Source organism: Canis aureus, chromosome 24 (genome assembly GCF_053574225.1).
Source record: "Canis aureus isolate CA01 chromosome 24, VMU_Caureus_v.1.0, whole genome shotgun sequence".
NCBI classification, from domain to species: domain Eukaryota; kingdom Metazoa; phylum Chordata; class Mammalia; order Carnivora; family Canidae; genus Canis; species Canis aureus.
In genome coordinates, this window is record NC_135634.1 from 45398819 (window position 1) to 45942427 (window position 543609).

A 543609-nucleotide genomic window follows, 5' to 3' on the forward strand; every position below is an offset into this window, starting at 1 on the left:
TTCACCCTAATGTGATCCACAGACTTCAGTTAATAATAAGGCATCGCTATGTGCACATCAATTGTAACGAACGTAGCACGCTAATGCCAGATGTTAGTACCAGGGGAAGAAAGGGTGGGGGACAGGGAGAGAGGAATATGGGAATATCCTTTCTGCTAAGTTTTTCTGCAAATATAAAACTGCTTTAAAAAATAGTCTATGAATAAAACAAAAAAGGAATGGGGACAACTGTGTAGTTACTTCATTTTGTGTGTGTGTGTGTGTGTGTGTGTGTGTGTGTAGTTACTTCAAGCATCCACTTGCCTCTCTGGACAGCCATGCCCTGCAAGAACTAAAAACTCATGATTGTAAATGATAAAAAATGTGACACAGAACAGGTGAAGACAAAAAGGACAAATAATTGGGTTCATGTAACTGGAGACCAGGGATAGGACTTCTTCACCCCTTCTTGATCACAGAGTCCTATAGATGTTGTCCCTCTACACCTCTCCCCTGCAGTTCCCATTCTCCATCTCCATGGCCATGGACTTCCTGGGCTCTTTCTGGGTCTCTGCAATGGCCTCCTGACTGTTTTCCCTGCCATCATTTTGCCTGCATGGTCCACCCTGAAGTTAGGATAACATTTGGTTGTAATATTTCCCCTTCAGTTTTTGCTTCCCCCACTTTGGGGATCCAGTTCCCTGCTCCCCTGTCCTGCCCTATCGCTTGTCCCTTTTCCCTCCCCTCTCTCTGTCCAAACTGTGCTCCAGGTACACCTGCGAAACCAAGTGGTTCCTAGAAAGTGCGGCTCCTGAGGGCTTTGCATGACTGTCTCCTCAGCCTGGAGCTTGCCCCTCCCTTCCCCTGGCAAAGGACTTCTTATTGTTGATGACTCAGCTCAGAGATTATCTTCAGGAAGCTTTCCTGATACCCCAGGCTAGGTGAGGTGCCCCTTCTCTGGGTTTCTGTTTCCTTTTTCCTCTAGTATAATCTTCATGGCATTATGCAATAGCCTTCCTTTCACTTCTCTTTTTCTTCTTTGGACAAGGAACTCTGCTTTACTCACTGCGGTAGGCCTAGCATGGTGCCCAGCCTGGGATAGGCTCCCCTGCCTACTTCATAAGGACAAACCGGGTTTGTTGCAGCAGAGATGGGTAAGGGAGGACCTCTATCACCTACTCAAGGACTTTCTAAGCGTAGTGACATGGGAGCCTGGCCTGAGGGAAGAGCTCTGAAAGTGAGGATAGTGGAGATTGTGGGGATATCATTCTCACTGGAAAAGTGATGAGTCTACTCCCCAAAGGCCCCCCCCCCCCTTTTATTGGGCAATAGGGAAACCAACAAATCAACAAACCAGTTCTGCCTCTGTCCTGGGGGCTGTGTGATGTAATGGGATTTGGAGTCAGATATAAATAGTAGCTTAGCTTCTGTGATGCTCAGTCCTCACCTGTAAAATGATGATGATCATCTACCTGGCACTTATTAGTGCTCAGGACATAATTGGTTCCTTCTCTATCTTCCACCTTGCAAGACTGTAAATCTGCTACCTCCTGAGCCCTGGGTCTCCAGAGTCATAGGCAAAGGATCCCAGGCCAGGGTGGCCCAGTTCTGGCTGCTGCCTTGGACCTTAGCACAGGTGCCTTCTCTCCCATTTCTCTATTCTTTTGAGGTTTCTGACCCAATGAGCCCAAGGGACTCCTGCCAGTGTGCCTGTTTACCTGCCACACCCTCTGCAGCTGCTACTTGCTGAGCCCTCCTGGGTGGATCTCAAGGCCTGACACCTGTGGCCTTGTCCCTGCTCATATTTCTCCCTCCTGACCCTGCCTGTCCACCAGGCCAGATTCTGGCCCCATCCCTACTCACAGGGCTGACTTATAAGAACAGTGGTTCCAGGGCAGCCCGGGTGACTCAGTGGTTTAGCAGCGCCTTCAGCCCAGGGCGTGATCCTGGAGACCCAGAATTGAGTCCCACGTCAGGCTCCCTGCATGGAGCCCACTTATCCCTCTGCCTGTGTCTCTGCCTCTCTCTCCCCCTGCTCCCCTCCCCCCATCTCTCTCATGAATAAATAAATAAAGAATCTAAAAAACAAAAAAAAACCACAACAAACAAACAAAACAGTGTTTTTTATAGCCATCCCCTGGGTCCTGTGCTGGTGGGAGGTCCTGGGGGGCAACATAGAGTTCCACAACTTAAGGAAGTGCTGAGCATGGACCTTATCAGGGTTCAGTTGTCCCTCTCCTGCCTCCTTTCTGTAACCAATCACTTTCAATACTCTGCCACATGGTATCAGTGGAAGCGCACACTGTTCTTACAGGTTTGGAAGAACAGTTTGGTAAGCTGTTGAAATTGTATCTGTATTATTTACTTTTGTTTTAACAAATCATCCCCTAACTTAGTGGCTTAAAACAACGATTAACATTTTATTATCTCACATAGTTTCTGAGGGTCAGGAATTCAGAAGCAGTTTAACAGGTGGTTCTAGCTCAGAGTCTTCCATGAGGCTGCAAAATGTGAGTTGGGGCTATAGTCATCTGAAGGCTCAAATGGGGCTGGAGATCTACCTTTCAAGGTGGCTCTGTCATATGGTTCACGAGTTGGTGCTGGCTGTTGGCCAGAGGACTCAGTCACTTGCTGCATGAACCTCTCTACTGGGCTGTTTGAGTATCCTTACAGCATTGCAACTGTCCTTCCTCAAACAAGTGATACAAGACAGCAGATATAAGCCACAATGTCTTTTAAAATCTAGCTTAAGAAATCATACTCTGGGGGGTGCCTAGCTGGCTCAGTAGTGTGCAACTTTCAATCTTAGGGTTGTAAGTTTGAGCCCCACATTGGGTGTGGAGATTACCTTACACTCAGGTGCCTCTGTTTCTTCAGGTTCTTAATCCAGATCCAGAGTCTGAGGCCAAGTCCAGTCATGTGCCCACATGTTGGGGTCAGAAGGGTTAGTATCTGGACAGTTTCTCTTCTGCAAAGGGAGGCAGGCTCTGCCTCTGGCCAAGATTTTTGTTTTCTCCAAATATGGGAAAGTATTTCAGATGCAGAATAGCTGTGAAAGAGTAGCAGATGTCCATTGCAGAGCTACTCATGAGTTTGATCCAGTGGTGTTACTTCTGAGAATTTACCCTATAGGTAAATATAAACATAATAAAGGGTATATTTAGGGTGATACTCATTACTGCATTGCTTGCAATAGAAAAACTACCGGAGACAATCAGGATGTCTACCAGTAGGGAATCGATTAAGTATATTATGGTACAGACATGTAAGTGTCTGTATACGAGGCAGTCATTTAAAAAATGCCAAGGACACCAAGGCATATTGTTTCTTAGAAAAAGGTCAGGGGCAGAGCAGCACGTATAGTAATTCTTAGGTATTTTGTTTTGTTTGTTTTACATGAGAGATTCAAAATCATGGCCCAGCCCATGTAGACCAAGCTGCATGAGGTCAGAGACCAAGTGGATTTTGGGGCAATCAGCATATCCTCAGCACTTGATGGTGCTGAGAATGAAGCACATCTTACTTGTTTATGCATACAACATTTGGGGGGAAACCTTACTAGAAACTGTCAAGAGTGGGTTACCTCCGTGGGGGAGAACCTGAGGGTCCTGGGTAGGTCTCGGGGGGGAAGATTTGAATTTTTTCCTTTATATGTTTTTGCATTCTGAAAATTTAAAAACCATAGCATGTATTGCTTTACTACTTTTAACAACAGTTAATAATAAAGAGAGGAGACTGACCATCATGAAAGTGAAAAGGGCAGTTGCACATATATATGGGAACCCTCTGCAGTATGAACAGCTGCAATATGAAATCCTAAATAAGCAAAAGACCCAGGAGAAAACAAAACATTTTGGGACACACTGTGGGGCATTTACGTGAAAAAATACATTTATTGAATTCCAAGATAGTTTTTTTTTAAATTTTATTTATTTATTTGAGACAGAGAGAGAAGGGAAGCATAAGCGAGGTAGCAGGAGGGCCAGAGGAAGAGGGAGAAGCAGGCTTCCCGCTGGGCAGGGAGCCCTCTGGTGCAGGGCTCAATCTCAGGACCCTGAGATCATGACCTGAGCTGAAGGCAGACACCTAACCAACTGAGCCACCCAGGCACCTCCCAAGATAGTTTTTTTATGATTAAATTTTCTTGGTATACCTCTGAATGTTAGAAATGAGAATAGAATTTAAAGTATGAAAAAAAAAAAAGAATTTAAAGTATGCCATTGTATGGGGCGCCTGGGTGGCTCAGCTGGTTTAGCATCTGCCTTAGGCTTGGGTCATGATCCTGAGGTCCCAGGATTGAATCCTGCATTGGGCTTCCTGCTCCACAGGGGACCTGCTTCTCCCCCTCTGTCTGCCTGCCCCTCCCACTGCTTGTGCTCACTGTCTCTGTCAAATAAATAAATAAATAAATAAATAAATAAATAAATAAATAAAATTCTTTTAAAAAATCTGCAAGTACTTTTATAATAAAAAATGCTTTAAAACATAAAAATGGATCTGTTTCCATAGTTATCATCTAAGCAGCCTTTCCCTGATGTTTGCTCAGCTCTCTGGCTCTCTATCTTCCCTACCCTCTCTGCTTGTGTTTTCTCTTGTGTACGCAACACTTTCAGTTAGGGTCCCAATCTGAGTGGCCACTGCCCTCTTTACTAACAAATACATCCTCCCTTTTCATTCACTTCCACACTTTTGTATCCTCCTTCCTTATCTCCTACTCTTCCCTAATCTATTCTTCCTACTCCAAAGACAATTCTAGTCACCAAATTCAATAGCTGTTTCCCCAGCCCCAGATTCTTCTTCTTCTTCTCCTTCTCCTCCTCCTCCTCCTCCTCCTTCTCCTCCTCCTCCTTCTTCTTTTTATTAGCCCCAGACTCCTTGACGATTCTGTATATTTGGCATTGCCAATCAATTTCTTCTTCTCTCTCTGTTCTGAGAGAGAAGAAGAAATTCTTCTGGTTCCTGCTCCTTATCTGGTCCTACCTGTAACTTTTCTCTACCTACCAGCCATGTGTTTTCCTCCCCAGAGCCTGCCTTAGCTCCATACTTTTCCTTTCTGCAATTGCTGGTTATGGAGGATTCCCCACGATTTCAAAGATCTCCTCTCTGTGGATGACTCTCAGATCTGTAGCTCAGACCTCTGAAATTTCATTTGGGGCTTTTGCTGGAGGCAATTACATGGGCCTCCCCTTGTAGTCTAGGCTAACTCACAGAACCGTGACCTCAGGCTATATGGATTTATTATCTGGCAGCTACTTGCTTCCAAAGAGACTGTTTTAGCAAACAAGGTAGAAGCTCTATCACCTTTGTGATCTAGCATAGGAAGTCACCTCCTTTCATTTTTGACTTGTTCTATCAGATATAACAGTTCCCTGGGGACTTTGCCTTTAGAAAGGGCAGTGGCAAAGTTCTAGAGGAGTATGTTGGTTGGACAATATTGGTGTTGCCATTTTTAGAAAAATACAATTTGTGGCAGTGTATCAACCAGTATTTGTTACATACTAAACTTGTTTCTGGCTAAATTCCTTCCTCCTTCCTCCCTTCAATGATGTTACCATCAACTTAGCTGTTTCTATCAATGATACAATAAAGGTGAAACTTTGTTATTACCCCTGGGTAGAGTAGGCCTTCCTCTACGGTTGTAACTTTAAAACCAATATTTAATGAAACATTGGAAAGAGAGAGTGAATGTAGGAGAAGGGGAAGACACCCTTCCTGTGGAGTAGATAATCAAGAATTGATTTGATCCTGTAGGTATTTACTAAGTGTCTACTGTGTGCCAAGACAACACCAACTGCTGAGGATGTAAAGTCAAATACTCCTTCCTCCTCCTCTTTCTCTTCTTCCCTTAGATTTGGTTCCTACTCTCTACAAGCTTATACTTTGGGCCTAAAAATGTGGCTAAGGCGCTCTGAAACACAGTTTCACAGTTTCTGATAAAGTTAGAAATATCACCAATTCCATTATGAGTTATTTACCCACGTGAAATAAAAACCTATGTTTACACAAATACCTGCTTGTGAATATTTATAATGGCTTTATTAATAATCTCCCTGGCTGGAAACAACTCAAATGTCCCTTAGTGGGGGGAATGGATAAGCATATACATAGAATGAAATACTACTCATGAAAAGAAGAAGGGGGAAGGGGAAAGAGGAGGAGAAGGAGGAAAAGGGAGGGGAGGTGGAAGTACTTAAGGAGGCAACAGTATGGCTGAATCTCAAGTGTATTATGCTAAGTGAAAGAAGTCAGCCTCAGAATGCTACATACTTTATGTTTTTATTTATATGATATTATAAGCCAAAACTATAAGGACAGGGTTATTGAGGGATATTATTGAGTGGATGGTGGGACTATTTTGTACTTCAATCTTAGTAGTATTACACACATCTGTATGCATTTGTCAAAAGCTGCAGAATAGCCACTAAAATGCTAAATTTTACTGTATATAAATTAGACCTTAATTATATATATATTTAAATTATATCTTACATATTTAATTTTATGTATATAGATAAAATTACAGGCACAGATGGCATAGCATCAGAGAGATGGTGGTAGCATGGCAAACTGGTTAGGCACTTGGGCTCAGAAATCACTCGGCCTGGGCTAGAAGGTCACGGCTGAGATTTAGAGAAGGCACTTCTTCCAGGTGCCTGGTTGGCTTTCTTAGTGCTCCAAAATACCATTGCCAGATTACAAGAGAATGAAAGCAAAGCCCTTAATGAGGTGGTTAGCACGTAATAAGTATTAGTATTACTTTTTTTCTTAAAAGTAACAGCTCAGGAGGTAGAGTCTGTGGTCTAAGGGAGGGGATTAGAAACAGCTTCACAGAGCAGTAACATATGATTTAGGTATTTATTTATTTATTTATTTATTTATTTATTTATTTATTTAAAGATTTTATTTATTTGACAGAGAGGGAGGGAGAGAGAGAGAGAGAGAGAGAGAGAGAGGTGGAGAGAGTACAAGCAGGGGGAGCAGCAGAGGGAAAAGGAGAAGCAGATTCCCTGTTGAGCAGGGAGCCCAATGTGGGGCTCGATTCCAGGACCTTAGGATCATGACCTGAACTGAGGGCAGACATTTAACCAATTGAGCCACCCAGGTGCCCCTGCTTTATTTAGGCTTTTAATGATGAGCAGGAGTTATGCAGGTTGGTAAGAAGTGGGCCAAGTGTTAGGAAAGACATTGTAACAGGAGGGAAGAGCATCTGCAAAGGCCAAAACAGAATGGCATATTTGAGGACCTGTATTTTAATTTTTAAAAGGTTTTATTTATTTATTTGAGAGGGGAGGGGAGGGGAGGAGCAGAGGGAGAGGGATGAGCAGACTTGCTACTGAACACAGAGCCTGATGAGGGGCTCGACCCCATGACTCTGAGATCATGACCTGAGCTGAAATCAAGAATGGGATGCCTAACCATCTGAGCCACTCAGGTGCCCTTGAGGACCTTTAAATATGGGCATATCTGAAGCAATATGTTCAGGGGAAAGAGGAAGGAGAGGGGGACAATGCAAGTCTAGGGTTCAGCAGAATGAGACTGTGAAGGGTCCATTTGAGATTCTGCATTTCTAACAAGCTTCCAAGTGATACTAATGCTACTGGTTCCTTGACCACATTATGAGTAGCAAGGACATAAAGATCAAGGGAATAAAGTATTGCAGAAAATAGGGAGTTGTCAATCACATTGAAGATGGGAAAGCACTAAGTCAAGACTGCGACTGAGAAACTCTAGCTACCAACCTGTAGGTTGGGGATATCTAAGAGCAAGCATTAGGTGGATGAGTCAAAACAGAAGCCACACTGGAGTGGTTGATGATTGCTTGCCAGGCATGGAAATTGGGCGAGTGAGTAGAAACAACTCTTTTGGCTCTGAAAAGGAACAGAGAGGTAGGGAGGTGGTTGGAGGCAGAATTGTCGTTTTCTACCATTAACTTTTATAGTGGAAGACATTCGAGTATTTTATTTTATTTTTTTTTGCTTTTTAAAGTAAGCTCTGTGCCCAACATGGGGCTTGAACTCACAACCCAAGATCGAGTTGTATGCTCTACCAATTGAGCCAGCCAGGTGCCCCAACTTTTGAGTATTTTACAAAACTGCTGAGTGGCGCTTGGGTGGCTCAGTGGGTGGCTCAGTGGGTGAAGCAGCCAGACTCTTGATCTCAGCTCAGGTCTCTATCTCAGGGTCATGAGTTCAAGCCCCTCCTGGGGCTCCATGCTGGGTGTGGAGCCTACATTAAAAAAAAGAAAAGAAAAAAAAAAAAAGCTGTTGAGAGGGATCCTGTGAAAAAAGGAGGTGGTTGGATGCAGAAGGAAAAAGGGGATGACTTGAGAAGGGTTGAGTTCTCAGATACAGAAATAAAAATAAAGGACGCCCAGTTAAATCTGAATTTCAGAAAAACGAGTGACTTTTTAGTGTAAAATATGTCCCCAATATTTCTGGGCGTCCTGTATCTTATCCGGAAGCCACATCTCGAGACTCTAGGATGCATTCCCAGGTCTACCAGAACCGTTCCCCAGGAGAGACCCTGCTCTGAATTTCAGCTTTTGTCATTTCCCCATTGTCTCTGGGACGGCACAGGGGCAGGGAAGTGCTGGGTGGGTAGAAAGGTGTGGAAAAGTTCTGGGGCTGAAAACCAGCTCGTAAATGATGAAGAGCTTTTTGAACTGCGAACGGGTTCCGGATTGGGCGCACAGCGCGGTGAGTCACAGGGCCCTGGCCGGCGCCCAAGCGCGGACACCAACTCTACTCAACTCAAGGGCAGGCAGGGAGCTCCATCCCGGGGACGCGACCGCGCCTGCGCCCTGCCGCGGCCCCGCCCACTCGCCCAGCCTGACATCCGGGGCTCGCGCAGGGGCGTGGCCAGCGCAGGGGGGCGGGAGGCCGCGGAAAGGAAGGATGTCGTGGGAGGCTGGAGAAGCGGGTAGGGAGGCGAGGCGGGGCGGGGGCGGGGCAAGGGGCGTGACGGGACGAGCGCGCTGTCACGTGACGTGCGTGGCGACGTGTCGGCCATCTTGTGTTGTTGAGGCTGAGGACTGACTTGGGTTCTGAGAGACTCCCTGTCCCGGACCGCAGGTAACCAGCGACTCCGTCTCACTCCCCTGCCCGGCTCCGCTGCGCGCCCCGACTCCGCCGTCTCCCACCACCCCACACGCAGCCTCCCGGGCCCGCCGCCCGTGCTCGCGTCCCCGCCGCTCTGGCCGGACCCGGCCCAGCCGCATGGACACCCACAGGCCGCCCCGGCAGCGGCCGCGGCCGGCTCGGGCGTCAGGCGAGGGGACAGGTCAGGTGCGGGGCTGCAGGGTGTCTCCTCCCCGGCGACGGGCACGGCGGCCGCGGGCGCGTCTCGGCCACCGCGCCGGGGGAGGGGGCCCTCTCCTCCAGGGCCCGTTGGCATCGCTGGGGGAGCCGAGGCAGGGAGGAGGGTGGTGGGGTGGGCAGTGTCAGGCCGACTTGCTCAGGGCCGGACGGCTCGCCTCCTGCTGCCCGCCCCCCAGGCCGGCCCCCCGCCCCGCCTGAGGTGCCCGGGGCAGCAGCTGCTCGGGCCCGACAGCTGCGCCCGCCGTCCCTCCTCCCCACACCTGGCCTACGGGAGGTGCGCCTTTGCCTTCCTCGCGGAACATCTGCACCGGGGAGCCTCCTTCCGTGGCGAGAGGACTGGGTCTGGACCAGGCCTGAGGCAAGGTGGAGCCATGATCTGAACCTGGGACGGAGGTCGGGAAAGTCGAGCCCGAGGCAGCTCCGGGACCCCGAACACTCACGTCAGGTTGAAATGGGCATTATTAAGTCTTTTTTTTTTTTTTTTTAAGTGTCAGCAGTTTCCCACGAAGCACTTTGAATACTTCAGTTTCGTGACAGAAACATAAATCAGGTGTATCTTTCCGAGCACAGAAGGGTGTGTGAAAGAAGCAGCTTGTATGACCGTGTTTGGGAAGCAGTAACGTTGCTTTGCATTTATGTGGATAAATATCCACTTTGGATATTTTTCTTTTTTTTTCCTTTTTTTTTTCTTTTTCTTCTTTTTCTTTCTTTCTTCTTTTTTTTTTCTCTATCCCTGAAAGTCAAAGCACTTAAAGCACACCTAGTTTTGTCTGTAAAGGAAGGTAAGTATTCCAATTAAACTTAAAAGAGATTGAGGACCGGGCCAGAAGCTGTGAAGTTTCTTACTCAGCGTTAGAGATCTCGGGTTCTAGGCAGTTTGGATTCCCAGTGTTGTGTGCAGGAGAGGTACTCTGCCCCTCTCTGGTATTTCCTTGTTTAGATCCTCATGATTTCTTAGATTTAAAACAGTTTTCTCTTGTCAGTCCATTTCTGCGCATTTAACTTTTCATCTATTGAATATTTGCAGCTTTAGCCTCACGGCGTTTGGTTAGAGCACAAAGGTGTTCTCTCATTCATGGATGGTTTTATGTGTAATTAGGGTACCAGATTTTGGAGTGCCCAAACCGGATGGAATATGTACTTTTTTGTCACATCAGATGTTGACATCCGTAGAGGACACCGGGAAAAAAAATTTAGAAGTGGTGTGTATCTGGAAAAATGTCACACAGTTTTTCTTTACATTTAACACCACGGAGTACACTGGTAATGGTAGTGATTTATTGGGAAAGAAAGGGCTTCACACCTTCTCTCTACTTGATAGAGCGTTTTAGAATTTTGAGACTGAGGCGGCAGAAAGGGACTATGTGCTTTTATTCATTTTATTCATTCATTCATGCATTCACTTATTTGACAACTATTGAGACTCTACTACACCGTTGGGTGCTAGAACCAAAACAGACAGAAAATTCCTTTTTCAGTGGAGCTCATTTCCAGACAGATAAATAAAAGCTCAGGTAAAATATATAGTGTTGTGGTAAATGATGTGGAAAAAAAAAATGAGACAGGGAAATAGGATGATAGGGAGATAGGGATTTGAGGGTTAATGAGGCGGGGCGGGGGGGGGGGGTTAGTTGATTTTAAGTGCCCTAGGAAGGCTGCGTAGAGAAGCTTATGTTTGAGGAAGGACCTGACACTGGTAAAGTAGCAAATCCTGTAGCTATATGGAGAAGGAATGCTGCAGGCTAGGGAAGCTAGGGCAAACATACTGAGGCAAAAACTGACTGAAGTGGGAGCAGGTCAGGTACTGGGAAAAATATGGAGGCTAGTTTAGCCAGAGTCACAAGCGAGAGGGAGGCTAGTAGAAAATGTGTATCCTTCTCATTGGTTCTAAGTCTAGAGGGGTAATTCAGTGACTTAGAAGTTTTTTTCTACACCTCTTGGAGCTGTAAGAAAGGGAGATGAGATTCTGGAGATTTGGGCCAATATACCCAAGTCCCCTTCCCTCCATATAACACACCCCAGTTTGGAAAAATTCAGGCTGCTCATATAACATATTTTAGGAAGTTGTCATGAAATATCTCTCTTAAAAGTTTTTAAATGAGGTGGATGATAAACTGCCTGAAAGATTTCTCAAAAGGAATGGCTTTGTTTTCTTTTTTTTCTTTTTTCTTTTTTTATTTTTATGATAGTCACAGAGAAAGAGAGAGAGAGGCAGAGACACAGGCAGAGGGAGAAGCAGGCTCCATGCACTGGGAGCTCGACGTGGGATTCGATCCCGGGTCTCCAGGATCGCGCCCTGGGCCAAAGGCAGGCGCCAAACCGCTGCGCCACCCAGGGATCCCTCTTTTCTTTTCTTTTTTTTTTTTAAAGATTTTATTTATTTATTCATGAGAGACAGAGAGAGGCGGAGACACTGGCTGAGGGAGAAGCAGGCTTCCTGCAAGGACCCCGATGTGGGACTCGATCCCGATCCCGGGATCAGACACTGGGCCAAAGGCAGATGCTCAACTGCTGAGCCACCCCGGCATCCCCAAAAGGAATTGCTTTCAAAGAAGGGGATCTTTGGAATACTTCTGAATATTTGAAAATGTAGGGAAATTCCTTTGAAGTTTAGACACATCATTAAGAAATATAACCTGGAAGAGTGATTGAATCAGCATATTACATTGTTCTTAATCTGATTAGTAAGAATTAAATTTCTCTTAATTACTTCCGTCCAGCCTAGTTTTAAATTCTTCGGGGTCTCTTCCACTAATTTGCATGTCTTTTATAACATCTTATATATGTAGAACTTTTTGTACTGAGTTTATTTCTCCACTTTTACCTTTCAGACTAGTTCCCCAATTCTTTGATAATAGGCATTTTTCTTTGGAAATTTTTTTTCTATTTCCTTCCAGTTTATCTCCATATGCTTATTACTGAGCTATCAAAAATGTTTTCTTTCATTTTAATTCACCTGAGGAATTTAATATTTTGATTTTGAAATGCTTTTGCTGGTGAGTCAACTTGCACATATGAAAAATAATTTGTCATAGCTTGCTTGAAACTCATGAGAAGAAAGGAATTACAACTTCAAGGTGTGAGTGGAGCTCCTTGGCTAAAAGGAGACATAGCAGTAGTAGGGATGAGGTGGTGTTTTGACAAATTGCCTTTTTCCTTCTTGTTCCTTTGTTGAATTTTTGAAATGACATTTCCATATTCTGTCTTTGATGTCATATCAGCTCATTCGTTCTCATGACTCTGCATTTTAAAACTCCATATGTCTGTTTTGTTGTTGACTTTCACATTGGAAGATGACACTACTGATAGTGATTGCTCCTTGGGAGGACCTTTTTGGTGAAAAGATTATTACTGTCCCTTTTACCCTTACCTTGCTAAAGGATCTTTGATTTGTGCCATTTTCAAAGACTGACTTCATTTGCGGTTCTTCATTATCCCCTGTTGATTAAATTTTCAGTATTCTGTTTTATTGTGTTTCTTATAGATAATAGTGGGACCAGTCTCATTAGGTTGAATCTACAGCCTATGTTGGTGTTAATCCGGGTATTTTAGAGGCAAGTTAAATGTCCGTTTTCCTTCAGCAGTTTGAATTGCCTTAATATTATTTGGTCATCATTGTAAAACTCTGAACCTAAGCCTTTTTCCCCCCTGTAACCCTCCTCTAGGATTTTATGCTGATAGAGTTCTAGGATTTCCATTCATTTTTAATGCCACGAAAAGTTACTTTTAAATATAAAAGTATTTTCATTCCATAGGGAATCTTACTTAGAGTTGGAGTCATAATATTTCTTCACCTGATTAGCATTTTTAAAATTTTTTAAGCACTCAGATGACTGAGAAATATAGTAGATTGATTAATTATACAGGAATGCAGAATGATACCTTTGTTAAATTGCCCCCACCTTCCTTTTTTTTTTTAAATGGTGGTGTGTTTTTTTTTTTTTTTTAAAGATTTTGCTTATTTATTCATAGAGACAACACACACACATACACACACACAGAGGCAGAGACACAGGCAGAGGGAGAAGCAGGCTCCATGCAGGAAGCCCAAAGTGGCACTCGATCCCGGGTCTCCAGGATCACACCGAAGGCTACAGGCGGCGCTAAACCGCTGTGCCACCGGGGCTGCCCTTTTGTTTTGTTTTTAAGATTTTATTTATTTATTTGTGATAGACGCAGAGAGGCAGAGACACAGGCAGAGGGAGAAACAGGCTCCCCGCAGGGAGCCCAATGTGGGACTCCATCCCAGGATCCTAGTAACTGAAGGCACTGAGCCACCCAGGACTCCTGCTCCCCGCCCTTTTTTTTAAAGTAAGCTCTGTGCCTAACTTGGGGCTTGAACTCATGACCCCAAGATCAAGAGTAGTGTGCTCTACTGACTGAGCCAGCCAGGTACCCTGAATTGCCTATAATTTTTTGGTGAGGTTGAGGGAGGAGAGGGAGGAGGTTTGAAAAACAAAAGAATATTCACTTAATTGGCCACAATTAAGCTTATAAAAATATTTTCAAACTATCGTATACTATCTACTTCAAGTAAAGTATACACTTTTATATTTTCTTGTTAACCATAGTTTCATTATAAGGAAATTGAACTTAATTTATATTTATAATAGATATTCTAGAGCTTGTTCTCTTGAGTTAGGCCCAGAGATGACTTTACTACCTAGTTCTCCCCTTTTCCTTCTGCCTGCCCTTATAGTACATTTCAGTTCATAAAGTTGATTGACCTTTTGGACAGTACAATAACATGGCTACTTTTTTGCAAAATTAAATCAAAAGGCAGAAGTGGCTTAAGTTGCTTTCTTGCTCTTAATAAAATTACCAACTTTAATTTGTAAATTTTGGTTTTTGGCTTGTAGTAGCATTCAAAACATTGTTTGATTTTAGCTGAGAAACCACTTGAAGCTACTGTGTTCAGTCCACTTCTTGTCATTTGAAATATCACCATCCTGTGAATTTTTAAGATGCTGTCTCAGTAGAGCATTGAAAGTAGGTTGTGATTTTGCATCTGAAAGCACACCTGGAGCTTTGCTCCTTGGGCATTTTGGCAGTGGTTATATTTTTGGGTCACTGATTATTTGCATAGGATACATCCTGTATTACTGTGTTGCTGGCTGTTATTTTTCTATCAGGTATGTTTAAAAATTAATACCAAATCCCCGTAATGTGGTTTTGAATGAAAACTGCAAGTAATCACTTTCCTAAACTGTGTATTTCCTAAATTCTCATTTGTTAGCTTCATCCGATTAGAACTTTTGTTGAAAACATGTATATTTTGGTCCTACTCCAGAGTTACTGAGGGAGACTCTTTAAAAAATGTTAGGGAAGTGGAAGCTAGTTTATAAGCATGCAACATGATTCTAATATTTTAGCCAGATTTGTAACCATTTCCTGTTAAAACTATTCATGATAAGAAATTATGTTTTTAAAGTTTCCTAAAAGATTGGTTGTTGGGTCAATTATTTTAATACTTTTGTTATTTACAGTGTTAAAAGGACCTGAACAAAGTCTGCTCACACCTCCTGCTGTGAACCATAGCAGAACTTTTGAACAGGTGAGTGTTGAAGGGAAGCAGAGAGCTGACTGCTTATGCAAACAGATAATTTTTGCATTTAAAGTTTCAGGAGTTATTGTCTTATTTTTTCCCTGAAGTTACAGGTAGTGATAGAAACAACTTCTGAGGTAGTCTTCAGATTCCTTGTGAACCATAAGAATAATCATGCCATTTCTGCATTGATCCTGGTATGGAATTTGTGTCTTAAACTGTTGAAGTGATTTTCTGATGGTGTGAAACAGGAAGAGGAATGCTTTGGGGGCAGGAGTTAAGGAGGTATCTTTACAAACCCAAGGGCTATTTGCTTTCGTGAAGGACACAAACTAGAAACTAGGAAGCATTCAGGAGCTGAGACGGTCCAGGTAGCGCTTCCCTCCCTTCCAGCTAGTCAGTGTCCTCCCCTGGCCCCTTTAGTCTCCTCTCCTCTCGTCTCTTTCTCTCCTCTCCTCTCTCTTTTTTTCTTTTTTCTTTTTTCTTTTTTCTTTTCTCTTTTCTCTTTTCTTTTTTCTTTTCTTTCTTTTTCTTTCTTTCTTCCTCTCCTCTCCTCTCCTCTCCTCTCCTCTCCTCTCCTCTCCTCTCCTCTCCTCTCCTCTCCTCTCTTTTCCTTTCCTTTCCTTTCCTTTCTCTTTCTCTTTCTCTTTCTCTTTCTCTTTCTCTTTCTCTTTCTCTTTCTCTTTTTCTTTTCTTTTCTTTTCTTTTCTTTTCTTTTCTTTTCTTTTCTTTTCTTTTCTTTTCTTTTCTTTTCTTTTCTTTTTCTTCCTTCCTTCCTTCCTTCCTTCCTTCCTTCCTTCCTTCCTTCCTTCCTTCCTTCCTTCCTTCCTTTCTTTCTTTCTTTCTTTCTTTCTTTCTTTCTTTCTTTCTTTCTTTCTTTCTTTCCTGTTTCAATTGTCTTTTCACAAGCTGGCCTTTTTGCTTTAACACATGGAAGAAACTCACCACTTCATTCCTGGACCCACATAAGAACTCAAGCTCTAGTGTCATTAGCCAACTGGTTACCACCTCATTGTCCACACTTCAGATTCCTGGGAGGGAAGATTTGATTGGTTTGTCCAGTTCTCTATCATTGGTTCAATTAGTATGGCCATAGGGTTGGAATCTAGAAATACATACATCGTTGAAAGATCCCACTCCTTTTTTTTTCTTTTTTTTTTTTTTTTTTAATTTTTATTTATTTATGATAGTCACAGAGAGAGAGAGAGAGAGAGAGGCAGAGACATAGGCAGAGGGAGAAGCAGGCTCCATGCACCGGGAGCCCAACGTGGGATTCGATCCCGGGTCTCCAGGATCGCGCCCTGGGCCAAAGGCAGGCGCTAAACCGCTGCACCACCCAGGGATCCCGAAAGATCCCACTCCTAAGAGTCGGTGCAGGTCTCAGAGAAGGTGTGAAGTTGGCTCTTCAAGGCAGAAACCCACAGAAACTTCTGGATGGTTTTCCTTTCCTAGAAAAATTTCTTATAGATAGCTTGGCAGTTTCAGCTTATATGCCCTGAAGAGTTAAAATACATGTATATCTTTTGGTCATTGAGGCCCAGTAGGTTTCACCAAACATCCCTGTTGGAATTTCCTAGTGCAGTGTTTTAACGAAAGTTCTTGATTTAGGGGGTTCAGAGAAATGTCTCTCTCCCCCCTTTTTTTTTAAGATTTTATTTACTTATTCATGAGAGACACACAGAGGCAGAGACATAGGTAGAGGGAGAAGCAGCCTCCATGCAGAGAGCCCGATGTCGGACTTGATCCCAGGACTACAGAATTATGACCTGCGTCTGTCAAAGGTGGACACTCAACCACTGAGCCATCCAGGCATCGCAGAGAAGTGTCTTTGATAAAGGTTTAGCAAATGAACATAAGTAAGAGGCTTGGTTTGTGGAAAAATTCATTGGTTATTTTTCATTGATTGCTTTCATGAATTTTAATTTCTTGGTACCTTTTTTTTTTATTTCTTCGTACTTTTTATAGTATTAAGCACACTTGAGTATTAGGAAGCCATGGAGAATTTGAAGGGGACTTACCTTTTTTTTTTTAAGATTTATTTGAGAGGGAGTAAGAGAGCATGAGCAGGGGGGAACAGAGGGAGAGAGAAAAGCAGATTCTCCTCTGAGCAGCAAGCCCAACTCAGGGCCGTCCTGGGACTCCAGGGTCATGACCTGAGCCGAAGGCAGATACTCAACTGGCTGAGCCACTCAGGAGCCCCAAGGGGGTAGATTCTATATGTGAACATATATTCACGTTATTTGAATGGTAGCAGGGATTTCCACTGTTAAGAAAGAATCAGTGAGATATTGTAAACTTTTATATTAACATGTTTTTGTATTCTAGAATTATTAGGTAACATTGAAGCAAACTTATTTTTAGAGTATTTATTTGACAGTGTGTGCCTGCACACATACACACATAAGCAGAGCGAGTGGCAGGCAGCGGGAGAAGGAGAAGCAGGCTCCTTGTGGAGCAGGGAGCCTGATGCAGGACTCATCCCAGGACCCTGAGATCATGAGGGAGCTGAAGGTAGACGCTTAATGAACTGAGCCACCCAGGCACTCTGAAGCAAGTTTTTTTTAACGGAGCAGTTTGAAGCCCTGTTTATTATTGTTTATAGCTTGTATGTACTTGGTGACATCTAATTACTTAATTTTTTATGACTTGAATCTTGTTGGTATATTAGCATATTGAGATTTTTGATGCAAAGCCTAGAGATTAGTAATTAAGGGTATTGTAGAGTGATGTATCCAGTGACAGGCCACAGATTTGACTTCCTATGATACTTTTTTTCAGATAGTTTCTTTAACAGATTGCAGCTGAATTCATTTATTTATTTATTTATTTATTTATTTTTTAATTTATTTTAAGATTTTATGTATTTATTTATGAGAGACAGAGAGAGAGAGAGAGGGGAGCAGACACACAGGCAGATGGAGAAGCAGGCTCCATGTAGGAAGCCCAGCATGGGACTCGATCCTGGGTCTCCAGGATCATGCCCTGGGCTAAAGGCAGCGCTAAACCGCTGAGCCACCCGGGCTGCCCTGAATTTATTTTTAATGTAGAATAGCTCTCTTGTATGTTTTCTTTCCTATTATTTTCAAATATTTGTTAGAGATCATGAGCAGGGAGGGAGGGCAGAGGGAGAAGCAGACTCCCTGCTGAGCAGGGAACCTGTTTTGGGACCTGATTCCAGGACCCTGGGATTGTGACCTGAGCCAAAGGCAGACGCTTAACTGACTGAGCCACTCAGTGCTCTCTGTATGTTTTCTTTAATCTGGATTTTGAGGTAAAGTATATTCAGGCTTGTTGAGTTAAGGATTTGTGAGGCTTAAAAAGATTTCCACATAATCTGTAAAACTTCTATAGTCTCTGGGGATCCTTTTCTGGAAAACATTGGCTTGTGATGAAATTATCAAATGACATGATAATGTTTATAGCATTGTAACTTAGAATAGCTCACTGGTTGCTAATTTTGTTCTTTCAACCAAAAGGGGGAAAAATAAAAATGTTTACATATTGTTCAGAAGCTGTGAGGAGAATGACAGTTTTTCTTCTTTTTTCTTTTTTTTTTTTTTTTTTAAGATTTTTTATTTATTCATGATATACAGAGAGAGAGAGAGAGAGACAGAGAGACAGAGAGAGAGAGGCAGACGGAGAAGCAGGCTCCATGCAGGAAGCCTGATGTGGGACTCGATCCCAGGTCTCCAGGATCACACCCTGGGCCAAAGGCAGGCGCTAAACTGCTGAGCCACCCAGGGATCCCCGACAGTTTTTCTTCTTATAGTGATATTGTAGCCAAAGAACATAGTGATATGTTCTTTGGGAACAAAGCTCCTTTTATTCAAGTTGTCCTGGGCCTGGAGGAAGTCTTGGGAACTCTGGTCTCATCAGTATTGGTTCTTTTGTTCCAGATACTGATAGGAATTAGCAGAGGTACTGTCTTGGTACTTTCCAATTGGTAAATCATGGCTCAGGCTTTCAAGGCATTGTCAGATCTGTGGGCTTTCATGATTAGCTCCTTGAGAGTTGAAGTGATACTGCCCAAACCACGGCCGATTGAGGGACTGGATGTGAAGTTATCCTGCAAGATCAGTGGGTCAGAGAGCCTTAGTTTATGTTCTGGAATCTGACACTCTTCTTTAGTCTTTTATACTACTTCCACCATTGTTAATGAAGTTTTTGATAGTGTGTTAGGAGAATCCATTCCTTTCCCTACCCAGATTGCTTACTATATTCTTTTTTTTAAAGATTTTGTTTATTTATTCATGAGATACACAGAGACAGAGAGAAGGAGAGACACAGACAGAGGGAGAAGCAGGCTCCATGCAGGGCGCCCGATATGGGACTTGATCCCAGGACTCCAGGATCACGCCTGAGCCAAAGGCACATGCTCAGCCTTTGAGCCACCCAGGCGTCCCTGCTTACTATATTCTTAATTGAGTGATGTGGAAGGGTAGAAGTTTAAGGATAGTGGAATAGAGTGGAAGATTGGGAAAAGGGGTAAAAATGACTTCCACAAAATAAATTCCTCTGAAAATTTCAAGGAAATGAAAAAAGTAAAAGGTAATCAAGCAGTGTTGAGCACTGTATCATTATGTAGTGAAAAGTTTGTGGCCTTTGAAGTAGTAAAGTTTAGGTTTAATTTTTTGTTACTAATTACTTGTAACTTTAGGGAAATAAGTTAGCCTCTTGCAGTCTTATTTCTCTTACTTGTAAAGTTTCTCTTTTCTTTTTCTTTTTTTGTAAAGTATATTTTATAGTGATTGTGGGAATTAAAAATCTACAAATGCCATGTGTAATGCCTGGTACACAGTATATGGGCTCTCAGTAAATGGTAGATTTTATGATTGTTATTGCTATGTAAATAGGTAAATTTTGATTATAGAATTTCATTTTTATAATCTGAATAGAGACATCAATGAGTTTTGTTTGTAAGTCTTTTTGGTTTTGTTCTCAATCCAACAAATGTTTGAATAGGTGCTTTGTGATGAGTACTGGGCCAGCCATAGTGGTAAGCAAAACACACAAGGACCTATCTTCATGGGCTTTGCAACCTAGTGAGAGTCGATCAAAAAATCATATAAGTAATCTTCAAAATGGAAAAAAAAAAAAAAAATGGGAAAAGTCTCTCTGTCCTTGAAAAAGATACATTTTTAAGACCTGGATACTTTTTAAGTATTTTGGATACTTGATGTTCTTGTTGTCAATGATATTTTATGCTTCTTGATAGGCTTTTCAGGGTATGTATGTTTGTTGTAAGTTAATTTATGTATTTCTTTGGTTGTCATTTTTCCTTTTTCTCTGAGAGAGACATTCTCATCTTTTGATCTTAGGACTGCTTTATCCTTTAAAAGCTAGAGGACCGACCCCAAAGAGCTTTTGACTTTTAGTTCTCTGTGTTCTTATTGAGAAATTTAAAATGATTTATTCAGGCAGTCCGGGTGGCTCAGTGGTTTAGCGCTGCCTTCAGCCCAGGGTGTGATCCTGGAGACCCGGGATCAAGTCCTACGTCGGGCTCCCTGTGTGGAGCCTGCCTCTCCCTCTGCCTGTGTCTCTACCTCTCTCTCTCTCTCTCTCTCTCTCATGAATAAATAAATAAAATCTTTAAAATAAATAAATAAAATGATTTCTTCATTAAAAAATAACAGTAATCTCATTATATGTTAACGTAAATACATTTTTAGTGAAAAACACCTATTTTCTAAAACATTTCTAAAAAATTTGGTTGAGAAGAGTGGCATCGTTTGAGCTCTTCGCAAATTGCTTTTATGTCTTGCTTTATGGAAGGCAGCTAGATTCTCATGTTTGCTTCTGCATTCAGTCAGTTGCTGTTTATTATTTTGGTTGAAGTATATGAAGGATATTCATCCTCACAGGGATATATGTATATTTGGAAAAGGAAGGAGTATTTTAAAAGCTTTTTCAGATAATTGCAGATCTCCTTTGTACACCAAAATTCAACAAGTAATCGTTCTTTTTTTTTTTTTTTTAAGATTTTATTTATTCATGAGCAACAGAGAGACAGAAAGAGAGAGAAAGCGAGAAAGCAGAGACACAGGCAGAGGGAGAAGCAGGCTCCATGCAGGGAGCCTGACATGGGACTTGATCCCAGGTCTCCAGGATCATACCCTGGGCTTCAGGCGGCACTAAACTGCTGCGCCACTGGGGCTGCCCAACAAGTAGTAGTTCTTAAAAGTTAGTTGTAATGTGAAGTCTGAGTTATACCAACACACTTTTTGCATTTTGTTACATTAAAATCCACTGGTCTATCTTGCACCTTAAATGAATATTTTATATAACAGAGTATCAAAAAATTGCATTCATTTAAATCAGTACCCATTAAGAAAGCCTTTAATACTGGGAAAGTGTAAATACTGGAAAACCATCAAACTCATGGTGGTGAATAGTTTTCCAAAATTCTAATTTTGCTTGAAAGCTCAAATTTTATTATTGGCAACGAGTACTGATAATTGTTTTTTTGTTTTTTTGTTTTTTTTTAAGTGACAGTGTCAATTTGTTCATTTTGGAAAGAAATGTCTGCTAAATACCCAGGTCTGTGTGTCAGTTACTCTTTCACTGCTTTGCCTGGCCAGTTCAGTGCCAACACTGAAAAGTGTAAATATCTTGGTATTGTTATAGTAATAGTTTTGATATCATGGGTACCATGAAAGACTTTCAGAAGACCTTACTTTGAGAATTGCTACTCCAAGGAGTAGAACAGTTTTCAGTGTTCTATTTACATATGATACATAAGAGTTTTGTATTTGTTTTTGTTTGTTTTTTAAAGCATTAAAAAATAATGGATTTGAAATAGAAACTGGAATAAACGTATTGGAACTTTTTAGATTTCAGTGAGGGTTTTTAGTGCTGGGTAGATATGGATTTGTTCATAAGTTGTGATCAGTTTTAAAATAGTTCCAATAGTCCTATAAAAACAATCTTCACATCAGCACTCTGACAGCTTTCTGCTGTGATGGAAATGTTCTATAAATTTGTACCATCAAATACTGTAGCCATTAGCTGCTTGTGGCTGTTGAGCATCTGAAATGTGATTAGTGTGACAAATCGCATTTTATTTTTTAAGATTTTATTTATTTATTAATGAGAGAGACAGAGACATAGGCAGAGGGAGAAGCAGGCTCCCTGCGGGAGACTTGATATGAGACTTGATCCCAGGACCCTGGGATCACAACCAGAGCCAAAGGCAGAAGCTCAATCACTGAGCCACCCAGGTGCCCCTTCCTTATTTTTGTAGTAGTCTTTTTTTAAAGTCATCTTTATTTTATTCTTAAACATTTATTTAGAATGAGAGAGAGAGACAGAGAGGGGAGGGGCAGAGGGAAGAGAGAGAATCCCAAGCAGGCTCCACCCCCAGCATGGAACCCAATGCACAGCTCAGTCCCACAACCTTGAGATCACCACCTGAGCTGAAATCCACTAGTTGGATGTTCAACCTACTGAGCCACCCAGGCCCCCCTAGTAGTCTTTATTTTTAAGAACCGTTTTAGATTTACAGAGAAAATAGTACAGAGATCCTCTCATATATACCACACCCAGTTTCCCCTATGAACATTTTGTATTACTGTTGGTGGATTTGTTACAATAATGAACCTGTACTAGTACATCATTATTAGCTAAAGCTCATAGTTTATTCAGATTTCCTTAGTTTTACTTAGTGTGTTGCAGGATCCATCGAGGATACTGTGTGACATTTAGTCATGTATCCATGGCTGTGATAATTTTTCAGACTTCCCTCTTTTTAACAGTCTTGACAGTTTTGAGTTCCTGGTTAAGTGTTATTGTAGAATGTCTCTGTTAGAATTTAGATGTCTTCTTCATGATTAGAGGGGGCTTAAGGGTTTTGGGGAGGAGGTCCATGGAGGTAAAGTGCCACTTTCATTATGTAATTTTAAGAGCACGTACTATCTGTGTGATTTATCACTGTTATTCTGTTATTATTACCTTGATATATGATTGACTTTGATTCCTTGTCAGGTTTGTTCACTGTAAAGTCACTCTTCCTTCCCTCCTTGAGGATGTGAATTAAATTTTAATTTTTGCTTCTGGTAGCCACATGTGGCTAATGGATGCTATATAAGATAGCAAGCACAGTTCTAGACAATGCTCCTCTGTTTTAGATTTATTATTTATTTATTTTTAACAGTTTATTTATTCATGAGAGACACACAGAGAGGCAGAGACATAGGCAGGCAGAGGAAGAAGCAGGTTCCACCTGCAGGGAGACTGATGTGGGACTCAGTCTAGGGACTCCAGGACGCCCTGAGCCAAAAGCAGGTGCTGAGACCCAGGCGTCCCTAGATTTATTTTTTTTTAAGATTTTATTTATTCATTTGAAAGAGAGAGAATGAATAGGGAGGAGAGGCAGAGGCAGAGGGAGAGGGTAAAGCAGATTTCCTGCTGAGCTGGAAGTGTGACAAGGGACTTGATCCTGGGACCTAGATATCATGACCTGAGCTGAAGGCAGATGCTTAACTATCTGAGCCACTCTGGTGCCTCATCAGTTTTAAATTTTATCCAAAACTTTATGTAACATTTTATTTTTAAGTAATCTCTACACGCAATGTGGGGCTTGAACTCAGAACCCTAGGATCAAGAGTTGCATGCTTCACTGAGTTGGTTAGGTACCCCTAACATTTATCTTAATCAATTAAAAAAAGATCATTTAACATATAAAATGTTACTCTTAGAGTGCATTACTCTCTGAGGGAGGCAGTCTATTTTTAGTAAGCTTAGTCTTTTTTTAAATTCACCTTTTTTTTGAAGTATAATTTACATAGAATAAAATACCTTCATTTTAAGTACACTCATATTAAGTTACATTTTGATGAGTTTTTTTTTAAAGATTATATTTATTTATTCATGAAAGACACAGAGAGAGAGGCAGAGACCTAGGCAGAGGGAGAAGCAGTTTCCATGCAGGAAGCCTGATGTAGGACTCGATCCCATGACTCCAGTATCAGGCCCTGAGCAAAAGGCAGATGCTCAACTGCTGAGCCACCTAGGTGTCCCAATTTTGATGAGTTTTGATAAATATATATTCTTGAATAACGTCACCACAATTAAAATATGTAACATTTTCATCACCCATGGAAGTTTCCTTCTACTTTTTGAAGTCATTCTCCCTCCCCCACCACTGTTCAGAATCTATTTTCTGTTAGATTTTGCTGCTTCTAGGATTTTACATAAATGGAATTATTCAGTATGTATTCTTTTTGGGCCTGGATTCTTTTGCTCAGCATAATGTCTGATTCATTCATGTTGCTGCATGTATCAGTAATTAGTTTTTTATTGCTGAGAATGTTAGGTATAACTGTTACAGTATTTATCCATTCATCTGTAGATAAACATTTGGGTTGTTTTTGCTTTGGGGCTGTTAGGAATACAGCTGATCTTAGTTTCATGGCATGGGTAGTTATTCAAATTGTGCTGGATTACAATGCTTATCTCAACACTGTAAATTAGAAATCTAAATTTCTTTTAGGATGAGAAAAGCCAGCAGAGAATCTATAATTTTTTTGAAGATATGCCATACAAAGGGTAATTAATATAGAAATAAATAGTATTTTGCCAGGTTTTCATATATAATATATGGTCCAGATATAGATAATTCTTTTGATTTTTGATGATTTTTCTGGGAAAAAAGTTCTCTGTTCCTTTTCCTGGGGTTAACTGTTTAGTAATAAAATGAATAATTGAAGCCTAATTTTGCTTCATGAAGTTTTGTCATCAATAAATATGTTAACAGATCATATTTTCAAAATTATTAAAAAATGATTGCATGTTGGAGCACCTCAGTGGCTAAGTCAGTTGAGTGCTTGATTTCAACTTAGGTCATGATCTTGGGGTCCTGGGATCAGGCCCGGTGTTGGACTCTGTGCTCGGTGGGGAGTCTGCTTGTCCCTTTCCCTCACCCCCTGCCCTCTCTCTTCTCCTGCCTTCTTTCTCAAATAATAATAATAATAATAAAAAATTTGCATGTTAGAGCACCTGGCTGGCTCAGTCAGTAGAGCATCTGACTCTTGCTCTCAGGGTTGGGAGTTCAAGCTCATATTGAGCTTGGAGCCTACTTAAAAAAAAAAAAGTTTGCATGTTTAAAAATGAAGATCAGATAAAGGAAAAAGTGTTTTCTGCTCTAATGGGGAGAAGAGTTTCCTTTTATTTCTGTCAAAAAATGTCAAAAAAAATTTTCTGTTTGTTTAGTAATCTCTACACCCAAAGTAAGGCTCGAATTGACCACCTTGAGATCAAGAGTTGTATACTTCACCGGCTGAGCCAGCCAGGCACCCTCTTAAAATTGTTTTTAAAACTGAGTTAATTTAAAAAAAAAAAAACTGTTAATATTCAAAAGGATATTAACTTTCTTTTTCTTTTTTAAGGATTATATTTATTTGAGAGGGAGTGCGTGAGGTTAGCAAGAACGGGGGAGCGGACAGAGGGAAAGGGAGAAGCAGGCACCCTGCTGAGCAGAGAGCCTGATGTGGGGCTCTATCCCAGGATCCTGGATCATGATCTGAGTTGAAGGCAGACGTTTAATCAACTGAGCCACCCAGACACCCCAGTATTAACTAACTTTCTATGACATATATGTTGGGGTTGTAAAAGTATTTCATACAAACCAGGCAGACACTTTTTGTGAGAATTAAGATCTACTTTGTAATAAAAATTATTGAAGAATATTATTGCAGATTATGAAAATAGGGATAAAACCATTAATCTCACCTCACTAGTATCTCTTCATTGCTGTCTTCTCTTTGTGTTTAATGACATGAGTAATTACACTCTTGTGTGCAAGAATGTATGTTGCACTGTATTCTGTAGAGTGAATGTGCTGCTTTTATGATTGCTTCCTTTCTTTATAAAGATGAGTGATGTGTGTGTGGATCTTCCTTCATGGTTCCTTTTCATTGTCTTATTTAGCTTTTTTCTGAAGTTAGAAAAAAAAATGCATTCTGAGACCTACATATTTTAGTCTAGTGACTGAATCTTGCTTCATTTTATTTTATTTATTAATTTTTAAAAGTAAGCTCTACCCCCATTATGGGGCTTCAATTTATCATCCCAAGGTCAACAGTTGGATGCTCCAGGCACCTGGGTGACTGAGTAGGTTAAGCCTCCAACTCTTGATAGTGGCTCAGATCTTGATCTCAGGGCTATGAATTTGGGCCCTGTGTTGTGCTCCGTGATGGGCATGGAGCCTGCTAAAAAACAAAAAACAAACAAAAAAAAACCCCAAACAAAAAAAGGCACATGGGTGGATCAGTTGGTTGGGTGGTTGACTCTTGATTTCACCTCAGGTTTAATCTCAAGGTCATTGAGTTCAAGCTCCACATTGGACTCCATGTGGGGCGTGGAGCCTGCTTAAAAAAAAAAAAAAGGGAGTTGCATGCTCTACGGACTGAGCCAGCCATGAGCCCCCTTTTTCAACCTTTTTAAAATTGAGGTATAAAATATAGTAAATAGTACACAAATCTTAGGTGTGTACTTGGAAAAGTTTCACATGTGTATATACTGTATTAGATCCGTATAGCAAACATTTCTAGTACCCCAGAGCATATTTCTCCTTCCTGGTCATTAGTTCTACTTCCCTATGAGCATATTTCTGACTTATGTCACGTTTTGATTAGTTTATCTATTGAACATCTTATCAAAGGAATCACACAGCCTGTGTTCTTTGGTGGCTGGTTTCTTTCATTGAACATGATGTCTGTGGAGATCCATGCAGTATTGTTGTATCAGTAGTTGATTCTTTTCTTTTTATTGCTGAGTGCTTTGTTTTATGAGCAATTTAACTTTTCTTTTTGAAATAATTTCAAATTTACAGAAAAGTTGCTGAAAATTGCTAAGATTTTTTTTTGTGTTCATTTAGTTCAGTCACTAGTTTTTAACATTTTCTGTATTTACTATATTATTCCTTTCTCTTTGTATGTATGTACACATGTAATTCTTAACATAATTTATAATATATCTTTTTAAAATAATATATTACATTTTATGTAAGTTTTTTCTGTTCCATTTGAGAGTATGATACAGACGTCATGCTTCTTTTCCTGTAAATATTTCAGTGGTGGTAGTTTTTTTTTTTTTTTTTTTTTTTTATTTTTGAATCATTTTGGGGGTGGGCAGTGGGGGGAGGGAGACTCCTAAGCAGGCTCCACACCCAGCACATGATCCTCATATGGGGCTCGATCTCACAACCCTGAGATCATGACCTGAGCTAAAATCAAGAGTCAGACAGATGCCTAACTGACTGAACTATGAACCACCCAGGTGCCCCTATTATTCTTAAGTAAGCTTTCTGTCCAGTGTGGGGCTTGAATTCAAGACCCTGACATCAAGAATCCCATGCTCTACCAACTGAGCCAGCCAGGTACCCATTTAATGTTATTTTCTTTTTCCTTTTTAAGATTTTATTTATTTGAGAGAGAGAGAATACCCATGTGCATGCATGAGCAGGGGTTGGGGGTGGGGAGGGGCAGAGGGAGAGAGAGAAGCAGGGAGCTTGACTTGGTGCTTTGAACCCAGGACCTCCAGATCATGACTTTGGCAGAAGACAGACGCTTAATAGACTGAACCACCCTGGTACCCCTTCAGTGTTGTTTTCTAAAAATAAGAACATTCTCCTTCATAATCACAGTAAAATTTTCAGTCATAATTAACATTGATATTATACTATTACTTAATCCAGAACTCTTTTATTACAGTTGTCCTTTAAAGTTGGTTCAAGATGAAATTAAGAATCAGAGGCACCTAGGTTTTCATACCTCCATGTTTCCCTTAATCTGGGATGATTCTTCTGCCCTTTTTTTGGTGTCTTATGACATTGATATTTCTGGAGAGTATAGATGATTGATTTTGTGTATCAATTGAGTATATCTGATGTTTTTTCAGGATAAGCTTCACTTTATGCATTATTCTCAGGAATGTAACAAATATTGCTATGTTCTTCTCAGTGCATCACATCAGGAGGCACATGGTATCAGTTTCTCTTTATTAATGTTACCTAACTTAGTAACAGCCAGATGGAAGAGATGCATAGGGCAAGGTATATGGGAAGGGGTGCAGAGCTTCAGTGCTCTCTCTGGCATACCACCCTTTCCTTGATAGCTCCACTACAATTTATTTATTCATCTGTTGGTAATTTTTTAAAAATATTTTATTTATTTATTCATGAGAGACAACAGAGAGAGGCAGAGACACAGGCAGAGGGAGAAGCCTGCAGGCTCCATGCAGGGAGCTCAACGTGGGACTTGATCCCGGGACTCCAGGATCATGCCCTGGGCCGAAGGCAGGTGCTAAACCGCCGAGCCACCCAGGGATCACCATCTGTTGGTGATTATTTGCCGTGATAAACATAGTAGCCAAATGTCAGTTTTTGGTAATTGTGAATAAAGCTACTATGAATATCTTTGTCTTTTGGTAGATACTTTTCTTGAATATATATTTAGCTGTGTATTATGGGATCATGGGAGGTAGGCATATATTTAGATTTGATAAATATTGCCAAACTATTTTCTGAAGTGGTTGATATAATTCGCACTAATGGAGCTACTAATCTTGTGTTATCTTAATCCAGATCTGGCTCAGGTAAAAATAGTTTGCTGCTGGAATAGGGACAGAAGTCTTCATTTATTTGGGACTGTGTGTGTGAAGAGTGCTGGAAGGGTAGCTCTTTTTCTTTGCCCTTGGGAAAATGGATGTAAAGAAGTGTCAGGGCAGATTCAGGTTCCTAGGTGTTCATTTTGGTATACTATGCATAGTACTGGCTGGACTTCATTCCAGATTTGTCATATTTTTTTTGGGGGTGGGGTAAGTTTTACATATCCAGGAGATGGAGATTTGCAGCAGCAGATAATTTTTATAAGATTCAGGAGGTTTTATTTATTTATTTTTAAAGATTTATTTATTTATTCATGAGAGATACAGGGAGAGAGGCAGAGACACAGGCAGAGTTGGAGAAGCAGGCTCCATGCAGGGAGCCCGATGTGGGACTTGATCCCGAATCCCAGGATCACACCCTGAGCCAAAGGCAGGTGCTCCACCACTGAGCCATCCAGGCGTTCCAGATTTAGGAAGTTTTAAAGGAGTACATATTTTGAGTTATTAGTAGTGGTAGCTAATCACGTCGCAACTTCTGGAAGCAGTATCATGGAACACTTTCAGAGTTGAACTATCAGCTGCTGTTCAGATTCTTTTTTTTTTTTAAGATTTTATTTTATTTATTCATGGGAGACAGAGAGAGAGAGGGAGGCAGAGACACAGACAGAGGGAGAAGCAGGCTCCATGCAGGGAGCCCGACATGGGACTCCATCCCAGGTCTCCAGGATCACACCCCGGGCTGAAGGTGGCGCTAAACCACTGACCCATCCAGGGATCCCCTTGCTGTTCAGATTCTGATTCCACTTTGGCTTCTTCCTGCTGTGTTTCTCCAATTAGGACTTAGACTACATAGATCTGTAGCTCCTTCCGTGTTCATAGTGATTGTATGTGTCCAGAAGTTATCTGGCTTCTTGACACTGCTAGGTTGTGAGAAAATGAAGCATTTTGGGCAGCCTGGGTGGCTCAGAGGTTTAGCACTGCCTTCAGTCCAGGGCCTGATCCTGGAGACCTGGGATCAAGTCCCATGTCAGGCTCCCTGCATGGAGCCTGCTTCTCCATCTGCCTGTGTCTCTGCCTCTCTTTCTCTCTCTCTGTCATGATAAATAAATAAAATTAAAAAAAAAAAGAAGCACTTTATGTCATTGTGTACACTTTATGTCCTTTTCCAACTACTTTTTCAGAGGTTTGGATGCTTCTATATTTCAGAGATGATAGGACCAGGACTTGTTCTCAGAATTCTTGAAGCCTGCTAACTCCACTGTGCCATGTGTTACTGTCATCACTGGTCATGAGATGAATGAAAGTCCATGTGGTTATTTATCTTTTTTGTCTCATTTTCGTAACCACTGAGTTTTTTCTCTGTTGACCCAATCTCATGGTTTCGTTCCTTTCCAAGAACTTTTACTGAGATTTCTGAAGTGTCATTTTTGTGTGTTAAACCTTTCATATGTTAAATTGTTCATAGGATGTTTTTCAGTGTTATTAAGGTAACTGAAGCCCACTCTGCCCTGATAATTTTGCTGTCTCTTTAGCCCTCTGAGGTTACTAGTATATTTCCCTGCATAAAAGTAGCAGTGTCAGTAGGCAGAATCAGAAACTTTATTCTCTTCTGTTCATGGCCTGTTCTGTTTCTTTGCTAGGGTGATGACCATTTAGCCTGGTTTACTCCTATTGTCTCTATGTAATTACTACTCTGCTTGAACACACATTTTCTGATGTATGTATGTATATAAACTGTACCCCTAATGTGGGGGTTGAACTCACAGCCCTGACATCAAGAGTCCCATGTTCTACCGACTGAGCCAGCCAGATGCCTCCTCTCACCACATTTCTATAACTACTTTACAAATCACCAGTGACTTCATTGGTAGGAGACAATCTTTATCTTTTTTGCTTTCAGTGTTTGAAACTTTTAAATTCTATAGAAAAAGAATTGTGCCAGTTCTTTATTGTATACACAGATTAGAAACTTATTAGGAAAATAATTATCCATAATTCCACTGTTCAGAAGTAAATATTAACATTTTGGGGCATATTTATATATATCCACTAAGGATATATTTTAGAATGTGTTGAATGTTATATTCTCTGTGGTCTGTAACCTGCCTTGAACACTTAATATGTTGTTGACGTCTTTTTATGTCAGTGAATATAGTTACTATTTGTTGTCATCAGCATTCTATAGGTATGTAGGTCTGGCTTTCACAATATCTGCTCTATTTCTAACACCTCACCTTTCCTTTTAGCTCTTGATAATTCATTCTCCTCTTGGCACCTTGATCTTCCTAAAATACAAGTTTTATCCTAGACATTTTCTTGCCCTAATCTTTTTATAGCCTTTCATTGCCCCTGGGATATAATATACTAAGTCTTCTATAATATGGCCACTGATTTACCAGTCTTCACTTTAGTTTTTAGCCCTTTTGAACTGATAGATAATCTCCCCAGAGACCCTGGCTCTTTCTCCCATCTGTTAGAGTCAGTGAACATGGAGAAAGTGAGAGTCCATGATAGGGTGAAAGATTAGTGCTGGAGATCTCTAACTATGTGGTCTTTCTCTTCTTGCCAGTATCGTCCTGCATTGTGTTTGCTGGGCTTTGTTCTTATCCCTTGAGCTTGTCCCCACTTGGCTTCTACTTTGGGATAGTTTCATTCAGTTTTTGGTTACAGTTATGTAGATTTACTTCCAAATCTGTTTTCTCATCCCCATCCTCACTCTGTAGTGGAGTTCAAGGTCTATAATAATGGTCTTTTGGGGTGTTTCCTCAGGTGTGTTGATTTTGACCAAAACTATGAGTGTTTTTCCTCTCAAATTTTATTTCTTTTCAATTTTCTTTTTACTTTCAAGCTTTATATACAGATTCAAAAAGCACTGTACGTTGATATTGACTCCTGTAGTTTCCATTCCACTTCTGCATCCTCTGTGTAGATTTTCCTTTCCAGAGGGACCAGTGCTGCTTCTACTTACGAAATGGAGTAGATACTTGAATGGATCTTTGGTTTTATGCAGGTCATTGTAAGGGAGGGAGGGCAAGGCAGTCCTTCCAGGGCAGAGGATTGGCACAGAAAAAGAAGAAGAAGGAGAATGCAGTGGAGAGTATAAAGTTCTCATTTGGCCTTGAGTTCGGAGGTGAATTGAGAAGGTAGGGATTATCAGATTGGTGGGGACCTGAAATACCAAGAATTTTGACCATACATGGTAGGTAGGTTTAATTGACCATTTTACAGAGGGGTAAGCATGACCAGAATAGTACGTTAGGAAGATTGATCTTGTTGGATGTGAGTACTTAGTGATTCAGGGAAACAGATTAGAAATTTCATTGTAATAATCCAAACGTGAGTTAACAAAGGCTTAACTGTAATGAAAGAATGCAAGAGAAATCTTGAAAAGGAAATTGACCAAATTTGAGACAAAAATGACAGGATATAAGGAAGCAATGAGGAAGGAGTTGCATATGATTCTGTGCTTTTGAGCCTGGCTAATTACTGAACTCTGAGAACAATGGTACCTTGATCAGTTTTTGTTGAGGTAGATATCTAGGTGGAACAGGCAGCTGGAAATAGCATCTGGGTCATGGGAGAAAAAAATCAAATCTGTATCACAGTGTGGGTGTGTGTGGGGAGGGGCTTCCCTAGGGAATAGCAACTAAATAGGAAGGAAATGAAGATAGGAAAAAACAGTACCAGTGCAATGCTGGTCATGGAGGAGAGTTTCAAGAAAAGGCAATCTAGAAAGGTAGAGCACAGCATCCAGAGTCTGGTTCAAATCCTGACTTGCTGTGAAAATTCAGGGCTGTTTTCTGATGGTGACAACATGTAGCTCAAGGTGAACCCTATGCATTTCAGGACCTCACTGCATCCTTAGAAAGGACAATTGAGAAATACACCTAGTTTCCATTCTAATTTATAATGCAGAGGTATTGAGTAAGATACTCTATCTAGTACATATGTAAATACATTAGAACTGGGCTCATTTAAATGGATGTGGATGGGGCAGTCTGAGGTGGAGAATTCAGAATTAGAGATTATAGTACTATAAGCTTTTGAATGAGATTTCTTCAATGGTTGTGACTCTTAGGTTTCCTTTTTTAATTTATAAAGGAGAACAAGTAGAAGACCATTCTGAGTAATGTAGGTGTCTTTAGTTGATAATTAAGTCACGTAGATTATTATTCTTATGTCCTCAAGAGCTCTTCAGAAATCTTAATGGAAACCATGTTATAAATGGTAGTTAGGTTTCCAGCCTAGGACATTAAAAAGAATAGCTTTTAATGTTTGCACTACCTATAAGGTTTATAGGTGGAATGGTAAAGAGGACCAGAACAGGATTTCCTTGCTTGTTCCTTACTGTCTAAGTCTAGTCTAAGGCTTCTCCTGTAATTCAAGACTGCTCCCTGCAGTTGGGAAGGTTAGGTGTTACACAACTCTAAGGACTCCGTTGGCATTCTTTGTAGTAATGGTGCTCACACAATTTTGTGCTTCCAAGACTTGTGTGGTAGTAATTGAAAGGGGGAATTAAAAAATTTTTTTTTAATACAACTATCAAATAATTCAGTTTTTAATTGAGAGTCATTTGCCTTGTAAATTCAGTCTGGTTAAAATCTTGACTTGCTTTATAAATTCAGCATAAATATAAAACTGTTTTCCAGCAGTCAAAGTTCCACAGGGTTTGAGTATAAAACATTTGGCTAGATGGGGTTTAAAATGGTAGTAAAAACACTCCTTCAGGATGTTTTGTATTACAGTAAAGCCTCTTAGTTGATGTAGGTCCACATACTTTTTAAAAGCACACTGAATTGATTTATGCCAAATATGGTCACAGGGCTGATTTGTAAGCAGCATACCTGTATTGATTTACAGTGGGTACTTGGAGTCTGATCAACACTCTCTTGACAAGTCATTTCAGTTGGAATGTACCATAATTTAATTGAATCTAATGTGCATCGGTTGTGAGATTGTTAAAAAACATTTTAAAAAAGATTTTATTTATTTATTTGAGAGAAAGAGAAAGTGAGAAAGTGTGCATGTGAGCACAAAGGGAGAGGGAGAAGCAGACTCCCCACTGATCAGAGAACCCAAAGCAGGGCTTCTTCCCAGAACCCTGGGGTCATGACCTGAGCTGAAGGCAGACACTTAACTAACTGAGCTGCCTGAGCACACCAGTGAGTGTCTTCATGTATTATTAAGGAAGAAATCATACTGTGAAGTAAGCTCTGCCACAGTTTTTTAATTACTTAAAATTTTTATTTTACATTTTTTCCTTTTAGTCTGGTAATCTATGACAGCTCTTATTTGACATTTTTTAGATTCAGAAAACATTTTTCATAAATTGTTATTTTTTTAAAGTTATCTCTACATCCAACATGGAGCTTGAACTCATGACCATGATCAAGAGCTACATGTTCTTTTTTTTTTTTTTTTTTAAGATTTTATTTATGGGGTGGCTGGGTGGTTGAGCATCTGCCTTTGGCTCAGGGGTGATCCTGAGGTCCTGGGATTGAGTCCCGTATTGGGCTCCCTGTAGGTAGCCCGCTTCTTCCTCTTCCTCTCTCCATGTCTCTCATGAATGAATAAATAAAATCTTTAAAAAAAATGTTTTATTTGTGAGAGAGAGCATGTGCGCACATACACGTGTGTGCATGAGTGAGCAAGCATGAGCTGATTGAGGGGTAGAAGGAGAAGCAGACTCCCTGCTGAGCAGAGAACCTGATGCAGCACTGGATCCCAAGACCCTGAGATCACGAGCTGAGCCGTAGTCTGACGCTTCACCCAGATGCTCCATGAGTCACATACTCTTCTGACTGAGCCAGTCAGGTGCCCATTATTTTACATTTTTAAAAAAGTTCCTTTAAACTTATTTAGCAAATAAGTCTAATAGATTTTATTATATGATATATATTTTATATATATGTTACAGAGAAAATAGAAGTGAAATAAATTGTTAAGATATTCCTCAGATTCCGACATATTATGTCTGACTCTTCTACATCATGAAGAATTTAGGATTATGGAAATTTCTTTCCTCCTTCCTCTCCCTATCAGTTTAGGGTCATGTCATTAAGGGTATTAATGATGAAATGTTTCTTGGGGGAATGCTCCATTGTTTTCTCATCAATTTAAAATTCAGTGATTTGGTGCTTCTGAAATTTTCAAAAGCAGTCTAAGTTGTTTAATTTTTCCCTCTTTAAGTACTTTGGGGCTACTGCATGTGGCCACATGTGGGTTGTGCGTTGTCCAGTCTCAGCAGGAAACTCTAACAAAGTTCATCTGCATTTGGTTCTTTTCCTCAAGTTCTGTAAAGCACTTAGAATCATTTATTTGATGATGAAAACTTACTTCACTAATATCCCATTGCTGTATTTTCTTTCTTTTATATATACTACATATCATTTCAATTTAGAATTATTTTATAATCTTTTTGAAGACATTTTAAGCAGCAGTTTTAAAAATCAGATACTAGCAACAATACAGTTGAAAGGATGATAATATGAATGGTTATGACCAAATTTATTCTGGACAATGACAACTTCCTTTGAGCTGAGAGCAGTTGTAACAGGATACTAATTAAGATGTATTCTAATTTCAGAGAGGTTAAAATGTGCAAAACCATGTGTCTTAAGTGGTTTTTTTTTTTTTTTGCAATCACCAGTTGCTTAAGAGGTGGGGAGGGCACTAAGTTGATCTCAGCTCTAGTCTGGTGTACAAGCTTGAGGGGTCAGGTAGCAGAGAATCAGGGTTAAATTAGAGTATGGGCGTCTCCCTAGGATTGAATAACCTCCCTCAGGGTTGAAATAGGGCTAGAAATACCTTCCAGGAAGGGGGACAGATAAATTATTTTTTATTTACTTTTATTTTTTCCCCACCCTGCTGAGTTTTTCCCTTTTTCTCCTCCCCTCCCAGGGTAGACAAATTAATAGCTGATTATGGACATTAACATATTTTTATTTTGCCTTTTCTGCATTTTTGACTAATTTCTGGTTAGTATTTTTATGCAATCTCTACACCCACAACCGCAAGATCAAGAGTTGAATGCTCTACCAACTGAGCCAGCTAGGCACCCTGAAGCATTTTTTTTTCTAGTTAATTATTTTTAGATCTTCTAAATAGAAATGAGAGTCAGGGTAATATGACTTTATCTTGGAGATATTTACAATATATTTATAATATTTATAGTATTTCTCATTTTTAAGCTCTGAGGTCTTTTTCCCCCCAGCTTTACTGAGATATAATTGACACATTATATTGTCTAGGTTTAAAGCATGTAGTGTGTTGGTTTGATATGTTTATATTTTGCAAAGTGATTACCACCTTAGCGTAAAACTAATACCTCATTCCATCACATACTATTTCTTTCTTGTGGTGAGAACATTTAAGATCTAATCTCTTAGCAGCTTTCAAGTGTATAATATGGTATTATGAGTTGTAATCACCTTGCTGTACATTAGATCCCCAGAAGTGGAACTTTGTATCCTTGGACCATATATCTCCCTATTTTTATTTCCCCTGCCTCCCAGCCCTTGGTGACTGCCACTCTGTACTCTATTTCTCTGAGTATGGTGTTTTTAGATTCCATATAGAAGTAATACCCTACACTATTTGTCTTTTCCTGTCTGACTTATTTTGCTTTAAGCTCTGATATATATATTTTTTAATATTTTATTTATTTATGATAGACATAGAGGGAGAGAGAGAGAGAGAGAGAGGCAGAGACACAGGCAGAGGGAGAGACAGGCTCCATGCCGGGAGCCCGAAGTGGGACTCGATCCCCGGGCTCCAGGATCCCGCCATGGGCCAAAGACAGGCGCTAAACTGCTGAGCCACCCAGGGATCCCCTAAGCTCTGATATTTTAAAATGGCTTTTGAAAGGTCACTTAGGAAATTTATTACTGAGTTATTTTAACTTGATGGTTCAAGATAAATTTTTTAAAAAGAATCACTAGTGTGTAAACATGCTAAACAAAGTGGGGAGAGTTGTAGCAGAAACTATAAGATAGAAAGGGAGGATGCCTATTTTAAGAATCTTTCATATACCTCCTGGTGATTAGAGAGCCATTGCAAGAGAATAATATAAATTAAAATGTAAATCTGTTACCCTTCATTTACTCCCTATTGCTCAATGGCTAATGAAGAAGATCCTTAATTTGGTCCCTGGTGCCCTGCATGGTGTGTTCCCACCTATCTGATCAGCTTCATCTTAGACCATGCCCCCTTTCCCCAGATAAACATAAGAAGACAGTGAATTGAAATGTAAGGTGGATTTATAAATTTCACTTTGCCTGCTATACTGTTATAAACAGGGATTAAAAAATCCCATTCTGGTGGCTCTAGTTAAGAGGAGCCAGGGAATAAGTAAAAAAACTCTAGCTAGACTTTCTGGATTGGGTTCTGCATTTACTCTTGATTAATTGTATGGAGATATTTTTCTCTTTAACAGGTTTCTCCACATATAAAAATCTATTGTAAAAATACGGAAAATAATGGCAGCGGAAACACAGACACTGAACTTTGGGCCTGAATGGTGAGTTTTCACAATCTGATCCTGTTGAATATTGGATATAGTACTAGTATAGTAGTAAGGTATTTGTACAGATATTGGGTGGTTTATAAATGTACATGTTTCTGAGACTTTGATTTATCCTAGTTGAAAACAGTGTAGCTTGTCTAGGAATAAATTACATTTGGTTAATGACTGCATTCTGTTTTTAAAACTTTCTTGATCTGGCCATGTAATGATAATGGGATTTTCTTGGTCTGGTTTTGCAATGATAATAGACTCCTTGCAGTCCCACCACCCTAGCAAATTATTTGCTTTTTCTTTTGAGCCCTTGTCTAGGTGCATATAAAATTTTTCATAAAATTGTAACATTTTTATCTGTATTTGTTTTCTGCTACAATGCTGTTTTGTGAGTGCTGTTCATAGACTTGTTTGAAAACATAGTTTTTATTGAATTACTATTTGAGTTTTATTTTTTTGATGGGCCAGGGAGGTGGTCCAGAATTATACTGGCTATTAACTGTAGCCCATCTAAGATTGATATAGCATTTGCCATAATAACAATTAATTGACCTTTGAGTCTCTTACAGATGTGTTTGGACCCTGAATATGGAATTCTCATGGAATTTTGAGATCCATCACATTGTAGTGTGACTTTTTCCCCCTCTTCTTCTTTCCCCCCCAATGTTGGTGATTGAAGATCCTCTCATCAGTGGCATGAATAGTTGTTTTTTCTATTCAAATCTTGAGCCAGAGGCAGTGTATATAAAGTGGATAAATTGGAATGGTATCGTAAACATTCTTGATTGTTCAGGTGAAATATGATTCAGACTTCTGTAGTAACTCACTGCTTGAGGACACTTACTAACTTATTTTATGCATTTATTTTTTATATGTAATTCCTAAATTTTCTTGGCCCCTTATAGCTAGCATTTGGAGACTGAGGAGAAATCACTACTTGAAGTTCTAAGAACTGATGCAGCTTCTCTACTTTGAGAGTTTATTTTGGAAACATTAACTTAATTAATGCTGTACCTTTTTGAGGTCTTAGTTTGTATTTTAAAAACAATTTTATTACCATATCTATATATGTTTCTAAAGAAATTAAGAGATTACAAGTAAGCCAGAGGAAGGTAACATCATCATAATTTTACAGTCCATGATAACCACTGTAAATAGGTTAGTTTATTTTTCCAGGTGGTTTTATGTATGCTTATTTGTATATATGTACATTATTTTCACAAAAACGGGATCATACTGTACATTCAGCTTTGTAACCTGCTTTTAAAGAATAACCACATGAAAAGTATCTTTTTTTAATCAATAAATGTTTTCTATTATCTTAAATGGTGGCATTGTATGATGTACCATTATTTATTTAACTAGTCTAGATGTAGCATATATAGGCTGTTTTCAGCTTTTCATTATAATGAAAATATTTTTGATGAAATTCTTGTAGCTAAACTTTATTCACAACTTAATAACTTTCTTTATAAGGTGGTTTTAAATCCATATAGCTCACTTTGTAAATCATTTTGTGTGTAACTCTTCTGCCTTTATCTAGAATTTGTAACTGCTTCTCTTTTGTATTTACACACTTTCTTTCATTGTAAAAAACATGATTAAAATTGTCAGCTAATTTAAAGAAGTTGCCCCCTTCCCCCACCTCACCCTTTAAGAAAAAGAGACACCACCAGGAACTTAGCTTAAACCAAAAAAAAAAAAAAAAAACCTGCTGGAGATGTTCTAGAGTCAGAACACATTTAGCTTGATGTCCTATACCATAGATTGGTAAACTGTGACCCGTGGGACTATAAATAAAGTTTTTATAAGTGCAATTTTATTGAACACAGCCACACCCATTTTTTCCCCCATATTACCTGGCTGCTTTCATACTATAGTGGCAAGGGAGTAGTTACAACAGAGGCCATCTGGCTCAAAAAGCTTAAATATTTACTCTCTAGCCTTCTACAGAGAAGTTTTTTGGCCCCTGCCCTAAACCATGGGTTCCCAGTCATTTCAGTGTGTCAATGACCCAGTCTATCAATAGCGCCGTACATTTTTTCATTGGTACGCTGAAGTTTTTTGTTTGATCAGTCCAAGTTTTGTACAAAATTTGAATTGGAGTAACTTTATTAGAGAACATTTACTAGTCCCATGCTTAAACAAAACAGTAGCTTTACCTAATTCTTGCCAACTGCAGGCATTTTTAGAGCTTAGAAGCCTTCCCATGGTCATCTGAAGTGCCGTTAAACTGAGGAGTGGAGGTCTAAGTAGGCACACTATCTGTTTGGTATCATCTATCAAATTTTTTTCTGGCAAAGGGAATATATGAGACCTTTAAGTAACTCAGATAATCCTGAACTAGAAAGCTGCAGTGTGAATAGAAGCTGCTGTATTTCTCTGCATGTAACATTACATTCATTGTGGAGCTTGAGGTAAGGAACTGTGTTTGGAATACTTGAGAATCAAAGTTTAGAGTGATTGCATTCCATCAGGGTGTAACTCTGAACCATAGAGGAACATTTAGTGATACTTTATTTATTAAGATCATTATTTTTATTATGATGTAAGACCAATGTTCAATAAGAGATGAATGGAATGAAGAGATTACTGATACTTGGGACAGTAGTAAAGTTGGGAGAGTGTTGAAAATTGTGGTAAAGGCAGACCATGAATGACCATATAAGTGGACTTTTTAAGGTAGGTCTGTGAAAGCATTAGATCTTAGCTCATTTCTATGTTTAGAATAAAGAAATGTATTATATAATCACCAATTTAAAAAAGTGTGATAGATTTAACAGAGGAGTAAATAGTTTTTAGGAATAAGATTTTATTTATTCATGAGATACACACAGAGAGAGAGAGAGGCAGAGACATACACAGAGGGAGAAGCGGGCTCCATGCAGGGAGCCCGATGTGGGACTCCATCCCTGGACTCCAGGATCATGCCTTGAGCGGAAGGCAGATGCTTAACTGCTGAGCCACCCAGGTGTCCCCAAAGCAATGGTCTTTACTCAAATGTTACCATCTTATACCTCTCTTGACTATCTATACAATACCTTCCCCTTATTCCCTGCCTCCCTTCTCTGATTAATTTTTTCATCATGGTCTATATCCAAATAGAACATGGCAAATATTTTACTCACTTATTCTCTTTATTATTTCTATCCCATCCTCCAGCTCCCACTAGACTGTGAGCTCCACTGAGGGCAGGTCCTTTGGTCTCGATTTTTGTACAATTTATTCGCTGCTGTATCTCCAGTTCCTTCATTATAGTAGGTACTCAATAAATATTTGTTCAATGAGTGAATGAATTTTTGGAAAGTAAAGTTGATTTTAATGTTTTATTGTTATAAATATGTGTGTACATCCTTGAACCGTTTTGTTTGTACTGCTGTTTATTTATTTTGGAATAATTCCTTGGAAGTGGAGTTATTAAATCAAAAATTTCATTTTTAAGTCTTTGGATGATGTATGTTATGGACAGATTGACTACCAGAAGGATTGTGTGAATTTAATTCCCATTCTCTGCCTGTTTACCTCACCCTTGACAAAACACTAAATACTACCTTAAGAAAAACAATTTTTGTTTTGTTTTGTTTTAAATCTGGTAGATTCAGGTTTTTTGGAATTTTTTATTTCACTAACAGAGTAATTCATACTTATTCTGGGAAACCTTGGAGGAAACAGTAGTACAAAAAGAAAAATAAAATATCTAAGTTATCCTTAATTTTACCATCCAAAGAACCATTGCTAACATTTTGGGTTGTATCCTCCTATTCTTTTCTTTTTTTTGCAAATGTTTGTATGTATATTTAAAGACATTTTGAAAAACCAAGTTCATTATTACAGTTTTATTTGGGGATTTTTTTTCTTTGAGGATTATAAATGGATAAATGTAGATGATAAAGGAATTTGGCATAGGGGGAATAATTGCAGATATTTACCTGGCTTTATGGGGAAGGAACCAACGAATCTCCTTTAGATTTTCTCCTATCCCATCTCCTCCATGGCCTTAGGGAAGTTTTCTCAGGTCTTTACTTGCAAGAAAGTGAGGCACCTCTTTACCCTAAAGCACTTTGTTTATACCTATGTGAAAGTAGCTACATCTTTGTGTTGTGTGTCTGTGTTTACTCAGAAAAGAACAAAAGAAAGGCACCGTATATCTCAATTTTGCTAAGCCCATTGTTTACCTTAGCTTGCCGAACATAAGCACTTAGTAAATGTTGGATGAAGGCATTTGAGTCTTATGGGGTGGGGCGAAATGAGGGCAAAGAAAAAACTTGACATTGCTAGATTACTAGTATTATCTTTGTGGGCTTGTGGGTAAAATGAGCAAAATTCTGGAGAATGGAATGCATTATTCATCCCAGTTTTCAAAAAGAGTGAAAGACATCTGTGTGGTCTGGAGGGATAAATAATTCAATATTATTGAGAGGTGTATTTTAGAAGAGAGTATTAAGATTTGCTTAGAAAACATTTCTCATGTGCCTCCTATGTTCTGTGTCTTGTGTTAGGTTCTGAGGCAACAAGGTTGAAATGACCTGGTACCTGCTTTTGAATGATGTAGTGGGGAAGCTGACACTAAATAATTTCACTATAATACCAATGTGTAAAGGAAGTGTAGTGAAGTATAGGATATTGAGCTACTTATTTGATGTCTGTAGATCTCTCATCCTTCATACTTTTCCAAAACTGAGCTCATGAGTTTTACTGTTTTTATTAATTTATTCATTCATGAGAGACACAGAGAGAGGCAGAGACTTAGGCAGAGGGGGAGAAGCAGGCTCCCCATAGGGAGCCCAATACAGGACTGAATCCTCTATCCCAGGACCACGCCCTGAGCTGAAGGCAGACACTCAACCGCTGAGCCACCCAGGTGTCCCGAGTTTTACTGTTTTAAATTTCTCCTTTTGTTTAATATTAAATACCACAGTCTGCCATTAGCTCAAGCTCGAAGTCTTGGAGTTACCCTGGGTATTTCTTTTACTTCTGTATCTCTACATCTAGTCCATCACAGTGCTGTGTCAGCTTCATCTCCAACATACCTCTTGAATCTGTTAATTTCTCTCCACCTGCATTGCTGTCACCCTAATATAAGTATGATTACAGGAGTGGCCTAATGTTTTATGGCTTCCATTCTTCTCACTGTTCTTCCTATAGTAATCTTAAAATATAAATTGGGTCAGGTTTTTCTCCAAAATCCTTTAGTAACTGTATGTCTGTACTGTTGATTAGCTTTTTTCTTCCCCTAGCCAGTTAACTCCGTTAAGGCTCAGCAGGTACTTGTGTGTAGCCAAGATCTTGAGGATTTCTGTTTCTCCTCTTTTTCCCCTTATTCTCTCTCCAGCTACCCCCCATCCTCCTCATTCTGACTCTTCCTTCTCCTTCCACTTAACCTCTCTGCTCCCGCAGCAGCCTTCCCCTCTCCCAAGTGAAAATGGCTTGAAAAAATATTCCTGATAGCAGAAAGGACATGTATAAAGACAAAGGGGTAAGAAATGGCAAGTTTAAGAGAGGAATTCTGAGACATTGTCTTTACTATAGTGTGAAATGTGTGAGAGATTGTGTGTGGAGGCAGCCTTTTTGCGTTAAGAAGCTCTGGATTTATTTGATCATTATATGCCAATAAACAATTGTTTATCAGGGAACACCTTATTCAGGCTTGCATTTGAAATATGTTTGTAGTAGTGTGGAGGATGAACAGTGACTAGCTATATCACTTAGGATGCTGTTGTAGCAGTCCAGGTAAGAAAGAAAAGTGTGGACAATAATGGGTTAGTTGATCCAGGGGATGGCTTAAGAAATTTAGGATCTAAAACTGGTAGGATGTGGTAATTGGGTATGGAAGATGGTAGAAGGTGAGGAGTAAAGGATGATTCCCAGACTTTTTTTTTTTTTAAGATTTTATTTATTTATTTATTCATAAGAGACACAGAGAGGCAGAAACATAGGCAGAGGGAGAAGCAAGCTCCCTCCGGGGAGCCTGATGCAAAACTCGATCCTAGGATCCCGAGATCATGACCTCTGGTCAACCACTGAGCCACCCTGGTGTCCTTGATTCCAGACTTTTAATTCTGTGGTTGAGTAGATGGTGGTCTCCTTATTACCCACCTTAAGGTGATAAGGGGGGTTGGGATGAATCAGCTGATGAGTAGGGTTTGGGACATGTTAAAGCTAAAGCTATGGGGTCTCTAGGTGGTTGAATGTGGAAGTCTTAAACTCTAGGGAAGTCAGAGCTGGAATTGAGAATCAGGAGCTTATCCAGAAATGGTTTTTGACCCTACATCTTCACATATCTACATTGACATTCCAGATTGCTTTCATAAGCTGAAGTTTGGATTTGGGACAGTAATTAATATGTGAAGACCTTGGGGTATCATGGAGTTTTAGAAGGTCCTGCTAATGCTACCTATCAGTTACTACTACTCATACTAGACCTAGGCCTCTTGTGTTAAACAGATCTCAGTATGACCATAAAGGTGAAGGTGACAAGGATAGGAAGTTGCCCCTTGGATTTGTGTGGGTTATTGATGAACTCTACTGGAGCAGTGGAGTTGTAGAGGAGAAGCCAGATTATGCTGGTGTGGTTTTGTTTGTTTGTTTCTTTTTTTTTTTTTTTTTTTGCACTAGGTTTTGAAGTGACCTGGAAGTGCAGATGTGGAGATGGTTCTGAAATGAAGAGGAAAGATGAGCAATGATGCATAACTAGGGGGGGATGCTGCATTACAGGAGTTTTAAACATATCACTATTAGATATATTTAGAGACTAAGGGGAAAGCAAATAGGAGGGATTAAATTTCTAGAAGAGAGAGTTGTATGGAGCAAGATCCAGGAGAGGTTAAAAATCATTGGTGGGAAAAAAAAAAAATCACTGGTGGGTTTTTAGGGAGGGATATTACCCAAGTATGTTTTTAGCTTTTCCAGATATCTGTAGGTGGGGAGGGACTTGAAACAGGATTTGTCGATTATTGAGTAGAGCACAGTTCTCCTTATTCAGCCTATCTTAGTTTGAATTACTCTCAGTTTTCCTTGGTCTGTTCTTTTCACAATATCTGGAGGAATCTCTTGAGAATGCACTCCGGTTACGTTATTTTTAATAGATCTGGTGCCTATAAGAAGTATTTGGTGCTTGACATTGGACATTCAATCCTTGGGCAGCAGGACGTGGGGGTCCATTGGAAGGGAACCAGGGTCATGAGTGGATTTGAAACCTTATGAGGAACAGATGAAGAAATTAGTAATGTTGAGCCATGAGAAGGAAAAGTCTTGAGACAGTGTGACTATTTTCCGGTACCCAAGTGATTTTCATTCCAAAAAGCACCTAGTTGTGCCCTCTAGTGGTAGAAACTATTGGCGAGCATACTGGTTTAGTATAAGAAAGATCTTTTAACAAAATTTTTTTCTAAAGATTTTATTTTTTGATTTATTTTAGACAGCATGTGAGTGGGGGGGGGAGGGACAAAAGGAGAGTGAGAATGAGTGCTTCAAGCTGACTCCCCGCTGAGCATGCAACCCAATGTGGAGCTTCATCCTGCAACTCTCAGATCATGACCCCAGCCGAAATCAAGGGTTGGACACAATCAGCTGAACCACCTAAGCACCCCTAAATATTTTTAGTAAAAAACTATATATATTTTAAAATTAATGTTTGGCAGACTAAATGTTGGCTATTTTAAATAAAAATTTGAGATTTTGTTCTTTTTAGTCATGAAAACTTAGGTTTGAGTCTTTGTTTTGCTGGCTGTAAATGTGGGCAAGTTGTGTAACCCTCGTCTGTTAATTGGGGTTGTCGTGAAGCTGAAATAAAATGAGGTACTGCATGTGTAAAATTCACAACCTCAGTTCTCAGTGGATATTAATTCCACTTCTTCAGGAAAAAAGCCCAACTTTACATGAATTTGATGGAAAGCAGTTTCCTGGAAGGTTCGTCAACAGTGGTTGGATCACTTCTTCATGGGCATGTTTTATTTGGTTGTCCCAACCTGTCTTACAGGACTTGGACTAAATGACTTCCAAGTCCAGGAATAACTGAAAAGAAAACAAAAGATCAGTTATTAGCAATAAGCACTCCCAGCACCCAGATTATACTTTTAATATGCATTAGAGAGAATCAGGCTCCCTGGAGAAACGGCTAATTCTAAATCTGAGGCAAGAAATAATACAGGTTATGTCTGGAACATACTGATATATCAGGTAAAAAAGAAGCTGTTAAAGACCCTTAGGGTTGTGTCAGAAGGATTTAGGAGAGCCAATCTGAATAGTCTCCCATTGGTCAAAGGTAAGACAATTTGCAGGGTACCTGGCCTGCTTGCTCAGTCAGTGGAGCATTTGACTCTTGATCTCAGGGTTGTGAGTTAGGTGTGGAGCCTACCTAAAAAAAAAAAAAAAAAAAAGGAGAATTTGAATATTGTTAAGAATAATTAGTTAAGGATAGTTTAACTTTAAAAATAATTTGTTACCATTGGAAGATGCTAGTAAATTAAGTCCCTATTTTGAAAACCAATTGAAAAGAATCAAGACTTTTTTCTTTTTTCCTATATTAACTATACTATTTGGTAACAATACCAAAAAGTATAAGAGAGAAGCTTCTCCTTGTAGAAATACTCCAGCTAATAAATAAGGAATGATAGAATATAGTCACTTTGTAACCTTGTATTTATTAATGAATAAATTTAGGGACCTAAGCCTTGGTTATCAGAGACTGCTAGACTCAAAAAACCAACGAGGCAGTCTGTGCTTCCTGATGGCAAAACATGGAAGTCTTTCCAAATCTGATCAGGTCTTTATATCCAGTCACCAATGTCATTAATGCAGAGAGCAGAGAAACATGTTACACTATAGCACAGAGATAAGAATCAGCAAAATCCAGACTAGAAAAAAATCCGTATCTTTTAGAACATTCTGAAATATTTAAAAATGAAAAACGTTTCCTTAAAAATTCCTTCAAAAAATCTTTGAAAGCATATGATTTCCTTCGAAATAGTATCAGAGTAGGGTTAGATGGAGTGGTAGAAGGAGCAGGGTTGGCCATGGGTTATTGATTTGGGGGCTGGGTGAACAGTATGTGGGAGTTTGTTATGTAATTCTTGGTATTTTTATATATGTTCAAAATTGTCCATAAATGTTAAAAAAAAAAAAGTGAGTAGAAAGATAAGATAGAAACATTGAAAAAAGACCCTATAGTCTTTTACTAATATGTCCTCCCGCCTTTTCTGGAATTATATTGTACATGTAAACATATTTTTATATTTATGTGTATATAATTTTTGGATAATATGCAAGTAATGCTCTTTTATTTCATATTTTTAAAAGTGTATAGTGTAGATCATTCCCTTTTTTGGTTATGTGAATAAAGCTTAGCAATTTTGGGAATATATTTTATTTATTTTTTAAAGATTTTATTTATTCATGAGAGACAGAGAGAGAGAGAGAGAGAGAGAGAGAGGGGCAGAGACACAGGCAGAGGGAGAAGCAGGCTCCATACAGGGAGCCTGACCTGTGACTTGATCTGGGGACTCCAGGATCAGGCCCTGGGCCGAAGGCAGCGCTAAACCGCTGAGCCACCCAGGCTGCCTGGAGAGTGTATTTTAATGCTTCTGTTGAATTTTCCTTTAGGCTAAATCTGAAGTAAAGTATCTTAGTGCCTTTTATTCTTGATACTCACTATATAGAACTTCAGGCAGCCCTCAGATAAGGAGTTATTGCTGATAGTTTTGCTATCTGCTCTTTGACACAGTGCTGCAGTAGGATCTTATTTTTGCCATTTTTTGCTGAGGTTGCCCTACCTTTTTTTTTTTTTTTTTTTTAAATAAAAGCATCTTACAAATATTTCCCTTTCCCAAGTTCCATTCCTCTTAGAGTATATTTTTATTTTTTCCTAGCAGTAAATATGGCTCAAATTTTTTTCTTACACTTTCACCCTTCACTGCATTTTCAAATTCAGTACACTGATTCTTAGTTGCTTTCAGTAAAAATCATGAAATACTATAGGTATATAAAACTATGAAATTGTAGCATTTCTACACAGCATGAATGAGAAAATAAAACATTGCATTTAAAACACCCTTTATACTCTCCTTCCCTTTGCAGATAGAACCTTATCTTGAATTTTATATTTGTCAATTCATGTTTGTTTTTATACTTTTGCTATGCTTTATAGTGTTTTTAAACAGTATAAATTTATTTGCAGGTTTACATGTATATCTTTTTATAGGCTTCTATGTTTGCTTTTTCTTTTATATAGAATACTTTGTTATTTAACAAATATTAATGTTTTATTAAATGTTAGCAGATCATTCTTTGAAGTGGTTGTTTCATTGCAATCCTACAGAAACTACTTGAAAATTTCCATTGTTTTACATCCTTAACAACAATTGGTATTCCAGATTTGTTAATTGGTACCGTCAGATTCATTAGTTCTTATTAATCTAATATGTATAAGGTGATTCTTCAGTTTCGTTTTAATCATGTTACTTTTATGATTTCGAAAAAGTGTCGCCTCTTCACTCCCAGACTTCTCAGGAACATGCCATCATATTTTTTAAGTAAGGAATTGCCACAGGGTTGACACTTCATTTTTATATTTTATGTTTCTCCTATTCTAGGCTCCGAGCTCTATCCAGTGGTGGGAGTATCACGTCCCCTCCTCTTTCTCCAGCTTTGCCGAAGTATAAGTTAGCAGACTATCGTTATGGTCGAGAAGAAATGTTAGCACTTTTCCTTAAAGATAACAAGGTAAAAAAACAAAGTAAAGAATTTAGAATTATGAATGAGATTTCAGAGTACGTATGGTGATGTATTGATAGATGAGGTACCTATAATTTTTCTCTTTTTCTTGGCTTTGATACATACCTGCAGTAGTTGACAGAGAATCTTCTAAGTGTAAGGAGCTCTGTATTTCTTAGAGAAGACCTAAGATTTTGTTACAGGTGTGGAAAGCTTCATGGAAACAGGAAAATCTTCAGCACTTAATACTTTGTCTAATTTCCTCCTAATGTCTCCTTCATGTCTAGTTCTATCCCAGTTTGCTGGCTGAGAAATGCCATCACCTTGCACCTCTTACTCTTCAATTGGAAGTTAGGAGTGAGAAGAGGAGCTGTTTCTCTTCTTCCCCTTTTTGTGTTAACTATAAACAATTTTTAGTGGAGAGAACATGTTAAAATATATCACAGTTGTGTCACTTCTAAATGATCGAAACCAAAACAGCGTGTAAAGTACACTTACTATCTGACTAGTGAGAGAGAATATTTTCCATTTTTTAAATATACTTTGTTTTTACTATTATTAATGGATTGGGGATCTCAAATTTTAATGATTGCTGCTAAGGACAAATTGTTTGTGAAACTCTCTTTAGTACCTTGTTCCTTGAATTAAATATGGGGATTTTTACTCTTCCACTGTGCACTCTGGAATACCAGAGTTAGTGCTGTATATCAAATCTGAATGTGGTGATCTGATGGGAGGAAGAGGAAGTGACTGGGGTTTTTAATACTTGACCCTCTGAGAATATGTAAGTACTGCTGAAGGTAATTGTGGTTGACAAAGCTTTACTCCATATTTATAATAAACAGCAAGAGATAAACCAGACAGTATTTTTTCTTGTTTTATAGTTTTTGTGATTAGAGGGACAGCATTAATTTCATGGTCATATGTTTGGTCATACAGATACCTTCAGACCTTCTGGATAAAGAATTTCTGCCTATTCTACAGGAGGAGCCCCTGCCTCCGTTGGCTCTTGTACCCTTTACAGAAGAAGAACAGGTTTGTGACTAGCTTTGAGCCTTAGGTCAAAACCTTATTGCTTTCCATTGAGTCATGAAAATAGGAAGTTACTAGTTAGGCCCTAAGGCCCTCCATCCCCACAGGTCTGCTTCCTTCTTTCTGTTTTTGCGAAAGTGTGGATGCCTGTCTTAGTTGATGAGATTCTGTTTTAGTTCTGAGGCTTTTTGAGTGTTTTATAGAGGTGAGGAAATGTTTCTAGATCCTTGAGGATGGGAATCTTATAATTTATTTGAGTAGAGAGAGAGAGCTACTTTTTGGGGGAGATAGGGGCTTCTCTTCAGAAAAATGTAGTTTTTCAGAAGTAATTAGCAACCTGGATTCTCTTGAATGCATTCTACCACTGAAGGAATATATAGATCTTCAGCCCAAAATGTGCTTAATAATGGGTTCTCTGTCACCAATTTTTGTTTATGATGTGAGAAAGTTAGATTTTGGGGCTGGAAAGTAGATTTTGTGTTGTCTTTATTTATGGTGTGTTGTTTCCAAACATAAATAAGAGTTTCTGATTTTAAGGAACTTATGGTAATTGTTGTAAAACGGAAAAATAAGAACTTTATTGGAATGCTGGAAGGCCATTTTATTAATTCATTTATCTTTTAGAGATTTATTTATTTATTTTAAAGAGAGTGTGTGCTTGCACAAGGGTGGGGAGGGGCAGAGGGAGAAGAAGTTAATCCCAAGCAGAGTGCATGCTGAGTGTGGAGCCTGGCATGGGGCTTGATCCCACTACTGTGAGATCGTGGCTTGAGCTAAAACCAAGAGTCAGACGCTCAACCAACTGAGCCACCCAGGCATCCATGGAATGCCACTTTATGTTTATTTATTTATTTTATTTATTAGAGACAGAACAAGAGTATGAGTTGGATGAAGAGCAGAGGGAAAAGCAGACTCACAGCTGAGCAGGGAACCTGGGGAGGGCTTGATCCCACGACCCTGCGATCATGACCTGAACTGAAGGCAGACACTTAACTGACTGAGCCACCCAGGAACCCTGGAATGCCACATTAAATGAAGAATCCTAATTTCTTTTCTTTTCTTTTTTTTTTTTTAAACAGATTTCTTGAGGGGCACCTGGGTGGCTCAGTCAGTTAAGCATCTGCCTTCAGCGCAGGTCATGATCTCAGGGATCTGGGATCCAGCCTGTGTCGGGCTCCCTGCTCAGTGGAGAGTCTTCCTCTCCCTCTCCTTTTACCCCTCCCTCACTCCCTGCTCTTGCGCGCGCGCTCTCTCTCTCTCTCAAATACATAAATAAAATCTTTAAAAAAACAAAAATACAGCTTTCTTGGGACAAAATTTGTATGTCATACTGTTCACTCTTTTAAACTATACAGTTTGGTGGGTTGTATAATCATGAGTTGTATAACCATCACAACTGTCTTATTCCAGAACATTTCATCATTACTTTTTGCAATAACCCTGGATGTTTCCTTTACACTCTTGCCATAGTTTGCAGGAGGAAATCACTCTATTAAGAAAGAGATGCTTATTAGAAGCTCTCTGTTACAACTATGCTAAGTTCTAAGAAAGGTGTGATATTAATCGTTGGTGATTTTCATTGCCAGTGTCATAAACAGTTTTTGTTTTGTTTATAACTTCTTTTGAACTAGGTTAGTTTTGTCTTTATTCATGAAACCCAGTATCATTTAGTATCATCAGTGGATATTTTCATTGTCAAAAGTTGTTTGTTTATTGCTATAAAAAGTACACAAGAAAGAAAGGATACTGTCGCCAGTGATGGCTGAAAATTTCCTTTTCAAAATTGGGGCCAGTTTCCTTTTCTTTTTTTTTTTTTATTTTTATGATTTTATTTATCTGAGAGAGAGAGAGAGGCAAAGACACAGTCAGAGGGAGAAGCAGGCTCCATGCAGGGAGCCCGATGCAGGACTTGATCCTAGGACTCCAAGATTATGCCCTGGGCCGAAGGCAGGCACTAAACCACTGAGCCACCCAGGGATCCCTAGTTCCCTTTTCAAAAAGATTTGACATATGGCAGTATTTTGGTTTAATTTTTCTTAAAAATATTTTTACTATGAAGTCTTTCAAATAGATAAGTATAGAGAATATTATCACAAATACCATTATGTTTATGATTGAGATAGAGAAATCTTAAAATTATTATGTATTTGTGGGGTTTTTTTTTTGTTTGTTTTAAAAATGAGATTTCTCATATTGTGGCTGTATTCCACCCTTCCTTCTTTCCCAGATATTACTTTGAATTGGATAATTTTTCTCATTCATGTTTTAATATTTTCATTACATGTTTGTATATCCATATGCCATAAAAATTTCATTTTACAGGGTTATACATTTTTAAAAAAGTTTTTAGTATTTTTATTTATTTGACAGAGTGCACAAGTAGGACAAGAGGCAGAGAGAGGGAGCAAGAAGCCCAATGTGGGACTTGATCTGAGGACCGTGGGATCATGACCTGAGCTAAAGGCAGATGCCTAAGCTACTTAGGCGCCCATATTGTTATTTTTTAAAGATTTTACTGTTTTTACTTATTTATTTCTAAAGATTTTTATTTATTCACTTGAGAGAGAATGAGAGAGAGAGAGAGAACATGCACGCGCATGAGCAGGATGAGGTACAGAGAGAGAAGCAGACTGTCCAGTGAGCAAGGAGACCGATGCAGGGCTCCATCCTAGAACTCCAGGATCATGACCTAAGCCGAAGGCAGATGCTTAACTGACTGAGGCACCCCAGGTGCCCCAAAGATTTTATTTTTTTTAATCTCTACACCTGCTGTGGGACTTGAACCTACAATCCTGAGATCACATGCTCTACTGGCTCAGCCAGCCAGGTGTCTCTAATGATTTATTTATTTATTTATTTATTTATTTATTTATTTATTTATTTATTTATTTATTTATATTTATTTATTTATTCATGATAGATGTAGAGAGAGAAGAGACACAGGCAGAGGGAGAAGCAGGCTCCATGCTGGGAGCCTGACGTGGGACTTGATCCCGGGACTCCAGGATCGCGCCCTGGGCCAAAGGCAGACGCTAAACCACTGAGCCACCCAGGGATCCCCATAATTTTATTTTTAAGTAATCTCTGCATCCAACATGGAGCTTGAATCTCTAACCCCGAAATCAAGAGTCACTCACTCCACCGACGGAGCCAGCCAGGTGCTTTTAAAGGGTTATGAATTTTATTATTTTTTTATTTTTTATTTTTTAAAAGATTCTATTTATTCACGAGACACAAAGAGAGAGAGAGAGAGAGGCAGAGACACAGGCAGAGGGAGAAGCAGGCTCCATGCAGGGAGCCTGACATGGGACTTGATCCCGGGTCTCCAGGATCACGCCCTGGGCTGAAGGCGGCGCTAAACCACTGAGCCATCCTGGTTGCCCAGGTTATGAATTTTATATTGAAGATGGCATACAGTAGTTTTTATTCTGTAGTTTGATTTTTTCTTTCAATAATGAATTTTAGATTTATCTGTGTTGATACACATAGCTTTAGTTAATTCATCCCTTCTGTTTAGTATTCCATGTGTGAGAAAATCCAGAGTTTTTCCAGTCTCCTCTGGTTAGAGATTTAGGTTGTTTTGAAATTTTGCTATTGCAAATTATGCTGCAGTAATTATTCTTAGAACCTGTGTTTTAAAATTGAAATGGTTAGATTTGGTTCTTTGTGTGTGTGTGTGTGTGTTTTTTAAAAGGTTTTATTTATTTTAAGAGAGAGCACGAGTGACTGGAAGGGGGCTAGAGGGAGAGAGAATCTTGAGAAGACCCCATGCTGACCCCAGTGTGGGGCTTGATCCCAGGACCCCGAGATCATAACCTGAGCTGAAACCATCATCAGAGGCTCAACAGATTGAGCCACCCAGGCACCCTAGTTCTGTGTGTGTGTGTGTTTAAGAATTTTATTTAGTTACTTGAGAGAGACAGACAAAGATAGTGGCAGAGAGTACCAAGTGGGGAGGAGAGAGAGAAGCAGACTCCTTGCTGAGCAGGGAGCCTGGCTTGGTACTCCATCCCAGGACCCTGGGATTGTGACGTGGACTGAAGGCAGACACTTAACTGACTGAGCCACCCACATACCCTTTTTGGTGTCTCTTTAAACACACAGATGTGGGTGATGTAATGTGAGTAATGCTACATTAGTTTCTATAGTAATTTAAGCCATTTTGCACTGTTACCAGCCGCATATGTGAGGTCTCATTTTTTTTATGCAACCCTCTAGCTCTTGATTTTTACAGTTTGGCCAAAACAGTGGCTGTGATAGTTGTGTGTGGCTTTTTTTTCCTTTTTTTTTTTTTTTGTATTTCACTAGTCACTATCAGCTTGAGTACCATTTCATATCCCTGTGGCCATTATGGTTTCTGATTTGGTTGTGTTCTTTGTCCATTGTTTTACTGGGTTGTCTTTCTTGTTGATTTTACAATTTCTTTATATTTTCTTTAACATCAATAAAATCTGTTTTTTTAATCTTATTTTTTTTAATAAAAGGTACTCAGGGGTACCTGGGTGGTATAGTTGGTTAAGCAGTTGACTCTTGATTTTGCTTTAGATCATGGTCTCAGGGTCCTGGGTTCAAGCCCTGCGTTAGGCTCTGTGCTCTGTTCTCTCTCCCTCTCCCTCTGCCCCTCCCACTCAACGCTTGCTCTCTCTCAAATGAATATTTATATTATATTTATAAAAAAAAGTTACTCATATTTACTGTAGGAAATACAGAAAGGTATATAGGAGAAAAATCTCACCATGTAGAGATTCTTTTAACATTTAGTATGTTTTATTGTAGTCTCTTTCCCTTGTGTATCTTTAGTTGTGAAAATATACCAATACAGACTGAATCCAACAGCATATTAAAAGGATTATACAACCTGACCAAGTGGTACTTATCCCTGGAGTGCAAGGGTGGTGCAACTAACATTAATAAAATGAAGAAAAAACCACTTGATTTTCTAAATTGACACAGAAAAAGTTTTTGACAAAATTCATCACCTTTCCTTTTTTTCTTTCTTTCTTTTTTTTTTTTTTTAAAGTTTTTATTTAGTCATGAGTAACACAGAGAGGCAGAGACATAGACAGAGGGAGAAGCAGGCTCCATTCAGGGAGCCTGATGTAGGATTCGATCCCAGGACCCCAGGATCACAACCTAAGCTGAAGGCAGACACAACCGCTGAGCCACTCAAATTCATCACCTTTCTTGATAAAACTCTCAACTCTTGTTGAACTCACTCTTGTTGAACTCACTCTTGTTCTCAGTGAACAAGAAATAGAAGGGACCTTCATCAATATGATTAAGGGCATTTATGAAAAACCCATAGCTAACATCATTCTCAGTTGTGAAAGACTGAAAGCTTTTCCCCTAAGATTGGGAACAAGACCAGCTTACTTGCCTTTACTACTGATATCCAACATTGTGCTAGAAGTTCTAGCCAGAGCAGTTAGATGAGAAAAAGAAATAAGAGGCATCCAAATAGGAGAAGTTAAACTGTCTATTTTTAGGTGACATGATGCTATAAATAGAAAATCCTAAACACACAATCCCACATACAAAAAACTATTAGCACTAGTAGATGAATTCACAGTTGTAGGGTACAGGATCAACACCTCAAAATAAGTTATTTCTATATGCTAACAATAACAATCTGCAAAAGGAATTATGAAAAGAGTTTCATTTACACAATAGCATTATAAACAGTAAAATACGTAGTAATGAATTTAACTAAGGAGATGTAAGACTTTTTACATAAAAACTCTAAAATACTTTTGAAAGAAATTAAAGAAGACCTAACTGAGAAGGCATCAGTCAGTATTCATTAAGCCTTGGAAGACTTAATATGGCTAATCAGTTTATTGTTTCTGCAGTTCCCATTGAAACCCCAGTGGCTTTTGGGGTAGAAATTGACAAGCTGGTCCTAAAATTCATATGGAATTACAAAGGACCCCAATAGTCAAAATGATTATGAAAAAGAACAAAATTGGAAGGGGCAGCCGGGGTGGCTCAGCGGTTTAGCGCCGCCTTCAGCCCGGGGTGTGATCCTGGAGACCCGGAATCGAGTCCCATGTTGGGCTCCCTGCATGGGGCCTGCTTCTCCCTCTGCCTGTGACTGTGCCTCTCTCTCTGTGTGTATCTCTTGTGAATAAATAAATAAAATCTTAAAAAAAAAAATTGGAAGACTCATACTTGATTGCAGATTTTTCCACAAAGCTACAGTGAGCAAAACTGCAGTATATAAAAAAACAAGCAAACAAAACTGAAAAAACTACTGTGTAAGGATAGACATATAGGTCAGTGGAGTAGAAGTACAGAAATAAACCAGATTTTTCCATACACTAAATTGCTTTCAAGAAGCTTTGTATGAGGATATCTCTTCTGTTTCACTGATCCATAACTATAGCGTTTTACTATTACTTTTGCCATGTTCAGCATTTTTATTTTTATTTTTCCAGATTTATTTTTTGAATAAGGAATAAATTATGTGGTTTGAAAATAAAAATGTACAGAACAGTATGCAATAGGAAATCGCTTTCCCATCCCTTCCTTCAGCCACAAGTGCCCCTTTCCTAAAGACAGCAAATGTTAGTAGTTCATTGTGTATTTTTCTGAGGAAATATTAAATATGTCTTCTGCCTTTTATACAAGTGATGGTGTACATTAAGCATTGTTCTGAACTTCCAATATTGAGTATTTGTTTTGAAAAAACTCTACAAACTTGGCAAAATATTTTTATTGTTTTAGTTTGCATTTCTTTCCCAGTGTAAAGTTTTTCAAATGTTTATATTTAAGTTTTTGTTTTTGTCTTTGTTGATTTTTCTTTGAAGAGTAGTCTTTTTCTAGTTTATACTATTTATGTGAGCTAGCCCTAATCTGACCCTGTTTTCTAAATTTTAAAATTGTACTTAATGCTTTAGTATACCAATTTTAATCATTTGTGAGTATCTTGGAATTTTTCAGGTACTTATACATATTTGTAATAATTTCTTTTTTTTTTTAAAGATTTTTATTTACATGAGAGAAAAAAAGTACGAGTTGAGGGAGGCGCAGAGGGACAAGCAGATTCCCCACTGAGCAGGGAGCCTGACATGGGGCTTGATCCCAGGACCCTAAGATCATGACCTGAACCAAAGTCAGATACTTAACTGACTTGAGTGACCCAGGAAGCTCCTAAAGTATTTTTTCATGGAGGCCCGGTTTGCATAGATAGCCTGCCAGGGGCCACAGTGTTTTTTGAGCTTTTCATTTTTTTGTTTTTGTTTTTGTTTAACCTAATCTCTGCATTCAGTGTGGGGCTTGAAATCATGACCCTGAAATCAAGAGTCCCTGTGCTTAACCCACTGAGCCAGCCAGGTGCCCATCTTTTTATTTTTCTTTTAATTATTTTCTATATTTCTTAGAGTTTAAATGAGCCAGAAATGCTTTTTAATAAGTAGGGAGGAAGACTTGCTTCTAGTTACCAAAACATAATATACTTTTAATCAACAGAATGAATAATTTGATCATCCAGAAATATCGTGTAACACTTTAAGAAGTTAGTAAGTTTCAAATACGTTTTTTGAAAAATCAAAGATTATTCAACAAAGTGCTGCTGGGAACTTGGTTAACAATTTGAAAAAGAGTCAAGTTAAGTTTGCACTATACCTATACAATGAAAGTAGCCCTGGAATGATAAAGTAATAAATCTTCATTCTGCTTTTATAGTGGAAAAACTTATTTTAAGGTGCTAATAAGGTCTGGATAGGTATTATAATTACGGTGGTCACAGAAGATCATCAGGATCTATCTTTGAACTCCTTTAAAGTTCAAAGGATATCCTGATACTATTTGGTATCCTTTGTTTATAAAATATGCTGGAATAGGAGTGCCTGGGTGGTTCAGTCAGTTAAGCCTCAGACTCATGATTTCGGATCAGGTCATGATCTCATTGGTGGTAAGATTGAGCCCCATGTTTGGCTCCATGCCCAGTGGGGTCTGCTTGAAATTTTCTCCCTCTTCTCTTCCCACTTGCATGCATGCATCTTATACTCCCTTTCTCTCATATGTGTGTGTGTGTGTGTGTGTGTGTGTGTGTATATATATATATATATATTTTTTTTTTAATGCTAGAGTAGGACAGTGCTTAAAGCTGGCAAAAGATTCATTAGCATTTTGATGTTGTCCTTTGGATGACCAGACACCCCCTTTAGGGATTGTTTAGATATTTGAAGACTAGAATTTTACATATTTTTTTCACCCCATGACCCTTGCAGGGGAGATGAATACTTCTAATAACCCAAAATAGCTTCCTGGGATGCCTGGGTGGCTCAGCGGTTGAGCTCCTGCCTTCGGCCCAGGGCGTGATCCTGGGGTCCCAGAATCGAGTCCTGCATTGGGCTCTTTGCATGGAGCCTGCTTCTCTCTCTACCTATGTCTCTACCTCTGTCTTTGTGTCTCTCATGGATAAATAAAATCTTTAAAAAACCAAAATAATAGCTTCTTGCTGCATATATTAAATTTAAATATTAAATTTCCCAAAGTTATCTTTTTTTTTTTTTTTTTTAAGATTTTATTTATTTACTCATGAGAGGCACAGAGAGAAAGAGAAGCAGAGGCATAGGCAGAGAGAGAAACAGGCTCCACGCAAGGAGCCCGATGTGGGACTCTATCCCAGGACTCCAGGATCATGCCCTGGGTGGAAGGCAGGCACCAAACCACCAGTCACCGAGGGATCCCTCCCAAAGTTATCTGAAGTAGATACTTAATCTTTAAAATGCAAGTTAAGGGACGCTTGGGTGTCTCAATTTGTTAAGCATCTGCTTTCTGCTCGGGTTGTGATCTCAGGGTCCTGGGATCGAGTCCCACATTGGGCTCTCTGCTCAGTGGAGTCTGCTTCTCCTTTTCACTCTCACTCTGTACTCTCCTCCGACCTCAAATAAATAAAATCTTTTAAAAAATAAAATGCAAGTTAATTTTGTCCTCTTTCTATATATGCGTGTGCTTGCATGTATGTATAAAATAGACTAGGAAAAAGGTGTTTTTTTTTTTTTTTTTTTTTTTTAAAGTTTAAGTAATCTCTACACCCAACGTGAGGCTCAAACTCACAACCCCAAGATCAAGAGTTGCACATTTTTCTGATTGAGCCATCTAGGTGCCCTGGAAAAAAGTTTTCTTTTTTCTTTTTTCTTTTTTTTGGAAAAAGTTTTCTTAAAGCAAATTTGTTGCTTAAACATCTCGTGAATTGTTTTGGTTTGGGATTTCCCTTGTAGGTATTTTGAGAAGCATGACTCTACATAGCTGCTACCTATTTTAGATTGTTGTATTTTATTTATTTGACATCAAATTACTTTATGCATTTTGGATAGATAATACATTTTATTAAAAAAAATTCAAAAAGCACATATAGTGAAAAGCAGTTGTGTAAGTCACCTATTGTTATTCTAACTAACTGTTCCTCAGGAATAGCCACTGTTTCCATTTTCTTGTGTTTCCTCCCAGGGATAGTTAATAAGTCTACAACTACTTATATATTTATTCCTATAAACAAGCATGAACATAAATGGCATATGTTGTGCACATAGTTCTGCACTTCACTGTTTTCACCTAAACATCTATTGAGGAGATACCAAATACTCCTTTAGCTTTTAATGTGTCAGACACTGTTGTAAGCACTTGTCATGTCATGTGTTAAGTGCTGGCAGCAACCCATGAAGTAGACGTAAATATTGTTTCTATCCACTTTATCTAGATGAGGAAAATTGGCACAGAGAAGTGGGGCAAAGGAACCACAATTCAGTTTCAGGCAATCTGGCCTTTCTGTACTCCTTATTACAGCTATGCTTTTATATCTTTATGCATTTGGTTGACGATACGGAATTTGCAGTTTTTGTGGATCAGGATTGATTAGTGAGTTCATATGGTTCAACCTAATAAATAGAATTGCCTCATTTTTTTAAACAATTGCACTGAATTCCACATGTAGATGGCCATTCTTTATTTTTTTGGGGGGGGGGAGTCAGGTCTATGCCCAATGTGGGGCTTGAACTCATGACCCCAAGATCAAGAGTAGCATGCTCTTATGGACTGAGCCAGCCAGGTGCCTCAATGATTTTTAAGTTGATACTTAGGTAGATCCCAATTTTGATTTTACAAACAGTACTGCAGTTAAAGATCTTTCTGTTTTTGTGATTTTTCACGTGTTATAAGAGAAGTGTGTCAAAGGGTATAGACATTTAAATCGAATTTTGAGAAATTGCCTTTCAGAGATGATAGAAATTTGCACTTTCAGTTGTAGTATGTGAAGATGTAGGATAGAATATGCAAGTTTCTTGTACCATATTGACAGGTACATATGAGTTTCATACGTGTTTGGTAATGTGTTCAACTGCATGGGATCTTGGCATACATGATGATTTAGCTCTGAGCTCTGTTTTTTTTTTAAAGATTTTATTTATTTATTCATGAGAAACAGAGAGACAGAGAAGTAGAGACACAGGCAGAGGGAGAAGCAAGCTCCATGCAGGGAGCCTGATGTGGGACTCGATCCCAGGTCTCCAGGATCATGCCCCAGGCTGAAGGTGGTGTTAAACTGCTGAGCCACCCAGGCTGCCCAGAGCTCCGTTTTTCTAGTGTTAGAATATATGAGTAGATTTTGGGACTTCATAGTCTTGCTTATGACCCTGAGATCATGACCTAAGGTGAAATCAAGAGTCAGACACTTAACTACCTGAGCCACCCAGGTGCCTGTCAACCCAACTCTTAAGCCTCACTTCTTGCCCCTCTGCCAGGAGGGCCCTTAGCTATAGCTGTGCACAAGTTGCATTTTCTTCATTGTACCACACTTCTGCATTTTTGCACAAATGTCTGTTAGGTTCTAAGTGTAGACAGTATTCAAGTAAGGATATATTCCATCATTTTCTGAGTTTAAAACTCTATTGCAAAATTCTCCTTCAAATACCCAGGATGTTTATATTTTGTAAATCATTTTCAAGATTTTAAAATTGCTTCTTGCTGAATTTTTCCTAAGACCTATGTATTCCATTTATCCAGGAGTGTCAACTAAACATATTTTTGGCTCCCAGGCTTCCTGTGTTCTTGAGTCTTCCTCTTCATGTTTGAAGGTTTCCCACTGACTATTATCTTACTATATTTGACCCTACCCAGATTGGCTGTGGATGCAAGTTCAAGCTTATGACTGAGAGATTGGGGTTTTGTTTTTTTCAACCTTTCCTTTCTTCTCCCCATTAAGATGGTTGATCTTATTTATGTAGATTCTTAGCTGGCCCTTATTTATTTATAATTCTTGTTATTCTATTAAATGCTACTTGGAGTTGCTAATTCACAGTAGTGAGCAGAATGAAGCAAAAATGATTATTTCCACCTTATGCTATCGTTTGTGACCATCTTATTTCCACCTTTCACTAAAGAATCCTTTCAAACTGGATTTCTTTTCTTTTTTTTTTTAAATTTTATTTATTTATTCATGAGAGAAACAGAGAGAGAGACACAGAGACACAGGCAGAGGGAGAAGCAGGCTCCATGCAGGGAGCCTGACATGGGACTCGATCCCAGGTCTCCAGGATTACGCCCTGGACTGAAGGCGGCACTAAACCGCTGAACCACCACCCGGGCTGCCCTCAAACTGGATTTCTTTACCAAGTTTTCTCTATTTACTGTAATGCATATTTATCTCATCTGCTTCTGGATACATTCAGCACTTAGAGATTATCTAATATTTCCACATATTATAGTAAATATAACACATTGGTGGTCAGCATTTGTTGATCTGCAATGTTAATTTGAGATTTATAGGTAAAATCAAGTTTTAGATCATCTTAGGATGTGGTGTAGTTATGGTTAATGAGATGCCATGTCATAGATGAAGTGTGAGACAGGGAAGAGCTACATACAGTTTTATCTGTTTCATCCATTTTTTCTTTTTTCTTTTTTTGGCAGAGAAACTTTTCCATGTCTGTAAATAGTGCCGCTGTCCTGAGATTGACAGGACGAGGAGGAGGAGGAACAGTGGTGGGGGCTCCTAGAGGTCGAAGTTCTTCAAGAGGGCGAGGTGAGCTTTCACGTGAAAGATGTAATAACAGAGGGAGAGAGAAGTCACTTTAAACATATTTTTATTCTTGAGTTTTAAAAAACAGTTCTTTGACATTAACTGTATACTAAGTGTGCTGAACCTTTGTTTTCTGAACCATTTCTCAGTGTATCTATTCCACACTGCCTGATTTGGAGCAGAGGAGGATAATTCTTAAGTGTGAAGGATTCTAGATGGTCCTAGTTAACTTTGGCAAAACCTCATGCATATTCCTCATGCCCAGGGAGCCTTGTGTTTTGCTATAGCGCCCTAAAGTGCTCGGCTGCTGGAGCATCACTGAAGTCCCTGCAGGCCTCTGTAACACAGAGTTTTTATATAAGGCAGTGTACCAGGAGTTATCCCCAGTCAGAGAGAATCTTGAGTAAAAGCTGTCTCATCAGTACGAGGGGTATTTTAGAGGTAGAGCAAAAGATAATAAGTGTAGTCACTTATTTAACCTGTAGTTTTATAGATTTGTGTCTCAGAATAATTATTATTTTGATACTACTTGTTGTATTTTTTTTTTTTCTATTTGCTCCACTTTGTGTTCATTGATTTTCTGCAACATAAGGGCATTCTGGATGTTTGTAATATATGTATTCAGCATTTACCTCTTAAGATGGTTAAATCATAGCAGTAGCCTAAACATACGCTGTAAGTTTTTGAAGAGGTGCTTTAGAAGTGGAAGAATTGGATATCTACAAAGCCAGAGGCTGTTGTCTCCACATACCGTACCACCCAGATTGTCTTGATCGAGTGTGGAATATCTAAATTCTTTTTTCTTAAAGCTATGCCTTATGAATAGTTATTTACACCCAGTCTTTACAGAGACTATGCTTTCCTGTGAAGAGGTTGCTTTCATTTATTCAAAATGTGGGAATAATGAAGAAGCTAACTAAATTCTCTACTTGTAGACCAGGTACATTACCAAGGTATATGTGGTTTTTCCTTCTGAATTTGTCAGTTTCTAGAACAGCAGTTTTTAACCTGCGGAGTTGTGAGAAGTACCTCTGCAACAGAATACTGGGTGGTGAAATTTAGGCATGTGTGTGCTTCAAAAGCTCCATAGGTCATGGAGATTCCCACATGTAATTAGGTTCCATTGGTCCAGAATTCATTTGAAATTTTGCATCTGGGTGGTGTAGTAATGTTTTGGAGATGGCTCTGGTCCTCTCCTTGGGTGTTACTTGTGTTTTTCTCTGGTAAGCTGGCAGCAGGGAGAGGTTACACTCAGGCAGCTTTGCCTATTGTGCTCTTTAGAGTAAGTCCTACAGAGGACTTAATACTCAAGAAGTGTGGCCCATAAGCAAGCTGTTTCATTAGCCTCAAGTCATCACCAACTTTGTGTGCCGCAAATACTAACCAGTTTTCCCTAAACAGTTGTTAAAAAAAATTCCATATCAAGAAATAAGTGAAGGATTGACAAAATTCTCCCTTTCTTTGAACTGGAGGATTATCATATATCCCACATTCAGGATTTAAAGAGGGTATGTGCAAAAGATAGATACTGTGAGAGAAGTGGTGACTTAACGCTGATGTGAACAAATGGCATGAAACTATTCATATAAATGAACTGACTTGGAAAAATAGTTCCAACACCATTGTCCCAACTGTGATTTCCAATAATTTCATAAGACCATTAATCTGGTTCTATTTTTTTCACTTAGTACTTAATTTTGACTTACGCTTTAAGTAATGGTTATTACAGCTTTGTTTTACATGGGCAGAGCTAATATTAGATGATTATTTGGCTCTTTTTAGCTTGAGGAACCCTTGATGTGAAAATTGACTGACTTCTAGATTTCTAAATACCATGAAATAGTAAAATTTAAACAAATGGGTGGGGAAACAATAAAATTATCATCTTTCTATTTTATCTGGTTAATCTGTTTAACAGTACAGCAGATCCACACAATGGTCAACCACCTGGCTTCGTCATCATTAAATGGAAGTATGTGTGTATGTGTGTGTATATATACACACGTATATATATTTTTTAAAGCAAGTATATTTTATTCTCCCAAAATAATTAGGTGAAATCTCAGGGCAGTTCTTTAACTATTTAGCTGTGTAAAAGATTCATCATGTTATATATACTTCTTATATGAGAACTATTTTTTTTTTGAGAACTATATTTATATATGATTTTGGTCTTTGTACTTTGAAGATTGTTCCTTATGTTTTACAAACTGGAGAGCTCTAGAACCTGATTCTTTTTATGTGCCCACTCATGAATCTTAAGTCTGATAAGGAGGACCAGTACCAATGCTGGTTATAACTGGCAGAAAATACTTTGTGGTATGCTTGTTTTTCTGGTAACCTGAAGGCTATTCTTTATATTCAGATTTCCAAAATAAAACTCACTTTCAAGATGTTATGTACTTAATGGTTTATTTGAGAAATTTGTTCTCTTCAGAAGAGAAGACTTTCACCCTATAAAATCATCATTGTGGGAGATTATCCCAGTGTTACGTAACAGTTTGTGTTCTATTGTTTTAGGATTTTAGATAAAATGTATACATTTCCTAAGGAGAGAGGTACTGAAACTAGGAGTTGACATTAAGTTGACATAAAGTTAAATTGACAGAACTAGAAGGTAATTTAAGATTATTATAGTTTATACCTAGTCCTCACTTCCATTTTATAGATGAAGAAATGGATTACCTGGACTAGTTAAAAGGGTGCCCATTGTTTCCTAAAATTACCCACATGTAATTGTGTGCATTTTATAATAAGATTGTATAAAGTACAAGTATATTCTGAGTCAGGTTTTGATAAATTATAAGCAAGAAGTGGAAATCCTTTGTGGATATTTGCAATAATTATTTAACTCAATTGTATTTAGCTTGGAATGCATTCATACTTTTGTTCGAGTTTCATCATCATTTTTCTTTGGGTGCCTTTACACTGGTAAAGAAGTTGAGCTACGGATGATGGCTAAGATTTCACCTAAGTACAGCCGTAGACTCCTCTCCCTTTTCTAGTTTTCTGACCTGTGTGTTGAATACACATGGTGCACAATAGTTGAGAAGACCTCACTTTGCACAGAAGGTATAAAGCTAAAAGTTCATATGGTTTTCTGTCACCAGACCAGCAATTGGATGTATACTCTTCCTGACCCTAACTGTGCAGCTTTATCATTTATATAAGTGGAGTTATTTTTATAAGTATTATTCTTTGGCATGCTTTTGTCATTCAACAGGATAATGTAGATTTCTTATGTCAGCATTTTATCTTCTGTGGCTTCATAGTGTTCTATCAAATTATTTTATCAGAATTTATTGGCCGATCCTTTATTGATTAGGTTGTTTCCGGTGTTTAAGGTTGCAATGAACACCTTTATACATATGTATTTGTGTGTTTCTGTTAGGATAAATTGTAGTTAGAATCATTGAGTCAAATTTTGATAGATTAACCTCATTGCCTTCAATAAAGGCCAGTTTACACTTGAAGGCCTAGAGCCTCTTAATCCCTGCATTCGGCACATTTTCACCACCAGCCCACTGTTTCAAATTCAGTCTGGATGCTTTTCTTACTTGAAGACTTGAGCAAAGGGGAAAGAGTGCCTTTGTTGCTGAGGAATATGCTTTAAGAAGTTAGTTCTCAAAATTAATAGAGTTTGACCCTATTAAATTATTCTTTCTTTGGAGTTAGATAAATAATTTTAACATTTGTGTTTGGCTTTTATACGTTATCTGTTCTCAAGCTCTCTAAATCTTTCATTTTTGTTGGAAATAATCCAATAAAAGGTCCTATTTGTAGTAATAGTTTATTGATCTTAGAATTTTACTGTTGAACTTTGGTATTAAAGAAATGAATGTTGATACTGTTTCTTGTTTGGGACTGGGACTCTTCCATCTGTTTCTAACTTGTTTCTTTCAACTTCCTGTGGTCTAGCCTCTTCAGTGCCAGTTTTGGTCTTTCAGGTAAAGATCCATCAGATCTTGCTAAATGTTTAAATGTAGACCTCCTCTTTATGGAGAGACAGAACTTCAAGATTAATCTTTGGTGTTGAGTATTTTCCAAAGTTGACATCTGAGTATCATTTTTTCTGTTTTCTTATTTTCAGGCAGAGGCAGAGGTGAATGTGGTTTCTACCAAAGAAGCTTTGATGAAGTAGAGGGTGTGTTTGGTCGAGGAGGTGGCAGGGAAATGCATAGGTCACAGAGCTGGGAGGAAAGGTAACTAAAAGATCCAGATCTTGGTATAAAGGTTTCTTGGTGTAACAAACATTTTTTTTTTCTGCTTTATGCAGAGGAGATACTTCTGTATATAGTTTCTAAGATTTCATTTAAAAAATGCTGTTAATTGAGTATCAATCTGTAAGAATTTTTTAACAGATCCTTATTTAAAGGATGAAACATTCTAAATAAATAGGTTCATATGTTAGTGCCAGCATGGGTATTTCATAGTTTATCACATTTGCTATTTGATTAGCATTCAGTGGGAGGCATTAACAATTGACATTTTATTGCTTGTTGCTATTAGTCAAAGCATCTTCTCTGTTATTTGTGAGTTTTTGTGATGTTTGTTGATGAGGGAGGGCAGTTGCACAAAGTTGTATGTGCAAAGATGTCCACTGTGATGATTATAATAAGAAAAAGCCAAACAGCTTAATATCACTGTGGTTTCTTATATAATGATATACCCACACAATAGAATATTATATAACCGTTAAAGTTAGGATGATTTTGAAAATATTTAATGATGTGGAAAACACATTCTAAAAGTATATTAAACTATAGCATATATGTAAAATCATGTATCTAATTTTAAAAAAGAACATTTTTTTCTGGGTAAATAGAAGCTAGTTAGATTTTGGTGAGATAGTGGATATTTTTGTTTTTATCTTTGTGCTATTTTGTATTTTCCAAATGCTACAATAATTATGCATTTGTTTTATAATTTGAAAAAGAAAGCCTGCTATTAGAGGAAGATAGGGCAGTGGATGTCACGGATGGAAAGTCTATATATTACTCTCAAGTCGTGTTTGAAACTTATTTTATCTTTTCTAGAGGTGACAGACGTTTTGAAAAACCAGGACGAAAAGATGTAGGTAAGGCTTGCTTACTGTTTTGAAGTATTTTTATCTAGACTTCCATGATAATAGTTCGTAACAAGGCTCAAGGATACATTTATTAAAAATTAACTCATTACCTGTACCTCTCCAGTAGATGGAGTTGTAGCATTGCTTGCATTAATAATTCCATGGGTCTGTGAGGGCTCTGTTGCATGAAACTAGGGGTGGTGAACACAACCATTAGGATTTACTTGGATTAGCTTTTTAGGTTTGTGTGTTCTTGGGAAGGCATATATTCTTTATTAAGGCTACCTTGTGAACTAAAATTTCAGTCTGTTAACTCCCTTTTCCAATGTAGATACATCTCAAGGGTGAGAAGAAATAGGAAAAATGCTAGAATGCTTGTTTTCATGTCAGAGGGCAAGTGCTAAAACTTAATGTTTTTACTTTAGTCTTTTATTCATCTGGTCTTTTTGATGTATAATCTTTCTTTTTTCTTGTTTTGAGATGAGAGCCCTCAAAATAAATTATAGTTAAGTTAGCCACTGAATTAAAAGGTATGTAGTAAGGGAATAAGATTTCCATGTTTGTGCTCAATTAATCATAGTTTATATTAAAAAATCTAATATGTTAAGATGGGCTTTCTGACTGATTAAAGGTACTACCTTCCAAACTGCCAGTGGGTAGTAATGTCTGAGAGGAAAAAGAAATGCCGATTCACAGTAATATTGGAGTTATGAAAATCACCATGCAAGATCCAAATTCCTACAAGTACCAGAAAAGGACTACAGAGTGTGATTATATCTGACAAGAGTAAATATTTCTCAAAGATATGTTAAATATGTAAATATCACTCATAGGCTGATTTGCAGATTTTTTTTTTAACACTAGTTACAGTAGTCAACTTTGCATCACTGTTTTCATATCAAATTCATTTTTTCAGTTATTTAAACTTCTCATTTACTAACATGGCATCAGGAATAATCAGTTGTATTTATATTAATGAAAAGTTAAATGAGTAACACAAATTTAAAAGACTAGGTTAGTTATTGCTACTTGAAAGGCTTTACTTGTGTCATAGACTATTGGATAAATACTATCTTGGGGCATTTGTTTAGGACTTTTGCTTCTATCCTTTTCTGATTTAGTACTTCTGCCAGTGCATATGGAAAGATAATGAGGGGTAGTTTGGAGTACAGGGTTTTGAGTCAAAGATCACCAGTAATCTAAGTTCTCAGACATTCAGTAGTTTCCTAATAAATGAAGGTAAGAATGCCTTACAAAATTTTTGGGATTAAATACAAGTATATGGACCCATTTATTTGTTTAATAGTTATTGAGTTCCTACTCCTTTGATAGGCCCTGATAGGCCATGTGTTAGGTGCTATGTAAATAGTCCCTTTTTTTGGATGACATTGTTTGTATGTGACCAGATTTTCAAACTATACAGTATTTAGAGGGATAGCTATAGAGTAGAACTGGTGGGACTTGAGATAATTATTAAGATGGAACAAGAGATCAGATCTAATCAAATGGAAGTTTAACAGCAGAAAATGCCAAGCAAGTCTTGCATAAACTCTAGAATTGAAGATATGGAGTAATGGCATAATAGCATCCTGCTGGGGAAAGGCACAGCCTTCTCAGCTGACTGCGGGATCAGTGTTAACCAGCAGCGGGATGGTGCCGAGCACAGCATTTACTAGGACTGAAGTGTCCTCATGATGCAGGCGATAGGGGTGCCTGCTGTCTTTTTTATTGACACAGGACAGCTTAAGTATTGTGTGCAGTGGCCATACCCAGAAGGGATCCATATGTTGGAGTAGGATGCTTAGGGCATTTGAAGCCCTGTGATGGGGAATGCATGAAGGAAACAGGGCTGTTTACACAGCAGACAAGATTGTGGGCAGGACAGGGTGGGGAGGAGGGTTTTTAGGGTTTCTCTCTACAAATATTTGCTTAACAGTCATAAAAGAGGAATTAAATTTGATCTGTATGAGTCTAAAGGCAGATTTAAGGAGGCAGATACTCGACACAATCTTAAAAAGGTTTACTAGAGTTGTCTGAAAATGGCTTGGATTGTCTTGGGAAAGCAGTGTGTTCCCTGTTAAGACAATAGCTTGATTTTAACTGTTTTACACATAGTTATATTTGGTGGTTTGGATAGAGTGTAAAGTTTCTTTTTTATCATTGTTTTAACTCTTAATTCAATCTAGGTTATTTCCCCAACTACTATTAAAAATACAAGTCTTTTTCTTTGTCACCCTATAGGTATATCTGTGAAAAGATGAGTTCCATAAAACTAAGTTGATGTGAAGTTGTTAAGAATATAAAGAAAGTTTTTCCTATTAAAATATCAGGGCAAGTTTCACATATATATATAAATAAATCATAGTGGATTTTACTGAATATTTTTTGACAAGATGCACACTTCAGGTTGTATTAACTGCTAATAATTCTGAGCCTTTCTTTTTATAAGCAGTCCATTTTTGTTGAAAATATTATAAAGAGATTTGTTCCTAATTGTATCTTGCACTCTTCAAGAATGGCAGTTCTAAACTAGATTGTTGGGATAGAGTGATATATATATATATATATATATTGGTCAGTTGTGAGATGTTTTAGGACCTCAAATTAAGATTTGGAATACTGAAGTTTCCAGAGTACTAAAGGTTCCAGAATGACTTGTTTTTAAAATTAGTGATGATTTATATCATGTATTTGCTGCTTATATGAAGAGAAATGGGTGTGTTTGCAGACATCTGGGCAAGAATTGTGCATATTCCCTGTGAACACACCCTTGGGACAATGTGGAGGTGGAAAAGGCCTTCAACATTGGAATTACAATTGCTATTCAGTAGGAATTAATTGCTGCAGAGGGAGATCAGTTCCGGTGATGAACTTGTATGATTCTGTGAGGAGGAAATTGAAAGATCATTAAATAAAAATTAATCCAGTTGATACCAATAGGTTCATCTCAATGTGTTACCAATTAGTGGATTTTGGTGTGAAATACTTTAAAGTAGACATAAGAGCCTTTGATTATAAGGCTGCTTCTAGCAGTAGTAGGTATTATGGGCTTATACATATATAAAACCAGACCTTATGATATTTAGTAACTACTTGTCTAATTTGTTGGGATTGTCATGCTGTCTATATTAGCTTCCTAAAGCACTTCTAAAGTGAATTCCATCGTGGTCTTCCTAGTCAGGTATCCAAGATAGCATTACTGGGCTCCCAGGTGCCCCCAGGTTAGTGAGCTGTACAGCCAGAAATTAGAGCTGCTGTTCCCACCTCCCAGGTCTTTCCCCCTCTGTCCGTTTGCACTTCCTTCTCTTGAAAGGATAATGGTATCTTGGCAGAAAACTTAATCCTTAACGTAGAAACTGATTCTCTAAAGTAAGTGAAAGAACCATGAACAGTGCTTTCAGAAGCTTTTCAGCCACCTAGACAGAAGTTTTTGATTGCATTTCTTAGTTGTCTGCTTGTGAAACATTTATTAAATAGCATTAGTATACCAACAGAGTTGTTTTGGGGTATATGTGGAGGAAATCACATCTAGTTTTCAGATGCAGAGCTTATATATACATAGTGTACCTTGAGAGTTCTGTGACTTGAATGGAGAACATGCTGTGTCTGCAGGGAGCCTCATCCCAGATTTTGCTCACTTTTGTCACTTTGGGCACCTTCACTTAACGGGTGGAGTTGTGATCTGTGTAAGTGATATAGAGCTCTTAGGAAAAAGCGTATCATGTAAATCTTTGATACTACTTTATTTTCATAGATTATGTGAATCTGGTTACTTTATTATAGAAATAAGAATTCCTACTGTCTGTATGTGTTATGGCAGTCCTGGGTTGGAAAAAAAAAGTCTGTTGGAAAAATTAGCCTTCCAGAATGCCTAAAGTTTCCAAACAGCAGAAGTTTACCATAATTAATTTCTGTGTTCTTGATATTTTCTTAGACCACTCCAGAGTTCTTTATTTTCTTTTCCTTTTGGTCAAAGAATAGAAAAATGTGACTTGCTGCTCTGTCCTGCTCTTCAGAACTGATTGCCTTTATAGGCTCATGTTTATTTTATGGAATGATTCCTGGCTGGGTCATCACCAGTGGGGAGGGTTAATCTTTCACTTTTCCTACTAAGACCTGAGTAAGGGAAGTTTTAGAAAAGAAGAGCAGCCACAAATCTACTTGAATTCTGATAAGGGTGACTTTTTTGGGTTTTGTTTACTTTGAGGACAGTTTATTATTTTTTTAAATCAAAATGAAAAGCATGCAGAGAATGGTTTTAAATTAAATTGGAGGTAAGGGAAAAGGGTTCATCTAAGTATATGTAAAATAGAAATTGAAGCAGAGAGAGCATAATTTTCATGGAGTATTAGACTTGGTAAGAAATAATAGAGTTTATCTAGTCCAACCTCCTACTGGTGAATAAACACTCATTTTGTGTTTATAGAAAAAACTATTTGAAGTTGGAAACAGGAATTTGGGTTTGAAAATACTTGTTGCCTAATTTTTTGCTTTATCTATTGGAGATGTTTTTCCTATTTGAATTATAAGTAACTGAACTTTTATATCTAAAGCCTTAAATATATTTGCATTTATGAGTTACTTAGGGTGTCCTGTTTTTTTTATACCACTGAATGGATCACAGGTAAGAAGGGAATGTTTTTACTTAGGTCAGAAGCCATTCAAATGAATCGTTAATTGTAATTTTTAAATCACTATTTGATTATTATGCAAGCTTACTTTATAGGAGATAGAATTTTGCATCTCCTTACAAAATTACGGGTTGCATTCAGCCTGGGGCTCTTACTTGATCTGATCACTTTCTGCCACAAATACATGAACATGTGCATGTGTTTGAGTGTCATGCTCAAATACTTTTAGAGCTATGTATAAATCTATATACATTGCTGTGTGTGTGTGTGTGTGTGTGTGTGTGAATTTTTGTTCTTAGGTGGTAAAAATTGAGAGGATAATACTTAACTCCAGTTTTGTTGTATGAAGAACCAGAGGAATGATCTTTGTTGTCTTGCAAAAATAAGAGTTTTAAAATGATGTTCACTAAAAAAAAATAAAATAAAATAAAATAAAATAAAATAAAATAAAATGATGTTCACTAAATATTGTGAAATCATCATTCTACACAGGGAGCTAGGTTTAAGACTAGACTGTTGCTTCACTTGCAGATGAAAATGAGAGATTGTGATTGATTTTAGAGTTCAGGTGTGTTAAACTTTATTGTCCCATTTTACCTTCATTAGTGATACCATACCACTTTAATATGAATCCATCAACATTTCTGTATAAATACCTGTCATGTTGAGATGCATTGATTTCAGCAGATAACCACAGTACAGATTTGTAAGGTAGAATGTTATATTTCCAGAATGTGTATTGTTAGCTCAGCCTTTTTTATGGGCATAGGCTTGATTACTATGATGTAATCAGAGGTGTAATCAGCATTGAAAAAAAGAGAAAACATGAGATATGATGAAAGAGAAGTAGCTGCATAACTGGCTGGGTATATTTAATACATTAAAAAACAGGGTGTCATGGAGACGTCTTATTCTGTCAGTCCTGTTTCTGAGATCTGAAAATTGTCCATGCTTTGTCCATTGATATGGATGTCCATGTCAGTCCTATTTGGGCTCTTGGAGACCAGAGGAGTTGGAAGTTCAGGAACGGTCTTGTCAAAATTCTCCATCTTGATTTGATATTCACCTTTGGAACCCCGGGTCAACAGAGACGCAAAACAGTGATGTAACATGATCTCGGAGGGTAGGTAGGACGTCCTCCTTTGGCATATTTCTCCAGTGCCTTCCTGCATTGCTGAGAGGAACACAACTAATTCAAAGTGGGGAGGATTTTCATGCTGGAGCAGAGTAGCAAGAGGACTTGATGGTATAATGGAGTGATAATAGGTTAGTGGAAAGATAAAGAATGGACATTCCTCAGAACTGATGCCATCAAGGTGGAAGTCCACACTGGTCTGGTTGAGTTCACCATTTTCCCTTTCCTGATAGAGTACAGCTGAGACTCGGACACTAGTCAGAGGACTAGGTCGAGTGTTGGCCACTTGGAAAATTAGATTAGGTTTGCCATCTATGTGAGCTACTACTGCTAAGTCCGTAAAGCGAATTGAAAAAGCTCGATTTTTTGGCCGGGCAATCTTCGCCACAAAGGCACCTAAATTAGAAATCAGTGAATTTTTTTTTAGAATGAACACTTGAAATATGAATACTATTTCCGAATGAGAAGGGTATATCAAATAGTTATACACTTCTACTCCAAGTGAGTTACGAATTGATAAATACATTGTTAATTTGGATAGTCTCATTTGCCTGAAGAATTTTCAACATGTACATACATCCTTATTTTAAAACTATGATTTCAGAAGGCTTAAACAGAATTCATTTTGTTACATAGAAATGTAACTTTCTTTTCATTTCTTACAAAATCAGAGAATGATCATTTCTTATATTTCTGCCCCCAATTTAAAAAAAAGTAACAAAATAAATGAAATTCATTTGTAATTAGATTATTTCAAGTTGAAGTAGAAATTAGATTCAGAGTCGAATGATTTAGGGTGGGAAGGGGACCAGTAGAATGATTGATACATTGAGGAATTTTTTAACTTTGAAACTTATACAACCTCTTCCCTCCCCTTTATTTTATAAGGCTTTGGCTCTAAAGTGTTTTCAGTGTACCTTTAAAAGTGCATTTCTGGGATCCCTGGGTGGCGCAGCGGTTTAGCGCCTGCCTTTGGCCCAGGGCGCGATCCTGGAGACCCGAGATCGAATCCCACGTCAGGCTCCCGGTGCATGGAGCCTGCTTCTCCCTCTGCCTATGTCTCTGCCCCCCCCGCCGTGACTATCATAAATAAATAAAAATTAAAAAAAATAAAATAAAAGTGCATCTTCTGTGCCCCCAAGCTGTAGGTCAGGATTTCTTAACCATTTTTGTGCCACAAATCTTGTTGGCAGGCTGGTGAGATCTGTGGTCCTCTTATCATAATTATGCTTTAAATGCATAAAATAAAAGACATACGAAGGAAACCAAATATACTGAAATCGAGTTGAACATTTAAAAATTTATAGTACTGTATGTGCTTTATAAATGCATTAAACAGCAAAATATATTGGCAGGTTTAATAGTGTACTTTGGGGAGTATTGTAGTGTGATATGAAAATATCAGTGATTGCTGTTTGAATCAGAGTTATGGGTATGCTGATACTATTGTTTTTGTTGCCTATGTTTATAATGGAAGGAAATGGTAATTTTCAGTTAGGGGCTAGTGACAAAAGAAGTAAGTTTTTCCTAAGTTCATGAATCCCCTAAATTTTATCTAATGGCTGACCAGTTTAAGAACTTGAGTAGGGAAGTTAAGTGATTTGTTACAGTTTACAGAGCCAGTTGGCAGCACACTGGACTTCATTCCAGATCACCCTTCATTTGGCTCATTACTTACCTTTTCAGATTATTATTGCATAGTATGTTAAGGCCAGGTTTTCTTTTTGATTTCTTTTTTGATTTTTAAACTATATATACACACCACTTACAAAAATGATGTCCTACTTAATTACAGGAAAGTTTTATGTGTTACCAGGTTTATAAATAAAATTTCATTAATCTTTGTGGACGTATATTCAGTAAGAATGTGTATACTTGATCTCTAAATATAATGCTGACTTTGGTGCTCTGGGTTTACTGATAATGAGTAAATGTTGAACAGATAAACTCAGAGGAGGAAATTTTAACCTAGTAAAAGAAAATAAAATTCTTCTGTTAGGTAAAATGATTGTCAAAATGTGCATTTAACATATTTATCCACTTATCTGACAAAAGTATTTAGTTTCTCTGAAAAAATGCCTTTTAGACTTTTTGTTAATATTCTTTTTGTGTAAGATGTTGCTGCAAGTTAGTGTCATTAATAATCCCTTTTTTCTTAAGGAGTCCAAATAGGTAAAGTTTAAGCATAGGGTCAGGGTTCATATAATTTCATCTCTTATTCCCCTAGTCTTTCTTCAGTCTTAGATATTACCGGCTGATAATGCAAATGAATTATTCTATACCACAGTTGCTTATAATTGGCTATCCCTTCTCCAAACCACTTGTAATTTTTTTTTTTTAAAAGAACAAAAACAATTACCTGTGATAAAAGCCTCTAACATGAGGCCTAGGAGCATTTGTATGGCAAGTAGGGCGATTGCACTTGGACAGTCACCACTGGGGAACATGGTACCATAACCAATTGTGAGTTGTGTCTCCAGGGAGAAGGAGAATGCAGCTGTGAAACTGGTGATGTACTTCACACAGATAGTGTGGTTTTCAGGTGGGGCATCATGATCTAGTTCCAGATCACCATTCATCTCAGCTAGAACATACCAGAGCACTGCAAAGACAAGCCAGTGGACAACAAAAGAAGCAGAAAAGACCAACATCATCCAGCGCCAGCGCATGTCCATTAGGATTCCCCAAGCATCTCGCAGATATGCAAGACCTCTTTGAGCACCATCCATTTGAAGTGTGCTGTGGCCATCCTTGGTGACCATCCTCCGGTATCTCTGAGTTAGGAGAGGAGCAATAACTTTGCAATTACTGCCATCCATCTCAGGCTGTAATTTCTGAAACAAAGAATAAATTAGTAAGCTCTTAACGGTTTTACAGTTAATATTAATTCTGAGACCTCATTCACTTTCTCCTTTTTTTGGAATACTTACCTGGCTACTGGGTAGGCTTTCCCAGTCTAACAGCTCTTTTTCTCTTCACGTAAGAGAAAAGAGACAATACTTATTGACTAAGCCATTCATTTGTTACCTAATCATCACTTGCCTTCGGATATCTCTTATTGTTTCCTTGAATGACTGTTAAAATATTGTTTGCTATTTTAATATTTCCAAGTATATTTCAAAATCCTTAAAGCTTGGGGTTATGGTTCATGTCCCTTTGATATCTTTGTCTCTTGCACATAAAGTATTTATTGATTTGACTAAACATTAGTGTAAATAACATTTTTATAATTAATAATTATGAATAACTCATAATTTAAATGAATAAATTAAATATATGTGTTCCTTTATGTAAATAACTAGAAATCATTTGGAAATGCAGTGTTACACTGTCTGCAAATGTTTTGAAGCTGAATTCCATGCTAGGACAGAACTAAGCTTTTAGATCCATAGTTCTAATGTATGATTTTTAATTAGCCTATTGAAAGTTTTATGAATAGGCTTTGTTTTTGTCGCTTTGTGGCCATTTTCATGGATTCTTTCCTTTGTCTAATGCATTGTCATCCTCTGAATATTCTAGATTCTGATTAGATTGTGGAATGGGGAGAACATTATTTTCTTAGATAAGTAAGAAATTCTAGGTAGAGGTTCCTAGGTAATACTAGTTTTGAAAGTAAGTAAACCAGAGAAAAGCTTCAAGTTTAATGAACTAAAATAACCATTAAGGCACCACATGGCCATTTTTGAAAAATAATTAATATAATTCGTTTTTAGCTGTAAACAGTTAAACTGTAAATCAGTGGGTGTGTTTTTCTCTGTGTGGTGAGAAGAAATCTAAGGTATGCTTTCTGTGTGACGATTTCTATGTCTTAAGACTTTTATGTGGATCTCACAGGAACAGACTGGAAAATGCAGCTTTGCTTTTTCTTTCTTTTTGTCACAGTGCAGTGCTAGGAGTTTACGTTTGACTCTTTGCCTACCTGCTTCCCTCAGAAGTAGATGCTGTTGAGAGTATTATATATCCCCTTCCTATGTTTTGTTTTGTTTTGTCCCTTCCTATGTTTTGAATGACGGTGACACTTAAAGGGAGTAGAGGCATTGGAGCTAAGTTGTTGGTTGAGTTTGCTGGATCTTTTCCTGTGTCTAGGGACTTTGGGGCTGTGGAGACTGCCTTCCTGTGATAATTGGAATTAGACATTGGCTAGTTGGGTATGTAATTTCCCTTTCTCCTTGAGGCTAATTTAACAGATATCAGTGACTTAGAGACATTCTCTTGTATTTTCTTCAGATTTGAATTACTGATGGAACACTGGGATAATGGTTAAAATTTATTTACAGTAATAACCATTTTATTTTATTTTTTTTTAAAGATTTTATTTTATTTATTTATTTTTTTAATTTATTCATGACACAGAGAGAGAGAGAGAGAGGGAGGCAGAGGGAGGCAGAGGGAGCCTGACGTGGGACTCAATCCCTGGTCTCCAGGATTACGCCCCAGGCTGCAGGCGGCGCTAAACTGCGCCACCTGGGCTGCCCTAACCATTTTAGTTTCATATAAACTTAAAGTCTTAGGTCATTAATGCTTTATAATTCATTATTCTGACAAGTAGTCTTTATTATTATTAGTGTATTTTTTTTCCTTAACATAGCTACTTAATGACTCATTTTGCTAGATTCTTTAAATGTTTTAGGAGACCTTATCTCTGTCCTTTTGAAAGTAACAACAACAGCAATAATTTTCACTGTGCTAGGTATCTTCATATTGCATTATATCTAATTCCTTGGTATGTCAGCAGGATAGACTTTTCTTTTGGGTTTGTTCTTAAGATTTATTTGTTTATTAGAGGCAGAGAGAATGCGAAGAGGGGGAGGGGAAAAGGAAGATAGAATCCTCAAGCAGATCCCCTGCCGATCGTGGAACCCTGTGGCAAAAGTGGATCCCAGGATCCCGAGATCATGACCTGAGCCAAAATGAAGAGTCAGACACTTAACTGACTGAATCATCCAAGTGCCCCAGCAAGATAGACATTATTATTCTGTTTCTCAGATGATGTCACCAAGGGTTAGGGAGATGGGGGCCTTAGATTGTTTGTAATATTATCCTCGTCTGGCTAACTTTACTGGTTAATTTTCTTACTACAAGATGCTAATTTTCTTACTACAAGAAAGTTTGGTGAAAAAAAATCTTTCCCAAGATGATTGGCATTATATTTTCAAGATTGTCTTTGACAGCCATATTTTTAGCTTCTAGTAGATGTTCTTTCAGTCCCCATAACTATCTCAAGTATCTGTCTTAAACTATTGTTGACTTCACAAATGATTCTCATGACAGTAATGATTAATAATATTGGCCAACATATATTGTTTACTATGTGGCAGTAATAATACCAAATACTTTCAAATGCCTAGTGCAGAGTAACCTTCTAGTGTTAGTTGCTTTATTATTATTATTAATAGTGTTCCTTAACTTTCCCAGTAGTAAGTACCATTGTAATTTCTATTTTACAGATAAGGAAACTGAGGCATAGTGAATTTCCTAGGATCACAAAGGTAGTGTTATTAGTGAATCTCACACCAAGTCCATAGTCCAGAGTCAGTGCTTCAGAAATAGATATTTTGATCCTGGTTAGCCTTTTGTGAATAATACTACATTCCATTTGACTAGTTTTGTTTAGGAGTCATTATAGAATATTTGGTCTTTAGGAATGTTTAGGTTCAGACCTAAGATTTGTGGTCAAGAAATATATTTTCAGTTAAGGAAGACATCTTGTAAAATTTGAAGATCAGTACAGCCACAATTATTATGTAGTCTAATCTTCTGAATATTATAGACCAGTACAAATTAAAATGTGGAGAGGAAACTTCTTACATAGCATTGCCAAATTTGTATTTTACCAGGTGAGAAAATAATTTCTAGAATATATCATACTAATTTTATAAAAGAAAAGCCATTTTGACCTTAAAAGAGGAAGAAGGATATAATAAATGTTAATTGGATTCCTTCAGAAAGGTTGTGAATCACCACTGTATTGTCCTTAATGGTTTCTTTTTCTTTTCTAATTTTTTTTCGTTTTTTGAGGTGAAATTGGTATCTGATATTATATTAGTTTCAACTTGTTTCTTGCTTCCCATCTGTGTGAAAATGCCCATGATGGACCTTGTACTCTAGTGCGTATTGTACTTTAGGATCCACTGTCCTGGTGAATGCTACTAATTGCTGATTGTTTAACAATAGTTTTTTGTAGGGAGAACTTTGTGATTCTTGATTTTCACCTTAAGTTATTAAGTTCTAAAACTCATTACCTAGGGAGGTAGCATTTCTGTATATATTATAGCTAACAAAATTATTATTATTTGGGCTTTTTCAGGATTGTTATTACCTACAGCTTTGTAGCACTTACTCTGGGCTTCAACAATTTCATTCTTTTTCTCTTGGAATTAACTAAATATGTGAGGAAAAAAACCTTTGAACAGGGATGTCAAGGCTAATATCAAAACAGTGAAGCAGTCTCCTTTTTATATATAAGGCTTTGCTGGATCTTTTTTAAATTGTGTTGGTAAGTGGAGTATTCTCAGATTTTGATCCCCATTTAACGATTGCCCTGAATAAGTCCATCTTTGGATTTATATGAAGAGTATGGTTTAGTATAACTAAAACAAGGTAGGGAATCTAGCTGACCATGCTCTGGCTCTGTTGGTTACATAGCTGTGTCAGCTGGGCAAGCCACCCAGTCCCCTTGGCCAGGCTTCCTTATATTAAAAAAAGAGAGACAAAAGGGAATTAAATAATACGATCTTTTAAAATTCTACAAGTTTTAAAATTTATTTCTATTTCCCTCAACTGACATAGGTTTTTTATATTATTTTTTTTCTTTTTTCTCTTATGTATTTTACATCTGCTTGTGTGGTATTTGAAAATTACATTATTGTTGCCTGATACATGTAGATTTTTCTCTTCATCAAATTTAAAAGTGACTGACAGGCATCATTATATTTATACTATTATATTTCCAAGTAATTTTCATATCTTTCCAGGTGTACAAATACCCTTTGAGTATGTTTGTCTTGGTTTGTATTTATATGATTCTTACTAACTGATCCCAATAGAAAATAGAATTGAAGCTTGAGAAGGTTTGTTTTTTCTCTCTGTGTGTGGGCTGTAAAGTATTTGCTCATTTACAAACTTCGGTGGATAAAAACACTACTTTATAAAAATGATAGTTTGGCTGCTTCGGTGGCTGTCGAAATTATGGATTTGTTTTACTCATTTGGTTTGTAGTACTTAAAATTATATCTTTTTTATTGCCATGTTGTAAGGTGGTAGTGTAGTTCATATTAAACAGTTAATATAATAGGCTATAACTACAAATGTTAAATGATCACAATATTACTATGTATTTGTTCACATCTAGTGTAAAAACTGATTGTATAAAGTCTTAAAGTCATCTCTCCTACCCTCTATAATTGGGGCAAACAGTGTGATTTCTCTCTTATATAAGCTCAGAGAATCTTTTATATTTTAATTTCTTATTTGTAGAAGCACCTACTAATTTTGGTAATTCTATGCTTAAAAAGACATTTAAAACTAGATAGTCATCACTTTTTTCATGAAATAAAAAATTGTGTGTGCGGAGATTGTTCTTGTATACTCATTTTGGGTTTTTTACTCCCTTCCAAAAGAAAGATTATCTATCTATCTATCTATCTATCTATCTATCTATCTATCTATCTATCATCTATCTATCTATCTATCTATCTATCTATCTATCTATCTATCTATCATCCTTCTATCTAAAATCCAAGGAAGAGAGGTGAAAACAAAAAAGCCCCTGAATTTTTTTAGGGCCTTTCATTTCTGCTTATTTCTGTACTGTAACATGGGATTGGTGTACATTTAATAAAACAAGAAAATTTCTAGTAATGCTTTCAGTAGGGCTATTACTCCATTTCTAAAATTTAAGGAAAAAGAATAAAGAACCTTAATGTATGACCCTGAAGGTAATATCTTTGTTTTAAAAATCTATTGGCAATATCTAGCTCTGTCCCTATTTGCCACTCAATTTCTTTCTGTTTCTCTTAAGGAAAGAAATAAGAATGAATATTATTTCATGTACTCACCAGTACTTTTGCTGGGTCAGTCTGTGTGCACAGGTAGGTCTTGAGGAAACTTGCAGAGTCTGTCCTTTTGATAAGGTAACTTTAATCTACAAGGCTAGCTTGTGGGTTCTCTTCTTGGACTGGATTTACAGTTCACATTCCTCTGTTTATAATGTCGTGGGGGCTAGTTTCAGCTGAAGATGATGTGATTGGTCACTTAGTCCGCAGGGGGGCCAATGAGCTCTGATCATGTGGAAAAGAATGCTGGTTTGTTAGGAGGTCTTTCTTTACCCAACACAAACCTTAACAATTCTGGAGAAAGCCTCCAGAACTGACTTGGAGAAGGGGTGCATTTTTTCCCTCTAATCAGGACCGGTCTTTAGTAAGTTTGCATAATCTTACTTAAGAGTTTATTTGAAAGTTCAAAGGGATAAAATTCCCTGCAAGATTTCCTTTTAGCCGTCTTTCCTTATATAGCATGTTGAAGTGTGAGATACTGCCTTTACTATTCCTTTTTTTTCTCCATTTCTACAGGGAAGGTTTCCTTGGATAAGGACTTTTAAGCATGAATTAATTAATTGATTTTATTAGTTTTCTTTTCATATTCCATCTCACTAGAATGGCTGCCACTAATTCTAAAACTGATTATATAGGTGATTTAGTTACCTGAATTTTTGTAAGGGAGGGACAAGGAGACAGGCCTTTTTTTTTTTCTTCTTCTTCTTCTTCTTCTTCTTTTTTTAAGGCTATGTGCAGAAATCTTAAATAAGAATAGATTTAATTGTTTGCTACCTTGCACTTATCTTTAAAAAACACACCTGTGTCAAGGAGCTGAAGAATTATCTTAAGGCATGCTTTAGTAATGAGGATGGTTTCCTGAGAGGTTTATGGTGTTCAGGGTACAGCAAATTTAACTTAACATCTAAATAGTGTTTACCTAGAAAACGACTGTGATCTAACTTGTAGCAACCTTAAAGTGAGCTGTGGGATGGTTTTGTGTAATGCTTTTACTGAGCAGTACTTCTCTCCACCTCTGTTAGCTGCTGATTTTAAAACTTTGATCAAATGTCACATGTAAGAGGATCTGAGAAACAAAGGCTGTGATTGTTCAAAGTAAAATCATGGAAGGCCTGCTGGGAAAATTATTAATGTAGACCAATATAATGCTACTTAGAAGGTGAAATCCGTCTTTGTAGATTCCTTCCCCTCCCCCACAATTAAAAAGAAAGTATTAATTCCTTCTTTGTTCTGTAATGCCAAACATTTCAATACAAGTTCAGACACAGCATTGGAAACTTTGACCTTCAGAACTAGAGAAAGTAAAAGCATAAAGTAGGGACTTGTGATGGTGATGCTTATTCCCTGTACACACTGGTAGGGAATTATACTGTATATCAATTGACAGTTGACTGGGGAAGAAAAAGCCTTAGCAAATACAGTGTGACACTGCCTTTTAGAAAGTACAGGAGTGTATCTGCCATGTGTCTCGCATCAACATTATGATAATTAAGATGGTGAAGGATTTTACCAAACTTAGAAGCCTCTTTCCATAATATACTCTGTTTCAGAATATATTAAGGCAGAAATGATTTGGCGAGATGATTGTCAAGAAAGAAATGTCTCAAGTGAAGAAGGGTTCTGGTTTCTGGATTTCTGTAATTTAAAAGTCTTGCTGTGGTTTATAGACCATTCCTAGTTGCTAATTGTGTGGATAGTAGACCAGCTTTGGAGTGTCCACTCAGGAGCACAGTACTCCCATTTAATAGTCTGAGCAGTACTATTCATTCCTGGTTGAGATTGCCAGGTTAGCTGAGATGAAACTGATCTCGACATAGATGGTATATCAACTTCACCCTAAGACACATGGGCCCATCTAAACAGAATTACTGACTTTAGTTAAAGATGGTTCTAAAACATTTCTTTTATGAATGAACATAAGTGGTAAATATCTGTTCTTTGGTTTATTTTTTATTAAAAATTATAATGATTAAGCAAGGTGCCAAGACCAGATACATTGTTCTATATTAAATTCAGATCTCTGTCCCTAAAGGTATTTGATTTTCTTTCTGGCTAAAGTAATCCAGTGTATAGTCCATAACTATACCAACTTGTACTTGAGACTAACAGATGCTTTAGTTGGAGTATAGTGTCCTGCCTATGTACATGGATAATCTTTCAACTTTAAAACTTTAGCCGTGTTCTATGTTCTTTCTTATATAGTATACCTCGCTTTCTTTAGAAGATGCCTAGTCCCTTTTCAGTTCTGCATTCAAGCCCAGCTGCTGATCGTCTTCTTCCCTAGAGATTTGCGGCAGTGTTAGGATATATACCATCAGATGACTGAACATGAGGGTTCAGTTAAAAAAATACCACAAGAGGTATTTTTTTTCAAGGAGATTTTGATATGCTGCAGCCCCTCCAGTCTGTCTCTTCCGGTCAGGGATTGTGTTTTCAGGACCAGTGTTAATGAGTGGAGCAGATTGTAACCTCTCAGGGGTTAGGATGGGAGAAAAGTTACACATCTTTGGATATAAAACTTAAACTTCTCCATCCTAGCCATCCTGAGTTTTGTTTACAATTAATTGTGGGGAAAAAAAGTAAATACTAACACCTGGATGGGATTTCCTTTCACTATTTTCTCTGGTGTTAGAAAATATTTTTAGTGTTGATCAGAGAATGTATATCTGAATAGAGGAATACAAAGTTTCTTACTAGAAAAATTTGCACATAAACAAGCTTCAAAGTCTGTCCCATAATTCCACTTTTGCTTTTGGAGTTTGGGTACTTGTAAGTTCCAAGTCTCACAGCTGTAGATTTTATTGGCTGAGTGCCTCTTTGCTCCATCTGAAGTTTTCCATAAACACCATTTTTGGCTGTGAGTCAAACATGCACACAGGTGCCCTTTTACTGCTCTTTCTCCTTAGGAAGTCTACTCAATTAGACCAGACTAAAACCAATATTACATTTTAATTTAATTTAATTTTTAGAAAAATCCTATTCATACTTAATACATTAAGTCAGAAACAACTAAGTATTTACTGCCATTGGGAAAATGTTTATATATGTCATACATTTGCATTTTAGCACCTTTTGTACATTCTTAGTTACTGTTGATATAAGATCATAACTTGTATTATATAGATTGTATAGTTTGATTATAAAACAGTCATATTTGCTCTTTTGAATAGAAGAAAATACATTTTAAATTTGTGTTTCTTTATCTTTTGAAGGTCATAGATACCTTTAAGACTCTTACAAAAACCTTACACCTTTTTCCCTGATAAAAGAAAGCATGCCAGCATAATATTTACTTCTCGTTCAAGGATTCATGGCCCCCAAGTTCATTTATGGACTGTAGGTTAGGAATATTTGGGTCAGCCATTAAATTTGTAAATTATTCAGTTATGTTTACTTTTCAATCTTGTTTACAAATTATTCTGTTAAGATTATAAGAAATCAACTAAAATATTTGCTTACTCAACCTTATTATTGTTCTGATATTATGGAAGGAGGAGGACTTTGGTTTGAAATGCTGAGGAGGGCCTTGTGGGTATCCCTCACTGGCCACTGTGGAATTCTAGACTTTGTAGACATGAAAGGAACTTTAGATAGCATCCTCTAAGTTGCCTGGGAATGGCTTTTAATATTTTGCTTTTTTTTTTTTTTTTTTAAGATTTTATTTATTTATTCATGAGAGACATGGAGACAGAGAGGCAGAGACACAGGCAGAGGGAGAAGCAGGCCCCATGCAGGGAGCCCGATGCAGGACTGGATTTTGGGTCTCCAGTCACGCCCTGGGCTGAAGGCAGCGCTAAACCGCTGAGCCACCCAGGCTGCCCTAATATTTAGCTTTTATTTTAAATTAGACCAGTAATACACAAATTATGTGTGTTTTTTTTTTTTTAAGATTTTATTTATTTATGACAGAGAGGCAGAGGCAGAAGAGAAAGAGAGGCAGAGGAAGAAGTCAGGCTCCATACAGGGAGCCCAACATGAGACTCGATCCCAAGACTCCAGGATTATACCCCGGGCCAAAGGTGGCGCTAAACCGCTGGGCCACTGGGGCTGCCCTCTGTGTTTTTTTGTTTTTTTGTTTTTGTTTTTTAAACCAATCCTATAGATCAAATTCTTCTTGAGATTTTCACTCTCAACTCAAATCTACACAAATACAAATATACTGTAATCATTTAAATGGTTAAGGATTTATTTGGATGTTTTAGAGCAATTCTTGAATTCAGTGTAATTTTTAGTTATATTAGTAGTAATTGGAAATTTATTTTATTAGATGGTGCTTGAAGTCATTTTTTTCCTCTCAAAAGAATTTCTCGAGTGAAATTTTTATATTGAAGAATGGGTCTTAACATTTCTGAGGGGAAAAAAAAAACATTTCTGAGGGGTATGCTTTTTTTTTTTTTTTTTTTTAAAGACTTTATTTATTTGAGAGAGAGAAAGCAAGAAGGCGGTGGGAGGGGCAGAGGTACAAGGGACAAGCAGACTGCACGCTGAGCATGGAGTCCAGTGTGGGGCTGGATCTCATGACCTGAAGCTATGACCTGAGCCAAAACCAAGAGTCTGTTGCTTAACTGAATGGAGCCACCCAGGTGCCCCAAGATTAACACATTTGGTTCCATCTTCCCCTTTTAGAAATGTCGGTAGTCGTTGTCTATATAAGCTGTACCATGCATAGTATGTCTGTTGCCCTTTTAAAGTTTGTTAGACTTTGATCCCAGAGCTTCCTCTTCATTAGTTTTTCTGGAATTTTTTTGCTTCTTTCAGTGGATTAAGTCTGTGAGTAAACCCAGGTTTAGGAGTTTGAACGCCTGTGTTCTATGTCTGATTTGGTCACTACTTAGCTCTATGACCTTGGGAAATTCCCCCTATAAGTATCCCTTTCCTCACAGAACAATTGAGGTGATGATGTTTAACTTAACTCTTATGATTGTAATAAGGATTAGTTGAGATAAATGGATGCATTTTGTCAGGGAAATTTGACAAATTTTAGGTTATTTGATTACATGTGTGTCCCTGGGCTGTGGACCTGGGGGATTGATGCATGTATAAGTTTCTTCTTTATTTTTAATCCTTCGTCTTTAATTGTGTTTGTCCATAGAGGAAAGCACTCATGTTGATGTTTGCTAGAGGTTTGAGTAAAACAGGTAAAAATAGGTAAAGTTAGTACTCATTTTTCAGGGATAAGATTTAGTAGTGCTTACTAAAGTTGAATATACCTCATTTCACTCTGGCCATTTCACTTTTAGGTATATATCAACAGAAATACAAACATATACTAAATTTCGTATTCAAGAATGCTCATAGCACAATTCATATAGCAAAAAGCTAAAAACAACTTCAGTCAGCAGCAGAGTCATATATTGTGGTCTATCTACACAATGAGTTCCTGTACAGTCGTGCAAAAGAACAAGCTGCTCTTCTCTGTAACAATGTGGATGAATCTCCCATAATGGTTCCTGTAAGAAGCCAGGCATAAAAAAGTTTAAACAACAGGCAAATCTAATCTTTGGAGATGAAAGTCAAAAATAGTGCTTGTTTTGGGAAGGGTTGACTGGAGGGACATGAAGATTTTTGAAAGCTCCTGATATTTTCTTTTTTATTTCTATTTCTATTAACTTTTTATATTTTAAGTAGGCTCCATGCCCATTGTGGAGCCCAGCGGCAGGGCTTGAACTCATGATCCTGAAATTAAGACCTGAGCTAAAATCAAGAATTGGACCCTTGGCCAACTGAGCCATCAAGGAACCCCAGATATTTTCTTTTTCTTTCTTTTTTTTTAAATTTATTTTAAAGGTTTTTTTATTTATTAATGAAAGAGAGAGAGAGGCAGAGACACAGGCAGAGGGAGAAGCAGGCTCCATGCAGGGAGCCCAATGCGGGACTCGATTCCGGGTCTCCAGGATCGCAACCCAGGCTGAAGGCGGCGCTAAACCGCTGAGCCACTCAGGCTGCCCGATATTTTCTTTTTTATTTTATTTATTTATTTTTAGGGTTGTTTGTTTGTTTATGAGAGACAGAGAGAGAGAGAGAGAGGCAGAGACACAGGCAGAGGGAGAAGCAGGCTCCATGCAGGGAGCCCGACGTGGGACTCAATCCTGGGTCTCCAGGATCACGCCCTCTGCTGAAGGTGGCGCTAAACCGCTGAGCCACCGGGGCTGTCCTGATATTTTCTTTTTAAAATCTTAGTCATGTGGATGTATTTGCTTTATTGAAACTCTTTGAAAGTACATTTGTGATTTATGTACTCTTTGGCAAGAATTGTTATACTTCAATAATAATAAGTTTTCATAAAGGAAGGAGGAGGAGTGGAGTGAAGTCCACTTAAAAGTTCTTGAATTTCTCTCACCTTTCTCTTATGCACATGACAGTGACTCCCAAAGATGGAACTCCACCTACCTTGCACTTACATGTGGGATGTTTGACATGTCAGAACTATATTATTCTGGCTTTCCTTAGTTTACTGGAGAAGTTGTCACCTTAATCTTTCCATTGAAGTTATTAATTATGTAATACTTGACATAGCAAAAAGTATATTGCAGTTGAGGAAATAAGCACTCAGCAACAAAATTTGAACTCCTTTGTTATAGAATTTTTGAGCTAGAATGGGCTGGTGTTCCTGTAAATTCAGGCAGCCTTCTTAACACATACTTTTAAATTGGGAATTGGAAAAAAAATAAAAAAAATAATAAATTGGGAATTGGGTCTTTTTTTTTTTTTTTTAAAGTGAAGGTGCATAGATCAGAACTGCAGCCAAAATTTAAAATCAGGTGTAGTGGGGATCCTTGGGTGGCTCAGTGGTTTGGCACCTGCCTTCAGCCCAGGGTGTGATCCTGGGGTCCTGGGATCGAGTCCCACATCAGGCTTCCTGCATGGGGCCTGCTTCTCCTCTGCCTGTGTCTCTGCCCCCCCCCCATGAATAAATAAATAAAATCTTTAAAAAAATAAAATCAAGTGTAGTGACTACAAGATTTTTATTCTTTATTTAGTACTGTGCTCCTCTTTAATCTTTAAGATACCTGTTCAGATTAGTTTTGAGACAAGGTATGACATAGTCATTCAAAGATTGTGAGGTAGGTACAGGTTGAAAATTACAAGATGATTTTCAAGAAGTAGAAAACCCAGATTTTGTTTCTTCCTATATTTCCCCTACTTTTGCCCTATTCTTCTTTTTTTATTTTTAAGTAATCTCTATATCAACGTGGGGATTGAACCTACACCCCAAGATCCAGAGTTGCATGCTCTTCCAACTGAGGTAGCCAGGTGCCCCTGCCCCATACTGTTTTAAAATTTTTTCCTATTCTTAGGTACTAATAGGAAAAATATATGTAGGACTGGCAAGTCTAAAGGTAAAACGGTTTAGGAAAAAATGTAAACCACACAAAGGGACATAAAGTCAGTAAACAACATGAAAAATCTTTGATACGAAAAATTCATATCTGAGCCATATTAGTGTACCACTTTACAAGTATTACAGTAGTAAAGGTTTTTTTTTTTTTTTTTTATGATAGTCACAGAGAGAGAGAGAGAGAGAGAGAGAGAGAGAGGCAGAAACATAGGCAGAGGGAGAAGCAGGCTCCATGCACTGGGAGCCTGACGTGGGATTCGATCCTGGGTCTCCAGGATCACGCCCTGGGCCAAAGGCAGGCGCCAAACCGCTGCGCCACCCAGGGATCCCAGTAGTAAAAATTTTTTTTAAAAAAAGGATAGCAAGAAAAAAAAAAAAAAAAGGATAGCAGCACTTAGTATCAATAATGTGAAATGGTGTGTTGATTTGACCCTTTTTTTTTTTGAGGGGAAAAAGGCAGTGGACGAAGTCTGTCATCTGACTTAGTAATTGCATTCTTTGAAGCTTTTTCAGAAGACATAGTTCAGAAAAGCAGGTATTTCTTGCCTCATTATCTATAGTTCACAAAAAAATTGGTTATAAAGTAAATGTCCAGTCAAATAATCTAGTAGATTATGCTGTGGCAGCAAGATCTACCTGGTGTGTACCCATTTGCATAATTAGGAAGATGTATAATCAGAGAGGAGTATTTGCTGTAGATGGAGAGTAGATTACAGAATAGTAGGTATATTGATTGCAACTATGAAAAAATATAAAGTTAGGTAAAAGCCAACAACAGATAGGGCTCTGTTTCTAAAACAGGGTTTACTAGTACTTTTATTTTTAATTTTTTGCAGTGTATCCTCTATTAGAAAAAATTAAAATTATAGTGACCAGCTTTTAAAATCTTTTTTTTTTTTTAATTTTTATTTATTTGTGATAGTCACAGAGAGAGAGAGAGAGAGAGAGATAGGGGCAGAGACATAGGCAGAGGGAGAAGCAGGCTCCATGCACCGGGAGCCTGATGTGGGATTCGATCCCGGGTCTCCAGGATCGCGCCCTGGGCCAAAGGCAGGCGCCAAACCGCTGCGCCACCCAGGGATCCCGTGACCAGTTTTTGATAAGCATTTTGCCATTTGTGCTCTTTTGCTTGCTTTGCTATGTTCATTAGTTTTTCAAAGGCTTAGTGTAAAAGTAGGTGAAAGAAAGTCAGTGTTTCATCTAGCACATCCATCATGTGATTACTACTGTATTCCCAAGTCATTGCATGGTACCTGGCACAAACTGCTTGTGACTGATTATATGGGTTTAAAAGCCATTTCCCATCATTTGTCTATATATGTTTCCATTTTATCTATGTATTAGGGATTTTTTTTTTTAGATTTATTTCTTTATTTTCGGGGAGAGCATAGTGGGGAGGTACCAAAGGAGAGGGAGGAGAGAATTTCAAGTAGACTCCTCGATGAACATAGAGCTTGATGCAGCTCAATCTCATGACTCTGAGACATGACCTGAGACAAAATCAAGAGCCAGGTGCTTGGATGCTTAACCAACTGAGCCATTCAGGTGCCCCTGTATTAGGGGTTTCTTTAAGGTTTTTTTTTTTTTTTTTTTGTGAGTACAGTTACAATTTTCATCAAGTCATGTAATATATGTGGTACTTTGTAAAATGGGTTGCCCTTCTTATTCTGAATAAGGGAACCTGGGATGCCTCCAAACCCAAGACAGACATGGGATATATCTGTATTTGAATTCATAAAACTTAGCACTGAATGTGCAATAAATATTTGTTGAATGAGTGAGAAGATGAATATTTGAATCCTGTCTATGCCATTTAAATAGTGTGAATTTAGACAGTTCTTTTATGTTATCTTTTTGCTTCTCAGTATTTTTCCAAAAAGTAGGAAAAATAACTTCAAATATTGAGGATTGTTATGAAGAATAAATCAGATGATTGAGTGTTTTGCGTTGTTTTGTTTAGATGAGTTTTATCATCTGTGGCCATGTAACAAGATACTTCAAAACTTAGCTGAAAACAACAAACATTATCTCAGTTTTTGTAAGTCAGGAAGGAATAGCATAGTTGCTTGGCTCTGACCTGGGTCTCATGAGTTTGCAAGGCTGCAGTCAAGGTGTCAGCCAGGGATGTAGTCATCTGAAGGCTTGACTGGGTTGGATCCACTTCCATACTCACTCATGTGGCTGTTGGCAGGCCTCAGTTCTGTGCCATGTGAGCTTCTCCACAGGGCCGCCTCATGACATGGCAATTGATTGTCTTGGAGAGAGCATCCTAAGACTGATGGAAGTCAGTAATTTTTAACTTAATATTGGTGCTGACATCTTACTGCTTCTGCTGTATTCTGTTTGTTGGGAGTAAGTCAAGTGCAGCTCACACTTTAGGCGAGGGTATTATGCAGGAGTCAGAAGGGAGGTCTTGTTGGGGGCTTAGAGGTTGCCTTCTATAATAAGAAAGCAGGTAGTATTTTGCCTAGCAAATTTCCAGATATTTTATCCTTCAGGAGAATAATATGTGGTAACAACCTAATATAACTGTTTGGATAAACAGGATATTGAATCTTAATACATGTGAAATGAAATATAAGAGGATGACCAGAAATGAGAATTCCCTCATTTTCAGATGTAACTGTACAACTTTCTTTCATTTTCATGGTGGTTTAGTGAAAAGAATTGAGGTTATCACTGATGTACATGTAACTTTTTAATTGTTATAAATGGAAGATATCAGTGTATGTTTTGGATTTTCAACTAATTTAATGTGAGATTTTATATAATCTGTTATGAATTATGTAAGCACATGTGGGATGATGACTAAAGAGAGAATTTGCACAGTTTGGAATTATCTTGTTCTTTGAAAGTACCAATTTAATTTACTTGGTATACCAGGCTCTCTTTCTTAATGGAACTCTTGACTGGCATTAGGTTACACATAGCTTTGCATTCTGTTCAGAAGCAATTTGTTGTATGCTTATTATGTAATAGATGTTAGAGTAAATGAAAATGAAAAATTATAGTTCATACTGTCTACTTTTGAGTTTTTTTTTTTTTTTTTTGGCTAAAAGGTAGGTTGAATTTTACAGATGTCCTATTTGGGTAGAATTGCTAGTAGAAGTTGATTAAATAAATTAAAATACATCATATAATTAAAAATCTTGTATGACTTTTGAAAAAGCAGTATGTGCTGGTAAGGTAGGTTGGTTCACGTTTCATTGCACCCCCCGTTTTTGGTGCATGTATTTGTTTAAAAAATAATTGTCCGGTCTGTGACTGTTGTACTCTAAGAAATATGTCTAATACTGGATGCATATGTCTGCAGCTCTGTTGCTCAATACTGCCTGAGCAGGTACATCTGCACAAAAGTGTGATCTCAGCCGTCCAGTCTGTTTTCAGAATCCTTATTGGCTGAGGCACATGTTTCCTTATTTTCATTACAGGGAGACCAAATTTTGAGGAAGGTGGACCAACATCGGTGGGAAGAAAGCATGAGTTTATACGATCAGAAAGTGAAAACTGGCGTATTTTTAGAGAAGAACAAAACGGAGAAGATGAAGATGGAGGTTGGAGACTAGCTGGACCGAGACGGGATGGAGAGAGGTGGCGTCCCCATAGCCCTGGTAAGGCTCCTGCCAAGGGAGTGCGGAGACCAAAATAAGGGAGTATTTGGTGGAGATTGTGTACCAAGGAAGCAGAAAAGATGAACTAGAAAGAAAAAAAAAAAAAGAGAGAGAGAGAGGACTGAATTATTTATGTCATTACACTTAGTCTTATCACTACAAAAAATACTTCAGCATGAAAATTCCCCAAGTCTCTTCAGTTGATGAAAATCATTTTTATTTTTCTGGAGCAAATAGTGTAGTTTAATGGGAAGCACCTGCCTTTAACTGCAAAAATGTGAGAGGGTCTCCTTTGGTTTTATCTAACATTTAATCTTTGTATTTTTACCAGCATGCTTTAAAACTTAAAATGTGTAATTATGTGTTCATTAAAAATATGTGCTCTTCCTAAAATTGGTATTTTTCCTGTATAATAAAAGATGTATTTTTTCAAAAAAAAATTTTTTTTTATCCTAAGAAAGTGATTTATGCTTATTTGAAGGATAAACTCTAAACCTAGGTCAGAAACATAATCACAAGTTCATTCTTTTGTCCTAACTTTAGAGAAAGGAGAGAGAATAGTAGTGATTAGTGGTTTTGTAAGTTCTTCTGTTTGACTCTTAAGAATGCCTCAAACTGTTCTTCCCTGACATTAGATATGCTCGTAATTGAAGACACTGGTGCTTTGTGTCAAAGTTCATCCCCTACCAAAGTGCTGATTCTATGCCTCATGATAATCAGATGCCACTGTAGTTTGAATTGTGGGGTCATGCAGAACTGAAACGCACAAAGAGTGTATATTTGCCTTATGAATTTCATTATTTTAGCTGTCAGCCATATGCCAGAGCAGCTCACTTTTGTAGAAGAAATCATAATTAAACTGTTTTCATGTACATTTTATTTTACTTATTTATTTTTCTTTAAAGATTTATTTATTCAGAGAGAGAGAGGCAGAGACACAGGCAGAGGGTTCAGAAGTGGGCTCCAAGCAGGAAGCCTGACGTGGGACTCGATCCTGGGTCTCCAGGATCACACCCCAGGTGGCAGGCGGCGCTAAACCGCTGCACCACCGGGGCTGCCCTTCATGTACATTTTAAAATCAAGTTATTGGGACGCCTGGATAGCTCAGAGGTTGAGCGTCTGCCTTTGGCTCAGGTCCTGATCCCGGAATCCGGGATCGAGTCCCATGTCGGGCTCCTTGCGTGGAGCCTGCTTCTCCCTCTGCCTATGTCTCTGCCTCTGTCTCTGTGTCTCTCATGAATAAATAAATAAATAAATAAAATGTTTAAAAAAAAAGAAAATCAAGTTATTAGCAAAATCACTAGTCTCAGTCTGAGTAAACATTGTAACAAGCACTCAGAGTGCTTTAGGTAGTTATGGATAGGTAGAAACATGGTGAAGTTAATCTTTGGATAGAGTTTTGATGCTTTTACCCCAACTCCTCATGGTTGCCTCTTGGGTGAGTTTTCTGTCATGAGTGGGCATTGTTTACATCACAGTTATCTAGGCAATTCTCATGAGTCTGTGTGCTGGGCAACCAGATGTTATAGTTCTCTTCAAGGCATCACGGCATTTTGTGCTGAGCTTGCCTGTAAGCAAAAGGGTTTGTAGACTATGTTCCCAACAAGCATTCAGTGAAAGAATGGACAGGGTCTGGACTGAGCGAGAAGAGAAATTCCAGCGGATCAAAAACAAACAAGGTGAATGTTTTGGAAGACCAACAGTGTTTGTGAGCCCAAGTGTCTGATGCCGATTCTATTAAAGGGAGTTAGTTAAACAAAGTAAAATTTTAGTGTATTTTCTACCACTGACCCTCTTCACCCCAACAACGTAGATTTTAGATATATATTGTCTTTTTCTTAAATCTTTCTCCCTGATACTCGATTTCCATGTCCAATTTATTTGTCATTAACTTAACAATTTCCCCCAATTTTTTAGTGGTACATTTTTAAAAGGGTGAGGTGTATGATATATGGGGCTAAAAAAACACTGGAAATAAGCATTTTTAAAAAAGAATACTATCTGCTTTTTCAAACCAGCATATTCAAAGTTAAGTCTGATTATATCGGTTGTTATAAATTACCCTTAGCATATCTTAGATTATATTTATTCTTCTATGATTTGATTAAAAGTTTAGTGATTTGGGATGCCTGGAGTGGCTCGGTGGTTGAGCGTCTGCCTTCGCCTCAGGGCGTGATCCCGGAATCCTGGGAACGAGTCCCACATAAGGCTTCCTGTGGGGAGCCTGCTTCTTTGTGTCTCTATCTCTCTCTTTCTCTCTCTGTCTCATGAATTAAAAAAAATAAAAAATAAAAATAATCTAAAAAAAAAGTTCAGTGATTTTTTTTTTTTTTACTATTTTTTATATTATAAAAATTGTAGCAGACTTTTATTTTGGTATTGTAAGACCTTAAAAAGCAGTGGTTAGTCTTCATAAGCTGGGGATGTGTCTTATCTGCTACATTTGGTTTAAGTAGGACTCAAAACTGGATATTAAGGGAGATGGGACTATTAAGGACAGCAAAGCATCCACTCTGGGAGCTGAACTTAAGAAACTCAGTAAGAGGAAAACATGAGCCAGATGCCTAGAAGGATAGATTCCTATCATGGTGCATACTTAACAGACAGTTTAGAAATGATAGTAATAGAGAGAGTACTTTGGAATTCAACAGTTGATCATGAATACTTCCTTTGAATAATGATTCGAGGTTTGCATTTAAGCAATCTGGATATAAAGTTCTTTAGTTTTCATAGAAGTGTAATAGTTATAAGTAAGTAAAGGATGAGGAGGAGTATGGGAATTATGTTTTCTTAGCTTTTTTTGTGAATGATTTATAAGTAACTACCTCTACTGGGCATTTTAGTGTTTTGCCTTCTCATTTTCAGTTTGATTTTCAGATTGCTGGTTTTAGCAAATTGGGCCTTAGTATAGTAGTAAGAACATTGAACTTTGGCTTTTCTTTCGTGTATCTCCTACAGAGAAAGCAGTCAAAAATAGAAAATTTTAATAGGTTAAAACCTACCTCTCCTTTTAAGACACTCAGACTTATGTTTATCAGATATAAATGACTTTTTTCTTAAAAAATACCATAACTGGCATCTTTTATTCTTAGGCAGTCTTTTTCCTTTTGAAAAGTAGATGTAATAAACCGTATACTAGGGTGGATTTAGGAATGTCCCTGGGGATGCTATACAGAAATAAAAATTCCCTAGGGAGAGTTAAGAGATGAGAGTAAATTGTGGATGCTATTGTGGAAAAAGTAGCAGAGGATGCAAAATTAGATTCTAGTTCTGCCTTGCTATTATGCAAGTTAACTTCTGTCAGAGTTTTTGTTTCTTAAACTGTAGAATTAGGATAGTGGGCTGTATAAAATCTGTGATATCTGTCAGTGCTGTAATTCCATGCCTTTTTCTTGGGAATCAATTACAAATGGGATCTCGGCACTAGCAAGTAGGCATGATGAATTTGATATTAGGAATTGACACGGGAGTTGTTCTTATACATCAAGAATGATATTTTTGGAATTCCTGGGTGGCTCAGCTGTTGAGCATCTGCCTTTAGCTCAGGGCATTATCCTGGGTCCGGGGATCGAGTCCCACATTGGGCTGCCTTTGAGGAGCCTGCTTCTCCCTCTGCCTGTGTCTCTGCCTCTCTCAGTGTCTCTCATGAATAAGTAAATAAAATCTTAAAAAAAAAAAAAAAAAAAAACCGATATTTTCAGGAGAAGAAAGAAATGTGTTAAAGCCTGCCAGAGGGAAGGCATGGACTTGAGCCCATGATATCCAGTGGTATAAGCCTGGGCTAGGAGTCTGCCATGTAAACGGCAAATCGGCATTTCAGTCAGATATCTAAAGCTTATCCAAAATGTATACTTTGCATAAAGTGCTTTTTAAAAGTGATTTGTTTTAAATTGATTTTTCAAAGCTTTAGAGTATGTTGTGTGGCTCAGGATTTACTGAAGATAACTACTGTTGTCACTTAGTGATGTCATGTGTATGCTGAGCTCTGAATTTCATTTAATTTGCTTAAGTTTCTCTGTAGTAAATTGATTATTTAAATGCACATAGTTTTCTTTATTTTCTATTCGCGATTTTCTTTTTCAAAGACTGTCATAAAATTTTTCTAAGTTTTGTATCCTCCTCCTCATCCCAGATGGCCCTCGTTCTGCAGGCTGGCGAGAACACATGGAACGACGGCGAAGGTTTGAGTTTGATTTTCGAGATCGGGATGATGAACGGGGTTATCGAAGGGTGCGCTCTGGCAGTGGAAGCATAGACGATGACCGGGATAGTTTGCCCGAGTGGTGCTTAGAGGACGCTGAAGAAGAGATGGGCACATTTGACTCCTCTGGAGCATTCCTCTTTCTAAAGGTAAGAAATCTGTTTTAAATGTCACAATAGGCACTGACCTACCACCAAAGTTCAATGTATTTTGAGCTTTGGCTTCATTTTCTTGATACAGAAAGTACAGAAAGAGCCAATTCCAGAAGAGCAGGAGATGGACTTCCGGCCTGTGGAGGAAGGTGGGGAGTGCTCTGACTCTGAGAGCAGCCATAATGAAGAAGCCAAAGAACCTGATAAGACAAATAGGAAAGAGGGAGAGAAGACAGATAGAGTAGGAGTTGGTAAGGCTCATTGTCGTCTTTTACCTTCTTTTTATCAAACCGAAAGTTTCATAAGTTAATTTAAGAATGCTTCATGTTCCAGAAGCTAGTGAGGAAACATCCCAGACCTCATCATCATCTGCAAGACCAGGTACTCCTTCAGACCATCAGCCTCAGGAAGCACCGCAATTTGAGAGGAAGGAGGAATCCCAAACTGAGCAAACGGAAAAAGCTGAGGAAGAGGGTCAGACGGAAAATAGCCTGCCAACCAAAGTGCCCAGCAGAGGGGATGGTATGTATTTATGAGAGTAGATAAGCTTAAACAGGATTCTACTCAGGCAGGCCAGTGATCACTGATAAGATAGGTTTCTGTTTATGCCTCATAGAACTCCCAGTGGTAAATTATTAGAATAGATTATTTTACCAGTAAAGCTAGTCATGTGCTGCTCCCCACATATGTGTCCTTCCCCAAATTCACCAAAAGAGAAGAATCAAGAGTGCAACTCAGGAATCTCACTTTCTAGGATGTTAAGATATAGCCATCTTCGTATTAGTTGAGCAGATAGGATTTAGGACCTTCTGCAATAATTTTATTTCCACATCAGACGGGTGACCTTCCTTTTTTTCATATAGTGGTTGGGTCTATGTCCCGAAGGCACACCAAATTGCTGCTGTTCCAAATGAGGCCATAAAGAACATGGATGAATCTGGGGAAGTCCTACCACTTTTGCTAGAGAATAAGCTTAAAGTATATCCCCTTCTTTAGTGTTACTGTTTTTATTTTAACTTGATAATGTATCTTAGTAGGCAGTTTTTTTTTTTAGTAGGCAGTTTTAACATTCACTTCCTTGTTTCTTCTTGTGCATATTTAAAAATAACACTGTAATCCTTCATGTTAAAGGGGTAATTGGTTGAGTCACAATAAAAAAAAAAAAAATCACACCTTTACCATGGCCTGCAAGCCTTAACATCTTCCTGCCTCTGTGGTTTCAGTGCCATCTCTATCTCCTTTGTACTCTGTTCCCCAGTTTCACAGCCTACTAGGTCCTGACGTGAGCCTTGCTCTTTTGTCTCCTTGTCTTAGCAAATACTGTTATCTGTCCCTGAAACTCTCGCACCCAAAGTTCCCAAACTAGGTTAGCGATCTTCTCTTGTTTCTTAAACAACCAGCACTATTCCTGACAGAACAATGCAATAATACAAAAATCTGTGTATTACCTTTTTCCCTAATAGGCTAATATTTTGAGGGTTTAAACCAAGGATATCTTTGCAGTGTTTCATGTCTAGAACAAAGCTTAGTGAGTGGATTCAAGTGTTTGAATCTCTCTCAGGCACTGTGGGACTTGTCCGTTTTGAGACCTGTTTGATATGTAGTTTTTTCAGTTATGGTGTACCCCAAATTACTTGTGGTTCATTCTTGTGGATGTGCATGCCTGGGGCCTTTTTCTTAGGAGATTTTAGGATGGAGTCCAGACATGTGTATTTGAGAAAGCTTCATAGATACGTATTAAGGATTAAAACTCCAGGTTAATATTCTATAAGGGGATAAAACATATGTATGTTAGTCATCTTAGGGCAAAATTCCTATTTAAGAGGGTAAGTAAAGAGTAGCCAGAGAAAAATCTTCAGAGGCAAGAGTGGCCTAGACTAAAGGGACTATGAGGAAGGAAGGAGGTTTAGGATTGGACTGCTGAGGTCAGATGATGAGGACTAGGAAAAGGCATTGGATTTGGGGACTTTGAGGCACTGTTTCTCTTTGGGAGAGAATCTGTATTGGAGGGTGGAAGTGGAAGTCACAGTGTAGCAGGTGTGGGTGATGGTGGTGTATTGGCTATTCTTTTAAGAAGTTTGGCAGAGAAAGTAAAGAGTTCCTGAGAAGAACAGGAATTTGGAGAAGCTATCTGTAATTGAACAAACAAGGTTTCAAAGGGGAAACTGCAGTTGTATCTAATTACTCCCATCCCCTTTCCCTTCTTAAGAGCCCGCATACTGAGAGGCTAGAAATAGAGACCAACACAACACAGAACCTCTTTTGCAGTCTGTTCTTTTCTTTTTTTTTTTTTTTTAAGATTTTATTTCTTTCATGAAAGAGAGACAGAGACAGGCAGAGGGAGAAGCAGGCTCCATGCAGGGAGCCTGATGTGGGACTCAATCCCAGGACTCCAGGATCACGCTCTGGGCTGAAGGCAGGCGCTAAACCTCTGAGCCACCCAGGAATTCTGTTCTTATTGGGAAGAACTTCCTGCACTGTCCATGTAGACTCCCAAGTGCTCTTTATTATTCTAAAGACTGTAATGTATTGAATTATATTATCACCTGAAATAGGTATTTATTCAAGATAATTGCAGATGTGTTTAGTCAAAGTTCATTGCAGATATGTTTAATCAAAATTGATGAAATACGACATTTTTGAGAAGATTTGCAGTGCTGTTAATGGTCTGCTATATGGAGACATAAGAAGGGATTAGACCAATTCTGTTTGCTTTCAAGAGGGAGACGTACAACTAGTAGATGCTCTAGTGACACAGACAGGCACTGTAGAAGGACCTTCTAGATCCCTTTTAATCCTATGTTTTGTCATCCTGTAAAGGTACTTCTGTCATTGTAGGGAGAAATAACTATAATTTTCCATAAGAAGTAGCTGCAGTGTCCCTGACACATTCACATTTCTGTTGAGCCCATTTAGCGAGCAGCCTAATTAGAGGATACATTCTTCATAAGAATCTCTAGTTTAAAAGGTTTTCATGTTTCTGTGTTTTTTTCCTTTAGAAATGGTTTCTGATGTCCAGCAGCCCCTGTCACAGATTCCTTCAGATACAGCCTCTCCTCTTCTCATACTTCCACCGCCTGTTCCCAATCCTAGTCCTGCCCTCCGGCCAGTTGAAACGCCGGTCGTAGGTGCTCCTGGTATGGGCAGTGTTTCCACAGAGCCAGATGATGAAGAGGGTCTCAAGCATTTGGAGCAGGTAAAAATTGTGTCATTATTTTTTTCTCCTCCCAAACTACCATAAAAATTGGAAAGCATTAAATGAATCTTCAGAAATAGAACTTCTGTGCGCTAGATTTTATGTACTGGAAAAGTTGTTTGTAAATCTGGTATTTTTTTGTATGAGTAATTGTCTTTCAAATCATTTCATGCTTATAAGTTTCTGCTATGTAGTAGTCATTGTGTCAGGTTATTTTTTCTCTTCTGAGGTTGCCCTTAGCTGTTTGCTTTTCTTTTTTCTTTTTGGAAATTAATGGAATGCCAAAAATGGCAAATACAAGCAGCTGTGCATGGGCATAGCGTCTTCTGTATTTTTGCCTGAAGTGTAACTGGGAAAATAGTTAAACTCAGGATATTAGCATTTTATTCATGTCTCTAGATTTCCCTAGGATTAGATATAACTTTGTTATATGTGAAGTAAATGGTAGCTTATTTTCTATAGAAGAATTTCTCTTTCTTTGAGATGGAGTGGTTGTTGGTGGCAGGAAATGCTTGAAGAGAGGAAGTAGGGCGATGTCTTAGTAGAATTGTAAAAGATTATATTTGTAATTGATTAATTGGATCTTTATTGTATTAACACCTATGTTTTTATAGGTTTAGTTTATATGCTTCAGGACTGACCAATGGCTTATTAAATAGTAATCTTATTAGTGTGTTGATTAGAAGCCTGGCCTTTGATCCATACCAGTTTGTGTTTTAATCTGTTTGGTTTGCTTAATAATTTTGAGACTTTGAGCAAGATTTGGCCTCTCTGAGCCTTAGTTTTCCCCTCCATAAAATGGGGACAGTATATATTTCATGACCTGTTGGAAGAAGTCATGGTTGCCTGCTGTGTTTCTTGCACAGTAGTACCTTTCATAGATCAAGTCATTCATAAAAGGTAGACATTTTTGTTACATGTACAAGTATTAATTTGGGATCATTTGTTTCCTTAATCCTTTTTTTAATCCTGTTAGCAAGCTGAGAAGATGGTGGCTTATCTCCAAGACAGTGCACTAGATGATGAGAGACTGGCATCAAAACTGCAAGAGCACAGAGCTAAGGGAGTCTCAATTCCATTGATGCACGAAGCAATGCAGAAGTGGTATTACAAAGATCCTCAGGGAGAAATTCAAGGTAGCTTGTTCCATTCTACTTGAAGCCATTATCTTCAGATTCTGTAAGATGGTCATTCTTTAATGTTAATTTTCATAGTAGTAGAAAACAATCCATTTTCCAGGTTTTCTTCGTGTGTGTGTGTCTGTAACATGTATACATACATACGTATAGAAGGCATTTTTATAGGTTCCTCCTATAGTACTTTACAGTTTCAGTGGGGGAGGGCAGTCCAAATGAAAATTATTTGAATACAAGGTGGAATGTGATTACTAATAATTTAGGGATGTAAACAAAATACTCAAGACCCCTTCAGTTCTGGCTTCCCAGCTGGTTAACTAGGCAGGTGAATTCCTTATGTTCTTTGTACTTCAGTTTCCCTCCCATAAAAGGGTGATGACAGCAGTCTTGGAAGACCTTACTTGAATGTTTCACTGAAGTGGGGTTGATATCATAAATGATAAACAACTGTTAAAAACATGTGAGAAAGGATCGTACTGTATTATAAACTAATCCCTTAAAAGATTTGTACAGTGCACAAGTTAGATTAGAATGGGGAAAGAATGCTGTAAAAGACAATTTGTTGATTCTTCGTTTCTGCTTTTGAAATCTTTGTTTATAACCTGAAATTGGTTGACTATATTAGTGTCCTTTTCATGATAGTGTTTTACCAAGTATACCCTGTGACCCCTCTCCAGTGTACTAACTCCTTTTCCATTCGCAGTCTCATTACCCTTCCCCTTATTCTCCTTCATAGCATCGAGTGCTGTCTGGTTCTGTATATATTTGTTCATGATCTGTTTATATTCCTGTAGAATGTAGGTACATTGGAAGCAGGACTGTGCATATGCTTGGTTTTTGTTTTTGTTTTTTTAGTTTTGTTTGTAAAACAATCAAAAGTGTTTATTCAGTGTTTTAGGGATTGCAACTGGAGAGACAGAGTGTGCCCCCAAGTTGAGGACTGTGTGTTTTAATTAAAACACATGGAGGTGTGTTTTAATTAAATTTACCTTGAGACAATTGTAGCTTCACATGCAGTTGTAAGAAATAGTAGAGATTTTATGTTACCCAGTTTCTCACACTGGTAATCTAATGCAAAACTATAGTACAATATCCAGCCAGATTATTGACTTTGATATAGTCAAGATTCAAAATGTTTCTATCTAACGTGGAACTTGAATAGCCACACACATTTCCTTCCCACCCTTGCCCACTCCTTAACACTTGGCAACCACTAATCTATTCCCCATTTCTAGTTTGTCATTTCAAGAATGGTACATAAATGGAATCCATTTCCATCCAATGGAAAAATGTTTTTTTTTTTTTTTTTTTCCACTCAGCATAATTCTCAGGAGATTGATACAGGTTGTTACATATATCAGCAGTTTCTCTTTATTTACTGAGTAGTACATCCATGACACGGATATAACATAATTTAACCATTTCATCCATGAAGGGTGTCTGGGTTCCTGTTTTTGGCTTTTTTTTTTTTTAAAGATTTATTTATTTTAGAGAGTGCTCATAGTGGGGAGGGGCAGAGGGAGAAAGGGGGGAGAATCTCAGTCAGACTCTGTTCTGAGTGCAGAGCCTGATGTGGGGCTTGATCTCAGAACTCTGAGGTGACTTGAGTCGAAACCAGGAGTCAGATACTTAACTGAGCCACCCAGGGTCTCCTCATTTTTGGCTATTATGATAAAGTTGTTAAATATTTATAGGTAAGCTTTTGTGTTAACACAACTCTTCATTCCTCTGAGATATAAATACCGAGGAGTGCAATTGCTAGATTGTATGGAAATTGCCATACTGTTTTCCAGAAGGGCTGAACCATTTTGTATTCCCGCAGCAATCTATGAGTTACTTGGTTTCTTCATATCCTTGACAGTATATTTTTTATGTTAGCTGTTTTGACATACTGTGTAGCGATACCTCATTGTAGTTTGGGGTTTTGAGCATCTTTTAATGTGTTTATTGGTTGCTTATTCTCTTTAGTAAACTGTCTCTTCATGGTTTTTTTACCCATGTTCTAATTGTTTGCTTTTTTTTTAACCTTTGAGTTTTGAGACTTCTTTTTTTGGGGGGGGGGGCTTCTTTATATATATAGATACTAGTCCTTTGTTAGATATGTGGTTTGCAGATATTTTCTCCCATCTGTATCTTTTTATCCTCATAACAGAGTCCTTCACAGATCAAAAGTTTTAAATACTGATGAAGTCCAGTTGATCAGTTTTTCCCTTTTATAGATTGTGTTTTTGGTAGTAAGTCTGAGACCAAAGAACTCTTCTCCTGGCTTCAGATCCCAAATTTCCTTTCCAAAATAGTTTATAGTTTTTGTTTTACATTTAATTCTCCAATCTTTTTTTTTTTTTTTTTAAAGATTTATTTATTTGAGAGAGAGAGGAAGCCAGGAAAAGGGGCAGAGGGAGAGAGTCTCAAGCAGACTCCACACTGAGCAGGGAGCCTGATGTGGTGCTTGATCCCACTACCCTGAGATCATGACCTGAGCTGAAACCAAAAGTCAATTGCTCAACTCAGTGTGCCAGCTAGGAGATCCAACTCTATGATCTATTTTGAGTTAATTTTTGTGTAATGAATGGGACTTAGGTAAAAGTGGGGGGTTTTTTTTGCTGATGGATATCTAGTTACTCTGGAACCATTTGTTGAAAACCATCTTTCCTCTTTCAAATTGCTTTTGTATCTTAGTTAAAATTCAGTTGGGCATTTTTATGTTGGTCTGTTTCTGTGTTCTTTATTCTACTGATCTGTGTGTCTGTCTTTCCACCAATATCACAGTCTTGATTATTGTAGCTATGTAATACATCTTGAAATTGGATAGACTAATTCCTCCCCTTTTTTTCCTCCTAGTTTATTTTTATCAAAATAGTTTTTAGCTTTCCTAGTTTCTATACCTTTCCATATAAATTTTAGAATACTATTATCTATATTTACCATATAAATATATTAAGAAATCTATATTTAAATATCTTGCTGAGATTTTAATAGGAACTATGTTAAACCTCTGTTATTTTGAAGAAAATTGACATCTTTCTCATGTTAACTTTTCCAGTCTATGAGCTTGTGTAGTTTTTAGAATAGATACACACTCTATTAGATTTGCATCTACTTGATTTTTGAGTAATTATAAATTTTATTTCAATGTCTTTGTGTTCATTGTTACTACATAGAATTGAGTTTTGGATGTTTCTCTTTAGTCTGTGACCTTGCTGAGTTCATTTATTAGTTTTAGGAGTTTTTTTGTGGTTAATGTTAGATTCTGTAGGATTTCCTTTGTAGACATTAGTGTCATCTGTAAATAGCAACAGTTTTTTTTTTTGTTTGTTTCCAACCTATATCTTTTATTTCCTTTTGTTGCTTTATTGTATATTCCAACACTATGTTGACTGTGATGAGTGGAAGCAGATATACTTGCTTTTTCTTTCCTTTGTTCCTATTTTAAGGGGAAGACATTCAGTCTTTAATAATTAAGTGTAATGTTAGTTGCTGGCTTTTTATAGATATCCTTTATGAAGTTGAGGAAGATACTTTATTTTTTGAGAGTTTTTATTACAGTTGGTATCGGATTTTGTCAAATCCTTTTCTGTATCTGTTGATATGTTCCCATGATCTTTCTTCTTTAACAATTTTAGTATGGTAGATTAAATTGGTTACATTTTGAATATTGAAGAAGCTTTACATCCTTGGAGTAAACCCCTTTTATTCATGGTGTATAACTCTTTTTATATATTGCTAGATCCTGTTTGGTAATGTTTAGTTAAGGATTTTTGTGTTCATGAAGCATGTTGTTTTGTAGGTTTTTTTTTTTTTTATATATATATTCTCTGTTTTGTAGTTTTTTTATATATATATATTCTCATTGTCTAATTTTATTATCAGTAATATTAGCTTCATAAAATGAACTGGGAAATTAACTCCCTCTCCTATTTTCTGGAAGATTATTTAGGGTTGGTGTTAATTTTTCTTTAAATGTTTTGTAGAATTCTCTAGTGAAACCATCTGGGGACTTCTCTTTTGGGAATTTAATTTAAATTTAATTTAATTTAATTTTAAAATAGGCCCCATGCCAAACATGGGACTTGAACTCACAACCTTGAGATTAAGAGTCATATGACTGAGCCAGCCAGATGCCCTATTTTTGGGGAATCATAAAATTCAATATCCCTAATAGTTACAGGGGCTATTTAAATTATTGATTTAATATGAGTTAATTTGGTAGTTTGTGTTTTTTGATGAATTCATCTATTTCATCTAAGATGTCAAATTTGTGTGGGTAGAGTTATTTGGAGTATTCCCTTATTTTCTTTTTGATATTTTCAGGTTCTCTAGTGATGGCCCCTGTTTCTATTCCTGATCTTGGTAATTTGTTCATTTCTCTTTTGTCATTGCTAGTCTTGCTAGATATTTGATAATTTTATTGATCTTTTCAAAGAATCAACTTCGATATTTTTCACTATTGTTGTTTTCAATTTCATTGAGTTGTGCTCTTTATTATTTCTTTCTTCCTTTTTAGGGTTTGCTTCTCTTTTTCTAGGGTCTTGAGGGTGGGTGCTTATATTATTGATTTGAGACTTTTCTAATGTAAGCATTTAATACTGTGAATTTCTCTTTCAGCACTTAAACTGAGTACCACAAATTTTTATACATGTATTTTCATTTTCATTCAGTTCAGTGTACCTTTTTTTCTTAAGAGAGAGAGAGGTGGGGGATTGCAGGGGAAGAAAAAGAGAAAATCTTAAGCAGGCTCCATGCCTAGCATGTGATCCTGACTGGGGGCTTAATCTCACAACCTTGAAATCATGATATGAGCCAAAATCAAGAGTTGGACGCTTAACTGACTAAGCTACCCAGGTGCCTCCAGTTCGGTATATATATATATATATTTTTTTTTTTTTGATTGCCCTTGAAACCTCCACTTTAAAAAATATATATTTAAGTAATTTCTATACCATATTGAACTCATGATCCTGAGATCAAGAGTCATATACTCTTCGGACTGAGCCATCCAGGCCCTCATGAGACTTCCACTTTTACTTGTGGATAACTTGGAATGTGTTTAGTTTCCAAGTGTTTGGAGTTTTCCTGTTATCTTTCTGTTAATGATTTCTGGTTTGATTTTATTGTGGTTGAAAAACACACCGTATATAATTTCAGTTTTTAACATTTTTTTGAGACTTCTTTATGGCTCAGTATAGTTCATTTTGCTGTATGTTCTATGGGTACTTGAAAAGAATGTTTATTTTGCTGTCTGGAGCATTCTATAAACATCAGTTGGACCTTGTTCATTGATGGTTTTGTTGAGCTCTGTAATCTTGTTGGTTTTCTGTCTAATTATATCAGTTGTTGTGGGAATGGTGTTGAGGTCTGCATCTGTAACTGAGGATTTCTCTGTCTTTATAGTTTTATTAGATTTTGCTTCATGTATTTTTGCAGCTTTGTTTGATGTATACATTTTTATAATTACTATGTCTTTTTGGTGGATTGACCCTTTGTTAATACATATCCTCTCTGTCTCTGTTAATTTTCTTTGTTTTGAAGTCTACTTTATCAAATACTAATATAGCTATTCCAGCCTTTTCCCCCCCTTAACACTTGCATGATATATCTTTTTCTATCCTTTTATTTTCTTTTTTTTTTCAATTAAAAATGGTTTTGTTTTTATTTTTTTATTTTTTGTATATTTTTTTGTTGGAGTTTGATTTGCCAACATATAGCATAACACCCAGTGCTCATCCTGTCAAGTGCCCCCCTCCCAGTCACCCCATCCCCCTGCCCACCTGCCTTTCCACTACCCCTCGTTCGTTTCCCAGAGTTATATCCTTTTATTTTCAATTTGCCTATATTATATTTAAAATTACTTTCTTGTAGGTAGCATATAATTGTGTCGTATTTTTAGTTGTATATATTGGGTTATGTTTTTTGTTACTGACAACTTCTCCAAATTTGGGATACATGAGGTAAAATGAAAAGTCAGGGAATTCACCACCACTGTATGGTTCCTTAGGCTCCAAGGCTCTAGCAAGTCTACTTTTTTTCTCTCTACTCTTTGGGGTCATCTTTTGTTTCTTTTGTATATAATGTGTAGGGTTTTTTGTTGAATTTAGCAGAAGGAGCAGGGACAAGTATATCTATTCTATCTTCCCAGAAATGGATGTTCTAGGGCTTTGTTTTATTTACTATTGTATTCCCATGGCCTAGACCCATATAATTGGTGTTCAGTAAATATTTAGTGAATGAATGAATGAATGGATATGAATCAGAGTGCATTTGTTGTTTTTTCTATAAAATATTTAATTTTTAATTATAAAACATCTAGAGAATGTTAACACCACCCCCCACCCCCCATGCCCCTGGCCAAATTTAGTCATACCTGGGTAAATAAACTGCAATTTATCTTAATTTAATAGATTGTTGCTTATACTTTGCTTAACCTTTAATAATCTGGCAGAAAATGAAAATTAGAGAAAAGCATATTTAGCCTAACTACATGTTTATATTTATGCCTAAGTAATACAAAATCTAACAAAAACACTCATTTTTATGAATTCTGACAAATGAATTGTAGAGATCAAGTGAAATGGAGACAGTTACACTTCTTAAAATAATTAAAGTGCCACAGAGAATTTGGGATGTATAGACAGGAGTCTTATTTCAAAATCATTTCTGTTGCATTTTATTAGTTAGAAGCCTATTTAACTGCCTCTGGGGATGGATTAAATTAAAATATCATACAAAATATTTGATAGACCTCAAACAAGTTGTATCTTTGGTTAAGGATCAGACTCAGGAAATATTTTTTTCGTCTTCAGTCTGAAAGGATTTTTATTGCCCTTCTGTTTAATTGGTGCTATTATAGGTCCCTTCAATAATCAGGAGATGGCGGAATGGTTTCAGGCGGGTTATTTTACTATGTCTTTATTGGTGAAGAGAGCATGTGATGAAAGCTTCCAACCTCTTGGTGATATCATGAAAATGTGGGGAAGGGTTCCCTTCTCTCCCGGCCCAGCTCCCCCTCCTCATATGGTAAGTACCTTACAGCTCTCTCAGAACACATAAGAGGTGCAGAAACACTTGCTTCTCTTTGTAAACACAATGCAGATGTTGCATCTTACAAGGAAGAAACTGCATTTTTTGAGAGTAATTGAGATGACAATGGACAGTCTGAATTGGGGACTGCATACCTAGCTATAGTGATCTTTTTAGAACTCAAATACCTGTGTTCACCCTCCAATCCCTAAATTCTAAAGGAAAACCTTCAGTAGCTTTCTTCTAGCAGGTGTAGAATAAAGAACATCTTACTCTGTCTTGCCTACTAGGTCCTACGTGTCCTGGCTCCTAATTTTCTAAACTCACTTCAGAGCTTTTAACTTTATGTATTGTGCTTCAGTTCTGTTGACTTCTTAGAGTTCCTTTTTGCATCTGGTTAGAATGCGCATTCTCCTCTTTCCCTTCCCTTCTTCCCTCCCCTCTGTTTGCCACTTGGTTGCTGACTCATAAAATTCCTAAATTTTAGGTTTATCTTAAAGCAAATAAATGTTGCTAATAAAAAAAATTTAGTGCTTTGGAATATTTTGAAGATTTTTTCTTTTTTTAAATATTAGTTACTGGTATTGTAACTAAAAATTGATTCATAATGTAACATACCTCATATACTGGCACTGGAATATCTTTGAAAGGGGAAATTGTACCTCTCTGCAGCTGCTTCTCCCTTCTCCCTGTAGAATTCTTTTTGGAGGGCCTCGAATCTGTGCTTTATGTTTCCTTTTCCAGGTTGGAGTGTTGGGTGGCTGCAGTAGTCAGAAGTGGCCATGGTCAGACACCTTTAGTGGGAACACTGGGTCACTGCAATAACAGTCACCATTGATTTATTCATCAGCTACATAGTGAGGGCCTGTGCTAGGCCTTGTGGTGGGTTCGAGATGAGGGCAAATAGGCCTCAAACTCTATGGTCAAAGGGGTTTATAGGTAAGAACAGTGGCCATCAAACTTGTTTGGCCACAGCCTGTAGGAAAATAAAAGTGAGTTTTACATTACTACTCTTTACGTTCATAACCATATGTATATTTTTGTGAAAGAAATTTCACAGAACATTTTGTGCCATGCACATATTTTCTTCCCTCCCTCCCTTCCTTCCTTTCTATATGAATGTTTATCTTGACCTAGTAATCAGTGTCGCAATCCACTGATGGGCGAAACCTCCTATAATTTGGAGAGCAGTGACAAGTTCTAGGTGAGGGAGATTATTTCTGACATTTCTGTTGTAAATCAAAAGAAAAATTATTGTATAAACATTTAACTTATATACCAAGTTTGAGCTTTATTTCCCTTTTCTGAAATTGGGATGAGTTATTGTGCATGTTTCAGTGCTGAAAATTCATCCCTTGGAGCTTGGCATGGTTGCTCTAGCCCATTTCCTGACTTCCAGGTAAGGGGGCTGAGCCTCAATTAGACTTACTTAAGGGGCAGAACCATGGCAAGCTCTGTTTCTGTCAGCTGTTATTGTCATTGCCCTGAATAGCACTGGTAAGAGAGTTCACTTTGATGATGAATATACCTTGAAATGTAGGTTTTTATGCAGACATTTTAGATTAATCTAGTGTAGCTTCCACCTTCCCATATTTAATGAAAAGAAAAATGTTCCTGAATTTGAAATGATCTCCACCCCCCCAAATTGTGTATCAAATATTTTATTTCAAAGCCTACTTTCTGTATAATAAAGAGATAAACTGTTCATTAATGACTTGCCTTAGTCTGTGTCACCCTTATGTCTTCATTATTTGTTATCTTATACTTCACATTTTATTCTTTCTCCCAATTTTAACTTTTCAGAATTTAAATTCCAGCTATGTTATTTGAAAATACAAACTAAAAAACTGTATCTTTTCCAACTCATGATGTATTAATAGTAATAGAAACACCAAATTTTAGGGTTGACAGTTACAATTTTCAAAGCTCTTTCATATTCCGTTAATTTAAAACTGCTCAGCATCTTTGACAAGACATATATCTACATTGTTCTCTATATTCATTAGGGGCCCTTGTAAAATTCCTACTGTCACATTAACTTCTGTAATTTTACTCCTGTTTTGTCCTATTTCTCTAATTCTGCGTGATCTCCAAATTTAGAGATCACTTTTAACATTGGGAAATAATATATTTTTTAGTTAACAGTAATGACTCTGGAGTACAGTATAATATTTAGCTTCAAGGGTAGGAGGGGAGAACAACTGCTGAAATGAGGACCCCTTTCCCACCATAGGGAATCTCTTAAAAATGCAGACACCACCTTCTTCCACTAGATGGCATTGTTTAGCCTTTAAAGAACTTTGTAAGAAAAGCATTTGGGGCATAAAGAGAGAGTGGCTTGTAAAGATCTGAGATTGACTTTGCTTTCAGATGTATGTAGTAAATGGCTTTTAGGCTCTTTGCAGTTTGTTCAGTGGTATTTCTTTCCCTACCCCTTCACTCCTAGGGAGAGTTGGACCAGGAACGACTGACCAGGCAGCAGGAGCTCACTGCCTTGTACCAAATGCAGCACCTTCAGTACCAGCAGTTCTTAATACAGTAAGAGCAATAATACAGTAGGGTACCCTGCATTATTCAAAGTGCCTTTATTTAAAAAAATTTTTTTTGAAGATTTTATTTGTTTGAGAGTGTGTACACATGAGTCGGGGGGAGGGGCAGAGGGAGAGGGAAAAACAAACTTCCCCCTAAATGCGGAGTGCCATGTGGGCTCCATTTCAGGACCCCAATATCATGACCTGAGCCGAAACCAAGAGTCTGACTCTATTGGTAAGCCTCCCAGGAGCCCCAAAGTGCCTTTAGATATAATCTCCCATGTTTTACCTTTTATAGCAGAGAACTAAAAGTTTATAAGATACTTCAGTCACCCAGTTAGTGCCATGTTACCACTATATATTTGGAGTTTGGTCTTACCTTTATAAGTACCAGAAATTTACAGAAAATGACACATTAACTATAATTTTGCAAGCTCGTTAGCTCCTAAAGCAAGAAACAACAAGCATTTTAAGAATTAAATGGCTCAACTTTGAATGCCAGAGAAAAAACATAGTTGAGAGGGCAGAGAAGAAGTAAAAATTTATACTGTTAGTAGTGATGTGGAATAATGGCAAAATCACTTGAATTATGTGTCCTTTTGGTAGAAGCAGTAAGATTTACTGTCATCTGGTGCAAAGATTGACAAACCAGCTTGGTCCCTGTTGTCATGAGCAGGTTTTTTTATTTTTTAATTTTTTTTAATTCATGAGAGACATAGGCAGAGGGAGAAGCAGGCTCCTGTGGGGAGCCTAATGTGGGACTCGATCCCAGAACCCTGGGATCGGATCACGCCCTGAGCTGAAGGCAGATGCTCAGCCACTGAGTCACCCAGGTGCCCCATAAGTAGGGTTTTATTTGGAACACAGCTACACACATATGTTGGTGTGTTGTCTATGGCTGCTTTTGCACTGCAGTGGCAGAATTAAATAGTTGCATGTGGCCTGCAAAGCTGAAAATATTTACTGTCTGGCTCTTTACAGAAAAAAAATTGTTTACCCCGATCTAGTGAAAAAAATCTTAACCTAAAATTTTCTAAGCTGAAACATAAATTTTAAGAATCTTTATACAAGTTATTTTTATTTTTGCAAAAGGTGCTTCATGTGGAAATAGTTCGAATCTGTTTTATTTTTCATTTGCTTTCTGACATTAGTTTTGGGGAGTTTGCTAGTTTTTGACATTTTGTAATTTTCCTTTTTTCTTTTTCTTTTTTTTTCTTGCTCTCCTCTTTCATCATGTTATCTAGAAGTTCAGTTTTTTGACAGAATGACAGAATTTTCTGTATAACTATCATGAAGAATTGTTAAAATTTATTTGATAGCTATTTCTAGTGGTTTTTTGGGGGGTGGTAGACCAACCTTTGCTTTTCAGTATCTCAGTAAAGTGCACTAAATGTGGATTGACAGGTTACACTTTATTTTACTTTTTGAAGACAGCAGTATGCACAGGTTTTGGCTCAACAACAGAAAGCAGCTTTGTCTTCACAGCAGCAGCAGCAGTTGGCACTTCTTCTCCAACAGTTCCAGGCCCTGAAAATGAGGTTGGTCATCATTCCATGATGTGTTAACATTGTGTGTGTGTGTGTGTGTGTGTGTGTGTGTGTGTGTGTGTATTAAAGAGAAGAAAGGAAATGTTGGTATAATGTATGAACTCTGGTATCAAAATACCCACACATGGCACATGTGTGTATTATGTGTAAAAACAGAATATAGCTTTTAAAAATAATAACTAAGCTGGCAATAAAGCATTTTTGGTCTTTGTACTAATAGAGGATAAATTTGGAATAAGAATCACAGAATAATGAGGACATTGAAAAAGCAGTATATTCTTAGAGAACCAACAACAAAATTATAGTCCAGAAGTTTAATCTCCTTTTCACCCATGAGAACTCAAGAAAGATATTCACACTGCCATATAGACTTAAACTCTTCCAGAACCCAAAAGCCATTCAGATAAGTCTGAGGAAAAGGAAATTATGCTAGAAGTCTTAAATTTCTGTAGTTTCAGATTATCATTCAGGGCAATACTTGTATTCCTTCAGAGGTATCGATGACCTTCTTAAAAATCTTACTGTCCAATTTTACCAAAACCTTCTACATTTCTCTCTTGAGTCCTAACCCATCTAGTGAGGTAGGCAGGTTAAGCAGTAAGGTGCCAGTTTACGGATGGATAACTGATACACCGAGAGATGAAAGGACTCCGTTGACATACTACACAGAAGACTTCAAAGGAATAAAACGAAGACCTTTTGACTTATGGTCTATGGATTTTTCATTATAACAAGCTGGCTCTGTTATTCTTACTGACATATTCTGTTTTTTTTGTTTTTTTTTTTTTTTAAGAATATAGGTATATTCCTTTAGAAATCAACATTTGTTAATACCTTGATTCCAGAGGGTGATAACTGGGCCTCTATCTTTGTTCCTCTCCTAAACACTTTGGTGGTGTTACATTTTAGTTAAAACAATGAAGGAGTTTTCTGGCTAAATAGCTGGAAAAACCTGCCAATAATGTAGAAATTCCTCTTTATTTTTGCAAATGACAAGAACAAGTTAATTTTTTTATTTCCCTTTTGCAGAATATCTGATCAGAACATCATTCCTTCAGTAACTAGGTCTGTGTCGGTGCCAGATACTGGTTCTATCTGGGAGCTTCAACCAACAGCCTCACAGCCTACAGGTAAAAATTTAGATTGGCCTTTAAGGTAGCTCCAAGGATTTAGACTTTTATTTTATAGTTCAACTTTTAAAAAATATGTCACTTTTGAACAATTTTATATTGAATATTAACAAAAAGTCTCATTTTTTAATAGACGCCACCAAAGGATTGAAAAATATTATTGAAAATTCACTGTTAAGGATTTGCCAGAAGTGTTTAGTAGATAAATTTCATGAATTTGAATCAGCCTCTCTCTTTATGTTGCTCTACCAGTGTGGAAAAGTCTTTTAAGGGATCCCTCTGCCTGTGTCTCTGCCTTTCTCTGTGTGTGTGTCTCTCATGAATAAATAAAATCTTTAAAAAGAAGAAAAGTCTTTTGAAATGTTCTTTTTATTTCTTTTGCCAGAGTGGGGGAAAAAAAAAAAAGCTTAAGTAAAAACATTTTTTCTTTTGAGTGAAGGATTAATATATATAGCTTAACACTGCAGGCACCCAGAAGTTTTGAGATGAGAAAAGGCTGCTTTAAAGTGAGCACCCTACCTTATTCTCTGATCTTTTTGCATCAAATTAGAAATTTTGGGGCTGGAATTTTTTTTTTAAGTCTTGATATTGGTGGAACACTTAATGGTTTTTAAGATTTGATAACTGCAGATGTAGGTAGTTTGAACCATGGACAGTCCTTACAAGAGGTTATAGTTGGTGTTGACAATTCTCAGGAACCATAGGCATTGATGGATTTTTCTTTTTTTCTTTTTTTTTTTTTTAAAGATTTTATTTATTTATTCATGAGAGACAGAGAGAGAGAGAGAGAGAGGCAGAGACACAGGCAGAGGGAGAAGCAGGCCCCATGCAGGGAGCCTGATGTTGGGACTCGATCCCGGGACTCCAAGAACACACCCTGGGCCAAAGGTGGCGCTAAACCTCTGAGCCACCAGGGCTGCCCCATTGATGGATTTTTCTTAAAGCCCTTGAGCTTTTCAGGCTGTAGTTCTCTTGCTAATACCGGTCCTGGGGATTATAGCAGGAGAAGGACTGATTATCGTCCTTCATCAACTTTCCCTACTCTGTGTACCTTATTTTTTTCTTGGTAGCCATTTATAGTTATGATGCTAAAATATTCTCCAGTTTTGGGGGAACTGTTTGTAAATACCTTATTAAGCAGTTTCTTTCTTTGGGTGTGGAATGATCAAGGCCTTTTACAAATGGTCCGTTGGTTTTCTACAACCAATAATTTATCCCTACAGAAGTAGGGATATAGGGAATAGAGAATGCTGGAAAGTGATGTCAGCAAACCTTTTGCTGGCAATAGGAAAATAGACTCAGAAATCTTTATCTGTTTACTACTTCATCTGACCTTGTGCTGTCAGCAGGACCCATTGTCATTTGTGAGATCTTCCCAGCCTTTCCAGAGGCTTCCCTAGCTCCAGCTATACCTCTTTCTCTCTCTTTGAAGTGAAATTTCACTTAGCAGAACATTAACCATTTTTAGATGAGCAATTCAGTGGCATTTAATACATTCATAACATCGTGCAACTACTTAATGCTCGCTCTCTAGTTTCACAGTTATATACCTCTCTTGACCCCACTCACTCTACTGAGTGTGCAATAAGAGTTTGTACGGCTGCTGGGAATGCTGTGGGCTTTGGATCATCTAACACACTGGGATTTAAATCCTGGCATGGCCACATGCTTGGTGTGTGTCCTTGGGAATGTTATGGAACTACTCCTGATCCTTAGCTTATTCATCTGTAAAGATGAGGGATATGAACAGATACAGAGTTGGTTTGTTTCAAGAGAGAGGGAGGGGAGGGAGTGGGAGAGGGGCACCAGGAAAGGGAGAGGGCCGGGGTGCGGGGGAGAGGAAGGGAAGGAATCCTAAGCAGACTCCACGCCCAGTGTGGAGCCCAATACCCGGCTCAATCTCATGACCCTGAGATCATGACCTGAACCAAAATCAAGAATCAGATGCCAACCAAGTGAGCCACTCAGGTGCTGCCCCTCTTACAGGGTTTTTGAAGATGAAATTAGTTTCCTAGCAAATGCCTGGTAATTTATTTCCTTCTAGATGGGTGAAGGATATTGATTTAAACCAGAGTTCAGTGGCAGTTTAGTCTGCCTAAAAGCACTATGATGGAGCTCATTCAGGGCAGGGAAACAGCTTATGTGGATATGTGGGGAGATATATATATGTGTGTGTGTGTGTGTGTGTGTATATATATATATATATATAAAAGCTCTGATATCCCTCACTTTTTTCTTTATTGTTTCACAGTTTGGGAAGGTGGTAGTGTATGGGATCTTCCCCTTGACACCACAACTCCAGGACCAGCCCTTGAACAGCTTCAGCAGATGGAGAAGGCCAAAGCTGCAAAGGTCTGAAACTCATTCTCCCATAGTAGTGCTTGCTTTCCAGCTGTAGGACAGCATTTGTTTACTGATGTCTCTCTTGCTAGCTCTACTTTTTCCTGTTAGTTTACTGTTACTTAGTGGAATAAGCACATTCATATTCTATCCTTACCATTTCCTCTTCTCCCAAAAAAGACCTCAAACAATGAAAATTAGCAAACTAAATTAATTGGTTGTTGGTTGACACATTAATGATTATGATCATATGTATACTTTAATTACATTATTTATAGTATAAACACTTTCCTAAGACCTAGGAAAATATGCACTGCATTGCTTATCAGACCATTGATCTGTGGCTTGAGTTTTCACATTGAATCTTTATAGTGGTGTTAGTTTACATTTCTTACTGTACCCAGAAATGTGGTTGAAAAGCTCAACATTAAATCCTGTGTTCCATTCACGTCTTCTGGAGTAGCAGGAAGTCTTGAATTCTGGTTATTACTTGTCAGCTAAGGATGTCTTACCAACACTTATTGCTGTTATAATGATTCTCGGTCCTCATGCCTCTGGGAGAATCTTGTTCCTATTTTGTACTTAATGTGTTCTTATCCTCTGAGGTACTGGCAGTCTCCTTAGAGGGTCCAGAACGTAGAAGGGGTTCATGGTCAGGGTCTGTCTCCATAAATGAGTAAGAGACCATAATTCAGCTAATTCTGGAGAGTGTTCTAGTACTGTAGTGCTTTGTGCTGGGAACATGTAGATGATGAGGGATAGGAGCCTGCAGTCTTTTGTGTCTGGGGTGTGTGTGTGTGTGTGTTTTGAAGTGGGTAGAAGGCAATGACACACAGGTAAGTAACACAGTTACAAGGGTGGTCAGGAAAGCATATGGGCTAGCTATTCTCACCTTGTTGGAGAGGTGGGCATCAGGAATTGTGTGACGTTGATGGACAGTGTTACCTGCACTGACTTTCACTTGAAGAACAGTAGGATTTAATCCAGTTAAAGGAGCCAGTTCCTGTAAAGGCTCAGAAATGCATGAGAACATACTGGCTCAAGAAGCAGCTAAATAATTTGGTCTGGCCTGCTGGGGACATTGTGTGTCTGAGGGATTGATTAGTGGAGAACAAGGAGGCTTAGATAAGACAAGCCAGTCATGAGAGTCCTTATACATGTCCTGTTAGAGGGTTAAGGTTTATTTTCAGGGTGAAGGATGGTGTTAAATGTAAGCCCTGGAGTGATTTATTTTGATGGAACTTAAGATGTGCTGGGGAATGTGGGCAAAATGGATGCTGGGAAACCCAAATAAGGGACTCTTAGAAATGTGGATGAGAAAGTGAAAGCTTGAACTGGCATGTGGCAGTGAGATTGGAAACTGGGTGCTGGATTGGACTAGTAACTAAGAACTATAAATTATAGAACTAGTTAGGAGATTGATCTTCAAATTTTAAAGAGCTGTGTTTTTTTCACATTAGCAGCTTTACAGTGTTGCTAATGAAACCTTGTAGACACACTATTAGATCTTGAATCAGAAAATTCTTTGTAGGGATGAGCACAGAAGTGCCACCCCAAGAGAGTTCTGACATTACTCTCCTGTTGGCCACTTTCTCCTATGTCTAGGCGATGACATGTGGTAGTGTGGAGTGAGGAGGAGAATCCATTCAGTTTAGAAGAGCATGACACTGTTGTACTTACTGCGACACAACAGAGCTGAGTTCTCACAGAGCTAGCTTCATCACTCAGTTGCAGTACAAGCAACAGTGAATGGTGTAGTGTCTGCATCTTCTGGCTTCTCCTAATGGTGCTGGTCAGTGATGTTGGAGTGTTTCTGTGCTTGGCTTCAGGTTTCTTAGAGTGTTTTCTTGTAATCACAGCTAGAACAGGAGAGAAGAGAGGCAGAAATGAGGGCAAAACGGGAAGAGGAGGAACGAAAGAGGCAAGAAGAACTCCGGAGACAACAGGAGGAAATTCTTCGGAGACAGCAGGAGGAGGAAAGGAAGAGGCGGGAGGAAGAAGAGCTCGCCCGAAGGAAACAGGTATACCTTGGAGAATACTGCCCCAGAATTAGCCCTGAACCACATTCTCAGTTCTCGGGAGCTGGTCTCTCAGAGGGAGTTAATGGCAGGATTGGGATTAAAACCTTAGGAGATTCACTTCCTTTAGAAGAAATGTCTGTGACCCACTTGTAGCCCCTGGGGGGGTAGCTTCAGTCCTGGTACATCACTGAAGTTGATTTCTTTTGAATATTTTTAGTTAGATTGTAACTAAGTCTTTGTTTAAGTATTTATAACCAGTGATGAACAGTTTTCATGCATTTTGGCTGTTTGTATTTCTTTTTTGGGGATTCTCTGTTCCTGTGCTGGATCCCTTTTTCTGTTGGGATTTTTACAGATCCCAGTTGAAATAGTCTGCTCTGTAATAGCCCCAAAGTCCAGCTTTCTCTCACATTTCATACCCATTATCGGCACCAAGAGGTACTCTGTGAAGAACAGAAGGGTCCATGCTGAGTTAGATTTGAACTAATATTTCTTAAGAGTTACACTCTACACTAGCATGTAAGGGCTCTAAGAAGTATTACAGTAAAGAATTCAGTTTAATTCTGTGTTGCTCAGTATTTCGTAAATTATTTTGATGGTGAGACTCTTTTCTTTGTACTTGTATGGGGGACTTTGTTCTTCAGAACACATTCTAAACTACACAGCTTTATTCAGTAGCTAATGGAGAAACTAGGACTGACTCTTAGTGTAGTGCTATTTAACTACTACTAGTTTATCTTATTTATTTATTATTATTATTATTATTTTAAGATTTTATTTATTTATTCATGAGAGACAGAGGGGACGAGGCAGAGAGGTAGAGACACAGGCAGAGGGAGAAGCAGGCTCCCTGCAAGGAGCCTGATGCAGGACTCAATCCCAGGACACCGGGATCACAACCTGATTGTGTTCAACCACTGAGCCACCCAGGTGCCCTTGTTCATTTATTTTTTAGGTAGAAGACCCTGTGTGTGCACTAATATAGGGATGGTGGGTGGAGGGGAAGAGGGAGACCTACATACATACATACATACATACATACATACATACACACATACATTTATTTATTTATTTATGAGGAGGTGGGGAGGGGCAGTGGTAGAGGGAGAGAGAGTCTCAAGTAAACTCCCTGCAAAGTGCAGAGCCTGACATGGGGCTTGATCCCACAACCCTAAGATTATGACCTGAGCTGAAATCAAGGGTTGGATGCCTAATGGACTGAGCCAGGTGCCTCACTACTAATACTTTAAATACAAACTATTTTAATTGTTGATATGTGTACTTCCCAACTCACATATTTACTTTTTACTCTAGATCCTGGTTGTATTCTTTTTATATTTACTGTTAACAGAGCCTTAGCAACACATAGTCTCTTTTCAAATTATAATGGAATATATTAATCAAGATCCAGAGTTTGTTTCTCTCTCTCATACACACACACACACACACACACACACACACACACACACACACATCCACCTGCCATTTTTCTTTTTAAATTTAGGAAGAAGCTCTGCGACGCCAAAGGGAGCAAGAAATTGCATTAAGGCGACAGCGAGAAGAGGAAGAAAGACAACAGCAAGAAGAAGCTCTTAGGAGACTGGAGGAGAGGAGGAGAGAAGAGGAAGAAAGGCGGAAGCAGGAGGAGTTGTTACGCAAGCAGGTGACAGATGGCTTGCTCTTCTCATTGCTTTTTTGAAGCTAGGCATTTGTGATTAGAAAATGTTTGAAGAAGAGGATAGTCTATTTTACTAAGAGTTATTATAAGAGACCTAACTGATCCTCAACTACTTTTGTAATGACTGTCCCACAGGTAATTATGAAAGCTGGATAAAATATCATAGAACCAGCCCACCCCCACCCCCATACCAGAGAGAAATCTAAAGAAGTCCCTACCCTTTAAAAAAAACAAATGAGAGATCTGCACTTTACCCACTTTTGCCTCAGGGTACTCTTTGTTTTTTCTAAAGTGCTCTATTAAGTGCTGCTGCATATTTTCACAGACTGTGCAACAGTAGGCACTATTCCAGTTCTAGTCCAGCCAGGCCATTCTGCCACTACGGGCAGCCAGAACCACTAAAGCATTTCTTTTTAATGTTTAAGAACTTAGATTTTTTTTTATTAGTAGACTCTATTATATTAGAACAGTATTAGATTTTCAGAAAAATCTGAATGATAATATAGTGTCCTCTATTATTTTTTATCTTACATTAGTATGGTACATTTGTCACATTAAACCATTATTGTTGTGTTGTGTTGTGTTGTGTTGTTATTAACTAAGTCCATAGTTAATGAGGAGGAGAATGGAGGAGGAGTTTTTTTTTTTTTTTTTTTTCACATTTCTTCAGTTTTTTCCTCATGTCCTTTTTCTTTTCCCATATCCCAAATCCAAAGTACTACATTTAGTTGTCTCCTCAGCTGCTTCTTCACTTGACCGCTTCTCAGGCTTTCCTTGTTTTTGAGGTCTTTGGCAGTTCTAAGGAATTCATCTGATGTTTTTCTCCCAATTCAGTTGGATTTAGGGGTGCTTAGAAAGTAGATCACACAGAGGCAAAGCGCCATTTTTATCACACTCTATCAAGGGTACATATTATCAATGTGACTAATTACTGCTGGGGTAGACTTTAGTGACCTGCCTGCAGCAGTGCCTGATAGGTTTCTGTACTATAAACATCACTCTTCTCCCCATGCACTGTGCTCTTTGGAAGGAAATCACTATGGACAGTCCACACATACACATGTAGGTCGACACAAGCTGGATGTTACCTGCTTTTGCCTAAGTCCTTAACTGAAGCTCTTTGAGCAACCTAAATTCTATTAGAGGTAGATAGCTTCAAGGATAGATTGTATGTCAATCGATTCATCATTTGGCTTATTCATGTGACAGTTAACATTTTTAGTTAAAGTAGTCCATGCCAGTTACTGTGCTTGTTTCCCAGTGAGGTATGAAAGTTTTAAAGAAATTGTTTCTGTCCCTAAGCTCATAGGTTATGTTGGTGATGATTATACAGGAAATAAATGCCACAGTTAGGATACTTTCAGCTGCAAAACCAAAATATTCACCTAAAAATAGTTTAAACAACAGATTGCCTGTCAATGGATAAGGTAGTTATACACGACTTCAGTAACTCAGTGTTATCATTAAGGATCCAGGTCTTTTGCAAACTTGTACTCTAGTGTTTCTTGGTGGCTTGACTTTTGACTAGATTTTTCACCTCATGATTAAGAGTTTTGGATACCATACCCTTGTACAGTCTGCAAGCAAATGGTCCCTCTCTAATGCTTCTTTTGTTTCAAAAGAATACCTTCTTGGGGATGGTGGCAGGGTCGAGGAAGAAGAAGAATACCTTTTCTAGAAGCCTTCCAGCAGACATCCCTTTAGCCTAAATCATATCACATGGGTGGCCCTAGTTACAGTGGAAGCTTAAAAAGTGAAATCTGGCATTTTAGATGTCTGAGGTGACTGATCTTCTGTCTGCAAGGAAGAAGCCTGAAAGGAATCGTTTTTGGATAGGAAATAGTTGTTGCCATGGGTGGGCTAGGAGCAAACAGAAAAGGGCAAGGTATAAATGGATATAATGAAATGGCAGAGGGGAAGTCTACCTCCTAAAAGCAAGGCTAGGGAAGTCCTCATAGAGTGGTCAATATCTGCCCGGAGTTCTGGAGAATAAAGAGAAATGTACTATCTGGATAAAACACATCATTGTAGGTATAGTAAGCAGATTCTGTGAAGGGGAGGACAAGGAGCGTTCCAGAGGGCACATTGCAATGGTTTTTGAAGAAGGAAAGCAGAAGGAAAATGAGCCGAGGTACAGGACAGATAGTAGAGGGATAGACAATAGGTCAAGGAGAGATGTGCCCAAGGACCTGTGGGCTACAGGGGGTGTGAATCAGTGGTGAAATTTAAATGGTCTTATAAGGTTGCTCTGGTTCCAGAGCTGCTTGAGGCTTTCTTGGTAATCTGGCTTTGCAAAGTCCTGGTGCCTCTTCAAGCCCACCACCCTGAAAAGCTAGCTCTGCCTCCACATAGGAACAGTTTTCAGAAGCCTTTACTGCAGTTGGTGGTGATCTCTTAGGTCAGCCTTTTTTTTTTTTTTTTTTTTTTTCTTAAAGATTTTATTTATTCACGAGAGACACAGAGAAGGCAGAGACATAGGCAGAGGGAGAAGCAGGCTTCTTGCAGGGAGCTGATGTGGCTCTCGATCCTGGAACTCCGGGATCATGCCCTGAGCCGAAGGCAGACAGTCAACTGCTGAGCCACCCAGGCATCCCTCTTAGGTCGGTCTTTATCACAAATGTTTGAAGTGACATTCCTTTTATGAAGAAATTAGCAAATAAATTAAAAATTTATCCTGTAAACACACTGAGCCTTTGTAGCTACTGTAAATGTATTTTAAAAGAAAACTGCTTTTTGTCATCATAAAGTTTCTGCTTTCTCTGTTACTTCTATAGCTTTTTAACAGAAACCTTCAAAAATGATTCAGATTTTTTAAAACACAATTAAATTTTATTCTCTTTTATTTTTCCTTCTTGGAAGGAAGAGGAAGCTGCAAAATGGGCCAGGGAAGAAGAAGAAGCCCAGCGTCGATTAGAGGAGAACCGGCTGCGAATGGAAGAGGAGGCAGCCCGACTCCGGCATGAAGAAGAGGAGCGGAAGAGGAAAGAGTTAGAGCTCCAGCGGCAGAAGGAGTTAATGCGCCAGAGGCAGCAGCAACAAGAGGCTCTCCGGAGGTTGCAGCAGCAACAGCAGCAGCAGCAGCTGGCTCAGATGAAGGTAAAGCCTTGACACCAATCATAGGTGCTACTTGCTGATATTTTTAAGATACTGGCATATCAGTAGCAGGAGTGTGCTTTCTTTAGTATTGAATGTTACTACTATTTTTCCCCCCAATGTGGGGCTTGAACTCATGACCCAGAGATCAAGAGTCACATGCTCTACTGACTAAGCAAGACACGCATCCAGCAAGACTTAGTGATTGTCTGGATCTGAGGGACAAAGGCAGAGCTGGGGTGGCTCCTAGATAGTAAGCCTTCAGTAACCCTAAAGTCTTGACATTAATGATGGAATGTGAGTAATTGGGAAGTGAGCAGCTGTATGGCAGGGTCCAGATAACTTTACATGTGATCTGTGGTTAGCAGTATCCTAACTGCTGGTTAGTGTCCCCTATCTTCACCGAGCTCATAGAGAAAGACATATAAATAGGAAATGTGAATAGAGTGTTGAGTGTAGCAGAAGAGGTGGTATCAAGCAGTAGTGTATAAGCACATGGGAATTTGTTAAGAATGCAGATTCTCTGGTCCCACCCCAGACTTCCTAAATCTGAACTTTTGAGGGGTGAGGCTCAGTAATCTATTTGGAAAAGCCTCCAGGGGATTCTTATGCTTGCTAAAATGTGAGAAGCACTATCTACATGGGAAGCTTGGAAAGGCTTTCTGGAAAAAGATAACTTTTAAGTTGAGTCATTAGGGAGGGAAAATTAAAAACAAGAAAAAAGCCACACAGGCCACTTGGAGAGTGGAAGGGGTTTTTGAGAGAGGAGACATGGTATGAGCACAAGAATGAAATACAATAATACTGCGGTATGTTTGGGGGAAATTTAAAAAGTGAGTTACTGTTGCTTATGAGTACAGTACAAGAGAAATGTGGTTAGGGTCCATGTATATTAAAGAATTAAGACTTAAAGATATGTGAAACAGTGGACTAAAGTATTTTCAGCTAGGAAATTGCACTGTCAGATATGCAGGAGCAGATATTAGTCATTTTGAGAACTAAATGGAAGATGGATTTAGAAGGAACAGAGCTGGTGTTCGGCAGAGTGGCTGTGAGGGGCTGGTGGGGTTGTCCAGGTACAGAAGAGGAAGGCCATAATGGGATTGGAAAGGTGGAGTTGAAGATAACTCTCATTATTGAGTGCTTGCTTTATGTCAAGCACTGGGCCACAGCTTTCCATATGTTACATAGGTTCTTCTTTATATCCACCATTAAAAGCTTAGGTGTGGATACCTATGTTCTGCCAAAGAGAACATTTTTTGTTCAGGAGCTGAGTTGTTTGTCGTGGGTCCAGCTGGGGGTTGAGCACAGAGCCGTGTATTAGAACCTATGTGTCTATGGCTCCAGAGCCCTCAAAAGGCTGTCAGAAGACTTTTCTTAAGAGGCCACATCATAGACTGTGGTGACTGATAAGAATATGGGATGAGGGGGAAGACAAAGGCACGGGTAATTCCAGATTCTCAACTTCTCTGGCTGTGTCTTTTGTGTGTATCTGGTTTTGTCCTGTTATCCTCCGATAAATACTAAACATTCTGAATGAAGATAAAGGACTTGAGATGGTTATGAGGAATTGCTTAAAGGTTCTCTTGGGAAAAAAAAAGGCATTAAAATTGGTACCAAAAAAAAAAGTTCTTTAAAGATGGCTTTATTGAGATAATACAACTCATGCCATACAATTGAACCAGTTAAAGTATACAATTCTGTAATTTCAGTATGGTCACAGGTATGTGCAACTATCACCACAGTGGATTTTAACATTTTCATTACCACCCTCAGCCCCCGACCCCCGCCCCGACGAACCCACTGGCTATCACACCCTATGCCCTATTCTCCCCAGCCCAAAGTAACCCTTTAATCTACTTTCTGTCTTTATAGATTTGTCTATTCTAGACATTTCAGTTAAAAAAGAATTGTACGCATTTTGTGACTGGCCTCTTTGAATTAGCATCATGGTTTCAAAGTCCACTCATACTGTAATATGAATCAGTACTTCATTCCTTTTTGTGGCTGAATAATACTCTACTGATGGACATGCCAGCTTTTGTTATCCATCAGTTGATGGACGTTTGAACTATTTCTATTTTTTGGCTGTTATGAATATTGCTGCTATAGATAAATATTCATGTATACGCTTTTATGTAGATGTGTAATATAAACCTAGGAATGGAATTGCTGGGTCATATGAGAACTATGTATTTAATGGTTTGTGAAACTACCAGACTATTTTCCAAAATGGCTGCACCATTTTACATTACCACCAGCAATATATGAGGATTCAAATTTCTCCACATCCTCATTAATCCTTATTATCTGATCTTTTGATTATAGCCATCCTCATAGGTGTGAAGTGTTATCTTGTTGTTTTGGTTTGTGTTTCCCTGGTGACTAATGATGTCAAGTATCTTTTCATGTGTTCATTAACCATTTATGTGTTTTGGAGAAATGTCTCTTCAAATCCTTGGCCTTTTAATCTAGGTTGTCTTACTGAGTTTATAAGAGTTTTTTATATATTCTAGATAAAAGTCCTGTGTCAGATACATGATTTAAAAATATTTTCTCCTCTTACTTGAGTTGTCTTTGTACTTCCTTGATAGTGTCCTTTGATGCATAAAGTTTTTCATTTTGATGAAGTTCAATTTTTTTTCTTTTGTTGTTTGTGCTTTTGGTGTCATAACTAAGAAAATACTGCCAAATCTGAGGTCATGTAAATTTATTCCTATGTTTTCTTAAAATATTTTTGTAATTTTAGTTGCCAAAATAAGATCTGTGATCCATTTTGAATTAATTTTTGTTAATTGTATGAGGTAAGGGTTTGACTTCCATTCTTTTGCATGTGACTGACTATCCAGTTGTTCTACACTATTTGTTGAAGACTATTCTTTACTGAATGGCCTTGACATTTGAGTTGAAAATCAGTTGACCATAGACCTGTGACTTCATTTCTGGATTTTGAATTCTGTTCAGATGATCTATATATACATCTGTCATTATGCTAACATACCCATCTCGATAGTTTATTGCTTTAAGTTTTGAAATCAGGGAGTGTGAGTCCTCCAACTTTGTTCTTTTTCCATATTGTTTTGCTATTTTGAGTCTATTTCGTTCCAAAAGGATCATAGAATTAGCTTATCAGTTTCCACAAAGAATCCAGATGGGATTTTGACAGAGATTGCCTTGACTCTGTAGATCAATTTGAGGAGTTTTGCCACCTTAACAATACTGTCTTCTGACCATAAACGTGGGGTGATTTTTATTTAGATCTTTTTGAATTTCTTTCAGTCTTTTATAGTTTTTAGAATAACTTTTGTAGTACTTCTGTTAAACTTATTATTTTGTTCTTGTAAATGGAATTTTCAAAATTTCATTTTCAGATTGTTCATTGTAAGTGTATAGATACGCAATTGATATTTGTATATTGAGCTTGTATCCTGCAATCTTGCTGAACTGCTTTATTAATTGTTTTGTAATGGATTCATTAGGAATTTCTGTACACAGAATTTTGTCATCTGCGAATAGAGATGGTTTCACTTCTTCCTTTCCAGTCTTTTATTTCATTTTCTTACCTAGTTGTCCTGGCTAGAATCTCTAAAATAATGTAGAAATGGCAAATCAAATATCTTTGTATTGTTTCTGATCTTGGAGGAGGAAGCATCCAGTCTCTCAAAATTAAATTTAATGTTATCTATGGGTTTTTTGTAGATGCCCCTCATCAAGCTGAGGAAGTTTCCTTCCTTTTCTTCTTTGTTGAGTATTTTTATGCTGAAAGGGTGTCTATTTCCCTCCTCCTCCACCCATGTGTATACTTGCACTTTCTCACTCTCTCAAATAAATAAAATCTTAAAAACAAAACAAAATGTTACTATCAGTGAAGGCTTGACAGTGGAGATACAATCTAACATCCATAATATCTAATGTTTTGCAGATAGCAATGTAGGAGATATATATTTTTAATTACCTTTCATTTGAGTGATCTTATTTAAGATATAAATTAATAATTTGGAAGTTCTTAGTCTCCTAAGGAGATTTTCAAATGCACTCAATAGAAATGGTGAATGAGATTTTTAAGAAATATCTTCCATGTCTACATCCTGCTGTAATGTCTGTACCATTTTTTCTTAAAACTGTTTTCCTTTGCCTCCAAGAGGAGTTTGAATAAGATGATGTTTTGCTTGACTTTGATGTCCTGAACTTTATGTAATTATTTTTCTTTAATCTGTTGTTTACTATAAATTTAGCTTTTTGTTTGTTTAATCTTTTCATCTCTCCATCAGTAGTTTTATTGCATCAGTAGTTTTATTCCATAGCTCTCATATTGGACAGTTCTTTCTGCATTTTTCAAATTCAGCTGAATTATCCACTGTAAGCTTTTTACCAGCTCTTTTATGGAATGCTTTAGTCCCCCTGACCTTGTGATGATTGCACCTCTCTCTAAAGTTTTTATGACACTTAAATTTACAGAATCTGAATACCTTGCAATCATTGCAGACATCATGCCATGCTGGGTGTAAATGAGTCCTGAACAGAACTAGCACTTCTCAATACACATGTTGAAGCTATGTGGATTCCCATTGACCAAACGCCATTCTTGAACAGAAGTCTGAATGTCTTCTTACAGGTCTATTTAGCTTGTCTATTTGTTCTTGAGTAAGTTTTTGGTAGTTTGTCTCTTCATAGGAATATGTCTCCTTCATCTGGGTTATCTAATTGATCAGCAGACTGTTGGTCATGGTATTCCTTTATATTCCTTTCTGTAAGATCAATAGTGATGTTGCCCTTACTCTCCTGATTGTAGTAATTTGAGTCTTGTCTTTTTCTTGGACAGTCAAGCTAAGTCAATTTTGTTGCTCTTTTGAAAGAATAAGCTTTTGGTTTTATTGATCTTTTTCTATTTTATGTTTCATCAGTTGCTTCTAATTTTATTATTTCCTCCTGCTTGCTTTAAGTTTACTTTGCTCTCTTTTTCTAATATCTTTTTTTTTATAAGTATTTTGTTTCTTTATTCATGAGACACACACAGAGAGGCATAGGCAGAGGGAGAAGCAGACTCCTCAAGGGGAGCCGGATGTGGGCACTTGATCCTGGGACTCCAGGACCACACCCTGAGCTGAAGGCAGACACTCAACCACTAAGCCACTCAGGCATCCCTTTTTCTAGTATCTTAAGGTAGAAGGTTCATCTTTTGAGATCTTTCTTCTTTCTCAATATTGAGATTTGCAGTTATAAATTTCCCTCTGAGTATTGCTTTAGCTGCCACCTATACGTTTTGCTTTGTTCTTGTATTCATTGGTTATATAGAAGTGTTTTGTTTAATTTCCACTTATTTGTGATTTTCCAAAATTTCTTTGTTACTTCTCTTTCCATTGTGATCACAGAACATACTTTATATTCTTTTTCTTTTCCTTTATTTTTTTTTAAGTAGGCTCCACATCCAGTGTAGGGCTTGAGCTTGAGTCACATGCTCTACCGAATGAACCAGCTAGGTGCTTCTATTTTTCCCTTTAAATGAATTATTGAAGTTTTTACGTCCCAAATTTTACCTTCTTTAGGTCGGTCCTGGAGAATATTCCATGTTTCTTTGAGAAGAATGTATATTCTGTTGTTGGCTGGCATATTTATATAGATGTCTTTTAGGTCCAGTTGGTTTATAGTGTTGTTCAAGTCACCTAGATCCTTGTTGATCTCCACCTAATTGCTTTGTCTATTATTGAAAGTGGAGTATTAATGAAGTCTTTATTATTGTCTAAATATTGTCAAGCTACTGAATTGTTTATATTTCATTTTTGCCATTTCTTGTTTATTTTTGTTTTGGTGCTCTGTTGTATTGCCCATATGTGTTTGTAATTTTTTTATCTTCCTGCTGGATCAGTCCTTTATTATAATTAAATGTCTCTATCTCTAATAACTTTTTTAAAAAGTAGGCTCCATGCTCACTGTGTAGCCCAGTATGAGACTTAAACTCACAACCCTGAAATCAAGACCTGAGCTGAGATTAAGTCAGCTGCCACTTAACAACTGAGCCATATAGGTGCCCCACCATTTTTTTGGTTTAATTTTAATTTTATTTTTAAAAATATTTTATTTATTTATTCATGAGAGATAGATTGAGAGGCAGAGACTCACAGGCAGGGGGAGAAGCAGGGTCCATGTGGGGAGCCCAATGTGGGAATCGATCCCAGGACCCCACACCCTGAGCTGAAGGCAGATGCTCAACCACTGAGCCACCCAGGCATCTCATTTTTTTGTTGTTGTTTTAAAGTATATTTTGTCTGATAATGATATAGAACCTCCAGCTTTCTTGTGTTTGCTGTTTGCCTGATACATCTTTATCTATGCTTTCACTTTCAACCTGTATATATCTTTGAATATAAAATATCTCTTCAAGACAGTATAGTTGTATCTTATTTTTGTATCCAGTCTGATAATCTCTGCCTTTTGACTTGATTCTTTAATCCATTCACATTTAGTGATATTATTTATCTAATTGGATTTATGCCTACCATTTTACTTTTTGTCTCTTATGTCTTTTTTTCTCTCGTCTTCCTTTACTGCTGCTTTTTTTGCATTAATATTTCCCATTGCAGCATTTTAATTCTTTAATGATTTAAATCCCTGTATGTTTATTATATAACTTTATTTATCTCTTGTTTTCTTCATTTGTACCTCTGAATTCAAGTTACCATATGGAGTGATTTACTTAGCCCAATACAACTTCTTTCCCACTTACCTCCGTCTGCTAGCAAGAAATCCTCTGAATTTACTGGGAATGTCTTTATTTCACCTCTATTTTTGAAAGACCTTTAGTGGATGTAGAATTCCTTGTTGATCGTTTTGTTCTGAGGACTTGGGATATCTTATCCCACTGCTTTCTGGATTCCATTGTTTCTGATGATAATAAGTCAGCTATTAATTTTGTGAGATTTCTCTTGTAAATGGCAATTTGTTTTTCTTCTTGCTGCTTTCAAGATTTTTCTCTTTGGCTTTCAGTATTTTTACCATGATAATGTCTATTTGTGGATTTCTTTATCTTGTTATAGTTAAGCTTCCTGAATGTGTAAATTGATGTTTTTAAATAAATTTCAGCCATGATTGCTTCAAACATTTTTTCTTTTCCTTTCCTCTCCTAGTACTTGCATTAGGCCCATATTGGTGTACTCAGTGGTATGTCACATTTCTCTAAGGCTCTCTTTGTTTCTCTTCATTCTTTCTCCCTGTTTTTTGGATTGTGTAATCTCTACTGACCTGCAAGTTTTACTAATTTCTTTCTTTGGCCAGTTCAGGTATACTTTTAACTCAAGTTTTTTTTTTTTGTTTTTTTGTTTTTTTTTTTCATTTTACTTAGTGGGCTTTCAAACTTCAGAATTTCCTTCTGGTGTAAAAATAATCTCAATCTATCTCTCTCTCGATATTCTTTATTTGATGTGACATTGTCATCATGCCTTCCTTTACTACTTTAATCATGGTTTTATTTAGTTCTCTGAATAGATTTGTAAGACTTTGATGTTTTTGTTCATTCTGACATCTGGTCACCCTCATAGGTGATTGTCGGCTTTTTTCCTGGTGTATAGGCCATTCTTTCTTGTTACTTTACGTGTCTCATAATATTTTGTTGGAAACTGGACTTTTTTTTTTTTTAAGATTTTATTTATTCATGAGAGAGAGAAAGAGAGAGGCAGAGGGAGAAGCAGGCTCCATGCAGGGAGCCCGACGTGGGACTCGACTCCAGGTCCCTAGGACCATGCCCTGGGCGGAAGGCAGACACTAAACCGTTGAGCCATTCCAGGGATCCCCAAGGAAACTGGACTTTTTTGATATCATTGTCATTAAAGGTCCTACACACCCTATCATTTTTTAATTCTTTTTAAAGATTTTATTTATTTATTAATGAGAGACAGAGAGAAAGAGAGAGATAGAGGCAGAGACACAGGCAGAGGGAAAAGCAGGCTCCATGCAGGGAACCTGACATGGGACTTGATCCGGGATCTCCAGGATCGCGCCCTGGGCCGAAGGTGATGCTAAACCCCTGAGCCACCCAGGTTACCCACACACTCCACCATTATTTGTTTTGTGACTGATTGGATTAAGTTAGTGAAGTCCTAGTCTCTCTCTACCTCTCTAATAGGGTGAAGCCTCTGCTGCTGCTCTTCTAGGAGATGCAGCATTTGGTTTGCCCACAGTCACTCTTGGATCACTGTTTTTGGCAGGACTGTCTTTGATTATCTTTTTCTACATCTGACCTATACTAATTGCTACCTGAATTGCTCTACTGTTGTCAGAAGTGCCCTGGAGCATAGATTGCTTCATAGACTGACCCAGTCAAATTCAGGCTTCTTTGAAGAGAGACTTCCTGAGGTCTGTTTTTGCGATTGTTTCTGACACCGCCCCCCCCCTCCCGCCCCAACTTCTTTTAGGTCTTTCCTTGGTTCTCTGAGACCAAACAGGGGCCCACAGTTTAATCTGTATCTCCAGTGAATCTACCAGTCTCTGCCTAATTGCCTTTCACCCAGCCTCCACTATTTTTAAAAGTGTCCTTTGGCTTGGACTCCTCATTCTCCACACTCTGTTACAAATTAAGTCAGTTCCTTTAGGAACCATATTCTGATCTTTTTCCCCTTATCTCCACCCCAAGGCAAAAATCTCTGAGTCCCAGCTCTGGCGCTGGCTACAGTGGTGTACTCTACTGAGTGGCACTCATGCTGAGGAATTGAGTCCTTGGGGGAGGAGCAAGAGCCTCAGGTTTTCTTGGCTTGCTTCTCCTAGTGGCATGGTGACCTTTTGAGCTAGGGCAGTGGCACTCAGGGCCCTGGTAGTACCAGTAGTACTATGCTCAGGATTGTTTCCACCCTACTAGTTGCAGGCTAGGCATAAGAAGAGAGCCCTTACCTCTCAGCTGTACTTGCCTGTAACTTAGCCTTTGCAGCAGGTAGCTGTAGGCAGGATGGGAAATGCTGGTGTTGTGCTCTTTGCGGGAAGCCAGCCCACTGACTGGTAGCTGATGGGGGAGAGGGAGGCCTATGTTCTTAGGACACTCATCTGGAGTGGAGTTTCAGTCTGGCTGAACTGGGAGTTGGGAGAGAGTAGATCTTGGTCCAAGTACCACAGACTCTCACTTCTTATGGAATTTTGGCAGGTTTTCTTGAATAAATGTTTCTTCATTTGCTATATTCCCTTATGTTCATTTCCAGAGGCTTTCTTTTAAGTGACTTTTTTTTTTTTAAGATTTTATTTATTCAAGAGAGACAGAGAGAGAGGCAGAGACACAGAGAAGGAAAAGCAGGCTCCCTATGAGGCGCTGATGTGGGACTCGATCCCAGGACCCTGGAATCATGACTTGAGCCAAAGGCAGATGCTCAACCACTGAGCCACCCAGGCGTCCCTCCAGAGGCTGTCAATAATTTTCACCAGTTTCGCTGGGGAGAGGGGCCTACAGAACCCTTGCACTCTCATACTAGAAGTATAATAGTTTGAACAGTTGTTTTTAAAAATAAAAAAAATAGTGCTAAAAAGTAAGGTAACAATATCAGCAGAAGAAACAGTAAATTTTCTTAAATCACTGAAGGATTTTAGGCATTCAGGGGACACAGAATGTACCAACCTCTCTATTTGTATGATTGATAAACTGCAGTTCTCTTGAGTGGGCAGACAGGATGCTGGTTGAATTGGAAAATGTCCTGAGGCATTGATGGAGTGATGGGCTATTATTTCCTATGGACAAATAAGATTTAAGGAAAATAATAACTATGTGTAGACATTTGTCTGCCATGTAAAGAAGACAGATTTGTTCTGCATTATTCCAAAGGGCAGACCTGTGAGTCATGAGTGTCGAGTACAGTGAAGTATATTTTGGCACAGCAAGTGGGAAGATCTCAGAGGTGCCTGAAAGGGGAGGAGGCCATTTGGCAAGGGGGTACATCTCTTCTGCTGCTGGCTGAGGTTCTTTTTTTTTTTAATTAATTTAATTTAATTTAATTTAATTTAATTTAATTCTATTTTATTCTATTTTATTATTTATTTATTGATTGATTGATTGATTGCTGGCTGAGGTTCTGAAGAGGACTGGGGAATGTTTCCCGGGGGTATGCTAGGGTGACACATCCACTGGACTTACAGGCAACGTTGGAAGTTACTGGCCAAATATCTGCATCAGAGTTAGAAAATACACAAATTCTTTGGCTTCACCTTTGGATCTTCTGATTCACTGAGTGTGGGGCCAACGCATCTGCATTTTTACAGGTCCTCCTAGATGTTGCTGCCAGGTTTGAGATCTGTTGCAGTATTTGATCTTGATTGTGCCTTCCACTGTGTCATTTCCTGTGGATAATATGAATTCACTTATGCTCGACTTTGCCTACCTACCCTCCAAGTCTTTCTCTCTTAACTTCCCTCCTTCCCTCTCCCCCATTACAGCAGGGGTGCATTTTGAGAGAAAGGTACCTATTACCTATTGCATTGGCCCCCAGATGTAAAGGATTGATGATGTTCTGTAGCACTGAAGGTAATATTAGTACTCATTTGGTAATGTCAATAACAGTTTAAATTGTACCCTTATCCAAACAGCTCTAGGTTTAGAGATTTCTACTGTAGAGCCATTCTCCTTTGGGTTTCTTGGGCATTTTATTGGATCCGTGTTCATGTATTCTTTTTATTAAACATACTTCAAGTCTCCTTAGATTTGTGTTTTGTTACTTTGTTAAGAGCCACAAGATGTCTCAAAATTTTAGTGTAGCTTTTTCTGGCTTGGAAGATCAGGAGATTCCCTTAGAATATCAGGTGTTTGAGAACATTAAAATATTCAGAACTTGAAAATTTATACTCTATTTTAGCCAGTGATTTTAAAGGTACGAAAAATAGAATTATTGATTAAAAACAGCTTGGTGATTATGACTGGAAGCTACAGTCTGGCCAACTGACTTTTTCTTGTAAAAGACTGATTAAGAACTGATTTCATGAGAGAACTGATTAAGATAGATGTTCACCACCTCAGCTTTCCCTTCAGAAATCTTGTCCTTAAACATTCACTAGAAAGTAGCATATTATGTGCTTTATTTTCTCCTTGGATTAAAAATTTAATGATTCTTCTGTCTACTCCTTTCTCTTTATATATTGCTGTATATGTCAATGCTGGATATAACAAATTTGTAATCCCAAAAGGTAGGTCAAATAAGTATATTGTGTATATTTTAAGCTCTCTAAAATAATCTTAGGTGTGGAATAGTGACAATAATTTTATTTTTTTAGGAAAGATTTTATTTATATGAATAGTAGAGAGCACGAGCGGGTGGAAGGGGCAGAGGGAGAGGGAGAATCAGGCTCCCTGCTGTGCAGGTCTCAATCCCAGGAACCTGGAATCCTGACATGAACTGAAGGCTGACACTCCAACCAACTGAGCCACAGAGGCGTCTCTATTGACAAAAAAGACCAAAAAAATTTTTTTAAAGCAAACTAAAAGAATTCTAATATGCAAAAGAATCACAGGGGGAAATTTGAATTGAATGTTATAAATGGAGCTGAAGGAAAACATCAATGTATTCTTGTATATAAATGTGCAGTATTGCCTCTTTGTTTTTGTTTCCTGTGTACATTTCCTCACCAACTCTTTTGCCTTCCTTTTTTGTTAGCTTCCCTCTTCTTCCACATGGGGCCAGCAGTCCAATACAACAGCATGTCAGTCCCAGGCAACGCTGTCATTGGCTGAAATCCAAAAACTAGAAGAGGAACGAGAACGGCAGCTTCGAGAGGAGGTAAATTTTAGAAGTAAAAGCGGTCTAGTCAAACACTCTTCCAGAATGGCTGGTGTGTGTTATGGGTGAGGTTAGTAAAGATCATAATTATTGTCAGAATTGCTGTGTATCTGAAATGGATGCTCATTATTAAACTCTTTAGCCTATAATAGGAATAACATTAAGATTAGGGAACACGAATGTTCATTTACCTTAAATATTTTGTTGTAGCTCTTGAAGAAGTAGCTCATAAATAAAAATAAATGAGTTTTTCAGAATTATGGCTTTATGCAGATATCCTCCTTATAAAGTTGATTTTTAGAATACAAAATACATTTTTTTTCCCTCTAAGGATACTGGGTTTTCTGACTAGCTAGAAAACTTAAATATGACAGAAAGAAAGTTTCTCTGCTTATAAGTCTATATCCTGAAGCTTATCATTAGGATTAAAAGGATACGAGTGTGAAATAAGAGGGAATAAAGGAAGAATACAGGGCAGCCCCGGTGGCTCAGCAGTTTAGTGCCACCTTCAGCCCAGGACAAGATCCTGGAGCTCCGGGATCAAGTCCCACGTCGGGCTCCCTGCATGGAGCCTGCTTCTCCCTCTGTGTGTGTCTCTGCCTCTCTCTTTCTCTATGTCTCTAATGAATAAATAAATAAAATCTTTAAAAAAAAAAAAAAAGGAAGTTCATATGTATTTCATTTCAGTGCTTAGCCAAAAGTCCTACTTAATTTTTAAGAATTTAAAAAATTGGATTTGGTCTTTTTATTCTCCTCTTAGTGTCTCTGGTAGTTTACATCTTTTTTTTTTTTGCAGCAAAGTAGCTAACCCTTTCATGTTTAACTTTGTATAGCTGTTATGTATTTGCATTCCACTTACCATACTAGACAGTAGTAACTAATCTTTTTTGAAGACCAGAATCTTAAGCTAGCTCCTCTTGTGCAATAGCAAAGACGCCAGCAGAGGGAACTGATGAAAGCTCTGCAGCAGCAGCAGCAGCAGCAGCAGCAGAAACTCTCTGGATGGGGGAATGTCAGTAAACCTGCAGGCACTGCGAAGTCTCTCTTGGAGATACAGCAGGAAGAAGCCAGGCAGATGCAGAAGCAGCAACAGCAGCAGCAGCAGCACCAGCAACCAAACAGAGCCCGGAATAATACGGTGGGTTCATCATCTTTTCCTAAGCACTCATTGTATGGTTTGGAGGTTCTCTTTTCTGACTTTTGTGGACTCTGTTTTTCTTATTTTAGTATTGTTAACCACATCATTTGTCTCTTCTTCTTTAACAGCATTCCAACCTGCACACCAGCATTGGGAATTCTGTTTGGGGCTCTATAAATACTGGTCCCCCTAACCAGTGGGCATCTGACCTAGTCAGTAGTATCTGGAGTAATGCTGACACTAAAAACTCCAACATGGGATTCTGGGATGATGCAGTGAAAGAGGTGGGACCTAGGAATTCTACAAATAAAAATAAAAACAACGCCAGTCTCAGGTAGGGCTCAAAATAATCAATCCTATGCTTCTTTGAGGGTTAGGGGATGGGGCGTGTGGGAAGTGGGGTACTGGGTGGACAGGGAAAGATAGTTATTTAGTTTTTGCTTATTTTCATCTGTGTCCAAGCATGGGAAGTTGTAGTTTGGTGATTGCTTTCTTCCCCATGGAAGCACATCTGAATTTTACTAGGGGCTCTTTGTACTGCTAGGCACTTAGTCCATTGCCTGTCACATGGTAACCACTTAATAAATATTAGGAATAGTATGTGTGTGTGTGTGTGTGTGTGTATAACATTTCTCTAAGATACTCTAGATCTTAGCATTTTTCTCTAAATTTATATTTTAAGTTAGCTAGACTATAGTGAGTATTACAAACACCTCTCTAATGACCTTAAACCTATTTATTTTTATGATAGAGTTCCACTTCACCTTTGTCTTTCTTTCCTCAGTATGCAGTGTTATTGAATGAGCATGGGTTTTAATGATAAATATGTGAACTCAGTTCCCAGCACTGCCACTTACTAGCTGTGTGACCTGTGTGACCTTGGGCAAGAGGGAACCTTTTTGAGCCTCAGTTCCCTCATCTGTAAAATGAAGATAATGACTTCATGGGTGTGTAGTTGTACAGATTAAATGAATACATAAGAAGTAGTTAGTGAAGTGCCTGGCACATAGTAACTACTTAATAAATGGTAGTGTTGTCAGATTGTTTCTTCTTGTTTGAGGGTCTAATGTATTAAGAATAGGACTCTAAACAACTGTCAGCTTATTGAGCAGCTTTGCCAGGCACTGTACTCTAGGCTTTTGCATACAGTATCTTTATTCTTTGTTGATAATCCAAAGAAATATTAGTACCATTTTACAGATGAGTAAACTGAGGCTTAGCAAAATTTTAAAACTCACCAAAGGGCACATAGGAAGAATTTAATCATTTCTCTGGCAAGAAGCCCTGTCTTCACAAATGAGAATATATTAGCTGAGGCTGCATTATAAGAGGGTACTGAGTCCCTCTGTCCCCAATCCAAATATTTGAAGGTTTTTTGGTTTTGTTTTGTTTTTTAAAATTCTTTTTGGAACCAAACATTGGATTACTAGACAGCCATCCAGTGTTGCCAAGACGTTATCTGTTTATGGTGTTGTAGTATAATCATATAGTAACAGTTTCTGGGAATATAATATCGCCCTATTGTTTTGCTTTAGTAAATCTGTAGGTGTGTCTAACCGGCAGAATAAGAAAGTAGAAGAAGAAGAAAAGTTGCTGAAGCTCTTTCAGGGAGTAAATAAAGCCCAAGATGGATTTACCCAGTGGTGTGAGCAGATGCTTCATGCCCTTAATACGGCAAATAACTTGGATGGTAAGAATTGGGGAGGGAAACCCAGCATGTGGAATAGCAGAGCAGGACCCACAAAGAGATTGACAATTTGGAATGATGGGCCAAAACTCAGGAGGTGAAAGCTAATGGAGATCAAATCCTGTAGATTTGAACAAGAACTCAACTCTCTAATGGTATAATAAGTACTACTTGTGAGAAAAGTCCTGTAATATTGTGCTCAAATAGGTTATCTGTGGTTGCCACAAAGTAAATGCTATCTCAGGCTGTCTTAAAAATGTGCAGGGCAGAGGAGGTCATAGTTCCATATAGGTCATTTAATGGGGGACATTGCCAGACAGTCCAGCTCCAAAGAAACATAACTTATGGTGGAGACAAAGGTTGTCATGGGCAAGAGAAGGCTGAAGTGAAGTGAGATCTTTCCCTTCCTGCCTTTGGGGGATGGGGGTGGGAATCATGTGACAGAGCAAGTAGACTTATTTTATGCTCAAGGAAACTAGGACCAATGACTGGAAATGAAAAGGTTTCAGTGCAATTTGAAGAAAAACTTGCTAATTATTAGTTGATCACGAAGAGAATTCTTTGCCTGAGATTGAAGTGAGTCCTTGCCCCAACCCCAAAATGTTTGCACCAGAGACCAGTCAGCTTGATGTGGAAGGGATTCCTATAACAGATAGGCTACTTTGAACTCGTCCACCTCCAATGATTTAATTAAAACCAATAATCTTTTAGAAACAGAACATTAAAGGAATGGAAGAATTCCTTTACAGCACTGTAACAAAATCTTATATTCTGGAAGAGCCAGGGAAAAAATAACAAATAATGGCCAGCTACCATTCATTAAGCACCTATCATGTGCTAGGCACTTTCTAGCAGTTAGCATATGTTATTCCAATTATTTAACTTTTGCAGTAATTTCATAAGATACTTACACAATGTAGGTGATATTATCCCCATTTTATAAATTAGGAAACAGAGGCTCAGAATGGTTAAGTAACTCATCAAGGTCACACAGCGAGCAAATTTCAGAGTCAGGATTTTAACCCATGTCTGTCTAACTCTTGATACTTGTGCTTTTTCTCCCGCACCACACTGCTTGTATGTTCATTTGATTCCTCTCTAAACATAACGTATGTCAGTGAAGTGAAAGTTCCTAGAGGGTATGACTATATTCTTAGTATCTGTCAAGGTGCCTGATACACATCATAGCACTTAATAAATATTGATTGGATTTAAGGAAAGAAAGAATGAATTTCCAGATAACTTCGGTCTTAGGCAAGCAATTGTTGGAGTCAACATAACATTTAGTGAAACTATACATGCATAATATATCTTTGTTTGACTCTGTGCTATTTGAGATAATTTTGGGCATTGCAGTGACAGTGGGCTTTTTTTTTTTTCCTGCAGAGTAGCTTAAAGAATATTTAACACAATAGCTATATATGTTTTAAGTTTGCATCATTAGAGTCAGCAGTAGGTGTGACAGTATATTAAAAACTGACACTGATTCTTTACAGGTGATATTTCATTGTTACTCTTTATTTCTTTTCTCCTCTCATGTTGCAGTTCCCACTTTTGTTTCTTTCCTGAAAGAAGTAGAATCTCCTTATGAGGTCCATGATTATATTAGGGCCTATTTAGGAGATACCTCTGAGGCCAAGGAGTTTGCCAAGCAGTTCCTCGAGCGCCGTGCCAAACAGAAAGCCAGCCAGCGGCAGCAGCAGCAGCAGCAGCAGCAGCAACAGCAACAGCAGCAGCAGCAGCAGCAGCAGCAGCAGCAGCAGGTATAAGCCCATGATTGGCGCCATGCCCCTGTCAGCAAGTAGTAATGCCTTGAAGCATTGAGCAACCAGAGAAATGAAAACTAAAACAAATGATGCCATTTTTGTACATCAAGTGACCATAGCTTCTTAAAATGAGGTAGACTTGATATTTTCAAATGGCATGTCCAGCTTTGTGAATTTCCCAAATGGCCTACTAGTTCCTTTCTCCTTGGTTCATATATGTGCTTCAGTCAGATTGCAGATTCCAATTTGTCACAGATACATTTTTTGAATAGTTAGAAACATTTTTTTGATAGTTAGAAACCTACAAATCTCCAGTGCTCAAGATGCCCTGTTACTCAATATTGACAGCACCTTAGCATGCTGGATATGCCATATATTGTTGATAGGGATGTAAAAGGTATAGTCCGTTCTCATTATTTGTGGTAGTTTGTAAAGTTGCCACTAATGCTGAATTAGCGAATACTGAACTTTTGTTCCAGAGAAAACACCCAGTTAGGTTTCTAGAACTTCTGGTCATAGCATTTTTTGTCAGCTGATCAATACATTACCTTGTTTTATGTGTGTTTCTGTTTGAAGATGCCTTATTTACTATATTGTTGATTCCTTGGACTGAACTCCTGGCCCGCAGCACTACAGCTGCTTACCTCGCACCTGCCTTTTCTCCATAAGCATGTCACAGCCTTTTTGGAACACTAGATAGCACTTAACACTTGGGGGCCATTTTAAACAGTGACAGCACTAACAAGCAAAAATGTGAGCCTCATGACACTACGGAAACTGAAAAAAGATGATCGTTTTTACTGTATGAGAGCGGAGACAAGAAGGTGGAATACTGTCCTGTTCCACCTCAACTGGGAATGTGTTTCCTCAGGCAACTCAGGTTTTTTACTGCTCTGGACATTCACAGTTCAGGAAAACCATAAAAGCCCTGCAAGTTTTGATTTTTGGGGTTATGGATAAATTATAGCCAGTATGTAAATTTGGAAATAGGAATCTGAATAATGAGGATCAGTTGTACAAGTTTTCTAAAAGATGAGGCGGCAAGGCTCATGGAGAGCTTAAGAATATTCATATCCTTCAATCCTATAATTCTGCCACAGATAATGTTTGTTACAGCGGTCATTTCTGGGAATATAAAAGATACAGTGAAGTACATTAAAAATCCGTTTGGGTGGATGGGTTAAACAAGGATCAAGGGAAGGAAAGTAAACAGCACTAGGAGAAATAGAGAATCAGAAGGGAAAACATCGTCTTTACATTTGTGAAGTGGCTGCTCCTGTGTGCTGAAATTGGAGGTGGGGGCCCACGCAATGTGTGCATATGCACATGTAGCCAGGCTCGTCCTTCCATGGTCATTTCTCTACTCTTCCTTCTCGTCCCCCACTGCCACTACCTGTGCCTTCAGCTAGCTCACTGAATCTGATCCCAGTTTAAAATGAATTGTTCTAATAAGGGCAACACTAAGTATGAATGGCTGGTAAACTATTTTGTAGTTGAACCAGTTGGTAGAAAGTATATGGATATTTTGGGGATCTTCTGGGATTGCCAATGGGAATAAAGTACATAATAATTTTGTTTGGTAACATACTGCCAGCTAGTCTGCAGCCTCTGTCCTCTCTGTCCTGGGGCTCAAGACAGAGGAACCTTATGTTTTGGTAGGTGAGGGGTGTAAATTGCTTGAGTACAGAGGTCTATTTGTGATTATTTGCTGTATATTTAATTTCATAGTGGCTGGAGACTCTATGTATACCAGAGAGGTTCTGACAGTTGTGTTGTCGCAGTGGGGTGGAAACCTAGAGCTACCAGGATAGGCCTTTTGGAGGCACAGAGCTTAAGTGGGATGTCTGAATCTAAATGAAGGGAAAAGATGGCTCAGTGGACTCCTCTTGGTTTCATTATTACTGGAATCCATGATAGGCTTTCTGTTTTTAATCTCATACTTGATAAGGTGAGGACTAATCAACCATGTTCCTGTCGTGGGCCATACTTGCATCTATTGTGTAACCCCAATTGTGACATCTTCTCTCACAGGACTCTGTGTGGGGAATGAACCACAGTGCACTCCATTCAGTATTTCAGACCAATCAAAGCAACAACCAACAATCCAATTTTGAGGCCGTACAAAGTGGCAAGAAGAAGAAAAAGCAGAAGATGGTCCGAGCAGATCCCAGTTTGTTAGGTGAGCAAAGCCAAAAATCTCAGCTGGGAGTTAGAGGTGTGCAGGTTATAGCAATTTCCTATGTGAATCTCCTGATAGAATGTTTTTCATAAAGGGAAATATTTCTTATACAAAATTAATTTTTTAAGCCACTTCAAAATAAGTAATATTTACTGGGCACATCAGTGCAAGAGTGATGCCTCGTGTGCTATAGGGAATAAGAAAAGTAATTACTTATACTTGTGTGATGCTTTAAACTTTGAAGCCTTATTTCATATATTCTATGAATTTCCCTAGAAGGCCTTTCAGTGTAGTTGGAAAATAATGCTAATGGAGAAAAGGAAAAGTTGTTAAAACTTAAACACTGATTTGTATAGAAACTGACCATAAGTCTAATCAGGTATTCAAATAACTAATATTTGCTGATATTCATTATATATGGGTGTATATGTATATATATATATAGAGAGAGAGAGAAAGACAGAGAGAGAGTGTGTGTGTGTGTATATATATATATGTATATATATATATATTCAGAGTCATTCTGCATTATGAGATCATGTTCCACTTTACCAGTGAGTAAACCAACGCCCTGAGGGTTTAGAACATTTTCTAAAGTCACACCATTATTTAGCAGTGGGGCTGGGATTTCAGAGAAGGCCTGTTTTCTTTCCACTCTTCTGTTAGCCACAACTATTCACGTCTAGCCTTGAGAACCAGAGTCTTCACACAAGACAGCTTCATGGAAACAGTGACACCAGAATTAGGGCTTTGAAAGACTGGCAGGAAGGACAGGCAGTGGTGTTTCTGGAATAATAAACAGTCTAGGCAAGCAGATGCAGACTGCTTGTGTTTCTTAAGTTGGCCAAACAGCTTCACAGACAATGATGAAATTAGAATGATTCTCTGTTTATGAGTGTCAAATAGACTATTAAGAACTGTGTTGTCCAGAGCAGAACGATTATATTGGCAAGATGGCAGGTTGGAGTGTTGGCCCAGGCAGCAGGCTGTGGTATAGACCAGGTAAAAGATCCTGGTGGCCTGGAGAATAGGTAGGGGTTTTGGTAGTAGAGATGGAGAGGAGTTAGATGGGTTTCAGAAACTTAGGGAACTGAATTGGCTGACAAGGGGAATGGAAGGCTTTGGGCAGCAGGGTGGGTAGTGCTGCCATTTGCTAAAAGGATGAGCCCTGGAAAATGGAGCAAGCTTAGGGGGATAACAACACGGTGTTAAAGTGTGTTGTGTGGGTCCAGTGTGGAATGCCTATGGGACTACAGATGGAGATCCCCTTGTGAAAAAGTAGAGAGCACAGCAGGAAGGAGATTGCCATCCTACCTTGCCCGTAGTAGGGTCTCTGCCTTCCCTCAAAGGTCTCCTACAGTGGAGAAAACAAAATGTTAGTAACAGAAACTTAACTTTGAGGATTGCCCTTTGGAACTGGGGCCTGAAAGCTGGCTTGGGAGCAGAGAGAGACCTGGTGAAATTCTGTTTTCTTCTGCCTGTCTCAGAATTGTATTATTAAGTTACTTATTTTACCTGCCTCAGAAATTTATGTTAAGAATGGATGGAACAGTCTAACATTTTACCCAGTTTTGACAGAAGTGGGTGAAAATAGATTTACAAGTGCCTCTGAAATTCTGGGTGTGGCTTCTACCAAGAAGCCCTTGTTGCTGTTTAGCTGTGTGGCACAGGAACCGTGGACTGTCAGGGGGGTGAGGTAAAAGTTCTCTGAATTAAATATTCAATCTGATTCCATCCCCATTACAGATACCAGAAAGAAAGGGACTTAAAACTCTCTTTGGGGGAATGAGGGTTATTTTAGGAATAGAGTTTAAGGAATACATATTATGTTGAAGGAACAGAAAAAAATATATAAGGAAAAGGGAAATAAATATTCAACAAAGTATTGAGAGAACTCACTTGTGTAGGCTTGGACCTTTTTATGAAAATGTCTTCTCAACTGAATCTCTATCTGAAAATTGCTCTGATGATTACTAACTTCTGCCCCTTGCCTACTCATTTCCACTTACTGCTATTTGTTTTATTGATTCACAGATTGAGAAAAATTAACAAATGTCTGTCATTCACAGTTCCCCATGTACAGAATGAGACAGTTCTAATTTGATCCAAAAGCATCCATTGAGAAAGTAGTCACTAATTAAAAGAGAACTTTGCTTCTAAAACAGACCATCAGGGGATCCCTGGGTGGCTCAGCAGTTTAGTGCCTGCCTTTGGCCCAGGGCATGGTCCTGGGGTCCTGGGATCGAGTCCTGCATCGGGCTCCCTGCATGGAGCCTGCTTCTCCCTCTGCCTGTGTCTCTGCCTCTCTCTCTCTCTCTCTCGCTCTCTGCCTCTCGCTCGCTCGCTCTCTCTCATTGATGAATGGATAAAATCTTAAAAAAAAAAAAAAAAAAGATCAACAGGGAGGCCCAACCTCATTTTAATGATCCATCGCCTCCATTGTACTCTGTCTTCCTGTAGTTTTTAGAGCTGCCAGATGCCATTGTGAACCAACATCCATTACTTAGATATGATAGATACACACGATGGCATTTTTTTTTTTTTTGAGATTTTATTTATTTATTCTTGAGAGACACAGAGAGAGGCAGAGACATAGGCAGAGGGAGAAGCAGGTTTCCTGCAGGGCACCTGATGCAAGACTCGATCCCAGGACTCCGGGATCATGACCTGAACCAAAGGCAGACACTCAACCACTGAGCCACCCAGGAGTCCCAGTTTGTATTATTACATTTCCACTTTTAGCACATGTAGCTTGTTTTCATTGCAGTTTATCTTTCTTGAGATACATGTGAAGTCAAAACCCTGCTTCGAAATAAAGTAATAGCTCATTTCATAGGCTGTTTGGTCTTTATGTTTTTATATTTATCTAATTAAATTGTTATTTCCAAGTAGGGACACTAAGCCTTTTGTTATTTTCAAGGAAAAAGTCATGGGTTGTGGGAACACTGTTGATGGGTAGAACTAAGGCTGGGGTTTGGAGCCCTAGCCTCTCCTAATCTTAGGCCTTGTAAGCAGCTTTTACCACAACTTCCTTAGCTAATAGTCATGTTTACATTTTCAAATCGTGATATTTTGAGTCAAGAATAAAATATAATTAAGCTATTTTTATTATGTAAGACTTTTTTTGTTTAGTACTACACTTAAAATGTGTCTTTGTTTGAAAACTTGAACATTAAAAAACAAAAAGGAGGGAGCAGAACACAATATTAACAACTGCTTTTAGGTAGGAGAGCATTGCCTGTTTACTTCTTGATATCCAAATAGCAGCTGAAACAGTTTGAGATTTCATTTAGGGTGGATGAACTGAAAGCTTTTTGAGAGCCGCTCATTACAAAGAAGCCCTGTTAAATAATACTTTTTTATCAATGTTTGATTATGGAGTTAATAGAAAGATTACATACATGTGGTAGATGGGATCAGATTTTCAAAATGTTGGTAGTGTTTGTGAGGACTGCTCATTGCCTTCAGTGGTGGTGCTCATACTGCTTTCTCTAAACCAGATTGCATTTTAGTTAATCAGTATGGCAGACTGAAATTCTTTCCTTTACAAGTCTATTTATAATAGGTTGATTTGAATAAAGTCTATCCTGTGATAGAATATCTAGGGTTGTAAGGATTTGGTAGTGGATCTTCCCTAAAACACCCCCTACCCTCAAATAGCAAAAATTCTTGGCCAAAATTTTGAAAAAACTTTTGACCCAATAAGGGGAAAAAGTATTCCCAGTAGTGAGTGGGACTGAAGTAGTACTACTACCACTTAGATGTCACAGTCATATGGTTGGATAGTTACAAAGTGTTTGGTGTGTGTTATTCCTGCCCCCCCCTCCCCAGCCCCCATCTCTGTTAAGATTCACCTCCCGAATGAACTTTCCCCACTAGCCAGCCTGTCTTAGCTTTAACACATGCTCACAGCCCAGATTCTTCTCAGGAATCTCTGACGCATTAGTTTGCAATTCTTTTTTTCCTCCCTACTTAAATTACACCAGAACCCTAAGAAATAAATAAAAACAAAGAATCTCTCATCAGAAGAGCAGAAATACCTCTCTCCAACCTTTATCCTTCCTTCTTCTTTTCTTTAGTATCCCTATGGCATACTAAAATGCAAGAGACTTCTATTCTAGCCCACTGTCTGGAATTCATCCCCACGATTGTCTCGGTGTGGTCACTCATTGCCAATTTTTTCCGGCAGGATTTTCAGTCAATGCTTCATCAGAGCGACTCAATATGGGTGAAATCGAGACTTTGGATGACTACTGAGCACCTGCCAGTGGACTGGCCTTCCTTCTCCTCTCCGCTGACCATGGATTCTCCACCTTTGGACACAACACTTACTCACCATTTACTCTTTATCACTCTGCAACAAATCACAGAACCGATCATCTCAGGCTTTTTCTTCTAGCCCTTTGTGTCCAAGATTCTTTAAACTGTTTTTGTTGGTGAGCATCTCAGACTGTAGATAAGTGGACTGGACCCTGTGTCTTGGGGGTGGCAGTTGGGATTACTCCCCAACAAGGCTGATTTTGGGCAGCACCTGTTTACTGTGCCGTGATTTCATCTACTGTGTCCCAGAAAGTGTGTTGGGATCTGCCAATAGCTATTTACTTTCTTATGTCACCTTTTTCCCTTCTATTTCTTTTCTTCTTCTTTTTAACCCCCTCCCCCACCCAAGGGCAAGGGGTCTAACTGGTGCAATCATGAAGAGAGTTAATGGTAACAGACATTGGCCAGCAGCACCATGCCATGAACTGTGACTTGAGTGTCCGACAAGACAGTCAGAGCACCCCCAGTCTGAAGGTTGCATTGCCACTGCTAACTTTGGGATTGCATCAGAAGAGGCCCTGAGTGGGGTGGAGTTTAGATTGGATTGGTTTGATGTTGCACACCCCTCGCCTGTTCTTTCTGAACATCCTTTCGGAGAAAGGATTCATGTTTTTCTTCATTAGATAGTGACTTCCAAGCAAGCTGACTTCTCCCTTAGCATATGCCAACCTGATTGGACAAAGGAAACCCTATGGCCTGGGAGAAGGACTTATTCTTAATTTTTCCTTTCTTACAAAAACTGATTTTTCCCATAAATATTTTTACTTCAGAGGACTAGGACCAGTTTGTTTTGGGCCTTTCTGCTGAAAATTTGTCTCGTTTAAGAGGCAGCTAGGATCTTTACCATATGTATGAATTTGTATAATTTCACTTTGGATAGGGATAAACTTTTGCTTCTGATAAAAGCCCGGAATTTCATCTGGTTCCTCAGAGCATTGCGTGTGTGTCTTGCTGTGGCCCCAAAAGGTTTTGTTTAAAGATTCTGGAGTGGCAAGTTGTTTGCCTTTTCTGAAAAGAAAACATACAAAACCTGACCATCTTTAAGACCTTCATCCATGGGAAACCACTACACAGGAGAATGCAGTGGGATGGAGGGGATGGGAGAGAATGGGAGAGAGAAGCCTGGTCTGGCTTCTGATCATGGCCTCCTAATACCCCTTCACTTCAATTATAAATGTATTCAAGCCCTATTTATAAACAAACACTCTTCCTGCCTCCCCAACCCCGGCAGAACATCACCTGGAATTGCCAGTCACACTTTGGTCTGGAGCCATTGGACCGTCCGTCCCTGTGTGAGAAGTGCTGTGGTTCGGGTGGCTCCTGGTAGAGCACCTTTTCTTTCTGTCATCATTGCCTGAAGAAGGCTGGAGTTGCTCTGAGAGCATTTTGGTTTTGGCTGATTATATTTGGTTTCTATTTTTATTCTTTTGGATCACCATTCTCCCTATCCCTTCTTGCCTCCTTCCCTCCCTCCCTCCCAAACATGTACAATAACTATACAGAGACTGCTACAAACTTGTATATAGTTTTTGGATCAAATAGCATGAGGAGATGGGGAACCATTAAAAGTTGGGACTCCTGCTCTCCTTTGCTTTGTAAATTCAAAAGTGGGGGGGTGGGGAAGAGGGATAGTTAAAATGTTTACAAAACTTTAAGCTCCCTCGGAATTTTGCCAGTGTGGAGGAAAATAAAAAAAGAACTTAAATAAAACGTGGTGGTATTCTGTCTGAGTGCCTCTTGTACTCACCTTTGTCAAGGCTAAGTCTTGCACTAAACCGTTCTCTTGGCACCGTGGAGACGCTCCAGACACGTGAGCCCCTGAGACATGGAGGCAGCCATGGCCTTTCCTGCCAGGGTGTGGAACACTGGCTGGTTCTGTATTTGGGAATGTAGAGGTCAAGATAAACATGGTAAGTTTGACCAAATGTCTTTACTCCTTTCACTGTCCCTTTCTGCTGACTTGTGGATGGTCTCTTGCCCTCATACCACAGACACACCCTCTGAATGTTCCTTCCAGAGCCTACCCACACCTTCCAAACTGGACTCCACTGTGTGCTTGTTCAGGGAAAATAAAAATAAATTAAAAATTAAAACACAAACATTTGGGGTGGGGTAGGCAGATTTGGGGTAGCAAAGTCATTTTTATCATGGAACATTGCATTTACTTCACCAAGAACCTTGCTTCTACTTGAGGAATTTCCCACTTAGTGGAAAGAAACCACCCCTCCTGCTCTTTCTCACATTCTCATCTGTTCACGGACTTCCAACTACCACATTCTGTCCCTTTCAATAAATTTAATTTGCTAATTATCTTAACTCTTAGTTTTAAAGTATTTGTTTTGTACATGGTTTGCTTTTACTTAATTTGGAGGCTTAAAAAAAAAAGACCATACCCAGACCAGATAGCTTTATTATGGAGACTTTCCCCTAGGTGGTGTTCTCAATACTGTTGCTACATTACAAATTACTCCAAACTTACTTAGAACAACCTCTTCATTTTGCTGGTAACTTTATGAGTCCTTATTTTAGGGAAGGGCTCAGCTGGGGAGTTCTCCTGTGAGGTCTCCTGATTGTGGCCATATGTCAACAGGGCTGTGATCTTAGAAAGATTTGATAAGGTTGGCCAAGATGGATCACTCATGTTAGTGGCATTCGATTCTGGCTGTTGGCTGGGAGCTCAGCTAGCTTCATAGCTAGAGGAACTATATATTCCTCATCAGCATATCTTCAGAGTAGTTGGACTTAGGTGGCACTGGGCTCCCTGCCAGAGGAGAACCAAGCAGAGGCTGCATCACCTTTTCTGCCCTAAACTCAGAAGTCATATAGTGTCACTGTCAAAATCCTCACACAGCTACTGAGACTCGGGGCTGGAAACATGAGACCCTTTCCATCCTGATGGAAGAAGTAAGGTCACATTGTCGGAAGAGCATGTGGGGTGGGAGATGTCCTTGCCATTTTGGGTAATTATCTGCATAAAATTAGTTTGCATATGCATCAAGGAACTTTAACTCTCCATTGGCTCTGAGTTGAGGGATTACTTTAAATCCCTCAGGATAGATTAATAGTACTTCTGGCTTTATCTTTTAAGCAACCATTTTATAAATATGTAGTAGTGTATCCTTCTACAAACAGTATTTTTTTTAATTGATCAGGTAAAGAATTGGAATTTTTTTTTTAAAGATTTTTATTTATTCATGAAAGACACAGAATGGCAGACACAGGCAGAGGGAAAAGTAGGCTCCATGCAGGGAGCCCAGTGTGGGTCTCAATCCTGGGACTCCAGGATCACGCCCTGGGCCAAAGGCAGGTGCTAAACCGCTGAGCCACCCAGGAATCTCTGAAATTTATTTTATACAAAGTGCCCTCTCTGCATTATTAATAAAAATAAAAAGTCTATATGTCTGACAGAAATGCTACCGTGAAATGAAGCTATTTCTCTCCTGTGCTTCCAGTGTGTGGGAAGTAGAATTTCCTCACAAGAGCATCAGGCATGCACACTCCAGACAGTAAGTTCTAACCAAGAGCATATTCCAGATGGAAGCTGGAGCTCCTGGTTGATGGGTTTCATGGAGCAAAAAGAAAGCCCAGCTCTGGAGATAATGGAATTGGCCCTGCTTTGAGTATAGGCGGTTCCTAATGAGTCTCCTTGCTGGGACGGTGGGGAGCCTGGGAACCTCGAAGCAGCCACATGTGTGATGTTTATTTTAGGGATGTCATTGGATGTCCTGGGAACGAAGAACCTATACAGCTCTTGGTAGTGCCACTTGTGGACTAGGAACCTGCAAGGGGGGAGTTTCCCTCTGGGGATTAGTCATTGGGAATGTTTTGCAACTAAAACAACATAGCTATGCTTCACTGTATGGGAGGAACAGCACATAGATGCCAGGAAGCAAGGGGAGAGAAGTGGGCTTTTTCCCTGACTGCTGCAATGTAGCCTAAAATCTATCATTCCCCCCGTTTTGTTGCTGGCAAAGGGATGACACCATGAGGATGAAACTCATAATAGCTTCAATACTCAGTTCAGGGACACCTTGGTAGCTCAGTGGTTGAGTGTCTGCCTTCGGCTCAGTGCGTGATCCCAGGTCTGGGGATTGAGTCCCTCATTGGGCTCCCTGTGAGGAGCCTGCTTCTTCCTGTGTCTCTGCCTCTCTCTCTGTGGCTCTCATGAATAAACAAAGTCTTAAAAATTCAGTTCAGATCTTAAGCAGAGCCATAATTTCTTAAAGATTGTTTCCTTTCTCCTCAAGTGTAGGAGTGGTAGATTAGGAAAAATTACTTTTTCCTTTGAATTCCTCTTTTAGAGCAAGAAATGGTCCTGAAAATTGTTGGTGGGTTAGTATTAGGTTTGGTTGCATATAGAAGGTGAAAAGCAAACAAAGTGACTTAAACAAGATGGTTTATTTCTCAAGTGAAATCTAGAGGCTGGCATGTTGCTCAGGGACCTGGGTTCTTCTGTTTCACCATCCTGATTGTGGCTTCCATACTCATGGTCACTCTTGGTCCACGGTGACTACTAGAGCAACAGTCATCAGCCCAATATTCCAGGCAGGAGGAGGGAGTGGAGTGAGGCAAAAGGAGCACTCCTCCCTGCTTAGTCCTCCATAAATAGGAGCTTTTTTGGGAGTCCTTCCCAATGTCTAAAGTCTTATTGGTTAGAACATAAATATGTAACTATAGTTCGTTGCAAGGAAGACTGGAAATTTGGAGATTTTAGTTGACCACTTTACCACCCCAAATACCATTGGGGTGCTGTTTCTAAGAACTGGGGAGAATGGATATTGCATTGGTGGTTAGTCTCTAACACTAATTTGCTCTAATTTTCTGTTTTGAAGTTGGAAAAATTGGGGATCGTTTGTACACATTGATCATGGGAAAGGAAGTCTAGCAAACTACCCCAGTTTGGTCTGTGGACTGAGGATCTCAGTGTTTTCCAATGAGGAGGTTCTTTTTCCATTCTTGTGCAGAGCTGGGGTACCAGAGCAATTTCCAAAGGCCCAGCCTTGCTGTGTTTGGCATCTCCTACTTCTGCACAGAGTCTGGATTTGGGGTGGGGTTTTTTTTTTTTTTTTTTTAAGGTATCCTGTGGAGTGAACCTGCAACTGGTTTCATGAATGGAGTTGCTGGAGTCAAACTGTCAGATATGAATGTTGGTCCTACCACCTACTTTGGGCAAGTATTTTTTCCCTATCTGCAAAATGGAAACTATCAAGTGGTTATGATCAATAATTTAAAATGCAGGGCATCCCTGGGTGGCTCAGCGGTTTAGCACCTGCCTTTGGCCCAGGGCGTGATCCTGGAGTCCCGAGATCAAGTCCCACGTTGGGCTCCTGGCATGGAGCCTGCTTCTCGCTCCTCCTGTGTCTCTGCCTCTCTCTCTCTCTCTCTATCATCTCTCTCTCTCTCTCTCTATCATGAATGAATGAATGAATGAATGAGTAAATAAATAAATAAATAAATAAATAAATAAATAAATAAATAAATCTTTTAAAAAACTTAAAATGCAAGTGCATGGTATAGTGCCCAGTGCATAAAATACTTGATAAATAGTGTTTGTAGGCCATTTTGCCAGAGTGAAGGGAGTTTGTAGGCTCATGTAGGCTCAATACGGTAGACTATTATTAAATAGGGATAAAATTTCTCTTGGACATCTTAATATTAGTGCATAGAAGTAGCCCGCAGGGAGGCAGTGTGGTACAGGTTCTATATGAAGCTGTATGTCAGCTAGCACCAGATCATCTGTGGAACTTGAAGCAAAAATCATTCCTTAAGCTCCATGACCAGAGTTTCTAATTTGGAGTGGGACCTAGCATCGGAAATTATTTTGAAGTACAGAATGGGCAGTCTGTGAGTAGAGAAGTGTTGCCTACCTGATACTGCTCTGACCTCCAGAGTTTGTGAGTGCGATCTGTGTGTGCATCTACACATCTTTGCAGCATACTGCCAACCCACACTGTTTTCAGATTTAACACTTGTGTTTCAGCATGGGTTCTGGATGATATATGATAATCAACCTTTGCAGTTTTCCTGAAGCAGAGTTAAGTTGAAATGCAAGTATGGTGAGCCTCATATAGGGCTTAGTCACTTACCTAATTTTCTGACTCTCTAGTAACATGAAATTAAGCCTTAGATGGCTCAGGGTCCCATCATAAAACAAATATTCAGTCAAAAGAAATGGAAAAATGTTGGTGTTGAAAAGGTTAGTAGCAAAATGGATAAAGGTAAAGTTACTGAAGGATTGATCAGTAATTGTAGGGAAACCATTAACACCATATTCAGTGATCCCATCAGTCATTCTGTCCATTTCTAGGTGATTCTTTTTTTTTTTAATAAATTAATTTTTTATTGGTGTTCAATTTACCAACATACAGAGTAACACCCGGTGCTCATCCCGTCAAGTGCCCCCCTCAGTGCCTGTCACCCATTCACCCCCACCCCCCGCCCTCTTCCCCTTCCACCACCCCTAGTTTGTTTCCCAGAGTTAGGAGTCTTTATGTTCTGTCTCCCTTTCTGATATTTCCCACACATTTCTTCTTCTAATGTCTCTCCAGTTCACTTAACAATCTCACCTGGATACTGTGTGTGTGAACATGAATATAGAAAAATTGGTTTATATCTACAAATATATAAAGCAAGGAGAAGGGCCCCTGGCCGGCTCAGTTGGTGGAGCATGCAGCTCATGATCTCAGGGTGTGAGTTTGAGCCCCATGTGGGGTGTAGAGATTACTAAGAAATAAAATATTAAAAAAAAAAAAAACCCTCTTAAGAAGAGAGTAATACCATCTAAAATAGGCAGTGAATAACATATACTTAGCTGCTACAGTTCTTGTCTCTGTACCAGCTCACAAGCTATGGGTGATAATGTACAACTTATTTCCTTATTTCTCATTCCATGTTCTTTTGCCCTGTACCTTCATTCTCGAGGGGTCTGAATCCTTAATAGTCCTGAGGTTATTGCAACTTTTGTCTTTAATTAGCTTCCCCCCCATCCCAAGTTCAGGTTTTCTTATTAATGAAAAATTTCAAACCTACATAGAAGTAGACTAGTGTTAGGAGTGTCTAGGAAGTCCAATGATCTGAGTGCCAGCAGATTCTGTCTAGTAAAGGGCCCTCTTCCTGGTTTGCAGACAGGTATCTTGCTATGTCCTTGGGTGGCAGAGAGCTCATGTCTCTCTTTATCCACCTTTTGACATTTATTTATAAAGAATTTATTTTTAAATTAAGATTTTTATTTTATTTCCAGTATAGCTAACATGCAGTGTTATATTAGTTTGAGGTGTACAATATAGTGATTCTGCCATTCTATACATTACTCAGTACTCATCAGAATCAGTGTACTCTTAATCCCCTTTACCTATGTTCACCCATTGTCCCCCACCCCCGCCCCAGCTCCCTCTGGTAACCATCAGTTTGTTTTCTCTAGTTAAGAGTCTGTTTCTTAGTTTGTCTCTCTATTTTTCATTTGCTCATTTGTTTTGTTTCTTAAATTCTACGTGTGAGTGAAATCATATGTATTTGGTTTCACTTAGCATTATACTCTAGCTCCATCCACGTGGTTGCAAATGGCAAGGTTTCATTCATTTTTTATGGCTGAGTACTATTCCATGGTGTGTGTGTGTGTGTGAGAGAGAGACATCTTTATCCATTCATCTTTTAATGGACATGGGCTGCTTTCATAATTTGGCTATCGAAGACAATGCTGCTGTAAACGGGTGCATATATCCCTTTGAATTACCGTTTTTGTATTCTTTGGGTAAATACCCAGTAGTGTGATTACTAGATCATAGGGAGGTTCTAGTTTTAATTTTTTGATGAACCTGCACATTTTTCCACAGTGGCTGCACCAGTTCCATCCTCACCAACAGTGCAAAAGAGTTCCCCTTTCTCCACATCCTCACCAACACCTGTTGTTTCTTGTGTTGTTGATTCTAGCCATTCTGACACATGTGAGGTAATATCTCATTGTGGTTTTGATTTGCCTTTCCCTGATAATGAGTGATTTTGAGCATCTTTTCTTGTGTCTTTTGGCCATCTGGATGTCTTCTTTAGAGAAATGTTCATTCATGTCTTTGTTGAGTTGTATCAGTTCTTTATACATATTGGATACTAATCCTTTATCTTTCAATCTTTTAAAGATCATCTTTCCCTTTGTCAGGGCCCTACTCTCATGACCTAATTTTCTTTTTAAGATTTTATTTATTTATTCATAAGAGATACAGAGAAAGAGGCAGAGACCGGCAGAGGGAGAAGCAGGCTCCCTGCAGGGAGCCCAATGTGGGACTTGATTGGAGAGTTCTGGGATCAAGCCCTGAGCCAAAGGCAAATGCTCAACCGCTGAGCCACCCAGGCGTCCCCCCTCATGACCGAATCTAACCCTAATCACCCCCAAAGGCCCCATTTCCAAGCACCATCACTAGGCTTCAACATAAGAATTTGGGGGGACACAAACAGTTACAGCAACTGGTATTAACAAACTCCTACCTAACATAATCCAGCTTCAACAATTGACATTTTACCAATTTTGTTTTATTTCACATTTTTATTTTTTTTTAAAGGTAGGGAGGGGCAGAGTGAGAGGGAGAGAAAATCTTAAGCAGGCTCCATGCCCAGTGTGGACCCCGACAATGGGAATCAGTCCCACAACCCTGAGATCATAACCTGAGCTGAAATCAAGAGTTGGACACTTAGCTGACTGAACTATCCAGGTGCCCCCTTCTTAGACTATTTTAAGACAAATTCTAGATATGTCACATATTTTAATGTGTGCGGTAACAGATAAGGATGCCTTTTTTTTTTTTTAAGTTTTGTTTAAGCTCTCCACCCAACATGCGGCTCGAACTCACAACCCTGAGATTGAGAGACACATGCTCTTCTGACTGAGCCAGCCAGGCACCCTAATGAGTATGCCTTTGAAAAAAGAAAAGAACAGGGATGCCTGGGTGGCTCAGCGGTTTGGCGTCTGCCTTCAGCTCAGGGCATGATCCTGGAGTGCCAGGATCGAGTCCCACATCGGGCTCCCAGCATGGGGCCTGCTTCTCCCTCTGCCTTTGTCTCTGCCTTTGTGTGTCTCTTGTGAATAAATAAGTGAAATCTTTTTTTTTAAATAAGTAAAATCTTTAAAAAAAAAAGACTATATGCGAGTATCACATTAACCATGTTGATAATTAATATCTAAACCCAGTCCATATATCATTTTCTCATATTGTCCTAAAGGTGTCTTTTTTAAAAGTTTGAACCAAAATCAAAATGAAGTTCATTTGGTGCAATCCAGTTCCTCCTCAAAAATGAAATTGAAAAAATGGAATCATTTATCCATGGAACATACTATATTGGATTCGGCAAGGAGCATCCTTTATAGTATCAATTAACTCCTCTCTCACATTTTCTGTATATTAGGAGTCAGATCTAGAGGCTTGACTATATTCAGATTCTCCCTTTCCCTTCAAGGAATACTTCATTGCTGGCATGGTGTACATCCTGTTGCATCCCATCAGTCACGTCAGCAAGTGGTTTTGTCTGGCTGTCCCATATTTTCCTTATGTCAAAATTCATCAGTCCATCCCATGGCTGTAGAGTTGACTCACCCATTATAACCGGTCTGTTGTTGACCATTCATGTAGCAGTTTTAACATTCCTCAATGGTATAACCGTCTGTTATATATAACCGGTCTGTTGTTGACCATTCATGTAGCAGTTTTAACATTCCTCAATGGTCATTGTCTAGGTCCTATTATTGCATCATTTGTCATTGAAAAATAGTGACCCTTGGGAGGAAAGGGAGACCTTATTTTGAGTAATTCAAGACTTAGAACTTGGAAGAAGAGTGGAAAGAACTCCAACGTGATTTTCACTCCCAACTGCTAACGTCTTACCGTATCTGCTTTATCAGTTTTTCAGGATAATCAGTTTTTCTTAATGATGACTCTCTGTATTTATTTATGAACCATTTGGAAGCAAGCTGCAGACATGTCCCTTACCCCTAAACATTTCAGGGCATTTCCTTGAAACAAGGACATTTTCTTACATAACCACAGTGTAATTATTAAAATTAGGAAATAAATTATATAATGCTATTAATTAATATTTAGGTTTCATTCATATTTCACCAATTGCTCTGCTAATATGTTTTATAAGGAGAAAACAAAAAGGTGCAGTACGCTATCCATGATCACTTTCTGTATTTAGTCGGCATGTTCTTGAGTCTTCTCTAACCTGGAATGGTTCCTCTGTCTGTCTTTGTCTTATCTGGACATTTAAGGATGTAGGACAATTGTTTTGTTGAATGCCCCAATTTGTGTTTGGTGTTTTCTCAGGATTTGGTTGAGATTATGCAATTGGGCAGGAATAATACAGAAATGATGTTACGTCCTCAACGCATCATAACATATGATGATGTTGGTTTGAACCATTACTGGTGATGTTAATTCTAATCCCTTGATTAAGGTGGTGTCTGCCTGGTTTCTCCACTGAAAGGATTTTTTTTATGGGAGATACTATGAGACTTTGTAAATATTCGATTCCTCATCAAACTTTTTAAAAAAATTTATTTATTTATTTATTTATTTATTTATTTATTTATTTATTTATTTATTTATTTAAGAGAGAGCATGCTCATGAGAAAGGAGGAGGAGCAGAGGGAGAGGGAGAAGCAGGCTCTCAGCTGAGCAGGGAGCCCAATGTTCAATCCCAGGACTTGAGCTAAAGGCAGACACTTAGCCTACTGAGCTACCCAGGCACCCCTCCTCATCAAACTTTTATTCACTAGTTTAAGCAGCCATTGATTCTTGCTTGAACAATGAATACTTGCCATACTTTCCTTTTATACTTATTAGCACTCTGTTACAAGGAAGAGCTTTTCATGCACACACGCACGTGTGTGCACACACCCATGCATGCCTGTGCATACACTATAGGTTAGAATCTGATAGTATTTTTCACGCATAGATTGTTCATTTGGTGCCCCTCCAACTTGGCTCTCCCTCATTTTTTGAGCACTTCTTTCTTCATGAGATATTCTAGACTCATCATCTACTTTTCCTTTCCCAGATTTGGAATTAGCCATTTTTCTAAATCTGTTGCTTCTGTAAGGAAGCCTGAAGATTTATGAGTGGAAGAGTCTCAAATTTGTTTGAGTCTACCCAAACATCCCCATTCCAAATCTCAAGGTCTCACTCCTGTCCAATCAGTGCTATAGGTTTCACCTGAGAAAATTGACACAGCTGTGAATTCAAGACTGTAGTTCTGCAATTCACACAGATTTGGGGCCTGATCTGTAGCCAGTTATGCCCTGTATCCACAAGAAATAAGGTTTTAAAAAAGATTTTATTTATTCATGAGAGACAGAGAGGCAGAGACATAGGCAGAGGGAGAAGCAGGCTCCCTGTGAGGAGTCTGTAGGACTCAGTCTCAGGACCTCAGGATAATGACCTGAGCCAAAGGGAGATTCTCAAACACTGAGCCACCCAGGTGCCCTGAAAAAAAGATATTTTTTTAAAGACTGTCACAAAAGGGCTCTAGTTCTTTGATCATGACTTGGCTTTCAAATTTAAAGCCTGAACTTGTCATTTTCTGTGAACACCCACTACAGTAAAACAAGTAGCCAATTCATTTCACTGTCCTATTGATCATATCATCATCACCTCTATAAACATCAAGTACAGTATCTACTTGATCTTTTAAGCCTTGTCTTCAGTAGGCACTTCATGCAAAACAACCACATGAGTCTTAACATATGGCATGCCACATGTTACCAGATCAGATTTTCTACTGGCAATCAGGTCTTCTGTGCATTCAAACTCAAACATGGTGGCAAGCCAAACTCAGAAACACATCTTTGAGGGCCTGTTTCTCAGGATCATTCCAGGTGCAAAGCTCTGTATTAGGGTCTGACTTGGAAACAGGATTCACTCTAGGTATTTCAGACAGAAGAGATTTAATGCAGGGATATATTTTAAGGATGTCTAAAGGACTGAAGGAGTAGAAAAGGGAAAAGGGAAGGGAAGTTTACTTATAAGTTGACAACTGCACCTAGACAACCGACATCAGCCAGGGCTAAAGAAAGATTCCTCAGAGGCCACAGCACTTTTAACTAATGCTCCTGGAATTGGATTTCAGCTGCCTAGCAAGGACCCAGAACCTGTACTTCCAACTTTATGTGGCTGCCCCCAAAGCCACCATCACCTAACCTGAGTCCCTGATGTTCTTAGAGCTGTCAGAGAGTGTCACTTCTCCCATCCCACCTTGTATCTCACAAGTGCCTCCCATTAGCAGGTGCTAACAGGAAGTCAGCTAGAAAGGAAGTTTCAAGTGTCCTTGAAAACTGTCATTTTGAAACTGTAGTTATCTGACTACATTATGCTGCTTCATTACATTGCAGGGCACAAAAAGTTGAGGATGGGAGCCCGGGGAGTAATAAGGCAACATAACATGAATAAGCAAGTGAGAAGATGCTCAATGTTAACTCCATCCCAGAAATCCCAATGGATTGAATCCAAATACTGAGTTCCTGTTGCATGCTGGGCATGGTGGTGCTAGGTTCTAGAGATGCATTGGTGAACAAAATACAGCCCTTGCCATCCTGGGATTTATAGTCACATAGTGGGGATAGGCAAACTATAAACACTTCATCTAATGGCAATATTACCTCTATCTGACAAAAGATTTTTATTTTGGATACACACACAACCCAAACAAAAATAAATGTAAAAAGATAGACTACTCTAATAAATGGCAATGAAAATTGAACAGACCATTCACAAAAGAGGATACTCCTTTGGTCGCTGAATATGAAAAGGTGCTCAACTGTGTTAGTCATGGAAATGCAACCACAATGAGGCACCATTAAATACCTATCAAAATGACTAGAAAATGAAAGACTGGCATTGCCAGGTATGGGTGAGGATGTGGAGCCACTGCTTACAGTACTCATAAGAGTATAAACTGGAAACATCTGCAGAAGCTAAACACTACCTACCCTCCGACCTAGCAACTCTGTCATTAGGTTTATAACCAAGAGAAGTTAGCGTGTATTTTCACAAAAGACATGTACAAGCATATTTATAGGAGCTGTATTCATAGAAGTTCAGACCTGGAAATAACCCAAATAGACACAGGTAAATGGCAAAATGGATAGAAGCATGGTTAAGTTGTGACATATTCATATAACCGAATACTACTACTATTCAATAAAAACAAAAAAGCTGCTACATGCAGCAATGTAGATGAATCTCACAGAATCTCGGACAACAACAAAAAAGCCAGTGAAACAAGTTCATGGCCTATGATTCCATTTATTTGAAGTTCAGGAATAGACAAAACTCAACTATAGTGACAGAAGACAGAATTGTGCTTTGGAGGTACTGATGGGTGGACACAGGAAGGATGCTACTGATGTGCTGGAAATGTTCGATATTGATTAGGCTGTTTGCCCTGGTGTATACATTCATAAAAGTTCCTCAAACTGTAAACATAAGAACATAAGATTTGTGCATTTCACAGTATATATGTTATTCCTCAGAAAATTCACCAAAAAAAAAAAAGGTGAAAGAAATGAGAATCTTATGTATATGTAAGTGCTAGAAAGAAATGATGTGATGGGTAGATGGGAGGCTGACTCATTAGGACTTGAATGGTGATGAGATAGGTACATACTGAGCTGAGGGACTGCCTTTTGGGAGATGGGATGGCAAGTGGAAAGGCACTGTGACAGGACCACGTTTGCTACGTTGGAGGAACCTAGTCAAGGCCAGTGGACTAGAATAGCGAGCAAGGCCAAGGGAAGCCTTTAAGGTGACTTTTCTAAGTTCAGGGAGAAAGCATGAAGAGTGTGAGGTAAGGGGTGCTGGCAGTACTTTCTGAGAGATTAGACAGGAGTAAGGGAGAGAAAAACCTTTGATGACTTTTAATTATGTGGCTAGGACATCTGGGAAGATCTGGGGCTGGGTTCCACTGACTGAGCAGGACTGGAGAGGCACTGGAGTCAGGGTTGGTTTGGACACGTTAAATTACATATACTTTTTAGATACCCATGGAGCTTTTGGGGAGGCCGTGGGTGGTCCGGCTGAAGTTCTGCACCACACCCAGGGTGGGCACAGATGCCAGGAGCACACAGGTGGTGTTTCAAGTCTCAGATACCTGAGAGAACAGAGAGCAAGAAGAAGAAACAAGGCAAAGTTTAACGACATGAGCTTTTCTGGAAAGACTAGAGCTACTGAGGGTTTGGATCGAAACTGCGTTAAAAGTGCTTCTTTCACAAACCCTGATGAGTGCTGTCTCCCCACCAGGCGTCGGAGCCCAAGAGTGAGCTGACTCTGTGCAGTGCTGACTGCCTGGGCTTCAGTCTCTCAAGCCAGGGCCACAGGCACTAAAATGCAGATCCCTGGGCCTACCCATGACCCCCTGAAACAGAGTGCTGGAGGCATCTGCATTTTCCAAGTAACCTGGGTGAGTCTTTTTGCACATTGAAGTTTGAGAATCTTTCTTCCAGTGGTTGAGAGTGTGTGTGTGTGTGAGAGAGAGAGGGAGAGAGAGAGACAGAGAGAGAGAGAGAGAGAGAGAAAGAGAGAGGGCTGTGGGGAGGGAGAGAGGCAAAGAGAGAAATTTCCTCTTTCTTTCCCTCTCTGAGGGTGGGGCTACTTTGGAGTTCAGGAAAGCAGTCGGTTCTGTAAGCTTTGCTCTGTGTCTGTGTGTGTGTGTGTGTGTGTGTGTGTGTGTGCGCGCGCTGATGTGTGGGGGGCGGGCACGGTGTCCCAGGAGGACAGAGTTTGCATTGATGAAAACCCTTCCCAGCCCTTTGATAGCTCTTTCCCGCCGCTCTGAAGTTAACTAGCTCAGTCGTCGGTGCACCCTGCTCTCCAGCTGCGCACCCTCACAGGCCAGGATGGCATTCTGTCTGGCCCTACGCATGGCCCTGCTGCTCCTCCCCGGGGTCCTGGCCCCTGCAGTGCTCACAGGTAAGGGTGCTCCCTTGACTCTGCTGCCACCAGCCGCCCAGGGCCAAGAAGCACCTTGGGCCACATTCTCCATTGCCTACTGGGCAGAGGCCCTTCATAGGAGATGGGGCAGCTGTTTGGGGCGATTCTGTGGAGGGCTCCTATGGATAGGCTGCCAGGAGCCGAGTCGATGTCCTGGGAATTGCTAGCCACGGGGACGATGGCCCGTGAAGCAGGGGGGTGATTTACGGAGCAAGGCTAGGGACGTTAGCTGCCTGGGGGACGTGGGGATTACCCCAGCATGCTAAAATCTGAAGGTTTCAGACCTGGGAGTCAGGAGCAGGCATCAGGCACAAGGCAAGCGGCTGAAGGACCAGAGGCCCCAGGCTCCTAGGCAGAAACTACAGAGCTCTGTTGTTTTACTTTTCAACCCTGCAAGCCCTTCTCTGCTGGCTTTATGAAATGTCCTTCCAGAGTGAGGACTCAGGTACTATTCCCAGCCCATGAGAAATTCCAGAAAGAGCAAGGGCCTGAGACTCCTTGGCAAAATCATGATGAGGACACTGGACTTAGCCTCAGTACTGAGGATGAAATGGCTGGGTCGGGGGTCTGGTGAGAAGGAAAGTCCCAATAGGCTTGGGGTGGCAGGCTCCCTGGACCTGGGGCATGGTGCTAGGGCCCTCTGCTGGGAGGGGCTGGCCCCATCCAGCTTCAAAGCTCAAGAGAGAAATAGCACAGACAGGTCCTGAATAGTCTTCACCCTGGAAGAAAGCAATCTCTGTTGGCCATGAGGAGAGCCAAAATAGAAATATTTCAGGGCCCCTGTGTGTAAGGTGGTGGGTGGGAGGGGGTCCTGGGCTGGAGAAAGGTGTGGGTAGGAGACCCTGGGAGACCTTCTCTGCACCATAGGCTTTGGGGGAATGTCTGTGGATCTATCAGGGTGTCAAGTGGATGCCAGCCACCTGAGCATGGCGCTGGGGAGAGTTGCTGGGGGGTGTGAGGCCTAGTGGGACAGCCACACACTCAGGCACACACACCAGGGAGAAATGGGTGATGGTGAGTTGCTTGTGGGCATCCAGGCCTCTCTAGATGCCCTAGGAAGAAGCCTGGCTTTGCTTCTGGCTGTGTTTACCAGCTGTTTCTCAGCTTCTCTGTACATCTCATCTGTATCACGGTGATAACTGCAGTCAGTAGCTCTGCCTCCCTTGCAGGGGACCATAGGACTACCAAATTCAAACATAAGAGCTTTCAGGATGGGCCAGGCCTCCTGTAGCACCCAGTAACTGTTGGGGACATGACTAAATGTCCCCAGCCCCTCCTCTGGGTGCAGGGTGGTCTTGGGGCAAAAACACCTCCCTCATGTAGGCTGGGAAGGTGCCCAGCCTCCCTTTATATGGGAGATGAACCAGTTGGGCAAGACGGGCTGGTGTGATGCCCCAGGAACTGGGAGAGTGACCTGAATGTAGGATGGCATCTTCTATGGACTAGACCTTGGGACTGTGGTCCTTGTAAATCCTCCACACCCACCCAACCCCTGCCCAGTGGTCAAAGTGGGTAGAGGTGAAGGTGCTGGCGCCTGCCTGCCCAGGTTCTGGGGCCGCCTGGGGAGCTCCTGTCCAGTTTCTTGTTCCCTGAGTAGCCAGCTCTCCCTGCCTAGGATACTGGCCAGAAGCCCTGGATCAGGCTGTGCATACACAGGCTGGGTGGGTGGGCTTTGTCTGCTGCCACAGGAATGTTTGGGGACGTGTTTGGCATCTCTAGGACCTCACCTGGCCTCACCTCCCTCCACGTGTCCTACCAAGAACAGGCAGGCCAACTCCACCCTGGAGTCTTTGGGGTTTTGGCTGGCTGTTGTTCTTCCTGCCGTTCTGTGAGGGAGGATGTTTGGGAGGTTCTCAACTACCCCACTCTGGGCTAGAAGCTCTGAGCAGGTGTGTACAAGGCCTAACAGGCCCCCTGCCCTTTGCTTGGTGGGCTGGGGTCCTGCAGCAGGCACGCAGGGAAGGAGTGGCTCTGTGGCTGAGGTCCAGGTCCAGCCTCCTGGCCTCCCTGTCGGTTGCCTGTGGCTGCAGCTAGTGGGGCAGGAGGAGCAGGCCAGGTTGAGCAGGCGGGAGGCCAGGGCAGCGATGAAAAGGCCCTTCATGGCTGGCACAAAGGCTGTCTGTGAGCTTGGGTGCCTGGCCTCACGGCCCTGTGGTCAGAGCGAGTGTTAAACAAACCTATTTACCGAAAGGCAGGGCAGCTGGAGGCGGTGGGACCAGGGAAGAACCCACTGTGCCCGGGCTTGTGGCAGGGTCACAAGCCCCCCCCCTTCTGGTTTCCTTGGTCAGAGTCACAGGACTTGCTAACCCTGGTCTATCACAGGTCCCCCTTGGTCCTACCCGTCTCTCTGTTCTCACTTAATATCCCATTGGGGCTCACAGCTCACCTTCCATACCTGGGACTCTCTCCTCCATGACTTTGCTTGTGTTGGTCCCTCTGCCTGGCTTTGTTTCCCTCATCTCCACTCTTTAGAAGGGCCCTCCTGCCGGCAAACTCTCTGACAGCTGCTTCTGTTTAGGGCTCTCCAAGATACAATGGGGTGGGGGGGGGGGAAGGTGGGTTATTGCCTTTCAACTTTGTTTTCTCCTTTTATTATAGCAAATTGAGAAAATACAGACATGTAGATGAGGATAAGAAAAGGCTCTGGCCTCTTCCTGGCACCTGTACCTCCTTTACGAGAAGGCTGGTGGCTGAGTCCAGGCTGCAGTTCTGAGCCTACTCAGATGCTGGCAGGCCTCTGGGGGTGTCCCGTGATGGTCAGCTGCAACAGAGGTACAGCACACAGATCTACCTGGCTTGTATCTGGCCAGAGGGGCCCTGGGGCCAAGGCAGCAGCTGACGATGGCAATGCCAGCACAGTTACTACTTGTGTAGACCAAGGAGAGGCACGGTCCAACTCCCATTTCACAGATTGGGAAGTGAAGTCAGGGAGTGGGGAGGGAAGTCAGTCTCCCAGGGTCCCAGGGTGACGTTGCAACAGAGGCTTCGGACCCTGCCCTTTTGGTTTGGAAGCCCATGGGTTCAGCCCCTCAAGCTTTAGGGACTGGTTTGGTGTTGGAGGAGGGGTTGCAGTGGGTACACACGGCAGGGATAAGGTGGCCTGAGCCAGTGTGTTTGGCAGGGAGGACCTGGCTTCTGTGAGGAGCAACAGAATAAGAGTGGGTCATTGGTCTCCCAGAAGGGGAGTAGGCCTGAGTGTGCCCCAACTGCCCTGGTCAGAGGGCCTCTCTCCCCAAGATGGCTCTTGGGCTCTGGCAACAGGCAGAAGGAGATGCTTACCTGGGCCCTGCTAGCTCCAGGTAGCTGATTCCCCCAAATACTACCCAGGTTGGCTGGGCCTGGTACCCAGGAGCCCTGTGGTAGCCTTCCTGCCATGGTATAAGAGGAGCAAGTGGGAGCCAATGGTTTGTCCATTTACCTGGGAAGACAGGCAGTCTACGAGCCCCAGACCTCAGAGCCTAGTAGTGGGCATACTCAGGCTTTTTCTCTGGCTCAGCTCCTAGGAGCCTGAGGCAAGCATGTCTGGGGCCCAGCACTTTCCATAGCAGCCACAAGGCTTGTAGACCCACCCCCACCCCCCCAGGCAGTGACAACGGGGGCCTGACAGGGTTACTCCCTCACCTTCATGGGGTGGTCTTCATAGTTGGTAGTGGGTCAAGGCGGCCTCTAGACACCAGCATTTTGGTTCAGCCTCAGGCCCTGCCAGTGAGAAGCTTCCCTCACACTGTATCCCAGGGACCTTTTGCCCCTGGGAGATCTGCTTTGCCAGGGCGTTTCCTGAAAAGGGATGTCAGCTCAGGTAACCCTTGGGGAACAGAACAGCGGTCCCTGCCTGCAAGCTGAGCCTAGACCGGATCTAGCCCAGGCCTGAGAGAGGCTGCAGGGGCAGGGCCTGGGGAGACCTGTACAGTATGATTGTAAAGAGCTTTTAAATTTACATCAAAGTTTCAAGAATAACCCAGTGAACTCCAGTAGATTCTTAGATTCACTTTTGCCATATTTGCTTTTCTTCCTGTCTCTCATCTACCCAGTTGACTTTTCTGAATGTTGACCATTTGAGAGTAAGTTGTAGACATCATGCCTTTTTGGCCCTAAATGCTTCTAAGAACAAGGATGTTTTCTTACATAACCAGTCAGTTATCCAAATGAGGACACAGACATCGATACAGTACTGTTCTCTAAGTATATTCATTCTTCCCCAGTAAACCCCGTAGGACCCCTCATCCAGGAATACATGCTGCATTCAACCTCCTTGGTCTCTAATCTGGAAAAGCTCTTCAGCCTTTCTTTGTCTTTCATGACCTGGATGTTTTTGAAAGCATGGTTATTTTAAGACTGACCCTGAATTTGGCTCATGTTTCCTCGTGATTTGCCCCAGGTGGGCACTGTTAGCAGCAAAGACCCAAAGGCACCTCTGTGTCTTCCCAGAGAGCAGCCTTTCTCTGCAAGCCAGTGAGTCTGAAAGCAGCTTGGCCCTGGCCTGTCTGTACCAGAGGGAGCTCTCAGGGGTGAAGCCTCTGGAGGAAAAGGTGCCTCGGGGACCTGCAGGCAGGCTGGCTGGGCTGCATGAACTACACAACTTCCCTGATGGTTTCTTGGGAAGTGTTTCCTGCTACTTCACTGTCCAGGGGTTTTGGAGTCCCAGCAGCACTCCTCACAAAGGCACCCCCCCCCCCCAAGACTTGGTTTCCTCAACTCTGAGGCAGGGATACAACAGTTCCTAGGCACCGAGCAGCTGGAGTCAAAGAGATGATGTCTGTCATGGCACCTGCTGAACCCATTCTAGGGACTGCGTGGGGGCTCAGCGTCTCTGGATCACAGCTGATATTAGGCACTGGCCAGCCCTGACCCTGCTAAAACCGATGCTCAGGGCTGGGGTGGGGAGCCCAGAGACTGCCTGCCATTCTGGTCTTGAACTTAAACTGGGTGGCTGGGGCCTCCTGTCTGGGAAGGATAGATGGGTCCAGGGTTGGGGTAGTGCTGTGGGACTCCTCGGACCAGGATCCTTGAGTGTGTGAGTGTGAGTGTGTGTGTGTGTGTGAAATTGGCATGGGCCGGCATGGCGGAGGTGGGGATATGGGGCTGCAGTTGTCACACAGGCTTCTCAGTCTCAACCTGCCCCATTCCCTGGAGCCCCTGGGTGCTCTAAACCTTGCTAACTCCCAACCCAGGAGCAGAGAAAGGCCTCTGCAGAGAATGCTGCACAGGGACTGATGTGCTGACTGAGCCCCAGCTTGTGTGGGGGCAGGGGGAGCATCGGCCCTTTCCTGGGGCTTCCCTTTCACTGACCACAGACACCCCTGCCCATCCCTCTGGCCCTGTTCTGTCTGGAAGCAGCAATGTCCTGGCCTTGCAGTTTCTTAGGATACAGAGTCACCTTGGGGTTTAAGCTTCAGAACACGGGGTATGTGTGGGCACTGGGCCCCATGTCCTGCGGGCTGTGTGGCTCTGCCCAGGTTAGGGCAAAGGCAGGGAAGCAGAGGAGGAGTCTGCCTCTCTTCCCCACTTCCTGGGGCTCTGGGTAGGCAGGGACCCTGGTTCCTGTTGGGGGCGGGGGGGGGGGGGGGGGGGGGCGGGGTAGTCGTCTCACCCCCTTCTGGCCTCTCCAGGGTCTTCTGGTCTCCAGACCTGTGTCTGCCTTGCAGGGGGAGGGTCCCTCACAAGTGTCAGTCATGTCACCCAGGCCTATGGAGCCCGGCAGTTCAGAGGAGGGATCCCAGGTGGAGGCCCTGTGCCCGCCCACGGTCCTGAAGCTCTGCGGCCGGCGGCTCGGGGTCTTCCCAGCTGTTTTCTAGGAGAATCTGTTGGTCCCCGTCTCCCTCCCTCGGCCTCCCGTCCGTCTGTCTTCACCGGCTCGGGCTCGGGAGCAGTCTGGCCAAGTAGGGGCTGAAACGGGAGGCCGCTGCGGTCTGACCCCAGGGGCGGGGCCACGGCCCGGTCGGCCCTGCCGCCTGCCCCCAGCGCCCGTCCTTGGCCTTGCAGCCGAGGGCCCGCAGGAGCCCGCGCCCACCCTGTGGAACGAGCCCGCCGAGCTGCCGTCGGGAGAGGACCCCGTGGAGAGCACCAGCCCCGCCCGGGAGCCCGCGGCCACCGGGCCCCCGGCCCCCACCGCCACGCCGAGCCCCGAGGACAGCACCGCGCGGGAGCGTCTGGACCAGGGCGGCGGTACCTGCGGGAGGCGGGCCCGGGTGGGGGTGGGGTTACGGGGGGGGGGCAGAGCTTTGGGGGGGGCGGCGCGGAGCCTTGGAGGGGCAGGCCGGGGCGGAGGGGTTGGGGGGCGCGGAGCCTTGGGGGGACGGGCCGGGGCAGAGGGGTTGGGGGGCGCGGAGCCTTGAGGGGGCGGGCCGGGGCAGAGGGGTTGGGGGGCGCGGAGCCTTGGGGGGACGGGCCGGGGCAGAGGGGTTGGGGGGCGCGGAGCCTTGCGGGGGGCGGGCCGGGGGGCGCGGAGTCTTAGGGGGGCAGGCCGGGGCGGGGGGGGGAAGATGGGGGGGCGCGGAGCCGCGGGGGGGCGGGCCGGAGCCGGAGGTGGCCTGGGGGGGGGCGCGGAGCCTTGGGGGGGCGGGCCGGGGCGGAGGGGTTGGGGGGCGCGGAGCCTTGGGGGGACGGGCCGGGGGGCGCGGAGCCTTGGGGGGGCCGGCCGGGGGGCGCAGAGCCTTGGGGGGGGCGGGCCGGGGCGGGGGTCCGGCTGGAGGGCGCGGAGCCTTAGGGAGGCAGGCCCGGGCCCGGGGGTGGGGGGGGCGCGGAGCCTTGGGGGGGCGGCGGGACAGGAGGGCGCGGAGCCTGGGGGGCGGCGGGGGGCGGGGGTTGCGGAGCCGCGGGGCTGAGCCGCCCTCCGTCCTCCGCAGGCTCGCTGGGGCCCGGCGCCATCGCCGCCATCGTCATCGCCGCCCTGCTGGCCACCTGCGTGGTGCTGGCGCTCGTGGTCGTCGCGCTGAGAAAGTTTTCCGCCTCCTGAAGCGAATAAAGGGGCGGCGCCTCGGCCGCGGCGCGACTGGCTGCAGCCCCGGGGGCGCCCCCGTGTCTCAGTGTGTCCGCGCGTGCGTGTGTGGGCCAGCGGGGCGGGCGACTCCCACCCGTGCGCGCGGGTCCCCGCTCGGCTGCCCGCGGCCCGGGCTTCGCCGCCCCCGCCCCCGCCCCCCGCCGTGCCCGAGCGCCCGGGGCCGCCCGCTGCGCTGGACCGCGGACCGCAGGAGGGGGGGCGGGGCGCGGCCGTCGTCTGACTTGGTCAGCCAAGCCCCATGTGCCAGCTCGGAGCGCCATGCCCGTCCCTCCAGCGCCCCCGGGACCCCCCCCCCCGCCCCGCCCCGCCCCGCCGCCCCAGGAGCAGCCCCACCGCCGCTCCCACCGCCGCCGTCCCAGGCAGCCTCCCTCCAACCCCCGCTTGCCCCTGGCTCTCCTTTCTTGGTCACGTCCTTTATTTCACACGCTTCCCTGGGAAGCCCCGCTTTTATAATTGAGATTTAAAATAGTGGCTGAGCTGCCCCGGGCACGGCACGACAGGGAAGAAGCCAGAACTACATCTCTTTGCAGTGGGAAAGAAGACTAGAGGCGGGACTGTCTGCGCCCCAGTGATGGTTTGATCCCTTGGGTCTAGGTGTGGGTGCTGGTGGAGGGAAGCTGTTCCTCCTTCACCTCTGATTTCACTGCTGTTTCTAGGGACTCTTTTGGCCTCCTTAGCTTCCTTGAGCTCCTGATCACTTCTGCTCCAGCTAAGACCAGTTTTCTTCTCCTGGATACTCCAGATGGGCACTGGCCCAAAACACATGAGGGTTAGAAGTTTCCACTTATGAAGGACTGTTCTAAAACTGACCAGTTCTCACGAAACTGTTTAAATTACTTCATTCCACGTAACCTCTGGTAACCAAAGCCCTAGTTAGAGCAGCTGATCCAAATCAGCATGCTGTTTACCAGCTTCAAAAAGCTTAACTGGACAAGGGCCAGGACCAGTGGTCACCCCTCCCCTTTGTCCCAGGGTCCCCCACCCCCAAGAGCAGCATAAGGCCAGGAATGGCCCCTCTCCCCCCGGCCCCCTCTCCTCAGAGACTTAAGTGTGGGTACTCCCCCTGGGGGTGTAGCACAGAGGCCCTATGAGCATCAGTCAGTCAGCCGCTCCCTGATGAACCAGAGTGTTGCACACGTATGCACCTTCCAGAAATCCATCCAATTCTCCAAGGGTCTCAGGTCTCAAGAATGCCAAAAGCCATGTTGTGGCCTGTGAGAAGTTGCTACAAAGTTCCACTTGATCTAAATCCTGGGCTAATGAAGGACCTGTTCTGGCATGGAGGAAAGTGTGCCCTGGCAGAAAGAGTGTGGTCTCAGGCAGGCAGGGTTGGGAAGGGTCTGATTCCAGACGTCCACACTCCAGGACAGAGTCGGGGGTGGGGGGTAAGGAATCCATGAAGGTAGCTTGGGCTGGGGGAGGAACTGCATTTGGGTAACTTGCTGGCACCAAAAGTGGGAAGAAGTACCCAAGGTAGGAAGTGACTGGCCAGGTAGGAAGCCCCAGCCCCATGCCTGATGTTAGATCTCCTGTGGGATCGCCACCCACTGATTTTTCTGATAGTCCTACTATGGTCTTCCAAAGCTGCGTTCTCACTTCCACTCCAACTCCTTCAAATAGCATCTTGTTTCTGGAATCCTTCCATAAGTAGAGGCCCAAATCTTTTTCCAACCTGAGGTCCTAACCCTGGCTGCTTTTTCCTGTCTTGGAAGTCACCTCAATCCCCTCCTTTAGGACATGCCTCCTCCACTGGCCTTGAAAGGAGTTCCTCTTTCCCTGCCCAGAACCAAACACCTCATTCCTGTGTGCAGCAGAGCAATAAAGAGCAGACCTTCACCTCCGTTATTTTATACATGATGCTTCTTTTAATGCAGCCAAAAATGATATTTGCTTTTCTCGGAACCAAAACCGATACAGGATGCAGTGACCAATTCATTCCTCACAACACCTGGGCTCCTGAAGGGGCCAGAAGACACAAGTTACATCCAGCTTGTCAGGGAGCCAGAGGTGGCATGGGCCCTCGGGCCAAGCTCTGGTAGGCCTGCCATGAAGCAGGGCCTGGCCGTGCAGCCAGAGGCTGGCAGAGGCTTGGGGAGGGGGAAGACAGAGGTGTTTGGTCTCTCAGTCCTTTGAATCGGAGACCAAGGGCTGCTCATCAAGCTCAGGCAAGGGTGATCCATCTGCACGCCTGGTGGATTCTAATGGCTTCCAGGGTAGAGGACAAGTGCGGGGGGGTCATGACAATCCTTCCAGCCTGCCCTCGGCCAGGGACACTCTTCCAGTGCCTGGGAAGGCCCCTGGAGCATGCCGGTCCACTTCCACTCCCTCTCAGAGACAAGGGGGAGAGGTGGCAAATACTGTTTCAAATGGACTTTCTCGTTTATAAATGCAGCAGAGGAAAGACGTAGGCACCCTTTCTCCAGTTGGCAAGCGAGGGGGCCGAGACACAGGGGCACTCAGCGCGCGGCAGGGAGAGGGGCGGGGGTGGCCCCTGCACAGGCACTTGCCTTCCCCCAGAGGCCTCCACCGTCCGTGGGGTCGGCCTGCCCGGCGCTGCTGCTGCTGCTGCTGCTGCTGCGGCCCGCCCGCATCCTCCCGCCAAGCTGGTGACCCGGGCCCGGGGTCATTGCCGATTTCGGCTGCCCAGCTTCCTGCGATCCTTGTTCTGGCTGCGCTGAGGGTCGTCCATCTTGTGGACTCGGAAACATTCCTTGAGGTTCTGGGACCGGATCTTGGGATTCAAGATCTCCTCAGTCATGGAGCTGGGGAACCAGCCTCTCTCCTGGTCATGCAGACGCTCGCCAAAGATCCACCCTGTGTAGGGATGGGTCGGGGAGGGTCAGGCCGTGGGGGTGAGGGCTGAGGGCTCCCATCCCTGCTGGGATAGAGGTGAGGGAGATGCACGAGCCCGGCTGGCCCTTCCAGAGAGCACCTGCTCGGCGAACCGCCGCTGGACACGCTCAGATTGGGTTTTCCCCTCATAAGCTGGGAAAGCACTGCCCTGACACCCTCCTGGAGGAACCCGGTGTGTCCCAAATGTATGGACTTTGGAACCCATTCCTGAGCCCTCAGCAGCTGTCTGCTGCTCAGAGTGAAGCCAGGCCGCCCCCAAAAGGGAGAGGCATCCAAGCGGACCAGGTGGTGTCTCAGTGCCTCCGTCTTGTTGGCCAGCCTGCCTCTGAGCCTGGGCCTCGTGGTGACACCCCCACCTTCTCCCTCAGACTGGCACAGGGTCCTGGGGGCGGGGAGGGGGTGGCACGAGTGGGGGTACGCCCAGCCCCCGGCCTCACCGTCTTCGGTCTTTTCCAGAATGTTCAGAATGTCGGCCAGCTCCAGTGTCAGCTCGTCCGGCTGCTGGGCCACATACGGGTGCACACACTGGACCTGGGGACAGTCTGAAGGGAGGGGGGAGGGAGGTGACACGTCATCACCAGGTCACCCGTCCTGCTCCATCCGCAGCAGGCCCTGGACACACACACTCACCCCCCACCCCGGGGGCTAGCAGGGCAGGTGCGCCTGCGCCTCACGTTCCCACAGCAACGGGAAAGGGTCTGCTCAAGGGACAGGAGGGTCTGGCTCCACAGAGAACACGGTTAAAACAGGGGCTCTGGAGGAAAACAATATGCGGATAAAGGGAGGAGCAGTCGGGGAGGGGGACTTCTTTCGGACTTCAGAAGGAACTTGTCAGGCCTGGGATGTGGTGCCGGGAGCCATTTTGGGGAGGGCCAGGCCCTGGAGAGCACAGCAGGGCTAGCAGCTTCGCTGTGAGGCAGGTGGGCTCGCCCCTTTGTATCTTAGAAGACCTTCAGACGGCTGGCAGCCCCAGAGAGTACTGGTGTTTGCCTTTTGGGCCCACATCCCTCTTGGTTTCTTCGTGGTACCTATCACTTAAGACCCTGGGACTTGTTTCATCAACCATCCACACGTTTGGGAAGCTCGGTCACACCGAAGTCCTCCATCAGGGTTGGCGCACAGGCCCTGGGGCAGGGGAAGCCACGCCGCCTCTGGGCTGTCTGGGCTGGCTGGCTCGGAAGGCTGCCCCATCAGGGGTGTGGAGCAGAGGCAGAGCCCCCCCCCCGCCCCCACCTGCCTCCTCCACCCTGAGGGCACTTACCCAGCAGCCGGGAAGTGAAGGAAACAAACTTGGTTCTCCGGTTGGGGGCCAGTGAGGTCATCCAACGCTTCATCTCACTCCTGGGACGCGGAGGAGGACAATCGCCGAAGCCACAGAGCAAACCACCCCTCACTTCCCTCCGGGCCTGGTGCCAGGCATCCCACAAGACCGCAGCAGGACAGCTGGGGGTGCCCAGCATCCAGCGGAGAGGCACGGGGCGCCCTGCTGAATCTCCCTGACACGCGTGCCACCCCAGGGGCACCCCCGAAAGCCGCAGTCTCTCAGACACATTGTCTGGGCGGTGGGAACTGGTCCAAGTGGACCAACTGGGCCGAGGTGGGTGGGGTGACCTGTGAGCCCTGTGGGACGAGAGCCGAGCACCACTCTCCCGCCCATCTCGGCTGTCCCTCCCCGAGCCCCGGGGCTGCTCAGGCCCGGGCCGCCCAGGGTGTGGCGCACTGGTCAGCCAGGCCCCGAGGGTTCTACATGTCATCAGGAAAGAGAGGCCCTCCTGGAGCCTGAGGCCCCGAGGGACACCCCGACTGGCGGCAGCCCCTGGCAGAAAGCTTCCCCTTGGGGTCTGGGCGGCCGGTGGGCCACCAGGCATGTCCTGAGCCCCAGAGCCTTGCTCCACCTGGGAGGGAGACCCGGGGCGCCTCGGGCGTCAGGGGCACGGCTGGCGGCGCGCGGCACTCACTGAGAAGACGCCTTCAGCATGTAGGTGGCCTCCCGGTCGTCCGCGTTCTCCAGCAGCCGCAGGATGAACACGTTGGCCAGCGTCTGGCCCTGGTCCTCCAGCTCCTCCACCCGGAGGAGGCCCCTCGGGGCCGAGTCAAACACTTGGTACTTGTCTCTGGGGACCCAGGGCGGCAGGGTGGGTGTGTTGGTCCCCAGGAGGCCCCAGGGAACCCCCACCTGCACCCCCGGTCCTGCTGGCCCTACTGTTGTGGCCACTCCTCACCTCATCCTGGAAGCCCCCCACCTGAACACCAGTCCCCCCACCCCCAGACTGCCGCCTGCCAGGGTGACCGGTGCTGAGGGGCTGGCCCAAGCCCCAGCTCTCCCTGCCGCAGGGCAGGGGCCCAGCTGCTCACCCGGGGATCTGCCGGCAGATCACCAGCAGGTCGTTGAAGAGGAAGAGGTAAATTTCCCGGAAGAGTTTCTTGGTCCGCAGGGTTCGGGAGGTCTTGGGGCCTGACATCTGCTGCAGCTCACCCTGCTTCAGCAGCCAGCGGGAGTGGGAGATGATGGGCACGGACTGGGGGCGGAGGGGATGGGGTCAGAGCGGCTGTGCCCCTCCAGGCCTCCCGGGGCTCCGCCAGCCTCACTGGAGTCCTAACCCGAGGACTGGCATGGGGGCACTGCCCTGGGGGGTGGGGTGGGGTGGAGCCGTCCTGGGTAAATGCAGGAAGAGCAGTGCATGTGTGTGCACACACAAGGGTGTGTGTCGCTGTGTATTTGTGCTGGGGGCAACTGTGCATTTGTTGTATATGTGTTTGTGTGTGCTTCTATGTATATGTGCTTGTGTCTAAGTGTGTCTATGTGGACTCGTGTGTACACCTGGGTGTATGTGTGTGGGAGGGGGCACCTGTGTGACAGTTGTCATTCCCCACCAGGCTCAGCCCAGCAGGGCAGAATCAGAGCAGGAGCCAAGTTCACAGCAGAGAGGAGAGAACTGGGTGCCATGGGACAAGCAGGCCAGGTCTGCAGGTATCCACTGCAGGGCTCAAAGGGAGGCTCCTGGCACCCAGCGGCCGGACCAGCAGGTGGAGATGTGGGGGGAGCCCAGAAGCCCATATCTGCATCCTCAGCCAGGGCTCACTTCCTAAACACAGCAGGACCTCAGGGACCCCCATGTGCACTGTGTCCTCATGTGTCACCAGAAACCTGGGTCCCGGGGGCTCTTCGTGCTCATGAATACCTGAAGCTTTACATAAAGTTGGGGGAGGTCAATAACTGCGGTCAGATTTTCAGTCCCCCTCCCCCCATTTAAGAATCCCTGATTTGGTCCCTGTCACGTGCTTCATGTCCACTAACTGCTCAAGGTCACACAGCCAAGAAACGAGAGCATGTGGCTCCAGGCTCCTTGCACACCATCTCTCAGAAGATAAGCACAGGCCAAGGGGATGGCATGGTCACAGGGGGCAGGCAGGGTCAGCGAGAGGTGTCAAGAGAGATGTCAGTGAAGGTGACACTGCACTGAGACACAAGGCGGGGGGCAATCATTGGACTCGACCAGGGACAGATGCTGCAGGCCAGACCAGCTGGGGTGACGGGGACGGGCACAGGCTCACCTTGATCTTAAACTCCATCTTCTTCTGAATGCTGATCATCTGCTCTGTGCGGCTCATTTTCCTGACACCCTCGTTGCACGCTTTTACCACCTAGCATCAGAAGGGGGACACATGAGGCCAGGTGCGGCCAGCTGTTCGCAGCCCCTGCCTTTGTCCGCTCTGGCCCCAGGGCGTGAGCAGACACTGCCTGCAGCCGAGCCTGGCTGGCCTGCTGTCGGTTATGGCTCGCGGTTCTCATTGAAATCATTAAAAAATTGCAGTAATTTTACATGAAGAGCCAGACCAGCTTAGAAGCCACAACCCCTTTTTGCAAAGATTACAGGTGTACGTGCCGGTTTGTGAGGTCAAGCACCCGCAGGTCAGCCATGAGGTGTGAGATAACTGGTGAGCTTTACCCTCTTCTTTTTACTTATGAACACTTGCTCAATTTTTTTTCTTTGTATTGAACGTCAATTACTTTTATCAATTAGGAAAAAAAAACCCACCTTTGTATTTTATTTAGTTTTTCATGGGTTTTATTTTTACGTCATCTCTACACCCAACAGGGAGCTCGAACCCTGAGATCAAGCATCACATGCTCTACTGACTGAGCCAGCCAGGTGCCCCTAAAAATACACCCTTATTAATAAGAGAAGTAGGGACGCCTGATTGGCTCAGCAGTTGAGCATCTGCCTTTGACTCAGGGAGTGATCCTGGGGTCCTGGGATCGAGTACCGCATTGGGCATCTTGGGGGAGCCTGCTTCTCCCTCTGCCTGTGTCTCTGCCTCTCCCTGTGTCGCTCATGAATAAATAAGTAAAATCTTTTTTAAAAAATAAGAGAAAGTAAAGTACAAGAAACACAAGTATAGCTTTCATTAGAAGGGAAAGAAAAGGAGGTGACAGCAGAGGAGAACCTAGGCACCAGGCTCTCAGCACGGTCGCCGGCACAACTGAGCGGCCCCTGCACCTCGGCCGGAGCTGGCTTGGGGCCCCAGCAACACCGGGAGCCACACGGATGGATGGCACCCAGAAGGGACACAGACGCCACCGCTTCCAGCACCGCCCTACCCTGCTGGCGACGCCCAGGAGGAACCGCTCCTCCAAGGGCGAGGACTGGACACTGCTTCTTCACCTGGGGCGGAAAAAGCAGGGCCAGTGAGTCCTTGGGCAGACAGGAGGGGCGAGGCAGGGGGAGGAGGTGTGGGGCGGAGCTGTGTCAGGGTCCAGAGCCAGATCCAGCCCCCAGGGCCGTCCCAGGGCAGGAAGATGCTGGAAGCAGGCTGGGACAAGCGTGGGGCCTGAGGGCACCGGACGCCTGCAGGGGGGCAGCTGATGAGAGAGCCCTGCAGGTGGGTGGCAGTAGAGGTCACCTCGGCTGCTGCTGGTCGGCCCTGGCTCAGTGACAGCAGGGGCGCTGTCAGGCCACACCTGCTCTGTTTTTCTTTCTTTCTTTAATAATCTTTACGCCCAACGTGGGGCTTGAACTCACCACCCTGACATCAAGCTACCCCACGTCTGCCTTTGGCTCAGGGCGTGATCCCGGAGTCCCAGGATCGAGTCTCACATCGGGCTCCCTGCATGAAGCCTGCTTCTCCCCCTGCCTGTGTCTCTGCCTCTCTCTCTCTCCATGTCTCTCATGAATAGATAAATACAATCTTAAAAAAAAAAAAAAAAAAAAGCAGATATTAAAACGAATTTGCAATTTCCAAAGACACACGGACAAGGGAGAAAGGCAGGACCAGACAGTGGGCGGCAGGTATCCGGACAAGGAAAACAGTTTATGGAGGAAGAAAAGGAGGAGGAAGCACAGCTCACCATCTCCAGTTCCTTGTGGGCCTCCAAAGCAGTGCACTCGCGCTCAGACCTTTCTTCCACTCTCTTCAGAATGTTCTGAGCACAGGAAAATCTGTTTTAATTTGACCACATGTGGCCTTCCCTCCCCTCCTGGCCCCCATGGACACGGGGCCTGCCCTGCCCTGCCCCGGGGACTGCCCTCATCGCCAAGTCACAGTGACCCTGAGACTTTGTTAACTCTCCTCTTACTGGTGAAAGTGCCTTTTTTTTTTTTCTCCAACCGTTTCATTTTCTTGGATTAACAAAATGATGCTCTCATCACCTTTGCCTCAAAACGTGCTTCCCAGAATGCCTCCCTGATGGCTCCGGACCACCATCCGGCCTGCCCTTGCCCTGCGTTTCCTCAACACAATACTCAGCTAGGTCTTGATCTTCCTTTTGTTGGTTTTCGTTGTAGAAAAATTAAGATTTTTACATATCTGTATATGCTCTTTTCCTGTAATTTCTTCATAGTTTCCCCCGACTTCTGTTTCAGTTTTTCCAAGTTAAAAAACAAATTTCACACGTAACCCCTTCAACTAGCGTTCTGGGACTTGGGTTTGTGCCCCCTGAGCTCTCTCATAGCGCTCTCTCTGGCCGCCCTGGGCATCGGGGTGGGGCGGGTGGGATTGCTTCCTCTGACGCCCTCCTCTTTGGTCTCAGGCCTCTGGGCCCGGTCCCCCCGGCCCCAGGCTGTGACCTCTACTCCTTACTGCTGCCGCCATGGAGCTAGCCAGCTGCCCCAGGTCTTTGGTCTCCCCACGTCTGACCTCTGAGCTCCCCTCACTGTGGCTTGCAGGTCATCCTCTCAGCTGAGAGCCATGGCCAGGTCCACACCATCCACTCCCCTGCGGGGTGGACCGAATAGCCCAGCAGCATGCAGCAGGCCCCAGGGTCCCCACTGTACAGGCGATGCCCCCCGCTCCAGGCTTCCCTGGCTCCAGCCCGCCTGGCCTTCCTCCTGCCTCACCCCTATTCCTCCTTGGGCACCGTGTCCAGGGCTGGGTCTTGGGACCCCTTTCTCTCCTTGTTTGGTCTCTCTCGCTAAATGGCACCTCAATGCTGAGAAGCCCTGCGCTGACTTCACCCCTTTAACTCTGAACTTAGGGACTTGCTTGCTCAGGGCTCTCGAGCTCAGCTGGGTCACACCAAAACCCCCGACTGCTCCCGACCCTGTCTCCCCACCTTTTTTTTCTGTTCTTCTCCTAAAAGATTTCATTAGATCAAATAGTAGTTGTCTTTCACTTCCACTAAAACCAAAGCTTCCCAAGCATAGAAACCCGTGGATATATCTGTGACCTTTGGCCCCAGGACAGACTAGCAAAAAAGTAGGCACAGTACTCAAAAAATTGTTTGTGTGGTATGAAAGAAAGGCCACTGCAGACGCAGACCTGGGCCATCTTCAGGTTTTGTTCATAACTGTTTTAAGACAACTCATCCATCCAGTCTGCTCTCCCACAGTTCAGATGGGGAAACTGCTCCAGCTTAGACTCTTCCTCCCTCTTACCCGGAGTAGAAAGTGGGCACCTCAATTCTGATTTCCTTCCTTCCCTCCAGACTCTCCCCTCCTCCCTACCCCCCACCCCGCCTTGCCCCCTCCCCCAGGCCAAGCTGCCTTTGTCCAGTAGCTTCCAGACCCCTTCTGCCATTTGCACTCCTGCTCTCCTGCCCATCACTCTGCACAGGCAGCCGTTGCGTGCTCTCACAGAAGGCAGTTATCAGGCGACTCCTGGTCCTGCCGAGGAATGAAGCCAGCATCTTACCTGGTCCCTCAGGGCCTCAACTGACCTTTCACCCAATCTGCACTCACTGCTGTCAAGTTCCCTCAGCTCACCATTGGCCTCCAGGCTGTGAGCCTCGTTGCCCCAGGGCCTTTGCATAAGCGGTTGCCTGTCACCTGAAGAGCTCTTCTCTGTCAGCCCAGTCTCTGCTCAAATGTCACTTGTCTGAGAGTCTTTCTTGAGCCTCCCCAGCTGACGGTGGCCAGGCAGTGACCCCCTATCAAGTACCCCGCTTCACTGTCCTCACAGCCATGACCGCCTCCTGGTTTGTGTGTGCTTGTCGATCTCTCTCCCAGACTGCAGCTCACTGGGAACAGGGGCTGAGTCCCCCCACTGCCTTAGGATTTCTGGAACAAATGGACTTCCTAGAAAGCTAGCAGAGACCTGGAACAGCCAAAGGCAAAGGCCTGCAGCGGGAGAGGTGTACGCAAGCCCAGGGCACGTGGTACCTGGATCAACAGCTTGAGGCGCGTGATCCTCTGGAAAGGCAGGATGAGGAAGGAGGACAGAGGCAGCCCCCTGCACTTGGGGTCCAGCTCCAACTGCGCAATCAGCTCCCGAAAGGCCGCCTTCTCCTGGCTGGGGACACGGACACGAGGGTCGGTCTCAGGCGTGAGGAGGCGTGAATCGGATGTGCGTCCACGGCCCGGAGGAACCAGACAGCCCACGGGCACCGAACACACGCTTACTGCTTTTCATGCAAAATAAACCGTTCAGGTACGAGCCAAATAACAATAGTGGCTTCACAGGCCTGGCCCATGAAAACGTAGCAAAAGATGCCATGTGTGGGAAGGTAAGAATTGCTCATGTGGCCAAGTCCATGACTCAGGCACACAATTCAGTGATTTGCCCAGCAGGGAGCCATGGCAAGGTGAACCCACGTAGTGACAGAAACAGCAGCAGGCTGGGGGCAAGGGCCAGAGGGACTTGCGCTGTGCCTGCCGCCAGAGATGTCCTGTGTGCGGGTGGCTGGGCAGGGGGCAGAGAGGGGGCCGCCTAGACCATGGCCCCAGGGACACCTGCTCACCGCCTTTCCACAGGTGCCCTGCCCGAGGGGCACCCCAGGGTACCTAGGCCCTGTCCTGCCGTATGCTGGCTTCCTTGGTGTCTGTCCTCAGAGCTGGCGTCCTGATCCCCTCCCATCCATTTTCAACCCCCAAACATCCCAAGCCCTGAAAGCTCCATTTTAAAGCATCCACGAGTAGCTACATGGCTTGATGGCAAGCCCAGTGAAGCCGAACGTCAGATTGTTGCTTCCCAGAGAGCCCTTTGGTGCTCCGGAGTCGAGCTAAGAGCACATCACTGGTTAAACCATCACCGAAGCGTGGCACAGAAGTGTGAAATGTTTAAAAGAAGCAAATTGACTGAAAAATCACCTCATCGACCGGAACTCCAGGGAAGCTGACAAGCAGAGAGGTGAGTAATAAAGTCAAGAGTGTTGCTGGAACCCTACAAAGGCTCCCCCGCCGCCCCATCCTTGCCTTTGTCCCTACCTCAGCCATCTTCCCGAGCCCTTGGGCATTGAGGGGTCCTCCCGGCCTCAAACCCTCCCTGCTAAACCTCACGTTGCTCAGCCCGCCGCTCTGGACACGGGGCCGGTGGGCGCCACGGCTGCCTGTGTCGGGGTCATATTCCCCTAGTGACCCTGACGCCCCGGGCACATGCCAGGCTCCGGTACTCTCCTGGGAAAGCAGAGGACCAAGGACCACGGCTGATGTCCTCGTGGAAGTGGTGACACCTGCAGCCCGGGACGGGGACACTCACAGCAACTGCTTGTAGGTCCTCTCCTGGTAGGTCTGGTTGCTGACGTAGGTGATGTACACGGAGAAGTGGTTGGCCGCGTAATGGTACACGATGTCGCACACGTCCGAAATGACGATGTTCTCCTCCATCCGGCGCTCCAGCTCCAGGAGAAACCTGCAGGGCGCAGGGTGGGGGCAGTGGCCCAGGTTAGGGACACGTGACAGCGACACTCAGGACACACCTCCAGCCCCAGGCCCAGCTCAGACAAGGCAATGGATGCGGCAGGACGTGATGCCCGTGCTGACGGCATGGTTGGTTGCATCGAGGAATTATCTGTTCAGTGTTTTCAGGTGGGTAATAGCCTCAGGAGTATTTTTTAAAAGAGAGTGAAAGCGACCTTATGTGTGACATACACACTGGTGTGCTCCTTGATGAGGCAACAAGGGGGATTTGCTTCAGAAGGCTCCCGGGGTGCTGGAGAGGGGTGGGGATGCGAGCAACTCTAGATGCTGGGCTGGGGGTGGGCTCAACACGCTCCTGTCTCTACTTCTGCATGTCTGGAATTCTCCACGATGAACTATAAGTAAATACATAAATAAGGGATGCCTGGGTGGCTCAGTGGTTGAGCATCTGCCTTCGGCTCAGGGCATGATCCTGGGATCTGGGATCGAGTCCCGCATCGGGCTCCCCACAGGGAGCCTGCTTCTCCCTCTCCCTGTGTCTCTGCCCCCCTCTCTCTCTCTGTGTCTTTCATGAATACAGAATCTTACAAAAAAAAAACAAAAAACAAAAAACCGCAAATAAAAAGACTCCCTTCCCTCAACAAGGTGAAACAGCAGAGGCCAAGGGGTCTCTCAGCAATCCTGCACCTGAGCCCACTTGGGAGCTGCCATGAGGAGGAGTGCAGAGAAGGGGCCCACCCGGGGGCCCACAGAGCACCAGCAGCACCCCGGGTACCCCAGAGGTGGAGGGGACCCTACTGCCACACCACAGCTTCACATCCAAACATGCGCCGTTAGACTAGCTCATCCAAAAGCTGAGTTTTGGGCTTTGAGCCACAGATTTCCAAGGCCTAGTGAGAAATGGTCAGTGGATCTTCTATCCTAACAGTACAATTTGGCATCCTTTTCTTCTTTGCAAGAATCAATTAATGGCTGTTTATTCTTCCTCCAGTTAAGCTCCTCCCATCCTTATAGGCAACATGTAAGCACAGTTCCAAAGTCATCTCCACATATTATGGAGAGAGAAGGCCTAGGTCCAGGACGGGGTTTCTGCAGAGGCTCTCAGGGACTCTTGGGGCCCTGCATGCACCAAACCAGGACTTTAGGACACCAGGATAGAGAGCAGCTTACACGGACCCCCTGGACCTGGTCAGGACACCCACCACACACCTGCCTGACTCTGGGGGACATGTGGGATATCTGTGCTGTTGGGAGGGAACCTGCAGATAGGAGGCCTGCTCAGGGGGACGCCCTGGCAGGACGGGAGGCAAATGGCTGGGTTTACCTATTTGTATCTTACTATAGATAATTCCAAACACACAAATGTAGAGAAGCCAGTGTAACAAGCACTCGCCACCAGCTTCAGCCATACCCCAGGTGAGAAGGTTCTGGAAGCCAGGCCCCACGAGGACCAGAGCAGGTGGCTCACCGTTCACTGACGGCCATGACGTCCAGGACATTGGAGAAGAGGATGTGTGCCTCAGACGGGTGCAGGATCTTCTTCAAACGTTCATTCTCCATGAAGTGAGACACGAGCAGGCTCAGGCTTTTGTAGTAGGAGGCCTCAGAAGTGACCAGCTCGAACATGGCCTGTGTCAGGACAGAGAGGCAAGAGGAGGGCCAGCGGTCACCTCCCAGGCCTCACCTTGCAGGAGGGCATCTCCCTGGCTCCCGGTCAGAGACGCAGAGACAGGAAGGCCTGTGTGTGCAAGGGCGAGTGGACTAAGGGTGCTTCCACACGCTGGCTGCAAGGCTCCCTGCATAAAAGGCAGAGAGAACGTGCTCACGGTTCGCTATATGGAAACCCAGAGACCTCCTAACATCCGGAGCACGGAGTAGGTGAAAACCCAAGAGGTCAGGCATATACTGGAGCCCCAGCAACTGCTAACGGTGACGCGGGTGGTCTCCTGGTGCAGAATGGGCGTGAAAATCGGTACGGAGGGCCTCCCACCTATACACCCCCAGGGACAGCTGGAGGACACAGGCCACCGTGTCAACCACAGACAGCAGGAGGGGGTGCATCTTTTATCTTTTCACCCTTTAACTTGTCTTTATATTTTTTTCAAAGATTTTATTTATTTATTCATAGACACACAGAGAGAGGCAGAGACACAGGCAGAAGGAGAAGCAGGCTCCACGCAGGGAGCCCGACGTGGGACTCCATCCTGGGTCTCCAGGATCACACCCCAGGCTGCAGGCAGTGCCAAACCGCTGCACCACCAGGGCTGCCCTAACTTGTCTTTATTTTTATTTATTTTTTTAATTTTTTTATTTATTTATGATAGTCACAGAGAGAGAGAGAGAGAGAGGCAGAGACACAGGCAGAGGGAGAAGCAGGCTCCATGCACCGGGAGCCTGATGTGGGATTCGATCCCGGGTCTCCAGGATCACGCCCTGGGCCAAAGGCAGGCGCCAAACCGCTGCGCCACCCAGGGATCCCCCTAACTTGTCTTTAAATTGAAAAATGAGCATCTATTATTTCTTCCATGGTCTAATTTCATAATGTAATCGATAAAGCAATTTTCACTTTGAAAAAGAAAAAGAAATCCAGAATCTGATAAGCTCCCTGGAGGCAGCCTTATTCTGTATCAAGCCTGTTTCCTGGTCGCTGAGCCTAAAGCACACAGCAAAACCAGTCGAGGCTCTGTTCTCTCCAGTGAGGAGCTTCTCTGCCGTGAGGGCCCACCTTCCCTGGCTTGCTCCCAAGCAAACCGATGACCTTTCCTGAGGGTGGGTTCGGGTCCCACAGTGGCCGCCCAGAAGGGACGGTGTAGTGGGGTGAACTGTGCCCACCCCACCCCCCCAAAGCTGTGTCTGTGTCCTAAGCTCTGGCACCGATGACTGTGAATTTATTTGGGAAATATGCAGATGCAGATTAATGATGTCCAGGACATCACCCTGGATCGAGAGTCTAAATCCAACAACAGGTGTCTTTCTAAGGGAGCCATGTGACACACGACGGACGTCTGACATGGAGGCGCCCAGAGGAGGCTGTGTGAAGACCAAGGCAGAGCTGAATGTGCCCCGTGCCCAGGGCCACCTGCAGGTGCCGGCAGCTAGGAAGGGCAAGCGGCTCCCGGGAGTCCTGACACCTTGGTCTCAGGTCTCTAGGCCTCACAGCTGGGGGAGAAGAGACCCCAACTGTCGTGAGCCACCTCGTTGGTACTGATTTGTTACAGCGGCCCCAGCTCTCTCTGTGTCTTTCTTGAATATGAAAACTACCAGACAGATGGAGCAGCACAGGGATTCTGGTCCTCAGCACAGCGACTCTGGTCCTCTCCGTGCCCCAACCACCCCATATGTCACTGCAACCCTCACCCCCCGCCCCACCGGCCAGAGCCCTACCAGGGCTCGAGGCTCTGGCAATGAAAGTGGAGCTCCAGGGCCCAGGAAGGACGGGTGGAAGGAGACAGGGAGGGACTAGCATTTGTTCTAAAGGCACTAGGAATCCTCCCGGGTCCCCCAGGAACGGCGTACGGGGGGGCTCCTGTTCCACCCAAAGGAACCAGAGGCAGAGGTGAAGTAACGCCCTCAAAGTTACCGCTGGGCAGGCAGAGGCTCAACCCAAGGGACTTCCGAGCCCTGGGCTGGGCCACCACGCTGCCCCGATAGACCGCAGGCAGAGCAGGGGTTACAAGAAGCGACGTGTTTGCAAGTTAGGGACCTCCAGGAGCATACACCCCCCCCCAGCAACAGGGTCAGAGTCCACAGGGAAGTCACTCTGGGGTGGCCCAGCAATCAGAGCCCGGGCCACCGTGGCGGAGAGCCCACCTGGTGCCCCAGTGGGTGCCCCCGACCTGGGCCGATGGGAGCCATCGCTGGAGCCTCTCTGGAGCCACCCCCAGGTCGCGGCGGCCAGGTCCACTTGGCGGGCGAAGCCACGGAAAGCACATCCCAGCGGCCTCCCTGGTGGCCCCGCACCCCACGACCCAGCGCTCGGCCTGCGGCGGCACCACGGGCCCGCGGGAGGCTTCTCGGCCTGCGGCGCGGGCATCAGACCACCTCCCTGCCGCTACGCTGCGGTTCGCTAAGAAGATGTCCAGAAGGTGTCAAGCCACCGCGGCTTGCAGGCTCTAAGCAAATACGCAACCCGCCGCCCGCACAGGGACGCGGCCGAGTGTGCTCGGAGGACGGAGCGCCGTGCCCGCCACGCAGCCCCGCGGAGGGCGCGTCTCCCCGAGGGCCACCCCTGCACACCCGCACCGCCTGAGCCCGCACCCCTGAGCCCACCGCGCACCCCGCTCCTTCCGCACGCGCCATCCGGGGCGTTGTCCCATCTGATGGTCACGACGCTCTCCCTCAGTCAAGCCTCTGGGTGCAGCGCGGGGCTGATGGGGATCCGGGCCCTGCGTGCTCTCCGCACTCTCTCTCATTCCCTCACTCATACATCCACTCATTCACGCATTCGCTCACTCACTAATTCACTCATTCATTAATTCACTCACTCATTCACGTACTCACCCCCTCATTCACTCACTCATTCAATACTTACTAATTCACTCACTCACTCACTCACTTACCCATTCACTCATTCACTTACTCATTCACTCACTCATCTGTTCACTCACTCACCCCCTCATTCATTCACTCACTCACTCACTCATCATTCACTCATTCACTCTCCCCTCTGCTCTCATGTTTGCTGAGCACCTGTCTAGGCATCAGGGATTTAGTAGTGAGCATGGCCAACTCCCTGCCACCATGGAGCTTGAATCCCAGGGAATGGGGACAGAGCAGACAGGGAGAGGTATGTGTGAGTGTATGTGTGCGTGTATGTATATATGAGTGTGATGAGTGTGATGAGTGTGAATGTGTGTGTGAGATGTGTTTATATGAATGAGTATAAGAATGTGAATACAAGAGCATATACATATGACTGTGTATGAATGAGCATAAGAACGTGCTGTGTGTGTGTAAAAGTGTGTAAGAATGTGCACACGTTGCTGACCATAGGGCACTCCTTGATAAAACCACTGCTCCGTGGCCACGCAGGCTGAGGCCCCCTGACCTGCCCCCGGCTGATGTATGACACCCTCAGTGGGGCTGACGCAGGATCCTTAGCCTTGGGGAACACTTGGCTAGACTGACCCGAATTTTATGAATCACGGCTCGTCTCTCAATGCTGCTTAGTGCTCAACTTAATATCCTGTTTGATTTCCGCCAATTATCCTGTTCCAGTTTTTTTCCCAGCCTTGCCACTACCAAGCCCGTTCCTGCCTGGGTTCTTTTCCAGGGGTGAGATCTGCTCAACTCTGGGTGCTGCTTCGGAGGGGTCAGTCCGGGTGGTTGTGGAGTTGGCAGGGACTGAGGTGGCCCTGGCATCTGGCACGGGCAGCTGAGGAGCAGAACGGTCAAGGCTTCTGCCTTGGAGTTAGCCAGACATTTGCCAGGATGAGAACTGCTTTAAGCAGCTAAGCCTGTTCCCATCGTGCAAAATGGGAACCACAGTCCCCAGCTGACAGCCGTCAGCCTGGAGCCCACCCATCTCAATGCACCTGCTGGACGCTGGGGGTCATTACGGAGTCAGCATTGGGGCGCTGCCCTCACAGGACTCAGCTCCACAGGATGAGGCTCTGGCCAGAGGGATCAAGAGGGGCTTGTACTAGGAGGTGACACTGGATGTGACAAGCCCATTCCCAAGGGCACAAATGCTCATGCAGAGAACGGATGTGCGCGCCTGGTGGGACAGGGGGATGGTGGCCAGGCCATAAGAGGACCACGGAGGAAACAACAAGCTCCTGTTTCCATCTTTGAGTCTTTCCCCTGCCCGCTGTGTGGGCCTAAACCACACAGCCTTGTTTTCCAGAGTCCAGGAGGGCTGCTCCTGGGCGCTGAAGGTGTTCACACCACTTCCCGAGTTGGCTTGTGGACGAGAAGCCACATCTGGCTCCCCGCAGGCTACCCTACCACACTTAGAAGACACTGGATCATATTTTTCTCAGTAAATTTAGATTTTTCTCCAAAGAAAGGAAACAACAGAGAGAAATCACTGGTGTCCCAGCTGGGACAAGACCATCACCGCTCCGTCTCACATGAGCTGACTGGATTTAGCTTCAGCTGGCAAGCATCTCCCCCTTCCTGGAGCAAGGCCAGAGACACCTGAGCCTGCAGACCCCAGGCCAGCACTGCACCCCTTGAATACAAGATACTCCAGAGATGCACAAAGCCAAGACCCCTTGCTAATGCAGGGTCGGCCACGGGGGCCGCTTGGGGTTCACTGGGGTGCTGTAGGCGGCCTCAGCACTGGGGGAGTTGCAGAGTTAGGACCACCTGGCCATGCTGTTCAAGCAACGCATTGGAAGAAACAAATGAGACCCCAGCCCATCAGCAAGGGGGATGAAAGAGGAAGCAGGGACACCAGGAAAATCCAGGGGAAAACCTAACCTGCTTCTGATTGAGGGAGGTGAGAAACCAGTGCCAAAACCCACAGTGCTGCTTGTTAAGAACCCACTTCACTCACCCGTCAGTTACTGGGTCTCAGACAGTTGAGCTTGTGTCACAGTTCATCGTCTGCCACGGGTCCTCGGGGTCCGGCCAGGCAAGCTCACTGCCCCAGTGCTCCACGCCCCGCTCCCACACGGCCACTGGCATCGGCCCTTGGTTCTTCCACCAGCAGGGCACGGGGGGGGAGCAACCCCCTCCCTTGCTCTGCACCTGCACCATCTCCTTGTAACTCAGGACTCTCTAGGAACCCCCCATGCGGCACATTTTGTCCTGTCCTGACCTCCGTGTTAATGGACCACAGCTGTCTGAGGCCACCGCCTTCCCTTTATCACGATGTGGTCATGTGACCTGAGTCACAGGTCCCCCTGGATGGAAGCTGCCCCCAGGACGGAAGCCGTCCCACCGCCTGCCTCCCTGCCACTGCCGTCAGGTGTGGCTTCAGCACAGCTGGGAAGCAGAAGCAGCCCCCTCCCCACAGTCCCGGTTTGGGGGTGGGGGCCCACCTCTTCCCAAATCCCAGGCTATTCCCAGGACAGGCTGTCCATGGCGGCTGGATCTCAGCTCCCATCTGAGCAGGTGAAAGGAACAAAATGGGATCTTCTTAGGTAGTCTGCATTTTTCCACCTGCTTGGGACTGAATTGTGTCCCCCCAAGCTCATAATGTTGAAGCCCTAGCCCCCAGTATGACTGCAATTGGAGATGGGGCCTATGAAGAAGTCATTAAGGTCTAATGTGATCATAGAGGTAGGGCCCTGATCCCCTATGACTCTGTCCTCATGAGAAGAGACAGAGACACCAGGGATGCAAGCCAAAGACAGCGGTCCCATCAGATACCAAGGTTGCCGGGACCTCAATCTTGGACTTCCAGCCCCAGAACTGCGAGAAATTCATGCCTGCTGTCCAGCCTCCCAGGCTGGGGCAGTTGGTTATGGCAGCTCAACCTGGTCAAGTGCCACCTAATTTCCCATCCAGCTCCAAGAACTGTGGCCCTTTCCATCCTCTGGGCCGACATTCGCTAGCCATTGGACTGGATGTGGACTGGAAGGCAAGGCCAGGAGCCCCCTCCCAACACAGGACACACACTTCTCAGGGAACAGGGAAAAGTTGGGCATTATTCCAAGTCACTGGAGCAAGGCCTGGGAGCAGAGTCAAGAGAAAAGAGACATTCTCTGCTGCAGGTCCTGCGTCACTGGGGAGACTCAGACCCAACAGATGACTCTTCACAGGTGTTCTGTGAAACAGCGTGCGCGGCTTCCAAAAATACCGCACCGGAAGACAAAGTTCATTTGGCAAGAACTGAGGACCATTCCTGCTGCCCCCACCCCTTGCCAGAATGAGGCATTTTCTCTCCCTAAATCCAGGAAACTCTTGGCCCTGCTTCTTGCTTGGTCACCATGCTCCTGCTCAGACACAGACTGAGCAACACTCTCCTGGTGAGCAGGGATCATGAATACCCTCGTCCGTGCAAGGTTATCAGAGACACACAGCCCCGGGTGCAAGCAACAGCTGCCACTCATCAACACCCAACAGGTGCCTGGCGTGATGCCATGTGCTTGTGAGGCATCACCTGACTCAGTCCTCACCACAACCCTGGAGGTCCCCCAGACTGTCCCCACAGATCAGGGTGCTAAGGTCCCATGGCCTGTGAGTGGCAAAACCAGGGTTTGTGCAAAACCAGGGTTTGTCCTTTTGACTCCAGAGCTCTGTGCCTTGACTGCTCTGCTACGGAACAAGAAGCCCTTCCACGCAGACACCAAGTTTTCCCACCAGCCCAGGGCCCAGCAGTGCCAGGCCAGCACCCTGCGTCCTCAGAGGTGGGCCTGCTGTGATTTGTACAGAAGCCCCCTCCCTCCTATGCTGGCCCCTGTAGACTGTAGACTCTCTCCGGGTCCTTAATTATCTGCTTGTTAACATGGTTCTTTCGAGTAGGTGCTTCATACATTTGTTAAAGGAAAAACCTCCTCAGTAGCGCTCTCATGCGTAAACCAGATCCCCAGTCCTGGTTTACGGATGACACACTCGTAACTTCCTCCCACGGGTTCTGCTCCCCAGGGCCCCCTGCTCCCCACGCTCGGAGCGCCCACATCTGTTTACAAGGACACCACTGGCTGCATTATACGTTCATCCTTCTTTCTAGGCTCCTGCTGGCCGTCCAGTGTCCCATCCTCTCTCCTGGACGGCTTCCTGAAGTGGCAGGTACAGGAAACTCAATGCTCCAGAAGCTTACTGGCCACCTGCTGAGAGCTGGGGGCTGCCAGACACTGGGGATCCCGAGATGACCAAGACCTACCCCTGCCCCCTCGGAGACCCTCGGCCCAGGAGACCTCAAGCGTGGGGGGCCAGACTTTGCGCTGCTGCCCAGACCTCAGCTCAGTCATTCCATAAACCTGGACCAAGAGCCACCTCCAGGACGTGACTGGGCTCAATGCTGGGGACACAAAGGCACAGAAGCATGCTGTCACCAAGGATGCAGCCTGGGCACGGCCGATGACAGCTCAGCGGTGACCCTGACAGTGAAGTGGGGAAGCAAGGAGGAGGCCGTACCCCAAGCAGCAGGAGAAGCAGGCAGCCAGGGAAAGGTTCTGGAAGGGGCTGAGAGTTAGCCAGGCAAAAGTGGGGGAAAGCCAACATTTTTCAAGCTGGTCCCCTGACCACAGGTGTTTGTGCAAATGCAGATCCCCAGGCCTCGCCCCGGGTCCACACATAACCTGTCTTTTAACAAGATGTCCAGGTCCTCGTGAGGTGTGGCGGTGACTGAGGACCCTGGCACCCGAAGCTTCTGCAAGTCACTTGGGAGCTTTCTTACTTGTCACTCGGAGCTCCTAAGTGTTAGGGCACCTGCCTGATGCCTATCTTTCCTGGTACATTTGCTTTTAGCTGGAGGGCGGGAGGAGACAGAGAGGAAGCTGGGCCATAATGCCAGGGGTCTCCTTCTAGAGCACCCCACTACCTTAGAGGTTGCGGGGACATAACCCATGGACACCCTGGTTCAGACCCCTCGGTCCAGTCTCCAGGCCCCACAATGTGCCAGAGGGAGTTATGGCCACAAAGGCTGGGCCTTATGCTCCAGATGACCACACGCTTCCTCCCTCCTCCGGGGCTGTCACAGGAGCCAGGGTGAAGGGTGGCCAGGCCCGTCCATGAGAGGCTGTACCTGCACTTTGCTCTGGGGCCTTGAGTCCTTCTGTGCCAGCGTGGCCACCCCCAGCAGATGCCCCTCCACGCTCCAGGCTGGTCCCTCCCCTCCACGACCCGACTGGAACAGCACAAAGCTTTGCCACTTCTGGGGCTAGCCCAATAATTCACTATCACAGGTATTAAGGTGGCTGGAAGTGACTCCAAAAAGACACTCAGTAAAGAACAAGCTCCTGAGAGTGTCTCTCTTCCACGAATGATGATGGATCAGATTCCAGAGTGCACACCTTGACCCGCTGCAGTGGGGTCTGCGGGGTCCACCTGAGGCCTCGGCCATCACATGTCACACAGCGTGGCGACAACGACCTCGGGGTGCTGCTGCGGGCCTAGGGCTCACATATGAAATTGTAGCTTCCTGCAGCCCTGGGGCGGGGGGCCCTGAGCACCCCTAACGTAGGTATAAACTTTAAAAAGACACAATCTTACAACGATGCCTCACTCACAGTAAGAGAAATGGAAATTAAAACCACAACGAGATATCGCTGATTATCTAGCACATCAGTCAAGACAAAATGATGGGCTCATGTACAGTGGTGATGTGGAGCGAGCACCCTCATACCTCAGTGTGAAGATAGCATCTCCCAAAATTTAAAAAGCAGGGAACTCAACTCCTCAATTCCACCTGGCAGTTTCCGTGGTAATCCACTGCGAGGATTTCAGTTTTATATAATAATGCATTGAATGTCCTGGACCCGCAACATTTCTAATCACAAATAGCCATCCGTTGGGGGGCTGGCTAAAGAAATCAAGGAACATCATAAACAACAGAGATCCATAAAGCGAACCAAAAAAAAAAAAAGAAAGAAAAAAGAGAATGGGGTGCTCCATTTGGGCCGATGTAGAAAGATTTTCAAAACATTTTTCCAAGTTGAGAAAGCAAGCACAGCACATAACCACGTAATAGCAGGTTCACCATGTGTGCGGCACACGGACGCCGCCCTCGGGGACCAGGCACAGAGGAGACGTTTTTCACCGTAAATCCATTTACTCTTTTTGCACTTTTCTTTTTTTTTTTTTTTTTAATGATAGTCACAGAGAGAGAGAGAGAGGCAGAGACACAGGCAGAGGGAGAAGCAGGCTCCATGCACCGGGAGCCTGACGCAGGATTCGATCCCAGGTCTCCAGGATCGCGCCCTGGGCCAAAGGCAGGCGCTAAACCGCTGCGCCACCCAGGGATCCCTCTTTTTGCACTTTTCATCAGGTACGTAAGTTATTTATCCAAAAGATTCCTTTCAAAAATGACAAATGCTAACATCACTTTGTGGCAAGAATTACAGGTGTTTATCATAGGACAGGAGCTGTGTGATGTCCTGTGTGATGGCTATCGTCCTTAAACCGTGGAGCAAAGTCCCTGTCCCTCCTAACTGGAGACTCATTTGTTGAATTGTTAAAGTTTATCCCAAAGAGACAAGTATGTGGTTCAATGAGGGTTGGTGAGCAAAATAACAGTCACGATTTAATTTCTTTTTTTGAAATCTTTTTTTTTTTTTTTAAAGATTTTATTTATTTATGAGAAACACAGAGAGGCAGACACAGGCAGAGGGAGAAGCAGGTCCATGCAGGGAGCCCGACATGGGATTCAATCCCGGGTCTCCAGGATCACACCCAAAGGTAGTGCTAAACCACAGAACCACCCAGGCTGCCCACGATTTAATTTCTTGATAGAGGTACATCATATTAGGGTGCCTGGGTGGCTCGTCGGTTAAGGGTCTGCCTTTGGCTCAGGTCATGATCCCAGGGTCCTAGGACGGAGTCCTGCATAGGGCTCCCTGCTCCTCCGGGAGTCTGCTTCTCCCTTTCCCTCTGCCCATAGCATGCTCTCTCTCTGTCAAATAAATAAAATCTTTATAAAAAAAAAAAGTACATCATATTAAAAACCCATAATTTTCTTCTAAAATGGATAGTTTTTTTTAAAGTACATTAAAATTCTACATTGTGAAAACAGGTAAAAAAAACAAAAAAAACAAAAAATGTATCCTGTTTTGGAGGTTGAGCAGACTGAGATCGTAATAGATCCTGATAGATCCCCTAGGAGGCCCACACAGGATAACCACTGGGTCCCCTCCCTTCCTGCCCCTGGCAGGGTGACGCTGGAAGTCCTGACTGGGCACCCTGGGGCTGTCCCGCTGCAATAAGAACCAGCCTGTGCAGGCTGCCCCATGGGAGTGTCTGCATGACCTGGTTTCCTTGGAGATACTCAAAATATCATTCCCTGCTCAGTTTTTGAGCTGTGCACACCCAGCTCACCAAGATCAGGGACCAATGCACGTCTGTCTTTTCTATCCCCTTTGCCTAGACAGGTTCCTGGAGCTCGCTGGGGACATGGGCCATGCCAGCCACAGGAGTGACCACTCCACGTAGTATGCTTGGGCGGCCCCTCCAGGTTCTCCATTCTTTCTCAGGGTGCCGGCGTCAGGCCTAGTGAGAATCAAGCAGTGACTGATGCTTCCTCCAGTGAGGTGAGGCCCCCTGGGTCCCTCCCCTTTGCTTTTGACTCTCCCTCAGGACCATTCCACGTTCCATGGCTTTCTGGGGAAGCCCCTGCCCTCTCTACAGCTGCCTCCCTCTCAAACCTTATAATTTGAACGTACGTCTGATTATTTTCTCAAACTCTTGTGTTCTCAGACAGCAACCCCAACACCATTCCAGGCGGGAGGGTGGGAATCGAGGGCTACAGGATAAGTTTAAGAAACAGAAACTAAACCGAGAAAATCCTACCTGATGTCTAAGACCACGTGTTCCAACTTCAGCTACCTAATTTTTACTTAGAAAAGGAGGGAAACATACAATTTTGTTCTTAAATCCCAGTTCTTCAATGACTAAGACATAGGCCTACCAAAAGGCCATCATTTTGGGGTATTTTCCTTGTGTGAACAGTAGTTCATTGCAACCTGCTGCTTTTGTAGCTAAGGAGAAAAAGATGTTCCAACAACAGATTGAGCTGGTGGTACCAGTTGCCTGACTTGCTTTGAAAAATGAGAAGATCTAATGCAGAAGTCACTGATTTGGAACAAAAAAGATCTGGAGATCTCACTGCTTCCTTTGCCAAATATTAACAAAATAGAAACTCACATTAAGCTTTTTAAAATAAATATGAAAGTCAGACCAGGGGCATCTGGGTGGCTCAGTCGGTTAAGCATCTGACTCTTGATTTCGGCTCAGGTCATGATCTCAGGGTCGTGGGATGGAGCCCCACGTGGGGCTCCGTGCTCAGCATGGAGTCTGCTTGAGATTTTCTCCCTCCCCCTCCCCCTCTGTTCCTCCCACTGCTCACTCTCTCCCTAAAACAAATAAAATCTTAAAAAAAAATAAAAGTCAGACCATAAAGTCTCAGAGCAAGATACATGGCCTGTGTGCCCCTGTGATTTTCTACTGCATGTGACTGTATTTATTGTTAGGTCATCCTAGTTATTTAAATATCTTTACTGGATCTATTAGAAATGATGAAAATGTTATTTATTAAATCTATTTTTCCATGCCAATTCTACTATAGATGGAATGCTTTATCCCGCCTTTATCTTTTAATTTTTTAAAAAGATTTTATTTATTTATTCATGAGAGACACAGAGAGAGGCAGAGACACAGACAGAGGGAGAAGCAGGGTCCCTGCAGGGAACCCGATGTGGGACTTGATCCCAAGACCCTGGGACCACGACCTGAGCCAAAGGTAGATGCTCAACCACTGAGCCACCCAGGTGTCCCTATCTTTTAATTTTTTTTTAAAAAAGGTTTTATTTATTAGAGAGAGACAGAGAGAGAGAGAGAGAGAGAGAGAAAGCACAAGCAGGGAGAAGGGCAGAGGAGGAGGGAGAGGGAGAAGTAGACTGTGTAGCACAGAGCCCACCACCACAGAGCTGGATCCTACAACCCTGAAATCGAGACCTGAGCAGAAACCAAGAGTGCATCCAGGTGCCCCTCTATCCTGCCCTTTAAAAACTTAATGTGTCATAAATATTCACCTTGTTCATTCTTTGAAAATATATATATATTTTACATGTTTTCCCTGTGTACACTGTCTTACTAAGTAGTTCCCCTATCATTGGGCATTTTGGGTTCTTCCTCCCATTCTTCCCCTAATTTTTGCTGGAATCAACATCCTTATAAACAAGTATTTGTGCATATTTCTGATTATTTTTCAAGATAAATTTCTAGGAATGGTAACACTAGACAGTGTGCAAACATACCCTTGTAAGGGTCTGGTACACACATTGCTGTTTTCTCCCTATCAGTGTGTTTGAGAGTACTCATTGAAAAATCTGCCCAACACCAGGTTTTAAATATATTTATATTTTAAAGTCTCTGCCATTTGAAATGCCTCAATGTTGTTTTAACTTGGACTTCTTTGATTAAACCAGTGAGTTTGATTTCTCCCCTCCCACCCTTTAAATTTAATCACCGGCCACTTGCAATTTTCCTGGGAATTGTTCTGTCCATTTTTCTTTGGGATACTCATCTTTTTCTAATTGATCGAGACCTGAGTTTTGCTCACACATACAAAGACAACTAAGTTTTGGATATTTATCTTAGAATCAGCCATTTCCCTGAAATGCCTAATAAGGATCCAGTGCTTTTGATTCCCTCAGGATTTTTAAGTAGGCAGCCATCATCGGCAGGTAAGGGTGGCTTTGACTGTCCTTGCTTATGCTTTATCTCTTATTTCTTTCCTTGTTTTGCTGGACTCGCTAGAACTTCCAGAGCAACACTGGTGTTAGCAAGCTTCACTGTCTTGCCTTGATCGCCACCAACAACAATTCTTCATTAAATGTGATCTTGGATATAGACCTACGATGTTCTTTATAAATTTCCAAAACTATCCTGAGTTTTGTTTAAATGGAAATAAATGTCCTATTTCCCTTTTCAACGTCTTTGAAGGTCAGGGTATTCTTCTCTGGCCTATTGATAGGATACATTCTGGCCCCAAACTTCATACCATCTTTGCATTCATGCATATGTGTTCAATATATGTTATTCTTTTTTCTTTTTTAAAGATTTAAATTTATTTATTTGGGAGAGAGAGAGAGAGAGAGTATGTGTGCGCACAAAGGCGTGGGCAGAGGGAGAGGGAGAAGCGGATTCCCCACTCAGGGGCGCTGCCCTCACAGGACTCAGTTTCATGGGATGAAGCTCTGGCCAGGGGGGTCAGGAGGGGCTTGTCCTAGGAGATGACACTGGATGTGACAAGCCCATTCCCAGGGGACAAGGGAGCCTGACATGGGGCTTGATCCCAGGACCTCAAGATCTTGACCTGAGCTGAAGGCAGACACTTAACCAACTGAGCCACCCAGGTGCCCCCTCAATGTATGTTATTCTTTTAATGTATCTCCAGATTTGATTTTCTTATGTTTTATGTAAATTTTTGCTTTAATTCACAGTAAGACAGATCTAGGTTTTGTTTTGGGGGTTGGGGCGGGCGGGGGGGCAGTGCTTCTTTTGTTGGATTGAACAGAATGAGGACATTCAATCTGTTTCTTTTCCTCTTTCCCCTCTTTTATGTTTTAGTTTTTAAATTAGTATGTGGTAAAATTGACTTTTGATGCACAGTTCTAAGAATTTTAACACAGGTATAAGATTCTTGTAACCAACACCATAACCAGGACACACAGGGTTCCATTACTCTGAAAAAGCCCCCTGTGCTCTCCTGTTCTGGTCACACCCTCCCCGTCCTCATCCCTGGAGATGACCACTGATCGGGCCTCTGTCACTGCAGCTTTGTCTCGTTCAGCGTGTCCTACAGATGGAATGACATGGTGTGTAACCTCCCTGATTTCCTTCACTCAGCAACATGCCTTTGCATTCACCTAGCTGGTGTATAGCAATAGATCTTCTTTTTAGGACTAAGCACGCCATCGTACAGACTTTCCAGAGTTTATCTGTTAAAGGATATTTGGTTTGCGCCCTGTGTTTGGCTATTATGAATTGAGCTACTATAAACATTCACCTGCAGGTTTTTGTGTAAACCTAAGTTTTTATTTCTATAGGGCAGTAGTTCTCAACCATGAACTACTTTTGCTCCCCAGGGGACCTTCAGCTAGGTCTCGGTTCATTTTTGGTTGTGACAACTGGGGGTAGGATTTTACTGGCATCTAGTAGCAAGGACCTCTTACAACGCACAGGAGAGCCACCCCTCTGACAAAGAATGATCCAACCCCAGATGTCATCCTGTCGCTTTTGAGACGCTGCCCTAGGTAAACACCCACAACTGGGACCTCCGGGCTGTATGTGGTCTGTGTCACTTGTAAGAAACCACCAACTCTTTTTCAGAGCAGCCAAACCATTTTGTACTCCCACCAGCCAGGTACATGAATTCTAATTGTTCCACAACCACACCAGCACTTGGTATTGTATTTTAAGTTTTTTAAGCTAGTGTGTATTATTATTATTATTTTTAAGAGGGTTTTTTGGGGTAGATTTCTTGAGATTTTTTTATATAGACAATCATCATGTCCTCTGTGAATAGGGGCAGTTTATTTCCAGCTTCCCTGTGGACTTTCTCTTTGACTCAGGGATTACTTAGAAACATGCCCCTCGATTTCTAAGTGTTTGGAGATTTTCCTGTTACCTTTAGGTCACTGATTTTTATTTTAATTCTATTACAATTACAGAACATACTTTGTATGATTTGAATTCTTTTCAATTTGTGAAAGTGTGGTACGGTCTGCCTTGGTGAATGCTCTGTGTGCACTTGAAAAATAATGCGCGCTCTGCTAGGTGTTGAGTGGAGTGTCCTAGAAATGCTATTAGTTCCAGTTGGTTCACAACACTCAACTCTTCAATATCCTGATTTTTTTATGTTTCCTGGTCCCACTGATTACAGAGAGAGAGGAGTGCTGAGTGTTTAATGAGGTGGATTTTGTTTTAATGTGTGTGTGTACTACAGGGATGCCTCAGTGGCTCAGTCATTGCGCATCTGCCTTGGGTTCAGGTCGTGATCCCAGGTTCCTGGGATGGAGTCCCATATCAGGCTCACCTCGGGGAGCCTGCTTTTCCTTCTGCCTACGTCTCTGCGCTTCTCTGTGTCTCTCATGAATAAGTAAATCTTAAAAAAAAAAAAAAGTGTGTGTGTGCTACTGATCAGATTTGGTTAGAATACCTTCAACCAAATGATTTGTGTATTTCCCTCTTTTCCATGCTCTGGACCATGGGTCAGCAAACCATAGCCCAGTTTTTTGGCCAACAATAACCGTGAAAGAAGTTTAACTGGAATGTCTATCCCTTCACATGCTATTAGCGGCTATGACATTACCATGGACAGCCGAGCGGTTCTTAAAGGCTGTATGGTCCACAAAACCTAAAATATTTACTATCTGGTCCTTTAAGAAGGGACGATCCCTGCTCTAGATCTTTCCTGACCAATATAGTAGCAACCCATGGCTCTCAAAATGGAAGTTAGTTTAAATTACATAGAATTAACCATTCTGTCCCTCAGTGGCAGCAGCCATACTACAAAACGCTTGATTGTCACACGTGGCTGGTGACTTTGGGAGATGCAAATGTAGAACATCTCCAACGCTGCAGAAAATTCTGCTGGACAACAGTGTTCTAGACTACTCCAAGTGACAGGGGCTCTTTGTGCTTTGACCACTTGGCCCAACTCAGTCATCTGGGGGCAACATCTCTTTTGTAGATTTCTTTTGGTTACCTGGTATATTTTGGTGTTTAAGAAATTTTTATTTTTGAGTCAATTTTTGGTAGCTTATATTTTCCTAGAAAGTCCTTCATCTCATCGCGACTTTTACGCAGGATCTATTGATCTCTACCCTATCTGCTTTCCTTTGGACTGTGTGTGTGTGTGTGTGTGTGTGTGTGTTTCCCCCTGAATGTCTCAAGCTAACATCTTAGCTCGCTTAATTTTTTATTTATTCCTTATTTAACAATTAAAGCATGTAAGGTTGTGAATTTTTATTCAAATGCAGCTTTGGGGGCACCTGGGTGGCTTAGTTGGTTAAGCATCTGCCTTGGGCTCAGGTCATGATCCTGGGATGATCCTGGGATCATGCCCACCCCACCCTCAGGGCTCCCTGCTCAGCGAGGAGTCTGCTTCTCCCTCTCCCTCTGCTCTTCACCCTACTTGTGCTCGCTTTCTCTCCCTCTCCCTCTCTCTCTCTTTCTCTCTCTGTGTCAAATAAATCAATAAAATCTTCAAATTCAGCTTTGGCAGTATTCCATATTTTTAAAATGTAGCATCTTCCTCATTATCCTTGAAGTAATCTATAAATATAAGATTGATTTTCTTATCTCAAAGGTTAGGAGCATTTTAAACATTTCTGATTTGAGGTTTTTACATTGTTCAAATTTATTTTCTTGTTTCACTGCACCCTAGTGAGAGATTATGACCTATATAATTTTAGTAAATATTTATTGAACTTTTTCTTGTGGCTTAATATATGACCACTTCTCAGTGGTATTTATGGATACTGGGAAATAGAAGATTGCTTCTCTCAAGCATATATTTCTGTGAAATATATGTCTCACACAATTTTAAATTTCTTAGTAACCATTTAGTAGCCATTCAAAAAGGTAAAGAAACAGGAAAATTTTAATATAGTTTATTTAATCTAACATATCCAGAATATGGTGTCAGCATGTAATATAAAAATTATTAATATGGTACCTTTGCTTTCTTTTCATTTGTACTAAGACCTCAAAATTTGGTGTGTATTTTCTACGTTTACCATGTTTCCATTAGGATTAGCCACATTAAGTGTTCAGTAGCTACCAGTGGCCAGTGGCTCCTGCATTGGGCAACACAGCTGCCACGACTACAAAGTTCAGTAAAAGTATTCGAGTCCACTGCATTACTTTTTTTCAGATTGCTTATATCCATGTTATGTCCCACTCCTACAGAAATAGTGTAGTGTGTACGGCAACTTCTGCTCATGTTTCTGACAGATTCCACTCTATCTGGCTGCCATCTCATAATAGTTGGCAATATTACCTTTTCATTGTAAAGTGAACCTCTTAGGAATGGCCTTCCTAATCATAGACATAACGTCCAGAAGACCAGGTTTTAAAAAAAGAGAAAGAGACTGGCAGGTTTTCTATAAAACCGATGAGATATTTTCATGTGAAAAGAGACACCACAAAGCAAGGCGGCACTTAAATGCTCAATTGATGTCAGTCTGTCCAGCTCTTTACCTTGTTAACTCATTTATCTTCACAACCCTGTGATGCAGGTACTAGGATTATCCCAGTTTTACAGATAAGGAAACAAGAGCATAGAGAGGTTAAGTACTTGCCCAAGGTCACACAGCTAAGAAGTATCAGAACTGGGATCCAAACTCATGCTACATCACTTCTCCTACTACACAGAAGAAAACATTTTAAACATATTTAAAAAATGTAAAACCCAGAATGTATAAAAAGCTGCCATCCATCAGGAAGAGAAATAAATATAAACTACCCAATAGAAAGAAGGGCAAAGGATAAGAACAGGCAATTCATAGACATAGACAGAGAAATGGAAACAGCTAATACACATGTGAAAATATGCCCAATTTGCAAGTCATCAAGGATAGATAGGTTAAAAGCAAGATACGATTTTTCATCCAACAGATGGGCAGATGGGAGCAGAGATCAAGAAGTCTGCTAACCAGGCTCAGGGGCTACGTGAAAATGGCCTCCCTTCACATCCTTGGAGTATTATCAAATTTGTCCTGCCTTTTTGAATGGCAACATGGCTGTATCCACCCCATTTAATTTATTTAATTTTATTTTTCTAAAGATTTATTTATTTGAGAGAGAGAGCACTCACACACAAGCAGGAGGGGCGGAGAGAGAAGCTCAAGTAGATGCCACCCTGAGCGTGGAGCCCCACGTGGGGCTCGATCTCATGACCCTGAGATCATGACTTGAGCCAAAACCGAGAGTTGGACGTACCACCCACGGGGACACCCCGGTCCACCACCGTTTAAACTGCACTACCCTGACCAGCCACAGTCTCCCACCAGCTCACTCAAGCGCCTCCCAATCAAGCTCCATGTGGCCACTTGCTGAGTCAATGGCTCGGCTTCCCTGCAAAGCTGTGCGGGATGTGCTGAGCGCTCTGGGCAGCAGGCTGCTCTCCAGGCCACCTGTGCCAGGCCACCTGCGCCAGGCCACCTGCATGCTTCTCTCCCCACCTGCGAGCCCCTTGTGGCGGTCTTTGCTCTGATTCAAGCCAGCAGCGTCAGGGCACAGGGAGTTGTCTTCATGAAAACTAAGCTGCAGTTTCTAAGTCGCTAAAAACCAAAATCAAAATCAAACGGCTGTTAGATAAAACAAATGTAAATGGAAGGGGGGAGCCTCAAAAAAGTCTGTAAGGATTTTGCATGTAAGAGTCTTCCTAAATGTCTGAACCCCCAAACCAGATGGTGTCTTAGGTCCATCCTCTATGAGGAGAGAGAAAATAGACACGGTGGGTCCTCGGGTGAGAAGCCAGGAGCCAGACAAGGCCCGTACACGTTGGCACTGCAGTTTTTAAATGATGAAAATCTATAAATGAGTAGCTTCTTTACTTTTAAAACATTTAAAAAATAGAGTGATACCTTTTATCAATGTCCAGGATACCTTTCTCCATACAAAGGACTCGTCGTTCCCTTTGTTAATTCATCCCAGATTCCACTCTGTCCCACGATATAACGGGTCTAGATTTCTAATCAGTTGGGGGATTTCTGTCTTTCCATGGAGGATTTAAGCAATTTACGCTCATTATAACGGATAACATTTGCTATGGACTCTGCTGCCTTATTTTATGCTATTGGAGGGGGGGAGCTTTTTAACTGTTTGCTCTTTTAGTACAAAGGCCCTGCTCTCTCTGCTTTGAGCTCTGCTTATGTCGTAGAAGGCTTATACCATGTTTTAAGTTCTACTAGGGTTTATCTCTAAGCTTTCCAAAGGACTTAAAATCTTTACTTCTCTAGTTATCAAGGTAAAAAAGAAGTATTTCCCCAGAAACTGGTATTTGTTCTGGGGACTAAAGAAAAAGGCCCTGTGGTGGTGATACTGTGTGAAAGAAGCTGAAGACAAAATAGTATTATAGAATTCCTTCCATATGAAAGTCAAAGTTAGGAGCAGTGGCCCTGTCTGTGGCCAGGGGATCCTGAGGTAGGAGGGATGGACAACTGCAGGGGGATTTCTCCATGTGTTCTGGCACCTTCCATGTGGTTGCTTCTCTGAGTAGGGCTCCCCCTGCCCCAGGGGACATATCTATCCACACACACCCCCATGTGCATCTTCTTTTCCAGTGGCCGGGGGGTGGGGGGTGGGGCAAGTGGCTTCTTTATGTCTCCTCCGGGGTTTTTGTGCAAAACTAGGAGAAGCCACATCAGGAACAGGTGACTACACAGGATTTACATCAGGTGTTTCATTAAACACTCCTGACGCAGCCCTTTCCGGATCCCTGCTCACAAGTCCCAAGGGCCTGGGTGGATCCCTCTCGATCCTGCCAGGTGGCTGTGCACAAACCAAGCCTCCCCATGTCTTCCCCAGCAGGCGCAGCCTGGTCATGAGCAGTCGGTCACGAGCGGTCAGTCACGAGCGGTGCACACAGGTTACTTTTGTCTTTTAAATAAACGAGAGGAGCAAATGTTTCCGCGGACTCCAGGGCAGGAGGGACGGGGAGGGCAGGGCACCCGGGGCTAGAACCAGTTCCAGGAGGGGCGTGCTGGAGGGGCGTGCGGGTACAGCACAGAGAGGAGGACTGTGGACTGAACCCAATCTCCTCCTTTCCCCCTCTCGCCACTTTTGAAATCTCGTGGTGACCACACACTGCACGTCCCTCCCCACCGTCCTCTCCCCTTACTGCTGATCACCGTGCTCCCATCTCTAGATCGCGGGCTTTCTCTCTACTCCCCAGTGATCTTTGCCCAACTGGAAGGAACACGCCGATGTCCCAGCTACGCACTTCCGTTACTGTGACTCCTTCGTGGATCCTCCCTCCCTGCCAGCAATAAACCCTTAGGCCGCCTGGCGCTTTTGCCTCAGCCTAGCTGATGTGCAAGGTGTGCCTGGACCATCTATGTGGTGCAGCAGGACAGGAAGGCCCTGGGTTTCCGCACCGGTCCGCTCACCCTTGGGTTCAAGGGCCTCCGGAGCAAAGCGGTGGATGTGGGCCAGATGGCCCCCGAGCTCCCTCCCGTGCGCCCCGGGAACACCCGACAACCTCGGGCACCCAAAGGATGCCACCTTGCTCCCCGATGAAACAGCTCCGCTGCGCACGCCCAGCACTGGGCTGAGCTCTCCTAGAAGCAAACGAGGCTGGTTTGTTTGTTCTGTTTTGTTTTTGGTGCCTGTGAAACAACGTGCATTTCCCTGCATGTTCTGGATGGCTAAACCCACCAGGAAGCGTTCTGGTGAGCCTGCGGGGCGGGGGGACCCCTCACGGAGGAGGCCTCCCCAAGTGCATGGAACCACCTGTCCGTTCTGCACGGAGCTCCCACCCCTGGGCAGCCCTTTACCTCCTGCAGCTTGATCTCCTCGGGCTGGAGGATTTCCAGCACCCCGCTGCTCTGGATCTCGGGCAGGTCCTGCCAGAGGTTAAATCTCGAGTGGGGGTTACTGAGGAGGCAGATCTGGGGCAGAGCCTTCCTCTCGGGCGGGCTTGCCGGCTCGTCCTCCTCCTCCTCCTCGTCCTCCTCCTCTTCTGGGGTCTCCTCGCTGGCCGGGGAGCCATGGGCATTGGTGTGTATCTCTGCATCCTGCTGCCTCCTGGTTTCAATTTCTTGGAGCGTGGATTTATCTCGGTATTCCTGATACAGGAGCCCTGAAATCAAAACAAAATCAAATTTGATTTGAAGAAAAAGGGACAGATTTCAGAGGCATGGCTTTCCAAATCACTAGGTCAAGACGTGGTACTCTCACCGAGGGCAGGGGCGGTGCCTAGGAGAACGGAAGGAAAGCCTTCCTCCCCAGAGGGCTCTCCCCGGCCCAAGGAACTGCCACCGTCTTCATTTCTTGGGGATGATCGGCATATGGAAGATTTTTCCCCCCCAAAAAATAAAGAGATCCCTGAACACATTAAAAATCTCATCACACAAATATGTGGCTTTCCCCACACATACTTGGCAGACAGCTCGAGTCTAGAACTTGATGTGTTGATAACCAAGGGGCACAGTTGATGGAAATGCCCCAATTATGTTTCAACATCCCAACAGGATGCTTTCCCTAGCCTTAAGTGCTTCAATATTAAAACTTGAGCGTGTTCATTTGTGAAATGGGAATAGTTGTAGATTCTCATTTTGAAGGAGAAACTGATATTTCATCAGCCTTAGGATTCAAAAGGGGAACATTCTTTTTTTTTTTTTTTTTTTTTTTTTTGCTTTTACAGTTTCAGGCTTACTTCCCTGACCAATTGTACTTAAAATAAATGCATTTTAAGTCTCCAAGGAGATTTGGGGGTACATATGAATCAGTACAAATGTAGCATCTCCGGAGGGAAAACCCTGATTTCAGACATCCTGGCTGCCAGGTGGAGGGACTGTCTCTTCCCAGCAGAAAAGCTTCAGGGACAAGGTGGGAGGAAGCGGGGAGGGGGTCTCGGCCCAGAAGGAGGGGAGGTGGGGACTGGGTGGAGAGGGGGTCAGGCCCCTAAGGTCATGTCTGCCGGCCATGCCATGGAGGCGGCAAAGTATCCCGTGGGCAAGAGAGAGGCCCCGAGAGACCTCAAGCAAGCAGCTCCGGTCTCCATCTTCGGATGAGTGTGGAGAGGAAGAGAGATGCTGTGTTAATTCCCCAAGGGGGTGATGACGGAGGCCCAAACTGCATGTGGTGGTGCGGGATGGAGCCACGTGCCTGGTTCAGGAAACAGTATTAAGGCACAAGACGGGTCCTGGTGTCTGCCTGGTGCTGGGTCACGAGTGAGAGCCAGGTGACCAGCATGGCAACAGGGTCTGGTGGCCCCAGTCAAGGAGACAAGGAGCCCAGGAGGAGGGTACAGCTGAGGGATGGGGGGCAGCGGAGAGATCCAGGTGCACCTGAGGGGCATCCAGGTGGGGAGGGCCGGGAGGCAGCCAGCCGAACATTCCGGTCCGGCCTGCAGTCAGGGGCCCCTTGATAGTCCACCTATAAAACAAAGATGATTTTCCCAGGAGAATTCTAATTGGGATAAACGTACCACTTGTAAAGCACTTTCTCTTAGGATGCAGTACAAACCCTATTATTCCTTTCTTATCTAATTGTTAAATATATCTAAACAGGAAACAAAGGAAGGAAGGAGAGCAGACTAACTTTGAAGTCCTGAACGCGGCTGGGTAAATTATATTCATACACGGAAACCCAGTAAGTCCGCCCCGTGGGACTCCTGAGCTCGCCTCCCATGCTCCGTAACGCCGGATTACGAAGCCTCTATGGTAAGCGGAGCATTTACTTTAAAAAATTAAGATGCTGGGGGATCCCTGGGTGGTGCAGCGGTTTGGCGCCTGCCTTTGGCCCAGGGCGCGATCCTGGAGACCCGGGATCGAATCCCACGTCGGGCTCCCGGTGCATGGAGCCTGCTTCTCCCTCTGCCTGTGTCTCTGCCTCTCTCTATCTCTCTCTCTCTCTCTCTCTGTGACTATCATAAATACATTAAAAAAAAAATTAAAAAAATTAAAAAAATAAAAAAAATAAAAATAAAAAAATAAAAAAATTAAGATGCTGTGATTTTGCCGAGCTCCATTCCAGCAGAATATAAATGAAGATGATCTGACAAAGGAAGGAAGAAAAGCCCCGAGTCTCTGTTAAATGTAATCCGGACTGAAGATCTATGAAGACAGAAGCTTCACGTCACTGCGTAACCGGGTGCAGTCGGGAGCCTGAGACCTAACTGTTGCGCTGACTTTGAACCGACTCGTCTCCCGTGATTCTGGCGCGCGGTGTTTACAGGGGTTTAAACGAAACCAAGTTTCCTCGAGTTGACTTGGATTCGATTTTCAAAATGTGAATGAGCCTCCCACCTAGCAGGTACTCAAACAGTCACTGAATCGGACACCTTTTCAAAAAGCGGCTTTGAGGGCGCCTGGGTGGCTCAGTCTGCAGAGCATCCGAGTCTTGATCTCAGGGTCGCGAGTTCAAGCCCCATACTGGGTGTGGAGCCTACTTTAGAAACAAAAATGCAGTTTCTAAGCCTCACCGAAGCGTCTAACCAATTTGGCATCTTTTTGAAGGTTCAAAAATATGTCTTATACATGCTATCGTCGGCACATCATGGATAACTACTATCTCCAGCATCTCAGTGTGATACATATGGTGAAAAGAGACAAAAATATCAGCATTGTGGGTAGCTGGGTTGAAAATATTAATTCTGAAATCACATTGTGGTAGACACTGTTGGCTGCCTCTCCTCTATCCCCTCACACCCCGTGTTCCCAGCTGGCAGGGGAGGGGTTTTGTTTGGGTGCTGACCCATTCCGCGCTCGGGGAAGTGGGAAAATGTTGGCTGACCAAAACCCACTGTGACACTATGTTGTACACCTGCAACTAATATTTACACTGTATGCTAATCAGAATTTTTAAAAATTTTTTTAAAAATAAAAACTTTCTCTAAAAAAACAAAACAAACAAAAAAGAAAATATTCTTTAGAGAGCTCTCAAGTATAATGAGAGCTCTCAGTAGCATAATGGCTGGCCTTAGGGACTCCCTTCACAAGAGAAAAATCACAGAAATTAGGCTTAAGATTAGAAATAAATGTCTACCTCCAATGTAAATTTCCCTTAAAATCTGGCCTCGTCTGCCCTATAACTCTACAGAAAGCACTCAGCCCTAATCTCTAGGTTCAAAGTGTACACGTTGCTCACGTCTATACCAAAAGCCAGGAAATAAATTTAACAAAAGCGCTTGGGGGGAAAAGAAAACCAAACCCTACAGTGATATTTCCCTCCTTCTTGCCAGTGGTGGGTCTAGGCATGAACATGACACAGCCTGGCTAAGGAGAGTAAGGGGACATTTTACATCTTTCAGAAGTGCTTTCCAGTCGGTTAAGCATCGGGTTCTTGATCTTAGCTCAGGTCTTGATCTCAGGATTATGAGTTCGAGCCCCACTGTGAAGCCTACTTAAAAAAAGAGAGAGAGAGGGGGCTTCCCCAAAAGACGTCCCTCCTCAGGAGACACTTAAAGAAAAACTTTTCTTTTTTTGCTTTTACATGTGTCTGTCTGTGATGCCTGGAGCTGTGGAAGCCATTTTGTGACATGAAGTGCAAATGCTGAGAATGATGGAGGGAAAGGAGCTGGTGGGTAACTGCTTGGCTGATTAAACCAATTCCAGAATTTTCTACCTCTGAATGAAAAAAAAATACTGCCATTGTTTAAGCTCTCTCTCTCTCTCTCTTTTTTTTTTTTTTGGCTGGACATTCTGTTACTTTTAGCCAAAGACTCCCAAGACAAGTAGTTTCCGAATACCTCTTTCTGAAGAATTTAGAATATGAATTTAAACACCAGTTTTCCTGGAATTACTGTGACTACAAAGAGTTATCTGACACACTGTGTAACCATTTTTCATAGCCCGTTTATTTTTATTGGTCTTAAAATTCAGATTAATAGTGTAGTCTTACCTGAGGAGCTACATGTTAACTAATTAAATGTCTATACTCATTGTTCTATTAATACGTTTTCCTATCTCATATTTTATACATTCAGCAAGCACAACTTTATATGAAAATTAACTTTTACCAGTAAAATCTTGCACCTGGTATAGTATATTCATGCAGATATACAAGACCCAGTTCCCATCTTTCCCACTTAAAATGTTTTGTACCAGGCTGGCTGTGCTGCCCTGCAAAAGGGGTAAATTCCTGGCTCCTCTTGCCAAAGCCCTGGAGTCATTCAAAATCTCACTTTCTAAAGAGAATTGTTTTTTTTTTTTCTTTGAATCATTCAAATACAAGCTTCTAAGGGGCGGGGGGTTCATTTATTTTTTAGTGAGCACCTTGTATGCGTCAAGCATTTATTAGCTCAGAGACAACGACAGTGGCCACATGCAGGGTTGTGTGCCGTGTCGTGCACAATCCTGGAGGAACTCTGTTCCGGCCTCAGTGGGAGGCACTGCAGGACCTACCACAGCGGTCTACAAAATACCCATACATGGTTTCCACTTTCCTCCCCGCTTAATTCTACTGTGACTTGCAGAATCAGTCCTTTCCTGATAACCTGGCAAAGGCTTCACTTCGTTCCTAGAGCTGAAAGCAGGTGGGGCTGTTGTAGGACTCTGCTTAGCACAGGCCCCACGTCCACAACGAGGGAAGTGAGAAGGTGCTGACAGCTCGTGCTGCCATCCATCCATCACAGCTGGTGAGCCACTACTATGGATCCAGCCCAGGAACCGGAAAAAGATATTCACCAGTTACACCAGCACTTACTGGAGGGGGGAGAAAAGACTCCACGTCAGTCCCTATGCTTCGCCACACGGGGAACCAGGGCCAGCATGGGTGTGCACCAGAGCTCAGGGTCCCTGGCTCTCAGCTTGAAGCCTGTGCCACTAGCCTAACAGGACCAGCTGCCTCCAGGAGAGCTGTCTCCACATGCCCGGGATTGCTGACGAGAGCCTAGCCCTCTGTGAGAGGAGGCATGGAGCTCTCCGCCTGCACTCCACGTCCTTCCCAGTTATGACGCGGATTTTAGCCACAGAAGATCCCTTTCGAGAGGGTGGAAGTCAAGGTCTCTCCAGCGTCTGCCAGGGCAGAGCTGGTTTTCCTCACTACAAAGGGACAGGGAGTGTGGCAGGGAGGTGGGAGAAAGAGGTGGTGTTGAGGCCTCTTTGTTTTCAGATCGGCCCCCCTCCATCACCCCAGCAAATAAGGAGGAAAACCTGCCACTATCACGGCCACCAGCCAGCCTGACACCCAGGGGGCCTGGCGGTGACAAAATTCCTGGAGTCAGCAGCAGCTTCCCAGCACGCGGGGTGCACTCCACCCCCTCAGCTGTGCCAGGGGCTCGACTCCTCTCAGGGATCAGTCTGGAAAAACCCTTCCCAGGGAAGAGTGGGCCGGCCCCGGGAGTCTCCCGAAGGCAGGGTCTCCTGGGGCGACACAAGCTCCACTGCCACTCCAGACACCCCGCAGCTGCCTGAACGCTGGTGGTAGAAAACGATGCTGATGTATTTAGGAGAGGACATTTCTGAACCTAGAATTTTAATTGAACGAATAAACTGCAGCTCTGACAACACCAAAGAACAAAAAAACATTTTCTAAGCAGCCGGTACGATTTTCCAAACGATGGAAACCCACGTTAACCATTTGCTGCCAACCCTGGTGACGGTGATGGGAACTAATTTGCTGTCATTAGCAATTTCTGACTCCTAAAATCCAAGTGCTCGCCTTCCTGGGACGCCTTCTCCATCCACTTTCTGCATTCACAGCGTACTCTAGCTGCAGCTGTGCAGAAGCCAGACGCACACAGGCCGTGCCCCACACCTGGGGCCTTGTTCCTGGAAAAGCAGGTGAAACCACCAGGCTTGCCTTCCTGACCCAGGGGCCTCTGGGACCGCCCCCCCCTCTCTACTTTGCCCTTCCTTCCACTGTGCAAAGTCCCCCAGGCCTCCTCCTCCTGAGCGGGGTCTCTGCAGAAGCCTTTCTCAAGCTTTGATGTCATTCCAGGTTTCCCCCAGGCCCCTGCCAGGCCAGGTCCGGGCAGCACTGTCTCCTGCAAGGCCCAGCAGCACCTCACCCCTGAGATGACAAGGGGACAGCGGGCCCTCCCCCAGCGGAGGGCTGGGCGGCTACATCTCTTCCCAGAGCCGGACAGAAATCCATTTGCAGCAGCCCAATTATGCATCACTATTGAAATGTGACAGTCTCACCTACGGAGCCACTTCGAGCCAAATATGTCCCAAAACGTTCCTTAGCCACATCAGATACCTGTGCTCCCGGAAGCGCAACGACCTCGGGAGCAGGGGGACCGCCGGGTCCGCGCTGAAGCGCCGCCGCCGCCGGGGACACCCACCTATTTGTTCGATGAGGTTTCTCCAGGAGTCGGCGGGGATGGGGTGGATCATCTGCAGGGCCTCGGTGAGCGTGGTGGGGCTGTCGGCCAGCGCCGGGCACTCCTCGGGCGTGGCCCCATTTCCCGGGGTGGAGGACGACTCGCTGCCAAGAGCAAGGAGGGGCAGGGCCGGTCATTTCCAAGCAACGACACTCGTCGGCCGCCGGCGGGGGCATCGGCACAGGTGGCCCAGGCCCGCCGGACCCTCCCGGGACGGCCCGGCCCCGCGCCCCCGCCCCCGCCCCCGCCCCCGCCCAGGCCCTTCTCGTCGCCGCAGCGGGTGCGACCCGGTGATTCATGCCCACGCCAGCCCGCCCCAAGCCTTCATGTTTTCGGAGCCCGGGAGCTCGCGGGCAGGCGTCGGAAACTTGGCGCGCCCTCGGCTCCCCGCGGCGCCGCCCGGCCGCCCCGACGGCCCGCCCGAGCCCAGCCCCCGGCCCCCGCCCCCGCATCCGAGCTCGCGCCCCAGGCCCGCCGGGGGGGGGGGGGGGGCGGGGGAGCCCGGGGCCGGGACCCGCGGCGGCCGAGCAGGGCGCACCCCCGCCCCGGGCGCTCCGGCTGCACGACCCGCGCCGCGGGGGGGGGCCGGGGCCGGGGCCGCGGCGCGCGGGGGTCGCGGGGGTCGCACGGCCGCCCGCCCTCACCTGCCCGGCAGGTGTCCCGCCGCCGAGTCGCGCGCGTCGCTGTCCGAGGTGGAGCTGTCGTGGTCCACGGCGCAGGCGGCACTGAAGGCTGCGGCCAGCAGCTCCATGGGGGCCGGCGGCGCGCGGGCGCTGGGGCCGGGTCGCGGGCCGCGTGGGGGCGGGAGCCGGGCCGCGGGCGACGGGCGGCGGGCGGCGGGCGGCGGGCCACGGGCCACGGGCCACGGGCGGGCTCCGGGACCGGGTCGCAGCGCGCGCGGCTGGAGCCGGAGCTGCCGCCGCCGCCGCCGCTGCCGGGCGCTCCCGCGGGCGGGCGCGCGCCTGGAGGCTCCGGTTGCCACGGCAACGGGGAGGCGGGAGGGCGCGCGCGGCGGGGGCGAGGCCGGGAGCCCGGACTGGGCGCCACCCGGACCCCGGGCGCTGCGGGCCCCCGCGCCCTGCACCCCGCCGCGGCCGCGCCCGGCCCTGGGAGAGCGGCCCGCGGACCGGTGCGGGGAGGGGCCCCAGGCTCGAGCTCGGAAGGTACCGGCCACGTGCCCCCGAGCCCCGCGCCCCTCGGACCGCCGCCCCGCCCACGGGCGCATCCCCGCCCCGCCCCGCCCCGGGACACCCCACCCCACCCCACCCCACCCCACCCCCGCCTCTGCTGCTGGGGCCCAGCCTGGCGGAGCGCGTCCTCACCTGGGGGGCGGGGGGGGCCTCTGTCCGAGGGGCCCCAAGGTAGAGCCTGCGGTCCTAGGGGAACCCTGCACCCCAGCTCCTGGCCGAGACTATGGAGGGGCGGGGGGGGGGGGCGGCGCGCGTCTCCCCTGCGGGTCTCGCCGCCCTCGGGCACCCAGAGGTCCCGGTGGCCGGCGCTGGGTGTGTGGGAGCCGGAAGAGGAGAATCAAAGCTCCCCAAACTTCCTGGTCCCATTGAGCCTGGCGGCCCGCACCCCCGTGTTAGCTAGTTCAGTCCACTTCTGACCCCCAAAGTCGGCAGAAACGGGTAATGGGCCCGAGCGGAACGTGAGCCCTCATCGGCCTGGCAAGGCAATCTGGGGGGACTTTCCTCGGTGTCCTTCGCCGAGGCCAGCCTGCCTCCCCCCCCCCATGGGCCCCGGTGACAGCGGGGCCAGCGCCTGCAGAGCGGGGTGAGAGCGGTGGAAACCCTCCCCCCGCACCTTGCCCCGCACGTTTCACCACCGGGCGCTTAAGTTCACAGATTCCTCCTTTGGGGCTGCAGATCCTTCTGGTGGGAAGGCCTTAGTTACTGGGTAGTTGGTTGGCTCTGTGGGGTCCCTTGGCCAGCCATCCCCAACACCCAGGTCGTGGTAACGGGGGAGCTGGGGTGCGGTGGGAGGCGGGAGGGAGGAAAGCAGCTTGAGGGGAGGCTTGTAGTAGCCGGAGAACCCCGCGGGCCCTCCCACAGCTCTGACTCTGGGAAACCGTACTCCAGTTGCCCCAGTCCCAATGCCTAAAGCCGCCACTTCACTCTCGGTCCCCTCTAGGGCCACATTGGACGGGTCTGATGTCTTGCTCTGAAGGCCTCTGATTCTTTGCAAGGCAACCACCTGGTCTTCTCTTTTTCCAAGCCAGAGGCCTTCCTTCCTCAACCCATTCCGCAGATCCCACACAACCCTCCCTGGAACTCCGCATTTTCATCTGCTCTCTGGCCCTGCCTGCCTGGATGCCTCCCGCACATTCTAGTGTGCTCACATGTCCCCACTGTCCCCAACAGCCAGGCAGGAGATAGGGCGGAGCCGGAGAGCTGGCCCCAACCTTCTTCCTTCACCCCACTCATCAGTGCCTCACTGAGCCCCCTGGATCCTTCAAAGCAGCACCCCTGCCCCTCTGCATTTGGACCTCTCCCCAGTCCATCCTTCTCTCTGTCTCCTTTCTAAATTACGGGTCTGCTTCCCCGCTTAAATTCCTGCATTGCTGTCCCATCACCACCAGCCCCCGGGCACTGTACCAGGCTCTTCACCAGCATCTGGCTCCATGCCTGCTTCCTTGGGGCCACTGCCCTAGCTGGCTCCTCTGAGGCTTTAGCTTCACCACAGTTTTCCAGGCTCTGGGCTTTCAAGTGCTATTCCCTCTGCTCCCCTGGTAGTCCTCACTCCTGCCCCTCCCTCCCCAGGTGCCATCCCCTGAGTAATGGGCAGCATTACCTGGCACTGTAATTCTTTGTGAATAGGGCCATCCTTACACTAAGCCATGGGCTCCTCCAGGGTGGGCACCTGGTGTCTTACTCATCTTTCATCCGGGCGCAAGCTGGAGCACAGTGTGGCCAATCACTAGGACCTATCTCTTAGGACGGTTTCACCAGCCCTTAAATTTGATGTAACACTAAGTTGGAAGCTGTTACTTTCACACTTTGCTCCACCAAGGGGAAAAGATTCATTTTTTTTTTAAATCAGAAAATACTCAAGCGAAATTACGTATATTAAGATGAGCATAATAAAACCTTCCAATTGAAAAAGAAGCTAAAAATATCCTCCTAATTATAAAATCGGTTTAGAAAGTCACTGAGTTCTGAAGGCATATAACTTTAAGCTAAATCCCGCACATTCTCTTTCCTGTCATATTTGGTGCTTATCAGGCTATTAGTAAGATCTCCATTTAACGAACATTTGTTCAGGATCATTCACAAAGTATAGATCAATATTTCATATATATATATATATATACACACACACACACACCTGATTAGTACATGGTAGGTGTTCCATAGGATTTGCTAAGAAATTCATAGTATATTTTGAAAAATATTCAGTTATTTTGTATACTTAACCTAAACATTGTTTATTTCTTCCTTTGGACTATAAAAGGTAAATATTGGAAACACAGGGGATTCTTATTTATCCTCTGCTTTAGGAACCTTCATTTATATTTACAAAATGTTATCTTATTCTGAGGAAGAATAGGGAGAACCAGAGGAAATTTAGAAACGATCTCATCCAACACTTTTCTTTTACAGAAAAAGCAGCTGAGCCAGAGGGTTAAAATGACAAGCCCAAGATCACACAGCTGGCTTATGGCAGATTTTTGAAGTCTGTGCTAGTAAGTATGCTATGTTCTGTGGGACAAAGGAAGTGCAAATTTCTATTCACTTATTCTAAGTGTTTTTTAGGGTCACATGGTATGTCACCAGGCTCTCAAATGTGAAGACACATTTATATTTTTAAATCTAGTAGGAAAATGACTTGGATTTTTTGTTGTTGTTTTGGTAGTAAGAGGATAATCCTTACATATATATTGGAAACATCTAGAAACCGGTGCTTGATAGCTTTTAATTAAATCACCTGTATCTTCTACAGCCATAAAGACAGTAGGTTATTTTTGTCACTCTCTAAAGACTTTTTAGTTGCTTTGAAAATCAACACATTTAAACTAGGTAGGCAGCCCCAACAGTCAATCCACAGGGGGCTACTGCCTCAAGGTTAACTGAACCCCCCAAATTCAGGGAGAAAGTAGGAAAAAGACAAAATGTGCCTCTCTCACTGCAGTGCAGCTCCAAGAAACCCGGAAATCCATACCTGATGGATGGAGTTTTCTGCAAGACTTCCAAAAGGAGATTATTCTGTTGGGGGTTTGGAAGTATTTTACTGGTGAGGTGGAGGTGGAGTCCTTTCTTTCGTTTTGAACATGGAGATAAATCGTTACGTGTGGAGTTGTAAATATTATGGAAATAAGTTAAAAACAATCAGTTTAGCTCTTTGTGGTAAAGAATTGATCTTATCCAAAGAGAGGTTTATTTAGCCTCTGTCTTGGGCTCCTGAGAGGTGATCTCTAAGCCCCTGGGATGGTATCTGATAAATCAGAAGAGTGTCTTTGCTGACTTGGAGACCGGGGAACAGATAAGGTGGGGGCTTTGGGCCGGGTGATCATAGCTCAGCCTCCAGAGGGGCTGAAGACTGGGTGGCCAACTCATTCTAGGTGATTGAGCCTCAAAGAAAACGCTGCACCCCAAGTCTCAGGTGAGTTTTCCTGGCTGTGACACACTGCTGGCCAGGAAGAGTGAGCACTGTCCATAGCTCCGCTGGGCGATGACAACTGGAATTCTAACTGGAACTTTTCTGGACTCTGTCCACGCATCCCTTCCCTTGGCTGATTGAAGTCTGTAGCCTTTCATGGAATAAAGCCATAACTGCGAGCGTGACAGCTCAGTGAGTTCTGAGCCCTTCGACTGAATTTTTGAGCCTGAGCGGGGATGACACAAACTCTGCAGTTGGTGTTGTAAGCTGTCCCCAGATGTCACCAGCTTCTACTCTGATTTAGAGTCCAGTGGCTGTGTTCCCTTAACAGTCTTCCTTTCCACGATGTCTTGTTTTCTCCTTCAGTGTGCCCTAAGGATTGCTGCCGGGTTAGTTTTCCTTGGACACGTCTGATCCCACACATCTATCATCTTCAGTGGCTCCCCAGTACTTCGCTGGTCATTTGTTGCTGGTGGAGTTAGTGTACAGTCCAGCCTGTGGCTGCCCTGGATGAAAGCTGAGTCACCCTGAGAGCTCCTGGTCCTGCTCTGTTAGTCCTCCCTGTTATCACGCACTTGCATTGTTTCTCTTCCTAGTGAAGCTAAGATTTGAGGAGGGGAAGCTATGAGGATGTTATTTATCTTTGCATCCCCGGCACCCAGTACATCCAGGAGGCATCAGGAAATAGTAAGGTAGTTACTCAATAGTTGGTAGGCGTTACATTGACTCATCCTTGGTTCCAATCCTTCTTCTAGTTATTGAAGGTGGCATCGGCATTCCCTTGGTGTTTCATCTTGCTCTTTGGCCAGTGAAGATATTTCTTTAACTGACCTTTTTGAGAGTGAGCAGGCTTTTTGGGTTGCTACCTCAAGCTTGGGGGAGGTAGCTGTGACTTGTTTTGATGAGTCAAAAAAAAATCCACTTAAGCTGGATTCACTGTTTTGGTAAAGTGAGGAGTATTTTGAGTTTCTTCTTTGATATGGTTGCTATGGTGGACAGTCGTTACAGTGTGGGTTAGATAGGGAAAAGCTCAGAGGGGCGAAGAGATGCATATGAACCTTTGTCTGATTTAAGGAGCTGGGCCAGCACTGGTTAGGTTTCAGTGATCATGGGAAGCTGGCTTACTTGCTAGACTGACATTGCTGCGCTCAATGACATTTTCGGAATCAAAAATAGGTGGCCAAGCTTTGCTCGACTTCCAGATGTGAGAGGCAGCCTGGATGATGTTGCTTGGCTCATGAAACATGGGATTTTCCCAAGCATTCTGATGGTTGATGTGTCTTTATAGTGGCCTTTAAAGGCTGGGACAAATCCTGGCCATGTCTTCAATTATGAGACACAATCGTATGGCCTTGATAGAAATGTGTTTCTAAAAACTGGCTCCCCAAAATAACTCATGGATAAGAAGCTGTAACACTTGTGTCTTTATCTGGAACTGTGGGAAATGAGAGATTTGGGCTGTGGATTTCTTTGCAATATTCCTAACAGGAGCCTGGGACATATAGGGTCCAAGAATTTTGGCTCTGTGTGATATCAGGGCTTTTGACTAATAGGAACATCCTGGATAAAGGGATCTAAAGAAGAATACTGCTATTTTCAAGATATATTGAGGCTGAAATCTAGAATAATTAGGGAGTTGCCTCAGTACACATAATTTACATTTTAGGTTGTGGCCATGGGGGTTTACACACTCTTAAGTTGAAACTCAAACTGTGGAGGAATGACTAGCCCACCTCCTTCCACTTAAATTTAGTTATTTTAAATTACCTTATAAACTATATAGTTAGATCTAATTTAGTCCTATATATAGTAAGTATAGTGTACCATACAAATAGGAATTTTTATTAGTATCATTACCACTTAGGAAGCCTACATTTAGCACTAGAATACATTCACTGTTGTAATGGAGAATTTATTGCCTTAATCATTAACCAAATGTAGCAAAATCGTATAGGTATGAAATGAGAAAGATGTCCATTCATAAACAAAGTACTTGTAGGAATGGCGTGTCATTAACAAAATTAATAATTAGAAATTGGTCACAGATTATTCCTTGAGAATTGCAAATAATCGGACTTTAGAAAAGTATTTTCCATAACGAGAAGTAAGGCGCACGGTAGCTTTTCGTTTTCTGCTGAAATCAATCCACCGCACCCTTAACATCTAGTAGAAAGAACGTTCTTTGTTGAGTCACCAGGAGTAAGGTTAAGGATTTCGAGTCTCAGGAAAGGGCTCATATGTGTTTGCTGGAGAGAGATCACTTTAAAAAGTTGTTAGAGATGAGAACAAGATGTGCCATCAGACCTACTGCCTGGTTCAGGTCTTCTGCTGCCCATAATAATGTTCACAGATATGCCTTTTCCCCCAGAAATTCAAAGGTTTTGACTACTTTTGCTATTTCTTTTTCGAGGACTCTAGTCAGGGAACTGGTGACCACGGTGTACAAATTAGCACCAAATAAGTGGATGCTCTCATCAAGAGAAAGCAGATGTTTCAAAAACATATCAGATATGCAGCAATCAAAGAGTTTTAAAAATGAACAGCCAGTGTTAGCCAAGACTTGGAAACTATCATTTGCCTCTGGGGGTGGGAGTGTGAATTGGTACAACCTTTCTGGGGGGCAGCCTGGCAACCCGTATCATAAACCTACAAATGTTCATATTCTCTGGCAAAGAGAGTCTATTTCCAGGAATACAGGCTAATAAACTGTAAGAATCTGTGTGAAAAAAATGGCCATAAGAACTTATATTCTTTTTTTATTAGAGTTAATAAAGAGTTTAATAAATTAAAAATAGCGAAACATTGGGAGCAACCTAACTGTCCAATAACAGGAGATCGACTATTTTAAATTAGGACATACCTTTGAAGCGGAATATCATTAAAAACGATTTAGAAAATATCTAATAATCTGGAAAGCTGTCTGTAATATATTGAATGGAAAAGCAGAGTCCCAAACTGGATGGTAGTGTGATCTTATTTTGTTTATAAATAGACTTCTGTACACAGAACTTCAGGCACACACACACATTGGAAAGAGGACTGCAAGAAGGTTCACGAAAACATTTCACAGTACTTGCAGTTAGTCGGATTCTCAGGGAACTTTCCTGTTTTTTATTCGCGTGCTTAAAATTGTTTCTACAATAAATGTGTCACTTATGTAACGAGGGGAAAAAAAAAGTTACTTTCAAAAACATTAGTCCCTTAAAGTACATGAATGTAGAGCATGGATTTAAAGCACTCACATCACCGTAGGGAATCCTGGTGAAGTTGAGAAAGAAGGCTGGGCTGTTGTGTATTCTCTAGATTTCCTTGGGGGAAGGGTGGCAGGGGGACCTCAGTTCATTACATAAATCTTGTAAAAAGCTCTTCGGTTTCCAAGGAATCATGAATTCAAATTTTACAGTAGATTACTTCCTGGCATCTCTAAAACGAAAGCACTTCCCTGATAGTCTCATGTGCCTGGTTAAAAATAGTCCCTTTTCTAGAAATTCCCTTTTCCTCCTATCATTCCACATGTACCACTTCTGACCAGAATGTTTTTCTGCCTTTTCCATTGAAGTCATGGTGCCATACAGGAGTCATCAAAGAAATCACTGCCTCCCACCAAAGGCAGGTCTCCCTAATGCTCCAAGCCCCTTCCCTGCCCCTACTGCTTGGCTACATCCCACCCGTGTGCTAGTTCAAATGCCGCCTCCTCCATGAAGCCCACCCCCAATCCCATCCCATCGCTGGCTGTGTTCACTCACTCTTAGCACCTCACCAGGCCTTCTCTTAAAGTTTGATTACTTTCTTGGAGAATTAACTCTCTGTCCTATGGGACTATGCAAGGAGACAGGAGTCAGCCTGATTGATGTCACCTCTCTTGCTGTGTCAGCAGAGACCTGGTATGTCCTGGAGGCTCTAGACTTACTTGCTAAATGGAGCTGGAGTTGGGGGAGGCTGGAAAGCACACAGACATGCTTTTGGTATCATCCCAGTCCCTCTGGATAAATTACAGTCTTAGAGACATCTTTTGGACCCTAGTCCTTTACCCATTGAATACAAACCTTCCCTTGCTACTTACTCTCTAGAAAGTTAAGTGCACCTCAGTGAGATGGCCATTGTGACCTGGGGGGACCATCCGTTTACCAACAAAGAAATGAAATTTCACTTTTGTTTCTTTACCTATTTACTGTTTACCCCTCCCCTGAGCTGACCAAGGCTTCTTTTCCTAACTTTTTTTAAAAAAGATTTTATTTATTTATTCATGAGACACACACACACACACACACACACACACACACACACACACAGAGGCAGAGACACAGGCAGAGGGAGAAGCAAGAAGCAGACTCCCTGCAGGGAGCCAGATGGAGGACTCGATCCCAGGACTCCGAGATCACACCCTGAGCCGAAGGCAGACGCTCAATGCTGAGCCACCCAGGTGTCCCTTCTTTTCCTAATTTTAAACCCATGTCTCATTTTTTCCATGCAGTGGAAAAAATTTAGTGCATGCTAAATTATTGCTATTGCTAAAATGTTGTTCAGCCCTCGGAGTAGCTTTTATTTGTCACAGAGTCAACAAGATCTCTAGGACTGTTGCTCTGTTACGTTCAGGGTAAAAAGAGTCTTTAATAGTCTCTTTTTCCTTCTTAACCATAAGGATCTTTTGTAGGGGTCTCATAGGACAGTCTCAAGCGCACCAGAAACACCATCTTCCTTTTGAAATTAGCATTTGTTCTTAAAAAAGAAAGAGACTCTAACCTGTCATCAGTTGAGTGTTTTCTCTTAGAAGTGATGGATTCTTACCAGGAGAGAGGAAAGCCTCCTTGACACAGTGAGTCAGAGAAATGACAGAAGAGAATGGAACAATTCTTTCCCCTTGAGAACACCTTCGAACACACGATGTCCCTTCCTTAACCCAAGGCCCTCCTTTCAGCACTCACTCTACCTGCTGTGAGTCTGCATTGATGGTGCACTGGTCTTAAAGATGGAGCCCTCTGAGTTTTCTGGACTGAAATCCACTGTTCTTATCAAACGGAGCATCTTCAAGGGAAACAGACATTCATATACATCGCTGATGAGAGGACAAAATTGTCCAACCTCACGTGGAAGGGAATTTGCCCATAACGACAGCAGCACCTACAGGCAAGTGGACTGAATGTTTATATGCTCCCAGTTCATATGCTGAGATCCTAACCCTAAGGTGATGGCATTTGGAGGTGGGGCCTTTGGGAAGTGATCAGGTCATGAGGATGGAATCCTTGAGAAATGGGATTGGTGTCTTTATAAAAGAGACCCCAGAGAGATCCCTTGGTTTGGTCTTGGATTTCCCAGCTTTCCAGAACTGAGAAAACTAGATGTCCTTTATTTTTTTTAAAAGGTTTTATTTGAAAGAGAGAGAAAAAACAAGTGGGGGTGAGTGGGTGGGAGGGGTGTTGGAGGGATGGGGCAGAGGCAAAGGGAGAAGCAGATTCCTCGGCTGAGCAGGGAGCCTGGATGTGGGGCTCGATCCCCGGACCCTGAGATCATGACCTGAGTTGAAGGCAGATGCTTAACCAACTGAGCCACCCAGGCACCCCCTAAATGTCCTTTATAAGCCTCTGAGGCTTTGCTTTGGTATTCTATTGTAGCGACCTGATGGCATGAAGACAACTTGCCCTTTGCTCCAGCAATTACATTTCTAAGAGTAATTAGGCAAGTGGACTGAATGTTTATGCTCCCAGTTCATATGCTGAGATCCTAACCCTAAGGTCATTCACTGCATCATTACTTTTTTATAACAAAATATTGGAAAGAACCTACCTACCCAGGAGACTGGGGAAATACATTATGAGGAAGGCACGCAATGGGGTACTAAGCAGCTGGACACGTGAGTCCGGGAAGGCACTCCTGAAGTGACAGTGAGGTGATTTCCAGCTCTGTGTCAAAGAAGCAACATATGAAAAAGCATAGGTGGTATGTGATCTAAGGAAGGGGAAGTTACACAGGTGCACACGCAGGCTTTTTGTTCTGTTTTATTTTTTCCTTATCTCAAATAAGAAGTGCAGGAAGGAAAACAGAAAGGAGTAAAGTTGGTTACTTTCAGCCGTGGGGGTGGAGGGTGAGACTTTGCCGGGCGTACCTTTTCGTAGAGTTTTGACTTGTAAACCATGTAGATGTTTTACATATCCAATTAATAAAAAGTCTGAAAGTCTGAGGAATAACCAAACTCTGGAATTGAAAAGAAACTGACATAAATGAACCTAAGTAATTATCAAGCTGATAACAAAATCACACAGAAAAAAAATTAATTCAAGGAATTTTTGAGTATCATATTCTATACCGTTACTGAAATCTATCTATTCTGGGACTGAAAAACAAACAAACAAACAAACAAACAAAAAACAAAAAACAAACAAACAAAACAAAGAAGTTCTAAACTTTATGCAGTCGGTGGTGTGGGTTGAATTGTGTCTCCTGAAAAGATGTGCTGAAGTCTCAGCCCTGAAGGTGATGTCACTTGGAAATAGGATCTTTGCAGATGCAACGAAGTTAAGATGATGTCATACTGCATTAGGGCAGGTCCTAATCCGATAGCAGGTGTCTTTGTAAGAAGAGAGGAATTTGGACATAGAGACACAGAAACACACAGATAGGAGGACACCGTGTGAATACGTTGGCAGAGGTTGGAATGATGCATCTATTAAGCTAGGGGGTCAAGGGTTGCCAGCAGCCCACAGACACTAGGAAAGAGGCATAACAGACTCCCCTATGGCCTCAGAGGGAGCATGGCCCTGCCAATGCTTCGATTTCAGACCTCTGGCCTCCAGAACTGAGAGAGAACCAATGTATCTTGCTTAGAAGCCACTCAGTTTGTGGTACTTGGTTACAGCAGCCCTGGGAAACTAATATGGAAGATCTGTTGGCACAGAGTCGGTGTGAAATCCTGTAATTGTAGAATAGAGAAATATCCTACAATACACTGCTGTTGACAGCCAGGGCCCTCTCTTTTAGAAAAGGGAGATGCAAGACCAATCCAAGACCAATCCAAGACCAAACCATCTCTCTTTTAGAAAAGGGAGATGCAAACACAGAATGGGGAGAGCAAAGAGGAGCGCTGTGTGTTGGACTGGATGGAGGGTATCCATATGAGCACAGGTGCACACACACACGTTTCTCGGTGGTGTGCCCTGCAGGGTCCTAGAAGCATTGACCTGCCAGTAGTAATGAGATGTTGGTTTCCAAATACTGTTCTGCACTAACAGGAGCTAGGGCTCTTTGGAGAAGTGGCTGAGTGCAGGTCTAGGATATACAAAATATAAGAAATTATATAAACTATCTTGCTGTGTCAGAAGGGAAGGGATATATCCAAGAGACATAGTAGCCAGCTAAAAGGCTCCTACTGGTTGCATTTGTGACAGTTTGAGCATCAAAAGGGATATGACAGTAAATGGCTTCAAACACATTGAAAAAACAAAAAACAGATAGAAAATAAGCCCATTAGGAACCTATACTGATACTCAAAAACAAAACAAAGGCGGGGTCTTCTTCATAGAAAATATCACCTAATATAAGTAGAAGGAACACTAGAACATTCCCATTCTGCAATTCCCAGCGGAATGGATAATTCAGGAAGGATCATTAATGGATGTTAAAAGCCACCGAGTTAACAGGTTATTAGGAAAGAAGCTTTTTACACAGTTTCAAACCATCTCCTTACAGATAACTTTTAATAGTTGCCAAAGGAAAAATCGTACCTTTTCTTCAGAACAATCTGGCAGCTTCCAAATTAACTAAATGATCAAACTTCGCAAGGGGAAGAGTGGACCAGCTGACACGAGTGCCTCCTGATGAGACACAGTTTGAAGTCTGCATCACCTGGATGCACTCCTGCTAAAAACGGTTCAGCTGAATCTAATGAAGCGTCTAGCCCTGACTTCCCATTTAAAGAACGTAATGCAGGCAATAAAAGGAAGAAGTTAAAACATCGCACCAGGAGGCAGGCAGGCAAACGCAGGTGCTGCAGTCGGCAAGCCTGGATTCTCAAATGGTCGGTCAGGAAAACAAAAGGGGGAGATGTTTTAGATTATAGGAGTCTAAAGAGAGCAAACCGACAAATGCAGAGCTTGACACTTGGTGAGATCTTGATTCACAGATCCCAGCTGTGAAAGACATTTTGGGGGACGATCAGGAGAAATTTGAATCCAGATTGGATTTTAGATAGACTATGGAGTGACTGTGAATTTTCTTAGGTGTGGTGATGGCATTCTGGTTACGTAGAAGAGCGGCCTTATTCTTCAAAGCTATATGTAGGGATCCCTGGGTGGCGCAGCGGTTTGGCGCCTGCCTTTGGCCTAGGGCGCGATCCTGGAGACTTAGGATCGATTCCCACGTCGGGCTCCTGGTGCATGGAGCCTGCTTCTCTCTGCCTGTGTCTCTGCCTCTCTTTCTCTCTCTGTGACTATCATAAATAAATAAAAATTAAAAAAAAAAAAAAAGCTGTATGTACCCTGGATGTTTTAAGTGTGAAGCGTTATGATGCCTGCGATTTACTTTCCTATGGTTTTAGTGGAAATGGAGGAGGGAGAGAGAAAACACAGGTATTAGGGCATATGGGAGTTCATTGTGCTATTCTTTCATTTATTCTGTTTCCATTTTTTTCTTTATAAAAAGTTGGGGGAAAGGAAAAAATATTTAGAGAAACAGCCCATTTGGCTTAAAGAAATGTATGAACGATCAAGTTTAAGTGTAGTCGGGTGTAAGGCATAGAATATTGAGTTTGGGATGATACAGAGGCCAAGGGAATGAAGCAGCATTTGCCAGTCACCTTGCCAAACTCGGGAGCTCTAGGGCCCCGGGACCCACTGGGATATGAGCCCCACAGAGGTAGGGCTTTTGGCCTCCTGAGTTCACTGCTAGCTCCCCAGTTCCTAGAGCAAAGCCTGGATCATAGTAAATGCCCTCAAAACACCCACCTGGTGAAATGAAATGTAAATAGCTCAGTGATAAACATCTTTGATGTCTGATGATTTTTTTCAGGATAGACTCTTGGTCAAAGATGGAGCATTTTTATTGCCTTTCACTTATATTATGAAATTCCAAATGGTTACACTGGTCAACACCTAACTAGTGTCTTTTCTCTGCATCCTTTCTAATAGTCAGAATTTTAAACGATTTGCCAATTTGATACATGAAAAACGGTATACTGTTCTATTTCACATTTCTTTTCTAGTGAGGTTTTTGTTTCTGTGTTTTTGGTTTGTGATGGTTTTGCATTGTTCTTTTATGACTAATCTTTCCATGTCTTTTGCTTGTTTTAATTTTAGGATGTCTGTGTTTTTCTAACTGATTTTAAAGTCAGTGTGCCATGTTGTTTATAGGAGCTTTTAAAAAACAAACAAACATGGCCTATTTTGTAGGAAATATCAAAGAATTAGTGAGAGCTGGTGGTTGCTGAGTGGAGGGCAGTGGGGTCAGCCCTCCAGCCATCCTCCCTGGCCCCCCTGGGAATCCTCACTCTACTCTCCCACTGAGATGAGGGTCTGGGGGAGGCAGAGAGGAGCCTCACAGGGTCTTCTGGGCCAGCCCCTGCCTTCAGGTAGCCAAGACATTTGCATCATGATTTTATAGAAAAGATGTAGGAAAGACCACCAAGGGGGCATCGCCCTTGCCAGGACCACGCGGATGGGGTGGGGCTCGGGGGAGACTCCTCAGTCCCGAACAGTTGCTGAGACCTCCGGTCACTTGCAGGAGGGTCCCTGACCACTGCCTGTCCCCTACCTGGCTGGGGCAGTTTGATCTGAAACCGTCACCATCAAAACCAGACTTGCTTTGTCTGCTGGTTCAGTTCAGTCTTTTTCTCACTAGCATATGATCGATTTCACCACATGCTACCAAAAAAAAAAAAAAAAAACATGGAAGGATAGTCCACAAATTTATATCAACTGCCAACTGTTCAGTAATTTATTTATCCCCCAAGTGGCTGCTGAGCATCCCCTATCTGCAAAGCCCTGTAGACAGTCAGGCCTGAGCACCCGCTGTGGCACCCAACACGCACGTGGCTGGCTGTTATGGACTTTAACGATTACGGACTTTAACCATCACTGAGCGGAAACCCCAAAACGTCACATGAGAAAATACCAATAATGTTACATCAATAGCTTCCAGAAAGATTACTCTTTGAGGACACATCATTTCATCTTTATGGTCTCCGAAGGATTTATTTAATTGTCTTTCATAGAACAGAGGCCTCATAAATAATTTTTGAAAAATTTCTAGGCAGATGACATAGTCAAAGCTGTAAACTTACAGTTTCTTCGTTTCAAGGTTACCTTAATGAATTATGGGCATGGCAGGATGTCTTTAAGAGTCTGATCACTCGAAGGGGAAATTTTAGTAAGATGAGATGTCTTGAATTTTCTTTTTTTTTTCAAGGAGGCTAGGTTTTAACAAGGAGTATCTTAGGTCAGATTCCCCAGAGGCAAAGACTGGCACTGATGATTCACTAAGGAGGAGCTCTCAGGGAAAGTGCGGGGAGCAGGGGAGCAACCAGGGAGGGGAGATGTGTGAAGCAAGGAAGTGCTTCCAGGCAGAGCCATCTCAGCTGCCCCACAGGGGCTGTGTGTGTGTGTGTGTGTGTGTATGTGTGTGTGTGTGTGTTGAAGGGCTGGTAACCCTCAGGCATGGGGAACATGAGAAAGTCAGGTGGGCTTACAAGGACTCCATGCCATGGATCTTGCCCAGCATCTGATGTGTTTATGTAGAATTTACCTTCTAGCCCAGTTCATAGAATGTTCCCAGTGAAGTAGTTATCTACTGCTGTGTAACAAACAGCCCCAAGACTTTGCAGCTTACAGTGATATCTCTTGTCTCATGTAGCTTCTGAGGGTCAGGAAGCCTGGCGCTCTGGCTCAGCATCCCTGATGCCCACCATCCTTTGTGACCTTGACTTCAATTCATAACCATTCTGTCCACCTGTCTGTTAGAAATGGTCACAAAGTCCAGGCCACGCTCAGCGGGAGCGTGTGGACACGGGGTGCTGGCATTTGGGGCCACCTTGGAGGTGGGCTCCCACATACTCCTCTTGCCAGAGAAGTTCTGAGGACACCCGGTGTTGCTGCCCCATCTTGTGAGTTTGACACTTGCCAGAACTGAAACTCCAAAGTGGACAGAGATGCTGCGTCCTTACTGCCTCTCCAGTGGGCCAGCACTGCCCCATCCCAGGCGCTTCCTGCAGCCCTCTTTAGGTGGAGCCGACTCTGGGTAAAATGAGCCACCCAGGAAGGGCTCGTCTGCCTTGACCTCCAATCCTGCCATCTCATCTCTTTTGCTCACACACAGGGGGCTCTTTGTCCCCAGCCCAGGGGTGACGGCCATCTCTTGGCAGACAGGTGACTTTGCAAGCTGGGAAGATGCTGACTCCTGGTGTAATGTTTAAACTTAGCCAAAATCGGGCTTGTTCTTCTTCTACGGCACAGAGTCAAGATCTCGATTTGGGTTTTATAGTTGCATGACTGGCAGGGTGAGGATTTAAGAGGCCCACAGTGCCAACTAGCCTTGTCAGAGAGAAGAAAGGAAGCGGGCAGTGTAGCACTCGGTTTGGGGCGCCCTTACCCGCAGGGCTCCGAGGGCCACATCACTGGCTCTTTGCTCTCTCTGGAGCGCCCTCTCCCCACCTGCTCCAGTTCCCTGTGTGGGCAGAAATCCCAGTATATCATTTCTGGGCAGAACCAGCCGTTTCTCCTATGGCTCCTCACGCTGCATGAAGGGTGGCATGCTCCATGGTACCGCTACAGTCAGTGCGACAGGGAATTTTGAGCACAAGTTTTTTTTTTTAAAGTAAGCCAGAGGCAGAGCTGAAGGGTGGAAGGAAAGCACAAAATGATCAAGTCCAAGCACTGTGGGTGAGGGTGGTGCAGCCGGGAATAAGACCTGGATCTGCTTTCAGCCCAGGGTGTGACCCCGGGGTCCCGGGATCGAGTCCCGCATCGGGCTCCCCGCAGGGAGCCTGCTTCTCCCTCTGCCTGTGTCTCTGCCTCTCTCATGAATAAATAAATAAAATCTTTTTTAAAAAATTGCAGAGGGAACTCAAGCTCGCTAAACTCCGACAGGCATTTATTTACCAAGCACCTGCTGTGCTGCAAGCACCATTTTAAATGTCATCTGTACATTTTCCCATGTATTTCTCACAACACTGTGGAGCAGGTAATACTTTTAAATTTCAGAAACTTTTTAAATCAATGGCATTCACTGTGTTGTCTAGAACTCACTTTCTCCATCAGTAGCTATAGGTGCTAGGACTTTTGGAAGGTGACCTATCAGAGAATCCTGTACCTTTAAATGGAGATATTGATTGCCCTCACAGTGACTACAATGTTCTTCTAATTGTAGATTACGAGAAATAGTGTCATTTGCCAAATAACGTTTCAGGACATTGTGTTTTCTTACTTTGGCATATTTTTGCTGGAAAGTCTTAGACACACAATCAATTGCTTTAATCAATGTATCTTTGAAAAGGGATTGGTGTGTTTGCTTTTGGTGTTGATAATTTAAATTTGAGACAGCTACGCCTATACAACCAACATGGTTAAAATGAATGGATGAACAAACGAATGAATAAGTAAGTCCAGAGGATGGCTGACATATATACTCTTTCATGAAAATTGGAAGATTGGAAGGGGGACAGAATTCTCAGCATCCCTGTCCTCTGCTGGGGTTGATCTGCCCAGAGTCAGCATCTTCCCTAGAAGAGCAGTTCTGGGTTTGCTGCAGGACACAGGCTGTCAAGGCCACCATCTCCTCCATGGAGCGTGACTAAGGGGATTGGGTCCTGGAAAGCTTTCCAAGCAAGAATGCATCAAAGTTACACAGCTGAGGCCCAACAATGGGCTCCTGGATCATGGGTTTTAGGACATTGGGGCTTTCTGGGAAGCTGCCAGGGGCAGTAGTTGCTAAATGTCCCCCTGAGTCACCAAATAAGAAGTTTTCTGATAGAAATCAGCACTTAGAACAGTGAAGGTGCTCAATTAATATTCATTAAATAAACATATAAATGGATTCCCACGGTTTGCATGGGTGAAACGTCTACTAAAATGAATGATGTTTGTTTTAGAGCAGCTAACCACAAAAACAATTCATTCTTCCTATTGACATATGGATAATAGAGCAGATCATCTATGAAGCCAACTGTTCAGGTCTGCTGTGTACAGTAGCTCAGGCTGTGCACTGCTCAACTCCAGGCTGCCTTTTTACATAGATGACAGTGTGAATGGTGCTCTCTGGAAGTGGGTCCTGGAATAACATTCATGACTTAAAAATGGATACTTCATTCTATATTCTCTGACAGGGGAGGCATGAGTCCAAATCATTAATTCATCTATTCATTCAAATGTCTTAGGCCTGGGGATGTGACCATGAACAAAGATTCCAGCCCAGCTCTCAAACTAGTCACCATCTAATAGAAGAGACAAGTGGTGGGGAAATTAAAAACTAGGATCCAGGGGATCCCTGTGTGGCTCAGCAGTCTGGTGCCTGCCCTTGGCCCCAGGTGAGATCTTGGAGTCCCTGAATCAAGTCCCACATGGGGCTCCCTGCATGGAGCCTGCTTCTCCCTCTGCCTGTGTCTCTGCCTCTCTCTGTGTCTCTCATGAATAAATAAATAAAATCTTAAAAAAAAAAAAAAAAAACAACTAGGATCCATGATGGAGATATTATATGGTGCTGTGAGAACTCAAGAAAGGAGTTTCTTATGCAGCCTGAAGCAGAAAGCGTAAAGGAGGGGTGGTGGGTTAGGGGAGGCTTTCTGGAAGAAGCTGAGACCTGAAGGAGGAATAGAACTATCTAGGCAACATTGTGGGGAGTTGGGGGGGGGAGTTGTTGGAGTATAGCAGGTACAAATCATTGAGATGTAATAACAGGTAGCACATGTGTTGGGTAGCCATCATAGTCCTTGGTGCTTTATAGATATAACTTGTTTTACTTCTATTACTTATAATGAGTTAAGCATTTTTATTACCCCCAAGTTAAAGATGAGTAAACTGAAAGAAAGAATGACTAAGTAACTTGCGCTGTAAATGATGGAGCAAGAGTCAATCCTGGGAATCTAGATGTAGAGCCTGTCATCTTTTATTTTTCCTCAAGACTTTTAAATTATCTTTTTTTACATTTTGAAAGAATCTCAAAAATTACAAGCCCAGTTGACCCTTGAACAGCATGGGTTTGAACTGCATAGGTCCCCTTTGTAGATTTTTTTTTTTAATTGCAATATAATAACGTAAATGTATTTTCTCTTCCTTATGATTTTCTTAATAACATTTTCTTTTCTCTAGTTTACTTTATTATAAGAATGCAATATGTAGTATACATGCAAAATAGGTGATAATCAACTATCTATGTTACTGATAAAGCTTCTGGCCGACGGTAAGATATTAGTAATTAATTTGGGGGGAGTTAAAAATTAGATGTGGATTTTTGACTGCATGGGAGTTGGTGCCCCTAACTCCTGTCTTTTTCAAGGGCCAACTCTACAGCACAAAGTAATGTTTTGGGGTACTTTTCCTGAACCATTGGAGAGTACGTTGCTGACCTGTGTCATTGTCCTCAGATCCTCCGACACTTCTCAGTGTATGTTTTCCACAACCAAAGACTAGCTCTTATGTAACCAAAATACAAACACCAAAATCAGGAAGTCAACTTTGATACATTATTGGTTATTAATGCTCAGATTCCATTCAGCTTTCGCCTATTGTCCCAATAATGTCCTCTATAGCAAGACGATCCAGTGTAGGGTTACCCATTGCGTTTAGATGGCTGGCCTCTCCGGGTTTCATCAGTCTGGAAATCTTTGCTCAATTTTTGTAACCTCAATACTTACAAATATTTCAGGCCACTTATTTTGTGGAATGTTTCTTGATTTGGATTTTCCTGATGTTTTCTGTGATTAGATTCAGATTTTGCATTTTGGGTGGACTACCTTGTTTAGTTTGGCAGGGTTCTGAATTTTACTGTATTCTTCTGTCCCAGGTACAGAGGCAGTTTGTCATGTGCTTGTATATGCTGGGTCTGTCAGAGTATTTTCTTGTTAATACCCAGCACTTCTCCTTTATGCTAGGAGGTGATTGCGGTATGGAGAGAGGAAGGATTTATTTACCCGATGCCACATGCTGATATGAGGCTGATCCAGGACTCCCAATTCTGCTCTGAGTTTTTTTTTTTTTCTCTTGCCTGTTTGGGGACCCTCCTGGGCCTCTGAAGGTCAGAGAGGTCAAGTCTTAAAGATCAGAGAAACAAGCTTCCTGGGTCCCCTCCCCCAGGCTTCCGCATCCTTCCCAGAGACAGCCCACAAGGTAAAAAATGTTTAATTAAGAATTCAAAAGAACTAGAAAAAAACCCACAACCAATAAGATACAAGATAATGACTAACAAAAGAAATAGAATAATTAACATTATGCATGAAGGATAGATAGAACCAATAAAGTAATTTTAGAATGAAAGTTAGGTTGCTGAAAAAGTTAAGGTTATAATCAGTCAAGCAAACAAAATAAAAGGGCATTTGAAGGATTATAGTCAGAAAGAAATTGGAAATAAAACAATAAGTTAGAGCCAACAAATCCCCAGAAGCTTAGGGATTTAAATAGTAAGATAAGAACAAAGTAAAGGGGGAAAAAGGGGATTTGACATTAAAGCAAATCCAGAAGCCATGAATTTTAATAGTGGACCTAATTATAAAAGGAAAACATTTAAAGGTGATTAAAATAGAGGGAAAGTTAGAAGGAAGATAAAAGGGCAAAGTAAAGAAGTTTAAAAACGGAAAGAATGATAGCTAAGATAAATCGGCATAACTAAAATAAGGCAAAATTAACCTAAGGGGAAAATTTAATAAGTGGGAAGGTGTCTGCAGTTTAAAACACTAAAGATGTAATTATGAGTGGGTAAAATCCATGCTGCAAGCCCAGCCCAAAGGCCTATTATTATTATTGCTGTTATTATTATTTTAAATGTTAAGGGAGTCAGCAAATCCCAAAGGCAGCCTGCTTGACCCCTTAAGATCTGAGCTCCTGTTTCCTGAGCCTGTCCATAACCGCGGGGCGGGGCCACGCCCATCTCTAGCCCCGCCCAGCCCCTGACCCCGCCCCCAGGCCTTGTGGGCAGGTGGGGCCGTGCCCTCCTTCAACTTACTAACAGGGGGAAAAAGTTCAGAACTGCTGAAAATAAGATTAGAGCTGTCAGAAATACATGAAATTAGCTGCATAAACTGTGAAACATAAGCCACAGTTATATTTGTTCTGAGACAGGGTAAAAATAGAAACAATTTCAGAGATAGAAAATTCAAACCTCATCAGTCACCACATCTAAGTGGCCTGAGATCCTTCGAAGGCTCTCCTGTCCTTTGTTTATGGTCCACAGACTGGGTGGGCAATCCCAGGGCCCCAGCCAGTGCCCAGGTTGGGGGAAGACAGAGAGGAAATTAATTGCGAAGCTCTAGTTGCATCTTTAGTGCTGAGGGCGCTGGGCCTCCTCTCTTACCAGGGGAGTGAGAAAGTGGGCTATTTCCAAAAGGCAGCTGGGCAAGCCAACCCCTCTGCGCTAGAGATGCTACATTCTTGCCAAAGCTGCAGAGTATTTATCCATCCTGGTGACAGGCTTTGCAAGAGCCTTAGTCTGCACATTCTTGGTCCCCTGCTGGACCAGTCCCCACAGATGTGTCAAGTCCTGCAGTAGAAACCTCTGCCCAGGGAATCTGCATTCATTCACTCATTTATTCATTCATCAATCTCATCAGTAGGTTGCAAATATTGAGTTCTTCTGATGTGTCAGATGTGTGCTAGGTGCTCAGGAGGGAACAAAATTTGGCATGGTCTTGCCTGCAAGAACCCTACAGTTAATGCCTCCCAGGCCTCCGTGACCAGCAGTGAGAGCTGATGGTTCTCCCCAACCTTCTGGAGGAGAGGACATAGGCAAGGAGGTGGGGTGGCCTGAAGGGTCTCCTTATTTCAGCTCCTGCCTTTTTATTTTATTTTTTAAAATAAGCTTTCAAAAAATTAACATAATACAAAGTGAACTTTTTATTATGGGAAATTCCAAACAAATACTTAAGTAGATAGAAATAAATGACCTCCCCCAAACACTTTCCACCCAGCTTCAATAGCTATGAACTGGTGGCTTGCTTCCTTGCATCTCTACTCCTACCTGCCCCTTCCCAGGATTATTTTGAAGCAAAACCCAGACATCATATCATCCCATTCAAAATATTTCATAATGTATCTTGCAAAGATAAGGGCCCTTAAAAAAATAACCTCAATACCCTAAAAACACCTTTAAAAATTAACAGGAATTTCTCAACATCATGAAATATCTGATCTGTATTCAAATTTGCCTGGTTGTTTTTGAAGCTTTCCTTCCCAGAGTGTTTGTTTGAAACTGGATTCGAGTAAGATCTACACGGTACAGTTGTTAATATCCCCTTCTTGTTTTCTCCTTGCAGTTTATTGAGATGTGGGGTCATTTGTCCTGTTCCATTGTTTGGATTTTGGTGGATGCATCTGCACTGTTTTGTGCCTGTTTCTTTCTTTCCTGTTTCTTGTAATTCGGTAGACCTAGTGATTATAGTCAGGCTGCATTTCTTCAGCTCCTCTATTGCCTCAAATGACTGACTAATAGCAAAACTCAAAAATAGTGTCCTTGAATAAAGGAGGCAGCCCCAAACCTGCAGTGACTCAATATTTATTTCTTACGTTTACAGATTTTGTAAAGACTATGAGACTCTCCTAGTAACAGCTCAAACTAGCATTTATGAACATCTGACAAGCTGCCCCCAGGGTTATGCTACGTGGAACTTGTACATTTCCATGGAAACATGTACAGTTTCCAATATGGAAACCGTTCCTTGCCCTATATCAGCCGTCAAAGACTCACAATGCCATGCCTGAGTCCTTGGTGTCAGTGGAGGATTTCATGGCAATGACCATTTTGGAGATGGAGCCAGGAATAACGGTTACAATATTTAATAATCAGGAGGGCCTGGCTGAACCAGCTGGAGCAGAGTTGCTAACACTTAGTGAGGCTGCCCCTGTCTGTTCCCTGAGTGTCAGCCCTAGGATGATTCTAATACCTAATGCAGGCTGACCATCCGTGGAATAATGAACTCCTGCAAATCCCTCAGAGCACTGCCAGGAAAAGCAAAGGTATTTTCAGTTGGACGGTCAGTGGACAAATATTTTAAGCATCAGCCTGTTCAGTTCATGCAGAAAAATTGTCCAACATGAAATTCTATAATGTAGTCTAATTTTATGTAGAAATGTCTTTATAAAAGCACATGTTTGAGTTCTGTTCTTTTCCTGTATATCTATATATACATATTTATCAATTTATTTTTTTGTGATATGAAATGATTTCTCGGACTAGAGCCCTGACTTTGTGACATTGCATCTGTAGTAAAGATCCAGTGTGCAACACCTTGACTTGAGAGGACCTCTGAGGGACCAATCTGGCAATGGACTGGGGTAGGAGGCGCCCTGTGCCTCTGGGCTCTGTGAGCAGGTTAACAGGAATACCCTCCTTCTTATAGCCAAGTTCAGCCTGGCAATACCTTCATCTGGGACAGCCTGGAGAGAGATCATGGAGTGTGGAGTCAGAGCCTCTGGATTCATGATCTAGTTGTCTCACTAGCTGTGCAACCTCAGGTAACCCGGTCATCATCTTTTGCTGAGACTTAGTTTTCTTGTCTTTGAATTAGGGATAACCATAAGAGATTTAAAGAGACAGAGCACATAAAGGCACTAAACAAATGTTAGTTCCCTTTCTGTAGCCCTCTTTCTAGCACATCTGTCCATAGTAATTGTACTTCCCTCTTGCCTGTGGCGCTGTGACACCCCTGCTGTTGGCATATGGAAGAAGACTCGCAGAACACCCATGGGTATGTTGTGGACAATTCTAGAACCTCCGGGCAGGCACTGACTACTAAAAACATCACACACTCCAGAGTAGCACCACCTAAGCTTCTTGCAAACTGGAAGACTGGTTTCTGGGCCATTCGGGGTTTTGATGGACCTCAGTCTTCTAATCTACTCTAATCCCTACTCCTGCTGCTTGCATTCTGTGGCTTCTAACCTCACGCATGTCCCCTTTGGCATTCTCTTGTGCAGGAGATCCAGACTCTACTATAGTAGATATGTTTTGAGTGCCTGGCTATCCTTCACACACATCTCAAACATATTCTTAAATGTGGCTCCCACTGATACGGTGTGAATAGCCCCATTAATCCTACCTTCTGTTCTTTAAACAGATTGACCCAGAGATAAATACCTGGCCAACCAGATTCTTTTCCTTAGAAGTTCTTTCTAAGAGACACAAAAGGAAGTAACCATTGGCTGTGAAAAATCAACCTGAAAAGTCATACTGTCTATGGCTGCCATTTTGGGTCATACACAAGCTGATAGGTAGTGAGAAGAAGCCGGTGTGAGGAGAGAGCAGGAGAATAGAACAAGCCATAGAGAGAAGTAGTGAGAAGTGGAGCCCACAGCCTTCAAGAAAATGAGAAAGTGGCTCTGGTTCCTGATGGCTTTTCCATCTCTGTCAAGCTGGGCTTCACTCTTATACTTGGATGCTTTGGGATTCCAGCATCCTTATAATATCCCTCTTTCACTGAGCAAGTTGAAGTAGGTTTCTGATCCTTGCAACCAAAGCATTGTTGACCAGGAACTAAAATGAGGATATTACTCCCAACACCTCTATTCAACCTTGTAGTAGAGGTCTCTGCCAGTGCAATAAGGCAAGAAAAAAACAAGTAGAAGGCATGAAGATTGGGGAAAAAAGAACTAAAGCTATCTTTACTCACAGATGGCAAGATTGTGTGCATAGAAAATCAAAGAAATATACAAATAATTAGAACTAATAAGTGAATGTGTCAAGATCACAGAATACTAGGCAGCTACGCAAAAGTTAATTATGTTTAAACTGCCAATAAGCAATTGAAAAGTGAAATTACAAATCATTTAAAACAGGATCAAAAGCAATAAATACTTAGGCACCAATGTAATTAAAATATGTGTAAATCCCCTATTAAAAACTACAGATCATCACTGGATTAATTTAAGGAATATCTAAATAAACAGTAGGTTAGGACATGTTCATAGATTGAACAATTTAAGGTGCTAATTTTTAGGTGTCAGTCATATCCAAATTTATCTATAGAGACAATGCAATCTTAACCAAAATCCTAGCAGACATTTTTTTAGAGTAGAAATTGACAAACTGATTCTAAAATTTATATGGAAATGCAAGGGACTTAAAATAGCCAAGACAATCTTTAAAAAGAACAAAGTAGGAGAGTTTGCATTACCAGATTTTAAGACTTAGCACAAAGCTACAGTATTTAAGTCAGTGTGATATTGGCATAAGGAAGACACTTAGATCAATGAAGCAGAATAAAAGTCCTGAAAAGACCCACATGTCTGCAGTCAGTGGATTTTTTGAGGGGAAAAAAAGCACCAAGGCAATTCACTAGGGGAAGAGAGGGGTTTTTTTTTGTTTTTGTTTTTGTTTTGTTTTTAAATAAATGACACTAGAGCAACTTGTATGCATAGACCAGAGATCTAAATGGGAAAGCTAAAAGTATAAAGCTCTTACAAGAAAAACCTAGGAGAATATCTTTATGACTTTAAAGTAGTCAAATATTTCTTTTTTTTAAGGTTTTATTTATTCATGAGAGACACAGAGAGAGAGAGAGAGAGAGGCAGAGGGAGAAGCAGGCTCCATGCAGGGAGCCTGATGTGGGACTCGATCCCGGGTCTCCGGGATCAGGCCCTGGGCTAAAGGCGGCACTAAACCGCTGAGCCACCTGGGCTGCCCAGTAGTCAAATATTTCTTAATTAGGACAGAAAAGGAAAAACACAAAAAACAATTGATAAATTAATCTTCATCAAAATAAACAATTCTGATCATTAAAAGATAGGAAGATTAAAAGAGAAGCCACACTGGTAGGATATATTTGCAATATATATATATATATATATATATATATATATATATATATATATATATATATATATATTTGACTATGGACTTGTATTTAAAATATATATAAAGAACTTCTACAAATGGGACGCCTGGGTGGCTCAGCGGTTGAGCATCTGCCTTCAGCTCAGGGCGTGATCCTGGGATCTGGGATCCAGTCCTTCATTAGGCTCCTGGCAGAGAGCCTGCTTCTCCCTCTGCCTATGTCTCTGCCTCTCTCTCTCCGTGTCTCTCATGAATAAATAAATCTTTTTAAAAAAAACTCCTACAAATTAATAAAATTTTAAAATAGGCAGAAGACTTGAACAGAAACTTCACAAGAGAAGATACACAAATGGCCAATAAATATATGATAAGGTGCTCAATATCACTAGTCATCAGGGAAATACAAATTAAAACCGCGGCGAGAAACCACAATATGTTAGACTAGATGCCACTACAAAGACCGACATTTCCAAGCATTGCCAGGACCTGAAGTGACTGGCACTTTGATATCTTGCTGGTATGAGTGTAGAATAGTCATACTGTTTTGAGAAATTATTTGGCTCTTCTCAGTACTGTCAAGCATATACCTATCCTAAGACTCAGCACTTCCACTTCTGGGCACACACTCAGAGAAATAAGTGCATACATCCACAAAAAGCCTGTCTAAGAATGCTCATAGCAACTTTATTTATAATGGTCAAAAACTGGAAACAGTCCAAATATCCAACAGAAAGATGGATAAACAAATTGTGGTACTTTTCTTAGCAATAAAAAGAGCAGTCTGATAAAGATACATTTGAGGAACCTCACAAATGGTATGTTCAGAAAAATAAGTCCGATACCATAGAGTGCACACTGTATGATTGATCCCACTCACACGAAGTTCAAGAACCAGCAACACTAAGCCAAAGGTGTTGGAAGTCAGAAGATAGTTATACCTGAGAGAGTTAGGTGCTGACTGCAAAAAAGGGTCTTAGGGAGCCTCATGGGACAATGGGAATGTTCTGTTCCTTGATCTGGTTGATGGTGTTAAAAAGAAAACCAGAGGCCCAAGATGGTGCCACTTACATTAAGAATCCGAGTCAGTAAACCAATTCTCAACACCTAACCTAAGAACCATTTCAACACTGCAGGGATATAACCTGTACCTGGTCAGTCAGGAATGTTCTGACCGGCACAGATAAGGCGATCTGTCACAGGGTCCCTCTCCATCCCCTAATGGAAGATGAGGTAATCCACCAACTAAAACTCTTTGTCCCCAAATGAAGGTGACCTCCCCTGAAATGATCCTTTTTTTTTTTTCTGTTTCTGATATTCTTACATTGCCTTGAAAAACCTTTCCCTTCGTGTAGCCATTCGGAGCTCCCCACTACTTGCTAGATGGGGTGCTGCCCAATTCGTGAAGGGATTAATAAAACCAGTTAGAGCTTTAAAATCACTCAGTTAAATTTTTTGTTATGTAACAATGGTCAAGTGGGTGTATATGTATATACAAATGTATTGCTGTGAAGTGAATTGTGCCCCCCGCACCTGGCCAAATTCACATGTGGGAGCCCTAACCCCCACGTGATAGTATTGGAGGTGGGACCTTTGGAAGATAATTAGGTTTAGATGAGGTCATAAGGGTGAAGAGGAAGAGGCCAGAGTTTGCTTTCTCTCTCCGTCCAGCATGTGAGGACGCAGGAGAAGGTGGCTGTCTGCAAGCCAGGCAGAGAGCCCTCCCAGAACCTGACCACGCTGGCACCGTGATGGTAAATAAATGTACTGCTTAAGCTCCCAGTCTGTGATATTTGTTACGGCCGCTGAGCTGACTGATACATTCGTCACGCCATATGCCCAAAGTTGGTACATTTTGCTGTAAGATTTCCTTCAATGAGTCCTTTTAAAATTACCTTTATGAAAACAGTAACTATAGTGATAATTACAAAAAAGAAGGAGCAGATACTTGGGGCTCTGCACGAGGTGGACACTTTACATCCTCAGTTGCTCCCAGTCTTTGTACCATGGAGGGTTCCTTCCTTTCCTTTCCTTTTCTGTTCTGTTCTCTGTTAAATTTGGATCATGAAGCCTGCATTTACATGCACAAATCTAGGAGACGGAATTATTTTCCCAACTTAGAGCAAAAAGGCCTCCAGCAGGAGTGGATAGGTACGGACCCTGGGGAAGTGACTGTGGAAACGTAGCAAGACATGCTTGGACTCAACCATGGCACTTTGAATGAGGGACACAGTGCACAAAGGTGGGGACACAGGATGTGGGCCAGAGTAGGGATTGCATTTCTTTACACATAAAGGCCTGAATCTCCAAATGAGTCTGAGCTTGGTGCTGGCGAAATGAGGCTCTGTGTGCACGGCACACACTAGTGGTACCCCAGACGTGTTATGTCAAACACACCCTGATGTATGGTGGCTCCTGCGTTCCCAGGAGAAATTCATATTTTGGTTTTTACCTTTAAAAGCAATAGCTCAAAGCCCTAGGAGCCCGATAGCCCATCAGGAGGATTTTTTCCTCCAGAAAACTTTTTTCCATAGCAGGTACATTGTGACTTACCCTGCCATGGAAATCCAGTTCAGAAGACATAATAGAAACAATGATCATAGTGGGGATCCCAAGTGGGGATCATAGTGGGGATCCCAAGATTGACCTAAGTAAGCTTTCCAGAATCTCTGTCCTCACTAGGCCGCAAGGCAGAAGGAAGCCCAGGGCCAGCTGGACTGGCTAGGGTGCAAATAGCAAGGGGTTCCAGTTTTCCACTCCACACCCCACTTCCACCTGCTTGCGATTGGCACCACCTGTTCCTGTCTGGGCCTTGCGTGAAATCTCAGGCAGACCGCAGGCAGAGCTTCTCTGGTCACTCTTAGGGTACAAACAGATGGTGTCTTTTGCTTGGTTTTCCAGAGATCACCCCAGAATTACTACAAAGCACCAGCAGCCCTCTTCTCCCAGTGCAGGCCTGCCACAGCTGGGAAGGCTCTGGATCCTGCCCCCCTAGCCATTGGGCCCTCAGAGCGGGGCACTCCTGGGGGCTTCTCAGAAATACCTCATTGGGGATCTCTGTCCACAGTTCTTGGGCATGTGCAAAGCTCTCAAGTGGCCACTTTATGACTCCTTGGTGGGGTCCTTTTCAAAGTGGTTCATAACTGGTTTCCTTCCTTGAGGTCCACACTTGACTCCAAGAAAACATGTGCCTCTGCCTTGCCTTTGGTTGGATGCTCCTCACTCCCTGCTCAGACCTCTCCTCCCCTCCCATGAGGCTGTCGGCCAGCTCATCCCTAGATGTTCCCAGGAGCAAGCCAGCTTCTGGCCCTTGTGTGCCCCACATGTCAGAGATTTCCAGGTGGTTCTCTTGAAACCCACCTCACTAGGGTGAAGATGGGGGATGTGATGGTTAATTTCAGATGTCCACGTGGCTGGGCCGTGATGCCTAGACATGTGGTCAAATATTATTCTGGCTGTTTCTGTGTTTTTTGAGATTAACACTTTAATCAATTGACTTTGAATAAAGCAGTTTATCCTCCACCATGTGGGTGGGCCTCATCCAAACAGTTGAAGGTCTTTGTCCAAAACAAAACCTTCTGGCCAAGTTCCATAGCCTTATCCTCTTTTTTATTGATTATGAAAATATGGAAACATTCGTATACTGATCTCTTCCCTTCCTCAGTCCCAGGGGCCTTCTGCTGCTCTTCTGGGACTCTTGCTACAGTGTTGGGTCCTGCTGGTCAAATATTTGTACTGTCACTCCTGCCCAGCGAGCCCTGGACGTGAGGGATGAGCGACTTCATTCACTGTCTCTTGGCGTGTCCTGTGTGGGTGGGCGGATATTTACAGTGTTGTTCTTTGGCTCTTACACCAGAACAGAGGCAACAGGAAGCAGCTGCCTTTAATGTAGAATTATGTGTAAGTGAACTAGGTACTCATTTATTCATATCAATAAATTCATATTTTTATCAAAGTATTTACATTGTAGTATATCGCATTACATATTTGAATTATTAAATTATATATAATATATAATTTTATATAATAAATATGTAAGTTAATAAACTATATAAATGTATAAGATATGTAAACATTTTAAGTATAAATATATAAAATAAAGGGCCTGTGGTCAAAGCAGTATCAGGAAGTGAAAGGATGCCTACCACCTGGTTCCAGGATGAGATGCTTAGCCCATACTTCCCCGGTACAAATATAGGAATACTATTTCCTTGCAACTATCCAGGGATTTGTAGGAGGTGTGGCATTTCTAGGAATTTAGCTTAAAGAAATAACGAGTGATGCGTACCAGGATTTTGCCACAGTGATACTTATCATAGTGTGGTTTACAAACCAGCAAAAAATGGAAACTCCCTTGGGTCAGGGATTGCTGTTGCCTCTCTGTATCCATTTTCCTTTATTCCTTAGTATGGAACCAATTTACTGGAGGTGGAGACAGACCTGCTTTGAAAGAGACATACATTTCCCAGCTTCCCTTGCAAGCGCAGGTGGCCATAGGACCCAGTCAGTTTGGGTCGATGAGGTATAAGCACTAGTTGTTGAGTGGGCTTCAGGGAAGCTCCTTAAAAGGAGAGCAGAGTAGGCTGGCATGTGCCCCACCACCCTCTGCTTTCCTCCTGAACTGTGGCTGTGATGGCCGGAGCTCTGGCAATCCCCTTGACAACTGCGTAGGAGACTGGGTCCCTCCAGGCATGAAGGAGCTGCTGTCTCAACTCCCCAGGCTTCCTCCACAATAGATCTCTGTCTCCTTAAGCTGTGCCATTTGGGCTTTTTGGTTACATGCAGCTAAATTTACTCCTAGCTGCTACAATACCCAAATGCCCAAGAATAGTAGCATGATTAATGAATTGCAATCTAATCATACTATACTAATCATACTATCGATTATTTTATAGTCATTGACCGATTGTGTAGAAAAATATTTAGTAACATGCAGAAGTATTTTTGATATACTATTAAGTAAATTCAAAGACAGGATATAGAGTAAATCGCATTTTATGAAGAGAAAATAGTCATAAACCATATAAGGGGATAAAAAGCCTTGCAACAGTTACAACACATTAAAACCTCTCTGGTGGTGGTGCAATACAGCGATTTTCCTTTTCTACTTCTCGAAATCTGTAATATCTACAATTTCCTAGTTTTGTGATGGAAGAGTGACAGTGGGTAATTTAAAAAAAAAAAAAAGAAGATTGTGGAGTCTTTTTGTTTTCTTTTTTTGTTGTTGTTTTTGTTTTCTTTAATATGGGTAACACGTTACTTGAAAAAAAATACCTAAGACGCGCTTGCAGACCTGCCAAGACTTTGCCACAATGGTCCCCCCCTCCATACCTGGTCATTAACCGGCCCCTCCTGCAGTTTGTTATCTCTCACCTTGTTCTCTTGGCTCCTGGGTCTGGCTGTTTTGGGATTCTCCACCGAAGCATTCTGCTCTGGGGCGAATTCAGGGTCAGGGGCTCATTTACAGACTGTCCATTTTCCAGTGAATCTGTGACATTTAAGAAAGGCAGGGAGTTAGAAAATATGCATCTCCCCTCTTCCAGGCAGTTCTCTCTGTGACAGGGACAGTAGCAAGTTCACCCTGGGAGGGGGCAGGAAGAGGAGTGAGGAGGGCTGTTCTTCCTCTCACACCCTTGGAGGGGAATTTGCCACGGCTTGCACGTATTTGGTGACCTGGGATGCCGTCTCTACAAACATTATGATTATGATGCAAGAAACTTCATGTGCATACGTGTGTGTGTGTGTGTGTGTGTGTGTATCCAGTCAATGGCAAAAGAATATTAGAAATGAGATTGCAAACTTAGATTCATGTCTCAGAGGCCAAGAAAACCAGAACTACCAGTGTTCTTGTTTCTACTGGACAAAAATCATTTGCAATTCATCAGTCTTTTAACATCTAACTTGACAAGGTCCAAATCCCAATCGCTATTAAATGATAAGTCAAGCTCCCACCCCTGGAGCATCAGATCACCCGTGGGTGGGTGATCGGTCAGGTTGTGTGACTTTGAAAAGGCTGCCATTCAGCAGAGCTTCCCCACCGCAGTCACAAACTGTGAACCCAGAGCACAAACCTTCTTTTGTTGTGTGGGAGTGGGCCAGAGAAGCCCGATGCCAGCTGATCCGTTTTGTCTGCTTCTTGGAGGCAGAGCAGGGGGCATTTTCCCCTTGGACTCTGGATCAAGCAGCTCTGGGCTGTCTTGGGAGTTAGCTCCAGGGAAGCAAAACAGGGAATAACTTTAAAAATAAAACTCTCAGTCTGATGAAAATATTTATGGTCTGGACATCAATGCATCTTTGAGGGTGGCAAGAAGTGAAGTGACCCTTGTTCTAGTTACTCTGGCGTCGGCATTCTCGGCTTGGCTTGGGAAGCCACACAACTCTTTCCACCTTGACACGGTTCCCCTCTCCAGCCTCATCTTAGATGCAACCCCACACCCGCCTTTGCTCCTGCTCAGAAAGACCCCCGGCTCCTGACCCTGGGCAGCCGTATTTGCTTTTCTGTCTGCTTGCGATGCTCTAACCCTGCAAGATCCGATAGGACCCCTGCTAGCCACATGGGGCTAGTATGCACTTGAAATGTGGCTAGTGTGACTCAGGAAGTGAATTCTTCATATTTTTTTGAAAGATTTTATTTATTTATTCATGAGAGACACAGAGAGAGGTAGAGACATAGGCAGAGGGAGAAGCAGCCTCCCCAAAGGGAGCCTGATGTGGGACTCGATCCCAGGACCCCAGGGTCATGACCTGAGCCAAAGGCAGATGCTCAACCAGGTGCCCCGAATTCTTCATTTCTTTTTAACTTAACTTAAATTTAAATGTAAAAACCAATACTCAATTCAGTTACTAGAAAACTTTTAAGGGTAAATGGAACAGTCTGGGTACGCAAATATGGAACAGTCTGAGTACGCAAATATGCTTTTCTAACTGTACATCTTATGAAACCTAAATCCAGATGAAATATTTCCAATAATTCAACAGATTTCAAAGACTTAGCGCAAAAACATACAAAATGTCTCATTACTAACTTTTTATATTGATTATTGGCTCCATGATGGAATGAAGATATTGTGGATGCATTGTGCTCAACAACATGTGTTGTTAGAATGGATTTTACCCATTTTTTTTTTTTTTTTACTTTTGTTAATGTGGCCGCTGGAAAATTTAAAACAACATATGTGGCTTGCATTATATTCCTGTTAGAAAGAGCTACCCTAACCCCCTCTCCATCTGCACAGACTTTGGGACGAGAACGATCTGAACTCCAGCTCCAGCCAGGCCACTCACTAGCTGTGTGATTTGAGGTTAAGTGACTCTGTCTCTCTTTGCTTCAGTTGTTGTTTTTTAATCTGTGAAATGGGTGTAATGGGGTGCCTGGGTGGCTCAGTCAGTTAGGCATCTGCCTTTGGCTCAGGTCATCATCCCAGAGTCCTGGGATTGAGCCCCACATCAGGCTCCTGCCCAGTGGGGAGCAGGCTCCCTGCTTCGCCCTCTCGCTCTGCCCCTCCCCCTGCTCGTGTTTTCTCTCTCTCTCTCTCTCTCTTTCTCTCGTTCAAATAAGTAGAATCGTATAAGTGAGCGAATGAATGAAATGAAATGAAATAAAACGAGTATAGTAAGGACACCCCTAGCACTGAGGACCTATAAAAGCTCAGCCAAGTTAACTCCTATTCTCCCTCTGGCCATGTCCTCATGAACCCTCCGATACTCATCTAAAGTATCATCTTTGCAGAATCTTTCCTAACCACGCCGGAAGGGTCTTGTTTTTTGCCTTTACCTGTCTTGTAAACTTTGAGATGCTGCTTTCAATAGAATGACATCTTTACCATATTGTGGATCCCTTAAGGGTAGAGACTCCAACTTTCTTTGTGTGTGAATATATTTCTAACTTTTAATTTAGTAAGATTTCCAAACATACACAAAAGTTGAGAGGGGAGTCTAATGTACCATTCACCCAGCTTCCACAACTTTAGCGTGGAATATAGCCTCCATCACATTTTTCTTGCTCTTAATTCGGTACTTGATGCATAATTTTGTTAGTCTATGTAGATAGCAAACACCCACAAATTGCCACGCCTCTCATCAAGCAGTGGGGTCGGGTTGACCATCTGCTTCTATCTGGGCTGGCGAGTGAGCTGCTTGGACCAGCAGAGTGTAGTAGAAGTAACTCCACAGGTACTGAATCCAGGCCTTTTTAAAAAAAATTTATTTATTTATTTATTCATGAGAGACAGAGAGAGAAAGAGAGAGGCAGAGACAGAGGCAGAGACAGAGGCAGGCTCCATACAAGGAGCCCGATGCGGGACTTGATCCCAGGTCTCCAGGATCACACCCTGGACTGAAGGCGGCGCTAAACCGCTGAACCACCAGGGCTGCCCAAGTCCAGGCCTCTTGAGAGTGGTTTCTGCGCTTGATCTCTGGGAAGCCTGCTGCTCTGTGAACAAGCCCCAGCCAGCCTGCTGGAGCACGAGCAGCCACACAGAACAGAGACAAGCAGTCTCAGCTAGGCCCACCTGGGGACAACGAGCTCACTAGCCTCCAGGGAGTCTAGCAAGGCTTCCTTGACCTTCCATCCCCAGATAGCGATCAGCTGACTGCAGAGGTCAGGCAAAGTGGCTCAGACAGAGCAACCACCCAACCAACCCCCAGAATCACAAGAAAGAATAAATATTGTTGTTTTGTCTCTGTATATCGAGGGTGGTTTAACATGTGGCCAAAGGCTACCCGATATGAAGTTTAGTGAATGTCTTGAATGAGTTGATGAAATCCCGGGGTCTAAAGCAGGTTTTGCCACGTCCAGCACGTGTAGGGTAGCAGACTGTCTGGTGGCAGCTGCTGCACCCCCAGGAGCTAACAAACTATCACCTACTCCACAGCCCCAGCACGCTGCCCACTCACGCATGCGGGTAAGTTACAGAGAAAGGAGTTTGCAGTTCTGACAGCCTCCTCTGCCGATTGTCGAAGTTTCTGTACCTTATTCTGCTCAAGAAATATACTTTGAGCAGATAAGATGTGCTAGGGACAGGTTTGAAAGATTAAGGGATCCAGCTGCAAAGCTATTCCCAAGGTATTAATCTCAGATATTTTCACTGCAGCAGAAACTCTGGCATCACAGCAACAGTGAGAGAGCAAAGATAGGACCTCACTGCTCAGGAAGCTCATGTTCCCAGATATCCCCAAATGTGGACAGCTCCAAGCCTCCCCGCTAGAATGCATGTACGTCTGGGGGTGTTTTGTTGAGTCCTAGAACAAGATGTTTCTTTTAAATAGAAGCCAGTCTTACTGTATAATTTGGGTCAACATTTTCTCCTGAAGTGCCCACATCATCATATTGCGGGACTTTGAATTCTTTAGATAACAGCTTCGAAGTGTCTCATTTTATTGCACCTGTCCTTGATAATATGTCAAGGCCTTTTATTCTTCTCTCATTTAATTAGGGCCTTTCAGTCCTGATAACTCCACCTGGAAGTCAAGGGACAGCAGTGGTGCCAGCTGTCCCGGGCACTGACCTGCTGGGTGGTGGGTGTTCTGTTCAGGAGTGTCTTTGGCTTTGCCTTTGCTTCTTTGTCTCATGGTGCGATTGAAGATGGAGTTTCTCTGAATCGGGGTGGAGCTGCGGGGTTCTCTGCCTTGCATCTCTTGGTTGGTTGGCGTGGTGTGTTCTCTCATCTTCTGAGAGAGTAACTCAGGTCTCACGTTGTCCCTCGAAATATCAACCTTCCGGGAACCACTCACCAATTTCTTCAGGGCTTTTCCAAACCTCCAGATCCCCTGGTCTCCATGGAAATCGGTCCAGTTGCTTCTCAGGAGAGTGACTGGAAACAGGCTCTCCAGCTTCACCGATTTGAGTGCTTTGGAATAGAAAGAGAACAATTTTCAGTTCGGGTCATTGGGCTAAATATTCCATTCAGAGTCTGGTCTTCTACTCCCCTTCAGACTTGATGAAATTTGGAATAGTCTGCACATCTGGGCGACCGCATCTTTGTCAATGAAAATTACACTTTAACCACTGCAATTTGGATGCATTCATGTATCATTTTATAATTGAAGTTTGTTTATTTTATTCATAGGATGCAGTTTGGGGAAATGCTTAAAGTGGCTTGTATAACTAGCTTTCAAGTAAACATCTTTCGAGTCATTCAAGAGAAAGAGCAGCAAAACCAGTGAGGAGAACTCTGGGAAACCAAAGTGAAGAAAGGAAAGATGTACAGACACAAAAGTAAGGTCTTGGGGACTATTAGCGAGTGACAGTCACACAACAGTAAATTCAGGAGTCGGAAAACTTGAATCCTGTGGGGACAAGCCTCCTGCCATCCACTGGTGGCAAGGTCTGGTGAGCAGAATGGGGGCCTCTCTGATAGGATGACGTTGTATGGCAGCTGTAGGAACAAGCCCTTCCCCATCCCACCAGCTGGGGTAATAGAATGGTTGTCTCCTCTGGGGTGACCATAGTGGATATATATCATCTAAACCAGGGCACTCTTCACAGGAAAAGGGGTGTAATACAATTATACCAGGACTGTCCAGGCAAACCTCATTTTTTTGCCAACATGGGCCTTCTAGGGTATGGGCTCTCAGAGTGGTGAGGGACATAGCAGATCCCTAAGGAGAGTGTTAGCGGGTTAGGACGGTGTGCTAGGCAGGAGAGCCGCGCTAGGGTCCATGTGGCTTCCCATCCATCTGAGGGTCCAGAACCTAGGCTCCTATGGCCTCTAGGGAGGTTTAAGAGGTACAAAAACTGTATGTACAGGCTGTGTTTATGCAGGTACATCTTTCTTGATTACAGGTGCAGAATTTCTATCATGTTTTCATAGAGTTTAGAGATTCAGGAAAGCTTTCCTTTTCTGTTTCTGTTTTCTTCTGTAAAAAAAATGTAAAGAATGGAGGTCTGGACTTGAGGCAACTCCTGCCCTTTCCCACTGACCCCTCTGCTTATAGCAGGTGCCCTGGCTACCCCAGGCACTGCCCTCAGTTCCTCACGAGTGAGTTCCCAACCCCCTTCTCTTCCCCTCACGCCAGTCCAAACACATCTGGGTAGTTGGTCAGGTGACCTTAGAATATTCAAGAAGGGTGGCTTCCCTTGCTCCAGGCAGAGCATATATTTGTTTACCTAAGGCAGGAATTAGGAATTTCTGGCCAGGGAGATTTGAAGACTAAGGATGGCTCTGGTTCCTGGAACCAGCTACCTAAAGATAAATGCAGAAAGTTTGTCCTAGGATGCTGCTTCCTTTCCTACCTGCCTGCAGGTCTGCTGATATCCCATTGATGACCTGGCCCATAAATAATCAGCCAAGCAGAAACAAGTATTGAGGTGTTAGAGGTCAGGAAGCACTAAGACAAGGGCCTACCTTGGGGCAGCTTGGCCTGGCTTGTGAGGGCCTGGGGAGCTCCTTCAGCACCATGGCCAGCCAGGGAGCCCCAGAAAGCCCCTGGTAGTCCCAGTGTCCGTGTCCTGGGACATGGGGTGCCTGTGGGATCTGTTGGAGAAGTCCTGTCCTGCTGTCTGGTCCTTTGCCTCAGAGAGTAAAGCTGTGATTTCAGATGGCCAGAGATGACAATGTAGTGGCCAAGAGGTCACGTTTGCAGGGGACATCCCTCCCAGGAGCACCTGGTAGGACAAAGTTTATTACAAACATGGCAAGGAACCCACAGCTCGCAGTCAGGAGGGGTGGTTTCCACGCACAGCAAGTTGAACCCCAGTCAGCAAGGGGATGAAAACAAGAGAGAATGAGAGGTTTCTATCCGGTCAGATGGAGAGGAGACCCTCTGCCCTGCAGTCTGGTTGGTTGGGAATGTGAAGAGAAGACTCAGGAAGGCCAAGGTCAAGTTCATCAGAAATCTGCTGGATCCTGGAACACAATGGGGGTCAGTGAATTCCTCATCACTGACAGTATCCAGACAGAACCTGTTCATTTTAGGGTTCAGTGACTCCGGCCTACCAGCCAACATCCCCTTCTCTCCTCTTTCACTTGCCTTTATGCCTCTTAAGGGAGCTGAGGCTGTTCTCAGCTTGATCTGGGAGCAGAGGGCAAGTGGCCAGAGGTCCCACGGCCACACGGTGGGGTGGGCAATGCAGGAGTTAATTGTGTGGTGGGTCCAGTTTGTGGAGGTCTCTGAACTGGGTCAGGGTGTTCCTACTGCATCCTTGAGGAGGTGGAAGCTATGGGCAGGCCAGGCTAAGGCCCAAGGCCAGAGAGCAGGTGTCACCCAGGTATGAGCCAGGAGTGCCAGGTAGGGGCTCAGTTGGGGAAAATGTGCAAGAGGAATGACAGGGTCAGTGACGGTGGTTTGGGAAGGAGCTGGGAGGAGCCATCCCCATGGCAGGTGATGGGCAAGGACGACGGGGCAGGCCAATGGCACTCACTGCCTGCCAGATAAGTGGAAGCAAAGCCTGTTTGGGGTGGGAGCGTGCTGATTTGAGCTCCCAGGAGGAGGGTGTGCAGCTAGAGATCCTTGCCTGAAGCTGACTCTTAGGAACAGGGCATCTCCCTGCTCTGACCAAGGGCATCGTCAAAGCCTCCGTGTCATGGCCCTGAACACAGACTGGGTTTTGGCATTGAAGATGATTATCGTTATCGTCACCATGTATTATGTTAGGTTGATTTTTAAAACTTGAAGTACAATTTACATACACTGCAATTTCCTCTTGTTAGTGTACAGTTCTAGGAGTTTTGACCAATGAATAGTTAGTACAACCACCACCCTACTCGACCTACAGGACACTCCATCACCCCAGAATTCCCTGTGCCCCACTGCAGTCAGCCCCTCTCTCACCGTCTAGAGACCGCCAATCTGTTCCTCATTTGCCTTTTCCTGGCTGTCCTGCAGAAGGAACAGCACAGCCTTAGGCATCTGGCTCCCTTTGGCTGGTGGGATCCACTTGAGATTCGCCAGTGTAGACTGGGCATTGTTGTGAACCCACGGAAGCCTGCATGATGTACTGTGAAGGGCATTCGGCCGGGAAGTGGGGCACTTGGGTTTGACTATCCATTTTCTACTGCCTGTAATCACCTACTCACACTGGGCAAATACAGGCCGCAGTGTCTCACCCAGAACACATGGGGGTAGGTGGGTGTTCTTGGGGCTCCTAGCTAGCTCTCAAAATCTGAGATCTAGGGCAGCTCAGAGAGCCCTCAGAAGGAAGCTCATGGCATGACAAGAGCCTTGGGGTTGCCTTCAAACCATCTCTGTCGTTTTCTTTAAATGATGGTCTCTGAAACCCTGAGAAAATGTATTCCATCTTTAAGACAGTGCACACACACACACACACACACACACAAATTCGTGAAACCCTCTGAAAAACAACTCTAATTCCACCTCAATTATTGCCTATTTCAGGAAACTGTGCTCTACATCTGAAATATTTTTATAATCACTTCAATTCTTCTACATCCATTAACTGTTGGGGAGCCCGACAGCCCTCCCACCATCTCCTCATGTTTTTCTTCAGCTCCTCAGTAGCTTTAAGCCTATGTCTCTCTGTTCCAGGTGGCTTTGGGGTGGAAGTGCACAGGGCACGTTTGTGATGGGAAGCTGCATTCGTGTGTCGTTCATTCACTCGCTCAGCAAGCACTGCTGCGGTGCTGTCCACACCCGGCACCTGCTGACACTGGTGCCCATGTCTTTGTTTTGGGTCTGCCCCTTCCTTCCTTCCTTCCTTCCTTCCTTCCTCCCTCCCTCCCTCCCTCCCTCCCTCCCTCCCTCCCTCCCTTCCTTCCTTCCTTCCTTCCTTCCTTCCTTCCTTTATTTTTAAAATATTTTATTTATTTATTCATGAGAGACACACAGAGAGAGGCAGAGACACAGGCAGAGGGAGAAGCAGACTCCCTGCGGGGAGCCCAACGTGGGACTCGATCCTGGGACCCCGGGGTCATGACCTGAGCCAAAGGCAGATGCTCAACCATTGAGCCACTTCCTTCTTCTTCTTCTTTCTTTTTTTTAATTCATAGAGGCACAGAGAGAAAGAGAGAGAGAGGCAGAGGGAAAAGCAGGCACCATGCAGAGAGCCTGATGTGGGACTCTCCAGAGTCTCCAGGATCACACCCTAGGCTACAGGCGGCGCTAAACCACTGAGCCACCGGGCTGCCCGAGCCACTTCCTTCTTAGGAAGCTCCTGAAGGGCAGGACTTGGTCTCTCTTGTCCGGTGCTGCCTCTGGTGCTAGGCACAGAACAGTACTCTGTAAACTTTGGTGGTTTGCAATAATGAACGAGTGGATGAGTTATCTCCCTGAGGTCCATGTGATAATTACCACTATTTTATAGATATAGAAGCTGCAAGTCAGAGAGGTCTGGCAACTTGCCTGGGATCACACAGCTGGTAAATGGTATGGTGAGGATCACGCCCCATCTGTCTGATTTGTTTGTTGGGGGAACCTGAAATCCATGTGATGTGGTTAAAAGATGCTGTTGTAAAGACTGGTTGAAGGCTGGCAAGCATGAATCAGAGGCAGGAGTGGGGGGAGGGTGGTTCCTAGGCTGCTCTCTGTGCTAGCTATGTGGCTTCAGGCATATGAGCCAAGGGTGACTGATAAACCTCCCAGCATTGGGCTGAGGGCCAGAGAGCCTCTCTGCATGAGTCAGTGGCCTGGAAGGGCAGGGCAGGGCACATGGGAGAAGGTGGTGGGAAAGATGGGGGGAAACTGGCTGCAACCTAGCTGTGGTGACCCAAGCCAGCTGCTGGAGGTGGGAGATGATGGCACGGTGGGCACAGGGAGGTGTGTCCTCTAGACCAGGGCTTTTCAGATGTTTATGCACGGAGTCACCTGGGGCTCTTGTTAAGACACAGATTCTGACTCAAAACATCCAGGGTGAGGCCCCGGAATGCCAACACTGTGAGTCTGTGGACCAGTCTTGAGCAAGATCCTTATGGAGCAGAACCACAGCATCTTTGGCAGATGTGGAAGCAGGTGCCACCAGGGAGCTCAGCCCCATACTGCCCCTCACTTTGGCTAGGTGGGGTCATGGCTACTGCTGCTGGTCAGAAACAGAAGTCTTAATGGAGAGCAGAGCTAGGGCAGGCAGGAGGAGGGGGTGTCAGGAGAGAGGCAATGGGGGGCTGACGCAAGAGCTGTAGGAAAGAATCTTCCACAGAGGCTGAGGGCATGTAGTGAATGTAGGTGAGTCACCTGGGCACCTGCTCTGAAGCAGAGCCCTGGGGGTGCCAGAGACAGCCTATAAGACCAGGCCTGACCTTCGCATGGCTAATAGGGGCCACAGGAGTGAGGAAGTACTTCAAAGCAGAGGAAAAATGATGAAGTTTCTGGTTTGGTAGAAAAGCTCCAGTAAGGGAAGGACCTCGTAAAGCTGCCCTAGAAGATGCTCTGCTGTCAGCATGGTCTGCGGACATGTGCTTGTAGTAGAAAAATGTAGAAAAAGCAGGAGCGCCTGCTGGCTCAGTCTGTTAAGTGTCTGCCTTCGGGTCAGGTCATGGTCTCCGGATCCTGGGATCAAGCCCAGCATTGGGCTCCCTACTCAGCAGGGAATCTGCTTCTCCCTCTCTCTCTCTCAAATAAATAAATAAAACCTTTAAAAAAATAACTGAAGGGGGAGGGGGAATAGAAATAATTGATGGGGAAACCAAAACAGTCTAGTACTGGCACAAAAACGGACACATAGATCAATGAAACAGAACAGACAGCCCAGAAATATACCCATGTTTATATGGTAAATTAATCTTCAACAAAGGAGGCAAGAATATACAATGGGGAAAAGACGGTCCCTTCAACAAATGGTGCTGGGAAAACTGGACCACTTCTTTTCACCATATACAAAAACAAACTCAAAATAGATAAAGGACCTAAATGTGAGACTTGAAATCCTAAGACTCCTAGAAAAAAACACAGGCAGTAATTTCTTTGACATCGGCCATAGAAACATTTTTTCTATATTGACCTCCTGAGGCAAGGGAAATAAAAGCAAAAATGAACTATGGGGGCCGGACCAAAATTAACAGCTTTTGTGTAGCAAAGTAAAATGCCAGCAAAAGGACGAGGCAGGAATGAGAGAAGATATTTGCAAATGATATATCTGATAAAGGATTAGTATCCAAAATATGTAAAGAACTTCTACAATGCAACACCAAAAACCCAAATAACCCAATTGACATGGACAGAAGACACGAACAGACATGAAAAGATGCTTAACGTTCTTGTCATCAGGAAAATGCAAATCGAAACCACAATGTGTTATCACCTCACACGTGTCAAAATGGCTAGAATTAAAAGGTCAAGAAACCAGTGTCGGCCAGAATGTGGAGATAAAGGAACCCCCGTGCACTGGAAAGCCGAATGGAGGTTCCTTAAAAAATTAAAAACAGAACGACTCTATGATCCAGTAACTCCACTCCTGGGTATTTAACCAAAGAAGATGAAAACACCACTTTGAGAAGATATAAGCGCTTCAGTGTTTAATGCAGCCAAGATGTGGAAGCAGCCCAGGGGTGTACGCTCTGACCTCAGCAAGCCCCTGCCCCTCCAGCAAGTGGGGACAGGCTGGGGGATCTCAGGCGCCTTCTCAGTCCTCCTCACCCACTCTCCCTGACTTTCACGTCCTGATTCCTTGTTGCCCGCTTGCACCAAACACCTGCTACACACAGAAATGGGGAGACCCTCCAAATGATTAACTGGTGGGCAGGAGAGAGAAAGAACTGAAGAGGGGGCAAGGGGTGGGAGGGTGCTAGGCTCAGTCGGGTGCTCTGTCTCAGGGTAACTTTAAGTGGAGACCTGAAGGAAGCTGGAGAGCAAGGCTCTGAGGATGATAGGAGGCTGAACTTCCAAACTGGACTTGTTGGCTTGCTTTTGGCTCAAGAGGGAGAAAAGTAAAGAATGAGCTCGGTTTTCCTTTAGGGCTGTTGAACTGATCCAGTGGGACAGGAAGCAGGACTGTGAGGGAGAAGTTGGGCCTGAGGTCAGGGAGAGGAGGCACATTTGGCAGGAAGCGGGATCTGCACACAGTCTGATGCAACAGGGTCTGCACCCACCAGGACCTGGAAGGCTCGCTACTCATTACAGTAACGGCTCATTGAGCATCTGCTTCACAATAAGTTTCTAATCCAAGCAACTTCTTTTGAGAGGCAAGAACACGGTGAGACAAAGAACATTCTCAAGGGCACACAGCTGCTGAGTGCCAGCTGGACCCTGAGTCCTCCAGAGCCACCCGCTTCCCACTGCACCACCATCGGCTGTACAGCCCAGTGGCCCGGGACACTCACGCAAGAGACAGGGATGGGGTTAGACATAGTGACACAATTTGTGTACAGGACGGAACAGACTGTGATAGATCCAGAGTGAACAGCACCCCTTTCCTGGTGATGCAACAGAAGTTAGTGAAATTAGTTTTAAACCTGGGAACTAGACAGTGATATAGAAGGGTTGAGCACATTTCTTTTTCACAGAAAGGTGTGCAAATGCCAGAGAGTGTGGGATATACATTTACATCTATCTGTCCACCTACCTACCTCATCTATCTACCTACCCATCATCTATCTACCTACCTACCTTATCTATCATCTATCTATCTATCCATCCATCCATCCATCCATCCATCCATCCATCCATCCATCTACCTACCTACTGACCTCATCCATCTATCCATCCATCTATCTACCTACCTACCTATCATCTATCTACCTATCTATGTACATAATCTGCAACATGAATAAAGCTTGTAAAAGAAGAAGAAAGCTAGAGGCTGAAAAGGATGAACTAAACATTCCTATGTGCAAGAAAACGGTTAATGACAAGCACCAGGGAGCAGCATGGCCACAAGTGGAGCCTAGATGGCAGAGGCCACACCACCACTGAGCTGTGGCAGTGTGGGTGAGGGAGGAAGGAGGAGGTCGTCTGAAAGGGCCCCAGATGAAGAAGGTGGCAGGTGATGGCAGACACAAGGGAGGGCAGAAAAACCTCAGATATTGGAAATTTAAAAACAATAAATAAATTTTTTATTTTAGATTTCTGGAAAAGCTGTAAAAATCCCAGGTAATGGGATTTTTTAAGCAGCTCTTCAAAGAACCCAAAGGCTCTGAGAATAAGAGTAAGTATTTAATCATTTGGAGGGTCTCACCATTTCTGCACGTAGCACGTGCTTGGTGTAAGCAGGCAACAAGGAGTCAGGACATGAAAGTCACGGAGAGTGGGTGAGGAGGACTGAGAAGGTGCCCGAGATCCCCTAGCCTGTCCCCACTTGCTGGAGGGGCAGGGGTTTGCTGGGGTCACAGAGCTTATACAGTTGGGAGTAGAACCTTCCCCCAGTCCTTGACATGTCCACTCCATGCACCCCTTCCTGCTCTGTCTGGCTCATGTGGTGAGTTTGAGCATCTGTCCTTTATCAGCAGAAGACCGGATTGAGTTCTTGGGTGAGGTAGCCTCAGCTTTCAGCTTCTCACTGAAACACCAGTGACAGCCACCACAGCACCAGAAGCTGAAATTAAGCATTGAGTTTATGGCAAGACCAGCAGGTTCATCCACTAAATATACTAATTAAGATTAAGAAGCATCACCGATGAATGACTTGTACCTTAAAGTTCTTGAAAAACTATGCATGCAGCTTATAAATCAAGAGTCAAAATGAGAAGGAAAATGTATAAAGGAGGACGCACAGAACAGGGTGATGGAAGCATCGTAGGATGCAGAGCAGGGTTTTTCCAGTTATTCTGGAATTGCTGCTGAGGCCAGACATGGCTTAGTTCTACTGGAATTTCTGCTGCAGCGGGGGGGGGGTCAGCCGGCAGCCCCGAGGGGTTGCTGAAGGAGGTGTGCCCCCTCCCTGCACTCTGCCTGGATAAAATAAGAAGTGGGGAGCAGCTTGGTTTTTGGGGTGCCATATTTGGGGCAAATAGGGCAATGGTTTCCAGGGAGCCTTGGAATAGCCCTGGGTTCCTGTAAGAATGGGAGGCTCCCAGCTAGGAGTCACTCCCAAGTCTCCTGGAGAGAGTTCTGAGAGCAGAGGGTTATGATGCCATTTTGTTGCTCCCTCCTTCATGCTTCCTGAGGCTCAGCATACACGGAACATGGGACCAGTGTTGGCTTCCGGGGAAGAGGATTTCTGAAGGTCAGGCCCCACTGGGAGACCTCATGCTGTGGGGCTTGAAGGGACCATGGCCTGGTGTGCCCTAGAAGATGAGACATGCTGACCTTTGTTCTCTGTGGCCTCCAGAGCAGCCCATGTAAAGACCCCAGAATCCCCTGAGGTTCCCCCAAGCTCAGAGGTTAGCAAGTGTTAGAGAGAGGGGGCTGCCCAGGTGGCCACTTAGCCAAGCAATGGGCTGCCTGAACTGGAGACAGGCAGGTACCTCTAGGAGCAGAGGGGGATGTGTTGGCCTCTCTGGGAGGGATGGTCTCAGCAGCGGATGGAGGGAAAGGAGAAGAGGTGTAGAGGAACACTAGCCCAGGACCACCTTAAATACCCATCAGAGCCAGCATAAGAGCCAGGCTGAGCCAGTGGGATGCCTCCTACCATGGGTGCACAGCCAGCCACAGGACTACACCTGATCCCTGATCCCTCCCCCACCCTCAGGAAGGGGAGGAGGAGGAGGATATTTCTCCAGGCCAAGCCCCTCCCCCTGACGCCACCACAGTACTCTATCCTGTGCTGGAAGGAGGGGAGAGGAACTTTGATTAGTGTGAGGTTGAACTTTGGAAAATTTAAACATGACAAATGGGCAAAACCTAAGAACAGGTCACAGAAAATGAAATACAGATCACTCTCAAAAACCCGTGAAAGATTTTCAACCCCATGTCTCATAAGAGGGAGGGAAATCCAAACCACACTAGGATCCTTTTTTTTTTTTTTTTTTTTTTGCATTGGTAAAAAATCAAAAGTTTGGTGAATGGTGAAGCTGAGAGGCAAGCCCCCCATCATAGCTGGCAATGTCTACCAAAGTAAAATGCAAATATGCTCTAGCTCAGCAATCCCACCTGCAGGAATCTAGCCCAAGAATCTGCTTGCAGGTGTGAGGAGTGGTTTGTGCACAGGCTTCCAAGAGCAAGTTGTTGAAGACACTAGTGTCTATCAGGAAGAGGTCATGCCAATTAGAAATTCCTAAACCTTTGGGGTGCCTGAGTGGCTCAGTTGGTTGAACATCCAACTCTTGATTTTGGCTTGGGTCATGATCTCAGGGTCATGAGATTGAGCCCCTCATAGGGCTCCCCCCTTCACCCCTCACTGCTGCCATGAGTGCATGTGCATGCACACACACACACACACCTGAGTGTGTGTGTGTGTGTGTGTGTGTCCTCTCTCTCTCTTTAAAAAATATTCCTAAACATTTCCATCAATGGAATAAGATTCCTTTGTAAAAGGAAGAAAAAGGCAACCTTAAATTCTGATCAAGAAAGGATCCCACAATATCTCAAGAAAACAAAAACAAGGGCAGAAGAGTATGTATTGTATTTCCATCAGGGCAAAAGAGGGAAATACATTCAAATTTATTTGGATGGACCTAAAAACTTCTGGAAGGAGTTATGAGAAATGAGTTTCAATAATCAGAGGAGGGAGCCTGGGCAAATGAGGAACAAGAGTGGGAGGGAAGGAGACTTTAGTGTACATACCTTTTCATATTTTTTTGTATTTTTAGAGCTATGTCAATGTATTAACCTATTCAAAAATTAAATAAATAAATCTTTTGAGAAAAAAATGAATAAGATAGATCTTAAATGCAGAAATACTTCTAAAAATAGAGGAGGCAGAGAAGTTATGGGATCTAACCTCAAAGTGGCCTCCAAGAGCCCTGCTATATAGCAGGGTAGTGAGTTTGGAGAGAGGAAAACTGTTAGCCATGATGGGGAAGAAAAGGCTGTTTTATGTTTATACCTTCACAAAAAATCCAGATTTTTTTTTCCTTAATGAATCAAGTACAGAAGAAGAATGAATTTTTTTTCAAAGATATTATTTATTTATCCATGAGAGACACACACACACACACAGAGGCAGAGACAGAGGCAGAGGGAGAAGCAGGTGGGAGCCCAATGTGGGACTTGATCCAGCAACCCCGGGATCATGCCCTTAGCCAAAGGCAGAGGTTCAACCACTGAGCCACCCAGGTATCCCAAGAATGAATTGTTAAATGAGATGTTTTAATTCTCTAATTAAAATTCTCTTGAAAAAAATGCTCTCGGAGTGATTTAGAGGCAATTTCATAATCATTAAGCAATCTTAATACAATATAGCACATCAGTGGGTTAGTGACAAAATTAAATACCAAACTCTAGGAAAGACCTTTAAAAGTGAGATGAGAAGGAAAATTTATCATGATAAAGAGTACTGTGCACATCAAAAATACAGTGATGCTAGAAAATCAGGGCGGATCCTGCTCTCATCACTATTAACATGTTGGGGGTTGGCCAATGTAATGAGACTTAAATGTTACCAGAAAGGAAGATGAGGGGCGCCTGGGTGACTCAGTTGGTCAAGTGCCTGCTCAGGTCATGATCACAGGGTCCTGGGATGGAGCCCCACTTGGGCTCCTTGCTCAGAGAGGAGCCTGTTTCTCCTTCTTCCTCTGCCCCTCCCCCTTCTTGTGTTCATGCTCTCTTTCTTTCTCTCAAATAAATAAAATCTTTTTAAAAATGGTTATGAAGTTCATCTGTAGAATAGATAGGGAATATTAATTCAAACTTTTTGAGTATATATGTAATGAAGATCATAAAATATCATAAAATACAATAATACAAGGGATGTGGGACTCCCCCCAAGGCAGTCAATCTTTGACACAGAATGGCCAGCCCAGAAATGAATTCTTATCTATAAAAATGCTATATTCTGGAAGAAGCATCACAAACATAAAAAATAGAGAGTTAACAAAACCAGACAAAACATCACAAGAAAACTATACACCAATGTCTCTTATTAATATAAGTGAAAAAGACCTTAACAAAATACCAAGAAACTGATATATAAAAAGAATGATACACCATGACTAAGTAGATTTATCTCAGGAATGCAAGGTTGGTTTAACATGCAGATATTAATTAATATGGGTGTCTCAGTCAATTAAGTGTCCAATTTTTTATTTTGGCTCAGTTCATGATCTTAGGATTGTGGGATCGAGCCCCAAGTCAAGCTCTGTGCTGTGAGGAGCCTGCTTGGATTATCTCTCTCCCTCTCCCTCTGCCCCTTCCCACTCACCCTTTACCCTTACGTGCACGTGCTCTCTCTCTCTCTCTCTCTAAGACAAAAATAATGCACTATAACAATGAAATGAAGAATAAAAATTAGGTGGTCATCTCAATAGACATTTTTTTAAAGATTTATTTATTTATATTTATGATAGACAGAGAGAGAGAAAGAGGCAGAGACACAGGAGGAGGGAGAAGCAGGCTCCATGCCGGGAGCCCGACGTGGGACTCGATCCCGGGACTCCAGGATCGCGCCCTGGGCCAAAGGCAGGCGCTAAACCGCTGAGCCACTCAGGGATCCCCCTCAATAGACATTTGACATCAAATAGCATTTGACAAAATTCAACATTCCTTCATGATAAAAGTACTCAACAAGCCAGGTATAAAAAATAACTTCCTCAACATTGTAATGGAGGTTCTAGCTGGGGCAATTAGTAAAGAAGAAGAAATGAAAGATTGGAAAGGAAGGGGTTAAATTCTATTTGCAGATGACATGATCTTGTATTTAGAAAGTCCTAGGGAATCACTTTAAAAGCTATTGGAAATAAGTTCAGCAAGGTTTCAAGATGTAAGATCAATATACAAAAATCAATTGTATTTCTACATGGTAGGAATAAGCACACAAAAAGTGAGATTAAGAAAAGAATTCCATTTACAGTGTCAATAAATATTTAGGAATATAATTTTAACCAAATGAAGCACAAAACTTATATTCGGGGATCCCTGGGTGGCGCAGCGGTTTGGCGCCTGCCTTTGGCCCAGGGCGCGATCCTGGAGACCCGGGATCGAATCCCACGTCGGGCTCCCGGTGCATGGAGCCTGCTTCTCCCTCTGCCTGTGTCTCTGCCTCTCTCTCTCTCTCTGTGTGACTATCATAAATAAATAAAATTTACAAAAAAAAAAAAAAAACTTATATTCTGAAAACTATAAAATATTATTGAATGAAATTAAAGAAGACCTAAATAAATGGTAAGACATTCCATTTTCATGGATCAGAAGAATTAATATTGTTAAGATGGTATTACTCTTCAAATTGATCTACATATTGAGTACCATCCAAATCAAAATCCCAGCTGGCTTCTCTGCAAAAATTAACAAACTGATCATAAAATTCATATGGAAATTCTAGGGACCTATGCCAAAACAACCCCCCAAAAAGAATAAAGTTAGACTCACATTTCCTGATTTCCAAAACTTATTACAAACCAACTCAAGACTGATGCAAGGATAGACATAAAGGTCAGTAGACTAAAACTGAGAATCCATAAACCAAGCCCTACATCTATGGTCAATTGATTTTTGACCATAGATGCTAAGGGTGCCAAGAGCATTCAGTGGGTTAAGCATAGTTTTTTCAACAAATGATACTGGGGCAACTGAATATTCACAGACAAAAGAATGCATTTGGGTCTCTACCTTAGACCATTTACAAAAATTAACTCAACATGGATCAAAAACTTAAATGTAAGACCTAAAACTATAAAACTGTTAGTGGAAAAACAGCTGTAAATGCTTTTGACATCAGATTAGACGATGCTTTTTTAGATGACACCAAAGACAGCAAAGGATCTGAATAGACATTTCTCCAAAGAAGTTATACAAATGGCACATGAAAATTCACTCAGCACCACCACTAATTACAACAACAATGGGGATGCCTGGGTGGTTCAACAGTTGAGCATCTGCCTTTGGCTCGGGGCTGATCCCAGAGTCCTGGGATGGAGTCCCGCATCCGGCTTCCTGCATGGAGCCTGCTTCTCCCTCTGCCTGTGTCTCTATCTCCCTCTCTCTCTCTCTGTGTCTCTCATAAATAAACATACAAATAAATAAATAAAATCTTTTAAAAAATAATTAAAACAACAATGAAATGCTGTTTCACATCCACTAGGATGGTGGTAATAATAAAGACAGGTAATAACAAGCATTGGTGAGGATATAGAGAAATTGGAGCCCTCATACACTGCTGATGGGAATGTAAAATAGTGTGGCAGTTCCTGAAGAGGCTAACGTAGAATTACCATGTGACCTAGCAATTCCATTCCTGAGTGTATTCTCGAGCTAAATGAGCGTATATATTCACACACAAGTTGTACACGAATGTTCGTGTACAGCAACATTATTCGTAACTGGCAAAAAGTGGAAACTATCCAAATATTTACCAACTGATGAATAGATAAATAAAATGTGGTAAATCCATACAATGGAATGTTATTTAATCCTAGAAAGAAATCAAATATTGATACATGCTATAAGATGAATGAGGGCAGCTGGGGTGGCTCAGTGGTTTAGCGCCACCTTCAGCCCGGGGCCTGATCCTGGGGACCAGGGATCGAGTCCCATGTCGGGCTCCCTGCGTGGAGCCTGCTTCTCCCTCTGCCTGTGTCTCTGCCTCTCTCTCTCTCTTTCTCTCTCTCTATGTATCTCTCATGAATAAATAAATAAATAATCTTAAAAAAAAGATGAATGAACCATGAAATAATTTTGCTATAGTAAAAAAAGGCCAGTTACAAAAGACCACATATTGTCTGATTTCATGTATGAGAACTAACCAGAACAGGCAAATAAAAGCATAGAGGTGGAAAATAGATCAATGTTTGCCTAGGGCTGGAAGGATTGAGGCGTGGGGGGTGAGGAGCTGCTAATGGGGACAGGATTTCTTTTGGAGAGATGATGCAAATATTCTAAAATTGGTTGTGGTCATGGTTGCACAACTCTTTGAGTATACTAAAAACCATTGAATTGTATACTCTAAAAAGGTAAATTTGTAGAATGAGACTTATATCTAAATAAAATTATTATTTAAAAATAGAAAGGGCATCAATAAAAGTCTGAAATGTTGGTAAGCAGCTTGGGAAAAATATTTGAGTTCAGAACCTCAGAATAAATTCCGTAAATAAACAACAAAAAAATTAAAGCATTAAATATTCAAGTAAATTTAAAAAGGGATACTGCTCTGTGAAAATACTATGTTAAAAAAAAAAAGAAAAAGAAAATACTATGTTTTAAAAATATTCCAATCTTGTATATGAATAAAACAGCTTCTTTTGTATAAAAAAATAAAGCATTAAATACTTTCTTCAAACTATAGAACATTAAAAAAATACATATGGTTATAATTACCTTTTCTTCCCCTTAAATAATGTGTTTTGGAAAATGTATTTCTTTTTTTTTTAAGATTTTATTTATTTATTTGACAGAGAGAGCAAGCACAAGCAGGCGGAGCAGCAGAGGGAGAGGGAGAAGCAGGCTCCACGCTGAGCAGGGAACCCAATGTGGGGCTCAATCCCAGGACCCTGAGATCATGACCTGAGCCGAAGGCAGATGCTTTACTGACTGAGCCACCAGGTACCCTGAAAATGTATTTCGATGAACTAGGTACATACATCTCCTTTTCATACTTGCATAATATTCTATAATGCATGATTTATGGTTCCTTTATTTTATTATTATTTAATTTACTTTTATCATTTTCTTTTAACATTTAAGTTTTAGGCTCTTTTTTTGGTTAGAGAAAGAGACAATCATTCAGGCAACTTGAAGAAAAAAAATACATAAGGCCTAACCTGGGGCAAGGTGTTGTGAGGACCTGCCCCTCCCCCTCTGTCAGGGGTCAAAAAAATAGAACATTTTGAGCAGGAATTCCATGGCTTCCAAATCTTGCTGTAGCATGCTGAGGAAAGCCGTGTAGTCACTGAGAGCCTTGGTTGAGTGGCACCAACCAGGCACAGGTTGTCAACCCTGTTCAGCTTCTCACCGGTTGTGTGAGCTGAACATATGGCCTCCCCTTGGGCCTCCTGGTTCTCTACTGTCATGTAGCCTGGACAGATGTTAATTAAGTATTGGGACTAATGTGGTGTTGCACAGTGTGTAGTACCTCTTGTCTTCGTGCATTAGGATGCAAATCAGCACAGGTAATATTTCCACCCATAAATACAATAATATTTATACTCATGTCTCACTTATCCAACATAGTATAAATTAAAAAGAAGAAAGACATCAGAAAGGAGAACAAAAAGGTGGGGACATAAAACAATGGGGGATAAGGTGAAGAAAGTCCCAGTACAAAGGCTTTTGCTATGGATGTGGTCAAATTATGCCTGAGCTTCCTAGTAGCCCATGGGAAAAGGGAAAATGTGTCAGTGACTCATTCTCCTCAGTCAGGGATTAAAAACTGACCAAGTGCTCAGGAGAAAGTGCTTTAGGACTAAGACTAGCTAAGCAATTTCTCTCAAGGGCTTCTATGGAAGAAGGAGCTGCTGTGCAGTGATTTTTAAACTTTTAAGAGCTTATTAAATAGATGGATCCCAGGGCCCCATGCCCAGATTTTGGACTGAGTAAGGCTGAAGTGGATCCCAGGAATGTGCATTATAGAGAGAGTCCAAGGTGATGCATGGACTCCAGTCTATTCAATCCAGTAGGGTGGTCTTTCTCCTGGACCCACGAGGCTCGTGCACACACGCACACTTACAGACACACAAACAGGTTTCTTCAGACTCTTCCTCTGTGCCTCCTTCAGTGCAAGTTGATGTTTTCACATAAAAACACAACCAAGCGCAAGTCATTCTGCAGGGTGATGCGGTGCAGGCTTCTGCTGATCCAGGGAGGTCCTAGAGGGGTTTTGGAAGGAGACATGGACTCTCCCTCCCCTTCTCGGTGGAGTGCCTGGTGACGTTTTGGTGGGATCATCTTGAGGTGGAGCTCCCAGCTAAGCACATAGAGGCGGCTCGTCTGTTGTTGCCTGTTAGCTACTCACTCGGGGTGGGGGGGTTTGGGGGAGAATTGATATCCTTAAGGTAAATGAGCCTACAATATCCTTCCAGGCGGGCTGAGATTTTCCTCATAAGGAACATTGTTCTGAGTCTACTCTAGCCCCTAGGTAGATAGGCAGTGGAGCCACAAAGCTAACATTCTGTGGTGTCAAGGCCTTGAAATGTCTGGTCTAGAAAATTCCTGGCAGGTGAGGTGAGATTCTTCCTCTGGCCCCCAGCCCATCCCCAACACTGGCATCCAACGTGCACAGAATGTCTTCCCCTTGTGCAACATCACTTCCTGGTATCCCCTCCAAGATAAACTCTTTGTGAAATATCCACCAGGGTAGTTGAAAGAGGTGGCTTGTTCTGTGGAAACAGTATCTACAAACCCCGAGACGAGGTGGGTGCAGCGGCATTTACCAAAAATGGCAGCAATGAGTTTGGATGTGTTCTCTCTGGTTTTAATTAGCCTGCTTGTCTGACGTCTGTTGAATTCATAAAAGTTGAATTCATAAAGCCTTCTTAGCCAAGGATCAAAGAATGCCTGACTTTTTTTTTTTTTTTTACTTTATGGAGCCAAGGGACAGAACTCCCAACCATCCCCAAGTGATTTCACCCAAGCATTAGGCTAGACAATGAAGAGGAAGGTGGCACGTCTCTTTTGCCCTTTCACATGGTTAAAACAATTTTTTTTAATGTAAGTATAACAGAATATAGATAGCGCCCATGTCTTAAGCGTACAGGTTGCTAAATGTTTACACCTCGTGTAACCAGCGCCCAGATTGGGAAGGAGAAGGTCACCACCGCTCCAGAGAGTCTCTCCAACTCTTCCCCTGACCTGCTCCTAAAGGTAACCTCTGGCTTCTAACAGCCTGGATGACTCTCAGCCTGTCTTGGTACTTTATGTACATGAAATAATTTAGAATGTTCTCTCTGGTGTCTGAATTCTTCCCATGACATTGGCTTGTGAGATGCATCTACACTGTTCCATGTTGTTGGAGCGTTTGTACTCATGGCCGTGAAGCAGTGGTTCTCACACTGGAGTGGGCCTCAGTGAGTTAAAACACAGATTGCTGGGCTTCACCCTCAGAGTTTCTGTTGCAGGAGGGCTGTGGGGGGAAAAAGTCTAGAGTCTGTATTTCTGGCAAGTTCTCAGCTGTTGCTGCTGCTCCTGGTGGTCTGGAGAGCACGCCTGGAGAAGCACCTCTTTGGCAAATCCCCTTTCCTCTGGAAAAGGACTCAGAGCTTGTCATTATTGTTGCTTCCAGAAATTGCTGAGAGGCAGTGCTGACCCACAGGCGGAGTGGAAAGGTGGGGCAGTGTGGAGGCCAGCGCTGGCGTTCCCAGGGCCAAGGTGGAACCCAGGCCAGTGTCCTGAGCTGACGCTGGCACGTGTGATGGGTCATCGGCCGGGGTCAGAGAGGATTCAGCTTCTCTGCTGTCCTGTTCCTGACACAGGCTGCTGCGATTTGAGTCCTTGTGGCCTCGCCAGGGCTTTCTGGCTCCCTCAGGAGTGGGCAGGATGAGGTGGGGATTTCCAGAACATGAAGTGGCCGGACACCGTCCAGAGGCCCCCAGCGTCCAGCTGCCCCCAGCGCCAGCGGGCTCACTTTCTTCCTCTCCTTCCCAATGTTTCCCATCCTCCCGGCTTCAGACGCATGGGAGCGAGGCCCCCGGTGCCCGGCCTCTGTGTCACCCCCCAGCCCCCGACCACGTATCACACCCGCTCGGCTTTCAGCCTGCGTCCTCCGCCAGGCCCAGCCGCTCCCTCTGTCGGGGCCTCATCTGCTCAGGGGGTTTAGCCTCTTGTCCTTCCCCGCCACGTCCTCCTCAGAGAAACTCAGTCCCTTGCTGAGATCATACAGCTGGTCAGTGGCTGAAGCAGAATTTGAACCCAGGTCTTACAGGTCCCAGGGCCCTGCCCTGCTGCTGAGAGAAAAGGAATGGCTTCAGTGGACACAGGGGAAGGCCAAGCGTGTGCTTTCGAAGCAGTGAGCAAAGCTCACACAGAGCACATAACAGGGGACAAAGCCAGAAGCCAGGCCAGAAAGGCCCCGTTTTCTCTGGGGGCTGAGCATGTTCAGCAAACCCCTCCTGCCCACTTCACGGGGTCCCCAGGACAGTTAGGGGGCAGGGTCCTCCCCATTGTGGCTGTGACCCTCCGTCACCCTGGTGAGAACGATGGCCAGTCCCAGGCTTCCTAGTGAGCGGCGGTGGGTGGCCTCCGAGCAGCTCGCTCCCTCATCTCCTGTGCAGCCCAGCGCATGCTGGGTGCTCTTCTTTCTTCCCTGAAGTCCAAAGTCAGGCTGAAGCCATGGGACCCGGGAGTGGAGGAGACCATGGGGTGCGCCCTCCCAGCTTGCCCCATCACGGCTCTTGGGATAGGTCTCCTTGGGCCCTTGATCCCCAGCCTCCCGCCTGCAGGGGGTGGCCCAGCCCTAGTTGGCCCTGGGTTGAACCGTCGGCCGTGTCCTCGGGGTTCCATGTATTCACTCGTTGAGGGTGGCTCTGTCTGGTTCTGGACCGCTCGAAGTCCCCGCAGAGCAAGCAAGGTCCATTCCTGACATCTCCCGTCATCCCAGACTTTGAGAGCCCCCTCCTCAGCCTTCTTTTTCCCTCTGGAAACAGCTCTCATTTGTACAGTATTAGGGCAAGGATTACGTGAGAGTAGGGGGCCTGGCACCACGTCAGCACGCCTCAAGGGATACTCCCTACCCTTTTCACTCATTGCGAGTAAGTGAATGATCCACTTGTTTAAATGGATTTACTTTTTATTTTTTGTTTTTTTTTAAGAAAGATTTTATTTATTTGAGAGAGAGAGCATGAGCAGGGGCAGGGGAGGGGCAGAGGGAGAAGCAGACTCCCCACTGAGCAGGGAGCCAGCTGTGGGGGCTCCATCCCAAGACCCTGGGATCATGACCAGAGCCAAAGGCAGATGCCTAGCCAACTAAGCCACCCAGTGCCCCTATTTTTAATATATAAAAAAAAGTTTATTTATTTGAGAGAGAGCACAGGATCAAGGGAGGAGCAGAAGGACAAGCAGAGTCCTAGCTGAGCACGGAGCCTGACTCTGGGCTCGATCCCACAACCCGGAGACCATGACCTGGGCCGAAATCAAGAGTCAGACACTTAACTGACTGAGCCACCCAGGTGCCCTTGCTTTTATGTTTTAATATAAAAAAAAAATCCAAGATTATAAAATGTTTATAATGGTCAATATAAAAGGCAGGTATAAGGTTTGAAAAAAAAGTAATCAAGGGTCTTCAGAGCCTTGGCTCTGTCCCAGTGAGTGAAAATCTATGCCTCGTTCTTGGGGACCGGCTGGGGGCAGTCCCTGAGAGTCTTGTCCCCTCTGAGCACATTGGTGGCAGTCCTCAATCTCAGCCTGAGTCGGGGAGGAGAGGGCTCAACCTACTTTCTCAAAGTGAAGCCCGAGCCAGCTCCGACAGTGTTTTCCCATTATTAAGAGACTTTTTGCCTAATTAATGGAAGCTGACTCTTTTTCAGGTATTCCAAACCCAGTCGCCAGGCAGGCTGTGAGCAACAGGAGGGAGTGAGCTGGGGGCAAGGACCACTCCTTCTGGGTGAGTGGCCTCAGCGGGCCACCGCCCTTGGCGAGCTCCGGCCTGCCTGTGGGCCAAGGTCTGCTGGACGCAGCCAGAGGGAGGCCGGCCAGGGCAGCCAGGCTCCCAGTCACAGCGCAAAACAGACACTACATAAAAACAGGCATGTCATTTCCATAGCCCAACAGGGATATTTATATGCAGGAAGTTGCACACTCAACACTGAGTCTTTGTGGAGTTCTAGTGGTGGGGCCATTTGCATGTCGAGTTGCTGTGAACTCATCTATCAACCCACATTCTAGAAGATTTATAAAAAGGCCTGCTAAAAATGACAAGACCAGTATTGGTGGCTTAGTCAGCTCCGGCTGCCTCAACAAAATACCACAGACCGGGTGGCTTCAACGGCAGAAATGTATTTTCCCACAGTTCTGGAGGCTGGAAGTGTGAGATCAGGGAGCAGTATGGCGGGTTTCTGGTGAGGGCCCTCTTCCTGGCCTGCAGACAGCCACCTTCTATGTGTGTCCTCACGTGGCCTTTCCTGGTGTGTGCACAGGAGAGAGAGCAGGAGGGGGAAAGGGACAGGGACAGAGAGGTCTTCCTCTTCTTATAGGGTCACTAATCCTATCATAAGGATGCAAACCCTTGACCTCATCTGCCCTTAATCACCTCATGGAGGCCCCATCTCCAAATGCCATTACACTGCGGGCGTGAGCTATAACATAAGGAGTTGGGGGGAACGGGAATCTGCAGTTCATAACAACTGTCAAAGGAATGGAAGGGTTCCTTGCTTCGCTGATTGGGAATATCTTAATCCCAACCCAGTTTCTCAAAATGGTTCTGGTGAACCATTACCAGAAGGTAGCCATGCTCCTCTCCTGTTCTGGAATGCCTTCCTAGGGGTTTGCTCCATCCTCAGCCCTGGAAGGGGAGGACCCTGAGTGCCCCTGGCCGCAGCCTCCTGGCCCCAGCTGGCCAGAAGAGAGTGGACCTTTGACCCAGGAGGAATCAAGCCAGAGGCTGGGCTGAGCCAATTGGATTCACTCTCCCAGAGATGATGGAGATGAGGCCCAGACCAGTTAGCAGGGGGATCCAGACTGGATGGCTATGGGGGTAGGAGAAGCATTTTTAATTGACGAGAGCAAGCCATATATAGGTGTAGCTGTGCAGCCAGTGTGGAGAGGGACGGAGGGAAGGAGGAAGAGAGAGAGATGTGTAGCTTTCCCATCTCCCATGGGAAATTTCTGGTTCTCAGTCTTCCGCAGGCCAAGTGTTAATTTTGGCCTTCAGTTCCTTGTATTTTTCCAATAAAATTTCTTAAAACCTCTTTCTTATCCCAGCTTGATGGGACTCCTGTGTATCACTTCCCAGTGGTCCAACGCTGGACTCCCCTATCTCTGGTTTAGGACATGAGGTTGACCTGGTCAGTTGAATTCTTGTGGTTTTGGTGAATTCTGTCCACCCCCATGTTGAGCACAGGTGTGTCTGCAGTCTGCTAGGCCCTGGCGTCCCCACAGAGGGAATTCCCTGACATTGTTCATCATCCCAAACCTGACTCCTCTGACTCCTCTTTTTCTTCTAGAAACTTTTCTCATCTGTGCAGTGCTGAAAGCATTACAAGTGCTTCTGCGTGCCTCCAGGTGAGATCCTGTGATCTCCCCATAGGCCTGCAGGTGGGACGGAGGTGACTCAGGCTCTGAGGAGGGTTTACCAAGGAGGTTAGGTAAACTGAGGCTTACTGAGGCATGCGCTGTCAAGATCAAGACCCATAGTGTGTGCCTGGGCAGGGAGAGGACTAGAACAGCCAAGGAGAACAGAGGGCTGGAGGGATGTTCAAGGTGATAGAGCTGTGAGCTAACAGAGGCAGAAAGACTCGGATTTCTGTGTTGGTTTGGGTGAGTGGGTTATTCAAGAGGGAGATATTTTTTATTTTTTTAAAAAAAGATTTTATTTGTTTGAGAGAGAGAGCATGCACATGTGTAAGTGGAGGGGGGGCAGCGGGGAGCAGAGGGAAAGGGAGAGAGAGAATCTCAAGCAGACTCCATGCTGAGCACAGAGCCCGATGCAGGACTGGATCTCACAACCCTGAGATCATGACCTGAGCCAAAATCAAGAGTCAGACACTTAACTGACTGAGCCACCCAGACACCCCAAGAGAGAGATGTTTTTGTAAACAAACAAACAAACAAACAAAAAACGGCAAATGGTGGCAGGTAAGTTTAGAGGTGTCGGTGTCTTTCAAACTATCTCTCACCTAAAATATTCAGAAGATTGGGATGAATCTACATAGTCCCTTGTTCTCCTTCCAGCTGCAGGGGATGCGGACCAGTGGCTGTGAACTGATCTTTGGAAGTACGTCAACCATCAAAAAAATTAATAGTTACATAGTTTATGTATTTTAGAAAAATTCCAATTAGCACATCAGACCTGCGATTTCATAGGTATTAATGCTTAGGATGAAAATAAATAGAGAACTTAAAGTCAATCTGTAGAAAATGTTAATAGCACAAGTGGCACATGGAAATGTTAAAAAATCATAAATGTGCGATGTAAATGATCGGCATTCCAGACACGCCGAGTTGGAATTACCTGGATGAACCGGACACCGCGGAATTCATGTCTTTCCCAGCTAAGGCTTTCTTCCCTCCCTGTATGCCAGGGGTTTCCAGAACGTGGCTCACTTTGAGCAGCAGCAAAATCTGGGGGCTTTTAAGAAGTGCAGAATCTTGGGCTCTCCCACCCAACGAGCAGGCCTGGGCAGCTTGGGGTGGGGACGGTGCCGTGCTGTGACCAGCACCCCAGGGTTCTGACAAATCCTGCTCCAGCTCAGCCTTCTGAGACTGAAGGTCGGCGAGGCTGAACGTCTCCTGAAACCGTGTGCGGGAGTGTGTGTTTGCACATTTCCGGGGGGGTGGGGCCGTCCACACCTCCCATCAGGCCCTGAGAGGGTGAAGGCCACTGCTCTCTGAAGCTCCTGCCACCCTGCTTCTCTGCCATTTATGGCTGCGTTCAGGATTCCATGTGCTTTCATCATAAGTAACCCAAACCTTGCTTGGCCATCGGCAAGGCGCATCCCTTATGTACGAAATGGCTGGTGGGTATTTGGGACCTCCCCATGCCAATGAGACCCTCGAGAACCCAGCTGGGGGCTGTCCAACCCCCAGATCACAGCAACCCTGGGTGCTGGCTCCCCAGAGCCTGGATCTCTGCATTTCTGACCCTTCCTGAGTCTGTTCTCTCTGCCCATCTTGGCTTCTCCTTTCATTCCTCCTGACAGGGCTCTGGCCGTGGGCTCTAGCTTAGACCAACCCTCGGGTCGGTGCCAGTGCCCTACCTGGTGCCACCCTCCTGTTCCTCGGAGCTCTGTCCCCCAGCGCTCGTCCCTGGAGGGCTGGGCCCACTTGGTCCACAGTGGAGTCCACAGAGACTTCTGTTCATCCATTGACCCCTCCCTCTATCCAGCAAATACTGAGCACCCACATGCCCCATGGCCCTGGGGTGATGGACCAGCAGGTCTGATGGTCACAGCACCTGACTACACGCCAAGTTGAGGTCTCCTCGGGCTGCAGCTGGCCAGACCCCACTCCAAGCCCCACCTGGTGGGGTTCTCTGATCCTGCAGAACCTAGCACACACCACAGATGTTCAAATCACAGGGTCAGGCCAGGGTCTGCTTCTCCCAAGTCCGCCACTGCGGTGTGCCCCCACCCCTCAACGTAATCATTAGAGTCCTTAGGAGAGGAGGCAGGAGGGTCAGACAGATTTGCAGGTGTTACCATTGTTGGCTTTGAAGAGGTAAGAGGAGACCACAAGGCAAGGAATGTAGGTGGCCTCTGGAAGCAGGAAAAGACAAAAATACGTTATCCCCTGGAGATTCCAGAAGAAAAGTGGCCCAGCTGACACTTTGGTTTTAGCCCAGTGAGACCCATTCTGGGCTCCTGTGTTCCAGAACTGGAAGATGATGCGTCTGTGCTGTTTGAAGTCACTAAGCACATGCTCATTTGTCACAGCAGCAACAAGAAGCTAACACACTCTCCTTACAGACGGAGCCCTAAGTCTCCTCAAATTCTTTTCACGCATCAGACTCATTTTTCAAAACTGGACAGCATGGTTTTGCCAGAAAAAATGCCTCCACTTATCAAGAAATATTTGCTGGAGGGAAATAATGGTTGGGTCCAGTGTGCAGATACCTTGGGCAGTGTGCAGCCTCCCCAGCTGATGTCAGGCAGCCCTGAATGGCGTCATAAAGGGACGGTGTTTCCCAAAACTGGCCGGGCCCAGAGCACTGGCTGGGTGAGCTGGTCAACAGACACCAGTTCTCTTCACATTTGAGGGTTCTATGTACACTTTGATGCTTAGTGAACTGATATTTTCTATGTGAACTGATAAATTCTCTATTGCTTAAAGTCAACTTTTATACTGGAAAAGAGGATCTATTTTTTTTTTTCCCTCTAGGCCTATTGGGATAATAACAGTGAAAGCCAAGCCCTTTATATTCATCATCTCATGGAACACCCAGGGCAATCCTAATGATTGTTACCATGCTTGTACAATCTTCCCCACTCGTACAGTGGAGGATGTAGAGGTTAGAGAGGTTAGGACTCAGCTCACGTCACTCAGCCAGCGTGTGGTAGAGGCAGCCTGGCTCTGGCAGAGAGCATGATTTCTAAACTAGTCCTCACCATTTTTAGTTTAGGACATTCTGACTTACAGCAAACAGCCTTTCCTGAAAAAACAGCCTCATAAGATTATAGACGATTTGGGGAGAGAGATTAGTAGACAGTGACTCTGCCTGGGGCCAAGCAGTTACGGGATCACCACCTTGGCCTCCGTCACCTGTGCCCACGGTTAAAAGATGCATGCACATCCACCCATGCTCCTTTATTTTGACAATTTCTGTGATATTTTGCCAATGAACACACAAATCAGCCATAGTAATATTTTTGCAAACATAGCCTAGGTGAGTCTGTTTATCTTAGATTGAGCATCATGATGGCTTCATCGTGACCCTGAGCTAGAATCTCTCCAAGTCTCACCCTTCACTTGGAACCCAAGTTTGCTGACTGTGAGTGACTTTGATCTTGACTCTGAACGAGTTCCAAAGAGGCCAGAAAACCATAGAAATCACGTTCCGGAGAGCAGCTCTGATATCTCAGGCACTAGGAAAAATTGCCCGTGTGCCAGATGCCTTTTTACTCTGGAAACAAACAAACAAAAGCCCCGTACAATCGTTTTAAAGTTCAAAGCTAACTGCCTAAAAAGGAACCTAGAGAAAAGAAGGCTTTCCTCCAGCATTCAAGAATCCACCAAGAAATGTTTTTATCACTCATATGAGAGGGAAAAAAAATCTTTATAGATATACTCACTTTCATGAGTGGATTTAGGTCTATAGAGCACCATGAAAAATAAAGCTCGTTATGTCAGGGTTTTGTAAACTTAAAACACTTGGAAGTGTTTTGTCCCATTAGTGGGATTTAATGGGAATCTGTTATGCCAAGTAAATCAGCTGTGAGTGAGGAATTGAGTTTTCCTAACCTACCTATTTGGACAGTGGTATGGGGGGTGGGGGGAGCTTAGGGGCCTTGGTAAAGGGGCCAGGGTTGTCCATCATATCATACCTTACCACTGCCAGCCCCGGGCAGGTGTGCAGCAAACACTGACCGACTGGCTGGACCAGGTACTGAGGAGTCAGTGTGTCAGGAGCTCACTGCCATGATGGACTGAAACACTGACTCAAGCAGATCTTGTGAACTTGTTTTTTTGTTTTTTGTTTTTTGTTTTTTTTTATCTTGTGAACTTGTACTTGGAATTGAGCAATGCTTCCTGAGTCAACCCCAAGGAAAAACCCTTGTCACTTCCAGACAGGACCTGGGGGTCAAGGTCCTCAGGCCAGCTTGCCTTCCTCCCTTATCCTGGTTGGTCCCTGGCCCAGAGGCTCCCAAGCTTCTGTGAGCCTTTGAAGGCATCATCCAAGTGCCTGTTCTGGAGGATTTGTCCCAGGAGGAACATAACTCATTAAATAATCATGAATCAGCGCCCCACTTTTAAACTCGCCAAGGATCTGGATAGTAGATGGGCAGAGCTTCTAGCCGTGGGGGACACTGGTGCTGGTGCAGGAACCTCCAGCCATAGGTGAAAGTGACTGAGGCAAAGCCAGCTAGTGCTGGAGTACAGGAGTGCGGGGTGAGTTCCCCGAGGGCGTGTTGGCCGTACAGACCGCCACTGTGATCTCCCGGAGGCTCTGGGGTCCAGGCATGGTGATTGCGGACCACCTCCCTCTACCTTCCTTCTGCTCCAGCAAACCCATCCCATCAGCATCCTTTACTAGGCCTCATGCTTCACCTGGTCCACACCTCTGCCTCTTCCGTCCTCGTGCCCTGCAGGGCTCCCACCCCACCTGAGAATGTGCTCTCTGCTCTCTGAAGGACTTGGATCATTCAAACAGGGTAAGCATGAAAAAATCACCTTATTTTCAAGTTAGAGAGCCTCGCTTTATAATACATAAAACCATACCCATTAATTCTTCTCTTTCTAGAAATAATTAAGAAGTGATGTAAGATTGTATAATGATGCTCAACTCAAAGGCCACTGTCTCCATGCAGGGGTCCTTGATATCCCTTCAATGATCACCCCCTCTTCATTCAAACACGTGTTTTTTTCCCCATCCCAAAGGTAAGGCCAGAGGAGGTAGAAAGATTGAGAGACGGCCTGACTCAGGTCCCAGACACCAAGTTCTTCATTAGCCACCTGAGCTCTTCTCCCAAAGAAACCCACTAAGGAATGTTCCAGGCAAACGCCCTCTCTCTAGTGCTCAGTCTTTTGCCCTGACCCAGTGTGGTCTCCCAGGGACACGTCAACCAGGAAGAGGGGTACAGGCTGCCAGTCTTCCTTTGGGCGTTTCCTCTATGTCCAGAAGACCGCAGCTCCAAAAATGGGTCTGACCGCCCCAAAAGTCGGGAAAGGTGAATCCAAGGTGATGAAAAAAATAACCTCTCCGGAGGCCCAGGCTGCGCTGCCCCAGCAGCTCCCTGAGAGGCCAGGGGCAGTTCTGGGAGGAAGGCCGCGGGCTCACGGATACGACCCCCAGGGCAGCCCCCAGCCCCACGGCCAGGCCGTACCCCGGAGTGAGGAGGGTGTATTCGGTGCCCCGTTCATGGACAGAGGGCCCCTCTCCGGCCTGGGGGTTCGGTTCTCCTCCCCCAGCCCCTCTGCACAGTCCCTCCTGCCCCAGCTGCTCGGCAGTTGTTTGATGAAGGGACACAGGAGGGAACTGTGCCCTTCCGTGGTGATGCCGGGGGCATCCTCGGAGCGACGGGGGCCGCCCCACCTGGGAGGCCGCGGGTCACGGGGGCAGGCAGGGGGGTCTGGCCCGGGCTGGGGGGGCCAGCAGGGCGGGGCTGTCACGCGGCCTCCTCTGGCCTCCGGGCTGCTTCGAGCGCTGCTGGAAGCCCTCTGGGCGCCCCCGGAGGCCAGGGGGCCCCCCCGCAGGCCAGGTGCAGCTCCTGCCCCTCCGGCCACAGGGCAAAGCTGTGGCCTGTGACTCGCCCTGCCTTGGGGTCACCCTGCCTCTCTTGGGGGGGGCTCTCGAAGGGAGGGGTTAGCCAGACACTACGCTTTGGGCTCCAGGAGGCCGTGGGGTTGAGAGTGGGGTGGCGGCGATGGTCCCCTGCCCGATTTCCCAGAAAGCCCAGGACACCCCCGGACACGCCGGTCCTGCCGCCAGCAGGCTAAGCGATGCCAGGGGCGTCCAGGAAGGGGCAGGAGTGAAAAGGGAGGGAAGCCCCGAGTGGGACACGGAAAGGGGAGGGGAGGCCCGAGGGGTGACAGGGGCTTGGGACATTCCCACCAACGGTCGTACCGCCTGAGTGCTTTTCCAAAAGGCAGAAACGGGTAATCGGCTGAATGACCACAAATCCGGGAGCAGCCAGTCCCGGTTCTGCTCTGCAAACATCCCAGATTTCAAATCAAGGTCCCAAAGAGGAGCCCCCCCACCACATCCAAGAGCTGGGTGTCCCCCAACGTGTGAGTCACGCCGCGCCTTGGCTTGATGGCAGGCAGGTGCGCGAGCCTGCGGGTTCAGAGGGGCCCGGCCTTCCGTCCTTTGGAGACGGGACCTGAGCCGCAGGGGCCCTGGGAGGGGGCAGCTCTGCGTCTGGGCTGTCACTCCAGGGCTGGGACATCTGCTCCCCAGGTGTGCTTCCTGACTCAGGTTTGAGCCGTGGCACGTAGCAATCACGGCCTGTGGGACACCTCACAGTTTACACCCACGGTTATTATTAGGGCTGGAGCCTGACAGGTGACCCATGCGGCCACACGGGACTCCGCGCTTAGAAGGGCCCCTCACCTGCTTTAAGGCTCGGCTGTTGCCATTCTTCATTCTTGGAATTCTTAACCAATTTCAAACAAAGGGCCTCACGCGTTCAGTTTGCCGTGGGACCCTGCCAATGACTAGCCAGTCCTGTGTGTTATCTCACTTGTCCCCATAGCTGTGACAGGAGAGGAGCCTGGAGGGGATCCCTACCCCACTTCACACATGGGGAAACTGAGTCCCGGCAGGGAGTGCTGAAGCCAAGACTTAGACTCGGTCTCCACAGTGAAATTCTCTCTGGGGGCTCTTTCTCAATGAGTGGATGGGTGGTGGTCTCCTTCCCCTTCACACACCTGCCTGGGGTCTTTCCAATCCGGTCACAACCCCCATTCTATCTCTTAGTTCATCTTGTTTCTTTGAGAATTCCAAAACCATTTGCTCACCTGCCAGTGAGGTGCTCCTGGGGGTTGAGGCTCCGTGGATGACTTTTCTTCTCTTATCCTCCTGTCTGGGGCCCCCCTGAGCAGGCCGCCGTGTCCTCAGCAAGATCTGTGCACCTTCCACCCCGTCCCAGAGAGCCTGCAACCAAATGCTTTGTCCTCTCCTAGAAAGGGCTCCCTGGGAATCATTCCTGACCTTCAGACCCGTCTCGGCCCAGAGCTGGCCCCATGCCCATGACAATCACTTCCTGCCTGAGTGTTTACCTTCCTGGGCACCATGGGCCCAGCTAGGGTGGAGGCTGCACACCTGACCCAGAGGCCATATAGGAGTGCAGGAGCTACCCATGGTCAAGGCCGGGAACAGCTGTTACCAAACCCTGGTGCAAGGTAATCCCAATGGTACCTTGGCACACCTGATCCCTCACCCCTCAGCATTGGCCGGCAGCCACAGAGCACTCAAATCTGAGGCTTGGGAATGGGCTTGGGGTCCTCTAGGGTTTCATTCCCTTCTTGTACATTGTCATCATGCCTCAGCTTCGTCACTTCCAGGTGTGGGACACTCACTGCTTTGTGAGGGAACTTGTTCCATTACTATTATTATTATTATTGCTAACAACTACTTTCTATTTGGTGACAGGTACTGGGCTAAGTATTTCTTGTAATCCTTGTGTAATCTCTATGAGCAGAGAATTATACCCATTTTAAGAATGAAGGAAAGAGGCTCAGAGAAGTCAATGATCTTGCTCAAGGTCACACAGCTAGTAAGTTGGGGATCCAGGATTCAAACTAGGCCAATTGGTACTAGATCTTGGGTTTTTTTTAAAAAATTATTTATTTATTTATCCATGAGAGACACACAGAGAGAGAGGCAGAGACACAGGCAGAGGGAGAAGCAGGCTCCCTGTGGGGAGCCCAGTGTGGGACTTGATCCCAGGACCCAGAGATCCCAACCTGACCCAAAGGCAGATACTCAACCACTGAGCCACTAGTTTGCTGCACTAGTTTAAGAACTTGCATTCTTAACCACTACCATTGTTTGCCAAAATGTTCATTTTTATAAACTCCAATCGGCCATTGTATTAGCTATTTCTTGCTGGAGACAAATGAACCCCAGATGTGGTAGCTTGAAACAGCACACATTTGTCATCTTACAGCTTCTGTGGTTCAGGAATCTGGGCACAGACTGGATGGACACTCTACTCAGGGTGCACTCACACAGGCTGTAATCCAGGGTCTCCTTCCACGCTGACGAGGCTGTTGGCAACATGCAGTTCCCTGTGGACTGTTGGACTGAGGCCATCACATGGGCCTCAGTACTGTGACACCTTGTCACCAAGAAGATGGAAGTCGCCATCTTTTGTAGTCTACTCGCCGAGGTAACAGCCCATCACTTTTGCTGCCTTCCACTTGCTAGGAGGACATCATCAGGTATGGCCTAGACTCAAAGGTAAAGGGTTACACAAGCGCAGGAACCCTAGGCGCTGGGGGTTGCTCAGGGCCATCTTTGAAAAGCTATTTTCCACAGCCACATGATGGCCACAAAACATTGATTTCAGTTTTACCTCTGAAAGCCAGGTAGAAGTAGTCTCTTACCCATCCATCATCCATCCATCAAAATATCCCTTCACTTATTCCACAAACATTTGAGCAGGACACTATAAACCAAACCCTACATTAGGCTCAAAAGATACCAGAATAAATAGTTATTCCCATTTGTCCTTATTGTCCGCCACCACCAAAGCCTCCCCCTCGAGCTTCCATATACACAGGCGTTGCAGGGAGGGTCTGCCGAATGAGCCGTTCTTCAGGAGCATCTTCCCTTCAACAGGTCCTCATATGCTACACTCCTGCAGCTCCTCTTCCTGCTGCTCACTCTCCTTTCATTGCTGCACTAGTTTAAAACTCATATTTTAAGCAACTTCTAAGTGCAAAGCATTGTGATAGCTGGGCACGCATGTGAGTGTGTGCAGGAGTGCATTGCATAGGGTTATATCTGATTGTCTTGGCACGCTTTCCCCCTTCGTCATTAGCGATTTTCTTGTCTTCCCTTAGCTCCCAAGGGAAGTGGGCCCAAAGCTTTTTTGGAGACACCCCTCCTGCCACACATGCCAGTGCCCCGCACAGAGCTGTGCCTGCAGTAAAGCAGACTGTTGGTGGGGTGCCTGGTAGAGTGAGAGCAGGGGCTGAGTGGGAACAGGCTCCACACTCCTGGGTGGGCATGGCCAGAGGAAAACACGGGAAACATGTGAGCCCCAGCCTTACGTGCCGATGGATCCCATCTCCTGACCCTGCTCCCCAGAGCCCAGGACTCAGCGAGGGAGCTCTGAAGAGAGGTGATGGGGTCTGTGGGATTTACATCTTGAGGTGCCCAGTGGATGTCTTGGGAGAGGAATGATCAAATAGTTCATGTGGGAGGCTATTTCATATCTTTGGTGAGCATCTGTAAGTGTAGATACCATGGTAGGCCCTGGGGGTGCCATTGGGAGCATCTCAAAAGTGAATCTAATTTCTTTTTTTTTCTCCTCCACCGCTCACTGCAGATACTCACTGTATCGGAATAGCCCTTCAGCAGTTCTTACCCTGACTAGTGCAACGTCCTCTAAACAGGTCTTCTGGCTCAATTGCTTGCAGTCCTTCCCACTCCATCCCACTCAGTGTGCCATGTGAGTCTGCTAACAGTCCTGATCTTGTCACTTTCTTGCTCAAAAACATTTTACATAACCTCTGGGAATAGTTTCATGAGTATCGGCCTAGAAATGTTCTCTCTGTGCATAACCTCTCCCTCTCTCTCATGCACACACACACATGCACATGCACACACACACACACACACACACACACACACCTGTATTTTCCTGCTCTGCTGTAAGAATAGTCTGGAATGATCCTGACGACGGTGGACTGAATGTTCATGTCTCTCAAAATTCATATGTTGAGAACCAGCCTCCAAAGTGATGGTATTAGGCAGTGGGGTCTGGGGGAGGTGATTAGGTCATGAGGGTTCTGCCTCTGAGGGCCCCACAGAGGGGCCCATCTCCTTAGGAGGAGGCAGAGGGCCCCATCTCCTTACGAAAGAGACCCCAGAGAGCTCCCTTGCCCTTCCACTATGGCCGTCTATGAACCAGGGAGAGGGCTCCCACCAGACAGTGAATCTGCCAGCCCCTTGATCTTGAACTTCCCAGCCTCCAGAACTGTAAGAAATAGATTTCTGTTGTTACAAACTCCCTAGTCTATGCTATTTTGTTATAGGAGCCTAAATGGATTAAGACACAGAGAAATCCCTTGCAAGACCTGGGATGTCCTTGACCAGAAGCTTTAGTGATGTTTTCTGGGTGATAATTTTTGACAGATCATTAATGGACTTAATAATTACAAAACAAGCATTTTAAAGTGTCTATAATAAATGTGCATTGGCAGGAATTGAATATTCAAGTGTAGTAAGTTTAATTCTTTACAAGAGAATTTCTTTTAGGATTATCTAATAACTTCCTGTGTTAAGTTGCTGTCGGGAGTGGGGAGAGCAAAGGAATTTCAGTGTTTTAAATTAAAAAACTTATAGGGGTTATTTTAAAAATACATTTTTAAAATACATTTTTTATTTTTTATTTTTTTATTTTTTTAAATACATTTTTTTTTAAGTAGGCTCCATACCCTGCGTGGAGCCCAGTGTAGGGCTTGAACTCACAACCCTGAGATCAAGACCTGAGTTGAGGTCAAGAGTCAGATGCTTAGCCAAGTGAGCCACCCAGGCACCCCAAAAATACATTTAAAATATATAAAGACCTGATTAAGAAAAAGAACTGAACAGAAGCATGAATAATTACCATAGTATCTATTGGCCACCTCTGAGCCAGGCTCTGTTCTAAGCACTTTACATGAATTAGCTTGTTTAATCATCATTATGGTCTTATGATGAGAGGGCCAGGTATACGGAGGTTCAGTTGCTTGCCCAAAGTCATGTGAAATTTCCTGAACACACAGAAATGCTGAAAAAAATATGTATTACATGTATCATCTGACGTATGTAATATAAATGTGTATTTGATCCCAAAAGCAAGACAGGTAAATCTCAGGTGTGCAATAATTTTATATCTACCCTGATGAGCTAGTTTATTAGGGACTATACAAATGGCCAGAGGATATGCTTATTTTAAGTTCACAGCTAAGGGGGACCAAGAATAAAAACTTTGGACCTGAACATGGCAGGAAGTTTGGAGAACTCAGAAGGGAAACAAATGTCCAGGCCATGAGTAGAAAGAGAATCACCAACAAGAAAATAGAGAACAAGCTGGGTTTGTACATGGGGTCCATGCTTTCGCTGTTCATGAAGCACAGAAACTCTAAAGTAGAAATTGAGAAGTTGAGAAATCATGAACCCTTAAGATTGAGGTAGAAACAATTATGGGGAAATGTCCACAATCTGAGGCACCTCTACCATCACAAGATTATTCACAATGAAGACGAGCTCACAGAGAGAAACTATAAAACATTTGAGGAAGACCAATCTGAAGGATATAAATGATTAAAGCATTAGTATAACAAATCAAAACATTTGAGGAAGTCCAATATGAGAAAAAGCATCTCACAAAATTGGGAGAGTTGATATATGAGGAGATAGAAACAATAGAATAGTATAAAAAAGACACATTTTAAAAAAAGTCTGTTGGGTGGCAGCCCAGGTGTCTCAGCGGTTTAGCGCCACCTTCAGCACAGGGCCTGATCCTGGAGACACAGGATCGAGTCCCACGTCGGGCTCCCTGCGAGGAGCCTGCTTCTCCTCTGCCTGTGTCTCTGCCTCTCTCTGTATGTCTCTCATGAATAAATAAATAAAATCTTTAAATTAATTAATTAATTAATTAATTAAGTCTGTTTCAAGTGCTTAAAGAAGGTAAAGTAGAAAAATGTATCGGACAAGATTAGGAAATTAATTTTTAAAATCGAGACTTTATTTATTTGTTTTTAAAGATTTTATTTATTTATTTATTCATGAGAGACACAGAGAGAGAGAGAGAGGCAGAGACACAGGCAGAGGGAGAAGCAGGCTCCATGCAGGGAGCCCGACAAGGGACTCGATCCTGCGACTCTAGGATCATGACCTGAGCCAAAGGCAGACGCTCAACCACTGAGCCACCCAGGCATCCCAAGACTTGATTTTTTAGAGCAGTTTTAGTTTCATGGCAAAATTGAGAGGAAGGTACAGAGCTTTCTCATTTACCCCCGCCCCAACCCATGCACAGCCTCCCCCACTATCAACATCCCTCACCAGAGTCCTATGATAGTTACAATAAATGAATCTACATCGACACATTGTTTTCACCCAAAGTCCATAGTTTACACTGGGGTTCACTCCTGGTGGTGTACACTGTATGGGTTTGGATGAAGATATAATAACATATTATCCAACAACTATTATGGTATATTACAGAGTTTTTTCACTGTACTAAAAATCATTTGTGTTTCCCCTGCTCACTCACACCACCTCTATAACCCCTGGGAACAACTGATCCTTTTGCTGTTCTCCCTCTTTACTTCTTCTCCATTGTTCTTTTCCAGAATGTCATAGAGTTGGAATCATACAGTATGGAGCCTTTTCAGATTGGTTCCTGTCACTTAGTAATATGCTCCATGTCTTCTCATGGCTTGCTAGCTTATTTGTTTTTAGGGCCGAGGAAAATAATTTTTTAAAAAGTTGTTTCAAAGAAGAACTAAATAGAAATTGTGGAAATTTTAAAAAACATGCATTAAGAAAAGCTTAGCTACGGGGCACCTGGCTGGCTCAGTTGGTAGAGCACACAACTCTTGATCTCAGGGTTGTAAGTTTGAGCCCCATTGGGTGTAGATAGCTTAAAAATAAAATCTTTAGGGGCCTCTGGGTGGCTCAGTTGGTTGTGTCTGCCTTCGGCTCAGGTCATGATCCTGGATCCAGGGATGGAGCCCCACATCAGGCTTCCTGCTCAGTGGAGAGCCTGTTTCTCCCACTCCCTCTGCTATGCTCTTTCTCTCTCAAATAAGTAAATAAAATCTTAAAAATAAGTAAATAAAAAAAAAAAAAGCTTAGCTAGACATAACATTCAATTTGGTCATTTGGGCAGTATATCTACCTTCTCTGGCCTCTGTAGCTCATTTGCTTATCTTGTTCCCCCAGAGAAATAATCAGCACTTGGAGCTCTAGGACCTCCTCCATGATCTCTCTCCATCTCCTTCCCAAGGCAGCATGGGTGTATTTGATGAGTACTTTTGAACAGTTAACCAGCTGATCCCTTGGAGTCAAATAGAAGTTGAATTTGCATGCTGAATCAAGCCCATTTCTATAAAGCTCTTTAGGTCCTTTTGAAACCATAGTTCCCCACTCAGTGCTCTGGCCAGGATAGAGTTTATAGGTACCCTTAAGCTACATTTTAGGGGCAGCCCCAGTGGCTCAACGGTTTAGTGCCTGCCTTCAGCCCAGGGCCTGATCCTGGAGTCCCGGGATCAAGTTCCACGTCAGGCTCCCTGCATGGAGCCTGCTTCTCCCTCTGCCTGTGTCTCTGCCTCTCTCTCTCTCTCTCTGTGTGTCTCTCATGAATAAATAAGTAAAATCTTAAAAAAAAAAGCATAAAATTAAAAAAATAAGCTACATTTTAAAGCCTTTCCTGATATTACTTACCATTATTTTAAAAATAATACCTTTTTAAACTAATAGTATTTGTATGCATCTGAAGAATACAAAGAAGTAGGTACATATCATTTGTAATCACATTAGTTAAACTTGGGGCATCTGGTGTCCATCGACGGATGAAGAGATAAGAAGATGTGGGATATATGTATAATGGAATATTACTCAGCCATCAGGAAAAAGAAATCTTGCCATTTGCAGTGATGTGGGTGGAACTAGAGGGTATTATGCTAAGTGAAATAAGTCAATCAGAGAAAGAATTATCATATGATCTCACTCATGTGGAATTTATGAAACAAAACAGGAGCATAGGGGGAGGGAGAAAAAATAAAACTATGAACTCAGAAAGGGAGATAAACCATAAGAGACTCTTAATCAGAGGAAACAAACTGAGGGTTTTTGGAAGGGAAGTGGGTGGGGGGCTGGGGTAAGTAGGTGATGGGCATTAAGGAGGGCAAGTGATGTAATGAGCACTGAGTATTATATAAGACTGAAAAATCTTAGGAACGCTACCTCTGAAACTGATAATACATTATATGTTAATTAACTGAATTTTTTTAAAAAAATTAAAGATGAATAAATAAATAAAAAATAAAAGTGGGACATCTGGGTGGCACCATTGGTTAAGCATCTGACTCTTGGTTTCAGCTCAGGTAGTGATCTCAGGGCCATGAGTCAAGGCCTACATCCGGCTCTGCACTCAGCACAGGGTCCGCTTAAGATTCTCTCTCTGGGGCATCTGGATGGCGCAGTTGGTTGAGCCTCTAACTCTTGGTTTCAGCTGGGATCGTGATCTTGGAGTGGTGGGATCAGCCCAGCTTTGGGCTCTATGCTCAGCCCAGAGTCTACTTGGGACTCTCTCTCCTTCTGCCCCTCCTCCTCTCTCTAGAATAAATAAATAAATATTAAAAAAAAAAAAAGAGGGACACCTGGGTGGCTCAGGGGTTGAGCATCTGCCTTCGGCTCGGGGCGTGATCCTGGGATCTGGAATCGAGTCCCACATCAGGCTCCTTGCAAGGAGTCTGCTTCTCCTTTTGCCTGTGTCTCTGCCTCTCTCTCTCTGTGTCTCTCATAAATAAATAAGTAAAACCTTAAAAAAAAAGATTTTCTCTCCATGGGACACCTGGGTGGCTCAGTCGTTCGTTAATTGTCCAAGTCTTAGATTTAGCTCAGTTTATGATCTCAGTGTTGTGAGATCAAGCCCTGCACAGGGCTCCACATTGAGCATGGAGTCTGCTGGGGGTTCTCTCTCTCCCTCTATCTCCTACACTACTTGCATGCTGTCTCTCTAAAAAATAATAATAATAAAATAAAATTAATTAATTTTGTTCTATGCACTGTGCTAAGTTTTGGGGGTGTAGCAATATGTATTTTGATAAAAATTTTTGTTTATATATATACATGTATAGTTTAAAGATTTTATTTATTTATTCATGAGAGACACAGAGACAGAGGCAGAAACACAGGCAGAGGGAGAAACAGGCTCCCCACAGGGAGCCTAATGTGGGAGGACTCGATCCCAGGACCCCAGGATCACAACCTGAGCCAAAGGCAAATGCTCAACCACTGAGCCACCCAGGCGCCCTTTTATATATATTTTTGAGCTTATAATATACACATTTATAAAAGTGGGATCCTACCTTGTATGCCATCATGTATCCTGTTTTTATACTTCAAACCATCCCAGCATTTTCTTGTATGTCATCTAGTCTTTGAAACATGATTTTGATTAATTCGTGCCTACTATTGCATTTTATGGGTGGGTCACAATTTCTTTAACCAAGCACTAGCACCACATTTAACCCACTTTATTTTTTTAAAGATTTATTTATTTGAGAGAGAGAGAGAGAGCGCACATGGGGGAAGTGGCAGAGGCAGAGGGAGAGGGAGAGAGTCTTAAGCAGACTCTACACCAAGTGTGGAGCCCAACACAGGGCTTGGTCTCACCACCCTGAGACCCTGAGACCCCAACCCAAACCAAAACCAAGAGTAGGACCCCCAACCGACTGTGCCACACAGGGGCCCCTAACTCACTTTTGAAAACCTCTTCTGTGACCTAGTGAGTTAGCTGGAAAACAAGAATTCAGTAAAGGTATCAACTTCAACCTTGAAATCTAAGGTTGAGGTCTGGGAATCACCTCTTCCAAGTTCTCCCCACCATGGGGTGTGGGTCAGAGATGGGGGGCTGGGTTGACTTGGCCTTTCACAGGGACTGGGCTTCAGGTGGAGCTTTCAAAGAAAAATTCAAAGTCAGATCATGACTGTCTCTCTGAGAACAGTGAGAGGGCTCTAGACCAGAGCAGGGCAGGGAACCCAGAAGTGACCATCTGGGGACACTCTACTGTGAGGCAGCCAGAAAGATCTGCCCCCCCAACCCCCTGAGCAGAGAGGTGCCAAGGTGTGACCAACCTGCCTCTGAGCAACCAGATCCATCTGGAGCTGAAGGTACTTTGAAAGGACTTTGTCCAGTGGAGGGAAAGAGGACACATTAGGAAGACCTCCCTCACCCTCACATTAGGAAGACTTCCCTATCACAGGAAGTGCACTTGGAACTGAGTTGGACTGCATTTTGATCTTTCCAGCTCATTCAGCTTCACCCACACTGTCTGAAGGACTGGGGTGAGGTGGATTACACAGGTGGTCCCCAATTTACGATGGTTCAACTTAGGATTTTTCAACATTAAGATGGTGTGAAAGCCACACACATTCAGTAAAAACCATACATGGAGTTTGGAATTTGGCTCTCATCCCGGGCTAGCGGTGTGCAGGTGATCCTCCCTCGGGATGCTGGTCAGCCAAGGTCAATGACTGATACACTGACAACCGTGCTGTGCCCACACAGCAGCTCTGCCTGTAGCTTCCAGCACGGTGTTCAGAACATTACGGGAGATGACCAACAGTTTGTTGTAAAATAGGTTTTGTGTCAGATGATTAGCCCAACCTGCAGGCTAATGCCAGTGTTCTGAGCACATTTAAGGGGGGCTGGGCCAAGCTATGATGTGCGGTAGGTTAGGGGTATTAAATGCATTTTCAACTTATGATGGGTTTGTCGGGACATAACCCCATCATAAGCCAAGGAAGCCCTGTATGGTCTGGCTGTGTGCCAGCGAAGGTCTCACCCTCCTGGGAATGAACTCCGGCCTATGGAGCCGTGGGCTTGGTTCTGGTGGATGCAGAAGAACAGGGCACTTGGCCAGGTACCAGCATCTAGAGTCCCTGGCATGGGCCAGATGCTAGGTTAAGAGATTTTCAATGGGGCAGCCCGGGTGGCTCAGCAGTTTGGCGCCTGCCTTCAGCCCAGAGCATGATCTTGGAGACCCGGGATCGAGTCCTGTGTCGGGCTCCCTGCATGGAGCCTGCTTCTCCCTCTGCCTGTGTCTCTGCCTCTCTGTGTCTCTTATGAGTAAATAAATAAATTTTTTTTAAAAATCACTTTAAAAAAAAGAGAGAGAGATTTTCAATGGGTTTATCTTGTATGACTTCAGGGCACTGGCCCTGCCTGGAAAGGGAGCCCCATCCATTCCCTCAATTGAGGAGCACTGACGGAGCACCAACGATGTACCAGAAACTGCTCTCCATACTGGGCTGTGGTAGCAGACGAGGCGTATAGTCCCCGCTCTCATGCAGCTTGGGAGTCCACTGGGATACTGTTTCTCCCATTTTTCAGAGGAGGAAACCGGGGTCCAAGAGGTTAAGGAAGTTTGCTCTCCTTACCCAGCTGGCACCTGGCAGAGCCAGGAAAGGAGGCGAGTCCTGCATGGCTCTAGCCCTTGCTCTTGCCCTCTCTGCACTTCCAGATTGTGCCAGGCCCCCGGGGAAGCTTCTTCCCAGCTGTGCACACATTTTGTTCACTGCGTCCATTTAAGAAGCAAGCCTGACTCAGGCTGCCCTTGGCTCATTCTGATTCACCATGACTGTGAAGAGAACTGGACAGACTTCCTGCTGGTTAATGAGTACCAGCGTCCTAACTGGGCCAAGGCTGGGCTTCCACACTGGCTTCGCCCTGGAGCACGTTGGCAGATGAGTGGGTGGCAGGAGTCGGGGCCTCCCTTAGATGTATATAGGCACCGGCATGATAGAGGAGGGCCCGTGACTCGAGGCAAGCTGGGCGGAATGCAGGAGCCCCACTGTGCTTCTAGAAGCTGGGTTCCCACTGCCGCTGCCACACACCCTGACTTCCCACTCAGGTGCCAGGATCCGACTTGGAACACTCGGCCTGACAAACAGCTTCTCTTGGAATCGACCCACCTGTTCCTTTGTTAACATAAACAAGAGCTCTTCTGTACGAGGTAATTAGGGAGTGATGGAGCAATGCTGGGGATGTCTTAGACGTGGCAGTTCCAAAGAGCGTGATAGCTCATCGCCCTCAACCCCCTGTCAGGACACCCACTCTCTTCTTGGGGTGCCCACGGCACCTGCTCGGTGGGGAAGGATGTGGAGAAGGCTCTGGTTGGTCAGCTCGGGAAAACTCTGAATTCTGCTCTCAAGTTACTGCTGCTGGTCTGACCTTCCAGGAGGCGGCCCAGGGGTCCTGTACTGGCCTGGGAATCAAGAAAGCTCCTCTCAGCCGGGGTGGGAATGCCAGCAAGGCACTGGCCCCAAGAGGAGTTGTTGAGCCCGTTGGAAGTGGGGTTTTCTTGGGGAAAGGAAGCAGCCCAAGCGTCAGGCGTGTTGCCCCCCATGCTTGCTTCGCTGGTGCTGTCAGCAGGTCAGATGCAGGCAGCTGCCCGTTCTCCGGAGAGCTGGCATTTCAACGTGGTAGCCGATGGGTAAACATTCCCCCCAAAACTAGCCCCAAGAATGAAGGCTGTTTCTCTCAGAAAAGCTGCCACGTGTGCCTCTTTCTCCCTCCCCAGCATGTTTGGTTCTCACTTGTTATGGTGCCTGGAGGGCAGGGGCCAGGGCTTATCTGCTCATCTGTTGCCTGGCACAGAGAAGGGGCTTAATGCAAATCTGCGAGTTGCCAGAGCATCTGTCAGAAGTGGGCACGTGGAGGCCTCTGGATCTGCAAGGGGCGCGTGAGGCTGTGCTCCCAACAGGAGAGAGGGGGCAGGCAGGAGCACCTGCTTTTCTGATCTGAGACTCAGCTGTAGGCCTTGTGGGGGGAGAGCCCAGTGGTCAGGGGTGTGGGTCCTGGAATTGGGCAGCTCCGGGCTCACACCTATCCATCCCCACCACCCACTCAGGGCGGTCACCTCCTGCCTTCCTGACCTACTTCTCAGCTGCCCCACATCTGAGATGCAGCACTAAAGCCAGCGTCGTGGGCCGGGCGGGGAGAAGCGAGCTTCCTCGTATAAGATGCTTCACTCTGGGCCGGGGCCCCACAAGACCACAAGCCATGTCAGCTGCTGGTCGCTTGAGGTGGGACCAGCTGAAACTGCCGCTATTCGACCATGAATGGTCCCATGAAATGGTGGTTTCTCGTGGTTCCACCTGACATCGTCACCCCACTGACCGCCTGGATGCTGGCACCTGGGGTTGGCTTGTGCTGAGGCTCCTGCCCACCCATCCCCCAAGGAGTCAGCCCCCACCCTGCAGGGTCACCTGCAGCTCCCTCCTTGCTAGGTGGGGAGATGGAAACCAGGGACGCAGGTTCTTGCCCAAAGATGTACAAAGAGGGGACCTAGGACTGGAATCCAAATTTTTGAGTCCTAGTTCAGTTCTCTTTCCGCTGTTTGGTCTCAAGCCACTGCCGCCGCGGTGGGAGCCAGGGCTGGGTCCAGGTGGGTCAGCTACCTACACGAGGTGCTCAAGCACCACCAGAAATGTAATGACGTGTGGGAAGTTTTTCCAGAACTCCTCCCAGAGGCAGTACTTAGCCAGGGGTTAGAAGTGGCTTAAGTCCCAGCTCTGGGGATCCCTGGGTGGCTCAGCGGTTTAGTGCCTGCCTTCAGCCCAGGGCCTGATCCTGGAGTCCCAGGATTGAGTCCCGCATCGGGTCCCCAGCATGGAGCCTGCTTCTCCTTATGCCTGTGTCTGTGCCTCTCTGTCTGTATCTCTCATGAATAAATAAAATCTTTAAAAAAAAAAGTTCCAGCTCTGACACTCGAGTGTTAGTGAGCTCAGTTTCCTCATCTGCACAATGAGATTAAAATAGTGTCTATCTTATGGGAAGTGTCATGGGTATTAAATGAATGACTATGTGTAATTGGTGTTGTAAACATTAAAATTTATAAATACGATTTACAAAAATTTTAGGAAAATGTAGCAGAGCACTTAGAAGAGTGCTAGCCCCTCGTAAAAGCCATGTAAGTATTGGTTATGACGATTATGAAGGCATTTGGGGATGGTGTTGTCAGCAGGCGAGCCAGTTTGGGCCGGCGCTAAGTTGCTGAGAATAGAGAGGAGCCCTGAGCTCACACAGAGGTTCCTTTTCCTCTGCACCTGCCCTCCTGTGCCTGCTTTGGCTGTAAACGCACAAGGGACAAATACTTAAACAAGCAGCCCGAGTGGGACTGGGTTAGCACATGTCCACAGCCGCCTCCCTGCACGCCAGCCTCTCTTCCAGGGGGGCATGCCTCTCAGCCCCAAGGTTTTCAGAGGGCAGGGCATTTGTGAGGTCAGATAAGGTCATCCCTGTCCAGTGCGCAGACGGGTCTTGGTCCTAGTGAGCACTATTTGGTATTTGACAATAAACTTAATTTCCCATCCCCACTACAAATTCCCTGAGTCTATGGATCTTTCTTTGATTCACAGAGTATCCCGAGTTTCTAGAACAATCCAGGGCACAAAGTAGGAACACGATAAAGGTTTGCTGTGCAAATGGGTACATTTGTCCCCACCCTGATGGGGAGCAGTGTCTAAGGAGGGAATCTGGAAAATAGTGACAGATGCTATGGAAATCACTCCAGAATACTTTCAGCTGGGCATTCGCAGCTCCTCCCTAGTTTGCCCTCCAAATTCTATTAATTTTGCTGCCTCCCCATTTCTAAGAGCCCGGCTCCTCTTGCAATTGTTCTGTCTCTGTTTCATCCAGGCTTTTAGTTTATTTTACGGGGGAGCTTGCAACAGATTCATCTTCTTCTCCCCCCGCCCCAACCCCTCCCCGTTCCCTGGAGCCAAAAGAGGGACTTCCTAAAAAATGAATCAGGTTAGATCACTCCCTTGCCTAAACAAATTTGAAATCTTCCCATTGCCTCCAGGCGAACATCCAACGCTGTTGGTCAGTGAGCACAGGCTCCATAGCGTTAGTCATCTGGAAACGCAAATCAAAACCACAGCGAGATGCCACTTCACACCCGTAGGATGGCTGTTATCAAAAAGACACAATAAGCCAGTGTTGACGTGGAGAGTTTGGAACCTTCCTGCATGGCTGGGGAGAATGTAAAATGTTGCAGCTGATGTAGAAACAATCTGGCAGCTGCTCAAAAAGTTAAACATGGAAGTACGGTATGACCCAGCCACCCCACTCCTAGATAAGTACCCAAGAGCTTAAATAAACCGATGATCAATTTTCTAGAGAACACTGTTAACACGGCCTCTTTGTTCCCCATTTCATTTTTGTTTTTTTTGTTTTTAACTTTTTAAAAGATTTTAATCAAGAGAGACACTCAGAGAAAGGCAGAGACACAGGCAGAGGGAGAAGCAGGCTCCTTGTGGGGGGCCCGATGCGGGACTCGATCCCAGGACTCCAGGATCAAGACCCCAGCCAAAGGCAGATGCTCAAATGCTGAGCCACCCAGGCATCACCTCATTTTTATTTTTAATCATACTTGATTTCTTTCCCATCTACATTTCATAACAAAGTTCCAACCCAGCCATCACCCTTACGTCTACTCACCTCTGTGTTCTTGGATTCCAGTTTGCGGGTCTAGATCTTGCCACGAAGACCTGGTCCTTCCATCTACATTTAGGCGATCACACATTTTTACCTTATGCAGCATTGGTCCTTCTTATACTGGCCTAACAATAATATTCATCATGGAATGAATAAAACACTGATTAGATTGCACTGATTTCGCCAAAACATTAAATTAAGTTTTAAATAGATAATCCACGTACATGGTGGGAGAAGATGCAAGCAGTAGGAAGGGTATACGGAGGAGAGGCTGTGTGCCTCCTGCTGCACACCCCACTTTCCACTGCCCTTCTCCAAAGGCCTGTTGCAGGCAGGGCTTCCCAGGAAACAGGCTCTGGAGCCAGGACAGGAAGGTTATGGGGGCACCTCCTGGGGTCAGCTCAGTGTAAGGGAAGGGAGGGCAGTAGAATGGGGCAGAGGGAGTCTCTGGGAAGCCTCAGCTGAGCCCATGGGAGCCCTAGAGCTGGGCCGGCCCTGCAGAGCGTCCCAGGTAGGAGCCAAGTCTTCATATTCTGGGCAGGTTCATCATCAGATGCAGCCCTTCCTGGGGTATGACCTTGGTTCTTTTCAGCTGCTGGCAGTCCCGTCCCTCCTCCTCATCGCTGACAGCTGTGAGCCATCTGCTCTGCAGCCTGCACTCCCTGAAACAGGGAGTAAGTCACCCTGAAGGGGGACCAGGTGGCCCAGTCCAGAGACCACTGTCGCCCACAGTTGGCAAGTAATCTCCAGCCCTCCCCTACCCTTTTTGTTCAAATACTTATTTTTAATTTTTGTTTTCTTGTATGTCCAGAAGACCCTTGCAGCCCACGTGAGCTGTCAGGAGCCTCTCTCTTCAATTCCAGCACCCTCTCCCTGCCCCAGGGGTGGAGCGACCTGGTGGGTGCAGCTGGGCCTTAACTTCAGGCAGCCTGGGGAGGAGAGCCTTGAGAATCAAGGCTTTTTTTCCCACCTTTCTTTTTTTTTTTTTTTCTTTTTTCTAAGGCAACTTTCTAGGGCTCTGCAGTTATAAAAAAAAACCTCCCATGTGTCATTTTCTGGCAGTTGGACAGCTGCAGAGCACCACTCGGGAAGCGCTCCTTTCCTACCCAGGGTTTAGCATTTGATTGATGAGCTGGGTTTGGAAAAGGCAGTTGAAGATTATCACAAATCTATCGTAAGAAAGTTTATTAATTTATAATAAAAATATAGCACAAAATACTCTTTTTCCGAATATCTTCTCTCCGATGTCTCATGGACAGACTGCTGCCAAATTCCATGGGAGGGCATGTGCAAGATTGATAGGTTGCTGGAATGTAGTAAAAGGGGATGAGCCCCATGTGGCAGGAGGACAGACCACCCCAATATCAGGTGGCTTGCCCGTAGGGTGAGCAGCGCCTGCCTGGGAGAATGGCCATGCTCCATCTCAGGATGTGACCTCAAGAGACTCATCTTCTTATCCTGTGCCCACTCCCAAGCCCCATGGCATCCTGCCCCGTCCTGCAGAAGGAGAAAGTGTTCCAGTCAGGAGCCCATGCCTACAGAATCCCCGCTCTGCTCTACCTGCCTCAACAGAAGACACTGCTGGCCTTTGCAGAAAAGCGAACGAGCAAGAAGGATGAGCACGCAGAGCTGATTGTCCTGCGCAGAGGGAGCTATGACGCATCCACCCACCATGTCCAGGTAAGGTAAGGTGAGGCTGCAAGTACTCCTCTGGGAGTACAGGGACCATTTCATCCTTAGATGGCTGAGGTCTGGGGAACAGAGGGACGGGATACACTGAATTGCAAGAGGGACCCAGAGACCTATCGGGGTGGGGCAGAGAAGGTGTCCCCAGGTGATCACCTAGATCTCACATAGGGTCACCGTGAACAAGTCCAGTTGGCCAGGCCGCATCTGCTTTATTGCATGATGGGACAAGTCGGTCAGGAAACTGATGTTTGGAAAGCTTCCTACATCCCTGAAAACCTGAGGGAGGAGGAGGTTAGTATCACCTAACTGAGGGGTTATATCCTTTTAGTAAAATTTAACCTGGGGAGCAGAGTGAAGGTTGGAGTGACTGCTTGTGTCTTGAGGTTCCAGCATGTAGACCAAGTAGTTAATTTTGATGAAGACACCCAAGGCTGGTTTATCACATTTGAAGGGATTAATATTACTATTGTGATGACCTCATGGCCGTTATTGCACAGCAGCTATCCAGAGCACGGGGTTTGAAGCAGATGGACTTGGATTCAAGTCCTGATTCTGTCCCTTACCAGGAGGATGGTCTTGGGCTACTTATCTACCCTGCCTAAGCCTCTCATTCTCTGGACATGAGATAGAGCAAGTAACCTGTCCCCCAGGAGTTAAGGGTTACATTAGATGACACAACAGACATCATGCTCTTGGCACAGTATCTGCCCCTAGAATCATTCACCATTGGAGAGACTATTGTGGTTATTCCAGGGCTTTGCCTGTCCAGAATGGGACGCTGGACTGGGCTGGTGAGTCGGGGGAACCAAGATGAAGCTGGGAACGGCTCATGTCTGAATCATCTTTGTATGCTGGGGCCTAGCACACTGCAGGAGCTCTGTAATGTCTGTTGCTCTTCAAATGAGGAGGGCGCTGCTTTGGAGGGGGTGAAGGGGGCCCTGGCTCCCACTGCTCTGGAGAGGCGTCGTACAGATGAATGAGTGCTGCATGGAGAGCTTTTCTTGGTGACCTTTGATTTTTACCCCCTGAGATAGACCACCTCTCCCCACGCTGCCGTTCCTGGCACTGGCATTGGCCATTTCAAAATTGTTCTCCTCCTCCTTCCTGTCTCCTCCCATTCAGTGGCACGCTCAGGAGGTGGTGGCCCAAGCCCAGCTGGAGGGCCACCGGTCCATGAACCCAAGCCCCTTGTACGATGAGAAGACAGGAACCCTCTTCCTCTTCTTCATTGCCATCCCCGGGCAGGTCTCCGAGCACCACCAGCTGCATACGAGGGTCAATGTGACGCGGCTGTGCCAGGTCACCAGCACTGACCACGGCAGGTCCTGGAGCCCTGCCAGGGACCTCACTGGCCCTGCCATCGGCGCAGCCCACAAGGAATGGGCCACTTTTGCGGTGGGCCCGGGACACTGTCTGCAGCTGCACAACAAGGCCCAGAGTCTGGTGGTGCCCGCCTATGCTTACCGGAACCTCCGCTCCCTCCCGAGGCCTTCCCCGTTCGCCTTCTGCTTCGTCAGCCACGACCACGGGCACACGTGGGAGAGGGGAAACTTTGTGGCCCAGGACACCCTGGAGTGCCAGGTGGCTGAAGTCGGGGGTGCGGAGCGGAGGGTGGTATACCTGAATGCCAGAAGCCCGCGCAGGGCCAGGGTCCAGGCCGAGAGCACCAACGAGGGGCTCGACTTCACGGAGGCCCAGGCGGTGAAGGAGCTCGTGGAGCCTCCCCACGGCTGCCAAGGGAGCGTCATCAGTTTCCCGAACCCCCACGCGGGCTCAGGAGCCTGCGACCGGTGGCTGCTCTACACTCACCCGACCGACCCGCAGCGCAGAGCCCACCTGGGCGCCTACCTCCACCGGCGGCGCCCGGGCCGCGAGGCCTGGTCCGAGCCCGTCCCGCTGGCGGCCGGCGGCTGCGCCTACTCCGACCTGCAGGCCATGGGCGCCGGCCCCGACGGCTCGCCCCAGTTCGGCTGCCTCTACGAGTCGGGCCACTACGAAGAGGTCGTCTTCCTCATGTTCACCCTGAAACAAGCCTTCCCCGCTGAGTTTGTGTCGCCGTGAGCCGTCGTGTGGCCCCAGGAAGGACTCCGGCTGAGAGGCTCAGGCCTTTCCCTCTGGTTTTCCGGTTTTCCCTGGGTCCCCCTCGCCCGGGGAGGCCGCTTCCCTAGCGGGAGCACGTGGGGACTCCTCTCGGCTGGTCCTCCAACTCCTTTGATGGTCCTTCTAAGGATTCCACTCTCAGCCCACAGGTTGAGGGAGCCTGGCTTCCCAGGAAGGCCCCTGGACGGGCGTGCGGAGAGGCGGCGCTCCGCAAGGCCCAGGCTGCCTGCTGCCGGCCCCGGCGTGTGCGGGGCCTGCTAAGTGACGGGGTCCAGGCCCTTTCCTCTGGGTAAATGCTCCTCATGTTCCTGGGGAGAGGCTGGGACAAGGATGCAAATTAGCAGAGGGGCGTGTGTGTGTGCGTGTGCATATGTGCACACGTGTGCTCGCGTGTTCTCAGTGATGCCTTAGAGCAGACCGCACAGGAGACAGCTTTGCAGGGAGGTAGGGCAGGGCTAGGAAAATTAAGCCAATCTGAGTCATTGTGTTAGTTTCCCGGGGCTCCCGTAACAAATCAGTACAACTTTGGTGGCTTGAAACAACAGGAATTTATTCCCTGACAGTTCTAGAGGCTAGAAATCCAAAATCGAAGTGTCAGCAGGATGATACTCCCTCCGAGGGCCCCAGGGGAGAACCTTCCTTGCCCTTCCAGCGTCTGGTGACCTCCACTCATGGCTACCCACCTTCCCTTAACGCCTCTATCTATGAATAGTTTTCTTCCCTTCTCCTGTGCTTTCGCTTCTGTCTCTTACAAGGACACCTGTCGTTGGATTTAGGGCACAGCCAGATAACCCAGGATAACCCTCCACTCAATTATATTTGCAAAGACTCTTCCCAATAATGTCACATTCACTGAGGTTAGGACATCGATTTATCTTTTGGGGCCACCCTTCAATCCTCTACAGGCATCATAAGTGATTTTGGAACAGGTGATGTGGCCAAAGGTGGGAATAAAATTCTGATGAATCAGATAATTCCAAAGAACAAAGAGGGTAGGAGGGGCTGGGCTGTTGGATGTGCATTGGTGACACAGAGCTGCTCTGGGGCATTCAGTCCTTGTGGTGACAGGAATGCCACCCTGTGGAGGCAAAGGGAGAGGGGAAGGGTGCTGAGCCTGTGGAGCCCTTGCTGTATAGAAATGGCAGCGAGAAGACCACTCCCTGGTTGTCATGAGGGTGATAATCCGAGAGGGGAACCCTAGGTGAAGGGGAGACACTTCTCTGACCTCTGGGGTCTTCAGGAGCCTTTGTCACATGTCCCAGTGGAAGAGTGGCCTCGCCCCCTGACCCCATCAGAGCCCCTCCTACTGATAGGATCAATCTAATAGCTTGATAGCAGGGATCAATGACAACAGTCATGGGTTCTTGCAATTGAGCCATGTCTCCAGGTAGCCAGGCAGTGGTTAAATGGAATTTTTACAGTGCAGGGAGCTGGAAGTGTGGCTTTTGTTCTGGGTGTGTTTCCCCAGCACTGGTGTCCTATCTGGGTGCTACCTTTCTGTGTGTGGTTTTATGAAATCCAGCTGGAAGGATAAGGAAATAGGGCCTGGTTATTGCTGGGGTGGAAAGTAAGCCCCACTGCTTTGGGGATGCCACCTGCTGTCTTCTGAATCCTGCAAATTTAGCTATGCAGACGCCAGAGGCCTAGTCAGGGAAGTGAGGACACAGGCATGCAGGCCAGGGGCAGCACATTGTTAAGAGATTTAGAGGTAGGGTGGCCAGATAGTATATGATCCAAATCACAGGGAGCCTGCTTCTCCTTCTGCCTGTGTCTCTGCCTCTCTCTGTGTGTCTCTCATGAATAAATACTTAAAATCTTAAAAAAAAAAAAAAAAGAGCCACTGGTACAGATCTCTAAAGTTCCTTCTACTTCTAAATGTATACAAATATTAAAGTCTTCTGATTTGGGTGAAAAAAGCAACAGTTGATTTGGTTAAAGATGAACTGATCTACTCATTGAAAAATACCACGAAGAGAGTGAAAATAAAAGCCATAGATGGGGAGAAGGTGTTCATTACATGGTATCTAACATGTTAGATGCGTGTTAGATAACGTGTTTTCCAAACATTACATATCCAGAACATATAAAGAGCTCCTACAAACCAATAAGGAAAAGAAAAACAATACAATGAAAATGGGTGAAGTGCTTGAACAGGCACCCCACAAGAGAGGTTATCATAAAGGCTGGTAAACACATGATCATAGGAGAAATGCAAATTAAAACCATGAGATACTGACTAGAATGATTACAATGAAAAAGATTGACAACAGCAAGTATCGGCAAGGATGTGAGGCAAGCAGAGCTCTCGTGTGTTTCTGGAGGAAGTGTAACTGGTGTGACCACTTTGGAAAGCTGTTTGGTAGTATCTACTAACACTGAGCACGCAGATACTCTATGACCCAGCTCATCCGCTCTGCAGTATGCATCTAAGAGAAATGAGTGCATAAAGGTGCCAAAGACACATATAAGAAGGTTTAGGGCAACTTCATTTCTAAGAGTCCCAAAGTGGAAACAATCCAAACATCAGTCAAAAACAGAATGGATATCTGAATTGGGCAATATGCACACAATGGAATATTTCACAATAATAAAAGAATAAACTACCACTGCACACAATAGCGTGGATGGTTTTCCAAACATTATATATTGAGTGAAAGAAGCCAGATTCAAAAGACTACATACTTAATGACTATATTTATATGAAGTTCAAGTAGAGGCAAAACAAATCTATGGTGTATAATTCGGGAAAGTGGCTATTTCGGGTGGAGGCGAACTATTCATAGAGAGCTAGAATCTTCTGGGTGCTGGAAACATCCTATTGTTTGATCTGGTGCTGGTTAGGAGGTCAAATCCATATTTGCAAATTCAATGAGTTGTACACCAGATTTGTGTACCTTACCGTAGGTACGCGGTACCACGATAAAAAATATGAAAGTTGAACTGAATAGCAGATTTGCTAGTTAAACCTCCAAAATCAATATATTATATTGGGTTGTAAAATGTTGGAACTGAATTTTTATAATAAACTTTTTTGGGGGAGAATCATTTCAGATTTACAGAAAAGTTGCAAAGATAGTATGGAGTGTTCCCATATACCCCACACCCGGTTTCCCCTGATGTTAACATCTTATGTAACCGTGGTACATTTGTCAAAACTAAGAGATTAACGTTGGTACACTACTATTAACTACACTCTAGACTCTATTCGGATTTCACCAGTGTTTCTACTAACGTCCTTTTTCTGTTCTAGGATCCAATCCAGGATACATTTAGTACATTTAGTGAAATTGAATTTTTACTATAATTTGTGTCCATGGAGACACACATATACCCACAGATTGATACACAGTTCCAGCAGCCCCTTGGCTCGCCTGGTGAGTCCTGGGAGAGGAGAGGGCATGGGACACGTCCAGGGTGGTCGCGTTGGATGGCCCAGAGCCTGGCCCTGCAGAGAGAGCAGGCGGGCTGGTCTGCCAAACCCAGTGGTTTCGATAGAAAAGATCTGCCCCTCTCAGGAGACACCTTCTCCCTGTACAGTGAGATTAACCAGGACAACACGGCAGCCACCGAAAATAACTAGAACTTGGCCATTCTTAGAGGTTAGGCCACCTGTAGCGACATGCAAAATGTTAGCCTGTAGAGATGGAAGTGAACTTGACGTCTTTTATGTCCAGCCTCCTCAGTTGAGGGGGGATGAAAGCAGGTCCCATGAGGTCCAATGACATCCTCAAGGCCACACAGCCAGTGGCAGGGCCAGGAGAGCAACCGTGTTTCCTAGCCATGACCACTGTCCCCGCATGTGTTCTGAGTTGTCCCTGTTGTCCCTGTCTGACCATCCAAGAAGTATGAAGGGGTCTGTACAATGAGGTTCTGGGACGTGGAGTTCTGCGTGGCCTGTCTCTGCAGCCTGTGCCCTTAGCACGGGACACCCTGCCTCCCTCCCTGGCATGGCCTCACCAGGCACGGGGGGTGGGGGGTGGATGGCAGCTCGGGAGGCAGCACCGGCCTGCGGCTCGCCAGCTGGGCTGTTCTAAGAAGTCAGCAAGGCCTGGGGAAGGGAGAGGAGGCAGGAGAGCTCAGTGCTCCACGCCCCTGCTCTGCGTTGTGAGGTTTCAGCGCCGGGACCACACTGCCGCCCGCACAAATCCCCATCCCGTGAAGAAGAAAGGAAGGAATCCAGGATTTAAATGTGTTACTTTAATCACACTGCTCAAAAGGTGAGAAAGCTGACTGTACTTTTGGCAAGGTGTTTCTTTTTCAAATTCCATTTTTGTACTGTTTTTAGGAGAGGGTTTTAACGGAATAGATGCTGAACATTTGGAAGTACAAGGAAGTAGGAAAAAACCACCCGTAGGGGCGCCTGGGTGACTCAGTCGGTTAAGCGTCTGCCTTCGGCTCAGGTCATGATCCTGGAGTCCTGGGATCGAACCCCACTTTGAGCCTCACATTGAGCCCCGCATCAGGCCTCCTGCTCAGCAGGGAGCCTGCTTCTCCCTCTGCCTCTGCCCTTCCCCCTGGTTCATTCTCTTTCTCAAATAAATAAAATCTTAAAAAAAAAAAAAAAAGGAAAGAAAAACCCCTCGTGCTCTCTCTCGCTCATTCTCTGTCTCTCAAATAAATAAATAAAATCTTAAAAAAAAAAAGAACCCACCCGTAATCCCACTAAGCAGAGGCATATTTTCTTATGTTTTTTTCTCTGTGAAATTTGCTGAGATCATGCTGCAGAATCAATGTGGGATGATGCTTCTTCTCCCCACTTGACATTACATCTGAAGCCTCTCCTCCATGTTATATTCTTGCAAAAGATAATATGTCAAAGAAACATACCATGAATTATGTAATCATTCCTGGATTATTGAAAATTGAAGTTGCTTTCCTTTTTTTTTTTTTTTTTTGCTGTTATACAAACACTGAGATGAACATCTTTGTGAGTAAATCTTGGTCCTCATCTGTGATTATTTTGCAAACTGAATCCTTTAAAAGGAATTATGGAGTCAAAGGTGAACATTTGAAATCTCTTGAAATGTGTTGTTTGCAAATATAAAGTACAACTCTACATTATTAATTAAAATGGCGTTCTTCTTTTATATTTTTAAACACCTGAGCTCCTAGGAAAATGGATTAAGTTATGCGTTCATACCTTAATTTATAAGCCATGGTTCCTGCTCTCTCCCTTATGTGGTTTATTTTTTTTAATATTTTTTAATTTTTATTTATTTATGATAGTTACAGGGAGAGAGAGAGGCAGAGACACAGGCAGAGGGAGAAGCAGGCTCCATGCACCAGGAGCCCGATGTGGGATTCGATCCCGGGTCTCCGGGATCGTGCCCTGGGCCAAAGGCAGGCGCCAAACCGCTGCGCCACCCTGGGATCCCCCTTATGTGGTTTATAATCTATGTTAAAGATCAGCGGTAAGCACACATACAGAAAATTCTAAAATCACAGAGGTCAGAAGGGCCCTCCCTGAATATTCTCTGGTCTTTGTTCATCTGATGAGGGTAGACTAGAAGCCTGCGGAGGTGGGGTAACTTGGCTCCTGGATGCCTCCTCACCTCCCTCCCACCACCCTGGACCAGAAGCTTAAGGGTCCCAGCAAAAGCAAGTGGGATCCTGACCACTGTCAGTTCCTTTCCTTTTTCTTCAGCCCCAAAGGGTCCCTGGTTGAGCACACAGGCCCTCCTTTCTGCCCACAGAGGCTCTGGGTCAGCGGGTGTTCAGTCTTGTTACCCAAATAGTGTTATTTCCCCAGGAATAGCACATTTCTTCTTTCTAGATCTTTCAATGAGAGTGTGGTTTTGGAACACCAGGGCCACTTGGTTTCCAGTGAGAACCAAACCTCCCATGTGCTAACTACTTATACTTCTTTAATCCATCCAGGAAACATTTATTGGGTGCTCATTATGTGTTAGGCACCGAGCTGATGGCATAAAGGAAAGCAAATGTCTCTTGGGGCCTGACTGTGTGCCAGGCATTATTCTAAGCCCTTCGTGGGTGTTCACTCATAGTCCTCACCACCATCCTGTGAGGCAGGTTACTATTACCATCCTCATTTTACAGAGGAAGAAACTGAGGCAGAGAGATGAAGCCACTTAACTATAGTCTTAGTGCTATGATCTAGCTGCTGAGTGGCCAAGCCAGGAGGTCAGGTTCCTGAGTCTGCCCTTTTCCTGCCTGGCCAAAGGAGAATGAGGACTGGGGAGGAGTTTAAGCAAGAACAAATGTCAACACAGGGCAAGAAGTCCCAACCCAGAGTGCAAGCCAGGGAGGAAGGAGGCCATGTTCCCTACTACAAGGATATATATATAAAGAGTCAAGTTACAATAACAGTATTTAATTCATATATTTTTTAAAGATTTTATTTATTTATTCATGAGAGACAAAGAGAGAGAGGCAGAGACATAGGCAGAGGGAGGAGCAGGCTCCCTGCAGGGAGTCCCCTGATGCAGGACTTGATCCCAGAACTCCGGGATCACAACCTGAGCCAAAGGCAGACACTCAACCATTGAGCCACCCAGGCATCCCTCACCCGTCTTAAATGGCTTAGTATAACCTGCTGGGGAGCTTGCCTTTCATCCTATGATAAAAGGAAGGCATCAGGGAATCTGACCTGAATGAGAGGCTGAATCAGTTTTGTGTTTCAGAAAGAGAGCTTGGTAGAAATTTGGAGGACAGAGTGGGGAGGGGGGGTTGAGGGCAGTGGTGGGACTGAAGGGACAGTCCCTTTCAAAAGTCCTTCATTCACAAGGGTGAATGAAGCTGGAACCAGAGAGGCTGCATCGAAGGAAGTAGATTCCGGAGGGTTCTATAGCTGGGTGATTCATCAAATGTGGGTGGTGGGAGGGCATGGGGATGAAGATGTCACCTGGATTCTGGCTTGGGAGACTGGGTGGTTGGTTGGGTAACAGTGGTCCAGATAGGTAACCATGTGGAAGAACAGGCCTTCGGTGTAAAACTGGAAAACTCAGGTGAGGCAGGGCTCAAGTGTCCATAGGATAACCACCCGGGCAACAGGAAGTGTGGAGGGGGCACAGGAAAGAGGTAAGGGCTAGGAAGGCAGATTTGGAAGCCATAGTGGGGAAGTGCCCTGGGACAGCATGAGATAGACAAAAGAGAAGGCCAGGAACAAAGGTGGGGGAAGGGGCCATATATCAGAGGGTGAGATGAGACAGGGTGGGAGGGAGGAAAGCCGAGAACTTGGGATGCAGTCAGAATTCCAGAAAGGTGTCACATCACAGCAAGAATGCTGGGAGAAGGGAGTTGTTGGACTGGCCGGCAGGTGTCCAGGCCCTCCTAAGAGACTCCCTTTTTTTTAAAGTATTATTTATTTACTATTTATCTAGAGATAGCGCCAGCAGGGGTAAGGGCAGATGGAGAGGGAGAGAGAGAATCCCAAGCAGACTCCGCACTGAGTGTGGAGCCCAATGCAGAGCTCCATCCCGGGACCCTGAGATCATGACCTGAGCTGACATCAACAGTCAGAGGTTTAACCCACTGAGCCACCCAGGCACCCTGAGAGATTTCCTTTTAATTGGCCTAAGGTGGGGTCTTTAACATGCACAGCGAAGGCAGGGAGGGGTGTTGCTGATTTTTTTTTTTTAAGAAGGAAAATTCTTAAGTTTCCTTGTGAGGGGTAGGGGGATGGAGAGGGAGAAAATCCAAGGGGGTCAGGGTGGCTTCAGCAGCTGTCCCAGCAAGGTGATGCGGGAACCCAGAACAGTGGGCATGGAGGCCAATGTAGATGCATTTGAAGGTGGCCTGGGAGACCAGTCCACTGCAGAAAAGTAAGGGGTTTATTTTTTGATGGCTTCTGGCTTCTGGGTGAGGTCTGTGGAGCATGGGGAGGTGAGGAAGGCCAACGGGAAAATGCAGGCTCTGATATGGCAGCCAGGGCAACAAGACAGAGGGCATATCCACAAGAGCCCAGCCGCCATGCAGGTTGGGAGCTGTGGGCTTGTCCAGCCTAAGCTGCCTGGTAGGGGGCTTCTCTGGTGAAGGTCAGCACCCCATCGAGGGAGGAGCATGGCTGGAGGCTTTCATGGAGGGATGGTGGGAGGAGGGGGGGAGAGGTGTCAAGGGTGGACAGTGGCCGGCGATGGGGGCTGTGAGTGTGGCGGTGGGGAAGGGAGGATGAGAACCATGCTCTGTTCCACCAGGAACCTCTTTGAATTCTGCAACTCTTGTGGGCAGGGGACCAGCACCCATGCCTGGAACTCAGCTACTCCTTTATCTGTGCCTCTTCCAACAATGGGGGCCCAGGAGGCTTCCAGAGACAATGCAGGGGAGTATTTAGATGAATGGGCAAAGGCGCTGGCCTTAGAATTCCAGAGTCCAGCATGGAATTCAGGTCTCATAGCAATTATGAGGTCAAGCAGACATGAGCTAGAATCTCAGATCTGCCACTAACATGAAGATGAATTATTTATTTAATATTTCTGGTTCTTGATCTCTTTGCCAGTAAAATGGAGATAATAATAAAACATCCTTATGGGGTATTGTGAGGCAGTTCATGCCAAGAGCTTAGCACAGTGTCTCACACTTAGTAGCTGATAGATATTAGCTTCTGTTATAATTCAGCAAATATTTAGTCAGTACTGCTGTGGACCACATCATTTCCCCTCCAAGGTCACGTATTGAAGCCCGAACCCCCCAGTGTAACTATATTTAGAGATAGGGTTTTTAGGAGGTAATTAAGTTGCTGAGTTCATAAGGATGGGATCCTAATCCTATAGGGTTGGTAGTCTTATAAGAAGAAGAGAGGTGCCTGGATGGCTCAGTCAGTTGAACATCTGCCTTTGACTCAGGTCACAATCCCAGGGTCCTGGGATTGAGCTCCGCATCGGGCTCCCTGCTCAATGGGGAGCCTGTTTCTCCCTCTGCCTCTCCCTCTGTCTGCTGTTCCCCCTGCTTGTGCTCTCTCTGTCAAATAAATAAATAAAATGTTTATTAAAAAGTTTTAAAAGGAAGAGAGAAATCGCTCTCCCCCTCACTCCCCCTTCTGCTGCTGTGTATGCGTAAGAAGGAAAGCCATGTAGGGAGCCAGCAAGAAGGCAGCCATCTGCAAGCCAGATCCTCAGTAGAACTCGACCACCCTGACACCCTGGTCTTGGGCTTCCAGCCTGCAGAGCTGTGAGAAAACGTCTATTGTTGAAGCCCTCGAGTCTGTGCTGTTTTGTTGCAGCAGCTGAGCTGACCAATGGGTCAGCACCGTGGGCCGGATGTTGCATCCTCGAGGTCAGGAGGTGATGATCTAATGAAGGGATAGGAGAGGTGCCAGTCCTGATGTTTCCCACTCTGAGCCAAGAGCAGGGAATGTTGTGCCTACTGAGGGGGGCCAGCGCCAAGAGGAGGGACCATACTCCGCAGGAGGGCCAGAAAAAGACCAGGCTTCCAGCAGCCTGGAGGCCGGCCCAGCCCCGGGGAGAGGTGATGCCGTGGGGGAAGGCAGTGTCAGCGTGGGGGACAATTCAGAGGCTACGTTCACACACCTTGGGAGGCCCATCGGCAGGCAGGGATGCAGTAGGCAGATCCAGGGCCTCCCTGACACCCAGGAACGGCCACGCAGGGGAAAGGTCACAAGATGACAGTGGGCAGAAGATCCTGATGGGAATGGAGCTGGAACCAACAGCATGGTTTTGCTTTTTGCTTTGATGCCTTAGTTAGGAGAACTGCTGGCTGTGGAGGCAAAGAGGAAGAGGAACAGAGCAAGAGGCTGGAGGAGTTGACATGTAATCGCCATGGAAAGCCAGTGGCTGTTGGCAGAAAATGCACTTGGGAAATGAATGCAGGAGCAGACTTCAGCCAAGGGAGGGTCGGGGAGTACGCGGGGCCACCACAGAGGCAGAAGGTGGCCTCCCCAGCACGTGTCAGCGGCAGCCGGGTGGCCTCCGCAGGCTGACCGGTGCTGGCCTGTGTCTTGGCTCAGAGCCCAAGAGTTGCTGGCTCCAGAGTTCGGCAAATCTGACTCTGGGGGCCGAGAGCCAGGAAGGGGTGCTTGCGGTGTCCATGTGGTTACATGAAGGTGGTCACTGAGTACTTTGCTTTACGCACAAGATGTGGCTCGGTGCCACGAAGATGCAAAGCCATGAGGGCCTCCGAGGCCGTTGGCCAGCCTTTCACACGTTCGCACTCAGTACAGGAAACACACTCAGGCAGCTTTCTGGGAGAGGGAGCATGCAAGTATTTTAAAATCCAAATTATACTGTAAATGCAAGGGGACAGTTCATATTTAAATGAATCCTGTGATAAAAGTCAAGAAGCCTTTTGAAATGTAAGTCACCAAGAACTGTTGTTAAAAAGTTATTTCATAAGTAGGTATGAAATAAATAAGTACCTATTTCATAAGTAGTTATTTCATTTCGAAAGTTATTTCATGTCACTTAAAGTGGGACACCAGAATCACCCCTCCGGGCTGGAGGAAATACGAAACCCCGATTCTCATACGCGATAGGTACGTTGACTGGTGTGAGCTCTTTAGAAGACAATACGGCATCATTAACCCAAACAAGAAATGGGCAGAGCCGTTGGACCCTCATCACCCTGCAAGGACCCTATCTGGCAGAAACGCTGACTCTGGTCTGTAAGAGCAAACGTTGGAAACAATCTCAGTGTCCACCAGTAGGAGATTGGCGCAATGCGTGATGCTATGGCACGTAATAGCAGGCTGACTTTTAAAAGAATGTGGTAGATAGACACAAGCTCCCCGAAAAGGTCAGAAATATTGTGAAGTGAAAAAAGTAAGCTGTACAGCAAGGTTTTAAAAAAAAATGAGGCCTTGCAAAATTATGCTTGCACAAGCATAGAAAGTTTTGCAAGAATATAAAGATGCTGGCCCTGGGGCAATGGGTCTGGGGGTCTGGCAGGAACACTTACTTTCGTTGAATTTTTTGACTACATGCAATATTATTTTTTCCCTGAAAAAAAGAAAAGATTAAAGAAAAAATCCATCTCTTCCTTATGAATCCAGAGGGCTGGGTGCCAGAGGAGGGATCTCCTGGGATGTAACCAGCCCTCCAAATAGAGCCAGGCTGTCCTGAAAGATTTCACCCGCATCTTCTGGGACTCCAGTTGTCTTTTTGCTTATTTAATTTTTATTCCATAAAAGTAGTGTGTGGCCATAAAGGAAATCCGGGAAAGTAGAAGGAGGAAAAAGATTGCTCGTGGACATGCTATCTAACTCAGCACTCTCCGTTATTTGGTGATTTCCCAGGATAACTTTTTTTTTTTCCATAGTTGGATTCATACTGTAGCCTCAAATTGGTTTCCTGATGTTAGTCTTTCTTTTTTTTTCTAATTTACCACTGTATTTTGAATATGTTCCGGCGTCCTTCACAATCTTAGCAAAAGACCCAAGTCATTTTTGTGGATGTGATTTTCTTCTTTACCCAATTCTTCCCCCAGTCGAGCCCCATGCTCCTGGTTGCAGTTCGGGTCTATTTGATTTCCTGGCAAGGGGAGGGCTGCGCGCTGCCAGGCCTCGGTGTTGGAGGGAAATCCTCGAGCGCAGTGATGGACCCGGGAGCCCTCCAGCCCTTGGGAAATCGCCTCCATCCCTGATGGCACCGTTGCCATGGGAACGGGAAAGTGACAGCCTCTGCACAGAGTCACACGGGAACCCAAGGATAGAGGCAAGAGTTGGAGGCTCCCCCTGGTGGTGGGGAGTCACAAGGCTCCCAATCTGACCCATTTTAGGTTATTTTTAGTTGTAGGTGAGGAGCACTTTTATAGAATCCTGTCCTCTTTCAGACCAGGCCTGTTAAACCAAAGGCCAGTGTCACTGACGTTTGGCCGCGCCTGGAGCCCACGGAGGCTCTGTGGTCCGGGCGCAGGTCAGGAGGGCCACCTCGGGGACCCGCCTCATCAGAGAGCACCCACCCCACACCAGAGAGTTCAGTAACTTCACAAACACTCTTTGGCCCCGTTTGCAGAGATGCAAACTGAACATTGGACGCTAGCTCTTGGGGCAGAGCTGGGCCTCAGGCCCGGTCTGGCTCCCGTGCGTGTGACTCAGGGTCTGACCCCCACTCTGCAACCAGAGATTGGAGGGCTAAGGGTGTGTGTGTGCGTGTGCTGCGAACCCTGCCTCCCCACCCTCTGCGGTGCTCCAGGCTCCAGGAGGCTCAGGCCCACTCGGAGGACTGCTGAGCCGAATCTGTGTCTGCAGAGGTCTGGGGAGACGGTCTCAAAAGGGAGCCTGAAGATGCCAGAGCAGAAGTGGAGCTGGGCCTCCCTGTGTGAAGGCAGGTGGGCGGGGGGGCGGGTGGCAGGCATCCTGACAGCACTCGAAAATCCACAGGGGTGAGGCTGGGCAGGAGGGGCTGAAGCAGGAGGGAGCCGACCCTCCCTTCCCGATGGAGGGCTGGGGGTGTGATGCTCCTCACTATTTGTGGAGGTGTCCCAGCTCTCAGGAGATCTCCGCTGGGTGGTCTGCTTTCCTCCTGGTCACAGAGTGGGCCCCTTCCCCACCTCAATAATAAGTGTTCTTGACCTTAGATTTGGGAAGGGCCACTGGGGGGGCAGGTGAGTTCTCAGGACAGAAGAGATGGGGGCCGACCCACCTGCCCTGGGCTCGGGCCTCCTGGTCCCTCCCCGGTTCTCTGTGAGCCGCCCCTCCATCCCCTTCTTCAGGCCAAGATGCCCTTTTATCAGCTCTGGGGGCAGGGGACGTTCTCTCCTGATGACACCAGCCAGCGAGCGGCTTTCGAACATTTCCTTCTGTGTTAGTCGGGGTCCTCCAGAGGAACAGTGCCGACAGGATGTGTGTACGTGTGTGTATGTGTGAGAGGTTTATTTTGTACGGAATTGTCTCATGTGATCGTGGAAACTGACAAGTCCAAAACCGGCAGGGTGGGCTGGTGGCAGGCTGGAGACCCAGGGAGGCGCTGAGGCTGCAGTCCAAGCTGAAGGCAGTCCGATGACAAAATTCCCTCTTCTGGGGGCACCTATGTCTTTCCTTTTCTTTTCTTTTTTTTTTTTTTTAAGATCTTATTTGTTTATTCATGAGAGACAGAGCGAGGCAGAGACACAGGCAGAGGGAGAAGCAGGCTCCCCCAGGGGAGCCCAACCAATGTGGGACTTGCTCCCAGAACCCCAGGATCACGACCTAAGCAGAAGGCAGATGCTCAACCACTGAGCCACCCAGGTGCCCCCACCTCCGTCTTTTCTATCATGGCCTTCAACTAATTGTATGAGGCCCACCTGCAATATGGATAATAATCTGCTTTACTCAGAGTTTACTGATTTAAATACTAATCTCATCTAAAAATAGGGGCAACCTGGGTGGCTCAGTGGTTTAGTGCCACCTTCAGCCTAGGGTGTGATCCTGGAGACCTGGGATCGAGTCCCATGTCAGGCTCCCTGCATGGAGCCTGCTTTCCCCCTCTGCCTGTATCTGTGCCTCTCTCTCTCTCTGTCTCTCATGAATAAATAAGTAAAATCTTTAAAAAATAAAAATGTCTCCACAGGGACATCTAGAATAATGTTTAACCAAATATCTATGTACTGTGGCCTAGCCAAGTTGCACAGAAAACTATCACAGCCCCCTTTCCTTTGGTAACTCAGTGAGTAAACACTTGCCCTCCCTCATCCTCCAATAGGAATCAGTGAGTGAGGGACGCCTGGGTGGCTCAGGGGTTGAGGGTCTGCCTTTGGCTAAGGGTATGATCCTGGGGTACCGGGACCGAGTCCCACATTGGGCTCCCTGTGAGGAGCCTGCCTCTGCCTGTGTCTCTTCGTCTCTTCCTCTCTTTCTCTTTGTCTCTCTCTCTGTCTCTCTGTCTCTTATGAATGAATAAATAAAATCTTAAAAAAAAAAAAGGAATCAGTGGGTGACACCTATCTATCTGCCCAGGCTGGTGGGCCATGGGAAGCCCTGGGGTACAGCAGCAAGGGCTTCCATGAACATAAGACAATAAAAAACGGGATCTGAACCAGAAGCAAGAGCCTGGACATCACGAAGACTCTTCCAGTGCACTGATTGGACACTGAACATATTCATAATTACTCTTGTCTATCCATTATTCTAATCTTCACTGATAGATCCCCATACCTCACACGGGTCCGTGAATTTTATAATATAAATTTTAGTACATTGTGCATGTAGACAGGGGCCCTACAAAAAATGTTTACCCAGGTCCCACCCATCCACCATAAGGACAGTCCTGATCTAAATGTTGCAGTTTTCCAGGGTTCCCTGGGGGGCTCAGTTGTTTAAACTTCTTTATCTCAGCCTGGGTCTTGATCTCAGGGTGGTGAGAATGAACACTGCATAGGGCTCTGTGCTCAGCATGGAGTCTGCCTAGGACTCTCTCTCTCTCTCAAATAAATTAATAAATCTGAAAAAAATTGCCATTTTCCAAACATGGGGAGAAGAAGAGTGGGGGACCAGGAAGCTGACCATGTCAGATGGCTCAGGCAACCAGGTTAGATGGAAGTAGAGATGGGATGGGCCCTAACAGTTAGGGAAATGTGTGTGTCATATATGTGTCGTGTGTGTCCAAGGGAAGTCACAGTGGAGTCAAAGGGCGAGGGCAGTCCCACTGGCCACCCAACTCTGCTGAGAAGCAGGACTTGGTGGGGATAGAGGCCTGAAAGAGGGAGGGTGGGAAGCAGGAGAGTGTGGCAGGAAGGCAGTTATAAGAGCAAGAGTCTTGGACGTGGTGGAGGGTCTCTAGGGATGAGCTGGTCAAGGTACTAAGGGGCCAGAGTTGCAGATGGATCCTCCTGACGGGCCCCAGAGAGACCAGGGTCTTGGAGGCTGAGACCAATGAGGAGGTTAGCGGAGGTCAGCAGGGAGGCGAGAAGGGTACTAAGTGGGTGACGGGAGCATCCAGCTGGCTTCCGGAAGGCTGGAGTGTGGAGGCCAGCTCTTGTCCCCATCATTTCCCCATGTCTAGCTCAGGGCCGGCCCAGAGGACCCTCACTTCCTACACTTCCTATGTTCTGAGGGTTTGGGAGTTGAGTCACTGGTCCAGTAGGAGGAGCGGGGGAGGGGCAGTGGTCAGGGGAGAGGAAGCACAGGGTGGCTTGGGGAGGTGGGAGTGAGGACTGCGGGGGAGTTCACTGTTTCTGAAACGTCCAAAAGGAACTTCACTTGGAGCCCAGGGGCCACACTCTGGGCCTCAGAATCAGGATGTGCTTGTTCAGAATCACCTGCTGCGTGTGTGTGTGTGTGTGTGTGTGTGTGTGTCCCAGCAGGTGGGAGGTGCTGCGGGCTCCTCAGCACACGTGAGCTCCCTTAAGGTCTACGTTCTTCAAGGTAGAGAAGAGGAACCCGGGGCTCAGAGAGAGAAGCCTGGTCAGCTCCTGCAGCTCAGATGTAGATGAAGAGCTGTGGGATTCAGATGGAGGCTCACGGAGCTGGGCCTCTGGAGGGAGGTCTCTTGTCAGGTCTTGGGGCGCAAGGCCTGGGTGTGGGATTGGGGGCCACCACCCCTTGTGCAGTAGGTCAGCAGTGCTCCCGTCACCCTGGTGGGCCTGACCCAAGAACTGGGTGCACTCCAAGAGTGGGTATCCTCTTCGGAGCCCTCAGAACCTGCCGGTCCGGGATGGTGGCCCCATGGAGGCAGCTGTCCTTTGAGCCACTGACAAGTGCAGCCACGCCGGGCCTGGTAAGGGCTGCAGCCCTGCTGGCCGCCCCAAACCCGTTGAGACAGAGGACACTGAAGACAACGCTCTTTATCCTCGACCGGGTGGCCAGCCTGTGTCTGGGAAAGACCCAGAGGTGAAAACCCAGCCTGCATTCCCCCTGCGCCATGTCCCTGTCCCCAGCCCTCCACACCCTTCCGGTGTCACGCAGCTGGGCTGCCATGGAGAGCAGGGCTCCTTCACCCACAGGCCCCGGGGTGCAGGGAGGGGGGAGGATGAGTGTAAAGGTGTCATGCCACAGAGGTGTCACCTGGGTCCTCGTCACCCTGAGCCCTCAGGCGGTGTCACGCAAGGTCTCCCAGCACCCAGGGCTGTGTGGTGCCCCGGAGCCTCTCACATGGGGAGGGGACTGAACTGGACGGTGCCACCCGCCCCCCAATTTTGCAGGGCTCCGTGGCGGGCGGGCCGTGGCCCAGCGAGAAGCCCAGGGCGAGGGTAGGCCCGACGGAGCGGGGACCAGGTTGGGGGGACCGTGTCGCCGGGCCTCCTGCGCCCCTGTCACCTGCGGGCGTCCTGGGCCCCCCCCCCCGCCCCCCGCGCGGCGACGCCCCCGGGAGGCCCGGGGCGGGGTGGGAAGGTGGAGCAGCCTCCCCGCGCTCTCGCAAGGAGGAAGTTCTCGGGGCCGCCGGCTTCCTCTCCCTCGCCGAGCTCCCGAGCAGGAAGTGGCCGGGCGGGCCGGGCTGCAGCGGGCGGCGGGGGGCGCGGCGCGGGGTGCGGCGCGGGGGCCTCGGCTCCCCTCGGAGGCGCGGGCGCGGGGCGCGGGGAGGCCCCCCGAGGCCCGCCATGGTCCCCTGCTGGAACCACGGCAACATCACCCGCTCCAAGGCCGAGGAGCTGCTGTCCAGGACGGGCAAGGACGGGAGCTTCCTCGTGCGCGCCAGCGAGTCCATCTCCAGGGCCTACGCGCTGTGTGTGCTGTAAGTGCCGGGCCCTGGGGGGGGGGGCAGCCTGTCCTGTGTCCTGGGAGGCGTGGACCCCTCTGGCGTGTCCCCCAGATTTGCCCGGGGGTCCGGCCGAGCCCCGCGATGGGCCTGCTGGGCCTCGGAGCTCTCCTGTTCCAGCCCCGGGAGCTCCCCCAGGGCCGCCGAGGCCTGCTCCCCGGTTGGGGCTGCCCCCCGGGATCGGTGGGGCCAGGGGCCAGGAGGAGGCGGCCCTCCAGGGCAGAAGCTCGGGGCTCCCATTGGTCAGCTCAGGTGCGGGACAAGGATGCCCAGCTTGGAAACCCTCCTGGGAGAACAGATGTGGCAAGAGCGGACACTTCCAGAGCCGTAGGCGAGGGCATTTTGGAAGCCCTCATTCAGGGAGCCAGGATATGGGGTGTGTTCGCTCAAGAAAGAGCTCTCTGTTCACCCAGAAGTTGCACTGCGGGCCCTGAGAGCAGAGAAAGTGACCATCACCTACAGGGACAGCTTCTTCTCTCCCCACCTCAGCACTGCGTGGCGTCCCCCACCCATGGTGGCCTCTCTGCCACCATCAACCCTCCACCGCCCTCCCAGCTCTGGGATATTGCTCAATGCCCCAGTTGTCTTAACAACCGGGGAACCAGCCACTTGCTGAAGGCTCTTTTTTAAAACAGACTTCTTGACCTTGTCTGAAGAAGGCCGTCACCCTGCAGGCCTGCTGTCTAACAGGGCAGTGCCAGGGCACAGCGGGGGACACGTTGTCCCCCTGCATCTCCCAGGTAGCATCCGTAGATGCTTGCAGAAAGTTCCCTCGGACCAGGCAAGAGGGGAAGTAGGTCACGGAACACGGACCTGTCTTGAGCATTGAGTGTAGGCGTTGGTCTTGGTGTTATCCCATTTCATCCTCGCGGCAACCTGAACTATAGGTCCCGTATTACTCCCCATTGCAGATGAGGAAACTGAGGCTCAGATAGGTTACAAGACCAACGGTGGTTGAAGCCAGGGCCACTGCCCAGAGGCTGCACCCAGACAACCAGACTCTTGCCACCCGCTCCTAACCATGGCAAGCCAAGTGTGAGCATAGGTTCCAGGGGGACAGCAAGAGAAGACAGGGTGCTAACAAGGACACAGCTGGCCAACGGGCCCGAGCACTGACTGCACCAGAGACCCCCCTCCCGAGGCCAGCTTCCCTCACTCCCCCATTCTCACACTCCAGGGAAGGGACCCAGGACTTCCCCACAAGCGCTGCCCCCATGGGCACCCGCCAACTGGGTCTTAAAAGGATGGGAAGACTCTAAACTGACTCCACTGGGCCTACACGGATGTCTCTCCTGCCTCCCTGGACCCGAGTGGAAGGCCGATGCTGTTGGGTGTTGGCTGTGTGCTAGGCCTCTGCGGAGAGCTTCTAGGGCCATAGTTCACTAACCCCTACAGTGGCCCTTTGGTCAGGGAGTGCGGGTTGTGTGCAGGTTACGGACGCAGTCTCTGACTCCACACTGGCAGCACACTGGCAAGCCAGAGCCCGGACAGGACCTGGAGGCCCTTGGGAACCTGTGCTCCCACGACCCCTGCCTGCGGGTGGGGGAAAGCGCCTGGAGAGGGCCAGGCCTCTGGCTGGTGGCAGGCTGGGGTCCAGGCCTGGTTTCCCGTATCCCTTCCTCCACCTCTCTTGCCCTCCCCTTGTCTGCACCGAATTACTGTCAGAGCTGCAGCAGGTGTACAGGGTCCGCCTCTCAGGACAGGTGCCTGTGATGCCCACAGGTGTCCTCTCTCCTCTTAGCCGAGGCCTGGATGCCTTATCAGTCTCCTGTCCTCAAAGCCCTTTTAGGTCTAGGCCCCAGGGCTTGGATTCCTCCCTGGGGGCCCTGCTCTCTGGCCATGCCCAGGGCTCTCTTTTCCGCTCTGTTCTTTGAGGGAAGCCACCCTTCTTCCTGCAGGGTCAGAAGCCACCTAACTTTCCCCAAACCAGGGACACATCATCCCTTCACCATCTTGAATTTTGCCAATTAAGGAGATTTAAGAAGGAAAACCTGAATAACATCTAACTGCCACCTTCCAAAGGCTTATTTTGTGGGAGAAAGCATCCTTGAACATCAAAAAAGCAGAAAAAGTGTCCTTTTTAAAAAGAAAGAGCGAGAGAGAAAGAAGGAAAAAAAGAGGGAGCCAGTCCTTTCAATCAAATTAGAGTTAACTTTCGGGCAGCCCCGGTGGCACAGCGGTTTAGCGCTGCCTGCAGCCCAGGGTGTGATCCTGGAGACCCGGGATCGAGTCCCACATCAGGCTTCCTGTAAGGAGCCCGCTTCTCCCTCTGCCTGTGTCTGCCCCTCTCTCTCTCTCTGTCTCTATGAATAAATAAAATCTTAAAAAAAACCAAAAAAACAAATTAGCGTTAACTTTCCCTGTGGCCTGGTACAGACCTGGCCCCACACCGTCTGGGTCCACAGCCTAGTGCTGGGAACCCCGACGGGGCGAAAAGCAACTGGGCTTTCCTCAGTTTCATAAGTGACAGGCTTCGCCCCATCTGCTGTCTCTCTGGAAGTCGGCTGTGAGTGCCGGGCCCCGGGGGGTGCGGCTGTGGGGTCAGGGCTCTCACAGTGAGCCAGGGCTGCAGAAGGAAGCCACCGTGGAGGAGGACCTCCTGCCCTGGCCCAGTGGCCAGAGCTTCTCCCCTGTGCCCTCTGGTGAGTGAGGAGACAGCAGGGAACCTCCCAACTGCTGCTTTAGGGGCAGCTGTGTGTGGAGCACCAGGAACTGAGGACAGCTTCCCCCCAGTGGCCTTGTTGCCCAGATTTGACTATTTAAATGAAACGAGGGAGGGGGTGAGGGAGACACCCAAAGACAAGGCTGCAATTCAGGGCCGCCCACGTGATGAGAGCGTACATTCACCCCAGGCCTCGCGAACCCACATTTCCTCTCGAGAGGTCAGCCCTACCACTGCTGCTGGGCAGGAAAGCTCAGCCCTCTCCTCAGCAGCTCAGAGAGCCCCGCTTCAGGGAGACTCTGGAGGCCCATCTTGGGCCCAGAGAGGTGGAAGGGGACGACCCCAGGCAGCTGGCCATATGGTTTGAGTCCGTCTTGTGGCAAGGGGCCCTCAAAAGCCCGAGCGACAGGGGGCTCTTCCAGATAGGAACTGTGTCATCCTCACCTGACCTGACTCAAACCACCACGGGTACCTGGAGGGGGCGTCCGGCCCATCTTGGATGGGATGCTGAGAGGCAGTCAAGGTCGTGCCCTCCTCTCCTGCTGGGATGGCACCTCCACGTGGGGCCAGGGTGCCCATCGGGTGCATCTCCTTGGGGGATGGGGGTCCCTCAGTGGAAGGGGCCAGGGCTCAGCGGGGCTGGCCTCTCTTTGCTCAGGCTGCACAGCCACACCTGGAACGATGGTCCAGCACTGTTGGGAATAGAAGCTGCCCGGTTGGGTGGCCTTCCCACCAAAGCATGCCGGGGAGAGTTGGCTTCCCTCCTGGGGGAGGGGCAGGCCTTCGGTTCAGGAACCAGTGCCTCGTCCAGCTGGCCAGGCAGGGAAGTAGTCTTGGTTTCCTCAGCGCGCAGCCTCCCGCAAGCTGCCCAGGCGCACCACAGTCGCCTTCCCAGGGACAGCATACCAGGCAGCCGGGACTCTGGCCGCAGCACAGCCCCAAAGATGAAGAGGCCCAAGAAGGACATTGAGCCACCCAAAGTTCTCTCAAGAAGGCATCCTTCTTGTTGGGAAGCTCGAGTGTGATAGGGCCACTTGCGGTAGAGCAAGCCCGAAGCCTCCCTCCCCTAACAAAGGGTGGTTACTAACCAGTTCTGTCCAAACTGCAAAAGGCTTGTGGAGGCCTCTGGTGTGCCGGGCTCCGTTCTAGGCTCTCTGCGTGTATTCAGTCACTGTCCTCAATGGCCTTTGGAGGAAGGACTGTCATTATCCCTGCTTTACAGACGAGGAAGCTGAGGCCCAGAGAGGTTAGCTGACATGCCACATTTACAGGACTGATAAACGGCAGGGCCAGGACTTGAACTTGGGCTGTTCTTGGGAAGCAGAGAGACGGGAGCCAGCAAGCTTGGGTGTGTGTGGGGTCAGGGAGGCCTGGAAAGGGGAGCCACAGAGAAGGGACTTGGGAGGGCAGCAATGTCCAGGAGAGGTGTAAAGCCATTGCCCATGGTGTGAACGTGTGGCTATAACCCCACTTCCTCCAACCCCCTTCCAGGGTCTGAGTCAGGTTTGCACGCTCATTGATTATTCTTGTGGCAATGCAAAGAAATACTGGTTTTCGTATCTGGCATTGACAGAAAGCAGGGATAAACTCTGGCAGAGGCAGTAGCCAGCAGCCAGAGCTGGAGGACCATGGGCTCTTGAAATCCAGTTGACATGAGTTTGTCCAAGGGCGGCTCTTCTGTGTTTTCTGTCTGCGTGCAAGACAGGAGGGAGTGGCGTGCCCTGAAGGCCTGTGTGTTTAACAGATCACTGGCATCTTCTATGTGAAGTGAATCTGAACAACCTGAGTGTCTCCAGCCTTCGGTGCCCATGCCCAGCACTCCAGGGCAACCCTTCGAGAACCAGCGCAGGCTCTGGCTTTGGCATGTTTTGCAAGCTTACCTACCGGATGGGTTAAATTCCCCTGTGTGCAGATGTCGGAGCTTCTCCGTTGAATGGTCCCCTTTCCTGGAGCGTGAGCCCAAGCATGGTGAAGAAATGGCAGTGGTGCTCCTAGCTAGGCCTTCCTTCCCCACCCCAGCGATGGAGGGAGAGGAGGCCTGCCTTTCCTGCCCTAATCCATGCTGTGCCACACAGTCCTTGGGGGTGAGCCCTCTGTGGTTAGCTACATCTGATATGGGTTCCAACACTGGCCAGACACCAACCTCCCTGTGCCCTCCCAGCATCCTCACTGGTGAGATGCCCAGTTCTTGGGTTAATTTTTTATAAATTTATATATTTTATATAATTTGTATAAGTTTTTTTTTGTATAAGTTTTTTAATATAATTTGTATAATTTATATAATTTGTATATTATATAATTTGTATAAGTCACATCCCATAAAATCACCCGTTGTACAGTATACAATTCAGTGGTGTTTGGGACATTCATCATGTTGTATTTCATATTAGCAGAATCATAGAATATGTGGCTTTTTTCACCTAGTGTGATGTTTTTGAGGATCATCTATGCTGTAGCCTGGGGGTTCCTTTTTGGCTAAATAATTGTCTGTTGTGTGGATAGACCACATTTTATGTATCCATTCATCAGTTAATGGACATGTGGGTTGTTTCCACTTTCTGGCTATTATGAATAATGCTGGTGTGAATGTTCATGGGCAAGTTTTTGTGTGAACATGTGTTTTCCAGTGGTCTTGGGTGGAATTGCTGAGCCCTACAGTAATTCTAGCTTTCTGTGGGATTTGTTACACTGTTTTCCACAGAAGCTGCACCATTTAAATCCCCATCAGCCACATGTGAGGGCTCTGATTTTCCCACAGCTTCACCAAGCCTTGCTGTTATCTTTCTGGTAATTATCCCAGTGGGTGCAAAGTGGCATCTTATTGTCACCTTGAGTTGTGTTTCCATAATGAATAATGGTGCTGAGTTTCTTTTCTTTTCATGTGTTTATTGGCTGTTTCTCTATCTTATTTGGAGAAATGTGTATTCAGATCCTCTGCCCACTTAAAAAATTGGGTTATTTGTCTATCTCTTGCTGTCATTGGATTATTGAGAGGATAAAATGGGAGAATGTGGGCAACTTGTGTGACCCAAGGCCAGGTACACAGTAAGCACCCACTGAACACTGGCTATTATTTTGAACAAGTCATAGAGTGAGTAGTGACATCTCAGATGCAGGGGAGTATGGGCCCATCTGTGAAGCAAATTCCACAGCAGAAGGAAAGAGGAGAGCGCAGGCAGAGTGTCACTTCTAGAACTTCCTGGAGGCCTGTAAAAGCCTCCGGGAGACAGTGAGCTGTCATGTGGGGCCTCCTCAGAGGAAGTGCTCAAAGAGATAAGACAGGAAGAGCACTTGAATGGTGCATGAGTGTCCAGTGGCCGCTGGGGCCGGGGTCGAGTGCCCGGAAGCCTGAGGGAGAGAGGGGTCTGAGCTGTGGATGCCAGGAAAAACTACCAGGTAGATTGAAGATAAAGTCAAGAAGGAATGGTGGCCATCTTAAGATTGATTAACTATCTCCCATTTAGGAGGGAGATGCTGAAGAGACAAAAGTCCTAGGGCTCTGAAGAGGGAGCCCAGCATGTGGACAGGATGAGGATCAGTGCTGGTAGCTGCAGCATGGAAGAAAGGAAAGATCTGGCCCCCAGAATGGCAGGCTTGTTCTCCCCATTTCCTTTCTCCCATGCTCACTTCACACCCTCTTTGTCCATTAATTAGAAAAACATCGTGTTGACAAGGACCAGCACCCAAACAATTTGGATTCAGTGACTTTTCTAAAATAACCCCAGACAGGGCTGGCTCCCGAAGGGTCAGCTGGTCCAGCCCTCTCACTTGCCAACCAGGAACCTGGCCTCCAGAGAGGAAAGGCTTGTGAGGCCATCACAGGCGTTGGTGGCAATGTAGAACTAGATCTTCTGATAAACACCGCAGTGTTCTTTCAAGTAACTTAAAAAAAAAAAAATACAGTATTAAGTATAATGTACAAAGAGTACCAAATGTAAAGAAGGAAAATAATCACCCAATTGCCGAGAGATTAACATAAATACTGTTAATTTGTAGGTGTATCTTCTCACCCTCTCTTTGTTCCTCTTTCTCCATAGATATATAAATCTCTGTAATATATATATAGCTATAACCATGTATTTTGGTCTGTGTTTTCTAGCAACATTAACATTTCCCTGTTAGTTAAAATTTTTTTTCCTAAATACCATATTTAACGAGTGCCAAGATTCTGTTACATAATGTGCTGCAATTTATGAAGCGACTCTGGTATTGTCAGACGTTTAAGTTACCAGTAGTGTTTTGTTGTTATAAACATGATGATGATGAAGGTCTTTTTGCAGAAATGTGACATTTCTGGTTATAGATTCCCAGGGGCGGAATTACTGGATCAAAGGATAGAAATGTTTTTAGGCTCTTGATACAGAATGACAAATTGCTTTCCAGAAATTTTGTTCCATTTTATGCTCTGGTTGGCTGTACAAGAGACTGCCCACTTGATTCCAGTCTCCCTATTCTGAATATTTGCACTTAAAAAAAAAAATTAAGTTTCAAAGTGAAAGGTGTTTAATTTCCGTTCATTTTTCTTTGCATTTCTTGATTGCAATCATAGTAAACTTGTTTGATAGGACTGTTGACCTTCATAATTCCTCTTTGGTGAATGATCTGTCCATTCTCTTTGCCATTTTTCTTTTGAAGCTGTGGTTTTTCTGTTATGTTTTTGCATGAAGTCTTTATATCACTTTTGTTGCAAATATTTTCCCTGTGGTTTTTGCCTTTAAACTTTGTGATTTCTTTGACGTTCAAAGATTGTAAATTTTCATGAAGCCTATCAGTCTTTTTCCTTTGTGATTTTTTTTCTCCTTTGCTTTTCAATGTAAAGAGTCCCTCTGCATATGGATATTCTGGGGGTTTTTTCCAGTGGGAGGCGGGAGGGTTAGGACAGGACCCATGGGACTTGATAGACTCGGGCTAAGGATGATTTTCCCTGCCCAATCTCCAGCGATTCTGTGGGGCTTTGGTTTCCTCATCTGAAAATCAAGGCTAAGAATACTTATGTAGTAGTGTCAGTGGGTGGATTGAACAAATGTGTAATCATGTGGAAGGCATTTGGCAAAAACAGATAGAGAAATGATAAGTTTTTTCGGTTTTATTCTGTTTTGCTTTTTCACATTGAACAATTTGATCCCTCCGGAATTAATTCATTGAAGGCTGTAAGACAAAGGTGTATGTGTATTTTTTTGAGTAACCAGTCATCTTTCTCAAAAAGTTTTCTGGAATGATTTACTCCTTTTCCTTTTCTGATTCTTCTTTCACTGTATATTAAGTCTTATATATCTCTTTCTTGCCTGCTTACCCTGTTCCACGTATGTCTGGTGTTCTTACACTGATATCATACCAAATGCATCACCATGATATTATAAACGATTTTGCAGCTGCTGAGGAGTGCGGTTGGTGATTTGCATATCTATTATTTTCTAGTATTTTTCCAAGTGAACCAGCTAATAATTTTGTCAAGTTGAAAAATAAGTATAGCTTCCCCTCTTTAAAATTTTGTAATTTGGGGGGGCATAGATCCTTCCTATTTCTTGTTATAATTACTTCTGATTACTTTATAATTGTGTTACTTTTGTAAATGATACCTTTTCCCTCCAGTCACCCTTTTGTGGTAACTGATAACATAAAGGGAAGTTCTAGGTTTTATAAATTCATCTTTTATTCTGTCACTTTACTTACTCCTCATTATTTCAAATTGTTTTTCATTTGCTTCTCTTGGATTTTCTTGATAGATAATCATGTTATGTATAAATTATGATCATTTTGTGGTCTCCTTTCCAGACACTTATAACTCTGATTTAGATTTCATAGTTTGTTACATTGGCCAGTATTTCTAAAACTCTGAAGTGGAGAATATTGGGAAGAGAACATATCCACCTCAAAGTTCTGTGAGAGTCAAACATGACAGTGCCTGGGAAGGACTTGATACAATATCCCAAGGATGTTAGCACTTGATAAAAGTTAGTTGTTGCTCTTTGTCATGTCAAACAAGGACCCATCTTTTCGTAGTTTTATAAAGTTTTGAATGATTAAATAGTGAACTTTATCAAATGCCTTTTAAATATCTATTGAGATGATTATGTTGTTTCCCTTATTTCATTTATGGGTATAAATAGCTTTATTTTATAAATTCCCTAACATTAACCACTTTTGCATGATTTAAGTGAGCTGTTCTTGATTATGTAAATTTTTTACTGTACTCTGAATTTTATTTAGGATTTTTGTATATATGCTCATAGGTGAGATTGATTTATATGATATTGGTCAAGTTACAGTTAAGAGTCATGTAAATTTTATAAAATATGTAGACATTTATGTGGAATCATCATCATCTGATTTTTTTAAAATATTAAGAAAAATTCAGCAGAGGTGCTTTTCCTCAGGGCTACTTAAAGATAATTTTTATTTATTTTATTTATTTTTTTAAACTTTATTTTTAAGTAATCTCCACACCCAACGTGGGGCCCTAACTCATAACCCCAAGATCAAGAGTTGCACGCTTCACCGACTGAACCAGCCAGGCATCCCAGGGATCATTTTTATATATTTGCTTCAGTTTCTTCTTTGGTGTTGATTTATTCTTGCTTTCTATCTCTTGTTTCACTTTTGATAAGTTATCTATATTTTTCAGAAAACAGTCCATTTGTTGAGCTTTTCAAATTTGCTAGCACACAATTATGTATCGTTTTCTGTAATTTTGAGGTTTCTCTTTTATTAGTGTTCTTTCTTCTTTTCCCCTTTTTGATTTTGTTTCCTCCTTGTGCTGGCCAGGCTCCCAGCAGGGAATAGATGGCATAATTCAAAAGGGTGACAGGCATAGGGAAGGCCACACAGCCTGGAGCCAGCAACCAAGGGAAGCCATTCCCACTCCTGAAGAGCCAGGGGACAGGCTGTCCCCAAGCCTTCCGACTGGAGCTGTGGCCTCTGCCAGAGGCAGGATGGGGTCAGGGGACCGAATGCCTCCCCCCCATGCTCCTCTCTGTCTGTGCCAGATCTGGATGAGGCAGCCTGCACAGGTCTGTCTCTCAGACACAGGGCAGGTGAAGGATGGAGCCCCTCTAGATGCTGGCTAGGAGGAGGGTGAAGCATTTTTTCTTTCCTTTATTCAATTTGCCAAAGGGTTGGACATTTAATTTTCTGCTCTTAGATTTATTACCTGTTCTTGTTCTGCTTTTTCTTTTTATTTAAAAAAATTATCTGTGCTTTCAGAAACCCCTACTTATGTATGTATGAGGACAGAGACCTGTCTTCTCTATTTATCCTGTTCCCTTCCGGTCTTTTCTTTCTGTTCTTTCTTGAGTTTTTCATCCTCTTTAGCATTCTCCAGGACACGAGCTGCTGTGTATTGTCCCTCTCGCGGGGTTTAGTTCTGAGTTGTGAATTCCTGGGTTTTCCCATCTGATCATTTTTCCTTGTCTCACCCTGCTCACTCTTTACAATTGACCTTTCTCATGCCAGAGATGCAATGGTGTACTGAGTTCACAAGTCAGACCTCGCTAGAATGTCTTTTATTCTCTTTTGCAGTGATTCTATGAAACATGGAAGTAACATCTTTGAGTCCTTAGGAAAATGATGCCCTTCTTTCAAGTGGTGATATATTTTCATGGGTCTGGTGATTTTTTTTTTTCTGACAAAGACCTGTCAGGAAAAGTTGGAACAGATTCTTTTGGAGATCAGAGTGGGTTTCTGCCCAGATCCTCTTCCCAGACAAAAAAGGACCAGCAGGGGTGGGGGTGGGAGCCCCGATCTGAGACCCAGCCGATGGGGGTAAGTGATGAGGGGTGACATAGCTCATGGAAAGGTGGGCTTCCTCCCAGGGGTCTCATACAAGGAACAATGTGCTGGGCCCCTGGGCTACAGGGGCAGGGCACTCAGCAGACCCCCACCAGTACTCTGGCTGCCTCCCCACCACCTTTCACTTGGCCACCTGGCTTCTTCTCACCTTCTTTCTTCTGAACTAATGGCCTCTTGTAATTTCTCCATTTTCTTAGTCTCTCCGCCTGGATTCTTTGAGGTTTTGGTTGTGAACAATGAATACCCTTGGTCCCTGGGGCTAATATACATTTTACCCTTGTTTCTATATTGGTCCAAGTGGCTTTTCTGAATGCAGGGCTTTCACCTGAATTCTCCCACTCCATCTTCTTGAGAAATCTACAATATTTGAGCAAGAAAAAAAAATGTACAAACGACATTAGAAATTAGAACTGATCTATAATAAGAATGACAAAGGAGCTTAAAAACAATTATAGAGCACACTCAATCAATTGGCAGAGGGAGACAGAGATGCTAATAAGGTTCTTGGATTTTAGTTTGATGTTTTTTTCCTCCCCCACTACGCCCCCTCCCCCCCCCCCCCCCCACTGCCGCCATGGGGCTCACCATGGTAAAGGATGTTTCTGGGCATGCTTGTCAGTGTTCATTTGGCTAAGAGTAGTCATACAGAAATAGCAATATTTATCCAAGAGACTAAAAATGCCATAGCATTTTCTTTTTACTTCCATTTGCTTGTCCTCTTGCATTCATGTAAAACTTCCCAAGCCATATTAGGATTGATCTGGAAAAGCCCTTCCCAGAGGAAGCATCTTCCCACTCAGAACAGGGTGGGTACCTGCTGTCACCTGGCAACTGTTCAGGGTCACGTGGGAAGTTTACTCTAAGTCCAAGTTCATTTGAGAATGAGACAACCTCCCACATACCCAGCCCAGCACCATCTAACCTGGGCCTCCAGTGGGACTATTCCTAACACGATTGTCCTGAAATGCAACCCAGTCCCTGGAAGGAGTAGCAGCTGAGGACCAGTGTCAGCACCCTAAATTGTTACTAAATCCCCACAAGGGGCCGGGAAGGGCTGGACGAGACGTTGTCTGGATTATGTTCTGGTGCAGTTGCTCTCAAAGAGGATTTAGTGGTGGGATCTTCACTAAACATTTCATGTGTAAGATGGTGTGTGCAAATATGTGTATATGTGTAGGTTATGCGTCTGTGTGTAGGCACGTGTGTGTATGTATACACATGTGTGTTCTCTGTGTGTTTGTACACATTTATGCATCTGGGACCAGAGTGGGGTGCAGCCACTGAGGAGTGGGGTTGGCCCAAGAGCGCCCCCTTCCATCTGCCTGCAGAGCCCCCAGTGCCCCGTGGCATGCAGTCTGGAACCACTGGTCTCCTGTGGCTGGGTGTGACAGCGGTGGCAGTGGTGGTGACATTGTAGTTTTCCCTCAAAGACATGAAGGGACCCAGCTCCAGGGACAGCGTTGTGGCTGCTGGGTGTCACTGTCTAAGGGGAAGTGTCCTGTCTTCCTATTGTACTAGCTTTTGAATTGTGATCTGAGTAACGTGGAACCGCTTCTGTGTTTCAGTGTTCCTAGAACATCTTTGAAAAAGCCAGAAAGGCTTGTCTGCCACCCTAGATTAATTAAAAGGGCTTCCTGTTCTGCGCAGCTGCTCTGCCCCTCTCCCTGTGACCCTGTTCTTTACAGGCTGATGTTTTGAGCCTGCACAACTTCTTCCACAAATTAGCTGCCCTCAGCCAAATAAGACAGGTCTGGCCCTGGTCTCATTTGCATATCTCCGGGAGGAAGTGTCATGAGAACAAGCAGTGAAAGATAAGAGCACAGCAGGGGTGGAGCTACCCCTCCGGCATTGGTGGCAGGCCCTGCAGAGGGGCCCCAGGCTGGTGGGGTTAGGGATGGGGGAGTGGGGTACGGGGCCTGGGGTGGTTCTCCGTTTCTGGGACATCTCCGGGAGGTGAGGTGACAGTGGCCTAGAGAGTCCTCCGTGCCATCTCTGAAATAAGCCAGTTGTGCTGTCAGCCCTTGCTCTGGAGAGACGGACCCGGTGCAGGGAAATGAGCACTCAGAGATGACAGAAAGACAGGAAAAGAAACTTCCCTGTGACAAACGAAGAGCCAGGGCCCGGTGGAAGTGAAATTACCTAAACCCACTCTCCAAAACTTTCTTGAAACATCCATTGGTTCAAAAGCCAAAAAAAGATTGTAAAATTGACCACATAAAATCATAAAACCTCTACACAGCTAAAAAAATAAGATAATAATAATCTAAAATTTTTCCATAAGCACTGTCAACCATAAGTAACTCCCAAGATATATTGTGGCATGTATCAAAGTCTTACAAATGCATAAGCAAAAGATGATTTAAAAGAAAAAAAAAAAAAGTAAGCCAAACACATGAAAAGAAATTCGCAGAAAAAGAAAGACAAATAGTGAAACATGGGAACGTGTTCAACCTTTCTCATAAAGAAAGGCAGATTAAAGTGAGTACTCATTTTTCTTTAACCTCTCAGATTTGCAAAGATGAAAATGTCTGATAGCAGCCTGTTGGCAGGGTGTGGGGAAATAGACACATCCGGTTAGTGGGAGGCTCATCAATCTCTCAAAGTATAAAGCCCGAGGTGCGGCTCTTCTCCTGGTGGTGATCTCCCCGCAGCCACTCCCACAGGTCAGCACATGAGCGTGCTCCGGGCACTATTCTAAATGCTCTTCCTACATTAACTCACTCAGTTGACACAGCAACAGGTGGCTGGTGTTATGGTCCCCATCGTGCTAGTGGGGAGGCTGACCCTGTGACTTCGCGGGTTACAAGGGGTAGGCACAGAGATGCTCCCTGTAGCACCGTTAGGAAAGTACAGAGCTAAAAATAACTACCCCTCCGGCCTCGGCCTCGAGGGTCGGTCAGACAACTGATCGCACTACCACGTGGTGGAACATGAGCAGGGAAGACCTCTAAGATCTGTTTTTTTTTGGTGAGAAGAGCAAATTTCAGAACAACATATATACTGTGATGCTATTTGCATTTAAAAAGATAGGTACTGTCTGTTTCTGTGTGCACTTGAGAGTTCTGGAATGATTGACAAAAAGGAGAAGTCAATCTAAGAAGCAGGGCTCAAGAGGAGGGGAAGGAGGAGAAACTTCTTTTTCATCTTTTATCTTTCTTTATGGTTTTAAATTGTTTAAACTAGTATATAATTTTTTAATTTTTAAAAAGATTTTATTTATTTATTTATTTGAGTGAGAGAGAGAGCAAGAGCAAGAGCAAGCGTGAGTTGGGGGAGAAGCAGAGGGAGAGGGAGAAGCAGATTCCCCACTGAGCAGGGAGCCGGATGCAGGACTCCATCCCAGGACCCTGGGATCAGGACCTGAGCCAAAGGCAAACACTTAACCAACTGAGCCACCCAGGCATCCCCTAAACTAGTGTATCATTTTGGTTTTGTTTGTTTGTTTGTTTGTTTTGTTTTATTTATTCGTGAGAGACACAGAGAGAGAGGCAGAGATACAGGCAGAGGGAGAAGCAGGCTCCATGCAGGGAGCCTGATGTGGGACTCGATCTCGGGACTCCAGGATCACACCCTGGGCCAAAGGCAGGCACTAAACTGCTGAGCCACCCAGGGTTCCCCACTAGTGTATAATTTTGAAATCTAGTTAAACAGGAGTGCCTGGGTGGCTCTATTCATTAAACATCAGACTCGCCCTCAGCTCAGGTCTTGATCTCAAGGTTATGAGTTCAAGCCCCTTGTTAGGCTCCATGCTGGGCGTGGAGTCTACTTTAAAAAGTAATAATACTAAAATAAAATCTAGCTAAACAATACATACAAAAGTTGAGTGAAGTGCCAGGCACCTGGGAGGAGCTAAATTCTCTTATGATGAAGCTGTGTCTTGAGGGTGAATGCCTTTAAATCAGACCACATAGCTGTCAATGTAAATCATGCCCAGAAGATACCACGTGCCTTTTCCTGGAGCTCCTTGAGTGTGGAGGGGGCAGGGGAGGGGGCTCAGTCCTGGACTGCTTGATGTCAAGGCGGATCTCCACCTCGGAATGGTCAGCCCCAAAGTTCAGAGACGTCATGCCCAGGTCCCTCGAGCCATGTCAGGAATTCCTGTCTTTTCAGTTCCCAGAGACATGAATTCTCTTGCATGGGTTCTAATGGAGTCTTTGGTCTGTTTCAGGTACCGGAATTGTGTTTACACATACAGGATTTTGCCCAATGAAGACGATAAATTCACTGTCCAGGTAAGCCCTCTATCAACCCGGCCATCTGGCCTTGAGTAGAGCGGGTGAGAGAAAATGACAAAGACAAGGCAGAGAGGAAAGTATGTGCCCCAAACAGCCTGGACATGAGGGCCTGGCTGAGCCTCTTTCTCCCCAGAAGTCCATGGGTGGGGGTGGCTTGGTCGGTAAGCTGAGACCCTGCTCTGGTGAGGAAGGATGCCCAGAGACAACGGGAAGGGATTGTAGCTTGTTGATTATTTTCTTCAGTGGGCCCAGCTGAGTGAGGCTCAGTGGGCTAGGAAGGAGACAAGGGGAACTCACAGGAGAACAGAGTATTTTTTCTGAGGGACTAGATGATCACCCAACAGGTTAGCACAAAACAGTACCTTCCAGTTTGTAGACACCTGTTCTGCCAGAGGCTGATGCTCATGGCACCTGGTTGCACCATGGAGAGGCCAAGTATGTAAACTTGCCATTAAATGTTAACAAAGAACCAACTGCAGCAAGTCTTTCCAAGTCCAAGTCTGGAAAGACCACCCCTCCCACACACGGAGTTTGCATGACGAGCACACAGGCTGTGTGTGACCACAAGGCATGACAACCCAGTGATGTGGAAGCCAGGGGAGCTATTTTTATCTGGCTGCATTAAGAGAGCATAGGGGTGGCCAGAACAAAGGAGGTGACGTTCTCGGTGTCCTTGGTGGGGCCAGAGGAGTCATGCTCAGTTCTCGGGGGGACCATAGTAAGAGGCACTAACATGGGATACCTGGATGGCTCATTTGGTTAAGTGCTGCCTTTGGCTCAGGTCATGACCTTAGGATCTTGGGATCGAGTCCTGCATTGGGCTCCCTGCTCAGCAGGAAGTCTGCTTCTCCCTCTCCTTCTACCACTCCTCACTATTGTTCTCTCTCTCTCTCTCTCTCTCTCTCTCTGTCAAGTAAATAAATAAAATCTTAAAAAACAACAAAAAAAAAAAGAGGCACCAACAAATGGAGCACACCCAGGAGCGGGGCAGAGAGGAGGGATAGACCGGGGTTGGGACTCCATGTCGTGTAGGAGCAGCAACAGGGTCTGTGGGGTTTAGTTGAAAAGAAAGTAAGGGTGGAGGAGAGGTGGAGCATGATCACTGATTCCAGAACATGAAGGGTCCCCCCTTTGCAGAGGGACCCACAGCTAGGATGCGGTTGAGGGCAGGACACCAGGCAGGTTCGGGGGGCGGGGGGAGGGCATCGGTCACCAGAAATGTGTCCAGTGGGAGAAGCCGTGCGGAGTGGAACACCTCTGGAAAGATGATGGGGTCAAAGGAGTCACTTCAAGGAGCCCTTTGGGTCAGAGAGTGAGGGTGAGGAGGTGCTTGGCCCAGCCTAGGGGGTCTCAAAGCCGCCTTCCCGGGCAGCTGGGGCTCTTTGATGCAGGGGCTTCTGGGAGATCCAAGTTTGGGATCCTTTGGAATCGCTCCACCCGACTGAGGTCAGGCTGAGCTGCCTCGGGCTTCTTCATCCTTCCATATGTGCATTTGCACCAGTATCTAAAGAATATTCTTTCGAATGACTGCAGCTGGTCTAGGGTGCCCAAGCATCGCGGCCTGGTCACCAGGGATGTGTTGTGGCACCCCGCATATCACACTGGCCTTTCAAGTGCTTGGCAGCTGCTCATCATCGGTACGACGGTCCCTCCCAAGGGAGGCTGTGTGGGGCAGGCAGGGGGCCTCGGCGGCCCCCACCGTGTTTTGTCAGTCTATGACGGTGTGAACTCTCCTGGCCGGGTTGGCATCCCTGATGGGTGGTTTGCTGAAAGGAGTCTACACTCTCTTAAGTTAAAAGTTGGTCAATGCTTTTGATCTTTTTTCTCCTTGTGGTTTCTTCTATTCCTTCAAAGTGAAGAAGACTTCAAGTATGACTAGGCCTTACGCTGGAAAAGACGCCTCTGTGGCTTCTTGTACACAGCTGTACCCACGGCCCGCAAACACGCGGAGACTGTGGTCTAGCACGCCCCCCTCCCCTCTGCGGCCTCGCTGCCCTGGCCCCGCCTGGTCCTGTGAACTGCGGCCTGTCCTGGGGCAGTTTCAGGGTCCGGGGGCCTCATCAGGCTTTGGGGGTGGCAAAGAATAGAGAGTCGCTCTGGCTAACTCGTGTGAGGAGTGGGCGGCCTGTGTGGCCGTGCACAGGGCGCCGGGGGAGGAGGCCTGCGCTGGGCACAGCCCGCCACGCCTCAGCCCTTCTCTGCCTGTCTGCTCTTCTTCCCGTGACAGGTGCACTTTTCAGTTTCCAGTCCCCAGAGGGACCCAGGGTGGCTCAACCACCAACAGCTTTCTCTGCACGGGCCATCAGGGGCCACAGGCCAGGGTGTCAACCAGCTGTCTGAGCAACGGCCTGCCCCACAGTCAGAAGTGTGAGGACAGAGCTGGTCACTTGAGGCCACACGCTGCCAGGGTGACAGGTGGGTGGGCTTCGTAGAAAAGCTGGTGCCCTGCTGGACATGTGGGCTCCAGACCCCAGGGCCTGTGACCCCTTCAGTGGCCCACAGCAGGTAGCCAGGGTGCAGGGATCTGTGCGGCCCGGGTGGTCTGCAGAAGTTTCCACTCTGAAGGCTACACCTTCCTGTAAAAACACAACACCTTACTGAGATAACAAGAGTCCATGGCTCCTGCCCAGCAGGTTGAAGCACGTGTGCAAGGAGGTGAAATCAGAGATCCGACTGGGTCTCAGTCCTTGCCAATTGCTGCTTATTTTAGCTCTGGTTCCTCTTTTCATGTCGAGGCAAAACCTCATACTCTTTTCTGAGCTGAGCCACAGTTTCTAAATAACTCACTCCTTACACCTGAGCCTGCTTAGTGCCACCAGAATGTGAGGCTCCTAAAATAAGAATCTGGCGTGAAAATCTTGGCCAAGTGAACCACCAAAGGCTTTACTCACTTTCTTATTTTAGTTCCCCCCCACTCTTCTGTCTTTTTGGACAAAACCAAAGGGCCACTCTGCCCCCATTCTTTGCAGAGGGACCTCATGCGGTGGGTATGGGCATCACGGCCCACAACCACCCCGTTTGGGTCAGGAAGAGGAGCGATCCTGACACTCTGTGACCTTGGCCTCTCTCCACCTTTCTCAGCCTCCCAGAAAATCAGAGAAAGGAAGGATGTAAACTGTAACTTCATTCAACCCCCTCCCCTGTGTATGAATGTAGCTGAGGCCTGCAGAAGGTGGAGCTTATACCCGCATCTCCAGAAAGTGTGGTCCAGACCGGCTGGATGTTGGACCCCTGGGAAGGGTAGACTTTGGCCCTAGGAGGATGCAGAGGCAAGGCGGGATAACCTCTCAGAGAAAGAGAGAGAGAGACCTGTTATCCTTCCAACAGTTGTCAATGGCATTTGATCATAAATGGTATCTGGCCCTTATGCTAAGTCAACGAGGTACCCGGAATGAAGGCAGGAAAGCATACAACGTGTAAATCTCCCACCCCAGTGAGTGGCTGGCATGGGGGAGCCAACACCTCCACCACCGCCATCTTTCTTTGCTGGGAGGGAACAGACATCAAACAGAACAACTGCATCTGCTAACCCACAGAAGGCAGCCTACCTCATACTCAAGTGAGAGAGAGAAGGAGAAATGGAGGACAGTGAGGTGGCGAGAAGGGGAGGAAGACAATGGGGAGAATGGCGAGCAGGAAAGAGAAATGAACAAGAAGAGAAAGAGGAAGGAGAGAGGAGTAGAGCTGGGTAAGGGTGTGGGGGCAGTATTCTAGAAGGTTCTAGGCAGTGCCTAGGTGTGGCAGGAAGGGGGCAGGTGTCATGATCAGTCTCTCTCAGCTTTGCCTCTTGGGCTGTGGATTTCTGTGCCTCGGTTACCTCAGGAGCCCGTAGAATTGTTGTGGGGTGGTTCAGCAGCCTCTCTGCCCACCCCCATCCTGAGAACCTTCTGGTCCTGGGGGAGGGGGGCGGGAGGCAGGGCTCCGAGCCCTGTGTGAGGCCAGAGGAAGGCAGGTCAGCTCCACCCCCTCAGGCCTGATTTCCCATGTCCAGAGCCGGGTTTCTTGTAAAGCCCCAAACTCCCTTTCTGACTTGGAAAGGGAAGTGACCCTCCTCTGAGGAGGCCTGACTCCCGAAAGAGCTGTTGGGCTTCTGTGCCTTTCGAAATGCGCCCCCTTCCCCCCCGGGGAGACCGAGGACCCGTTTGAGGCAGCAGGAGCAGCCTGATGGGCCAGTCGGGGAGCGAGAAGGGGAGGCAGGAGGCCCCTGAGCCGGGCCGTGGCCTTCAGGCCTTCAGACGCGGCGCATAACTGGCTGCCCCGGAGCCAGCGCCACGGCCCACGTCACCAGTGCCACGGCCCACGTCACCAGGGCCCTTGGGCTCTAGTCCTACAACCCCTCCACCCTTGCTCCCTTTCTGACATCCTTCCTACCTAGAAAAACAAAGCAGAAAATACACACTGTCCCTGGTCCCCGTCACGTCCTGTCCTTCCTCGCGGCTCAGATCACATCCAAGATACTGGCCGTGGAAGAGGGCGCAGGGGACACGCACACATTCTAGGGCCAAACGGGGAGCCCTCGGCCTCTGCGACCCCCGGTGTTCTTTCAGCGTTTAGAAGAGAAGCCCCGGGGATCCCTGGGTGGCGCAGCGGTTTGGCGCCTGCCTTTGGCCCAGGGCGCGATCCTGGAGACCCGGGATCGAATCCCACGTCGGGCTCCCGGTGCATGGAGCCTGCTTCTCCCTCTGCCTGTGTCTCTGCCTCTCTCTCTCTCTCTCTGTGACTATCATAAATAAATAAAAATTAAAAAAAAACTTAAAAAAAAAAATAGAAGAGAAGCCCCGGGGCTCGGGGCTCCAGGGGCTCGTGACTCAGTTCCCTCCCCACGGTGGCCGTCCTGTCGCCCGGGGCCGGGGTGGACGTGGGGCTCTCGGGAAGCAGAAAACAAAACAACTTTCTAAAAGCCGCTGTCACCAGCAGCCCGGAGGGTAAACGGTTGAGCCGTTGTCGTTACGCGCAGGAAGAGGGCGGCCGCGGGCATTGTTCCGAGAGGTCGGCGGAGAAGTGAAGATCCCGTCGCGCCGCGGCCAAGGATGTGGCTCTCGCACGCGCTTCCTGACGTTGCACAAGGGCCGGCCGAGGGGGCGCAGGCCCAGGGGGCCCCCCGCGAGCCGCAGACCCTTCAGGCCTCCACGGCCACGTTCCAGAAGCCTGCATTGTGAAGAATTATTTTATTTTTATTTTATCTTATTTTTATTTTTATTTTTTTGCATTTTGTCTGCTGTCTGCTGTTGAGCACAGGCCGCTCAGAGCATCCCCCAGTTGCTTTAGGTTCCAAAAGGGAATTTGAGGGCGCCTGGGTGGCTCAGGGGTTGAGTGTCTGCCTTCAGCTCAGCCCTGGGGTCCGGGATCGAGTCTCGCATCAGGCTCCCCGCAGGGAGCCTGCCTCTCCCTCTGCCTCTCTCTCTGTGTCTCTCATGAATAAATAAGTAAAAGCTTTTTTTTTCTTAAGGAGGGGGAGGAGAATTGGATGGAGAAAAAAAAAAACTTTTGAGGACCAGGTTTTTTTCTCAAGATTCCATAGACGCTTTGTTCCAAGCCTTCAGAAACGTGGAATTGCAAACAGCCCCAGATACAAGATCCAAGGCCAACCTGTGCTGGTTCCAGTACAGGGAACCAGGTTTTTTCTCTTTCTGCCTTGAAGCTGGTGGGAGGTTTTTTTTTCTACCCTTATCATTTTCCTTTTGTCAGTAGTTCCTAAAATGTGTTCAGCCTGTTTTATCTGCAATTTTGGGTTCTTCTTCGGCTCAGACTTGTCTTCTGCTCGGTCTTTGAATGCAGTTTTCATTCCAGCTCTTCCAACTTACATTTGTCATGTCTACCTTCAGATGACTGTCCTTGCTTCCTCCGGCCTTCCCTCCCCACCCCGTCCACTCGCATCTTGTCCCTGCCTCTCGGTCTTCTGGTCCATCTTGCCCCCACCGCTTCCCGACACGGATCATTTCCTCTTAGCTGCCCAAAGCAGAGCTCACAGGGGGCCCACCCCGACACCCACTGCAGTTGGTGGGCTTGGGCTCAGGAATAAGATGCAATTGTAACGAAGAGGATGTGAGGGGAAGCATTGTGCAGGGCTTCTGGGCAAGGTTTATTTGTCTTAGAAAGAGATACAGGGACGAAGTGGTCCCTTTTCTACCTTTGGAAGGTGTCATAATGTGTAATCGCTGGGGCTGCTGCTCCCACCTTACAAGCAAGAGGGGATATGAGGCCAATAAGCAGAGGGTGGGGCCTGAACCCAGGCCCCCCATGATGCCATTGAGTTAACTGAAGAGAATTAACCAGCCTGGTGGCCACCCTACCTCTAGTCTGAGGCTCTGTTCAAGTAACTGAATTAGGGGGACACCTGGGTGGCTCAGTGGTTGAGCGTCTGCCTTCTACTCAGGGTGTGATTCTGGAGTCCCGGGATCAAGTCCTGCATCAGGCTTCTTGCGAGGAGCCTGCTTCTCCCTCTGCCTGTGTCTCTGCCTCTCTCTCTCTCTCTCTCTTTCTTTCTCTTTCTCTTTCTTTCTTTTTTTTTTTTTTTAAAGATTTTATTTATTTATTCATGAGAGACAGAGAGAAAGAGAGGCAGAGACACAGGCAGAGGGAGAAGCAGGCTCCTCGCAAGGAGCCTGACGCAGGACTCGATCCCAAGACTCCAGAATCACACCCTGGGCCAAGGGCAGGCACCAAACCGCTGAGCCACCCAGAGATCCCCTCTCTGTGTGTCTCTCATGAGTAAATAAGTAAAATCTTTAAAAGAAAAAAAAAGTAACTGAATTAGGTTTTCTGTCACCTGCAGCTGAAAATATCCTAACCTGCAAAGGTTTCAGCTGTCCTAGGGGAATTTCAAGGCAGAAAATGAAAAAATTTTAATTGAACATTAGGTTTCACTGCCCCCAAAGCTCTCAAGCCAAGATCTGACCCCTGCGGTCTCTGACTCTCCCCCTCTGGGTGGCATCGGGCTGCACCATATTGTTGGACCCACTCTTGCCCCCAGCCCGCCCCCAACATTCCCTGTGCCTCGCGTCTCTGTGCCAAACATCCTGGGGTTCAGTATCCCTTTCTTGAACTGTAACCACAAGAAAGCACAAAAACCAATCTGTATCTTAGCAATTTCTGTCCTGGGAAGGCACGTCGATCACTTGCTTACTATAGATGGTTTAGCCTCTCCTGTTGGCTTTGCCTTTCAACATGAGGTCTGGGTCCAGCTTTCACATTTGCAAGAGGCCACTTAAAGCCACCCAAAAGAAGGGAGTCTTTCCTCTAAGAAAATATGCACCCCGAGAAGCCTTCCCTGATTATGCCATAAAAATGTCTCTTGGCCCCCACCTGTCACCCGCACCCCCACATCCTGCTTTATCTTGCCTGTGGCACCTGTCACTAGCTGACTTCACTGCATTTATTGTCTATCCTGGAACCGTGCCTGGCATATAGAGGCCACTTAGTAAATATTTATCGAACAACTGATTTCTGCTGCCACCCTTACATGTATAGAGCGAGCTGCGTGTTCCCGTTACAATGGTGACTGGTTTAGGGCTTGCCACACTTAGCAGCCCCAAAATGGGTGTCCACGGGCCCCACCTGATTGTTTTTCATGCCCTGGCCAGTTTCCTCTGCATTCTGGGCAGTGTCCTCTGCTCCACAGTCTCGGTTCTGCTCTCACCCCGCTCTGATGTGGATTTGAATTTCACCACTGAGGTTTTCATTCAGCTGCAAGCTTGCCTTACTGGCTGGTCTCCCTCCTTAACTGGCCCTGCTGTCTGTTCGCCTTTCCCGTTCCCTTTTCTTGCAGGTTTTCACTAACCAGCTCTTCAAGGCCTTGCCTTCTACACGTGTGTGCAGACATCAGATGCTTCCCACAGTGTTTTCCTACTTCCTGCAGCAGCAGCTCCCACCGGGTCTTATTCCGTCTACCCTCTGTTTCCTCTTCTGAAATATTGGGATCAAGGCAGTCCTTCCCTCATAGGCATGTTTCCAGGACGGAAGGCGATGGTTTATGTGAAGCACACAGTGCAGGGCCGGACATATGTGTGACTCAGAGAACAATTGTTTTTTGCAACAACAAGTAGCAGGGGAGAGAAGCACGGAGGCCAGTTAGCTTTGCAACACCCAGACAGAAGCCCAGGCCTGCCAACGGTTGGGGATGCCAGGTGCAGGGGAGGCAGAAAGTCCTGAAATAGGGACGCCAAAGACTCAGGAGTCCTGGGATTGGTACCAGACAGTCTGAGGGGCTGGGAAAGAAGGATGAACAACCAGATTACTGCCCAGGAGCAAAGAGGAAAAGGAGGTGCCAAGTCTGGGCTTCTCTGTCCTTTCTGGATGGGGACCCTTCATGGTCCAGTGCCTGCTCATTGGGCGTATGTCACCCCAGCTTTGGAGAAATGGGAAGACAGACAGAGGGGGTCAGGGGAGGGGCGGGTGGCTGGGATCCCACTAGGCAGCAGTAGAAGAGCCTTGGGGATACCGGAGGGGTCAGAGGGAGGGTCCTCTAACTCCCCGGGGGCCCTACCTCCTTGTCCCTTCTCATCATTGTCTGCATTTATTGAGCTCTTCCTGGAGCCAGCCACCTGATCTATGTTTTTAATTGAATCCTGGAAGGGAGTGTCATTATCTTTATTCCCATTTGAAATGCAAGGAAACTAAGGAGCTGACACTTTTTGCTTGGTTCATACAACTAGTCAGGGACAGGATAGGGGTGTTATTTGATCTGCCATGCTCTGGCTTAAGGGCCAGGCCACCCTCCCTCTCCTCGGCTTGGCTCTTGCTCACCAAGGCGCCCTGCAGCCTGGGCCTCTGGCTGGAAGGCCAGATTGAGTCTGACGCTGTCACCATGTTTGGCTACTGACCTTTGCTTGGCTGGACACCAAAGGTTGGCCTTGGCAATGGAACCAGTGGTGAGTTGTATGGCATTTAAACCTTTAACCTTCTTCAACGAGGCTCAAGATGACCCCATTCCTAGGTTGAATCTAGTCAGCACTATAGCTGTATCTCCTGGCCATATTCCTTAATGACTTGTCATTCCAGAATGTCTTAGCTCAGAGATTCCCCATTCGTTCATCTGCTTCTTCATTCTGCAGATTTTGTTTGGGCCCTGGGGGTATAGTAGTTAGTCAACCTTGTAGACATAGTCCTTGTTCTTATGGGATGGATGTTCAGTTCAGAGACTGTTGGCGGGCATTTATCAAGATTATCTCCTGGGTCCAGATTTGTGTATCTTGAAGTAGAGGTGTTTCAGGTGTTTCCATGGCAAAAGGAGCTCTCCTCCAGTGGGAGGATATGAATGACCCAACCAATCCTTCTAAAAAAAAATCATCGCTCCCTCTTCTGTACTCCCATGGCATTCCCCCTCTTCCCACTACAGTGCCCTTCCCATGTGGGTGGTCCTCCACTCTCCCGCTCCACCCCTGTGAGCTGTAGGTGCCGCAGGAACACGAGGGAGAGCTCATTTGCTTCTGGGTCTGCCCTAGAGCCTGACACAGGACAGAGAAGTCATAACCATTCACTGAATGAAAGGCCCAATTGGACTTGGCTTGGAGATGGTACTTCTGTTTATGACTTGGTGCTCGCAGAACCTTTTGAGGTTAGCCTTAATCTCCCTGTTCTTGGCAGAAGTGTGCCCCACTTTGAACCCCAAGATGGAAAAATCCAAATTTCTTCCCAAGTATTGAATGAATTAGTAGGTACTCTATTAGTCATTTGTACAAAGAGATTCACCATAAGAGAATAGGAAGTTCTCAGAGTCCCTTTGTTTCAGCTCCTCCTGACTGTCCAAGTCAAGAGACCCTGGGAGGCTGTTGGCCGTCCATCTGAGTGCCCACCTGTCTCTCCACCACGTTTATGCTCCTTCATGACTTAGAGGAAAAGGTTCTGAAGTTTGGAAATGAAGAAATGTGTTTTCCAAAATCCAATATCTCTGGCAAATAAACACTCTTAAGACCCTGAGAAGAGGCCATAGCAGCTCATACTGGGACAAGGAAAAAACACAAGGACATAGTCCTGGGCTTTAAAGAGGGAAGCCAGACATTCGCAACAAGTAGATTTTAATGTAACTCAGAAGTCTGCAAGAAAAACTGTTGACGGCTCAGGGAAGCCATCGAGGAGGTTGTTACTCCTGCCAACACCAAGCTCCTCCCTGCCCCAGGATCTTTGCACTTGCCCTGCCCTCTGCCTGGGACTCTCTTCCCTTAGATTACCATGTAGCTAACTGCCCCAAAGTTACTCCCAGGTCTCCCCATCTAACGTCATGCCCTGCCCTGACAGTCATTCTGTTACGTCCCTGTTTTATTTTTCTTCTTAGTTCTTATCACTGTCAGCAGCCATGTTAGTTTTCTTTTGCTGCTGTAACAAGTTACTGCAAATATAGTGATTTAAAAACAACACAGATGTGGGGCGCCTGACTGGCCCAGTTGGTAGAGCATGTGACTCTTGATCTCAGGGTTGTAAATTCGAGCCCCATGTTGGGTATAGAGATTACTTAAAAATAAGTCTTTTTAAGAAAACCCCCACAAATGTATTATCTTATAGTTTGGGGGATTAGTAGTCTGAAATGGGTCTCACTTGGCTAAAATCCAGGTGTTTGGGCAGCCTGGGAGGCTCAGCGGTTTAGCGCCGCCTTCAGCCCAGGATGTGATCCTGGAGTCCTGGGATAGAATCCCACGTCGTCGGGCTCCCTGCATGGAGCCTGCTTCTCCCTCTGCCTGTGTCTCTGCCTCTCTCTCTCTCTCTCTCTCTCTCTCTCTGTCTCTCATGGATAAATAAATAAAATCTTTAAAAATAAATAATTAGAATAAAATCCAGGTGTTGGCAGAACTGTAGTCCTTTCTGGAGACTTGAGGAGGGACATCTGTCTTCTTGCTTTTTCCAGTTTCTAAGGGCAACCTGCATTTCCCACCTTCAGAGGCAACGACGGCCAGTCAAGGCTTTCTCCCCATGTCACGTCTCTGGTCCCGACTCTCCTACTTCTCTCTTTCCCTTACGAGGACCCTCAGGATTTGACTGGGCTCACCTGAATAATTCAGAACAATCCCTATCTCAAGCTGAGCATGTTAGCAACCTTAATTCCTTCTACATCTTAATCCCCGCCACACCATGCAACAAAACACATCCGTGGGATTCAGAGATCAGGCCATAGACTTCTTTGAAGGGGCTCTACCCTCCACAGTGACTCTCTGTTATTTATTGACTCACTTGTTTGTCATCTGTCTCCACTATGAGGATGTGAAACCCAGGGGAGCAAAGACCTCCTCCTTCTTGCTCCCCACTTTGTCTGCAGCTCTTAGAAGAGCACGTTGCACGTAGGACCTTCTCAATAAATATTTGCTAACCGGGTGAACGAAGGGGTACATTTGTAATATGAGTGAGAGGGGAAAGGCCTCCCATGTCTTTACCTCTACAAGGAGGGGGATGTGGAGTAGAGACCTCCAGAGACCTCTCTGCTCTAAAATTCTAAGATTCTTTCCATAGCAATGGCATCAACAAACGTTTGGGAGAGGGGGGTGCTCAGAGCAGCTCTTCTGGAATCTGCTCCACGCGTGGCAGCGGAGGGGCGCAGCTAGAGCAGTAAGACCTGGGCCTGGGATGAAGGAAAGGCAACAGGGGAGTTTGGGGGCGAGCTGCAGAGTTAATCAGGGAGCTGCCCCAGGCTGCATCTCCCTGAGGTAGCTCTGCTCCAGGCTGAGGACACAGAGCCTGTCTGCCAGCTGTCATTCCTGGCTCCCACTGAGTACCTCGAGAGTTGTTCACAAAGAGAAATGAAGCAAGCTGGAAAGAAAAGCATCTCAGGGAATGTAATTAAGGATAAAAATATCCTCCCAGGCTCCTGGCCATGGGGACCTAGAGGATGCCCCTGATCTGGGGACCAGGGGAACCATGATGGGTTTTGAAAGATAATGACTGGTACAGGTTTTTAGTATGGGTAAGTTTGCACAATTAGAAACACCCTCTATATGCAAGCAGGGCCGAAAGACAGGGAGGAGTTCAAAGCATGCAGTGTGTTAAATACAGAACCTTTGCAGGGGGTGGGGGGAGAAAAGGGGAAACAGACACAGAGAAGGAGAAGATGGGCTTCCTTCTTTGCATGTATCAGGAGGAAATGACAATTCTGGAGGCAAATTGTTGAATACTGGAAGTGGAGGAGGACTTAGAGGCTCCTCACAGCACCCCCCTGCCCCCCATCTCCCCTCCCTCCAGTCCTGAGCCGGACTGAGCCAGGACACAGAGCCCCACACCTGTCTCACCCTCCTACCCACCCCCCCGTACGCCCTCTCCTGCCCCCCATCCCAGCCTTCTGCACCCCTCAGCCCCACCCCATGCATCCCACCTAAACGATGTACTCCGGCTGTTAGGTGTGAACGCATTTCGACCCCGTGGTGAAGATGGTTACACAGGAAACAACAGAAAGATAAGTCACAAGCACAGCCTGAGGAGGAGGGTAAATAACCAGCCCAGCCTCTCCACCTGAGTGCAGCCTGAGGCTTACAAAGCTGCTTACACAGCCTGGCTTGGACCCCTCAACTCACTCTTGACCAACTTCTCTTCTCTTCTTTCTCTTCTCTTCTCTTCTCTTCTCTTCTCTTCTCTTCTCTTCTCTTCTCTTCTCTTCTTTCTCCTTTCTTTTTTCTTTTTTGCGTGTGTGCATTAAGAAGGATTACTGCAGGGGCACCTGGGTGGCTCAGTTGGTTAAGTGACTGCCTTCAGCTCAGGTCATGATCCCAGGAGCCTGGGATGGAGCCCCACATCCAGGCTCTCTGCTCAGTGGAGACTCTGCTTCTCCCTCTCCCTCTGCCTCTCCCCCTGCTCATGCTCATTCTCTCTCTCAAATAAAACTTTATTTCAAAAAATAAAGTGAAATATCCAGAATAGGGAAATGTATAGAGACAAAAATTAGAAGGTAAGGATTGCCTAGAGTTAAAATGTATTAAAAAAAAAAAAAAAAGATGGGCACCTGGGGGGCTCAGTGGTTGAGCGCCTGCCTTCGGCCCAGGGTGTGATCCTGGGGTCCTGGGATCGAGTCCCACATCAGGCTCCTCACAGGGAGCCTGCTTCTCCCTCTGCTCGTGTCTCTGCCTCTCTCACCCTCTTATGAATAAATAAAATCTTTAAAAAAAAAGGATTACTGCAGATCAGTATTTGTTATCTCTACTTTTCCTCTTAGCAAGGTAGTAAGTGAGGGTGAGGAAGTTTAAATTGAAAATATTGAGCAGAGATAAAAATCCCCTGCAACCGAGACATGCCTTGCTTCTTGGGAAACTGTCCATGTAAATATGTTTCTCTAAAATTTAACTTTAGAACCCATAAAATATTTGCCATCTCAAAAATAGCCTTAAAGACTTCATGGGAAGTACTTTGAGTACTCATTAAGGCATTCTTGAAATGTTGACTCTGATATTTGGGGGAGAGATTTGCAGAAATTCTGCAACAGTAGTACCATGCCTGGTCTGCTAGAGCAAACTGCACGATCTTCAGTGTGCTGTGGTTCGCTTTAAAAGTGAAAGTGGTCAAAAGCTACACACTTCTACTTATAAAATAAATAAGTCCTGGGGACATAATGTCCAGCACAGTAGCTGTAGTTAATGATATGATATTGTACGTTTGAAAGTTGCTAAAAGAGTAAGTAGATTGCAAAAGCTCTGAGTACCAGAAAAAATAATTTGTAACTGCCTGGTGATGGACGTTAACTAGACACCTTGCCGTGATCATTTTGTGGTATATATATGCCTATATCAAATCATTATATTGTACACTGGAAGCTAATATAATGTTATGTGTCAGTTATATCTCAATTATTTTTAAAAAATTTATTTCAAAGACTCAGTCCAAAAGAAGAAAAGAAAATAATGTAATACTTTCTTTTTCTCATAATAATTTTCATTGCACATTGAACTCCTACTATTTTGGCTGTTTTAGGTTAAATAAAATATATACATCAATTTAATCTTACCTGATTTTTTAAAACTTTTTTTTTTTTTTAAGTAATCTCTCTGCCCAGCATGAGGCTTGAACTCACGACCCTGATATTAAGAGTCGCATGCACCACCAGCCAGGTGCCCCTCAACGCTCTTTTTAATGTGACTACTAGGAAATTTAAAATCATGTATGAGGCTCACGTTATATTTTTGCGGGAGAACCTTGCTACACAAAGTGTGGGCCCCAAAACAGCAGCACGAGCGTCACCTAGGAGCTTGTGAGAAATGCAGAGAACCAGGCAGGCCCAGAGCTACTGATTTAGAGTTAGCATTTACACAAGATCCTCAAGTGATTGGTGTGCACAGTCAAGTTTGAAGAGTGTGGAGGTCGAGGGAGCGTGACAATAGATCCCACACATGACAAGAGGGAGGAGAAACCAAGGCAAAGGCTCTGTCCAGAGGGCTAATCTCCAGTATCCAAGATGTTCCAATACCCAAGAACATCAGGAGTGCCAGGGCCTGTGAGGATGGCCCTGCCACCAAGAATGTGTCTGACAGGTTACCTGGGCAAAGATGTGTACAAGGAGGTTCACGGCAGCAGTACTTGAAATAGGAGACTGAGGAGAGCCAACAAGCAACCTAGCTGGTGATTTTTTTTTTAAGATTTTATTTATTTATTCATGAGAGACACAGAGAGGCAGAGACACAGGCAGAGGGAGAAGCAGGCTCCCTGGGAGGAGCCTGATGTGGCACCTGATCCCAGGATCCTGGGATCAGGATCTGAGCCAAAGGCAGATGCTCAACCACTGAGCCACCCAGGTGCCCCCCCAACTGTGGTTAATAGGGAGTGTTCATAAATTGTGGACTGGCCCGTGGAAGATGATGCTGTTGTTGGACGAATTAAGGCAGAGCAATGTGTAAGAAGTCGGAAATCACTCCAAAATGTGAAAGAAGTTACAGGATGATGCTGTATGTCGGAGAGCTTTGTTCGGGGATAGACTATATGCACCAGGTTGTACATTGATCACAGCAACAGGAAGAAGATCTGAGAGACTGTTCGCAGTGGGGCAGGAATGAGGGTTTTCAGGCCATTGGGGCAGGGGGTGGTTACCAACAAGAGACAGGGGCTCCTTTCTACTTTACACACTTTGGTCCTGTTTTAGTTGTTTTCACCGTGGCCAAGGTGTCACTTTGATAAGAATTATTTTCCTTTGAAATACTTCACTTCTTGCCTTTGTTTAAAAATGATTGCTACAGGAAATGGGATGGCCTCTGAAAATCTGGGGCTCAGAAACACTGTAGCGTCGGGTACCACGCGGGAGGCCCTGCAGAGACTGGGGAAAGGAAGCCTCAGACCTGACTGAGGAAGGGCTAGACGCTGGGCCGGGGTGTTCGGAGACTGTTCTGCAGGCAGCAGGGAGCCATGGACGGTTGTTTGTGTGGAACACAAAATGAACTGTTTTTAGATAAACGATTCTGTGGCATCTCGTATGTTCACGATGTTACGTGACCACCACCTCTGTGTAGTTCCCAGACATTGTGATCATTCCAACTTCAAACCTCAGATGCATATATTATTATTATTATATTTTATATAAATTTATAAAATATTAATTATAATTGCTGGTTTGTTTTTTTTTAAGATTTTATTTATTTATTTGACAGAGAGAGAGAGAGAGCATGTGATTGGGGGGCAGGGAGAGAGAGAGAGAGAGGGAGAAGCAGACTCCGTGATGAGCAGGGAGCCCAATCCCAGGACCCTGGGATCATGACCTGAGCTGAAGGTAGATACTTAACCAACTGAGCCACCAAGCCCTTGCCCCCTTTTAAAATTACCTTTTATTCCTTATGGCCCTTTCCCTGGGCATTGAGACCTGTGTAGAGAGTTGCTCTCCTCTTCTCTCCTCTTCCCTTTCTTTCTTGTTTTCCTGTCTTTTTCTTTCCTTTTTTTCTTTTTCAACCCAAGTGAAATATGAATATGCCTCTCAAAAGTGCTCCAACACAACAGAAGCAGAGAGTAGAAAGCAAAAGTCTGCCCTCAGCACCCCCTCACCCCTCTCTCCTTGGTGGGAGCAGCCACTGCCAGCAGTGTGGCCTTTGCTCTTTGGGTGTGCATTTACACAGAGATGTGAGCTTGTGCGGAGATAGAGGGTTTTTTATTTTTATTTTTTATTTATTTTATTTTATTTTTTTTGATAGAGGGTTTTTTAAAATAAATGGGATTATGGGCACCAGGGTGGCTCAGTCCGTTAAGTGACTGCCTTTGGCTCTGGTCGTGATCCTGAAGTCCCAGGATTGAGTCCTGAGATCGAGTCCAGGGATCAAGTCCCACATCCAGCTCCCTGCTCAGTGGGAAGTCTGCTTCTCCCTCCCCCTACTCCTTCTCTCTCTCTCTTGCTCTCTCTCTCTCTCCCCCAAATAAATAAATAAAATCTTTTTTTTTAAATGGGATTGTGCTGGATGTATGTTCCACATTTTGCTTTCTTCTCTTAGCAGTTTGTCTTTGAGATCTATCCACGTCAGTTCACATACCTCTGTACTTCTCAACTCTTTTACCATACAGTCCCTCCTCCTGTGGCTAGTTGTTTAGACCGAGTCCTTGCCGTTATTAATACCAAAAGCAACCACCGCAATCAGCAGGCTTGTGCAGACCTCTGTGCACACGTGCAAGCTTTCTTCCAGATGGTACCAGTAGGGTGAAGGCATGCACGTTCCTGTAGACATGGCCTCTTCATCCTGCCAAAAACCCCTTCCAAGTGGCCTCCCACCCAATGTCACTCGGTGCCAGCCAACCATGTCCCCACATCCTCTCAATACTAGACATCAAAAAAAAAAAAATACTAGACATCATCGGGGTCTATAATTTCCACCAAGCAGAGGAGAGAAACATGCAATCTTAATGTTTTACTTTGCATTTCCTTCATTATAAACATTTTTTTCCTATGTTCCCTGGCCCTTTGTTTTTCTTTTCCTGTGAATTGCCATGTAGAGTCTTTGTTGGTTTTTTTCCCTTTTGAAAAAAACCTTTCTGATTAAAAAAAAAAAAAAAAAAAACCTCTTTATATGTTTTGTGTATTAATTTTGGGGGGTTAGCTAGTTATGATGTAAATATTTTCTCCCAACCTGTCATGGTTTAAAAACTTTGTTTATGGTTCGTTTGTCATGTGAAATTTTTTTTTACAGATTTTATTTATTTATTTGACAGAGAGAAAGAGTGTGTGCAAGCAGGGGGAGCAGCAGACAGAGAGGGAGAAACAGGCTGCCCGCTGAGCAGGGAGCCCAACTCAGGGCTTGATCCCAGGACCCCAGGATCATGACCTGAGCCGAAGGCAGATGCTCAACTGAGCCACCCAGGCGCCCCCACATTTGTGTCTGTTTTATGCTGTCTTTTATATTTTCTCAGTGTAGTTCTTATATCTTACATTCTTATATGTGATGGAGTTTAGTTACCTTGGCAGACAGAATGTCTTTTCCATGACATTTTCTGATTGGGCTTTGTTGACGTCCAGGCAAGTAGTGGTGTTTGTAGGCTGCTCTGACCTATGTTTCTGAATTATCTCGTGAGTTTTCATTGTTCCTTTGATGACTCCCTTGGCCTCTAGAAAGGAACACAATTGGAGTGCAGGATCTTCTTGTCTGCAAATAGTGATAGAGCCTCTCTTTTCAACAGGACTAATTGCAGGGAGGGGAGTCGTTTCGACGGTTTTCGGCTGGCAGAGCAGGGTCATGATGCCCATCGCGGCAATGACGCTTGTTGTCTTGCTTCTGATTTCCAATGATGTTTCCGCTCTGGATGGAGGATGCAAATCAAAGACAAGGAATAAAATGGGAATGCCAAGAGGAGGGTATCTGCCAAGCAGTGCCCAAACTGAAGCAGCAGAGCGGATGCTCAGCTGAGTAAAGCCAGGTGGTCAGTGCCCAGTGGGCCTTCCATCTGACCCACTCTGCCCCAGATCATTGAGCTCTGCTTGCACCCGCTTGTGTCCGGCACCCAGCATAACTGAGATGCCTGCTAGCTTGGAGGGAACCACACACTGGTGAGCTCACCGCCTGGATCCTAATCTGAATCCCTGGTGTAAATGAGGGGGAGAGCCCAGCAGCACCAGAGGCCACATCCAGGTTGACTCACAGCGGTATACTCTCCTCCTAAGCCATAGTCCTCCATGTAGTTCTTGACAAAAAATTATCACAAATGCTTTATTGAAAGTATATATATGATATCAAAGATCACAGACTGGCATCACCGCCCCCGCCCCAAATCCCCCCCCACCCCCGCCACTGTGTTGGATATAGTGTTTCTTTGCCTGACATATGTTTTTAAAAATTATGAACCAGCTGAAATCATTTTTAGAAATTCTGAGATTTTAAAAAACATTCTGAATTTTTGGTGTTCCTTGAACAATTTGAAGACCTGATAAGCTTAGACCTGCAGTACCAGGGTAGGCTTCCCCCTTTCAGTGTGGCATTTCTCTTTAATGGGACACAGTCCCCACCTCTCCCTATTGCCTCACCCCCAACCTGCTCCTCTTATTTACACCATCTGCCTGGCCTCCATAGGCGGCTGAGCTATAATCTCTATTGGATACGACAAATGATATAACTCATCAGACTAGCAACCGTATATTGGTCTTCTAGGTAAATAAAATAAGGAAAGCAGGTTCACCTGACTTGGTCTGCTCCGCATAAACTACTGGTTCCCAGGATCTCTGCTTGCTTTGGCACATCTTACAAACCCTGCTGCTAACAATCTGATGTAGAATCTTTCTCAAAATTGACACAAAGCTCACTAAGCTGTAAACTAAGGAAGAAGACGCCCGACCCATTGTGAAAATCACAGCTTGCCTGGCAGGCCCACAGGCATCTGGGCTTCCCCTCTGCTCTTCCCTCCAGCCAGTCAGCATGGTTGAGTTCCCACCCAGAGTGCTCTTCCTCCTCTGGAGGAGGCTTGGATTCTGTACAAAAAGGTATGGCTGGATTCCCCCTTTCTGTCTGGGGCTTTGGACCCATAATGTAGGGGGCTTCTGTCGGTTCCTCAGAGCAGAAGGAATCTGCAAACGGCGACTTTCAGTTCCCCTGCAGAGTGTGGTGTTTACCCCGAGCTGTCTACCTAAGCTGTCTTTATTAGGGACGCCTGTGGCTTGTTAGGGGTTGGCCAGATTGACAATCACGTCTGCTTTACCTAGAGCCCCTTTAATCCCCAAACCCTTATTTATAAATTTTACCCATTCCTTTTTTATCACATCTGGGGAAGATATTTTTTTTCTATCTTATTTTTCTACTTAATGCTCCATTCTTCTGACCTTCATTCAGTTTACTCAGCTGACACATAGGAGTTGATAATATATCTGCATATTCAACACATGGCCGGTGCACCATGATGATAAGAGCTCTATGGGCAGAGCTGTGCCCTGGACTTGTATTAACTCATTTCAATGCCTAGCTGAGGAGATCTCAGAATCTTCATCTATGGACAAGGAAATTGGCCTAGATTGGAAAGTTAAATGCCATATCCCAGGTCATGCAACTATTTGGTGGAGGAGCTGAGGTTTGAATTGGGGGCTGACATGCTGTTTTAAAAAATTAGTTGCAAGCATTTAAAAAAAAAAAAAAACTGAGGCTTCATCCAAGAGTCTGGATTTTTAATCTTCCCTTGAATGTTCTGAAGTTATGGCAACTTTAGGGCTATGCTACCCCATGGGGATATAATTGGATGCAAGTGAAGCGGATCCTTTCAAAGGGACATTCTTCCAATATGCCACAGTCCCCACCTCTCCCTCGGGTCTCCCACCCTGCCTGCTTCACTCACATTAGGCTTCAAGATTTTGTGCTTTTACTTAGAGGCCACATTGCTTTCTAACTGTTACTTCCCCTTGCCACTTCTTCCTCTCTGTTTGACCAAGAGAAAAACTGAGACACAGATGACTGGGGGTAATTAATTCAGGTCAAATCAGAGAGGCCACACCACACAGCGAAGAGCCCACCTTTCAAGGTCAGGCTACATGATCAAAACCACAGTGCATTCTCACTATAAAGTAACAAGTACCAAACTGTTTTCGTCCCTAGTAGCCCTTTATGCACTTGCATACCCTTCCTTTTAATAGGCAACCACTTGAGTGGGTGTCTTTCTATTTGGATATGTTCTTACAAAATGCATATTGTTGCTCATGTGCAATTTTAATTTGCTGAAATGATATCATAGCTCTCAATCTATTTTCTACTTTCTTCACCAAAGGATCTTTTTAAGATCCTTCCGTGTTGCTTCTTCCTCTTCTAGTCTTTGCTTCTGGGTGCTGCATGCCACACCGTCTGCACTTCAACTGCATGTCACCTGTCCACTCCCCCAGATCTCTTCCACCTTGAAGTTTGAAGGCCATCCAAAGAGGTGGCCAGATGTGAGCCTTAGGGCATATGCCCAGGGGTGAAAATGCTGAGTCACAGATGCCACACATGTCTACTCTGTCTAAATTGTGTCTGATGCTTCTCCACAAGGGCTCCACGGTCTACTTAGATCCTTTATATAACACAGATGTTGAAGGAGGATTGGAGGGAGAGAGGGCTTTTATTTTTTATTATTTTTTTATTTTTTTAAAAGATTTTATTTATTTATTTATTCATAGACACAGAGAGAGAGGCAGAGACACAGGAGAGAGGGCTTTTAGATATACACTATTCATTAGTGATTAAGGTCTTTTGTTTTTGTTGTTGTTTTAGATTTTATTTATTTATTCATGAGAGACACACAGAGAGACAGAGGCAGAGGCAGGCTCCATGTGGGGATCCCAATGAGGGACTCGATCCCAGAACCCCGGGGTCAAACCCTGAGCCAAAGGCAGGCACCCAACTGCTGTGCCACCCAGGCATTCCTAATTAAGGTCTTTTCGATGGAGTTCAACACAGACTTGCCTCCTGCCAAAGGTTGCAGAACAAACAGGCAGAAAAATTGGAGGACAGCCCCTTCTCAGAGTCCAAGAGTACAGAACCAGGGTAAGGGACCCGACACCTGGTTCAAGTCCCGTGCTGTGCCACTTATGGGACAAGTCATTTGGCGCCTTTGAGTCTTGTTCTTTTCCTCTGTAAAATGGGAAGACCAACAGAAACTCCAGGAAGGTTGTTTGGGCACTAGAAACGTATGTCCTTCTTTCCTTCCTTCCTTCTCAGCACTGAGGTATACATGATGTGTTTTGTCACCTAAAGTCTGCTCAGTCTCATTAAGACATTTAGTTTAGCTGGCGCAGGGACTCACAGGACCAGAGGCCCAGCTACCCGAGTGGGTTTTGAACTAGCCTGAGCAGAAGGTGAGGCAGGTTGTGCACCAAGAGTGTGCTGAGCCCGGAGGAGAAGAGGGAGGGAGCAGAGAGGGTGGTAGTGGTCCTCATGGGCAGCCGTGGGTGGGGGGGGTGCGGAGAGGAAGCTAAGAGCTTCAAGTCTGATCAGCTCCTCCATAAAGTGAGGGGTGTATGTGCCAGATTCTTTGCTGTTTGTGAAGGGCATGGGTAGAGAGCCTGAGGGAGAGTCCTTGGATCAGCTGTTGAGGGGAGGCTCAAGATGAACAAAGACCAGTTTGGGGGGAGTTGAACATCCTAGGTCTAGATCTTCCAGAAGCTGACCCTGAGCTTAATACCAGCAGTTACTCAAGAAAAGCTCCCAGGAGAAGCTTGTAAGGGGACAGGAAATGCAGGCCTGGGAAGGGTGAAGCCAAGCAAGAGTGCAGCACAGGTCAACTCTCAGATCCAGCCTGATCCTAAGAGGAGCTCTGGAGCGTGAATTACACCTCAGGGTTTGTCCCACATGGAAGCAAAGAGCTAGGCTTTTGCACACACACACTCCAGGCACACGTTGGCACCTTTGGTGGGCACAGGGAACCTAGAGCTCCGCAGTCTCTCCTGAATCTCTGTATGAGTGAGGCGGCTCCAGTGCCCAAGGAGAATCAGGTGAGGTTGCAAGCAAAGCACAGGGCCCCCAGAAGAGCAGGGATGGGAGCCATAGAGTGGTGAAGGGATCCTAGGAGAACTGGGCAGGACACCAGCAGTATCCCACGTAAGGACCTAGCTGTGATTTGAAACTATAATTTATATGAATGCTGGTACTTTGTGCAAGCAGCTCCTCCTGCATGCTGTGATGCTTCCCTCTCCTCGCCTGATCAACTGCTGTCCATCCTTGGCACCTCAGCTGAAAATGTTGCTTCTTTGACAAAGAATTCCTGGCCCGCTGAAGTCTCTTTATAAGACCCTCCCAGGGCACTGTCTTCCCCTTACTGCCTCTGTACCTTGGAATTATCTACTTAATTGTTTACTGTATCTCACTTCTTTGCTAGACTGGCCAGGCCCTGGATGGGGCGCATGGGAAGAGACCAGTAAATTTGTGTGGGCTGCCTGCTGGCTCGATGAGCTTCCTGGCTTCCTGGTCTGCTCCAGCCCTGCTCAGATGCAGAAGGTGGTTGGGAGCTGGGCCTGGACAGTGGCTTGCCTGGGCAGGGCCTGCAGCAGTGCACGGCAGGGGTGGGGTGGGGTGGTCCCATGGAGGTAGGAGCTCTGGGGGCCATGGAGGGGTTTAGGCTTGTTGGAAAGATGGTGGGACCCAGAGGGACCCGAAGGCCTCACACAGAGGACAAGCTGGGAGGCCAGAGAGGAGACATAGTGGGAACGAGAGCACAAACTGAAGGCATTTGTTCCCTGTAGCAGATCCTCGTGTTAAAACAAGTTGTGTTTTCTCAGCTTCCTCATGGATAAGTGGAGATAATTCTTGTCATGAAATTGCAGTAAGAGGAAGGCTCTCAGAAAAAGTTCATACTTCCCTTCAAACTTGTATCTGTCAGTGTTTGCTGCATAACAAGCTCAAAAATCTAAGTGGTTCACAACAACAAACATTTCATTTCCTATAGGTCGGCTAGTTGGCTGATGTAGGCTGGGTTCTTCCGGACTCTGCTAGGCTGGGCTGGAATCCACATTTCTGGTCAGGGCCGGGTCTGCTCCTCATGCCTATATTCTTGGCCCACGTTGAAGGGCCACAGGCTCCCTGGAGCATCTCTTCTCATGGCAGATGACAGGGGTCCAGGAGGGGCAAGCAGACCCCCACATTGTCCATCAAGCCCTGAGCTTAGAACTGGCACATTTGCCCACATTGCGTTGGTCGAAGCAAGTCATGTGGCCAAACCCAACATCATTGGGCAAAGAAGTAAACTCTTCACACTCTAGTGCAAGATGTTGTAAGGTGCCACGATGAGGGGCGTCGCTGTGGAACTCCATAGCAGCGAAGGGCCACTCAGCCACAGCCCTCCTTCCCCGTAGTCTGAAGTCTGGGCTGCTCTTGGTGTGAGGTGTTGGAGAAAGCGTGCAACCTTTCCCGTAGTACCTGCCAATCTCACTGGGATGCTGGGTGCGATGCATAGTTTCTAGCTGTCATCTGTGACCATTGACAAAGGACCCATCCTGCCCCAGGGTCTTCACTGTGGGCGTGCGGTCGCCAGATGGGGACTCCACCATCCAAACACCCAAACCGCATGCTGGCAGATAGAGCACTGTCTCGGCCTGACCCCCGGCTCCGACTGTGGTGGCACCAATAGAAACCTCAGACGATGCCTCCAGAGCTGTCATTTCAGTACCAACCAGAGGTGTCAATGTCTCCCTCCTCTAGCCGGCAGCTCCTTTGATGTGAGAGGTTCAAAGCCCTCTCTAAGCTGTTCAAGTCTGTGAGGAGAGCGCGGGGCACCCTCCCACTGCACAGATACCAGAGAGCGAAAGGTAGCGATTTGGGACCTCGTGATCTCAAATCCCAGTGGGGCTCCCAGCTCACAAGTGATAAAGCCAAACAAGCTGTGGAATGCCCCCGGGGTTGACCTGGCATCTGAGGCTTCCCCCGCAGGAGAGTGCAGGAGGCACGGCTGCTGGTTCTGGGGTCGAGGCTGCAGGGCAGCCTGGGAGGAGTTGCCACAGGAGCAGGAACTGGGAGCTGGACAGGGGGAGGTTTGCAAGCCTGGGGAAGGGGCATGGGTTGAGAAATGGAGACATTGCCTCTGAGCATCGGGGAGGGATGTGGATTTAGAAGTTAAGTGCAGACTGGCAGTGAGCAGAACCCATGCCAAGTCGTTCTGGGAAGTCTGCCCAAAACAAGGCAAGAGAAAAAGCCAAAGAACCCAGCTTCAGGAAGCAGGGACTGGTTAGAACAAGGTAGATGGGAGATCCCAGCCTGCTGGCTGGGAGTAAGATAGAGCACCGCCCCTCCCCCCAACCGGGTCCAGGCCCACCTGACCCGCTGGGCAGCCTGGTGCTCACCAGGGAGCTGGGGGTGAGCGTGGCGGAGCGTGCTGTGAGCGGGGGGCACTGATGGCCTGCTGGCTACAGCTGGTGGGTGGGGCTGGGACGGCTTGGCAGGCCCCACTTTTCTTCCTTTGAGCCTCATGCCTCCTCCCATAGCTGCCACATCATCCCCTTCTGCACATGTGAGACTCTGAACGAGCCTCGTGTCGGCTTTCACGGCTTCTGCGCCCTCAGACATGTGATTTGGGGGACCCTGCCATGGGGCAGGCCAGAGGAGACAGGACGGTGCCCACAGATAACACATGCCAGCCTCCCCACGCCCCCGTCACCGCCCACCGCAGCTCGGAGGGCAGGCCCGCTGCCACCCAGGATACGAGCTTCTCCCGCAAGCCGGGTTTCACACCACCCAACCCACCCACTGAGCCGCTGGAGGCTGAAGTCTGCCGGAGAATCTCCAACCACCTGGTTCCACCCCGAGTTGGCAGCTCCCCGCGTCTGGTATCCTCCCTCCTGTCTAGCTAGAAAGTCCGTGGGTCCCCACCCACCGCCTCCCATCCTCTCTTATCTGGAAGGCTTGGGCGCTGCTCTTCTGACAGTGTCGCTGACCACCCATGCAAGTTGCTTAACCACTCCGAGACGCCGTTTTCTCAACTGTGAAATGGGGCACTGGCACCCACCTGTGACATTACATACACCATAAATTAGATCGCATACCCAGCATACCTGGCCCAGCTCAATTTCTGCCATTTGGGGAGTGGAGTCATCACCTAGGAAGAGCCAGAGAGGTTCCGGGCGACCCCTCCTCAGAGGGACCCTGCCCCTGTCCTGGCTCAGGACGCACAGCGGGGAGCTGTGTTCTTGCCACTTCAAACCTATCTTCTGTCCCTGGGAGTTCTGTGGGGGACTGTTCACTGCTGGAAAACAAGGAGCAGTCCCAGGACCTGGAGAGCCCATGGTCCCCGTCTGCTCCCTCCCCACCATTCACAGCTCATGGCTCTCGAGCCCCTAGAACCCGCAACACCAGGCTGTTTACAGCACATGGCAGCTCCAGCTTCCTGCAGCCTGATTGCCAGAAAGTGGCCCCTCCAAAAGCTCCCACAAATAGTCTGGGACATCTTGGAAGACCCCTCAGTGTGCCTCCGCCAGCACTGAGCCTTTTTCTCCTTTGTCACCTCCCACTTGTGAGGCGCTGTGTCAGGGGAGACCCTTGAAGAAGGTTTGTGCTGCCCTCTGAGCACCCCGAGGTCACCAGGGTCCCTGCCCCTGCCTCCGTCCACTTGTGCCATGTCACCCTCTGGTTATCTTGCTATTCTCGGTACGTCAGGATCATCACAGTCATCTGAGCATCAAAGATGTTTCCAAGATGTAGTTTTTGTGCAGAAACCGACAGAAGCCTAGAGACCAGGAACGTTTTTATACCCATTTTTTAAATATCTGGCTTGCTCAGACAAGTTGCCTCGTAAGCCCATCTCCTGTGTGTGTGTGTGTGTGTGTGTGCTGGTGTGTACGTGTGCATGTTAAGTAGATGGGTTAAGTTGCATAAACTCATTTTTTAAAAGGATTTTATTTATTTATTCATGAGAGACAGAGAGAGAGGCAGCGACACAGGCAGAGGGAGAAGCAGGCTCCCTGCGGGGAGGCCGATGCAGGACTCGATCCCGGGACTCCAGGATCACTCCCTGGGCTGCAGGCAGGTGCTCAAGCACTAAGCCACCCAGACGCCCTCATAAACTCATTTTTAAAACTTTTTCATTGCTGTGTAGAGCTCAAAAAAAGTGTTTACATGTAGCCACCATGCAGATTAAGGTAAATTAACCTTAAACTGTAAAGTTACCATCTTGCCCTTTAAAATTACTATTTTGTGGGGAGACATTTTGAGACACGTGGACACCCCCCTCCTCCTTGTCCTCCCCTCCCTCCTCCCCCTCCTCCTCCACCCAGCTGGTGTCCACACCTGAAGCCTCTGTCCGTGCTCACCTGGATCCGTCATCGCCCTGGCGGTTGGCAAACAGTGACAATTGCTGTCATTCCTTCGACGGGTTTCTTTGGCGTTCTCCCGTGAGGAAGAGCATTCTCTTCTCATTTGTTTTCATCAGAGTAGACTCATCAGTTGCTCGTTTATTCCGTGAATTATAATTATTGTTGTCATTCCCTTTGATGCTCAAATGGTGCTCACATAAAGCGCATCATCTTCTGGACATTTCCTTACTTTCTGGGGCAACGGATGATCCAGGCCTACCGGCTGCCTTTCCCAACGGGCCCTAGAACCAGCCTCCTCTCCCAGAAACCTGGATTTTTCAGCGCTCAGTGGTATTAAGCAACTGAGACCTGAGCTCTACCTGTACTTTGGCAACCGGGGCATCTGTGGCTGCTCCCAGGCCGTGCCTGCAGACAGCTAGGACACCGTGGGCACATGCATGCACACGCGCACGTGCATCAGGATTCACCTGTATACAGGTGAACGTACCTTGAGTTCACCCTAATATCCCCCTCCAATATGACACTACAGAAAGTTCACTGTAGCCTGACTGCTCTCACCGTGAGAAGCCCGGCTCCCGTTTTTCCTAATTTCTCAGTATTTGCATGTTTCCCTGTATGTAGCCAAGTCTCCCCCTCTGCTGCCCCTTGGCCCCACCCAGGCCTCCTCGGAAGGTCCTGGCCGCTTCCTTGCCCCACCTGTGTCCCCTGCCTGCTGATCACCTCCTTGGCCCCAACCCCCAAAGCCCTGGCCCACTCAGAGGAAGAGCAGGGAAAGGAAGCAAACCGGTAAATATGTTTTAAAGAGAAAAGGAGAAGGGGAAGGAAGGACTGATTGGTTTTGAGGAGACACATCCTGGGGTCCCTCCCAGGCCATATAGCTGAAGAGGGACTTCTAGATCTCAAGCGGGTCTCCAAAACTCTTCCCAAACCTGCCTGTCCCCTGCTGTTCCCTTCATTAACTGAGTTACTAAACCCAGAGATTTAAAGTGTCCTTCCTGGCCTTTTGTCCTTGCCCCCCCCACCCCGTACTGTTCCGGTTGCGGCTCTGGCCCCATCCTGGCCCCTCTCCCTCCACTGCACCTCCCCAGCTCAAGCACCAGGAGCACCAGAGTGAGGGTGGCTTTATGCCTTTAGTGGCTCCAAGTCACTCTTAGAACAAAATCCAAACTCTACAAGCCCTCAAAGGCCCAAGAGACCCATGATCTGGCCTCTCCTCTTCTCCTTTCTTCACCCAAGTTGGAGTCTGCAATTCTTAGGAAGAGGTTTTGGAGGGAGAAGGTGGTAAAGGATTGAGAACAACGCCGAGGGCAGAAGGGAAGCCAAGAAAAGCTGGCAGGGGCTGGCAGGGAGAGGGGAGGGCTGATGCAGGAGGGAAGGAAGTGGGTCCCAGCAGACAAGAGGGGGTGGCATCCAGCCCCTGCTGAGCTGGTGTCTGAGTGGAGGGAGCAGTGCTAGACCTCAGGAGCTTCAGAGCCTCTGGGGGCAGGAGGGGAGGTTCCAGAACAGAGGGCCTGGGCCTGGACATCACCCCTCATGCTGCTCCATCAACACCATGCCTCGGTGCCTGTGTGGGAGCCCCAGGCCTGGGGGCCTCCGAGGCCTGAGCTGACTCCAGCTCTGCCTCCACCACCACCTCTGAGGCCTTGGACGCCTCTCCGCCCTCCACGGGAAGATGGAAAAAGTGACAGCAGCCACCCCGCTGCCCTCCCGGCCATTTCTTCCCAGCAGCCAAATGCTATCGTCACCGGCTCACCCCGCTGAAGACCTTCGGGTGATTTTCTCATTGAACTTACACGAAATGCTTTGCCCTAGTGGGTTAGGAGCACCATTTGCGTTTGTTTTGTTTCCACTTCTTAATACTTTTTCACCATTCCTAAAATTTCCACAATGATTGTATCCACTTGTTCATTTAAAACAAGGGTGGGGGACACCTGGGTGGCTCAGCGGTTGAGCGTCTGCCTTCGGCTCAGGGAGTGATTCCGGGATCCGGGATCGAGTCCCACAACGGGCTCCTTGCATGGAGCCTGCTTCTCCCTCTGCCTGTGTCTCTCTCTCAGTGTCTCTCATGAATAAATAAATCTTTAAAAAATAATAAAAAAAAAATAAAACAAGGGTGGGCAGAAGCTTGGGGGCGGCGGGGGGGTGTGCCTTGCAGCAGGGCTTCCTGGCACCCCGCCCCCAGCTCCCACTCGGGCTCCCCCTCTGCTCCCCGGGTCGGCTTCCTCCTGGGTGCTAGACCTCTTTCAGTTCCCCATTTAGAGATCCCAGACGGGGCCGACGTTAGAGTTACCCCCTGGGAAAGTTGAGCCTGTCCAGCGCTCTGGCCTCCCTGCCCTGCTCGCCCTTCCTCTGGACGGTGTCTGAGAGTCACAGCTATTTCTGGAAACACCGCGTTTCTCAACGTGCATCGCCCTGAGCCTCCAATACACTGGACATCCAGCGGCCCCTTTGTCGTAAAGACTGTGGTGGTGGTGCCTTCCTGAACCCTGGGGCGGGGCTGGCCCTCCCCCCTTGCGCTGACCCCCCCCCCCAGGAGTCCTGTGCCTGGGTAAGCTCGGGGGCCAGCCATCCGGGGAAGGGGCCTTCCCTGCAGGGCCCGGCTGCATAATCTATAATTCCGTTCCCCCAACCCTTCTAACGTGAGGCCTGTCGTGTGCAGTGTGCACGTCTCCGGGAGCGGTGGCGGGGCCGGTCACGACCCTTGAAGGGGCCCCACGGACGGTGGAGGCTGAGCCACGCAGCGTCCCTTTCCTTCTGGGACTTAGAAACCTGCGCAAGGCCAGCACCGCTGGGAGAGGCGGGCAGGGCTTCGTGGAAATGGTAGTGCTGGAAAGCGCCTGGAACTTTCCATAGACCCGGAGATTTTAATGGAGACCTGGAAGAGAGCAGTTTTTGCTTCACCACCTGACCTACCCCCTATCATGTATTTTTTTTCTTCTGCGCGACTTTTGGATGGCACAAACCCCAAAAGGCCGTGTGCTCTGTGCCCACCCGTGAGTGACAGGCTGACTGCACAGAGGGGACGCTGCTCTTTTCCAAAATCACGCTGTCTGTGGGGTGCTCCGGGTGTCTGCTAAGGGAGAAGGACCCCCTCCATCAGGGTAGGCCAGGGGCCGCAGAGCAGAAATGCCTCCTTCCGCAGGCCCTGCCCTGCGGGGTCTCTGATCGCGGAGGGCTCACGTTCGCGGCACCAGCCTAATGTGGGGCTGCAGGGTTTCTCTGTTTCAAAATGACTTGATAAATCTCTTCAGGAAGGCAGTGGCTGCGGAATGAGGAACAAAGTCTGGAGGCCCCAACCGTCAAGGATGGAGGGCAGCCCCCCCTTCCCCGGAAGCTTGGCCTCAGGGCGCAGAGCACACAGGCCTGCTCCCTCTGCTCCTGTGGGTCCCTCGTTGCCACCGCCCCGATGCCCTGAGGGTCTCCCGTTAGGGTCCACCTTCCCTCACCCCCTGCCCTCGTCTCCAGCCGGGTTTGGCAGATGCGAGGCACAGGGGGATGAGAGTGGGGAGGAGGTGAGGGTGCGGGACCTCCCGCCCTGGCCACAGGAGGCCACGGCTCCTGCCAGACAGTGCTCCTGGGTTCTTGTGCCTGCTCCTCCCCCGTGGGTGCTCCCAGGGTGGTGACTGGTCTCCTGTTGCAGGCTCTGGAACCCTGCTCCCTTCTTACCGGTGTCCCTTCACCCTGTCCACTCAATTCTCCCCAAATCCCCTGGTTGAATGTGATATCTGGTTCCTGCCAGGACCTGGCTGTACACGTAACAATCTTCTCGTCAACACTTTGCATTTGAACGTTGTTGAAAAGGCAGCACTTTTGAGGGCTGTGGGTCCGGGGTAGTAGGAGGAGGGGTCCCCCTACTGCCAATGCCCCACCACACCGTTTCTTTGCGTCTTCCGTCCCAGACCTACATAGGGTCCTCTCTGACCATCTCTCCTGGCTCCAAATATGTGACTCACATCCTGACCCCACAACAGTGGGTCCATCCAGCCATTAATTGCCGAGCACCTCCAGTTGTCAGGCCCTGCAGCAGCCCCATTTGGGGATATAGCAATAGTAGAGCTGGCCCCTGACCATAGGGTCTGTAGTAATGTGGATGTGGACTTGACCAGGCCCCTACCCCCAAGGGACCTCAGTGTTCCTGCTGGCCCATGGTCAATGCCCTGTTCACTTGACTCCCTACTCCTGGCATTGACTTGGCCCAGTTTGTTGGGTCACTGCCAAGTCTGGCTGCCCTTTGAGCAGACTTACCCCCTTGTTGGCCACCCCACCTTGCCTTCTTGGCTACCCTACCTTAACCGAGAGACTCTCTAGGTCCAGCTTAGGAATGAGAACACCACAACTGGGCTATTCCTTTCTGTGCTGGCCAGGTGGGACCTCCTGCCACCTATCTGAACATCCCTTGCCCCCTCCCCTGACCCCAAACCTGGGCCAGCTCAAGAGCTTATATAATCCTGGGCACTCCAACCTTTTTCTCTTCCTGTTTCTGTTCTAGAATGTACTTTAAACATTATTTTTTATTTTTTATTTTTTTAAACATAATTTTTTAAAGGAATCTCTGTGAACCCCTTCAAATCTCAGTGCCAAGAGCAGCAAATGCTTATGAGAACAGCTCCTCCAAAGAGACCCTAAGTTTGGGTCTCTAATTGGCACCCTGTCTCTCTCATTTCCTCTGTGTCTGTATGTCTGTGCTGCCTATTGAGACAGGCTGCTCCCTGTTGACCCATGTATGTACAGTGAGTCTTTGCTCCGAGTGGGATCTGCCAATGTAGACCTGCCTTCTAGAGAGCACCCCATGCTTTTACACGGTCCTTCCCTCTCCTGAGCTATTGGGGAGGTACAGGCAGGCATCCCCCCCAAACAGTGCCTTTCAGTAGCTAGCCATTCGTTGGCTTGCCTGCCTGTCCCCCAAGACAGGCTACACCACCATCCTTGAGGTTTGGACACAGGAAGGTCCAGGAAGGGACCCTGGACCACCTGGGCTGCCAGAAGCCTTGGTTTGCCAGGCCCTCACTCCCTGGCCTCCATGAACAGTCCAAGCACAAGCAGAGTCCAGCAGGTTTGCCTTGCCAATAGCACCCAGCACCTGCTGCTGGCTCACAGGCCCTCCCTCCCACCTCCTACCTCAATGAATCTGTAGGGATTAGATTAATATTCAAGTGTCCCGTTCCTCTGCATGCTTAAGACACTGCATATTTCATCAGTCCGAAGATGCTTATTTTTTCACACTTAATATCTCTGAAATAAAATGTGTCTACACCTCGTGGCATATCATAGTTTATGCTTTAACTTTTCAGGACTGCATATTGGTAACATGTGTCTTAGCATCTTAAATCCCCACATCCAGTAAGCCCTCTCCAACACACATTCCCGGCTGAGAACCCCCTTCCAGATTCACACATGAGCTGGTTCACTTTGACTTTCTTTGATGGTTTTATATCCTTTTCCCATATGCCTAATGGCTTGTCATCCTTAGGCGTAAATTCTTTGACAAGCTGACACTTCTATCACGGCTGCTTTAACAGAGTTGAGTTCATCGATCTTGCGTCACGTCAAATCATTTTTGTTGTTCTGCTCACTTTTGGTTTTGAACCTATTCTGGTTACTTTTTAGAAGGCCTAGCTGCTGTTGCTCAGATATTTCTGGTTCAATAATGCTTGGAAGGGATTGCTTAACCTGGGGCTTTGTGACAACAGGGAACTTATTGGAAAGAATTAAAAAAAAACCAACCTGTACATTTATTAAATAGCTTAAACCACACAAACACAAATACATAGCCTCATGTACAGATTTATAAGTGTGCAGTGCACAGGTGTACGCAGACATGCTGGGAGAGATGAGAGGCCCAGTGGAGAGCCCTGAGTCAAGGTAAAAGTCAGGTGGATTCTTGTTGAGGGCAAATGCATCCTCACTAAACAACTGGGGGTTAACCTCCAGGAACAGGGGCTCAGGGGCAGGTCTGAGTCCTGGTCTGCTCCCAGATGTCCGGGTCTGTCCCAGTCTGGGTCCTCCTGCCTCATTTGCTGTACCGATCTCACTTACCCGTAGCCCTGAAGACCCCTGGACCAAGGCACCACCCCAGCCTCCTCCATTGGTCCTAACCATGCTGGAGCAATAGGTGCCTGACTTGAAGGTGGGCAAGTCAGGATGGTCCAGCCACCCTAAGCCGGACCCAATGAATTCACCAACCTGGTAGACTTTCCAAACCCCATACTCCTTGCCTGTTGGCCATCTCTCCCACAAATGATCAGTTCCAGCGCCTTCAGCAAGAAGGCAGCTGGCAGCCCCCGGGTGAGCAGTTGGACCTCTGATTTACAACTCTGACGATGGCACCTTCTCAACTCATTGTAAAATTACATGACTCCCAGGGTGCCCAGCTGGCTCAGTTGGTGGAGCATGCGGCTCTTGATCTTGAGGTTGTGAGTTCCAGCCCTGTGATGGAGGTAGAGATCACTTTTAAAAACGAAGAAAATAAAAAACAAAATTACAGGGACGCCTGGGTGGTTCAGCAGTTGAGCATCTGCCTTTGGCTCAGGTCCTGATCACGGGGTCTCGCATAGGGCTCCCTGCATGGAGCCTGCTTCTCCCTCTGTCTATATCTCTGCCTCTCTCTCTGTGTGTGTCTCTCATGAATAAATAAAATCTTTAAAAATCTTTAAAAATGAATAAATAAATAAATAAAATTATAAGACCGCCATTGACGAGATGGTTGTTATGATAATGCAGGTGAATCACAGGCACTTAGTGTGAGGACTAGGATTGCTGCACTCTGAGGTCAGGGAAGCCCCCTCCAAAAGGGGGGAGTCGTTTTGTATCATCCCTGTACCCACCAGCAGCCTGGTCCCTTTCTCCTGTCTAGCTGCTCCTCGCCGGAGCCCAGCTACATCTTCCTCCTCCACCCAGGGCTGCACCCCCACTCAGCCTCTTCTTGGCTGGATCCAGAGCACCCTGCCTCCCACTGTCCATCTTTGCCTTCTGTGCCAGAGGGAGGGAGGAGTCCAAGATGCCTCTGGGTTTCTGCCTAGGCCAGTGAGGATATGATGGTGCCATTCCTTGAGACAGGGAACATGAGGAGACGCAGGCAAGAACTAGACAGGGAGGATGGACAGGACTTTGAGGCATGTTGGGTTCGAAGCTGTAGGGTACAGAATTAATGAGGTCAGTCTCCTCCTTGCAGTTCTCCCATCCAGCCCTAGGGGTTGGTACCTCCCAGGTGTGGGCAGGGCCTCCGTGGGTGGGACCTCCATGGGCAGGCCTGACTGCCAGGGCCCACCTTGAATTTCTTGCTGGAGCCAATGCACAGGGTGAAGGAGACCTGGTCCCAGGGCAGTTGAACAGCACTGCACGATTACCTGCAGGCTCCTCTGTCATCAGCAACAGAGATACATATCAGGGAAAAATATTGTGCTGCCTCACCATTTTCTGAGTTTTGATGAAACAGAATTTTAAGAAATGGAAAAAAAAAAAAGCAAAACAATTGCTAGAATAGATTTCCTTGTGTTTAAAAATAAATTATCTTGGGGAGTGAGGAGAAATAAAAATAATTACCTCATGACACACACACTGATTTTAGAAAAACTGATTCTTTTATATTAAAAAAGGTTTTTGGGGTTTGGGACTTCAGGTACATTTTTTTTAATTCTTTATTTTTAAATTTTGCCATGATGAAAACGTGTAACTTGTAAAACAAAATGCTTTTTAAAATAAAAGTTTAGGGGCACCTGGGTGGCTCAGTCAATTAAGCATCTTAAGACTTTGGCTCAGGTCATGATCTCAGGGTTCTGGGATGGAGCCCCACATCAACCTCTCTGCTCATTGGGGAGTCTGCTTCTCCCTCTCCCCTTGCCCCTCCCCTTGCTTGTGTGCTCACACTCTGTCTCTGTGTCAAATAAATAAATAAAATCTTTAGAAAATAAGTAAGCAAATAAACAAATTAAATTAAATTAAAATTAAAAATGGGTTGCATGGGTGGTTCAGTTGGTTTAGCATCTGATTCTTGGTTTCAGCTTAGGTCATAATCAAGCCCTGAGTCAGGCTCTGTGCTCAGCAGGGAGTCTCCCTCACCCTCTCCTCCTGCCCCTCCCCTTGTTTGTGTGCTCGCATTCACGCTCTCTCTCTCTCTCAAATAAATAAAATCTTTAAAAAATAAATAAGTAAGCAAATAAATAAAATAAAATAAAAGTTAAAATGGGGCACCTGGTGCTCATTTGGTTAAGCATCTAACTCTTGGTTTCAGCTCAGGTCTTGATCTCAGTCAGGGTGTTGGGATTAAGCCCCAGGTTGGGCTCCACACTCCTTAAGGAGTTTGCTTGAGATTCTCTCTCCCTGTGTGCCACCCCCCACCTTTTTTATGCATGCTTTCTCTCTCCCTCTGCCCCTCCACCCACTCCCATACTCTTTCTCTCTAAAATAAATAAATCTTTAAAAAATAAAAATAAAAGTAAAAAAAAACAAAGAAAAAGAATTGTTAAAACTGTCCTATTTGTATATTTTGCAGACTGGCCCTTGGGGGCTGCTGGCTACAGAATGTGAGGGTGTGGGTGTGGTGGACAGACACTGCATAGGAGCCCAGGGCTTTCTGGATCAAGGTCACTCCCTCAGCCTTGTTGGTCTCCACTGCAGATGGCCCTTGTAGTTAGGTGGTGTCCTAGCCAGTTCAAATGCACTTCTGTTTGGGATTTTGTCCTCAGGCGTCCGAAGGTGTCCCCATGAGGTTCTTCACCAAGCTGGACCAGCTCATCGAGTTTTACAAGAAAGAAAACATGGGTCTGGTGACCCACCTGCAATATCCAGTGCCCCTGGAGGAGGAGGATGCAGGTGATGAGCCAGAGGAGGAGACAGGTAGGAAGGGATGGAAGGGAAGGGTGGGGGGGATGTGTAATGGGGAAGTCCCGGGGTATTTCTTTCACCACAAATGCTCGTAGATTAGGTGGGTCTGGTTATCAGAGGGAGAGAGGGTGACATGGTAACCAAGGACAAGTTAGGAAAGCAGGCTCCAGGGTCAGACAGACCTAAGTCAGACTTCCTGCCTGCCAGCTTCTTAGCTGTGTGACCTGAGTAAATTGCTTCCCCTCTCTGAATCACAGACTTCTCTTAAACAGTAAAAATAATATCTACCTGTCAGGGTGTCATCACATGAATCAGTGAATGTGGGGCCTAGAGCCTAGCACACCATAAGCACTCAATAAACGCAGCTGCCGACCTCATCAAAACAATCAGCTGCATTTCGCTATACAGAGAATGAAGAAGGGGCAGCCCGGGTGGCTCAGCGGTTTAGCCCCACCTTTGGCCCAGGGCATGATCCTGGAGACCCAAGATCGAGTCCCACGTCGGGTCGGGTTCCCTGCATGGAGCCTGCTTCTCCCTCTGCCTGTGTCTCTGCTTCTCTCTGTGTCTCTCATGAATAAATAAATAAAATCTTTAAAAAAAAAAAAATTGAGAGAGAGAGAGAATGAAGGAGGAAATACTTGTATCTAACTGGAAAGAGAGAGGTGTTTCTTTATATCATCTTTAAAAGTCAAAGAAAGTTATAGCCCCTGGGAAGTATGTGAGAGGCAGGCCTCCCCCTAAAACAGCGGAGGGCCACAGAGCAATCAAACAGGAGTCCCGCAGAGAGGACACTGCGGCTTGGAAGCCCACCTGGATGGCGCACTCTTTTCCCCTGAGAGTTCACTGCCTAACAGAAAACATGACATATGTCATTGAGCCCATCACCCGATCCAGGCTCCCCCTAAATCCCAAGGCCTGGAAACAATCAGGTCCCTCCCAGGTCACCCCCAGAGCCGCTGAGGTCCCTGGGCTGGCTCCTGCTTGTCCCTGCGGGCTGCTGCCAGCCAGGTGCTGGGCACCCTTCACCCCACGCCCGCGGGCTGCCTTGGGGACCCCTCGCCCACCTTCCTCCCACCTCCCTGGGGACCCGCTCTGAGTGGCTGCACAGCTCATTGGCTGCCTGGGCAGAGGATGGACTCCGAGGCCAGGGTTCTCCGTGGAGGAGGTGGGGGCCAGGCAGAGTGTTTCCAAAGGACCGCAGCTCCGAGGACCGAGGCAGCCCGTGCCCCCTCCTCACCTCCCTCGACTAAGTTACAGGTGCCCTCATCAGAAAGAGCCGGAGCTGCCGCATGCCCGTGTGAGTCCGGGTCACTCCCCTGCTCTGCGCCATGGCCGCATGTCCCCAGCTGCCCCCAGGTGCCCAAGCCTCGGCCTCGATGCCGAGGACCCGTCCTACAGAGATGCCCGTCACACACTGGGGTCCTCAGCTCCCTCAGGCCCGCGGGCCTGGCCTCTGCCTTTCTGGGTGGCCATCTGGAGGAGGACCCCGACACCTTCTGTCACGGCTGGGAAGAGAAACCCAGTCTTGTGACTGCTGGCTTCGCTTCCCCAAAGGAGGCACAGTGGCAGGCTTGAACCCGAGCAGTGTGACAGTCGCCCCCACGCCCCCTGGATCCAGGGGGCCCGATCTGGCTCAGGTCTTCTCAAGGTGCTGCCGGGCACCACAGGGCTCAAAACACACTTGTACCATGGAAAGAACCTCAGGCCAGGGGCGGATGTGAAGAGCTTGTCCTCTAAAGGGAGCATCCCCGGGCAGCCCTTGGCGGGGGCCCTGCATAGCCATTTGGTGCGGGAAGAGGCTCGGGTAGGAGGCTCAGCCCCTTTGCCCATTGGTGGTGTGCGCGGGAAGGAAGTTCCCCCGAAGGCCAATAGGCAGGAGCCCCTTCTCCCAGGCCGAAGTCAAGTTGTTTTACTTTTCAGTTCCCTGCATGAAGGGGGCCCTTCGCTTCCTTATATTTGCCTCCTAGGGTCTGGCAGGGAGAGAAGAAGAGCAGAGGCTGGAGGGAAAGCAGAGGAAAGGCAGGCCGAGGTGGGAGACAGAGGAAGAGTGTGGTTGGGCCCACCTGCTCCCACCCTGGCTCCCCTGCCCTGGGAACTGGGCCTCTGCCCCCTCCAGGGCCCCTGCCTCAGCCCCACAAGTTGGCCATCCTTCCAGGGCTGCTGGCTCCACCTGTCCAAGGCCAACAGCCTGCCCAGCCCGGCCATTTGACCCCAGCTGGCAGGTGTTTGCTGAGCACCTCCATGGGACAAACCAAACCCCAGGACCAGAGACCACAAAGACCAGATTCCTGCCATTGGCAGGCTCCCCATCTAGTCAGAGAGCCAAGACGGGAGGGACAGTGCATGCACAGATGGGGTCTATACCCGGGCACAGTGGCCGGGATGCGGGATGCGCCTCGCGTGTCGGGAGGGCCCACTACACAAGAGAGCCCTCTGTAGGTGGGTGACTCTGGGAGAAGCTAGTGCTCGGACCAGATGGTGTTACTGCTCTTCTCTTGTGTAGAAGGTGTCCTGTCTCCCCCTGAGCTGCCACCAAGAAACATCCCTTTATCTGCCGGGCTGTGCGAGGCCAAGGAGGTCCCTCTTTTGAGCGAGAATCTGAGAGCCACCGAGGTCAGCAGGCCGAGCTTTTCCGAAACATTGTTTCAGCGACTGCAGAGCATGGACACTAGTGGGTGAGTTCCCGGCTGGCAGGCCTCTCAGAGGGCCAGGCTTGGGTGCCACTACACCCAGGCAGCTCACCCTGTGCTCACTCCCGAGAGTGCCACTTCCACTCTAGGACAGCTTGCTGTGGAGCACCCCGCCCTCCCCACCTCCCAGCGGCAGGTGTGAGGAAGCCCAGGTCACCCCTCTGCTGCCTGGACACCCCCTCCCCACCTCCCAGCAGCAGGTGGGAGGGAGCCCAGGTCACCCCTCTGCTGCCTGGCTCCTGCTGTTCCATGGCCATGGGGTCCTGCAGCCTCTTTGCCACGTACTCCTGTTTCTCTCCCCGCGGGCCCAACACTTCCCTGGCTGGATGCTGCAGGTGGGAGGATCACCCGGGAGGGCTGTCAGTTGTCCTGCCAAACCACAGGCCCTGACTGCGAGACTGGCCAGGGGGTGGCCGCAACCGGAAGGAAGCTCCGGGAGCAGAACTGCATCCCAGTGCCCAGCTGGGCCTAAAGTAGGCACCCCCAGATGTGTGTTGAATGAATTGCAAAGTTAGTACACAGTGAATTCCATGCATTAAACATTTAAAAAGAATTTTTTGTTTCTTTGTGAGAAAAAGGGCCCCCAACAAAGAAAATGCTAATGGCAGGGCTCAAGCCATCTCCCCAGCTTTAAGGATCAGTTTGAGGGCTTCCTTCCTACCATCCTACTTGGCAAAATACAAAGGAAATCCCTGAAGGTGCACACAAGCCCCCCGGTTGCTAAGATACCTGGTGTTTTTTTTTAGTTCCACTTTGAATCTCCTTTGATTCTGCTCTAGGCCCACCAGGTTATATTCTCTGCACACTCCTTGCATTACTTGTGTTATTTATCAAATAACTAAGTATCCAGTGTTTTGAATACAGGTATGTTATCAGGATTACCCCACACACATGTGTAAATAACAAATATACTTGCTCAGCTATTCTGCGTAGAGTTTGTTGTTCAGTTTCCTTGAGTTTCTACCTCTCTCCAGGGTAGATGCTGGATAGAGAGAGCTCCTTGGGGAAATAAGTAAGGATGCCCAAATGGTGCCACCATCTGCCCCCTGCCCCCAACTCCCTGGCATCTCCTCGTCAGCCCCTCCTCTCTAGGGACAGGTGTTCTCTTGGGCCTCCAGTGGCCCAGTGGGGCAGGGACGAGGCGTGCAGCCAAGGCTCTGTGCAGCCTCCTGAGAGGGGCAGGGCGGGGGGCGGCTGGGGGCTCGTGGGCTCTCTCTGGTTTTGCTCTTCAGCTAACACATGGCAGTGGAGCCCTCCTAAACCCTCTGCTTGGAGCTGGGGATGAGTGAATAGAGCATGGTGATGGGACAGTGCTCGTCCTCAGGGCTCTTCTGGGTCACGACAAACCGAGATCCGGCCTTGTACTTGAAAGTCAGTCTATTTTGTACACAACATAGCTTTTCACACGGAGGACTGCCTTTAGATTTTTCTTAATTATAAGACAACCTGCACAGTCTTTTGTGCAAGTTGATTAGATCTAATCAGTTAGGCTGTCGTTAGGACGTTGGAGTGAAATCAGGCTTCTCTGATGAGGAGCGTTCACATCTTTATGTTCACACTCTCCTACAAGGAACATCTTAACAAAGACCACTTCCTATGACGAGCGCTCGTGGTCTCAGAGTTATGAGTCAATAATCATTAGAACCGTTAAAATATGTATATTAAAACCATGGGAGTGGTTTTATCTTTTTTAGAAACAGACTTGGGCAGAAACTGGATTTTTATGACATCAAGACCCAGAATGAGCGTAGATTAACCTTCAGTGTTAGGGTGACAGGCATGTGAATAGTTTTCAATCTCAGTAAGTCAAAATGGCCAATGGCCCTTCTAGCCTCAAGAGCAAGAGCTTTGCATTCTTTCAAAGATCTTGCAGGAAAAAAACCTGTGCCCTCTCGTGCCAACTTGATTGTATGTCAAGGTTGGAACAAAGCTTTTTAAAGCTTGTAACAATTTTTTCACCCAGGTAAATCCAATAACCTTTCCTCTCAGTTTGCTCCTTTGTAAAATAGGAATAATTATAACAAGTACCTCCTCACGTTGATTAGAGGACTAAAGGGGAAATGGGCATTGAGTGCTTGGCACAGCGAGTGCAGTGTTATGCCCAGGAAATATTGGCTGTGGTTCTGATTTTAATCATGATAGGAACTAAAGACTCACAGCTTACCCAGGAAAAAACAAACAAACAAACAAACAAAAATGGTGCTGGACAAAAGAATGTAAAGGGAAAAAAAAAAAAAAAGAATGTAGAGGGACTCTCAGACCTCCAAGACAGCTCTGGTGCCATGCAGCCTGGGCTCTGCCCCTGCAGGGCCACTGGGCACAGTGCGCTTGCCGGGCCTGCGTGTGCCTCACCCACCCGGTTACTGAAGGGAATGAGCCAGACCCGAGAGGGTGGGAGGGAGAGGGCAGGGCACCTGGGCCACTGCCTTATTCCCAGCCCATCACTCAACACACAGACTTCCCCGTGGAGCCCAGGACAGCTCAGAACGTCCTCAGCACAGAGCTCCAGGTAGCCTTCAGCTGTGAACTTGGAGTTGATATGTGAGGTAGGGCCGTTTGCCATCTCTCCCCTATGCATCCCTCGGCCCTCAAATGCCATCTTTAGAAGCAGATGAGATAGGGAAATAAATCTGCTGTACGTTTTCCAAGTTGTTTTGTCTTCTTTATAAAGGATAAGCATTTCCAGCCAGTATCCCTTCCAAATATGGGCTTGGGAAATACCTTTATGGGTGGGTTAAGAGGCATTCCCCCCTCCCCAGATCCTTCAGTCTTGCTCAGACCTACTTCTCTGCCCCTTCAGTAAGACCAAGGGAACCATCCAGGAGCGTGCACATATTCTCCTAAAGGACAGTGTCCAGCCAGAGACTCCAAGAATCAAGATTTCTTCTTTTACCATTGGCGTTTGTGGCCAAAGGAACAGAAGAAGCATGTTTCTCTTTCTATTATTTTCAGGCTTCCAGAAGAGCATCTTAAAGCCATCCAAGATTATTTAAGCACTCAGCTCGCCCTGGATTCTGACTTTGTGAAGACGGGCTCCAGCAGCCTCCCTCATCTGAAGAAACTGACTATGGTCCTCTGCAAGGATCTCTATGGGTAATGGCTGTGTGGGGAAGGCACATCCCCCCCCCTCCAACCAGGGGCCGAGGGGACAGTCCTCTGAGAGAATCAGCTCATTAGAGTGACCCCTGCCCTCCGTCTGGCTGTCCAGATACCTCTGCTGTACTCAGAATAATTGGGCAGTTGGCAGGGTTTAGAAATCCTTGTGGTTGTTTCAAGGTTTTGTTTTCATGGTATTTGAAATGTGGCTTTTTTTTTTTTTTAAACTAAAGTTAATTTGAGGCCAGTTGCTGTGGGAAGGGGTGAGTGGGAGGGACACTGCTGGCCCTTTCACACTTGCTCAGGATCCAGCAGTAAGACTTTTGCTGTTAATCTTCCTTCTTGCTGCAGCCGACACAATGCACAGGCACAGAAGGGCTCCAAGAGGAAATAAATTAAAGTCAGCCTGTTTTCTGCATGGGTGCTGATGGCCGAGGGTGGGCCAGTGATGGCAGTTTGTTAAAAGCGGGCCAGTTCACCAAAACTTTCGTTTTCCGATATTTTTCCGATACTGAATTCATTGAATGACCAATTGGTAAAAATTCCTATTTCTTTTAGATTTTTGGAATTTTGCATTTTTAACTTAATTAGTGCTAAAATGAATTTCAAGTTTAATTACATCTTAATTGATAGAAGTGCAAACTTAAGGCTGCAGTGTGATCTGAACAAATGACTACTTTAAAATGCTTGAAAAAATAGAAAGCACCATTCAGAAGCGTCTGAGAGAAATCATAAGGAGCCAAAACAATCCCATCAGAGATGAAAGGTCAACATTTTGGTTGGAAAAACAGCATTTTATGCGGGTGAGGCTTTCTTGGACTATACCGTGTCGTATTTTATTATAAACATACAGCAGCTTCAGAGCTCTCTTGTCTATTTTCCTGGTGCCGTATCCATCTTGGCTTAGTTAATATGCAAAAAAGAATCTTTCCTCATCAGTAATAAAATTGAACTTTCCTCTTAAAGGCTCTTAAGAGCACAATCAGTACATTTGGTAAATTTAACAAGTACTTTCCTTGACAAATGGAGCACGCATCAAATTGGCCAGTCAGGTCTCATTTCAGTGAATTGGCTTTCAACTAATGTAGTTTCAGCCAATTGGACCTAGAGCCATCATTTTTATATATTTCCTTGGAGAGCTATTTTTCCATTTGATGCTGTTGTTATAAATCATTTATCACTAGGGAAAACACACACACACACACACATGGCACTTTCTTTTTAAGAGACACAGTTGCATGATGACTGGTAATAAGCTATTTCTGTTCCAGTGGAGGTCCTGTTGTTTGCCGCTTCCTTGTCCAGGAGGAAACACCCCTCTCAGTTTCTCCCCTGGCCTCCCCCAGGCACTGGGTGCTTTTTCAGCCCTGGCCCTGCCTGCACTTTCCTGGATCTGGGTCACCTCACTTTATGGACACAGCTGCTTCCCCAGCATGCTTACTTCTCTGTGTTCCTGGGAAGAGCTTCCTTTGGCTTGCAGCTCTTCCGCATCTTTATTTACTGAATAGTTAACTGCTAGTAGAATTAGGGACACTGTAATGTCCCCTACACACCTGTCTTCACCCTCATAGGCAAAAGCATAGCCGGGCTTGGAGACTTGGTTAATTGGAGGCTGGAATTTTAGAAGATCTTACATAGATGCAGTTATGTTTCCCAATCCTTAACTATGAACTTGCAGTTTTCAAACCATTCTGTTTGGAACAGGTATTCAGTTCATTTATTTGTTGGGTGTGCCATTCATTTCCTTGACAAATATGTATGGAGGGCCTCCTCTGTACTCTGTTCTGGGTATAGGATACAGAATGCACAAGATTTCTGCTCTTTTAGACCTTGTTGGAGCTGATGTCTTAGTGAAGAGCACAATAATAGATTGTCTGTAAATAAAGATAATTTTAATAAGCATTATGACAAAATAAAACAGGCAAAAATGACAGAGACGTTGGGTGGGAGGATACTAGCATCCCTTGTGGGTTAAGAAGGCCTATCTGAGGTGGTAATGGAGCTAGGACAGTGGTGGTAAGGGGGAGCTAGCCATCCAGCAATTTAGCAGACAGATGTCAAGAAGAAAGGTCCTGAAGCAGGAATGAGGCCAGCCTACAAGGAATAGAAAGTCTATGTAGCTAGAGTGTAATGAGGGAAGGAAAATGTTAGGAACAGAGGTCAGGGAGAGGCAGGAATATAGGGTGGACCAGGCACAAGATGAATTTTAGTTCAATCTGAATTTTAGACAAATCACAAATACTTTTTATTTTATTTTATTTTATTTTATTTTTTTTTTACAAATACTTTTTTAGTATAAGTATATACTATGCAATGGTGGAATATACTTATACTAGTAGATTACCCATCATTTATCTGAAATTCAAATTCAACTGGCTGTCCTGTGTTTTATCTGGCAATGTTAGGCAGGAGCCATGGCATGTATACATCCCAAGACTCTGTAGAGATTTTAGAGGATCGTGCCATGATCCAACTTTTGTGGAGAATGGATCTCAGGAGATTGACCCAAAGCAGAAGAGGAGTTCAGAGCTCAGGGGTTGTAATGTGTGGGCGGCTCTAGAGAAGGGAAGGCAGGGATCTGTGTGTGTTCTGCTCCCTGCTGAGTCCCAGGTTTGGGGACAATGCCTGGTGCAGGGGAATGGCTCTGTAGGTATTAGTTAAAGATGATGACCCAAGGGCATGGAGGCATGAGAGTGGTGTGACCTAGGACAAGTGTGGATGGAAGAGCTCACACATTTTGCTGCCTGTTTGGATGCAGGATCAGGGAAAGAGGAATGGAGGGTGACCCCTAGGTCCATTTGGTGTGAGCAGCTGAGTGGATGATGATGCCAGTTACTGCAAAAGTAGAAGCCAGGAAGAGGGTATGGAGCTGTGGGGAGATCTTTCTCTGAGCTCTTAGGCAACCCACAGCTGAACCGCCAATCATGACATTATGCTAGAAGTCTCGAGCCCTGGAGACCTCAGAGCTAGGTCTGCATTTGGGACTCAGCAGCATGCAATTGGTACTTAAAGATGAGAGACAAGTGGGGTGAGGTCACCGCAGTGGGGAGTGAAAGGAGAAGGAGGCCCAGGCTGGATGTGTAGGTGTGGGGTGCAGGAGAAGCTGGAAGAAGGGCTGAGGATGGCACCAAAGGTGACTGGATCCATCCACTCAGACCCCCTGGCCCAGTAAGAATGTTCCTTAGTGTGAAGGTCACAGAGAACTAAGGAGTGAGACACAATGCAAGAGCCTCCCCTACAAAATGTCATGCCAGGTGTATCTGAATGTCAGCAGCACAAAGGCTCAAGGAGGATTTGGAAACCCAAGTTAGATTCTCTAGAACCAGACAGAAACTTTTGCAGAGAAAAAAGAATAGAGAACAAAGTCACTAGAGTCTGGAAATATTTGGTAACCTTTGAAATGGAGAAATGAGAAGAACTTCAAGTGGAATTTTAAAGTAAAATGTCCAAGTATAGAAGAGGGTACTTTATTAATGAGAGTGGGGTTATGATTTTTTTTTTCTTAGAAATAGAGAACACTTGCATGCGAGGGGTGGGGGTAGGCAAGGGGAGAGAGAGAGAATCCCAAGCAGGTTCCCCACCCAGCATGGGGCCGATGCAGGACTTGATCTCATGAGATCAGAACCTGAGCTAAAACTAAGAGTTGGACACTTAACCAACTTAGTCACCCAGGTGCCCCATGCTTAAAGTTTTAATCAACAAACCCAAAACAAAAATACTTTACCAGCATTATAACTGTTTCATGAGAACATAGCTTTCAAATCAAATCTGAAAATTAAATCACAAAACAGAGCAGAATGTCAGGGATGTATATATAGAAAACACAGGAAACCTAACTAAGGATAGGTGAAGAGCATGTGTTTAAAAAAATTGTTATTTTTTGGAAAGAGGACATAGAGATTCAACCCAGATCTGATAGTGTGGGCTCTTGAAGAAGCAGGAAAAAAATGACATAATTAATGGTAAATATATATAAAAGAAAATATTTTTCCCACACTTATAAAGGACCTAAATCCAGGTATTGAGAAGCCTCAGAAGGATCCAATTAGCAGAATAACCAAATAGCACCATCTAAGTCTCTTCTTACAAAGTTCTTAAATCACAAGGGAAGGTGAATTCAGAAAGTGAGTAATTATGAACAGCACCACTTCTCTGAAAAATTGCAATATTTAATATTATTCACATTGCCTGATATAAATTCTGAAGCAGGAATCTCCAAGGAGAAGACTACTGATCTAGGATTAACTGACCCTAGACGTCACTCAAGAGCACAGGGAGTCTTTGCAGATTTTTAAACAATTGTGAAAATGTCCTAATTGTGTGGGTTTACTTGAATAAGGATCCAAGAATTTTTTTGCCTGAAATCTTAGAGCACTGGTGATCTTAAAAATAAGAACCCAGCAGCTTACTGAGCAGCTGGATATGAATACACCCAAAGCGAAAGTGTTCATTCTATGCTCCCAGAACACAATGTGATGAAAATAGAAATAAAGAAGACAACTCGCCACAACCACGCAACCACCTGGACACTTTTAGACCGCCTCCTAAATCACAGCTGAATTAAAGAAACTGACACAAGGAAAACCTACATGGGGTAGGTGTGGGCGCCACGGAGAAATCAAACTGCCTCAGTAAGAACTCTGTGTGACGCAGCCAAAGCACAAGTTGGAGGAAAAGCCATAGCCTTAAATGCTCTGTTATGGAAAAGGGAGTACGAGAATGAGTCAGACAAACTGAATCCAGACCATGAGACTCTTGAAGGCATCATAGGTCAAGTCCTAATTGCCTTGATATTTCCCACTTCTAGCAAAGTATCTGAAACATTTGCTTACTCAGTATCCATGCACAGAGATTGAATGTGTGCAGGATTCGTGCCCGCACTATTTTAGGGGCCGGAGATATTGCAGTGAACAAAACGGAGTCTTTAAGAAATCTCTGTTGAGTAAATAAACAATCACAAGAACTGGCAAGGAAGAGAGCAGGGTAGGGGTGGGAAGGTAGGGAGAATGGTAAAAATAAAACCAGAAATAAATTAGCAAAAAAGGCAATTACAATTTTATTGGTATTTATTAGGTATTAATTTTATTTTATTTTATTTTAAAGATTTATTGATTTATTTTAGAAAGAGGAAGAGTGTGTGCAAGCAGGAGGAGGGGCAGAGGGAGAGAGGGAAGCAAACTCCACTCTGTGCAGGGAGCCTGAGGTGGGGCTCAATCTCACAACCTTAGATCACAACCTGATTCAAAACCGAGAATCAGATGCTTAACTAACTGAGCCACCCAAGCACCCATACAATTTTAAATATTAGAACATAAGAGATTTAATAGTCTGCATTAAAGATTTGCAAAACAAAGACAGTGCACAGGGCTACAAATCTTCAAATTATAGTTGAACAGATATTTTACATACAACATAAAAATTACCATGAGTGCCCTCCTTTGAAGTTTCAAGAAACAAATAATGACCATACTCTGTAAATTATTCCTGAATGACAAAAATCACCTAATTCAGTCTTCAAGAAAAATACAGTTCAAATCCAAAAGCCTAATCAAGATAATAGCCTGAAATAAAACTGTATCCACTTTCATTTGTTAATATCAGTGTTTAATATTTTAATAATGTTTTAATAAATATAATTTAGTAATATGAAAAATGGAGGCTTAGGGCACCTGGGTAGCTTGATTAAGCGTCTGACTTTTTGATCTCAGGGCAGGTCTTGATCACAGGGTCCTGAGTTCAAGTTCCACACTGGGCTCCATCCTGGGTGTGAAACCTACTTGAAAGAAAGAAAGAAGAAAGAAAAGAAAGAAAGAAAGAAAGAAAGAAAGAAAGAAAGAAAGAAAGAAAGAAAGAAAGAAAGAAAGAAAGAAGAAAGAAAGAAAGAAAGAAAGAAAGAAAGAAAGAAAGAAAGAAAGAAAGAGAAAGGAAGGAAGGAAGGAAGGAAGGAAGAAAGAAAGAAAGAAAGAAAGAAAGAAAGAAAGAAAGAAAGAAAAATGGAGGCTTTATCTAAGAAGTCACTTCAAAGAAGAGTCAATGTAAAGAAAACACGATTACAACATGAAAGAGTCATTTGCATAGGTGTCCTAACAGACCTGTGAATTAAAAAGGAAAGTCATTTCATTTTTTTAGTGGGGGAGAGACAATCTGAAGGCCAATGTGGGGCTCTGTCTTACAATCCTGAGATCATGACAGGAGCTGAAATAAAGAATCGGATGCTTAACTGACTGAGCCACCCAGAGGCACCCCCCAAAAGAGTCATTTCTAATTTTTAAAAAAGCGTTTTTTTAAAAAAAGGATAGATTGTTACTAATGCCGTCAGTGTCAGTGTAAAACCAGTTCCACCTGACAGAGAAACAATACAATTATTCCTTTAAACATTTTAACAAAAGAAAAAGAGATGCCCTTTATCACCTGCTTTCTCACTGTATGGGAATTAATTTTTTTATTTTTTTTATTTTTTATTTTATTTTTATTTTTTTTTGCCAAAGGAAGCAAAGAATAGAGACAGCAAAAGTTAAGAAAACAGCAAGGCATCAGAGCGTCCCTTCCGAGCCTGGAGTTCTGGGTTGGACCACACTGGATGTGCTGGCTGGATACCTGATGGGAACCTTGGGGCAATGAACCAGCTTGCTGAGAACAAGGCAGAGGCCGTGCTCCCTCTGGGAGGGCTCAGGCAGGGGGTCTGAGCCCCTAATTAGCTGTCTCTAAGGGTCTGACCTACCCCAGGACTGCAGCCCACTCTGGCTTTGTCCCCTGACTTCCCTTGAGCTGGTGACCTGACGCTGGACAAGCTTTCCAGAGACCCTGCCAGTGGTTGTGATGCCCCCCCGACAAATCCCTTCTGTATGATGATGCCAGTTTTTTTTTTTTTTTTAAGATTTTATTTATTTATTCATGAGAGAGAGAGAGAGAGAGGCAGAGACACAGGCAGAGGGAGAAGCAGGCTCCGTGCAGGGAGCCTGATGTGGAACTCGATCCCGATCCCGGGACTCCAGGATCACGCCCTGCCCCGAAGGCAGGCGCTAAACCGCTGAGCCACCCAGGGATCCCCTGAGCCACCCAGGGATCCCCGATGATGTCAGTTTTTAAGGCTTCCAGCTGAAGTCTCAATGTGTCATTTGTCATTCGGACCCTAACCAACACTTCCAGACACACCCGGGAGCCAGTCAGGTGCCTCAAAATTTTAAATTTTTTACAAAGTTTAAAAATACAAGGAAAAGCAGTGTCATTCTTAGAAAGACCTACAGATTCAGCTTGTGTCTGTGTATTTGTGTTTTTAGGATATCATTTTGAAAAAGGACAATGAGAGAGTTCTATTTGATGTTAAAGCATGTTCATAATTAGTGCCTTGGAATTTTTTTTTTTAACCCAGAATTCTTTTCTGACAATGACCATTTAAATGGAATATCACTGCATGAACAGATGCAGGAGCTCTGGCAGAGGGGGTGGGGAAACCCAGAACCCAGTCTGCCCAGCACTCCCCCTACCCTGCAAATCAGCTTTTTCCACCCCACCCTTGGTCCCCTGAAGGTAGTCACAAGTGACCCCTAGGGCTGTAACACCATCCCCCTCCCCAAACCGTGACTTTGTAAATCTGAGATCCCGGCTATACTGGGAGCTCTCTGGATTTTTTATCCGGTTGAATGAATGGTATGGAGACTGCAAACAAATCCTACCATATTTAAAAAGAGCTCGTGCAATGGACTAGCTCAAGGGAAAGATGGAAGAGAGAGCACGTGCTGTTGAGACTGAATAGCAATACGGAGAAAGATGAACTTAATTCCACCACTCATTAAAAAAAAAATTCTAGATGAGGAATTAAGAATGTGTAATATCAACAAGAAAAACCTATATATAACTCTTAAAACAGTGAGAAACCAATTTTAAATGAGCAAATAATTGCGTACTAGTAAAGACTGATTGATAAATTTTTAACTAAGGCAAGCAAAGAATTACCAAGGAAAAGATGAAAAATAGAACAATTAGAATGTATACAGTGCCTTACAATGAAATCCAACCTACCTAGGATGACAATAACAGAATGGAAAAAAAAAAATCCTTACAACACCTGGACTGAATAAAAAGCAAAGCGATGTGTGAAGAGTTTATACCAATGTCTAAAAAGTCTAACAAAATCCCCAGCAGGTTATTTGGGAATAATTGTGCGGTATAGATAACAGAAAGGTCTGGGATTGGCATCCATGTACTTTACAGAATATTTTAATAAAAGAACTTTTATTCAAAAAAAAAATCCCCATCAGGAAACTGACAAAGGACACTAACAGTTTATACAAAGAGAAATACAGTAGAAACCAACCTTGCAGGAAAATATTTAATGACATTGAATTAAAGACACGCAAGCAGTGCATCAATAGTGAAATGCAGTGTTATACCCACTAAAGGAGAGAGGAAAAGAAGATCGTACAACAAATGCAGAAAGCACCTCCAAGGAGCGGGCTCGAACAGTGCCTGTGGCCCGTGAGGGGCACCATCACTCAAAGGCTGGGCAATATTGATCAAGAGCCACAATATCTGCTTACCATAAAATTGTCATTGAAAATAAGAAAAGCTATAGGAACAAAGTTGTTCGGAGCAGCCTGTATTTGTAATGGCCATGATCTCAGAATAACCCAAATAAAAAAAATAATAACCCAAATATCCAGCAATTCATTTTGGCACATTTACCCGATAGACTATTTTGAAACTATCCGAATGTTAAACATATAAAAACATGAAGTTTGGGGTGAAGTAATGAGTGAAAAAGAGAACTCAAAACCGTCTGCCGCTGTGATTGAAACAATGTGAAAACAATAAAGACAGAAGGGAGCAAAGAATGGGTGAAGCTCCGCTGTAGGAGTTGTCAATGGGTCAGACAAAGCAAAATCTCTCCAGGCGTCAACCTCAGCAGTGAGGAGGGGATTTGAACCAGAATGCTCAGGCCTTCAGCCCCGGAAGCCCCTGGGGCACACATTTAAAATGCAGATTCCAGACCAAATCAGGTTGGGGCCCAGAAATTTGCATTTTTAACACTCCGGTGTGTTTGCGATTCTTATAAACACGAGGTTGGGAACCGTGGATCCCTGAGTGATTTCAAAGTAGTTTTGTAATTCTGTGTCCCAGTTATCTACAGGCTCCGAGTCTGGCTGACCAGAGGGAACTCAGGTCTGCGCATCACGACTCCAGTTTGGGTGGGGGAACGAGAAGACGTGGGGGTCCGGGGGGGGGGTGGGGGCGGTGAGCCAGCCCTGGCAGGCCTGGATCTTCGCCCGGGCTTGTTCTGGGAAGGATCCCTGCCTTTGCCAGACCGGGTGTGACCGTCCCTCCAGCTGAAGCCTGCCGTGCCTCATCCGGCTCCTCACTAATCCTTGACCTTCACCTTGTCCCCTGCTCCTAGCGAAGTCATTCGGACCCTCCCCTCTCTGGAGTCTCTGCAAAGGTTGTTTGACCAGCAGCTCTCCCCTGGCCTCCGTCCACGGCCTCAGGTAAAGCCTTTGGGGTTGGAAAGACGAGATTGATAAACCAGGGTTTATCAATGGGGGTGAGGGGTGGTGAGGGGTGAGGGGCGAGGGGTGGGGGATAAGGTTGCAGAGTTTCAAGGGCTCAGAAGGGATCCCTCCCCGCAACACTCCTGCCCTAAGTTGGCTAGACCACCAGAGCTTGGGATGGGGGGGGGGGGGGCTCTGGACTCTGTTCTCCCAGTTAGGCATTTCCCCACTGCCTGATTTTGATTTAAGGAATAAAGATGTCAAATTACGCACCCATCAGCAGAACTACTTGTTAGTGCTGAATAGGGAAACAAGGCAGGGCCTTTTTTTTTTTTTTTAATCGTTGCTCACTGGAAACTATTAGAAGAATGTGAAGTGCCTAAATGCTTGATCCTGCAGTCTTGCCCCAAAAAAGCAAAGCGAAGGTGGTCCCCATCCCCCCACACGCTGGCTCCCAGTTTGGCAGGAGCCAAGGCCAAGTCATCCACTGAGCAAAGATCTATGTATTGAAAGGTGTCAGCAGCAAAGGTCAAAAGCAGAACCAGCCTCTCCAGAGAAAGTACTTGCAACAAATATAAGGGACAAAGGATTAATATGTTAACAAAAAACCTCCTCCAAATAATTAAGGAAAAACAAACCCAATTTTTAAAATAGGGAGACGTTATAAAGGCTGTCTTCAACCTTATCTCATGAGTAACTGGAAAATGAGATTCGTAACAGGGAAATCTCTTTGCCTATCAGATGGGCAAAAAGTTGGTTGATGGAGTCAGGGCTTGGTTTGGGTTTTTGGGGTCAGGGACTCACATGGGGTTCACTGCTCTGCTGTGCGGTTGGGAGTGGAAATGACTTTTCTGAAGGGCAGTTTATCCACCTGCAACGTCAATGTTAAATGCACACATCCTTCAAGCAAGCAGTTTGATACGTAGGCAGCCGTCTTAGGGACAGAGATGTTTATTGCTTATTGTGGCTTTATCTCTAAAAACAAAAACAGTGGAAACCACCCAAACGTAGAGCTGCAGAATTCTAGTCTAAGGGGGAGTGCACTGTTGTGGACATACTACCCACAGCATATTGTTGGGCGGAAAAAAGCAACGGCATGTGAACTCTGAGGTCCATGTGGAAATCCGACCAGAAGGATTCCTATCCCGAAGTCTACCTCTGGTCACCGCGCGTGGGGATGGGACGAGGGAGAAGGGGCTAGGCCATCGGGGACTTGGGGCTCGACCAGACTGTCTGCTGGAGGGTGTTTTTTACTGAGAAGATGTATATGTGCTATTTGTACCACTTAAGAAATTTCACCCAAAATTTAAAAGGCAATGAAAGCAAATGATAAGACGTTAATCTCTGGGAGAGTAAAAGCAAATCTAGGCAAAACAGGGGCCCTGCCAGACTCTTAACATTTAAATAATTAGAACAGAAGACCACACACCCACATCTTTGAAATAGAGAAGAGGGCGAGGCCCCCAGAGAGTCAGGCCGCCACCGTCAAGCTGGGGCTACTGCCTGGCCGGCCAGCTGGTGTTCCCTTTCTGGATGGAGGGTGGCATCAGACGTGGATGGGGAGAAAGGGTCCTCGGTCCCACTCTCCCTTATTAGAACTGACTCATAATGAAAACGCAGGGAGGATGTCCTAGATGCCTTCAGAAATTCACAGATCCAGGAGGAAGTTCCAGGGCTGCCTGCCTGAGGTAGAGGAAAGAACACTCCCCCCTAGATCGGAAACCTCCGAGCCCAGTCTCTGACCCGCCCCCACTGGTCCTTGTTTTCCTCAGCTGTGAAATGGGCAGAGCACGTCTGACACTGCAGGGTTCTGTGAAGGAGTAAGTGAAATTGCATGTGTGAGACACTGACTGCCATACCCTGCTGACATAGGGGTCCGTGAGCCAGGCTGGGGCCCCTCACCCCGGGGACCCCCCACATGTGGAATTTATTCATTCGAGATGGGAGGTGCAAAATGCAACGTAATCACAATGAGTGCGGAGCTCAGGACTAGGAGAGACCTGGCTCTGCCCCATGTGAGAAAGAGTCGTTAACCTTGGAACCCACATCCTCCCTTTAAAGGGCAACTAAAAAGCAAAGTAAAATAACTGGGCCAGTTTATGGGAACTCACAGTGTCACTCAGGCCAATTTGCTCACTTCTAGGCTAAGCTGTGAATTAGGTCCTCAGCCTTGACGTTAGTGACCTTTGGGGCCAGATTATTCTCGGTCGTGGGGGACTGTCCTGTGCATTGTGGGATGTCAACACCTCCTTGTCTCTTCTGGCTAGATGCCACTAGCATCCCCCAGTTGTGGCAACCCACAATGTCTCCAGATGTTGGCAAATGCCTTTTGGTGGGTAAAATCGCCATCAGCCGAGAACCACTGGGCTAGACCTACATGCAAGTCTCAGGTCTACACTAGCTGTGTGTGACGTTGGACACGCTGACTCACCATTCTGACTCAATTTCCCATCCGCAAAACAAGGGTTAGAAGAATCCGTTCATGCGGGGATTTGATGAATGGACGCGTTTATTTTTTATTTTTTTAAAGATTTTATTTATTTATTCTTGAGAGACCCAGAGAGAGAGAGAGAGAGAGAGAGAGAGAGGCAGAGACACAGGCAGAGGGAGAAGCAGGCCCCATGCAGGGAGCCCAATGCAGGACTCGATCCTGGATCTCCAGGATCAGGCCCCGGGCCTAGGGCAGTGCTAAACCGCTGAGCCACCTAGGCTGCCTTTTTTTTTTTTTTTTTTTTTTAATGGATGCGTTTAAAATGTGCTTGGCCTCATGGACGAATTCATGCCCTTCTCCTCTGTGTTCCGCCTTCTGGGAGGCCTAAGTGGAGGCCGAGCTCCCGCATTATGCTAACACCTTTTGTTCCAAGAACCAACTCCAGGTTTGTCAATAACTTGGTTTACACTTGGTAAGTTTTTGCCAAACCTGCCTCCTCAGACACAGATTCAAAGGAAAAGGGGGAGACACCAACCTAAAACTGCTAGGTGACTGCCCCAGGTAGCAAGCAGGTCTTCGGTCCAAGTCCCTGAGAGAGAAAAGGAAGAAGGTTGAATCTGTTATCTTTTCAATTCTTTATGAGATAAACAACCCAAAACAAATTACTCCACCACTGACCTGCTGGTCTGCTCCACCCCCTCCACCCCCCACCCCCGCCCCCAGAGTCTTCCCTCCATCTCCTCATCTCCAGGCTTTCCCCTCCTCGATGATAAGCATGGGCTGATTGGGAGCTTTGTTAAGGAACAGGGCAAAAATAAACCAGAGAAAGTATTGACAAAGCTAAGATGGTTGTGGGGGGTGATGGGGTGATGGGGTGATGGGTGGGGGGTGTCGCCGTGGCGATGCTGCTGGCTGGCAAGGGGGCAGAAATTTGAGGTCAAAAGCGAGTGTAGCCTGGCTGACTTACTAAGCAAGGGGTGGGGTAAAGGGACTTCACCTGGTTGGCGATAACCCTCATTCCATTCCATACACGCGTCTGATTTTATCATCCAACTTCTGGAAGGCAGGCATGGTACCATTAATTCCACGTGTGTGACCGCACGTCTAGCACAGAGCAGGTGCCTTGTAAATACTGGTTCTGGGAATAAACACTTGAGACAGTGGCCTGGGTCTCAGGACGGTCGTGGATGCGAGTCCTGCCCTGCCATCCACTGGCTGTGTGACTTCAATCAAGTAACTTGAGCTCCCTGGGCCTCCCGTGGGCGTTGAACAACTTTACTGAGCGTCGTCTGTGGCCAGACACTAGTCCAAGCTCCAAGGTCACGGCGCCCAACCGTACTCACAGTCCCAGTTCTCACAGAGCTCGCGTTCTAGCAGGGAAGACACAATGAACGAATAAGTGACCAAGGTGATTGACAAGCAGCAAAGCAGGGTGATTTGATAGAGATGTCCTGGTGCTTTAGCTGGCATGGCCCGGGAACACCTCTTTGTGGATCTGAGACCCGAGTAGCAAGCAGGTGGCCTCCCCTGGTGACCTCCATGTCTCTGGGAATTCCTCAGGGAAAGTAGCTCAAGGCCACGGGCAGGTCGGAGGTGAGCATGGGTTGGCTGGGGGTGAGGGGTCAGCATACAGAGTCTCAGAGGGCTGGGTAAAGAATAGGATAGTTTTCTCCTAGCAATGGGATCTCCGTAGTGAGATGGCTGTATTTTGGAAGTAGAAGAGCACCACTGGCGTAGACGTAGGGGGAAGCAAAGGTAATAATCAAGGCTGATCCTAGAATTCTGTTTAAGCGACTGGGTGGATAAGGTAGGAAGCAGTTGGAGAAACAGTTTAAGAGGGGAGAGGAAATGAAGGTTTGTATTTTGGTCGTGATAATTTTGGGGTGACTACAGATAGCTCTGATTTTCTGGCCTGCAAAGGGGAATGAATAATCATAGTACTTCGAGGGGCCATCGGGGGGTGAAATGAGGAAGAAAGGGTCCAGTGGAATTCCTCTGACACTCTGACTACTGTCCTTCCTTGCTCTTTGTCAGGTGCCTGGTGAGGCCAATCCAATCAACATGGTGGCCAAGCTCAGCCAACTGACAAGTCTGCTGTCCTCCATTGAAGATAAGGTATTGGGGGATCCTGCAGCTTCCCCGGGCTCCTCTTTGGTCCTCTCTTTGCTTAGGGAATGCTGGGGTATGCAGGCTTTGTGCTCCCTTTGACCCCGTCCCCGAAGGAGGCTGTCCTCCCTGCACCTCCCAGCCTAAAGGCCCCTGTGCTCATACGCCCACAGGTCAAGGCCTTGCTGCACGAAGGCCCCGAGTCACCCCACCGGCGTTCCCTCATCCCTCCGGTCACCTTTGAGGTAAGTGGCTGTGCCCTCAGATGCCACTGATGGAGGCTGGAGGCCCTAATGGTCTCTGTGGGGGGCAGTGTTTGGCTCAGCCGAACAAGGGCAAGGATCCCTACGCGAGAGTGGTGGTTGGCAGAGCCACCCATGGAGATGATAAAGGAGGTCAGAATGGGCACCAGACAGGTCTGTGGAGCCTCCTTCTGGAGAGACTCCCCAGGAAAGAGTGCCCCAGGCCAAGATGCCATAAACTGTGTCCTTCTCCAAATGAGTGCAGTGAGTGACAATCATACAGGGACACCACTACCACCCCTTGCCCCCAAACTAGCTGCAAAGTAGTGCCTCGAGGGAGGAGTAGGAAAAAAATATAATTCCCATGACTTCCCGGAGAGTGACAGAGATAGATAGAACCTCCATGCTCAGGCCCAGAAATCTCTTTTTCTACATGATCCACAGAAATCCTGCTGCAGCCAGCCCAGCCCAGCCCCTGGTCCCACATTCAGAAACACAGGACAAGACGCCCCCACCTCCCACGTAAAGGCTGCTCGGGCCCTGATGATAGCGCTGTGTGTAGATCTCCAGCCTCTGAGCATGCCTAGGCAATTGTCTCCTTCCTAAGTATCATCAGTAAATGTTCAGTTGCTGGTTGTGACCAGGCCCAGGAGTCTCAGTCTGTTTTCAGCATCCTTTCTGGGAGTGGTGGCACAGCAGATTGAGGAGTGTCTCCCCGTGAAGCCGTGAATGAATCCTTCTCTGGTGGTTCACCTGCTGCCTCCACCAAACCTGTTGGCAGAACCGCTGACGTGCACAGGACACACAGCCGGGTTCTTTCTCACGTTTTAGCAGTTCTCAGGGGCTGCCCGAGGAAGCGTGGACTTGGGGCTCTGGGGCGAGGGAAGCACAGAGTTAGAAGCCCGATGGCACCACATGGGACACCAGGGCCGGATGGCCAGGGCTGGCAGCCAAAGCCTCTGCAGAGAGAGGATGATCACGTCTCCCCTCCCCCCTCCCCTCCTCACAGGTAAAGTCAGAGTCTCTGGGGATTCCTCAGAAATTGCAGCTCAAAGTCGATGTTGAGTCTGGGAAACTGATAATTAAGAAGTCCAAGGATGGTTCTGAGGACAAGTTCTACACTCACAATAAAAGTAAGCCCCCCTCCCACCCACGACGCTCTCATTCTGCAGGTGCCCGGTTTTGCATGACGTGACCGGTCTGTAGCAGGCGGCCGGAAAAGGAGTCCTGCCAGGCACGTCTGCCCCTGTGCCAGGATCCGCGTGGCCCCCTCCCCCTGCCCGTGGGACCCCCTGCCGGCTCCAAGGCTCACCTCACAGGTCCCTCCTTTACCAGGCCTTCCCTGTACGGTCCGCCTCCTTCCAGCAAACCCTGGGGAGGTGAGGTAAATGCTCGACCCCGGGGGGGCAGTTCTCTGTGAATGTGTCCTTCCCCACTAGGAGCCAGATTGACCAAATGGTCACCTCACGTCCCCGTGCAGAGCCCTGCGCACCTAAGGCCTGCCGGCCCAGTCAGGGAGCGTCTTGAGCGTAGCGGGGACTGAGCCAGTTTAGCATGGTGCTCAAGTATGTGGGTTCAGGAACTGAACTGTCTAAATTCATATCCTAGCTCTGCCACTTAGTGGCTGTGTGACCCTGGACACGTTGCTTAACCGCTCTGGGCCTCAGAGTAGGCACTAGCAGGGATGGCAGATGGCAGCGCCTCACGGCATGTCTCCCGTGGGCCCGAGGCACGAGCTGCAGCCTTAACCCCATCAAGAACACTCCCCTGAGCTGTCTTTTCTGATGGCAGATATTTGGCTTGACAGCCAAGACCTACAAATAACATCTACTACCCATGGAATCCCTACGGTTGGACCTCCAGAGGGGCGGGAGGGGAGATTATATATATTCAGAGCCGGCTTGGTGCCAGACACTGTGCTGGGCACGGTGGGGTGGGGATGAGCGTGCAGCCAGACCATGGGGCTAGCCTGCCCCAGTTCAGATGGAGGCTGTGCCACTCGCTGGCAGTATCCTGTGGGCCTGCTTACTTAAGCTCTCTGTGCCTCATTTTCCTCATCTCTGAAATGGGCATCATCATCATCATCATCATCATCATGGATTCCTAGGCTTGTCATGAAAGAGGAGGAGCTAGTATATACAAGAGCAGCCCATCTGTGCCGAGCAGCAGCACCGGGCCCTGGCCGAGTGCCCAGGCAGAGGCCAGGGAAGAGAGCTACTCCACGTGGGCCTGCCCCGTCCTGCAAGCTCCTGCTCCCAAATCCCATCTGTGCTGTGGCACCAAGGTCCAAGGGATGGTCTCAAGGCAGGGGGGGAGGGAGTCTGGGGACCAGCCCCATGCAGGAGGTGGGGCGCAGTGAGGGAAAGGGCATAGTTAGCACAGGGAAAGGCGGTCAGAGCCCAACCTTGAATCCCAGCTTGGTCACTTGTGACCCTGGGCTAGAGTCCTCTCTCCAATCCTCTGTACTTCTCTAAAAGGGTGTACATCCCGTAGGGCTGCCACGGGTCTTAAATCCACCACAGTAGGTAGTAAGTGCTCAACAAAACACCCTCACCATTGTGATTATCCTTCCAAAGTGAGGCAGAAGATGAGGAAGGCAAAATAGAGCAGTGAGGAAAGACCAGGAAATGAAGGCCCTAGATGCTGAAGTGTGACAGGCTGTCCCATTCATGCAGAGTTGAGGTCACAGTGTTGAGGCAGGCTGCTCTGTCTCCTGCCAAGTTGGGCCGGAAACGTAGGCTGTATGAGGGCTTGAGCAGGATTGGGCTGTGTCAAAAGTGATCCACTTAGAGCCATGCTTTCCTCTCACCTGTCAGAACGATTTACAGCTGAAAGGCGTGGACCCAGCTGAAGAGGAAACCAAAGCTTATAAGACGAGGGGAGAGAGTGTCAGAGTGCCTGACTGCTCTAAAAAACTCCAGGCTCCTGGACTGCAAGAAATACCTCCCAGGGTTCTGGGAAACACTGTGAACACTTGTCAGTTTATTAATTCAATGGACATTTTTCTTTGGAATGTTTTCCATGCATCAACCCCAGGTTGTAGCCCTCCTTCGAAGATGTAGCTGCGTAGAAGGGAAAGTCGACCTGTGAGCAAGTGTTAGAATGTGTGTCAGATGCAAGGTTAGCCCAGGAGGGTTGATTAGCTTTGTTGTGGGGTGTGCAGGGAGGGGTCACACCACAAATGGCTCTGTCTAGGGCTTTGAAGGATGACTAGGAGTTCGCCAAGCATAAGGTAGGGGAGGGCACTAGAACTGAGAATGGCATGTGTTAGGGAAATCCCATGTTACTTGTGGCCCTAAAGGGAGGAGCAGCAGGGCATGGGGCCCCGGATGTGGACAGGGCCCTGAATGCCCAAGTAAAAGCTGGAAATGGACTGTGAAATGGAGATCACTGATGGGTTGGTCACCTAAAGGGGTGAATATACTCCTTTGTGGCATTCTGGACGGTGTAAATGTTGCCATCAGATCAGGGACGTGTAGAAGAGCAGCCCTGAGAAAACCCAGCTCGAGTCAAGATACACCATTACAGTGGGGATTCACAAGCCTTTAAAAAGAGAAGTGAGGACGCCCGGAGCCTGCCAGCCCAGACTCTGTGGGCCATACCCACCTGCTTCCTGTCCTCCCTCCAGGCCATGGAGCCCAGCTCACCCTCTGTCGTAGTATCTGTCACGTCAGGACATGATTACTTGTTAACAAGTTCCCTCCCCCACGTGGGCCAGGTCTGGATCTTCCACCTCTGAAATCTGTAGGCCCAGCTCAGGACCTGGTATTCAGCAGGTGCATACTCAGGGATTGCGGATTGACTAAGGTGCTTGCAGTGTTGCTCATAAATCCCCAACTCCCCTCCACCCCCACCCAAAAAAATGTGGCCTCCACAGAGGCCAGGAAATAAGTTTTTTTTGTTCACAGCCAAATCCCCAGAGTCGAGAACAGCACTTGGGCAGAGTAAGTGATCTCAGTACATACTGAGTGAATCCATGAATGAATGAATGAACAAATGAATTCGAGGCCAGTGCAGTATCACAGTTCATGTGGCAACATGTCTAGGTGACCTCTTTATAATTGGCACTGGAAGCAGTGTGCTTGAGAGATGAGGGGCTCTGGGTAAACTGGACTCCTACTGGCTTCACATCCTCGCTTCACAGCTTCATAATGGTGTGACCTTAGGTCAGTAACTTGGCCTACTCAAAGCGTCCATGTCCACATCCCTAAAACAGATTCCTATAGGGTCATCGTGAGCACTGGTGACACAAGGCAGGTCTTTAGGTACTCCTGGCACAATAGGTTTCCAATCATGGTTATTGTAAAGTGCTGATCATTTAGGGGAAATCTTTTTTTTCTTTCTTTTTAAGGTTTCATTTATTTATTCACGAGAGAGAAAGAGAGGCAGAGAGGAAAACAGGCTCCCCGTGGGGTGCCTGCTGTGGGACTTGATCCCAGAACTCCAGGATCATGCCAAAGGCAGACGCTCAATCACTGAGCCAACCAGGTGCCTTGGAGGAAATCTTTGATTGCGGGTGTGGGCATTCCCTTGCCCTGCTCCGGTCCCCGTGTTCATGAGTAGCTTTGGCATTGAGGTCTTCTACGCATAGGAAAAGCCAGTTGCTGTATGAGGAAATCGTAACGTATTCACTCAGTGAGCAGTTATGATGAACCAGGCTCTGGGGATGCAAAGAGTGAACAAGCCAGAAGTCTTAGTTCTAAGGGAGATTCCATGCAAGTAAGAGTCCAGGAGAAAATAACCAAGTATACAAATATGTAAACCAGGAAAATGTCAGGGAGTGATAAACTCTAGGCTGGGAATGCAAATCAGATGCTATGACAATAATGGAAGAGTGCCATTTGAGCTGGCACTTGAGTGTCCGGAAGATGCTGGCCATGCAAAAACCACAGAAAGAAAAACCCTTGGGCAGAGGTTCCAAGATGGGAGCAGACTTGTCGTGTGAGAAGCATGGAATGGCTGGAGCACCGGTGGTGCAGAGATTGGGCACCTGTCCTGGGCTTGGTGAGCCAGATGGTGTATGTTTTAAGGGCATTGAGCCACTAGGAGATTTTAAGCAAGGGAGTGGTAATGAACTCTGGCTATCATGCTGAGAATAAATGATGGCAGGAGACAGACCAATTAGGAGCCTTGACAGTCACCAGGCAAGAGATGGTGATGGCTTGAGATGGGGAAAGAGAGACACTGGGGATGTTTTGAAGGTAGAACTGCTCATACCTGTTCATGAATGAGATGTAGAGTATCAAGGAAAAGAACCACTAAGAGCTTCTAGTTTATTTAACTAGGTGTGGGGACAAGTGGGCCACTTACCAGCTCGGGTAAAATACTAATCCTGATCAAGCAAGATATCACATCCTGGAAGCAGCCACACAGTCCTGCAAATGGGTGTCAAGGAAAAACCAGAAGTTCAGAAGGAAGGAGACATGGACTCAGTAGCAGATTAGGAAAAGTGTCAGGGTGTCCCAGCTGGCAGCAGGAGGAATTACACATGGGATCTCTACGGCTGCTGGCAAGGGTGATGGGATTTCTGAGCACACAGGACATCCACAATTTCCCTTGGGTAAGATTTCCGGTCAAGATGGAGGTCAAACATACGCATTTGCCAGTTCCCTTCCTAAAAGCAAAAGTCACAGGGACAAAGAGACTGAGATGATAACAAAATTCTAAGTGCTGAAAAGCAGATGGATAATGATAACCAGCTTGAACCAGAAAGACTCAATTTTCAGCATGCAGTAGGAAAAACTGAGACACCTAACTCCTACCACAGAACCCACAAAGGGTACAGGAATTGATACTGTCAGGGGCCCCTAGAAGTGATGAAGGTGAGGTTATAAACATCAGGATTGGATGAAAATCTCTTAAAAGAGACCCACCATCTCTTGCTCCTCACACCCTCCCCTCTGCTTCCCCTCACTTATTAGACACAAGACTGGATGTTCTCTGGAGAAGGTAAAGGGCTAGAGGGACACCAGGCCTGGTAAGGACTGAGGAACCCACTGGGAACAGGACTAATGGTTACTTCTGAATGTTCCCCTTCATCACTGCCCGTAAGGCCCACACCCTGCAGGCAGGAGTTTGGAAGAGTCTCTGGAGCATGTGACCAGCCCAGGGGCAAAAACCAGCCCTTGGTTTTCCCCCATGAGACCACTCAGTGCAGAAGCCTTGCTTGACAGACCCCCACCACACACACACATACACACACACACACACACACACACACACACACACACACACGGTCACTGTTGGAACACAGCCAAAGATCACCAGAAATTAAAAGGAAACCTGGGAGGCAAGGCAAAAATAAGCAAAAAGACCAAACATTTGGAGGGAGGGAGCAATTTATCAAGGTGAAAAGAAATTGGACCATGAAACAAGAACAGGATGCTATTTTAAAGGGAGCATTCAGAGAACAAAATGAGGAGGAAGGAAGGGGAAGATAGGGAAGGGGAAATTAAAACATTACAGCAGAAATTTTTAGAAGTCAAAACAGAATGGAAGGGTGATAAGATAAAGTTGAGGAAGGTGCTCCCAGAAGGTTGAACAAAAGGATAAAGTGAGGGAAAATAGAAGAGATTATTTAAAATTCGAAGACCAGTCTAAGACACCCAATACCAAAATAAGGCAGTAAGAGAAAATGGAAACAATGAGAGAAACTGTCAGAACAAAACCATACCAGTTTTCCAAATCGCAAATGGCCCACACAGTGCCCAGCAGGACAAGAAAATTGTTGCACCCTGAGGCACTCAAACACTGGAAAGTCTTAAAACACTGGTGTCAAAGAAAAGATCCTAAAATCTTCAAAAGATAGATTACAGACGGAGTCAGGGCTCCCCAAGACTATCAGCGATTCACCAGGACTCGGCATAAAGTCCTACAGCTTTGATGTATTACAGTGAAAGAATACAAAGCAAAATCCAAAAAAGGAAAAGTCACATGGGAAGAATTCCATGGGGGAAATGAAGCACAGGCTTCCAGAAGTCCTCTTCCAATGCAGTCACAGGGGGCATGCTTAATTGCTGCTCCAATGAGTTGTGACAGCACATGTGAAGTGTTCACCAGGGAAGCTCATTAGAGAGCAGCACCCAGGGGTTTTACTGGGGCCTGGCACACGGGCACTCTCTGCCTGGCGCATACCCAAATTTTAGACTTCCAGGAGGAAAGCAGGTGATCAGCATAAACCATACTATTTGAACAGTTTAGGGGTAATGAGTTCCCCTTACCAGTTCAGGAGATGGTAGGGACCCTCCCCACAGCCAAGTTCCCAGATGCCAACCAACGGCCACCTAGCAAGCATCCTTTCCAGGGATGGCAGTCAGACTTCCCAGGTTAACTCTTCTGCAGGCAGGTGAATCAAAATGACATTGAGTTTCTCAGCAGCACTGCCAAAGACTAGAGATGATGGGGCAAGTTTTCCTAAGGGAGAGAGCATTATTCCAAACTGTCAGTGAAATATGAGGGTAGGATTTTCAGATATGCAAGGCCTCCCAAAGTTTGTTATCCCTTCCTTTTTCTTGGAAAACTCCTAGAGATATTGCACTACCAAAATTTGGGCATAAAAGAAGAAAGAAGAGGTGATAACAGAAATTGGCTCCAGTCTGATCGATGATTCCTAAATGACGGAGAGGGAAGGCCTTAGGGTGATGGCTGTACAGGAGACCTAGAGGTCACCAGTCCAGAGAAGAGAGGGCCCAGAGGATGGTAAAAATGATGAATGTGCTCCATTACAGGGGAAAGAACATTATAAACTAAGAGTTGGGCTGATGAAAAAACATGGCAATTATTAATTCCAGGAAAAATCAAAAAGTTGTATAGGAAAAGGGACACAATTGAGGCTTTTCTGTCAGTAGCATTTCTATGGTCATAATAACACAATGAATACTCACTTGACAAAAATGATATTACTGGAAGATGATGGGACTGAAATACATTGGTAAGGGGAAAGGAGTGATGAGAGGGGGGAAGAAGTTGTACATGTGTGAAAGAAGTCTAAACCTTCACCTTACGTAATAGGAAACCAAAATGTAATAGGAAATACCTAACACTGGAACACCGGGAAGACGTAATGAAGCATGCTTTTTGGAGACACAGTAAAATTCCCAAAGAATCCATTAAAGGAGTTGAATGTAGTTGCCTGTAGGTAGAAGGGACGTTGGAGAGAGGTGGGTTTGGGGAGATACTGTTGTTTGTTAAAAGTCTTGTAGAACAGTTTGCATCTTTGTTGATAGAAGTAAAAACTTTTGGGGCGCCTGGGTAGCTCAGTTGGTTAAGCTTCTGCCTTCTGTTCAGTTCATGATCCCAGGGTCCTGGGATCCAGCCCCATGTCAGGCTCCCTGCTCAGCGGGGGAATCGGCTCCTCCCTGACCCTCTACCTCTCCCCCTCCAACTTGTGCATGTGTGCGCATACTCTCAAATAAATAAAACTTTTTTTAAAAAAAAATCAAAATTTTTGATTTAGATAAAATTAAAAGCAAAGCAAAAGAAGGAAGAGAAAGAAATGGAGGTAGGGAGAGGGAGGAAGATGAAAAGGTGACAGTTCACACTGTCTCTGGCCAGGTCACCTCTTGTTCCAGACACCACCCTTCCCGAGCATGAACCCCTCTCTGGAAGTACAGCCGGAACAAAGGGATCTAGGAGACGAGGCACAAATTGGGTGCTCACCTGGGGATGGGAAGTTAGGATTGTTAATGACCAGGTGTCAGAATGTAGCATAGATTCCACATATTGGGTGATAGGTGGATGAATGAATGAATAAATGAACTTGCATTTCTTTTAAGTCTTACAGCTCATCAAGTCTCAAAAGTTTCTGAACAAGTTGGTGATTTTGGTGGAAACCGAAAAGGAGAAGACCCTGCGGAAGGAATATGTTTTTGCTGACTCCAAAGTAAGTGAGGACAAACTACCTAGATGAGTCAGGAGGGGAGTGAGAGGAACATATGTGTTTTGAAGCTTGCTTGTGCCTGGAAATTTGCTCACTCGGTTCTCACGATGCATTTCTCACCTGGGAAAACCAGCCCCAGGGAAGTTAGGGGACATGGGTTCCAGGTCAGTGGGGGTTTGAACAGCTACAGGTCCATCCTTCCCTCTGCCACATTGCCTGTCCCCGAGAGGGTGCATTATTTATCACTTGTGTCTTATCCAGCCCTGGTCCCCACTGGGAGACTTTTCAGCTTGTCTGGGCTGGACTCAGAAGACCTCTGGGGCACTTCAGATTTGAATCTGAGTACCAACCAGTGCTCTGTGTCTACATTTTGGCCCGCTCTGCAGAAGTGAGATGCCCCACCAGGACTGGCTCCTGGACCAGGAGGTGGTGTGGGCTGATGGAAATACTCGAGGTCTTTGGGCAAGGCAGTGGGTCTCCTTATAGCCAGAGGCAGTGTTCTCTGTGACCTGATCACTCCCCTCTGATGTGCCAACCAGGGCCTGAAGCCCTCCATCTTGGCCTTACTGTTTATCCTTTAGTACATGGCTCACATAAGCAGGGCACAAAAGGCTCTATCACGCCAGTTATTGGGTGACCAGGTGCTAGCACCCTGCCAAGGCTGAGGGACAGGGGCTCCCAGCTCAGGCTTACAAGGACAACCCCTACTGAGTGCCAGAACCTTCCTTCTTTGACCCACCCTTTGGATGGCTTGGTGGTGGCAGGGAGGGGTGGCTGGTGGGAGGCCAGCAGCAGACCAAGGGGTGCTGGAACCAGCTGAGAGGGTGGGAAGAACTCAGAGGGATGACAGAGAAGGGGCCGGGAGAAACAAAGATGCGGGGGCCAGACAGGAGGGGGAGGTAGAGACAAGGAACGTCTGGCTGGACATCATTCTGGGAACACGGGCACCAATTCTGCCCATTGCTGCAAGCTCAGAAGGGTTGAGACGCAGCGGTAAACTGAGGCACCCAAATCTGAGCCATCCCTGACCAAAGGCAGGTCTCTATAAGGACAGTCATTTTAACCCCTGAGAGCAAGTTTCTTCAGAGGGGATTAACTGAGATGTATGCTTTTTTAGGTTGAATCGTATGAAATTGCCATCTCTTGTAGGTGCGAAACTTTGGTAATTTCATATGGTACAACCGAAAATGTGCGCACATGCTTGCGCCGTCAGCCTGCCCTCGGCTGTGCGCTCCGCCGGTCTGCTCGGCCTCGTGCCCCACTGTATGCCCGGGTCCCCGGGTCCCCCGTGGAGACTACTGGGGAGACTCTGACAGCCTTCATGTATTCTCTTCCCTTTAGTTTCTTGGATCTAAATTTTCTTTCACTAAATAAGCAGTCTGTTCTCATTGGTGAAAACGTAACAGCTACAAATATGCAAAAAGTCTAAAATGGAAACACCCATATGCCACCAGGAAACTTTGGACTCTCTTTCAGGATGTCTTTTTTGCATTGTTTTGTTTTGTTTAAAGATTTTATTTATTTGAGAGTGAGACAGAGAGAGCACGAGCCGGGCGGGAGGGACAGAGGGAGAGGGAGAAGCAGACTCCCCGCTGAGCAGGGAGCCCCAACACGGGACTTGATCCCAGGACCCCGAGATCATGACCTGAGCTGAAGTCAGATGCTTAACCAACCGAGCCACCCAGGTGCCCCCTGGTTGTGTTTTTAATGAAAATGCAATGATGTTACGGATACTGTTTTGTCAATTGGCTTTTTGTACCCCACCCCATAGTTTGGGCATCTAGCCTTATAAACCCTATGATATTCTAGCCTGTGGATGACCCATAATACAAGGATTAATTTGCTCCCTAAGGTTGGACTTTAAGGTTGTTTCTAGTTTTTTCTGTATCGAAATGCAGGCTACAGTCCCCGTGGTATGATTGGGTCTTTATACGGTTCGTGGGGATTCTTAAGAGTCCGGTCCTTGCAAGAGGCATGGCAGGGGCAAAGCGAAGCCACTTCCTTAAGACTTCGGACCCGTATTTCCAGATTGCTCTCCTGCCAGTTCGTACTGATTTGCGCTCCTCTCAGTTTTCCTGAAGCTGACCGAGCCCTTTGAAAGTGTAATGTGCAGGGAGACAGAGGCCATTCTGAGTCTGTCTGCCCTTCAATCCCTAGAAGAGAGAAGGCTTTTGCCAGCTTCTCCAGCAGATGAAGAATAAGCACTCGGAGCAGCCGGAGCCAGACATGATCACCATCTTCATCGGCACCTGGAATATGGGTAGGTCCACGTGCCCCCATCCCCCCACCACTCCCCCGTCCCCACTCCCTCCCACCACCTCCGCTTGGGTTCAGCTTTGCTGCCTCAGACATCGACACATGGGTAGGAGGGCACCTGTCTTCCTCCCAGTCCCCTCCCCAGCCTATCTGCACAGCCTCCTTCCTAAGGAATTCCACACTTTTCCTGAGACAGTGGATACAAGAAATGAGCTCTGGGATTCTCCTATCCCAGTAGCAGCTGGGCTGGGTTACTTTACATGTCTAAACTGGAGTGTTTTAGGTACAGTGTGAATATGTAGGTGAAGGGGCTCATGGGCACCTGCCAGCCTTAGGCAGCTCTCCAGGGGGCCTCAGGCCTGGAAGAAACCCCCCCCACCCCACCCTGCCAAGCGGGGTTGCTCAATTTATTGAGAGAGAGAAAGAAATGATGCCCAATAACATTTGAATTTCATGTAAACAGCAAAGTTTTTTAGTATTGATATCTAGCTAGAAATGATTATGCTAAATATATAGTACATATATTTACATACTAATATCTGTCATATGCTAATATGCATTGTACTAAATATAAGTCGTACCAAATAGTGTAACTATTCAGCTAGAAATAAGCACTAAATATACATCAAATACCATGTCCTATATACTTACATACTAATATACAGGTAGATACTAGATAAATGTAGAATATAAGTTAAACTAAATAATGATTGAGTGGAAGTATTCAGCTAGAAAAAAACTAAGTAGATACAGGATGTCTAGTTAATTTGAATTTTAGTTAAACGGATATACTTTTTCTAACAGTTCTCTGTCATTTATCTGAAACTTGAATTTAACTGGGTGTCCCTCTTGCTCACATTATCCAGAGCAGAGGCAGGCTCACCCACCTCCTGACAAGCAGATAGTCACCCGGCAGGGAAGAAGCGGGTGAGCAGGATCCATTCAAGGAGGGGCAGGGAATGACCTGGAAATGAGAACATAATTTGCTACTTCTGGCCTGTTGGCTGAGTGGAGGGCGGGCCAAGCTTCTGGGAGAGAGGTTAGGAGAGCACCTGAGCCTGATCCACACTCCACCAGCCCTCCCCAGGCATTCATGCCCAGATATTCCAAGGGCCACTGCAGCTCTGAGCTCTGGCCCATGCCTGGGGTCCTGTGTCCTCTTCTGTCCTCTCTAGTGGACACCTGATTTCATCAAGTCTCACTCTCAGAGGTTCATGCACGTGGGTACACTGTCCCTTTCCGTTTTTCCCTGTGTGAGCATGGCAGTCTCAGATTTGGCTGGAAATGACTGAGTCCATCCTGGAGGGGGATGTCTTCATGGAGAAGACAGTGTGGAAGGAGGTGGCTGGGTGGGTGGGAGGGTCTCCCCAAGCAGAGACCACTGGCCCCCAGGGCTTACGCTCCCACTGTGAACAATAGCAAGGAGCAGAACAGCTACTGTCAAGTTACTTGGGTTCTTGGCCTCTTGGCCTCTTGGCACTTGTGAGCCAAGAAGGTTATCACTCTGGGAGGAAAGTTTACTCAACCTTGAAAGGATGTTTCGAGGCAAAATAAATCTTTCATCGTGTCTTCATTAAGCTACTTTGACTCATTTTTTGAAATGAGAATGGAGGAGGTGGTCTCCACACTCTTCCTGTCTCTTCGGCTCTCAGTTGGTAGCTGAGATCTGTCTGTTTTGCAAGGAAGTCCCTATTGGCTCCCAAACCTCTCATCCTGCTGGATGTTCTTGCCAATGGAACATAAATTGCTCAAAGACTGTCTCAGTTACTAAATCAGCCCCTAAGGCTAGGAGAGTGACCTCTCATGCAACTAGTTTTAAGTCACCATATGGAATCTTTGGATATTTCTGGTCTCCAAAACTTCATGTTCTCTTGACAAAGAAACTGAACTGTGCTCTGACCCTACCTGCCATCCTAGGGGAAATAATTAATTGTCCATCTACGGCATTTCATTGGGTGGCCTGAATGGTTTTCAGTGACTGTGTGAACCTCCTGCCCCGCATACTTCCCCCACCTGTGTTTTGCATTCTCCTGATGAACCTTTGACTCACTTGGTGTTGGGTTTTGCTGTTGAAGGTAACGCCCCCCCTCCCAAGAAGATCACGTCCTGGTTTCTCTCCAAGGGGCAGGGAAAGACGCGGGATGATTCTGCTGATTACATCCCCCATGACATCTACGTGATCGGCACCCAGGAGGACCCCCTGGGAGAGAAGGAGTGGCTGGAGATACTCAAACACTCCCTGCAAGAAATCACCAGCATGACTTTTAAAACAGTGAGCAGCTGGCCAGGGCTCTGGGTGGGCCTCCAGGGCAGTGGGCTTTGTCAGGCTGGCCAGGAGTGTCTCAGAGGCCAGGGTGGGCTCAGCCCGTGAGATCTCAACTTCAAAAGATGCCCGGGTGCTCAGTGGTCATTGCCCACCACCACCACTATCTTCCAGGCCCAGACTGGAGCTCATGTATTTTGAAATTGGTGGGGTCCAGGGGCATTGCTGAAGATCATGGGGGCCCTCCCTCTTCCCTGCCCCTTCTCCCTCACTGAAATTTTGCCAGTCCTGGCTCTCATCTTTAAGATTCTTGGTTTCATCTGCAGAGCATCCTTAGGTGCTCCCCTGAAGTTTAGGGGTTATAGACAGGGTCCCCCACCTCAGGGATCAGGGCTGAGTGGGAATCTCTTGCCCTGTGGTCAAGCACCATGCCCTGGCCAAGGGTCACCATGTTGTCCTCCCCACCAGATTGCCATCCACACCCTCTGGAACATCCGAATTGTGGTGCTGGCCAAGCCGGAGCATGAGAACCGCATTAGTCACATCTGTACTGATAACGTGAAGACCGGCATCGCCAACACGCTGGGTGAGCAGGGAAGGGGCTGCGCTCACATGTCCATCCTGTCCAAGCCGACTGGGACATCCCTGAGCCAAAAAACTGTGTCTCGCTTCTTGGGGTCCCCTCAGGCCTGGGTGACCAGACTGGTTGGTTTCCCCAGCCCAGACCCAGCCCGGGTCTACACCAGTGCTACTGGGATCTGGCTAAAGTGAGGGTTCTGACTCCACAGGTTTCCAGCTAGCTCGCAGCTGGTGTCATGCTGCTGGCTCGCAGACCCCACCTTGAGAATCAAGGACCAAGGACAAAAGTTAACAGACTTTCTGGAAAGTGCCAGTCAGTTTTTCAGGCTCTGTGGGCCATGGGCAGCTCCTCATCCTGGCTACCACAACACAAAAGAAATAGCAGATGGCGTGAACGTGAGGGGAGTAGCTGTGTTCCAGAAAGCTTAGCTTCCACATACAGGTGGGGGCTCGATTTGGCCCGCGGGCTTTGTGTTGTCAACCCCTGGTGTAGATCTAGAAGGACTCTGGTTGGATGTGGAAACGTTGGTATTAGCGGTGAGCTGGGGGGACCAGTCAGGGCCCCTCAGAGGATGAATTAAGAGCAGAGGATTGCAGGAGCGCATCTGTGAGTGTGAGTCTGTGGATGTGTGTGTGTGTCTGCACGTGCAAATCCAAGTACATCTGTGTCTGAGTGTCCCTGCAGGTCTCTAGGCGTGAGCCTGTCTGGGCGTGAGTGAGCATGTGAGCCTGTGTGCAGGCTGTCTGTAAGTGCACGTGTGGGTCTGTGGGTGAGTGTGCGTGGGCAGGTGCACGCACATGGGCCGTGGGCGAGGTTGGGGGCGAGGCCAGTGGTTTCTGGTGGTTGGAGTCGGGGACAGGACAGAGTCCCAGAGACAACAGGAAACAGAAGAGTTGCTGCAATCGAATGTGAACTCTCTCAGCTTTTCTGCTGACAAACCGCAAACTGCCCGTGTCCACACCCACTTGCCCCCTTCCTTCCTGTCTCGGTAGCTGCCCTGTCAAAGCCCCCGCCTTTCTGCTGCCCAGGAACCTCTGGTTGTCCTCGCTGCAGCCTGCCTGGGCTGCCCACCCCTCTCCCACCAGCCCCTTCCCTGTAGCATGTGAGGTACCCAGACCTCGCCCCCCGCTGCTGCGCCGGCTCTCATTCATCGGGACAGAGCCAGCTGTGTCCCCCCGGCACGGTGCTAGGTGCTGGGCACGTGACTCTGCAGATAGCAGCCTGCTCGCATGGGGAGACGGTTTCCAGGAGTGAGCACGCTCGCAAAGTGGCGCACGGTGCACAGGGCAGTGAGGCCCCGGTACTACTTGAGATGGGGGTGGGCCCCAGGGTCTCTGAAAAGGAGCACTGGGACCCAGGTCCCAGGGGTGAGGAAGGGTCAGTGTGGGAAGAGTGTTCCAGGCGGCAGGAACAGTGAAGCCAAGGCCCTCAGGGCTGCAGCTCTAGTGGGTGTTGGGGGCAAGGCCAGAGAGGGAGACAGGAGGTCTGGGCAGAGTCTGAGCTTTATGGCCAAGAGGCCCCTCTGCACCTGTTCCTTTCTGCCTCCCAACCCCACCTTGGGGCTGGCCTCTTCCAGGCCCTCTCCTCTTCCCAAATGGCTCCTAGCCGTGGTTAACATGGCACAGGGCTCTGTGAATGCTGGTGGACATCATCCCTAGAAGAGCAAACACCTTTCTGAGAACCTACATGTGCACAGCCGAGAGCTAAATGCTTCATGAGGATTATCCCATTTACTATAAACGCCCCGTGGAGGCAAGGACTGTTATTGGCCCCATTCACAGACATGAGACTGGAGGCTACCATGATGTTCCTTTTTTCTTTTTTCTTTTTTTTAAGGTTTTATTTATTCATTCATGAGAGACAGAGACAGAGAGAGAGAGAGGCAGAGACACAGGCAGAGGGAGACGCAGGCTCCATGCAGGGAGCCTGATGCGGGACTCGATCCCGGGTCTCCAGGATCACACCCTGGACTGAAGGCGGCGCTAAGCCGCTGAGCCACCCGGGCTGCCCCAACCATGATGTTCCTTAACCTGTCCCAAGCGCAGTGGCAGGAAACTGGAAGGCAGGGATTTAAACTCAGGTCACACTGCAGGATGGGGAGAAAGCTGGAAAGGAGAGGCCTCCTGGGCGCAGCGGAGCAGGGCCACCCATTGGGGAGGCAGGTGGATGATCCTTGAGGTCCTTCCACTTAGGCTCCATGCAGTGCTGTCCAGCCCAGACAGATTGAGAGCTGCGTCGGTGGTTACGAATTTTCTAGGAGCCACATTCAGGAAAGAGGAAACCGAGAAGTCGGTTTTCATAAGATTTAATCAAACATCGTTCACTCAAAATATTACCATTTCAATAGGTATTCGATATAAAAATGATTCAATATTTCACATTCTGTTTTTCTTGCTGAGACTCACAATGCTGATGCATCTGTACACTCACAGCCGTCCTTCGGTGGGACCTGCCACTTTTCAAGCACCCGATACGTACGGCTCAAGCTAATGTGTTGACCAGAGCGGGTTCTCAGACTTCTGCATGTGTCAGAATGCCCGAGAGCAGGAGTTGGCAAATCTTGTCTCTAAAAGGCCAGCCAGGATATATTTCGGCTCTGCAGGTCATGCAGCCTCTCTTGCAACTACTCAACCGTGTGGGCGTAGCTGTGTTCCAATAAAATCTTATTTATGGACTCCTATTTGAATTTCATATCACTTTAATGTGCCACAAAACCTTATTTTGATTTTTTTCCCCCAACTATTTAAAAACATAAAAATCATTTTCACCTGGCATGGGGCCGGCGTTTGCCTACCCCTGACTCCGAGGGCTTGTTTCACCCAGATTCCCGGCCCCGCCTCTAGAATTCCTGATTCGCAGCTCCAGGGTGGGGCCTGAGAATTTGCACTTCCAACAACTCCCAGGAGATGCTGCTGCTGTTTGGGGAACATGTTTTGAGAACCCCGAGTCTAGGATAGATTGAAACACAGAAGAAAAAAAAGGGGTCTCAGTGAGGCATTTGGTCCCACCAGGAACCTGGTTAGCTGGGGTGGGGGAGGATGGCAGCGCGCCCAGCCCTGGGCTCCTTTGTCTAAATCTTCCCCAGACTTCTGGCTGCTTCTGATGGTGTTGCCTGCCAGGCCTGCGGGGTGACCGATGAGTCCCCAGGGGTGGGGGGGGGGTCATCCTAGCAGGATGGCCAACCAGCAGCCTCCTCCCTCCACCCCTCTGAGGATCCCAAGGCTGCAGGCCATTCGGCTGGAAACCCAGCTTTCCTCTGGTGGTGGAGGGGTGCCCCCCTCGGCCCCGGTCCTGCCACTGCCGAGTCTCCCACTCCAGACGAAGCCGTTCTGCTTTTCTCCATCTCCGCTTTATGGATCACATTGCGCCACCTGCCAAGGGTGCCCGTTGTGCTCATGTCTTCCTTCTCCTCTCCCTTTAGGGAACAAAGGAGCCGTCGGGGTGTCATTTATGTTCAATGGAACCTCCTTGGGATTTGTTAACAGCCACCTGACGTCGGGAAGTGAAAAGAAACTCAGGTAATGGAGCTCGCTTCCCGAGAGCTCTGTCATGGGGTGACCTCCCCAGGCCGACCCCACGTCCCCGAACACCGAACACCGCAGCTACTGTGCAGCCCTCGGCTTTCCCCATGGCCGTGGCGCAAGAGTGACCAGTCGTGTGGGTGGATCTCCTGGGGCGGGGGGACAGGACACGCGTTTCCTTACGTCGGCAATCTCATAGACGCCTAAATACCACTCTGCTTCCAAGGGAAAGGACCTGCGCTGGGCACCCTTAGAGATCAAAGCCCTTTGGGCCCAAGTCATGAAGTCCTCTACCTAGAATAATCACAATTCTGGTTCCCTGCAGAAAGGAAGAAGGCTTGGGGGCCCCTGCCCTGTGCTCCCATTTCTGCCTGAAAGGCCCTTTGCATTGTGGCTGTGCCTACCTGCGTGGAGGTGGTTTGCTGCAGCCGGGGCCCCCGAGTCAAGTCTCTGTCCCCCCTGAGCTCCCTCTGCCTTCCTGCCATGGTGGTGACATAGGGAACCAGTGACCCTATGCAAGATGGATACTTTTTTTTTTCTAAAGATTTTATTTATTTATTCATGAGCAACACAGAGAGAGAGGCAGAGACACAGGCAGAGGGAGAAGCAGGCTCCATGTAGGGACCCCGATGTGGGACTCGATCCCAGGTCCCCAGGATCACGCCCTGGGCTGAAGGCAGCACTAAACCGCTGAGCCACCCGGGCTGCCCTACTTTTTCTTTTATATAGGCGAAACCAGAACTACATGAGCATTCTCCGATTTCTGGCCCTCGGGGACAAGAAACTGAGCCCTTTTAACATCACTCACCGCTTCACCCACCTCTTCTGGCTTGGGGACCTGAACTACCGCGTGGAGCTGCCCACCTGGGTAAGGGGCTGCCCACCCGGGGTGGGGGGCTGCGTGGCACAGGGGCTCCCTTGAGTTAGCTCGGGGAACAGGGCTGTGGAGGCTCAGACCCAGCTGGGCCAAGGCAGCAACCCGCTCCGGGACCCGCTGTGGTTCTCTTGTGCAACCCCTGCCTTCACAGTTCACCTCTGCTCACGCTCAGTTCCCACATAACTGTCCTGGCTGTGCCCAGGTCCCCAGGAAAGGCTAGTGTCCGAGGAGACTGGCATGATTTTCTGCCTAGATCGCAGGTCACTGGCCAGCTAAGGAAGATGTTGCTTGCGTTGGACGCCCAGGCATGGTCCACTGAGAGCAGGTGGCACAGACATGGCCTTGCTCACTCAGGGGGAGCCAAGTGTTCCGGGAAGGGGGTGGGGAGGCCTGGAGCAGAGCCATGTGGTCTGTGTAGAGACCTGGGTTACAGCTTGAACGTCCCTAACTGAGGGGTGTAGAACCTTCACATTATATCATGTGAGGGGAGAGTGGAGGACGGCAGAAACTAAGGGCTGAGAACCCTGGGGTGCAGAAAGGCCCAGAAGTAGCCTGGGGTCGCTTGCAGGTCACTGACCATTGGGCTTGAACCCAGACCTTCTCACTCTCCTTCCCACCTGTTTCCCCAAGTACCCTGCCCCTCCCCTTGCTGCCCCAGCCACTCTGCGGAGACTGAGGAATTGCTTAGGGCTCGTGTGTGCCACCTCACCTGCCTCCCTAGAGGCTCCCCGCAGCGGCTGGGAGAGGGCTGGGCAGGGACCCCACAAATCCTGACCCTTCACCATCAGAGGGGCTGTTGTGGCCGATCCCTCACCAGGAGGTTGGCCAAGGGCATTTGCCAGAGCAGAGGTAACAGTCTCAGGAGGGAGGACCGCTGGATTCCAGGCGGCTGGCGCTCCTGCCGATGCCCACAGAGTCAGGGAGCTGGGATTTCGGTTCCTTCCATGGCCCCAAAACAAACCTGCCCATAAAAATAATATTAGAAGTCAGAGTGAGAGAGTAAAATGTTAAAACATCCCTCTACAAATCTGAAACAGCCAAAACCTGTGTTATCAGGTTGACATTTCACTACTTTTGCACAGTTATCCTTGTAAAACAGTTAAGTGCCAAGAAGCTCCAACCTGGCAGCCGTGGGACCAGGCTCTGGTGTGGCCTCGGGGGTTCCAGGTCCTGGGTGGTGTGGGCAGGCGGGTGGTAACGGGCCTCATGTTGGCAAAGCGGGGATGTCTCACTGGAGGCCTGGCTGTGTCCCTGCTCCAGGAGGCAGAAACCATTGTCCAGAAAATCAAGCAGCAGCAGTATGCAGACCTCCTGTCCCACGACCAGCTGCTCATGGAGAGGAAGGAGCAGAAGGTCTTTCTGCACTTCGGTAAGAACCATGGCCCTTGGCTCCTAGGCCCTCTCAAGCCATCGCTGTCTTCTCTTTTCCCGGAATATCCTCAGGAATTGGGGGGCAAGGACTGTACCTGCGGAAGAAGGAAATGGACCTGTGTAATGTGGGGAATCAAGGCAGAAACCACGGTTTTGTTTGGTTTTCAGAGGAGGAAGAAATCACGTTCGCACCCACCTACCGTTTTGAAAGACTGACTCGGGACAAGTACGCCTACACTAAGCAGAAAGCCACGGGGGTAAGCTCTCTGCGTAGCCATCACCCTGCCCCCGCCCCCGTCTCCACCCCCCTGCACCTCTCAGCTCTCTTGTGTCCATCCCCACAGAGGCAAGCAGGAAGTGAAAGAGTGTCTTCATCCACTAGGCAACAGGAAGAAAAGAAGCAAAATTAGAGATCACGTGTTGATTTGCGTCACTGAGCAAAAACCTCTTCTAAGGAGAGGCTGGGCAACCACACTGTCACATTAATTGCAAGAAACTAGATTCATGACACAGGATTTACCCTGTCCAGAGAGTCTAAGAGTCTGAAAGGATTTAAAATATTTCTTTAATTTAGTTCTCAAGTTCTTCTTTTTTTTTTATGTCCTACGATGCAATCTATTTCCTAATCTGCCAAGTGAGTCATCATTAAATAAGCTGCTTTTTTTTTTTTTTTTTTTTGGCTGCAGGATTTATCAGAGCCTTTATAGGTTTCTGAACATTATGGTTTTCCATAAGGAAATTTCTGTGCCAAATTCATTTGGTCATGGAATACCAATTATTATTTTATGAGGTCCCTTGTGTTCCAAGGAACAGTGTTTAGGGAAGGCTATAATAAAGCTTTCATTCATTCTTGTTCAACAGGTATTTACTGATGACCTGTGATGGGCTAAACATTCTTCTAGGTAGTAGGAAATCAAAGATGAGCCCAGTGTTTGCCCCCAAGGAGTTTATGGAAGGAAAGATGAGACAAACACATTTGCCAAATATACCAAAGAGCCGTCAGAGAAGGACATGACCTTTCAGGCAAGGAAAGATCAGGAGAGGCTTCTCAAAGAGGGCCCATTTGTGGTACTCTGAGGGACAGCTTGGCTGTCAGCAAGAGGATGGGACAAGGGATGAGGGAGGCTGATCCATTTCCAGTTGGAAGACTTGCTGGAACAGATAAGGAGGTAGGAAGTTCTGGCATCGTCACCTCCTGGGCCCCAGCCTGGAGAAGCCAGGCCCTGAGGCTTAGAGGTGTGGCATGGCGCTGCTGGAGGCCTCCGGTTTGGAGTGGAGAACCGTTCAGAATGTTTCCTGAGGGCTCAGGGCAAGCAGAGAAGTGCAAAAGGAAAGGCCAGGCCACACCTGGGTAGATGCTAGAAGAAAGCAGGAGTTAATAGGAAGAAAACAGGCAGAGAAGGAGAGAAGATCCAGGTCTGCTGTGAAGGAATGAGGCTGAGACAAGAAACCTGCCTGGGAGGTGTCCACTGGTGGCTGTGTAGCGCTGGTCCTCTGGCACCGTCGGGGCAGGCCGTTGGGGACATGTGGGGACAGTGAGGGCATGTCCAGGTTGACTCGAGTGTCAGGAGAAATTAGCAGGGGCTGAGAGCTGAGGGGAGAGAGGTCCTAGATACTAGGTTAAGGTTTTAACCTGTTGGACGGGCATCGGGAAGCCCCTGGAAGTTCTGCTGGGGGCTGGCAGCATGGCAGAGATACACAGAGAAGGCCGGTCTAGGTCTGTGTAGAGGATGAGGAAGATGTAGAGGACCGCAGAGGCCGTGTGGTGGGTCCAGCTGAGAAACTGGGGCCCGAGTCAGACGTGGGAATAAACGATGAAAGCAGAAGCCAAGAAGAGCAGGACATGTTGGTAGACATGATGGCCATTGATAAAAACGAAAATCAGAAGGCAGAGGTGGCTTGGGGGAGAGAATAGAGCTTGTCTTCAGACTTGCTGTATAATATTGATGGAAGATAGTGGAAACATCCAAAAGGCAATTGAAGATCCTAGGTGATGCTAGAGAGAGAGAGACATCAGGGCTGGGTCATGTGTTTGGGAGTTGTGCAGGCAGACAGAACACAGGCACACCCATGAGGTAGGTGAAGTTGTCAGGGGAAGAGGCAAAACGAGCTGCGGGCAGATTTGGGGGCCATCCACATTCAGAGGCCAGAGGAGGATGAGCAGATACAATGGAGGAGACGGGAAATGAGTGCTCACGTAGGTGGTGGGTGGACCAACCAGGTGCTGTGCATCACAGAAGCCGGGGGTGAGAGACTGTCAGGATGAGTAGTCTCCGGTGTGGAATGTGAGTCTAGGAGAATATGCACCTGGCATGTGAATCCTGCACAAGGAGCTGGATTTGGGGTCCAGAAGGTTTGGTGGACTTTGAAAGAGCAGTTCACGTAGTCTTGGGGGCGAAATCCAGCCAGCAGGAGGATGAGAATGGCTTTTTACCAACATGTGCAGATGAGTCTGGTGAAACTTTCCAGAAACACAGATGTCTGGGCCTCATCCCCAGAGGCACTAATGAAGGAGACCTGGGGTAGGCCCCACTTTCTGTATCTTTGTAAAGTTCTGATGGTAATTCTTGGGGGCAGCTGGTGCTGAGAACTAGAGTGGTAAGAGTAACAGTTTGGCAGCATCTATGCAACTAAATGTTCACCTACCCTATGATCCAGTAACTCCACTGTGGGGTAGCCCCAGAGAAATGAGCACATTTGTTCACCCAAAAGGGAGATACAAGAGTGTTTATCGCAGCTTTGCGCACAACGTCCAAAAACTGGGAAGAGCCCTACTTCTGTCAACAGTAGAATAGATTAATGCGGTTTATACAGGCAGTGGAATACAACCACAGCAGTAGAGTAAAAGGACACTTCTGCAGGCAACAACATGGGTGAAAGAAGCCAGACCTCAGACAATATATACCGAGGGAGTCCATTCATAAGCTCAAGGTTGGGCAAAATGAATTAGTAGAGGCTTTGGTCATGATCATGTTCACCTCTACAAGGCGGTAGTATGGACACAGGAACAGGAGGGAACCTTTGGAGATGAGGGAGATTTTCTATATCTTGATCTGGGTTAAATGAGTGTGTACAAATCTAAAAATTCCTCAAGCTGTTTACATACTTACACTGTATGTAAGTTGCATCTCAAGTTTAAAAAATGAAATGGGTGGTCCAAAAGTAGAGGCAATGAAAATAGAACATTCTTGAAAGAAAATGGGTAAAAAGAGAAAAGTAATTGAAGGAGATGATAGGGGTAGGCTATTTTAGGGTGAGTACCTTTACATTTATAGGGAGGAGAGAAAGAGCTAGAACTTAAAGGGATAGAAGATGTTGCCTGTTTGCCTTCTCTATCACACCCTGTGGGCATCTTGCTCGCCAGTATAGCCTGGAGAGGGCTTGTTTTAACATATATTGTTGGAGTGATTGGATGGGCAGATGGATGTGCAAACAGGTGGATGGATGGATGGATGGATGGATGGATGGATGGATGGATAGGTGATGGATGGGTGGATGGGGGATGGATGGATGGATGGACGGATGGGTATATGGATGATGAATGGTGGGCAGGTAGGTGGGTGAATAAGTAGATGGCTGCCCGGCTGGATCAGAAGATAGGTAGACGGCTGTGTAAATGGGAGTGAGTGGCTGGAGTGTTGTTATTAAGCAAGTAGCTGGAAAAGAGAAGCAGAGACTGGGTTGAAAGTACAAGTTGTGGGGTTCATTTGAGTCAGAAAAAAAAGTATGAGAATGGAAGAACAAGAAATTCAGAAATAGTGAGGAGGATAGGTATGAGCCCATAGCCAGGTGAGTCGATCTTCCAAAGCGGAAGAAAAGGGGGTGCATGTGGCAGTGGACTCGGGATTTAAGGCAAATGAAAAGGGTTGAAGGCCACCTGTGGAGCAAATCTATAAAGACCGCACGGCACATGAATTCAAGGATTAGAGTTCACGAGTTAATCTTTTCTTTTACTGATATATATATATAATATGTATATATTACATTAGCAGGCATTTTACAAAGCTCATGACTTTGATTCACAGATGAAGTACAACCTGCCTTCCTGGTGTGACCGAGTCCTCTGGAAATCCTACCCGCTCGTGCATGTGGTGTGTCAGTCCTACGGTGAGTGGCAGCTTGTGAGGTTCACGCGCCCGGGACTGATAGGCTCCAGTCTGTCTATCTGTAAAATGGGAGAAGTCCCAGCAGCCCTGGTCAGGTGACCTGGAGGCATTGATGCATCATCCTCTCCTGTCTGAGGCTGCAGCATGATAAGTGTCTCTGCATTGGGAAACAATGGAACTATAGAGCCCTTTTAAAAAGAAATCCAGACTTGGTTTTGTTTGTTTGTTTGGTTTTTGTTTGTTTGGTTTTTTTTTTTTGTAAGATTTTATTTATTTGACAGAGAGAGCACAAGCAGGGGGAGCTGCAGGCAGAGGGAGAAGCAGGCAGGCAGACACTGAGCAAGGAGCCCGACATGGGCTAAATGTAGATGCTCAACCAACTAAGCCACCCAGGCATCCTTAAGAGTTATTTCTTTCAAAAACAGCATATTAGGTTTGAACCACATAAAAGTAGTATTTTCACAGGTCAAATATAGCCCGATATTGGAAATTCATATGGGTAAACATTACCCATATGATGAGTACACACACACGTATTTATGAAGATTTAAAGATAAATTGAAGATGTAAAGATAGAGATTAACTAAGCATCGGTCTCTTGATTTCGGCTCAGGTCATGATATTGGGGTCCCAAGATTGAGCCCCATGTTGGGCTTCGTGCTCAGTGCAATCTGCTTGTCTCTCTCCTTCTGCTCTTGTCTTTCTCTCTCTCAAATGAATAAATAAAGTCTTTTTTAAAAAATAAAAATAATAAATTGAATTAAGTTGCTGAAAAAGCCATAATATGCATTATTAAAATAAATAATTATGGAAAAATTTGTCAAACAACTAAATAATGATTGACCCTAGAAGTTTTAAAATCTCTTGAAGGAATTCTTAATTGCTTGAGTGCTTTTTTTTTTTTAAGATTTCATTTATTTATTCATGAGCAATACAGAGAGAGAGAGAGAACCAGAGGCACAGTCAGAGGGAGAAGCAGGCTCCATGCAGGGAGCCTGACGTGGGACTCGATCCCGGGTCTCTGAAGGTGGCGCTAAACTGCTGAGCCACCTGGGCTGCCCTTGAATGCATATTCTTAAAAGCTACTTCTTATTTTCCCATATTTTTGGAACTATTCTGTACTGTGTAGTTAAAAGTTCAGAGCAAAATTACCTTGAACACACTTTACTGACCGAGAATTGTGATATTATTTTGAAAACATTGCAAACACCCAGACAATGACACCTGAAGGAGGCCCATCCTTGTTCCCATCGTATCCCTCATGTGACCCAAGTCACAGGCCCAGAACCCCTGCTGGACTGTCCTTGACCTCAGCCCTGCCCCACCCACTCAAAGGGGGGACTTGCTGCTGCCCAGTGACCACCTTTGTGGCTCCCATCCTCTCTCTGGGGACTGACAAATCTCCATATTTAACTCAGGTCCCATCAGGGTGAACTGATATACATTCCTTTCTTTTTTTTCTTTAATGATTTTATTTATTTTATTTCAGACAGAGAGAGAACATGAGTGGGGAGGAGGGGCAGAGGGAGAAGCAGACTCCTTGCTGAGCAGGGAGCCTGATGTGGGGCTCCATCCCAGGACCCTGGGACCATGACTCTGAGCCAAAGGCAGATAGATGCTCAACTGACTGAGCCACCCAGGTGCCCCTATGCATGCCTCCTGCTTCCCAGAAGGGACCAGAACAAGTGCTCTGGGAAGGCGTGCACCCTGCACTCCCCTAGCACCTGAGCTCTGTCTCCCAGAACTAATTTCACAAGACAAACTTTGCACCTTTAGATGTGTGGAAAGGCATCCCACCCCCGTAGCCACAGCCCAGGAATCGTCCCGCCTTCCAGACCTCAGAAGGCCCATCTTTCCTGTTAATCATCCCATTTCTCAGCGCTGCCTCTCTTCCCACATCTGCAACTCCATGAGTCCTGCCAATTCTCATCTCTAGGAAGATGCCACCGTCTGTTTCTGCAACAGAGATTCAGGGGAATGTGCTGGCTGGTAGCATTTCTGCTTTTTTTTTTTTTTAAGATTTTATTTATTTATTCATAAGAGACACAGGCAGAGGAAGAAGCAGGCTCCCTGTGAGGAGCCAGATGTGGGACCCAACCACTGAGCCCCCCAGGTGTCCCACATTTCTGCTCTTTGAACCTGAACTTGGCATTCAGAACAGCTCCATAGTGGAGGTTTTTAGGGAAACAAAGGGAGATTGCCCTGGAAGTGGCATGGCCCTGGGGCAGGGAGGACACACCTTCCCACTCTCCCCACATATGAGGGAGGGAGCAGAGAATCAGCCCTCCCTTAAGAGGCTGCAATATCTTCCAGAAAGGACCAGGTATAGAACATGAAAGGAAAGTTGAAAATGTAGGGAATTTTACTGTTATTTCACTGAATTCTGGAGGGTGCAGCGTGGAAGGGTTTAATGAGTTGAAGGTGAGCAAGAAATTGGGAAAGAAAAAATGAATGTCTCGAGCTCAGGAAATGGGGTCAGCTGGAAGCTTGAGTCTAATGGTGGTTGATTGGCACAAATAGGATGTATCAGTTACCTAATGCTGTGTAACAAAGCACCTTGAAAATTTGCGAGCTTGATTTGCTGGGCTGAACTTGGGTCTGTTCATCTCTGCTCTGTTTGGTGTTGGCTGGGCACGCTCAGGCCAGGAGCTCCCCCGCACCCTGGATTGGGGGTTGGCCGGCTGGTTGGCTGGCTGTCAGCAGGGGCAATGCTGGTAACTCAGCCTTGTTGTTAATCATCCCACAGACCAGTCCAGGCTTCTTCCGGGTCCCAGGGACCCCATATCTGCAAGTCCCAGATGTGGAAGAGTTTTTTAGGTCTCTGCTTGCCTCACTTTAGCTCATGTCCTGTTGGTCAAAAGAAGTCACATAGCTAAGCCCAGACTCAGTTGTGGGAGGAGGACAGTACAGAGTGTGGTTACAGAGAGGCCACTGAGGTCACTGTCACCTTCCCAGTTTCTAGGGCACAGGCACCGTAGTTCTAATGACGTGCATTCAATACATACACAAAATAGGGTTAAGAACATTTTGAGGGGCACCTGGGTGGCTCAGTCAGTTAAGAGTCTGCCTTTGGCTCAGGTCATGATCCCAGGTCCCAGGATCGAGCCCTGCTTCGGGCTCCCTGCTCTGCCTCTCCCTCTCCCTTGTCCCTTCCTCCGCCTTGTGCTCTCTCTCAAATAAATCAATAAAATCTTTTTTTAAAAAAAGAAAATTTTTATTTTAAAGATTGATTTATTTATTCATGAGAGACACAGAGAGAGAGAGAAGCAGAGACACAAACATAGGGAAAAGCAGACTCCCTCCAGGGAGCCCAATACGGGACTCGATCCCAGATCCTGGGATCACGACCCAAGCTGAAGGCAGCCGCCTAACTGCTGAGCCACCCAGGTGTCCAAAAATAGAATATTTTTAAAACCCTGCTTGTCTTCCCATTAACTTCTCGCTGGAACACCCCCTCTTCCGCTGCTACCCCACGCTCAGCCTGACTCCCCACCCCAGCCCAGTCTCCCGCTTCACACAGCACTGGACCCTCCCTGACCTCTACCCACATCCAAGCGTGACTTAGGCTGGCGCCCCTCCTACCTATGCCTTCCTGTCTCAGAGGAGGGGTGTCCTCCTCCTCCCCTGGCTAACCTCACCTGGGCCCCCTAGTCCAGCCCTCCAGTACCAGTGCCCCCACTTTGCTCCGTCTGACTGTTCTTCCTTCTGTCTTGTTGTTTCAATCATCTTTCCCTTGGTCTGGAGCACGTGAGCATTTTTGTCCATGTTTCTTAGCCATCTTTTTTTTGTTTGGAATTTTCTGCCTATACCCTCTGGTTGGTTGAAGCGTAGGATGTTTACCTTTTGCTGATCTGTAAGAGCTTTCTGGAAGATGATGTTAATTGTCTTAATGCCTTCTTGGTCTCCTGTGCTGCTTCTTTTTGCACATTACTGGCCAGTGTGGCCTGGACTTGCATCTTGTTGCCTCCCCTGAGGAGCCCAGAAATCCTCATGGCTTCTGCTTCCACCTAACATCGCTCCAAACCTAAAGATAAATCTCCAGCCCTGAGGACCCAGCCAGACATCTTCATGTGGCTCTATTATAAGCACTTAGACCTCAGTATCTCTAGAACTGTGTTCTTTCCCTTACGTCCTCCAAACATGCCCTGCTCCCTGAGTCCCTGTTCCTTAAAAGAGGTGTCTACACTTCATCACCTACTACTCTCTCCCAGTCCTATGAGGCACTGTGGGATGGGGGAAGGTGCCATCTCTGTCACCAGGAGACCCTGACCTAAACCCCCCTCCCAGTCTGGGCCATGAGCTCAGTAATGTGACAAAGTACTGAGACCAGATACGTCTCCACAGTTCACACCCCATGATGTATTTAAAAACTCATGTGTCTCTAGCACAGGCACATTTTTGCCATGGAGGACAGAGTGTCACACACTTCCACTGAGACTTTCGAGCATGGTGGTGGAAGTTCATTGGAAACAACAGGTGCAAGAGTGTGAAACTTCTGGAGGCTTCCATAAATATAAGTTGATTTCTGCTGTGGGTTTGCCATCCTTGATTTGACTGGAAGGGTTTTTCCTTCCCTGCTTAGAAATGCCATCCCTCCCCTGCAGGCAGCACCAGTGACATCATGACCAGTGACCACAGCCCTGTTTTTGCCACATTTGAGGCAGGAGTCACCTCGCAGTTTGTCTCCAAGAACGGTAAGTGGCAGGCGATGTCCGTCCCTCTGTCCTCTACAAAGACAGGAGGCCTTGGGCCCTCATCTTTTGGTTGTAGCAATCCATTGTCTGCAGTAGATGAGGCTCATCCTTCCAGGCAAGTCGACGCTCCATCCAAGGGGACTCCTCGCATCTAAGCCGGATCGCGATTTCAGGGCAGAGCATATTCTTGCTCTCTTTGGCAAATATGTCAGCTTGTTAAGCCTCGGGTTTTTTTCAGTCTTTACATTTGAGTAAATGAATGTTTGTCCAAGGTGTGTCCAAAAACAATCCTGGGTGTGACATGGATGATCAGTAACACACTTGTTGTAAGATGTCTTACTTTTGTCTCCTCTGTGTAAGGCAAACATCACTGGGTTTCCATTTAGTCATGTGGTGTACTTGTTTAAATACATTTACTTAAGTTTAAAAAGTGAGTCTATTTAAAGAAAATATTAAGACAGTATTCACGGGGGGTGGGGTGCCTGGTAGGTGGAGATGGTAAACATTGTAAGGATGCGATGTGATGACTGGGCTTGGGAAACGCAAGAGTAAATAATACTTAGATTTGTAGCTAAGTTTTCAAATCATGTAGCTCAGCCGTGCTCACTAGGCCACCCTCGTCCCAGCCTGGGCCTGGGTGACTGGGGAGCTATGCTCACCCCCAGCTCCTGTGGTCAGCAGACAGTCCAGGCTAATTTAGGAATTAGCCTGTGGCGGGTGGGGGTCGGGGGAGGGGGCTCACTTGAGGCAGGAGGAGCCTGTATGGCTCTGTGTCCTTCATGCCTGAGGATTATAAGGGAGGCTGGGATACTGTCTTCTGGGCCACTCTTCTCCACGCTGTTGGGTCTAACATCTGCTCTAGCAGGATGACCTCCCATCTCCACACAACTCTTACTCTACCATCCTGTCTCTCTCCTAGCTCTAGGACCTTCCATCCAGCCTCCCTGGGCTCCCACCCATCTATGCTGTCTCTGAGTTCCTACAGCATTGACGGGGTGGCTCATGCCATCACACCCTCAGTGAGGACCCTCAGCACATCCTCGGTGTCAGGCTTGCCTTCCCTCCACCGGGACTCAGCGCACAGTTGATGCTCACATATACCCATTACCTGGATTGAGTGTTGGTTGAATGTCTCCCTCAGCAGAGCCCGGCCTTGCTGTGGGGTTTAAGGAAATGAAGGAAAGCTGAGTGAAGCAAGCCAGACAAAAAAATACCATAGGTGTGTGGTATCACACCTACATGTGGGGTCTTGGAAAAAATTGCCAATTTTGTAGAAACAGAATAGAGTGGCAGTTGCCAGGGGCTGGGGGAGGGGGTAGCGGGAAATGGGGTAGGTCAAAGGGTACAAACTTTCAGTTATCAGATGAATCAGTTCTGGGGATCTAACAGTCTGTATGATGACCACAGCTAATAATAGAGTATCGTACGCTTGAGATTCGCTAGAAGCAGATCTTACGTGTTCTCACCACACGAAAGAAAGAAAGAAAGAAAGAAAGAAAGAAAGAAAGAAAGAAAGAAAGAAGCCAGTTAATTATGTGGGTGATGGATGTGTTAATTATCTTGATCTTGGTAAGCATTTCACAGTGTACGTGTGTATCAAGTCCTCACGTTGTACACTTTAAATATGCACAATTACATTTGCCAGTTATTCCTCAATAAAGCCGGGATGAGAGGGGGGAGAAAGGAAAGAAGGAAGGCTGGGTGGGCTAGAGGACGGGAATGTCTGCCCTTGCTCTCAGGTGGCCCAGAATTTACAGGGAAGGACGGAACGTGTCCTCAGCCAGCCTGAGGATGCTCGCAAACGCTTCACGTCGGTGAATACCGCGGCGGGCCAGCCCCTAGGGTGGGAACGGGGGTAAATAAGGAGCGGAGGGAAGTCAACCTGTGGAAGGATGAGCAAGTAGCCCTCGTTACCTGAACTTCGAAACGAGACAGATTTGGGTATCGAGCCACTGAGCCTTTATACAAGCTCTCTCTGCCAGAACAAACGGGGACACTGAGGCACAGAAGTGAAAGGCGTTGCCAGGGCCACAGTTTCAGTGGCAAAGCTGAGAGTCGGTGGGCTCTGGGATTCAGGGGGAACCTCGCCATCACCTGGACCTCACCTTCCCTGGACACTGAGAAGGAGCCCGGTGGTGGGGGCTGATTCAAAACGCTCCATCTCTGGCCACGTCGTGGAGCCAAATCTCTTTCTCCCCTGTTCCAGGCCCCGGGACTGTCGACAGCCAAGGGCAGATCGAGTTCCTCAGGTGCTTCGCCACCCTGAAGACCAAGTCCCAGACCAAGTTCTACCTGGAGTTCCACTCGAGCTGCCTGGAGAGTAAGTGGGTGTTGAGCCACCTTCGGCCGGGCAGGCAGGACTCTTTCTCATAAATGCCTTTTCATCGACGGCGCTCTGCCCCGCTTCTCTCTCTGGGAAGGATTCACAGGTGGACTTCAAGGGGACCGCGGGAGGAGCGGTCAGGGGCAGTGGCTGTGGGGGCGTCCCCCAGTGGCCCGTGATGCTGCCGTCCCAGCCTCAGAGACCGGGGCAGCCACTGAGGCAGAGACCTGTCAGTCCCTGTAGGTGACGGGGCCACTGGCTCCTCTCCGGGCCCCTCAGGGCAATGCATAAGCCACTCAGGGGTCCCCCGCCACAGGCTGGGGCTCGTACTCAACCAGGGGGTCCTGGGCAAAGGCCCAGGGCTCGCGGAGGCCAGCGCGGGCCTGGGCAGCGGCCGGTGGCTGCCACTCCTCCCCCCGGGCCTCCGCTCTTTGCTACAGGCCGGCCGGCTTCTCGGGTGGTCCGGAGCAATTGCCGAACAAGCCAGGGACGGACAGCCTCCTCCCAGCCAGCAGCCGTTAGCACAAACTGTGTTTAGCAAACACCCTTTCTGGGTGACATTTCTAGGCATATTGTCTAAAGCTGTTCCATGGCGAGATCTGTGTGGTTTCCAGCTCCTTCGCTGAGATGGTCTAGAGGTGGGGGTGCAGGGCAGAAACGACTCCACCCAGGGAGGCGTTCTGCGATGAGATGACGGCTCCTTCCAGAAATCCAGATGTGTCGCCCCCGCTATCCCCCTTCCTTCTCCCACTTGGCCCCGGGCTCAGGCTTGGTAACAGACCCACCTTCTCCATGAAGTTTCCAGAGCCCGGGTCACCAAGCCAGGGGAAAGGCACTTCTAAAAATGATGAGGATTTTCGTGCGGCTGTTTTTAATAAACTATCGAGACATTTGCATACATTTCTATGGAAACAGCATATTAGGAAGCTCAAATTAGCATTTCAAAAGGCTGCTATCTTGAGTGGCGTGGGATGAGCTGTCATGTTTCCTAATCTCCTTGCCTGTGATGTGATGATTTCTTTGTTGCTTGGTTTGTTCCAAAAAAAAAAAAAAAAAGCTGGAAAGGAGGGGAATCTCTTTGATTTTCCTAAAAATAATTCAACCATATTGGCAAATGACCATCCCCTGCACCAAAACAGAATCCCCCACAAGCCTGACTCCTGAATGGCGCTGTGGCCCCTACATAGAGAAGATGGAGAATATTTTCATTGGTCCGGGTGGGGTGACCCTGGGAGTCTTTTTTTTTTTTTTTTTTTTTTTCTGTCTGGCTCTTGTTCTGTTTTCTGAAAACCAGCCTCTTGTCCTCTGACAGGTTTCGTCAAGAGTCAGGAAGGAGAAAACGAAGAAGGAAGCGAAGGGGAGTTGGTGGTGAAGTTTGGCGAGACCCTTCCGAAGGTAAATTAGGAATAGGACGTACCAGGGACAACTTGGCATTTGCCAGCCCCAGTGGCTCCAATGTTCCTAAATGGATTTCGGTTCCTATAATGGATCATGGAAGAGATCCAGAGATGGGCTTGTCTGACCACGTGACTTTACAAAGAAGGAGACTGAGGCAGGTCTCAGAGAGGTTGGCTCACAGTCCCACAGCTGCAGTGACAGCCCCAGGCCCCAGGCCCCAGGCCCTGATCCCTCTGCACTGCCCTTTCACCTGCTCGGGCCCAGCTCAGAGGATCAAATGAAGGGGCAGAGGGGGGAATCCTGTGGCTCTCACTTGAACACTGGATCTGAGAATATGACGTGTCCATAACCTCATGAGAGCAGAGGGTGAAATTGAAAACACATAGGCAGACCTTAGTGAGAACACGTTTGTCTTTCTCATAGAGTAAAAAAAAAAAAAAAAATGGTTTTCTACCTGGGACCCAGAACAGCTTTTGTGATAGTGAACTGATGGTGGGCACATCGGATTGTTCATGCTGAAAGCACAACGCAGTAGGACCTGTGTCTGTCACGTAAGGAGAGAAGGGCACGCAGCGGCAAGTCCAGGGCCAGGCAGATCTGTCACACACGGCGGGGGTCCCCGGGGCTCTCTTGGGAGGGAGGTTCCCTCAGAGGGGACCCCCAAGGTGAACTTTAAAAGATGGCCTTAAACAGGTAGAAGAACCCCTCCTCTCCTCAGGCTGGGGTGGGACATAGGCAGGCTGGGGGGCCATGCTACACACCGGCACCTACCGTTGATTGGAACCCACTCTTGGGCCACACACAAGAAAGCCACATCACCTCTAGAGCAGAGGTGGGTACCCACATCACAGCGTCTCCTAATTTGGGAACACTTCTGGCTGGGGTGCTCCACAAGGCCAGTGTAGCTGTCAGAAGTCCCCAACCTGGGGCTCTTTTCAGATACCTGAATCCTGGTGGCTTTGGGCTCCGAGGTGACATCCCGCCTCACCAGCCCACCCTACCCTTCTGTTCCTTCTCTCCCGCTGCCCACACAGCAACCAAACAGCTTGTTTCCTCCTCAGGTCAAGTTGGGAAACATGCCAGCATCCTAGTGCACATAGCACATGTACTCTAGTCTGGTCCAGGAGACCCTAGGGTTCCCCTGACCCACGTCCTCACTGCTGCCAAGCCCTGCTATTCCCTCCTGCCACTGTCCCTCCTCTCTGCCCCCCGCTAACCTCCAGGGGTCTCCATCCCACCTGCCTTCTTGCTGAGGCATCCTGAAGCCTGATGGATCTTCCTAGAATACCCATCTGATCCTGGCATCCCCCTCTTTATCTGGTCGACACCATGGTAACCCTGGTGTTCCCATGAAACAAGCCCAAGCTCCCCAGCGTGGCTCCCAGGCCCCCTCCTCACTCTCCCGCTGCATGTGCTGCCCCCACCCCCAGTACCTGAGGGGCCTTCACTCCTGCTCCCAATCTTCCATGCAACTCTGTCACCTGATGGCACCCTCTCTGTACCCTCTATAGTCCCACCAAGGCACCCTGACATAGGCTCCCATCCCTCTACCCTTACTCCCACCATGGTGATCGTGTCCCTCACAGACATTTTCTGTTCAGATCACCACCCCACTCCCACTGCTGCCCGAGAAGGCAGGGTGTTCCTGCATCTGCAGCGCCCTGCCCGGGTCTAACTTTGAGTCAGTCATCACTACAAGTCAGTGAACTGAGTATTTGGTGCTGCTCTGGACCCCAAGAGCACCCTTGAGCACCTGCTGTGATTTCCAGTCATTTGTTCTGGAACTTTTGTTGTTGTTGTTCTAGAACTTTCTGAATGGAGATAGGGTCGGTCAACATGGCACCAGAGGCTTGCACAAGGGGTCTTTCAGCATCTGGATGGGAAGGAAGGGGGCACCCTGGAGCAGCATATGGTGTCTTTCTTAGGCCCCCTCTGGGTTGGTGTCAGTGTGAGGAACAGCCTTAGGAGCTACTGCACACACAAAGCTCCTCCCTGCACTTGCACGGATGCAGCCCTACAGTGGTGAGGTTCAGGGTCTCCCAACGTGCAAAGCCTGACACAAACGTGCCCTGAGCCAGACCAGCAGGGCTGCTGGAGGCCAGCAGCAGGAAGAGGGGGACAGGGCTGCTAGCAGGATCTGAGCCGCCCTCCAACAGCCTGCAGGACACTCCAGGGGGCTCCTCCGCAGGTAGATCCTGTCCAGATGGAGGGCAGGCCTTGTGTGCCACCTGCGATGCCACCTGCTGGGAGAGGCCTGGCATGGCGAGTGAGGTGCATTTTGACCTGGTTCTTGGTCCCGTTAGACTTTTCTATCACCTTCTCCCACCCCCATGATACTGGGATCTGCAAGGGAGGGGTAGGGAGGTAGGCAATGGGGAGCACACTTGGGGTCAAGCTCTCTCCTGGGGGCTGGGATGCAGTGTGACGGGGGGATACAGGGAAAGAAGTTAGCTCTGCGTGCCAGGTAGGGTGTATGTGTGGCTCCCTCCTACTGACAGGAAAAGCAGATGTTCAGATTTGGTTACTAAGAACACCTACAGTCCTGTTTTCTCAGGGGTGCCCCACGTCTAGGCTGACAAGCCACCTCACCTGCCCCAGCGGGCAGCTCTGACCCCGTGCCCTTCTCTGCAGCTGAAGCCCATCATCTCTGACCCCGAGTACCTGCTGGACCAGCACATCCTGATCAGCATCAAGTCTTCCGACAGTGACGAATCCTATGGTAAGGGTCCCAGGACAGGTGCCATGTGTGCTGTGCCTGTTCTTAGCGGGTGGCCTATGATGTAAGGCAGGCGATGGCATCGCCATCGTGGGAAGTCCACCCTCCTGCTCTCGTGCCACTCCTTTCTCGCTCTCAGGGCTGCCAGGGGGATAGATGCTGGTAAATCATCCATCCCGCCCTGGTGGGCTTCTGGGAGGAAGAGCCAGCAGCCACACCACCTCATTTATTGAGTCTTTCTCGTGTCAGATTCTATGTCAGGTGCTTTGCAAGAATTATTTGATCCTGACAAGATCTTATAAAGCACATACTATTCTCCCAATCAGCAGGTGAGTAAACTGAGGATCAGAGAGGATAAGGGACTTGTCCAAGTCACCGGGAGTAACTAGCTGAGCCCTAATTTGAACCCAGGTCTGCCTGGCATTGCTCGGGGCTCATACTGGGCAGACAGACACTAACTGTCCTACTAGAGAGAACGTCATTTTCTGTGACACTGCCTTCAGCCAGTCAGTGGCTTCAGCCCAGTGTCGGGTTCATCCTAGAACTTGATACGTACAATGTGGCTAGAACACCGGGGTGAGAGGGGCTGGAGGCAGGAGCCAGATCGAGCAGCTCCTTGTGTGAGACAGGCAAGAATGTGAATCTGCATCCGGGGAGGGTGTTTGTTTTCAGTGGAAAGATTCTGAATGTGCTTGATGCTGATCCAGGGAAGCCAGGTCAGGGAGAGAGGCCGTGGACACAAGAGGTGGCCGTGTATGTCGGTTGCCCACTGTTTAGGCTCCGCCAAAAGCCCTGGGATATAGGTACAACTGCTACACTCTTCGCAGAGATGAGGAAATGAGGTGACTTGTCTAAGGTCACATGGCAGCGGAGTGACCAGCTACTATGTGACCTTGGACCAGAACCCAGGCCACCCAGCTCCAGAATAGAACATGGTCTTCTATGAGCCTGAGCCCGGGCACAGGATTATACTGGCCCTGGGAGTGGCGGGGAGATCCTGTCGCTCGTGATGGGGCAAAGAGATGGGATGCATGTGGAGTCACAATGTTTAAAGCTTTGATGGTAGGACACAGACACATAGGAAGGATGGTTCCATTTTCTTGTTCAAATACTGTCTTCCTCCTCTGTTTCTTTGTCTTGGTATCCATACAAACAGCCTATCATCATAATAATAGGGAAAAAAAGCCAACCCACAGTCTCATTCCCAGCTACTGTAACCATTTTTATTTTGGTTTCATGCTTCCTTTCTAATACATAGGCAGAAAAAAAAATAATAATACATAGGCAGACATAGATTTCTATATTTATAATCGTCACAGGGATACCATTTTCTTTTTTCTTTTTTTTTTTATTTTTTTATTTATTTTTTTGGGGGGGGATACCATTTTCTATTCTGCTTTCTTCACCTGGTGAGAGACATGTTAGATGATACAAATTTTCCAGGATCCTCCTCCTACACCACCTTCATGATTGCTGCCTTTGATGGCTTCCTCATAGTCCATGGATTGGCCTCCAGTTACTTATATTAGTGTTACCGTCATGCTGAGACGGGTCTCTTTGTGAACACTTTTTATTTTCCTTCAGCTACGTTTTTACTCCTTGAGATCATCTGTTTAGGATAAGTTCCCATGTGTGCTGGGTCACAGGGTAGAAGTAGGTTGGTGACTCTCTTTTGACACTTGTTATCAAGCTGGTTGCTGTAAAGGCTCTGTCCTGCCATGTTGACCTTGTCACGTCCAAGTGAACAGGTTTCCCCAGATGCTTGGCTGGCACTGGGTGTTCTTTTACTTCCTTCCATTTTGTGCTAATTCCCTGTGAGAGAGTCCCCGAGTGCTGCCTTAATTTGCATTTTTGATGGCTCTGAAGGCTGAACTACTTTCCATTTATTGAAATCAACCAGTTAAACTTCTTTTTTGTGTGAAATATCTGCTTGGGTTACATGCCCAGTTATCTGCCGGGATTTGATTCCGAGGGGTTCCCCTGGGGTTTAGATAAAATACCCCCTTTGTGAAGCTGTCAATCTCTCACGTTTTCCTTTCTTCCTCTGTGCAGAAGTTTTAAGCTTTCATATCCTCTTAGCTGTCGGTGTGTTTTGTCATTTCTTACATTGCTTCGAACCCTGGGAAGTTGTCATTCCCGCCCGCAATCAGATTAGTAGTTAAGTCTGCTTTTCTGCTGGATTTTCTATGATTTAATTTCTTTCTTTTTTTCTTTTCTTTTCTTTCTTTCTTTCTTTCTTTTTTTTTTTTTTTTTTACATCAACTAATCCAGTGTAGTTCATTTCACTGTACGGTTTGAAATGTTTCCCCCGAGTTGTTCCAAAAGGTTTATTCGATGATCCCTGCCTTGGACCTTGTTTCCAAGGATAGTCTCCGGGTGGGGGAGCTAAACCTCACAGGAGCAGCGTCTCTCCCATGAAATGGCAGGCTCTTGACGTGACCGTTGTCCCCCTCACCTCCGCAGGCGAGGGCTGTATTGCTCTACGGTTAGAGGCCACAGAAACCCAGCTCCCCATCTACACGCCCCTCACCCACCACGGAGAGATGACAGGCCACTTCCGGGGAGAGATTAAACTACAGACCTCCCAAGGCAAGATGAGGGAGAAACTCTACGGTAAGTGGGCACGACCACCCCCACCCCCAGCTCCCTCCTCAGTGCTGCTGGGTAAGGAACAGGGATGAGGTTTCTCTCAGCCCGGCCATGGAATGTTCTCCATGCTGTGGCCTCAGAACAGAAATCTCCCATGGGAAGGGAGATGAGAGACAATCTGACCCAATTCTGGGTTGATTCAGGAACTTCCCTATGGAACCACAAGACGTCCACGGTTACACATCACCATTCCCTGACCCCAGTCACCTTCCATCTGTTAGGATGTGAAGCTTGTGAATTTTCCAGGTACTCTGCTCTTGTCTTGTATTAGGCCCTTAGGCCTTGTCACTCCCTGTTAGCACTTCCACCAAAGGGACCAAGACACAAGAAACCTGCCTCATCCTGAACAGCTCTTTCCAAAGGATAGGCGAAGGCACTGAAGCCATGGCTGCAGTAGAGATTTAGAATTTCCAGAACTTCCTGTGTGATCCCAGTTCTACCTCGTGGCCACATGGTGTGCAGCTCACACATACATACATACATACGTATCCACACCCTGCCCTCATGGTACCTTCTGGACTGCTTCCACACACCGTATACACCAACAGGCCGCCCATCCTCATTCTTAGCACATGTCTTTGGCTTTTCACTACCTAGCCCCAGCCACCATCCAAAAGAGCAGCATCTTGTGGTCTTCTCTTCCCTGGCACAGTGCCCCAGCATCTCTCCCAACCTGACCTCAGATCTTTGTATCCTGCAAAATAACACTTGCTTGCTTCTGCTAGCCATTGGGAGGGCACGTTTGTCGTGGTTCTCAGAAATGACATCAGGGCAGCCACGCTTGGGGACCAATGCTTATTAGAGGTGTTTCCTAACCCCGAGTGAAACCTCAGCCTTGGGGAGTCATCTCCAATCTGTCCCCAAAGCAGACCCTGCTGATTCCCAGTAGGCAGTTGCAGACACCTTATCTCTTAGATCAGGACTGTCACTATTCCTCTGGGGAATATTGAAACACGGCCAGGAGACTCTGCAAGTCTGGAACATGAAGAAGTATTTAGACTCCCATCTTTAATTTTCTCAGAATCCTGCCCTAATTGTAAAACTTGGAAGTGAACATGTAGTCTTTCCTACATGTAGTCCAGGTTTTGCAGACCCTGGACCCAGAAGAGGCTGAGTGGAGTGCAGAGAATCCAAGGGCTGGGAGGGAATGAAAGCTCTGGCCCAGGAGAGGCGCTGTCCCGCTGCCCATTCTGGGAAGGTGGGTGTGCCTGTGTGAGGCCTGGGAGACGGGTCCATGTCGGAAAGCAGTTCAAGGGGCCCCAAGGAGCTCAGCTGATTGAGCATCTGACTCTTGATTTCGATTCAGGTCATAATCTCAGGGTCATGAGATCGAAATGAACATGCAGTCTTCAGTCCTGTTAATCACATTAAAACCTTTCTGCTCCAGGGGTGCCTGGGTGGCTCAGTCGGTTAAGCATCCATCTGACTCTTGGTTTCAGGTCAGGTCATGATCTCATGGTTGTCATGAGATCAAGCCCCATGTCAGGCTCCATGCTCTGTGAGGAATCTGCTCAAGATTCTTTCCCCTCCCTTTAAATTAGGTTGACTTTGTTGTCAAATGCTCTTGTGGAGCCTCGTTATACTGGTTTTATTCGGATCTGCCAAGAAATACTTGCCTGTCCCTTGTGACACCAACAAGTTGGAAATGTCACATGAAATAATCACTCTGGATCACACATGCCAACTGTCCTCCCTCTGGAGCCATGGCAGGCACAAGAAGTCAATCACTGAACTCGTGTGAGGCCTCAGAATCTACGCCATCCTGACCCACACTGGACACCGGGCCTCACATGCTCCTTCCTGCTCTTTCCTTGCAGACTTTGTGAAGACTGAGCGAGATGAGTCCAGCGGGACCAAGTCCCTGAAGAGCCTCACCAGCCACGACCCCATGAAGCAGTGGGAACCTGCCAACAGGTAGAGCAGGGGGGTTGCCAGGGCTTCCCCACAAACTAGCATGGTTTTGCAGACCCTGGACCCAGAAGAGGCTGAGTGAAGTGCAGAGAATCCAAGGGCTGGGAGGGAATGAAAGCTCTGGCCCAGGAGAGGCACTGTCCCGCTGCCCATTCCAGGGAGGTGGGTATGCCTGTGTGAGGCCTGGGAGACGCGTCCATGTCGAAAAGCAGTTCAAGGGGCCCCAAGGAGCTCAGTTGATTGAGCGCCCAACTCTTGATTTTGGCTCAGGTCATAACCTCAAGGTCATGAGATGGAGCTCCTTGTCAGGCTCTATGCTGGGCATGGAGTCTACTTGAGATTCTCTTTTTCCGCTCGTTCCCTGCTCTCTCTCTCTCTCTCTCTCTCTCCCTTTAAAAAAAAAAAGAAAAGAAAAGAAAGCAGTTCAGTTCACTGACATTGGCTGCTCACTTGGTATGTGTCAGATTCTAGAGAAACCAAAGCAAAGTAGGTGCAGCCCCTGACGTAGGAACTCTCAGCCCAGGGGGAAGGCGCTGCAGAGAATGGCTCCCGTGTCTCCTGGGGAGTGGACACAGCAGCAGGCATGGCTCTGTGATCATCAAACCCCGTCCTATTACTTAAGGGAAAAATCGTTAAGGAAAATGCGCACACAGGTTGCTCTTGGCAAAGCCTGGACTGGGAATGATGCAGACATTACAGTCTCTGACTAGGCAACAGCAGTCCCCAACCACAGGTCACCTCGGCTCACCAATGTGGTCCCAAAGTTCCAGAATCAAGCCAGGTGGCTTACCTGCCTGCTGGGGCGGGGGGAGCAGAGCAGTGCCAGTTGGCCGAAGTGAAATCCCACACACTGTCGCAGAGCCCAGCCTCCTGGCCTTCTCTGGGTACCCCCAGACCACCTGTCCGGCTAGCCCCCACCCTCATGCCTGCCTACCTCTTGCACCCGAACCCCCATCTCCAGCCAATCTCTGGCCCACTTCCAACTTCTGACTCTCATCGCCATAAAATGTTCTTCCATTCTCACCCCGTCACTGAGTGCATCCTAACTCAAATGTTTGCTTGGTTCTGGAATCAGGATTAGTGAATTTGGCTAGTATTAGAACTAATGCTTCTTAAACCGGCAGGGACAGGTGGGGGCAAGATATGCTCAGGTTGGCGGAGCAAATGGGAGCCAGGGAGGGCTGGTCAGAACCCCTGTGCTCAGAACTCCACCAGTTGGGTCCCATCAGAGCACTCGCTCACAAAGGATGGCACTTCTCTCAGAGGGATAGCACAGTGTATGGGTCTCCTAGGGTCCCCTCAGCCGGAGCCGGGCCATCCCCTCCACAGCTGACTCTCCCACATTTGAGGCTCCAGCCTTGACTTCTGTGGCCTCCCACTCAAGCTTTCCAAATGCCTGCATGGCCGTCTCCATTGTGATGCCTCACACAGATGTGCAAGCCAACGCATCCCATATGGAGCCCTTCATTGACCTCCCAGCCCTGCCCTCCCCGCACCCACTCACCCTGGCCACGCCAGCCTCTCATCCATCCTCCCCACTTGGCACAGGCCTTCAGATGGTCCTGAAGCAGCTCAAGCCCTTCCACAGGGCCTTTGCACAGCCTCACCCGTCTCCCTTCCCTTCCTTATCTGCCTCCTCGGATAGGCCTTCTCTGGCTACCCCGTGCCCCGTTGGTCCCACCCCTCCTGCTGGCCCGTCTCTGCCTCCTTTGCTACTCGCAGACTTCGGCACGGTGCGAGCACTGTGTTTCTTAGTCGCTGTTTTGCTTTCTCTCCTATCAGATGTAGGTTCCATGAAAACGGGGACCAGGACTGTTTTGTTTATGCCCATGTTCCCTTCTGACATCAATCAATTGTCCAAAACAAGACAGAGTAGCAGAGGGCCTAGGGGCCCCAAGAGATCTCAGAGGACACTGTCCTCATGGGGCGCTGTCCTAGAGGAGGGAAGGGAGCCCTGGGATGTGACTTCAGGTGTCTCTCCCCTCCAGGGTCCCTCCATGCAGTGGCACCAACATCACTGAAATCATCAACCCCAACTACATGGGGGTGGTGCCCTTCGGGCACATGAAGCAGTCCCTGTCCCCCGACCAGCAGCCCACAGCCTGGAGCTATGACCAGCCGCTCAAGGACTCCTCCCTGGGGCCCGGAAGGGGAGAGAGCCCCCCGACACCACCCTCCCAGCCACCCGTATCCCCAAAGAAGTTTTCATCCTCGACAGCCACGCGGGGCCCCTGCCCCAGGACACAGGAGTCAAGGTGAGCATCCTCCTCATCAGGTTCTCTCCCTTCCCTGGGTTTTCACCACCAGGAAAACCGAGCCTGGAACCGAGCCTCCATGAGCATGGGGTTGTGTGCCCACTTTGGTCATTGGCTCATCCTCAGGGCCAGGAACACAGAAGGCAGTAGAGGAAATACCTATGGAATCTCCCTGGCCTGCCCTATTGGTATACATTTGAAAGACTTTTTTAAAAAAATAGAAAATGTTAAAGATACTGCCTCCCAAAACAGCTTCCTGTAACAACTACATTCATTGGAACATAGGTTTCTAGAACTAGTGGACCTTCAGGTAATCTCTCAAGGAACAGGTGGGGATTTCCTCCTTCCCCAGCTCTGAGTTCCCCTGCCTTTTCAGCCATGAGGTTCCCCTTCCCATCCACAACCTTCTGTCCCTCCTTTGGAGGCCAGTCAGAAAGTGCAGCAGCTATGGGGGAGTGGGAAGGGGGGGCAGCTGGCCTGCAGGAGGAGGCCTTTGGCCCAGAAACTTTGGGAAAGGCAAGGCAAGGAGCCCAGAGAAAGCTGACTCGCTTCTAGACCTGGCCCAGGCAGCACGGGCCAAGAGGATGGAGCTGGGGTGGGGGGTCCGGCCGGGCAGCCAAAGCCACAGCCACCTCTCCCGTGTGCCACTTCACAAGTGAACCCATTCCTGTTCGCCCCGTGGAAATGCCAGACGGGGAGCCCTGTGAGTTTTCCAGCAAGCATAGCGTGACAGGGAAATTGGAAGTGCAGGTGCCAATTTGCAGGGATTGGAGAGGTGCAAAATACCATGAGCATCGACTTTCCTTGGTGGCTGTTTTTCGAGTGACTGCAGGGGGCTGCTCTGGACTCCTCCCTTCCGTGGGGTCAGTGTGTCCCCGGGGGGTGGTGTCCATCCCATACAAGGAGCCAGGGGAGGGAGCGTCGTCACACATCATGCGTACCTCCTTCCACCCCCGACCTTTGCACGCCTGGCCTGGCTGGAGTCTCCTCCAGATTGAGGAGTTGGTGTCTAAGACAAGCGGATAGATGGATGGAGGGGAGGAGGACGTGGTAGGGCGGGGTGGATGACGAGGCCTGCCCGCGAGCTCCAGCCTGTCCTCTCTGCCACTAGCCTTCCAGAGTTTGTTGATAGTACTTTTGTGCTCCAGTCACTCCATAAGAAGCTCGGGAGAGGAGGAAACACCTCAGTTTCCTCCCTCTGGGGAAATGAGGACAAAAGCCACCATATGGCGGGTGCCGAGGTGCCTCTTTGGCAGCCCCGGGAGATGGAGCCATAATCAAGCACAGGCTGCAAGGAGGTTCTTTAAGTGAAATGTTTTCAGCCTCCCAGAGTCAGAGTATCTTTGTGCTGAACGACTTGCACACGGCATGCAGCGTGGCACTGGGTGGGGACGTGTCCCCTCTGGTTCCTCAGGTGACAGCTTCGGAGCAGGGACATCCGCCGGCCAGTGGCCCCCCAGGATCGGGTCCTAAGCTCACTTCTCATGCATTAGGGGATTAGAGACGAGGAGCCAGCACCTCCCACTCATGTGGGCGGCCCTCCCTGCTGCTCGGACCCCCGGCTCAGCTGGAGCGGACCCAGCACCTGCCACCGCTGCCCTGCACCTTGGCCCGTGATCAGCCACTTCACTTTGCCCACAACTGTCCCCATATCAGTGCCAGAGCCCCATGTCCCAGAGACTCTGGAATCCCAGGCAAGCGGGGACAGGTCTCTAGGCTGAAGTCGTGTGGGGAAGAAGGGGGCTCTTCTCAGACCCTGCTCGGTGGTGCTGCACTTCTTGAGAAAAAGGAAGGCTCTGGAATCTGAGCAGTGGGTTATTTTCCCAGAGGAATTAGTGAACTCTGTGCCCTGGATACTGGTGCACTTGTTTCACAGGCATGGCCTCCTGTGGGACTTGGTTTCTTGTTACCTGCGGTCAGGGACTTTTTTGACTGTGGTTTTCCCCAGTCTCTCCCTCTGCCCCAAGACTTCCCCTCTCTAGGAGCAACAGAAGTCCCCTCTCAGAAGAGGTAACTTGCCTCCATCTCCCCATGCTTCTCCCAGGGAAGGAGTTCTGGAATCCCCAAAATGCGTGCACCAGGGGCCTCTTTCTGGTGCTGCCCCAATCCTCCTGTCTCAGTCAGTGGGCTGCCAGGAATCAGGCCATGCATTTTTCTTTTCTACTATTTGACTCTTCCTCAGAAACTCAGTGTTGCTTGGACCTTCTTGCACCTTCTTCCCTGCACTAATTCATAGCAAAGATCTTTTTGAGGATCCAGGCGGGCGTGTAGAGGGTGGCCTAAGGTGGAGGGGCAGCTTTCCAAAGTCTTTGTTCAAGGCCTTAACATTTCTGGTTAGACAGCTGCTTCTAGATCTTTCTAAAGAGTGATGAGCAGAAAAGCGAGTCCACAGTCAGGCCCCCTTTGGCAAGTCCCAGAGGCTCACCTCCCCATACCCTCATGTCCTCTCGCCCTGCTGGCACCTGTGCGACAATGACATCTCGCCTGTGTCCCCTGAGCGCACACCTGTCCCCTAAGGAGTCCCTCGGCCTTGGCTGGCCAGCACCTCGCAGCAGTGGGCCAGCGCCCCTTCCCGCAGTAAGCGGTGGCCTGGCCCAACACTTCAGTGGGTTCCAAGGAGCCCGCTTCCCTTTTTTTACCTAAGGCAGAACCCAGAACATTCCCCGAGGAGACTGTGCTGTCAGCCAGAAAGTAAAACGTGTTCCCATTCCTGGTTATAATTCGCTCAGCAGGAAACCCCCTCACGTCAGAGTAATTCAGGAGCCACAAAGGCCGCTCTTCCTCCTCCCCCACGCCTCTGCCCTGGTGCGGGCGCAGGCCTCCAGCTCCCTCGGGTTCTCCAACCCGCGTGGCCGCGTTTTCTCTCCCACTGTGAGTGAGGACACGTAGGAAAGCACACTCACCAGGAGGACTGTGGTTGCGGAGAACACCTGTGAATCGGGAGCGCAGACACCGGCTGGTTTGAGGCCCCCACCTGTCCCTGGGGCAGCGTCACACACTGCGGGGCCCCCACGTGTCCTCCTTGAGCTGAAGCCCTCACACAGCCCAGGCGGTCACTGAGGGGGGGTCTGGTCCCCTGCAGGCTTCTGTTCTCCCGAGGGTCAGGATAGAATTTGCTAGAGACACAGAGAGGCTGTGAGGGACAGGGGCCGTGGAGGGCAGCCTTCTCTGCCAAGGACGGAACAGGTGGTTTTGATACCGGGCGTGCCGTGTAAGTGAGCTCCTTCTTGCCCTCCTACGAAACCTTCTGTGAAGTCCACCTTGCTCACTAGCGCTCCAGTGTGAACACTTTTACAGTGGACATGGTGTGGGGCAAGAAGGGAGCTCACCTGTGAGGTCACCAACCTATGAGCAACACACTACCGGCTCCTCTAATAGTGTGTGTGTGTGTATAATTGAAGTGTAAGTCCCATAACAAAGGTGAAGAAATATTTTCTTTTTTTTTAAAATATCTACTTTTTTTTTTAAGGATTTTATTTATTTATTCATGAGAGAACACAGAGGGGAGAGAGAGAGAGGCAGAGACACAGGCAGAGGGAGAAGCAGGCTCCATGCAGGGAGCGCAACGTGGGACTCGATCCCGGGTCTCCAGAATCAGGCCCTGGGCTGAAGGCGGCGCTAAACCGCTGAGCCACCCAGGCTGCCCGAAGGAAATATTTTCTATGAAACTCCAGGAAAATCACTGTTAGATGTTTCTTTTTCTTTTTTTCAAATTTTTATTTCAATTCTGGTTAGTTACTAATGTATCATGTAATATTGGTTTCAGGAGTAGAATTTTTTTTAAGATTTTTATTTATTTATTCATAAGAGAACACAGAGAGAGAGAGAGGCAGAGACATAGGCAGAGAGAGAAGCAGGCTCCATGCAGGGAGCCCGACGTGGGACTCGATCCCAGGCCTCCAGGATCATGCCCTGGGCCAAAGGCAGGTGTTAAACCGCTGAGCCACCCAGGCTGCCCACAGGAGTAGAATTTAGTGATTCATCACTTACCTATAACACCCAGGGCTCCTCACAAGGGCCCTCCTTCATACCCATCACCCATCTAGCCCATTCCCCAAATAAACCATTTTAGATTTTTTTTTTTAAAGATTTTATTTATTTATTCATGAGCGACACAGAGAGAGAGAGAGGCAGAGGGAGAAGCAGGCTCCACGCAGGGAACCCGATGTGGGACTCGATCCCGGGTCTCCAGGATCACACCCTGGGCTGAAGTCAGGTGCCAAACCACTGAGCCATCCAGGGATCCCCAAATGAACCTTTTTTTTTTTTTTTCAAATGAACTATTTTAAAGGGAACAGTTGGATGGTGCTCAGTACAGTCACAAAGATGGGCAGTCACCACCTGTCTGGTTCCGCACCTTTTGATCACCTCATCAGGAGGAAGCAACCACTTGTCAAATGCAGTTTTTCTCTGTCTCCCCTCTCTGCCACCCTCCAGGCCCTGCGACCTGGGCAAGAGCACCCCAGAATCTTCCCCCCAGGAGGACGTGCAGCTCACCAAGCCCGAGATGTTTGAGAACCCGCTGTATGGCTCTGTGAGCTCTTTCCCTAAGCTGCTGCCCAGGAAAGAGCAGGAATCGCCCAAAATGCTGAGGAAGGATCCCCCGCCCTGCCCGGACCCAGGCATCTTGTCGCCCGGCATCCTGCTCCCCAAAGCCCAGGAGGCCGAGGGCACCAAGGGGACAGGCAAGGCGGCGGCGGCCGCGCCCTTCCTGAGCCCCACGCCCCGGCTGCGCTCCTACACCTGCTCGTCCTCCGCCGAGGGCCGGGCGGCGGCCGCGGACAAGAGCCAGGGGAAGGCCAAGGCCGCCGCGGGCCTCCAGGCCCAGGTGCCCTCCAAGAGGCCCATCAAGCCCTCCAGGTCGGAACTGAGCCAGCAGCCCCCGCCCCCGCCGGCGCAGCGGCCGCCGCTCCCGGTCAAGAGCCCGGCCGTCCTGCACCTGCAGCACTCCAAGGGCCGCGACTACCGGGAGAACGCCGAGCTGCCCCACCACGGCAAGCTGCGGGCTGAGGACGCGCCGCTCGGCCGCGCGTCCATGCAGGTGCGCTGGGGCCCGGCGTGTGCAGGCGAGCCCCCGCCCCAGGGCCTGAGACCCCCGCTGGCTCTGGGGGCAAGTGCGTGTGTGCGCGGGAGACCCCCCCCCCCCGCTGGCTGAGGGTGCCCCGGGTGCAAGTGAGTGTGTGCACAGTAGACCCCTGCTGGCTCAGGGGTGCCCCAGGGGCAAGTGCGTGTGTGCGGGAGAGGACCCCCCCCTCTGCTAGCTCGGGGGTGCCCTGGGGGCAAGTGCGTGTGTGCATGGGAGACCCCTGCTGGCTCTGGAGTCCACTGGGGGCAAGTGCGTGTGTGTGCGAGTGAGCAGGAGACCCCCACTGGCCCGGGGGTCCGCTGGGGGCAAGTGTGTGTGTGCGGGTGAGACCCCCGTTGGCTCAGGGGTGCACTAGGGGCAAGTGCGTGTGATACAACACCCAGGCCCCCGTTCAGATCGCAGGATTTGAACCCAGTCCTGTCTGTCCCGGAAGGCTCTGTTCCTACACCGAAAGCATTAAATGAGGCTCTGGGGATAAATTCTCTGAGCCTTCCTGGGTCAGCCCTATAGGAACTCAGGTGCCGTAACTAAAAAAAATAAATAAATAAATAAATAAACCAAAAAACCTAGATCATTTACATTTCTTTATCACCATCCTTAGTGTTAGTACTTAAAATCTTCCCAATATTTTATTTAGTTATTTATTTTTAAGATTTTATTTATTCACTCATGAGAGACACAGAGAGAGAGAGAGGCAGAGACTTAGGCAGACGGAGAAGCAGGCTCCACATAGGGAGCCCGATGTGGGACTCGATCCCGGGTCTCCAGGATCACACCCCGATCTGAAGGCAGGCGCCGAGCCTCTGAGCCATCCAGGCGTCCCTCTTCCCAATGTTTTAGAGACTTCAGACACACTGCCATCCCCTTCCTTCCTATAAAATGGATTTCTTTTCGAGCAAAACTAGTAGTAGTAAAGAACTTCCTGGGGAGCCACACTGTCTTGGGTCTGAATCCTAGCTCTCGCACTTCCTGGCTCTGTGCCTTGAGCCTCAGTTTACTCATCTGTAAAGAGGGAGCTACTGATGGAATCTGCCTCATAGGTTTATAGGGAGGATTAAATTTTATTATATATCATTACTGTTATAATTTATACTGCATACTGTTTCTTCCATATCCTGTAATTGCCACATATGCATATAATGTACGTGCACATATATTGCTTAGATATCTAAGTACGTGCTTAAGCAGTGTGTTGGCTCTCCTGCACCGTGTTAAAGGAAGCTTGCCCTAGCCCACTGTGTGTAGGGACGAGGGCACCTTTAGTTTAATCTGGCCTGCTAGAGACTTTAGCACTGACGCTGTTCTGTTCTTGTCCCACAGTAAAGCCCCTGGCGAGCTGGCAGCAAGACAGGAGCCCCGAGGAACAGCGTGAAGCCACTCGGACCTTCTCCCAGGACCCCCTGTTGGCTCCTCCTACCTAGCTTCCTATGCAGGGCTTCCTACTTTTCAGGAGAGGGCCTAGCTTCTGTGTGGTCAGCAGAGTGCTCTGGCTGCCAAACTTGGCACCAAGTGCTAAGGGTAGAAGGGAAAGTATACCTGGGACCCCAGCATGATCTTGGTACTTGGAACCCATGAGCCTTGTTCCGGTCATCATTTTGAAGAAAGGAACTAAAGCGCTGATTTGTAGGTGGAGATATAAAATAATAATAATAATAATATTAATAATAATAATTGCTACATGTATAGAGCACTCACCACATGCCAGGTACTGTGCTAAGTGCTCCACAAACATGAGTTGAGTCTTTTTCAGCCAAACACAACCACATTCCAGACGCCCGGTTCAGGACAGTGTGTTCTGAGCAGTTTGGACAAAGCATTAAAAATTAAGGCCAGTGCCTTCCTGGAGTGAGACAGGGCTTGAGCTTTAGGGAGCTGAAGAGTAAGTGGTTAATTTAGGGTACAACAAACCTGGCCTCGCCTGGCTTCAGGGATGCCACTGCTTTAGCTAAAGCCCGGGGGCTCCAGCAGAGCTGCTGCAGAGAGAGGGGATCTCTCCACATCTCAGTTCTTGAGTCGAAAGGAGAGGGAAAATCAATACCTAGTCCAGTAGAGAGATCCGGCTTCAGCTTGTGCTAGAGAAGCCCAGGCCGTCCTCGAGCTGGGCAGCCAGCACCAGGCCATGGTTTGAGCCGAAGCCCCCCAACACTTATCTCATCGTGCTCATAGAAGGGTCTCTGCTGTCGCTCCTGAAAGCCAAGCTGTGCTGCCTGGCTGCCAGGGAGGTGAGCCTCTCGGTTCCGGCTGTCAGAACAATGCAGTCATTTCTTTCCAAACTCTGTGGCTCTTGGCCCTGCTTCCTTGGTTACTACGAGAGTAGATTGGTGAGTCTTTTCTTTTGTGTTGCTTTTTGACATACAGAATTAGTGTAGGAAACCAAATCCAGAGGTGTGAGTGCAGGAGAATGGGTACGCACCCCACGTCCCCGTGTGTGTCTGTCCGCATGACCAATAAATTGTGCCTTTCTCACTCAGCTCCCATCCGTGTGGCTTTTTTTTTTCCTGACATTCAGCCGCAGACGTGCTTCTAGGCTGTTGGGGCCGCCTAGCCGCAGGCAAGGGAGGAGAGGTCTTTGAGGTTCGTGGTGGTGATGGGCTGACTAGTCCCCTGACTGGAGGGGACTTCGTAGAAACAGTTTGAAGTTGGGCGTAGACCAGGAACAGCAGTAGATGTTCCGCAGCTTCATGGACTCCAGGCACCGTGTGGCCAGCCAGTGTCGTCACCCTCTGCGCGCACATACCACCGCCACCACCTGCCATCCTGCAGCCACAGGTTCCTCCTCCTTCTATTAAGTGTTCATTGCTAAGCTCCAGAGACAATAAACACATGTAAACAATAGCCAGGTTGTGGGCCTCCAGCTCCTTGCATTCAGGAGCAACTCGTAGGCCCTGTGGGTGCCGGAGCAGCCCCCACCCAGAGGCCCATTGTCAGGGCTGCTTGGCCCCAACTGCTGCTCCCACCACCTCAGGCTACTCAGCCTCTGCTCTGGGTCACACGCCAGACCCGGACTCTACGCAGAGCGTGAGGGACTGGTGTTCTTAGCATCCTCGGAGCGCACCATTCCCTGCCCTGCAGCAGTGGCCTGTGGACACGCAGGGTCAAGGCTGAAAGCCTGCTGTGACTGCAGCTCCTCACCACACTCAGGTCGGACCCCCTCACCCTGCAGGCTCACTTGCTGCTCCTCACACAGAAACCCCTGAGTCCCCAGATCCGAGCCTTTTGACTCAGTAGGCCACGGGCCAGCGTGGAAGGATGGCTAGAGACTCCCAGACAGCCTTTTGGTCCACCCTGCTATAGCCATCACCCCATGGCTAAAGACCTGGGCATGATCCCCAGGGCTCCTGGGGAACCCACTGCCTGCCAGGAGGGGGTGGCCCTCTGGGAGCTGCCTGTAGCAGACTACACACAGGAAGAGTATAGAGCTGGAGCTTCCACCCCCACCTAGAATGGACTTCCAGGCCCTCCCCGCCATTTCTGAGAGTTCCCAGGAGAAGTGAGTTGAGGACCAGCACCGTGAGGTGCACCTTGGACTCCCCATCATCTTTTGCTGTGAGTTCTAGTGGGCCTGAGCAAGTGCCCCTCATGGTGGCCTTTCCCCCAGGCACCACCCCAGGCTGTGTGTGTGCCAAACAGGCTCTGTCCCTTGATGGGTAACAGCCTAGAATGTACCTGGAATGTACGACCATCCTCTCGGCCGCTCCCCCCTCCCCAGAGGTCCCTGACCACCTTCTCCCTGGGCTCTGGGCTGCCACCACTCGGGGGCCGCTCCAGCCAGATGTCTCTGCTGTGTCTGCTGTGCTTGCAATCCTGGCCTCCCAAATAGCTACACACACACACACACACACACACACACACACACACAATCCAATGGCAGGATGACCTGGGGACCTCGAAATCCCCACCTCTTTATCACTTCGGTAATTTACCTCTGTTTTGTTTCAGCCAGTCTTCCCCAGGCTCCCTAATGAGACGGATGGATTAACCACGCTTTCCTGCTAAAGTGCCCCCTGCCCTGAAGATCAATTCCGTCACCCTCTAAGATGACAGAAACTGCCACAGCCATTTTTTTCTTTAGTAAATGTTTCCTTCTTTGCATGATTACATGGAAGCTGGTTGAAAGAGCAGATGTTACGCGGATGGGAAGGTACAATCGTGGTGGATGTTCCCTAAGGGGAGGTTCACCCCCAGCAGCTCCACCCCCAGCGCGGCCCCCTGGGGGGCACCTGCTGCTGCCACCTGCCACCCTGCCACCCCGCCACCCCCGTGCCATTCCCCCAGGGAGGGGGTTGGCCATTCCCCCAGGGAGGGAGTCGGCCTTGCCGCTACTCCTTTTTCCTGGGTTTCCGGTTTTTTTTGCCATGCCATTTTTTTCCCACCTCAATAGGAGGGAAGTTAGTGAGTCATTCAGAAAAGCTCTCTCCCACAGCTACCTTCCCTAACCCCAACCTACAGGTTTTCATCTCTGCTTGTCCTTAAAATAGCTCCTTTCTCTCTGCAAACCAATTTCCATGGAGATCCAGCCATCTGAAGGCCTAGAAGCTTTCTGCAAGGCAGCTCCCAGCCTGCACTCCAGTGGAAAGAGACCTTTATAATGCAAATGCCTGGTCTCACCCCCACAGACGCCCCCACCCACAGTCCCAAGAAGGACATCTCCCACCCAGAAAGGTCCCATTTTGGGAAATCCACCCTGCTCCGGAACAGTGCTGGCAGGTTGCTTCCTGTTCTTTGCTGATTAGGTGGCTGGTTTCCACCAACCCCTTGTCTCAGGTCACTGCAGACCAGTCCCGTGGGCTCGGCTGTGTTTTCATACCAAGGGTGCACAGCTCCAGTGCTTCCCCCCACCACATAGGTGCTGATGGCATGTGCTGGGCCTTGGGGGTCAGCACACCTAGTATGGGGGACCTCGATGGGGAGAGGTGGCATATTCTGGGCCCTGGGGTTCAGACGGAATGGTATTTAAATGTGTCTCTCATTTCCTAAAACTATAATTTCATACTGGGCACTTAGTTTTTCTGAACCTCCATCTTGTCTCTAAAATGTGGAGAAGGATGCCCTCTGCGTGCCATTGGTTGAGCAGATTTGTGAGCTCATCTTACAGAGAGTCAGCGCCTGGCCAGGTGTAGGCTTCCCTGAACATTAACATTCACCTCCCTCTCTCTGGGAGACCAGATGGGGTGGGAGGGCCCTGGGGATCACCCTGAGGAAGCAGGAGGAGAAAGGTCCAGGCTGGGATAAGTGAGTTGCTGACTTGGGCCTTCTGTAGAACGTCCTAGAAGGTGCAGGTAAAGACTCCCAGGTGCAGGCAAGAGAATGAGCAAACAAAGCTGGAAACCCAGGGCCAGGTGGAAGATGGGAAACCCCTCCAAAGGGGGGGTCTGGCTGAGGCCAGCTGGGCTAGAGGAAGCTAAGGAAGGGCTAGTTGAGACCAAGAGGACTAGTGGAGTCTGGGGGGAGAGGGGATTAGTTGAGGCAGAGGAACTAGGTGAGGCTGCGGGGAATTCGTTGAGGCCAGGGATCTAGTGGGACTGCTTCAGCTGCACAGACCAGAGCCACTCCGACTGCCTAAGCCCGTGGAGCCGGCCTCAAGGACACGAGGAAGCCCTGTGCGGGCACCCAGCTGGCCAGCCTTCCTTTCCATCTGGGACACGTTGGCAGTAGCAGTCACCACAGAGCAGCCGGGGCCCCACGGCAGCTCCGGATCACCCTGTCCAATGTAAGACTCAGCAACAGCACTTCTGTTTCATCCCCCCATTGGTTTCTTTCTCCTTCCCTAACCAAGTAAAATGACTCACAGCCTATGTTTCCTTCTGCAGGCACGGGGCTGGAGGAGGTGGCCACAGGGACTCAAGCAGACAGTGACATGTGCTCGCCTGTCTAGGCGGGTCAAGAATACAGTAGGGCGAGTGAGGCACCTGGGAGCAAATGGTAAAGGCCATTCGCTCTCAGGAGCCCAACTGACCTTACCCCAACGGAATGGAGGACCCGGTGCCTCCTTTGCCTCTCCGTGGGCCCAGCCTGCAGAGCAAGGGTAGCATGCGGAGGTGTGAGCCCTACCACTAGATGCCAGGAGGAATGAATGACAGTCGGCAGTGCTCGCAACTGCAGCCCTGGCGGGGTCCCTGGAAAAAAAAGGAAGGGGTGGAGGGGGGCGTCCCTGGAATTAGGTGGAGTCATGTTTTAGCACATGGGATGTTAGTAGAATTTTCATGTCTAATTTTGAGCATATCCTCAGAAATGCTTTGTCTTGCTTCGGTTATTTTAAAATAGCTTCAGAAAAAAATAAATTAAATTAAATTAAATTAAATTATAAAATAAAATATATAAAATAAAATAAAATAGCTTCAGTATGGGCAGTAGCGAAGAGCACAGACTCTGCGGCCACAGTGCCTGAGCGGGCCAAACACAGGCCAAGCTCCACACCAGCCTGTGAGGCCCCCTGAAGAGTAAGGCAATGCTCCCAGCTCCCAGAGAAGAGTCAGACACGCTGGCTAACGGCTCTATTGCCCGGGGTGGGGGGTGGGGGGTGAGCGGTGTGTGGCCCACAAACCTGTGCGATGAATCTCCTTCAGGAGTCAGCTGGGGAAACATTTTATGACAGCATTTTGAAAGGCCATTACATGCTGGTGAGGATCTCGGGCTCTGGGGTCAGACTGCTTGGGTTTAGCCCCCGTCCCCCTGCTGACCCACCGTAAGACCTTGGGTAAGCAAGACAAAGCGTCAAGGGACAAAGAGGTGGGGGTCACCTCAGGGGATGGGGTCTGTCACCAAGGTGTCTGGGAAGTGAGGAAATCTCACCGCTGTGCAGTGGGGAAAGGGGAACAGCAGCCCCTCGGCAGTCAGGGTCCACCCCCACCTGAGCCCAGGTCCAGCCCTGGGACCCCCATCTGAAGACGCAGTCAGATGCCAGCCACCGTGCTCACCTCCGCTGCTTCCTGTCTCTGCTCAGTCCACAGCCCGAGCTCTTGCTCAGTATGTTCTACATTTAAAACTTCCAGGGGAAATAAATAAATAAATAAATAAATAAATAAATAAATAAATAAAACTAAAACTTCCAGGGGTCAGTTCAAGTTGGGGCCAGCTGATCTCCACCTGTCTTAGTAGTTTGGGTTTCCCAAAAGCAAGCTCTGTGACACAGTAGAGAATTGAGACAAGAGGAGAAGGAAGCCAATAAAGGGTGCTCCAGGGGCAGGTAGCCACTGTGTCAACTGTCTCCAAAGAGGAGAGAGCTGGGCACTTGCACACTGGCTCCCATGAGCCACGGCGAAGGGCTGCCTCTGGGGGGTGTTCGTTCCACAGCTCTGGGGCGCCTGGGTGGCTTAGTGGTTGGGCGCCTGCCTTCGGCTCAGGTCATGATCCTGGAACCCCGGGATCCAGTCCCACATCAGGATCCCTGTGCCTCTGCACAGGCACATCCCTCTGCCTGTGCCTCTGCCTCTCTCTGTGTCTCCCATGAATAAATAAATAAAATCTTAAAAAAATAATAATTCCCCAGTTCTTCTTGCCTATCGGCAAAGACAACTCTGACGGCCAGAGAAAGCATGACAAGGGTGGGGCACCGATGTGTCATTCCAGCAGCTGGTAGGGACAGCACCGCCGGGCAAAGGGGCGGAACTCAGCCCACCTGGCGGCCAATGGCCCCTCCAGTTTTCTACCTGTGCTTTCGGGCTGACTTTCCTGGGTGCTCAGAGACCTCCAAAAAGGTACTCCTTGTAAGTATGCCCCAAATAATACAATGAGAGATTGAATATACAAACAGATGGTGGTCAGACCACATACAGAAATAGAACTCTGACCCACAACCTGCCAGGAAACCAAGCCCTCATCCCCAGTAACCGGCCCAGGAAGGCAGCCTGCTGTCTATTGCGACCATCCAGGCAGCCAAACAACCACCTCTGTTCCAACCGGCCCCAAACATCCAGGATTTGATTAATAACTGATAGCTTGGGATCCCTGGGTGGCGCAGCGGTTTGGCGCCTGCCTTTGGCCCAGGGCGCGATCCCGGAGACCCGGGATCGAGTCCCACATCGGGCTCCCGGTGCATGGAGCCTGCTTCTCCCTCTGCCTGTGTCTCTGCCTCTCTCTCTCTCTCTCTCTCTCTGTGACTATCATAAATAAATAAATAAAAATTAAAAAAAAAAAAAAACTGATAGCTTCCCCAATTTTTGTCCCTGCTTCTAACTTAGGACCGACCAGAGAGCACCAAATATGTCCCCCCAACCAGTCACATAGACACCCCACTTCTGGTTAGCCTGTCTCCAGCTTCCCCCAGCCCCAGGCTCCCATCAGGGCTTGCCTGAAACCTCCCCATTTTTTTTTAACCTCCCCATTTTCACCATAAGCTCCCCCACTCCTCTGCCTGCCTCTGAGGCTCTGCTTAAACATGAGTGACAGCTGGCTCAAGCTGACCAGATAGCCCTGGCTTTTATCATTCGCTCTGTCGTCACTTAGATCTATAGTAAGTCTGTCTCAAATAATTTACGCTAAAAATTTGTGGGTTTTCAAAATCTGATCTTAAAATTTAACAGGGTGTCCTGAATATTATCTGGCAATCGTAAGGCTGCTCTATCTATCCAAGGACCCAGATTGAGACTCCATGCCCTGGAGCAGGAGAACTGCCACGCTGCCACAGCTGGAAGGAGCCACTTCAAATCTCTAAGGTACAAGCCTGTAGCAAGCAAAGAGCAGTGCTAGCAAATAATGCCCACTGCAGACTGGACTGTAGGTTCTGGTTTCCCATCAAAGAGAACCAAGTCGAAACTAAGGGAGTCCTTGTTTTAGGGTAGAAGTCTTGAGCACAGATGAAAATTTAGAGAAGTAAAATATCTCTTGTCAAAGCTATATTTTGCTCTCTCTCTCTCTCTTTTAAATATTTTGCTCTTAAGGTATCTAAAGGTAGCTACCTGTTAGCTGCATTACCTTGGCCAAGCTAATCAACACCTCTGGAGGGACAGAATTTGCAGTTTGACTAACCCACACCACCTGCCCTCAAAACAAACTAACCCAAACAGCCCTACTCCTTGGAGGAACAGAATAGAACTCTGAGAATCCACAGTTTCTCACTCACTATCTCCAGGGTACATCATTCACAGTGTTCAGGATGCTTTCCAAAATTGCTTTATATAAAAAGAATCTGCAAAATGTGACCCATCTCAAAAAGAAAAGATAAGTGGCAGAGATCTATCCCATTCCATATGTTAGAATTAGCAGAGATGTTAAAGCAGCTAGGAAACTCTACCCCAGGACTTTAGGGAAAAAATTCCTGAAGTAGATATAAATATAGATGTAGATATAGATATAAATATAGATGTAGATATATAATACTCCTAATGCATCTGTCATCTATCATCTCAGAAGATAAATAGACATTTTAAAAGGTCAATCCCAGAATTCTAGTTCTGATGCAAAGATCTTTCAAAAATTAAGGTGAAATAAAAACATTTTCAGATAAAAGAAAACTTTGCTTTAAGATCTCCTACAAAAAAAAAAAATTCTAAGAGAATTTCTTGAACCTGATGGGTTATGACAATAGGTAGAAACTCAGATCTTTAGGAGGGAATGAAAAGCACTGGAAGTGATAAATGTGTGGATAAATAGAAAAGACACTTCTTTTCTCTTAATTTCTTTAAAATGTGTCTGTATAAAGCAATGATTATAACATCCTATTGTAGTGGTTGTAATGAATGTAAATAGAGGAAGGACTTACAACCACGTGTCATAAGGGATAGAAGAGGGTGGGAAACAGCTCTGTAATTGCCAATTTTAGACATTTTACTTGAAGTGGGACATTATATCTTTTAAATATTTTACTTATTTATTCATGAGAGACAGAGAGAGGCAGAGGGAGAAGCAGGCTCCCTGCGGGGAGCCGATGTGGGACTTGATCCCAGGACCCTGGGATCACAACCTGAGCTGGAGGCAGATACTCAACCCCTGAGCTACCCAGGTGCCCCAGAAGTGGGGACATTATTAACTCTAAATAGACTGTGAGGTGTTAAAGATGTATCTTTTCATCTCTACAGTAACCACCAAAGAAGCAGATTCTTGGGGAGCTTCCTCCAGTGGGCTCTGGTCCCACCTCCATATTTCCTCCATATGTCTGGTTCTTTGACCCTCTTCTGTCCCATGCTGGACTCTGCCCTGATTCCTCCTCTCTACAAAACAGCACCAAGGAAAGTCCACATGTAAGACAGACTTCAGGGAAAACGGGGCAATGGGTGCTTGTTCCAAAACCGAACACCACGGCCAACAACTTACAAATAACCACTAAGCATGTTTGTTCTTAAAATTCTTCAGTCACCTAGCCAGCTTCACCCTGATGTACTCTCTCCGGGATCCCCTGCCCCCCACACTTGTCCTCCCTCTCCACGATCTTCTCACTTTGTCCTCTCGGGGCAAATGTGGTTCTGCAATCGTTCAAAGCCCATCTTGGCCTGGGGGGGTCAGCTCCTCACAATAGCCATGATCCTCTAAGATGTCCTGCTACAAAAAGATAGTTTTCCCTCTGAAAAATTCCACTACTAGCTTTTAAACTGATTTTCCCTCCTTCCTACATATAGATAACACCGTGGAGACGTCTCCTGGCTCCCCCCTCTAGTAAACTGAGCAAATGAGCTCCAACGCAAATTTGCATCATCCACTCATCCAGGTTCTGAGCCAAACAAGTGCCTTAGAAGCATCAAAAACCCACCCTTAATGGCTATTGTTACTGAAGTATCCCCCCTGGGATCCCACTCCCCATCTGGCTTATTTGCTCATCCAAAATATAAATTTCTGAAGCACCTCCTACGAGCTAGGCACCCAGTGCTTGTCACAATGTTACATATACAACTCTCCCTTAGAAGGGTTTTTCAGAAGGCTCCTTAGAGGATAAAAAAAAAATATTCTAGTATCTGGTATTTCTCCACACCATCTCCATGTAACTGCTAAACAGAAGGCCACCTGAAGGCCAGCTCAAAACCCCCAAGTCCAACTGTAAAGGCTTTGTGTCCGTAAGCGGCCGACTCTTGGTTTCAGCTCAGGTCCTGATCTCAGGACCACAGTGGGCTTCACGCCCAGTGTGGTGTCTGCTTAAAACTGTCTCTCCCTCTGCCCCTGACCACCCCCCTCAAATGAATAAATAAACCTTCTTTTTAAAAACCCAAAAACAAAACAAAACAAAACAAAACCTTTGTGCCAGCCATCTATTGCTGTGTAACAAACCACCCCAAAACTTTGTGGCTCTAAACAACAGTACTCATTTTGCTCACAGATCTGCTCACAGTTGTTGGAAACAGCCTGTCCCAGCTCCCATCACCATTACTGGGAGCCCTTGAAGGCCGGGCTGGGGGCTGGGACCATTGCAGGATCATTCATTCACGGGCCTGGTGGCCGATGCTGGCTGTCGGCTGGGACCTCGGTGGTGGCAGGAACACCTATGGCCCAGCTGCTGGAGTCCAGCAGAATCACTGTGCTGTGCTCCATTCGAAGGAAGCCCACATTCCCCTGAGAAAAAAATTAGATTCCACCTTTTGATGGGGACATGTCAAAGAACTCCGGACGTGTTTGAAAGCCCCATGGCCTTGGAGAGAAATGTTGCTCATAACTGGGCCGCATAATCCACAGGAAGCTTCTCCAACATCCAATTTTCCCCAAAGATCATGGCATCCTGCAGCTTGTAGCTCTCTCCCCTCCCTCCTCCTTGTGTCTCCCCCTTCCCACCTCCTCCTCCTGCCTCCCTCCCCCCTCCCCTACTCTCTCCCTTTCCCCTCCTCATCCTCCCTCTCCCTCCTCCCTCCCCTTCTGCCTCCCTCTCTTCCCTCCCCTCCTCCCTCCCCTTCTGCTTCCCCTCCTCCCTCCTCCTTCCCCTCCTCCCTCCTCCTTCCCCTCCCCTACTCTCTCCCCTTCCCCTACTCCTCCTCCCTTCCCTCCTCCCTCCTCCTCCTGCCTCTCCCTCTTCCCTCCTCCTCCTCCCTCCCTCTCCTCCTCCCCTTCTGCTTCCTCTCCTCCCTTCTCCTCCCCTACTCTCTTCCCTTCCCCTCCTCCTCCTCCCTCCCCTCCTCCGTCTTCCTCCTCCCACCTCCTCCCTCCCCTTCTACCTCCCCCTCCTCCCTCCTTCTGCTGCCTCTCCCTCCTCTCACTTTCTCCTGCCTCCTCATCCTCCCGCCACCTCCTCCCTCCCCTCCTCTCTACTCGGATGGACAGATATCTGATCTTCCTCACTCTGCTCCCTTGGTTCTGGCTGCCACAGCCCCTTTTGCAGCAAGTTACACTTAGAAGCCCATGTTTTCCTCTTCCCTGTGCCCTTCACTGTCAGTTCCCTGGAGGTAACCAACAAAGGCTTCCCACCTAGGGGAGGTGGGAGGGAGTGGGTTGTCGCTCTTTAATATTTTTCATGCTGACCCCTGAACAACATGGATTTGAACTGCGTGGGTATCCACGTATACGTGGATTTTCTTTTTATAAATACAGTAGAGCACCGTGAATGTATTTTCTCTTTCTTATGATTTTTAATAGCATTTTCTTTTCTCTGACTTTATTGTAAGAAGACCGTATGTAATACATATAACATACAAAATAGGTGTTAATCGATTGTTTATGTTGTCAGTAACCTTCCACTCAACAGTAGGCTATTCACAGTTGAGTCAGTGGGGAGCCAAGAGCTACCTGTGGATTTTTTACTGCGTGAGGGGGTTAGGCACCTCCAAAGCCTGTGTTGTTCAAGGGTCAGCTGTATATACCTATGCATGTGTGTGTATGTATAAAACAAATTTAAATATTTGAAAATAGGGCAGCCCCGGTGGCCCAGCGGTTTGGCACTGCCTTCAGCCTGGGGTGTGATCCTGGAGACCTGGGATTGAATCCCGCATTGGGCTCCCTGCATGGAGCCTGCTTCTCCCTCTCCCTCTGTCTCTGCCTCTCTCTCTCTGTGTCTGTCATGAGTAAATAAAAATAAAATCTTTAGAAAAATTATTGGAAAATAAACCCAAAAGTTCACACAATAATTATGTTTGCAAGTTAAGCCAGTATTTTGGATAGACTAGACATCTTTTTTTTTTTTTAAGATTTTATTTAATTTGAGAGAGAGTGAGCACAAGCAGGGGGAGGGGCAGGTCCCTGCTGCAGGCTCCCCACTGAGCAGGGAGCCCGACACAGGGTGCGATCCCAGGACTGCAAGACCATGACCCGAGTCAAAGGCAGACGCCTCACCGCCTGAGCCACCCGGGTGCCCCAACTAGACATCGTTGTATGCACATAACCCATGAATATAAATAACTGCACCTGCACAGATAGGGAGAGGGCACACCAAGGGAGACTTTAATGAAGATCCTGTTTGCAGAGGTACAGGCAGCATGGAGAGAACCAGAAAAGGATGTTGAGACACCCAGGGGCCAGCCATAGCAAGAAGCCACTACGTCCCCTCAATCACTTGTTCTCCAAGGCAGTGCGAGTGGGAGCCAGGAAGAGGGGCCCCTGCTAGACGCTGTGGCCATAAAAGGAACAAGAAGAGCAGAGAAGCGCATGGCTTGAGAGGCCCCTCTACCTCCCTTGTAGCCTCTTTTATCTCCCACTGGTTCTCGCATTGCCCAAACCAAGCAGAGGCCAGAGGGCAAGGAAGCCCAGGCAGCGACAGTGTCCAGACACGGAACACGCTGAGAAGGTCAGAGACGGAAGAGCGGGAAAGTGGGCAAAGCCAGTGCAATCCATACAACGTGTCACAAAAATGAATAAGATCATCTTCTGACGGCAGCTCTTTCAAACTGTACATATATTGGGAGTAAAAGATGGGGGGCATATATGCAAACAATCAAGAAAAATAGACATTGACAGTCATCAGCATGACAGCCGCTCTTAATTACATGAGCTAATGGAGTGGGATTCCTGGCGTGGCTGACTTACTCCAAAGTAATTTATATTTGGCTTGGAACGCAGAATGGTTTTTATAACAGATTTTTCTAATTATGTTTTGCTTGTGTTAATATGAGGATTTGATTCCTCAAGTAAATACCACCTGATCACAAAGCGGGATGGCTCGGAAGCACACTGAGCGCCAGGTGGAAGACAGGCTGGGATTTCACATTTTGCTGCAAACGATGCAAAAGTAAGTGGAAGGCTTCACTTTGGTTTCCCGGGGGCTGCTCCCTCCAGCTGGTTTGTAGACGCACAAAGGGCAGCTAGTGTACCTCATGCTTCTCCTGGGTTCACCAAAAATAATAGCACTCAAACTGCTGTGGACAAGCATCTCCTGTAGAAGCTGCGAGAATGCATATCCCTGGGCCTGCCAGAGCGCTGGGTTCCCTTGATCTGGATGGTGCCTAGGAATCTGAACTTCACCGAGCATTCCAGATCAATGTGATGCTGGTGGTCAAGGCATCACTTCTGGGGAAACACCATTCAAAGCGCTGGACACACTTCTGCATAAAGGAAGCAAAGTGGAGTAATAAGGGGCGGGGGGGAATGGTTTGGGGTCAGAGCTGGGTTCAAATCCCAACATTGCCATTGGTTAGTTGAGGCCAGTTTCAAGAAGGGTAATAGGGATCCCTGGGTGGTGCAGCGGTTTGGCGCCTGCCTTTGGCCCAGGGCGCGATCCTGGAGACCCGGGATCGAATCCCACGTTGGGCTCCTGGTGCATGGAGCCTGCTTCTCCCTCTGCCTGTGTCTCTGCCTCTCTCTCTCTCTCTCTCTATGTGACTATCGTAAATAAATAAAAATTTAAAAAAAGAAGGGTAATAAATACACGTAAGGGTACGTTTGGAAATGATAAATGAGAAGTCAAGATCATGGCTAATACATAGTGGTGCTCACTATTTGTACCCAGAAGCATCTTGATTGAGTCTTTCTCAAGATAATTGGGTTCTGGGAGTCTTACCTTGGAGGACCTGAGAGGACAGCACCCATGAGGTCGGATGCCCAGCTCTGTGTCCTTGCGCTCACTGAGCACCACCCTGAGATAGTAGATTTCATATATCTCATGGTTTTCGAGGCTCACTCTCTCCTTGTTTCCACTCAGGAAATTATTATTCATCCTACAGCATATGGACAACAGGTTTTTCCCCATTTTCTCTTGCCACTGGCATTATACCATCCAACAATATGGTGTTAACAAAAAATATTAAAACTAGCCATCTTAAATTTTTGGTTCTGGTTCATAATGTAACACAACGAAAGGGAAAATCTTTCGCACGGTCCCAGTGGTGCAGAAACATTTAGAAATGATTCTAAATATAGACTCCAGATGACAGACTGGTTGTTTTATGTCATTCTGTGATTTCTTTTTCACAGCATGTTCTATGTGCCGGCATAAAAAATTTTAATGAAGTCAGAATGCTAAATTTAAGTGAACCTTTGCTCTCGTTCATTGCAAAATACAGCTCATTGCCATTTAATTGGCTGTGCATCTTGGCATCAGACTGGCAAGCAGCAAAACAAAAACCAGACCTCATAATGCAACAATCTTGATGATACCCAGATTTTAACTATCACTCTGGGTCTTTCCTAATCGTTTATGTAATTGACCTTCAGTGAATACACGCAAAAAGTGTTTTCAATTGTTCCTTTCAGATCACCCTAATTGGATGTGAGTCTGTGATAATATATGACTTGAGGAATAGTTTACATAATCTAATTACTAATCCTTGATGATATATGATAAACTCCAATTTTTTTTTTGGTCAAGAAATAGCCTATGAACACTGCTTATTACAGGGAGTAAATTTGTACTGCAAGCTGTTCAACTAAGCCATTCAAAACGTTCACTTATAACTTGGGTACAAAATCTACAGTAACCTGTCAGTGACGATAAAATCTGAAGTAGCTCTACGAGAACTATGCTTCTCAAACTTAGTGGTACATAAAAAACCACCCAAGGAGACCACTTCAAAATGCAGGGTCACCCAGGGCCACCCACGGAAAATCTGATTCAATAGCCTCTAGGGCGAGGGAGAGATGAAAACAGGAACATGGATTTCGAACAACTTCCCAGGATACTGATGTAGCTAGCTGAGGACCAGTTAGTCCATTTCTCCTGGAGGACCTGCCCATTCCCTCACCTCTGGGCAGACTCCCAACCTTGGCATCCTTCTCTGGCTGGAGGCAGGTGTGTGACTAGGATTAAGGAAAGTTCTTTCAGCTCCTGAACTTCTCTTGGCCTGACCACGCAACAGTCTAATAACACACAGGGTCAATTTATGAAAATCCAGCAGGCTACCTATGTCAAGGATTGCTCAGAGAGGTTAATACCAGATGCCTTGGGACGCCTGGATGGCTCAGCAGTTGAGCTTCTGCCTTTGGCTCAGGGCGGGGTCCCAGTCCCAGAATCAAGTCCTGCATCGGGCTTCCTGAGGAGAGCCTGCTTCTGTCTGTGTCTCTGCCTTTCTCTCTGTGTGTGTCTCTCATGAATAAATAAATAAAAATTTTAAAAAAACAGATGCATTTAGGGCCAAATAAAGATGTACCATCGTATGTGTTCTTTGCTTGATCCTCACTACCCTACAGAGGGAGTCTTAACCATATTTTATAGAGAAGAAAACTGAGTGCAAGGAAGTCAGGGTACTTGGCAAAATTCACACAAGAAAGGTGGAAAATAGGTCTCTAAGCCACGTCTTCAATCTTCAAATGCGTTCTCTCCAGCTCCTTGTCAAGAGTTTGGTTGTATTGGCAGGATATGTGGAGGTGGGTTAAGCATTTTACATAAAAAATAAACTAATTACCTCTCAGAATTAATTTTCTATGCCAGAGGAGATTACTCTGCATTCACAGAATAGCAGCTACACAGGAAATGATTAAAATTCTCAGAAAACTTTCCCTCAGTGTCTATCTTCAGACCTTTTACAATGCTTCCACCTTTTGGTAGGCGTGAAAAATAGAAAAGTGAGTTGAATCCCAGTTTGCCTCGGATTTTCAAACCCTCTTTGGATGTCCCAGGTTCCTGGGGCTTGGTCCCCTGGAGCTGGGCGGAGTCACTGCTGGAATTATTTCCTAAGGGATCAGAAGAGGGATCCTCACCAAGCCTCACTCTAGAATCTCCTTTTGACTTTTGTAGTTTGGATGGTTTTGTAGTTTTGATGGTCTGCTCTATCATAACAAAATACCATACCATTCAGTTTCCGGTGAGAGCCCACTTCCTGGTTCCCAGACAGCAGTTTTCTGGGTGTCTTCAAATGCATGGCAGAGAGAGAGAAAGAGGTCTCTCTCCTCTTCCTCTTTTTATAAGGCCACCATTCCTGTCAGATTAGGGCCCCACACTTAGTACCTCATCTCAGTTTAGTGGTCTCCTGACAGCTCTCCTCCACTTACAGTCACTCAATCCCTTCGGAGTTAGGGATTCAACACATGAATTCTGAAGGGAATGCAATTCAGTTGGTAGGAGATGGAGTCAGTAATTTTCTAGGAAAGCAACCATGGAAAGAGGCAGGTGGGCAGTTTTCCTAACTCAAGACAGTTCTGTGTGAGAAGGTACTCTCCCAACCCCTTTGTGGAGAAAGGGATGGTGCATCAAGAAGTCAACATGTGGGGTTAGCAGCCCTCAGGCAGGGCATGAGAAATACTAGAATTTGGTTTCATAGTGTTTCAGGCAGAGCTGTGTGCAAATGCGTACCTATCTGCACATTTCCTGGGGAGGTTTGATTTAGTCACAATGGCCTCCCTGCTGGTTTTTGGACATACCTGGCCGGTTCGGGCCTTAGGGCTGCCTTAGTCTGGGTTCCCTAGGAGCAGAGCCTGAGACTGGGACTCTTGCACAAGGGATTTATTGAGGAGATGCTCCAAGCCTCAGAAGTGTGGAGGGAATCAGGAGAGGGCAGAGGAAGAAGTTAGGCAGACTGCAGTTTTAGGAGAAGTCTAGCCTGAGCCCACCCCATGGGGAGCTTGGGAAGGAACATACATCACATCATGGAGATTGTCCAGCCCAGAGATTAAGGGCACTGGCACCTATCAGTCCTATCAGTTATCGGCCTATCAGTTATCGGCCACCTTGAAGGCCTCTCTGGGAAGGGAGGTCAGCCCAGGGTGATTCTCCAGAGAAGGGGACATCTGTGAACCTTTAGCAGCCAACATCCACCACAACAGGGGGCTGGGTGCACTGGCTGCTACAGAGCATTGAGTGGGCCCCTGCTGTCCCTGCTACAGAGCCTGCTCTAGCTGAGCCCCCTGCCCGAACGCTCTCCCCCCAGATAACCTCTTAGCTAACTCCCTCACCTCCCTCAGGGCTTTGCTAAAATCTCACCTTCCCAGTAAGGTCCATCCCAGCCACCCTATCGACCTGCAAACTGCACCCACACCCTCTCACTATCACCCTTACTCTGATCTACTTCTTTGTTTTGTCCTTAGCTCTCGTCACCCGCACATGTACATAATTTGCTTCTTTAGCATGCTCAGGGTTTGGGGCTTGTCTCTCCTTGTTAGAATGGAAACTCTTTAAGGATAGAAATACTGGTCTAGCCTTAGCACCTGGAATAGTGCCTGGCATATCTCTTGGCATTTAACAAATGCTTGCTGAATTAATTTGTTAAGTCTCAAAGGGGTCCTGACCCAAAGAAGAGAGAAGGTCAAGAGCCTTAAGAAACAGGTGATATATTGGGATGCCTGGGTGGCTCAGTAGTTGAGCATCTGCCTTTGGCTCAGGGCATGATCCTGGAGTCCCAGGATCAAGTCTCACATCGGGCTTCTCGTGGGGAGCCTGCTTCTCCCTCTGCCTATGTCTCTGTCTCTCTGTGTGTCTCTCATGAATAAATAAATAAAATCTCTTTTAAAAAAAAAAGAAACAGGTGATACACAAGGGCTCTAGCCAATCCTTAGATGTAAGGCTCTATACATTTACATCCCTACACCCCTGGGGCCCACAGGAGGGGTATTCCTACCTCCAGGAATACATGGGTGATAGCATTTTGGGCTATTTTAGATTTTGGGATCTAAATGAATGTAAAGTCGCCATGACAATGGGCCCTGTGTCCTGCCCAACACAGCTGCTGTCCTGGAGGACTTAAACTTCTACTTGCCCTTCTCAAATAACTTGATCACGAGTCTCAACTTGGGAAAACCATGCCCCCCACTGCACCCTCCCCCCATGATAACACCTTATTTAGCAAAACTTCTCATTCAAAGATACATAATGTAACTCGCAGTAAACAGGAAGTGAGGCATTTTCACAACATCCTGGGCGGATGCTTCCCAAGGCAGGCACTCAGAAGTCCAGCGACCAGGTGGATACCCACATTCTATCTGCCTGACAAAAAAGAGTATCTTGGACAAATCCTGAAAAACATATTTTTAAAAAATCAAGTCTTCCTGGCCTTCCCCCCACAAGCAACACATAGGAAATTGTTTACTTGCCGCCTGGACAAGATGGGCAAAGAATGTAGACAGGTATTACCCCAAAGAGAATGGATGAGGAATACATATAGATGAGAAAATGTTCAATTTTAGCAAAGAAATGCAAAGCAAAACAACAGTCGGATACAATTATCATCTATCAAACTAGCAAACCTTTTTTCCTATGGCACTACCAAAATTGGTGAAGATGTGGTCACAACGAACGTTCTACAGCACAGATGGAAGGTACAGTGGTGGCAGCTGATGGAAAGTGCGTGGCCAGCTGTTTTCAGATTTAGCTATCTTCATAACCTCTAATCTGCTAGAGTTAGAATTCTACTGGAACCCTGTCTCACCAAAGTAATCTGAAATTCAGGGAGGGGAGGTCTTTTGAAACCAGCCGGAACTAAAATGGCAGGAAGAGAGAGGGAGAGAAGTAGATTCCTTGGGTGAGCTGGCAATTCCCTTAAACATTTTCTCTGGCTTAACTTTCTATAACAATGACGATTTTCTTTTCTTTTCTTTTTTTAAGATTTTATTTATTTATTCATGAGAAACACACAGAGAGAGAGAGGCAGAGACACAGGCAGAGGGAGAAGCAGGCTCCATGCAGGGAGCCCCACGTGGGACTTGATCCCCAGGTCTCCAGGATCAGGCCCTGGGCTGCAGGCGGCGCTAAACCGCTGAGTCCCCCGGGCTGCCCTTCTTCTTCTTCTTCTTTTTTTTTTTTTTGAAAACAATTCTATCAAGAAATTGTACTTCTGGTAACAAATGTGTTTTTGGGTCTCTAAGGCATTTTAGAAATCCTCAGATAATTCTGTAACAAAAGGTCATTTGCTCTGTCAAAAACATTCTATTGACTCAGGCTGAAACGCCATTTGTTTGCATTTTTTTCATAAAACTTGACTTTGCCCCTGAGTCAGATAATGGATCTGAATCCAGCATCAAAATAAATAAGCCATTCCTCCTGGAATGCAGTCACCAACCATGGCAGAAACAGGCTTCAGAAAACATGGTGTGCGTGTCAGTTTGAATGAGTGTGAGTGTGTGTGTATGTGTGTACATGTGCAAGGACAAGTCTTGTCACATTTTCCCTGTGGCCCAACAAATAGAATGCTGGCATTTAGTCTTATAATTGGAATCGCTGATTTTGTGTACTTTTGACAGTTGAATCATGTTCTGGAAACTTTCCCTCCCCCAACATGGCTCTTCTTAACCTGGAGTCATGTTAATCACCATTTTATTCTCTAAGTTCAAAAATTCAAAATTCTCCCCCCAAAAAATAAACAATCCTCTGAATTCTCTTGATACTCTTTGTCTTTGAACTTCACTCACTAAAAATCAACCAAAATTAAAGGTTTTTTTCTACCATAGACTCATCAACAATGATTATTTTATTTTTCAGAGGAAACAATCACTAATTAAAAGAAAGAAAGAAAAAAAGCTTTGGCCCGTGAAACAAGCGGTCACTCGAATTGGGATTTGAAGATTTCGTGTTTTGAGTTTTAGCAGGAACACTGCTTGTAGGGTTATCAGCAGTTCTCAGGTTTTGGAGGTGGTGCTTCTGTAGCAGAGACCTTCCCTTACCACCCCATAAAAATATCCACCCAGACTTCATTTACTTTGGAAAAATGAACAGAAATGTGCTGTTCAGTCACTGGAAGGTAAAGCCAATCTGTACTCATGGATCTCAGGGATGCTGTGAAATCACCACAAATGGGAATGCAGGGTTGCAGGGGGAGGGGCAGAGAAGGTTCCACAGACTCCCCCCACCCCTGTAGGAGACCTGCCTTCTAGGCCTTGCCCAGAGGTCACCTGGGGTGTGGCAGGGAAGGCAGGCAGCCACCCACCGCCACGCTGTCGGTGAGGGGCCGTCACCTCCAGGGTCATGAGTCAGGGCCCGAGGAAGGGCACAGAGAGCCCCTTTCGCTCTGCCAGGAGCCCCCCGCCCCCTCCATTTAGGACCAGGAGGAGCATCCCAGGGGCTCATTTCCTCACATCCTGGCAAAGGCAAGCAGGTCAGGGCAGGCATTTTCTGCTTTCAATCTCTTTGATGGAATTACGTCTAAGGGGTTTTCCTGCTCGAAAGTTCTAAATTTCCATTTTAGTCAAGGCTCTCTGCTTACAAGAAGGGAAACCAGCTGGTGAAGAGCAGGCCCCGGAGCTGCGAACAGGGCGTGGGTGGTGGGCAGCTCTGCCCCGGCCCTGCTCTCTCTGGACGCTTCCTCTGCCCACCTCTTCCTCGCTCCTGTCCACAATCGGCTCTTCTGCCCATGCCTGGCCTCTCTGGCTTTGCCTTGTCTTGGCACGGCTGCACCTGAGACGCTGAGGTCCAGCTCCCCACACTCAAGCCCCCGGAAGAGGAACGTGGGCCCGCGTGGGTCAAGTGTCCATTGCTGGTTCAAAGAGAGAATTGGTAGAAGGGTCCAGTGGTGTGGTAGGAGCTCAGCCACCAGGCCCATGATGGGTCAGAGGGAAAGGGAAGTGGACTCGGGGAAGGGCAGGACCCCTCAAAGGTCTCCAGCAGTTGGCAGCTCCTTCCTCCCTCCCCAGCCTTCTCCTGGCCCCTGGGTTTTATCACCACCTCCTCTGGTCCCCTGAGCATCCCATGACAAGGAGGACTAGACATGAGAACCTTGTTGACGGAGATGCCTGTAGGGGAGGGTGGGGGGACGCTGGCTGAGGCTAGTCCTCTCAGGGCCGACAGAGAGTCTATCTTCACCAGCTCAGGCTCTAATAACAGGATACCATAGATTGGGGGTGGTGAGGAGGGCTTAAACAGCAGACATTTATTTCTCATAGTTTTGGAGTCTGGGAAGTCCAAGATCAAGGTTCCAGAGATTCTAGGTCTGGCAAGACCCTTCTTCCTGGGTTGCTGACAGCCATGGGGAGAGAGAGAGATCACCTTTCAGGTGTCCCTTCTCTTTAATATATTTTTTTTAGTTTTATTTACTTTTAAATATTTATTTGAGAGGGGAGAGAGAGGGAGCAAAAGTGCACAAGTGAGGGGATATGGTAGAGGAAGAAGCGACTCCCAGCTGAGTGGGGAGCCCGATGTGGGGCTCAATCCAAGGACCCTGGGATCATGACCTGAGCCGAAGGCAGACGCTTAACCGACTGAGCCACTCAGGTGCCTCTTTTAAGTTTTATTGAAGTAATCTCTATACCCCACATAGGGCTCACACTACAACCCTCAGATCAAGAGTCTCATGCTCTTCTGGCTGAGCCAGCCAGGTGTCCCTCTCAGGTGTCCCTTCTTCTTTTTTTTTTTTTAAACATTTTATTTTATTCATAAGAGAGAGAGAGAGAGAGAGAGAGGCAGAGACACAGGCAGAGGGAGAAGCAGGCTCCATGAAGGGAGCCCGACGTGGGACTTGATCTGGGGCCTCCAGGATCATGCTCCAGGCTGAAGGCAGCGTTAAACTGCTGAGCCACGGGGGCTGCCCTCAGGTGTCCCTTCTTAAAGGGCACTAATCCCACTCAGGAGAGCTCCACCCTCGTGAACTTCCAAAGGCCCCGCCTCCAAACACCATCACACTGGGGTTTAGGGCTTTAACACAGGGATTTCAGGAGGACACATTCAGTCCCTGACAGCACCCTGGAGGCAGAAGAGGAGTCTCCCCCTGTCTCAGGAGTGTCTCCGTGGGGCTCGGTCACTGGCTGGGGCATCCGAGGGAGCTTGGACACAGCTTAGGTGTGGTGGTGGATCCAGAGCACAGAGGCTGGAGGCACACGTTCAAAGGTCAACACACAGGCCCTTTTTTCATTTAAAAATGCCAAAACTCCTTAGTCTGAAGGCTGTAAGAAAACAGAAGGCAAACTAGATTTGGTGCATGGGCCATATTTTGCCGATCCCTGGTTTAAATTGCAGGTTAAGGTTTCTGTGGCTTGTGGCTGACATCCTCCTAGTATGGTTGCCACCACGATGCTGACTTACGACTGCCTATCATTCTAATTCCCAGTGTAAATTCATCCTTGACGCTCAGGCTTGCTTACAAATCTGCAGACCGTACCTTACTCTCTTTCTTGCATGTATAAGCCGGTAACTTGAGGGTAAAGTAGCAGGTGTAGAGGGGGAGTAGGGCTCCTATAACAGACCTGCAAGGACAAAGATACTCTTACCGTTTAACAGGTCACAGGAGAGACCCTCGCAAGAATCAAAGACCTGTCTGTGAGATACTTCTCCCCATGCCCTTGTCCCGAGCACAGCGGGAGGTCCCCTGATTCTTGCCTCCAACCCACACACACACTCCTAAGAGAGGAAATGGAGCTGGAAATGGTTGAAAAACAACCTTCACGGGGGTGGAGATCAAGTTGGACCCCCAAGGAGACAGGGCATTGGGAGAAGAGAGGTAAAGAGAATTAAAGAAACTGGAAGGAGGGAGGGAGAGAGACAGAGGCAGAGGGAGAAAGTGACACACAGAGAGATTGGGGACCAGAGGGCGTGGGCCACTTTGCACACGAGGGTGTGATCAAGTGGTGCACCACTAATGTCTAGACCCTTGGGAGACTTCAGAGGCAGGTTGGAAAGACCAGAGGAGCCCTTTCCAAATCTCTAGTTCATTGAGATTCTGCAAGGGCTGGACTGGATCACTGGTAGCTGCAGCGGAGGGCGATGAAAGGTTTTCGAAGATCCTGCATCATTCTGGCTCCATCGTTCTGCCCTGGACTGGACAGCCCCACACTCCCCGGGAAGCAAGGGAAGTCCTGGGGTTACCCAGGGAGTTGGAGAAGCCTTTTGTCCGCATGCAGTCTTTGACAGGATTAGGGAGCTCTGCAGTTTAACTGTGGGAAAGCTTAAGAGACCAAGGCCCAGGGCATTCGATGGGATAGAACATTTTCCTTATCGAAAGAAGAGCTGCAGGGATGAAATGTTGGAATGCCTGTGAGTCACACACCACAAAGGGGTCAGCCCTATGCCCCATCTCTGTGGGGCACTGCGTCCCTGGCTGGTCCTCCTTATTTGGGGATCTGCCTCCCGGAGGCAGTGCTTGGGCACTGGGATTTGCAGAACAGACTGCTATTTCAATTTTAGGTCTTTTTATTTTTTTAAGGGTTTTATTTATTTATTTGACACAGAGCACAGGCAGGGGAAGCGAGAGCAGGAGCGGGAGAAGGAGAGGCAGGCTTCCCGCTGAGCAGACAGCCTGACGGAGGGGCTTGAAAACCAGGACCCCAAGATCATGACCTGAGCTGAAGGCAGACACTTCACCAACTGAGCCACCCAGGGCCCCCACCCCCCCAACATTAGGTCTTTTTTTTTAAAGATTTTATTTATTTATTCATGAGAGACACAGAGAGAGAGAGAGAGAGAGAGAGAGAGGGAGAGACACAGGCAGAGGGAGAAGTAGGCTCCATGCAGGGAGCCCGGCGGGGACTCAATCCTGGGTCCCCAGGGTCAGGCCCTGGGCAGAAGGCGGCGCTAAACCACTGAGCCGCCCGGACTGTCCACTTTAGGTCTTTTTTTTTTTTTTTTTTTAGGTCTTTTTAAAGACAAAAGGTTCACTTGATATCTCAGCAAAGATCCATATCTCATGACAAGCAATATTTACTTATTTACTTAGTCCGAATCCTACTCCCCTGCTGTCTGCTCTCCCTGCAGCAGCATTGCTAGGCCTGCACAGCTATTAATACCCCGTGAGTCACTCCAACAGCGCCGGTTGAAATGGTGTCCCTTCACTTTCCGTTGAGGGGGAAGAGAAAATAGTTCTAACATATGGCAACAGTATTTTCCCATATTCCGGGTCTATCCTAATATTTCTAATTGTAACTTTTGGGTTATGAAAATTTCCTTTCACTGACAAATACTATTATTTAGAACAGAGATGAACTCACTTGGAAGTTCAGGAGATTTCAGATCCAGACACTTTTCCCCCCAAAGTCTGGAAGTGGGGTGCTGATTAACACCAAAAGTGCATGGTGAGAAGAGTGGTGTGTTTGTCAGGATTGTACAGGGGAAAGCCTGACTCACTGTCCACCTGTGGGAGCCCTACCATTTTGCCTGCCCAGCTGTAGTCCTTTCTTGGGTTTGTCTGATGTATTTTTTAAATTTTATTTATTTATTCATGAGAGAGAGAGAGGCAGAGAAACAGGTAGAGGTAGAAGCAGGCTTCCCACAAGGAGCCCGATGTGGGACTTGATCCCAGATCCTGGGATCACGCTCTGAGCTGAAGGCAGACGCTCAGCTGCTGAGCCACCCAGGCGTCCCTTGTCTGATGTATTAATCAGGATTTTTGGATGGCAAGCAAAAATAAAAACCCAACTTTTGGGGTGCCTGAGGGGCTCAATTGGTTAAGTGTCCAACTCTTGATTTGGGCTCAGGCCATGATCTGAGGGTTGTGAGATTGAGCCCTGAATTGGGCTCTGTGCTAGGCATGGAGCCTGCTTAGGATTCTCTCTCCCTCTCCCTCTCCCTCGGGCTCCCTGCTAGCATGCTCCTTCCTCCTGAAAAGTAAAAAAATCTAAGAAACTCTATACAATGTAAGCCAGTTTTAGTGAAATGCAAAAATATATGGGTTCAATTAACCGGACTGGGATAGAATTGGGCCGGGCTAGTTTCAGGAGTGGCTGGAACCAGGGGCTCCAATGCCATCAAGATTCTTGGCTTCTTGTCTCCTCTTCTCCTTGTGTTATTGCCCCATTTTCTTTCCAGACTAAACTTTTCATGAGACATTGGGTGGGGGGGCATGGTAGCCAGTGTAAGCTGATGCATATCCTCAGACTTCCCCTGTCTCCCAGATCCAGTTTAAAAATTCCTGTGGAGAAGAGTGATTAAATGCAAGGGTTTCTATGACCTCTCCTGGGACTCATCTGTGGCACGAGGGACGGGGAAATGCTGTGAATGTAGTCAGGAGGACAGAATCTGTTCACACAAGAATAGGGGGCTGGGCTGTCTACACAGAAGCTGTGTCTTCTATCTCCCTTCTTCTGAGAAGTCTCCTTCCCTTCCACCCAGGGGAGCCGTCCTAGAAGGCTGGTGCTGCCCCTCTGCCCCACTGATCGGTAGACATGGGCATCTGCTGGCCCACCACACCCACTAGCAGGAGTTTAGACCTGGGGCTGGGAGATATCAGCAAAGTCCGTGGCTTGCTTGTCCTGACAGGCTGTTGGAGGTGCCACGTCTTCACCACCCGGGTGGGAGGACTGCAAAACAAAAGGAGCCCACCTGCCAGACAAGAGGAAAAGGAAGTGGCAACTTACAGAGGGAAGCAGGTGCAAAGGGCTGAGCATTCTGATAGGATCTGCATCCTGGGTCCACTGATTCCTGGTGTCCAGCTGCCTCCCCGCTACCAGGTCCCTGCAACGCCCTAGATCCACAGCTCCCTTCCCTCTCCCTCAAGGAAGCTCAAATGGCACTTCTTAGCTTGTAATCAAAAGCATTCTGAGGGCGCCTGGGTGGCTCAGTGGGTGGAGTGGCCGACTCTTGGTTTCAGCTCAGGTCCTGAGCTCAGAGTCTTGGGATCAAGCCCCACGTTGGACTTCACGCTCAGTGGAGAGTTCGCTTGAGATTTTCCCTCTTCCTCTGCTCCTCCTCCCCGCAAAAATACATACATAAATCTTAAATAAAAAAAAAAAAAGCATTCTGATACTCTATCTCATGCTAGAAAAAAAACAAAACAAAACAAAAACCCAAAAAACAGCCACAACCCTAATGTGCTGACACATAGCCCAGCAGCATGGTTACCTGGGGGAGGTGTGTGTTCCTCCTGGCTGGCATCAGGGTGTCCGTTTGCCTCGAATGAATCCGAGCTCTGCCTCTTACTAACTTGATGACATGGCACAAGTGACTTGACCTCTGTGTGTCAGTTTTGCACTTGTAAAAGGAAATATTAACAGCACCTGCAATATGTAAGGTGAGAAAGAAAGAAGTTCAATCATGTAGAGCACAGTGCCTGGCATGTAAAAATCACTCAATAAAATATGGCTGTTAATCACAGTAGGAGACGGCGGGAGTGTCTGGGAGAAATTTAATCATCTCCTTAAAGATCAAAGAGGTAAACCAAGGTAGCTGACTTCCCAGAAACGTCCTCTCTAGGCAGGGGCCACATTCCCAACTTGTGAGATGTGCCATGTCAAACCCTCCAGCCACCGTTCCAGGACTTGGCTGCCAATATAGAGGAGGGATAACACAGACTTCCTCTAAGAAAATCCAGCTTTGCTATAAAGCTTGTGTTGGGGCGTAAGGAAAATACCCAGCTCAGACACTGCCACTGTTAAGATATAAAATCTAAAAAAAAAAAAAAAAAAAAAAAAAAAAGATATGAAATCTAAGTGTCAACATATAAAGAGAGGACTGGGAACTGTGTGTGGTTTAATCTGGGTGCAGAGTCTAGGGATTCTTTATAATGAAATTTTCCTGTAGAATCTATATATATACAAACACAATGACACTAAAGAGAATGAAGAAAAGCCAAGGGATAAAAGTGTTAAGCAACACCCCCACATGCCTATAAGGGGCCATGGTTACTGCCATAAAAAAAGCAATATTTGGAGGGATCATTAGGATGTCTGAAAACCTATGTTGGTTGGCTTCTTGACCATCCTTTGGTTTACTCTAGCAGCTTCTATGTTTATACAGTAGACAGTTAACACAGTAACATGGTTAACTCCGCTTACTTTCACTTCTAGTGATCTAATTTTGGAAAGAGTTGAAAAGGAGTGAAAATAAAGAATTAAAGATCACCAGCAGTTTAAAACAAACAAGAAAGTATCTTTGAAAAAAGAATAAAAGCAAGAGAAAAAAAGAACAGGGAAGAGTCAAACCCTGGCACTGCCTCTTGGCCAGCCCATTTTTACTCTTTTTAAAAAAATATTTTATTTATTTATTTGAGAGAGAGCACAAGTGGGGGTGGGGGAAGGGGCAGAGGGAGAGGGAGAAGCAGGCTCCCTGCTTAGCAGGGAGCCTGATGTGGAACTGGATCTCAGGACCCCGAGATCATGACCTGAGCCAAAGGTGGACGCTTAATCAACTGAGTCACCCAGGCAGCCCTCATTGTTACTTTATATCCCTTACAACCTTAAATAATGCACATTCAGATCTCCCTTCCTGAAAAGTGAGCTCTGTGATCGGGATCCAAGCCTGGGCCCTCTGTCTTCCACCCCTGTACCACGCCCACACTAGGACCCAACTGTTTGCACTTGCTGATTGAAAGATAAAGGAAATCAGAAAGACCTGAAGGGGAAGGACCAAAGCAAACAGGACAGTTGTCTGAAAGTTGGACTTGCAATCCATTGAATTGGAGCCATTGAATTGGATCTCGCAGATGAGGTGTGTAGGCATTGATGGTTAGGGTGAAAGTCTCTGGGAAGTTTTTGACAGTGGAGATGCTGTTACGTTAAATCTCATTATATTTAGCTTCAGTGATACTAGACTTCGCACAAAGAAGGTTCTTTGGTGAGTGATGCTTCTTCCTCTCTTCTGTGAGCAAATTTGTGCTGCTTAACACACTACTACAAGAATCTTGGGCTATTTTGCTTCATCTTACTTCCATAACAGGCAGTCAAAAACCATTTCATAGATGTTGCTTTCCAGCAAAGCATGCTGAATCCTTTCAACACTCCTTACTAAATGGAGCAAAACCAAAAGCTTTTCTCCTCAGACTCATTATCTGTCTTCAGAATATTCAGACAACCTCATCCCCATCCAGGCATTCTCAAGTCCTGGGAATACACCTGGGGCCTCCACATCAAACATTGCTCTTCACCAGATTGCCTTCCTTTTTGTCTAATTTAGGGATTAACTATACATCACTTTATTCTTTTTTACATATTCTAGTCAAGTCAAACTGCGATATCAGCTGTAAGACACCTGACAATGGGGTACAGATGCTCGAGTCAGGAGCCTATGTTTGAACCCAGGTCTTGCCACAGACTAGCCAGGTGTCCTCAGTGAAGTTATTTGGCCTTTCCATGCTTCAGATTCCTCATCTGGAAATAAGGATGAAGATGGTAACAGTATCTCACAATAACCTTACCAAGTAGGGGTGTTAGGAGGATTAAAAGAATTATAGTGCGTGAAGTAGTCAGAAGAGTTCATGGCTTCTAACACTGTAGAAGCGTTCATGCTTACTAGTTATCTCCCACAGAGCTCAGCACCCTGATGAATAAATGGTTTTATAAATACACATTCATTTTTATAACTTTTTCTTGCATATGTAAAACAGGTGCAATGGGTAATCATTAGAAAACATATAAGATATAGAAAAAACCACAGTAAAATAAAAATGTGTCAATTACACACAAAAACGAAAACAAAAACACACCAGCGATACCACCACCAAGAGTTTAAAACTATTGGTGTTTTCATATATTGCATTCATTGATTAAACAGCATTTACTGGGGCACTTGGGTGGCTCAGTCGGTTGAGCGTCCAACTCGTTTCAGCTCAGGTCATGATCTCGGGGTCATGGGATCAAGCCCTGCATCAGCCTCTGTGCTCAGTGCACCTGCTTCAGATTCTCTCTTCCTCTCCCTTTCACTCATTCTGTCTCATAAATAAATAAATAAATAAATAAATAAATAAATAAATAAATATTAAAAAAATAAATAGCATTTACTGAGAGCCTAATATATAACAAGCTTCATGCTCTTGCTGGCTATGGCTATGTTGAGCAAAAAGGATACACAGCTCCTGCTGGGTTTACCATCTTGTAACTCTTGCAGAGTTTACCATCTGCTGGGGGGAGACACACCGTCATCAAGTAATGATATAACTACATGAAGCTGCAGCTGTGATTGTTGCTCCATAGGAGGTACACATGTAGAGACCTGACCTAGTTGTGAAGGTCTTTTATCGAAGGCTATGAGGCAGTGATTACTGAGCTGAGAATTAATGCATAGGAATTAACTTGAAGTCATAAGGTGCATACGACAGAAGCACAATAAATCCAGAGGCCCTGCTGTGGGAGAGAGTAGGGTGTGTGGAAAGGAGTAAAAGGGCCCACCGTGGCTGCAGTGTACTAGATAAAGCTGGTGGGTTAGGGAGAGGGCACCCCAAGCAGAGCTTAGTATCCTTAGTTTAGAGATTATCTTCTCTATTCATTTGACAAGGTTTGCCCATAAGGAGCCAAGGATGCATTCATTTCACATAAATTAGATTTACACCATACCCTGTTTTTATTAGAAACATTTTTTGAGGACAGCCCAGGTGGCTCAGTGGCTTAGCGCCGCCTTCAGCCCAGGGTGTGATCCTGGAGACCCAGGATCGAGTCCCAAGTTGGGCTCCCTGCGTGGAGCCTGCTTCTCCCTCTGTCTTTCATGAATAAATAAATAAAATCTTTTAAAAAAAGAAACATTTTTTGAGCAATAAATACACAATATTTAACCTCTTATTGTTTAAAATACAGGCTGTTTCCAATTTTCTATTACGAACAATACTATGACAGATGCTTCTGGATATGGACATTAGTCCAAATATTTAACACAAGTTTCTCCAAGTGGAATCACTGGTTCTGCAGACCTGTTAGCATGTTTTAATCATAATCTTGTCTGGAAAATCAGCACATTCAACCGTCAAGATCTGGTGCTATATGGTCTTTTGAGGTTGATGCCACTGTTATATTTGGAGGCATTTTCGGTGACTTTCAGAACATTGCTCTCTCATTTTCTTCAGTATATGAATAAGTTCCTGCGATATTTTTTTCTTTTTTTTTTTTTTTTTTAGATTTTATTTGAGAGAGCACAGAAGGAGAGGCACGGGCAGAGGGAGAAGCAGACTCCCTGTTGAGCAGGGAGCCTGAAGCCGGGCTCCATCCCAGGACCCCAAGATCATGACCTGAGCTGCAGGCAGGCCACCCAGGTGCTCCGAGTCTCTTGTATTTGACTTTTCCTTGTCCTTCCTACAAATTCAGATCACTCAGTACTGACTGCCAACGAAGTGTCTCAGGCTCCACAGAAGAGGAAAGGCTTTTTTTTTTTTTTTTAAATCTGTCCCTAAAGGAGACCCTGGACTTGAGCCACAGTGGATGAGAAGCCAGGCTCTGATACTCCTTTCATCATCCTCTGGCCTCCTACTTCGGGGGTGTTCCATTTTCACGCAGATTCACCAACTTGTTAAAGGTAAACGGAGTTCGGATGATTTGATCACACACCATTCCCGTTCTACTGAGTTGACAGCTGCTATCTTCTCAAGAGCCTGTCGTCCACGGACCATCTGCAAGATTTCCTGGCAAACCGTCCCCACCCTTCGATTACCTTCGAAGAACCCGTTTACCGTTAGGTCATATGGATCATTCCCAGGCTTCTAACCAGTAATAGAGTCGACCTAATGGTATTTTTCTTTTCTTTTCTTTCTTTCTTTTTTTCTTTCTTTTCTTTTCTTTTTTTTTTTTTTTTGGTATTTTTCTTTTAACGGTTCTTTGCATTCCATTTCTTCGTTGTAAAACACCTGTTCCCGAGGGCAATGGGGGCACTTTGCAAAAGTCTAAAGCAGCCCGACTTTTGCGGGCAGGAAGATACCGTGGGGGGGGGGGGGGGGCAGGTGAAGTCAGGCTTGCGGTGACCCAGGCGTCGTGCTCGCTGCCTTCCACAGGTTATTCCTTTTAATCCTGACGCCAACCCTGAGGTCGGTACCATCAGGGCCCCCACTTCACGGGCTAGGAAACTGAGGCTCAGCGAGGCTGCTCATCTCCGGTGTGGGGAGCGGCTCCCCCTCCTGCTGGTCAACGGAAGCGATGAAGGAAAGGAAGTCCGACCAAGAAAAATATAAATCGGGGGAAGGCAGCGAAGGGAACGAAGCGTAAACCGACAGGCGGCGGCGGCGGAGACTCCAGCGCAGCCCGCACGCCTCCCAGCGGCCGCCTCTCCGCACCCCGCGCTTCCGGCCTCGGGAGCGCGTCATTAGCCAGCGCCCGGCGTCGCCCCTGGTCACGTGCGCGCGCGCGGCGTCAGACGTCGGGTGAGGAGGCGGGCTTTCCGGCCCTGACCCCAGCCCTTTCCGGCAAGAGCCGGAAGACGGTCCCGGACGGCTCTTGGCGGGGCGGTGTGTGGCAGCGAGGTGTGGGCCGCCGGCCCTTCCGGCGTGCGCTGGTCGCTCATGCTGCGGCCCGCGGCTGCCGGCCCCCGCTCGGATTAGCGGCGCTCAGGCGCCGGGGCAGCGCGCGAGATGTCGTCGGGCCTCCGCGCCGCCGACTTCCCCCGCTGGAAGCGCCACATTTCGGAGGAGCTGAGGCGGCGGGACCGGCTGCAGAGGCAGGCGTTCGAAGAGATCATCCTGCAGTGTGAGCGGCGCGGGGGGGCGGGGGGACGGGGAGCGAGAGGGCGGGGCCCGCGAGGCGCCGGCGGGAAGCAGAGGCCGAGCCCCCGCGGCGCCCGCGAGGCCGACGCCCCTCGTCTTTTTTTCCAAGAACCGTGTGTTCTTCGTGAGCAGGCGTCGTTCGTGCTGGTGAACCCCGGCGGCGGTGCTAATGTTGTACTTGAACAGGCTCCAGAAACGTCCCGTTTTGGGGCGGGGGGGGAGGCTCGCGTTCCTGAGGCGGTCGCGGTCCTGAGGCGATCACCGTCCTGAGGCGTTAATTCGCGTCACTAACGTTGTCTGTCCCCCTGAGCGTGAGGAGACGTGCGGCCTCGGATTCCTCCAACCTCTCCTCGAGGCGCCGCCTCGGTGCTCTTGGGCAGCTGCCCGTTTTGAGCTGCCCGTTTTGGCCGGGACAACGTCCAGACTAGCCCTAATGAGCATTTCCGGGTCCCCTCCCCGACTCGTCGTAACTAACTAATGAATGACACACTTGGGGAGGGACGGGGGGGGGGGACACTCGGGTCCCATCTACCCCGTTGGAGTAAGCCTGGAGCTCTGTTGGCCATGAGGTTCAAAGGGAGAGGAGTCGCCCGTTACTGAATTCTGTTTGTGCTGAATCGGTGGTTCCCAAGCTGATGTGCACATTAGCATCACTTGGATCTTAAAAAAAAAAAAAAACATTTTTTTTAAAGATTTTATTTGTTTATTCATGAGAGGCACACACAGAGAGAGGCAGAGACACAGGTAGAGAGAGAAGCAGGCTCCCTACAGAGAGCCCGATGTGGGATTTGATTCCGGGACCCCAGGATCACGCCCTGAGCCCAAGGGAGACGCTCAGCCACGGAGCCACCTGAGCCACCCAGGTGCCCCTCCCCGAGTTTTTTTTTGTTTTGTTTTGTTTTGTTTTTTTAAGATTTATTTATGACACACGCAGAGAGAGAGAGGCAGAGACACAGGCAGAGGGAGAAACAGGCTCCATGCAGGCAGCCTGACACAGGACCCATCCCAGGTCTCCAGGATCACACGCTGGGCCACCGGAGCTGCCCCTCCCCAAGTATTTCTAATGTGCAAACTAGTTTGAGTGCTTGGGTAAATACGTGGCGTGTGTTATTTCACTTCATCTTCCCAAAAATTCTGGGAAGCAGGTCCTGTTGCTGCCCTTTTTTTACACATGAGGAAACTAACACTGAAGAGAGATTAAGAAGCTCCTTTTGGGGAGGCACAGCAGATTGGGATGGGAGCCTGGATTTGAACATCGACTCGATGACTCCTAGAACTTCTGCGTTTTGTTCTCACTGGGGTTCCCAAGAAATGACCCTTCCTTGCTTTCACTGAACCCACCCTCTTAACAAAGATGGGAAGAAAAGGGGGATGATGAGCCGCTCTCTCGTGCTAATTCCTTGTACTCGCAGAGATCCTAGCATCCAGCAGCACAGAAGATTCCTTCCACTCAAACATGATTCCCATATGGGTTACGTAAATGGTTAGATGTTTACTGAATGCTTCATCTTAAAAGCTACAACACAAAGTCCCATTGGGCTGGAAGTCTGACTCCACACCTTACTGGTCTTGTCACTTAGCTTTCTGAGTCTGGTTCACCGCATCTATAAAATGGAGGTGAAGCTTGTCCTACCTGCTACATAAAAACTGTGCATAAGTGCTTTGAAAGCCGTCTGTATAATAAACAGAAGTTGCTCTAATTGCATTCATGGAGATTGAATGGTTTTTCTGCATTGAAAATGGTCATTTTGGGCAGCTCGGGTAGCTCAGCGGTTTGGCGCTGCCTTCGGTCTCCTGGAGACCCGGGATCGAGTCCTGAATCGGGCTCCCTGCATGGAGCCTGCTTCTCCCTCTGCCTGTGTCTCTGCCTCTCTGCCTCTCTGTCTCTGTCTCTCCCTTTCTCTCTCTCTCTCTCTCTCTGTCTCATGAGTAAATTTAAAAAATCTTAAAAAAAAAAAAAGAAAATGGTCATTTTGATGGGGCAGCAGGCGGGTGGGGGATGTAGGAGAAATGTCAGAAGATCATCCTGGAGAAGGAAAAATCTCATTAAATAGCTGTACTGAGTAGTGTGTGCCCCAGGGGCTAGGACTCCAGACTGACCTGAGAGGTAGTCCGGGCTGGAGAGCAAGACAGCCTTTGCCTGTTTTAAGTTTTTTTCAGCGATTGACACCTGGGGGGTCACTTCCAGTAAGCCTGTAGAACACCGGCACTCCTCTCCTTGCCTTCCCAGGCCAGTCAAGTGCAACCCATATCTGAGCCTAAACAGAGAGATGAAAAGAGACTCTAAGGATGAGTGACAGTGTCCCTTCAGCCAGATCCTTCTCTTTAGTGAAAGGAACCTTTAGGCAGGATCTCTCTTGGATACCTCCTGTCCTTTGAAAGACCCAATGTCACAGGGCACCCAAGTCTGGTGTGACGTACTGAAGGTCTTTTTAGAGTCCTTTGACGTGAATAAACATCAGGGTTGGAACCACTTTCCTTATCCTGATTGATTAAATTAACCTAAAGAGTATTTCTGTTTCTGTCCACGAGTTCCATTTCTGTATATAAAGGAGAAGTGGAACTCAAGACCCTTGAAGAAGAATGATAAGCCCTTTCAACAGGAATATTCACTAGCATAAACCCTATCAAAATTTTGTTCTAGAGGGATCCCTGGGTGGCGCAGTGGTTTAGCGCCTGCCTTTGGCCCAGGGTGTGATCCTGGAGACCCGGGATCGAATCCCACATCGGGCTCCCAGTGCTTGGAGCTTGCTTCTCCCTCTGCCTATGTCTCTGCCTCTCTCTCTCTCTCTCTCTCTCTCTCTCTGTGTGACTATCATAAATAAATAAAAATTTAAAAAAAAAAAATTTTGTTCTAGAGCAGTTCTAATCTCAGACTTGAAGGCTTTGTGACAACCCCCATCAAATGTATCTGTTCTACAGGTTTCCCGTGATCAATCTTTTGTGCTGTTTAGTGCCCCTCCCACCTTGCCAGTCCCTGTGTGACTGTCACTCCTAGCTTCTCGTCCTTTGAAGTCCTGTGCCACCTTTTCTGTCACATTTGTTACTTTCAGAAAGAAAATTCATTTTCTTCCTTTGGTTCTCTGCTCTTGTGTTCTCTGACACATTAGCATCTTCTAGCCCATTGCTTGGGCAGGGAACTTCAGATTAATCTTTGACTTCTTACTTACTGGTAAACATCTTTTCATATCACTGCATGCTTTTAAAATCTATTTTTTCACCACTGCCATTAAGAAAAGGCCTGAATTTTTCATTCTGCTTTCATGTGTTGGCTCCAACTTTCATTTCTAGCCACTTAACCAGATCACTCTGCAAGCCGTCCTGCCTGGATTCTGTCATCTTCACCTGTACAACCATCCATGCAAATGAGTAAAGCTCACTCTTCTAATCCTTGTTATACCTGACCCTCTGCTATATTTGAGCTTCTCGAGGTCAGGGACTTTCCTATTTGTACCTCTAGTGCCCTGATCTAAAAATGAAATTTTCCAAATGTAAAAAGGTAAGACTCCCATATTACCTTGAGGTGCATGACATTTCGTTTTTCCGCTGTGTTTGGTTTTCTGTTTTGTTTTCTTCCTCCTGAGATAAATATAGGTAAGCAGGAGACACTCTTGCAGGAGCGTTTCCACAGGTTCCTTCGGCTGGGCCACTCGAGCTTAGGCCAAGAAGCATTGAAGGAGCGTATGTTTCTGAGTTTTGTACGGTTGCTACAATTGCTGTTGTGCAGCACCTAGTACTTTGACACCTAATGAAAGTGAAACTGACTTGGTTGTCTTCGGTTATTTTTTTGGTCCAAATATTTATAGGATATTAAGTAGTAATAAGGTGTATGTTGGTTATAATAAATAACCTATTAAATAATCTATTTCTTTTTCTTTTCCTTTTTAATAGATAACAAGTTGCTAGAAAAGTCAGATCTTCATTCAGTGCTGGCCCATAAGCTCCAAGCTGAAAAGCATGACATCCCCAACAGGCATGAGATAAGGTATTTTGAAACTGTCCTGTGTTGCTTGTGTCTCTTCAGTTGAAACGGGTCTCAGATCACCTGTCACTTCTTTAATTGAGAGGCAAGCCAAGTACTGTTTTCTGTGCTCCAGTTTTTGTCAGTTCCTCTCAAATAAGAACTTGTGAGGCCAAGTCACCAAAATTCTTTCTTTGAGGGTATGTATGCACCCAGCAGTCTTATCAGTAGGTGCTGTAAGCCTGAGAAGTGACTCACGGAGGGTAACTGGGCCAATTCCTCCTTCAGCCTACTGGGTTCATTTTTTTCTAAATAATCACACAGTGAGCATTCTTAAGAAGATTTACGTAGATCTTGTTAATAAAGGATTGACTGGTGCATAAACATAAAGTACTTTTTATACAACCCAGGTCTGTTTGAGCCTTTTTATTTTAGTTTAGTGGTTTTCAACATATTTTAATAGAATATGAAATTAAGCTAGCAGGTTGTAGCAAGCTTTCTTTTTTTTTTTTTTTAAGGAAGATTAGGAAAAACTTGCATTTTATTTTATTTTTTTAAAGATTTTATTCATTCATGAGAGACACAGAGCGGGGGGGGCGGGGGTGCAGGTGCACAGACACAGGCAGAGGGAGAAGCAGGCTCCACGCAGGGAGCCCTATGGACTTGATCCCAGGTCTCCAGGATCATGCCCTGGGCTGAAGGCAGCGCTAAACCATTGAGCCACCCAGGCTGCCCAAATCCACATTTTAATAGAAAGAATATTGTTTCACTAAATATGACATAGATGTTCATGGTAGGGAGTTTGATGTGTTTACATGGGTTATTCGTGTAAACTATTTTTTGAGGGTCATGGTCCAGAAAAATCCAAAAGCTAGACTTCATCAAAAGCAGCTTAAATGGAATCATTCGGAATCCCTGGGTGGCGCAGCGGTTTGGCGCCTGCCTTTGGCACAGGGCGTAATCCTGGAGACCCAGGATCGAATCCCACGTCGGGCTCCCGGCGCATAGAGCCTGCTTCTCCCTCTGCCTGTGTCCCTGCCTCTCTCTCTCTCTCTCTGTGTGACTATCATAAATAAATAAATAAATAAATTCAAAAAAATAAATAAATAAATGGAATCATTCTATAATCTTACTGTCTTTTCCAGATGTTTATCATGTTTGTACATTAAATTTGAGGGTCCATATGGGAACAGGACTCATTACTGCTCTAGAATCTACATACTTTTTTGCATATTCAGACAACATTTAGCAACTGTAAAAGCAGGTTGGTAGTAATTTCAGGGTTTTTTTAAACTCAGAAATTTGAGGTAGCCGAATTTATTTATCCCCATAGCTAAATCTGCTATATAAGTGCCTGTCATCCGTGTTTCCTCATCTGGAGAGATGCTCTCATGGCAGACCAGAGTGGGCAAGAGGAACAGATGGCTCAGCCCAGGTTCTCTTCTTGCCTAATAATAAACTCAAGAGATCCTTCCTGGTTGTGGCCCTGGGAGGCCTACTGTAGTATTTAAAATATCAGTTGCAGTGTTTTGGTGAATTTTAGGTAGAGAAAAAGCCATTTTACCTTTTTCATCTAAGTTCAATCAGCTGAAAACTTGAAACATTTTGTTTCTATCTAGTTAGACTCTTCGTGACTATATTTCTCTGTCCTTTGTTGGTCAGCCAAGCTCATTTGCTTGGTAAGGTGCTATAAGCAAATTTACAATTCTTTTGACTAAATATCACTGGAATGATAATTTAATTAGAGATCCTTCCTTTCCTAAAAGCTTGAGTCTCTAATCAGGCCTCTCCTTCTGACCGCCTTGTTTCTATTAATGGTGTCCTTATTTTCCACAAGTCATCTATGATTTCTTTTTCCCACGGTGTCCTGCCCTTCCTCATTGGTAGTCACTCAGGCACATTCATTCTTTACTCACAGTCTCTTTTGCATCTGTCCCTTAGTCCATTGAGGGAGACCAGCTCAGGGCAGTATTTGGTGGTGCCATAAGAGTGTTTACGGAAGACGGGCCTGGTTGTTTCCTTCTCCCTTCTGTTTCCTTAAGTTCTGCCCATCTCATCCCAGTTATTCTTAAAACACACTACAGCCCGTGCTTAAAAAGCTTTATCTGGATCAATTATCTGAGTCCCTTCAGAAGTGTTTTAATCCCTTTGCTTTCAGCACAGAAATAGTTGACTTCAGTCATTTTCTATGTGTGGCTCCTAGGTGGCAGCATCTGGCAAGTTGTTAGAAATGTAGAATCTTGGGCCCACACCAGACCTACTGTTTCAGAAACTGGGGGGTAAGACCCATAACCTGTACTTAGGTGATCCTGCAAACCACTGCTTTAGACCATGGCTGCTCAGGAGTTTTTGTCATCTATCTCCACCACCAGGCATGTAGTGAGTGACCTGATGATGGCTCTTTAGAGGAAGGGACTAGTTTTACATTTGCATATTTCACTGTGCTTTGCATTAATATAAGAGGATTTCATGAAAGTAATTTCTAGTTCTTCTGCCTAATTTAGGATGGCTTCTTGTACAGTGTGTTCCATTTTCTAATCTCTTGGCTTCTGTTTCATGCGTGAAGATTGGGTAAGTATTAGGTTGCCTCAAAGGATGAGGTATTAGGATGTGCTTAGAACATATCATAAAAATACCTTGAGATCTCAAGGGTGAAGTAAGGAGGGAGTGTCACGCTGCTCCCTTTCCCCTCTTGTTTTTTATAGCCTGAGAAAGGCACGTGGAAAAGGCTGTTCTTCCCTCTCCCTATGGGTGCTGGTGTCCTACTTTTCCAGCATCTTCCTCATCTCTGCCTTGTGCTTCCCCTGGGTAGTGGTTTAAATGTCTTTCATCTGATGGTTCTCATCCAGTCCCGAACTGAAAAACCACAGTTCAGTCACCTGCTGTTTCTGACCTAGGATGCAAACCCCTCGGAAATCTCCCAAACTATATTGAATCTTGAGGGTGTCTGAACTCACTCTGGTGGCTTCACATCCGTTTGCTGACAGCTTCTGCTTGTCCACCTCTGGCTTAGACTCCATACTTGACGTGTTTCCTCTCCACACACCCCCTCTGGTGTCCACACTGCACTCTTCAGGCCTCTTCCCAAACCTGCTCCTCCCCCTAGTCCTTCCCATCTCTAGGTGGCACCTGCATTTTATCAGTTGTTCAGGCCCAAAGCTTTGGAGTCCACGTTCTTATCTTTGTCTCAGATTCCACAGCAACTCAAAGACAAATCCTGTGGGCTCTCTCTTCAGGATGGATCTGACCACATCTCACTGCCTCTACTGCTAGCACCTTCATCTAAGCTGGACTGTAACTGGGCTCCTGTCTCAACCCCCTGCACCCCCCACCCCACCCCAATGCAGTCTGCTCTCCACCCAGCAACCATAGCAATCCTTTTAAAACTTAACTTATTCCTCTGCTCACAACACTATGGTGGCTTCTAGTCATGCCTCGTAAAAGCCACAGTCCCTAGAGGAGCCTGGGAGGCTCTGCATGGTCTCCCCACCTCTTCCCTGACCATCTTCTCTACCCTCCTGCACGTGGAGCTCCACTCATACTTTCTCCCGAGGGTATCAGCTGTGCTGCCCTCTCCAGGCCTTTCTGACACTTGATGTTCCCTCTGTGCACGAGGGCCCAGCTCCCAGGTACCACGTGGCTTCCTGCAGTGATGTCCTTCTCTCAGAGAAGCCTTGTTTGAATGCTCTGCACAGACCAGGACCCCTCTTGCTCCGTCCCCTTCCTCACCCTGCTTAGTTTCTCTTCATGGCACGTCTGTCCACTGGACCTCATCTATTTACTTAGTCATCATCTATCTGCTGTTAACTGTTTATCAGCTACATGAGAGCAAAGCTTTGTGTTCACTGTAGTCATCATCTGTCTGCTGTTAACTGTCTATCAGCCACATGAGAGCAAAGCTTTGTGTTCACTGTCTTCTCCCCAGGTCCAAGGTCAGCGCCTGGCTCATAGTTGGCTGTCAAACATTTGTTGAATGACTGGACCTTGTCTCCTCCACGTTTACCTAAACTTCATCTAGATCCCATGCTTTGTTCCTTATATAACCTGCGCTTTGAGTTGTGGTTGGTCTGTTCTACCATGTTTCTCACATTTCCTGCTTTCTACTTAAGGTTTGTAGTGGCATAGAACGCATCAGCCTGGAGAAACTGCTCTGTTGGCTGTGTTGTCACATACAGGTTCCAAATCTGAAGTTACTGTTTCCCTGCCCAACTGAAGAGGTTTGGGGTCTGATTTTTTTTCCCCCTTTCCTTTCTTTTTTGCATATTCTCTTCCTCTGCCTGGTCTGGGGACTTAGTCCTGGACACGATGGCGCATGGAATGACGGTCAGCTACAGGAAATGGCCCAGCTGAGGATCAGACACCAGGAAGAACTGACTGAACTACACAAGAAGCGCGGGGAGGTACTGAGAGCTACCACCACCGCCACTCCCCCGCCCCCACCTGCCTTCTGCTACCTGCCCTTTGCTCTGCACAGGTCCCATGGGGTAGGGTAGGGGGTAGGTAGGAGGGACACAGGTGGGCAGGTGCTTACACTAGAATGTGCAGCCATCCTGGCTACATGTGACACCGCCTTCTCCCTGGGAATGCACCATTGGGAGAGCTGAGGGCTTTCCCATCAGCAGGAGGGCAAGCTGCTAAGGTACCTGTTGGTTGTCACCCTCCCAGGTGGCATGAAAGGTGCAAGTGAAGAAGCTTCGAAGGAAAGGAGCCTGCTGCTTGTTCCAGGCTGGTGTCACTGATACCTTCCTAAAGCATTTGAAAATGAACCCTGCAATTTCTGAAAAATTCATTAGGAAGAATGAAAAAGTCCTGGGCTGTGATCATCCTGGGTGGCGATTTGATGGCAAATTATGAAAAAAATGCAGTTTATCATCAGTGCAGCTGAATTGGTCACTTTATCAGCTAGAGAATGTGAAAGGTGGCTAGGGTAAGGGTTCGGACGGGTCCTCAGCAGGAACCTGGCAGTGACCTGTAGCACTTCTCCTCCTTGCCTGAGCAGGGAAGAGCACACGTTCCCATGAGCATCCCCATCGGTCCTCCTTGCTGCCACTGAGCTCGTTTCTTCCTGGTGTCTTGGCCCTATCCTATAGGGCACCCTTTTTCCCCTTAAAAATAAAAGAGCCCCCTGTTGTTTAGTTTCCAACTGAGGTCCTGAAATGTCTCTGACAGAAGTACTCTTTCCTTCCCTCAGTTAGCTCAATTGGTGATTGACCTGAATAACCAAATGCAGCAGAAAGACAGGGAGATGCAGATGAATGAAGCAAAGTGAGTAGAGACGATACCTGCGATACCTCCCTGGGGGCTGGTCATGGGGTTGCACTTTTTGTTAACTCTACTCTTGTGGGCGGGGCCCGTGGTGATTGCCGGCAAATGGTTACCACACGGGACTCCTCAAGAGTGCCATTTCTGTGCACATGCAGCCTAGGAATTTTTTTTTTTTTTTTTTTTTTTGCTTTAAGGATGGCAAAGGCAAGGAGGGGGCCCTCAGTCTTCCAGGTTCACAGCATGCCCCTGGGAAATACCCTTGACCCCTGTGAGGATCCGCAAAGCATTCATGGCTCTCCCTGTGGCCACTGCATAGGAGAGCTGGCATCTTCTATGATGATGGGGCCAGGGCATGTGAGTGTGGCCCCTGGGAACAGGGATGAGTTTGTGGGCAGGATAATTCTTGATCGGGGGAGAAGCCTGGAATTCCAAATCCTAGGACCTTTGAGCTGGAGGGGAGTCTGGGTTTCATCTATGCCTTTTTCCCTCACTTTGTAGACAGGGATCTTTAGAGGCTTAGAAAGACATCGTTGTTCATGGAGTGATAGAACCGATGGAATGTGCAGATTTTCTAGCCTCCTTTTAAGCCCCTCTTACTACTCTTTAGGCATCAAAAGTTCCCTCTTCAAATCCTACTTTTCTAGTCATTGATCACCTAGGTGAATTTCACCCTAAGTAGTTCCTCTTCTTTTTTTTTTTTTTAAAGATTTCATTTACTTATTCATGATGGGGGGCTGTGCAGAGACAGGCAGAGGGAGAAGCAGGCTCCATGCCGGGAGCCCGATGTGGGACTTGATCCCGGGACTCCAGGATCACGCCCCGGGCCAAAGGCAGGCGTTAAACTGCTGAGCCACCCAGGGATCCCCAGTAGTTCCTCTTCTGATGGGCTTGTCCTATAAACCACCAGAGCTGGTCTTGGCTAAGTGAGATCTTTGTAAACGTAAAGAGTCCTACGTGGCATCTGGTGTCATGGGTGAGGTTATTGTTGGGGGCCCACACTCACAGAGCTTCACCTGGCCAGGTACTCCAGCTCCCTCACGGGACTCTGGAGCGGCCCCATTCCTGTTCTCCACATCCTACTTTCAGAATTGCAGAATGCTTGCAGACGATCTCTGACCTGGAGACGGAGTGCCAAGAACTACGCAGTAAGCTTCAAGACCTCGAAAGGGCCAACCAGACCCTGAAGGATGAATATGATGCTCTGCAGATCACGTTTACTGCTTTGGAGGAGAAATTGAGGAAAACTACTGAAGAGAATCAGGAGCTGGTCACCCGGTGGATGGCTGAGAAAGCCCAGGAAGCCAATCGCTTAAATGCAGAGAATGAAAAGGATTCAAGGTGAGACATCAGTCCACAGTTAGCGATTTCCATTTTTGGTAAAGTAGAGCCTGGTTCTCTGTAAAGGTAAAAACAAGCTGGCAGCTCTGATGAGGGGGGATGGGATGAGCCAGCCAGAACACGCTAATAAAATAAAAAATCACAGTGGTGCATGTAGAAGAGATTTGCGTTTATAAGAACACTTATAGCTGAGAGTGGAGGATTACCTTCCAAAAGGGCTTTGGCCCGTACAATTTTTGCCAGTGAATTCTTTCAGTTGTTTCAAGGAGAAAAGCTATTTCTTGAGCAATATAAGATAAATCAGAATTAGAAAAAGATTGGTCTTTTTTTTTTTTTTTTTTTTTTGAGAGCATATGCATGTATTAGGGGCAGATGGCAGATGGCAGGAGCAGGTGAGGGGAGAGAAAAATCTCAGGTTCTGCACCCAGTGAGGCTCCATCTCACAACTCTTGAGATCATGACCTGAGCCGAAATCAAAAGTTGGGTGCTTAACCAACTGAGCCTCTCAGGCATTCTGGAGCCTTTTTTTTTTTTTTTTTTTTTTTTTTTTTTAATTCACTGCAGACCTACTAGAATTTATCCCAGGAATTAAAAGATGGTGTATCTGGAAATCAATTAAATCTATCACCTTAGGTGATAAACTATAGAAACACTTGAGTATACCACAAAAATGCCATTTGCTCAGACTCAGTTCCCAATCCTGATAAAAACCCTTAAACTTGGAACAAAAGCTTTTAATAAAAATATCTGTCTGCAACCAACGGCTGATAGTGTGCTTAACACAGACACCTTCCACCTCACACACCTGGAGTCAGTCCTGGTGGAGGGAAACGTGTTTTGAACACTCCCACAAAGAGTCTAACACACATATCAAAACCACGAATGGGAAAAGGAGGGGCTCACTGTCTCGAACTCAGACTGATGTTTTGGCCATCCAACCAAAGAGGACACAGAATGCAAGGCCACTAGAAGGGGCAGGGATTCATGCTCATCCACCTAGAAAGCCTAAGAAAATCTACTGAGAGAACTAATAGTAAGTGGTCAGCAGAGTAGGATTTTAAAGCCCTGTGTCCGTAGTCTAGAATTTGAAAAGATTATTGCAGTTAATCTAAAAGAATGAAAGTAGGAAAGAGTCTTAGGTAACAATGAGTGCTAATCCTACCAAATGATATATTCAAGTAGACTTCATTCAGAATCTGTATAAAAACCGAAAACATAAAGTAGAAGTAAAAAACGTGATTATCTGCTTTTTATTTTATGAAAAATTTCTAAATAGTGTGAGGACTTTCTAAACCCTAAAACCAATAGAAATAAAAAGAGGACTGTATACAGTTTTCAGATTTCTTAACACAAACAGCCAACGAGCATGTACGATTGTCCTCAAATATCCTAAGGTCCTCAGGCGGGTGTGAAGCACAGTTGGCTCGTGTGAGCAAGAGTGCACGTCGTCAGTACATCTGGGCCAGGGGGAAAGCACCGTCATGTTGTTTGTGGGAAGCCTGTCCCACCACCTCCTGCAGGGCCCCTGGACAGGACCTGAAACATGTTACCACTTGTTGGACTTCATCCTAATCAAATACTAAGAATTGGTCCTTACTCACTGTAGTATAAAATAAGCAGCAGTATCTTCCTCATGGGAGAAATAAGTCATGGTATTTTCATATGGTGCAGTTTTACAAAATCCTCTGAAAGTACACAGTTTAGGAATACTAGTGACGTGAGAAAATGCATAAAATTAATGTAACTCAAAATAGGATAGGAAGTCTTTTCATAGGACACAATTCAAAATTTAAATGAATTCAAAAGATTAAAAGGAATTGTCAGTAATAGTGCGTGGTGAGACTGGCTTTTGTTTTCTCATACTTCCCTGTTTTTTCTAACTTTCTTAAGTTTCTTTTATTTATTTATTTATTTTAATTTTTTATTTATTATTTATGATAGTCACACAGAGAGAGAGAGAGAGAGGCAGAGACATAGGCAGAGGGAGAAGCAGGCTCCATGCACCGGGAGCCCGATGTGGGATTCGATCCCGGGTCTCCAGGATCGCGCCCTGGGCCAAAGGCAGGCGCCAAACCGCTGCGCCACCCAGGGATCCCAAGTTTCTTTTATATTAAAAGAATGAGCTGTCCTTTCTTACTCTGTCTTGTTTCTTTTCTTTTCTTTTCTTTTCTTTTTTTTTTTTTTAAGATTTTGTTTTTAAGCAATCTCTACACCCAATATCGGGCTCAGACTCACAACCCCAAGATCGAGAGTCACACAGTCTACCGACTGAGCCAGCCAGGCGCCCCTCATGTTTAAGTAAAACAACTTGGCCTGTGCCCTGGAGTGAACTCAGCAGGGACACTGGAAGTCATAGTGCAGCGTGTTAAACACCTGCCAAGGGAGAAGCTGCAGGCATGTGGTTAAGCTAAGGAAGGGTCCTTGGTCCTCAGGGTAGACAGGAGAATGATGCACACTTCCTACAGGAAATGGCATGGGAGGCATATTCCATGTCTGCTCTCATTCCTTACTTTGGAATGTTTTCCTAGGTATTTACCTTGGGTGTATTATCTGGTTGCACAGGTGGGGCCCAGGTTTCTTTACTCAGTCCTTTAGGAGCGTTCCCTCCTTGTGCCAATCCCTAGGTTAGGTGGTCTAGCAGTCTTTGTTTACCTGAATGATAGCATGATACGTGTCATGTTTTGAAGTAGCTGTTTGTGGTCTGCCTCCCTCACTAGGCTCTGATCTGTTCTCATGGTCACAGTGGCTGCTGTGTAGACACACTCAGGGAATATTTGAGGTTTCTTTTCAGCTATTGTGATGAAGGAGGGGCTGCAGGTGCTTGTTGCAGGTCTGTCCTTCATCCCTTGTTTGCAGCAGGTGCCTTTCCAATAGAGGGGTGTAACAAGCCGCACGTTCTGGTTTTCCCTCACAGGTAGTTAGTTCATAGGTCATTTATTCCAGCTAAAAAAAAAATCATTAAATTTTGTCATTTGTCCTGTAGAACTTAGTTTTCATCTTCCAGATAGAAAATTAACAGTATAGTGGAACCTGGGTGGCTCAGTCGGTTAAGCGTCCAACTCTTGATTTCAGCTCAGGTCGTGATCTCAGGGTTGTGAGATGGAGCCCTGCGTCAGGTTTCGTGCTCAGCAGGGAGTCTGCTTGAGATTCCCCCTCTCCCTCTGCCCCTCCTCCCACTTGTGTGCTCCTTCTCTTTCTCTTTCTCTAATAAATAATTAAAATCTTAAAAAATAATAATAAAGCTAAAAGTATAAGCTACAACTTCATCCCTTCCCATGACTCAGATATGCCACCTAGAGGACTCCCCCCCTGTTTTGAAAATTAACACCGTGGTAGAAGCTTAACCAAAAATTCCAGCAGAATTCTTGACTGGAGCTTAATAGCAGAATTCCAGATTGGGGTTCTCCACATACAGGATGAAACCACAGAGATGAAATTGCCATGGAAAAGAAAATGAGGCCAAGGTTAGAAATTAGGGAGATCCAGAATTTAGAACTTGAAGAGAGACAAAATTTGTTCTGAGAAGGGGAAATAGTGGACTTGACTGTTTGGCCACATTAAAATTTGTCCAGAGCCATCGACTCTTGATTTTGGCTCAGGTCATGATCTCTGGATCCTGGTATGGAGCCCCATGTGAGGCTCTGTACTCAGTAGGGAGTCTGCTTGAGGATTCTTTCACTCCCTCTCCATTTGCTCTTTCCTCTACTCTCTCTAAAATAAATACATAAATCTTAAAAAGAAATTTTATTCACAGCCAAGAGACGTGTCTTTCCAGCCCTGGTAGGTGAAGCCATGTGTATTTTGACAGTTTCAAGAATGTCAGACTTCAGTTTCCTTATTTGTAAAATGGTACTTAAAGCATCATAACAAGGATTAAATGAGCTAAAACCTAGAAATAATACCAAGTTAGGCACAACTAAATTCCAGGTAAATCTTAACTGTTACTATTTGTGCTCTTGATATGTTGGTATTAGACTATTTGCTGCAGAAAGCCAACTCTTGACCGTGACTAACCCTGGATAAACCTGACGTGCCTTTCTGTCCTGAGAGGCCCAGGGTCACACAATGAGCAGGCTTCTCCCTTGCTAGTTCACTGCTTTCTCTAATGACATAATCCCTCTTCTGGGCTTTGCTCCGAAATCCTTTATAACAGGGTTCCTTACTGATGTTACTGGTGTGGGTTTGGGACTTTGGTATCTTTGCCCAGGGCAGTTATTTTAAATGCACTGAATATTCAGATGTGTTAGAGAACTAGTAGCTTACTGAGGGCCGAAACGCCATGCTTTCTTTAAGCAGACGTAACTAGTGGGCTTTTCTCAATAGGAGACGGCAAGCCCGGCTGCAGAAAGAGCTTGCAGAAGCAGCAAAGGAACCTCTACCCGTTGAACAGTAAGTAGAGCTATTCCGATCAGAACTGCTCTTAGTAATTTGATTTGCTCTTTTAAAATGGCTTTATAACATTTTTATTTCTGTAAAACCATTTTATAGATTGTAGAAAGGAAGCTAAAAGATTTAAGGGAGCCACTAAACACACTGGTTCCCTCCCAGAAGTTTGTTCCCATTTATGCTCCTCATCGGCTGTGAGTGTGAGTTCTGCACCCTGAGTGAATGGCTTTATTGCTGCTTTCCTCTTGACACTTTGATCTGCTTTCTACCCCTTGTTGGGCCTCCTGCAGTGTATCGCTGGGCTGGGATTCTTTCTCTTGCTCTCAGTTCTTATGTGTAACTTTGATTGGAGGTATGGGCAAACCTTTGAAGCCTAAGTGAAAATGACAGTCTCTTGGAGCAAAAGGGATTGAATCTGTTAGGAATGTTCCATGATCTGGAACTGGGGTGGAGGGCCTTCCCCAAGATCTGAGGTTTTGTGTTAAGAGTGGTGGATGTTTTAATGGCTGAATTCCCTTTGCTTCTAGTTCATGACGTGTTCCTTTTCCACTGAAAAATATTACAGAATATAGTATTAGAATTGTGAGTTACTGGGTTTTAAAATGTTTCCTTCCTTATAAACAGAGGTGGCTGGTTTTAGTTCAGTTAGGAGTCATCCACCAGACAAAGTTTTAATTTATAAGAAAAGAAAGGTTTTCATACTAAGGCTATGCTTTGATTTAGAATATGTACACTTCTTCTGTACTCCAAGATGTGAAAAATAAATCCCAGATGTATTTTCCTGACACTACAAAGTAAATAAATGATTGACCTGGAAATGATAGTTTACAAAAGCTTCATTTGTCTGCCTCCCAATCGCAGCATAAACAGGTGACTGGGTGCTGCCCAAGATCTCATAGAAAGGGGCCGAGTGAACCTAACCTAGGAGTGTCTGGCTGTAAAGGCCTGTTCTGAATCTCTGTGCTTCCACAAGAGTGGAGTTTCTGGGGGCAAAGGACACTTCTATCTTTGAAGGGCTGTGATAACCAGTTGCCACGTTCTGGTATTTTCCTGTGGCCCTGGGCTTTTGCACAGTTCTGAGTGTCTTCATGCCTGTAGCGTTCTGAAAATATTTACATAGGCTGAACTCGTGTTGGCTACTCTTGCTATCTCTGCTGCTCTGTTGTCGCCCTTGTGCGAACATAAGTGCTCCCTCAAACCAAAACCACGAAGAAAAGAAAGGCCAGCCTTGTTCTCTTTCTTCAAGCCTGCCTTTGTTCTTCCCTGCATCCTGACTTAGACTGGGCTCAGTTGCATGGAATCCTAAAATCAGTAGCCAGGGAAAACAGATTTACTTGGACTTGGTTTAACTTGCTTGATAAGTTAAGTATATATTTACATAATCCAGATAATCACGGAAAAATATTACTTTCAGGTTCTAAGTCCAAACATTAGTCTTGGGTTGGTTATGTTTTATTATTTTACTTATCTGTGAAGATTGCAACTTGGTAGGAGGTCATTAAGGCCAAAATAATTTCTTGCCTTCCCCTCAACCAGGAAAAGGCAGAGAGGAGAATTCCAGAGGTACTTTGTATCTGGGACGGAGTAAGGCGGGTAAACAACAGGGCATTTCTGTGGCCTGATTATTTCACATGAAGCATGATGGATTCCCCAAATGTCAGAAGCACCAAGTGTTTAAACCTAAACAAAAAACCCAGAGTCAGAAATGAATAGCATTTAGATTTTGCTTTCCTGTTTTTATTATTAAAATGGTGTTTAGGGCAGCCCCGGTGGCGCAGCAGTTTAGCGCCGCCTGCAGCCCGGAGCGTGATCCTGGAGACCCGGGATCGAGTCCCACATCGGGCTCCCTGCATGGTGCCTGCTTCTCCCTCTGCCTGTGTCTCTGCCTCTCTCTCTAGCTGTGTCTCTATGGATAAAAATAAATTAAAATAAAATAAAATAAAGTGGTGTTTAAAGCCAATGTTAATGCAACCATTGACTTCATTGCTCTTCCAGCAATCCCTTCTCTTACTCACCTGGATCCCCTCCCTGCCCTGTTGTTTTCTTGACTGCGTAGCTGTCCAGCGGTCTTCTGCCGCTCAGCCTTTCTCGTGGGAACCGTTTCTGTAGTCTGCTTGTTTGTGTGCAGGAGCCTTTCAGCTATGAACCAGACCTCTGAAGGAAAGAAATCTGCCTTGGCGCTGGATATGTAGTTATAAACTTAATAAATCATTATTTCCTTGCTTTCCAAGTGAGAGCTGTGTTCACACTTCAGAGGATCAAAAGATCGCTTTTAAAGTTATTTTCAGCTGGCATTCTGGATTTGATGTCAACAGGTTAAATATTTCTTTTAGTATTGTTCAGAGCACAGCCTGTTTCTCCAGAGAACCCTTGACCATCTCTGTCACAGCCAAGTTGCAGAGGCTCTTTGTGATTAGGAGATGGTGCTGACATTTGTGGAACAGACTCACCACACAGCTACTGGTTAGCAGAATCAAAGACTCGGCCTCTTGCCCTTCTTTCCAGGGATGATGACATTGAAGTCATTGTGGACGAAACCTCTGATCACGCTGAGGAGACGTCTCCTGTGCGAGCCATCAGCAGAGCAGCCACGTAAGTGGACGGGGTGGGCCAGGAAAGGAGAGCTCAAGCCATGGTCTGATAGCACATTGGTGGCCATGGCTAGAGCAGCCCGATGCAGCCAGGCCCCTCACTGGAGCACCCGGCCCCTCCTGCACAACCATGGAGATTGTGGGCTCCTGAATGTCCCTGTCTTCCTCTGGTCACCTCTCAGTGGGAGGCAAGCTGTCCCTTAGTGCTGCCACCAACTGTGAGGTGAGGCGGAAGAAAGTGTAGTGGCTTCCCACAAGATGGACAGTTACACCTTGTTGGGATGATTATTTAGATCATGCTGTTTATTTTGTACTCGAGTTCCAGGATGTTTTTCCTCTTCGCTAAAATAGAACTGACAGGTTGGGGATTGGGTATTAACAACCAGACTCTGTTAGGTCAGGTTGACCGAATGGACAGTTAATGTAACGTGAGGAAACCTCATGTCTTTGAAGCTGGGTCCTCCCTCCTGCCTTCCCCCTGTTTTCTGGTAGTTTGCTCCTCTCAGGGGTTTCTCGGCTGGGGTTTGGGGACTCATTGGGAAACATACTCCCAGGTACCTATTTTTGTGAACTGTATTTATTGATGAATTATTTGGGCAAAATGTTTCTAAGGTTTAAACCTATCCTCCCCTCCTCTTTAGTAAGCGACTCTCGCAGCCTGCTGGAGGCCTTCTGGATTCTATCACTAATATCTTTGGGTAGGTTAGAAAACCTTCACCTTTCCTTGTTAATATGTGTGTGAATATTCATAAGTATTATATATGATTTATCACCGTTTTTTGAAACGTACACCAAAATTCCCGTAGCGCCGAGTATACAGATGCTTTGACTTCAGCTTTCTCACTTAGCTTCTTCCTTTTACCTCCATTTTCTTTCTCTTAATCTTGCTGCGTGCTGATCTGGCCTTACCTTTTAAGTCTGTCCGAGTCTCCCCTTTTGGGACATCACTCTTCTGATGCTGCCAGGTGAAAATATTACCTTCTCTTGGCTCGGCATGTGAGCGTGGCTCCTTGATAATTGTGCTGATCATCGCTTCACACCACCCTCCCTCTCTTCACCCCATCATTGGATGTGCATGTACCACCCAAGCCGCTGTGCATGTTTTTCAGAGTGCTGTCAGCCTCTTGAGCGGGCAGTTAGGTTGAACTCTGCACAGCAGTCACGCTCTCCTTTCTCTCTTCTGGCATGTGTTCGACGCCGCCTTGACCACACTGTATGCTGAGGATGATCGTAACTAGGCATAAAAGGCACCTTGACGTAGTCTTATCAAAATGCAAACATGCTCCCTTGGAGCAGGTAGTTATATTATGTTGAGAACGTTTTGCAGCATTTTATTGACTGGGGAAGCAGTTGTGTGGGATTGTTTTTTCAGTGTTGGGTTTTGGAGTCTATAGGTTAACAAGCAGGAAAGTACAGGTATGTGCTGGATACGTCTCTGGGTGTCGTTTGAGTTGAGGATGCTTCTGATCGGGTGATTTGTTCTGTGGTTTGAAGAGTCTAAGAGGGAGAAGAAGCTACTGTCAGAAGTCATCTTTGAATCCCTCTGGGTATGTGGCAGACAGGAAGCCTTGTGCAATCCTAATATTTTCCTTTATGTTACTTCTTAGGAGGCGCTCTGTCTCTTCCTTTCCAGTTCCCCAGGATAATGTGGATACTCATCCTGGTTCTAGTAAAGAAGTGAGAGTGCCTACAACAGCGATGTGTATCTTTGTAAGTATGGTTGAACCCCACATCCCACCAAGCTTTGTATGGTAGCGGAGCCGGATGGTTCAAGGAGCCATTCTCTATGGCAGCTAGCTTTCTACTATTTTATTTAGAGCAAAGCAAGTTTTATACCTGTTGACTGTGTCTGATAGAAGGGATTTCGCTCAGCTTGAGGGGACAGAATCTGTTATAACCATTTTCTGTAATATAAGACTGACTGGAAGAGAATCAGTAGCATGAGAGGCAGGACAAGAGAGAAGTAACTAGGGTTGGTGAGAAGTTACAGTAATTCCTGTCCATATCTGTGTGACTTCCTGTCATTAGGAGTGCAAGGTTGGAAGTAGGAGATAGTCCTGGGCAGAAGTCACTGTGATGCCAGAGCTGTCGGCTGGTGTTCAGAGCTGGGTGCTTGTAGAAGAGAATAAGCAGGTCTCAGCTGGGGTGAGTGAGCAGAAATGGAACCAGCCTGGGGAAATGTGGGCTACCTGACTTGAGGCTGGCAGGTGGGTGTCTAGGGGAGATGGAGCAGCAGAGCAGAGCCGAGCTAGCTGGGCTGCCTCGTGGATTACATGGGGTGAGTTAGAATAGTCAGCTTTCAGGGGAGAGGAGGACTCCTTATGGGGGAAACCAGGCCTAAGGAGGAATCAAATAGAGATTTCCACACAGTGAACTGGCTGAGTGATTCAGCCACCTTGTATGTCATAAAGAGAGTCTCCCTCCGGATGAGGAGTTGGACTGGGCACCTTATGGAGGTCAGTGATGATTGGTAAAAGGTCTGATTGCACTTAATGTCACAGCCCCCTTCTGCCCTCAGCTCCCAGCAGCCCATTGTTTTCTCCCGGCACATTTAAGTCCTGTGCATGGGGTAATGGAGCAGCTGATAACCTGGATCCTGTGTCAGCCTGTGTTCCTGTGAGTGTGCGGTTCATGGCTGACAAATATCCGACAGAACCAGCTCTGCAGGAGGTCAAAGAGTGGCAGCAGGGGTGTGATGGTGCATGATCTCAAGTTTTCAATCTGAGACCTCCTAAGTAGAAAGATAGCATGGAGAAAAAAGAAAAAGAAGGGAATCACACGGGGTCAAAAAGGTTGGCCACTTGTCAGACAGCTTTGCAGCAGTGGGACCTGAGGGCTGCAGCAGGATCACACCACCAAGCAAAATAAAGTGATGTTTATATCCCTGTCCATTAATAAGTGTGATTTTGATGGTATTTCTTTTTATTTATTTATTTATATTTTATTTAAATTCAATTTGCCAGCATATTTCAAGTGTCTTTTTCAGGCCCAAGCGAATGTGACAGGTTTTGTCTTCTCAAAATGATGTTTTAGGCAAGTGGTTGATGACCTGTTTAATGATCTGATATTTGTAATCCACATTTCGCAGTCTTTTTTCTTTTTTATTATGGAAAGTTTTTTCGTTTTTTTAATAAAGATTTTATTTATTCATGAGAGACACAGAGATAGGCAGAAACACAGGCAGAGGGAGAAGGAGGCTCCCTGCGAGGAGCCCGATGTGGGACTCGATCCCGGGACTCCAAAGGCAGACGCCCAAACACTGAGCCACCCAGGCATCCCATATTATGGAAATTTTCAAACATCGTTATGAGTAGGGAGAACTTCCAGGTCCCATCATCCTGTCAGGTAGTTCCAGTTAGCCACAGGTGCCAGTTCTATTCTCTCTGCCCCACAGACTTTTGCTAGAACAATTTAGAGCAAATCCCAGACGTTGTAGTTCACCCATAAAGATTTCAGCATCTGTAATCTTTTTCTTTTTCTTTTTTTAAAGATTTTATTTATTTATTCATGAGAGATACAGAGAGAGAGGCAGAGACACAGGCAGAGGGAGAAGCAGGCTCCATGCAGGGAGCCCGATGTGGGACTCAATCCTGGGACTCTGGGATCTTGTCCTGAGCCAAAGGCAGACACTCAACCATTGAGCCACTCAGGCGTCCCTCTTTTTCTTTTTCTTTTTCTTTTTCTTTTTCTTTTTCTTTTTCTTTTTCTTTTTTAAGATTTATTTATTTTGGAGAGGGTGGGGGGGCAAAGGAAGAGGGAGAAGCAGGCTCCTCACTGAGCAGAAAGCCTGATAGGGGGCTGGATCCCAGGACCCTGGGATCAGGACCTGAGCAGAAGGCAGATGCTTAACTGACTAAGTCAGCAAGTCACTCCTCCCTGTGAAGAATTAAATTCTCCCAGAGTGACCCTTACTTTATCGAAGACCTACTCCCCACAATCAGGGAGTTAGTCCTAGGCCACACAACTTGGTGGAAGACCTTTCCTGTAGATGAGCAAGCTGAGGCTTCAGAAAGTTAATAAGAAACTTGGCAGAAGTCACCCTGCCTAGAATACACTGGTGCCCTGTTATTTCCAGAACAGAATAGAATCCCACTGTGACACTGATATGTAGCAGAAGGACTAGCAGCTGCTCATATTAGGATTCCATATGAGGATATGCTCACCTTTAGGAAAGCTGTAAAGCCTTTCTCTATCATTAGAAGCCATGCTGTACTTTGACTAGGTAGTTTAGCATGTAGCATTAACATAATCTGAACCAAAAGAAAGATGGTTAATCAGAGGCTTACTTTTAAGCTATAAGATCATAGTAGACGATAGATTGAAACTTCATTTTTATTAAGAAAATTAATGCAAAGACAGACTATAGGCAGTCTACACAGATTTTGACTACTTTCTAAGAAGGTTGCACTAAAATAGATGGAACTGTAACTATATGAATAAAATGGTAACAATCTTAGGAGACCCTGGGCTAGGAATCCAAGTTATTTTATGAGCAGATCCCCTTTATTTATGGATGACTGTCCAGCACCTTTGGTTAGGCATCCATAGTGTTCATTTGTATTGGGCTCTTTCCCCTTGGAATGACAGGGATTGGGTTGAAGCAGGATACTTGTCTTGCAGGATGCTCATGATGGGGAAGTCAACGCTGTGCAGTTCAGCCCCGGCTCCCGGCTGCTGGCCACAGGAGGCATGGATCGGAGAGTTAAGCTTTGGGAAGTGTTTGGAGGTAAGACCCCTGAGTGCAAAGAAGGAGGCTGTTTTGGTGACATCTGGGTGACCTTGCCTTCTGGCACCTTCTCAGAATATCCAATATTTTGTGTCAGTAGTTATCTGACCAAAGCATTATCACCATCTCAGTTGCCACAGCTGAGTGGATATTTGCTCTGAGTTTTTAAGTAGTGACTAGAAAATACTGTTAAGTTATGGATTCGTTAGTGTTCATGTTTTCTCAGATATAATCAGAACATCATCCAAGATAATATAGGTTTTAAGGAAAATTAAAAAATCTTAAAGTCGGGGACTTTAGAATTAAACTAAACATTGAGCTGAGGTGTGCACATTTAATAATACCAGTGGCCTTGGCCTGGGGAAAAAGATTGAGGTCATATCTAAGCTTGAGAATAAAAAGAGGTATATCTCCCAGGAAGAATGTATTTATTAACAAGCAGCTTATCATCAAGACCTTGTCTCTTTGACTATACCTTATTTCAGAAGTGGCTTCAGAGTACTCAAATGGGATGGCATTAAAACAGGAAATGGGACTTAATCATGTCTTAGAATTCTGAGGCTGGGGATAGCTCAATTTCAGCATTTTGAGATTTAGTTGAGTCTCATATTTTTTTAATAAAGGAAGGTTGAGGAATAAGACTGAAAATTTTAATAAGAACCGCTTTGTCAACACTCTAGTTATAGCACATACATACTCCCCGTAGCACATACATGCTCCCTGTCCAACAAGAAGATCCAATAGGCCCTTGTCTGTGTTATTTCCCGTGATCTTGCCCCAACCCTGTGCAGTTTGAAGGTAGGTATCTCACCTACTTGACAAGACGAAAACATGAAAACTCAGAGACACTACTTGATTTGTATAGTTGATTTACATGGCCAGTAACTGATTAGCTAGGCCCTGAGCTGGATCTTCTGACTGGAGAGCCTGCTCTTCCCACTGTGGCCTCCGCTGGGCTATAGAGCAGCTGAAGAAGTATGTGGGTGGCCACTTTTGGTGTGTTTAGAGCAAGAACAGTCTATTGATCCGTTTGGTTATATATAATAGATTATCAATAAAGCACCAAATTTGTCTGCCCTAGCCTTTTTCTTTTTTTTTTTTTGTCTGGAAAGTGACTCCATAATTAAATCCCTGGCGGTTACAGCTAGTTGAAGCCCGTGAAAATTTGTGCCATCTTACCCAAAAAAGTTTCATGAATGCTAATTTTGAAAACTGTGATAATAATAAAGCTATATTGTAATAAGTTTTATGAGATCTGTTTTTGTGAGGTTTTTTTTTTTTTTTTTTTTTTTGAGATCTGGTTTTTTTAAATCTAAGCAGGTCATCTGTTTCGATTAGGTCTTATGATTAAATAAAAATAACCCTAGAAATACTTTTTACTTCCTTGTCAGTAAAAGCATCTGTAAGAAAACTAGAACCAACCTTTAGTAATAGTTATGTTTTTGCTGTTGTCAAAGGAAGTAAATGGAAATTAATATTGGCATAATTTGTGCCAGAGTGTATTTTGTATCAATAAAATGAAAAGTTTCAGGACGCCTGGGAGGCTCAGCAGTTGATCGCCTGCCTTCAGCTCAGGGCGAAACCCTGGAGTTCTGGGATCGAGTCCCACGTCGGGCTTCCTTCATGGAGCCTGCTTCTCTCTCTGCCTCTGTCTCTGCTTCTCTCTCTCTCTCTCTCTCTGTGTCTCTCATGAATAAATAAATAAATAATATTTTAAAAATAAAATAGGGATCCCTGGATGGCACAGCGGTTTGGTGCCTGCCTTTGGCCCAGGGCGCGATCCTGGAGACCCGGGATCGAATCCCACGTCGGGCTCCCGGTGCATGGAGCCTGCTTCTCCCTCTGCCTGTGTCTCTGCCTCTCTCTCTCTCTGTCTCTGTGTGACTATCATAAATAAATAAAAATAAAAATAAACAAATAAATAAAAAATAAAATGAAAAGTTTTTACTGGGTCTACAGAAATAACATAAAATGTTTGGCAGCACTCTTTATGGTTTTGGGGAGCAAATCTCAGTTATGGCATAATTATAGGGCATTTCTTCTGCAAATCGCTTATTCAGTCAGCAGGCTTTTTTCTCCTTGGCTAATATTTACTGAATCTTGGAAAAGACTAAGTCCAAAAGGCCTTTTATGAAATAGTTTGAGGATCCCATTTTTTACCCTTTTAAAGTATCAGAAGAATGGCACTTTCTGCCCAGTAGACATGCTTATCCTTGGTTATTCTATCAAAATTTTGCAGAAGCTCCATTGAGATGTTGACTTACATTTTGCCACTGTGTTAACGCCAGAGAAATAGACCAATATCTTGGGCATAAGCCAAAGTGATATTTCTTAGCATTTACAGTAATATTTTTGTAAAGATCTTACTTAAAGACCTTAAGTAGTGTATATTGGCGTTTTCCTACTTTTGAAAAATCTCATGAAAATTAGTATCCAAGAAGAGACTTTAAATGTGCTATATAGATATCTTGCAAATAAATTCAGAAAGTAGGCTTCATCAACCAGTTTAATAATCCTGATGATAAATATATTTGACATTTCCAAACCAGTGTTCCTATTATTTATTACCAGAGAAGTATTAAGAGTAAAGAGTGTTCTTTTTTTTTTTTTTTCTGTTTAAGATTTTATTTATTTATTTATGAAAGACACACAGAGAGGCAGAGACATAGGCAGAGGGAGAAGCAGGCTCCATGCTGGGAGCCCGATGTGGGACTCCATCCTGGAACTCCAGGATCAGCCCTGGACCAAAGGCAGGTGCTAAACCGCTGACCCACTCAGGCATCTCTAAAGACTTTTCTTTAAAATGTCTTCTATTTTGTGCTCCCCTTTTATATAAGTTTCTTTTATAAGATTTATTTATTTTAGAGAAAGAGGGAGAAAGAAAATCTCCAGCAGACTCTGCTCTGAGCACAGAGACTGACATGAGGCTTGATCTCAAGACCCTGAGATCATGACCTGAAAGAAATCAAGAGTCGGATTCTCATCCTACTGAGACATCCAGGCACTCCATCCCCTTTTATGATTTTGATTTAAATGATTAATTGTTGGGATCCCTGGGTGGCGCAGCAGTTTGGCGCCTGCCTTTGGCCCGGGGCACGATCCTGGAGACCCGGGATCGAGTCCCATGTCGGGCTCCCGGTGCATGGAGCCTGCTTCTCCCTCTGCCTGTGTCTCTCTCTCTCTCTCTCTGTATGACTATCATTAAAAAAATAAAATAAAAATAAAAAAATAAATGATTAATTGTTTTCCAAGTTTGTCATTCTTAAGCTACCCTTTAATTGGGGGGGCTTGATCACATCATCTTGAGACTTGTACTCTTGTCACTTTGTGCCTGCATCATTAAAGTTCCCACGTGGGTGGCCAGAGCTGTCTGAGAATAGGACCAGGAGCCCGTGGCTGGGTCTGTTGGTGAGGGAGGCTAGGGAGAGGGAAGCACTGGCATCCAGTTAGATTGCCAGAAGCTTAGGTTCCCAGAGACAGATTAAGTGTACAGGCAAATTCCAGAAACTCCAAACTAGCTTTACTGGCATTCTAAGAACTAGCCAATTGCACTTTTTTTTTTTTTTTTTTTTAATTTTATTTATTCGTGAAAGGCAGAGACATAGGCAGAGGGAGAAGCAGGCTTCCTGCAGGGAGCCTGATGCAGAACTCAATCTCAGACCCCAAGATCACACCACCCATGCTTCCCTACACATAATTTTTTTAAATTTCTTTTCAGGGATCCCTGGGTGGCGCAGCGGTTTAGCGCCTGCCTTTGGCCCAGGGCGCAATCCTGGAGACCCGGGATCGAATCCCACATCGGGCTCCCGCTGCATGGAGCCTGCTTCTCCCTCTGCCTATGTCTCTGCCTCTCTCTCTCTCCCTCCCTCTCTCTCTCTCTCTCTCTCTCTGTGACTATCATAAATAATAAATAAAAATTTAAAAAAATATTTCTTTTCAGACCCTAATGAGAATTACCACATGGATTCTGAAAAATTGAGTGGTCAGGTTCTATAGAAGTGATTGTTAAATTAACATAAATATTGATCAAACCCAAAGATGTATTTATCTGAATTAGACATTTTTACTGAAAAAGAGCAGAACTAAAATTCAGTCTCTAAATGGATTGACTGACATGTCTTTCTTTGTAAAGGGAATTGACTACATTTCTAGGAAAGAACAGCGTAGCACATGCAAAGCGCTGGGCCCTGTATCCACAGACACACTGGTGGCTCTTACAGCTGGCCAGCTGTGTATTCTTGCCTCACCACTGCATTTGTCCCCCTGCTCTTAGATGCTGTCTCTGATTGACTTCTGGGTTTCAGGTGCCCCGTTGTAACATAGGTGTTGGCTTTACTTTCCTTTCCTCTGTCTTCTTTTCATCCAGATAAATGTGAGTTCAAGGGTTCCCTGTCTGGCAGTAATGCGGGAATTACGAGCATCGAATTTGACAGTGCTGTAAGTATCCCGTGTCCTCAGAAATGGTTGTGCTCAGAGGTGTTTAGAAACCATTTAAGACATCCGGTTTTTGAAATTTAAAGTTACTCAGTTTCCCTGCTGTTTTCTATCTTAAGTTAAATCAGTGTTAGATCAGGATGCAGATAGATTATAAGTTCTGTGCTGGCTGTGACTATTGAAGACTGGGTGGGGGAGGCAGGTCTGGGGTGCCCTGGCCAGTCAGTGCCTCTGCAGACTTCCCGAAGTCCACAGCTGAAGCCCCGGCAGTGCAGGTAGAGGGGAAGGGGTCTAGCTGGGTGCATCAGAGACGGGGGGGTCTCAGGGAGAGTAGTTTTGGGAGGTTGAGGGAGGGGACAGTCGGTACCTCTGGGTTCTGCAGCTTGGAGAGTGTAGAGAATTGATATCTGATGTTACCGAACGGGGTTAAGGCATGGCTAGTGAACTCGAGAGGACCAGTTTGAGCTGGAGGGTGTGCAGCATTCTAGCGGGATGGCAGGATAGAGCAAGTGTGGATTTACCACAGCTGGTGGGTTCACAGAATATTGGGGTAACAGTTGGTATTCACATCAGATGTGTAGCTTTTGAGCATCTAATAAACCTGTTTCTGGACTTGATTCTTGGGGAATTTGTATCGTGTGGACTGAAATCCTCTACTTTGTCTAAAATTTTCTTCCCCCTTATTCCCATAGGGATCTTACCTCTTAGCAGCTTCAAATGATTTTGCAAGTCGAATCTGGACTGTGGATGATTATCGGTTACGGGTAAGACCCACTTAAGAAAATTAGTATAATCTCCAAACTTCCTTAGGTTCTCAAGGCACAAAATGTAGGAAATGGCGGATTGATTCATTAGGATGGCTGTGTTTTCCTGAAAATCATACTTGATTCCCACCTGCCCTTCTCTTTCTCCCTTGGGAAAATTTTCTTCCTTTGTCCAAGATTCAGTTGCAGAATATTTGCATTAGGAAGCCATCAAATTTTGCATGAAAGCCTCAGGGTATTCCTGTTCCTAAGAACTAGATACTTGAGGCAGGTATCCGTTTTGGCAGAGCTTCAGTGATCCCAGCACTGCTGTAGAAGTTGTGTTTGTTACAGGCTCCAGAGCTAGTGATGAGCTCCCAGAGTAGAGCTGAAAGTAGGACATAGGAGTACATGTAGGTGCACTTAGGATAGTGATAAACACAGCTCAGATACAAGCTGGGAGCAGGTGGGAGGGGAAGGTCAGGGTCATGTGGAGGAATTTGCCTGTGAACCCAGAGTTGGCGAAGAAGTCACTCGGCTTCCACAACAAAGACCAAAACTTCATGGTTATTGCACTTTTGTTCTAATGAAAAACAAATAGCTTAATTTGGAGACAATGTTTTCTCCTAAGCCCGAAGCAATTTTCATGTGAGCTCATAAAGGAAAGAAAGGCCTGTTGAAAGGTAAGAGGGAGGCTGAGCTTTTTGAGAAGAAAAAAGTTTGATGCAAGGTTATGAACTTCACATGAACTTCAAGGTAAAACTACAGAGAGGTGGGGAGCTGCAGCAGAATGGTGAATGGTCCATTAAGTAGTTGCCAGAGGTCTGATTGGATGATACTGGGATGCAGCTAGAAGAATCTTTAGAAATGCGTGGTTAACCTATCATTTAGGCTCTCCATTTTCTTGAAGGAGCTGTAGGGAAAATCACCAGTATTAGATGCTAGAATTAGGATTCGATACCTCACAGGTGATGGTGACCCTTAATTCTGAGTTGAAAGAGGATCCAGGACTACACATGCAAAGTCTGGGACTTGAAGCTGACAAAAAGTACATTCCTGTGTGAAAGCCAAAGAGCCTCTCTGTGTTCTTGTCTGAATGGAGGAACAGAGATGGAGCACTGGGCCCCGGTGGGCAGAGCTGCCCCTCTGCTGAAGCAGTAGTCACGTCTATTCTGACGCTTGAACAGGTTTTCAGTTGCAGCCCTTTACTTCTGCATCGCCAACATGGCCTAGCCCATTGTCATGGCAGCATTATAAGCCATTGTAGGCTGTGCTGTACTCTGTTAACCATCGATCACTTACTGGACACCTAGGACAGGGTTAAACATTTGTGCAGTCATTAGTTTGCCTAAAGGAAGAAGGACTCTTCCTGAGTGACTATCATGTGTCAAACCTAGTACTGAGGTATTGTTTGCACCCTCCTGCGTTTTCATCCCCAGGGGAACAAGATGAGATAGGTATATGGGGAAACTGAGGCTCAGATAAGCCCACAGAATTGCCTAAGGTCCCAGAGCTACCAGATGAGATGAGAATGGGAACTGAGCCCCTTGCTTTTCTCTGTTTGACCCGGATTATTCTAGTGCCTCTAGAGACAGGTACAGCAGAACTGCCTGCTCTGAAGAGGGACATATAGCCCTCCTTACATCGTAGGCCCTTGGAGGAGAAAAGCAGTTGGGTCAGCCAGTTGTGCTGGATGATATTTTTCGTTGGTGGAACAGTTCTGTTCAGGTGGGCATCAGCCCTTGGATTGGAAATAGGGGGTTGGGAGTTGGACCTAGAAGACAGAGATCATAATGTTGGGAAACTTTTTTCTTTTTTTTTTTTTTTTAAAGATTTTATTTATTTATTCATGAGAGACAGAGAGAGAGAGAGGCAGAGACACAGGCAGAGGGAGAAGCAGGCTCCATGTGGGGAGCCCGACGTGGGACTTGATCCCAGGTCTCCAGGGTCAGGCCCTGAGCTGAAAGCGGCACTAAACCGCTGAGCCACCCGGGCTGCCCTGGGAAACTTTTTTCAAGAGAGTTGAAAAGGAGCACCAAGGTGGAGCATGAGTCTTCAGCTAGGGTTACTGACAGGTTGGGGGTTGATGCTAGGACAGTAGCCTCCCTAGGTAGGCCAGCTGGCTTTGAGGGCATGCTGTCCGTGTATGTGTGATGAAGATCCAGAGGCCTTTTTAAGCAGCTTCTCTGTGCCCAGAGAATCCACGTGAAACTCTCACTGGGGTTCAGGAAGTAAATAAGACTCCCTGTTGTAGGAGACTCTGGCTTCCACTTAGACCCTAGTTAACAGAAGATGTTGGAAGACACAGAAGTCCATGTTCTGAAATTCAGGATTTAAGCCCTTAGTTTTTATAATAAGGGAACAGTGTTGGGAGAGACTGTTTGCTTTAAAATCCTTATAGTAGGGGCACCTGAGTAGCTCAGTTGGTTAAGCATCTGCCTTCAGCTCAGGTCGTGATCTCAAGGTCCTGGGATCAAACCCCTTGTCTGACTCCCTATTCAACAGGGAGTCTGCCTCTCCTTGACATTTATGCGTGCATGCGTGCACGCTCCCTCTGTCTCTCTCAAAGGAATACATAAATTTAAAAAACCCTTGTAGTAAAAGTGTTCTAGGAACAGCCTATTACTGAAAGGGGTCCTTTATAGAGCACTCCTTTGAATAGCGGGTGTTTCACACTCCTTTAAAAATCCAGAAGGTCCTTGCAAAACTGCCTAGTTGCTGTCTGAAATGTGACTTGAGGAACGGGGTTGAACAGCCCACCTGTTCACTTCTCTAATGTTGACATGAAAAGTAACCACAGTAATGAGACTGGCTTTCAGATGGTGGTTTTTACCTCAGAAATATCCTCATCGAGTTTTACATTTTTCTGGGGTCAGTCACCTGGGTGGTGGTGCTAGTGGTAGCTGCTTGCATGGTAGGTGGCCCTTGAAGAAGACAGAGTGAGGCTGCTCTGACACATGAACCCACTGCCCCATCTCTTAAAGGCCACCGTTTGAAAAAAGAAGATAAAATCTGAAAAATAAGTTGAATTAAATATTGAAAAGAAATGTCAACAACACTGAGTGGATAAAAATTTGACATAAATCTGATGCACTCTGAGCAAGGACTTGTAAATGATGAGAAGTAACCTGGAGGAGGCTGCATTCCATACCTCTCAGGGTGTGGAGAAGGAGCCCATCAGCTGGATCTCCTCCAAAGATGAGATTTGCAGAAGCCCAGACTTTTTTTTTTTAAGATTCTATTCATGAGAGACAGAGAAGCAGGCTACCCATGGGGAGACCGATGTGGGACTCAATCCCAGGACCACACCCTGATCATTGTGGGAGACACAACCACTGAGCCACCCAGGTGTCCCCAGAAGCCCGGACTTTTTAAAAAGCAAGCTGACACACACATGAAGAGCCATGAAATAACAGTATTCTTGTTGTTTTGTCAGTCCAGCGGTTTTACTCTGAGATGTCCAGAGAAAGTGGTGTGCCCATAGCTGTTCCCTACACCACTATTTGTGCTCATGAAATGTAAAGTGACCTAGGTGTTTGCTGGGCACAGAAATTTCCATTTAATTATAATCGCCACTTGAAGATTATTTAACTCTCAGAATAACTATGAAGGTTCTTAGGTACAGAAAGGAAGAGCATTAATGCCCGCAGCAGCGGGCTTTATGCACAGGTCACCTTGTTTGGTCCTTTTACCAAATCAGTGGGAGGAAGAGGTTAGTCCCACAGATGTTCAAGCCCCAGGTGTCCAAAGCCAGAGCATTTTGACTCCGGAACCCATGTGTCTTCAGCTGTCACATGAAAACCGACTTCCACTATAATGTTAAAAGAGCAGTAGATAGGGATCCCTGGGTGGCGCAGTGGTTTGGCGCCTGCCTTTGGCCCAGGGCGCGATCCTGGAGACCCGGGATCGAATCCCACGTCGGGCTCCCGGTGCATGGAGCCTGCTTCTCCCTCTGCCTGTGTCTCTGCCTCTCTCTCTCTCTCTCTCTCTGTGACTATCATAAATAAAAAAAAAAAAAAAAAAATTAAAAAAAAAGAGCAGTAGATAAATTTTTAGGAGTGTTTTCACATGAGATGGATGAAAGTATTAACATGCATTTGGAGTTCACAAAAAGTAGCTTCTCCCTCCAGTGTTTGCTAGCTGTGGTTTTACTTCTGTAAGAAGAAAGTAAACAGTGAACGTACCCAAAATGTTGATGATGGAGTTTTCATTTATTTATTTATTTTTAGATATTTATTTATTCATGAGAGACACAAAGAGATAGGCACAGGGAAAAAGGAAAAACAGGTTCCCTGTGGGGAGTGTGATATGGGACTCGGTCCCAGGACCCTGGGATCGTGACCGGAGCTGAAGACAGCTGTTCAACTGCTGAGCCACCCAGGTGTCCCAACGGAGTTCTTTTCTCCACATGTAATTTACATAGCATGAGGTGTACCTTTGCAAGATTGTATGTTTCCCCATGATCCATACAGTTTGGATGATCTATGGTAAGTAGAATCCTTACTCCCAGAATATAGTGAATGTAAACCTCATTGCTGGAGTTTTCTTGATCTTACGAGAAGGATCCGTGGGAGGTTTTTACACAGCCACAGCACAGCTGCCCCTTGTTGGCAGCAATTATATGATGCCGTTCCAGTTTCAGAGAGGTTTAAATGTGGGAGAGTCTTCAAGTCTGTGCCAGCTTCTCCCTTTGAAAGGGAGAAGTACGTGTGGGCCTGAGTCTTCTGCTCCTGTGCTGAAAGGAGAGAGGGAAGCACTAAACATTTAACACGGAACTGCTCCCCTCAGCAGAGAGGGAAGCACTAAACATTTAACACAGAACTGTGAGTTCTCATCTTCGGAAGTCAATGTTGAAACCCGATAAATAAGTTAGCAGTTGCAGTAACTATATTAAAGCTTTTACAGACTTTATTTATTTATTAGTTGGTTAGAAAGAAAACCTCAGTGAATACTTTCTGAGCCTTTGCGATTTTGTACATAGAAACATGTTGACCTGCAGTGAAAAGTCAGTGATGAATACTGAAAGGTCTGATTCCCAGGGTCTCCTCCTTGCACCTTTAGCATCCCACTGGGCTCCAGTAGTGCTGTGGTGGGCAGAAGGGCTGCTGGTGCTGGGAGATGCCCCAGTTCTGTGTTCCTTGGCTAGCACCCCGCAGCTAGCCACGAAAAGGTTTGATTGTTGGGAGTGCTGGTATCTGTGGTTATGGTCTGACATTTCAAGCTGAGACCTCTGATTGAAAAAAACCCCCAGGGGTTTTAATTGTTTATTTAAAGAGTCCTGATGTTTCCTTTTGTAAATTATGCCTGCAGGGAACCTGTCTGTTGTGACTTTAAATAGGGTCTGGACTGGGCACTGGGTAAAATCCACGCTTTTAAAAATTCTGTAATTTGATACAATCCAGATTTACAAAAAAAAAAAAAAACTTTTTTTTTTTTTGCAAGAATAGAATACTACAGACTGGTGGTATCTATAACAGAGCTTATTTCAAAAAGGTCCTCCATCTGCCCATCCCTTTTTTGAGGATAGAGACACATGAAGTTGGCTCTAGTGGTGTTAGATTTTTTTTTTTTTTTAATGTTTTTTTTGTCCTGGGAAATTGATGTTCTTCCTCTTGATACCTCACCTCTGGGCGACACCACAAGATAGGCTTTTTGAATGTTTTGCCGAGCTACATATCCTTCTGTCTGAATATTCCTGACCAGATCTCTGGGTGTTTGGAGAAGCTAGCTCTTTCAGCATGGGGGGCCCCCAAGGCTTACCCTGGCTGTGTTCTCTCCTAGCACACGCTCACAGGACACAGCGGCAAAGTGCTGTCTGCCAAATTCCTGCTGGACAATGCCCGTATTGTTTCTGGAAGTCATGACCGGACCCTCAAGCTCTGGGATCTACGCAGCAAAGTCTGTGAGGAAATTCAGTCTCTCTGTCTATATGTACAATTAGACGTTAACCAGGAGGTGTTTGTTTCCACTTGAAAGTCTACATTTAGCGTGATACAGTTTGAATTGCAAGAATAGTGTCATATTTAGAGTGGCGTTGAGGTAGTGACAGCTTTTCTTGTTTGATATTGTGTCCAAATAAGAAGCTCTGGTTACTTAGAGCAAGAGGGAAGCCATGCTGCCTGCACAGCCATGGAGGGGCTTGTGCTTGATGACTAACGTTCGGTTTTCTTTCAGGCATAAAGACGGTGTTTGCAGGATCCAGCTGCAACGATATCGTCTGCACAGAGCAGTGTGTCATGAGTGGCCATTTTGACAAGAAAATTCGTTTCTGGGACATCCGGTATAATACCCCAGAGCTTGGTGGGGGAGGCAGATGAGTGGGTCTTCCCACTCGTGAGGTTTTATTTATGCGGTGTGTTTTTTAAAATCCCTGGAGGTGGCAGAAAGGAGCTCCAGTCCACATTTATCTCAGTAGTTTGGTATTCTTGACCATGAAGTAGGCTGTTGCGTTCAGTGATCACTTACGAGCACACCCGCTACACTTCTTAGGCACTTTGCCAGCTGCTAGGTAAGCAAAAATGAACAGCTAGGTAGTTGGAAATGTCATAGGGAAGGTAGACACATATAGGTCTGCACGGTTCTCAAGTAGAGCCAGGCATCTTTGTTCAAGGACATGAGAGAACACCTGGCAGGATAAGTCTGGAGGAAGTGAGTGGGTGTCCCACGGCAGAAAAGTTACTGATGGGGCAGCCCGGGTGGCTCAGCGGTTTAGCGCCGCCTTCAACCCAGGGCCTAATCCTGGAGACCCAGGATTGAGTTCCACGTCAGGCTCCCTGCATGGAGCCTGCTTCTCCCTCTGCCTGTATCTCTGCCTCTCTCTGTGTGTCTCTCATGAATAAATAAATAAAATCTTTAAAAAAAAAAAAAAAAAAAAGAAAGAAAGAAAAAAAAAGAAGTTATAGACTTTCCAGCCAGGACAGCAGGACAGCCTGGTAGGTTGGGCCATGGGCAGACAGGACTAGCAGCTGCTGGGTAGGGATCAGATGGCCATTTGTAAGTGACTTCCTCCTATAAGCCATCGGGTATTTAACAAAGGACTGTTCTCATGAGTCAGTAGATGGTGCTGGTGGTGGTCAGACGGTGTCCTGGGAGCAGGTTCCTCAAGCAGTAAAGGAGAGATGGAAGGGAACAGATTTGAGGGAACATTTGGCATATGGGGGGTGAGGAAAGGGAGAACTGAAGCCAGGTGGGGAATAATCAATAGATACTGTATTCTGATTAGCATGCAAATTTGTGGTTTCTAAGAGACATTTGGATTAACAATTTTTGAGAGGGGTTGGATGGGGAAAAAAACAAGTCGTCGCAGGGGGACTCTGAAAACATGAGAATGACTCAGATACCCCGTGAAACAGACCACATTTTAGGGAGCCGCCAAGGAAGGTGGCCATAGATGGAAAACTGGAGGGTCCTGTTGATGGGCCACTGTTGGGGGAGCAGAGAGTTTGGATGGTGGGCGGAGTCTGGTGGGATAAGGCCCTGGGACAAGGCTGGTGGGTTAGGAGGGAGGTTGCTGCTGGTCAGGGGAATGCGGGGTGGTTGTGGAAGGGTGGGGGCAAGGAGCCTATGCTTACTGATGATACATAGAAAGCCCTGTTGGGAAGCTAGTAGCTCCTGGACAGCACTTCCAAGTTTTATTCATAACCTTTGGTTAGCCTTTTTGAACCAGAAACATGGCATTTTAGTGTTAAACCAGATATTGAAAGTGTCCTGGTCCACCCCCTAATTGGCCAGAAGACGACCCAGGGAAGTGCATTGGCTGGTCTCTAGCCACACGTTCAGCACCGATACGTTCAGCACCAATAAGATAAGCACTCTCAGTTTTGGTTTCATTGAAACCTTACAACAAAATAACTATAGAAGGGTCCACACCTCCTTTGGCTGTACCAACAGGGCCCTGTAAGCTTGCTGTTCATGGGCCTGGGTAGGGATGAGCCTGGAGGACAGTTGGGCAACTGAAAGGAAGAAGAAGGACTTGTCTGGGGCAAGGACTCTGCTCTGGAGTCCAGCTCCACACCTGGAATCACTCAGCTGGATTGGGGGACCCTGGAGCTGAACTTTTAAGGCAGGGAGTCTGTGAGAAGCCACGTTTGTCAGTATACAGTACAGTGTCCCACACCCACCAGAGCAAGCTCATGAGCCCTTGGTCACGTTGACATATTATCATCAGAAGAGTACTAAATGGTTATGAGCCCTGCTTAGTTTGTGCTGATCTGAAGCTCTGATTGGCAGTTACTGTAGCATTCCCCAAACAGGTGAGGAAATTCTTCTCGAATTCAGAATTCTAGTACTTAAACTATTACTATGGAATGTATTGACAAAAATAATAAATTCTTCCCTAATTCAGAGTTCTAGTGCTTAAATTATTACTGTAGAAATGTATCAGCAGAAAAATAGTAAAAGCAGTCCCTGAAGTGATTTTTACAAGGTCGGGAGACAGTCACTGTCCTTGAAAAGTACTGCATTCTAGTCAAATTACCTTTATTTCCCTCTTTTCCCCATGGAGCATGGCAACTGGTCAAAATGGGGAAGTTCTGGCACCTCTGCATTACATCTTCTCAGACTTTACATCGCTTTCACAGATCGGAGAGCATCGTCCGGGAGATGGAGCTGCTGGGGAAGATTACGGCCCTGGACTTAAACCCGGAAAGAACAGAACTCCTCAGCTGCTCCCGTGATGACTTGCTAAAGATCATCGATCTGCGAATAAATGCTGTCAGACAGACGTTTAGGTAACTGAAGACATGCTGGTTTGGGTTTTACTTGAATCTTGCCATTTTTCTGGAGGTTGCATGAACACCAGAGGCCCTGAAAAGCCCTGACCCTGCTCTCTTAAATCCTGTGTGGTGTGAGCTCTTGGGGTAAACAGTGCTGTTGTTTATTTCAGCGCACCTGGGTTCAAGTGCGGCTCCGATTGGACCAGAGTTGTGTTTAGGTGAGTTGTGAGCGATGTTCCTCCTGCCCCCTTCCCACCTCCCAACCTGGTGCATCCCAGAGGGCATCTGTACACTGTCTCACCCTAGGGGAGTGTCCAGGAGTGACCTGGAAGCCCATCACCAGGGGTCACTATCACGGTTTCCTACCTGTCTGGTGTCCCTAAGAACTGTTTGAGAGCTGCTAGGGAAGGTGGACTCTCTGGAGAAGGGCACCCCGTTTCCCAGTTCTTGCTTTGCACGGCACTTCTCTCACAGGACACTGAATTGAGGATGGGCAGTTGACACTTTTTCTGGTCTTACTGTGTTCTGCAGCCCTGATGGTGGTTATGTGGCAGCGGGCTCGGCTGAGGGCTCTCTCTACATCTGGAGCGTGCTCTCAGGGAAAGTGGAGAAAGTCCTTTCCAAGCAGCATGGGTAAGGTGAACCCTGTTACCCCCTGAGGTGGTGTGCATGTACTGTGATTTCATCCCAGGGGTCTTGCCCCTTGGGGCACGGACCAGATCAGCCCAATGAGGGCAGCGTGTGTTTGCGTGCTATGCTGTGAGCAGGGTTAGTGGGGAGAGGCTGGGGCTGTTCGTGGGGTACGGCTAGCAGCCACGTTCTGCTTAGTGGGATCACAGGCTACCCCAGTTAGAGCCCTTCGAGTAGTGGCTGCTGGAGAAAGGGAAGCATCCTGTCTCTCTGCTCTCCCTCTTTCCCTCTGCTTCTCCCCTCTGAACTTCTTTTCTTGGGAGACTGATTGTAAACACTGATTTTCATAGACTATTTTTCAGTCCTTCTCTAGGCTCCTTTTTTTTTTTTAGGTTTGTTCTCTCCACCCAAGCTCAAGTGCTAGTTGGGATAGACATGAGCTTTCCTCCAGAACCACCTCTCCCTACTCCCAAGGGCAGTAGCCACTGTCTACTCCTTATTCAGTCCCCTGAGGCTCTTGTTTGAGGATGCCAGCTACCCCCTTAGGGTAGACTTGACACACCTGACTCCTCTCATTCCTAGACTGTTTCCTAAAACACAGTGCAGGGTTCGCATCCTGGTGCTCATTAACAGAGGCCTGTCAGTGAGTGGCTGTGATCCTGGCCAGTAAACCAGGTTGGCAAAAGCCTTGCTCCCTGAATTCGAGGGAGCCTGGCATTCAGGTTACTAAGATCTCACAGATGTTTCAACCTCTCTCTTTGAAGCTCGTCCATCAATGCTGTGGCGTGGTCCCCCTCCGGCTCGCACGTTGTCAGTGTGGACAAAGGAAGCAAAGCTGTGCTTTGGTCGGAATATTGATGGCACTTCCTCGAGAGTAGAGCTGAAGCCGGAGAAGCACACCAACTCCCGCAACTCTGTCCTGGCAGGTGGTGTGTTGGGTGTTAGCTTTGACCTCCGGAGAAGAGCTGGAGCCATGTGAGGCAATGGCCTTCCTTTGAACAGGATTTCTGAGGATTTTAGCTGAGGTCTCGAATGGCCTGAAAGAATAACACTGAAAAAAGTCTGGCCCTGCAGTCCCTTAGCAGAGGTTCAGGTTCTTGCCTTGATTTGGGTGGGAAACACTACTGGCTCTGATCTTCCATACCTCAGTGGGGGGAGCACAGGCACCTGCCGGGTTCCTCGCTCGCTGGCAGTGCCAACAACACCCCACGCGTCTGGGTGTCGGTTCTCCCTCCGTGCTTTCTCCCGTCCTTCCAGAGTCAGTCCTGGCCGAATGCATGTCCTATCACTTCGGGGTGGTTTTCCCGGTGAACTCGCTCGAATCATTGGATTAACAGAAACCCAAACAGGATTACCCCTGCCCTCAGTACACAGGGACTGCCCTGATTTCTGAGGAGACGACAGGACTGTGGTCCTCCCTGCTGGTCTGTGTCATTATTACAAAGCTCTTACTCTGATCTCATCTGATTACTGTTGGAATTTCCTTAGATCTCCTAAACCGTTCTTAGAAAGCAGTTGTTCTTCAAAGGTTCGGGCTTCCTTTCTCCCTAACAATGCTTACATACCTATTTCTTGGTCAAGAAATAAGTCTGTGGCTGAAAGAACTTTTCGGATGTAGGAGAGGAAGTGCTGAAACCTTCGGGGGAAGTGCACGTGCTGCAGGAGTGGAGGGTCTTTTGTGGACTTCCAGAAAGTGGGCGGGGTGTGCACCACCTTCTTCCCAGGTGCGCCTCAGTTACAGTCACTGGTAACGAGGGATTGGAGGCCTCGAATGTATTAGCCTGGAGCCAGCAGTTCCGGGTCACTGCCCCTTTGCCAAGCCTATGTGCAATACCCCCTCGGTGCTTTAGTGCGAGAAGCCCATTCCAAGAAGCATGGGGATGTCCTCTTTAGGTTTCAGGAGTTAGGATCAAGGCCAGGGAAAAACTGGCCTGTGGCTTTTTTTTTTTTTTTTTTTTACATTTATCTTTGCCATTTTACCTGTGTATATCATTTTAGTTCCTGAGTGACTGAAACACCAATACTTTCATCACTTTTTAATTTGCACTTTATTTTTTTCCTTCCACACTTGTTCTCTGGACAGCTGTGGGCATGAGTGCTGGAGCTGGGTGAGGAGGGGCGCCGTGTCCGTCCTCCCTCTACCCCCAGCCCTCCTCCCCCACTTTCCAGCATGCTGCTCCAAGAGCTCAAGGGGAGGTGGAATTCACAGGCCAGGGCGCATCTTTTATTTATTTAATTATGTTGCCCAACAGAACTTGATTGTAAATAAAAAAGAAATCTGTTATATACTTTTCACACTCTGTCTCTTGGTAGTTATTTTATGCTCTTCTGTCCTTCAGAGAAAAAGCTGTTTCTCTCATTTGTTTTCCTGATACTCATTTTTAAAAACGGCTGCTCTTTTCCTGGGTCTCTCGTCATCATCATTTAAGCCCCCACTCCCACTGCCTGTAAACCTGCATTCCTGTTTCACACCACATGTAAGTCTTAAGCTGGAAAAGGGTCTCGTGCATGTCCGCGTCTGTCCTGTGAGCACCCAGCGAGCACACTGATGAGACTCCTGAGGTTGTTCCATGCTGCAGCCAGGGCAAGCGCCCGCTTCCTCACTGGAGACTCTGTCTGTAGGGTTGATGATGAGCCTACTGGTCTCCTGCTGGTCTCCGGCCTCTAGGCTGAAGGGGCATGAATGACCTCGCAGGCAAGTAATTTGTTCACGAGGACTCCGGTCTCTAGCAAGCAGCCTCCTGCTAGGACGAATCCTGGTCTCTGGGAGTCCACCTGCAGGGCCACTGTCCTGTCCCCAGCCACTGCTGTACCGAAGGGTCCAGCCAACATCGGAGTCCAGATTCTGTGATGATCTGAAGTCTCCAAGGCATCCCACAGTCTCAGGAAGCCAAAGGAGCCCTTTGCAGTCACTTGCAAGGAGGTAAGTTAACAGAGATGTAAGTGTTGCAGTAACCTCCAGTCGGCCCGTTTTCTTTGAACTTGGCAGGAAGCTTGGCTGTTCTCTACTTTGAGCCAAGAGGTTTCAGGCTTGAGATCCATCCACACTGTGAAGCTTTCTTCAGGTCACCTGACCTCCAAGGCTGAGCGGTTTGATGTGTGCACCGCAGTGGAATAGGGCTTCATCCGACTGCCTGTCAGATCATCTGGGACCCTGTCCTCCCCTCCTGCTGCCAAGTTCTGCTGATGGGGCTGGGCACAGGTGGGCGTAAGACTTCCCCATTTCCCAGCTGAATCCCAGCAGTTGGAGCTGGTATGCTACTTAAGACGTGTTGGCTTTGACCCAGACATTAACCTATCTCAGAAGTTGAGAATTTTAAAATGACTTTAAATGAACTTATATTCCCTAGTTCATTTCCCAAAATAGATAAATCAAGCTCAGTGCCTTATTAAAGCACATAACCCTAGCCTTTGTCCTATAAATCTTGCAAAGCCCCTCTACATCTTTCACATTGTGGCACACAGGAGATTCAGTATGGACACTGGGGTAAGTGGATGAAGATGCTCTCAGCTGGGAGGGACCAGCCCAGATCTGAGTGTACCAAAGTGTGCAGAGCTACCCATGTCTTCACATGGCCTAGCACAACCATGCTCCTAACTGGACATTTTGAAATGTGCACTTGAGACTCCTTACCTGTGTTGGCACCAGGAAAGAGTGTAGCCGTGATGAAACTCCCCGCACAAGACTGCTGGCTGCGAAACCATGAATGGGTTCCTGCAGGGCCTTGGATTGTAATCAGGAGCCTGTGGCTCTCAAATTCTGTGATCTGTGAACTGTATCCCATGTCACAAGTGGTGGGGGGGTTGATAACCTAGCAAGAAGCTGTTCTAGTGTCCTGACCCCTAGTGGGCGCCACTGCCTCCAATTGGACTGCTTCCCCAGCCACCACCCCCCCCCCACCACCACCCCCCGCCATGTGAGGCTGACACCAGATGGCCCCAGGCTGGTCACTGATGCCTGATTCCACTACATCTCTCTCATGCCCAAGATAGTGCCCACTCACTAGAAATTGCCAGTTTTCAAACCAATAATAAATTTTGGAAATCTTGAGTAAAGTGAAATATACCCATTTGTATAGATTTTGTAAGAAAATTGAGGAAAAGTGTTACAATCCAGTAAGACTGGTCTCTGATCAGGAAAGTTACTCCTGGGCAGCCCAGGTGGCTCAGCGGTTTGGCGCCACCTTCAGCCCAGGGCCTGATCCTGGAGACCCAGGATCGAGTCCCACATCGGGCTTCCCACGTGGAGCCTGCTTCTCCCTCTGCCTGTGTCTCTGCCTCTCTCTCTCTCTCTCTCTCTCTCTCATGAATAAATAAAATCTTTAAAAAAAAAAAAAAAAAAAAAGGAAAGTTACTCCTTGCTCTCTTTCCCAAAATCTCCAAAGGGGGGCAGGAAGGATGAGGCGGGGGGGGGGGTGCCTGGGTGGCTCAGATGTTCAAACATCTGCCTTTGGCTCAGGTTATGATCCCAGAATCCTGGATCGAGCCCCTCATTGGACTCCCTGCTCATTGGGGGTGGGGGGAGTGTCTGCTTCTCACTCTCTGCCCCTCCCCTCACTGATGCGCTCTCACTCTCAAAATCTTTTAAAAAGGAAAAATTAACTGCTTCACCTCCACAAAATTTGATTTTCGTACCTCAGGGAGCTCTGGCTTTCATAGCACAGCCCTACTGGTTTCCATCTGTACCTCCCAACCCGTCCCTGCCTGCCTCCCAGATACTTTTTCCATCCTCTTTGTGCTCCCTCCAAGCTGTGCTCCTCAGACACTCCCACTCTCCGTGAGTTTTCCATGGGGCTACACAGTCCTTGTCTAACCCTAACTGACAGGCATAGTGAACTACATCCACATCAGTGGATCCAGAATCTGAGGAGGCAGAGGGAACACTGGTGTGTAAGGAGCCCTGGTGCCTGTACCCACCACTCAACAACTCTGTATTTGGGAGTTTTTTGTTTTGTTTTTTCTTGTAAATATTTTATTTATTCATGAGAGAGGCAGAGACAGAGGGAGAAGAAGGCTCCCTGTAGGGAGCTGGGTGTGGGACTCGATCCCAGGACCCTAGGATCACGACCTGAGCCAAAGACACCCTCAACCACTGAGCCACCCAGGTGCCCCAGCTGGAGTATTTGACAACAAACTTGAAGCATGTCATTTTCCACAGAAATCAGCATGCTGCCCAAACAAGGACACCTTGCCAGAGTTACACCTCATAGAATTGACAAGAACTTTGTCATCAACTATCCAGTCCATATTCAAATTGTCCTGATTGTTTCAATAATGGGTTTTTTATGATGAGCTTGTTTGGATCAGGATCCAGTTAGCTTTTGCTGCATAATGAACTACCTTAAAATGTAATGGCTTGAATCAACCATTGTTTCTCACAAGTCTGAGTGGGCTGGGCTGGCCCGGTTGGGGATGAATGGTAGAGGGTGGCCTCATGCACGCCTGGCAGGCAGCTAGGAGAACAAGGATGATGCAGCAAGAATGCACGCGTCAATGTGCCAGTACTTGTCACTCTGCCCGGGTCGCCTTTGTCACATCCTATTGGCTAGAGCAGATGGCACAGGCAACCTTGCCTGAGTGTGGGGCGCCACCCAGCAGCATGGGGGCAGGAAAAGGAACCAATTGGAGCTGTTGTGGCAATTGTCCACAGTAAGGGCTACTATGTTCTGTTCTCAGGTCTTTTTTATTCTAGAGCAATATCTATTGCTGACTTCGTTTTATGCCCCACTTTGGATTTGGTTGACTTTCCCCATAGAAGCAGTGTGTGTGTGTGTGTCCTGTGTGGGAGCAGTAGCCCTGCACGATGCCAAGTGCCAGCCTCCTGTGGAGTGGAGAGCAGGTGAATTGGGGCTCTGGGCTTCATTTTCCTGGAGAAATATACTTTAAGAAACAGTATAGGCAGTTATGCTTGTGAGCCAGGCCGGGCAGCATACAGGCTGGATGTGCCCTGGTTTCTTTTTAGGAAGTCCGCAGTGCTGCTGCTCCCTCAAGTACGCGCCCAGATGGTTCTGAGGACCTGTAAGTCAAGTCTCAAGACCCCCTCTGTGGTGCTCTGCAGAATGGGCACTCAGTCAAGTCTTTATTTAGTAGGATTGAATCAGCAAAAAGCAAACCAGACAGCTCCAAAATGTTGCTTCATAACCAGCCCAAGAGGCAAATGAAGGGGAGGGAGGAAGAGTAGTTAAAACCTAAGAAGAAACCACAGAGGAAGCAGAAGTGTTGTTGCGTAGAAACTGTCCTGTGTGCGTATGTGTAGCTTTCGGGTCACAGTATAAAAAGTGTATTTCTTTTTTACCGTTTTCAAGTGTGTTGAAAATCACATAAAACTAACCATTTTATTTATTTATTTATTTATTTATTTATTTATTTATTTATTTATTTAGAGATTTTATTCATGAGAGAGAGAGAGACAGGCAGAGAGAGAAGCAGGCTCCATGCAAGGAACCCGATGCGGGACTCAATCCTGGGACTCCAGGATCACGCCCAGGGCCAAAGGCAGGTGATAAACCTCTAAGCCACCCAGGGATCCCAAAACTAAACATTTTAAAGTTCTATTCACAGTGTTAAGCCACTACCGCTGTCTAATTCCAACAAAAAAAGGCATTTTTGCACCTGCATCAGTGTCCATTTTTTCAAACTTTTTTATCTATAGCAAGCAATTGATCTACCTGAAGAAAAGCAGAGGCCCTTGTCTTAGCTCAGGCTGCTATAACAGAACAGCACAGACCCAGCAGCTCAGACAACAGATAATTCTTTCTCCCTCTTCTGGAGGCTGGAAGTCTGAGGTCAAGGCGCCAACAAGGTAGGTTCCATCCCAGGGCCTTGAGGCCTTACCTCGAGGTCACTGCTGTGTACTGCATGTTCACCTGACTTGCTGCTTGTGCACCTGCAGAGTAGAGAGTGTCTCTCACAGGGACACTAATCCTAGCAGATCAAGGCCCCGCCCTCGTGGCCTCATCCAACCCTGATCACCTCCCAGCACCCCATCACACTGGGGGCTTAGGGCTTCTGTGTGTAGCTTGGCATGGGGGAGGATGAGGGGGGTGCACAAACATCCAATCCATAACAGTACCCCCTCTGAGAGGCCTCTCCCTAAGCGCGCACAGCTTCAGGAGTATGCTGCTCAGTTTGTGGTCGGCCACAAAATCTTGTGTCAAAGCAGTTTCATGACCACTGGAAGGCCCCTCAGGGTTGGGACCCATGTGGCATGACGAAGCATCCACAGCACATGTCAGCCTCCGGTCGGAGGGGATGAGGGGAAGTGTTGCTCAGGATCTTCCTGCCCCCACTCTACAGGGCTCTCCTTTTAAAGGACTCAGCTGCACATATGATGCCTCTCCGCAGCCCTGCAAGACAACACAGGTCGCAGGCTCCCCTTGTACGGAGGAGGAAGAGGAAATAGCAGTGAGGCCTGCTATTTCCCCCAAGGCCATCAGTGGGACAAAACCCCGGACTCCAGCCTGGGGCTGTTTGTACAACATGCCCCCTTTACACAGAAACCTGGAGCACCAAGTGCCCTTCTCAGCACAATGCCTCAAGATAGACAATCGAAATCTGCCTAGGGGTGGGACCCCAGGGTGGCAAGAGGGTGGCGATGTCTGTGAGGAATGAGCACCTGTGTCCTAATCACGGATGAGTCACCTGTGGAAGAGACAAGATTAAGTTGCAGCAATAGAGGGAAACAGAAGGGAAGCTGAATCCTTTCTAACAAAGAATTTTCTCACATGTCACACTATTTCAAAGAAAGGTAGTAATGATTTCCCCATCCCTGGAAGCATTCAACAACTTGTGGTAGATGTAGAGGAGAGCCAAGCAAAAGATGGAATGTGGACTACATTCTTTTTATTTTTTATTTACTTTTTTTTTTTTTTCTTAAGTAGGCTCCACGCACAGCATGGAGTCCAATACAGCGGTTGAACTCAACCCTGAGATCAGGACCCAAGCTGAGATCAGGAGTCAGTCTCTTAACCGATGGAGCCACCCAGGCACCCCTGGACTGCATTCTTTTTCAAGGTGTCTGCCCAACTTGGGAACCCACAGGATTCCATTTAGGATTTCAGATACTACATGCCAGCCCAACCTATAGCAGCCCTCTCTATTCTGTAGGCCAATTGACCAAGAGGTCCATGTTGGAATTAAGGTGGCCTTTAAAAAGCTCTGATTCCCTGGCACCTTCATAAATAGAGTTGCCCTAGTGTTCTCCGGCACTCTCAGCTTCAGTGAAACCAAAGCAATGGGGGGACACAAAGTTTTCATTTTATAGTTGATGTTAGCAGGGTAAACCAGTTTTCCTCATGCATGTGCTCTACGTAATAAACCCCTAAGACGATAACCTAACTCTGAAGCCCATAAGCTTCTTTAACTGAACATCCCCACCCCTGCCACCCCCGCGAGCTGGCTGGCACTGCGTTTGTTACCAGAAGGGGAAACACAGGGCTTGTAGCTTCATCTCACTGGACACCGACTCCAGAGAAGCAAACATTGCTGTCGCCAATGGTTCCCAGATTTAACATTCATAGAGCAGTCAGTTTCTAAAATAACTGTAGAGGAAGACTGACAACTTTATTTTGGCCAAGTAAGGATTTTTTTTTTTTTCCTAAACTACCATCTACTCTCATCTTTATTTTATAAAAGAAAGGACATTTTGTCCTTACGCTTAGCAGCTGCTTTCTGAAATATTTATGAGTGAAGTGTCATGATGTCTGCAGTTTACTTTCAAGTGACTCAAAAGGAAAAAGCAATAATAGGTGAGCACACACACTGAAACCTTCATCATCAAATCTCAGGGTTGACTGTGTGGGTGTTTATTGTATTATTCCAACTTTTCTCTATGCTCTAAACTTCATAATAAATTTCAGAAAATGCAGAACTTGTGGCAAGAAGCAGAGCAGTGGTTGCCGGAGACTGGGGGGTTGGTGGAGGAGTTGACTTGAAATAGTAGGGCCAGGGAACTTTTTCGGGGATGGAAATGTGTGTCTTGGCCATCGTGGTACTTAAAGTCCTCAAATTGCACTTTAAAATGGGCATATTTGCTCGTATGTAAAATATACCTCAATAAAGATAGGGAAAATAAAGAAGAACATTTTAATACCAAAGAAATGAGGACTTCATAACCTTAGAATAAAGGACAGCACTTTACAATGAAGACATTTGGCTCCATGACAAAACTTACAACAGTGCCCTTATTTTTCTCATTTTTCTGCCAAATAGAGAAAAATCCATTACAGACAGGCTGAGAATGACTACCAGAGGCTACATTTCCAAAAAGAATGAGGTCCTATATCCAGCCCACCCCCAGTTTTCCCCACCTGCCAGGAATTGGTGGGTCAATGGCTGAAACCTGCCCATCTGTACCCTCCCAGTGATGTGGTGCTAACAAAGCTGCATGGAAATGGGTGTCCCAAGAGCACCCACAGCTGCAAGCCAGTCCTGGATGTTGCAGCCACTGCTCAGGGTAGCCCCTCTGATGATGATGCTAAAAGGAGCATCCTGGTCATGTGTCTTCCTCTTAATTGTGTGTTTTTAAGGAGAATATCAGATGTCTTTTAAATTTATAGCAATGTTATATTTTAACCTTTCTGCTATAGGAGAAATAAATAACTATTGGAGAAGAATCTTTAATTACAGACAAAAAAAATTTTTAAGGGGAATCCCTGGGTAACTCAGTGCTTTAACACCTGCCTTCAGCCCAGGGCATGATCCTGGGGACCCGGGATCGGGTCCCACATCGGGCTCCCTGCATAGAGCCTGCTTCTTCCTCTGCCTATGTCTCTGCCTCAGTCTCTCTCCTGTGTCCTTCATGAATAAATAAATAAAATTATTTTTTAAAAAATTTTTAAGCAAGTAAAACCTGACATACCCACCACACAGAGACCACTGTTAGCTTCTAAGTACATATCCTTGCAGATTATGTATTTGATGGGAATGAAAACATGCATATGTGTGTATATTCATAGAGATGTAAATATGCACGTGTGTGTGTGTGTGCATATATACAACACACAGTGTGTGTGTTTGCAAGGTGTGGTCATGTTACACATGCCCTCCTATCACCTTCGTGTGGTTACAATCTCTACCTTCCCATTCCAGATATTTCCATCTTACATGTCAACTAGACCATATCTAGATTTTCCCAGTGAACCCAAAATGTCCTGTAGATCCTCTTTTTCAAATTGGAGGTCCAATCTGGAACCACACATTACATCTGGAGGTTGAGCCCCTTAAGTGTCTTTTTTTTTTTTTTTAATTTTACTTATTTATTCATGAGAGACACAGAGAGAGAGAGAGAGGCAGAGACACGGGCAGAGGGAGAAGCAGGCTCCGTGCAGGGAGCCGGACGTGGGACTCGATCCCGGGTCTCTAGGATCAGGCCCTGGGCTGAAGGCGGCACTAAACCGCTGAGCCACCTGGGCTGCCCTCTGGAGTGTCTTTTAATCTAGTACCTCCCTTTTCTGTGACGTTGGTTTATGAAAGACACCAGCCACTTTTCCATTCACCTTGTAGCTCTCTTGTGGTGTCATCTCACTTGTTCCTCAATCCCTTGCATTTCCCATAAGCTAGAAGTGATGTCAAAATGCTTAATGGATTCCAGTTCACCCACCGTGATACATCACATCTGGTTGGCACCATTGTCGATTCTAAGGTTGACCATGGACCATGCCTGGTCCCCGATTTGTGCAGCCAGACATGTGCCTTGTGATGAACCCAGGATCCATTTGCCATCGTTATGGTACTATAGGGACAGCCATTTCTCCATCAGCTCTTCATCTGATGGTCTTGACCCCAATGAACAATCTTTGAGTCAGTCAAATGATCAGTATTTTAAGACAGAACTTTTGCTATCATTCAGCTATGATAAGACCAACAGATCAAGAGACAATGGCCCCTGAAAAGAGAATTGGTTACTCACAGTTCTGGAAAGGAGGGAGCGGCCCATGCTACACAGGGCCACATGGAGAAGTACCAGGCTTGGTCAGGAAGCAGAGGGATCAAGGGGAAAACATGGGCAAGAGTCTTCTTGTGGTTTCCATAGGAAAGAACTGGTGAGGCCAGATAAGCGGGTTTAAGATTGAAGAGTTTGAATAACTTCATCTGGCTCTGTGGTGACAGGCTGTCTCCGGTGGTCTGAATCCTGGTCTGGGGATGTAATATCAGGTCAGGGCAGTCATGGCTCCATGTAAGAGCCTGTCCCAGGAGGAACCCAGGCCATCGAAGTGTCTGGGCTCCAATGGGCTAGTTTGCATATGAAAGGCAGTCGTTTGCTGTCTCTAGGAAAGGGTTAGCCCTGGGAGGGGATGTCTCTCCAAGGTCAGCTGAACCCCAGATGTTAAAGCATTAGAAATACCATTAGGGGCCGTGGTTGGCTCAGTTGGAAGACCATGTGACTCTTAATCTTGGGGTTGTGAGTTTGAGCCCCGTGCTGAATGTAGAGATTACTTAAATACACTTAAAATACAGAAAATCAAAAGTCATTAATGCAGAGAAAAATGATGTTTTTCTACTTTGTCTTTCCTTTTGCATTTAGTAGCTGGGATTCCTCCATTAAAAAAAAAGTTTTCTCCCTTAGAAATTACAAAAATTGATAAGACACCCATGTGAGAGGTTGCTCTCTTCATACCAAAAAAAAAAAAAAAAAGAAATTACAAAAATTGTTTCTCAATTTTAGCTGTTGCCAGCTATCCCAGTGACTCCTCCATGTGCTTTAAGTATAATGAGACCCCTCTTCTAGATGCTGGAGATGGGATAGGTACAAAGAGTCAGGAATCCCTTTGCCTGGATCTTTCATGCTAGTAAAGTTGGGACGGGGGACAGACAGGAAAGGAGATAACGCAGGTTCTTCTGAATGCGAGATGGTGACAAGTGCTGTGGAGAAAAATAATGCAGAGGAGGCCAGAAGTTTTGGGTGAAGTGGTGCACGGTGCACGATAGGTTGCGAGGTGAATGGGGTCCCATTGAATTAAAGACCCAAAGGAATTAAGCAAACCAAGTGACTCTCTGTGGGAAGAGTGTTCCAGAAGGGGAAACAGTTCAGTGCAAAGGAGTTGAGTCAGGTTTGAAGAAAAGCAGAGACCAGTGGGCTGGAGCAAAGTGGGTGAGGTAGTGAGAACTGAGGTTGGGCATGCCTGGGTGGCTTAGTCGGTTAAGTGTCTGACTCTTGATTTCAGCTCAGGTCTTGATCTCAGGGACGTGGGTTCAAGCCCTGCATTAAGCCCCATGCTAGGCATGAAGCCTACTTTAAAAAAAAAAAAAAAACAAAGAAAGAAAGAGAAAGAAGAAAGAAGAAAAGAAAGGAAGGAAGCAAAGAAGGAAGAAAAAAGACGAAAAAGAAAGGAGGTCAGAGTTAACAGGGGAGCAAATCTTGGAGGGCCTTGAAGACATTGTCAGGCAGGGAGGAAGTTACTGGAATGTTTCCACGGATGCTAACATCTCAAATGTTAGAACAAGCTTTTTTTTTTTTTTTTTTTTAGATTTTTATGTATTTATTTATGATAGACATAGAGAGAGAGAGAGAGGCAGAGACATAGGCAGAGGGAGAAGCAGGCTCCATTCTGGGAGCCCGACGCGGGACTCGATCCCGGGTCTCCAGGATCATGCCCCGGGCCAAAGGCAGGCACTAAACCACTGAGCCACCCAGGGATCCCCAGAATAAGCTTTTTGCTTAGACTTGCCACATTCCCAGACATCATGTCAAGTCCAGTATGTAGATGTGTTAATGGCCACAGTGTCCCATCCGTTTTTTCTGAGGTTCTTGGAAGCAGCTGTTAAATGCAATGGTGACAGAAACAATGGGAGGGGCCCCTGCCCTCCTGGGACCTGGAGTCATGGAGTCAAGTAAGGGAAGAAAGACCATGATAACCTCCCACACAAGTGTCAAATGCAACTGTGCCTCCACCCCAGCCCAGGAGGTTGGGGAAGGTTCCCCCTGAGGATGGGACTCCTGTCTTCCAGCATCTGGAGCCTGAAAACACATTGAGGAGAGAAGAGGATTGTTCTAGGCTAAAAGAACAGTGTGGGGAGCTGGGGGTGGGATATGATGGAGGACAATGTGAAAGCAGATGCCCATGTCCTTCCTGAGAGCAGTGGGAGACACTAAGCGGAGAGGACAGATCAGGGCTTGGAAGGCCCCTCTTCCCCTGTGGAGAAGGGCCTGGAGGCTGGAGGTGGATAGACTGCAGGAGACATTATGGTCCAGGAAAGCAAAGGGGGTGCTTTGGACCCAGGAGGAAGCTCTGCAGATGAGAAGTTGTGGACACTGGGGAGGCGAGAGACCGGTCACCACAATCAACAGGGCATGGGGTGGAGGAGAGGACCCCATCTAGTTGTGATGTGATTGTGGAGTAGTGTTGTTGGGGTCCAGAGCCCACGGTCAAGAAAGAACTGAGACATTCTTTTGGTGCAAAAAAAAGTGGTTTTGCTAAAGCACGGGGACAGGACCTGTGGGCAGAAAGAGCTGTTGCCCCAGGATTGTGAGGAACAACTGATTGTGTACTTTTGGGGTTGGGGGAAGTAAAGACAGAGGATTCTCCTATGCTGAAGAAGACTCCCAGGATCCTGGAGGCCTGGCTGCTGTCAAGCTAAGGTAGCTTTTCTCTCTAGCAAGGCAGTAACATTAAGACAGGAGCATCCTGGAGGAACATTATAGACTCTGCCTGCCTCGAGTATTTGTCAATGGGCTGCAGGTCACAAGGACAGTTAATTTTATCTACATTTCCTTCTGCCTTTGCTTCCCACCTCAGTTGGGCTTGTATAACACCAGGGTTCTTGAGGTTGGCATTTCTCCTTGACCTTTTTGTTTCCAGCCCCACCCCCAAGGTTGCATTAGCTGCCTGCTGAGTTTAATCAAGTTTGTTGAGCACTTGAAAATCCCCTGTCCTGGTGATACTGGGAGCCAAGGGATAATCAGTCTATTTCCAGAACCCAAAGAGGGTTAGGATAAACAGCAGCTTTTCTTTAGCCCTCGTCCGTCCCACCACGTCGTCCCCACTGGAGCTCCCGCATCTGCGAGCGCCTCTAGAAGGAGACCAGAGGCCTTTGCCTAATGCCTAGAACTGCTGAAACCACCGGTTCACCCGTCTCAACACTAATCCCATTTCCACTCTGCTCCTTAAATGGGATTTGGCTTCTAGACATTGAGACGTGGGTGTGGGCACCCTGTCCAGGTCCCCTACAAATTCCCCCACACACGCACGCCAGCCAGTGCCCTCGGTGGGGTCATCTGGGCACACAGAGCAGGGGCCGGCCGCTCACCCCGGAGGGACGGAGCCCCTCGCCTCACCTCCTGGGCCTGTCTGGCTGGCTGCACAAGGTACATGACCTCCCCCGAGCACAAGGCTTCTCAGAACCCGGGCCAGGATGACGGGTGTTTTACTGTGGTCTGTCCCAGTTATGCCTTTTCTGTGTGGTTTCATGGACCTTGCTTGTTAGCAAGACTCAGGGTGTGCTGAGGTCCAGACACCCAAGACAGCCCTCCCACTGTGTGTGATGCTGGGGAGTGGTGGGAGAGCAGGACAGGAAGGCACAGCTGAGTATGGGCCGCTGGACAGAACTTCTAGGGATTTAACATATTTTGAAAATGATATTTGCAAAGCAGTTATGGTTTTCAGGAGCGTTTTCTATTCCAATTACTGTAGGACATTGTCATGATAGAATTTTATTTATTTATTTACTTTTAAGATTGTATTTATTCATAAGAGACACACAGAGAGAGACAGAGACAGAGAGAGACATAGGCGGAGAAGCAGGCTCCCTGCAAGGAGCCAATGTGGGACTCGATTCCGGACCCCAGGATCATGCCCTGAGCTGAAGGCAGACACTCAACCACTGAGCCACCCAGGCGTCCCGTCATGATAGAATTTTAAATCTAACCCGGCTCAGTGTGATGAAGCCAAAGGCCAGTGAGGGAGTAAAACCTTCCAGGTGAGGTTTACTAAGAAGTATTTGAGCCTTATCGAGAAAAAGAAAACACATGTTCTAAAAAAAGCCCACCTCGGTGTCATACAAACTAGACCATGGCCTTATTTCGTCAAACATCGATATTCAAGCAGATGCAAGGAAATGTCTAATGGGCACACAGCATCTCATGAGTAGGTTTTATACAAAGAACATTCTTGCCTGCACATTCAGCATCATTTTTACCTTTCCCCAGCTTGCTAACAGCTGACACAGACCCCAGGGTTGAAAGAAGCTACCAGGGACACGTAACATGGCAGCCAGCGGGAAGACCAGCAAGTCTGCATCAAACCATGTGATCTTCAAGAAGATTTCCCGGGACAAGTCGGTAAGTGGTACAGAAGTGAGTGGCTTGACAGAAAAAAAATTTTTTTTTAAGGAGCTTTTTCAAGAATAGACATGGGGTGCCTGGCTGAGCATGCAACTCTTGGTCTCATGAGTTCAAGCCTCATGTTGGGTGTAGAGAAGAAAAAAGAAGAAAGAAAGAAAGAAAAAAAGAAAGAAAGAAAGAAAGAAAGAAAGAAAGAAAGAAAGAAAGAAAGAAAGAAAGAAAGAAAGAAAGAGAAAGAAAGAAAGAAAGAAAGAAAGAAAGAAAGAAAGAAAGAAAGGAAGGAAGGAAGAAAGAAGAAAAGAAGGAAGGAAGGAAGGAAGGAAGGAAGGAAGGAAGGAAGGAAGGAAGGAAAGAAAAGAAAGAAAGAAAAAGAAAGAAAGAAAGAAAGAAAGAAAGAAAGAAAGAAAGAAAGAAAGAAAGAAAGAAAAGAAAAGAAAAGAAAAGAAAAAGAAAAAAAAGAAAAGAAAGAAAAGAAAAGAAAGAAAAGGGAAGGGAAGGGAAGAACAGGGAAGGGAAGGGAAGGGAAGGGAAGGGAAGAAAGAAAGAAATAGCCATGATCAACACCAAAATCCTGTGAGGTTGAGGGGAGAAGCTCTGTGTCTGTTTTCCTTATTTGAAATGAACGATAAATGAGAAAGGGATGAATGAATTGCACAAAATGAATTTCTTTTCAGTCTCCTAAAGAACTCAGCCCTGAGACCCTTAATGTCCTCCTTATCTCTCAGTCCTCACCCCCTTACTTCCAATTTTACTTCTTTTCCTAGCTGGCCTTGAACTGTTTTGTCGATACTAACTCACCTGGCCCTTTGTCATCTCGCTGCCTGCCTGGGGAAAGCCCCATTGCTGGACCAAGGCAGCTCTGTCTTCCGTGTGCCTACCCCAGCCACCATGCCCTCAATCCTCATTTGGCCTCAGGGCCACTGGGTAAGGGAACACGTCCCAGCTTCTCTGCACTATGGCTGCATGCCCACCAATATCTTGGCAACTCACGTACTCAGCAGAGATGATGCCACTGTTGGCTCCACTGGGTGCACATTAGACAGTCTAGATGTGCCCGTGAACTTCTGACAGGGGAGGCCTGACGGAAGGTCCACCCCATAGCCTGCATGGATGGGGTCTTCTCACTCCACTCAATGGCTTCTTAGGGGCCGACAGGCTAGCTACAAATGTTTTTCTTTTTTTTTTTTAAGATTTTATTTATTTATTCATGAGAGACACAGAGAGAGAGAAGCAGAGACATAGGCAGAGCCACCCAGACATCCCCGCAAATGTTATTTTAAAGCGTGTAGCAGCCACATCAAAAAGGAAACAGGTGGAATTTATTTGAACATATATTTTATTTAACCCAATATATCAAAAAAACTATCATTTCAATATACAAATGATATAAAAATTATTGTTGATCTTTTATGTTTATCTTCTAAGTCTTTGAAGTCTGGTGTGTAGTCTACATTTATAGCACATGTCAGTTCAGAATGGCCATATTTCAAGTGTCCAGAAACCACCTGTAACTACTTGGTACTGTACTGGACAGTGTGGACCTAGATCATTCTTCTAGTTGACTTCTGAGACCTTCCTGCAGCAGCGGTTGAGAATTTTGCTTTCAAAGGCTCTTTATACAGTTGGATTAGCCCACTCTCTACTCAAGCAGTTTAGACCTGGGGACTGTTTCTGACACTGAGTCAAGGTGCAGGACACAGAGAACTGTCATCATCACCCCAATCAGACACTTACCCAGCACATCCAGTTCTGAAAGCTGGTAATCAGGGACTTCTCAGAATTCTATTTTCTGTGCTTTGTAAAACTGAACTTTGGATTTTTCCTTTAGGGTTTCTCAAATTTTAAGCTGATAATTGGGCCCAAAGGAAACTCTGATGCTCACAGTGCAACACAAGAGAATCAGGTTTACACTGGGCACTCTCTGCCCTTTCTGCTCCCAGCTGAGGAACTCTACTTTCCGGTGATAATTTAGGAACCCTTCAACCAACCGTTCATTCCCCAAACTCTTTCCCAACTGTGTCTTCCCAGCATGCTTTGTCTTGACTTCTGGCAGAAGAAGAGAGAAACCTACTCCTGCTGGCCTATATCATTTTCCCACTTTTTTCTTCCTCATGTCTAGATAGACATCATTTGAACCAAGAAATTTAGAATTTTCATATATGGGGAAAATCCATCAATTAATGTCTTGCATATCAGGATTATTCTAGTTGCAACCTCTGTATGGCTCCAGGCATCGTGTACCAGGAGCCCATTTCTCCATGATTCTCCCCACTCTACCCTCATCTGTGATCTTTATCCTTCAGCTGGTGGCAGGATGGCTGCCCTAGCTCCAGGTGTCTTACCCTCTCTTCCTTCCCAAAGAAGGAAGAGGCTCTTGCTTCCTAGTATTTCCTCTTCTTAAGAGTGGGAAAATATTTTCCCAGCAGCCCTCCAGCAGCCTTCCCTCATATCTCATTGGTCAAAATTAGGTCACATACCCACCCTAAACCGGTCCTGAGCCAAAGGAATTGGAAAATCATAATTGGATCAGGCCAATCAAAAATCGTCCTTTGGGGCTGGCCTCCTCTTAGCAAGGGACCCCATGGTGGATGGTGAACCCTGAACATAATTGGCAACTTGTATCCAAGAAGGGCGCGCATGGCTCGTTGGTTGAGCAAGCAGCAGGTGGGCCACAGTCCCACATTGTTCAGCCTTCCTTCACCTCTCTTCCTGCTCCTGCCACTTCTAATTGCAGCAGAAGACATGCCTTTGCTCCCATCTTGAGGTTCATGCTATTTATGCCTGGATCTCAGGGTCCACTTCCCCAGGGACTACCAGCCTCTACTATCAGCCTCCCTCCTGGGCTTATGAGCAGCCTCTCCCTCCCTACCAGTACTTTGAGCATAAAAAGAAGTACGGACCTCATGCATCTTAGAGACAACAACCAACAAGCTCCCCTTGACCCTATTGCCTTTCCAGTTCCTCTTCCACTGCAGCTAAAGCTTTAAAAAGAAGAAAACACACTCTCCACCTACCTTCGGTCTTCCTTACTCCCCACGTCAATTAGCTACCTAACTGGCTTTCCCCTTGTCTGTCCATTCTCCCCTTTGCTGTCAATGTCATCTCCTCTATAAAATGAGGTCGATTCCTATCTCACAGAGTAGTTGTGGGGATTTGGTGAAATAAAGTAGTCAAGGCTGAGCTTAGTGCCCAGGATATGGTAAGCACTCTAAATGCTATTCAGCTGCAAGTCTTTCATCCTGCTTAAAATGCTTCAACATCTTCCTAGAGTCTTTAAGGTTGGGTCCTCTAAACTCTTTTTGGCATTCACCTACATCCCCATTTAGTGGCCATTTGCCAGAAGATGAAGCCATTGGTTCCAGAAGTATTCTCTTCTCTTAGTTCTGGGCTTTGTATTCACTGATATATATATATATTTTGGTCCAGAAAAGATTCTCAAACCATCTAACACCCACCTCCTTCCCAGCCACCTGACTATGCAGTCTTTCAGATGCTTCAACATCAAAACTACAAATAACCTTGAAGGCATAGGGATTTACTCCAGGATATCTGATACCAGGGGGTAGAAATAGGAGATGATTGAATGCCAACAGAATGATTCTGGGAGTTCATGGACATAAGAATATGAATTTAAGAGGCTTAGGGAAGAAGGGGACTAGGGAGGGTGTACTCACTCGTTGATGCACTTAGCAAATGTGGATTAAAGTCCTGTTGTGCACCAGGTACTGTGGTAGCAACTTGATGGCCAAAAGATGAAAGAATTCTTAGCATCAAGGCACTCACAGTCCTGTGGCTTAGAGCAGTGAGTGATGGTGAATGAGACCCATGCTCTTCCACAAAGGGGGCTGGCGGAGACCTTCAGTGCCAGGGGCATGGAAATAGACTGGAGGAGGACCGAAACAGGTCATTGCCCCCCCAATTCTCCTGCCCTTCTTCTTTAGAGCATGAATTCAGGTATAACTGTACAGAAGCTCATCTGGTAGGATTTCAGGGACTCCAGAACTCCTGCCTCTTTGCTCAGTTCAGAAATTCTTCTTTTTTTTTTTTAATTTTATTTATTTATTCATGAGAGACACAGACAGAGGCAGAGACACAGACAGAGGGAGAAGCAGGCTCCCCACAGGGAGCCCGATGCAAGACTCCATTCCTGGACCCTGGGATTACACCTTGAGCTGAAGGTGGATGCTCAACCACTGAGCCACCCAGGTGTCCTCAGAAATTCTTCTAATGAAGCGGGGAAACCTTTCATTCACAGCCAGAAATAAGAGGCTTAAATGTTGAGAGGATCCTTATTTGCATAAGTATAACTTTCCACTGAAGTATTATCAGTGAATTCAGCAAGATTACAGAGTTAATGTCAGACCTGGGCTTGATGGGAAAGGTGGGAGAACAGGGCCATCCGAAGAGGTGAGAATTCCTTGGAGCAGATTTATGGAGCTGAGCAGAGAGGACAATTTGTAATCCATGGTCTCTGCCTACAGCCAAACAGGAAGAGAGGAGGTGATGGGCAAGCTACAGAGCTGAGTGGCAAGGCTTCTCAAGACTAATCAAGAGGTGCTGGGTGGCCAGTTGGTTAAGCATCTGCCTTTGGCACAAGTCATGATCTCGGGGTCCAGAGACCGTGCCCACAACAGGTTCCCTACTCAGCTTCTCTTTCTCCCTCTGCCCCTCCCCCTGGCTTGTGTGCTCTCCTTTCTCTCTTTCAAATAAATACAATATATTTTTTTTAAAGAAAAGCAACAAAAAAAGACTAATCAAAATGTGTCAGTTGTCGCTAGGTATGAGGATTTGTGTGTGTGTGTGTGTGTGTGTGTGTGTGTGTGTGTGGTGTTTCTTTCTAACATGAATGTTTTTATCTAACACTGACTTCTAACGTGAATATTCTAGTGTTCTTTGGCCACTTAGCATCTACATCTGTTCTTCCTATAGGTGACCATCTACTTGGGGAAGAGAGACTATATAGACCATGTTGAACAAGTAGAGCCTGTGGGTAAGTTGAATTTGGAGTAAGATTTTCATTTTAATGCTGGTTTTCCTTAAGGTCATCAGACAGCTGCTACTTTGTTATTTTTTTCAAATCAGCTTTGCTGATAGTCTAATCAAAAATGCAAATTAAAACATCAGTGAGGCAGCCACTGGCTGATTGAAAACAATTTCAGAGCATGGGGGAGACAAGGGACTCGTTTCTGGAATATATAAAGAAACTCCGCAGTAATTAAGACAAAATCCAATTAGAAAACACACAAAAAATATCAAAAGCAGTTCATTAGGGGCGCCTGGGGGGCTCAGTAGTTTAGTGTCTGCCTTTGGCTTAGGGCGTGATCCTGGGGTCCTGGTATCAAGTCCTTCATCAGACTCCCTATAGGGAGCCTGCTTCTCCTCTGCCTGTGTCTCTGCCTATCTCTGTGTGTCTCTCATGGATAAATAAATAAAATCTAAAAAATAAAAACAAAAATAAAAGCAATTCAAAGAAAATATATGGATGTCAAAGAAAGCCATGGAAAAATGGTATCATTAGCCATTAGGGAAATGCAGATTAAACCACAATGGATTGAAATATCATTATACACCTGCCAGAATGGCTAAAATTAAAAATGATGACAATACCAAAAGGTGGTGAGGGTGTTGAGAAACTGGATCACTCATACATTGCTGGTGGGAATGTAAAATGGAACACCTACTCTGGAAAATAGTTTCTTTCAAAAATGGGTACGTGATTGTTTATGGCAGCTTTATTTGTGACAGCTCCACATTAGAGAGAACCCAAATGTCTCTCAATAGGTGGATCAGTTTATTTATTTATTTTTAAGATTTTTATTTATTTGGGATCCCTGGGTGGCGCAGCGGTTTGGCGCCTGCCTTTGGCCCAGGGCGTGATCCTGGAGACCCGGGATCAAATCCCACGTCGGGCTCCCGGTGCATGGAGCCTGCTTCTCCCTCTGCCTGTGTCTCTGCCTCATTCTCTCTCTCTCTCTCTGTGACTATCACAAATAAATAAATAAAAAAAAATTTAAAAAAAATTTAAAAAAAAAAGATTTTTATTTATTTATTTATTTATTTATTCATGAGAGACACAGAGAGAGGGAGGGAGAGGCAGAGACAGAGGTAGAGGGAGAAGCAGGCTCCACGCAGGGAGCCCGAGTGGGACTTGATTCCGAGTCTCCAGGATCACGCCCTGGACTGAAGGCGGTGCTAAACCGCTGAGCCATCCAGGCTGCCCCAGTGGATCAGTTTAAATATACTGTGTGGCACATCCATCCCATGAAATTCTACTCAGCAATAAAAAAGAACACGTCACTGATACACACAATGGCATGTGTCTCTCAAGGGCATGATGCTGAGTGGAAAGAGCCGATTTCAAAAGGCCATTTACTGTATGATTTCACTTATACAACAGTCTAAGGTTGATAAAATTATAGAAATGGTAAACTGACCAGTAGCTGCTCAGGGAGCTAAGGATGGAGCTGTGGGGAGGGGATGACTTGAGAGATGACTCTTCAGTGAGGAAACCGTCAAGCTCCACAGGAGATAAAGTGGCTTAGAACTGTACACACACTGTACCATGTCCGCCTCCTGGTTTGGATACTGTACTACAGTTATCTAAGATGTAACCACTGTAAGAAACTGAATGAAAGACACACAGGGACTTCTCTGTACTATCTTTGCAACTTCCTGTGAATCTATAATTATTTCAACTAAGATAGCTATTTTAAAAAAGAGAGAGCGTAAAAAAAAAAAAAAAGTGGCATTTCTAGGCACTTGATGATGAGAATGTCCCTCAGCAGAACAGTTTCTGGAAGGTCATTTGGCAGTATGTCCTCAAATGTCATCAAAACCCAAATCCTGGGCAGCCCGGGTGGCTCAGTGGTTTAGCGCCCCCAGGGCGTGATCCTGGAGACCCGGGAACGAGTCCGGTGTCGGGCTCCCTACATGGAGCCTGCTTCTCCCTCTGCCTGTGTCTGTGCCCCTCTTTCTGTGTCTCTCATGAGTAAATAAATAAAATCTTTAAAAAAAAAACAAAAAACAAATCCTGTTCTACATTTGAGGAACACAAAGATGTATCTGTAAGGATGTTCATCACAATATTCATGATAAGGGGGAAATTGGAAATAACTTAAATGTCCTGACTAAAGGGAGTTGATTAAATAATTCATGGTACATCCATTCAAAGATGCCGTGTGTGGCCATTAAAATGATGAGTACAGGGATCCCTGGGTGGCGCAGCGGTTTGGCGCCTGCCTTTGGCCCAGGGCGCGATCCTGGAGACCCGGGATCAAATCCCACATCGGGCTCCCAGTGCATGGAGCCTGCTTCTCCCTCTGCCTGTGTCTCTGCCTCTCTCTCTCTCTCTCTGTGTGACTATCATAAATTAAAAAAAAAAAATATTGAGTACATATTATGTGTGTGTGTGGGGGGGAGTGTGTGTGTATAAAAATAGACACTTGGAATATATAGTTGTGTGAGAAAAGCCATTAACTGAACAATATGTATTGTGGGATCTCATTTTTTTAGTAAAAACATCCATATAAATATATACGCATCTAGAAAAAAAATTCTGTGCCGGTGTCTTGACACTGGGTATCTCTGAGTGGTGGGTATTTGAGTGACTTTGTCTTCTCTTTGCTTAACTTCCCTTTCTAATTTTCCTATAATGAACATGGATTACTTGTGTAATTATAAACTACAGGGAGGGGCGCTGGGGTGGCTCAGTTGGTTAAGCATCTGACTCTTGATCTCAGCTTAGGTCCTGATCTCAGGGTCATGAGTTCAAGTCCTGCTTCAGGCATGCTGAACGTGGAACCTCCTTAAAAACAAAACAAAAAACTGCAGATAAATATATGAAGAAGGCCTGTGGTCTCTTTCGTCTTCCCCACCTCATTGCTCTCTCCATTTTGGTTTAGATGGTATCGTGTTGGTGGATCCCGAGCTTGTGAAGGGAAAGAAAGGTAAGACAGGCTTCTTGTCTTCCCAGGACCTGGTCTGGTCTGGTCTTAGTGCTAGGAAAGAAGTTTCTAGGAAACAGCTGGTGCTGTCTTGCACACCCACCCCTACCAGGCCCTGTCCCCCACATTCCCTCGTATAATCTTTGGGACATTGTCCTGTTCACATCAGAGCTCATTGTCCCCGTTTCTCAGATGAAGGTAAAGACCCAAGGGAGCTACTTACTTGTCCAGGGTGGAGCGCATGTCTGTGGGCTCTATCAGGTGTGCGCTTGCCCTGTGTCATGTAGTTCCACACCAGCGGCAGAACTCAGGAAGGCTCCTTGGTGTATTTATCCCAAAACGGGGCAATCAAGCATGCTGGAAGTCTCACTTTTTTTTTTTTTTTTTTAAATCCTGACCGTGGTGGTTCTGAACCACAGCATCAGAGCATCCTTGAAGATCTCTGGCAGCTGTGATATCTGGCGAGTAATTTGGTGCTAATAACAGTCGTGTAAACTACATTAGGGCAGACCCGAGCTATCCTTATGAAGATGTCACTGACTCAGTTCCATTCCAAGTATGCCTTTCGGAGTGGTTGCTACTGGCAACAACAAGGAGTTTTTTTCACCCCTGGATGTGTCCTTGGGAGCACATCAGATGTGGGCCTCAGCACTGAGGGGGGCATGGCAGAAATGGGGCTGAAAACCACCTCTTCTGTTGTCTCTGATCTTCTCCGGGGTGTCCCGCTTCTCTGTGGCACTTGGAGGCACCTGGTTTGAGCCCTGAAAGCCTATGCCCTTGGCTGGAGGAGGGCACCTGCTCTGAGGGAAAGCACTGGCCAGCAAGGGAGGCATAAGGCCAGGTCATCTCTGGGCACCGTCCTCTTAACAAACATTGGGTGAGGGACAGGCAATTGGTCAGTGGCTCTTCTGAGCTTTGTGGTGAAGACACAGACAAGATCCACCACCAATGACTTCTAAGGACATCTTAGATGACTTCTGAGATGCTTTCTGTTCAAGGATAATGCACTTTATGTGCTTTTATTTACCCCATAAAAGACTGTTGTAAATTGTCTGCCCTCAAAACGTATAGTTTCATGCAATCCTTTTGGTCCACTAGAGGCATAGATTGTTTCTGTTTAATCAAATTGAGTTTTCAGAGTTTCAGAGAATGCCTGATAAGTTTCTGAGCAATGTGAAGGAAGCGTTTCTGGGGTTTGGTTTCATCTCCCCTCCTGGTCCGTGAGCCCCTGTCCAGCTCCTCTGGCAGACCCCTGTCTGGTGCAGGTCCATCATGCTCCCCAGCGCTGTGTCCCTCTGCTTATCACCTTCATTCTCTGTTAAAAGCCTCCTGAGTTCCCCGAGCAGGTGGGTGGAGAGAAGGGGGTGGTAGGATGGAGGACACAGGAGAATCTGTGGGCAAAATATGTGGTTCATGTGACTATCTTCTTGTCCCCTGTCCCCTGACTCACAAACCCATTTAGAGTAATTAACACAAGCCCTGGGGAAGGTGCTGGATCTCCAGAAGGGTGTGGGCTGCCTCGGTGCTGTGGTTCTCTTTTTTTTTTTTTTTGGTGCTATGGTTCTCAAACCCCATCCCCTTTGGACGTTGATGGTTGGATGGGGGGCGGGGCAGGGGGGGGCAGTGTCAGCGCTTACCCCATGTTCACTTGGCCAGACGGGGGTGCCATGCCAATGGGACAAACCTGCCCCCTTCTTGTCACCCCTCCAGTGTATGTCTCTCTGACCTGCGCCTTCCGCTACGGCCAGGAAGACATCGACGTGATTGGCCTGAGCTTCCGCAGGGACCTATACTTCTCTCAGGTCCAGGTGTTCCCACCCGTAGAGGCTGCAGGCGCCCCCACGAAGCTGCAGGAGAGCCTGATGAAGAAGCTGGGGGGCAACACGTACCCCTTCCTGCTCACGGTGGGTGACTCCCCCCATGTCCCTGCCCTGGTTCCTTCACCCTCAGCACCTTGCAGTGTGACCAGGAGCGAAGGAGAGGGGACAGAGCAATGACTTCACATTTGTGGGCCTTCAAATTGCATCCTTGGAGGAAATTCTACATTGCACGGGCTGTGATTGTCTTTTTTTAAGTCCTTGAAAATAGCCTCTCAGCCTTTGAAGGCACCACTTCAACCTACGGTTTAAATATTTCCCTTCATCCGACCACCTAATTATACGGGCATGTTATTCCTTCACTCGCTCATCTATAAAAAGAAAGAAGTGCCCCTCGGTTGGCCCGGACGAGCTCGGCCCATGAAAGAGCTCCCTGCAGGACAGGAGATCGTGCCGCAGTCAGAAGTTGTCTGTAGCCTCGACGGCAGGGCCGGCAGGGCCGTGGGTCATAAACGGCTGCATCTCTCCAGAGGCCCTCTCCTGCTGGGGGGATCCTGGCCACCCACGGTGCCAGCGTCTGTGCCTCCCAAAGACTTGGGCGGCACGAACTCAGGTTGGGGAATGCTGCTACCAATCCTTGTTACCAGTGTGGCTATGTGTCTTAAGATGATATATTTCTCCAAAGTTACATGGTTCAGCCTTAAGAGAAGGAAATTTTGCCATCTACTCCGCAACACGAATGAGGAGAACACTAGACTGAGTCACAGGAGCAGACACAAAAGGACAGTGTGTGATTCCACTTATGTGGGGACCCGGAGCCACCAGGCTTGTAGACACAGAGTATAGAGCAGTGGTCGGAGAGTCAGTGTTGACTGGGGACAGAGCTTCAGTGTGGGATGCGTGGTGGGGATCATTGCAGAACTACGTGAACATCCTTCAGGTCACTAAATTGTATGCTGAAAATGTCAGTTTTTGTGATGCATACTTTATAACATTTTTTTTAGTGATTAAAAAAATTGTAAACTTTTTTTTTTTTTAATCACACACACAAAAAAACCATTTCGTGGTCCTGCATGTTCTCATGACCTGGCATTGGGAGTTTGAAGTGATATAACCCTTTTAGAGCTAACATGCCAGGACATATCAAAAACCTTAAGAATGTGGTTTTGATCTACAGTTCCCTTTCCAGAAGCATAGCCTGTGGACTTGTTTGGATAAAACTGCGCTAAGGTGGATGAAGAAGGTCGATCGCAGCATTGTTGATCATGGCAAAAAAAGCAAAGTACCATTTAATGAAGGGTCAGCCAACACAGGGCACTGGCTAAATTAAATGCGGGGTTAACGAAGGCCAAAGAACAGTGATGGAGAACTCATGGTGTAGAAAAATGGTCCTGATGCATTCTGAGTAGGGTTGGGGCGGTAATGTGAGCCAAGCAGACGACAGGACACATGCATCGTTGAGTCTCATTTCTGTAAAACACATACATCTACGTACATATTCACGTGTGAGGGAGCCCCTAGGACACTTGGAAGTCCATGTTCATAATGTTATTCTAGATGTTGGCAACATGGGTGAATGTGGTGGGTTTTTTTGTTGTTTCATTTTGTTTTGCTTGCTCGCTCTCTTCTCATCTTCCTTTTCCAAGTTTTACACACTGAGTGCATATTGCATGTGGAATAGTGCCTTTGAAAGAAATGACTTGTTTCTTCCCACAGTTCCCTGATTACTTACCCTGCTCGGTGATGCTGCAGCCAGCTCCGCAAGACATGGGGAAGGTTAGTGCAAAAAGAAAGGCCAGGGACTAATTCATGCCTTCAAATGACTTTTCAAAATAGCCTTTTCTCTGGGGAAAATTTCAAATGTGCACAAAAGTAGAGAGGCATTATAATGAACCCGTCACTTGTCTTCAGCAGCTGTTAGCCAGCACGGAGCCCATGGACAGAGTAGTAGGCCTACCCTTGGTGTGTCCCACAGAAATCAGGCAAAAACCAAATAACAAGTGTCTACGGGGCCCATCCAAGGATGGCAGGCACTCTGGAGAACACGAGGCTAGCAAGAGGCAAAGGGAGAGTCTGGTGGGGTGGTTGTTCAGGAGGTTTAAAGAAGGCCTCCCCAGGAGGGTAAAGGAGGAGCCACTATCCCAAGGGAGAGCCCCCCAGGCAGAGGGGACATGGCACATGGTGTGCCGGGGCTGGAGGAGCAGAGGGAAATGGCAAGAGTGGGTCAGAGGCATGGGGAGGTGCAGGCCGTGTAGACTTTCAGTGAGATGGGAGCCTACAGGGCTCTGAACGATAGGTGCTGACCTAGGCTTCCCAGGGGCATCCTGACCACTGCACTGAGAAGGGTTGGGTGGGCCAAGCATGAGCTCCCAAGGCGGGGAAAAGCAAAGGGGCTGAGTGTGCACAAGGAGGAGTGGCCATGGTGGGCAGGGGACTCTAAGCCATGAAGAAGGGCGGTGAGGAACAGGGGGAGAGGGTAAAGGTGCCAGGACCCAGGATTGATCACAGGCCCCCAAAAGGGGAGGGCAGAGAGTGGCGGGGCTGCCTCAGAAGTACCAAGGGGTGTAGGCCAGAAGCCACAGTCTGGGCAGTGACTTTCAGTGTGGGGGTCTTGCCCCGTTGGTGGTTTGTGAAGTCAGTGTGGTGGATCAGGAGTGGCATCGGAGAAACATGGCATAGAATGAAATAGAATAAGATGGGAAATCTCAGAATGTGTCTCCCATAGCAAGACTCAGTGTTGCTTCATGAGAGCTGTTGCACACACGTGTGTCTGCTTATGGGGCCGCATGATAAACCTGGCTCCTTCCTGTGGTTGGTGGCCTGGTCCAGGAAAATGCAGGTGAGCTGAGGGTGGCCGAGACGGAGGAGGACAAGGCCACTGAATCAGAGTGGGGGATGTTGGGCCAGCCCGGGTGCTCTCTTTCCTCTGTCCCAAGAGAGGAGTAGCTGCAGGAAAGGGGGCCTGAACTGGGCCCTCAGGGGCCTAGGAGGGGACTGGCCAAAAGCCCAGGGGCCTCAGACCCTTACAAGCTGAGTAGACCCTGGAGCTGGGGCAGAGAGGACACAAAGGAGTTTGTCAAATACAAAATAGAGGGAGACAGAGAAGCATGAAGCCCTTAGGCAGAAGGAACAGTGTTATTTTTGATCCCAGGACCCTGAGATCATGATCTGAGCTGAAGGGAGACACTTAACCAACTGAGCCACCCAGGTACCCCCCACTTCCAGCTTCTTTGAAAAAGTTGGAATTGCCGCCAGTGCAGGGGACCCCATTCCAGCCTCGCCACCCCAGGGCCCGGCGCTGGCAGCCAGTGTTTTCGGTCGTGGACCCCCTGCTAGCCCTGTGAGCACCTGCGTCTATCCCCTGCTGTAAGCAGTGCAACGTCAGAGATACATACAGATGGGGTCACATCTAGAGGGACAACTAAATGGAGGCAGAGCTAGACACCATACATGATCTCCCTGGGAGCTTGGGGCCACAGTGCACTCCTCGTCTGGATGTCATTCTTTCCTCACTCAGCAAACCTAGCCTTAATGGGGTGGCCCTAAAAAGGACAGGGCTAAGACAAAAAGACAAGGTGCCACGTAACATGGGAGGTGTGACCCCATTCCAGCTCCCGGGAAGGGAGGTGCTGACTGAAGCCTTGTCTCTTCTCTTGCTCCACTGCAGTGCTGTGGGGTCGACTTTGAGGTCAAGGCATTCGCCAGAGACAGCACAGAGGATGAAGAGGACAAAGTGCCCAAAAAGTAAGAGTATAGCTGCAGGAAAAGGGGTGGCCCCCGGGGTGGGGGTGGGGGGTCAGGAGCTGGGGTGGGAGGCTGCCCCTCACTCCCGCTCTGTGGCCTGCGAGGCCAGGGGGATGGGGCCTGCCCCGCCCAGGCAGCCAGGACCGAAGGATGTCTACACACGGGCAGGGGCAGTGGCTCACCATTTGGGGGAGGCAAAATGGCAGAGGAGCTAGCAAGCTCAAGGTTCACGTAAGCCTCTAGCAGCCCCCGGATTCTCTCCCTCTCCAGTTTGCTTCTTCTTCGGTAACTCCTCTGCTGTGATAAAATACACACAACATGAGGTTTACCATTTTAACCATTTCTGAGTGTGAACTTCGGAGGCATTAGTACATGCACTGTGTTGCACAGCCGTAGTTACAGCATAGCCACTCTCTGCACCCCACACTGTCTACACCCAGCATGTTTCATCACCCTGGACAGAGGCTCTCTCCCCAGCAGGCAGTGACTCCTGGCTCTTCTGCCTTCCCAGGCCCCGCTGTTCAGTTGTCTTCTTGTACCTGAACAAGGCCCTCGATCGTGCCCTCCACACTTTTTCCTCACACTCAACACGCACACACCCGTGGAGGCTTGCTGTTGTAGTAAGTCACAGTGACGGAGAGCCTGGAGGCATGTCACGTAGGGCACTCAGCCCCTTACCCCCACCCCGGGCTGTGCCCTGAGAGCTGAAGCCGAGAGTGACCCGGAGCAGGCCCACCAGCCCCATGCCACCCAGCTGGTGAAACCTCAGAGAAGGGACCAGAAAACAGGTCCTTGGGGCCCTCTCCCACCCCAACATGGGGTCCTTCCTCTTCTGGCTCACCCATTATCCCTTGGGAGCATTCCTGAAGCATCACAGCGTGAGTACGGGGAGAGAGATCTAGAAGCCCCCCGAGGAGGCCTGGCGGTAACCCCAGAACTGTCTGCACTTTTCATCTGCAGGAGCTCCGTGCGTTTACTGATCCGGAAAGTACAGCATGCGCCATCGAAGATGGGTCCCCAGCCCCGAGCTGAGGCCGCCTGGCAGTTCTTCATGTCCGACAAGCCCTTGCACCTGGCTGTCTCCCTCAGCAAAGAGGTGAGCCGCTGGCTGGTGCTGTGCCCCTATTGTGAGCAGGCCCGGGGCAATCTGCTGTGGGTGCTGCAAGCCATGTTGTGTCTGGGCATAGTTAAAGCACCAACGCTTGTGAACAATTGGCTTTTCTCATAACTTGGACTGAGTAAAGATGACCCTCAGACTAGGTCACTGCACTGCCAGTCCTGAGCAACTAGGGAGGAGTGTGGTGGTTTCCTCGTACCTCTGACACAGGCGGTTCCCCCCCCCCTCACCCGGCCCCTTGGGTCTCATGTACTGATGGGTGTGGTCTTGCGAATTGTTTACTTCCCTAGAAAATGTCAGTTTCAATGTAATGGTGAAGGGGTGGCTGAGTCACCCGTGGATGTCATTTCTTCATATGTCATTTCTTCATATGAAGAACCACTGGCCGAGGCTGTCTTGGTCACCGAGAGTTGTGCACACGTGTTGGCAAAGTCTCAACATACCGACCGTGTGTGTATGCATGCCTGTGTGTGCACACATGCCCGCCTGGGCCTAGGTCACATGCCCTCCTGGGGCAGAGCTCCCCACTCATTCCCCCTCACTGCACTCACTCTGCCCCACACGGCCTTGTGGTTCCACCCAGGACCCCCATGGCTACCTCTGTCATGACCGTCAGGACTGGGTGTTCCAGGTGGGAGCACTCTTGCTCCCCTCTGCGCTGGTCACCGCTGTCCTCCTCGGCATGCCACAGACGAGGTGGACCATGTTCCGGACCCCTCGCTAAAGGAAGCCTGTTGCTATCGCTTTATCTTCCTTTGAGGTGTGGGAATTCAGCCACACTTGGAGGGTGGGGGTAAACCTAGAAAGCCATGAGATTAAAGATACCACCACACTCTGTTCCTCTTTTCTGACTTCCCTGCTAACTTTTTCAGATCTATTTCCATGGGGAGCCCATTACTGTGACTGTGACTGTGACCAATAACACAGAGAAGACTGTGAAGAAGATTAAAGCATTAGGTAGGAACTTCTCAAAAGAGGAAGGCAGAGTCTTCTAGAATTTCTCAGTCTGGTTGTATTTCCCCAGGGTCTCTCCTCTGGGCATATAAGGCTCTCCTGGGTCTTTGGAACTGCCTGTTTATCTGTGTTGTCATGGAGAGCAGGAACTTACAGGAGGAAAGTGTTTCAAGTGTCACCTCATGCAACCTCCTGGCCAGCTTAGGGGAGCTGTCTGTTGTCTTGAAACGACATCTCTGACAGGCGATCCTCCATTATTCCATGCCGTGCCTTCCTGGAGGAGCCCCTTGCCAGATCCCGGGGGGAGCCAAATGAGGAGTTTTCATTCTTAGACCAGAATTAATTTTTGTTGACAGAGGCAGCACAGTGTAGTGGGAAAAGCGCTAGAATGAGCACAGTGGGCCTAATTGTGGGCTCATGCTGTGTGAATCCCAGTTGACATCCACAGCACTGGTTCCTGGTCTACCTTCCTGGATTTTTGTGAAGCTCCAGGGATTAGAGTGCTTTTATAAATGATTAAGCCCTCCTGTCTCTGGTGCTGTTGCGTTAGTACGGTGTGATGGCCAAGCCTTGCCTGATACTACACTCAACGCATGTCCTGCCTGCTGTTCTACACATATTTCCATTTCTTCGGCTCAGAGGGCATCGAGGTACAGGGGATGGTCAGATGTCATGGTCTTATAGGGGCTACATGAAAAAGACACAACCAGGGAGGGTGACCTCTACGTTCACCACTAACTCACTCAATGACTAAGACAAAGTCAGACTCATAGTTTGTGATGGTGACCAACTATCCTGGCTGGACTAGGATTTTCTTTTTCCTTTTTTTTTTTTTTTTCTTTTTAAGTTTTTGTTTGTTTGTTTTAAGTAATCTCTACGTCCAACGTGGAACTTGAACTCATGATCCCTGAGATCAAGAGTTGCATGCTCTTCTGACTGAGCCAGCCAGGTGACCCTTGACCAGGATTTTCAGTGCTAAAATGGGCTAGTTCCAGGCAAATCAAGATGGTTGGTCACTTGTTTCACACACCACTTTCCTCTTCCTTGTGTGTGTGCATCATAAATAAGGTTCAGGAGGGATCCCTGGGTGGCGCAGTGGTTTGGCACCTGCCTTTGGCCCAGGGCGCGATCCTGGAGACCCGGGATCGAGTCCCACATCAGGCTCCCGGTGCGTGGAGCCTGCTTCTCCCTCTGCCTGTGTCTCTGCCTCTCTCTCTCTCTCTCTGTGACTATCATAAATAAATAAAATAAAAAAATAAAAATTAATTAAAAAAATTAAAAAAAAGATAAGGTTCAGGAGTTTTGATGCATGCATACCTAAGAATTATTAGAGGGTTTTCCTGATGCTGATATGAATGCTTATAGCTTTGTTTTATGTTGGTGTAGTTCATCTGCTTTCGATCTTTGTAGGACCTGGTATTATTTAGCATGTTAAATGTAGTATCCAATACAGTGTTCCACAAAGTAACAGGATTGAGGAAGTATCATTTGATACTTTGATTTTTAAATTATTTCTCAAAGTTTTATGAGTTCTCACATCAAAGCCATTAAAATGTGAAAGAATTTGTCAAACTTTCAGAAGCAAGATGTTAGTAGCTTTTTATAGGCTGAGCACTGTGCTGAGTGCTTCACATAAGTTGTTTCTTTTAACCTTCAAATTTGATTTTAAGAGAGATTAAAAATTAGTCTTTTGGGACGCCTGGGTGGCTCAGTGGTTGGGCGGCTGCCCTTGGCTCAGGGTGTGATCCTGGAGACCCGAGATGAGTCCCACATCGGGCTCCCTGCATGGAGCCTGCTTCTCCCTCTGCCTGTCTGTCTGCCTCTCTCTGTGTATGTCTCTCATGAATAAATAAATAAAATCTTTTAAAAAATTAGTTTTTTGATCATCACAACAACCATTAAGTTAGCTGAATTGTCATTCATTTTGCTGATGGGGAAATTGAGGCATAGAAGAGCTGTGCGATTCACCCCACGGCTGGCAGCTAAGCTGGTATTTGAGCCCAGGGAGTCCACCTTTTTTTTTTTTAAGTTTCATTCATTCATTCATTCATTCATTCATTCATTCATTCATTCATTCATAAGAGACAGAGAGAGAGAGAAGGAGAAACACAGGCAGAGAGAGAAGCCGACTCCATGCAGGGAGCCCGATGTGAGGCTCGATCCCAGAACTCCAGGATCATGCCCTCGACAGAAGGTGGACACTCAACCACTGAGCCACCCAGGTGTCCCATGGGAGTCCACCTTCCTATCCACATGCACAAGTCAGGTCTATGCTGCCAGCAGGTGGTTTCTTGCTTGGATAATTGGAAGGAGGTGCTCATAAAATAATATAGTGGTATAAGGGGGCAGGTTTGGAGAAAGCACAAATGGTGAGTTCAAGTACACTTGGAAGGATATGCAAGGGTAGGTATGGGGTGGACTCAGCAGAGAGGAGTCTCCTAGGTGGTGCAGTTTTAGGGAGGCTGGCTCATAGGTGTGAGCTGCCCAGAGCAGGTTATTGGTGAACAGGAGTGGCCTGAGGACAGGACTCAGAAACCCTAGCCTTAAAGCCAAGCCTGAGAAGTACACTCCAACAGCCATTAGACAGGGAAGACCAACCATGTCCCTGGCAGGCACCATGCACATGCGTGGAGGACCCCACATTGGATCACTCACCCCTGTCTTCCCTCTGCAGTGGAACAAGTGGCCAACGTGGTTCTCTACTCGAGTGATTATTATACCAAGCCGGTGGCCCAGGAGGAAACACAGTGAGTAGCTGGTTGGGTTTGTATTTCCTGGGTGACTCAGGCTTCCTTGTCAAGTTCCCCTTTCGTTCACCCTGAAGGGGGAAGTAGGATGCTTGGCTTCCTTCCCCTTTTCTCACTTCAAGGGCTGCAAAGAAAGTTAGCATCTCAGTTGTGTTCTCACTCACAAGAGTTCTGAGAGCTCTCACTCACAGGGAATGATGGAAAGGAGAGAAACAAAGATTGAAATGGCACAGTGGGAACAGCTGGAACTTTCTGTTGCTCCTTGGAATAAGTCGGTAGGAATTTGATACTATTTCTGCCCCCAGAGCAGACAAGCAAATGATCTGTCATCCCAGGCGAGTGTTCTCGGTCTTTTGATCTGCAACTCAATTTGCAAATGTGGTACCAACGACAGCCAGATTCCAATGATATGTCAATTCTGAGCCTGGCATCATGAATCATTTCTCTCCCTTCATTAGAATCAAAAGCAGATGAGTATCCTGTGATGGTGTCTTCGTGCTGGAGCCAGACACCTGCTGAGTCTTGCTCCACGCTATTCATTCACACACAGGTTACTGGGGTGACGCCTCCTCCAGAGAGGGTCACTTGGGCAGGTCCTTTTCTCTTTGTCTCACGGATGTGTCGCAGCACTGTTGTATACAAAAAATATTACCAGAGCAACAGGAAGGGGACTGGTGATGAAAGACAAACTGATTCAGCAGGAGAACATGACGTAAACCTTAAAAGACAAATTTGGAATAAACTTACTCAATGCAGAGCTGGACCCAAGTTTAAATATAGGTCCAGAGGGGAGGGAGGCAGGAAAGAGCCGCAGCTCACTGGCTGCTCCCTTGGTGCTGGCCTGGGTCTGTTCTCCCCTGCAGGTGCATCCTCACACGTCCTCGTGTCCCGGGGTCTCCTTGGCTCGCTTTTTGGCATAGGCTCAATGATGAAAGGAGAAAATTGCTCCCTGGCTGAGTTTTTCCCTCTTAAAGCCCATTATCTGGCCTTCTTTTCAGCAATTCAGTGCATTTTGGACCAAATGATTCCCAGGAAACTGGCGACTGTTGTAGGGTCCCCGCAAGGGAGCCTGAAAACTGAGCTAGATCGTGCTCACAGGTCTCAGACCAGAAGCCACTCAGAAGGCTGCAGAGCCTGAGTCATTGTCCTTGAACCCTGGGGCTGACTCCTGGGTGGTGTTTTCAGGGCCACTCCCTGCCTTCTCCTGGCTGGGCACCAGGAAGGAGGATGTGTCAGGAGGGGTGACATGGGCTGTCGGCTGGCTGCATGGATGCTTCTGGGCACAGGTGTGGTACGAGCACACCAGTGAATGGCAGAGCCACCTCTACAGCCTCAGATGCCATTCCATGAGCCAGGGATGCTCTAGTCCTGGAGAAACCCTCACTGTTGTGTCCCCAGCTCTATCCCCGATCTGCAGACCCATGGTTTGGCATGGATTCCCTGTGTCTGTCAGAGGCTGAGACACCCACCACCTGACCAGTGACCCAGTGATCCAGTGACAGGGAAGAGCTAGGAGAGACAGAGCACATGTGCTTGAACCAAACCAGTCCAGTCCTCCTGGCTCACAGAGGGCCCCACCACACCCTCCTCAACAGCCCACTCCCTTGGGCACATGCCCATCCTCCTGATTGCAACAGCTCTGGGTGACAGGCGACTTCCAGCCTAGGCTTATTGCAGGCACTGGCCACATGGCCTGCAGCCCACCATATGGTCCTGAAGTCTCAGGAGGAGACTGACCTTTATGCTAGTCAGTCTCAGTTAACCCCACAGAATACTCTAGAAATTCAGTGACTCAGAGGAGCAGGGACTTGAGGGAATGTCTTAATGTTGCCGCCAGCCTGTTTTGAGATGTCACTAATGTTTCTTGTAAGGCAAGTGCACAGATAACCTAAACTATCTTCCCCCTGGAAAATGCTTGATGGCAGATAGGGTCTCGTGGGACTGATGGTGGCTTTATGGCCATAAGAATCGTTAGCGAAATAGCCTGTTCCTCTTCCTACAGAGAAAAAGTGCCACCGAACAGCACTCTGACCACGACGCTGACGCTGGTGCCCTTGCTGGCCAACAACCGTGAAAGAAGGGGCATCGCCCTGGATGGGAAGATTAAGCATGAGGACACGAACCTTGCTTCGAGCACCATGTGAGTCCTTGTAACTCAGGAGATGGGCACCCAAGACTCAGTGCAGAGGAGGTGCTGGTCTGCTCCCCTTCTCGTCTCACCCCCTGCCCCCCAGGCTCACAGGCTCCCATGTAGCATGATGGCTGTCACTCCAGGCACAGAGTGCTGATTCAGTGATCCAAGGAGGCCCCACACTCCCACCCCTGATGTGACATGGTGGTTACAGGAATGGGCTCTGGGGGCAGCCTCATGCCAAACCCCTGCTCCACTGCTTACAGGTGGGCTACTCTGGGCAAATTACTTGGGCTGTTTGAGAACCTCAGTTTTCCTGTCTGTACAGTGGGGGTGCTGCTTTTTCCCATGAAGAGGGTTATAAGGATTATGGGCAATGACAATCCATGTAAAATGTGGTGTTTGGTACACAGTGAGCACTCCAGCAATGTCAGCCATGACCTTCTAAAAATATCATTAGCAAGTATAGGTACCCTAAGCATAAAAACTGAGTAATGCAGGGGCACCTAGCTGGCCCAGTCAGTAGATCACACAGCTCTTGATCTCAGGGTCAGGGGTTCGAGCCCCATGGTTAGGCATGGAGCCTACTTAAAAAATAAGAATAAAAAAATAAACCAAGTAATGCAGGTAGCTGCATGAATAATGGAAATACCATTTATTCATTCCCACCAGCAAAGGTAAAGAACAGGAGGTTCTGATAGCTGCTGGTGTCAATTAAATATCAATGAAGCTAAGCCCTGATCTGCTGGCCCCAACTCAAAGAACCGCTCGCTGAATTTAGCCAGCAGATTCAGCACAAACTAGAGTGAGGCGTCAAGGTCAACTATCCACTGCCACTTCTCGCCATCCTTTGAGGCTTCCATTCCAGAGCATGTCTGTTGGTGAGTGCTGAGCGTTTGGGGGAGAGCCATACCCCAGGCCCAAAGCCCACTGCCAGCCATCCCCTGTGTGATGCTGGGCAGCTCCCTCAGTGGTCCGGTAGCCTCCTCCAAGGTGATGCCATCTGGAAGAGGCTCTCCTATTTGACCTCCATGACCCCATAGCTCAGTAGCACGTCTTCTCAGATACAATAGTGGGGGTCCCAAACATTTGGCAGAAGGCAGAATCATGGGAGTCCAAGGATTTTTTGAGGATAATTTGCCAAGTTTATATGTTCGATTCTAAGGCACTTTGGTGGAGGTCTGGAGAGTGATTGAGGGACACCAGACCAGGTTCATGGCAATCACGACATCAACAGTATGTTTGTAAAAACGTTGTACGATCTGTGGACTATTTTGCAAACATGTAAGCCTTTTGTGAGGAAGGTGAATTTATACTCATTTTATGAATAAGGGAATTGAAGTTCAGCCAGGAGAGGCTTGACTAAGGTCACCTGATCAGTTAATGACAGAGCAAAGTCCGCTCCTCATTACCTGAGTCCCTCATTTACCCCCAGCTTCAGGGCTGCCTTCCAGGGTTCTAGAAAGTGACCATCACAGCAGAACCTGGATTAACCAATCTGTGTGTGTGTGTGTGTGTGTGTGTGTGTGTGTGTGTGTGTGTGTGTGAGAGAGAGAGAGAGAGAGAGAGAGATTGAGAGAGAGTGAGTGGGGACTACAGAGAGACTCTCGCATTCAAGGAAGATGGCAGAGGAGAAAGCTTGCAGGGCATACTCAGGCATGGGATGAAGCACCTCCTTTCCTTCAGCTGTTAAGTCAGACAGACAGTCCAGCAACGGGGTGGGGTCTCAGACTTGCAACCCCCTCTTTGTCCCCTTTGGTGGCAATCTCTCTTGATGGACTGTCTACATTCCATGATTCCAGATACAGGTATTTGCCCTCCACAAGAGCTCCAGGCACTGATGAGCCAGTGGAGTTTTTGGAGGGCGTCACAGCCCTGGGGGCAAGGTCCAATGGGCCTCTCATGGCGGGGGGGTCCCTGGGCTGGAGTCTGTGGGCCTGCAACCTGCCCTGCATTCTCAGCCCCTCCTCAGACCTGTCATGGCCTGCCTTCCTTAAGCCTTCAGCTTTCTTGGCCATGTGGTCTGTTGTCATTCACATTGTTCTAGCTAGCATGTCACGACGTTTTTCAGACCTTAACTCCTGTGACTGGGCATCCTGAAATACTTCATGTCCTTGCAACTGACCACCACGAATGAGATAATAATCTGTGTTACAATGCCCAGCATGGTGCCTGTCAGACAGTAGAACCTGGAATGGAGTCACTATTGGGGAAAGTTAGCACTGTCTTTGGGGGCACAGGCGATGGCCTCATGCACCACGTTCATTCACTTCAACATGATGCTGGTTGCTGGGGACGCAGGGCCAGAGCGCAAAGGAGGGAGACGCATGCTGATGGCAGGTGTCCAGGAAGGCTTCACAAAGGAAGGTCAGCTTCAGCTTGAGGTCTTAAGAGAACCAAGGAGGGAGGCATTCCAGGGAAGGCTTGTGTTTGGCAAGCCTGGCACACGGGAGATGCTGGGGCATAGTGGGGCATGAGATGGCAAAGGCAGGCAAAGGTCAGTTCATAGATTGCCTGCCAGGCCATGCTGAGGCTTGACCCTAGGAAAGCTCTCTGGCTGCAGTGTCTGAGAGCTCCGGGAAGGGGCCAGGCCTGTGGGAGATAAGTTACTGAGATAATATAGGCAGGAAAAGCCTATGGAGGACTCAGTGGTTGGCCAGGGATGGCAGGTGGGGCAGAGGAAGGAGCCAAGGAAGATGGCGGGGTGGGGGGGCAGGCGTTGGTTTCTGGAACCACCATCTGGCAGGTGGATGAACATCAGTGGAGGCAGAGCAAGAAGAACCAGGAAGCACCCTCTGCCTTCTGAACTTGCAGGGGGGGAAATCCCAAGCTACAATGCAGGAAAGGAATCCCCCTTCCTGACTATGGAAACTTCTAGGACTTTGACAGTGTGGTTGAATTTACGAGTTCCTTAAGAAGATGACCGCATTATGATAGACTTGTCTGGAGGTGAGGGATGTGTTCATCTAGTCTTTGCTCACTGCTGCTCCTCTGAATTCTTCTGCTTTTCTTTTCTTTTTGAGCAGAATAAAGGAGGGCATAGACCGGACTGTCCTGGGCATCCTGGTGTCTTACCATATCAAGGTGAAGCTCACGGTGTCAGGGTGAGTGTCCAAGAGCCAACGCCATGGGCTCTGTCTTGGCCTCTCCCCTTCCTTTCCTGAATGATTGGGAGCCAGAAAGAAGAAAGATCTACAAATTCTATGGATGACCAACTAGAGTTTTGGCGAGATCCTATTTATCTCATCAGTTCTGTTTGATATGACTTCACATGGGGAAAACAGTCAAAGAGCAAACTACAAAATAAGTTAGTACTACTTGGGAAAAGTGAGTGTGTGTTTGCTCATGCACTGTAAGTTGATACACAAAGAAGGGAAGTCAGTTTATTGCTACATCTCACTTCAGGAAAGAATGGCTGCCGCCTAACGAATTCTCGGTAGATCTTCATTTTTTGCATCCTAGGGGAAAAAAAACTTGAATTCTCATTTTCCTTTCAAATCCCACTGCCAAAGTTTCTGGCCTTTTACTTCGACGAGCCATCAAAGCAAGTCCACGCACATATTCCGTGAGCCACGCACAATCAAGAACTCCCCTAGTTTTGGTTGGGACAACAAAGTAGAGCACGGGTAGATTTTACAAATTGTGTTACCATAGTGTTTGTAGTTGTAGGGTCTTCCAAAGTGCGTAGATTACCTTTGAGTTTCTCTGAGAGGATCTAGGACAGTAGGGGTCAAGGTAAGTGAATAGCAGGTATTCCACAATGACCTTTATTGTTCATTCTTGAACATCAGGGCTCAGACCTAAGTGATTTCTTCTTTTAGCTAATCCACTTGAGAAAGAGATGAAATCACAAATGGAGAGGAATAGTCCAGTTGAATGAGATGGGATGCAAAGATCCCGTGAGCTGTGAGTGCAGAGCATGCTTGGGACATGTCCACCTCTGAATAATGGGAAATAGAGTTGTGTAACCATTGGGACAGTCACCAGCACTGTTTGCTTTTGTTTCCTAGCTTTCTGGGAGAGCTCACCTCCAGGTAAGCCTTGTCACCTTCCTTCTCTGCTTGATTCCCAAGGTATCACAGGGAACCAGTCCGGGGTTGAAAATAGTAGCTCAGAGGTGTTATGAAACGATGCCCACTGCCTTCTGGATGCATCATGCAAATGTTGTGTGAGGCTGGGGATGTTTCTTCGAGACCAAAGCTGAGCCTCCCCTGGGGAGGACACACGCACACACGCACACTCAGAAAACTGGCATGCTCCAGGCAGCAGCCTTTGTGTCCATGTCTAACATGAAGCTCACATTCTGAACCATTTAAAAATGTACAATATAGTGGCATCAAGGAGACATTTAAAATGTTGCATAACGATCACCACTGTCTGGTTCCTTTGTGTTTTTACCACCCCAAAAGGAAACCCTATACCTATTAAGTGGTCTCTGCCATTCTCCCCTTTTCCTAGTCCCTGGCCACCATTAATCTTTCTATCTCTACGGATTTGCCTATTCTGGATATTTCATAAAGGGAATCACAGGATGTGTCCCTGGGTAACCAGCTTTTTCCCCTGAGTGTCGTGTTTTCCAGGTTCATCTGTGTTATAGCATGTGTCAGTTTTTCATTCCTTTTTATGGCTGAGGAATACTCCATGGTACACAGAGTGACCACATTTGGGTCCTCCATTCATCCACTGGTGGACGTTTGGGCTACTATGAATGGTAACAGCTACGTTTCTCAAATCATGCCCAAAGCGGCAGGCCCAAATTAGTGTTTGAGGCAGGCCCTGACCTCACATACTCCTTCACTCTGCCTCTTACCATCTCCTTCCCTCACATGGAAGCCAGGCCCCACCTGCACTGGGGTTTGACCAAAGCTGTAACCGTGTAGGAGGCGGTGGGTCCTGGGTGAAGTGAGGAGAGACCCTTGCTTTTTTACAACTTCTTTTCATTCTTCCTTGGTCCAGATTTGCCTTCTGTTCTCCTTCCCGACTCCTTCCCTTCCTCCTTTTTCTAGAAATTGCAAGGCACCCTGACGCCCTTCCGCTTCTGGAATTTGGCGGGTGCTGCTCATTCCTCTTCTGCTCCCTAGCAAGCGACCATGTGACTGTTAACATAGAGTTCACATATAAAAAGTCGTGTACATTTTTGCAAGTTTTATTTTTTTTTCTCCGAAACTATCCTCTCTCCAGGATTTCACCCCTCCTTGACCCACAATAGCATGTCTCTGGACCTAATAACCAGGAGAAGGGGAACCTACCAAACCTAGCTGCCTCCGCCATGCTAAAGTGAAGTTTCTGGACCACATTTCAGGGAATACATTTAAAATTCCTCCTTGACCACTTCCTGATTTCTGGTTTGTTTTGTTTTGAATCTCGCTGAATCCTCTTGAGCAGCGTTGAGTCTCTGCAGCCACAGCCCTTCTCTGTGTGCTTTATACAATCTTGAACGTGTTCTCATCCATGTGCATTCTTTTTTTTTTTTTTTTCCAGTGAAGTGGCAACTGAGGTGCCTTTCCGCCTCATGCACCCCCAGCCCGAGGACCCAGGTCAGTCGCACATTGTCTCAGCTTTCTCTAGTCATTTCCTCCATGCAGATTTCTTATTTATTCATTGCTAGTGGTCCCTGAGCACGGCCCTGGGTCTGGACACCACCAGGTGATTGCTTGTCATCCTCAAATGCTGCCCTGGACCAGCCCCCAGAGGCATGATCATCTCCTTTGCCATGAGCCATGGCTTGTCCACTCATTTAGCATGTTGGGGACAGAGCATCCCCAACCTTGAACATGGAGTTTCTTGATTAGTCTTATCAGGGTTGATGACTTAGAAGCAGAAGCTCTTGGTGTTGAATTGGATTGAAATTTAAAGAGAATTTAAGTGAAATATATATTTGAGAGGCTGAGGCTTTTGCCTTTCATTTGGAATCATTAACAGGCATTCAGAAGATGAGTATTTTTTGACAGTGATGATTGTGATGAGAGTACAGAAAATACTAGAAAGAAGTGTCAGGTCGGGATCCCTGGGTGGCGCAGCGGTTTAGCGCCTGCCTTTGGCCCAGGGCACGATCCTGGAGACCCGGGATCGAATCCCACGTCAGGCTCCCGGTGCATGGAGCCTGCTTCTCCCTCTGCCTATGTCTCTGCCTCTCTCTCTCTCTCTGTGTGTGACTATCATAAATAAATGAAAAAAAAAATTAAAAAAAAAAAAAAAAAAAAGAAGTGTCAGGTCGTGGGCAGCCCAGGTGGCTCAGTGGTTTAGCGCCGCCTTCAGCCCAGGTCAGGATCCTGTGGTCAGGATCCTGGAGACCTGAAATCGAGTCCCATGTCGAGCTCCCTGCTTCTCCCTCTGCCTGTGTCTCTGCCTCTCTCTCTCTCTGTCTCATTAATAAATAAAATCTTTTAAAAAATTAAAAAAAAAAAGAAGTGTCAGGTCGGGTTCCTTGGCTCCTTTGAATTGCAAATCCATTGGCTCTTGTATGGATGTCCGAAGTAAATGAAGGGAAGGTTGTTTGACTGTAAATAAAGAGTAAACCACTGGACTGTGTATGTCAGTAGTAAGTAGTGTGGTATATGAATTAGATCTCGATATGGCTTTTTTAAATATGTATTTTTTTAAGATTTTATTTATTGAGACAGAATGTGAAAGCATGAGCAGAGAGAGAGGGAGAAGCAGACCCCTCGCTGAGCAGGGAACCCAATGCAGGGCTTGATTCCAGGACCCTGGGATCATGACCTGAGCTGAAGGCAGATGCTTAACTGACTGAGCCACCCAAGCACCCCTTAAATATGTGTTTTTAAAGATTCTTATTTATTTATTTGGGAGAGAGAGTGAGAGCAGAGGGAAGAGCAGAGGGAGGTGGACAAGCAGACTCTGTGCTGAGCGAGGAGCCCCATGTGAGGCTTAATCTCATGACCTCGAGACCAGGACCAGAGCTGAAATGAAGAGTCATATACTCCACTGACTGAGCCACCCAGGCACCCAGCCATATGGCTCTTTTAAAGAAAGTAAATGGAGCAGCAAAGTAATGTAGTGCAATCCCAGAAATTCTGGGGGGAAATTCACTGTGTTCACGTTAAAGTGGCTTTGTTGACAGGAAAGGAAATTGGACTTGTGTGAATGAGAACCCTCCATAGTTATAGTAACAAAGAATATTTCTAGTAAAAGTGCTAAAATGGGGCACCTGGCTGGTTCAGTTGGAAGAGCATGTGTCTTGATCTCAAGACTGAATTTCAGCCCCACATTGGGCATAGAGATTGTTATTATTTTTTTAAGGTGATATAAATAAGCAAGATTTATTTTTCTTATACTTTATAGCTTTTTGTATCTTGATTATGAAATAATCTTTAAACACTAGAATGATCCCCCCTATTCGTTTTGGATTTGTCTCGAAAATAGTTTGTCTCAAAGTATTTTTCCAAATATTTTGGATTCAAATAGTCCATGTACTTTGGGGAAAAAGTAGTCTGGCCACATTTTTTTAAATTCATATCTGCTGGTACCATTCAGATACTTTTTTTTTTTTTTAACTATGTGAGATTGAAAGGCATTCTGGTCCCTTTCAAGGACATTTTAAAAGAATATTTTAAAACTATGACCTGAGGGGATGCCATCGTTTATGCCAGATTGTTTTCTGGAGCTGTGAACAGACTTTTCGACTTCACTTGGAGGGGGAAGTGGGGCTCTTCCTTTTCTGGGTATGATGACATTTTCATGTTCCAGTCATTATGGCCCTTACATTGAACATACCACCATGTCAAGACTAAACAATAATCTTTTGTACTGTGAGATTTCAGGGAGAAAGGACAGATTACCCCGTGGCCTCAAAATTCTGACTTCTAGAGCTTCGAGTTGCAGGACTTCCATCCACAGGAGTGCTCACGTCTTACATGCCTTGTTGCTGGTTCTGAGTCTACACAGGTAGACAAAGCAGAACAAGCATTAAGTTGTGGCTCAGAAGCTCTGCCAGGACCAGGGACCGAGCAATTTATACCTACTAGGGACGAAGGAAATGCTACCAAGTTTTCATTATCCCTGCAAAAGCGTCCACAATGGAAGGCAGGTGTTGATGTGATTCTCTTTCAGGCTGATGGTCCCAGTTAGTATAATTATGCTAGCACATGGGGGCCCAGGACGGTTCCTGCCCAGGGGCCTCCCTCCGTCTCCTGTGGTTAGCAGCCCACATAGACACTTCCCTCCCAGCGCCTGAGAGACAAGAGCAGTGGCTCCACTGTGGTGCTCCCGAAAAGTCCTCTGGCGTTGATCACCTAGCTCTTGCGGGCTCTCCACTGAGGGTTACCGTACTTTACCAGGCGGACAGAAAACTAAACGAACACACGAACAGCAAAGAACCGTTCAAATGAATAGCAGTTAATCAGGGACTGCAAAACACATCTGAAAATATAATCCAACCACAAAGTGATCAATGTGTTCGCAGAGAAACCAGACCCTGAGGGGCCCAGGAGTGGTTCCCAAGCTCCAGCGCACACCCCCAACCACGGGTGGGGCTGTTTAGACATCCGGTCCCAGAACTCACCCTTTGTGAGCCGGACAAGCCGACGTGCTGGTGTCAGATGGGTCCGGAGGGTGGGTTGTAACAGCACCAGGACTGTGCTCTCTCCACGGAGTCCAAAGGACACGAAGGGAGAAAAGCTTTGAAAAAAGAAAGCATCCCAGAGGTGAGGGTGGGGCTTCTCCTGGTTAAGGAGGTGAAGGCAAGACACTCTGACACAGAGGCCATGGTTCAGATGTGCAGGGAGAGAGGCTCTGGCAGCTGGCAAAGGCAAAGGGCAGGGGTGACACGTGGTTGTTGTGAAATGCATGTATCTAGGCTTCTTTTCCCTCCAACTATATAGTCACCAAAATAAGGGAGAAATTTTCAAGGTGCAGCTATTATGCAGAATTTATGCTGATAGGGGCGCCTGGGTGGCTCAGTCAGTTCAGCCTCTGACTCCTGATTTCGGCTCAGGTCATGATCTCAGGGTCCTGAGTTGGAGCCCCACTTTGGGCTCTGTGCTCAGCAGGAAGGCAGCTTGAGATTCTCTCTCTCAAAAAAAAAAAAAAAAGAGATTCTCTCTCTCTCTCTTCCTTTCCCTCTGCCCCTCCCCCTGCTCACGATTCTCTTTCACTCTCTAAAAAGAAAAAAAAAAGAATTTATGCTGATAATTCTTTCTCTTTATTTCACGCTTACAGCTACGGCAAAGGAAAGGTGAGCCCCTGCCCCGAGCTTCCCTGTGTCCTGTGACTTCCTCCGCACACACAAACCCCCTTTGGGGCCTTTTTGTACACACCGCATGCTCTGAACACCGCCTCAGGCTCTCGTTTTCCTTGTGCTCCCAGTACTTCGGCTTGCACGTGCACACACATGCCCGCGTACACACACCTGCACCCTCGGTTATGCCGGTATGCGTGTCTGCTCTGTGGGTTCCTTCATTTTCTCTCCCTTGTGTTTGTTAAAGAGACTTTACATGGAAAGCTGTGAGGAGAGCGGCTTGGTCCATGCTCCATCATGTAGGAGAATCCTGATCAGTCCCTCTGTTGCAAAAGGAAGACCAAGGATCTTGCTTTGCTTGAGATTTCACTGCAAGCTTCAAAGAGCGTGCCATGACCAAAAAGTTCCTTGTTCTCTTTTAGTTTTCAGGATGAAAATTTGGTTTTCGAGGAGTTTGCTCGCCAAAATCTGAAAGACTTTGCTGAGGAGGGGAAGAAAGACCGGGAGGCCATGGATGAGTGAAGAGGTCGGTCGACCTGGACGCTGGGAAACAGTAGTTCACGCAGGATGAGCCAAACGCTACAGTTAGCCCTTTAGTTAGGCTAAATACCAAAGTGTGAGTCTTCTTCATAGAAATAAAGTTTGTCTGTTCAGCTGTGATCTGATTCCGGCTGGCTTGTTGCTGCGGCTGAGTGATGTCACTGACTCCTGGGAGCTGCAGCCCTCCGGGTCTTTGTGTCTCAGGTGGGGGAGGGAAGGATCTAGAAAGGAAGCGCTGGCTCATTGAGGCGAGAACACGTCCCAGGTTTGGTGTGCTCACCCAGTGGAGCCTGGTACTTTCTCCAGGAGTCCTGGGGATAAACTGCTTCCCTGGAAACATATGGGGGCAGGGGGGAGCAGTGTTTCAAGTGACCTGGCCAAGCTCCATGCCTCCCCCCACAAGAGCCTCCTGAGATAAACAAGGCAAAGGACAAGTGTGGCCAAAACACTCTTCATCACTAATTTGACGTTCGGTCCAAGTCCCTGTTTGAGTCCCTGTTGGTTGGTTAAGTCTCTCTTGAGAGCAAGCAACAGAGTCAGATTTGGCTAGTTTAAGGGGAAACAGGAAATGCACTGGGAGGGCCTTGGAGGGGTTTGGGGAACGGGATTAAAGGAAGAATCTGAGTACCCACGCCAGGTGCGCAGGAATCAGAAGCTCCCCGGGCTGCCCAGGGCCTCAGGGTCCTGCCCTCCAGGCAGATTTGTCACAGAATGGCGCCCTCAGTCTCTGGGGCTCAGGTTTCAGTGTGCAGGTCCTGGGCAGGAGAATCTGGCCCACCCAGCTTTGGTCAGGTAGATCAAGGCCCTGTGGCCAGTGATGGCAGCACCAGCCCTAGGGACCCTTTGTCCTGGAGGAGGGGGCTTGTTAGAGTGTCTTCATGGAGGCTGGGGGAGGGGAAAGGCTGCTCTGTGTCTGGGAGGGAGGTGGAGTTATGTGGAGATGGGATGATGGAGGAGGTGCCAGGGCTCTGTCCTTGAGTCCCCTTCCTGGCTCGGGGCACACACCACTCTGGGGGGCTGCTGCCAAGGGCCAGGGAGGGGCTGAGGGAAGTGCAGGCTCTGGTCTATGCTTCAGGGGAGTAGGATCAAAGGGGTTTGCAGAGTTCTGCACAGGTCAGAGCCCTCACAGAAGGTAGGAGGGTGAATGGGAAGGGACACATGGGTGGGGTCAGGTCCCCAGGACCAGGAGCCGTGGCAGAGGGCAGGACCTTAGCATGGGCTCCATGCACACAAAGGCTCCCACATCTGGGGTTGTTCAGCAGGACAGGCTGGCTTGTGTCCTGAGGACTGGGATCCAGTCTGGAGGCTCCACTTGGGAACCTTGGACGGGATCCCACATACACAAAGCAAGGTGTGGACTCAGGTGTTGAGTTTTAGGTATCCTGATATTGACAGGGATGAGGATTCATTTCTAGAGATGGATTAATCATAAAATCATCATAATAATAATACAAAAGGCAGAAGACTGGGCCTTTGGCCTGTGGGTTTGCAGGGTCAGACACAATTTCTCCTTCGTGTTTTCTCCGATTCCAAGGAACAGCACCCTCCAGCCCACGCCCCCTCTCAGGATACTCAGGAAGGATCAGGGGCTGCCTGCCGCTCTGGGGATCTGAGCCCTTCCTCTGTTTCCGCCCAAGCTCACAGGCCAGCTGTGGTTGGCTCCCACCGGAGATCCTAAGCAAGCTGGGCACCCGGGAGTCCGCCCAGCAGTGCCTGGTGAGAGGACCAGCCCGACAGTTCCTGCATTGCTTGACCCCAGGACATCCTAAGTCAGTGTGGATATTAGCGGGCCTGACCTTTGGCACTGTGTGGGTTAGAGCTGGAAGGCCAATCCAGCACACCAGAGACCCGAAAGGCCCTCGCCCTCTAGGTTATTTTGGTACCAAATGGTCCAACTCACAGACTTCCAGGTGCTGGCTAGAATATAGCCTGCAGCTGGCCACCCTGGGGAGGGTGTGGGGGTGGAGCAGGAAGCCAGCAGCCAGCTGCTCCGAATGGGATGGATGCAGAGCCTTGCCTGAGCTGGGCCTGCGCTCGCTCCAGTGTCCGCTGGCATGTTGTCAGGAGGCAGGACGTTCACGTGCAGGTTTGATGTGTGGCCCAGGGTTTCCCAGGTAGGTGCATCGGAAGAAACAGAGCGCAACGGAGGTGTGGCCCAGGGTTTCCCAGGTAGGTGCATCAGAAGAAACAGGGCACAACAGAATTGAGAGAGCTACGCAGAGAGAGTGGTGGCTGGGAACGTGGGACAGAGCTCTGCAAGCCAGCAAAGGGCTGGAGAGCTGGAATCCCTGCTACTTATCGAGCACCTGCCTTGTGCTAAAACACCTTGCATCTCCTCATTCCAGCCATGCTTGTTAAGTGGGCCCCATCATTCCCACTTGTTAGATGAGGAAAGCACGGTTCAGAGACGTGATGCACCTTACCCAAGGTCACACAGCTGGTGAGAGTCAGAATCAAGACTTGGGACTCTGGTTTCCCTGAGTCTGTTACTCAGCCCCTCTGCTCGCTGTCTGATGCTGAGACTTTGGGAGGCTCAGAGAGGGAGGGTTAGCTCTCCTGATTCAGCAATGTCTGCCCTTAAGTTCTTTTTTTAAAATCGAAACATTAAGGAGATAATTGTAGATTCACATACAGTTGTAAGAGACAATACAAAGAGATCCTGTATTTTCCCCAAGGCTAACAACATCTTGCAAAACCGTGGCATGCTATCACAACCGGGACGTTGACACTGGTACAGTCCACCCATCTGCTTCTCATTTTTCCAGTTGCACTCGTGTGTATTTAGTGAACTACAGTTTTATCACGTGCGTTGCTAGTTAACTTCCTTTCAGAGAATCTGTTTTCCTCTCCCTGTAACACTTCCCATTGCTCCCGACCCAGGTCCAGTGTAAGACCACTGTCTCCGTGGGTTAACCTCACTAATCCCTGGGGGGATGCGGCACATGGGTCCCCCCCACCCTTGGCTTGGTTGGAGATGTGTGGGGGTGGTTTTGGGTTGTCACGATGCATGGGAGCCAGGGAAATCATATGTCAAACGCGGTGAAGAAACGTCCTGCTCCAAATGTCAATCATAACCCTGGTTCAGGGTAAAATAAGATCATTCCCATGTTTTTTGAAGTGCAGCGTGCATTCTAATGTGAAGTGGCTTTTTGTTTTGTTTTTTGACAGGAGGTGCGTGCACTTTTATATTGACAAATGGAGAAGGATTAGGTTGGATGTGAAATGTGTTATTACTGCCACCTTGATGTGCCCTGAAGGTGGGGTGAACTCGGGGAGGCGCACATTGTTAGAGATGATTCACAGCGTGACTCATTCTGTAAAGAGGGAATGTGCTCTCACAGGCAAGCGGCTTCGGGGGAGATCGCCAAGGGAACAGCGCTCGGCGGGCACACCACCACACAAAGGCTTCTGCGCTCATCAGAGAAAATGTGCTAGAGTTGTGTTGCTCTGATTGAGGAACATAACGAGTCTTAATGAGCCTAATGCTCTTTTCAAAAACGCACTTTTTATTTTCAAGTACTTTGAGATCTACAGGAAAGCTGCACCGTTAGGACAGTGAACTCCCCCACACCCGGCTTCTCTTGTTAGGAACCTCGTACACTAACTAGGATGGCACATGCACCGCATATAATGAATCTATACTGGCATGTTATTATTAAACTAAAGCCCATTCTTTACTTTTTTAAAGATTTTATTTATTTATTCATGAAAGACACCGAAAGAGAGGCAGCGACACAGGCAGAGGGAAGAGAAGCAGGCTTCATGCAACGAGCCCGATGTGGGACTCATTCCTGGGAATCCGGGATCAGGCCCCGAGCCAAAGGCGGATGCTCAACCGCTGAGCCACCCAGGTGTCCCCCATTCTTTATTTTAAAAAAATATTTGATTTATTTGAGAGATAGCAGGGGGAGAGGGAGCAGGAGAGGGAGAAGCAGGCTCCCCACTGAGCAGGGAGCCCAATGTGGGGCTCTATCCCAGGACCCCGGGATCATGACGTAAGCCGAAGGCAGACGCTTAACCTGCTGAGCTATCCAGGTGCCCCTGAAGCCCATTCTTTATTCAGAGTTCCTTAGTTTTTACCTAATGTCCTTTTTATGTTCCAGGATCCCCATGACATTTAGTCATCACGTCTCCTTGGGCTCCTCTTGGCTGGGACAATTTATAGTTCTTTTTCATAATTGCTATATGCTCCTTTCCAGCTGCAGCTGCTGCCTCTCAACTCACGTTCATGTCTGTGGCTTTTTGCCTCTAAAATGAGGGATTCTAGAGCCCGGATGTCCCCTGAGCTTCGGTTGGGTGTAGCCGACAGCTCCCTCAAGCACCTTAAACTCAGTTTGTTCAAAACCAAGTTCATCTCCATCTCCATTAGGTCTACTTGTGGTCACTGGGGCGGCATCCTTCTTGAAACCCATATTCCCCAGAGGCATCCAGATTTATCCTGTTCCTTAATCTCCCAACAGGAGCAGCTGGTCCCTTTTCTTCCCACCTCTGCTGAGGTCACCTCCTCTCTCTAACTGCTGTGACCACTGCCTTGGTTCTGCCCCAAATCAAGTATTGACTGGATTGGTGAATTACTTTGTAAGGCCCCGTCCATTTCTAGTCTTTTTTTCCCTCTGATCATTCTCTGCCCTTCAACGCCTGGGTGGTTCAGTGTTTGAGTGTCTGCCTTCGGCTCAGAGCGTGATCCCAGGGTCCTGGGATCCAGTCCTGTATTGGGTTCCCTGCAGGGAGCCTGCTTCTCCCTCTGCCAATGTCTGCCTCTCTCTTTGTATCTCTCATGAATAAATAAAATCTTAAACAAACAAACAAACACCCTTCAGTGGCCCCTGTGCCAGAGGGGTGCAGCCCTTGCTCCTGAGTGCAGCACAGGAGGTGCTCAGGCCTTCTCCCCTCGCCCTTGGCTCAACAACAAACTTGCCCCGGAGCCTCTTGCCTTGTTGTGTTTTCCTGGAAAATCCCTCCATCCTCTTACTTGTCTACTCAAATCTCCAGGTTTGGAGTCACCCCTCCTCTGTAGAGCCTCCCAACATCCTTGACAGAATTAACTTAGTTCCCCTACATCTCGCACTTACATATCACACCATTTGTAATTAATTGATGCAATATGACCAACCTCCGCAGGGATGCAGGACACCACATTAGTGAGCTCTGGCTGTCATAGCAAAAGACCACAGACTGGGGCGTGGGGTGGGGGTTGGGTTTCAACAGAAATGTTGCTCACAGATCTGGAGGCCTGAAGTCTGAAATCAAGGTTGGCAGTCCTTTTATGCTGAGGTCTCTCTCCTTGGCTTGGAGATGGCATCTCTGTATATATCTTCACGTGGTTTTCCCTCTGAGCCCGTGTGTGACCAATTTCCTAGCTCTTATCAGGACACCAATCATACCGGATGAAGGCCCATCCTCATGGCCTCCTTTTAACTTGATTACTTCTCTAAAGGCCCCACCTTCAAACACAGTCACATTAAGATGTTAGGAATAACATCTGAGGGTTTGTTAGGACTTCAATGTGTGAATGTTGGGGTGAGGGGGGCGCATGTACGGGTCGGAGCACAGTTCAGCCCATAACAGGCCCTCCTCTGCTCTTGCTTCCTACAAGCTACTCCAGGGCCAGCTTCCTGGGAGAGTTAGCTAGAAGCATCAAGAACGGTGGAGTCACATGGTCCCGGTCCAAACTCTGTCTCTTTTCCCCTCCTTGGGAGACGTATCAGAACCAGGCTGCAGTCTTTATCTCCAGAGTGAGCCCAGTGAGCTTGCTCTGTGGGGCTGGTGTGAGGATTAGAATCACTGGTCAAGTGTTCGGCGTGCGTGCCAGGTGGTCGGCTTGAGAGCCGTCACTACCTTCGTGCATTGCAGAACTTACTGTGATGATGGAAATGTGCTGTATCTGTCCTGTCTCCTGTAGTAATTGCTAAGCCACACATGGCTATTGTGCACCTGGAATGTGGCTGGTGTGAGGAACTGAACATTTATTTTTAATTAATTGGAATTAAAATGGAAGAAGCCCCATGTGCCTAGTGGCTATAGCACTGGGCAATGTCCCAGGGGCTCTGGGGCTGTCAGAGTGTTCCTGCATTAGGCCCTGACGCGCTGTGTCCTGGCGGTGAGTCCATCCCCTGGCCATGTCCCCGCGCTAGATGCTATTCTGTGTCCCCTCGGGGAGGGTTCACTTGTTTTGCCTTTGGAAAGTATCACCCAGCGTGGTGGGGGCACCAAAACATGCTGACTGGCAGGCAGGCCAGGGGCCACTAAGTCTCTAGCAGCAGCCTTCCGAAAGGGCAAGGGGAAGTCATGCAACCTTCTAAGGAGGTGCCCTTCTCAGCTGTATGGCAGCAAAACAAACAAGTGCACTCTCTTGTGCCCTCAGGTGAATGGTCCCACCTACCCATCTGCCATCCCACAGTCCTGGCCAGCACCCTGGGCCTCATCCCAGTTACCTGTGCCTCCTGCCTCCACCTACAAATCCCTCCCATCTTGAGTCCACTTCTCTATCTCTGCAGCCCCTCCCAATGACCCAGGGCAGCCACTTGGCCTGATTACTTCAAAGCCTAATTCACGGGCCCCAGCTTTGTGACTCAGCCCCGCCCAGGGTTAAAATCCCTCAAGGGCTTCCTGTTGCACTCGGGACTAACCCCTTTATCAGGTTTACAAAGCCCTATCTGACCTGCCCACTCCCAGGCACAGCTCTTCCCATTATTTTCCTCCCTTTAGGCCACAACTCCCTGCTCCACTTGTTCTTTCTGGCCTCTGGGCCTTTGCACAATCGGGTGCCTCCTCCTAGAACACAATTCACCCCGTCCCCTGGAGTGGTAACTCCTGCTAC

At 46.0% G+C, this 543609-nt stretch overlaps 8 protein-coding genes, 2 long non-coding RNA genes, 2 other non-coding genes and 1 pseudogene across 37 annotated transcripts; 8 read left to right on the forward strand and 5 right to left on the reverse strand.

Annotated features, from left to right (window-relative positions):
• The first annotated feature begins 8925 nt into the window (after positions 1 to 8925).
• GIGYF2 (GRB10 interacting GYF protein 2) lies at positions 8926 to 145157 on the forward strand. Of its 9 annotated transcripts, XM_077869257.1 has the most exons (30): positions 8981 to 9050; positions 12781 to 12850; positions 14783 to 14850; positions 36878 to 36961; positions 47548 to 47677; positions 48608 to 48703; positions 60614 to 60725; positions 64813 to 64924; positions 65759 to 65799; positions 90381 to 90560; positions 94693 to 94910; positions 95002 to 95164; positions 95247 to 95435; positions 97913 to 98109; positions 99086 to 99245; positions 106093 to 106259; positions 108709 to 108800; positions 110224 to 110331; positions 111370 to 111470; positions 113722 to 113822; positions 115670 to 115831; positions 117336 to 117494; positions 120369 to 120605; positions 132218 to 132340; positions 133269 to 133478; positions 133607 to 133812; positions 135014 to 135168; positions 136711 to 136928; positions 138963 to 139110; positions 143300 to 145157. In XM_077869257.1, exons 4-30 carry the CDS (start codon positions 36921 to 36923, stop codon positions 143365 to 143367), a joined length of 3894 nt encoding a protein of 1297 aa, XP_077725383.1. In that variant the 5' UTR covers positions 8981 to 9050; positions 12781 to 12850; positions 14783 to 14850; positions 36878 to 36920; the 3' UTR covers positions 143368 to 145157. The 9 variants fall into 9 exon arrangements, with proteins under 9 accessions (XP_077725390.1, XP_077725384.1, XP_077725385.1 ...); XM_077869258.1 differs by lacking the exon at positions 12781 to 12850 and having other exon boundaries at positions 8933 to 9050; positions 136711 to 136922; positions 138960 to 139110; XM_077869259.1 differs by lacking the exon at positions 12781 to 12850 and having other exon boundaries at positions 8933 to 9050; positions 95250 to 95435.
• Positions 70977 to 79769, reverse strand: KCNJ13 (potassium inwardly rectifying channel subfamily J member 13). Its single transcript, XM_077869266.1, has 3 exons — positions 79614 to 79769; positions 73916 to 74390; positions 70977 to 71952 (listed from the first exon to the last, which is right to left on the reverse strand). The coding sequence occupies exons 2-3, from the start codon at positions 74373 to 74375 to the stop codon at positions 71330 to 71332; spliced, it is 1083 nt and encodes a 360-aa protein (XP_077725392.1). The 5' UTR covers positions 74376 to 74390; positions 79614 to 79769; the 3' UTR covers positions 70977 to 71329.
• Positions 124664 to 125148, reverse strand: LOC144296232 (putative ribosome biogenesis protein RLP24 pseudogene; annotated as a pseudogene).
• A 42-nt stretch (positions 145158 to 145199) lies between the features above and the next one.
• SNORC (secondary ossification center associated regulator of chondrocyte maturation) lies at positions 145200 to 165468 on the forward strand. The gene is made up of 5 exons (XM_077869267.1): positions 145200 to 145340; positions 157710 to 157869; positions 158215 to 158378; positions 164382 to 164564; positions 165245 to 165468. The coding sequence occupies exons 3-5, from the start codon at positions 158306 to 158308 to the stop codon at positions 165352 to 165354; spliced, it is 366 nt and encodes a 121-aa protein (XP_077725393.1). The 5' UTR covers positions 145200 to 145340; positions 157710 to 157869; positions 158215 to 158305; the 3' UTR covers positions 165355 to 165468.
• Positions 165469 to 167241: 1773 nt separating this feature from the next.
• Positions 167242 to 206737, reverse strand: NGEF (neuronal guanine nucleotide exchange factor). The gene is made up of 13 exons (XM_077869268.1): positions 206577 to 206737; positions 205894 to 206036; positions 199439 to 199743; positions 178795 to 178955; positions 177166 to 177318; positions 175851 to 175980; positions 173603 to 173677; positions 171808 to 171897; positions 170608 to 170771; positions 170211 to 170366; positions 169514 to 169593; positions 168690 to 168794; positions 167242 to 168213 (listed from the first exon to the last, which is right to left on the reverse strand). Exons 1-13 carry the CDS (start codon positions 206681 to 206683, stop codon positions 168023 to 168025), a joined length of 1860 nt encoding a protein of 619 aa, XP_077725394.1. The 5' UTR covers positions 206684 to 206737; the 3' UTR covers positions 167242 to 168022.
• Positions 206738 to 206944: 207 nt separating this feature from the next.
• Positions 206945 to 291491, forward strand: NEU2 (neuraminidase 2). 4 transcript variants are annotated; one of them, XM_077869271.1, is made up of 5 exons: positions 206945 to 207095; positions 209532 to 209614; positions 256794 to 256941; positions 286562 to 286766; positions 287898 to 291491. In XM_077869271.1, the coding sequence occupies exons 4-5, from the start codon at positions 286566 to 286568 to the stop codon at positions 288834 to 288836; spliced, it is 1140 nt and encodes a 379-aa protein (XP_077725397.1). In that variant the 5' UTR covers positions 206945 to 207095; positions 209532 to 209614; positions 256794 to 256941; positions 286562 to 286565; the 3' UTR covers positions 288837 to 291491. The 4 variants fall into 4 exon arrangements, with proteins under 4 accessions (XP_077725397.1, XP_077725399.1, XP_077725395.1 ...); XM_077869269.1 differs by having other exon boundaries at positions 206946 to 207095; positions 256794 to 256971; XM_077869273.1 differs by lacking the exon at positions 256794 to 256941.
• Positions 291492 to 305225: 13734 nt separating this feature from the next.
• On the forward strand, positions 305226 to 424486 carry INPP5D (inositol polyphosphate-5-phosphatase D). The gene is made up of 27 exons (XM_077869274.1): positions 305226 to 305434; positions 320077 to 320140; positions 354944 to 355094; positions 357586 to 357757; positions 360725 to 360865; positions 370263 to 370350; positions 374819 to 374899; positions 375064 to 375135; positions 376142 to 376265; positions 383907 to 384013; positions 386168 to 386270; positions 388342 to 388538; positions 388998 to 389115; positions 392531 to 392627; positions 393360 to 393498; positions 394768 to 394876; positions 395047 to 395135; positions 398904 to 398985; positions 403589 to 403678; positions 405885 to 405998; positions 407314 to 407396; positions 410031 to 410118; positions 412579 to 412728; positions 414582 to 414678; positions 416664 to 416930; positions 421368 to 421971; positions 423337 to 424486. The coding sequence occupies exons 1-27, from the start codon at positions 305301 to 305303 to the stop codon at positions 423337 to 423339; spliced, it is 3564 nt and encodes a 1187-aa protein (XP_077725400.1). The 5' UTR covers positions 305226 to 305300; the 3' UTR covers positions 423340 to 424486.
• Positions 390926 to 395280, reverse strand: LOC144296237 (uncharacterized). Of its 2 annotated transcripts, XR_013363403.1 has the most exons (4): positions 395193 to 395280; positions 394629 to 394973; positions 391878 to 394468; positions 390926 to 391362 (listed from the first exon to the last, which is right to left on the reverse strand). It is a non-coding gene; the product is annotated as an uncharacterized LOC144296237 (long non-coding RNA). The 2 variants fall into 2 exon arrangements; XR_013363402.1 differs by having other exon boundaries at positions 390926 to 394468.
• A 17376-nt stretch (positions 424487 to 441862) lies between the features above and the next one.
• LOC144296240 (uncharacterized) lies at positions 441863 to 454954 on the reverse strand. Of its 7 annotated transcripts, none has more exons than XR_013363409.1 (5): positions 450470 to 454954; positions 448982 to 449136; positions 448351 to 448462; positions 445311 to 445395; positions 441863 to 445095 (listed from the first exon to the last, which is right to left on the reverse strand). It is a non-coding gene; the product is annotated as an uncharacterized LOC144296240 (long non-coding RNA). The 7 variants fall into 7 exon arrangements; XR_013363408.1 differs by having other exon boundaries at positions 448351 to 448854; XR_013363407.1 differs by lacking the exons at positions 441863 to 445095; positions 445311 to 445395 and adding an exon at positions 445402 to 448052.
• Positions 454249 to 493615, forward strand: ATG16L1 (autophagy related 16 like 1). 5 transcript variants are annotated; one of them, XM_077869275.1, is made up of 19 exons: positions 454250 to 454515; positions 458424 to 458517; positions 462788 to 462893; positions 463685 to 463758; positions 464845 to 465096; positions 469420 to 469485; positions 471988 to 472074; positions 472715 to 472771; positions 472991 to 473038; positions 473681 to 473783; positions 476694 to 476799; positions 481166 to 481236; positions 481926 to 481997; positions 487758 to 487878; positions 488151 to 488256; positions 490556 to 490705; positions 490861 to 490908; positions 491222 to 491323; positions 492085 to 493615. In XM_077869275.1, the coding sequence occupies exons 1-19, from the start codon at positions 454401 to 454403 to the stop codon at positions 492176 to 492178; spliced, it is 1872 nt and encodes a 623-aa protein (XP_077725401.1). In that variant the 5' UTR covers positions 454250 to 454400; the 3' UTR covers positions 492179 to 493615. The 5 variants fall into 5 exon arrangements, with proteins under 5 accessions (XP_077725403.1, XP_077725401.1, XP_077725406.1 ...); XM_077869277.1 differs by lacking the exon at positions 469420 to 469485 and having other exon boundaries at positions 454249 to 454515; XM_077869276.1 differs by lacking the exon at positions 472991 to 473038 and having other exon boundaries at positions 454251 to 454515.
• On the forward strand, positions 474529 to 474802 carry LOC144296628 (small Cajal body-specific RNA 6). Its single transcript, XR_013363655.1, has one exon.
• On the forward strand, positions 486981 to 487205 carry LOC144296627 (small Cajal body-specific RNA 6). Its single transcript, XR_013363654.1, has one exon.
• A 152-nt stretch (positions 493616 to 493767) lies between the features above and the next one.
• SAG (S-antigen visual arrestin) lies at positions 493768 to 536909 on the forward strand. Of its 4 annotated transcripts, XM_077869281.1 has the most exons (17): positions 493768 to 494243; positions 497973 to 498122; positions 506466 to 506597; positions 511530 to 511590; positions 514502 to 514546; positions 516254 to 516447; positions 518077 to 518136; positions 520028 to 520104; positions 521065 to 521200; positions 522094 to 522178; positions 524850 to 524922; positions 526925 to 527062; positions 530080 to 530157; positions 531064 to 531087; positions 532535 to 532590; positions 536231 to 536246; positions 536672 to 536909. In XM_077869281.1, the coding sequence occupies exons 3-17, from the start codon at positions 506523 to 506525 to the stop codon at positions 536769 to 536771; spliced, it is 1218 nt and encodes a 405-aa protein (XP_077725407.1). In that variant the 5' UTR covers positions 493768 to 494243; positions 497973 to 498122; positions 506466 to 506522; the 3' UTR covers positions 536772 to 536909. The 4 variants fall into 4 exon arrangements, with proteins under 4 accessions (XP_077725407.1, XP_077725409.1, XP_077725408.1 ...); XM_077869283.1 differs by lacking the exon at positions 536231 to 536246; XM_077869282.1 differs by lacking the exon at positions 497973 to 498122.
• Positions 536910 to 543609: the final 6700 nt, after the last annotated feature.

What these genes read in the sequence shown, in the direction of transcription:
- GIGYF2 (XM_077869256.1), top strand. Translation starts at nt 36,921, where the DNA reads ATGGCAGCGGAAACACAGACACTGAACTTTGGGCCTGAATG. An exon ending in AAGTTCTTCAAGAGGGCGAG is followed by an intron (nt 60,726 to 64,812) that starts GTGAGCTTTCAC and finishes TCTTATTTTCAG; the next exon opens with GCAGAGGCAGAGGTGAATGT. An exon ending in AGTGCCCAGCAGAGGGGATG is followed by an intron (nt 95,436 to 97,912) that starts GTATGTATTTAT and finishes TTTTTCCTTTAG; the next exon opens with AAATGGTTTCTGATGTCCAG.
- KCNJ13 (XM_077869266.1), bottom strand. Translation starts at nt 74,375, where the DNA reads ATGGATGGCAGTAATTGCAAAGTTATTGCTCCTCTCCTAACTCAGAGA. An exon ending in GTTAGAGGCTTTTATCACAG is followed by an intron (nt 71,953 to 73,915) that starts GTAATTGTTTTT and finishes TTTCTAATTTAG; the next exon opens with GTGCCTTTGTGGCGAAGATT.
- NEU2 (XM_077869271.1), top strand. Translation starts at nt 286,566, where the DNA reads ATGGCATCCTGCCCCGTCCTGCAGAAGGAGAAAGTGTTCCAGTCAGGA. An exon ending in CATCCACCCACCATGTCCAG is followed by an intron (nt 286,767 to 287,897) that starts GTAAGGTAAGGT and finishes CCTCCCATTCAG; the next exon opens with TGGCACGCTCAGGAGGTGGT.
- ATG16L1 (XM_077869275.1), top strand. Translation starts at nt 454,401, where the DNA reads ATGTCGTCGGGCCTCCGCGCCGCCGACTTCCCCCGCTGGAAGCGCCAC. An exon ending in TGGATGATTATCGGTTACGG is followed by an intron (nt 481,998 to 487,757) that starts GTAAGACCCACT and finishes GTTCTCTCCTAG; the next exon opens with CACACGCTCACAGGACACAG. An exon ending in TGGACCAGAGTTGTGTTTAG is followed by an intron (nt 490,909 to 491,221) that starts GTGAGTTGTGAG and finishes TGTGTTCTGCAG; the next exon opens with CCCTGATGGTGGTTATGTGG.
- NGEF (XM_077869268.1), bottom strand. Translation starts at nt 206,683, where the DNA reads ATGGAGCTGCTGGCCGCAGCCTTCAGTGCCGCCTGCGCCGTGGACCAC. An exon ending in AAACCTCATCGAACAAATAG is followed by an intron (nt 199,744 to 205,893) that starts GTGGGTGTCCCC and finishes TTTTGATTTCAG; the next exon opens with GGCTCCTGTATCAGGAATAC. An exon ending in AGGAGATCAAGCTGCAGGAG is followed by an intron (nt 178,956 to 199,438) that starts GTAAAGGGCTGC and finishes GTCCTGACACAG; the next exon opens with GCCATGTTCGAGCTGGTCAC.
- SAG (XM_077869281.1), top strand. Translation starts at nt 506,523, where the DNA reads ATGGCAGCCAGCGGGAAGACCAGCAAGTCTGCATCAAACCATGTGATC. An exon ending in GCTTGTGAAGGGAAAGAAAG is followed by an intron (nt 514,547 to 516,253) that starts GTAAGACAGGCT and finishes TCACCCCTCCAG; the next exon opens with TGTATGTCTCTCTGACCTGC. An exon ending in AACCTTGCTTCGAGCACCAT is followed by an intron (nt 527,063 to 530,079) that starts GTGAGTCCTTGT and finishes CTTTTTGAGCAG; the next exon opens with AATAAAGGAGGGCATAGACC.
- SNORC (XM_077869267.1), top strand. Translation starts at nt 158,306, where the DNA reads ATGGCATTCTGTCTGGCCCTACGCATGGCCCTGCTGCTCCTCCCCGGG. An exon ending in GGCCCCTGCAGTGCTCACAG is followed by an intron (nt 158,379 to 164,381) that starts GTAAGGGTGCTC and finishes TTGGCCTTGCAG; the next exon opens with CCGAGGGCCCGCAGGAGCCC. An exon ending in GCGTCTGGACCAGGGCGGCG is followed by an intron (nt 164,565 to 165,244) that starts GTACCTGCGGGA and finishes CGTCCTCCGCAG; the next exon opens with GCTCGCTGGGGCCCGGCGCC.
- INPP5D (XM_077869274.1), top strand. Translation starts at nt 305,301, where the DNA reads ATGGTCCCCTGCTGGAACCACGGCAACATCACCCGCTCCAAGGCCGAG. An exon ending in CTCTGCAAGGATCTCTATGG is followed by an intron (nt 360,866 to 370,262) that starts GTAATGGCTGTG and finishes CCCTGCTCCTAG; the next exon opens with CGAAGTCATTCGGACCCTCC. An exon ending in GCCTCCGTCCACGGCCTCAG is followed by an intron (nt 370,351 to 374,818) that starts GTAAAGCCTTTG and finishes GCTCTTTGTCAG; the next exon opens with GTGCCTGGTGAGGCCAATCC.